Source organism: Candoia aspera, chromosome 1 (assembly GCF_035149785.1).
Source record: "Candoia aspera isolate rCanAsp1 chromosome 1, rCanAsp1.hap2, whole genome shotgun sequence".
NCBI classification, from domain to species: Eukaryota; Metazoa; Chordata; class Lepidosauria; order Squamata; family Boidae; genus Candoia; species Candoia aspera.
Genome location: NC_086153.1, coordinates 123144236 through 123613462, shown reverse-complemented (window position 1 = coordinate 123613462; position 469227 = coordinate 123144236). Strand labels below are relative to the sequence as shown.

Genomic DNA, 469227 nt, shown 5'->3' with positions numbered 1-469227 from the left:
TGCAAAAGAGGACATTATGTAATGTACTATGCATAAAATTTATTTATTTGTGTTCTGCTATATAGTGGCACTGAATCCCTCACTTAATCAGTTATGATTCCTTTAGTCACTCCCATCAGAGCTAGTGATGGTTTTCTTAAGCATAGAAGAGCTGCTCTGGGGTGATTTAAGAACAAAAATAAAGCAAGTGATTTGAATGTGAAGCAAAATAGGAGAAGTTTTGTTTTAGATATGGACCAAAAAGAAGTTTCTTTGGGTAGGAAAGGTTTGAAGCATTCTGTCCTTTTTTAGTGATGTGATTGGAAGTTGTCCTGCCATTTGCAGCTGGGATGTTCCATTGAATTATTTCATCTGGGACAATACAGAAGGAAGAGCTGGTCACATCGTTGCTGCTCTTGGTGTAGCTGGGCGTGGGGTAGGCTGTGTGTGTGATCTGGGTGGAGTTTGAAATAAAGCAGTTTGGCATTTCAGGAGCACATGGCCCAGGGAGGGAGCCATTCTGTGTCTAAATGCTCTTGGGGAAAAAAAGAAGACTGGAGAATAAGCTAAGCTAAGAAGGAATAAATTGCTGAGGGGGGTACCCGTGACTCATTACTGGACTGGTCCTTCTCCTGGAATGGCAGTGACTAGTGGGACATATCTGGTTGTCTGCAGCATACATCACCTGAGAGTTTTACCCAGGAAGAGATCCACGTAGCTCACCTGTTGTCTCTTTCAGTCCCTGAAAAACACAGCTGAGTGAGGCTCACAATGGAAGAGGCTCCACGTGGGTTTATCTGGTCCCTGTACTATCTGAGTTGCAGTGAGATTCATCCACCAACCTTCTTGTGACTCTTCATCTTCCCTCAAGCCCACTGTCATAGCTCACCTATCTTCACTCATGGCTCATGATGATATTGCTGGGCCCCAGCCCCTGACAAACTGGCACCAAAGCCACATACACTCCAAATACCCTGATGTGCACCATGAGGAGGATGCTTTGGCCAGCGACGGACCACGCAGCCAAGACCAAAAAAGAGGACTATTCCCCAGTTGTTGCCTGACTGCCTGTAAGGTAAGCTACTGCTGTTTTTTTGTAAGGATTGATGTGGGTGAGTTAATGTATGCAACTCTCAAAAGAAAAGCATTTGGAATGCTGGACGGAACATAAGAAACATTCATTTGTGCATATGCACGCACTATTATGCTTAAGCACTATTTTAAAACACATGTTTTAAAATAAAAAAATACTAGCACTATGTTGCACAGGTTGGTCTGCTGCTTAGAGGGGATGTTTGTGTGTGTGTGTATGTGTGTGCGCGCGCACACAGGCAAGCACGTGGATGGTGTGTGTGAACTTTTGTGGATGTTCTTGGTTCTTGTTGATGCTATGAATCAGGATTCCTTTATATTTGCAAGTGAGAGTGCCTTCAGCTTCAAAAAGTCCACAAAAAAGCTTGCACAGAGGGCATATACATACCACAATTCAGGAGGCCCTCATTAATGCAGTTTAGCTATCTTTGTTTCCCCAGAAGTTTTGTGTTCATGGTTTTCTTTGATTTGATTGCTTGTTCTGGAGATTTGGCTCTGGTGCTGTTGATTGTACTTGTGCACTGCATTCTCTCATGCCATTTTATGTGTGGACCTTAGAGTGCAATTAAAAATGCAGAGAGCCTCTAAGCTGCTTGACCTGCTAAGCTCAGATGGCTCTGCTCCCTGAGCTTGCTCTGCACTCTGTTCGTGATACGTTTTGCTGCAGTGGCACGTCTGCATTTGTTAGTCTGAGGGCTGTTCACCGCAGTGCTTCAGTCTGTTCCTTTAGCGCTTCAAGTGTAAACAGTTGCTTTGCTAAGCAAGACTGTGTGTGTGACTCGTGATTGCTCTTTTGCTCTGTTAAAGCAATGTACTTTATATTTAGGATGGAAATGGTGGTGGTCAGCCAGGGAAGGATTTATTTATTTCCCTGGATGGGGTCTGGGTAAGTGAATTTGTGTGATCTACTGTCCCATGAATAAAACTGTCAGACTGTGCTCTGACAAGGCTCCCCCTGTCAAACAGGGCTCCCACTGTGCCTGGACAAATCTCTTGTCAGCTTGTCCAAGCCGACTGAGAATGTGTTCTGGTGGCAATCCAGCTGCGCAGTTGCAAGGCAGGCATATGCCCCCAAAGCTGGCTTGCTACCAGAACTCACTCCTGGGGCTGCAGTTTTCCTTCAGTGTCCTTTGCTCTTGCTGCAGTGGCTCCTATAACTGCCCCAACCTGCATTTGAGCAATGTCCAAGGTGACCTGGCCAGGATTGTGGTGCTTTTGTTTACTCTCACCTTCCTCCTCTTCCAAGTGTGACTCTTCCTGGGCTTTTTCCTGCGGAGCATCATGGTCAGTCCTGGTACTGGGCCTCTGCCCCTGCTCCAGGCAGCCTGAGCGTGCTGGCCTCCTGTTGCAAGGCGTTGTCTTCCTGCAAAACATTTTCTGTATCTCTGCTGCAATTTGATGGTTGTCTGCAGCCCAGATCTCTCAACTATCCAAATCCCAAATAGCATAATCTGTGCCTGGTAGCCACCAGGATCTCTGTTCTTTAACTTTTCTGGACATTCTCTTTCTCTGTATGTCACATGAATCCTTACACAAAGGCAATGCTCCTTTGTCAGAGACCACATCTGTGTAACCTGTTTCCCTGTGAACACTGCACACTGCTTGCTGCCACTTCTTCCTGATATGTCTAGGATTGGAGGTTCCAGTTTGAAACGTATGGGAATAATTTTTTTTCTTCCCAGATGGACAATGCTATGGCAGAAAGATGGTACGTAGGGAAATTTAGATGTATGAGCATGAAGAATGGTACCAGAATCAAGTGGATTCACACTTTACCTTAAACTGTGGGTTGTTAGTAATTGTACATTAAACAAATCATAATTAGCTAGGCTTATACAACATGTTAACCAACTATGTCATATTATAGCTTAAGGTTATTTGAGGGGCTTCCTACCTCCCATGGATTCGGTCTGTCTGAAAAGATCAGGCAAAGTTGGTGCGCTTTGGGTCCTCTTGATTAATGAATGAGACCCAGGAAGTGTTCCTTCTCTATTGTGGCATCTGCCCCCTGCAACAATATCCCCCAGAGATCTGTGTAGCTTTCACAATGATGATGTTCCAGAAGTCTTTAAAATTGTCCCAGGCCTTGGGATAGGGTGCTTGTGGAGGCCCAGCTGGTTATTTGCTATGGTATATGTAGCGTGGTTTATCCCAATGCAGTTCTTTTTTATTATTGTTGTTGTTGTTGTTTTCCATTTTTCAGTGTAAGCTGCCCAGAGGTGTTCTGGAGTTGGGCAACCTCTAAATCTAAGTAATGAGATGATGATGATGATGATGTTGATGGTGGTAATGATATGCATGAATTCACTCCATCCACTATGTTCAAACTCCAGCCTCGTTTTCCAGCCTCTTCTCCCCACCATTTCATAATCATGTTATACACTATGATTAGCTTAACCCAAATCAGGCAATAATGTAAAATAAATGCTATTGAAGGTAATGACATACTGTAACTTGTTTCAAAGAAATACTGAGGGTTAGTTACCTGTAGAGTACAATGGCCTACTTTGGTCTTCTGAGCTGATAGGAAGTTGCTAAGATTGGTATATTCTAAAAGTTAAGATTTACTCAGCAACATATAGAATTTAGGTAGAAAATGGAAGTTGCACTTGGTAGGTAGTTAGGTAAGTAGATAGGCAAAAACAGACAATAGCATTGTGCAATACTGAGGTGGAATTGGAATTAGGGTCAAGGAAACAACAAAGAACTAAAGCCCTTTCATCAGGCAATTGTCTATTTCAAGTAAGCTATCTGTTGCAAGTGTGGTATGTGGGGAAGAGCTGGACGGGCAGATAAGAAACAAGAATGTATGTGTATTCTGTAGCAACTAGGTGAGAAAAGATAAGGAATGGGGAGGAAGCTCACCAGCTCCTCCAGGCTTGTTTCACACGGCTTGCTTTTAAAGTTATATCATATATCTCTAAGTTGACACTTAGTCTATGCTGTATAATCACCCAATGGGGAGGTATAAAAGAAGTAGGACCCCGTACCTTCGGGGTTCAGAATTTGAAGCATGAGCTTGTCTGAACCTATGCGCATATTAAACTCTTTTCCTGAATGAAGACCCGAGCGTCCTAGTCTTCATTTCTACAACAATACCATGTTGTCCTAAACACAACCTTGTTTCCTCTGCAAACCACTACATTTCTGTGCCAATACTATGTACTATATCACAGTTATATAAAATTATTTTTTTTTAATAGAAAGAAGGAATGGATGTACGGTGACACGGGGAATTTCTCCTCTTCAGTTGGAAAACAAAATATACAGCCTGGCACATTCAGCCAACAATGAGAAACTGTGCGTGCAGAGCACAGCATGCACCCACCCACACATCTCTTCTTTTTTTCTTTTAACTTCCTTATGAGTTTTTATGCCTGCCTCTGGCAGACTCAAAGAAACAGAATAAGAGTAATACCAGACTGACCAAAATGTTTCTCCTTGGCAAGAAAGTAGAAAGGGGAAGGTATGATGAAATATTAGAAAATATATAGAAATTGGTGTGCTAACCTGATTACTTGAATACAAGCTCCACTGAATCAATGTGGTGTACAGAGGATTACTGTATACTCATTCTAGATTATTTTAAACCTGTAGTCCTATTTTGGGTGTTTAAGAATAGTTTCTGCTTAAAAATTTGAAGAGAATGTCAAAGCAGTATAGTAAGTTTAAGGCACTGTTGGGATTTTCTCCTCCCAACGTGTATCTGAAGGCTGCAGGATGTTCTTTCCAAATGCATTGGTTTGAAGTAGACTCCACAAATAGAAAAACAGTCAGTATGACATCTGCCTGGAAATTTTATAATGATTTTACCTACTTTTGCCCTATCATTTCTTTAGGTACAGGCTAGTTTTCAAGTGGAGCTAAGCATGTTCTCCTCTTTCACAACTTACCAGTGATATCTTTTTCAGCAAAGTATTTGACTTATGGGAAGAAGATATCATTCCCCTGATATCATCTTGTGGCCAATGATGAAACCTAGAGGGCTAAGTTGGTGGTTTTTTTTTTTTAAAGAAGAACCAAAATATCGCTGCATATCCTTCACAGGTACTTCTTTTCCCTTTTAAAATCCTTGTTTTTAAGATGCATTTGCACAATGAAGCTTACTCGTTTGCATACCCTGTTCCAACCTTTGTCATGCTGTTTCTATGTATTTATGGTTGGATTCGGTTGGGCTGATCTGCAACAACCAGCCTGCCACAGCACGAGCGCAGGCCACTGACCATTTCTCCCAGGCAGGAATGCACAGTTCTATTTTTTACCATTCCCAGCCTACTAGAAAGGAAACCTCTCCATGTCTTTTCCTGCTATGCATCAAAAATAATGTTTTCTGATTTGTGCTGACTCAAGTAGTCCTGTCTGGTTTGCCTGTTGTTTCATTTCACTGCAGGCAAACTCCCCCACTCCAACTAGCTACTGTGCACTGTGGCAGGAACTTCTGCTCCACTCCCACTACTGATAGCTGCTATCCTCCAGGGCCATTCTTTTTACACATTCACCAGGGGAACAGTACAAAGCTTTTAAACAAATTCATGGGCAGATACCTTTCTTTCTCTCTCTTGCTCAGACTTTTTAACTAGGTGACATTACAGAAGTCTGCCACTTTCCTCTGCTTACCTAACCAACAGAAAGAAAAACAGTGTTCTTCTGCCACTTTTCCTTTTTAGTTCAAATAACAGAAAAAAATGGTAATCCACGATGCCTCCTCCTCTTCCTCTTCATCCATTTTACCACTCCACAGGTAGAGACAGCAGACTAGAAGTTATCGGGTCCAAGGGGGGTCAATGGATGGAGAATAAGAAGTATTCCCCTCACCCTATGTCAATACTGTATGTAAGAGAGCCAGTTTGATGTAGTGGTTGAGGCACCAGGCTAGAAACTGGGAGACTGTAAGTTCTAGTCCTGCCTTGGGCACGAAGCCAGCTGGGTGACCTTGGGCCAGTCACTCTCTCTCAGCCCTAGGAAGCAGGCAAGGGCAAACCACTTCTGAAAAACCTTGCCAAGAGAACTGCAGGGACTTGTCCAGGCAGTCTCCGAGAACTGGACGCAATTGAACGGATTAAAAAAAAATGTCAATATATATAGTTTGCAAGCTGTATCCAATGATTTTGCTACCAGAGACATAAAATCCTACAAATGTTCACTTCTGTTGCAGAAACAAAAGCAATACAATAATAAGAAATATGTAAGAGTTTCCTATTCTTTTATGAAATTCAAAAACAGCTGCCTGGATAATAAGAACAACTTTGCTTAATTTATTTATTGCTTTATTTTTAGGGCTGGCTCTGAAAAATACTTTTTAAAAAACCCTGGTGGAAAATACCTTGAAATGAACCTATTCATCCCAAATACCTACAAAAATGCTTTGTATAATAGACAGTTTATTCAGATTCAGTGCCAGCATCTGTATCTGTCTGTCTAAGGAACAAAACATAATCTGGTCTATGGATTAAAGATACCAGAATGGGTTCAGAGAAATTTCATGCCAGCACTTAGTGAACTTGGTATATTATGGAAAAGCTAAGAAGGTTGGACCTGGTTAATACTTGGATAGGAGACCACAAGGAAAGTCCAGCACTATAGGCTAGACTGGGAAGTCAGAAACACATATTGGAATAAAGTATTGGTATTTTTGTCAACACAACAATATCAAGTCAATCTCTATTTGAGGAAATCTTTAACAGAATTTGATCTTTCCTAAGTCATGCAGTTGTCTCTGAATGAGATAAAATGAAAGTAATATTAAGGGACACAGCAGAAGATAGATCTTGCCAGGGCATGTTTGTTAAGTACAAATAGGGAAAGTCCCTTTGTTTCTTTTTCCGCCATAAATACTGCCTACTACCATACAGTCCTCACTTACTGACCATATTTGGGACCCCCAACGCAGTCATAAAGTGAACATTTGACTGTGCCCGACTTATAACAGCAGTTTGTCAGTTCCGGTTGTGGTCATTAAGTGAATCACGTGCGGTCATTGAGCGCAATGTCACATGACCGTGACTTGCGACTTCCTGCCAACCTCCCCACTGACTTTGCTTGTCAGAAGCCAGCTGTGAACGTTGCAAATGGCGATCATGTCACCATAGGAAGTTGCAACCGTTGTAAATGCATGCCAGTTGCCAAGTGCCCAAATGGTGATCACATGACCGCAGGGATGCTCTGACGGCTGCAACTTTGAGGACTGGTCATGAGTCTCAATATTCAGCACTGTCATGACTTCAGCAGTTGCTGAGCAAGTGGTTGGTAAGCGAGGCCTATCTGTAGAGACTTCAAAAGTCTTTTTGGACTTTTTGGATTTTATTGCATTTTATATTTTTATCTTCTATTTATATTTATATTTATTGTATTATCTGTAGTTTGTATTGAATTTAAACTTTATTTCTATTGTAAACCACCCAGAGTCCTCCTTAGGGGGGAGATGGGCGGTGATAAAATTTGATAAATAAATAAATAAGCCTTTCTGCAGGGGCACAGCTGAGCCCACAGGGTGAAAGTTTGGAGGTCTCAAATTTCCTTTCCCAGAAGGCCTCTGGGGATCTATACACCCTAGCTCTGCCACTTGCCTTAGTGGGACTGAGCTTGTACAGGGAGAATAAGTATCAGAGACAAAATATTAGGCATAAGCACACACAGTCAAAATAAAAAAAATCAGTTAACACAGTATTTCCAGCTAAGCTATTCTTTTTCATCTATCCTTTTAAAGATAACAGTTTTCCTGAAACAGATTTCCCTCCTTTTCCTTTATTCCTGGACTTCCTTTCTTGAACCTTGGAGATGGTTTAAAGCTGGCGGATATGTATTAGGAGGTGGTCTAAAGTTTGAATCATGTTTCTTAGTCTGTTTAGTAGCATACAGGAATTTGAGACTGAGGAGCCAACCATCTGAGGGCAGACCAAGATTGGTGCTGAAAGCCAACTGCAGATTATCAGAAGAGTGGGATCGCTTTTAAACAGCATGGATTGTGTTGTGAGAGGGGAACTCACAATCACACACAGAAATCTTGTGCCTTCTGAATAGTACTTTGGGATACAGGTGAGTGTAATGGAAGAAAAGCAAGAGAAAGATTTCTCTTCTGTTCATGCAACCATTGAGTACAACCTTCTGTATTCAGAACAAAACAGCGTGGAGTTGTAAACATTGCACAACAGTGTGGGGACAATCTGATAAGTAAAGACAAATGAAATGGTAGAGATTGGAAACACACTGCCAAGATTTCTGCTGGTCTAATGGAGGACCGTCACCCCTTTCAGCCTGACACCTTTATCATTTTTTTTCAGATCTTTCCCATAATGCCTGGCTATGAAGGATAGACAAATGTGAGGCCGGTGAATGTGTTTCCCTCTTACTCCTGTGCTTAGGAGTATGCTGAGGAGGATTTGAGTTGTCAACCAGTGAGCATTTGTTAATGAATCAGTTCCTATGATCAGATTTATTCTAAGCTGCTTTTTACCAGAGCGCTGTAGATATCTCTAAAAGGAAGTCATTACAAGGTGTGCAGTAAGTACAGTTTTCATTGTCAGTCAAGGCAAGCCTGGAGTTTATGTTTATATCCCAGAATTTAGAATATTCCAATATTGTGTTATAATAATGAACAGATACCATAGAAATTCTCTATAACAATCCAAATAATAATAAAACAAGAACATGTTCCCTTACTTTCCTTACTTGGTCTGCAGTCTTATTTGGAAGTAGGTTGCATTTTAAAGCAAAATTACACCCTCAAATAAATGGGAGAGCTAGAGATGAAGGGGAAAAGAAAACCTATAACAGGAAGGAAAGGAAAAACTTGTAAGAAAAAATTGCAGCATTATAGTGCTCCTGTTCAGGATTCCTATCTGGCTGCTTGCAGCACTTTCCTTCAGAAAATCTCTTTTCCTGCACAATCAACAATAGGTTTTCTGTGGCTGCTGAGCTTGCTCTATATGTCTTAGTTAGCCTTTCCTTATTTCAGCATGTTTGGTAGTTCTTCAAACCTCTAGTTTCCCAAACTGCCAACACCTGGCCCTGTGCCAAACCCAAAATTCAAAACAATAGTACATACAAACAGCAAACATCCATACAACAGTGACCGTTCAAGGAAGCAAGACCAACCTTCCATATTCCTCAACTCAAGGGGCCCACCCATCCATCTTAACCCAAGATGGATGGGTGAAAAGCAACACTTAAAGGTGGACAGAGTGGGGACCATGTGTGTCTCCAGGGGCATTTATATGTAAAGGGCAGGTGTGGTGATAGAGAAAGTCCACTTCCTGGCTCCCACAAGATGACATTGCTTAATTGCTGGGGCCTGAAGAAAGCCAACCCTGTGAGAATACAGACATTCTGGAACACAGGTGGTTCCACAAGTAGCCTGGCCCTATGCCCTATGGGGCGTTATGGTAATAAGCAGCACCTTGAATTGCTATTTGAATTTCTGGAAGCCAAATGGTAACCAGTGTGGTTCACTTAGCAGGGGTATTGTATAGGCATAGTGAAGAGATATAGGACTGTACACTCATATAATGGATTGTACACTCATCCTGCTTTCATCACAGAAGGGCATGTGGTTTGAACTACTAGAGTAGTTCAATAAACACTAGAGATCTTCCCATAAATGAGTTTTGTCTATATTAAGAAACTGTCCTATCTTAGAGCGAAGAACCACACTGAGACAGTATCTTGGTCTCTAGTGTTTATTGAACTACAGTAGACAGAAAATTCTGCCAAACTGAAAGACCATGGGAAACCCACACAGGAACCCAAAACTCAAGGCGGGTCTGCTCTGAGTTTCTTTGAAGGAAGGTTCAAAGCCTCTAAACTACACATGCGTTTTTCTCCCTGAATAGGGGCCCCCTCCTCACCATCAGTACTCATGACATCAACACATATTTGGAGTTGATGTTGAAAGGTATATATAAATTTGTAAGAGAAAATTAGTGGCTAGTATCTGCAATGGAAAGGAGTTTCATATATTCTCCCTCATAGACTACAGCAATGTGCTCTACATGGGGCTACCCTTGAAGAATATCCAGAAGCATCAGCTGGTGCAAAATGCAGCCACACGAGCAGTTTTAGGAGCCACTAGAAGGGCACATATAACGCCATTGCTGCACGAGCTGCATTGGATGTCAGTTTGCTTCCAGGTCCAATTCAAGGTGTTGGTTATCACCTTTAAAGCCCTACATGGCATGGGTCCAGGTTACCTGAGGGACTGCTTCACTCCAGTTACATCAACTCATCCCACCCGGTCAGGCAGGGAGGGCATGCTATGGACCCTGTCCATGAGGGATTGCTGATTGGCAGGGTCCAGGAAGAGGGCCTTTTCTGCCATAGTACTCAACTTTTGGAACAAGCTACCCCCAGGGGAAAGACAGGCCCCCACTCTCCCAGCCTTTTGGAAGGGAGCAAAAACCTGGTTATGCCACCTGGCCTGGGATGGGAGGGGGGACAGCCATTCATAGGGGTGGTTTTCCCCATGAAGGTGCCAAGATTAAGAGCTTCCCATCTTGAATTGTATATTTTATACTCTATATTTTATATTTTAGACTTTGTATTTGTATTTTTATGTATTTATATTGAATTGTATTCGTGACTTGCTATTTTTAGTATTTGTAAGCCACCTGGAGTCGTTGTACATGAGATGGGTGGCAGAGAAATTTAATGAATAAATAAATTATATATATATATATAGGTTTCAGTAGCAAAGCTTCTTTTGAAAGCAAATTGACATTCTGTGTAATGCATATATTTCCATGCACTCTTTCTATCTCTTTCTATTAAAAATAAAAAGTAGTAGTTATTTTTATACACATCCATTGTGGCATCTTTGCATTTCTCATCATTAATTTATAACGATTAAATGGCCAGGAGAAAATAATCCCCTTGATGTCATTTATGATAATTAATTATGCATTTTATGAAACCAAACATTACCATGTACCACAAAGAACTGAAAAATTTACAAAGCTTGCTCAAAACTTCCCAGTAGATCCTATTTTCCCAACCAATAAAAATAATGAATATTTGCATTTTTAAAATTTTAATGAATGAAACTAGATTAATACAACTGTAGACTCAAAAGGCATAATTAGCCATGGACATTTATAACTATCTCTTCCTATGCTCTCTCTATTCTTGGGGGAGTTCAGACTCTAACAAACCTGTTATCACCTAATGGAACAGTTCTGCTGTTTTGTTTATGACAAACATATTTATAGACCTCTGTCCTTCTAGGAATATTCAGAAACATTTTTGTGATCAGATGTTTTGTTGCCTATTAATTTAATTTTAAAAGGTAACCCCAATTAAAATAAATTATGTGTTGATTTATTGCTGGATTAAAACTTTAATGATATATCTGATCTCTATGCTTCTTCCTGCTGTGCAGATTGCTGTCACTGAGAATCATAAATTTGTCTACTTTTTTCTCCTCTTGACAAAGAAAAGATCGGCCTTATTAGTCACCTTAGGCCTGACTTTCAACCCTTCGGAAGCTTTCAGCTTTAAGAATAAAAATAAAACAGTACCAATAAAAAAATATAAGACTAATACCTGTACATTTGGGTTATACTAAATTATGACTGTAAAGTATACTTTAAAAATAGATTCCTCTGTCTCCCATTAAAGGCAAACTTTTACTCTGTGTTGTTAAATTTCAGGGTTATGTCAGGAAAATCATAAAGCAATAATAATTTTACAAAACTAAAAGCTTTTTACTGATATTAGTTATTACTGTTTCATAACCAGACCGGAACTGTACAGGGATACAGTTTATTTGATATTTTTAATTGCTCATTTTAATTGGAATACTACTTCAGATGCTCCATTATCTTGCAGTGAAATAACCAGCTTCTGTGATTTCACCTTACTTCGAAAAGGATGAGATCACGTATCAAAGATTTATGGCCCAGGAGGCCTTCATGATCCCTCTTTCCTTTCAGTCTTCAATACAATCCTTCCTTCTCTTCATCTTTGAGCTGGGAAAAAAGTTTACTATGGACCCTTAAAACAGCAGTTTTGTTTAGGCTGTAGTATAATTTGTTCATTCTAGCATCCCATAGAACCAGAGGTTGGGTACCAAAGTCTTTACTGACATAATACCATCCAGAGTTACTTGCTGAGATGAACAGCTGTACAAATTGGTTAAATAAATAAAAATCAAATAAATAAATAATCCAGTCATCTTTGAATACCATGAGAAAGTTTGGAAAGGAGAGCAGTTAATGGAAGAGTCAGGACTACTGGAGAAAATCTTAGAGTTCATGTTCCTTGTTAAGGATATTACCATTCTAAAAGGCTAAAGTAATAGGTGGAGATTCCTCCTAGAAGGGAGCATGTATTTTCTTTCTCCATCTTCTTTCTTTTTGCCATCAGATGCTTTGAATTCATGCTCCCTGAAATTTCAGAAGCAGACACAGAGACAGGGAACAGGATCACAATCAAGTTGGAGCTGAGGTAAGTATAGAGATATCTGTGGAATATTTATTTGGTGAACCTCAGCCTATGCTCTACACTAAGTTCTAAAAACATGGCTATTACGATCACTGACAAGTTTCCAGTAACATTATACCAAAGGAAATATGGAGCACTTGGAGAACTGACGATGGGTACATGGCAGTGTTTTCTAGGGAAATGGCAAAAGTCCCCTTGGATGGTTTTGGTCTCTAAAGCCTGCTTACGTCCTTGGCCTAACTTCCCAACAGAGAAGCAGTGATATAAAATGATAAACATGGATTTGCTGTATCTTCAAACTGGAATTTTTGTAGGCTGGCTAAATGGAAGGAAGAAGGGAAAGAGAGCTCAGCTTTGTTCCTCTTTTTCAAGGCCAGGTTTCATTATATTCCAGTCAGCTAGATTCTAGACATGGCAGAACAATACTTTATTTGTTCATTACTTTAATTTTTCTTTAACCATGTCACCTAGTAAGCTTCATAGCTGAGGGGTAATTTGAATTTGGTTCACATTCTCTTCACAGAGAAACAAACCTAGATAGATTATTTATAAGATTTATATTCCACCTTTTCAGTAACAATGCCGGAAGCTATTAACATTCAATGTGTAGAACAAATCAATTAAAATAACATTTTGAAACAATTCATATATTTTAATCACAATAAAGTGATACTCATGTAATAATTATGACTAATTGTGATCATATGATTAAATTAATTCAAAAGGGTAATTGTATCTTATTTGTAAATATCTGTTTAGATCACTTTCCCTGGTTCTCAACCTCAACAGACAATACAGGAAAAATGCCTTTTCTCTGTTTCGTGAAGTCATCCTCAATTATATATGGCCTTTATTTGGAAATAAAGTGTAACACAATACAGGTGTGAGATGCCACAAGTTACCTAAAGCGACTTTATGATTGATAACTTAGCGAATTTATTTCATAGCATCAGAAATTCTGCAGCAGCATAATTATAAGAAACAAATGTCAAAGCGATGTGATCTCAGCAATCATACCAGAGGCAAAGATTACGTGGAGAAAGGTGTTCCCTTGTCTTTATATCTCCTTCTACTACACCTGAAGTTCAACAGCATGCTACTGAGTAGCAGGGAATGACTGGTCTGTATGAATCATAGAATTGGAAGGGTCATTGGAAGTCCTCTAGTTTAACTACCTCTAGTTTAACTACAGCATCTCGGATACATGACCATCCAATCTCTGTCTGAAGATTTCCAGCAAAGGAGAACATACCACTTCATGTGGCAGCCTGTTCCACTGGCTGGCAGCTCATGCAGTCAGGAAATTCCTCCTGACATCTAGCCTGAATCTGCTTTCTTGTATTTTTAACCCATTTGTTCTGGTCTTGCTGTCTGTGCCAACAAAGAATATGTGCAATCCCTCTTCTGAGGGACAACCCTTCAGGTGTTTAAAAAAGTGTTACCCTATCTCCCCACAGTTGTCTCTTCGGTAGGCTAAACACAGCCAGATCCTTTCACTGTTATTCACAGAGCTTAGTTTTAAGACCCCTCATCATCTTGAAAACCATCTTCTGAATTCTTTCTTTTTTGAACTGTGGTGCCTCAAATTGGACACAGTATTCTAAGTGAGGTCTGAGCAGGGCAGAGTAGAGTGAAACAAATTACTTCCCATAATCTGGACTCTGTGTTCCTGCTAATGCATCCCAAGGTAGCATTTGCTTTTTTTAGCAGCGGCATCACATTGCTGGCTCATGTTGAATTTGTGACTCACAAGGTACCTTGTCAGATATCTTTCACATATTCTACTGACAAGCCAGGTTTCCTCCATCCTGTACTTGTTCCTTAAATTCATCTTACCCAGCTAGAACTTTATATTTCTCCCTGTTAAATTCCATCATATTCATTTCAGTCCACTGTTCAATCCTCTTTTGAATCTTTTGTCTTTCACCTAAAGTAATAGCCATTCCTCCCAATTTTATGTCATCTGCAAACTACAAGTATTCCCTTAACTCCCTTATATAAGTCATTGATAAAAATGTTGAACAGCATTGGGGTTAGGACAGAGCCATGTGGTACTCCACTTGATGGTTTCCTCCAAGGCTCCAAGCTGAGTTGGAGTGAATGAGCACTCTTTGGGTGCAATTGTCCAGCCAACTTTGAGTCCATCTAACAGTTATATCATCTAGCTCATATTAAGGAAAATGTTGAAGGCCTTCCTGAGGTCCAGGCACACTATGTGTACAGCATTCCCTTGATCTACTAAACTCTATCAAAGAATGATAGGTAACTCAATCAAAGAATGAGATAAGGTTGGTCTGGCATGATTTGTTTGCAACAAACCCATACTGGCTCCTGTTAATTGCAGTGTGATCACAGACTTGCTGTTTGAGAATCTCTTTGAGAATCTTGTCCAATTTAGATTTCAAGTTGAGCGTCTCTGGGTCTTCCTCCTTCCCCTTTTTGAAGAGGAGGATAACTTGTTTACTCTTCCAGTCTTCTGGGACCTACTGAGTCTTGCAAAGAGTTCTCAAAGATTACCAAGAGTTGTTCTTGGGTAAATTTTCACTAGTTCCTTCAGTATCCTAGGATATAATCCAACCAGTTGTGGATATGTGATATGTGATCATTTAAATTAGCTCTGCCTTATACTCTCCTTGCCTATCCTTAGCCCAGTGACATAATGATGACCATTTCCCTTTTGAGAAAAGACAGATGCAAAACAGGAGTTAAGAAGTCCTGCCTTCTCACAATAACTCATTACCGATTTGCCACTTTCCCACAATAAACATACGCTCCTTTAGTTTTCCTTTTATTTCAAACTCAGAGAGCTCTTTTTGCTGTTTTGATATGTTTTACAAGCCTCTGCTCATTTGGAACTTTAGCTTTTCTTATACAGTTCCCACAGTTTTGGAGATGGCCTTGTATCTTTTGTTTATATGCCCCACCTTCCATTTTATATATATATCTCTCTTTCTTTTCAGCAACTTGTAAAGTTCTGCATTTTTAGAGTTCTCCAATTTTTTCCCTTTTTGTAGGAATTTTGTGCAATTGCACTTTGTTATCTTATTTCAGGGGATTTTACATCCTTCCTGGATCCTTGGAATTCATCAAAATCTGCTCTTCTGAAGTCCAGTACGCAGTTCTGATTTTTCTTGGGTTTACAGGAATTAATTGCATACCGGTGATCCTCACTTACTGACCACTCATTCAGCAACTGTTTGAAGTTGCGATGGCACTGAATGAGTGGTACTTACGACTCAAAGTTCAGCCACTGCAGCATTCCATGGTCATGTGATTGCCATTTGTGACCTTCCCTGCCAGCTTCCCACAAGCAAAGTCAATGGGGAAGCCAGCAAGGAAGGTCGCAAGTAACTCTGGTTAGTCTCCCCAGCCTTCCTGCATTTGTGCCACGCCATACTATCCCCTCCCCGCAGCCTTCCTGTGCTTGTGCTCACTCCCCACAGCGCCGTCCACCCCTGGACTTCCTGCACTCATGCCTTGCTGTGCTATCCAACCCCCAGCCTTCCTGTGCTCACATGCAACCTGTGCCAGGCCTCCCAAGCCCTCCTCCAGTTCCCCCAACTCATGGGTGGCCTGCAATGAGCCTCCCCCAGCCTCCCACACCCCCGGGGCAGTCCTCCCACGGCACCCCATACTCCTTACCTGGGACTCCAACTGCTTAATGACCTGTGTGTCTTGGGGTTACGACGGCAACCAGGACTGCTGGGATTGTCATTGCTAAGTGATGCAGTCATGTGACATCACACTTTATAACTGCATCGCTTAGCGACAGCAAGCCCGTACCAACTGCCGTCGTAACCTGAGGATTACCATAGTTCTTACTTTTCCAAACAACCTAGATTGTAGCCATTGTTGTGCCTTTATTACTCCACATAAATTAAAATATTTCTGTATTTATAATAAATGTGATACCTGATCAGAATGAACAGAAGTGGCCTTACTTCTTTTTGTTTTACAGGTTTTTTCCTCTATAAACAGTTGATGGTTGAGCAGCATATTATTTTCATTAACTATTTCAGCCTATGACAAAACCTCTGTCTCTTTAGCTAATTGACATAGGAAAAAATTTTTTAATATTTCAGAGATATGAAGCATGTGTCCTAAGAAGTAAGATGACCAGGAAGCACTCAAAAACTATGCCAGGGTCTCCCTCTGAGGACAATTCACAGCTGTACAAGGAAACCTTGCCACAGAATGTGATGGAAGACACTTGGTCCCCATTGGTCAAAGAACCCCACAGGCTACCTTGAGAAAGAAGAGGCATGTTGTGGTGGTTGGTAATTCCCTGCTGAGAGGAACCAATGTAGTTGTGTGCAAACCTGATACAGCATCATGGGAGGTTGTTGTCTTCATGTGCCTGTAACCCAAGATGTGATGGAGAGCTTATCAAGATTATACAAATAACTATATATTCCTTTCGATTCATGCGATGATGAATGACATGGCCGGAAGAGACCTTGAAAGAATCTCTTGGGGACTATGAGGCCTTGGACAGGAAGGAAAGGAAGTGAAAGCAGTAGTGCTTTTAGTTGAAGGTCACAGTGTAAGGAGAGAAAGCAGCATTCCAGAAGTCAACAACTGGATATGCAGATTGGGTTGCCAAGATGGGTTTGGATTCTACAACACTGACCTGTATTGCCTTTACAAATGAATCCTGGGAAGAAATGGACTCCATCTTACTAAGTTTGAAAAGGCAGTGTTCAGATGGCATCTTGTCAGTCTTGTCAGGACTGCATTAAACTTGAACAAGAGAGGGAGGGTGGCAAAACTACAGAACTGAATATGCAGCCAAGGACTGGGGCCAAAAAGCAGAACATAAAGAGGGCGATGCATGAAGCCAGGTTGGGGACTCAGAGTTTCACAAGAAACTACACCAGCAAGGCCTGTAGGTGGTATGGCTCAAAATCTCAAGCAATACTACATCAGAGGGAAATAAACATAGATAACTAGTGATCCTAATTTAGGATAAGAATATGGATGTGACAGGCATCACTGAAACTTAATGTCATGATACTCATGATGGATTGACACATAGCATTGGAAGGCTACAGCTTATCAAAAGGAACAGATCAGAACAGAACCAACAGCATTCCCAGCCTTCAATCAACAGATACTTCCCAAGGATCATTCAGTCGACAACCTAACTTGCAGATTTAAAATTCTACACAGATTATAAATGGGGCAAAGCAATCCCTACTTCTGAACCATTGCACTGAGGAAGTCTTGTTGGAATGCAAGGCAAAACATCTGCAAGGAAGTGACCTACACTTTGGTGCAAATTCCCCTTAGCCTGGAGAGCCCAACAAAAAGTATCTACAAGGAACCTGTAGGGTAGGGGTATTGCATAGTGTGTTTGTGTGTGTGTGTGTGTGTGTATACACACACATGTATCTGTATATGTATATACAGTATGTAACATTTCAAAGAGGCACACAAAATGGGAAATTTCAATTATCCTGACATCTGCTGGGAATCTAACTCTACCAAGAATCCTACCCCCAACATTTCTTGTTCTGTCTTGCAGAGAACTTCATTGTCAGAAGTGGAAGAAAGAACAAGGCATTTGCCGTCCTGGACCTAATCCTCACCAACCAGAAATAACTGGTTGTAGAACTGAAGCTGATTTCTTGGGAGAAATTATCATGTTTTCTTTGAGTTCATTATATCCATGGGGGCAATCTGACCTGCATACTGGACTTCAGAATAGTGGATTTTATGAACTCTAAGGGAAGATATTTTTCATGATCTCTGAAAAATGCAGGGATAACACAAACACTGCTATAATGAAAACAATCTTGCAGTCAGATAGCTTTTAACAGAAATCAATGCCAGAACATAAGGACAGTTGCGTGTCAATAGCAGCCACTGGAACATAGGGAACTGCATGCAGGGCCATCTGAAACACAGCAGGGCACATATTCACAAGACTGAGAAGCCAGATGAACACAAAGGGCCAATGTAGTGCCACAATCTGAAAGAAGATTCCCAAACCAGCTCTATTTCTCAGTCTGAGAAATATTTATTTATTTATTTGATTTGATTTATTTGATTTCTATAGCCGCCCATCTCAACGAGTGACTCTGGGCAGCTTACATCAATAAAACTATAAAACAATTAAAACAGTTACAATTAAAACAGTTAAAATATAAAATAAATATAAAATAAATATACATGGCTGCCAAGTGAGCAATGCATGAATGTTAATACAGCCAAGAGACTGGACCATCCACACGCTCGAGGCCCCAGGCCTGGGCACAAAGCCAGGTCTTCACAGCCTTACGAAAGGTCAACAGGGTTGGGGACATCCTAATTTCTTGAGGGAGGATGTTCCAGAGGGCAGGTGCTATGGAAGAGAAGGCACACCTTCTAGTTCCCGCCAACCGACACTCCCTGGCTGACAGGACCCACAGCATATCGAACCTACTAGATTGAATTGGACGGGCAGAAACAACTGGGAGAAGGCAGTCCCTTAGGTACCCGGCCCCAAGCCACGAAGGGCTTTAAAGGTGACAACCAGTACCTTGAATTGCACCTGGAAGTACACCGGCAACCAATGCAGCTCACGTAGTAGTGGTGTTACATGTGTCAAGTACCCAACACCATTTACTATCCATGCAGCTGCATTCTGCACCAGTTGAAGCTTCTGAATGTTCTTCAAGGGCAGCCCCATGTAGAGTGCATTACAGTAGTCCAGACGGGAGGTCACAAGGGCATGAGTGACTGTGAGCAAAGACTCTCGGTCTAGGAATGGGTGCAGCTGGCACACAACCCAAAGGTGTGCAAAGGCCCTCCTAGCCATGGCTGTCATCTGCTCTTCGAGCAGGAGCCGTGAGTCTACGAGGACCTCCAGATTGTGCACCGGATCTGTCTGGGGCAGTGCAACCCCATACAAGACCAAAGGTGGAAAAACCTTAGCACCAGGAGGCCCACAAACCCAAAGCTACTCCGTCTTGCTTGGGTTGAGTCGAAGCCCATTGCGCCCCATCCAGGCCCTTACAGCCTCCAGGCACTGGGTCAGGACATCTATGGCATCACGGTCTGGGGTAGAGATATAAAGCTGAGTATCATCAGCATATTGATGGTATCTTACCCCAAACCGTCAGATCACCTCCCCCAACGGTCTCATGTAGATGTTAAATAGGAGAGGGGAGAGAACCGAGCCCTGAGGCACCCCACAGAGTAGGGGACATGGGCTGGACCTTTCCCCCCCTATCAACACCAACTGGAACCGACCCCGGAGGAAGGAGGAGAACCAGCACAACACTGTGCCACCCACCCCAACCCCTGAAGCCGGTCCAGAAGGATACCATGATCGATGGTATCGAAGGCCGCTGAGTGGTCAAGAAGAGCAAGGATGGTCACGCTGCCCCCATCCTGCTCCTGCCAGAAGTCATCTAAGAGTACGATCAATGCTGTCTCAGTCCCATAACCCAGCCTGAACCTGACTGAAAAGGGTCCAGAAAATCTGCTTCATCCAGGGTCCTCTGCAGCTGCCACATGACCACTCTCTCCACAACCTTCCCCAAAAAGGGGAGGTTGCAGACTGGACGAAAACTGTGCAGGCTGGTTGGTTCAAGCAATGGCTCCTTGAGGAGATGATGCACCACCGCCTCCTTAAGAGCTGGCGGGAGCACCCCTTCTCTCAAAGAGGAATTAACCACCACCCAGACCCAATCACGTGCCTCCTCCCGGGCAGCCTTGACCAACCAGGAAGGGCACGGATCTAATACAGAAGTGGCCAAACTAGTAGCTGCGAGGGCCCTGTCCACTTCCTCAGGTGCAACCAAATCAAACTGCCCCCCAGATAACATGCCAGACTTTGCCCCTGTATCCTCCACTGGCCCTGCCTTAAAGCTGGAGTCCAACGTAGAGCGAATGTGAGCAACTTTATCCGCTAGATGCACAGCATATTCCTCACAGTGACCGTGCAGGTGAAGTTAAGTATTGCTCCCTCCAAGGAGGGACCGAGTCACCCGAATTAGGGCTGCCAGACAGCTATCTGCAGATGCAATAAGGGTGGAGAAATAACCATGTTTCGCCGCCCTTACCACCATGAGGTAGGCTCTAATAGTGGCTCTAGCTTGTGTTCAGTCGTCTTCACTCCCCGTCTTCCGCCAGCGGTGCTCCAGACATCTCTTAGCCCTCTTAAGCCTCCACAGCTCCTCCATAAACCACAGGGAGCCGTGGGAGCCATGGGCATGGAGAGGCCGCTCAGGGGCGATCCGATCCAAGGCCCTGGCCACTCCCTCATTCCATGCAGCCACCAAGGCCTCAGTCGGACCGTGTAGCAGACTTCCCGGAACAACCCCGAACTCCATCTGAAACCCAATTGGGTCCATCAGTCACCTGGGGCAGGCTGATCTAATAGGCCCAGCCTCCCTTTGAGGGGGGTGGCGCCAGAGAGCTGGAGGCTCACCAGGCAGTGATCTGACCATGACAGGGGAGAAACCAAGATCTCCCCCAATTTCAGAGCACTCTGCCACTGCTTCGACAGAAAAACCAGTTCAGGTGAATGACCACCATTATGCGTCGGGCCCTGGATTACTTGGGACAGGCCCATGGCTGTCATGGTAACCATGACCTCCCAAGCTACCTCCCACCCTGCCCCCAAGGAAGGCAGGTTGAAATCCCCCAAGACCATAAGCCTGGGGAACTCCACCGCCAACCCGGCTACGGAGTCAAGGAGCTCAGGCAGGGAGGTTGCTATGCAGCAGGGAGGCTGGTACAATAGCAGCAGTCCCAACTGATCCCTAGAGCCCAACTTAACAAACAGGGTCTCACACCTGGCAATCTGAGCAGCAGCCCCCCTGGATGCCTCCCAAGTGTCTTGGATGACCACCGCCACCCACCGCCCCTACCCTGGAGTCTCGATTGGTGCCACACCCAGTAACCAGCCAGGCACATTTCAGAAAGGGGGACTCCCCCTTCCTCTCCCAGACAGGTCTCCGTAATACAAGCCAGGTCAGCTTTCTCATCCACGATCAAATCATGGATGAGGGTGGCCTTATTACAAACTGACCTGGCAAATATATGTTGACTTGTCATGCCCCTCTACACAGTCAATCTATAAAGCTTTCATTTTTCTGCTTGAGTTCAGTCTCTCTCCTTGCAACAGTTGTGTTGGTCTGTTGGTTGCACTAGAATGCAAATTAGCCTTGAAAGTGGTAGTAACAGAGAAGCTGCTTCCGTTCTGGAAAAAAAGAACGATCCTTTACACAATACTTGAAATATGGATTATAGTTTATTATGAATCTAACAGTGTATTCAGAGGTATTTTATATTTTGCCCAGTAGAGGGCTCACACATTTTATTGCTGTTGGTTCTAATTACTTCAGCCCTTAGAGATCTGAACATTCATACACAGAGCAATACTTAGAGAAGATCCTGATCACGTACTTGAACCCCTCCTTTTTGTTAAAATGGAAAGCTGTTTTTATATTGAATAAGAATGTCTGAGTTTATCTGTTTGAATAAATGTGGGGCAACAACATATTCAGGGCTTTATAAATAGATCCCAAGAAGAGTACATCAAAATAAGCACTATTGACATTATTGCAACTGACTTCCTAGTAAGCTCTCTTTGATCAAAGTATTAGATTTATAATGATCAACAGTGTATGGTTCTTGCTGCATAGACCAGTCCATACAATAGATTTGTACAGCAAGTTGTGCTGTATTTGAACAAATCACATTTGAATGGATTCATACAATGCACTAAGTTGATAAAACAAATCACAGTATGACAACACAGTGTGTGAAAACACACTCTCTGTCCACAGGCTCTTTCAACCATGATACTGCCTCTGTTCCCATGACACAAATGATACAATCATCCCTTCAGCCACTCCAAAACTCATTATTGCCCATCAATAGTACACCATCAGGGATAACTTGAACTGTGTTGTGGTGTCATTTTACAATGACACAGTTGCTGGAGAAGAAATTGGGAGGCTGTCACTATCTGCTTACTGTCACACTACTTTCATTTTCCCCAAATCTTTTGATGGGGGAGATTTTTTTTCTTTGCAGGATTGTTTTGTTTGTGTGGGTTTTTTTTTTTGCATTCTACGAACCTCATGGTTACTCCAAGTCTGCTGTTGTACAACTATTTTGGGTATGAGTGATATGACTACCTAAGTTCAAGCAAGGAAGATTCTAATAAATAAATTATTTCAGTTTGCAAGTCATCCAAATAAGCACACTGAATCTGTGCTGCAGGGAATGATTCAAGTTGAATTACAACTGGGTTACAGTCAAAAACTGGATTCTTTCCAAAATATGGATAAATTAAAGTCACATATATACTAGATCAAATATCTTCATATAAAATCAGTCTTGAGGAAAGTTACTGCATAAGGTCTAATTTTAATCATACGGGAAACAATCATATTCATCTCAATGTTGACATATGATACATGTGTCTGTTACAGTATATTAATATACTAGTTCCTGAGCTCCTCAAAATAGCCATATAAACAACCTTACTTGTGGCATTGATCTACTGTGGGTGTAGGCCAGTAGGTCAATTTACAGCATGTGAAGTGATATTTTCTTGCATGTAGAAATTTTAACTCCTATGTAACTAAAGACCAAAAATACCATTAGATGTTATTCTTCCATTCACCAAATGACCCAAACTATCGTATGTCCAGTTTTACAATTATTTATTATCCGTTCAAAGATAAGTATTTTCAATTACTTTTTATATATCACATGTATATAAAAAGATGTATAATATTAGACATCATGAATAATATACAACTCGTTAATTGAGCTGTTTTTTCTCTTATAAAGTATAAAAGGAAAGCTACAGGTTTATGCAGAATGTAATTATTATTTCATATTGGTTCCCCTTAGAAATACTGAGGTACACTGAACTTGCTGATGTTGGAAAGTTCAGATGGATATGTCTGTTAAGTGATGAGTGACAGTTCAATTCACATTGTTGTCTGGAAATCAGGAGCTGTAATGCCTTCCAAAAATGGCATTACATAAATAAATTCACCCTGATAGGTCTTTTTTCCAGCAACTTCATGGAAAAATGACCAGAATGAGATGGGTTCATATACCACACTAAGCTATGATTAGCTTACTGAGTTGATTAACACAGTGTGCTAAGCCATTTGTTACTGTTTCCAGACAACAATGGCTGGATTCTTACAACTTGCTAAGCAAAAACCAAATACCCACGTTATGGCTTAAAATGTTGCATGAAATAGACCTCAGAGTCAAACAAGGATGATAAATCCAAAGACTTAAATAACCACAACATCATTAAGTGGGGTCAAAACAGGCAAGATGGGGGTTGCAGCATCTTGATGCAAATTCTGCCCCCTTGTACAAATGCACAACACAATACACATGCCAAAGAGGCAGGGTTATGATTGTGATGCCATGATCTCCATCTTGCCTGTTTTGACAACTGCTTCTTCAACTTATAGGATGATAATCATTCCATATGCCAGCTGCCCCATTTTGCTGGGACTATTCTGTTTTGAAAAGTTTTTCCCCAAACTTGTAGTTCTTTTCTGCAGCAACTACAAATACATTAATTAACAGATACAGTTTGATTGGAGGATGACAAATCAATCTAATCTGTTTCACTGTAATTGGCAGTTTGACCATGGGGACTCTCTAGAGTGTAGAGAGATCTCTTAATTGGACCAAATCTTTAATGCACATTTATTCAAGAATATTTGTGAATTACTCAGGACTTCTTTTCTTTTTTTAAAGCTTTTTGACAGCTTCTTACATGTGGATTCAGCCGCAGTATTTTCTATGAACGTCAACTGATCTTCAAAAGCTGTTGGGGAAAAAGATGGAAATTGTTTGTCTTCTATAAACTAGGGTTTTTATTTTTTATTTTTTGTCCCTTCTGTAATGCCATCTGATACTGATTGAAAACTGAAGATAAATGCATGAGATATTCTAAGAGACAACTTACAGTTAAAACATGGAGTGTCAGCCAAAACTAAGTAAACTATCCTATGGTTTATAACAATATTTTAATATCTCTATCCATAATTGACACCCAAAAGCACCCTGACCTATACAATGGCTAACTTAGCACATCATACTAAGCCAAGGTTTATATAAACACAGTTCTCTGGATAAATCAAAGTTGGCTGGTTTGCAGCCATAAAGCATGCTTTACAAAATAGAATAGCTTGATTTAGCACACTGTGTGAAGAAAGCCATTAATCACATGTAATTAGAATTGCCAATTGATCAAACAATTTAAAAAAAAAACCAGCCAGAAAGAGGGAGAACAACTTTCTGCAGAAATTGGAAAATGAAACTTTCAAAGCATAGATTAAATATTTTTACTTGTAACAGCCTCAGTTCCTTCTTATTCCTTATTTCATTTGTTATTTGAAGTCTCCTTCCCCAGGCCACTGCTTCCACCCAACTTAGCTCTCTCTCATTATTAGACATGTTTCTTGATTTGGGATTATAAATGGCTGCTTCCAGTGACAGACACTGCTTTGGCCTTAGTTACCAATGTCTCCTTCCATGGGATCTATCTCCTTAGAATTTGGGACAAAGAACACAAATTTGCACACTGCACTGCATATGGGACACTGCAATAATAATGACCCTGTTCCTGATTCTGACAGGTTGCCTTTCAAAAATATCATATTCAGATATATGAATAAATCATTTTTAAACAAACCAGGTCAATAAATGGTGTCATCAACTCCATCATCAGTGAGTTCAAATCCTCTTCTGGCCCTCAAAATCATTTGGCCATAACTTAAAGAGTGACTCTTTCTCAGCCTCACCTACTTCACTGAGTTGTTGTTAGCACAAAATGGAGGAGGAGGAACCCCATACTACCTAATCTCATTGAAATAACGCTATTAAAGTTTAAAACCTTTAAAATGAAAATATAGTGGTGATTCAGCATAGCATCTTTATGTCCAATCCTGTGCGTTTTAATTTACAATTAAGCTATTATATTTAAAACTGTTCTACCTTCATTACCTATTTGGTAATGATGTAACACTTCATAAAAATGCAATTTATTTGCCAGTTATATGTTATATTTTATCTAATTTATGTGTCCCTTTCCAAAATGAATTAGGCATTGGCCTTACCAGGCAACAGCACCTACTCAACCTTGTCTGATTTTAAAAAGCAAAGTAGGTTTGTTTTGCTGGTTGGTATTTGGATGGGAGACGATCAATCAGTCCCCTACATTTAGATATATAGAAATAGTGTATGCTGTGATTATACCTTGCAGTCTTGCTGATGTGAAAGGCAAAGATACAGAGTGATTCTCTCCCTTCCCTTTTCTTTTTCAGTTAAATTTTTTGTAGATTTTCAGATACATTTTTGTACATATCTAAATGGACCTTCTGCTGTCTGAGAACATGATATGGAATTGACAAACTTGCTGACTTGTTCACCCTTTGGAACTTTTTTGAGAAGCTATCTCCCTTGTGCGTTTTAAATCCTATGCCACAGATGGATGAACACTGCCTGCAAAAAGATAATTAGATTCTGTATTCTTACCAGCAGAATTACCCCAGGATAATTGGTTAGTAAGTAACAGTGCTATAACAGTAAAAGTGTGGACTTCGCTTTATTATTTCTATTTTTGTATTGTATTTTTATAGATGTTTTAAAAAATGATTTTATTGTTGATTATGAAAATATTCATTTTTGAACCATGTGTAAATCAGCTTCCATTAATAAGACATTATTATTACATTTATATTGTTGCATGCTAATATTTTGGTCTGCCTTAAGTAAACAACATATCCCCTTTCTCAAGACATTGCAATTGGATCCCGTTATAGGACAGACCATCTATAATTTTCTGCATTAAGTTTATTATGTGTTCCTGTTACTGAACATGGAAAACAACTGCTCAAAAAGTCATGAAGTAGAAGGCAACCATTTGGGGACCAAGGACTGCATGTAACCTTTGAGAGCCATGCCAGAAGCTACGCTCGGAAATGTGGCTAGGGGCAAAACATAGAAACAGCTGGATCCAAAACAAAAATATTAAAATAAATAATGTCAGAATTCCTTATGTATTTAATAAATGTCCTGTTCTGTGACACTAAAATAAAAATAGTAATTAGATTTAGAAGAGGTTGGGGGTCTCAAGCTTTGCTGAGATATAAATTGTTTACCTCTGATTTAATGGAATTCTAGATGAGGATGAGGATGATTTATTAGATTTTTATCCCACCTTTTTTATATATAATTCTAGGTGGTGGACACACCTAATTCTCCTGCCTCCTATTTTCTCCACAACAACAACCCTGTGAAGTGGGTTGGGATGAGAGAGAGAGGGACTGGCCCAAAGTCACCCAGCTGGCTTTCATGTCTAAGAGAGGCCTGGAACTCACAGTCAGCTGATTCCAGTCTAGCACCTTAGCTGCTACAGGTAGTCCTCATTTAGCAACCACAATTGGCTTGGGCAACTTAGTCATTAAACAAAGTGGTTATTAAGAGAAAATTATGTTTCCGTGACAGTGCTTATGATTTTACTTCAGCTTTCCTTTGCTTTACAGCATCAGAATGCTATGACCCATGACCCCAAACAGCCAGGTGAGCCCATACAGCAGGGAAGGTTTCCAGAACTCAACTCACAAGGAAGCTGGATAAAAAGGCAAATCTTATAGACCATTTTCCCTACTTCCCTGCCCTTTGGAATGTTCACCCCAGTGCTGGGATAATTAGCAAGAAGAGAATTAATGTTATTTATTGGAGAGGAAGGGATTACAAGAGAGTAAGCAGGCACACAATGTGGAATTACACATTGAAAGGCTGCAAGCCATGAGCCACTTAGGAGGCAAACAAAAGCCTTTAGTGTGAAACTGATTAGGGACTTGTCAATTTCAGGCAGCAGTTGCAGTGGCCTAATTACAGTGGCAGACCTGAACTTAACTTGTAGTTAGCACTTTTTAGGGATGCACTGCCCTGGGGAGAAAAGAAGCTGAGGAAGACATTGCTTGTTTAGGCAATCTCTCCACTCTGCAGGGGGTGGGGGGACAAAGAGTCAGGCACTGGATAACACATACTAACTGACTATAATGGCGAACATGTGACTGAGAGAGAGAGAGATGCTGGGAAGGTTGTAAATGTGGGCATTGGACACAAAGTGATTTCCATCACTGTCATAACTGCAAATTGTCGCTTGTCTGAGGCAGTTGCTAAATGAGGACTACCTAAACACCAAACTGGCTCTCAGATCAAACCATGCTAGATAAACACTTGTAATTCTTTTCCTTAAAACATGTAGATGAGCAAAATAAGAGGCTGATGGGAAACAGGATTTGGAGGCAGAATAAAGCAAGAAGAGGTTGCGTAGTTGCTTTATAGGCATTTTTACTTTAAATTACAACGCGGTGGCGCTGAGGGTTAAACTGCTGAGCTGCCGATCGGAAGGTCGGCGGTTCGAAACCGTGCGGCGGGGTGAGCTCCCATTGCTAGTCCCAGCTCCTGCTCACCTAGCAGTTCAAAAACATGCAAATGTGAGTAGATCAATAGGTACCGCTTCGGCGGGAAGGTAACGGCGTTCCGTGTCATCATGCTGGCCACATGACCCAGAAGTGTCTACGGACAAACGCCGGCTCTAAGGCTTAGAAACGGAGATGAGCACCGCCCCCTAGAGTCGGACATGACTGGACTTTACGTCAAGGGAAACCTTTACCTTTACCTTTACCTACAACTTCCAAAAGGGCCAGATTTGGCTATTGTCGGGAATGAGGTGAAGAAACAACACTGAGTCAGGAATGAAGCTCTAGTCTTTATTGTTCTACCCTATAAACAGAATATTTGTCATGACCGCGTTGCAAGGCACAAAGAGCCTCACAACGTAGATCACGATCATCAAGGAATAGAGGAAGAAGATAATTAAACCAGGGATTAAAACAAGCACCCAAAGCACCCACACCCATGGACCCATATACAGCTGAAAAGAAGGACATCGGATGAGCAGAGATAAGCCGCACCTGGTGCCCTGGAGGACACACCAGAATCGAGAGGACAAGAGAAGACACCGGGAAAACGCCCATGCAGCAATCAAGGGTCCCATCAAGAGGGATTGGGACAATAGAGGGTGGAGGAGCCCGGGGCCAATCAAGAGGGTATAAAATGGGCACCTCCACACCACACACCCCGTTCCCGTTTTTCGTTCTGTCAGCTACCATTCCAATAAACCGGAAATCCTTGATACCCATTAAGTGAGTCTGTGTCTTATTGCGAAGCGAGCCTGACCCTGACATAAAAACAGGAACCCCAAATTTTTTTTTTACCTAGCACCTATCCAACAAGCTTGTGAGGGACCCAGCTAGGTATGGAAACTCACGGAGCGAGGCAGCGCAACCCCTCGGCACCTGGTGACGAAGCCCCGCTCCCCTCGGGTGGGATGTGGCTGAGGTCCGGGCGGTGTAACGCCCCGGTAAGTATGGGATCCAGCTCAGGGGAAGTGGAGGGGGAGGGAACCACCCCGGCACCCCGGAGCCCGCGGGCCACCGGGGGCAAGATGAGGGGACCCTCTCCAGGCTTGCAGGCGACCTTGAAAGAAGCGCGAGACGAACCGCCACCCAGGGCGCACGGAGGCGAGGGAGCTCCTGGCACCCCGGAGGGACCAAGGGAAGGTCCGTCCTCCACGACGGCCAACGGCAAGGGCAAGCAGAATGGCGAGCGCACCAGCGGGAGTCCGCAGACGGCGGCGAGGCTCGACGCACTGGAGGAGGGGGTGCAGGCGATACAGCTGATGCTACAACAGCTGACGGCAGCGCAGGGACCCCGCGGCAGCAGCAGCGAGGAGGCACACCCGAATGAGAGGCAGCGGGGCGAGCGCGGCGGCGGCAACGGCAGAGCCCAGCCCAAGGAGCCCACCCAACGAACGGAGGCGCACCTGGACGAGAGACGGAGCGGATACCCAGCGGACGGTGGCGACTACGGCAGAGCCCGATCCCAGAAGCCCACCCGCTGATCGGAGGTGCACCCGGACGAGAGACGGCGGGATGACCTCAGCGGCGGCAGCGGCAGCAGAACCCAATCCCAGGAGCCCACCCGACGACTGGAGGCGCACCCGGATGAGAGGCGGAGGGATGACCCGGCGTACGGCGGCGGCGACAGCGGAGCCTGGCTCCAGGAGCCCACCCAATGGAGAATGTCCCGCCCCCCCACCCGGGCGACAGGTCGACTGACTTGCGAGGAGACCCAGAGAGAGACACGGATACCGCAAGAGGACGGGAGACAATCCGACCTGCATCAGCTCCCATGGAGCACGCTGCACGGCCCAGAGGGGACCGGGAGTCAAACCAGAACGGCTGCCAAGGACTTTGGCATAAAGTTTGACGGGGACCCCTCTAAACTCTCATTTTTCCTAACAAACGCGAGGTACTACCTCGAGGAATGGGGTCCCTGCTTCAGAACTGAAAGGGGCAAAGTGAATGCCCTGGCCATAAAGCTAAAAGGTCGGGCCGCCGATTGGTATGTCCAGCTGTGCCAATCAGGCGCCCGGGCGCTGCAGGACAGCACAGAATTCCTGCAGGCACTGGAGCTGCACTTCAGGGACCCCCTGGAGCAAGAAAGAGCTAAAACGGTGCTGAAAACACTCAGACAAAGCCAGCGCTCCATGGCAGAGTATGCCGTGGAGTTTCAAGCCCTAGCCGGAAAAGTGGACACCTGGTCTCAATCGACTCTGATTGAGAAATTCAAACAAGGACTTAACTTAAACGTTCTCTGGTGGGCACTCTGCCGCAACAATCCCAACTCCCTGACTGAATGGATCCGGCTGGCGGGGGAAGCAGAGGACGCCCACGACACGTTCCTCCATGCCAAGAAGGAAGCGCAGCAGATGGAGGCAGCGAGACCCCCACGCACAGCTGCAAGGCAGGGGAAGGCGAGACCCCAACCATGGAAGGAGGAACGGGACCGGCACTTCGCCAAAGGGCAGTGCTTCACGTGCGGCAAGGAAGACCATAAGGCAGCAGCATGCCCCAAAGCGACACCCAGAGAGAGCACGAGGAGGGCACCAACTGCACCAACCCCAGCACCAAGAAAGCGACCAGCAGCGAAGGGGGAGTACCGAGGCAGACACTTCCCCTACAGCTCAGAGGAGGAGGGAAGCAATCCCGATGAGCCGACAGGAAACGACAACCACCTGGCCTAAGGGGCACCGAAGGACAGGTGGAGAACAGTGACAGGCGCAACGACAGAGGGGTGAGTGAGGAATGCCCCACCCTCTATGTCCGTGTCACCCTCACCCATGGGGATAAGACTGAAAAGGTCTGGGCACTAATTGACTCTGGCTACTCCAAAAGCCTAATGCACCCAGACCTGGCAGCCGCGCTTAACCTCAGCTGCTATCCACTTCAGCACCATTTGGTGTTCACGCAGCTTGACGGATCTGCAGCGGGAGGGGGCCCGGTCACCCAATACACCGGAGAAACCACGCTAAGGCTCGGCAGCCATGAGGAAAAATTGGCTTTCATCGTGGCACTGGTGGGGCAACCCCTACTCATACTAGGGATCCCATGGCTCGTGCAGCAAAACCCAGTCATCAACTGGAAAACCAGAGAGATTAAGTTTGCTGATGGGCGTTATCAAGCACCTTCAGGGAACAGGGTCCCCCGAGCGGCCATGGGGGGGGCGACGACGACTGCAGAGCACAGAGAGACGGCACTACCAGAGGGACTGCCAACCAAATACGTGGACTTCGCCGACGTCTTCGGCGAGAAAGAGGCGGACAAACTCCCCCCCCACAGGAAAATGGACTGTACCATTGAACTGGTCCCGGGGGTACCCCTACCCAAACCCAAAATATATGCCATGACCCAGCGGGAGCTGGCAGCATTAAGGGACTTTGTGGACAAAAACTTGGCAAGAGGTTTTATCAAGCCTGCAAACTCTCCAGTGGGAGTGCCAGTCCTCTTTCGTGAGAAAAAGGATGGGTCACTGCGGCTCTGTACAGATTACCGCGGATTAAACGCAGCAAGCATTTCAAATAAATACCCCCTACCCTTAATAAAGGACATCTTGTCCCACCTGGCAAAGGGTAAGGTATTCTCTAAACTGGACATAAGGGAAGCCTATTACCGTATACGGATATGGGAGGGGGATGAGTGGAAAACTGCTTTCAACTGCCCATTGGGGGCGTTTCAATATAAGGTGCTCCCATTCGGACTGGCAGGAGCACCGGGGGTATTCATGCAGTTAATTAATGAGGTCCTGCATGACCACCTTTTTAAGGGAGGTTTGGTTTACCTCGACGATGTATTAATCTACACAGAAATGGAACGTGAGCACGAACGCTTGGTAAAAGAAGTGCTCAGGAAACTCCGCAAGGCAGAGCTGTTTGCCAAGCTCTCCAAGTGCGAGTTTCACAAGAAACAAATTGACTATCTAGGGTACAGGATTTCAGCTAAAGGAATAGAAATGGACCCAAGCAAGGTCCAAGCCATACTGGCGTGGGAGCGCCCACGCACGAGGAGACAACTCCAAAGCCTCCTCGGATTCACCAATTTTTACAGGGGGTTCACCCCAAGGCTGGCAGAGATTATTTTACCCCTAACTAACCTACTTAAGACTAAGGGCTTGGGGGACACGCGCAAATCAAGAAACCCGGGGGCGCTACTAAACTGGACAGCTGATTGTCAAACGGCATTCGAGAGGCTAAAAAACCTCTTTACAGCTGAGCCAGTGCTACAACACCCCGACCCCACCAAGCCTTTTGTGGTGCAGGCAGATGCCTCCGACTTTTCCATCGGAGCCATCCTGCTTCAAAAGGACTCCGACAACCACCTAAAACCCTGCGCCTACCTTTCCCGCAAATTCTCCAAAACAGAGCGGAGATGGCATGTATGGGAAAAGGAGGCGTTCGCAGTAAAGACAGCTCTGGAAACGTGGAGGCACCTGCTGGAAGGAGCCACCTGCCCCTTCGAGGTCTGGACGGACCACAAGAACCTGGAGGCACTCAGCACGCCAAAACGGCTCAGCCCGAAGCAGGTGCGTTGGGCTCAGTTCTTCAGCCGGTTCAATTTCACGCTGAAGTTCATACCGGGCAAGAAGAACTTTCTGGCGGATGCCCTCTCCCGACGGCCACAGGACGACACGCAAGCCTCCGACATCATGGGGACAGTATGGACCAAGAAACAGCTGGGCTGCCCAGCTGTCATGCGCAGCCAAACAAGGAATCAGCGCACGCCAGCACGAACGACAGGGAACGATCAGAGCTGGTGTTCAATTTCACCGAACTGGCAACAAAGACTCACACAAGCACTACAAACAGATACATGGTTGCAAAACAACCGACACCATGTATTTGTCAAGGACAGCATCGCCTGGAAAGAGAAAGCCTTGTACGTGCCAGAATCACTGCGGGGGGAAATCTTACACAGATCACACGATGACAAGACTGCGGGACATTTTGGGTTTGTAAAAACCCTTCACCTAACAAGGAGGCAATTTTGGTGGCCAAACCTGAGAAAAGACGTGAAAGACTACGTGGCCAACTGCCCCACATGTGCCACCACCAAACGGAAAGGGGGGAAACCCCAAGGGCTGCTACAGCCAGTAGCCAGCCCCTCCTGCCCATGGGAAGAAATTTCCATAGATTTTATTGTGGACCTCCCACCCAGCCAAAGGAAAACAGTGATATGGGTGGTAAAAGACTATTTCTCAAAGCAGGCACACTTCATCCCATGTGCAACCATCCCCTCCGCACAACAACTGGCACGCTTGTTCCTAACACATATATACAGGATCCACGGCACCCCCTGCAGGTTGGTGACCGACAGAGGCACACAGTTCACATCAAAGTTTTGGCGGGAATTTTTAAAACTAATCGGGACTAAGCAAGCACTGTCCACTGCGTGGCATCCACACACGGACGGATCTACAGAGATCCTAAACTCAACACTTAAACAGTTCCTGAGGGCATTCATAAACTACCAACAGGACAACTGGGTAGACCTACTACCTTTTGCAGAGGTAGCCTATAATAATGCGGTACATCAGAGCACTGGCCACACCCCATTTAAGGTGGTCTACGGAAGGGACTTTGTACCGATACCAGAACTGCCGCAACCAGAGACTCCACCCTGCTCACCAGACGCCTGGGCAGCACAGCTGGCAACAACCTGGCCAATCATCCAAACGGCCCTAGCAGACGCACAAACCACGTACAAAAAATATGCGGACAACCACAGGGCAGAGGCACCGAACTACAAAGTGGGAGATAGGGTCTACCTCTCCACTAAGTTCATAAAAACCTCACAACCCTCGAAGAAACTGGCACCGAAATTCATCGGACCCTTCAAAATCACACAGGTAATCAACCCAGATACTTTCAAACTGGAACCGCCCCACAACTTGAGACGGGTCCACCCAGTATTCCACTGTGCATTACTGAAACCAACAAGCACATCCAAATGGCATACGGAAGAACCCCCGGCCCCACCCGTAATGATAGACAACCAACAACATTTTGAAGTACAAGAGATACTGGACTCAAGAAAGCAAAGAGGTAGGCTGCAATACCTCGTTAAATGGAAACATTTCCCACACCCAGAGTGGGTCCAGGCACAACATGTCATGGCAAGACAACTAGCTAGACAGTTCCACGAGGCATACCCAGAGAAACCAGCACCATAAAGACATCTTTGGGGGGCAGCATGTCATGACCTCGTTGCAAGGCACAAAGAGCCTCACAACGTAGATCATGATCATCAAGGAATAGAGGAAGAAGATAATTAAACCAGGGATTAAAACAAGCACCCAAAGCACCCACACCCATGGACCCATATACAGCTGAAAAGAAGGACATCGGATGAGCAGAGATAAGCCGCACCTGGTGCCCTGGAGGACACACCAGAATCGAGAGGACAAGAGAAGACACCGGGAAAACGCCCATGCAGCAATCAAGGGTCCCATCAAGAGGGATTGGGACAATAGAGGGTGGAGGAGCCCGGGGCCAATCAAGAGGGTATAAAATGGGCACCTCCACACCACACACCCCATTCCCATTTTTCATTCTGTCAGCTACCATTCCAATAAACCGGAAATCCTTAATACCCATTAAGTGAGTCCGTGTCTTATTGCGAAGCGAGCCTGACCCTGACAATATTGCCAAAACTGAACAGAACTAGCAGACTCCAGAAACTCTATGGCAGGTCCTGTCTGATCCTCTTGGCCAGGTGCCCAAGGTCTTCTACACTGTGCATGCGTTTTTCCCCCTGGAAGGGCCCCCCTCCTTCCTCACCAGCGATCCCCATAACAGCTTTGAAGGGATTCTTAGCAAAGTATCTTAAGTGGCAAATCCTTTCTTCTGTTTAAAAACCTCTGCAGCTTATTTAACCATGGTGACTGTCATGAGCACTGATGGTGAGCAGGAGGGGGCCTCTATCCAGGGGGGAAAACGCATGCATAGTAGTGAGGAGTTGAGCAGCCATTCAAAGAGACACAGAACAGATCTGCCTTGACTTTTGGAGTTTATCTGTATGGGTTTTCCCACGCTTCTTCAGTTTGTTAGGATTTTCTGTCTAATGTAGCAGTAATAAAACACTAGAGACCTATTCCTCATCTCAGCGTGGTTCCTGACTGTTAGGACATCAGTCCTAACAAACTCCTATTCCCATGGAAAGAGGGAGGAACAAAAAAAAAGAGAGAGAGAGACATTTGGGAAAATGTCTTCAGAAAACCAGGAAATTCGGCAAGCCATCCAACAACTGGCAGCAGCCTTGCAACAACACCAACAAGTAGATCTCCAGATCAACACATTACAAGCAGCTATGCTACAACAGTTACAACAACCAGCTCCAATTAACCCACAACCGGTGCCAGCAGCAGCAGCAGCAGTTCCGCCAGTAGTCTTGAGATCCCAGGGCAGTTTACCAGAGAAGTTTGGAGGAGAAGCAGGACAGTTGAGAACCTTTCTCACACAGTGCACAATGTTTTTCGACAGCAGACCAGCAGAGTCCCAACAGACCGAACCAGAGTCACCTTCATTTTAAGTCTGCTAAAGGGCCCAGCAGCCAAATGGGCTATTCCCATGGTGGAGAACAACGACCCAATTCTCAATGACTACCAGAATTTTCTGGCAGGGTTCCGAGCACACTTTGACAACCTGATCAGAGAGGTCAATGCCAGCTGGGAAATTCAGAAGATCAAGCAAGGCAACAAGAGGGTGGGAATTTACATTGCTGATTTCAAGCTGTTAGCAGGAGACCTAGACTGGAATGAGAGTGCCTTGAAAGACCAATTCAAACAGGGGCTGTATGAGAAAATTAAAAATGAATTAGTGCGCCAGGGAACACCAGCTACCTTAGAAGGTTTATATCAGCTGTCTGTGATCATAGACACCAGGCTAGAAGAGCTCAGACAGATGCAGCCAGGGGAAACAGGGGCTTCAGAGTGCTTCCAGGATTTCCAGCTCTCTCTGCAGCATCTCCCTACTCAGGACCAGAGGAGCCGATGCAGATCGGGGTGAGCAGGAGGCTTACTTCCAAGGCTGAGAGACAGAGAAGGAGAGAGAGAGCCCTCTGTTTCTACTGCGGAGTCCCGGGGCATATGGTGAGAGCTTGCCCAGCGAGAAGCCAAGCAAATTCTGTAACAGCCCCAGGGCAAGCAGCAGAACCAAGAGCCACCTCCGCCTCTACTTCCAACCAGGGAAACTCCATCGGTCTCCCTCCACAGAGCTCAGCAGGGAGACCATCAATCAATTAAGAAGGACTCATTCCAAGGATTCCAGGCAATCCTTTTACTACTTACCAGTCATAATGCACATAAACCCAGAGCACCAGGTCAAGCTAGAGGCCCTCGTGGATTCCGGAGCTTCCACCAATTTTATTGATGTACAGACTGTACAAGACCTGAACGTCCCAACCATGGAATTGCCATGTCCCATAGAAGTTGAGACCATTGACGGCCAGCCCCTCAAGGCAGGACCGATTCGAAGTTTCACAGAACCTTTGCAACTAACAACAGGAGACCACACTGAGTGGATCCAACTTTATGTTACTGCATCACTTAATGTGCCTATAGTCCTGGGCACACCATGGCTGAAGATCCACAACCCATTGTTGGACTGGACTATGGGAGCAGTCTCCTTCCCAGCTAAGGAATGCCAGCACCACAAGATTCAAGCCGCTCTTCTCTCTCCAGCAACCAACATAGTCATGGAAGCAGGGGGGGTCCAGTTGCCAGCCAAGTATGCAGATTTCACAGACGTTTTCAGTGAACAAGAGGCCACAGCACTACCCCCCCCCCATAGGGACTGTGATTGCACCATTGAGTTGATACCAGGAGCCAAGATTCCAGCAAGGAAACAATATCCCATGTCCCCCAAGGAAATAGCCACCTTAAAAGATTACTTGGATTCTAATCTCCAAAAGGGTTTCATCTGACCATCTACTTCCCCAGCATCTGCTCCTACATTCTTCGTACCAAAGAAGCCTGACCCGTTGGCACCGGCAGCTCAGGAGGCACCCATGAGAGTGGTGCATAATTTCAGCTCCCTCAATAAGGTCACGGTCAAGGAAAATTACCCACTCCCCTTAATATCTGATCTGCTGGATTGCTTACGCATTTTTACTAGGTTGGACCTCAGGAATGCGTACAATCTGATCCGGATGAAAGAGGGGCATGAATATCTGACTGCCTTCGATACTAGGTTTGGTAAATTTGAGTACCTTGTTTTGCCCTTTGGCTTGACTAATCCAGGAGCCATATTTTCCCGATTTATGAATCAATTTTTCTCTGATTTACTAGATAAGTATCTGGTCATTTATCTAGATGACATATTAATATTCTCTGAGGATGCTACAACTCATGTAACCCATGTACGTAATGTCTTACAAAGACTGAGAGAGAACAAGCTGTTCGCCAAGCTAGAGAAGTGTGCCTTCGATTTAACTGAATTACATTTCCTGGACTATACAATATCAACAGAAGGCATATCCACGGATCCTTCAAAGGTCCAGGCAATTCTCTCTTGGCAACCCCCCCGAAATGTGAAAGATGTACAAAAATTTCTAGGATTCTCCAATTTTTATAGAAAATTTATAAATAAATTTAGTGACAGGACCAAACCCCTCACACAGCTTTTGAAGAAAGGATCAAAATTCATTTGGGGGGAGAGAGAGCAAGCAGCCTTCCAAGAATTTAAGCAACTCTTTGCATCCCAGCCACTTCTAAAGCATCCTGATCCCACAAAGCAATTCATAATGCATTCAGATGCTTCAGATTTTGCTATCACTGCTGTTTTATTGCAATATACTGACAAAGAAGGGAAGACATTGCTTCCTTGTGCATTTTTCTCCCGCACGCTCTCACCAGCAGAGAGAAACTATGATGTTTTTAACAAGGAGTTGCTAGCAATTAAAGCAGCATTTCAAGAGTGGAGGCACTGGCTAGAAGGTGCAACCTTTCCTGTGAAAGTTTGCCCTGATCACAAGAATTTATAGCTTCTACAAAACACCAGATTGCTCACCCCATGCCAAATCAGATGGAGCCAGTTTTTCTCCTGTTTCAATTATGTTATTTCTTATGTTCCCTGGGCGCAGAACTGTTTGGCAGATGTCTTGTCTCGATCCATTCAGGCAACCCCCGCTACTCACCAGGAGGTCCAGGCTACTATATTACAACCTCACAACTTTGATCAGTCTATGAGGGGGAACCAGACAGAGGTTTTAGCAGCAGGCAGACAAGCAGAGGACCTATTTACAAGAGTCAGAGCTCAGCAACAACAGGACCTGTATGCCAGGGCCAGGATGGATGACCTCCAGAGGGGCCCGCGAGACACTGCCTCCCCATTTAATGTGGAAGCAAGAATCCTCTGGCATAGTGGGCGATTATACATTCACCCCTCATTGAGGGAAGAAGTACTGAGACTTTGCCATGACCATCAAATGGCAGGCCATGGAGGTGTTTTCAAAACTCTCCATAGAGCTCTGAGAGACTACTGGTGGCCTAAGATAACTGCAGACATAAAGGGTTACATTGCTTCTTGTCATACCTGTAGACAAGCCAAGCCTCTCCCAGGGAAGCCCACAGGACTCTTGCAACCCCTACCCACCCCCAGTAGGCCTTGGGATACAATCTCCATGGATTTCATCACTGATTTACCCCCGGTCCAGGGCCTGACTTCCATACTAGTGGTGGTAGACCTTTTCACTAAAATGGTACATTTTATTCCTTGCAAGGGCCTCCCATCTGCGCAAGACACAGCGCAGTTGTTTATGGACCATGTTTTTAGGTATAGAGGCATGATAAATCACTTGGTGAGTGACAGAGGCCCTCAGTTCACTTCCAGGTTCTGGAGGGCCCTTTTCCAGTCATTAGGGGTCCAGATCCACCTATCATCATCGCATCATCCTGCTAGTAATGGGCAAGCTGAGAAAATTAACCAATGGTTACAGCAGTATCTCAGGTGTTACACCACTTATCAGCAAGACAATTGGCCAGCCCTGCTCCCCATGGCAGAATTTACTTATAACAACTCTGTGCAATCCTCTACCAAGATGTCTCCTTTCCAAGTACTCTACAGGGTTAACCCTCAGGTGTTGCCCACCTCCTCCCAGCAGGGAACTGTTCCAGCCACGGCTGATTTTCTTAAAGAGCAACAAGCCGCACAGGAGTTGTTAAAGGAGCAGCTGAACAGGGCAAAGAGTGCTTACAAGAGAGCTGCAGATGCTCACAGACAAGAGGGGCCAGCAATTACGGTAGGAGACAAAGTGTGGCTCTCTACCAAGTTTTTGACCTCTACCAGGCCTTCCAAGAAGTTGGACTCTAAGTTTGTGGGCCCTTTCACTGTGGTACAGCAGATAAATCCAGTGGCTTATTGTCTAAAGCTACCAGCATCCATGAAAGTCCATCCAGTGTTTCAAAGAGCCTTGCTAGCCAAAGACCCTCCCCCAAGTGCCTTACGATTGCAAATGCCCCCCACACCTTCAGTAATTGTGGATGGGGAGGAGGGATACGAAGTCAAGGAAATTCTGGACTCTAGGAGGAGGGGAAGGGGCATCCAATATTTAATACACTGGAAAGGGTACCCTGAGGAAAAGCGCACGTGGGAAAATGCCAGAGATGCATTTTCCCACAAGATGCATGCACCAGCGCTGGTTCAATGATTCCATCAGCTTTTCCCTCACAAACCCAAGCCTCGCACTCTACCAGAGATTCCTCACTTGACTGAACAAGCAAGGGAATCCCAAGCAGAGGAGTTCATAAGTTGGTAACCTCCACCCCCGCCAGAGGCTCTGAGGCCAGAGCGAGAGGAGGAGGGGGAGCCGCAGCCCTCCACCTCTGGCTTGCATTTCCCAAGGGGGAGGGGGGAAGAATCTTCTAATTATCTAGCTATTTTCCAGCAGCAGCCACCTGGGCCAGAAGCATTATCAGACCTGGAGAGTAGTGCTGATTCGTCCTTGGAGGAGTTTTCCTTTGAAGAATTTCCATCGTTGCCCAGTTCCCATGGGAGCATGGAGGGGGAGATGGACTCTCATGAGACTTTGGAGGGAGGAAGGAACTCTAGAGAGGAGGGAGCCGAAATGGAATGTAAATCTGGAGGGGGAGGGTGATGTCATGAGCACTGATGGTGAGCAGGAGGGGGCCTCTATCCAGGGGGGAAAATGCATGCAGAGTAGTGAGGAGTTGAGCAGCCATTCAAAGAGACACAGAACAGATCCGCCTTGACATTGGAGTTTATCTGTATGGGTTTTCCCACGCTTCTTCAGTTTGTTAGGATTTTCTGTCTAATGTAGCAGTAATAAAACACTAGAGACCTATTCCTCGTCTCAGCATGGTTCCTGACTGTTAGGACAGTGACAGTGCTTCAAACAATCATATACAGGTAGTCTTCACTTACCGACCAGCCGCTTAAAGGCCATTCAAACTTACAATGGTAGATTTCCAACTGGGGCCTGAAATTACAACCCTCACAAGGCCTCCATGATCATGTGACTGAGATTTGGCCATCCTGAAAGCAACAGCCATTTTGGGTCCAATGACTGCCCTTTGGTACCAGAAAGTCCTCCAGATTTCCAAGGCAGCAGGCCTGGTCACGTGGTCGCACTACTTCCTGTGATTTAGCAGCCGGCAGAGGGAGCCTTGTGTGTGCCTTATTGTACTGTACAGGAAAGCTAAGTACTTTTTCCATACAGTACTCTACTTATGCTTGCCTTTAATTTTTTTCCCAGTTTTTGTTTAACTTAAATGGAGATTTGTATGGTGGCATGCACGTTCCATCCTCTGCCTATCTCATTTTTAATTATATTTAACAATACTGAATGCTGGTTTACTCTTTTTAAAACAGTTGTTTTATAAAAATCAGCTTTCTGTACAGTACTGTACAGTAACAAAAGCTGCAAAGTTTACTACAGCAGGAAAAAAGGTTACAGTACTGCATATTACCTTTAAACTTGTTTAGTACTGTATTGTATAACAAAGATTCCAATGAAGACCTTACAATAAAAGTTTTTAATAATCAACCAGTAATATTAGTTGAAAATAATAGTAATATTAACTGAAAATAATACTACTGTAGCCACAGAAGCATTTCCATAGTCATGTTTTGGTGGAAAACATATGACTATCACACTCTGCCCCCCACAATACTGCAAAGTAACTCCTGGGTGGCTTAACAACCACACTGTTTGCTTAAGAACCAAAGGAAACCACAAGCCCCAATCCTGAATCATTTAATGACTGCTGTGACTCGCTTAAAAACTGCGGTAAGGAAAGGTTGTAAAAACGAGTCTGGCTCACTTAACAACCATTACAACTTACAACTGAAAATCTGGGCTCAATTGTGGTAGTTAAGTGAAGACTACCTGTATAGCAGTATCTACCCAATCTTTTGGTTTCTCACAATGCCCCAATGCAACAAGATGTAACACACATTGTATAAAGTTCACATGGTACTCAATCAGCTGCATAGCACTGCTTAGAATATTGGGCTGGGAAAGTTACTTTTTTTTTCTCACAAAGCAAGAAAGTTGCAGTATTTATGTTTGCATGTTATAGGTGTGTGAGAAAGAGAGAAAAAGAGATTTTGAGTGGATAATAAATTAAGAAGCCCACTTCTGCAGTTCCTTTTCCTTGTAGTTTCATGCAGATGCTTTTCTCTTTTTTTGAGGGGGATCAGAGGTTATCATGTATCATGATGAGTCATGTCCAATTCAGTCCTTAGTCTTAGCTTGCAGTACACAGAAAACAGTGTCAGAACTACTGTACAGGTTGTGGAGATATTCTGGAATGTAGACTGGGAATTGTTGTTTGACTCCCATTTTTCCACTATCATTCGAGTTGGGCTGTAAGCAGTCATCAAGTGTGAGTCAGATTCTGGGAATTAGGAGTGGGGAGTTGAGCCAGGAAATAAACAGGAGTCAAAACCAAGCCAGATGCCAGATATTAGAGCCAAGAACAAAGCAGTTGTCAAGACCAAAGGGTAAAGACACAAGTCATGCTTGATGAGTCAGCTAAAACATACACACAAGAATGCACATGAAAGACTATGATCATATTTGCATAATAAGCTTATCCATATTTAATTGAACCATGGTTTTCTAAGTTAACTTGATTTTCTGGGTTCCCATGTCACACTGAACTATAAACTAAGCTAAGTGTGTGAGCTTGGTTTGCATAATACAACAGTGAACTACAGCTTAGGCAAGACTTAACCTAAACAGATAATAATTCTTGTCCAGGAGGACGCAAGACTCCAGGTTTTGGGCAGTTGTTCCAATTCACAATCCAGTGGTTTGATTAATAAATGTGCATGGCACCATTTCCCTTCTCTCCCTGGCTCCTTAAATTAAGTTTACTGTGCTATACAAGCTTATTCATGACTTGCTGTAATCCAGACAGTAGACATCTGGAGCTTCTAGAAATGAGATTTGTAAAGTTGAGTCTCCTTTGAGCGCAGCTCAACTCTTAATGACTTCATGGACATGTGCATACAATTTTCTTAGCAACAATACAAAAATGGTTTATTGTCACCTTCTTTCAGGATGTTTTTCTCAACTTACTGGTCTAATTTTCAGTCCCTCATTCCTGATGATCTCCCATTCAGTTACCTATCAGGTCCAGTTCTGCCTAGCTCCGAAGTTCAATGTCAATCCTTCCAAGTAGACAAGACTAGGAAACCAAAATCATGCAGGCCAATAATAAAAGTAAATTATAAAAATAAAGTAACAGAATCTTGGAAGTCTGAATGTGCCCCCCCCCCTTTATCTTCGTGAGAACTAGGGAGGGTCTTGTCTGAGACATTTTCTCAGGTTACAGTTCTTTTCTGGACTCAGGTTTCTTTTAACTGACTGTTGTCTTGGTAGTGGCTCTACCTCCTATCCCTCAAGGCCATTGCCTCAGTCCACTACAGCCAAGTACAATGTTCGCCTTATAACTTTTGGCAAATCATGTGGCTTTGGAGATACAAAAGTTGAGCTAATTTCCTTGCTAATACTGTTCTGCTAATATGGATGTGGTGAGAGCCAGTTTGTGTAGTGGTTAAATGCATCAGGCTAAAAACCAGGAGTTTATGAGATCTTTTCCTGCCTTAGACATGAAGCCAGCTGGATGACTTTGGGCTACTCACTTTCTCTCAGCCCTAGGAAGAAAGCAATGATAAATCACAGCAAAGCCAAACAAAACAACAAATCTTAGTGTATTGTGTGAACCATACAATCATAAAATATTATGCATAAAATATATTAAAATATGCATGTATCCCATTCATATTTAATGGATACTATGCATTTAAGGTCACCCTCTCTCCTCTGCCCCTTAGTATGCAAGAATGTTTTCTTATATAGGGAAATGGCTATTTGGGTGGCTACCAGAAACTGTTTTAAAGGTGACCCTTCATTTTGGCACTTCTGGAATTTTTGGTGCTCTCAGAAAATAGCTACTATGGAACTAATCTACCTATCCATAAAATGGTTGCATAGTCAATCACAAAATACCAATTTTCTTTAAGGCAAACTAGAGAGTTCATTTCCTATCACTCCTCCTAGTTGTACCAAATGTGAATACCATCTCAATTTCTTTTATTCTTTTTTTTCCCCCTGAGCAGGTGGAAAAACTTCTGAACAAAACATTAGATTGCAGCTACTAGTCTCATTTATTTCCCAAGAAAGCCTATAGGACCATAGCTGCATTCTTCAAAATAATGTTGAGGTGTGCACTTTGCATTTTCATTTAATTTATTTTTAATTAATAGAATCTAAAATAAAAGTATGTAGAAAGCTTGGCAGGCAGCAAGGAAGGTATCTCCAAGCACATTTATAGCTTCAGGCACCATTGTTTATCACTGTTTATTATCTTTTAACCTACTTATAACTTGTTTATCTCCTTATAAGAGGTGTTTTAAAAGTTAAATATTTATGTAATGCAATCTGATTAGAATATATTGGAGAATTAGATAGGGTATAAATGGCTTTAAATAATCTTGCAATCTGCTCGTAAGAAGGCTCTCTTTCTCTTGCTATTCCATCTCCTCCTTCGGTGGGTATAAAGGGGTGGGATTGACAGAAGTCAAGGTGGCCCTGCACTTGTGGGAAGTTGACTGCAGGTTTATTCTGTCAGCTCTCATTCCTGAGACTCATCATTCCATAGTGATCTACAACAGCCATTCTGTTGGGTAGCTTGAGAAAGCATCACCATGTGGCCATTCCTTGTAAAAGGTACAGAGCTTTGTAACCGATGCTTGGATTACTCCTTTTCTCCTTAGCCTGAGATCTTTTTTTAGAGGAAAATGGGGTAAAATGCTTTAAAGAAATAAAACCCTAACCCTAACAACTTCCATTTTTTTCTTCCCTTTCTCCCTAAATTGTCTAACCCCTTTAACAAAACATTTCTGTCTAAATACAGTAGACTCTCAATTAACCAGCACCAGTGGGGATTGGTAGATGCGGGATAAATGTAGTTTCTGGTTGCTTGAGAGTTACTATTAACCACTAATACCCACTAGATGGCAGCAGAGAGATAGAGATTTTTTTTGCTGGTTGCTTGAGGGTACCATTTTTTTTCTGGTTTGATTTTTGTGCTGGTTGCATGACAGCGCTGGTTGCTTGAGTTCCAGTTAACTGAGGGTCTACTGAACAAGGAAAAAAAGCAAACAATAGGTTAGTTTATGGTTCAGCATGTTGTACAAACCCAGCTAACTAAGTAAATTCAATAAACCCTGGTATGCCACGGGATGCAGCCAGGAAATGATTTGTTTGTGGGGGGATGGGACAGCCTGTGAGAAGAGCTCTCTTTCTCTTACCAATCAAGCTTAGGACCTTCCATCTCCATCTCCTCCTACAGTAGGCATGAAGGGTAGGGCTGACAGAGGTCAAATGGCCTTGCACTTGGATTTGACCTGGAGAAGAGAACTGGGTGCTGTAATGTGCAGAGGAATTTCAGTACTCCCAAGGAGATGACTCAAAAAGATCACATTGTAAGGAGGACTTTTAACTGTTTCCTTTAGAACTCAGAGATATTTTAGTACTTACCTGAAGGGTATTTTAATAGTTCCTATTTTTATGGTGTGTTCTGAAATTGTATCTTTTATTCCCATTTTATACCCCTGTAATTTTGCTTGGTGGATTTTAAGATTCTTATATTATAGAAGCTTTTATTTGTATATTATTGTGGGTTTTATCTGAGACATTTGATCTAGGCATTTGGTTCAAATAAAATCCATTAAACCTGACTCAACTCTAAGCTGAGCACAGTATGTGGTCCCCCAACCCTCATTCAAGGTCATCCGTATTAGATAGAAAATTTGCAACCCTCGTTTTCCATACATTTGCATGCATAGATTCTGACATTAGCAAGACAGCAGATATGAAGGCAGATCCATGCAGAAATCAAATGATACAAAGAAATAACCCACCTCAACATTGCATTCTAGAGGTACTGTTGACCAGTTTTTGCAGCTCAGATTTGGTAGCCCTAGTTTTAGAGATTTACTTTGGGAACAGATAAATGGCAACCTGATAGACCGGCCTTTTGGTTTTTTAAGTTATACTGCAATTACATTTTTTCTCTGTGAAGGGGAAATGTTTTGACATGAAGGCTAATAAACATTGAAATAAGTAGGATGGTCAGTATCCCCAAGAAAGCTTGTTCAGGAGCAAACTGTATGCTTTGGTTGATTTTAGCAGCCTGCAAATAAGGGGGACAGAGAGCAAACCAATTGTAGAAACTGATGTATGCACCTGGCTCCACCTATACATAAAACAATACCGATTTTCGTGTTTGTACAGTTTGATAAATTTAAAATTGATCCTTTCAAAAACAAAACTGTCCTAGGTCCAAAGGGTGTGAACACTACTGAACCCCCCATCACCATCTGTTTAGAAAGACTAACCTTTCCAAATTTATGGCAGGAAAAGAAGACTGAAACGAAATCAACAGTAAATAGCATGCAAGTACCATCACCACCAACCAAAGAATGCATTTTAAAATGTACTGTGTTCCACAAATAAAGGGCATAATCAAATGAAAGACTCCAAACCAATGTAAACCATCAGCATAGAAGTTTTGAGGAAAACAAGACAATAATGTTGGTAATGGAAATGCTGAAATTAGGGGTGCATGTATATGCTCTTCATCCTGTGGACTGCAGAGTTTTCAGAGTTAATTTCAAGATGACACACTTACGCATAAATGTCCTGAATCTCAAAAGCAAGAGAAATGTGTACATTTCCTAAGGCTAGGGGGTGTTTTGCATTTTTAAATATACTCTAAAGGATATAAAAACAGAAGGTAAAAGAGAATGAATTACACAGAATATAAGAGAATGAAAATGAGTAATAACACCAAATTCAAAAACTCAAGAGCCAACTAAACCAAAGCAAGCCATTAATATAGTATTGCTGGGGGAAAATTATATCTAAATTAAATCAGTGATAGCTTGCTGAGTTTAGCTGTGCATGTGCATTCTGTCTGTTGTTTTGTCCTGTTGATTGTAGAGCTTTCCGAGCATTCTTGAAGACAGTATTGAATATATAAAGTCATCCTGAACATTAGTAGAATGTGGAATCAGTAGAAACCAAAGCATGCACAGATTTACACATATACATCTAAGCACCAGACCAGCCAAACCAACATGTACACTTCTGCATGCAATCAGTTATGTATGTATTTAAATATAGTCATGCATGTGCCTATAGCAACACATACCTTTGATGCTACCTTCAGTATTTCCTTTGGGATTCTTCCGTCTGTTGACCCTTGTATTGCCATGGTTTCAACCAGCACTGAATGGGGTATTCAAGTATGACCTTGAAGTGTTACCATATCATGCTCCCTTTGGGCCAAAGCATGCCCACTTTGACAGTAGGGGTAATCTGCTGGTGTTTCTGGATCACCGCTACCACCACATGCTAAGGACTCATTTTCAGGAGATGCCTGCTGATTTTACTCCTGACCTTCAGTGACCTTCCTGGTGACTGCTTGCAGTGGTGGTAATCACCTGCATGCCCACCTACATCCTGTCCCCATCTCTACCCTTCTCAGTGTAGGTGGCTTTGCCAAGCAGGGAAAAGTAACACTCCTACTTACTGGCCTCTTCCCAGACTACCAATCTTGCAGCTATTGCTAATTTTCTAGAAGAATCTGTTTCTGCAAGTCCCAGGGACTGTACAGCCTTCCAGTGGATCTAAATATTTATTTAATTAAAATGCTGCTTTGATGACTGGGGTAATATTGGCAACCTCAGTGATGCTAGCCAATCAGACCTATGCACAGCTGGTACTCATCTGTAAAATTGCAGAAAAAGCCCCCTAAAAGATTCTGTCTTGTTAGGCTTTTGCTCTAAATGTTGATGTCCATTTGATCCTGCTATGATATTTCAGCTAGGTGATATTTTTAGCACTTCTCTCATTTCTTCCATCTGAGATATAAGATCTTTTTCTTTCTTTTTAAAAATGTTTTCAGTTATATGCTTCTCAAATGAAAACCCGTGTTTACAGTAAAGTAAGCTACAAAGACATTTGAGAAGCAAATAACTAAAAATGCAACATCTTCCCTGACCCATGTTTACCAGTGGCCAACTGCTGTTGATTTGAATTTAGCAGTAAACTTGTTAGAGGATGTGCTCCGGATCATACACAGGTTGCTAAAAGAATACTGAGTAATTAAGCTGTTGAACATCTCATTAAAAATAATAAGAGTAAAATACTTATAGTTATCTTGGATGCAGAGCATGAGCTTAGTTCAGCTATCAGTGAATGCTAAGAGATATTTACAGTACTCTATTGGAAGTAAAAAGTAGATTTATTAAATGCATGAGGATAAGCCCTCTCACATCTATCTAAACTTCATCTTGGAGAGGGAGGTAGGGAAGTTCCTTTCATCCTTTAAATACATTTAACTAAGAATAGGCAAAGAAGATCAAACCAGTCCATCCTCCAGGAAATAAAGCCAGACTGCTCACTTGAGGGAACGATATTAAAGGCAAAACTGAAATACTTTGGCCACATAATGAGAAGACAGGACACCCTGGAGAAGATGCTGATGCTAGGGAGAGTGGAGGGCAAAAGGAAGAGGGGCCGACCAAGGGCAAGATGGATGATATTCTAAAGGTGACGGACTCGTCCCTGGGGGAGCTGGGGCTGTTGACGACCGACAGGAAGCTCTGGCGTGGGCTGGTCCATGAAGTCACGAAGAGTCGGAAGCGACTGAACGAATAAACAACAAAGAATAGGCCAGATAAAAAACAGACTGAGGAAGAGGCAGTATGTCAAGACCCCCGTACCTGCCTCACCATTTGTCCTAGTGGTCAAAGCAGCTCATAGATGCAAATAAATAATGCAGTCTCCAACAATAATACAGTTAACCATAAATGAACAAATCATACTTTAGCCTAGCATAGTAGAAGCCTTAAAATAGGTTTGATATAGCTGAGGGAAAAAAATCAAAGAATCTCCCTGCAACACAGGCACAACACAAACCTCTCTCCTAAAACAGAAAATCCTGTCCATGTGGATCATCAGCCTTCTCCCTTGTACCTGCCCCAAAATGTTAAGCTCAACCTCCTGCTACCAGAAAGTTGCCCACTCTGCCTTAAACCATGATTTATCTGCCAAAATACCTTGGTCCTCATATTGCACTAAGCTACAAACAAATTATGGTTTATTTTAATTTATTAATCCAGACTTAGTGATTCTAACTATTAATCTGTAACAGTAGTTTCAGTTAACCTTCAAGGCTTCAGAAGAGCTGAAGCTTCCTTTGGTCATCCTTTTTAACTTCTGTCATTTTTAAAGAAAGGTCCCTCTTTTGAAATTAGATTTCCAAATTTTATGCGTAACATTCTATTTGCACATATACTGAATGTTATGGTGTTATTGTCAAACTAGGTATGTCTATGATGGTCTATGACTGTAGTAAAGATTGATTTGATTTAATATGTGTTATGACTTATTGTTACATGAACTCAATCATTTGTCTGTTACCTATTTTATTTTAGTATATTTGAAATACATAATCATGGTTATTACGTTCTCTTGTTTCAGTTGCTTCTTTATTTATCCTGCATCTCAAAAATTTTCACCATTCTTTTAGGCAGGGAACATACAAGATTTAGAGAGAGACACGCTTGAGCAATTTATATTTCAAACATTTTTTTTTTTCTTTACAGGCTGGAAATAATACTTGGTTACTATTTCCAGGGACAATTTCAATCCCATTCTGAAGTGTGCCATAACAGCCAATAGCTTTAAATAATTTTTAAAGAAAAGGCCTAAAAGACCATCTCATGTTCCTGTAAGTCTGAATCTTCTATCATTTAGACAGTAAACTTTCATCCATCTTAAAATATTATCTTTCTGAGCAAACTAAAAATGATAAGGGGCTTATGTAGGCTAAAACCTCTGCAGGTGTGACAACACCTAGCCCATCTGGGCTGTTCTCAGAAACTAAACCAGATTAGCCCTAGTTAATATGTGTGGGAAGACATCCAGGAACCCCAGGGCTGTAGATTAGCCTGGGAAGTTGCAAAAACATCTCAGGAGAAGGCAGTGGCAGACCGCTTCTGTCATAGATGCAGTCACAATGGGCTCAGCTTGATTTTGCCTTTATCAATGTTCTACCTAGCTAGCTTGTATTTTACATCAGCAAGCAAGCATCAGATTGGGAAGGCTAGTATCTCAGGCAAAAAAAGGGTATTTTTGTATTCCATGCTACCCAATTCTTGGGGGGAAACCCCCCCAGAAATTAGAGATACCAAGGATTAAACAGAGGGCCATCACACTCTCAGGTTCTGTTCCAGGTGAAGTTTTCTCCATTCTGCTGATCTGACTCTTCTCTTTTCTTTGCATTCTACTGGCAGTCTATGGATTCTCCTGGCTTTCCATTATCTTACCACTTAACCATTTCATATCTAACAGGAGTACATACACAGAGGTGTATAGCTCTTCACACAGAGTGCTCTTGCAGCACGTCTAATTTGGTCCTATTCCTTCTTGTAGCTCTTAATAAGATATTATTCCCATAAGAATTCAGAGGATGTAGTGGTCAAGCAACTGAGCTATGAAGTCACTGGTTCAAATACTCCTTCCACTGTGAATCCCTAAGTCCCTCTCTTTTAGCCTCATTGCCCTATGGGGCTGTTGTAAGGATTACAAACTAACATAGGCAAAACTCTCTGAGCACTCAAAGACAAGTAAATATCAGGAAAACAGAAGGTAATTGCTCAGAATTACACACTTGTGTGTGTAATGCAACTTACATTATGTAATTCTGCCCTGAGTGAAACCCAACAGAAGAAATCAGCAAGTTAGGATAACTGATGTTTGTGGAGAAGAAATAGTGGGGAAAAAAATTAGACAAGATTGTAAGGGTGAACTGGGGAATTTTAAGGAAAATATTCCCAATATAGGTATAAATTATATCTGCCAAGATCCTGTTCTTGCTAAGTATGTATTACAATCATTTCATTTTTCTCACTGTCCTTTTATCTTTTCATTAAATGCGGAAAGGCATCCCTGGAAATTGTCATGAGAATTCTCTGAAAGCACACTTTAGCATATGCAAGGGAGAATTAACAGGAAGGCTGAGCACCACACCATTTTCTTCCTGACAGCGGATGTTGCAGGGTAAGAACCCTCTGCCTTTTGATGATGAGCTTCCCAAAAGGCAAACCAGATAGCAGCCGTCCTCGCTCCTCTGCAGCATCAGTGCCGTAAGTAAGTGCAGCATGCCTCTGATTAGTTGATGTGCAAGGTATGACCGAGTCTGACAAACTGATGAGATGTGGCTACATTTAACATGCGGGGGAAGACTCCCCTGCTGTTGTGCCCGGATCAAATGTGGGACTTCAGAGGCAGCGTGGTGAAACTAGACACCCTCTCATTCAGGCAGTCAAACCTAGGCAAGGTTCTCTGTGACACAAACCTAACTCTTTTAATGTTATTACCAGAGTTACAAGCTATTAGCATAGGCTTTTGTAGAAACCGGTGCCTGAGTTCGGGGCTGTCCAGTCATACAGTTATAATCTCAGTCTCCGCTGAGTGGGAGGGTCACACTGTGTGAGACTAATAAGGACAGAGATGCATCCCCCTTCTCCCTTTCTTTAGAGACTCCAGGAACTCCTCAGCAGCTCTGTACTGGCCTTGGCTCTACTTCTGGGGGAAACTTAATAAATAAAAATTGAAGGTAAGAGCCTCTTCTTTACGACCAGCTGATTTATGCCAAACATACCCCACAAGTACTGTTTGCTCTGCTGTTGAGTTTTGTCAGCATTTAATGGAGCCCTCTGTGAATTGTGTGATAGATTGCCTGCTGATAAATGCTTGTTTAATGCTGATTGTGTCATGCAGCTTGCAGAGTTTTGTGATGGCAGAATAGGTGTTTGTTTGCACAAGAACCTTGGTTGAAAATGTGTCGCCCCTTGAGAGCGCAGGACACAGTTTAAAACTAAGGCTTAATGTGTACAAACTGGTACAGCGAGAATGATTTCTATGGAGAGTTTTTGTTCACTGCCTAGAATGCTAAAGAAAACAGCTGTTAAGTGTAAGTGTGTGTTGATGTGGCTATTGCTCTTTTCCACAGATGGAACATGACACTGAAATTGTATTGTGTAGGCAGGAGACTTAATGGAAGAAAGGTATAGCTTAAAGGAATGCTGGAATTCTAACGGGCTGCAATTCCCATGAGAAGCTACAGTGCCTCTGTATTTTACTGGATCAAACGCTCTCGCTCTCTTGTGGTGGTTTTTTTTTTCCTTATGTTGATGAAGATTTGGGATCAAGAGAGTGATCTCTCTAAGGCTAAGCAAACAGGGTAAAGGGTATCATTATCTGTAAGTGAAATTCTAGTATTCAGTTAAAGATGTCATTCCATTTCTCTTGTAGTTTTATGCTGACTGGAAATGGTTTGTTTCCCTATTGACATTATTTCTGAAGACTTTCCTATTCTGTTGTGCTGCTGTTATGCATAATCACAAATGTATGTAGGGCATGGCTTTCAGCAAAGGTTAGAGAGTGCCATTCATATGAAGGGGAAGACTTTTAAATGCCCTGTTCAAATCTGTAGGCTCTGAATATGCTGCCCTTCAGTTGGATTGTGCTTATTTTTTTATTAGTAGAGAAAAAAATGTAAGGAGGTTTGATGACTTCTTTGCATATTTCGAAGTACAACCTTGTTTCACTTCCATTCTTTATCTCACGTTGCTATTGCTGGAAAGCTAACCCAGGCATTCCCATCCTATACCTCGCGCCCCACATAAGTGTAGATCTGTTGTGTATCCCCTCTTGGTCAGGTGTAAGAGTCTGGCTTCAGCTATTCCACGAGGTAGTAGGAAATAGAAAAGCAAGCACCATCATATTTTTGCTTGACTTATCATCAGTCATTGTGGGCAAAACTATTTTAAAAAATGTACAAAGTTCATCAAAGCAGTTTTCCCTTTCCTCCTGGCTCCTTTCTCCAAACTTGGAGTCACCCTCACTATTTTAATGATAGCTTTGGAGCAGGCCTTCTCAGGCAGACGCTATAGAAGGTGTGAGCCCTCGTTTCACTTTGCCTCAATACTAAAGAATTCCCTCAGGGATTAGTTCTTCTGAGTTTTAAGTAAGAATGAGATATGCTTATGAAGACCTGAAATATTCTTCTGTTTACTTCCCACTATGCCTAAAAACAACCTGTGAATTATCCTATATATTTTTCTCGGTTCCTGGTAACATTGCTCCACTGTCTTAGCTTGTTGCTGGAATTAGCCCAGAGTTCACACTTTTCTGACATAGTATGGGCATGACGCATGACTGAATTTGTCTTCAGTTTGGGCCACACGCTCAGTTTGTGGCTTTCCGAGAGCTGTGATGAAAGCATGCAGTTTCCCAATGGAAAAGGTGTTGGGTGGTGTTAATCAGGATGTGAATGGCTTAAAATAGAAACAGCAAGGTCTTGTACTCTTTGGTAGCAAGGAAGTAGTCACAAGAAGACATGCTGGCTTAGATGACACTGAGATGACTTCTTTTTAATGGCTCTGCTTTGTGACTCTAGTAATACAGTAGATGGGACATACTTATTAAACAGGTAAAAACATTCATGTCATGATGATCACTGGTGTAAATACCCCCCCCCCAAAAGTGTATATGCCTGCCTGTTTTTAAAAAGATAAGAATAAGAAGGCATAATAACTATACCAGCTGCTGAAGGGATCAGTGGCAGACTTTTACTGAGTTACCTCAATTTGTTTGTACATTTAAGGCCTGATCAGAATACCAGTGATTAAATGAGATAGTAAAAGCTGTGGTAAAGTAATTTGTACAGGTTCCAGCTACAGGTGAAGTTTGCCTTTTTTGAATCCTCTTGTTTGATGGTCTGTGAAGAAAGGTTTTAAACATGGAAGGGCTTTAAAATGTGTGACCTTTCCCTTGCAATTTGAATCAGGACCATGTGGCATCTGCCCCCCAGATGCTCTGCAACCTCATTACCGTATTAGTCCACTACCTGTACCATCCAGGCCTAAATGGGAAGATGGACCAGCCAAAGTCCAAGGATCACCTAATACAAGCAATGAATTGAGGGCATGAGGGGAAAAAGTAGTTGCACAAGCAACCTAAAATGATTCAGTCTGGGATTGGCTGCTGTTAGCTTGCTTATCTCCTTATTAGTCTTCTGGGTGTGACGTGCCTGGGAACTTTGGGGAAGCAGTCAGGCACATGGACAGCGCCCTCCCCCCTCTACGTGGCTGTAAAACAAGTGCCAATCCTGGAGCAAGAGGCTGGACGATAGACCATTTTTCCAATCCAACTTTGGTCATGGATGCTTGAGCATTTGGAGAGGACGGCAAAGGCAGAAGAAGAAACGCTAGCTTGAATACTGGAGCTTGGTAAGGGGATCCACATCAAGGGAAAGGGGGACTATGCCTAAGCATTCTTGCTCAGATAAGGGAATGGATGTAAAATAGGTGTTAATTCATTCCATAAGATAGCACTGGATTCTGTCTTCCGTGCTTGGTCTTAACCCTGACACATGGCAAGTAGTTCTATTGATTAAGAAAGACCACCAGCTCTTTTTCCCTCTGTGAAAGCTTCTTTGTTTTTGATTAATCAACGGCTCCTGAAGTAGAATTTCAACAGGAGAGTTTTCTCCCTGCCTACAACCATGGTGATTGCTTTTCTGCTGCATTTTTGCTGGATATGCAATTATTGCATACACAATGAATTCTGCTTGCAAAAAGGTTGTGACAACTCTGCTAAGGGATAGCTCTTGGCATACACCGAGCTGCTTTCCTCCCATTTGTGAGTAACCAGCAGTACAGTTTGCACCTGCACAGATTCAGTGACATCTCTTCTAGGCTCTCCACCGTAAGGACTCATCTAATGTCTTTTCCTTAGAAGATTAAGCGTCAGACTGGCCATGGGCTAATAGTTTGATTTGTGGAGTTCCACACAAGTTTCTGTTGCCCAGGAGGCAGTTAAGAATTTAAACATACACTTTTTCCCATCCAGCTATTCTTGTAACATTCTTTAGTTTCACCGTGTTGTTGTACACATATATGTACTGTTACACATAAAAGAATTTTTAGCTAGAGAAATAATAAAGTGGCGTACAAGAAAAAAAAATGCATCCAAAATGCATTAAACACTATTCCCATTGTCTTTAGACAATGAAAACAAGAAGCTTTTGGCAGGTAGTATTTCCGGAAAACTGTGAGAGATTTATTGTTATTGTCAAGTTGAGATGCTTCTTGCGAATTAAGAGGGAACCATCCTCCTGTTTTCTGCAAAGAACATTGGGAATGACTAATGGCAGATGTTTGTATAGGACTCCACCTTCTCAGTCAGGGCTGCAACCTGGGGGGAGGGGGAAGCGGGGCATGTGCCCTGGGTGCTGCACTGGGGTGGGGAGAATTGGACAAATATATATACAGGCAAAATAGTATATTTTTGCTCCTCACCAACCCATGGGGTGGGGAGAGCAGGATCCATATTTGCTCTGGGTGACACAGACCCTAGTTGCTCCTCTGTTCTCAGTAGATTTAACATTCTGTTGTCAGTCCTGCCAGTATCAATAAAACCAGTCTGCCCTCAGCTATGGGAACTCAGTGGGCGGGTTTGGGCCAGTCTCTCTCAGCCCAGCCTACCTCACAGGATTGTCCTTGTGTAGGAGAAAATTGAAGTAGGACATCCCATGAACATAATCTTGAGCTTCTAGAGGAAATGCAACATACACACATCTAATTAATGTATAAAAATAAACTCATGCATATATCCAGATTCAGGGAACACTTAAACCATCTTGTTTCACATCTAAAGTGGTGGATATGATGCAAAGTAATATACAAAACTAACCTCTGGAGATTCATATAGCTGGGGCTGATTTTCAAGACCTGGAAATTACACCTTACATGTGGAGAATACAATTGAATTTCCAGCAGTTTTTTTTAAATTGAAATGGATCTTACAGTAGTAATGCTGCATTTCTCAGTCAGCTCCTTTCCCAGTTGCTGTTTGCCTTTCCAAGGGAAACTTCAAGGAGGATTTTGATCAGGAATGAAAAAGGTTGGATTAAATGGTTCCTGCTCCTCAGCCATGCTGCTTCAACCAAATCATCCCTCCATATTTCAGTAAGCAAAAATTAGATAATCTCTTAAAATTTCCACAGTGATATATATCTGTCATTTTTCCCCTTGATTCGAATAAATCTACTTTTTAAAAATAAAATTTTGTTGCAACTTCTTTCAACTAAATAACATAAGTAAATGAAATCAAATAAAAATACAAATGTAAATATCATAATTTAAGACAGCTATACAGAGTTAGAACAGGATTTTCTAAATCATTTCCCACAGCCTAGTTTTTCAGACATAAAGTGAGGAAGGTGTTCTAAGCACCTTCATTCAGAAAGCTAAAATTCTAAATATTTATATTTTTTTATTTTTATGTAAAGTGGAAAATAAAGAAATGGAACAAAGTTTAAGCCACTATTGATTCTTAAGTATGTTTATATATTCCACAACTGTCAATCTACTTGGCCAGAAGATATATTCTGTTGAAACATAGAAGACAGCCCCCTCCCTCCCGGACTTCAGAAAACAGCTGAAGACCTGGTTTTGCCGCCTTGCCTGGAGTAGGGAGGGGAAGAGCCATTCTTAAGGCTAGTTGGTTCCCTAGTTCTGCCGGGACTGGTTTTATTCCCTCATGGGTTGAATCAGTTCCGCTGTGGCTTGGACTTCATTGCATTTTATACTGATTGATTATTGGTAGTATTTATGATTTTATCGAATTTTAAATTGTTTTTATTGTGAACCGCCCAGGGTCCCCTGTGTGGGGGAGATGGGCAGTGATAAAAATCTGAATGAAAAAAAAAAAAAGACAGTAGCCACTTTTTATGTCACATTGACAATTATAGATATGTAAATTAAGTCAACTACTTAAATATAGTCAAAGAATAGTAAATGATTACCAAAATGTTAAAATCTGTATGCACTTTTGGAAATACTTGTTTTAATTAAAACAAATGCAGTGCATGTTACCCAAGTGGAGAAGACTGTTTTGCACATATGATCAGTGTATTATCTAAGTGCAAAGTACTGATCTGATTCTTCCTTCTTATGCTTCTTCAACTTTATATCAGAATATTATCTAATTTTTTTGTATATAATTTTAATTAAGAATTTTGATTATAATAGTAAAATCTAATACAAACTAAAAGGAAGAAAAGAAAACGGAGTAAAAAGTGCAAGGAAAAAGAAGAAAAGGAAAGGAAAGGAAAAAGAAAAAGAAGAAAGAGGAAAGAGGAAAGAGGAAAGTAAGAATATAATAAAGAAAAAGAAAAGAAATATATAAAGGAGTGACTTCCAACCTTCATCACAAGTATAAACAAATTTAGTAACAATTTACCCTCTCTAAAGTTACAAACATTTATCTCTTCATCCCATATCCCATCTCTTATCTATAAATAAATCCATAAAACATCATAAGGTTATTATGGTAACAACATATCTTGTTTTAACCTTGATCAAATAAATCAACTTTATATTCCTTCCTTTTACTTATAACAGTCTTAATCTTTAGTTCGTTCAAATGTTGTCATAGGATTTGATTTATTTTCATTTCTTCTTTGCCCCATTGCACAGAGTTCTTCAAGACTTTAACAAGTCTCTTTTGTAAATCCAGTAGGAAAAAATTATCCAGGTCACTCTCTTGGTTTATCATTTGTATTTTCTTTTTAATTTTTTTAAAAAATTATTTTGTAGATCCAATGAAACATCCTTTTCTAAGTCATTCTCTTGGCCTGTCAGTTGTAAATCCACTTTTGATACCACCTGTATCTTGCCAGCTAAAATTTGTTCTACATCTGTCATGTCTTCAATAACTTCTTTTGGACATAGCCTATCCATAGAAGCAGGCATCTTTACTGACACTGTTGATATTCTGGCTACTATTTTCTGATCCATCCCTCAAACGTCTCCTTCGGTATTTTCATTGTAAGTGCATTTTGTAACATTTTACAGATTTGTGAATCTTTCCTCTACCTAAAAACTTTAGTTCCCACTAGTGTCCAGTTTTTGAAATCATGAAATTCTTATCTTTGTTTTGTCTTGTAAAAGCCAAAATAGAATCTATTTCCCATGAGAAGCTGTTTGACCTTTATAATTAATTCCAACATGTAACAGTTTCAATATTCCAATTTTATCTGGACCCTTAGCCTGTTTATAACTTTCTAAGGTCAAAATCTTATTTAGCTTTTGCTGTTTATTTCAGATTTTTAAATTCTTAAGCTTATAATTAAAGTTTGCTTTTGTTCAGGAGTAAAGGCAGACTCACCTGGCATTTTCAAACTTGTCATTCCAAAGGTTAGAAGTCATTAATGAGCAATTTCCAAAAGTGATTAGAAAGTGAGGTTTGTGAATTTAGTGTCCTTTTAAAAGTCTGCCGTGGTTGCGAGCAAGATGGCTAATCCCGTCATCTCCTGGTGCCAAACCCGCAGAAAACCACTGTCCTGTGGTCTCCTCACAGGGAGCAGCCATCCAGAGCACATGTGGGTGATCGCCCATCCTCTCCTTATCTGGAGAGTTTCCAAGGAACTAGTCTATTCACCAGTTCCTTGGTTCTTTGCTGCGGTCATCAGCTCCATCTTTGCAGAGCCATCTTCAGTTTACCATGCCACCCCGGAAGCCCTTGAATATCATCTAATTTTTAAAATAGAAGAAAAAACCTACCAGGTTTCCTATGCAGGTTCATCAGGAACACAGACTATGAGGTACTGAAGAACCCATCCAAACATTGCTGCTAAATTGTAATTTTTTATATGATATAAGTAAGGAAATATTTAATTGAAATCAAATTTAACTTTTGTCTTTTCCTCTCTTACTTGTTGAAGTGTAGACCCTGTCTGACTAAGTATTACTATGTCCCCTTCCAAAATGTCTACTGCAACCTCATTTTCCTAGTTAATAAATGTTGGAAAATATATCAAATAATTGAAGTTCAGGAATGGTCACCAGCTTTTAAAATATATTGAAACATATGTTACAACTTAGTTAATTTTATCAAGTATGCATAATGCAGCTTGTCAGTTAACTATGACAAATGTAGACAGAATATTAAAGTGCAGAAACACTCCACTGACAATAAAGGTACTGTCAGAGTCAAGCCTGCCTCTGACTCAGAAAGCAAAACTCCTTCTGAGTCAGAGGAGGAAATAGAAACTTACCGGGCTGAAACTGGGAAAACAAAACTCCAGGATGAGCCAGCAGCGTGTGAAGAGACCAGGGCACTGATTGGCCAGGATTCAGGGGAGGATTCAAATCCTCCAATCAGCATGCACCAACAACAGGCAGAAAAGTGCTCGAAGGAGAAGGCAGCCCAATTGGCTGCAGAAGGGTCTAGGCATGCAAAGGATTGGGATAAAAGGCAGATGCGCGTTGAGCAAGCTGCCAGAGACAACTGATCCTCCAAGCCTGCAGCTTCAGTGGAAGAGTCCCTACCTGCATTGGAGACAGCGTCTGTTGCTGAAGAGGAACCAGCACCTTCACTCTGCTCTGAAGAGGACTTGAATCCTGCTTCTGCTGTCAGCAAGGGTTCTGTATTAACCATGCCCATTGAGCTCAGCCTTGCATCCAGCCTTGAAACTCCACAGTCTTCTGCCCAGCTTCTTCGTGCCTTGAATTCTCAGTCCCGCAGCGTGCCTTTGGTGCAGTTCAACCATGCTTTGAGTGCTCAGCCTTGCTCAGAAGCTTCACACCTATCTTGTTGTGAAATCGTATCCCAGTCTAGTCTTGCCTCAAGTTTCCAGTCTTGTTCCAAGTTTCCAGTCCAGAGGATCCAGCCCAGTCCAGGGTTTCCAGCTGAGTCTAGTCGTGCTCCTAGTACCCAGCCTTGCTCCAAGTCTCCAGTCCAGAGGATCCAGCCCAGTCCAGGGCTTCCAGCCCAGTTTAGTCTTGCTCTTAGTTCCCAGCCTTGTTCCAAGCCTCCAGTCCAGAGAAACCAGCCTGATCCAGGGCTTCCAGCCATGTCTAGCCTTGCTCTGAGTTCCCAGCCTTACTCCAAGTCTCCAGTCCAGAGAAACTGGTCTGATCCAGGGCTTCCAGCTGAGTCTAGCCTTGCTCTGAATTCCCAACCTTGCTCCAAGTCTCCAATCCAGAGAACCCAGCTTCATCCAGAGTTTCTATTCAAGTCCAGCCTTGTTCCAGTTTGTAGTCTTGCTTGAGACTCCAGTTACCGGCTTCCAGTTTAGCACAGGTCGTCAGCCCTGTGTTCCAGAATCAGAGCAACTCAAATACTGTTCCAGTTCAGGATGTTTGTCCTCAGCTTCAGCAGCACCTTGCGTTCCAGTCTCTTCCAGCCTCCAGTTCCGTTCGGGGGTCCTGTTCTGCTGTCTCGTTGTGGCCCGGTTGGGCTTGACTGAATCCAGCTTTTCGTACTTCAAGAACGTACTTATTGTAAATAGTTAATTAATAAAGAGTATTTTTGATATTATTCTGCCTGGTTGTACAGTCTGAACAGGACAGGTACACAGCAATGGCCATGTAATAGCAAACCTAGCAGAACCCATAGGTTGTGACACTGGAAGTCTCAAATCTTCAATCCCAGAATCTCTCTGGATCTCCACACCCTATCTCAACTCTAGCTTTGAGAATAGCAGTTTGATCCCCTGGCCACCAGCTATCTTCCAGAGGGCATCTCACCTGGTATGCTTCCCCTAAACTCAGTGGGCTCTCATAACCAGTGCTGACTTTCAAGTGATTAACTCTAAAAAATACAAAGAAATGGAAATAATTTCAGTAGTATAAACTTTTTCCCCTGTGGAAGATCAGGAGATAAACAAAATCAAATTCTATTAGAAAAAAGAAAACATAAACTTAAAAAAACCCCTTTTTAACTTTAAATTTCTAAAATACAAACATTCAGTCTTGAAAGAAATAAATGCTGCTTGGTTAAAAAAAGAAAATGTAAATGCTCAGAGCAGACCACAAGAAGGTTTGGTATGCTACACATAGGATTTCTCTGGCAAACTCTAGGAAGGTATTTTAAGTTAATATTCAGATTCCAAGAAGATTCTGAAAATGTTGTATCTTCATGCAGAGAATGAAATATGAATAAAAATCTGAGGTTACACACTCATTTTTATAATTTGCATAGACAAATAAGCACATTAGACTATGAGACTTTAGCAGAAAGAAAGAGTCTAAAGCAAATTGAAGCTAGAACGTATTTATCTATTTCTACAGATATATATTTTCCTGGAAGCAAACAGCTTCTGCTTCAGTTTACCTGGACTCCTCTTTTTCTAAAATTCTAAACTTTAATCTGAGGCTGGTAGGGAATGGGAAGGAAGGATGAGTCCTTTCCTTTCCCTAGCTTTCTTTCTTAGGTTCTCTAAGTTCTGTACCTATCCTAAATTTAAAACAACCAAAATTTATCTGTATATTCTGCAGAAGGAAGGCCTGGAATAATCTGATTCTGTGAAGCGAAGCAAAGAACATCTGAACATCTCATAGATGTGCATTAAGCATCTACATTTGTCTATTAGGCCAAAAACATATCATAACACCATCGTTTTCCCAGTTGTAATGAAAGCTGGACCATCGAAAAGTTGAAGGAAGAAAAATAGATGCTTTTGAACTGTGGTGCTGGGAAAAAAAATGATAATGCTATGGGCCACAAGAACAATAACTAATTCAGTACTAGATGAAATAAAACTAATAATGAAGCTAAAGCTAAAATATTTTGGACCCATAATGTAATGGCAAGTATCATTAGAGAAGACCCTGTTGCATGCAAAAATTGTAGGCAATTGAAAAAGAGGCTGACAAAATACAGGGTGTCTTGATATTTTCACTGATAACATGAGCAGAAGCTTACAAAACCTCAAAGAATCAATAAAATTTACTGGATTGTAAAGAGCCAGAATGAAATGAACAAATTAACTGTGCTGGGCCATGGTCAAAAGTATCTCTGTAGAGGATGGGAACTTCCAGTGTGACCCTTCAGTGTCTCAGAGAAGACTAATTCTGCCAGGATCCTCCAGGTGATTCTTGCTTGTACCTGGTAAGCAGATGAGTCATGGTAGGAATGGAGAGAGGGAGTCAGTTTCAGATACATAGGAACACAAGTCTGGGTATGGATAAATGTCTGGGCAGGTATGAATGTGTTCCATTGCCAGACAGGGAGCAGATGGTTTGTCACCGCCAAAAGAGGGTGCCCAAAACAAAGCAGTCCTTTGGCAGCCTTTCAAGTAAAAGATTGTAAAGCAAGGCCTGGGTCACCCTAAATTAAGGGACGTGGAAGCCTCTGTCAAACATAGGTGATTCTGATTTTGTTGTGCATGTACTTCTCAAGCTTAGAAACTGGTAAAGATAGATAGAACTCTGTTTATTCCTCTGGAAATTAAACAAAAAAAAAGATTTTTTTTCTTGATTACACTGCTTTTCATTTTTACTTATGCTGGTTTAACATTAAAGGCTGGTTTAACATTAAAGAATATTCTGTTGTGAATTACTGTTGCTAATTGTTTTTTCATTATTGTTATTAGAATAATCCTGCCTTTATAAAGGTAAAATTAATGTCATAAAATACAGATGGCATGAATAAATCATAATTATCTTTATTCCAATACCACAGTTTTAATATTGATAGGATTATATAATATTTTTAGAGCCAGTTTGGTGTAATGGTTCAGGCATCAGGCTAGAAACTGGGAGACCGTGAGTTCTAGTCCCACCTTAGGCACAAAGCCAGCTGGGTGACCTTGGGCTGGTCACATGCTCTCATCCCTGGGAAGGAGGCAAGGGCAAGCCACTTCTGAAAAACTTTGCCAAGAAAACTGCAGGGACTTGTCAAGGCAGTCTTTGAGAATCGGACAAATATATAGACAGGCATGTGCACGCACACACACAATCTTTATTAAAGGAAGTTATTTTTATATATTATTTTGTATCAGCCTTGCTTCTGTATTCATTATAACACTCTCAAAAGATGTTATTATGTGTAAAGAACAAACATAATTTGTAAAATACTTTCAAATCTTAGTTTTGTTCTAAATATAGGAATGATATATTCCAGTCTGATAGGATGATTAACTCAGCATTCTGCTATAGTGAGTGCATCCTGTTTAAACTGAAATAACAAAGGCAAAAAATCTGAAATAAAAATGTAAATCAGATTACTTATAACCCAATGGCTTATTGACCAAAGCATGTAATCTTGTGCAGCTGTCTGAAACTTATTACTCATCCGTCTTTTCCAAGTGGTTGAGCAACACTTCTCATTCCCCCTGTAAACTTCAACTACTGTACTAATGCTTCTTCTGGAGTTTTACTGTTACCCTGATGATGGAGATTTTTTAAAATAGATTCTTCTTTTTTCTATTTAACAATCTCTTGTAAAGTTGCAAAAAATGCAAGCTAATTTCGGCTGTATTGCTGTCAAACACAAGCTATTTCAATAAGCAAAGTGAACAAAATACTCTATAATTAAAATAGATCAAAATGTAACAAAAACATAAAACGTTCATCATAATATTCATTTGATAGGTCCATACCTAGATAAAAAAAAAATTCTCCCAGAAGGCAAAATAATATACTTTATGAACAAAAATAATCCAAAATATATAATTACAAGGCTGAGAACAAATGGTTTCAGAACAGCTGTTACAGTTGAAAACACAATTCTCAAAAACTGGAGATTGTCCATTCCTCCCCATACAGAAAAATGATTGAGGATTTATTAGCTCTAGCAATTAAGAAAAAGATACATTTTTGATCATCAAGATTTTCTTGGCTAATATACAAACATTTCATCTCCCTTTTTAGATTTTTATGATAATTAGCACATAGCAGGGAATTCTAACTTGTAATTGCTCAAACACACCTTTTCTTTCTCTAGGATATGCTGCTGGATGTGTTTATGAGTAAAGCCTATATATGTGCGTGTGAAAAGCTTATTTTGATTGTTCGTAATTATTCTGGCTTTATATCACTTGCTACAGTGTAGCTCAAGTGATAGGGATGGGTGGGAACATGAGGAAGTTCCTTGGCTGAGGTATTTTTTATAGCTTTACAAAAATTTAATAACACCTAATTTTTAAAAAAAAGAAGAGAAAGAAAAAAACATTCGGCACTAATTTTACTGTTTGTCTGAATGGATGTTACGAAGTAAGCTATTCTTTTCACCATGCACCACTTAATAACAGACTATTAAGCTGAAATCCTGGGCAGCGTTGCCTCCCCATTAATTTCATTAGGGCTAGCCATGCAGCAGAAAAGAGAGGAGGCTTTTGTGATATCCACAACCCTCCTTATTCATTCCCCATTTTAGCCAAATCATTGCTCCTCTGATCTCAACCTAAAAACAGTAGCTATGAGATAATAACTCAGAAAGAAGGGAAACTCCTTTTCCTTGGGCTATTCATAATTATCCGCCCGGTGCCTAACATTGTATATGATTCAGCTATGCATCCACAACAGATGTCCAGGTTCACTGAGCATTGTTAGAGAGTCTGTAATCATGTGTTTCTTTTCAGATTTCTGGTCATTTGTTCACATGTGTCCGAGAGGAGATGAAGGCTATTGGATCTTGCATAGGATGGCTTTGGTTTGCAGTCCTCCTCCCTCCCATGTCTCATTCTACTATAGTCACTGACAAAACAGGTATTTCCTTATTTCCCTCCTTTCTAATGTGATCCGGAAAGTTTGTTGGGATGATATTTATCCTGTTGGATAGTTACAATTATTTGGAAAAATACTAGGGCAGAGTATGTTTATGTAAACACTTGGGTCATGATATAGCTATGTAGAAAACTGTAGTTTACTTAAACTGTGACAAACATTTTTAAGAGTCAGATGGCGTTTTGGAAGCTAAACAATATCTGTGATTTGGGGAACATGCAATTAAATTGAAAAGATATTTTCATCTAAGATATCCAACAGCAATATTTCCATTTCCTGATCACTCATAGGAGCCTACATTTAGAACGTGCATATACTCATTTACAGTCATGTTGTGCTGCTATTGATACTTCCTGATTTTCTTAAGTTACAACTCCAAAAAGAACCCAGTCCTGGGCTTGGAAACTGAGTAGACTCACAAGTATAGTTTTGTTTCATTAGTTAAATATGCTCTGCATTTCAGAACAGTATTTTCTCCAGAATATCAATCCAATTGGTTTTAATAGCATTTGCTCCCAATATTATGTCTTTAAGTGATGGTAAATGCATTTACCTGGAAATAAATTCAACTGAAATTAATAGGGATGACCTTTGAAGAAGCAACTGTGCTATCGTTAAATTTTCCCAGGGTTGGAATGCTCATAAGTGTCTGACAATTGGGATAAGCAATGCCCTGGAAATTATAAGCTATCTAAAATGGAAAAGAAAAAAAAAGGATTTGAGTAAGTGTAAAAATACATGACAAGTAAGGTTCATTCCACACTTTGCTACTTTTGTTTGTTTTATTCCCCTCCATTCTGCTTGTCATTTATATTAACATCTCTTTCTTCCAAATGGGCTGCTTTTATACATCTCTCTTTCACCCATACTATATTTCTTGTCTCTCTGGCTAGAACATCTAGAACATGGGTAGCCTAAAAAGTGCCACCAAATGTACTTGGGTGTGTGTAAATAAATAAAGTATGTAAATAAAATAGTTATCAGCCTCTTCAAAAAATCTTTAGAGTTTCTAGTGGTTATTATACAGTACAAGGCAGGATACTATGGAATATCACTTATAACAGGATGCACAATATTGATTGGTTTAATTGCAGAAGTCAAAGGAAAGTGTGTTACTGATTTACTCAGAATGAATTTTTGAGGATAGAAATTAAATGCTACTGACTTCATACCTATTCAAAATAGATGTCTAAAATATCTAAATATTACTTTTAGATCACCAAGAGTCCAGATGTAAGGATTGTTCATCAGGGAGTTGTAGAATACCAATAAGAAGTATTAAATGATCAAAAATGTGCTGAAGCATAGGAAGAACTGTGGATTAGCAAATCTTGCAGTTCAGGTTCTTTCTCAAACTATTAGGGCAGCAAAGACTGCCTAAGACTTGCTTTTTTCTTTTTTCTATATATATAAGAATTTTATTACACAGCCTCATGTACTGCAGAGTGGTAGGCAGCAGTATTGTAACCAAAAACTCTCCCCACGACCCGAGTTCGATCTCAGCAGAAGCTGGATTCTCGGGTAGCTGGCTCAGGTCAACTCAGACTTCCATCCTTCCAAGGTCGGTAAAATGAGCACCCAGCTTGCTGGGGAAGCTGACGACTGGGGAAGGCAATGGCAAACCACCCCACTATAGTCTGCCAAGAAAACTTCGCTAAAGCGGCGTCCCCCCAGAGGGTCAGACATGACTCGGTGCTTGCACGGGGGACCTTTCACCTTTTACCACAAGAATTTTATTAGATTTGAAGCAAAGATAAGAACTACAAAAAAGCAAAAAAAAACTACAAAAGGAAAAAAAACTAAAAAGGTGTGAGAACACAAGAAGAATTTTTTTTTAAAGATTATATAAAGAGGTGACTTCCAACTTTTAACAGCAAGAATATACAGCAATTTCCATAAGCAATCCCTTACTCTATAATCAAACCAAAATCACATTTCTATAAATCATTCTATTAACACATTATAAAAATCACTAAATACAATGTTCCCTCCCCTTATATTAAAAGAAAAGGAAATATATAAACCTTCTAATCAACTCCCCCCCAAAAACATTTAATTATTTCCTTCCCACCACTATTCTATACATTTCTGTCCACTATAATAAAAAAACATATACATTGTCTGATCCTATAATTAATAATACTACAATCATAGCAATCTTAATCATAGTAAACCTAAAACCAAACATTATTATACCTTAATCTTAATCCAAATCATTAAAAAGGAATGAAATGATACAAGCCTTAAAAGCAATCCAAATAAACATTCTTAAATCCTTACCCCACTTCAAAATATACCAATGCATTTATGTATCTCCAGAATACACACCAGGCATTTTTCATGAAAAAAATCAGACAACCCAACTGCCCCCCCTTAAAAACTCTGACTTCTCAGCAGAAAACCTCCAATAGAACAAGACCTCTTCCTTCCCATAACATTCCATCAGAAAAACAATTCCATTTGTAGTTTGCAGTTCGGTTTGTCTGTTTAACTCCTTCAGCACCACAACCTGGTCATCCGGCATTTTAACAAAAGCCTCGGTCTTGTTGTCAGTAGAAGCATTTCTAATGTTGAGTTCTTCCGCTTCTTCCACAAGATCCCTAGCCAGATAACACATTTTAGAGCTAATATATTCCACAATGTCCCAAATATCTTGCATAATAACTTGACAAGAATCAGAAAAGATCTGTTTAAGCTCACAACAGAACTTTGAGTCTGCTTGAAATCTTCCATATCGTAGGCAGTAGGTTATGGTGCTCCCTAGATACCTGACTAGTGAAAGTAAGCATTAATAGAATATTTCCAGAGATGTTTACACAAGTAAAAGTTTGCTAAAGGGCAGATTCCCAGGGAAAGTGGCAACAGAGAACTGAAGATTCAAAACAGCAGATTCAACGTGTAGGAAAATATTAAATTCTTCAAATTTGGTACAGAAATAATAACAAGGAGACAATGATTTATTCTCAATCCTCCTGTCCTGACTTAAGCAAAAAACCATGCTGAGACAAGAATTCCAGTCTGTAGTGTTTATTAACTGCTATAGTAGACAGAAAATCCTACCAAACTGAAGGAGTGTGGGAAACCCAGACAGATAAACCCCAAAACTCAAGGTGGGTCCGCTCTGAGTTTCTTTGAAGGACAGTTCAAAGCCTCTAAACTATGCATGTGTTTTCCCCCCTGGATAGGGGCCCCCTCCTGCTCACCACCCGTACTCATAACACCTCCTTAGTATTTGGATAGAAAAACAAGCCAAAAATTAAAAAGATTTTTAAAAATTAATCCCAAAAATAACTATAAGCACCAAGAGAGATTGCTTCTCCTTGCCGTAGAAATAGTCTCTTAGGGTACATAAACTTAAACAAATATATATATATTGGGTGATTTAGAAATGGGGTGGCTGGTCTTAGTGTCCCTTCAAGGCTACAGTGTGGCTTGGAAATGGTGACGTCCCAGCCCCCGGTGTTTCTTACCAGATTAGCGCTAATGTTGTTTGTGATCCTCTGGCTGCAAGGCATTGTTCTGGAGGACAAATGGGATGATTCTGAGCAATTTCTGTCCATGCAAACATTCCAGGGCTTCAGGAAAAGCCTGCCCGAGCCCCAAACAACTGCCGCATTGTCAGTTCTGCTCATGGAGCCCGCAGGCACAGCTGTTCAGACCGCCATGTTCCCACCGGAGGTCACTGCTTAAGACTTGCTGATGTCAGTTCCTGAAACAAAGTGAGGGTAAACTAGCAGATGCTCTTTATCCTTTCCTTGCCCATTGAAGGTGTGAGATTACAAAGTTCTGAAGTAACTTTAACTTTCATTGAATAGCTGAATACAGTTAAAAAAACCTACCCCCAAACATCCATTAGAGAATGATGAGAATTTGCCATTGGTGAAAGTCATCATTTACCAGGGAAAAAAACTGAAATTAGAATAAATCTGACATCCTTGAATTTCTACAATTCTTTGTGACCTATGCCTTGCTTTTGTACATTTTAGAGACAGACTTCAGAGGATGCAGCTTGGAAAAGCATTTGCCTTAGTTCAGCATAAAACAGTGAGCAAAGTCAAGGCCATAAATGTAAAAAGAAAAGGCTAAGATGTGCATCTTAAAGGATGCTGAAATGTCTAACCATGTTTTAAAGTCTCTTTTATGCCTTTACTCACATGAACAACTTACATGCTCAGCCCTGGATTTTGTTGTGGTCCTGCTTATACTGTTAACCCTTCCCCTCTGCTTCCTCCAAGCTTAGATGATCTGTTGTAGCAGAGTTTGATTTTCTAGAGGGTCTAAGGCTGTTTTGGATTGAGATCCTTACAAATTGCTCATGGTGTCTAAATTGCATTGAAATGACTCTAAGAACACATGGAGCTTCACAGGCAGATCCCAATTAACCTTGATTATTAAAATAGGATTTTGAATATGGAGGCAATTACTTGTGAAAAATAATGGGAGAGATAACATGTGTGTGCTATTATGAAGAAAGAAAGAAAGAAGGTTCCTCTTCTGTTTAGTATCCTGTGGGCAATGGCTTCATTTAATTAGCTAATATTGTATTAATTAAGGAAATGGCATGACAGAAAAAAAAAGGAAGCCATCGTAGAGTGGCAGATGAGGCTTGCAGTAGCTTCTTTTAGGGTATGCCAATAGCTTTTAGGCTCACAGCAATTTTCCCTCCATTTTCAATGATGCAGAACGGCTGGTATAACAGCTATTTACTTGAGGGAAGTGATTACTGCTAAAAATAAAGTATAACAAAACTAAAAGAAAGGGTTGACTTACAGTACTGAAGTTCATCGCATTGTCAACAGCTAACGTGTTTCTTGCAAATACTTTGATCTTTGTGTTTAAACATTTGTGTTTAATCATTTATTTTGAATCCTTAAAAATTAAGAATTCAAGATTAAGATTATCATACATCCCAGCCTCCTTACAATAGCTTCTTAAGTAGGACTGCATAGCTGTTTAGTAATACTGTAAGTCATATTAAAGTCTGAGACTTAGTCTAAGCAAGCACACAGAAAACTGATTTGTGTATCCCATCAAAACCAGTGTCATAAATCACACTCAGTGCTTATTATGGCCCCTAGAGTAAGAGTCATATGTGTATTCACATAGGAGTAAGCCTCACTGAAGATAACAGGACTACATCTAAGTAAGCCATTTGCACAATGGTGTTATTAGCCATGGCTAACTAACTGGTTACATGCATATAAAGATACAGACATGTTACCCCCTTTCAGGGTAAGCCACATTATACAAAGTTTGGAAAAGCAGTAAGAAACTGTGAAAGAAATTGAAGGCACAAGATAAGGGGAAAAAAAACCTGGGCACACCTGGTTTATATCAGCACGATTCCCTACACCTCTCCATATATTTCTTTCTTTGGCAACCATCCTTGCACCCACCACATCCATAAATAGATTCTTACACTGCCTTTTCCTCTTTAAACTTTTCAGCTCTCTTCTTTTCAAGATTTCATGGACTCCACCCAGCTACAAGTGCCTTGGCCTCTTTCTTCTTCCTTTCAAACCATTCATTCTTCCTTCATATATTTGTTTTGCAATTCAGTCTTTATTCATTCTCTAAGACCAAACCACCTTTATGTATTGATTAGTCCCATGTGTATCTAATTCACATTCATTCACTATTCATTTTTACCCTCTTTCTTCTTGTTGTACCATACACACTTAAGTACCACATTCCCACTGCATTCAACTTCCTTTTATTTTTCTCCTAGCATATTAAACTCTCATTTCCAGGAAACAGGAACATGTTGTATTGTTCCCTGCTCCACTGGATAAGCATTTCATTTATTCTTGCAGATGTATGAACATTTATTCCAAGATACACCACTCTTATTGCATGCAGCAAGCAACCTTCTCCATATTCATGCAAAACATTGCATAATCCAAGCCTATTTTCTTTATTATACAGTTTCCCTAAATCAATATATGCGCAACAGACTTTCTCACATCAATACATTTCATTCTGTATTGACTAATTTGATTCAGGCTGTACAAATTAAAAGTTGGCAATATTGAAGAAAAGACATCCTGGATTTCTGCTATATGACACTGAGCACATAGGCAATATATGACATGTAGATGAAAATTGTAGAGGTGTGAACTTTAAGGCAAACCCCACTGAAACTTGCAAGAAGGTCTTTAATCCATTGATTTTCTAAGTGGGTCATGTGCTGATGCAAGATAGATCTCCAAGTAATACCTTCTCCATTTTCTTGCTTTCATTGCATCTATTGTTTAGTAGTGGAGGCCTACTGCTATGTTCTACTGGTTCTGCCTTAGAATTCACAAGGGCATTCAGGATCTGCAAGATTTGTGACCTGTGCCATTGTGTAGATTTTGACCCCTTTCCCTGCAGATGCAGCTATGGCTCTAATTATTATATTTTCATTATTTTATTATTGGTTTTGTGTTCTTTAGTTTTATGGTTCTGTTTTTATTTGTAAGCCACCCAGAGTCTTAGGACTGAAGCAGCATAGAAATTTGTAAGATAAAAGTAAAAGGAGAGAAGTATAGCAAATACAGCTCCTTACTTTAAATGGCAAGCTGCAACTGTCAAAACTCTGTCTCCCACATGTGAAATACAAATCCTGATCATTCTGGACACAGAGTGACAGACATGAAGAAATAAATGGATTGTTAAGATAGGCAACAGGCAAGAAGAAATGAGGCTTAAAAATAATTGCTTTAATTACTGCCTACAGTTGGAATACTTGAAGTTATTTAAAAAGATTCCATATTTTGGATCTCAATGCATTGTAATTTTTTTTTTGCAAATATAGACTCTTATAAAATGGCACACTACTATTTTGTTGTAATTTCCCTGCATTATTGAAATCTATTTGCATTCCTAAAACAGCACCAGTGAATCATTCTTCAAGTTACTTCATTGGGATTATTCATGACTGTGCTACCAATTACATTTGGAAGGGGTTTGGGAAGACATTGGCTGTATAGTGCACATAGAATGTCATTGAAAAGTTAATGCGCTCAGGACTTTCAATTGCAACTCACACCCTATTTATGGTTCACAGTCAGCATTGACTGCCTACATAAACATAACTATATAGCCTGTCATAGTCTAACTTTAAATAATTTGCTTGTAAGACTAAACTTAATGAATGGAATGCCAACATTAGTATACCATTTCTTGTTCTCTCTGTGTGACACAATGGTGCTGCAGAAAGTTTTTTTTTTAAGGGTGTGGTTGGGTGGCACAGAAGAGGAACTATTGATTTGTTTAAAGCCAATAACCATAGCAACCACAGAACACTTCTACTGCTCTTTTCTACAGATAGATTAAGAAAGTCATACATGCTGTCCCCTAGTCTTAGAAATCAAGAAGAAAGAGCACTTCTGTTCTGTTGTGACTTAATTTCCTAGCACTTTAGATACAGGATAGAGATTGGGCTGTATTTCTACAATAAACAGACACACAGTTTGGTTACTCCAGTATGCTGTATAATGCTCTAAGTTTAGATTATGCATACTATATTTAAAACCTGCATAAAAAAGGGAATTTACTGTGTGGCCTGATATTATTTCCAAATGTAGTTGTCCACAGGCAAAGGAGAAAAAGATATTAACGTAGCTGCATGATTCTTAGACATATTGTTCCATTCTTAAAAATGTCTCCATTCTGTTTGATAAAGACACCCTCAAGTCAAGTTTAACTCATAGAGTCTACATGACCATATCCATACAGATTTCCTGGCAGCAACATAGAAATGACTTATCTTTGTCTTCTTCCAGATTTTTTTTTTTTACTTCCCAGTCTAGCCTATAACCATGGTATTCTCTGCTGGTCTCCCATTCAAGTACTAACCAGGCCCTCTTTTCCTTAGCTTCTGAGCCCAAACAAGATGAGTCAGATTTTGTAACTGATCTGTCAGTTGTATTTGGATGTATTAAATCACCAGAGAGCATGTTAATAGTTTAATAGACTTTGCAATTACCTACTGAGTATAAATCATTTGAGGTAAGCGAGAGGGGCATCCTGGTACATCATAACTTTTCAATTTTGGGGGGACTGACAAAAACCTAAGAAATGGGGACAGGCAGGGAATGTTCCTTAATGGCCAGGAGGCATTAAGGACAAAATTTCTAAACAGAGATTCTTCTCCCCATCAGTCAAATATCAGGGTTAGACAGACATATTCTTTTTGAGTCAGCAGACACATAAACTGTTTGCTTATGGGTGGTCCAGAAGTATGCTTGGAAACAAAGATGAAGCAAAAGACCAATGCTATGTTCTGGGCATGCCATCGTCCCATTTTAAATTAAATTAAAAGACTCACTCAAAAACATACTGTACATCCTAGGCAGAATAGGGAGCCTTGTAAAGGAGGAGTTCAAGGTCAGACATCTACAAATTATTCCATGTACAAACTGTTCTATGGACAGAACAGCTGTTTTTGTGGAATCCAGGCCCAAAGTGAAAGAAGCATGCTTGGGCCCAAGAAAAGAATGATAAGGGGCTGCTTTGTTCTTGACAGGGATCAAAAGGAGGTTGTTTTAAGCAGCGGTAGTTTGGGGGAGGGGAAGAATGGGAAAAAAACTTTAGGGATGTCAGTGTCATCCAAGGTAAAGCAAGAGAGAGAGGAGAAGGCTCTGGGAGGATCACACATGGGCAGTATAATGAGATAAGCTGAATCTTCCTGCTAGAACTATTACTGTAATGTACAGGCTCACAGGCCGGTATCTTAGCAATGGCAGCCGAGGGGAGCAGAGGGAGGGAAGGAAAGGTACTGCAAAGTTGGAGGGAAGGCAGGCCAATGGGATATAGTTCACTGAGACCTGCTGAGGAAGCAGAGGCTGTGATGCAACAGCCTTGCCCTCTTTACCCCATAACATCCCCTTTGAATCTCCAGATTTTGTTTCACCCAAAACTAAAACAACCGAAATATGCTGGGTTTTGTTTCTGCCGAACCCAGCTCATCCAAAAGAGTTCCTCAGAGCTTCCAATACATGAAAGTTTATTCTGGATTTGAACACAGGTATATTTTCTCTTTTGTGCACAAGAAATTGGTATCTGTGGCCAATATGGTTAGATCCTAAGTGGGGAGGAGACCTCTAGACATAATTATAAGAAGAGGGCAAAGGAAGGTGCCACCTAGAGGTCCCCTGTTCTGCCCTGTTCTGACCAATATAGATTTCAGATCTAATGTGATATTATTGTTGTAGGCTGCTCTTGTATATACAGGTAATCCTTGACTTACGACCATTTGTTTAGCAACCGTTTGAAGTTACAACGGTGCTGGAAAAAGTGACTTATGGCCGGTCCTCATGCTTACGACCATTGCCGCATCCCAGTGGTCATGTGAATAAAATTCAGGCACTTGGCAACTGGCATGTATTTAAAATGGTTGCAGTGTCCCGGGATCACATGATCACCATTTGCAACCTTCCCAGCTGGCTTCCAACAAGCAAACTCAATGGGGAACTGAGTGATTCACTTAATAACTGCATGATTTGCTTAATGACACTGCAAAAAATGTCATAAAATCAGGTGCAGTCATGTGATGCCTCACTTAATGACTGCACAGCTTAACAACAAATTTTTCTGGTCCCTGTTATGGTCATAAGTTGAGGACTACCTGTATTTAAATTAGGTAAATAGTAGTACTGGCACCAGTTTCTCTCTAACATACAGTTGGTATAGTTGCAATAATAGGTAATGAACTGGAGAGTTTCACATAATATCGTCCATGCAACTTTTAATTCTGAGGGTTTTGAATTTCGTAAAAGCATTCCCAGGCTGCTAGTTTGTCTTCTGTCTTTAACCCCATGCATGTTTGGAAATCCCCTGCTGTTAGGAACTTCCCATTTTAAATTCAGCACAGATTCCATCAGCACTAGAGGAGAAGGCTATTGCTGAGCTCAAATAATTCACACATGATCACTCCTTTAAGCAATACTTCGGTAATAGTAGAACATTTCTGGTCTGGGTCATTTGTGCTGGAAAATTACCAGTTTAATTATTCCAGTTTTGTTTGCATTCAGCACACTCCCAGTCAGTCCATGTGCCCAGATCAGAGCAAGCGCACACGCCACTCAGTACAGCTGGCAAAAAATATTGCTTGATGTTGATTTATTAAACATCAAATATCAAAAACTGTTAACTGGCAAAATGGGATAAAAGGCAGGCAAAAGCAAGGAGCAAAGGATCTGAACAACAGGCAAGGATTTAATTATATCTACATCAAAAAGGGCAGAACTTTCCAGAGCCATTAGAAACATTAGAGCATGGACAGTTGTAGAGGATTGGCTTTTGGTTATTCCATCCTTAACCCTTTTATGTACATAGCGACAACAGAATGGAGATGGCAAACAGGACACCAGCAGATCCCTTATCTACTTTGCACCATTAAAGAAATAATATGATGGATGGGGATAATGTATCCAATAATTAGTGCTGCATGATGCCCAGACTAACTAAACACAGGATTATCTATTAAATTATAGTATAATCAACTGGATCCAGACTTAAAGTACACCATCTGTGATCAGTGAGTTTGTTTTAAGTCTGGATCTAAGCTGTCATTTCTTAGGGCTGCCCACAGAGCCATAGGCATCCACAGAAAGAGGGAGGGTTGTGACAATATGTGCATCATGACATCACAAAGCAAAATCCACAATGGTGCCTTTAAGTCAGTGTTGACTCATGGTGACTGCCTGGACTCATCCCTGCAGTTTTCTTGGCAAGATTTCAGAAGTAGTTTGCCCTTGCCTGCTTCCTAGGGCTGAGAGAGAATGACCGGCCCAAGGTCACCCAGCTGGCTTTGTGCCTAAGGTGGAACTAGAACTCACAATCTCCCGGTTTCTAGCCTGATGCCTGAACCACTACACCAAACTGGCTCTCACAATGCAATTTACATGCATTTAACTTTGTGACATACATTAAGTACAAAAGGGTAAGGCTGGTGCTAAGATGTCATGATGTGTGTTTATTTTGGTTTTAGGCTGGCTACCTGTAAATGCCTATGCACAAAGTCACAATTTCCACTCCCCACTCTCTCTAAAGCAGGTTGAAAAGGATCCATAATTGTCTTCACTCTGGCTGAGTCAGAAGTCCTGAGTATGAAATCACTGAGCTGTCTTCAGCTGCTGTAGTAAAATCTTCTCAAAGACAGAAAAGCACAAATCCTAAGGATCCTGGTGCTTTGCAGGGAATGAGTCCCTTGCCCAGAAAAAGGGAAGAGGCGGTTGACAGGTATCTCCTTGTTTGCTTCCCCTGGGCTACTGAGAGGTGCTCCGTGCAAAGCTATCAAGCCATTTTACTTCTTAAGGACCTGCTCAAGTGGCAGGACTTCAGGAAGTAGCAAGAGAAGGTGAGGCAAGAGTCCCCTTCTATGGGAAGACAGCCCAGTCCAAATTCCAGAGAGTTCCCCATTTCTAGTTGAAACTTGGGGTATGCCCCACACGGCTAGGGAAGATCTACAGATTCCATTAGGCCCTGAGAAATTAATAGGTTGGGGAGTGTCAGGTTTGAATCTGACGGTGACAGACAATGGTTCCCATGCTAAAGAAAAATGTTTTGTAAACCTATCTAAGCTGTCCAAGGCTGGCAAGTAAACTGCTGGACATCTGTTAACTTGGAAAGGTGGCAGGAAAAAAACTGGAGTTTAACCTATGGAGCAAGGCCTGTATAAAGGCATTGATTTCGGTGTACTGCAGAGGGAATATGGCTCTATTTTGTCTGCAACATAGAGTCTATGCTGGCTGAGTTGTATCGGAGTCTTTTGCTGACTAAGTCGATTCCTAAATAGAAGGTTGTGGGCCTAGAGTAGGGTTTCTCAACCTTTATACTCTGGAGGAACACTTGAAGTAATTTTCAGGCCTCGGGGAACACCTGCGTAAAAATAGCAAAAAGTATGAAAACTTCACAATACAATACAATTCACTTCTAACCTATACAAGCCACATTTTAAACTATTTATTTATTTATTTATTTATTTATTTATTTATTCTTCAAATTTATTCACCGGCCATCTCACTCAAGGAGCGACTCTGGGCGATACAACATTTACAACATCAGCAAAGCTGCAGGCTGGCAACTGAGTCATGGCACATAAAAATTCCTACCACTGCAAGGACCAGCAACGTGTGGCACGTGTAATTCAAAAAATAAAGGTTTCTGTTTTTTTCAATCATGGTCTCCTGTGGAACCCCAGCTGAGAAATGCTGGTCTAGAGAAATGAGGCTTAGTGATGAGCTCTGACATAAAGCCTAACAGGGAAATAGATAGTAAAAGCTTGTATGTATTTGTGCGTATCTGAAAGCAAATCTGACTTTTTAGTAGTACTTGCTTCTCTTAAATAAGTGTGTGATTAAAGTCTAAGTCATTAAAAGTTTAGGACAGATCTCCAGGTTCCATGGCCTCAGTTTGGAGTGTATGGTTGTTAATAATATTGGATAATTTGGAAATAACACTTTTATGATAGTATGTTTTTGGAAATTAAGTAGTACATTATATTTAATCATTTAACAAATTGGGTTCCAACACATTCTAAATTAGCATGATTACATTGAAATTATATTTAGATCAATCCCTATAATAAAACTGCATTTCCAGAGCATTTTTGGTGCCATTGCTTAACACTGCTCAACAAACACTATACTGTTAATTCAGCACTATGACAAACCTTGTACTCTGCCTGATTAATAATAGTTGGTTCTTGACTTGGTAGTGCAATTATAGGATTTATTCCTCTGACATAAATGTAGCATTTATAGGTTTTTTAAAATATGTAGTTTATGCTGTCCTATATTTTAGTAGGAAAAGCATAATAAAATAGGATGAATATTAATTTAAATATTGGATACAATCCACCCCAAATTCAGTAGGTTTTAATTCTTCTGATTTCAACATAGAAGTTAAAACATTATTCACTGTATTTACCTGAAATAAAAACAAGATCTGGTTCTAAATGGTTTACCTTTAAAATTGGAAGAATCAACTAATTTGATAAGAGGTAAATTAAAGTTTTTTCCCCCTAATTTTCCAAGGGTGAAGTTTTAATTCAAGGTTGCCTTGTTTTCAAATAAATACAGTCGTTGCTATTCACTGAAGTTATTTGTTCAGCTGTGATTCAACCCATAATAATTTGTGGTTATAAAGTGTTCTGCATGCTTCCTTTAATCAGAGATAATTGAATCACATTACATTATTATTGCTGTTGGTTTCTGTATGCTTTGACAATTTAAAATTATTTACAGAACAGCATTTGATTGTAAATTTATAAAAATAGCAACCAACAAGGGCCAAAGGTCTCCCAATATTTGTAGAATATTGTGATCTTTGGAGGTACACAATTTAGTTGTTGGTTGGTAGAAGTAACTAGATAGGGAAAGCATCCAGAGCTGGGCTTCTGTAATTTTTCTCAACCCCATTACCAGCAATGGTCATAAGAGGTACCTTATTTTCTCCTGTGTAACAAAGTAATGTGTTCTATCTTTCTATCTTGTGTTAATGCATGTGTGCCTGTGAGGGTCTGTTCAAGGCAGGCACATATGTGTTGCCTGTGTGTGTGTGTGTGTGTGTGAAGATCTAATCAGCATGGGTCAATGTCTCTATGTTTGGTATGGGTGGAAGGCACAAGGCAGACTGCAAACGCTCCCCTTTGGAAGTAGGGGACAGGGTTCAGAATGGAACAGTTGGCAGTATTCTAAGTCCCTGTTAACCGCAGGGGGACTTCTTTCCTGGAATATTTTTCTCTGCAGCCCTAATTGGATCCAACACATTTTCAGAGTTTTGCTGGCTTCTCCAGCCATACCAAATTTGGCCCTCTTCTTTTTCGTGTTTGGAGATTTATGCTGATGGACATAAGAAGTCCTAAGCCCTTTACATAATTCCTTTCACCATTCTGTTGGATTGGAAAGAATGAGCATTGCAGGAATTGTCACTCTAAAATCTCTCACTGGAAGATATATCAGGGACTAAAGAATGTATCTTGTAAAATTAAAAAAAGTCTTCCTGATCTGAATGAGATTACAGAAGAGTAGAATAATGCAAGAAAAGGATTTTTTCTACTTGATCAGTTTTGAGATTCTTCCCTCTACTATATGAGTTTTTAAAGGCATACAGTATTTTCAATTACATTTCTTAGAATGCAATTTTTTAAAAAAAATTGGTGGTAAGACTAGCAAATAATGGAATTGGAACTGGAGAAAATCCACTTCTGAAGCTCCATAGGCAATTAAGGAAAGAGGGTTTAAATGTAGAGATGGATCAGAAATTTGTCACATGAGAATTGTTAGAAGAATAGTGATTTAGGACTTCTTTACGAGAACCTGAAACTCATGTGAATATGATGTGACTTGAAAACCTAAAAAAGATACACACAAATTTGTCTGTTACAGGAAAATATCCACAACGATATGCATTTTAGCAAAAAGCAGCTGCAATTCATTGTGGAAAAATTGCAAAGATACAGTAGATAGATAGGTAGATAGGTAGATAGGTAGATAGATAGATAGATAGATAGATAGATAGATAGATAGAGGAATGCACATACAAATGTACATATTTGTGTGCAAATTTTCTTCTTCTATGGTTGTAAACAGAACTAATCAAACCATTTAGCGAAACAAAACAAACAAGAAAGCCATCTCTCTAGGTAGAAGAAAATTTTAACTTGCAGGCACTTAGAGAAAGCAATCTTGAATACCTAATTTGAATTCCAACACATCTGCTATCAGGTCCCTTCTGTAAAATTAAAATTTGCAGATTAAAGCTTCTTTTATTTGTTTCTGGATCCTACTCATACACTTCCCCCGCACCTTTATCATTATAACCCAAATTACTAAGAAAAATTCCTAATGGATGTGGCCCATCTTCATCTTCAAAGTTCCAAAATGCCTTTGCCCTTTATAACTTCCTGCTGTCAGTTTCTAATCTACCCTGCCTGAGATTTTCAGTTCAACCACCCACATCTCTCCAAAAGTTTTTTTTTCTTTTAGAGAATTTCACCTTTTCTCTCTTTGTACCCTTTATCTACTAACCTCCCTTTAAGAACAAGGTCTCCATCTTTCTTCCTTCAAATCCTTTTGCATCTTTCCCCAAAAGAATATGGCACAAATATTTAGGCTTTTTTCAAGTGGATATTAAAGAGAAGTATATAAATTGAACCTCATTTCCTCTCTCCATTGTCTTGCTCTTCAGTTTCAAATGCTGTATAATAAACACTTCAGGGCAGTGTGAAGTGCTACATATGTTGATATCACTGTATTTTAAAAATAGCAAGGTTGCCCTATAATAATGTTCTGAAATGGGCAATCAGGGCTTCACTTATATTTGGTTTTGTGGGTTGCAGTGAGCGGAGCACATCCAGATTACAGATTTGAATGGGACACAAATGTTCTATTTTTAGAGATTTCTTGAGGTTTTAATGTTATGCTAGGTTTATAGTTTACATTATCAAGTAAAACCTATTTCTAGTTCAAGTCTTCTCTGAGTCAAGCTCAATATCTGGCAGCTTCATGGAGCAGTCCATGTAGTCTTCTTAAGTGTAACAAGATGGAATTGGCATGATATTGCACAATTCCATAATGGTTTTTAGAGTTCTTAATATTGACTATAGTCCTTATGGTCTCCCATCCAAATACTTACTAGGTCAGACTTAGCTTTTTCAAGATCAGCCACAGTTGGCTCAATGCTGCCATCTAGCTGGGCATTTAAGGCTTACTTTGAAATTTTCCTGTGCACCATACCAACTGCAAGAAGATTAGAAGCACTGTTTGAAGGAGCCAACTGTTGAAGCTGGTTGGAGGTCATATGTATCCCAGTGTCTTCAGATTGCTCACCACTGATTTTTTTTTAATATTAAAGTTAGGTATATTGTAGCAGACAGTGGAATCCACTGTTTCATTTTTCTCTTAAACTTTAGAACATGTTATATTCTTTTTTTTTTTTAGCTACTGAATGCCCAATATTGAAAGCAGAAGGACATCACTTCAGCCATCTGTGCAAAGAAAACTTAAGGATTTCAGGTTAGTTTTCTTTATATTAAATAAGATAACATCCAACGTTATTACAATGCATACTTTTGATTTTAATAATAAATTGTGCCTTTAATTTTTGGAAATGTGTTTTAATAAAAGGACATTTCATTTGGAGTGTTATAAATGAGTTTAGAATTATCTTTCTGTTTTTCATTCATCTTTACTCTACATAGTATGAAAGAATAACAGCAGCATTTCCAGCTCATTCAGATGCAAAAGGAAACTACAAGTAGATTCCTCAGAGGTTGCCAAGTCAACTACTAGGAGAATTTCCTATTAATATCCTATTGACAGTGAAAACTGAGATCTGGACATTGTTGTGTCCAAGATTTGAGATAGCCTATCATTTAGCCTAGCAAAACCAACAAGCTTATTACACAAATCAACCATTTCATCTGCTTTAAATTACATTAAGAGTACAGTTAATGATACTGCTTGATTACATTTTTCAGGTTTTGATTTAGCAGAAAGCTTCTCTTTGAGGCAGACTTCCTGTGGAGTTGAAAAACCATGTTTTAAATTGGGGAATGCACCTCTTATCAGAGATTCTCAGTAAGTAATAAAATGCACTATCCTTGGATAACTATCAATGGCATATCAAGGGGGCAGTGGTAGGGGCAGTCCGCCACAGGACCTGTGGAGTGCCTGGTGACTTGTGGATAATGAGGAGGTACCTGGAAGGTTGGTGGGTGTGGAGACAAGTCACTGCTGCCAGCATGCCAATCAGCTGTTTGACAGTTGGTGGCATGGCACAGCAGCAACAGAAGGGGGGGGGGTGTTAAAATATGATCTGCTCCAGGTGTCAAATACTCTAGGTACGCCACTATTTATAATCCCCAAATATTTTTTTTATATTCTTCTTTCATTCTCTTTTTCATATTCATTATCTCTCTTCCTTGGGATTCTTTATTCCATGCTTCTGCAACTTGAATTTCCATTCTCTCTGTCCTGCAATGATTAATTGCTTTTTCTGCAGATTTTATTTTGAATTTCAGCTATGCAAATTCCAAGACAGTTACTTTTTCTGAATTCCAAGAGAGTTGTTTTTTCTGAACTGGATAGTCACGTACAGTTCTTTAAGTCTTGTTCACAAATAAAGATTTTATATGCTGTGTGAAATATTGGAAAGTTCAATTTCAATTTTTCTAGGCAACTTTCTAGAAAAATTGAAATTGAACTTTAGAATATTTGTCACAGCATATAAAAGCTTTTATTTTATTATTTTTGTTTCATTGTTTATTGCCTAGACTGATTTTTTTTTCAGACAATAAAGTTCAATTTCAATTTTAATATAGGTCTTGGAAAACTTTAATAATAAGTTTATTTTTAAAAAAAAACTAGAAAGAGGGTCATGTAGCAAAACAGATTATTTCATTTGAATAGAACTTTCCATGAGGGTTATCAGTTTATTTTAGCTTTTCTCCTCTGCTGCTAGTGAAATAGTAATTTGTATATATTGTCCCTCAACACCAACTCAGTATAGATGGGGAAAAAAGAACATTTACAACAAGAAAAAGTTTTGTAAACCTGTCTGATTCTTCTCCATTCTTTATGAACAAATGTACACATGAATGTGTATGATAAAGCCCACAGTTTCAAGTTCAGGATTTGTGCATATCCAAATCCAAATGCTCTGCAGATTTTCTTGTTCATTTGTTTTCCTCCCTCCTCAAAGGTCCAATTACTCTATAGATGTTCCTAAATACAAAAATATGATTTGTGGCTTTTGATGCAAGGACAGTTTAAAAGGAAACTTGACCTCAGTCTGCACACAGGGCATTACTCTATATCCCCAAACTACTTTTGAAACCATCATCTGTAGTTCCCATGTACAATGTTTTTGAAGAGGAAAACCTCAAATCTGTAAATATGTTTCTATACACATTTAAATTTCTACCACACAGAGTTAATAAGGTAAGTTTATAAAGAGAAGTCTAGGAGTATAAAGTTCTGCAATGAGAACATCTTTATCTTGGTTGCTGAATTGTAGTATATTCTGTTAACCTTTTTTTTTTGCCTCCTCCTCCTTTTCCTACACTGTCAGATTATTTGATTTTAAAAGACACAGCAGTGCAACCAAATGACATGATTTGAGAATTCATCTCTTTGCTTAGAATATGTAAATGGATTCTGGTATATACTGTAATGAGTAGTGAACACCGGTCTCCCCACTACAGGAAATGAAAGGGTATCTGATTAAGCTGACTTGAAAGTGTCAAGTAGCTTGGCAAATATCCCCTTACACTTCACTCATTCAGCTATAGTATGAGTGACTGTAAACTATGCTAGGCTTCTTCTGTTGCGTGATGCCATTTTATTCTTCAGTGGGGACTTGCAACTATTGATGTTTCAGTAAAAAATTATTCTTTCCCACAGTGAGGTGGGAAGTGAGAGGTTGTGGATTTTTTTAAACTTATGTATATTTACTGTATATGGAAACGAAGGGAGGTGCTCTTTCTGTTACCTTCATGGTGTGTTGTGGTGATTGGTGGCATATGCAGGAGGCTGGTTCCGAGAACATTAAGTGGAGCTACACTTACGGGCCTGCTTACCACACTTCTCTCCCTCCGAATTATAGCCCCCAGTGTCTTCCCAAATTTCTCCTGACAGCCGACAATCCCTCTAGAGCAGTCTCAACCTTGGCAACTTTAAGATGTGTGGACTTCAACTCCCAGAATTGCCCAGCCAGCCATGTTGAAGTCCACACATCTTAAAGTTGCCAAGGTTGAGAAACACTGCTCTAGACTAATGGAGAATCAGAGGGTGCAGCAGGCTGAGGAGACTGGAAATTGCATAAGTAATGAGGTAACTTGTAGGTTTTGATTTGCCTTCCAACACTGATAGTTGATTTAGACTATTTCTGGTACAATAATGAGACTATAGATTCTTTTCTTTGAGAGCCAGAATGAAATGGTTCAGTGCTTTTCCAGTTAGTTTGTTTGTTTTAAGGATAGTCTCCTTTGGTATCTCTGGGTCCAGATGATGTCTGTTGGACTTTTCCCATTCTAAAGAGGATCTCTTCTGCCTTTTTTTACCAACGTTAGTCATATTGGTCTATCCTGTATTCTCCCAAGAGCTCTGAAGTTTCTCCAGAATGGCACAGAAAATGAAATTGCAGCATGATAGAAATAGTGGAAATTGGTTTTCCTACTCTATGAGCAGAAACGTCTCATAGTGCCATGTTTGCACAATGTCTTCTTTAACCATGGTTTTTGAGTAAATTTTGAATAAATTATAGTTTGCTGCATTCTTACAATATGCTAAGCCAAAACTTAATACTATGGTTTAATATGATAGGTTAATCTCATACATTGGATAGATTCATATATCTGGAGGAAGATATTTGCAGAGATACATGACTTGGGATTTATCCAGCTGTATCCATTGCCAATAATATTCAGATAAATGAGATTTCCTGTTTGAATGTGTACTGTTCATTAGGCTATGTTCCCCCTAGATGTGTTTCAGATGAGGATCCTCCAGACTGAAGAAGTCTTTCCAACAAGGAGAGGAAGAAATATCATTTGAGCAAAAGACCACTTATGGACTGATAGATATAATACTTAATTTTTTTAAAAAATGAATACCCCTCCTTTCAACTGAACAAAGGGAACTCCTTTATTTAAAGAAAAGATATGGAGCATGAATGAAAACATGAACTAAATAAATTAATTTAAAAAGATTAAGTAATATTAGCCTTTGTATACATGGAGAAAACTGTTTTGTCAATCTCTTGGTCCCATATTTGGACAAACCACTTTGTTATCTCCCATTGTTTAACTTCTACACAATAGTAATCAGTATAAGGAAGACAGTAATGCTTATAGGATCAATATAAGTTTTGGATTTTGTAAATGATTTTTATTACTACTAATTATAGTAGTATACTACTTTACTACATAATAGTATAATTATAGTGTCTAGCATGTAAGGGAAAAAAACGCAAGATTTGAGGACCCAAAGTCAAGATAATATAAACTACTGTAAATACTTGTGGACGACACAAATTCTGACTTAAATAATATTTTAGCACAATATTTTACATGATATCACTATGTACTCCATTTAAATGTTTCTGAAAGTATATACTTTTCAGAAAGAGGCTTATTTGCATAGAAGAGTTTTAACACATCTTCTAATAGACATGACTCTCCTTAATGTTAACTTTCACATTTATATAATAGTTTGGATGCTTTCTGTCAAGTGATGTTGAGAAGCAATTTTCACTATTTCTCCTGTCAGCACTATGATTTTCCATTCCTACATTATACAGATTAATGGCATTTAAAACTATGTTTATAAGTAGGATGAAAGTAAAATTCACAGGTGGTCTTTCATTTCCAGTTAGTCTGCATAAAACCGGTAAATATAAATATAAAAGAGAGGAGCAAAATCTTTATATATGCCCTATATGTCATCTTCTTCAGAGATGCTAAAAATGCAAATAAGTAATGTATGTTAACAGAACAATTTATTTGTTTGTTTGTTTGTTTATTTATAAATTTATTCACCGCCCATCTCCCCCCTCATGGGGGACTCTGGGCAGTTTACAATAAAAAACTGTATATACAGTATGTCTACCTAAAAGTAAATGTGAATTCAATAGGATTAATTCTCATGTACGTAAAAATAGCATTTCATGTATGGCTTTAATTTTAAACACATTTATGAAGAACTAAACCTCAGACACTGGGATTTATTTCTAACTGAAAACTAAAATAAATACAGAAATGTGTAACCTCTTCCTTAAACATAATACAATGGATCCAGATGTAGATGTGCAATGAAGTTGGCAGAGAATGATGTCCTATAACCCCACCCCCAATTCTGCCCAAACAGTAGAAGACTGTACTAAGTAGGTAGGCTACATTGGAAAGACTGAGGGGAAGGAGAAATCACCTAAAAATTGAGCAGGGGCACTTTCCATGAGCCCCACCACATATAATTGGGAACTTGATAACACAGCACTGCTTGATCCCCTGAAGCATTTATGTGGGAATATAAGAGATGCTATAGGAGGAGAAAAAGATAAAACTACTTCTGCCAGCCCCATTGTATACACATAATAGTGAATCCAACCCAGTGAGAGGTCACAAAAATACAAACTATTCTGAATAAATACATATGATTTATTCTCCATCTTCATATGATAGAAATAAATAAATGTCCCCAAGAAGTTGCACATAGCTATCAATCAGAGCACATCACATGCAAGAACAATTATTTGCAAAATAGAAGACATACAGGTATGTATCTTCATTTTAGGAAAATGCAAGAATCATTTTTAAAAGCTTGGAACAAAACAGCATTACTTAGAAAAATTTATTAGAATATTTTAGGTAGCATGTATTCCAGAAGAAAAAGACCTGAAACATGTTAGGTGATCTGGCATAGGGAACAACAGAAACTCAAAACAAGCCACTTGTTTCCTTCTTTTTCATCCTAGGGTCACAAAAGGTGATCAGGTGGCACTTCATATTGAGTGTTCTCTACCACCCAACTTATACAAAAATGATCAAATGAATTATTTTTGTTATATATGCTGTAGACATTGTGAATCAGTAGTAGCTTTTAGTTACTGTAGCTCACATAGTTCCAGTGAGCGTACCTGTTGGATGCTGTTTTATCAGCAGTCTTAGCAGGTTGTTCATAAAGAATAGTTGTATCTGAGCCTGTGTATGATATTTAAATTCTTCCTAGTGTAACACAGCATTTCCTGAGAGGCGAAAATCAGAAGGAAGGTGTTTGGTATTCAAATGCTCTGGTAAGCAGTGAGAAACCTGAAATAATGGGTATTCTTGAACATGTTGTAAAGTTAAATACCAGTCAGCCTACTTCCTGGGATTCATATGCAAATAGGCTTCCCTTTTATCTTGAAGCAAACAAAATAGATAGCTGTGAATAAAAAGAGCTATTCTGTGGAGCTCAAATCTTTGGTATAAATAAAGCACTCATTACCCCACTTCACTAAAGTCTGCAGCAGTCAATGATCTTATGGAACTACTGAAAGACCATTTCTCACTTGCACCATTAGTCATGGTATAGATATTCATATGTCACAAAAGGGTTCAATATATTGCTGCATATATCACAGAGCTGTTTAATTCATTTCAACATTGCAATTTGGCAGACTTTTTAAAAGAGATGCTGAGGGATTGCTTTGTATATGAGGTTTATGATGATGCCTTCCAAAGGAAGCTTTTGTCTGAACCAAAATCAGCATTTGTAGCTGCTTAGGAAAGAGCATGAATCAGTGAAACTGCATTGCTAGAAGTAACAGAAGTCAAGGAGATAGCAACTAATATAATTTCTGTTCACATATTTGCCTTATGGTTGGGTGTATTGATCTCCTGGTTGGCCAGGATCTCTTCTTACTCATATTTATATGTATTGTTATTATCTGTTGGCTGCCAAGAGTTTCCAAGTTATCTGGTGGCCTTGAAAATGGGTAAGCAACTGACTTCCGAGGGAGACATGGCAAAGTAGCACATTCCTGAGTGAGTGGAGGCCACCACCGCAGCAAAGACTGAGGAAACCAGCAAATAGACCAGTTCTATGGAACATCTCCGGAGAAGGAGAGGATGGGAGATTACCCACAAATGCTCTGAATGGCTGCTCCTTGTGGACAGCATTCTCTTGCAGATTTGAGTGCTGGGAGACGAAGTGATCAGCCATCATGCTTGCAGCCAAGGCAGAGCCTTTTAAAGGACAGTGGATTCGCTAACCTCACTTTCAAATCACTTTAGGAAATTACCTATTTAACCATCTTAAGGCTATTAGAGATCTTTGTAATGACAGGTTTGAAAAGCCACCTGGTAAGTTACCTTCATTTTTGAACAAAAGAAAAAATAACTATAAGCTTAAGAGTTTAAATAATTAAATTCAACAGCAAAAAGCTAAATAAGACTTTGATCCAAGAAAGTTATAAATGAATTAAGGGTCCAGACAACTTTGGAATATTAAGACTTTTACTATAAGATTTTGGAAATAATTACTGTATATAAATAAATGGCCATTCATGGGAACCAAATTGTTTCATCTATCTTAAGTAACAGCAAAGATTTGAGACTTTATGATTTCAGAAATTGGACACTAGACAGGACTAATGATTCCAGGCAGAAAAGGAAAAGGGGGAAAAAGTGAAAAATTGCCTTTGTTTTTGGTTAGTACTGGGATTTACGAAATGAATCAAAACGTTAAGACATTTGAAATAGTCAGGAGATTTTTTAAGAATGGGGTCAGAAATTAACAGCTACAGTGTAAGCAATGATGTTTGTTTCTATGGATAGATTATGTCCAAAAGATGTTAAACAAAGGAATGGCAGATGTGAAACAAATCTTGCCTGATGTAGAAGTATTAGAACTCGAAATACTGGTTAATAAAAAAAGTGTGGATTATAAGACTGAGAAGTCAGTTAAAGGGGAAACACAAATGACAAGCCGAGAGAATGACCCAGACAAGGACTTTCTACTAGATATACAAAAGACGTTGGTTAAAGCTTTGAAAATTAAAGTGGAAATACAAATGTTAAACCAAGACAACAACCTGGATATTGACTTTTTATGGGATTTACAAAAGAGGTTTGCTAAAGCCTCAAAGAAGCCTTTGGGATGGGAAAAAGAAAATTGAAGAGAGATAAAATCCTATGACAACATCTGAATGAATTAAAGATCAGTATTTTTAGAAGCAAAAGGAAGGATTATAAAGTTGGTCTCTTTGACCAACGCTAAAACAAGACAAGTTTCTCTTACCCTTTAAGGACTTTTTTGCTGACACCAGGACTGAAAAGTTGATGATTTATGGATTTGCATATGGGTAAGGAACAGGTTATGGGAAGAAGAGATACTTGTTTGTAACCTTATAGGGGGTGAAGAGTCGCCAGATTTGTTTTTACTTCTTGTGATGAAAATTGGAAGTCACCTCTTTACATACTTCTTTTCTTTTCTTTTACCTTGCTTCTTCTTTTTCTTTTTTGCACTTCTTCTTCTTTTTATTCCTCTCTTTCTCTGAGTTGAGCTTGCTTTTATTGTTGCAATCAAAATCTTTGATAAAAATTATTTTAAAAAAAGAAAATGGGTAAACAAATAAAATAAAAATGAAGCAGACTGAACAGTCAAGAGAAATTCAGCCAAATGTGGCAACTGCACCTTCCACAAGGTTTGCAGATAAGCCCAGATGTACCAGTATTTGCTCAGGCTGTGGAGAGGTACATCAGCAGTCTGCGTGCAAATCCAAGGATGCAAAATGCAGGTTATGTATTAAAAAGGGCAGATAGAGTAAGCATACTGTAGGAAGCCAAGGAATCGTGTGCTACTCCTATCACATAGTCATCTCCTCATCCAAAGGAATGGCCAAACAACCAAGGATTCACTGAAGCAGACTGATGGAGGAAGCTGACTAACTTTTCTCATTAGGTTCTTGCTTGACATGCTACTCCTTCCTCAACAACAGGAGTCAGTCCTGTTGAGTTACTTACAGGGCAATGAATAAAACCTTGACTTTTAAACATTCCCACACAAAATAAAGGAGGCAGATATAAAGCATAACTTTGCCGTTTGTCTGCACAGATCTAAGCCCAGGAAAGAAGCAACAGTTCTGGATCTACTTCAACACCACCATGAACAACTTATCAAGAGCAAAAATGTACCTCTGGTTATTTGCTGATGCTTTATGCACATGAACTATGCATCTTTTTATATTTGACAGACTGTCTGAAAAAAAGCACAATACGTACAGAACATGACAGCTAAAATGAACTTGATCTTTACAGCAAAGATTTTTAAAACAGCAAATAAATTTATTTACCATAAATCCTTACCCAATTCCTGCCTTTGCACTAGATAATTTCTTTCAGGTTTGTTTGGACTGTCACTTTTAAAGGGCATGAATCAATTCACCCTGAAGAACCAGAAACAAATTAGGCCATAACCGATAGCTGTTAGTGTGTATTTTCATGCAGACATGAAAGACACTTGGGTCAAATAGTGGTTTTTATTACAATAAAACACTGTTGCTTAAATCAACAGCCAGCATGCTGGGAATTCTAGAAGTGGAAGACCACATAACTTAAAGTAGCTGAGGGTGAGAAACACTGGCTTAAATCACTACTCTGCATTTCCTTGGTCCCTGCATTATGTTTCCACTGACTTAACCATATAAGAGAATCTTAATGTCCTCATATACGTATTTAAGAGTAAACTAATTTAGTATGACCAGAGATGCACTGCAATTAGTCCATTTCAAAGAGACCCATCTTGAATCCCAGCTCTATATCTGTACTGTCTTCTCAGCTCTAACTGTGGTGTTGGCAAATCAGCAGTACCTGGACTTTTTTTTAATTGATAAGATTTTTTAAGCCTTCTCGATTATGAAACATAGTATCACCAACTTAAATGGGAAAAAAATCAGATTTTTCTGCAAATTTGCAAGAATTGATAATGAAGACATTGAAACAGCAGGTAGTGTCTACCTTTTAGGATCAACTATCACAGATAAAGGAACTAGCAGTAAAGAAATACGCTACAGACTAGCATTTGGTAGAATAGCAATGAAAGCTTTGGAAAGATATTCAGATGCCATGACATGTTTATATGTACGAAAATCAGAACTGTGCAGGCAATGGATCAAAAGTTGGACTCTGAAGAAGCAGGATAAAAGAGTATTGATACTTCTGAATGATTGTGTTGGAAAAGAATGTTTCTTGGTTATCCATGTTTAGCCAAAGAAAACAAATGGGTCATAGAGCAAGTCAATCAAGAGTTCTAACTTAAGGCAGAAATGATCAGACTCAAATTATCATATTTTGGCACTTTATGTAAATGCCTAGCTCTCTTGAAAAGCCTATAATGTTGGGAAAAGTGGAAGGAAAAAGAGGACAACCAGCAGCAGTGATTATAGTGGCTACAGATACACCATTGGAAGACCTAAAGGATCAGGTTGAGGACAGATCATCTTGGGGAAAATCTATCTATGTGGTCACTAAGAGTACTTTTATTAGCAAAAGTACTCCTACACTTAAGTTATTCATTAAATTGGCCATTTAGTAAAGCTTTTGGCTGTGATTTGCTGCTTGCAATTGTTTTCATTTTGTCATCAAGTGTTTGTCACAGTTGAAAGGTGACCAGTTAAGTTCCCATCTCTCCGCTGCAGTTAAAGGATGCCTGATGTACTCTCCCCAGTGGAGACTTACAGTTAAACTATACATAATATTAGTGATGTGATTAGCAATTAATTAATTAGCAAGAGAGATGTGGGACTTCCGTAAGCAAGCTCAAAGGAAACCCCATACTCTGTGATACTTAGCATTCAGTGAAAAAAGACTTTTACCACTGGTAGAGATGTTTTCCCCCTAAAGCAAATCTCAGAGGAGTAGCAGTGATTTTGCTGGGAACAAAGGATTAAGTTCCTTCCCCAATGCTCTTACAATGATGAAACTCTCCTCTTACCCATAGTATTTTTTAAATAATTTGATTGCTAATCGCATTGCTAATGCCATGTATAGATTAAGGCCTCAAGGCTAGAATAGCCGTGAGTTGTGAATATGTATGGAAGGATTTGTGCCATCTTGTCTATTTTTATTAAATTAAACATTCAATCGGTCATCCGTCCCAGCTTTTTAAAGCGTTATTATTTGTTAACATTTAAAATAAATAATTGGAATTAATGAAGTATTCTAATAGGGAAATTTAGAATGCTGTGCTGTGCAGTTGGTGAGAGTTTTCTGTTTTTATACCTATCAGTCATACACTGCACACTTGAGTACCTCCTGAATCTTTTATGGGCTCAGCATATCATTAGGTTTTTTAAGTATTCATTACACAATCTGACACAGTTTGTTAAAACTGTTGGAAACCTAGACCTATTTCATAACATCAACACTAAGGAATTATCTTACAAATGAATACATTGCAAATTCATAGGTTCCAGGTACCTTTTTAGCAGAGATTCTTATTTCCAAATATCTGTGCTAAATCTTAGCTTTTATTTTGCCTTTGGGAAAGACAACATTTCAAAATGATTTTAGGCACTTATGTGGATTACTTCCTATTCTTCAGATTTCAATTTTCTTCCCCCAATTTCCATAACAAGTTAAATGTCTGGATTGTGCACATAATGCATCTTGAGTCTGGTGAGTGTATATGTAAATTAAATTAAATTATGTCATGACTCTGTGCGCAAACTTGCAAATTAAGTTTATATTCACATGTGCACATGCAGACAACAGAAACTCAGTTATCACAATCAAATTGTTTGTTTCAGTAGCCGCAATAGCAGGCAGACTATTCCAGACTCAATAAATAAAACCCATAATAAGTGGAAAGGGTTGGTTTTTTGCAACCTAACATCCAGACTGCAGAGGTCTATAACCTGGGGACCCATTCCTCCACATGGCCCTTCAAAATGCGGGGTGTTAGATCATTCCATTTAAATGTGAATTAAGAGGTGGTGTGGGTGGTTGTTTTTGCCTTAAGTTCTTTGAATACAGCCTTTGGCATACCACTCAAAGGTCAACTGCACCTTCTCACCTTTAAAAGTTGTCTTTAAAAGTTAGACTAAGAAAGTTGCCTTTCTTAGTCTAAAGGCAATGATATTTAGCATAATAAATAGGGTGGTTACCAAGAAAGAAGAGTATCTGTGCCTCCATCAGTAAAACATTGGATGAAAGTTTACATCTGCTCTTCCTTAAATAATGGCAACATCCTTTTTTTACAAGATAAAAAACCAATAGGAATTTTAAAAAAATTAGGTTTATAGAAATGGAACAAAAATAAATGAATTCTGCTATTGTAGCTTCAACTCTGAACAGTGTTCAATAGAACCTTTTTTTTTTTTTTGCCTCTAAGTTTTAAAAAGGGAAGAATCAAAGCAGGGAGGAAAAAAGAAATGAGAGAGTAGGAGATGGACACGTATTTACACATTTTATTGCATTTTTAATTGTCAAAGAAAAGCTTGTTCCTCAAATTACAAACAATTTGCATTAAGTTAAGAGCAATTGAAAAGAAAAGAATACAGTTAAAAGTCTTCTACAGTGTGCTAAAAGAACTCAGAACAGTACCAAACCAGACTAGAAAGGCACGTAGTAGTTTCACAAGAGGCTTGCGGGAGAAGATTTGTTTGATGTTGGTGCCAAATACTAAAATGTTTAACCATAATTAAGCAGGGAGGGAACTGCACAGGTGGTCACTTGTATGAAGAATACTTTCCCTCAGATCACCTCATAATGAACCTTGGCAGATGCGGCACCTTCAAGAGGGCATGGCTGTTCTTTAGCTGACAGCACAAAGCTTTGGGGAAAAGTTATGAAATCCAGATCCTAAATCACAAAGGTCTTTGAATTACCTTGAATTTCACCTGGTAGCAAACTGGTAGCGAGTTCAGTGCCCTCAGAACAGATATAATATGTTGGAAGTAAATTACCACATTCAGCAGTCTAGCATTTTGTACTAGTTATAGTGTCATGAGCACCAATGGTGAGCAGGAGGGGGCCCCTATCCAGAGGGGAAAACGCATGCGTAGCAGTGAGAATTTGACCTGTCATTCAAAGAGACACAGAACAGACCCACCTTGACTTTTGGGGTTTATCTGTCTGGGTTTTTCCCACGCTTCTTCAGTTTGTTAGGATTTTCTGTCTAATGTAGCAGTAATAAAACACTAGAGACCTATTCCTCGTCTCGGCGTGGTTCCTGCTTGTTAGGACAAGGATGCTCTCCAGCCACAGTAGAATAACAGAACCCTTTAAGGATTTTTTGCCCCCTGCAATGGATGGTGGTTATCCGTGTCCTCTTTTAGTGAATTGGATTCTTTTGCTTCATCTTGTTCTTGTTAATATTGCTCATTTCCTCAGACGCTTAACTCAGGGATTTTCAAACTTTTTCACGCTGTAAAATATTTTTTTAAAAAAAATCCCTGGGACCCCTGACCAAGAGGGATGGGGCTTCTGAAGGTCAGCTGGTGAGCCTCACCCTTTCCATTGTACCTTAGAAAATTGCTGTGGATGCCCCTGAAGAGCAACATTGAGGCAGAAGTGGATGGATGAGTGTGTTTGAGGCTGTTTCCCTGCCCGCCCCAGCCCCTTGCTGAGAGAGGTTTTTCCCCCTTAGTCCCACAGAACCCATTCCTCATGGAACCATAGCATTCTGTGGAATCCAGCTGGAAATAACCCACTTTAATCAGCTAGGCTTTAGCTCGTGTGGCGCAGGGTGGTAGGCGGCAGTATTGCAACCGAAACTCTCCCCACGACCCAAGTTCGATCCCAGAGGAAGCTGGATTCTCTTTCGGGTAGCCGGCTCAGGTCGACTCAGCCTTCCACCCTTCCGAGGTCGGTAAAATGAGTACCCGGCTTGCTGGGGAAGGTGGTGACTGAGGAAGGCAATGGCAAACCACCCTGCTATAGTCTGCCAAGAAAATGTCACGAAAGCGGTGTCCCCCCAGAGGGTCAGACATGACTTGGTGCTTGCACAAGGGACCTTTCACCTTTTTTTTTTGGTTACAATCAGCTAGGAAATCGCTCTCTACTGCCACCTAGAGGCTCAGAAAGAAGTATTTGTTGAACTGTAAGAATAACTGAGAGCCAGTTTGGTGTAGTGGTTCAGGCACCAGGCTAGAAACTGGGAGACCCTGAGTTCTAGTCCCGCCTTAGGCACAAAGCCAGCTGGGTGGCCTTGAGCCAGTCACTTTCTCTCAGCCCTAGGAAGGAGGCGATGGCAAACTACTTCTGAAAAACCTTGCCAAGAAAACTGCAGGGACTTGTCCAGGCAGTCTCCGAGAATCAGACACGATTGAACGGAAAAAAAAAAAGAACTACCCAGCAAAAGTTACCCTTTCACTACTGTGGAAAAGGAATTTAAGTCCAATTTCTATTCTCAGCCAAAGGTCTATGCTTATTCAATGGGCTTTGGCAAGAAGGGGTGTCCAGCGCATTTTACCAATTGCAGTGAAGGAAGTGGTACTGCAATTAAAAAAAATAGTCGCCACGCTCAGAGCTTGGACACCTGTGGGACCACTTTTTTCCAATCATCTCTGCCCCCTAGTGAGGTCTGACAAGGACGAATGCTTCACTTCCCATTCCTAAAATAATGCTATTGTGTGGGTCCATGCAGTCCACCTCCGTTGTGGCTGCCCTGCCCTCTGGAACAGCATTTCTCCAGAGTCTGCACAGCCCTAGCACTGCTCTCCTTTCTTTAGGAAAGCTTTGAAGACCCTGCTCTTTTCAGCAGACCCAGGGCAGCGTGGTTTGTGTCCCTGCCTCAGATAGGGACTTGAAACCTGTGTGGCTTGTGCAGTTGTTTTCTGTTTCCCTGATGGGAGTCTTTAATTCTTTTGTTGTTATTTTTCTTCTTTCTTTGTTGTGCCTTTAGATTCATTATAGTGTTGTACATTGCTAGAGTTGTGGCAACTGAGGCAGCCAATAAATTGATTAGATAAATAAATAACTTTCCACTGTGCATTCATTCCAAATGTTTGCGTGGGTGTGGGTGTGTCTACTTACCTACCTACTTATCTAGTTATTACAGTCATTGACTAGCATAAAATAAGTTAAAATGTAAGTTCAGCATCACTGCTAAAATCTATATAAAAACTACAAAACAGAATATACAAAACAGAATATAAATGGTATTAAGACCATATGCAATGTTGTATAGTATTAGTTAATATGTAAAGATGCCTATATGATGGATTAAGAGTAATAAAAAATACTAAAGTTTCAGCATATAAATATTTGTGTGTGTGTGTGTGTGCCAGTCTAAAGAATCTCTTCACTCTGGTTTTGAAGCAGACAGACATTTCATTTCTGATAATTGGACTGCATTATTATCTTGCTAAATAGATCCCCCATTAAGATAAAAGATTTTTTATTTCTTAGCCGTTATTATGTCAGTCTGATTAAGAACAGTTAACAGAAATATCTTGTGATTCACAATATCTTGTGATTTTAAGAAAATAAGGCATGACTCAATATAGCTTTACATATTTGAAAAGTAAAGCAAAATTAAAAACACTGACTCAGTTAAAAGTCTATTAATAGTCATTTATATATTGTTCATGTGTCTGACATTTTTCTATCTGAATCATATTAAGCAATGAACAGAAACAGCTGCCCTAAGTCAAACCAAGGATTCATATGCTAATTATTGGACAGCAGGCAGCAAACACTACCTTTTCTTTAACAGTTCTACTAGCTAGTTATACCAGAGACAAAAGATGCATCCTTTGAGCATCTTACCTATTGGCTTCCCATTCTCAAACATCATTCAAAGCTTTCTATAAGAGTTTGGAAATCATTCTCAGCGGCAGCATTTGCATTAGCTGTTTATCATGCAGTCTGTGGCTTGTAAGGTCATTCGTTTATACTGCTTGCACTCCATTATATGTCTTGTAATAATTAGCCCCACAATTTTAATTCTTCGATCTGCATATAATCCCCCTTGAATTCTGAACAATGTTTGTATTATATTATTCATGGAATACAAATGCCATCCTGCTTGCCTTCTGTTTTCCCTTCTCAGAGTGTGCTAGCTGGAAATGGATGCAACCCTTTTGCTTAATGAGCATTAAAACACATTAAGTAACTATGGTAGCCATGATAAATACTCATCTTGTATCTAAGGACTTTATGAATTTGCAGTATTTCCAATGCAAACTAAATACTTACCACTCCCTGGTCCCATCTTCTGTAAATACTATAATTACAAAGTGGGAGTGGAAAGCAAGTGCCTAGTCAAAAAAGTTCAGTGTGTGTGTAGCCCATGAACTTTCTAGTGACCAGTGAATGATCAAGAACACAAATAGTCTTAAAGACCTTTGAAAATACAAAAATATTTAGTGCCAACTAGATTAGACAAGGCTAAGTTACAGTGTTCCTTAGGTCTATTCACAGTACTGTAATGTAGTTGAAGCATTTCCAAAATTTTCTGAAGGATAATACAGATACCTTACTGGTAGCGATGCTACTCTTCCACCATCACATTTTCTTCCAGAATTTTTTTGTAGGAGTTATCTGGAAGGAAGTGATGGCTGCCATCTTGGGAAAACTAAGAGATATTCTGCCATCATCATAACTGCTCTCTTCATCCAAAATAAAGTACTAGGCTTGCACTAGAGAATTTATGTTCAGTACTATGTTTTCCTAGCCCTTCTGGATGGAGTTAATTAGTAAAATAGTTTAAATTATACCTATGTCAGCCAAAATGATAAGAATCAGAATTTCCCACTGATTGACAAAAGTCCAAGGGACAAGTAGAGAGATCATCAGTTCAGGGCAAGAGTCAAGATTTCCATATATGCTTTCCTTATTTCAAGTAAGATACAGGTACACAATAAGGTTTGGCTATCACGAAGAGTTGCTCTAGGATCATATTGTAGTCAGGCAACTCCTTAAATTCAGAAAGTACCTGGTTTCTGTCTGAATCCCAGGTAGCATTGATCATTCCTTATTCACAACAACTGGCCGGTCTCGAGTAGATCTGCCTGGGCTAACTGATTTTCAGTGTAGCTGCATTCTGCTACACTTTCATGTTCTCTGATTTTCTACACGTAGTGATGGCATTCCCATGAGCTAGCTGGCTGGTTCAAGGGCTGAATCAACTGGGCCAAGGTCATGATCATTGGAGCTTTCTATTGTTTGGGCCTGGGCTTTTTGAATGCCTGATCATGGTTCCTCTGCTTATCTGAGGATAGGATGGCTAGATGTCTGTCAATATGCTTGACCATCAAGGTTTTTTAAAGTTTGCTCTCTACCCACATCCACCCTCTGGTAGACTCGACATTTGTCCATCTTTTTTGTCAGCTGTGCATCAGATGACTCTACCATGGGCTTAGAGTAGAAAATCTGGACAACCATTGGATGTGACAAAAGATTTTAAAGTATTTTTTTTTATTTCATATGGTGAATACACATTTTTTGTATGATACACACACACACACACAAACACACACACACATATATGTATGTATGTATGTAGTTGGAGGTATATTTAATTGTAAAAAAATACTCTTCATCATTGTCCTCCCTTTTAGAGCATTTTAATAGCCACTCTGTCTGAGGATGATTCCTCAGTCAGGTATGACATACATGGCATCTCAAAATATATTTTTCTTTGGTTAGAAGGAAGAGATAGAAAGTTGAAATTCAGAAAGAAAGATAATAAATACCACCCATCTCCCAATTTAAATCAGATTTTACATCCAGACAACTGATGTTATCCACTGAATACCCAAGAATGACTTTCTCACACTTTTTTTTCCCCATTCAGTCATGTCCAATTCTTGGAGACTGCCTGGACAAGTCCCTGCAGTTTTCTTGGCAAGGTTTTTTGGGAGTGGTTTGCCATTGCCTCCTTCCTAGGGCTGAGAGAAACTGGCCCAAAATCACTGAGCTGGCTTTGTGCCTAAGATGGGACTAGAACTCACAGTCTCCTGGTTTCTAGCCTGGTGCCTAAGCTACTACACCAAACTGACTCTCTTCTCAAACTTAGTCTCTACAAAATTAGCTACAAAAGCTCAATAATTTTTTTCACCAGTAATTCTAGCATATGATCTTTTTATGGCAGTTCCGTTCAGCCTGACCAGAAATGAATGGCCATAGATGTTTTGCTTCTCCTCTTGTTTGTTGTGGATGGATTAAGAAAGTTGAGACAGGTATGTGTGAGCCATTGCATAAGAATAGAAGCAATGGTCAGAGTAAGTGAGAAAGACATCCTAATTTAAAACTGATTACAGTTAAACCTTGATTTAGCAGACTGATATTGTCAGCCTAGACCAGACAGGAAACAAGACCAGATGAGCTAATTGTACTTAATTGTAAGGTTAGGTAAAGGTAAAGGTTTCCCTTGACATTAAGTCCCGTCGTATCCAACTCTAGGGGGCGGTGCTCATCTCCGTTTCAAAGCCGAAAAACCAGCGTTTGTCCATAGACACTTCCGTGGTCATGTGGCCAGCATGACTAAACGGAACGCCGTTACCTGCCTGCCGAAGCGGTACCTATTAATCTACTCACATTTGCATGTTTTTGAACTGCTAGGTTGGCAGGAGCTGGGACTGGCAACAGGAGCTCACCCCATCACACAGATTCGAACCTCTGACCTTCCAATCGGCAAGCTCAGCACCTCCGCGGTTTAACCTGCAGTGCCACCGCATCCCTAATTGTAAGGTTACATTAACATAATCTTGCAAGTCTGAAAGTATTCCTCTCCCCTTGTCTCCTTTACAGCCCAAGAAACTAGGGAGGGGCCCTTCTTGCCTAGTCCACATTCCTGCTGCAGGCTCTGCTGCCTTTTATCTGACCGTTCCCTTGGTTGCATCTCTTTGCCCTGTCTCCCAAGGTCATTCCCACATACCATTACAAATATAATCAACTTCACATGTAACTTTCAAATTTTCTCACTGGTTAATGTAATTTACATAATGCTGTAATTACAAATGGTGCAAATGATGTAAATCACTGTAATGATGTACACTCATATATAATGGATATTCATGAATAACAGCCATCCCCTCTCCCCAATTAATCTTTTACAATGAGGTTTCAATTTACTCAGGAGTTAATCTGTTAATTTAAATAGAATTTTCTTTTCATTAAAAAAATTATGTTAAATTCAACATTATTTCCAAGGCTAAAAGCTACTTGGTTAGTGGATGTTTAATGTATTTCTGTGCTTCCTATCTGAATGCAATTTACTAAACATGTTAGTTTTACAGTGTCAGATCAACAATATGCTCCTAGAAATTTTACACCAGCAACTGGAAGCAGCAAAAGTATTGTCTTTTTTGCTCCTCCTTTGCCTTGTCTTATTTTTCCAAAGTTTAGGTGTGGGTGCAAAGGCTTCCAAATCAGTGTCCTAGATCAGACAGGAAACATTTAATCCGTTGCCTCTGAAGGATAATAGCATGCATGGAATCTGATTCCCTAACTGTGTTTAATTGGGAGGGAAGGTAGAGGCTTCACACTTTTGAACTCTTAAAGTTGTTTAAATCTGGATTTATGCCTGCAAGCTAAATCCATTAGCACCATTGCAGAAGGATCTGTAACTGCCCTGAAACTCAGAAGCTATGGACTGAAGCTTATAGACATTAGAGAAGCGTAAAATGCAGGACTCAGATTCAAAAGGTTAACCAATGGAGTTTGTACCTCTCATAATCTTTAGTATGTTAGTATTTACGACTGGAAGAAGCCCTCTTGGCCCGCAAGGTGGAGTGTTGAAAATAATCTGAAAACAGTATTTGTGGCTTCGCTGAGTTTTAAAACATCAAGTGTAGCTGCTAGAGTTTGTCATAACTATTACTAAACTGAGACACAGAATCATTTTTTATTTTCCCACATACAAGCGCCTCTAAAATTCCTCTCACTTTTAAAAATAAATTCTTAAGTGAAAACTCTTTTAACAAGACTGGATAGCAATGCATTTCTTTTAAATACAATATAGCGTAGCTCCTTATCAGTTAACACCCAAGGAAACTCTTCATTTAATCGTTTCCAATTTGAATCTGGAGAAATATCATGATTCTCCTGTTCTACCCACCAGCTTCCTATTAAATGTACAGTCATGATGTGGTTTGATGACTCTGATACAACACAATATAAAATGAACATCAAGTTGTTAATTATGGAAATATTAAGATGTACAAAAATGAACCAAGTGGCATTTGAACCAGCTGCATGATGATATTTCTCTGGATTCTAACTTTATTCTGAGTAACAGACAGCTAACCCTGATTCTTACTGAATAAGCATTGAAATGTTCTATGCTGGCAAAGAGTTGCAGCTGCAGCTTGTTAATTGCTCACTGCTCTTTTTATTTTTTTTTAAACCTTTTAAATGGTTTTTTTAAACCCTTAAATCTTACAATTTGTTTGCAGTTTTTTATTCCACATTATACATACTGCTGACAACATTAGCAAAAGGATAATTATTTGGAGACTTTTGAGTTCTGGCATTCCATGAGTAACCTCTCTTGGTTGAAAGCTAGAGATTAGGCAGCAGGCGCAGCCGCTGAAGTCCTGGCTTAGGGTGGCATTAAATGCAGCATCCCCCATCTTAGGACAAAGGTTTTTCACACTAGCAGCCTCACAATCACTGATCCTTAAATTATTTGCAAGATGACAGGTGACGGTAGGTGTCAGCTGGAAGGCGAAATGTATTTCCATTAACGCCAAACATCTCTCACTTCACTCTCAGGAAATGCAACTTGGATCAACTTTCTCTTCCTGGAAGACATTCAGCAACCTAGAGGCCCCACCGATACATGTAAATACGGAAGTTCATCACAACCTCTAATTTGGTCTCATTCAGTATGGCAGAATTAGTGTTCATAACATTTAAATATAGCAGCTTTTTTCCATCCGTGCTTTTTAAAGCAAAATCTGAAAGGTAAATAAAGATTGCCTTACTAAATTTGATAGGGGTACCTCTTCCTACCGCTTCTCAAAAATAGCCCTGCCACTCAGTCTGCCTATATTTCAATTATGACTCTGCTTGGTTTATTGAGAGCCAGGCGTGAAAGCATGGAACGCTTAGGGAAAGCTAAAAGGGAGGTGGATAGGATTGGAGACCTGTTGTACTTTGTACCCTGCCTTCACATGTGACCTGCTTCACTTACCTATTAACTCAAGTAACTTTGGCCATAAGGTGCAGTACGTGAGTAGTGCTTTCTGTACCCTGGTACAGAAGCTGGCCAGAGTAATCTGCTGTTTGCCGTATTTCCATGAACATGTCTTCATTGAGTGACTAGTCTCTCCCTCCACCACCACCCCCGCTATATATTCTCTGTTCTCTGTCCACTGTTCAGAGCAAAGATTTAGATGGACTTATGCCATTAGTTCTAATTCTAAAGAATTGTTTCTATGGTGGCATTAAAACCAAAGTCTGCAACTTTGGTATTGCATTTAAAAAAGAAAAAAAAATCTGAGCATCAAGTTGGCCTTTCATTTCTCTCTACGTGATGGTCATATACAATCAGCTCTGTGGCTATCCCAGGCAACTTCAATAATGAAAACTGCTTGAGCTTAAAGCAAAGAATGTGCTGTCTCTTACTGTACCTGTACAAAACTCTGATTCGCCTGGCATTGAGCACAGGATGACAGATCTGATACTACACCTAAGAGAAATGTACTGGAATCAGTCAGTCAGTTTTTACTTAGACCAGTATAAAAAGCATGTCCATGAGTGATCTGTGAGCACTTATAAATCTATCTTAAGAAATAAATAAATAAAATTTGAGACAAATTAAAATATATCTAAAACAACCTGGAATCTGCTTATTTTAGTAACAATGACATTGTGTGCTTACTCAACACCCACTATTCTGTTTTAAAGTTTAATGCATATTTGTTCTAAAAGAAGTGACTGCTCTGACTTTGAGAGGGAATGTGACCCTCATAGACCATTTCTTCTTTCTTCCACAGTGATAAACTCATCAAGAATTCAAACAGTAATAGTAGTAATGATACAACAACAAAAACAATAGCATTTTCATACAATCCTTTCAAGAATTTAAAGTGCATCCTGTATATTATCTAGGAATAATACAATGAAACCCTGGATTAGTGAACTAATTGGGAGATGGGAGAATCTGATATTCCCCAAAGTCCATTAAGGCAAAGACTTTGGGTGTTTGCTGCTTGGAGTTTTCTGCAACTGTTGTCTGCAGCCTATATGCCCAAGTAAGTCAATAAATAGATCCTGGTTTATAGTTTGGGATGGTATAAACCCAGACAACTGTTGCTTAGCCAACAAGCCATATGTAAATTCATTTAGCATGAAATGTGAGTACAGCCTTTATCCAACAGTGACTGTTAGCCATAATGACAGTGAGTGAACTTCCCTATTTAATGACAGAATGCAAATTACCAGCTACTTTATCTGGGTTGCAGAACTCTAGACAACCACTAGATGGCAGCAAAGAGACACTAACTCTTTGCTGCCAGACTGGATACCTGGATGTCTGCATCCTAGACAGCCCTTATAGAGTTGTTCATTAGCATCTTCCCATGCATGTGAAACTGCCAGGGACATTTCTTTGCATTGGCAAGGAACAGAATGGTGCATTGTGGCCAACTTTAACAGATTAACTGATGAAATCACATCACAGCTTGGAGACAAGCTGATTGGACAAAATTGGCATAAGGTCTTCAGAGTCTGGGCAAAAGAAGCAGCAAAGGAGCTTATAAAAATCTGTTTTCAGCTGAAGCAATTAGCATGATAATGCCAGCACAGTGACCTACCTGCCACTTTGGAGGATCACTTTGGTTGATCATTCTTTAGGGGACTCGGGAAGGAATATTTTCTCCTAGGCTAGACTGGCTACTGTCTTGCCTCTTGAGTATCCAGTTTTATGCATATACCTGTGTGCATGTCCAGATAGTCATGAAAATAAAAAGTCATTTTTCAGGGATTTGTATAAGCTTCTTTAGAAAATGGGGAATATAGCAACTTCTAAAGGGGAGAATAATTGATACGATTATTATACTTAACTTCCATGTTGAGCAAATATGGAGTAGGCAATGGAAAGGGCAGGATTTGCTATGTGCCAAGGAAAGTCCAGTTTCTTTGGAAAACCATGGAGCAGGACAAATCTCACGTGATTTCAGAATTCTCATACAATATTTTATCAAATGTTTGTGGTAAGATTGCCATCATCTTGTAAAACTTAGGCCATTTCCTTGATTTATCTTTTAACAGGAAGGGCTTGCTTAGAGTTGTGGAAATGGGCTGTACTTAGGTGAATTGTAGACAGTTCAGAGAAATAAAACACCTTTTTATATTTGTTCTTCACAGCAAGGGGAATATAGGCCATATATTACATCCATCTTGAGTTATACTGTAATACAGTATTCTTAAATGAATGCAGTGGCTGGCTTTCTCTTGAGTAGCTCATAAAGCCTGGCAATGCCCCTTCCTAGGTGATACATGTACAATTTGGTTATCCAATAAAATTGCTATCGACTAGATTACCACTGTTTTTTATCTGCCTCATCCTCTCAACAGCAGTTTAAAGAAAAGTAGAAAAATCTGCAGTCTTACAGAAAATAACTTTCATTAAGTAAAAGCAGGCTATTATCAAATCCCAAATTAACATTTACTATGTAAAAGACATGCATTGCTGATCTGTAGCTAGAACAGCACAACTGGGAAACCCAAAATCAGCCATGAGGGAACATTCTTGTTGAACTTGGTGAACTGGGGAATTCTGGAAGTTGAAGTCCCCACATCTTTAAGTTGCCAAGGTTGAGAAACACTGCTCTAGGGAGACTGGAGAAATGGAGACTAGCCTTCCCCCACCTCCCGACTCCCTGGGGTATAAGAGGGAGAGACAGAATTGCAAGATTATGTTACTGTAGCCTATCTAGAAAGTAGTGTTCTAATTTTCCTGTGGAGTCTGTTTCCTGATCTGGTCTACCTTGAAGGGCTGACAGATTTATTCCCCACCACCATTGTACACAGACTCTTGGTGACTCACAGCATAAAAGAAAAACAACAGTAACAGTAAAAAATGTGGAACATAAAACTGACAATCGAAATAAACTCCAAGAGGCATCTGGTGTCAGCCCTCAAACACGCTCCAGAAAAGCTCAATTTTAAGAAGCTTCCAGAGGGTGACCAGAGTTGGGGCCAAATGCATTTCTTGTCAGAGGCCATTTCAGAGGCTCAGGCCAGTGATGGAAATATACCTCCAGGCCTTGGCCTCGCAACCTCCCCAGAAGGGGCACAACTAACTGTTTCTCTTGGTATGATCAAAGTGGTCAGGCTGATTCCAGTGATGTGGCCCTGAAGATCATTCTATCAATAATTGATAGAAGCTTGCAAAATTCAAGAAAATAAAAAATTGTAAAAAAAACCAAACTATTAAAACAGTGTTAGTAGAACAATGAGCATTCTGAATATGGGCATTATATATGTATTTATGGGGAGGTAGAGAGAGAGTTCCTATAGCTGGGAACTTCACTGAGGGAAGTAGGAATATTTTTTCAATTAAGAGAGCATACTGTACATCCTCTCTGACCAAGCTTCTAACCATTTAAGACCTCCCTGTCAGATTAGTACAGTACAAGTTTTCTTGAGTGTTTCAGGGGTTAAAGAGTGAATGTGTGAACATGCTGCCTTTCTTCAGCTTCATTGCCACCATAGAAGCTTGAACATCTGGAGGAAATGTAAAAAGAGCCAGTTTAGTATAGTGGTGAAGGTGCTGGACAAGAAACCAGCAGACTGTGGATTCTAATCCTCCCTTAGACATGAAAGCTGGCTGGGTGACTTTGGGCCGGACACTCTCTCAGCCCAATCCACCTCACAAAGCTATTGTGGGGAAAATAGAAGGCGGGAACATTATGTACACTGCTTTGTTGTACTAAATAAAGATGGCGTATAATAATTTCTACTAGTTGTACTAAATAAAGATGGCGTATAATAATTTCTACAGAGCTGGTTTGGTGTAGCAGTTAAGGCTCCAGGCTAAAAACCAGGAGACGGTGAGTTCTAGTCCCACCTTAGGCACAAAGCCAGCTGGGTGACCTTGGGCCAGTCCTTCTCTCTCAGCCCTAGGAAGGAGGCGATGGCAAACCACTCCCGAAAAACCTCACCAAGAAAACTGCAGGGACTTGTCCAGGCAGTCTCCAAGAATCGGACACAGTTAAATGGATAAAAATAAATAATAATTTCTAGTGCCAGAAAATCAAAATGAGGAAAAGTACAATCATTTCTAATGTTTGTTTCAAACTTTAAAAAAAAATTATTCCCCAATAGTTGGAATAAGCATTAACAGACTATTCTCCCATAGCTGTTTAATACAAGTTAATCATCATTAAGTGTTAGCCCAGCTTTTCTCAGACAGATCCCCTTGTGTTAATAAGCTTTGTTTTTCCCCAGCTGCTGCAGGCATACAGTAACTGTATTTTGATCTTACAGTTTTGTTAACTAAAATTATATTAGTAAATCTGTTTATTAAAATCACATTGAATTCAAAGATTCTATCAAGGATTCCAAAGGATACATTGGATTTCTCTTATGTAGAGTTCTGCTCCAGAACATTCTCATTGGCAGAACTGTGGGGAAGCAAAAATTGTCCTGCATCCTCCCCCTGGGTCCCTTGACATTCTGCTCCTGAAGGTTAAAAAGTTCTGCAGAACACCCATGAAGGAGTGCTGGGAGCTACAGAGGAGAATGGAATCTGTGAGGATAACCTCTTCTTCTTCTAGCTGGATCTCTACTGGATTAGTAGAGATCCAGCTAGTAGTCTGTGGACTGAAGAAAACTCTCTGAGTTATGCGAGAGCACGTTTGGATCCAACTCGGTATTTGTCCAATTCGTTTGTCCACATGATCAACCTGAATTTATTCCTTCAGATACTTTTTGTTGTTGTTGCGTATATGAAGATAAGTATGGCGATACACTTTGGAGCAGTGTGAGAAGGACGTGTTTATTCTAAAGAGGTGTCTATTAATGTTGTTCCCCTCTGTTCATCTGAATTTATTCCTCAATAGTAGTTAGGTGCCATGACATACGAAAGGTGTGGTCTTTCTCAGAAACTATGATTAACTTGTATTTGTAACTTATTGGCTTGACCAGCATATTTCTTATCTTGAATTAGAGACTATAAGTCTTTTTGGTTTGCAATCAGAGATCACCTGGGGTGAAATTCACACTTGGGCAGAAGGCCAGCGAAAGGCTGCCTACCACATAGCACTTGAGAGCCGTATGTAAGTCTTGTGCCCGGGCGCTAGGCTGATCAGGAATATCTTCTGGAAAATGTGCTGCACGAATGGGCAGCTTGCCCAGTTATTTATCCCATGAAAGATAAGAACCCCTCTGTGTAGGGTGTGGTGAAGAAGCAACAGACAGGAACTGCTGCCAGCAAACAAGGCTGAGTATGTGAGCTTCCTGTTTTTGGTTTTCAGTAACCATTTCATGAGCAGTCCTTTAAACTCAGAGAGATCAGACAATCATTCCAGCACTTCTAGAATAGCCCTCTTAATGCAAACTGTGCATTGAAAACCCTCAGATAATTAGAAGAGTCATAGAATTGGTGTCCACTTATGCAGACCTTTCATAAAGCTATAGACATGGAAGAGGTTCTCCTGCTTTCATTTGCTGGTCTTTTCCCATTTTCACAATACCCATATATTTCTACTCAAATGAAGGCAATTTCCCCTACACATGATTCTGCGTTTCTCCATCTTCAGATCAGTGTATAGGTTATATGTATAGGGATATGCTTTTAATCTCTCCAGGCATCTATAAGTCCTGATTATATAAGAGGTAGTTCATAGCTTGTACCCAAATGTATGTCTGAATAGGACCAACTTATAAAAGCTTGTCATCTGCCATTGGTGAGAAATACAGTAATGTGCTTTAAAAATAAATATTTGTAAAAATAAATGCATGCCCTATAATTACCAAAATGAGATGTCTTGTTTCAGTGTTGACCATTGAACAGCAGGCCAAAATATGATTGGTTTGTTTGGGATTTAGTGAGTTCTGTGAACCTCTCCAATTCGGGTTTATCCAACAAGTCATGGTTAAGCAAAATGTAGCTTAACATACTTTGTCTGATTTAAAACTTAAATAATGAAGCCTGAAACACAGTGGGACTTCTGAACATACTTTTTATAGGATTGCCCCACATATTAGCAACAGTACAAATGGGAGATGAGTGGGCCAGGGTAACATTTTACATAGTGTGCAGTTATTTTTCACAGTTAGGTTTAGAAGGGTTACTTTTTCTTGCAGAAATAGTTTTCTTGATTAAAAAAAAAGGTTAACTTTCATGATGGAAGAATGTGTTTTGGATTTCGTGTCGCATCTGATAAATCTGGCAAAAAGATGGGAATGAGTTTATTTTTAATTATTGTAATTTCAATAGTAACATGTGTATGAAATGTAATCAAGATGATGAAATGTTGATTTACAACAGGGTGGGTTTTTGTGGGTAGCATTAGACCTGAGCAATTATGATTTCAGTAACTTCAAGAGATGGATAGAGTAGAATTGCTCAAGGACCTACAAACCCATAATTAGTCTCTGTGTACTTCAATATATGTTTGCTCTCATGTTTTATAAGAATTATCAATGTTGGTCTCATAGGACCATTTTTTCCACCTTCACCCCAACTTTTAGGCAAGTGTTTCCAAATGGGTTCCCAGAGGAATACTTCTTAACAGCCACATTCCGTGTCAGAAGAAACAGCAAAAGAGAACGCTGGTATTTACTGCAGATTTTAGATCAGCATAACTTGCCACAGGTTAGAACAAATTTAGTTATTTGTTATTGTTATTTCTTTGTTTAATTCATTTTGAAAGCCCTTAACTTTGTGTATGTATATATTTTTGCTCAGGCTTACATCTCAGTTGATGGTTTAAAAAAAGTTATAGAATACGTCACGCAATCCACCAAGCGGAACTCCCTGCATTATGTATTTAAAAGCCGCAAAATCTATCCTATCTTTGACCGTCAATGGCATAAGCTTGGCATCAGTGTTCAGTCAAGGATGATTTCTCTTTATGTGGACTGCAGCTTAATTGAACAAAGGACGACTGAGGAAAAAGCTAACCCTGACTTTCAAGGAAAGATTCTCATTGCTACCCATTATTTAGATGGCAAACCTGTAGATGTAAGTGTTCAGGCCTGTGTTTTAATGAATTAAGTGGTTTTATGCTGCATTTATCAAAGGGAATTGGTGGGTTTTATTGTTATGTTGTTTTTGTACACTGTTCTGAATTTATAAGAGGGCAATATAAAAAATAGATAGACAGACAGACAGATAGATAGATAAAAATGGTGAGTTGGATAAAACTTGGATTATATCTGCTTATGAATTGGATTAACTTTGTTGATGGGACACTTTGCTGGAAAAGGAAGGGAATGTAATTATCTCTTATTTTTCCTTCTCGCTATAATTTCCTGCTCCCTAAAAAGAATGTTCTGAAAGCTTGGAACGCCTCAAAAATCATTGTAGATTATTAGGACTGAAGGGGAGAACTGGGAATAAACCAAAATTGCCTCCTCATCTCTTTTCCAAGTAGAATATTCTGTAGAAATAGCAGTCACATCAGTGAATGGAAGGAGCCTTGCATCTATAGAAGATCATATCTGAATCCAGACATATGTATTTTACATATATTCAGAAAGCAATTTTTGCAATTTTGATACACTGAGATTGTTAGAAATGAAGTCTGAATCCTAAAAGCAGCACATTTTTCTACAGTCTTATCTCTTCAGTACTGCAGACATCAGATAAAGCCTGAAGTTTAACTTGAGGTATTCTGAAAACTACTTATGTAGTAGGAAGTAACTTACAATAAAGAGGATACAGTGGCACATTTAAGAATACACGTCTGCTTTGGTACTCATTCTATACTGTGCTAAAAGTGAAATATGTTTAGAAATTATCTTCTTTTTTAATATAATTTTTATTAATAATTTTAATTACAATAGTAAAAACTAATACAAACTAAACTTAGAATGAAAAGAAAGAATAAAAAGTGAAGGAAAAAAGAAAAGGAAAGAAGAAACTGCCACCTCTACCTTTTTTTTCCTTTTAGGAAAGATGCTTCTCTTTTTTTCCAGCTTACTGATGACACATTTAGGCAAGAACTAGCATACCTCTATCCTCCAACTTCCCTTCCATTTCTGGCACAGGTCTTCTCCCTTATTCTCTCTGGGTTAAGATCAAAATCCTTTGAGCCTATGGCTATTCCCCTAATTTGTCTTTTTTTCTTAGAAAGTAGCTTTTACTGGCCATGTCGTCAATTAATCAGGCTGGAGAACCGTGTGACTTATGAAAAGACTCTCCTTTCCTCATTTTTTATAGGGGGAAAGTTTTTTTCCCTGATCCAGCCCCCTAAAATTGGTTTCTATTTTTCACTTGAATTAGGATATAATATTGCTTACTTTTTCCCCTAATTCCTCAACTCCATTGGAAGCATCTCTACATTTACTGGATATCCATCATGATCTTGCTTTTTATCTGGACCATATGGCATTCTTCTGAGACTGTTTTATTTTTGCTTTTCCAAGGCCAATGTAAAGGCCATGGTTTTCTACTCAGCATTTTTCCAGATGGATAGTCTCAACTCAAGTTTTGCTACAAATCTGACCAAACAGCTGTGCCCTCTTCCAATCTGCAGTCACTCCACAAGAGCACCAGCAGAATCAACAGCTTTCCTCCAGAGCATTCTGCTGCTGGAGCAATGTTGAGCAGCTACATGGGTTCAGCCTTTGGCCTTCATCCAGCATCAAAGTCTGAATATTTGCTCCTAGAAGGATGTGGCCTTTGGAAAGGTGTGGCATCTTTTTGGTCAACTTTTGATGACTAGATCCTTGTCCAAGTATGAAGCTTGCTAGTCATCCATGTGTGAGAACCACCAAGATTACAGTGAAGAAGAGCTGGTTACCATCTGCCATTTGTGAATTCACACAACACATTCTCCTACCTGACTTAGTCTCAGATAATATTTTTGTTCCTTTGGATCTCATTGAATTCGCCTTGGGAAATGAAAGGGTTCAGTGGTAGCCATATGGGGCTGAAAGTTCCAACTGGGGCTCTGCACAGGTATATCATGTGTGTATAAATTCATAGATGACTACTCAAAGGACTATAGATAGAGGTACCTTACCAGTTTTAGTTAATGTATATATTCTTGGTTAGAAAAAGCATCCTAATAGCTTATTGGATCATAAAATAGCGTATTTTGAAATAATTGTTTTGGCATCAATTCCTATGTAATTAATCTTTTTCAAAGGCTCACATCTTAATATACTCATATATTCCTTATGGTGATACTAAATTTTTCCCATATATAAAAATCCATAAACTTTGACAAGTTTATGGCAAGACAATATAACACATAATATTAAAACACATCTTATATGAACCTCTGTTCCATTATTTATATTATTATTATTTTAATTAATTTATAAAGCAATGTTATTTACTAAAAACTGTGCCCATAATAAAAGCTAAATAATTCTTCCTATAGTTTCACAATGTGATATATATGACTCATTAAAGAAAATGTTAAGAGGAAAGCCTTAACATGCTGAAAGTATTTAACTGATGTAGTCTTAAGTTTTTCATATACACAGTGACTGTGAGATAGACAAAAGTGCTTTCCATATCAGTCGTTAGTCATTTTTAAAGGAAATTGTGTTTAATAGGTAGTGAGCAAACAGCTGCAGCACTTCAGTTGTTTCACATCTGATGGGTGATTTAGTATTTCTGTTTAATAACTTGATAACTGGCTCATACACACCTTCCCAGTATTGTCTATTCAGTTAACTTTCACAATAGTAATACATGGAAGAGAAATAAAATTATAGCAATTTTATGCTCCTATATATTTCTCCTTTCCTCATTTTTTTTTAAATCAATGTGCCCCTCTTCTCACCCAGTGCCTCTAGTTTTTGGCACATTTCCTTTATTTCTTAATCCCTTTCCTTTGTTCAAAGGTCATCATTGACCCTTCCATCTGGTTTCTTTTTCCAGAGACTAAATAAATGTCTCACAGAACAATTGGCATGCAAAGATTCTGCTGCAGCATGCAAATTATTATAGAGTATGATATGAATGGAAAAAAAGGACTCTCTTGGCTACAGTACTTTATTTCTTAGAATGAAAGCAGTTTAAAAATATCATCTCTCCCCTCCATCCCCTCAGGTCAACTAACCCCAGGTATAGCAAGTTCAAGTTTTCTGCCTCCTACTGTATTGTGCAGATGATTCTGTGTAAGGCCCAGGCTAATATACTGTAGTTTTATTATTAAAGCATGTTGGGTATTTTCTTTTTTCAGCTTTCAGGCTGAAAATAGTGCTTTTGTTGGATAGATAGGTAGGTAGGTAGATAGACAGATAGACAGATAGATAATAGTTTATATAAATATAAATTATATAAATCTATATAAAACTCCAGGTAGGAAAAATCAAATGGATAGGGTACTGTGTTGGGAAGCCTGGTTTGATGGCAGTCCATGTGAAAAAGATCTAGGAGACTAGTGGATTATTAGATGAACATAGGCAAGTAGCTGAAAAGGCCAAGGCAATCTTAGGCTACTTTAGCAGAAACATTATATCTGGATCACAAGAGGCAATAGTTTCATTGTACTCTGTGCTGGCTTGACCACATCTGGAATATTGTGCCCAGTACTGGCCACTGCACTTTAAAAGGGACATGGAGAAGTTTGAGTAGAAGAGAGCCACAAGGATAATAAGGGGTCTGGAAATGGAGCTTTGAAAGGAACACTGAAGGAGATCAGAGTATTTCGCTTGCAAAAGAGAAGACTAAGGGGAGACATGACAGCAATCTACATTTATCTAAAAGGCTGACACATACAAAAGAAGGCAGACTTATTTTAATGTTGAAACCAAGGCAGGACAAGGACCAACTGGTTGAAATTAAAAAAGGAGTAACAAGCTAAATATCAAGAGGAATTTCTTTATGGTAACAGCAGAGGAACAGGCTACTTAGAACAATAGTGCACTTTCCTTGCTGGAGATCTTCCAACAGGCTGGGCAGCCCACCTGTTAGGGATGGTTTAATAAAGTCTGTCAGCAAGGAGGGTGTTGGACTACATGACTTATAAGGTCCCTTTCAACTCATACATTTTATGATTCAATTATTCTTGATAAAAAAAATAGTCTTTCATACGGATTGTTGCTCTTTCATGGTTTGTTTGTGTATATATATATATATATATATATATATATATATATATATATACATACATACATACATACATACATACACACACATACATACATACATACATACATACGCACACATACACATACACACATTTGTGTGTGTGTCCTTTCTTTTTTTGATCAGTGTCAGGTGATCCTGCTAATAAAAATCTCCATAGCAAACAGGGATATGATAGTGCTATATAGCCAATTGTATTATTCTATGAGATGGCATTATTGAAGGTGAATTAAATCAATTCAGCATGAATTGTTACATTCTTCCTGAATATGGGTGAACCAGCCAACTGGAGTCATGGCATGAATGGGAGGACACTACAAATCTGTATAGTAAATCAGTCTGCATTGATAAATTACAGAGAACAAGCAAAACCAATTGAAAGAGGGCATGTAAAGTGACCTTAAAGAGCGTCATATAAAGAGATATTTTTTAATAAACCTGTAGCTCTATAGGGCTATTGAGTTAATTCTGGGAGAGTATGTGGAAAGAGAGAGGGAGAGAGGATTCAGTCTACAACATGGTTGTGCGGTACTGAGATTTTCTGAGATCACCAATTTTGGCAAACAGTTTTACCAAGGTTCCAGGAATATCATGCCTTGCTATTCTCCCCTTCCTGCAGTGCTTCCATTGTTGCAGTAGAATGGTTTCAACTGGTCTTCTTTCAAAAGCTGAAAGACTAGTTGCTGTATTTCCTAGTTGGGACTATTTCACAGCAAGGAAGCAATAAGTAATAGTGCTATCTCATGACCCAGCCTATTTGGCTTCAGTGATGCTGCTGCAACAGCCAAGAACAAGGTTATGACCTAAAAGTTTTAATTTATTATTCCTAGGATTATTTATAATGATAAGTTAATAACAGCTAACAGAATTTGTATAAAACTCTGATTTTATTGATTTATGGTAGTGTGGAGAGAGGTAATTTCCATCTGTAAAAATAAATATTTCAGATGCCCAGAGAGTTGACCAAAGGAATGCATCAAACTGCAGTAGCTGTTGTAGTCATAAATCCAGCTGCTTTTATAAAAAGATATAGAAAAGTGCTACGGTGGGTTCAAATTTGATTTGGTATGATTGGATTAGAATCTGTGAGTTGCTCAGTTAGCTAATATAATACATGCAAATGCAATATTTTAAAATGTCAAACTTTGATGTGTTTAAAAGTTCATGGCCAAAATCCAAAACTCTGTTAGGGATATTTAAGCTTGTTCATTTCAGTGGGCTCAAATTATTTAATGGTGTGATGGATTTCGGCCACAGAGGTTTCAGGGTTGTTACTTCCCAGCTGATAAGCATCATCATGTTTACTAACAGATCGAACTTGGCCACATGATCTTACACTGCAGTCCAAGCCTTGCTTCTCAGGAGAACTGTTGTGAATTATCTGAGCATGTGGTAAGTTGGGAAAATAAAAATGTAAATATTCTCTTTCAGAATAGTACTTTCCTTCTACTCCATTTTAGCAATGTAACAAAACTGCATGCATGGCATTTTAGTATGGCCTATCATTTGAAACAAAATTTTGATTTTGATGATGAAATCTTTATTCATTTAGAAAATCTACAGTATATTCTACCGAAATGCATAATGGTTCTGGGAGCTTATGTGGCACAGTAAAATACCTATTTAAAAAATAAATACAAGAGATATAAAAACAAGGTAAAACAAGGGGGTTTAAAAAAATCTGTGGGGAAAATGATTGAGCTCCTTCCTAAACTCTAGTAAGAAATCTTGAGTTTTGTCTGCCTCTCAAGTGATAAGGGAAACATGTTCAAATAACCATAACAGAGTAGATTGGCGTCATGGGAAGAGGATCTGTGCTGGGATTCCTGTTGTTTCTGAGGAACTGCTCTGTTGGTATATGTTTTCAAGCATTTTGCTTGTACCATAGTGCGCTCTACATTATGAAGTAAGGGTTAAGTAAGTATGAAGTAGGAGCTATTTAAAATAACAACAGCATTTTCTGAAATTCCCTAACATTATTATTGCCAGATTTTCCATTCAGTTTGCTGAACCTGTCAACACAGACTATTTTTAATTTTTTTCACTATGAAATGTAGTCTTTGCAGATTATAGATACTGTAGATAGGTATAGATATAGATATAGATATACAGTCGATATAGATATATAGATATACTATAGCTAATATCATTCTTGATGAAGTAGACTTCAATTCAGGTAACATGTATTCATAATTTCAGCATCCTTTGGAGAAAAGCTTGAAAACTACTGTAGAATCACCATCAATTGGTCACGTTGGTGAAATACATGCACTTCCAATAATGGAAAAAAGTTCTGAAGAAAAATGTTTTTGCTCTCAGAACAAGGTATAACCCCGGTTCATTATATTCTTTCCACATGTGAGCTATTAAATGTGTGCTTCTTTGAACAGATTTGTCTTTTTACTTGAACGTTTATACCTTTGTTCTTTCCTATAGTATTGAACATTAAAGAAATTTATACAATATTTTGTTCTGTTATAGCCTTCTTAATCCTCTAAATGTATCAGGCCACAATTCTCATAATCTGAAGCCCTCATGATCAATGGCCATGTTGTCTAGAAATGATCATTATTATTTGACATGGTTAGGGACATGTCTGTAGTTTGCCAGGTTTGGGGAAAGCTTTTCTATAAACTGATTTATGTGCCTGAGGGGCAAAACATGGGCAGTGGTTATATAGAGTGATGTGTTGTACTGCAAAGAGGATGACAATATGTGTTAAAATAGTACAGAGTTACCTCAGGTCGGTGTTTTCAGTGAAATATCTTTTATTGTAGAAACTCATGTTTGTTTGTTTGTTTGTTTGTTTATTTTTCGGATTTCTATCACCGCCCATCTCCCCCCAAAAAGGGGGACTCTGGGCGATTTACAATAAAATATAGTAAGTTAACAAGGATGACACCAACCAGGAAGCTTAGAAACTTAGAAGTCTACTATAATAAAGGATTATGACAACCACTTCAGATTGATTGGAGAAATATTCCTCCAAGTTATGCTACAATGATGAAATATCCAAATGGTATGAATGGCTGTTTACAGAAATAGCAAGTTTGTGAGCCCATTCTCAAAGGGCTTAGCAGGGCCATTCTTAACTCGAACATAGCAGCTGTGTATCTTGACTGCTGTGGAAAAACATGGGTTATTTAATGTAACCCACAATTATTGCAACCTTTAAGTTAAAAGATGAACAAAACAATATGGGGACACAGGACACCCGCATATCCTCACAAATACTTCAAGTACATTAGAAGCAGGGAGCAAACATAGGTCTGTACATCGCTCTGACAGCAATCACTTGTGAATCAACAGCAGATGCCTTGCAGAGAAACCACATCGGTTTTTACTAAAAAGGTATCATTTAAGCTCTTGAGCCAGGCAATTTGCATGACTTCCATAAAGCATTGTCAATTAAAATGGTATTTCCATGTAATGTTCACAAACGTAGAAGACATCAAGCTGCAGCAGATATTTTGCAATAGAACATATCTTCTTTTCATTCTTTCTCTCTCATTACAGTATTACAGTATTCTTATGTCAAAATCTGAATATGTGTCTGTTAGCCAACTACTTTTCAACATCCACATATATAATCTTGAAGCCTAGCAATTGTAATTTTAAAATAAAATATAGTGGGAAAGTTGAATACACAAATGTTTGTGTATATATGCATATGCGTGTGGTTGTGTGCACTTATATTAATCAGCTTGGTTTACTCTATTTCCCACAGAAAATTAATTAAAAATATAAATTTTTAAAAAATACAGACGTGATGATGAGGATGAGGATGATGAAGAAGATATTCCACATATCAATGAACAAGTATATCTTCTGGGTGGGAAAGTAAAAAGTGGGAGAAGATAGGATCTATGAACATATCCAGAAATGAAGTCTTTAATGCTTGTCCTTTAGGGAACTGCCTAGAGCAGGATTTGAAAAATTGTTGCTCTCCAGATGTTGTTGAACTGAAAACCCTCTTCAGTCCATACCATCATGGCTACCAATGAGGGATAGTGGAAGTTATAATTCAGCAGCATTTGCAAAGCCACAATTCCTGATCCCAGGGATAAAGATTTAAGACTGGTTCTCCCTGCTTTGGAGAAAATGGCTTTTGTAATATCACCCAATATTATTCCAATCAGAAACATCAGCTTAGACCTCTTGAACACCTTGAGCAGTAGGTGCGAGACTAACAGTAGGGTTTGTTTTAACAGCTGCTAAAACATAGTAATACTGCCATAAGATAAAGCTTTGGTGTATTATACAAGTAAACTTTATAACTTACCCTGTAAGGGCATTATCTGTAGCACATTGCTTACTTGTCAAACATAAGATTCTAGAATAAATATCCTGGCTTTATTCTCAACAGGGAGAAGCAGGATTGCCAGGTGTAGCTGGTTTGCCAGGCCAGAAGGGAGAAAAGGTAAGGTTTCACAGGCAACATTCATATTGTCCTTTCGTCTGGTGAGTTGGTTCTCCAGAAACTGAAAAGACATTATGTCCATATTTGTTAGGAAGAGGACTTGCTTTGCGATAACGTCCCAATGGAGATATGCTCTGTCCAGACCGATTTGCTTGCCGCTGACTCTAATACCTTTTAAGTAACTGATGAAAACAGTTTTGCTTAGTATAGTTGTTGTTGTTGTTGTTGTTTTCTAATCAGTTTTAGTTTTCAGGGCAAGAATCCTCCAGTGATGCTGCTGGGTTTGAACCTGTGTGTGATTTTTATTTTTTATCCACGTGGTTTCTTGCTTTGATTTTCCTTTTTTTGATGCCTTCAAAATGTGATACAAAAAATGTGTGTGTGTGTGTGTGTGTGCCTATGTGTATTTAAATAAAGACATTTTCATTTAACTTTCTGTGCAATGTTATTTAACTGCCTGGCAAGTGTAATTTTTCAGTTTGAAGCAAGCAGATGTTCATTCTGTTAGAATCTTAGGTATATTTTAATTTGTTATTAGCAGTTGGAAAATAAATAAGAACAAATTAGAAAACAACAGAACGTAGAATTTTGCAGCATGGGGTTCCCCTGCCACATCCTCTTTATTCTACCAGACTTCCACAATATTTCATTGTCTCTACTCCAAAATTCAGCACTTCGTGTCCCTTCAGCTTTCTTTCAAGTGTTCATCTCCCACTCCTAGTATATGGTGTTCCTAGAGTTCATCACAGATTGTGCTTGTTTTGAACTGTTCTTGTAGTGAAGCTATCAAAACATGATATACAGATAGTCCTCGGTTAACAACGGTAATTGGAACCAGGAACTCTATCACTAAGTGACGTGGTTGTGAAGTGGGATGTCACGTGACTGCCTAAACTTATGACAGCAGTTCAGGCAGTTCCAGTTGCTGTCATTAGGCAAATCCTGCACAGTCATTAGGTGCGATATCATGTGATCACCATTTGCGAGCTCCTGCTGGTTTCCCCACTGACTTTGCTTGTGGGAAGCCAATAGTGAAGGTCGCAAATGGTGATCATGTGACTGTGGGACACTGCGATGGCCGCAACTTCAAGGACTCCTTGTTCAGTGCTGTTGTAACTTCAGTCACTGAACAAGTGGTTGCTGAATGAGGACTACCTGTAATTTTTTTATATATATATTTAGCTGGCTTGTTGCAGAGCCTGATGCTGATGAAGGGATGAGAGGAAGTGATTTGCCCAAAGTCACCCAGCTGACTTGCATGCCACAGGGAGGACTAGAACCTGGGTTCTTGGTCTAGCACTTTACCTACTACACCATGCTAGCTCTCTCCCACACTTCTTGTATATATATTCAATATCTGTGTTGTTTTTCTGAGAATGCTAATAGTCTTTAACTAGCCCTCTTATAAATCCAGTAAGAAAAAATTATCCAGATGGTTCTCTTGGTTTGTCATTGTCATTTATATTTCCTTTTTAAATGTTAAAGCCTCAACCAGTTTCTTTTGTAGATCTATGGAAACATCCTTTTCTAAGTCATTCTTTTGGCCTGTCAGTTGTAAATCCATTTTTGATACCATCTACACCTTGTCAACTAAAATTTGTTCTACATCTGTCACTTCTTCAATAACATCTTTTGGACATAGTCTAGCCATAGAAGCAGGCATCGTTACAGACATTGTTGGTATTGTGGCTACTATTTTCTGACTCCATTGCTCAAAAGTCTCCTTCAGTATTTTCATTGTTAGAACATTTTACAACACTTTACAGGCTTGTAAATCTTTCCTCTACCTAAAAACTTTAGTTCCCTCTAGTGTCCAGTTTTTGAAATCATGAAATTGCTTATCTTTGTTTTGTCTTGTAAAAACCAAAACAGAATCTATTTCCCACGAGAAGCTGTTTGTTATTTATAATTAATTCCAACATCTCATTGTAAAAGTTTCAATATTCCAATTTTATCTTGACCCCTAGCCTGTTTATAACTTTCTAAGATCAAAATTTTATTTAGCTTTTTCTGTTTATTTCAAATTCTTTAAATTCTTAAGCGTATGATGAAAATTTTCTTTCATTCAGAATTGAAGGCAGACTGACCCAGCATTTTCAAAATTATTATTCCAAAGGTCTCTAATAGCTTAGAAGTAGTTAATGAGCAAGTTTGAAAAGTGATTAGAAAGTGAGGTATGCAAACTTAGTGTCCTTTTAAAAGTCTCTGCCATGGTTGTGAGCAAGATGGCTAATCCCATCGTCTCCCATTGCTGAAACCCACAGAAATTTACTAAGAATAATACACTAAGAAAATTGGTGACTTCCAGGCAAACATGTATCAAAGGAGGAAATATTCTGGTATCTAGAATCATCCATTGTTTGCCACACAATTACAGGTGGTCTTTGCTTAACAATTGTTCATTTAACAATAGTTTGGTCTTACGATGGTGCTGGAAAAACTGGCTTGCAACCGGTCCTCACACTTATGACTGTTGCAGCATCCCCACAGTCACATGATCATGATTTGGGCGCTTGGCAACCAGTTCGCATTTATGACTGTTGCAGTGTCCTGCAGAAACGTGATCGCCATTTTTTACCTTCCCATCCAGCTTCCGGCAAGCAAAATCAATGGGGAACCCCATGATTTGCTTAACGACAACCTGGTTTGCTTAACGGCTGCAGTGATCTGCTTAACGACTGCCACAAAAAAGGTTGTAAAATTGGATTGGATTTGCTTGATGACTGCTTCACTTAGCAATCAAAATTCTGGTCCCAATTGTGGTTGTTAAACAAGGACTACCTGTAGTGAGTAATAATGGAAGATTTTGAAGTTTTAAGAAGTTGTAAGGTTTAATATTTTGTTAGGGGTCTCTTTTAGACTTAAAACAATGTGTTCTTGTTGTAATTAATAGGAAGAATATATGGATAAAATGGCATCTTATACATGTTGTTAGCTTCCTGCAAGTACAATGTTAACTAATGAATTTTCTTAACATAGGATTCTATTACTGAATGGTATTTGGAATACAGAGGTTTGGAAAAATTCTGTTATCATTCTGAGATTACAGTTTCTCTTCCTCTTTTTTCTGTTATACACTGGGGATCACACTGCCTAAAATGACCTTTGATTGATCAAGAATAATAGGCTATGCCCAGTGATCCATGCAACATATTTAATCTCTGACTTGAGGCTCTCTGGAATTCAGCAAGAGAAGGCTATTTGTCTCTAGAATTACAAGGAAGAAAATACAGAAGAGTTTAAGGTCCTATATTTACTTCCTTTGCTCTTCGGAGAACAAAGCATATGGAAATCACAGTCAGAGTTTTGGAAAAGGGAAGCTGGAAAGGAATGCTATAAAGGGTTTTTAAAAATGTTTTGTAATAATTCTGATAAATGTCAAGGACTAAAATTGGATTTCCTAAGCTTTTTATCTTTAACATTTCAGGGTGAGTTTATACCATGGCTTCATCCAGTAGGGATCTTCGCAATCCACAAAACATAAGCTGAGTTTCTTAAAATATACCCAGAGCTGATTTTATAACTGAAACTGCAGAGTGAAACCTTTTCTTAGGGAGATGGCCACTGGCACAATTTTATTTGTCCCCAGATTGTTCTGCAGAAGCTAATCGCTCCACATGAGACTGCACAATAAAGAGACTGATTAGCCACTGTCTTGGGAGAAGCATCACATTGCAGAGGGCAGTGGGCAGCCAATAGCCGCTCTGAATTCATTCTCTAGTATTACCCATATGTGTATACTTCTTTTACTGAATGAGAGCTTTTATCTGTACAAGAGATACAGTGATGCATGATGATCCTCATGTGGTTCAGGTTAGAGAATAAGTAGGTGATAAGTATGATAGCATTTTTATTTGACATGTTGTTGTGGTAGCAAGAGTCCAAACTAATATTTTAACTATTTCTTTTCCATTTCCTCTATTGAATAATCATTAACACTATGATTAATACTTATCACAGGGATGGAAGCAGCTTACTCAACAGCATAGGCCAAATTGAATATGGTTGGTGGGATCTTGGATTGTAAGAACTCAAAAGAGCTGTGTCGGGTCTGATCAAAAGCTGATCTAGTATAACACTATTACAGTATCAGTCTCTTGGCACTGGACTTAGGGGGAAGTAATTATTTTATTCATTTAAAAGAACTGTATAACTGCCCATCTTAAGCACCATAACCCTGGGTGGCTTTCAAATAATGATAAAACAGTAAAAAGCATAAAAACAGGATCATCTTATTTCAACAGGATCATTACAGAGTCTTCTGTAATGGGATTTATTGAAATAAAAGGGATAGGGTTATAAGACCTTCAGCAAGTGAACTGATTTAGAACCATTTTATTCCCCAGCATATTAAGGTGGAGACTTTTTCAGCTTCTAACAGCTTTCTTATGAACCACCGAAGAGGTTACTCTTTTCTTTGATAACAGAGGGAGCTTACAGGTGACTGCTCACCAAACTATCTTCGGGAACCTTAAAATGAAAATTACATTCTAGCAGCAGTTGACTTGAAACCTGAAAGCCATGAGGACAAGTGTGTCTTGTCCTCCAACAGTTGGCACCATTGACATATTTTATTTTGAGTTAATAACATTGAGGACAGAAGGTATTAGGGAACCCTCTCAATTAGTAGCCAGTGATAGCCTAACCCTCAGTGAATGTATATAATCCCTTTTTGAAGAAACACTTTGAAGTTGATACTATTTTTTTATTTCAGCTTCCACAATTTAACTATGTATTTTGTGGAGAAGTACTTCCTTGTATATATCCTGAATCTCATACTGTTCCACTTCATTGCATGGTCCAAAGTTCTAATATTATTTTTTTTAGAGTAAACTTTTTATTCGTTAAAATACAATACAAAATCATAAAACATTGTTGACATACATAACACCTAACACCACGTATACACATATAAACAAGTAAGACAATAACAATAACATACTAAAACATGGTTTCCGACTTTCATAGCTATAGATATACAAATAATTATCTTTGTAACTCTCTTATCATTATTTTCCCTTAAGTTACTATTATTTCTATTTATTTACTTCTTTAATATATAAATCCCATTATCATCTCTTCACTTTTTTCGATTGTATACAGGTAATCTAATATCAGTTGCCATATTTCTTTAAATCTCGTAATATTTTTTTCTTTTATTAAAATTGTTAATTTCGCCATCTGTGCTAGCTCCAATATTTTCATCACCCACTCCTCTATTGTTGGTATGTTTTCCTTTTTCCAATGTTGCGCATATATAATCCTAGCGGCTGTGATCATATATAATAATTACCTTTACCTTTTTACCATATTTTCTCTCTAAATCCTCTTCCATTATACCTAATAAAAATAATTATTTTTTTTTACAATTTCTATCTTAAGAATTTTCTGAATCATCTCAAATATTTGTGCCCAGAATTTTTCTGCTTTCTTACAGGTCCACCATAAATGGTAAAATGTTCCTTCCTTTTGTGAACATTTCCAACATACATTAGAAACATTTTTATACATTTTTGCTAATTTTTGTGGGGTTAGGTACCATCTGTACATCATTTTATAAAAGTTTTCCTTTAAATTATAACACAGAGTAAATTTTAATCCCTTTGTCCACATTTTTTCCCAGTTCTCTAATAAAATATTATATCCAAAATTTCTTGCCCAATTAATCATACACTCTTTGACTTGTTCATCTTCTTGATTTAATTGTAATAACATTTTATACATTTTTGTAATAATATGCTCATTATTTATATATAACTGTTTTTCAATCTCTGTTTTTTCTTTTTTAAATTTATAATTTTTTTATCTAATTTAAATCATTCACTTAACTGCATATATGTAAACCAATGACACTGGTGTCCTTCTCCTTCTATTTCTTCTCTTGTTTTTAGCATAGGTGTATCTTGTTCATATTTTATTATATCTCTATATCTTAACCATTTTATCTTATCATCTAAACTTTCCGTCCTTGCAAAAGCTTCTTGTGGCGATATCCAGATCGGTATATTTGGTAATAATCTACTTTTATATTTGTCCCAAACCCTCAATAATACTTTTCTAATAGTAAGATTTCTAAATTCTTTGTTCATTTTTACTTTTTCATACCAAATATATGCATGCCACCCAAATCTAAGTTCATGTCCCTCTAATTGTAAAACTTTTGGATTTTCTAACGTTAACCATTCTCTTATCCACAGAAAGCAACAAGCTTCAAAATACAATTTAAGATCTGGTAACCCCAACCCTCCTCTTTCTTTAGCATCTTGTAATAATTTAAATTTAATTCTTGGTCTTTTTCCTTGCCAAATGAAATTTGAGATATCTTTTTGCCATACTTTAAATATTTTTTCATTAATTTGAATTGGCAATGTTTGGAAAAGAAATAGCATCTTCAGTAATACATTCATTTTGATTATGGATATCCTTCCTAGCAAAGATAGTTGTAATTTTCCCCATCTTTCCATATCAATTTTTATTTCCTTCCAAATTTTCCCATAATTATTTTGAAATAATATATTATTATTTGTTGATAATATTACTCCTAAGTATCTAATCTTTTTTCCTATTGTAAAATCTGATTTAGTTATTAAAGTTTCTTGTTGTTTTTGAGTCAACATTTTTGTTTTTTGTTTATTTACCTTAAATCCTGCCACTTCTCCAAATTCCTTTAATTTCTTCAACAGATGTTCTATAGAATCTAGGGGCTTTTGTAATATAAATACTAGGTCATCTGCAAATGCTTTTAATTTATAAATTTGTTTTTTAATTTTTACTCCTTTTATTTGACCATCCCCTCTTATATCTCTATTGAGGACTTCTAGGACTAGAATAAATAAGAGAGGTGATAGGGGGCATCCCTGTCTCATTCCTTTTTCTATTTTACAATTATCTGTCAATTCGTCATTCACTATAATCTTAGCTCTTTGCATTGAGTATATTGCTTCAATCCCTTTCACAAATTATTTCCCAAATTCCATTTTCTCTAAAACTTTAATCATAAAAGACCAATTCAAATTGTCAAATGCTTTTTCAGCATCTAAAAATATTAAAGCTATTTGGCATTCGTTATGATGTTGTTCATATTCTAAAATATCGATCACGGTTCGTATATTATCTTTCAATTTTCTTTTTGGTAAAAAGCCACTTTGATCTTGATCAATAATTTCTTGTAGGATTGTTTTTAATCTTTCTGCTAATATTGAAGTACAATTTTTGTAGTCATTATTTAACAATGATATTGGTTTATAATTTTTGGTTAGAGTTGGGTCTTGTTCTTCTTTTGGTATAAGTGTTATATTAGCTTCAGTCCATGTCTCTGGTATTTTTGATCCATCTATAATTGAATTCAATAAGTCTCTAAATGGGTTTATAATTTGTTCTATAAAGTGTTTGTAGTATCTTGCCAATATACCATCAGGTCCCAGTGTTTTTCCTATTTTGAGTTTCTTTATAGCTTCTATTATTTCCTGATTTGATATTGGACTGTTAATTATTACTTGCTGAGTTTGTGAGACTTTGGGAGATTTTGCTTATTTAAATATTCCTCAATTTTATCTAATGAAATTTCTTGTTTTTCATATAAATATGAAAAAAATTATAAAATGATTTTTTGATTCTTTTATTATCAACTAAGTCTTCATTATTTTCCCTGATTTTAATAATCATTTTCTTCTCCCTATCTTTCCTTATTTTATAAGCCAGCCATTTTCCTGGTTTATTAGCAAATTCAAAGTGTCTTTGTTTTGCATATCTTATCTCATTTCTACTTCCTTTGTTGTCAGCAGTGAAATTTGTTGCTGTAATAATTTAATTTGATATAATAAATTATCATCTGAGGGTTTTTTCTGCAATTCTCTTTAATTTAATCTGATTCATAATTGTTTGTAATTTTTGTTGATATTGTTTTTTAATCATTTGATTTAAGGATATAAAATGTCCCCTCATTACTGCCTTACTGGCATCCCAAACTGTTCTAATGTCCACTTCATTATTCAAATTTATTTCAAAAAATTCCTCTTCCACTACTTCCTCTTTTTTTAAGATATTTTCATTCAATCTCCATTTAATATTTCTGGAATTTTCCCTAATTATTATATTTACTGGGTTGTGATCTGAAAAAGTTTTTGGTAAAATTTCAGCTTTAGAGATTTTATTTGCTAAATCCTTTGAAATCCAGATCATGTCTAATCTTGAAAAAGATTTAAGTCTTTCTGAATAGTATGTATAATCCTTCGCTAATCCATTTTTATGTCTCCTGGAACCCACCAATGTTAAATTTTCCATTAATTCAAAAAATGATTTTGGGAGTTTCCCTTGTTTATTTTTAGTTTGTTTTTCTGATTTCCTATCTAACAATGGTATGGTAACCCCATTCCAATCCCCCATCAATATCCAGCTTGTGTATGTATACATTGATAGTTCCTCCATTAGTTTCACATCGAAATTATTTCTATTTTCATGTGGGGCATATACACCTACTACAATCATTTTGATCCCTTGTATTTCTAAGTCAATCCCTATGTATCTTCCTTGTTCATCTGAAAATAATAAATTTGGCTTCAAATAAGGTTTTACATATAATACAATTACATTTATTTTCTTCTCATTAGCTGTTACAAATTCTTTTCCTAACTTTTTGTTCACTAAATATTTTACCTCTTTTTTTAATATATGTTTCTTGCAAACAAATAACATCATGATTTAATTTTTTTAAATAATGATTTTTTTTCCTTTTTTGTGGAGCATTAGCTCCATTTATATTCCAAGTTGTATATTTTATTACCATCACGCCAGTAGCTCCTCATATTCCTTAGAATTCATAGCTAACTCCTCTCTCTGTATCTTTTTCTCTTTTGTCTTATTTTGTTCTAGTTCCTTTCTGTGTCTTTCCAGGAAATCTTTTACTTTATGTATTGAATTTAATTTGTACCTTCTTTCTTGAAAAGTAAAACTCACCCCCTCTAATTTTTCCCAATGGAATGAAATATTATTTCTTTTCAGTATCTCTGTCAGACCTGCATAGTCTTTTCTTTTGCTCAATATTCTTATAGGTATCTCCTTAAGTACAATTATATATTTCCCTTTAATTCTAATCCTATTTTCAAAATGTGCCTGCAAGATCATATCTTTTGTTTTTCTTCTGGATAATTCAATTAGAACATCTCTAAGTTTTTGATGGATATGTGCATATTTTGAATTTATGTGGAACATCTTTTCTATCTCTTCTGCCATCCTATCCTCTTCCCAATTTATTAAGTTTGCTAATGTTTGTATTATTGTTTCCTCCATTTCTTCCTCCTTCCCCTCTGGTATGCCTCTAAATCTTAAGCTATACTGTTTATCTCTTAATTCTAACAATGCTATTCTATCTAGTTCATCTTCTCTTACTATTTCTAATTCTTCCACCCTTTCAGTCACTTTTTAAATTTCTCCCTCCATTTTCTCATTCATCTTTTCTAATTTTTGTTCCAATTTCTTTTCAAAGTCCTCAAAACTTTTTTCCAACATTAGATTCACATTTTGAAGAATTGTCTGGGAAGTCTTCAAAGAAAATTCTTCGAACATAGCACGTATTCCGTCGTTTTCTCCTGACCCCGAACCTCTTCTATTTTGCTTTCTAGTATTCATGTTTCCTTAAGTTCATACAATATTTAAGTCAAGTTTTTATGTTTTGTGTATCCTCCATGATGTAAGGAAAAAGTCAAATCAAGTCACTAGAAAATGGCTCCTTTATATTAATAAATAAGTCCAATCTCTGTTTATTGTAGTAGTCCTTTAAATCCCTTCGTATTTCTAGAAAATGTATCGAAATAATGAAACTCACCAAGAGCCTCTGTATCTCTATAGCTATGATTAGCCTCTTCTCCTCTTTAGTTCTGTAAATGATTCATTAAGGAGGTGAGGTGGTCGATGGTATTGTCTTGTAAATCAAGACGTTCAGTTGCAGCTCCTACAGCTTGATACTAACACTTCCCAGCTGATTGCCTGCTTCACTAAAAATGTGAGCCAACCGCTCTCTTCATAAATCAGCTGTCCGGAAGATACGTTAGCCTTTTGTTTGCTTCTTCTTCACCCGAAGTTGCTTTTCGCCCCTTTTAATTATCTGGAGTGACTTTTAACACCACACTGAGAGTTTTAGCTGGCAGAGCTCCGCTAAAACTCAGTCCGTCGCCATTTTCTCCTTACCGGAAACCCTCCCAAAGTTCTAATATTATGAGATGGCAGAGAAAAACATACCTTTGTCTATTTTCTTCCCATTATAATAAATTGTATATATCTTGATCATATTGCCATTATTTGCTTTTTTTTGTCCTGAAAGCTAAAAAGTTTCATATTTTTCTTAAACACAATTTTTTTCTAGACCCTTTATCATTTTGGTCACTTAGTTGTTGTTGTTGGTGTTGTTGTTGGTTTTTGGCATGTTTTCCAGCCTGTAATATCTCTTCAGGGTATTAGAGACCAGAATTGCACATTATAGAAGTGTGGCAGAGTCCATACAATGATTGTGTTCATTGGTTGGTTGGTTGATTGGTTGGGCTTTCTACCTTGGCTGCCAATTATTCATTATATTTTAATGTCATGGGGTTTTATATGGTGTTTTTAATTGCTGTTAACTGCCCATAATCATGAATTTGAGATAAGTGGCCATATACATTGCAATAAATAAATAAATTACATAGCATTCCAAGTATAGTAGACAGATTTTTTTAAAGACTGTTTATTTTCTTTATTAATGATCTTGAACATACCATTTGCCTTTTTCATAGTCCTTGTGTATCATTTCAGTCTTTCCATTGTGTTACTATCCCAAGATTCCTGGATAGTTACTGCCCACTGCAATGGAATGAACATATACATGAAATTATATGTATATGTACATGTGCATGTATACCCCATAACCCAATGGATATCACTTTACTCCTGCTCACATTTAACCCAGTTAAGGTGCCCTTATTACTTTGGTGTTCCCTTTTAGCTTCAGTCATGTAAAAAAGTTTGATAGCTTCATTCATTAGCAGACTGAAAAGTGCCAACAATCTTGTTTTCCAGAAAACAGAGAAAATAGCTTGTAAACATTTTATTGCATAACTCATGTTTTATCATTGCTAGATACTTGTTATTCTTTAATTTAAAATCTCGGTGGGCTGTAGGCTACAATTGATTCACAGCTGTTCTTTACAATTTTTGAAGTTTAGCAAACAACTGTACTTTGTAATGTGATTTATGGAAGCCATAATAACAATAACAACAACTAGCTAAAAAGAATGGAAGAGAAAGTAAATTTTCATAATGAAAATAAACCATGTGCCACAAAACTACTTTTTGCAATGTTGATATCCCAGCATAGATCAGGTACTGGTGAATTGAATATCTTGTTAAATTTGACCTTTTAAGTATCAAAAGCACAATTACAAGATAGAATTACTTCATAATTGGTTTTTCCTTTATTTACTAGCAGTTTAAAGAGCAAAGTTTATTCACTGTAGTTATGAAGTAACTGAGTACATATTTAGCACCATTTTGGCTGCTACAATAAAACATTCTTATTCTTAAAAATGTGAGTATCAGACAGAAATGATCTGTCTGAATGAATTCAGAGGCTGCCAGGACGCACTACTATTGATAGAAAAATGGTTTGTAGCACAGCTAAAATATCTGGAAACAAGACGGGAAATAAACTACCGTACGATGTAAGACTGATTCTGTGGGTAGCCATAGAAGCTGACACGAGTCATTTCTGCCCATATTACCCTTTTACATTCTTAAATACTGTAGTGCTTGCTAATAGCATAGTTTAAATGTTGTCCTGCTGATGAGACAACCCAACTTACCATGCTTACATTTAAACCATTCAATGGGAAGTGCTAAACATCATTACTTTGATTCACTGGATTTGAATTTCTGGAGCAAGTGCAGCATGTGTGACTTGATTTGCTCAACCCCCTGCTCACATGCCAACAAGTAAGTGCTGCCAGCTGGATTTTACAGATGCAGGTCTTTGAATTTCTGTGAATGGAAACTGTGATTTAAGAAGGCAGGTATAAAAGCTGCAGGATGTTGCCTATATAAGCAATTTAGTGTAAAGAAAAGACATAGTGACTTGCAGAAATGCCTTTAAAAAATAATATAAACTTTGCCCCTTGGCTAATTGCTTTCTACCAGTTATAGCCTACTCATGCTTTTAGGAATAGTAAGGATTTGAAATATGCCCCAATCTCCAAATGTTGTAAAAAGTTGTTTATCTCAGATTTTGTCGCAGATTTCTCTATTTCATGATGGACTCTGGATTTTGCCCATTTAATTTGTTACTGCTAGTGACAGTAAAAAATATGTGATTTATCTATTGTTTCAAGTTTCCCTTTCCCTATTAATGCAGATGCTAAAGAAATATAACTTTTTTCTTACAGAAACACATGGCTGAATAAGAATTATTAACTGAGAAAGTTAGGTCTGCTACATTGGTTTCCAATTAATTATAAAAAATTAGGGTTAGATTTGACCTAAAGGTATTTATGGAATGGAATCGTTATTAAAGAAATCTAAAGAAATACTTGCTTTTTCTGCAGTTTCTCGGGAAATGTTTGATTCATTTGACTAATTTGGATGTAAAGCTAAATTAAAGTTCAGCATGATAGAAACGGACCAGATCTACTACTGTGCCTATGTGCTTCCTTCTTCTTCCATCTCAATGTCAAGGAAAAAAATGTTGGTTTTCATTTATGATTAACAGCACTTGCTGCATTTGTTGAATCTGGACAAACTGCAATTAATCATATTGTTAATGGAAACAAATCAGTGAATGTATTTGTATAAAATGTTGAGCCAAGTCTACCATAAACAACAGGTACCGTTTGCTACCTAACAAATGAAGGGCAGATTTGGATGATAAAACAGTCATTTTGGCTACAATACCAAGAAAAATAACTAGCCCACATCTCCTGTTCTTTTTAATTTTTTACTACAATAGTTTTTTTTAAATTCTATAAAAGTTGCAGTGACCCAATTGGGCTTGGAGCCAACACAGATGGAGTATCATTGTGGATTAATTGTGTGTCCATTTTGATGCACACATGTTTGAAAGCTTTCAGAAACCTTGTGAAAAATTGGTAAGCATTAGGTGCTATGCTTTAACCTAACTAGAGTTTGTTGCAAAAGTTTGGTTTGTACCACCCCCTATTTAAAAAAATAATCAAGTTTAATATTTCATGCAAATACAGCTAGTATATACCTAAAAGTTTATGAATCTGGTAGTAGTAGTAGTTAATTATATATGCATACATACCCTTTATGCTATTCTTTCTGGGATAAGAAACATGATGTACAACAACAGTAAGTAAGTACAAAAAGTAAGAAATAGGCAAAGAAATTAAATAATAAGAAGAAAATAATACATACCTAAAACTAGTTTACATCATTACCTCAATCTTCCTCTTCCTTTTGATTCATTCTTTCTTTCTTTGCAATTCATTTGTTCTCTCTATGTGGCCAAACCACATTAGTGTGGTTCTTTCATTCTGACCATTCACATTTGTATTCAGTCTACATTTATTCAGCGCCCATTTTCTTCAGCACTCTATTTCTTCATGTTTTCCTACACAAACTTCTTAACTACTCTTTTCCACTGCATTAAACTTCTACATTTTTCCTGATATGCTCATTTCTTTTCCACTTATACTTATGCTTAAGCCACATTTTTGAAACAAACACACCTTTTTCTAAGCTTACATTCACCAAATAGTCACGATTCTCATTCGTTCTTGGATTTCCAAATGGCCCAGTTGCCGGATGCATTCACTAATTATGACTAATTAGTGAAGAACTACAGGTTAAGTTTTGAAAATAGGCTAAATCATAGTTACAAAAAATATGGATATGATATAGGAAGGAAGGTATAGCAAGGCACCATAGATTTTTTGGCTTGTGAGGCAGAACTGGTCCATAAAGATCTCAGCTGAAGACCATCTCCTGATGAACCCTACCTTTCATGGAAAGGTGAAGGGCCAGTCAGGAGAGACTGAAGGCTCCTGGAAAACCCTGAAGGCTGCCCTTCCTAATAGTTCACCTTCATTTCTTGGTTGCTAGCTGACAGTCAAGAGAAAAACATATCCTTACTGGATCATCAGTTTTATGCATTTCTTAGCCAAGAGGCAGTTCTGGCTTCTCTATTGAAGGTTACTGGACACTGTAAGAAAAAAGGTTTATCAGGAAGTCAACCTCTGCCTGAAATGTATTACAGCAATTGATACCTACCTAAACAGATGCTAGTGCATTGAATTCTCAGGCTTTTCCACTGAGTGGACCCTAAGTTTTATGAGTTTGCAGAACCTTCCACAAAATCAGGATGATTACAGAATGATCATGCAAGTGAGGAGAGAGTAGAAATGCCACTGAGGCAAAGTGTCCTTCAACCTTCAGGCCCGCAACTAGGGTCTGTGTCACCCGGGACAAACATGGACTCTGCGCCCATTTTGGCGCCCCCCCAGCACTGCCCCCAGCACTTGCGGCCCTGTTAACCTTTCCTTCCTTCAGAATCTCAGCTACCTCAAAATCACTGGAGGCAGGATGCTTTATGTGTTGCTTACACACAAACATTTCAACACTACCAGATAAATATCACATATAATACTTGGGGCCCAAAAGTTCACTTATCCCTGATAAGTGGCAGAATGCTGAAAACAGAATCAAAATCACAAGTAGTCTGTCTATGACAAACTTTTTTTTCCCCCCCCAACACTCAGACTGGAGTTTTGCCTCTTGAAATTCTACTTCGAAATTGAGAAATGATTACCTCCAGGGAGGGCAACCCATATCCTGCAGCCGATTTGCTGTCCCAGATACACACACCCCAACTGGGTGGTCTGACATCTTTGGACATTTTTGCATTGAGGAAAGCAAAGCCTTCTTAAAACAGCCATTAATTCCAGAAATGCAAAAACAGCTCCCAATCTGGCCTACACACTGTACTGATGCAGTGAGATCACTAGTCATCTTTCCTCTTATTCCCAGACAAAGGATCAAGGCAAAGTGCAGCTCCCAGGATTAGTGTTTTTCTTAGAATCATAGCATATGAACATCAAAGGCAATCAGTAAAAGAAGGGATATAATTACAGCTCATGCAAGAAGTGCCCAAAGAATTGTTACTTTCACAGTGCTAATAGAACATATTCATGTGTTGATGTACTAGAGGGCAGGCATATGTAGTCATGCTTATTCTTGGGCACTAAAATAGCGCTTTCCTTTAATTTCTGGTCTTCAATGCTTCATTATCTGAAGCAGATAATATTATTAGTGAATTAGTGTAAAGATCCTTAGATCTTCAGTCTATAAGTGTAAATGGAGCTTTGATTAATTACATATGTATGAGTTTCTATTCTTTACAAATGCTAGAAAGCTACCATTTGTATTTTGTTTTACAGTATTTTAATCTGAAATCTTTGTTGTACACAAGTCTATGGCAAAAATAGCATTTGGCAGGCTCGTATATTTTAGGTATGATTGGGCTTGATAAAAAAACATTGGGACACGAGTGGTATGTTTTTGCTGTATTTTAGTTCAAATGTTTTTTGAAGTCAGAACTAAATGCTTAATAATAGAGTAATCATGATCTGTTCAAAATGAACAGGAAGAAAGTTGCTTGCCTCCATCATCAAATGTCCTTGACACTAATGTACCAAAGGAACACATACTTTATATCATATGCTAAATAAGATTTTAGAAAATGTCATTTAGTAGAAAAGCTTTATTCTCAGCTTTATTTCACTTTTCAAGTCACTATGCAAAACTGCATTTTTAAAGACTTTTTTATCCTGCCTTTATTATTTTTATAAATAACTTAAGGTGGGAAATATACCTAATACTCCTTCCTCCTCCCATTTTCCCCACAACAACAACCCTGTGAGGTGAGTTGGGCTGAGAGAGAGTGACTGGCCCAAAGTCACCCAGCCGGCTTTCATGCCTCAGGCAGGACTAGAATTCACAGCCTCCTGGTTTCTAGCCTGATGCCTTAACCACTGGACCAAACTGGCTCTCTTTTACAGATTAATCATTGTTTTGGTCCTTGTAGAATTATTGTGCTATTCAATAAAAGTCCAGGATCAAGCAGAATTACACATTTGGAGGGTTAGATTGTTTATTAAATATTTTATGACTTGGGCAACAGGTCTTACCTATATACAATTAATTTGTACAGGGTGAAGAAGGAGCTAAAGGAGAAAATGGCATCCCTGGTTTGCCTGGAACAAAGGTAAGATTCCTGCCTTAGGTGACCTCGTGGATCATTTCCAGGGCCACTAGGATGAAAAGTAATGTATATAAGTTGTAGCTACCTAGATTTTATTTAAATGAAAGGAATATTTGTACAATTTTGGAACAATCTACCTGTGAAGGTTATGGGCTCTGCATCTCTGGAGGTTTTTAAAAAGGCTGGACAGGGGAAGAGGGGCAGATGTTAATGTAGCTCATGTTTAACATTTGAATAGTATAAATTATATAATTTGTATTATGTAATTTCCATTAGTGGAAAATGATTTTAATATCCATTGAGAATAAATAAGTGTTTGCGCGTGTGTTTCTTGTTTATTCATTCAGTCACTTCCGACTCTTCGTGACTTCATGGACCAGCCCACGCCAGAGCTTCCTGTCAATCGTCACTACCCCCAGCTCCCAGGGCCGCAACTGGGGGGGGCAAGTGGGGCATGTGCCCCTGGTGCTGCGCTGGGGGGGGTGCCAAAATGAGCACTGGGGGGGCACCAAAATGGGTATGGAATCCATGTTTGCCCCGGGTGACACAGACCCTAGTTGCGGCCCTGCCAGCTCCCCCAAGGACGAGTCCATCACCTCTAGAATATCATCTATCCATCTTGCCCTTGGTTGGCCCCTCTTCCTTTTGCCTTCCACTTTCCCTAGCATCATCATCTTCTCCAGGGTGTCCTGTCTTTCATTACGTGGCCAAAGTATTTCAGTTCTGCCTTTAATATCATTCCCTTAAGTGAGCAGTCTGGCTTTATTTCCTGGAGTATGGACTGGTTTGATCTTCTTGCACTCTCAGAATTTTCCTCCAACACCACAGTTCCAAAGCATCGACCTTCCTTCTCTCAGCCTTCCTTATGGTCCAGCTCTCTGTTATGTTAGTATGTTAGTACGGGGAACATCATTGCTTTAACTATGCAGACCTTTGTTGTAAGTGTGATGTCTCTGCTCTTAACTATTTTATCAAGATTTGTCATTGCTCTTCTCCCAAGGATTAAATGACTTCTGATTTCCTGGCTGCAGCATCTGCAGTAATCTTTGCACCTAGAAATAAAGTATTTCACTGCCTCTACATTTTCTCCCTCTATTTGCCAGTTATTGATCAAGCTGGTTGCCATAATCTTGGTTTTTCTGAGGTTTAGCTGCAAGCCAGCTTTTGCACTTTCTTCTTTCACCTTCATCATAAGGGGCCTCAGTTCCTCTTCACTTTCAGTCATCAAAGTGGTATCATCTGCATATCTGAGATTGTAAATGTTTTTTCCAGTGATTTTCACCCCAGCCTTGGATTCCTCAAGCCCAGCACGTTGCATGATGTGTTCTGCATACAAGTTGAATAGGTAGGGTAGGAGTATACAACCCTGCCGTACTCCTTTCCCAATCTTAAACCAGTCTGCTGTTCCATGGTCTGTTCTTACCATTGCCTCAGGTTCTCTACCAGAGGCCTGGGAGTTTGAGGGTTCTGCGCAGTCTCTTAGCTGTTCCTAGCGCTGCAGTCTTCTGGACAGAGAGCTCTGATGTTGTTCCTGGCCCTTGTATTTTTTCAGTAGCTGAGTCTTATCCTTAATATCCATACCCTTCTGTAGTTCTACCAGCTGACTAACTTCTCTCCAAGTTGCCTTGATCTTAGCCTCCAACTTAATTTTCCGGGAGGCGGTACATACTACTGTTCTTCTTGATCATGTAGCCAAGCATCTCCAGGATTACAACAGTTGTAGTGTATACCAGTTCATTGATTTGAGTTATGGTGGTAGCAGGGATTGACACGCAGGCTCTGTTGGTATCTTCTAGCATACTATCTGATGGTACTTCTCCACTGAGCCTTGGTAATCAGTCTCAAGAGTTGACTGTAGCTAGTTTATCCATGATCTTTTGCCTCATATCAGCTGCTGTGCTCTGTAATGGAGGGGGTGGCAGTGATGTTCCAGCTTCAGGTGTTGGCTGCACCTCCAGTTGTTCTTCCGGGTCTTCTTGAGTCTGGGATATAATGTGCAGTTGGTCTATCTCAAGTTGTGAGAGCAGCTTCCTCTTCACTATGTTGAAGCATTGGGTAACTAGCTGTTTCTCAGTTAGTGTTCATCCATAGTCCCCTCATGCATTTCATATATTCCCTCTCATTAGGTCTGCTGCTGTGGTAGCATTCCATCATTTCCAGGTTCTCTTGTCTTGTCCATGTATGGTTTCTTCCAGTAGCCCACTTATCGTCAGATTGTCCTTGTTCCCCAACATCAGGCGTGGACCTTGTTAATCCGGGCGACATCCAGGCTGGCATGGCTCTCTTAGTTCATGTCACTTTCATATTTGAGGTAGGCAGGTGAAGCATTAGGGGGTCTTTGCTCAAGGACCCCTACTGTAAGGTAGTTACAGCCAGGATTTGAACCCCAGTCTCCCGCTCCAAAGGTGGCATTCTAACCACTATGCCATCCAGCCACTACACACACACACACACACACACACACATATATATATATAAAACCCATGCCTATACATGCCTACTCAGAAGTAATCTTTCTGGAATTTAATGGGGTTTACTTCCTGGAAGAGTGCAGAATGCTTACTTCATTTGGTAACTTCACAAAGTCATTCATAGTTTAGAAAAACTTACTTTAAGTTACAATTATATTCTTGTTATTTAAAAGAAAGGTACAATATCATTTAAATTTAAACTATGTGAAATGATAATGAAATCTCAACAAGTATCACTGGAGCGATATTGATTAGGACTTTATATTGCTTATTTTTGTATCTATATGGTGCCATTCAGCTGGTACATTCTTTCAGTATCCTAAAGCAGCTGTCTATTATGTCTCAAGATTGCCTTCAACTGAAGATTTTCTAATCTGCCTAAAATTGCAGACCTTTTCTGTTTCATAATAAATGAAAGGCAGTGTGTCATTATACTAAAATGGAATACATACAGAATTAAATCAGGAATTCGAAGAAGGGAATGAAATAAAATATGCTGTGTATAAATAACTTGTGTACCAGTGTACTGAGTATAAAGATTAGTCAAGTTACATATGCAGAAAAGTAGGAATGGAAAAATTACTATCCAGACCTGTAAATCTCATTGTGCCATAAATGAACATTAACAAACAGACTCACCTGATCTTTAAATTTGTCATGATCCTTTTCAGCATTCTGACATTTGGTATCTGAAGGTAGTTAAAATGGCAAGCTAAAACAATAATTAGATGGCTGATTTGGTTATCACTATTTTGAGAAGACAGGTATTCAGATGAATAAAAATGGAATAAAAATGGAGGATGATTGGTAATTCACAGTATTCCCCACCCCACCCCCACCCAATGCACTGCACTTGTCTGTACGGTTTATATATTTTTTGAAATGTGTTTTTGTATGCTGCCTAGAATTTTCTGAATAGGCGGCCTACAAATCTAAATCAATAATAACAAACAACAAACTCTCTGGCCATATGTCTTTTCTTCTCACTCACCACTTTAGAAAGGTCTGATGGTACCAGGGAAAACGTCTTCTAGAAAGAGATTTGGAGTAAACTTTGAAAATCAGTCTGCAATTTGAATTTTACTGCAGTCACAGTGCAACACTACAAGCCAGTTCTAAAAAGTGTCATATAACCACACCTCAGTTATATTGCAGAAAAGCATGCAAGTCATTTCTGTAATTTAATATTCAAGAAAAATAGTAGTGCTGGAATGAGTAAAAATAATATAGATGGAGAAATGAATTCATTTGTGGTTTCTGTAAGAGATGGTCATTTTTCCAAAACTGCTCACTGTTTTGACTTTAAATTGATAAACATTTTCCCTTTCAGAATCAGTATGAGCAGTTTATAGCAGTCTTCCCCAACCTTCTATATATGGACATCAGTTCCTAGAACTCTCCAGGCAGTGGGGTCCTTGTAAAGAAATCTAGGAGGTAAAGTTCACACATCTGGAGGACACCCACCTTACAGACGTCTGCTCTAAGCAATGCTACGGAGTTGAGGAATTTTTTATCCCAGATGAGAAGTCAGCTAGACTAATAATGGAAGACCATGGAAGTTGTCTACAATTCAGTGAATGCATCTTCATCTCATCTGCAAAATCTAAATCATTCTTTTATGTAAAGTCCTTTCCCCAAGTTAGACGAATTGTGGTTCTGAACAGTTTCAAACATCACTGTGCACAAAAGATCTGAGTCATTTGAATTTTTTGACTGATGATGTATTATTTTTGTACCTTTCTCCAAGCTCGTGATAGTTCACAACAATAATAGAAGTTCATGTTCTTCTCCATCTGGAGACACCAAGTACCTCGTTGTACTTTTGGTATTCTTTCGGAAAGTAAAGGACAGGGAAGGCTGCAGGAAGAATTTCAACTCCTAATATGCACCATATGGCTTTGTTTCCTAAAGAAGAACATAGAAGGAAATAAATCTCATTGGTTAAGGGGAGCTGGGGGTTATGAACAGCTCTAGTACTACCAATCAAAAGTTACTGTGCAGTTATTCTGTTTCATCTTCCATAATAGATTTACTGTGGTAAGAAAAATGACAGTATAAGCAGTAGAAAAACATCAGAGAATTAAAAATGGAAGACATCCTCATCAGGACACCTGTGAAATCCCATAAATGAGGCCTGTACTGCATTTTCAACATCTGCTCATGTGATTCACTCAATGAACAAACATTATTAAATGTTCTGAAAAGCAAGATGAGTAATCAAAATACTGTTCACTATAGATGCCACATTACGTATTATGCATTATGTATTAGTTATCAGTCAAATAGGCTCTTACTCCTCTTGAAAAGCAGGCCAAATTTTGTTATAAATAGATAAAACATTTTAAATAAATATTTTTGGCAAATGTGAAGATTAGTATGACAATCTTCTTAGTAAAAAAATATTAATTGTCCCATCGAAATAAACAAGAGATAACATTTTGTTGTTGATGGCATTTATTATTATTTCTTCATAATGCAATACTTTTTTAATGACCAATGAATGAGAGTTGATGCAGTTTACAATTTGTTTTAGGGAGAAGATGGCCTGGTTGGTGTTCCTGGTACTTCAGGTGAAAAGGTACATATATAACCTCTGAGACCGTGGTCTGCATTTGGCTGTCAGAATAGCAGTCCTCTTCCCTTTCTAGCACAAGTTTTTATGTAGGAAACATTTACTATGTATTTAATACTGTCAAATAGCAAGTAAATTAACAAGAAAATTCAAATACATTCATGAATATGATGATTATGTACTATCAAGTTGGTGTCAGCTCATAGCAACCCCATAGATAGACCTTCTTTAGAATGATCTGTTTCTGACTTGGCACTTCAGATCTTCCAACAGTGCATCCATCACCACTGTAATCAAGTCCATTTGGAAGCTTATTGTAACAGTAAAATAAGATGACTTCATGTATATCATCCTTAAATTCTTGGTGGAAAGATTAAGTATCATAAATAGGTTAATAAGCCCCATAAGTAATCCAAATACATATTCTATAAAAATATGGTATTGATTGTTTGACACTAAGCTTTTAAATGCAGCTGCACAAGTAGAAGAGCATATTTAATGTTGCCATTTTGTCAAGGAAAAATTCATAGTTATTGTGCAATTATTTATATAAATGAATAAGATACAGTATTCCAAATGTCAATGGGAGTTAACTTTCCATTTTGTTATTTGCAGAAGTTGTATTCTGCAGATGGACATTGCTTGATACCACTCACCACTTTTCCTGACCTAGTCCATTATCTGAGTTTCTATACGTTCAGGCTAAAATGTCCATCTTAATATCCCAGAGAAAGAAAGGTTTCTATTTGTTGTGATAACATCAGTAAGACAGTGTAGCCTTCCACATGAGATTTTTATTGTGGAATCCCTCTGCCTCATTCACAGAATTTTACAGAAGACGTAGGTTCTGCCATCTTCTATTGAGAGTCCTTGTCTGTTTTTCTGTAACTTCTCTCTTTTTCTGCTAAAAAAATTAATTGAGGAGGAAAACAGTGGAATGCTGTAGCATGGAAGCTCTTTCAGTTTAGAGACTGTTTCCAGTTTTTGTAATTTCTATGCCTTGTTCCCAGAATTTAATTGCCCAATAGAATCATCTTCCACTTAGAACACTTCCTTGTTTTCCCACTGCTACACCAGTATTTGTTTTTACTATAGTAAACCTATTAAGAAGAAGGATATAAAAATAACTCATAATACATATTATTTGCTAGCAGTAAAACCATTTCTCGTTGCAAGTCTGGCGCCTTCTAGTACATTGAACTTTGACTCTCATAATTCCAATATGGCCACCACACTTAAAATCCAACATGGCTTCCAGTTATGGAAGGCTGATCTAAAAGCAACATGTATGTGTTTTCAGAGGACTATTAGTTTTAGTTATGCTTGTTCAAAGAAACTCTACACTATGTGTGAGCGTTGTTATTGAACGCTTACTAAATTTTTAAGAAGTATTCAACTTTTATCAGAAAGCTAAGCTTTCATTTTGTAAGCCCTTATTGCTTATATAAGCAGTTACTTTATCTGGAATAATGAATGCTTTTTACAGAAGACAGAGCTTGGGTACATACTTTGCCAAATTTCAAGTACAAAGTCAATAGAAAACCTACATCTCAGTTATCCTATTACTTATAAAAAGTACACTGATAGAGATGGCATTCAGCGTTTATCTACTGCAATGGTGTTGTAAGGACGAATACTACAACAGTGACCTTAGCTATTAAATCAGTCTGTTTTTATGCCTGGCATTTGTGTGACTGTCTTGATAAAGGAAAAAAAGTATGTTCAGTGCAGTAGTGAACTCCTAAAGATTATTAGCACCAACAGGTACTTTAATAAAACATATGTTGGGAAGGTCTCTCTGTCAAAAGTATAATCCTGCAAGAAGTTGTGAAGATACAGTTCTTTTTTCCGTTTTGAAAAATGTTAAGTACAGCTCAATCTATTCAGATAAAACTTTCTATTGTCAGATATGTAGTGGGTATTTTCTGTGAAATTGCAGATTCTTTCTGTTCAAAGTTTCATGTTTCACAGAGGCAGTCCAATGGTTATGTTTGGAAATGTTCTGTTTTAAATGCAAAATGTGTAGAACCTTAGCATTTTTCCAGATGGAGATGATAAAAAAAAGTGGAAGTAAGCCCATCTCTTCTCTTGTGAATTAAAAGTATATTTTGTCATTCTTTAAAAATAATCTTTGAGTAGGATTTTCACTCAAACATAGCAACATAAAAGCAAAATCAACTTTTTACATTTCTCTCAAATGTAGGGTGAACATGGCTTGGCAGGGGACAAAGGTGAAGTGGGAGAAAAGGTAAATATCCCTAAATTTTGCAAATTGATTGTGCTTGGTATAACTAAATACTGATGTAATAATTTCCAACTTGATTTGGTATCTATCTCTTGTTATTTTGTACACAAATTCCTGCCCTGTGTGAGTGAATGACACAGACTTTAATTACAAGGCATATGATGTCTAATATTGATAAGCCTCAAGTCACACTCATCCACCTGGAAAATATACAAGTAAGTGGTTCCTCTAAAGAAGTTGGATGAGTAATTGTAAGGACAAATGGAGCTTGTGAGCAGGCTACTGTTTGTTTCTTTGTGGCAAGGCAACAAAAGCAAACAAGGAGAGGATAGAGATATACTGTATGTATGTATGTATGTATGTATGTATGTATGTATGTATACACACACACACACACACTTTTTATGAAAATTTTTGCCAGTTAAACCAGGACCACTTCACCAGCCTTATCTAGTGAATTCTTAGATGGCTAATATAAAAAATAATAAACAGGGCATTAAATGAAACTCTTTATGTCCTAGATCAGTGTTTCTTAAACTTTTTTCTCTTCCTCTTCCCACTTTTAAAATTTATGGAGGACCCCAAAAGAGCTTTTGTTTGTACTGGTTATATTTATTGATATTTACCATATTAGAAATTAAAATTGACACATTTACTGCCACAACCACTTCTCATAACTGTTTGATGGGATTTTAATATTGCATTATTTTTCAACATAGGCTGGCAAATAATTTTGATTTTGTGGACCCCTGAGAGGGTCTTGAAGGACTCCCGGGGTCCTTGGACCACATTTTGAGAAACACTGTCCTTGATGAATCTGTGTCTTAGCACACATATCACATCAAGCTATATTGTGGTTTTGAACATGGGTGTTCATTAATACAAATAGTTTCCTGATTTTAGTCTTGACTCTAAGAAGTCTGTTGCACTATTCCACAATATTATAAGAATTTCTGAGTACTTAAAAAGAGTTAGTGATCAGCAGTTGTTTTCTTTAATTATAATTATAGGCTTTGTAGACATGAAAGCCAGCTGGGTGACCTTGGGCCAGTCACTCTCTCTCAGCCCAACTCACCTCACAGGGTTGTTGTTGTGGGGAAAAGAGGAGGAGGAAGGAGTATTAGGTATGTTTGCCGCCTTGAGTTATTTATAAAAATAATAAAGGCGGGATAGAAAATAAACAAACAAACAAACAAATAAATAAATATTGATATAACAGTTTTGCATAGGAGTTTAAAACATGAAGCCAAAAGTTAAAAAATAAAATCAAGTTGTCTGGAACATTTAAAAAAAGTTTAACAAAGGAATAAATGTGTTACTGGCCTCACACCAAGACAATATTTCTCTGCTGTTCATTAAAGAAACCAGGTTTTTTCCACCAGTCTTCCCCAGGAATCTGAAGAAGTTGCGGCTGCTTTAAGGAGTTAATTTATCACAGTGGGTAAGACTCTTAAAGCAGTGACACCTTTATTTCAGGCTGACATGGAAGCCTGAAAGAGAGAGGGTCTGCTTTAGTAGCAAAGAGATACTGCACTTGCTAGAGGTCTAAGGCATATCTTCAAAATCTTTCTGAAGTAAGCAAAACTTATGCTGTTCAGTATTACTTTCTAAAGCTCTATTTTTACACTATCTGGACAAACGTGCTGCCAAGCTGAATGACCTAATTTGAATTGGTCACTAGCATACAAAACTTCTGTGAATGTTGATATGAAGTTAGATGCAATTAGTAATTGCTTTTGGATGTTAAAATATTTTGTAAAAGCTCAAAGAAGCCACAGAGATTAAAGCCAACTGATGTTGAGGCAATGAATACTCAAGACTGTTGAGCTTTCAAGATCCAGCCTCACATTTCTTTGATGGCCTTGGCACATTGCCCAATGATGTTTTTCCATTCTGAGAATTTCATGCCATAATTCACCACAGTATCCATTGCCACAGAGTAAGTTAGAAGAGCTATGCTGAATCAGAATAAAGATCCACTTATTTAGTCCAGCATTAGTCCATCTGGTGAGGACAAGGAGAATGAGCATGCTTCAGGTCCTGTCAATTAAACAATTTCATCTTGAGGGACCCAGGAAGTGTGCCTTGTCAGTGACGGCATCTGCCTTCTGATATGACATCCCCGCATAGATCTGCTCCTACCTTAATGACTTTCTGCAAACTATTAAAAACCTGTTTGGCCTTAGGCAAGGATGGCTGAGGAGCCCCTGTGGTTTTTGTTTTTTGTGATACTGAGGTAGTCTTCTACTTGGCTGTTTTGTTTTTGTTTTGTTGTATTGTGTTGCGTTGCATGTGTGGGTATCTATATATTTATATATTCCTTTTTCTTTTAATTGTAAACCATCCAGAAGCACTGAGAAGTTGGGCAGCCTCTAAATAAAATACAACCATAGTTAAGGTTTACCAGAGACCATTGGATTAAAATGAATGAGAAGCTTCTGATTGAACAAAGGCCTCTAAATTACTCATAGCTACTCCAGAGAAAAGAAAAGAGAGAGCAAGTATGCCCAAGTCATACTGTAACTAATTTTTATATCTGTATTTAGCATTATGTGTAAACCCAACTCTTGTAGTACAGAATAAAAAAAAATGGAAGGGCAAGATATTACAACAGTAAAATATGTGTTGCTGATTTCTAGTTAGCAGTTGTGTAGCTTTTTAACAGATGAGTTCAACTTAATATGTTGATTAAAGATTTCATATGGATATGATTTCTAATATTCTTACTGGAAAATAAACATTTATAGCAGCCACATTCCCTGTCGTCTGCTGCAACAGAGTCAGCTTAGTTTAAGATAATGAATAATATGTATAAAAGATGCTTTTCTGTAAGAAGACATTGAAATGAACAGGATGGTAAAATCTTAATGTGAGCAGATAAGAATAGAATTGTGGCATAAATCACACTTTGTTTCTGATCAGTAGATTCCATGGAATGGAGAATACACATGCTAACTTGTGATGTTTCATTTTCTTACTTAGAAAAGTGTAAAAAATTAAGTTTATCAGAGTGCAGGCACTAGTTTCAATTTCCAGCAGTGAATGTCCAAGTTCAAATAGTCTATTCTGGAGAAATAATTCAATCTATATAAAATCCATGAAGTATTTCTAGCAAAAAGCATGGCTTCCAGCATGACTGCTTTAAAGCAGAGTATTGATTTTCCAGTATTGAATAATGGTATCCATAACATTGTGAGAAGATACAAATTGAAAGAAAATAGAAAAAGAAAACCAGCATACAGTACTGTAAACTCCTTTACTCTCAGAAATACCTGTGGGGGATTCAGTCTAAATGAAAAGGAATGATTAAAAAAGATTTTGCTTCTAGTTGAAAAAAGCATGGGGCCCAACCTGTTGCGTGTTTATATAGAAAAAAATCCTAACGTCATCAGTTGTGCTTACTCACAAGCAAGCCAGCATAGGGTTTCAGTATTTAAGAAGTCCAACAGATCAGCTAAACAACTGCAAGAACTGACTTCTTTGGGAAAAAAGATAATCAAAGCTGAATAGATTATGCTTACAGCAGTCTTTATAACACCTTCAACAAATGTTTGGAATAACACTGCTTACTTGCCTAGAAGACCATATCCTCACTATACTAAAGGCAAAATATTTTTTTATCTCTCTAACCACTAGACCTGTTGCTGTAAGTCTAAGAACTCACCCACATTCCTGAAGATGCACTTTTTCCCCCATTTTAGCATTGGGAGAAAAGTTAGTCGTTCCAGAAACAGTTCCCCGCTCCCACCCTGACCAAACTGGGCATTACGACCCAAGCTTGAGATAAAAATGTAACAAATACTTAAGCGAAGAATGTGAACTGAGAATCACAGTGGTAGCAGATATGTTATGGAATGAAACTGAAGTGTATGAAGTCAGACTGAACCGAATGCACTCCCCAGTCTACTGCACAGTTGACATGGTTGTAATCACTGACTGCATGGTACGTGCCAGCCTCTAAAAAAAAAGTAACTCGTTCTACAGAAGCCATGGAAAGTATAGATGTCTTAAAAAAGCATTCCATGAAAGTAATTCCATTTGTCATCTGCTGACAGAAAAAGATTGGCTCTTCACTACCTATAAAAAGAAAAGGGAATATAGTTGTTCTTTTTTTATATATTGTGCAGTCTCAGTGTTTTCCAGCTAGAGAAAAATCAAACTGTAAATAAGATTAAATATTGACCCTGTGGTGTGCACTTATAAGAACACCTTCAACTTTTGTTTTCCCTAGGAGACTGATTCTGTCATTGTCAGGCCCAGCCCAAGACGGACCAAGAATTGGTCCAGCCAAACTACAGTTCTTTATTTGCTCACACTATATAGACAGAATCTTGCCAGACTGAAGCTATTCCACCTGGCCTACGGGGAAATAACCTGGGAAAACTCTAGGGTGGTGCTATCCTGAATCTCTTGGTTTTCCCACAACTGCCTCCTGGACTATGTTTCCGCTTATCTCCTTCCCCTTCTTGGAATGTGCTCCCTCCTTCCTGAGAACCACAGCTCTGCTGAAATCCACCACAGTCATCCACATGTGAAGTTCATTGTGTATCTGCCCCTTCCCTGGTATTTCACTTCTATGAAAGGAAAGAGAACATTGACCATGTTAATATTTTATTTAAAGATTTACTTCAATTTTATTAATGGAGGAACAAGTTTCCAGGCAGCATGAATGCAGTTCAAAGATGCCTCCAAACTGGATTGCCTTCATGTTGGATTTCTATCCGTAAACCAAAATAAAAGCTGAAAGGCTTGTGACTTCAGCTCAGTGATCCAATTTGCTAAATTTAAACATCTGGAGGGAAATGACTGAGCATTGCGGTAATCTGGTTCCAATTAATACGGAGCTGTAAATTGGTAGTCTTGAAAATGCAAATTTAATGATAAAATTTAGGCCTGGAAGTGACCTAAAATGCCATGTAGTCCAGCTGTTAGTCATAATCAGATTGCTGGCAGGTGTGTTCTTTTCCTCTTTGGAGGCTTTGGGAAGAGTCAGTCATTTAGATGAGCATTGCAAGTGCTCTCTAAGACGAGTAAATGTAAAAGTACAGATTCTCTTTCTGATTAATAAATGGGGTGACCTGTACAGCGTAGGAAATAGGGAGGAAAAAAGAAGCCTTTTATGAGAAAGCTCTATCATTTATGCTGTCTCTTATTATGTGACAATATAGGAATTCAATAGTAAATTATGAAAATATGCCTTGCCTTGTTCTTAAAAGTATGAATTATGTATAGAAAAAGTAAAGGACAGGCTGGGTTTGTTTGAAGAATTAAGGAAACAGACTAAGGAAGGAAAATGCAAAATATTTATTGGACACATAGAGCTTCTAACAATTAGTTCATCATTCTTTGTTCTCTGATTCTCTTTTCAATTATTCTCTTCCTTTCCTAGCATGTTGTTCTCATTTTCCTTTGAGTTTCTCAAATACAGGTCATCAGATGGTTCAAAATGATAGCTAGGATTCCACATTTGTGGCACATCAGTCTGAAATACTTTAGAAATGAGCAGAGTACTATCAGTGTTTTATAAATTTGCCTTTCTCACAAACCTGGTACTTAGTGGATCGTATAAAAAGTTGACAAGGTGGGGAAGCTGGCATTACACAGGATTTTTCCCTCTATTTTTTGTCTGTCTATTCTTCCTTTTGTGAATGTCATCTTAAATTCAAGATCATCTTCCCTCTGAGCAACGTGGTATTTGTTCAAGCCATACAACCTTTCTTGACTATTTGAGTTCGCTGTATTTGAGTTCACCAGGTTCATTGTATCGACCTACGAAATTGGAATCTTACTTCAGAGAGCTAGCAGCTAAGATTTTGGATTTGTTTTTTCATATGATGCAGTTTCATTCAGTTCTTAAGGATGGCCTTCCCATTGGATCTCCCCAACATATGCTGAAGAACACTTAGGCTGCAGTACTAGGTACATTTATTTTTCACTGAATGTATGGATTATACTATTCAGATATGATGTCACCCACTGAATTCTCATGTAAGCAAACCCATCTGGATACCAACTTTCCACCCCCTTGTATCTTGTGAAATGGTATCTCGTATATTTGGCTATTGAGTACGTTTAAAAACACACACACATTTTTAAAAACAATTTATGTTAATATATTGTTTTAAAAAACCCATAATGCAAGTATTTGGTTTTATACTACAGATTTTACATATTCAAGTATATACATAGAGAGGAGTGGGAGCCCTTCATATATAATTAATTCCAGACTATATCTTCCATGTGCAAATTGAAGAGGTTTGTGAATATCTCTATTATTCAAAACAATTTCATACATACTGCCGTGGCTCTTATTTTCAGCCATTGTTACAAGAATGCCATGTAAACTCATTTCTCCCAGATAGTAACATTGGACTAAAAACTACAATGACTGTGTCTAAGGTAATCTTACCTAAATGGTTTGTATCACTCAGCTAGCTGAATTAATCCAGTGAATCATGAAGGTACCCTGATCTGATTTCTCTAAATAGATAACTATTTAAATGTTTGACATATTTATTTATTTATTTATTTTATTTATCAGATTTGTCACTGCCCATCTCCTCCCACTGGAGGGACTCTGGGTGGTTTACAACAAAATACTCAGTAAAACAATAAGTATATAAAATACATTATAAAATTACATATTAATGATATAAAATAAAGTCCAGATGGCTGTGTCTCATTCAGTCTTCATGTGGAAAGGGTACTTCAAGACACTAGCCAACCCCAGGCATGACTCCTCTCCTCCCCGCCCCAGGCCAGCTGGCAGAGCCAGGTCTTCAAGTTTCTCCAAAAGGCCAGGTGCAATGGGGCTAGCCTCACCTCTGGGGGCAAGATGTTCCAAAGGGTGGGTGCTACTGCAGAGAAGGCCCGCCTCCTGGACCCCATCAGATGGAATTCTCTTACCGATGGGGTCCTCAGCATGCCCTCTCTGCAAGATCAGGTGGGGTGGGTAGATGTAATGGGGAAGAGGCGTTATTATATTTCACATAATATTGTTTTCCTTCCTTGATAAAGATGGTAGTACATCACAATCCTTTTCATTTGTTTATTTGCTTAGCAAACTGATTTCCATAATTATCCTTGTTCCTAGTAAAAGCAAAATGATATAGATAAATAGAGAGATACAGCCACCAACTACTGAAGCACAGCTAGTACATTTGAGGTCAGCATCCATGATCATTAGCCATATCATTTTTTGGCTGCTTTGTTCCACTATTTTCCATCCAGCTGTGTAGTTTATTGGAGGTTTGTATCTGACACTGGTGAGCAGGGCATGCTGTCATAGGCATTCGTGCAGAAAGAATAGTTGTTCCTTCGTGGACATTTGCCTACATGCAAATTTCTCCCATTTGCTTGCTTTCTGAAGCGTTTGATGCCCATATGTGGTTCCAATAGAAGAGAATATCTGTAGCTCAGGGTTGAAATGTGGAGTCCTTGGTACTCTCTGAGCCTTGTTGTTTGCTTGCAGACATTTCATTACCCACCTAGGTAACATCATCTAGAGAATTCCTGGAAGCTTGGCATTCAGACAAATCAGCCAGCAATAGAGATAAACCACATTTACACACCATTCAAAAGAGACAACAAAAAAGCTAAGAAGGAAACAAAAAGACAGAGGTTATTTTTTAACTCTACTGTGGGCAAATCCAAACAGACTTCTTGCTGCAATCTGAAGATGGCCCACTATTTCCACAGAACATGTTTGCATGCCACTGCCTGTATCTCAGTGTTCACTGGCAGCAAAGGCAACCAAAGGATTGCTTTAGGTGCTCTGCTCTGGAAGTGGTATTTCCCTTCTTATCCCACTTCCAGACACTACATGTGAGCAATGTAGGGTGCATTGTACATGGGGGAAGTGGACTGAAACAATGAGTTTTGTGCCAGCAAACTTGTGGCTCCAATCAGCTCTGTGTGATCATCCCCTTCCATCTAATCCTTGATCTATTCTCCCTCCCCTCAATCTTTTTTTAGTTGTGAAGGCTTCAGTTGTGAAACCACACCCCCACCAACACTGGCAGGGCAAGCTACTGTATATAAACAGGGAGCAAACCCCACACTGACCAGCACTGATGATGTTACGTAGTCTGGTAATGAAACGTCTGCAAGCAAACAACCAAGCTCAGAGAGCACCAAGGACTTAGTACAGTAGTACAAACAGATGGCTTCTGCAGCCACTCCCTCCCCCCCGCTGCTTTAAAAAAAAGTTTTCACATAGTGGATTATGATGGGTGGAGCTAGAATTTTATCTGAGGGAGCAACCAATCACGGCCCTTAGAATATCATACATTAAAGCTGTATGGACAGCAACATAGCACAAACTAAGCTGTGTACAGTAAAAGTGGGCTGTGGGGACAGCAAGACTTAGGCCAACCTAATTTTCTGCTAGCTCCAGGAGTGGAGGGGAGGGAAACAAGGCAATGCAGCTGGATGGGTGTGCCTATAATTATTCTGTGTTAAATAGGACAGAGGCCCATCTTAAGTGCAAGTAGTCCTTCCATTTTAGTAATGAAATTACCTTTTTCTCCAAATTATCCGTGCTTAGGTGGGAGTACATGTGGGTGCCAAAGACTTTTCTGAGGTAAACTCTAACCTTAACAAAAAGACAGAAAAAGGAAATAAGGGGAACATTATTATAGCCATCTCTTATCCCTGTGCCAAGACTGTACCACTTTGTTTCATTTTATCATCCAAAAGCCACAAATTCTTTCTCCTTAGACATCTACCTTGATTTTTTTTTAAGTGGTGACTTGGATTATGTGGCAAAACTGTCATAGCAAGAATATTATCTCCTCCTCTTAAGGCATTGATATATGTGTTTTGATTATTATACTACCGTCTCTGAGTGGGAACTATATGGACTGTCAAATAAAGGCTAACATGTAGATAAAACAAAGATCATTTGATTAAGATCTAGTTCCACTGTCAGCCACCACTTCTGGAGTCCCGAGTTCTTCTGATGATACGGAGAGCATCTCAGCTGAATCAATATAATATGATCTGGTGCTATTGGCATAATAAAATCATTGAGCCTTCTTGTACCACATATTTGTATGGGCTAGAGTCTTATTTCTCAGAGGTAAGTGATAATGATGCCCTGGAAGATGGAAACAAGTATTTTCCTTGTCTGCGAAAACATCATTAACAAATTTAGTTGCACTTTTATCTAACCATTTTGTTATTCTTTGGCTTGAATTCCTTGAGAGAACTATGCAAAATTAAATTAGTAAAAAAATTAAAACATAATATTGTAGGTAATAAGTGCAGATTGTACTGAGGTGTCAATTAAAGTTTCTGCAATAGTCTCCAAGAAGATATTTTTCCTAAGCGCATAAGTTACTTGGGTGTTTGTTTGTTTTCCTTTTAGGGTGAAAAAGGAGAAAAAGGATCTGATGGCATACCTGGAAGGGATGTAAGTTGATATGTATGTTTTATTTAACTTCTTTGTGGATACAAAGGTGATTGTACCCTGCAATCCTAATGAAGAAATAGCAGCTTAGCTAATTTATACGCTTGCACAGTTTAATTCAGCAATCACTTGAAGAAGCAAATGGGAAAATCTCTTTTTCCTTTTTTTAAAAATAATTTTATTAAAATTTTAAAAGAGAAAGATAAAAACTTACAAAAACTAATACAGAATAAGAAAAGAAAGAAAAAAAGAAAAGAAAAAGCCAAAAATGCAGAAAATGTAAAGAAAATATAAAGAGGAGCTTCTAGTTTTCTTTACAGCAGTTGTAAGTATACATTTACCTCTTACTCTATGGTTACAATGTAGCTCTCATTTTTTCTATAATCTATTTTTTTTCTAATCATCAAAACCAGAAATCATAAGTTCATTTTTTGTTTCACACAAAAAGTCTATAAGGGATTTCCAGTCAGCAGTAAACATAGAAAGTCTTTTCTCTGTTCAAAGAAGTCAATTCAGCCATTCCAGCAAGTTTCATTATCTTCACCATCTACTCCTCCGTTGTGGGTAAGGTCAAATCTTTCCACCTTTGTGCATATGATAATGTCACAGCACTTATCACATATAAAAATAAAGTTCCATGACTTTTTTCTAATTGTTTATCCATCAGTCCCAAAAGAAAAACCTCTGGTTTTAATTGTATATTAATCTTTAAAATCTTCTGAATTAGTGTATGTATTTGAATCCGATACTTCCTGGGTTTTTTACACATCCACCAAACATGATAAAATGTCCCTTCTTGTTGTTCACATTTCCAGCATAAATTTGAAGTACCTTTATACATTCTAGATAGTTTCTCCAGAGATGTATACCAATGATACATCATTTTATAAAAATTACTCTTTAAGAATATAACGTAATGTAAATGTCAGTCCTTTCAACCACATATTTTCCCACTGTCCCATTTGTGTATTGTAGCCAAAATTTTTAGCCCACTTTATCATAAATTCTTTCACTTGTTCCTCTTCTGTTTCAAACTTCAGTGAACATCTATACATTTTAGCAGTAACATGTTCATCATTTATACACAGTTCTATTTCAAACTCAGTCTTATCCTGTTCAAAACCAAAAGTTCTTTTGTCTACCTTAAATCTTTCTAATAATTGTATATAAGAAAACCATTGACAAGTATGTCCTTCTGCCACCAGATCTTCTCTTGATTTTATTTTACGTTCCCCTTGACAATTCTAATGTCTCACAATAAGTTAGCCATTTATACTTCCTTATTATTTCTCGTCTATAAAATGCTTCTTATGCTGAGAGCCACAAAGGTGTTTTTGAGCACAACCTGAGTTTATATCTCTTTCATAGTCTCAATATGGCAGGTCTCACAAAATGATTTTTAAAATCTACATTAATCTTAGCTTTGTTGTACTATAAATATCCATGCCAACCAAACCTTGTCATGTTCTTCTAGCTCCAAAAGCCTTCTATTTCTCAGCAACATCCACTCTTTCATCCAGACTAAACAACAAGCCACAAAATATAATTTCAAATCAAGTAAACCCAATCTTCCTCTTTCTTTTACATTTTGTAACACCTTATATGTAACTCATGTTTTTTCCCTGCCACACAAATTTATATATATCCTCCTGCCATTGTTTAAATGGTGCATTAGTTGTCAAAACAGGTATTGTCTGAAATAAAAATAACATTCTAGGTAAGACATGCATCTTAATCACAGAGATTCTCCCCAACAATGACAGTTGTATTTTCTCCTTTCTTAACATATCTTTTTTTAACTTCATTCCATGTCTTAACATAGTTATTTTGAAATAACATAAAATTCATATTTATCATAGTGATACCCAAGTATTTTACCTTCTTCTCAATGTTAAAACCCATTTTATTCATCAATTCTATTTGATCCTCTATTTTCATGTTTTTATTAGCATCTTCAGAGGATGATATCTACCTACCCATATTTCTGCATTTGATTTCTCTTTTTGAAAGTGAAGAACTTTGCAGTGCATTTCACTGAGTTATTTCAGCCTAATTTTGTAACCTATCAATATCTTTTTAAATGTTTTTTTATTGGGGGTGAAGAAGGCTAAACTAGGAGCCTCTAGCTCAGTGAATGAAATTAAAAATAAAAGCAGTGAAGTGATGACACTGAAGTGAGGGAATGCTGGAAGGAAAATTTTAGAGATTTGTATGGAAATGATAACACTATGTCAGGCATATAATATTAATGCTATGAATGCTAGTCTTCCAGAAAAAAAACAGATGAAAAGGAAATAATGAATGCTGTGTAGTCACTGAAAAATGATAAGGATGCAGGTGTAGGTGGTATAACTGATATATTAAAATATGGATATGGTTTGTTTATGGAATGGCAGTGCACTGCATCTATGCCTGACAACTGGAAGTGTGTCATTAATCTTCCCCTTTTCAAAGGAAAAAGTAAGAAGAGTGAATGCAATCCCCTAATGGGTTGAATTAGATTTGCCGTTACTTGGATTTCATTAGATTTTATATTTATTAATTATTGGTATTATTTATGATTTAATGGAAATTTAAATTGTTTTTTATTGTGAACCGCCCAGGGTCTCCCGCATGGGGGAGATGGGCAGTGATAAAAATATGATAAATAAATTAAATAAATAAATAAATAAATAAATAAAAACTATAGGGGGATTTAATTAGTTAGCATAATTTGGGATGTGCTATGTTGTTTTATGTTGGCCAGAGAGATCCAGACCAGATTTTTATTCTTTATCAAGTAATTGAAAAATATATGAATATGAGAAAGAAAGTTCATTGAATGTATCTTAATTTAGATTAAGTATATGATCAAAAAATAATGAACTATGGAATGCTTTGTGCAAGCATGGAGTTGAAGATTGGTTATAATTCAAAAAGAGTGGTATATGATGGAAGTAAAGCTTTCATAAGAAAAAAATGGATTGCTTAGCAAATGGTTCAACATGAGGAAAAGGGTATGTGATGTGGCCTTGATAGTTTAAATGTACTTATTGATAAAGATATAAAGAATGCTTGTAATGTTAGGGGTGTGTTGTTTAGAGACATGAATGATGCAATGTGAACTATGGATCTGAAAATCAATCTATCAAAGACCAAGGTGCTTTTTGAGATGAGCAAAAGTTAGTAGAAAAATATTAGGTAGTTTCTTGCAAGGAAGGAAGGTGTTTGCTCAAAGAAGTAAAAATGGCTGGATATAAGAGCATGCTTTTGCCCATTTGTGTATATGGAAGTGAGAATTGGATATGTAAGGAGAAACATAAAAATAAAATGAATCGACGGAGTGGGTTTTTTAAGAAGTGTAGTAAAACAAGAAGAAATAGGGTCAAGAATGAATGGGTGTGGAATGAATGTGGATTGTGTACAAAATTTGAAGTGATCGTATAGAAACAAATGAATAGGGCTAAATTGCTTAATAAATATATGAAGAAAGTATGAATGGATTGAGAGAAAGAAGTCCAAGAAAACTGTAGTGGAATGAAATTGATGAGATCCTCAAAAAGAGAGAAATGAGAAGTGTAAAGACAAAGGCGATATATTAAGCAGCATAAGGATGTGGAGGAAGCAAGGATGTTTTGCAAAGATAGAAAGGTATGAATGGTGCTGGTATTAAGTAATTTTCAGCTATTATGTTCTATTTTTCTTAGAATTTCTTTACTCCTTTCTTGCCCACTGCATAACATTGCAGACCCTGAAAGGGAACTTACATAATAAATATGTAAGTTTATGTACATATTCCATTTGCTTTCTGAAATCTCATAACCATTTTTGTTTATAGTTCACAGAAATTCAGTTGCTTAAATAACCATTCAGAAATCTGAATAGTGTAATTTGTATTTATACTGTTCAAGCATGGGCATTAAGGAAGGGTTTTTTTTTCTCCTACTCATTTCTCTTTGTTTGGTCTGTCTTCTTCTGACAGAACAAATATTGTTTTACAGTTAACTCTTTGATTGCTTACATGCCCAAGAACAATAAAAGTGAAATCAGATTCCCCAGTGCTGACTGGGGAATTCTGGGAGTAGAAGTCCACACAGCTTAAAGTTGCCAAGGTTAAGAAACATTGGGCTCACCCTTGCCTCCTTCCTAGGGCAGAGAGAGACTGGCCCAAAGTCACCCAGTAGGCTTTGTGCCTAAAGCAGAACTAGAACTCACGGCCTTCCAGTTTCTAGCCTGGTACCTTAACCACTACACCAAATTGGCTCTTCTTACTTACTTAATATATATTAAATACGTTTCCTTATCTTTTCTGCTTTGTCCATAGGGTCTAAAAGGTGATGCTGGTGATCGTGGAATGACTGGTGCAAAGGGAGAAAAGGTATGCATGTGTGTCCATGTGCAAATAGTTATATTGAACCAATAGGCAGCTGAGAATTGGAGGGCCATTTAGTGAAAAGAAGAAATTTGCTGAAAACAAAAGAATGAACAAGAAATACTAAAGGCTGCATCCAGTGCTGTAGTGTGGGTGCCTTTGAAGATTAGCCTGAATATTAACAACTGCTTGGGAAGTGTTACTTACCCAAGTTTTACTTAAGCAGGATAACCGTCTCATTTTGCTCCTATGCAACTACATCTTCCCCTCCCCTCATCTCCATCCAATTTTGTTCCTGTCCCCTCTTCTTTCCTCTTCCTCTCCCTCTTCCACTTGCAAGCATAAGTGCAGATACACTGCAGTCCTAAGCACTATGTGCATATCTGTCATGTCATTATACTGCCTCATTTCTAAATAACTTAATTATGTAGCAATTGTCCCTCTGAAGGTATTGCTGTATCCCATTAATATTACTGGAGCTGATCATCTATAGCGTTCTTTAATTAAGTATGGATCGTGGGTCACCAGATTTGGTACTCTTGGTATTTTGCAGAATAATGTGACCCACCACCACTTCTACCACTGGATCCTTTCCCCTCGGTACATAAAGCAGACTCTTCCATCTATTGTATATGCCTGTTCCCTTGTGAGAGTCACTGCTTTGCTTGTCTGAGGAAGAAAGCTATGATCCATGGAAAACGTATGCCACAATAGAAAACCTTTTAAAAGTGCAACAGATTCATTGTTGCCATTTCATTATTTGCCACTTCATTGCTTCTTGCTTTGTACTCCTGCAAAAGTATGTCTCCCCTTCACCAGAAAATGTATGGACCTCAGCCAGCCTTTCCTCTCCAGTCCCCCTATAGTTGAAGTAGACATTTGCCTAATTTGTATTTTAAATTAGGTAAACTGAATTTACCTAATCCAAATGTCCAGAAAGGTTAGGTGGGTTCAGGACCATGCATGTCCTTTTGTGCACACTCTCTTCTGCATATACCCCCTTTTACATCACTGGCACATGACATTTATATCAGCTGGAATGGGAATGATCTGAGCTTCTCCCTCCCACCACCCACAGTCAGAAATACTAATAACAGAGGGAACAGGCAGTCTTTCTTCCATCTTCCCCACTGCTCTCACCTCATCATAATAATACCCTTACTTCCTTTAGGATTCCTCCTAGGAATCTAGTTAGTATACATGCGCAGGAGCACAGTTACATGCTGATGGACCCACTTCTCTGAATTTAGAAATGCAGTCTGCCACACAAAAAAATGGTTAAAACGTACCCATTGCCAAGTGGATTCAATAGAATATTACTGTATGAAAATTACTTGCAAAAAATGTACAGAGTAGGGGAAATTGCCTTCAGATAGGAGGATATGATGAAAAAGTATACAAAAATATAGAAGAAATATAAACCAAGTTTCATGATAGACATTTTAGAAACAGTTACAGAAGCTGATGCAAAAATGGGACCGAATAGACTTACCATATATACTCGCGTATAAGCCCATCTGCAGATAAGCTAACCCTCAAATTTTTAACCATATTACCCTGAACAGGGTAAGGGACGCGGTGGCGCTGCGGGTTAAACCGCTGAGCTGTCGATCGGAAGGTTGGTGGTTTGAAACCGCGCGGCGGGGTGAGCTCCCGTTGCTTGTCCCAGCTCCTGCTCACCTAACAGTTCGAAAACATGCAAATGTGAGTAGATCAATAGGTACTGCTTCGGTGGGAAGGTAACGGCGTTCCGAGTCGTCATGCTGGCCACATGACCCGGAAGTGTCTATGACAACGCCAGCTCTAAGGCTTAGAAACGGAGATGAGCACCGCCCCCTAGAGTCGGATTCGACTGGACTTTACGTCAAGGGAAACCTTTACCTTTACCTTACCCTGAACAATGAGCCATCTATGGATAAGCCTGGATCTCCACTCAGATGGCATTTATTTATTTATTTATTTGTCATATTTTTATTACCGCCCATCTCCCCCACTCGGGCATTTGCTGACCTTGGGCTTAAAAATTAAATCACTTTAATTTTCACTATCTCATCAGATTTTTTAAACTAAATTGAGGCACTGATCATAGCAGCACAAGAACAGGCACTAAGCACCAGATCCATAGAAGCAGGGGTCTACCACACTAGACAGGACCCAAGGTGCAGACTGTGCAGAGAGGCCTCGGAGACAGTCCGACACATAGTGGCAGGGTGTAAGATGCACAACCAAGTAGCTGGCATTGTGTAGAGGAACATCTGCATAGTGTACGGGCTAGACCCTCCCAAGTCCAGATGGGAGATTCCACAGAAGGTTGTGGAGAATGACAGGGCTAAGATCCTGTGGGACTTCTAGATCCAGACAGACAGGTAGGTACTGGCCAATCAACCAGACATTGTGGTAATAGACAAGGACCAGAAGACAGTGGTGTGTGTGTGTGTTTTTTTTTAGTCATATGGCATAGCAGGTCGGTGTTCATGCTGCTTTTTTCTTACTGGGAAATCCTTGTGAGGTCCAGCAGCCAGATGTGTAGACTATTTAGCCATGACATCTATCCACAGTGGTGGTGATAGATGTAGTGGTGCCAAGTGACAGCAACATCAGGAAGAAAGAGTATGAGAAGCTGGAGAAGTACCAGGGCCTGAGGGAGGAACTAGAGAGGATGTGGAAAGTGAAGGCCAAAGTGGTCCCAGTGGTGGGGGGGGCACTCGGGGCTGTGACTCCCAAGCTGGGAGAGTGGATCCAACAGATCCCAGGAACAACGTCAGAGCTCTCTGTCCAGAAGAGTGCAGTGCTACGAACAGCAAAGACACTGTGCAGAACCCTCAAACTCCCAGGCCTCAAGTAGAGGACACAAGGTTGAGGAAGACGCATACCACCCATATGGGTAAGAAGGGAATTTTTTTTTTTAGAATTAAGTATTTCAAATGAAGCTTAGTGGACCATAGATGTCAAGTTAAATATTTAAAATGTAGTGGCATTTTTAAAAATTGCACTAATATGAGATTGCTGACTTTTCTTTCTTCCTAATATTATAGGGTGATACAGGACCTCCAGGACCTGCTGCCCTTGCAGTAAGTACATTAATTTGGAAACAAAGAAGGAATCTTCTTCTAAGTATTGGCCTATATATAGGATGGCGGGCTTTTTTGGCACTAATTAATTTACCTAACTAAATGAAATGATCACTTTCTCAGTTGCACAAAATGTGCAACTAGCAACTTATAAAAATAGTGAGGGGAACATTAGACTTGTTCAGCTGAACACACTCCACTTCCACTCTGTTCAAAAGTGCTCTGGCTATCTCACTGTGTGAAATGAGGTCATGCAAACACTTGCAAAACAACCTGATAGGTGAAAAGAATATGTCACTCTGTTTATCACTTTTCATATTTAATAATGCATTCAGAAGGACAACTGAAGTGTTGCAGTGCCTTTTCCCTAGTCGAAGTAGATGCATATAGTATCATTTTCCTGATGACTTTAAAACCAGTCACGTAATGGACACTCCTTCAAAGATCTGGAAAATCAATCCTTTATGCTGCATTTTCCTCTAGCAGCCAAATGTATCTCTCAGAGCTTTTGGAGCAGAAGAAAATTATTGGGGGTATGTCAGAGGTAATAGAGATGGGAAACTGAAATTGGAGTCTAGCACTCCTTGCTCAGCTGTAAGCTAATTGTAAAGAGCCATCGGATGTCTTGCAACACCCTTACTGAAGTTTCATTATATTTATTGTAGCCTACATTCACTCTAGAATTGCCCCTCAAATACTGGGTTTAAAACCTGCCTGTATAAAGTCAAAGTCTGAAAACTGAGATCCAACCTACATCCTAATGAGAAGAATGACTATTACATTTTGGGCACTTAGGGGGAAAATTTTGTTATTTTTTTTTCCCTAGTGTCACCTACTTAGCAGTCCAAATTAGTCAATTAAACTTTAGCTAATAGTCACAGGATGCTTATAATAGTTGGCTTTGTCTACTCTCTATGTGGGCATGGAGTAATACTGAAAAAGTTTCAGTAGACTTTTTTTTCCTAAGAAAAGTATTTGGAAATGGCCTGAAAAAGTCATATAGACGCATGAGCATGGCTGTAAAATAGTATAATTCCTTACTTAAAGCATAACTTCTTAATTTTAAATATGAATGTTTAATTTCCCACATAATGTAGATTGTTTCCTTAATGTTAAAATAACATAATGGACTAAAATGGTTGATGTTGCTTTCAAGTCCTGATATCCTGCAAGGGCCATGCAGTGACTGAACACCAGAGATGACAGCTTTATCCTCACAGTTTTGTCAAGGTGCTGAATTAAGGCAGAAGGAGTCAGGGGTTTTTCTCTGAAATGACACAGTTGGCTAAGCTCCTCTCTCCTTTCTGGCATCCAGAGCTTAAGCCTGTGGACGCCATGTCACAAGAGTGACAGGTGAAGGAAGGTGGTATGGTGATCTCTCTCATAAAGTATATGAAAACTATTCCTCTTGACATTTGATCCACAGCTTTTAGTTCCCCAGGAAAATGAGCATCCATTTTTACGTTCCTATGGCCCATCCCTTTGGGGAGTTATAAAATACTCATCCAGATGGTACCAAATGCTTAAGCAGAAGCCAAGGGTTAAGTCCGTCACAAGCAAAAGCACCTAGACGTGCTTACTAAACAGATACTTGGAATGCTGGCTCCGTATTCCTTGAGGCCTGGTTAAATGAAGCATCAGATAACACATTTGGTACAAAGCAAACAGAATGAAGAAGTTAGTCATTCAGACCTAGACATGTTCTGTGGTTACTGCCACATACAAATGCAGTTAACAAGTGGCATCTTGCAGTTTCAAGACAGAACTGGTCCAAGATACTTTTGCTGCCTGAGGTGGAACCGTAAATGATACTTTCCTACCCTTCTAGCCAAGTACAGACTATCTAAATGCATTCTAATTATTTTAATACATGTGACCCTAGAATATCACAAGCATCTCCCCCTATCACTAATATATAATAACGTGGATGGCTGGATGGATGGCAGTTTGCTGACCTTTTATATTCTTCCACCAGAGATAGCCTCCTCATTCTGTTGCTCAAGCTGGCTCTGGGATTATATAATTACAGACAAAGGAGACCCTGTACTTTATTCTCTGTCTTGCATCCTACAGTATTTTATCCTCAAAGAAAGGTGCGCTTTCACCAGAATTCCACTAATGTCTTGCCAGTGTAAGATACAGATGGCATTTTTCCAGATTTTCCATCTTATAAAATCTGCTCTAGAGAATTCTGTAAAGGGTAGCATGGAGATTATAAAGGGGAGATAACATCAGTGAATTCCTCTTCCTCCAGCACAACACTCCACTATTTCAAAAACTCTTCTTTGGACAGCAAGAATCCTTTTATTCATAGAAGAAGGTTCAATCAATATCCAATCAAATGACATAATAGGATTATTGCTATTAGTATTATTAGTATTATTATTATTGCTTCTATTATTTTTATTTAATTAAATCTATGCCCTATTTTTCTCTCTGCCCAACACTAAAAAAACAGCCTAAAGGTAAAGGTAAAGGTTTCCCTTGACGTAAAGTCCAGTCGTGTCCGACTCTAGGGGGCGGTGCTCATCTCCGTTTCAAAGCCTTGGAGCCGGCGTTGTCCATAGGACACTTCCGGGTCATGTGGCCAGTATGACTCACGGAACGCCGTTACCTTCCCGCCGAAGCGGTACCAATTAATCTACTCACATTTGCATGTTTTCGAACTGCTTGGTGTGCAGAAGCTGGGACGAGCAACGGGAGCTCACCCCGCCGCGCGGTTTCGAACCGCCGACCTTCCGATCAACAGCTCAGCGGTTTAACCCGCAGCGCCACCGCGTCCCTATAAAAAAAAAAACAGCCTACAGCAATTAAAAATACAAATTATAAAATATATGAATAAAATCAATATCATTAAAATCAAGATAAATTTAAAATCAATATCATTAAAATCATAACTTAGTTCAACTAATAGTTATAAGCTTGGTGAAAGAGATTTTTATTGTTTTTTTTTTCCTACTTACTGGGAAAATGGGACCAAATTAACATTATTTGGAAATTCATTCCACATCCTAGTCTGGGTTCACAAAAGAGAAAGTCCAGACAGATGAGTTTCTGGCAAAAAGGACCTCTTCTAAAGTGTTACTCCTGCTGATCTGAGTAACCTTGCAGGTTCATAACCAAAAGTACATAGGAGTACCCTTAAAATGTCCAGAAAGGACTGCTGAGGGCAGTACGTCCAGCCTGGGTAAAGTAAAAGCTTTACAAAATTTCAAAATTGTGATGGAAGAAGCTGGAACGAACCCTTCTGGAAGAAAATGACAGACATTGGAATGTAGCACCTTACTTAAATTTGTTTGGAGACCTATACCCCAGATTCGTTGTGTCAGGGCAGTTCTAGCATTATCAAATCCTAATGAGCACAGACTTTCCATAGAGAAGCCTGGCATTTAATTTTATCTAAGGCTTTTTTTAAGCCATGATGACTTAAAATGATCTCTAATCATTTTAATGAGGCTAAACCTATAGGCAACAGAATTAACTTGAGCCAGAAGGTAAGAAGAAGGTACCATGCTCTGGTATCCAATGAAACTATACCTATTTCTACCTGTAGAATAGCATTTTTAATACTGTTTGGTGCCATCAATATGGCTCTAATGAACTTATTCTGAATGATTTCAATAATATTAAGCTTAGCAAGGGAGCAGATTTGAGAGCCATAGAGAAACTGAGGGACTACCTCAGCCTGAAAGACCTTGCAAGCTGCAGGAGTATAATGGGCTCCTTTTGAATGGTAGAATCTTGCAATAGCTGATGAGGTATGCTGTGCAACACTTGCCTGGTAAAGAAAATGAGCGTTCCAGGATAAGGAAGCATGGAACTGCACTCCAAGGTATCTATAGGTGTGCACCTGTTCAATTGGAGTCCCATGTATTTGCCATTAGTGAATCTTATAATGGTGTTGGGCAAAAACTAAGAATTTTGGCTAAGATCAAGTGTAGTGAGAGAGATGAAAATTAACATACACATCAACAACTGAAATCCTTGAAAATGTAACGTTAATTTGGCTCATGCCTTCATTGTGCAGGAGCTATCTGTTTCCTGGTGCTTTTTTCTCACAGCACCACCCAATATCACAAAACCCAGAGCTCCTTCTTAACAGCCTGTGATATCCACTGGGCACCTTCTTCTGCAGAATGCTGGGGTAGTTCAAAGTGAACCGCACTACTTCAGGTATCCATGTAGGCATGGATCATATTTTATCACAATTCCCACTAGGAAAAACTCCCTTCAGGCAGAAAACTAGCATAATGAGAGCCAGCGTGGTGTAGTTATTAAGATGTTGTACAGTGGAGACCCAGGTTCTACTCTACCCTCAGCCATGGAACACTCAGTGGATGATAGTGGGCCAGTCACTCTCTTTCAGCCCAACCTACATCACAAAGTTGTTGGGGGAGAAGCAAAGGACTTTACTGGGCTTAAATATAAATTCATAACAAATAAAAACACTACTAAATAATAGGGCTCAGGCTGGGGTAGTATTTCTGGCTGATATGCTAACTTTTTAATTATAAGACGTTTATTTTTATATGATCAAGCAGGATAGTATTTATCATACCCCTTCAGAAATTTTCTGCCTTGGAGGGCCACCATGATATATTGCAAACTAATTCTCAGAAACATGCACACATAGACATGCGTAAAAACAACTTGGCTGTAGGTCATTCTCACTATGTAGTGGTGGAAACCCTTATTTGACATGTAGAATCTCCCCATTGGAAACCTGGCAGAAACGTTTTGAGAACCAGTATGGTATGTTCAGTGGTTAAGGTGAGCCTAGCCTCAGTCATGGAAGCTATCAGTGGGTGACTTTGGGCTGACCACATGGTTTCAGCTCAACATTCCTCATACAGTGGTGGTTTTGGGGAAAAATAGGTCTTGTACTGCGTTTAAGCATATACCAAATAAAAAGACTAAATATTATCTGATCTCTTAAGAGAGACTTGGAGATATAATAGATGATGTAGGATTAAGATGATATTATATTGTTGATTTATATCCTACATTTCTACTCAGAGTACTCATTGGTTGCAGATGTGGCAGAGAAGATCATTGGCTGGTCACAGTAGGAGTCAGACTGAGTAGTGCCTCTGGGTATCACCTTGATGGGCTAGAACCAATGGCAAAACCTCTCAAGCCAATTAGTCCACTTGGTTAAGAGTGGGTGTGAATTGCTTTTCTGGCTCTGCTCAGAAATCATAAAGATTTCTCTCTCCCCTCCCTGTGTCAAGTAAGACTGTGTACACGGAGAAGACTTCATAGATGTCCATATGCCTCATATAGGGATTACAGGTGGAATAAGAAAGCTGTAGCACTTTGTCACTCTGCAGCCAGTGATGCCACTTCTGTGCCTTTTTAATTGTAAGGACCACCTTCATGTGATTTAATACATGCCACTTCATGCTATGAAGACAATGCAAACAATTATGTATATGCTTCCTTCTGTTATTTTGGATAGGTGGGTGGATGTGGGAGTTGAAACTTGCCTTAAATTCAAGCAGGGCCTCAGCCTTAACATTTTGGTTTCCTAGGTTATCATTTTTAATGTTTTATCATGACCAGGTAATTTAAGATGTAGAAATTGACCAGAACTTCTTTGGAGCCTTGTAGACAAACTGATATATTTACACAAAATATCGACAGGTTTGGGGAAACTCTTGGTGTTGATAAACCACAAAAGAATACAGAGATAGGGGGAGAACCCCAATAGCAGACCAAACATGCCCAGTAATATTTCAGGAGGCTGGAGGCTAGGTTGTGAAGGATTGTTAGGGTTGGGAGAAGGATGTGGGGCAGCTGGAGGTATTCAGGGAATCTGAAGGTGGACTAGGAAACTGTGAGTGGGGACAGCTATGCTGAACTCAGCAGGGATGAATGTGGAAACCCGGAGATGCTGGGGAATATGGGGGAGTCTAAGGAAGGAGAGAATCCATGGTGGGTAGAGCAAGTGAGTAGAGCAGAGAATCGCTGGAAAAACAGCAGATGGAAAGAAAAGGGAGTTGTGAGCTGCAGTTTTTGTGCCATACAGCTTGGACAACAGGCTAAACTGCTAATGATTTAAAAGGAAGCAGAGGCTATCAGTTTCCTCTTAGCCAAATCCAAGGTAGGAAGTGTGTGACCCCAGGGGGAAGTTTAACTTCTGTGGTTTCATATAACTTGTCACCATAATGGAGCCAGTTTATGGTTAATGAATTAAGCATGAGGAATATTCCTGGGTATATAAACCAGGGAGGAAAAAGAAATAAAAAACCGAGAGAAGGAACTCTGTGAAGTAATTAATTTTATAAAAAATATTTACATTATAAACTGAATCCCACTGTACCATCTAACTGAAACAGATCATCTGGCAGTTTAATTTTTGTAGCATCTTTTTAGATTGTTTCAATTTTTTATCACTTTCACTGCTGAATGTATTAGTATAGTATGAAATCAAGTCAAGCTGAAATCAAGAGGTCAAGCTAGTCATGCAGTGGAGAATTCTAGACATACTAATGTAAGGAAAGCTGTCATGTACGACCTATGTATTTTATTTAAATGCTCCATTCTAATACCTCCACCAGAGTCTGCTTTTGCAGTGACTAATTTACACCTCTGTTTTGGATAAAAGAGAAATGTTAAAGGAACTGGCCTTGTTTGGTATGAGTGATAAATCATCTGAAGTTGACCTCAATTCTTTTTATTTTAAAATATGCAAAACTGGCTGTACAGAAAGATTTTTTTAATGGTTTGATGATATAACTATAAATAAGACAGAGGACAGCTCTGAAGTTATGAATACAAAGATTCCCTTGTCATGCTTTTGTTGGCTTCATAAATATATGTCACTCAGGTTGCAAAACTGATTTAAGAGAGGAAGAATACAAATCTTGGTCATGCATCTTATGCACTGATCTGAAGTTTGAAAACAAAATCAAATAAAGCCATGAACCTAAAGCCATGTCATCCAAAGTAATATCATTTAATTACGATGAAGATTCTCAGTCATCCAGGTGGAATTATCTATGGGTTGAGTCATGGCAACTGGATTTCTTTCTTTTTGGTAGAAACGTTTTGCTGCTTGGACAAGCAGCGAAACGTTTCTACCAAAAAGAAAGAAATCCAGTTGCCATGACTCAACCCACAGACATCATTTAATTACATTCAGCTAGACTTTCTCAGGTGACAGGCTTGAGGTTACACAAGACAACATGTAGACCTAGAAACCTGTTCATCCCAAAGATCGTATTCTCTCATAGATGTTGTGGGGTGAAAACTGAAAATGGGTGGAGCCAACACTATATGCAAACCACTTTACAAAGACCAACTTCTATGTGCCTAATTTATACACACACACACACACACACACACTTCATTCTACACATGCATATAGGCACACTAGGATGTTTTTGCTATAACCATTGAGAGTAAAGGTTTCTGTAGCTCTTATGACTTTGTCTTTTCAAGCCTTGAATTCCAGTTGTTCCTATAATTATGGTAGCTTAATTGAATATGTCTTCTGAACTTCCCTATTATAGAGGCTTTCCCTAGAAAATTTTCATCAAATAAATTCTTTTTCTTTTTCTTTTTTTGGATTTACCCTACAGATCCCCACTCTTCTTTTCTGGGTTTCACGAAGATAATTAGCAGAAAGAAAGCAAAAGCTATGTTTTTCCTACCTAGTTTTCCTACTGTCACCTCTATACCCCTTTCCTTCCCCTCCTCCAAATAAAACCTGAAGCATTACTATACACAGAGCATTCCTTCCTATTACTCCTTTTTCTGTGACTGCATTCACAGTTGACCCGCAGTTTGCTTTTTTGGATATACTGTGCTACTAAAATGTATCTTTTAGCAAAGCCCAAAATCTTTACAAATGATCTCCCAAGCAGAAAGACATTCCACTAGCCAGACTATTTCTTTATAATCTTTATGTGTGCTCTGCTTTTGTGTATTTCAGTAGGCGTGCTAGTTTCTGGATCAATGGCTGTGCTGACTGAAGATGATGAGAGATGTAATCATATATAGGTTGAGGCATCAGGACAGTCAAGGCTGCCCTGAAGCCTTGGTCTCACCATTCAACATAGTGGAAAGCATATAAAAATGTCTATGTGCAAAAATTAATATACAAAATAACCCTCAGATATTGAGGCTACCATTTATTCCTAAAGCAGGCTGACATTATTTCTTCAAAGTATATGCAGTTCAAAACTATGCATGTCGAGTTCATTAAAAAAATATCAGGCAAGAACTGTTCTGTTCTGCAGCTGAAACAGTCTTTCCAATTAAAGCAGAATGACCTTTCTATGCACTTGAGCATCTGTTAACCACAACCATAAGAAGCTATATGAATACTACTTAAAACTTTATTTATGAAAGGTTTGCTTACTATTTTAGCAATAGAGAGCAGCTACTTCAAGCTATATTAATGAGGAAAGTAACATTTGAAAACTGTCTATATTTACAGAGTGTGCCAGGAATAGAAGGTCCTCAAGGCCCACCTGGAAAAGAAGGTCAGCGGGTGAGTAAATATGGCAACAACTGGCAGATACTAATTTCTCATGCTATGTGTGCTTCAAAATTGGGTTATCACAAAAACCTTAGGGCCTCAAACACGTACAGCACCACTCTGCAGTTACAGTACAGTATTAAAGCAGATCAACTTGGTTCAGGCTTCTGAGCAAGCCTGTAAAAAAAATGCTGCTGCTTTATGAAATCCACTTATTAATATTAATGCAACTTTTACAGCAATAGCACCTTTTCCTTCAGACTTACACAGGGGCCCAGAGCATTTCTTCCAGGTAGCTTTCAAAGCATGCACAACACTGATTTCTCTCAGCATTCTTTTTAAGAACATAAACCAGCCAGCTTAGCACACTATGCAGGTCAGCTTATGTTTTTGTTGAGCTTAGTAATGCTGAAGTGACTAAAGAAAATATTGCAAAAATATGCAGTAATTGCTGATAACTGAAGTTCATCCTGAACTCACAGCATAAATATGTTTGGATCTGGCCCATTTAGTGTGTTATCATTGTAAGGTGTAAGCACCTGAAGCACTGTTTATAGGTTTACATAATGCAGTGATTCTAGATGAAAAGAAGCCTTCCTTTTGAAATGAAAGCAACTTAAAAGGTCAACTCAGTGCAAGCAGTAAAAATAGTTCAAACAAACATTATTTTCTGAAACATTCTATCAATGTGTTAGAGTGTAGCAAGAAGCTTAAAATAAGTAACTTTTTTTAGGAAGCATTTAAATGCTCAGTCTTTGATTTGATTAAAAAAGGTATTCAGCTTGCTATTCTTACTATTTTGTATATATGAATATTAGCAGTAGAATTTCCTTAAAAGTTGAATTTACCAAAGTCATGTCTCACTATTATTACCACTTTGGAAGAGAAGAAACAGTGTTAAAGAAAGTAATCATCCTCCATTCTGTACTAGATTCTAAGGACATTAGATTCTCTTCAGATAATACCCCAACTTCTAATTAAAAGTCCTTAAGGAAAGAAGGATGAAAATTGTGTTACTGTTTAGAATTTTAGTATTTGGTTCTTAGTTAAAGAGTGTACATATAGGTAAGTGTTACATTTCAAAAGGTAGAATGATCTAGACTTTGGATGCTCCTAGCCATAATAAAAACTTTAAAAATTATGATATTTGAAAACAAAGTTGTAACTTGAATACTTTTAAGCAAAATAAATTAGCACATGTCTAAAACTAAAGTCCCAGTCAAGTGGCTTTCCTATTTCCCCACAGTCTTATGATTGGCCTTGGCATTAGGTAGAAAATGTCTTATCTTTGGTCATATGTAATTAAAGCAGTTATAACCACAATTTTCTTACATCCCCAGCCAAATTAACAGTCCTTGTACTAGGAATGTGATAGGGACGCGGTGGCGCTGCGGGTTAAACCGCTGAGCTGTCGATTGGAAGGTCGGCGGTTCGAAACCGCGCGGCGGGGTGAGCTCCCGTTGCTCGTCCCAGCTCCTGCTCACCTAGCAGTTCGAAAACATGCAAATGTGAGTAGATCAATACATACCGCTTCGGCGGGAAGATAACGGTGTTCCGAGTCGTCATGACCCGGAAGTGTCTATGACAACGCCGGCTCCAAGGCTTAGAAACGGAGATGAGCACCGCCCCCTAGAGTCGGATTCGACTGGACTTTATGTCAAGGGAAACCTTTACCTTTACCTTACTAGGAATGTGGACTATACTTTGGAGCTAGAATTTAATCCTTTCCTTATCTCTTTATTTTTTTAAAGAAAGAAACCAATCTTTAGAAGTACTACATTTGTCTTACTTGCCACAAAAATGATGGAATGGCTTAGGTGGGTGGCAGATTGTATCAAGTGTACCTACTGACTTAATGCAGATAGCAAAATTGTATCTACTGACTCCTCTACATTTTATATTAAAATGATTTTAAAAATTAATAACATGGTCATCATGTCATCTGACAGCTGAAATTTGCAAATTTGCTAGATTCCTGTATATAATATCATGACTTTGTGGCCATTTTCATTAAAAAAATATTAAGGTATTTTATTTTTTGAGTTTGGTGCCTGCAACTTCTTGTGCAAAACTGTCCTGCCTGAAAAAAAAAAAAAAAACCCTGACATCTGCTTTTCTGAATAGTTTTGGATTATGAGGGGTGGGTGGGAATGGAGAGAAAAGAGAGCAAGGAAAAGTCCTTTTCCATTAGTGAAATTGTGCTTGTATACTATTGGTTGTCTGTTGTTAACAAAACACTGTTGAAGTTTTTTCCACATAGATCTAGAAAAACAAAGGTTCAACAAGAACTACTTTTGCATTTACTTACTGGCTTTAACTAAGATTACTGCAGGGTTGTATCTTTACCAAATACTGTAACTGGATTTTCCGTTGCTGCCTCCTCCTCCTCTTTTACTTTTAAGTTTCAGCTAGCTGTTTCTTTCAGTTTTGCACATTTATTCCAGAACAAGCAGAAGTTACCATAGAAACAAGGCCTCAAATTCTCAAGTGTAGAGTAAGCATTCTGAGTTTTGAAAAAGAAGTGCATTACAAATTCTGAAATGAAAACTGTTGTCTTTTCAAATTTTTCTTCTAAAAGATTTACTAGGATCTTGCAGCTGGAGGCCTGCCTATTTAGCTCAAAAGAATTTCAGATCTAGGCTCCAGAACAGACTTTTCTTCTGCTATTATTTATTAGTTCACTACAATTGATACCAGTTCTCCTACTGTAGCTGCTAGTGAGGTGGCAAAGGAAGGAAAAACTACGCCTATGGCATCTACAAACACAAGGCTATTTTTACTTCTGAAAGTGTATGAATATGATCCCTATTGGGCAAAAGTTAGCTTTAGAGGATTACAAGTAGTCCTTGTTTAGCAACTACAACTGGGACCAGCAACTTGGCTGTTAGTCTAAGTGGTCACTAAGTGAAACCGCAACTGTGCTTATGATCTTACTTCAGCTTTCCTTTGCTTTACAACTCTGCAAAGGTCATACATGTGAGCATTGGTCATAAAGTTACTTTTTCATCACTGTCTTAACTATGAACAGTCACTGTATGAGGCAGTTGCTAAAGAAGGACTAGGTAAAGTAAAGGTTTCCCTTGACATTAAGTCCAGTCGTGTCCGACTCTAGGGGGCAGTGCTCATCTCCGTTTGAAAGCCAAAGAGCCGGCATTTGTCCGTAAACACTTCCGTGGTCATGTGGCTGGCATGACTACATGGAACGTCGTTACCTGCCCGCCAAAGCGGTACCTATTAATCTACTCACATTTGCATGTTTTCAAACTGCTAGGTTGGCAGGAGCTGGGACTAGAAACGGGAGCTCACCCCATCACGCAGATTCGAACTGCCGACCTTCCGATCGGCAAGCTCAGCAGCTCCGCGGTTTAACCCACAGTGCCACCGCATACCTGTACTTAAATTAGGAAAATAAAGTAGTAAAGGAAAAGGATTGAATCCCATTCCCCAAATCGTAGTATGAATCGGGGGTTGGGGGGAGGGAACATAACCAGTTTTGAGAGAGAAAAATGTAAGCTTCAGATATTCCATCATAAATTTCTTACATGTTTTTTAGTTCATCCCTTAGGTTCCATGGGACTAGGTCACTAAACTAAGCCAGTCTTCCAGGACCTTTGACATTTGTCCAATTCAAAATAAGGTCTTGGCTAAGAATTTGGTAGATAGAAATTGAATAGAATAGGAAGACTATCCCCATTACAGTCTTTTCAGAGGGGCTTGTGTAGGCAAACATTAGCAAATCAGTACACAGAAATGAGACAATACTGTATGGAGCAATACATTTTGTCAAGATATTTCAAAATAGCTTCTACCCTTATTTCTATTGTTGCATGTGCATTATTTAATACATGTATTAGTAGTTTCAAGTCTAATTACCTTTCAGGGGTTTCAGTGATGAGCCAGGATATTATTTGTATCATCCTCCATTTTGCTCTGTCATTTCCATGAATTAATCCTTCCCCGCACTATTTAAAGTTAATGTAAGAAAAATGAACATGAAAGCCGATTAAGAGAGGTAATGGAACAACTGCAGTTTCAGTGGAATCCACATGAAAGGCCATTTCTTTTTTCTGAACTCCAAGCATGTGAAACTTTCAGTGCAGTGGACTTTCAAATCGCATTACCTCAGTTCAGATTCATTTAGACACAGCTGAAATGAAGCTTGCAATACCCTAGACTAAATCAAGCAGAGATGATGAAAATTTTTACAACGTTAATACTGCTGAAAAATGAGGAGCTTTCCTGGATCCATTTAATAGGTCCTTGTTAATGAAAAGGACTCTTCTAGTAAACATTCCTCCTGCCCAGAAAACCCCCGAGAACTGGCTATTATTACATGAATCCAGTGGTTGCTTTGCCTTAACAGAAAGTACTGCCACATGCATGAGACCAATCCCTGTTTTTTATTGAACCCTCATATACACTTATCACCCCTCCTCCTAGATTCCGGGGACAATTTGGAATAGAATCAGATTTGTGATCATGTATTTGAAAGCAGGGATTTCCTTATAAGCCTTATCAGACTTTTAAGCCACCGCTGGTGAAGACTACTGCCTCTACTACTGTTATATATTATTATTACTACCACTACCATCACTATGTTTATTAGGCTGCTTGTTGTTATGTAACAATGCCTGTGATAAACCAATCATACCTGGGCAGCAAAATTCAGAACCACCAAACAGAGACCGGTATATTTCCTACTGTCTACTGGTCATCCAAATTTTTGCAGCCCAGATATTGTAACTCTAACATCGAAGGTATCTAGGGAACATTGTAGTGATTCAGTGATGTTTTGCTTAGAGCATTAGGAAATGGGGCTGTTACGATTTCTTCTGCTTGTAAAATCCTGAGCTGAGTGTGGCGCCATCCACACACAATTAGGAAATACTGTATCAGCAAGTCTAAAGGAAAATACCAGACATTTCATAAAAGTAACCATCAAGGAAGTCACATTCTAAAGTGATCTCCTATTGCTCCCTTCTGTCTCATGTGCTCTGAAAACAGTTGATATCCAGGAATTGGAAGCAGGGGGACAACAAGAAGAATTAATCTTTATACTATAGACTGCTGATGCACAACCAGAGTTCTTGAAAACATGGGGACCATAACAGCCATGGCAGCAATCCCCACAGCCTTTCAGAAGTTGCCACTAAATTGTAATTATTAGTGAGACAAAAAGAGGAGATTATTAAATATCAGGAAGAGTAACTATTTTTGTCACTTTTTTGTTGTAGCTATACCTATTTCATGGATTTTGAGCACTGGCATGCCACACAGGAGACATGTGTTGTCCTTTATCCCCCAAATGTGGACAGCGCTGGAATAGAAAGAACCCCAAGAAATCAGAACAGAATATTTCCCCTTCAGCTTAAGAAACTGCACATACTTAAATCAGTTGGAGCTTCAGATGTTTTGGCTATGTGTAAATATTTTGCTATTTGAAAAACAGCAGAAACATGGAAAAGAAATTGAATTCAGGAAGGCACACATACCGTCTGGATGCAAATCTTGAATGTTATGGTAGATATTGAAAAATGTTAATCTCATTATAAATTTATTTTATTTTATTTTATTTGCTGCCCAACTCCAGTGGACTCTATGATTTATTGTCCCGATAAACTAGAGTTTCAGTCTATTTTCAATTCATCAATATAGCGTAATAGCAAAGGAGAAGTATTTGTCCCAGCATGATGTTTCTGGTGCTCTGGTGCTTTTGTCTTCCCATCCACAACTTCTCTCACCTAGGGAATTTCTAGATAAGACTATCATTATTCAATCATCCTGCTTTATTTACTGACTGTTACAGGAGTAACCTGCTTACAGTCCTCCCATATTTCTCCTTATTCTTATCCTTGTTACAGATAATCTGTAAGGAGAAAGAGATGCAATAAGAATGTCTTGGACTGCTAGCACTTCCAGACGTTGCCCCTAAATAAGATATATCTTCACATTTCTTGTTATTAATAGAGCTCAGTAGAATTGTCCTTCCTATACCACAGAATCTTGCAAGAATGGAAGGAGAAGGCTAAGCATTCTGCTCAGAGAGGTGGTCTGAACATTGTATGCTCCATAATTCTTAGGGTGGGCTTGCTCACCGTTTTGATATGTGGGTCATGCAGGGAGCAAGGCAGGTGAGAAAGCGTTGGTTTGGTTTTGTGTTTTTCCCAGCCACTCATTATTTAACAAGGAACAAGACATGTGTACCAAAATCTTTTCATGATAGTTCTTGCAGAACTTCTAGTGAATGCACTATGTGTGATTAACTAGTAATGGGTTGGGGTTTTTTTTACACTGCTTTCTTTTCTATGAGTCATAAAAAGTAGGGAAAATGTTAACAAGCTTTATTGATATAAATGAACTTTTACTTCCATAGCATATTTGTTTATGTATTCTGCGATGGGTCTTTTATGGACAATTACACTGACAGTAATCAGTATATTGGCGTAGAAACAATCTGAAAAAATATTATGCTTCCTAAGCTACATTAGCAAACATTTTTTTTGAAAAATTAATTTACAGAGAATTCGGTTCTGTTTTACTGCACCTGAATCACATTTGTCCATGCCAGTCAAAATCCTATCATGTGCTTAATACTTCCCAGCTACTTCTTTAGTTTGTGCTTAAAGTGTTAGTCTAAACTTTACACAGGCAGTCAGGAACTGGAAAGGTAATCAACAGAGTGTCATTGTTCAGCAGCATCAAAATTTTTAACAAACCCAAATTGCTTTGAATTTAAAACTCACATTTCATCCTATACTTCAAATGGCACATTTAATTAATGAATTGGATGGGAATCCAAGGTTCATATCATAAAAAGCCTGGTTCAGAAGCTCTGATCATGCATAGATTCCACTGCATGCAAGACCTTTTCCATTTGCTTTAACGGTGATGGTAATAAAGTTTATCTTTCTCTGAATCCTTGGAACTCCACTGCCTGCAGGGGCATATCCCTTCACTTTAGTGATGTAGTAAGGTTCATTTTTCTCTGAAAGGCTCATCTGAATTTAATATTGAATGTACATTGTGACACATCAAGCTTTTTGAATTATAGCCAAATATTGAAGTAATATAAAAAAAGCCCCACTAAATACTTTTCAGCCAGTCATTTTTTTTACAAATGTGTTGTGACATTGAGGTGCACCTTGAACATCCTGAAGACTATTGTAATATTTATAATACAACCCTGTTTTATAATTAGTTTCACCTCCTGGTTTAGAGTTGCAGGGTGCAATAAAGTTAATCAGGCTGAAAAATGTTTACATATCTCACATATTTTTCCTCCTAAAGGACAAATATGCATGTGGAAGCCATCAAACAAAAATCATCAAAAGCTATAACTAAAATTAGGTTAACAAAAAGCACATTGACCTAAATGTGGATGGCCATATGTGAAACACATGAAAAATGTTAGAAGACACATGTCTGCTGAAACAATCCAGTGTTTCCTGGTCTTGGATATCCATAGAACTCTTCAATCCATGAAATCCAGATTAGTTGACTGTGAATCTCTGACAGTGACAGATGATTTGAATAATAGAGATCAATAAGTAAGAAGCACATAATTCAGTTCAGATACAACAGAAGTGAAAATCACCCTAGAAAATGGAGGCAGGTTATCTGTAAATCTGTAATGCACTGCCTATTTATAAGACTTACTATAGGATGACAAGTGTATTGTAATTCTTCCACTACCAATTCTGCCAGGTCCTCTCTGGTAATTCCTCTGGGTTTGCTGTATTTTGATAGATATCACATGAACATGATTTTATCCCTGAACCATAATTTGCAAAACAAGTGCTAATTAAAATTTTGATGAAGCAAACCTTCTTTTTTGTTTTGGAAAAAAAATCTTAAAGTGATTAAAACTACTTCATTGTTCATGGCATTTATTATTTCTGCTTTACAGCCGATTCTGTGTGGCTTCCAGCTTCAGTTCAGGAAGATTGTTTAGCTGCCATCATTCCTGCTGTATCAGTTTTCATATATACACAATTGTGCCTTCAAAGAGCTTTGATATAGACGGGAAAAACCATAAATTGGTCCTTGATCAGAATGGCCACTGAAAGGGTTAAAAGTAAAGCTTTCTGATTTTTATCCCCCAGAATTCAATATTGACTTTAAATCGATTCTTTTGACCACCATTGTTTTCTCTATTAGCTAACTAAATCTTTGGTGTCATTTTATGCTGGTGTCACTGAATAAATTCAAATCCTATTTAGAGTAAGAACATTATTTTCATCCACATGACCAATATAGGAAACAGCCAACAGAAGATTGTAAAGTGAATATAATGACCTGAAAAAAAGGCAGCACCTATTCAGATTAATTTTCTCTGAATAAACCAGCACTGGTGCAAAGGAAAGTACACACACTTCTGCCTTCTTCCTGTTTCATCCTTGTAGCAGACTACAATTCTGAGCAAGTAAAGTTGAACCTAACATGAAAGCTCTACTTTATTTGGAGCTATTTTTTTTAAATGGTGTATTTGGAAAACTTTCTGTCCACAGTAATTTGTGCAAAGCACTAAGCCAGTTTGCTCCAACCTGTTTTTATAGGAGAAAAGTGTCATGTATGATGCAGGGGCCACACGTTTCCAGTAGTTTTCTTAGAACGATTGCTCTGGAACATTGCCTTGATTGAGAGGATAGTCCTGCCTTAAATACTTGATATTTTTCAAAACCGTGTTCTTTAAACAAATAAATGGTTCTTTGCCCCCAATAATTCTTGCTCTCATATGTCTTCGTTTATCCAGGGACGACGAGGCAAACCAGGACTCCCTGGAAAAGCAGGACCACCAGGGCCACCTGTGAGTACCCACAAGGATAACATTAAACCTAGCTTAGTCCACAACCTATAGCAGATACCCAAGGGAAGTTGTGTGAGCAATTATTTTGTTTTCTCTGCAGAGAAACAAAGAGAAGAAAAATGGTTCAGGCATATAGAGAGGTTTGGGATATGGGTCTGATAGGAAAAGTAGGACAATAACTTCTGAAACTGGTTGAAGTGGAAGAGATTGGTGAGCATTTCAGACTATATACATTGTCTGAGAAATTTAACTACTTTACTTTACCCAAACCAATGCTGCTGTGTGTTTAAAATGGGATAATTTCTGACCCAGGAGGGCAGTTTCAAAGCTGATGATTGTTTGAATGGCAGAAAGGATTACAGCCAATACTGGAAGGCATCTTCAGCTGCAGATTAAATGAGTTTGCTAAAGAATTAAAAGAAAATTAAGACATACATGAGCTGTATTAAAGGAATTATACTGTGTTTTAATTCTGATAACAAGTATGTTGATGTGGTTTTGCTAGATGCCCATGGGGTTTTTTGTTAGATGCCCATGGATTGGAATCTGTGTTTGGTCATACAACTGAATCTTAAGACGATTCTTCAAATTATGGTATTACGGCTACCTCTATTTTTCTTGGTGTGCTACCTACTTGATTCTTCTGTAATCACTGAATGTTCACAGACATATTCTATACAGGCATAATTTTAGCAACATTGATAATATACTGTATCTGGAAAGGACCCAAATGATGTCACTATTTATTAAAGGTAAAAACAAGAATGTAATAGTTTGACATAGTTACACTGAAAATAAAAAAAACCCTCAGACTGGAGAAAACTTGCCAGATTGGAGTATATTATTCATTAATAAAATGAAATGGTGATATAGGGGTGTTCAGAACATTGTTGTTGTTGTTAGGAAAAAAAAAAACAGCCCATAAAAGCACGTGTCTCTTTCATAGTGATAATTAGGTACAGTACTTGCACTTTGAATTTCTAAAATGGTCATCCAAATGGCAGTAAAAAATACTTATCCAGTTATAGAAAGAAAAAAAAAAGTTTTCTTCAGAGCATTGTATAATTGACAGAATAGACATTATTCCAATCTTTTAGTATTATCCATTTCTGTTGTCCTTCTGTTGGTATATAATTCAAAACAGAAGCATCTACAAAAAATGAGTCTTCTGGGACAAAATTAATACATAAAATAATTCCTGTCCGAAATAAATTTATTACAGCATATGAACTCATCATATGAATCAATGCTGTATTATGAATGCCACATCTCCAGGAAATTAACTGAACCTACTCATTTCTTCCTAAAAGGACACAGAAGTGTCCAATAGACTCCAACATATTTTTGTTGAAGTAATAGTAATTTTAAATCTATAGAATTCTAAGATATAAATACCAAAATGTTATTCCACTGATGTTTCTCATACAAAATATTCCTGTTACAATTTCTGGAGTGTTTTGAACTTGAGCTAACATAGTCTTAAGTTAATTTTATTGTAATGTAATTTTTACAACAGTAATATATAAAGTAACAAAACTTCTTGGTGTGTGAAGAATGCTGTAAATATGGCACTTGTTCTTAGGATTAAATGGGTTCTAGGCTGGGACTGAGGTGGCTTTAAATCTTGGAAAAACAGTGTCATTACTAGATTCTACAGAGCTAAATACCAACCCATACTATGGATGCTGCCATCCATCTAATTCTTTTCTTAATATTAAATAGCTAATATAGTAGCACTTTATGTTAGATTCAAAAAAATAATTGGAAATAGTGAGTTTAGCCCAAGAGTAGAGATACCCCATCCTGATACATGGTTTTATTAAGGACCACTCAAAAACGGAAGGTCATGTCAGAGAGGTCAGACTAAATACAATCCCTGGGGAAGGTAATGGCAACCCACCCCAGTATGCTTGCCATGAAAACTAAATGGTTCCGTACAACCAGAGATATTTCGGTATACTATTTGAAGATGAGACTCCCAGGTTGGAAGATGGTCAAAATGCTCCTGGGGAGGAACAGAGGATACATTCAACTACCCCAGATGTGATGACGCAGCTAGCTCAAAGCCGAAAGGACGGCTAGCAGCCGACGGTGCTGGTGGTGAATGGTAAATCTGATGTTCTAAGGATCAACACACTCTTGGAACCTGGAATGTAAGATTTATGAGCCAGGGCAAATTGGATATAGTTCTTGGTGAGATGTCAAGATTAAAGATAGACATTTTGGATGTCAGTGAACTGAAATGGACTGGAACGGGCCATTTCACATCAGATGACCACCAGATCTACTACTGTGGACAAGAGGACCACAGAAGAAATGGAGTAGCCTTCATAATTAATAGTAAAGTGGCTAAAGCAGTGCTTGGATACAGTCCAAAAAACAATAGAATGATCTCAATTTCAAATTCAGGGTAAGCCATTTAACATCACAGTGATCCACATATACTCCCCAACCACAGATACTGAAGAAGCTGAAGTAGATCAGTTCTACGAGGATCTGCAGCACCTACTGGACAATATGCCAAAAAGAGATGATATTTTCATTACAGGAGACTGGAATGCCAAGGTCGGTAGTCAAATGACACCTGGAATTACAGGTAAGCATAGCCTGGGAGAACAAAATGAAGCAGGACATAGGCTGATAGAATTTTGCCAAAACAACTCACTCTGCATAACAAACACTCTCTTCCAAGATCCTAAGAGATGGCTTTATACATGGACTTCACCAGATGGACCACACCGAAATCAGATTGACTACATCCTTTGCAGCCAAAGGTGGTGGACATCTATGCAGTCGGTAAAAACAAGACCTAGAACTGACTGTAGTTCAGATCACAAACTTCTTATTGCAAAATTTAGGATCAGATTAAAGAGATTAGGGAAGATCCACAGATCAGTTAGATGCTCATTAATATTCCTAAGGAACATGCAGTGGAGATGAAGAATAGATTTAAGGGACTGGATTTATTAGATAAGGTCCCAGAAGAACTGTGGACAGAAGTTCACAACATTGTTCAGGAGGTGACAACAAAATACATCCCAAAGAAAGAGAAAACCAAGAAGGCAAAATGGCTGTCTGCTGAGACACTAGAAGTAGCCCAAGAAAGAAAGAAAGCAAAAGGCAACAGCGATAGGGGGAGATATGCCCAATTAAATGCAAAATTCCAGAGGTTAGCCAGAAGAGATAAGGAATTATTTTTAAACAAGCAATGCACGGAAGTGGAAGAAGACAATAGAATAGGAAGGACAAGAGACCTCTTCCAGAAAATTAGAAACATCGGAGGTAAATTCCAGGCAAAAATGGGTATGATCAAAGATGACCAACAAAGATGGCAAGGGCCTAACAGAAGAAGAAGAGATCAAGAAAAGGTGGCAAGAATATACAGAAGACCTGTATAGGAAGGATAACAATATCGGGGATAGCTTTGACGGTGTGGTCAGTGAGCTAGAGCCAGACATCCTGAAGAGTGAGGTTGAGTGGGCCTTAAGAAGCATTGCTAATAACAAGGCAGCAGGAGACTTTGGCATCCCAGCTGAACTGTTCAAAATCTTGCAAGATGATGCTGTCAAGGTAATGCATGCTATATGCCAGCAAATTTGGAAAACACAAGAATAGCCATCAGATTGGAAAAAATCAACTTATATCCCCATACCAAAAAAGGGAAATACTAAAGAATGTTCAAACTATCAAACAGTGGCACTTGTTTCACATGCCGTAAGGTAATGCTCAAGATCCTGCAAGGTAGACTTCAGCAGTTCATGGAGCGAGAATTGCCAGATGTACAAGCTGGGTTTAGAGAAGGCAGAAGAACTCGGGACCAAATTGCCAATATCCGCTGGATAATGGAAAAAGCCAGGGAGTTTCAGAAAAACATCTATTTCTGTTTTATTGACTATTCTAAAGCCTTTGACTGTGTGGACCATAACAAATTGTGGCAAGTTCTTAGTGGTATGGGGATACCAAGTCATCTTGTCTGCCTCCTGAGGAATTTGTATAACGACCAAGTAGCAACAGTAAGAACAGACCACAGAACAACGGACTGGTTTAAGATTGGGAAAGTAGTGCAGCAGGGTTGTATACTCTTACCCTACCTATTCAACTTGTATGAAGAACACATCATGCAACGTGCTGGGCTTGAGGAATCCAAGGCTGGGGTGAAAATCTGTCCTAACAGCCAGGAACCACGCTGAGACAAGGAATAGGTCTCTAGTGTTTTATTACTGTTACGTAACAGAAAATCCTAACAAACTGAAGAAGCGTGGGAAAAACCCAGACATATAAACCCCAAAGGCTAAGGCGGGCCCGATCTGTGTCTCTTTGAATGGCTACCTAATTCCTCAGTACTACGCATGTGCTTTACAGCCTGGATGGGAGCCCCCTGCTCGCCATCCTTACTCATGACAAAATCTCTGGAAAAAAACATTAACAATCTCAGATATACAGATGATACCACTTTGATGACTGAAAGTGAAGAGGAACTGAGGAGCCTTATGATGAAGGTGAAAGAAGAAAGTGCAAAAGCTGGCTTGCAGCTAAACCTCAAAAAAACCAAGATTATGGCAACCAGCTTGATCAATAACTGGCAAATAGAGGGAGAAAATGTAGAGGCAGTGAAAGACTTTATTTCTAGGTGCAAAGATTACTGCAGATGCTGCAGCCAGGAAATCAGAAGTCATTTAATCCTTGGGAGAAGAGCAATGATAAATCTCGATAAAATAGTTAAGAGCAGAGACATCACACTGACAACAAAGGTCCGCATAGTTAAAGCAATGGTGTTCCCAGTAGTAACATATGGCTGCGAGAGCTGGACCATAAGGAAGGCTGAGAGAAGGAAGATCGATGCTTTGGAACTGTGGTGTTGGAGGAAAATTCTGAGAGTGCCTTGGACTGCAAGAAGATCCAACCAGTCCATCCTCCAGGAAATAAAGCCAGACTGCTCATTTGAGGGAATGATATTAAAGGCAGAACTGAAATACTTTGGCCACATAATGAGAAGACGGGACACCCTGGAGAAGGTGCTGATGCTAGGGAGAGTGGAAGGCAAAAGGAAGAGGGGCCGACCAAGGGCAAGATGGATGGATGATATTCTAGAGGTGACGGACTCAATCTTAGGGGAGCTGGGAGTGGTGGTGACTGACAGAAAGCACTGGCGTGGGCTGGTCCATGAAGTCACAAAGAGTTGGAAGCGACTGAACGAATAAACAACAAAGGGAAGCAGGAAAAGAAGATGCTGATAGGCTCATTGTGTACACCACTGTGTCTCCTTGCCCACTGAGTTTCCTTTAGTGTTCATTTATATCATAGCAATAAAGCATTCCAGAGGCAGGATGGAACAATATAGAATAAGAGTTGGTAGCACCTAGCCCATTTGAGCTGTTCTTGAAAGAGTTGAGTACCATCGACCCAGTTAGTAATTCTATGGAAGATCATCAGGAAACTTCCCATGTCTAGCCTAGAGTGGACAGTTGAAAAACCTCCCAGAAAGTAGCACTGGACAGTTTTGTTGCCAAAAGACAATAACATAGTCCTATCCATGTAGTCATCAAGAGGCAGGTTCAACTCAAGGGAGATGTTACTTTAATGTTTAAATGAAACTAGTTATGCACAAATGCATGTGATAAATAAATATGTTCACAATTGTGACTGTTAAATATAAGACATATTGTGGTAGGTATAGCTTTGAGCAAGATGAACAAATGCATCTCAGATAAGGTTTCCCTGCCCTGGCTGCCATTATTGCTTATCTCCCACTTCAAAAGGACTTTTCTGTGTCCTGACAGAGTGAGAAGATCCATCTGCAATTAGGGGTTCAGTGAATAGGTCAGCTGGGGATGAGTGGTAAGTTGTTACAAGGGAGGTAAAAAGCACATTTTAATGAGATCATTACAGGTTTATGTGCCTAGGGCTATGGGAGTAATTATCATTGCTCATAACTGATCCAACTAGGATGGGGAATTTTCATCAAGCACTAAATAAAATCATGATTTAAAAAGTGACTATGTAGAACAATATATAGCCAAACAAACATCAATTTCACAGTATCCAAAAGCTGCCTAATGTTTGAAGTTTGTCTGATATGTTTTCTAGTAAACCCAGAACATCTTTTACTCTTACTCTACTCCTGTTGAAACTATGAGCCCAGAGCAATGGCTCTGACAAATGTTGAATGATTTTAGGACCATTTCTGTCCTATCTTAGAGCGAAGAACCATGCTGAGATGGTATCTTGGTCTCTAGTGTTTATTGTCCTACTCTAGTAGACAGAAAATCCTGCCAAACTGAAAGACTGTGGGAAACCCACACAGATAAACCCCAAAACTCAAGGCAGGTCTGCTCTGAGTTCCTTTGAAGGAAAGTTCAAAGCCTCTAAACTACGCATGCACTTTTCCCCCTGGATAGGGGCCCTCCCCTGCTCACCATCAGTACTCATGACAACTTCATCGTTTGGCAAAGAGTAAATAGTTTCCAGCACTCGTAACTAGCTGAGAGCAAATTGATAATTTAGTAAACAGACCTGGTGACTTTGGTTAACCCACTGTTCAGTAAGAGTTCTCTAATTCTCACTAGACCAAGTTCAGATTCCACAGAAGGAATAAATAATATTAATTGCTTCTGTTCAAAACCATGGTACTTGTCTCAGTTTACTTCTGTTTTTCTTTAAAAGCCTTTGAGAATCAGTAATTATGAACACGAATTGTGATTTTCTTTCTAATACAACATTTTTGGATTCTGTTTTGTTGTCACTTATATTGTTTTAGAGGTATTTCCATTATTATATTGCTGTGAATCTATTCTATTCAATGTTTGGGTCATTCAAGCTGAAAAAGTATTCAAGAAGCTCATTTTTTAATGGAACAGCAGCTCCCTCTAGTGATTTTTTTCCCTTCACACTCTTATTAATGCTGGAAAATCTTCATTAAACAGACCATCAAGCTGTTTTAGGGCTTCCTCAGTCATCTCACAAAATAAGACAGAACAAATGTTATTATATTAATTAATTATTTTAACAAATTTGCCAAGTGTATATTGTTGGGGAGAAAAATTTTCACTGTGTATGCATTCTCAGCAAAAGAGACACATTTCTAATTTGATTTGATATCTGCTTTTAAAGCAAATATTTAAAAATTTAATATCAAGCAAAATATTTTTCAGATTTAAAGATTAATTCATTACTTCATAATGTAACTAAGATTTTCTGTTTGTTGATACAATAAGCCAGTTCATGGCTGCAATGCTAAACAAGGAGCAAAGAAATTGGGGTTCAAAACTGTATTCAGGGTATTTCAATACTATCAGCATTTCCATTTCTGAAGCCTCTGCAGTACATATTAAACCAAATTTGGTTTTATTCAAGGGTTTTTTTTCAAATATACTGTATGCTAATATTAAAATACTATAACAATGAACATGTCCAGACTTTGGGGCTAGACTTCGTAGCAAAGAATATCACAATAACATTGCCTCGAATACCTAGCTGACCAAAAGCTGAATGTGCCACCCCTGGTTTTTAACTAATGTTGAATTAACAACAATTTTTTCATCCCCACTCCATAAAAAGGAAAGAAAATAACATGCTGGTGTTGTTCACATAATCACACACTTGAACACAATCTATGCATTTGGATATATTTGTTGGAAAAGCTGCTGTGAAGAATAGCAGTAAGGGAATATTGATTGATTGATTGATTGATTGATTTAAACATCTCTGCAAACACCATGCTGCCATGCCTACACCTCAAAAAGTTCTACAGCCCATGTTCTGTGGTCAGTATAGCAGTAGAGATCCATTAAAATGCCTATGAGCATAAGGGTATATTATTTTACTAGAGGAAGTAAAGGAAGATCAGTTCCAAACAATTCATATAAAAAGCCCAGACATTGGAAGGCAAATGAATAAGATGTCAAACCTCTGGAAGAAGGAAAGAAACTTGATTGCAGCTGCTGTGAAATGGTTAATTGGATACAGGAGGTAAAAGGTGGGGATGCTGTTGCATTTATTTCAGAGGGAAAACAGACTGCCCTCAGAGGCTGCAAGATCATAGCTGAGGTTCCTGATATACCAAAAATATGATGTAGAGGAAAAGTGATCCTTTAGAAAAAATGTGCTTAGAGGAAGAAGCACACATTGCTTCAGAGAGGGAATGACTACAATGCCATTTGAACAGCCAGTAGATGAAACGTTTTGTGGGCAAATTAAAATAAACATCTGGAAGTGCCTTCAGTGAGTAAAAATAGGCCAATCACTAACCAATTGTACAGGTTTGTTGTGGGGAAAAAAATAAAAGCAGAATAGAATGGAAGAAAATGAAAGGGAGAGAATGTAATGAGAAAATAACACAAGCAAAATTTGAATGAGGAATGAAGAACGTTCAGTTTCAACCTAACAGTATCATCTATATTTCACTGTCATGTTCACATATGCTACGGTGTTTAGTGATGTATCTAGGAATACAGCCTATTAGACCATCCAGTGATATTTTCCTGTGAATGGGTATGTATAGAATTGTACTGTTAGTGTATAGTGTTCTACATGTTTTCTTCATTGTTGAAGTTCTAAGCAAGTTCTAAGTCTTACTTAGAAGAGTCACATGTTACAAAGTTAACTGCATTAAAGGGCCCTTCATTGTATTTTGAAAATAGGCAATCCTGAGCTCCTACTGTCTTTGCCCCTCCATCCATCAATACTTGTATGAGGAAATAATCAGAATGGTCACTGAACGTTGCTTTTGTCTTGCTTTGATTATCTTAATTATGTTGAGCCGGATTGAGCCAAGTAAGGTGTACTGTATGTAGTTTCTAAAGAAATCAACAGCACAAATCATATCTAACTTAAAATTACAAAATCATGAAGTTGGAAAGGACCATTTAGGGCCAAACTCCCACTCAGTGTAGGAATCCATCCTCAGCAGATGACTTTCTAGTCTTAACTTGAACATACCCTATGAAGAAGAGTCTAACGCCTGCCTGGGTATTTGGTTCCATTGTCAGACTGCTCCTACTGTGAATAACTTTTTCTAAAAGTCAAACAGAATCTTATTATTATACCGGACTCTGCCAACTGGATGTTCTTTGGCATTTTTCTATATGACATCTTTTCATGTACTTGAAAAGCATTGTTCTCAGTCTTGTCTTCTCAAAGCAATAGCCATCTCTTTCAGTTCTCTTTATAGGACTTAATTTCTAGATTCAGAATCATTGTTATATAAATCCATTCCAGTTCTCTGAATCCTTCTTAAAGAGTGGAACCCATAACAGGACTTGGTACTTAAGGTGAGGTTTGATCAAAGCTTAATTTCTAGACGTAACTCTTCTGTATCGTCCCTTCTTACAACTGCATCATACTTCTGGCTTATATTCAGTTTTCATTCACCTACTATTCCAAAATCGTTCCCACAAAACCGTTCTCACAAATACTATTACAGGTAGTCCTCATTTGATGACAGCTGCTAGTGAGGTGGCAAAGGAAGGACAAACTGTGACTATGGCATCTACAAACGGGAGGCTACAGTATATTTACTTCTGAAAGTATATGAATATGATCCCTATAGGGGCAAATATTATCTTTAGAGGATTACAGGTAGTCTTCGTTTAGGGACTACAATGGGGACCAGCAACTTGGTTGTTAAGCAAAGTGGTCACTAAGTGAAACCACATCTGTGCATATGATCTTACTTCAGCTTTCCTTTGCTTTACAGACCTGCAAAGGTTGTAAATGCGAGGATTGGTTGTAAAGTTACTTTTCAATCACTGTTGTAACTGCGAACAGTCACTAAACGCAAACAAGGCAGTCACTAAATGAGGACTACATGTACATATCACAAGTCCTATACCTGTGCATTTGACTTTTGTTTTCTAAATGAAGAACTTTGTATTTGTGGCTGTTTTAATTTAAATTTCTTACTGGCAGCTCATTCCTCTAACCTATTAAGATTATTTTGAAATTCACTTCTGTTTTCTGAGGTTTTCTGAGGCCCACTCAATTTTGTGTCATCTATGTATCTGATAAGAATTCCTTCAACTTTTTCATTCAAATAATAAAAATATTGAAGAGTTAAGAGCTCAGAATCAAACTTTATGGTACTCCCTTCAGTACCTTTCTTTAGTTTGATAAGAACTTTGAGTACTTTCAAACCAGCTTTGTATCAGCTGAATTTCACTAGCTTGCTACTCAAATAAGTATTTTTTCAAATGCTTTGCTGAAATCAAGACTAGTTACATATATAGCATTTCCACACACTATTAAGGAAGTCACTAGATAAAAAATGAATTAATGTTAATTTGGCAAGATTTGTTCTTGGGAAATTCACATTGATTGCCTTCTAGTAATTAAGTTTTCAAAGGGCTTATGGTTCAATTTTTTTAATGATCTGCAAACTCCATTAGCAAACTCCTGTTAGCCTCGTGTTCCATTTACTATAGTGGGCCGAAGTGGAAATACCTCAGTCTACATCTTCTAAGTTCCATGTGTAGATCAAAACCTGATTTATGTTACTTAATAGTATAGAAGCAAATCTGAAAAATATTAGTGGCAACATTTGATAGATCCCCTTTTGGGCAGCCGTCTCATGCTTTCTAAACCCATAAAAAAGAAACACTCATTTTAAAATTAGGGTTCTATTGAACTTTGTGTTTTCAACGAATTGTTTGAAGTTATTTCCATATACATCAAAGCTTTTTTCTTCCCATTTTAAAGGTCTTCTAACCAATGTTTCACCATGTGTCTAAGTCAAGCCTATGAATCTAGCTTGCTGATTTCCTCACACTGAAGCTCTCCCTGAGGAGGGAGAAAACAGCCTCAAATAAACTCTCCTTAGGCCCCCATCCTTATCAACAGCTGAACTACAATATTGTTTCACATTTGTGCCTGCTTTTCTCATTAGATTTATCCTATCTCACCCAAGATGAGAGTAGGCAAGTATGTTGTTCCCAATTATGAAGCAGTATAGAAAGCATGTCGCAAGAGAGGTTGACTTACAGTAGATTAACAGATCCTGGGATAAGTAGTTTCATGTACAGTATACTCCTGGAAAAGGGTCATAACAGGTATTATTATAATTTATTATAATTCATTAAAGTTATATTAACCTGCATTATGTCACTTGAAAATTATATTTTTGTCATAAGGCTGAATAAAAAAGTGATTCAAAATGAAAACACAGCTATGCTTTCTAGTATCCATTTTTCTTCCAGCAATATAATCAGTGAGTTTACTTTTGGAAGCAAATGGTTTATAATAATTGGAAACCATTATTCGCAGAAAGCAGTATCACATGAACTTTCTAGTAATCCATATGTGTTATAGAAATTATAGCTAACTGAATTAGTATCTAAAATTAGTTATAACATAGCTGGCAGAACTGGCTGTTAAGTTACCCATAAAGTGCTTTTCTAGAAGACTAATGAAATACTATGTGGAGGAAGGTCAATACAGTCTTGTATTATTCCATAAGTCCATGGTCCCCGGTTTGGGAGAATAGAAGCAAAATGGAGCATTTGGATGCTATTGCAGTAGGTATAAAACTATCTTCTGTTTCTTGAGCCATACATATTGGGGATGGGGGATGACATTGGATTGTGGTAGGATTTATGACAGCACTGGGAAGATGCTGATACTATATTAGTCTGTATGTCCTTTTAGCATAGTATGATTTATTAGCAGGGGTTCTCCAAAGTCTCAGGAATAGTTTTTCCAATTGTCTGATGCCTGATCTTTTTAAAATGAAGATACTGGGATTGAACCTGAAACCTTTTGCATGTGCTATATGTGCTCTTACTGCTGAGCCATAATCCCACCCCAAAGTGTTAGTGTAGGCCCATCTTGGTGACAGTTGCGCCTTGATCAGTTATTTGGCACTGAAGGAAACTGGGACATCTCCCAGCTTCCATAATATACTTGTTGTAGACATTAATTAAACAATACAGGAATAAACAAGAATCTATGGCATGCAAATACTTACATGAACTTTACAATATATCTGACTGTTTAAAAATTATTGGAGTGAAGATCAATATAACAACAATAAAAAAAGAATAGTGCTCCTTATTTTTCTCAACTATTTGGAGATACACGTTTTTTCTTACCAAGAATCTGCTCTAAAACTGCTTTGTTAGGCCATTCGTTTTTGTTTTTCTTTGTTCCTATAACAAAGAATCCAAAATAAGTTTCTACATTTGCATAGCTATAAATATTTATAATTTTGTGATTCTGGGCCTGGGTGCTTCCAATTCTGATTCATTCTGTGTTGCATATCCTGTTTAGATGTTCTCAAAATGGGAAACTTTCTTAAAATGTTTATCTTAGGCAGGCACATCGTGAAATTCATTAGGTTTTCTGAGACTAACTTAGCACGCTATAACCCCACATGAAACTGCTAGTCCTCTGAACCTGAGAAAACTTCTTCCTCTATATTAATAGTTGAAAAAAAGGTAATTATAAAAATTGCCCTCAAGTTTTTGAGATCAGCCACTTAGTTGGGTGTGTATGTATGCATGTATGTATATACAGTATGTATGTATGTATACACACACAATGTATATATACACACACCCACATACACACATACATACACGCATACCCACATACACACACACATACACGCATACACACATGCACACACACATGCATACATACACTTACATACATGCATACACACACACACCCATACACATACCATTTTAATACAACTAGGTGGCTGATTTCAAAAAGTTGAGTAGGGCTGAACTTGGTTAGTTAGGACCACCATATCTGGGTTGCAAAAAAAAACACAAAAACCTAGATAGTACCACAAAACATTAAAAAATCATGATTCTTTTTCTAGGCCAGAAATTGCAGTCCTTGAATAGGGGCTATTAGAAAATTTCAGGGTTATACACTGGACTAGAAAGTCCGAAACATCCTGGATGAAAGGAATGCCAAATCTTTTCCATACTGTTGCCAGGATAGTGGCATGGGCATCTCCATGTAGTCCCTAGGAGTTAATTTCAAAGGTATTAAAATATCAGAAGGCTAATCTGGAAATTAAAATAAAATTGAATGACTTCAATTAGTCCAGAACACCACAGCCACGTGCTGCTGGGACAGCCTCTCCATTGTAGAGCAATACTGATTGATACACTGCATTCCCATTAGCATCCAGGCCCAGTTCAGAGTTTTAGTTATTACATATAAATCTCTTTATAGCACAGCATCAGGATATATCATGCAGGACCTTGCCGGAATCAACTCCATCTGTCCAGTCTGATCATTTCAGGAAGGCCTGCTGAGAGCCCTTTCTTCAGGGAAGTTAATGGAACTTGGACGAGGTAGTAGGCCTTCTCCGTGGTGGCCCCATATTATGAAATATGCTTCTTCCAGCAGCCTGAAGGTCACCTTCTTTTAACATATTTCACAACATTGTTATAATTTTCTGGTTTCATCAAGCAGTCAGTTCCACCTGATTGGTTAGAAATGGCCATGCCTCCATTTATGTATTTCATATTTTTACAAACACGTGGTTTCTTTTCCTGTTTGAGCGGAGGAGGTGTTGGCTGTTTGGTTGTGGGTTTTTTTTGTTTGTTTGTTTGCTTTGTTTTATACCAATCAGAGTTGTTTGGTTGGGATGGTTAATACATGTGGCAAATACATAAATGCATATAAACATTTTTCCATGAAACATAAGCAATAATAAAACAATGTATGTATGCCTTAAAGGCATTCCAAGCAACCAATAGATTCTCAGAATGTGTATTTCTAAGAAAAAAGATCTTCAAACCTGACAAATTGTATTCTTGACTTTTTCCCTTAGTCTAGGGCCCTCCAGGATTTCAAGATTTCTTTAAAGGGCAGAATTATCAGGTAGGGATATTATGGGCATTTCATTATCTTGTAGTTCAGCAGTTGATGCATATGCTCACTTACTGTAACTTCCTGTCTTATGGATCTTCTGATGCTGATATCTCTTTTGCATGTAAAAGTCAAAGAATAGTGGTGAAATTGTTCGGAAGGTAGTTGCTGACTCTCACGTATTTAATACAAATATAGATTGATCTATTAACAATGTTTCCATGTCATTTTAATTAAGAGTTTCCTGACTGAAGGATAGCACCTTGAAATGCAGAGGTTGGTTTAGGCTGTTCAGCTAGATAAGTTTTAAATAAGTTTTATCCTACTTTCTGAAATCAGACCTATCTTGATTGACTTGTTGTTGGTAATTATTTTGATTCTTTTAACTTGCATGTGGAGATGAAGGTGAACTAGTATAATAATATGTTTTGTTATATAATTGTAACAATTCATTGGCAAAAGGAATATAGAAAATTAAGTAAGTAGTAAGACAATTTGCTGCACTGAATAAATTCAGTAAAGCTACAAAATGCATTTTGTCTAATTGATTCTCTTTAGGGTTTAAATACATAGTTAGAAGGAAGGTCCAATGAGTTAAATGGTTCTGTCTCCAAGTAATAGGTCTTATTCTTGAGAATATCAACTACAATGACATTTGCATACATGTAATTTATATTCTGGTACTTTAGTGGCTTTATCCAGGCCTATTGTATGATAAACATAGATTTGAAAACAGCCATGTGATGAAGAGTTTTGTGGAAGCTAGGAGGTACAGGCCTTAACCCGGATATCTACATGTCTGCATTTTAAAGGGTATCAATCTTTGTGTCTTTCTCTGTGACTTAAATCAAGGGGTGAGCAGATTATAAATTTGGATCTATTAAGGTAGATTTTTGGGTGGGTTGCAGATTAGAACTTCTCAGTCCTTGTCCTGAAATAACATTGCTAAAACGAAATGTGTGGCAGGAAACTAATCTTATCTATGAAAAGACTTCTGAACTTGGCTATAGTACTGTTGACAAATTACTAACTTCATAAATATGTTTGCCAAACTGAGCCAGTATTTGGTACCAGTCTTTCCTGAGTGACTTTGAGTTTCTAGTAAGAAACAAAGTAGATTGTGCAAGTCAGAAATCTGCTCATCTGTGATAATTAAATGAGATATTCTGCTGCAGTATGAGAAGGTTAGGAATTACAAATAAACATTCATTTCTTTCTGATTACCATTTTGTCCCATCCTGACAATCCACAAGATTTCCTTTAAAATGGCCAAATTAGAACATTGATGGGAAATGTGATCTAACTGTTATTTTGTATTTTCAACACAAAATAAATGAGCAGGTTACATCATCATTTGGATATAACTTCTTATCTGTATAGCTAAATCAGTCTTTCAGAAAGATGGCTTTTGAATGTTTAATCATCTAGCTTTAATTCAATGAAACAACTAGGAGCCTTCTTGATTTGCCTAAAAACAAGCTCTCTTGTCATCTCTTGGTTTAACATCTGTTACTGCCACAGTGAATTCAAACTTCTACTACTCACTCATTTGCCTACCTAAATAAACCCCATATCACACATCTTTAATCATTGTCTTGAGTTTGCTTTCTCACTGTCCGTTTCCAATGCTGATACCTAGCTCACATTTCCAGAGCCAAAGGTTTGTCTTTTGCCTTGTTTAACCACTTTCTTTCTACAAAAAAGGATCAGTTCTGCTACTAGCATTCTTTCCTTGGAGCCTTAATAGAGCTCTATAACCAGCTTCTATTCTTAATAGAGCTCTATAACCAGCTTCCATTCTGTAGTAAAACTGAGTCATATTATGAGTTCACTTCTCAGCTATACTGTGAACTCAGTTCTTCAAAGCTCTGAATATACCCATTCCTTGTTTAGCAACCTCAGTTAGTGCCCATTTGCAAATATGATGGTAATAAGAAATATCGTATTCCAACCATTGTACACATTTATGACCAAATTCCACGCACCTGACAATGCATGCCGAAGTGGGAGTAATGCTGGCATAGCTGCATGAGATAACTTTATCTGAATGAGATGGCAACCAGTGATCTTTGCAGTGTCTTTCTTTCTCTCTCTCTCTCTGTCACATGTTCACTTAGTGACCATTTTGCTTAACAACCTGGTCATTGGAACAGAACGTGGCCACTAAATGAGGAGTGGGGGTCCTCAACCACAGTATCAAGGTTGTTGACCTTTTCTCAGAATTCTAAGGTGGTATGGGGCTCAGTTGTTTATGATGTTGATTAAGTGTTGCAGAATAAGCCCAACAGCTTAATTACTAGGTGGTAAGTTTGAGAGCCCAGGGCATCGTGCTGAAATTTTTTAGGAACTCAACCAAACTCAGCCATATACTCCACACTCTTTTGCAGTTTCACTTTCTTATCTTCTTGCTTTTTGTCTTTGTATTATTATCTCAGATTACTCAGAGTTCTAAGACATCTTGTTTTGACTTATTACAATTCAGTTTTTGTTATCAAAATGTTTGGCAACAGAATCCCTAACAATAGCTTGCCAGCAGTTTGGACTCTGTATCATTGCCTCAGAACAGCCACTTGGCAGGTTCTGGGTAATTTCTTACTTAAACTTTAATCAGTTGAGGTGACTATCCTATTTTAAATTTGTGACCAAGAGTCTGTTCCCAGATGATAAACTATATCTTGTGTGGGTTTCTAAGGATGTGTGGCCAACCAGAAAGAAAGTTCCTTTGATTTTTTTTTGTGTTACTCTGAAATAAGCTAGCCATTCTCTTTCCCTCTCTTCACCTTTCCCTTAAAATTACTGCAGTTTTAACCATTCTGTTCCTCTGGTCCACATCTAATACCATCAAAACTGAAATAAACTTTAATATCTATGGTTTCCCAACCTCCACTTCATTATTTTTCTAGCACTTTCATCATTCCTTTTTGGCAAATTCTAATTTTCTGCCTCTGACTTTCTCTATTTTTGCCACTGTTCGTGATGGTACTTCATTAATTATACTAGTATAATTATTAATATACTAACCTAAGATTTCTAGAAACATATTAAAACAGAATGGAGTTATTCTACCCTACATTTTTATAGATGAGCTCATTTCCCCAGTTTGTGGAAAAACAGTATAAGACCAGCTGTGTGCAACAAGTTTGCCAAAGCTCACTATATTTCTGGGTTGTTAGGCGCATATACGAGTCAACAGCTGTTGCTGTATTCATGATCCATACCTACTGTGCTATAGATTGAACTGCTATGTGTGAGTTTCTTGAAGAGCTGCTTTATATCTCCTAATCCTTTGTGCCTAAAAAAATAATTGCATTGAGGCTTTTTTCCCTTCATTATGTAGCTTGCTTCTTGTAATCATTCTTGGTATACTTTGCATGTTTTAGTAGCCTCTTAATTCCTGTTTAAGATTAAGTTTGTGGCAGGTGACATGAACCCGAGTTGAGGTCCTCAGGATATGATATGCATCTGTCTGCAAGATTCATGTTTCTTACAATTATAAGACACTTCAAATTCCTATGCCTTATCATGTTTCCCAGTTAATATCTTCTGGCAAAACATGGAGGCCAGCTGTTTCGCCTTCAAGAAATTAATCATCTTTTAACCCTCATACAGTCCACTAATATTCCTTCTTTCAGCTGTCCAGTGCAAAACATTTAATGATTTATTCTCAAGCAAACAACCTTCCAGAAAAGAAGAGCTAAGTTTAGTATTTAGGAAGATGATTTACCAGTCTAAACTTCAGCTTTAAGTACTTAGACTTTCTGGAACCAGAGTTTCAGGTTGCAACAGGACTGACCCAAGTTTTCAAGACCTGAGAGGAATAAATTAAGCTAAAAACCATAAGATATATGCAGATAGATAATATTAATCTGTCTATCTATATACATACACACACACACACATATATTTATTTATTGCATGAATTTGTATACTACCCAGTTGCAAGGAATATACAGAATACATAACAACACAAAACCAAACATCTTTCAATCTCTTCATAAAATTGTCATAACTACAAACACTAAACAGTATTAAAATCCAGCCAAAACAAAAGATAGCCCATCATGACCATTATAAATACCTATCAAACAGGACAAGCTTTGCATTTTTCCAAAATGCCAACAATGAATGAACATCAGGAGCTAAGCTCTTCCATAATGTCAGTGCCACCACAAAGATGGTTTATCTCTGGTCCCTGATCTCCTTGATCTCTCACAGAATGAGGATCCTGAACAACCCCTATTGAATGATCATACAGGATGGGTGGGATCTACATAAATGAGACAGACCTGAAATAAGTGGGAGTGAGTTTTGTAGCATGTTACAAGATAACATCATCAGTTTGCTGATCATCTTTCCTTCCTTGTCCAATGCAATCAATGCGGCAACCATTAACATAGGTGTTATTCTGCCAAAGCAGCTTACTCCATCCAGGGCACCACATTTTGAATCATATTATTCATACGACCCTTCCCACACACATATTGCATACTTACATACAATTTTATTCTGAGAATAAGCAATATTGAACTCCATTGGCATGTCACCCTCAACTTCTAAAACACTTTTTCAGTTTGAAGTAATTTGAAATATGCCAGCTACATTCATTTGGAAATGCAGAGATTATTTTAGAATATGCTTCCTCGCTATTTAGATTGCAATTAGATAGGGTAAATTACTCATGGAAAGGTATATTGGATAATCCTTATGAAGAGGAAGATTTTGGGAAACTGATCTCTTATCTGTTAGTTAACAAATTAGAAACAACTGATCCTCATTTTCTTTTCTGGGAAAGAGTCTTCGAGATGAAAAGGGATTAAAAGGTGCAAAAGGAGAAAAGGTAAGTAATCAATTGCTATTGGGAGCTATGGTAGCATGGCTGATTTATTTATATGGGATTTCTGGAAATTAAAAGTGGCTTTCATTCTTGCCAAAGAATGAAAGAAGCCAGGAGCAAATCTGCAAGTGGAAGCATGGCCTTAATGCCCATTGTTTTAGCATTTCTTGAGTTTTTCAGTTAAAGAGGGCCCTTCTGACATTATCCCAAGTATGTGTAACTTCCTCAGGTGAGTCTCAGTTGCATGCTAGGGAACCCAGAAACACGAGGGCATCTACTTTTTATGACATGCTCTCTTCAAAGAACCCAAACGTGACAGATACTTTTGTGACAAAGGGCTGTATTGGTAATCCCCAGATGTGTTCGGGCTTCTATTTTGTTATATGTGTGAGTGAGCCTCTCTAGAGTGTTTTAGGTATCCTAAGCTGAAACATAGCAATCTAAGCATGTTTCTTTGTAGCAAGGCAGATTTTAAGGTAGCAGAATTAAAACATAGTTAATGAATATAAGACCTAATTAACTGTATAGGACTTGATTCTTGACACTGTTGTTCAGAATTAACTGCGGCAATCTACACAACCACCTTTACTCTGTTAATCAGACAAATTTCATCATAGTCACAAGAGGTTTTCCTGGAGGTAACTCCTACTGGTTTAAGTATGTCTAACTCCCAAATGAACAAAATATGAAAAAAATATTACTGGAATTATGCCCCACTAATGGAAAACTTAAGTGAATCCTGCTGAAACATCCGAATTCTTAAATATGGGACAACTCACATCATAACTAAATGCTATCATTATTGTCTGGTTTGGGCTTACTATTAATGAGTAAGCCTGGCAATGAACACTGTAAGATTACAGCTGATTAGCACCTTCAACCAGCAAGAATGGCTGAACAGACTCCAAATCCCCACCCACAGTTGCTAATTTGTTCATTGTTTTGACTGTTCTATATTCTGCGTGTGGAGTTTGTGTGTAGAAAGAAATATATTTTCTGAATTATTTCAGTGCAGCATTGGATGTTCTGCATTATATTGCCTTTCATGGAGTCACTATAATGATCAGATGCCTTGACTATTAATTATTTTGTTAACACTGATAATTCTGTATTTTCCATGCAGAAATGTGAGTCAAAATGTCCATATAAATATTGAGATTACTTGTACTCTGTCACAGGGAGAACCTTCTGAAAAAGGAGAAAAGGGGGATTCAGTAAGTACAACTCAGAATTCCCCTTATGTTAACAGCATCCTCTGAGTACTTCTAATACTTGTTAATACATTTAGAATTTTTTATAGATAAAATGTGAATTTCATATCTGTTACCAGCCTGCCTGAGTGATTGCATTTATAGGGGGATAGAGTTTAATCTAGCATGGACAATTATCTCTGAAAGAGGTCCATGTCTGACATACACACACACACACACACACACACATACATACATACATACAGTGTGTGTAGGTATATATAAACACACACACACACACACAGATACATACGATGTGTATAGGTGTATATATATATATATATATACATATACACACATACGGTGTGTATATATATATACACACACACACATATACATACATACGGTATGTGTGTGTCTGTGTGTGTATATATTTTACAGATGGGACATTTGCATAAGGATCTATGCTTAGATTCCAGTTACACAGATATTTCTGAAATTATATTGTTTTTGTCATTGGGACTCTGTGCATTAGTTTTTTAAATGTATAGACCTTATGGAAATGTTACATCCAGTTGTGAACATCTGACAGATTTGGAGGCTGAACATGGTACCTTATTGTCACTACTGTATGTAATCCAATTATTACATAATATAAACTAATTTCATTTTTCCAGATTTACAGATCAAGGGATTGATGTGCTTCAGAAGTACTTGTGAAGGGATGACAGTACCTTAGTTACTGATCTGAGTAAATGCTTGTGAATTCACTCATTTTCTTCATTGTTAACTGATGATACTCAGTGATCATGGTTACTTCCAGGGAAAGTGATGAATTATATACAATATTATCCTTGTTCTGTGGCACATCCCCTATTCTTCCAGAAGTTTCCCAAACAGCTAGGTTAGATTGCAGCCACACAGGGACTATAGTGGATACGTGGCAACACCAGTGGCCCTCTTACTCACAAGGGTTCCTTTCCAGCTTAACCATTTTAGATAACAAGACCTGGACAAAAGTCCACACGTGACAGTTGTACACGAACACAGAAAACACTCCAAAAGTTCTCCTCCAAACAGAACCACAGACCAGGTACAAACTGGAGATACACAAAAGCCTTTACTGTGGATAACAATGTTGTCTGATCTCGATTTACCATCCACAGGTATGCAAAGCCATGGATCACAAGGGCCACCGCTACAATAAGTGGGTACCCTGCTGTATGTAAACGCAAACCATCCATTAGCACATCACCATTTGGAACAATCTAATGTATATATTGCAAAGGGATTATACCGGCAGGTTCTGGAGTTAAACTATTTGCCTTGCAAGTGATTTTACTTCCATTTTCAGAGTAAAATTTATGCAAAGAAACTACAGAGAGAGTGTCTCATTAATATATATACTTACCAACTCTACACAGCTTTCATCTCTAACGATAGATAACTTACCTTTTTAAACCTGTTGTTTTAGGGTGAAGCAGGGGAGCCTGGTCTTCCAGGGCCTATTGGAAATCCTGGACCTCCGGTATGTAAATTATATTTGAGGAACCAAGTACGAATGTTCTCTTACAATCCAGTAATGGAGTACCATTGATATCCAGGTCTGTTGCACTATGATTGATTTGAACTCTTGTATGTTTGTGAGTTCAGTTGGTTTCCTAATTGCACCTGTACAAAATGTCAAAATATATTTAAAATAAATACATTTCCATAGTATTCCTACTAGCATTTTAAAAATTAAATCTGACAATAGCTGAACTAATATAGAAAATGTAGGTCTCCAGATGTTTATAGAACTGTAGCGCTGGAAAGTATCTTTGAGATCATCATTCAATATACAGTAGATGCCTGTATTTTCCAGGTCTTCCTCATTCCACTTTTTGAAGATAGTGATTACAATTGTTCTCCTACAATCTTCTAAGTCATCACAACTCTCCAGGAGTCCTTAAAGTTGATCAAGAGCAGTGATCTGCTAAACTACAATAACCAAATATCACATCCAATCAGGAGGGATCCTGCAATGTATTTCAGCAACATCTGGAGGGCCACAGACTTTTTATCCCCAAACTAAAGTTTAGAATGCTACTTCTTCCCAAAACAGAGAACATACATTTTATTCCATTCCATTTATACAATAATGTATATTTTGACCTTCAGTTTGCACAGTCACAGGTAGTTAACAGAAAAATTAAGCGATTAAAATCAAACTAGAATAGGTTTCTAAAATGCAAGAAAAATAACATATCAAGTTGAAATAATAAAATCAGTGCCAGTCATATTATTATAGATGGCTAGATTATATGATGGGAAGGTAGAAAGATGTCAGCTTCAGAGGCAGGAATGGCTCCATGCTATGGACATTCTGCGAGTGTGAGATCACAGCTGAAAAGCCTTTTCATTGTTTAGTATCCACTTTTTCTCATGAAGTAGAGAAGCCAGAATGACTACTGGAAGAAGTTGCACCACTTCCTATTTCCCATGTTCCTCAAAGAACTGGAAGAAACTCTCCAACTAATCCAAGGCCAATCTGGAGATCTAGTTTCCCTCCTTTGTCTCTGAAGTAGAAGGTCTTTGAGTGATAATTCAGACACAGAGGGATACCTAACTTAATCACATTACATTTTCTGCTTGCATGCAGTGGAGTGGCTTATGAAAATCTGGTAGTCTTCTAGTTAGATCAGAACAGGGTTTTTTCCTTTTGCATATAGTTGTCAGCAAAATCAGACTATTAGACTGTAGACTATTTTGGTGCCAATTTCAGTCTATTGATTTTTGTATCTTTAAACAATAACTAGGTTGTATCAGTTACTCAGAAAAATGCATTTTCATGCATTTTCTTCAAATCCTTTATTAAAAAAAAAAGGGGGGACAACAGGGTAAATGTGTGGGTTTTTTTTTTTTCTTCCTCTCCCTTTTCTAAAAAACTCATATTGTTGCAATTATGTTCTAGGGATTTCCAGGTCAAGCTGGCCCCAGAGGACCCTCAGGAGAAATGGCAAGTATCATACTGCTCTTTGTAAGAATTATTGAAGTAAAATATTAACCAATGAAATAATATTAAACTGTTGGTGATCTCCTTTTACAAGGAGCATGACAGAAGTAATCAATGTTCAAAGATTTAGCACCAGATATGCTGAGGTCTTCCACATTAACAATTTATGGTTTCACTCAGCCATCAACTGTGGTGATAAATCACTAAGGCAGACAAGCTTTGTATCACCACAGCAATGGCTAGGTGACCCTATAAATTGCTATTGTGGAAGGCCTCAGTAGCTTTACTGCTATACCAATGGATATGGATAAGAATATGCCATTCTGTTTCTGTGTCTTTGCTGTTGTTACTAAGAAGGTCAGTCCTAATAGTTTACAGTGTAAGTGTAGACTGATATATTTTTAGTTGCATCATATGGCACTTTGGTTCAAAAAACTTTTTTTTTCCCAGAAGAATGCAGCTAGATGGTTGAATGTTGCCAAGAACCTCAGATCTTTGCCTGGCAGATGGGGAAACCAATATTAAATGCTTTATGCCTGTCCACTAGTGATTAATTAAAACAGTTGATCCCACATAACTCCAAGTATAGGCACATTTTTCTGATTTCCAGGTCAACTTCTACTAATCTACTTCCAGTTCACTACTCCAATCACACAAATCATGAGGCCAACTCTTACCTCTGGCAGGAAAAGTAGACAAATCCTGAAATGCCCCACCTCTAATAATATTGCTTAATGAACCATCTGGTATCACTTATCAAGATTTTTTTCCCCTTATATATTATCTTCTAAATGAAAAAGTGTTTCCTAGATACATGGCTTTGTAATATTCAGTCCTTTCCATGCAGTCACTTTGCTAAGATGTTTTTAGTTCTTTCATTCCCCATTCTCAAGTGTTGATCTCTTTGTGTTACTTGTTTGAAATGTTTAACTACCCTTGAATTCATGTACCCATAGCTAGCTAGCTAGCTAGCTAGCTATGTATCTATCTATCTGTGATTCAGCATAGACAACACCAAGTTCAACCTTGGGTTCATTTGACTTTTAGACCTGTTTCTCAAGACCTTATCTAGTCCTTTTCCTGCTCCATCTTGTTGCATTCATTTCCAAGTCTGGGGGCTTTCTTTCATTTTCTTGAATCACATTGTTGCCCTGTTTGCCCAGATACATTTGTACTGCCATCTCTATTTACATGGAGCTTTGCTGTCTGATGACACATCACTAAGATTCATATTGGCCGCAGCTCAGAGCATTACTTATTAACCACCATGGTACTTCTCAGGTGTTACGACCTTTGAGTCTGGGTCCAAAGGCCATAACTGTCTTCTCAATTGCTTCACCATTACTCATGTTAGCCACTGTTCCAGGAGTACTCGATATCAGTACAATACAATCGATTTTGTTTTTAGATGTTCTTATCTGTAGAAAGATGTGACCAGCTGGCTGGTCACATCTTTCACATGGATAACGATCGGGTCCCTAAAGTGGTAATGAGTTGGACCACCACCACCCCGATGTTAAACAACAATGAGGACACCCTCGAATAACATGGTGAAGAACACTGATATAAGACCTGAAGGCATTGAATATCGCATGGAAGGATGCTGAAGCATTTGCCCAAGACCGAAAGAGTTGGAGAACACTTACTGCCCGATATGCCATGTAGCATTGATCCGGGACAAGAGAGAGAATCTGTAGAAATGGATAATGAGGTGGTTGCTGCCAAGGAAAGTTGAATTCAGATCCTCATGAAACTCACTGAGGAATCTTGGGCAAGTGAAACTCTGCCATGCTCATATTCTTTACATGAATTGTAAAGACAGTGAAGTACTCACATCTAGGTATGCTATCTTGAGCTCATTGTAAGAGGATGAAACATAGTTTTTTCCCATGTGTATGATCAGGAGAACATAGTAATTCAGAACTCTAGTGTCTTTACATTCCTATACATATATAAATGAGTTACTTGTTCTGCAAGTAATCAAAGTCTGAGTTTCACCTTACAAAGAAATAAAATAAAATAAAATGTGTTTTTCCTATATGGAAATAATTACGTTTTTCCATTGTGAATTCATATACTTTTTTTGACAAGTTCTGTCATTTCCAGTGTCATATATGAGGCATAAATATGAGAGAAGCATTACTTTCTTTGAATGAAATTAATTGTAAAGCCTGAAGGCTATTTAATTTTCTGCTTTTCTTCCTTAGAATTTATTCTAGAGTGGTCACATACATAATATAAACTTGAATAGAGCTCTTTAGAATGCCCCATTTGTTTCGATATATTCTAATTTACTTCATGTTTCATGTTCCTGCATTTAAGGACAGAGATAAAAAGAAAGCAAGGACAGATAATAAAGTCAATATGGTTGAGGCAAAGATGGCTAGGAAAACTTTTTGCCATGTAATTATGTCTGCTTTCTTCATTACAGCCTTTAACTATATAAGGTTATAAATTACACCTCAAGGTTATAAATTACATACATTTGAAAGCAAATTAAAAAAGAAATGTATCTCAGATAAACAACATCTGCTTTTATGAACATTTTTAATAAAACCAAGATCATATTACAATTTCTTAAACAATTCATTTGGCTTACAAGAGTCTAGCACCATCTAGTGAAAAATATTTAGTGCTTGTGTTTTGCTGGCCATGGACAACTTCAACTTTTATTTTTTTTTAATTTACTAATGATTTTGAAAAGAAAAAAAGAGTGAACAAACAGGCAAGAGAAAAATATAAGAAAAAAATTAATTGGTACAAAAATATAATAAGTGGACAAAGGAATTACCAAAATTGTAAAGTTAGTGCTTAGTATATCTTTGATTAGAAATTAACCATATAAAACATTAATTTATAAGTACATATGTTATATTATTTCAACAAGAATTTTATTTCCGTAAGAATTTAAATTTGTGAGCTAAGTGCCAAAATTCCCACCATTTGTTGTTTAAGAATACAAAGATAAAATTACTAAAGACATTATAGATAAATATTAGTTTCTAACTTCCCCTTTGTCATACAACTAATGTACAATATATAGAAACATTATGTTTTGTGTGTCTCAGATTTCAATCCTTTGGTCAATTCTTTTCCCCTTAAAAGCCATACTCTAGATACTTATATTTGCCTTGCTGCATAATATTTATTTATATTTTTTTATATTTCAAATTTCATCACTGCCCATCTCACTCAAAGAGCAACTCCGGGTGGTTTACAATAAAACTGGAATAAATAAAGATTAAAATACAATAAAAACAATATTCTTAAATAAAACTATAAATATAAAATCCAAGACAGAGATGTTAAAACATTCTTAAGTTAAATTCATTTAATTGATGGATACCTCTTCAAGGTGCTAACCACCCTCAGGATTGATTACCCCTCCTCATACCCCAAGTAAGATGGCAGAACCAGGTCTTCTCCTCTTTCTGGAAGGCCGGGAGAGTAGGGGCCTGCCTTACCTCTGGGGGAAGAATGTTTCATAGGGCAGGGGCCACAGCAGAGAAGGTTCTCTTCCTGGGCCCCACCAATTAACAGTCTTTCATAGACAGGGTCCATAACATGCCCTCCCTGCCTGACCAGGTGGGATGGGTCAATGTAATGAGATGATCCCTCAGGTAGAATTCCACAGAATATATGAAAACTATTGTTACTTATCTTCCATTTTTGAAAGCCTTGAATAAGCATAAGGTTCTGTCTTATAGAAGATAAATATTTTAAATAGAATTTTTATTCTTTGAATTGTGCCTGTCATTCCAAGGAAGGAAAATCTTAGTGAAGTCCACTATATACTAGAGGTATTTTTTCCAGAATTATTCCTCTTTTAATAAATAATTAGTTATGAAGTCCAAGATGATAAACTTTTCTTTTTAATTAACTAGGGCTTACCAGGAGAACATGGAATACCTGGAAAACCAGGGATTAAAGGAGAAAAGGTAATTTTTAAACCAATATCAAATAATTGCACGTTAGGTGAGAGATTCTATTTTCAGTATGTCTGTCCCAGCTACAGTATGGGTTTTATCTTGTCCACCTCAGATAGATTCAATATACTGTGTTTCTGCTATCTTGTTGGTTGAGAGAAAAAATTACCCTGTGATGAATATTCTTAAACTGAGGCAATGGTTCAAGCTGAATGGTAAATTTTGGGTTAGCTAAGTAGAACTTAGTACTCAACAACTAAAGGGAGCAAACGGAGCAATCTTAGGCTTCATGCAGTTCCCCAAATGTTTGAAAGAAGCCACTCCAGAAGTTTCCACCAAAATGCAATTTTAATGGTTACAATAACATTAACAGGAAATTTTTACATTTATTGGAAGTTGATTTTCATTATAAATGAAACTAGACAACCCATGACCTACTGGGTCATCATTTCAGAGATATTTCCTTACCAGATTCCTCAATGCCTTCAACAATGGCAGAGCTTCTAATGTATTGAAAAAGTTCTTTAAAATTCAGGGAGAGGTGTATCTGCCTTGAAAGTAGCCAGTGTTGAACTATATAGCACAGTCAAACTTCAGGAGTTGACCACAGGAAATGTTTTATGACATTTTGTATTATGTCATAAAATGTTTTATGATAAATTTTATGTCAAAAAATGTTTTATAAAAGTTGCCAAATTTCTATTCCATGGGAGTCATGGGTCCCAGATTTTGGATGCATTCTGTAAGTTAGCCCATTTGAGGTACCTCGGTTCAAAAATTGTTGCCCTATGATGCACCACTTCACCCAGTTAAAGGTTACAAAGTACAAACAAACACAAGAGTTTTAGTAGTATATAGATTAAATATGGTTCTTGTTTAGCATAAGCTATCACTTTGTCTTAGCCTTATCCATTTTGGGGAGTTTCCAGCAGAACATGGTCCTTTCCCCCTTCGCCACCCCCAAAAAAACATTGGCACCTTTGTTCTAAAGATGCTTGGTAGGCAGCCAGAAGGAGATCGCAATATGAGGAGTCCCCAGCAGAGACTTGTTCTTTTGTTTTTGGAGAGTCATCTGCATTGGAATGGATTTTTAAAAAAATCTTGATAAGTAAAAGCTATCCCACTGATTTAGGCCCAGCAACAAGGGTAATGTAAAAATTAATTGAATGAGGCTACTTGGGAATGTAGCTAGGAAGATGGCTACCTATGTTGACAAGTGGTTTGACAACACAGGAAGAATGTGGAAATAAAATAATTCAGTTAATTTAAATAAAATACATTAATCTGGCTCTTTTAACTTCCTATTAAATTAGCGTTTTTATCTATATTACATAGGGATACCCTGGTGGAATCATAGGCCCACCTGGGCCTCCAGGTTCTAAAGGTGACCCAGGGCCTCCAGGATTAAGTCTTCCAGGAAAACCAGTAAGTATCATTAAGCATTCTATTGCAGAAAAGACTGAAGTCACCAGAACAAAAATTTTGACCTCAAGTAGAATTACCCAGTATTGCATACACTATTACATTCAGGGAAAGCAATGTTATGCAGAGTACAGAAAGGAGAAAGAACTGGTGTGTCAAAGAATTCAAAAACATGACTTAAGAAAAAGAAAACATAGCTAAAACTAGTTTTCACCAACACTTCATTATCTCTCTCCCTACCTTTCTATGCTTGCAAACCATCCTTGCTTCCACCATGCCCGTACACCATTTCATACCTTGCCTTTTGTTTATTAACCCACTGTCAGTTCTGCCCACTGAGCCCACGGGCACAGCTGTTCAATGTCCCCATTGGAAGCTCAGCACTGAGTATTTTCTTTTTTTATAAGAATTTTTTTAAGTTTCAGGCAAAGATAAAATCTACAGAAAAACAAAAAACTACAAACAAAAAGGAAAAACTAAACAAGTGTAGAAACACAAGAGAAAATTATTAAAATTACAAAAAGAGGTGACTTCCAACTTTTAACAGCAAGAATATACAATTTTTCATAATCCCTTACTCTACATTAAACCAAAATCACATTATTTCTATAAATCATTCCAGTGTCGCATTTTAAAAATCATTAAATACAATTGCTCCCTCCCCTTATAATAAAATATTTTATTTTTTTTAAATAAAGATAACACACACACACACATATATATATTGTATGTGTGTGTGTATATATATACACACACACAAACACATACACACATACACACCCCTCCTAATCAATTCCCCCCCCAAAGATAACATTTATTTAATTATTTCCTTCCTACTACTATTCTATATATTCCCCTCTACTATGATAAAGATGAAATCAGCCAAACCCTAAAAGCAATCCAGATAAATATTCTTAAATCCTTATCCCACTTCAAAATAAACCACAGCATTTACATACCCCACAATGTGCACAGAGCTTTTTTCTTAAAAAAAATCAAACACCCAACTGCCCCCCTCAAAAACTCTGACTTCTCTTCTCTCTTATTATGTATCTCTCCCATACACAATAACCCCTTCTTTTCCATGGTGTTCCATCAGAAGATCAATTTCACTTATGGCTTGCAACTCAATCTCTTCCTTTAATTCCTTCAACTCGTCTATCCGATCTTCATCCAGCATTTAAACAGAAGTCCCAATTTCACTCTTAGAAGAAACAATTCTGTCTCTGTTAAATTCCTCAGTTTCCTCCACAACATCCCCAAACAGATGACACATTTTAGAGCTCATATTTTCCACAATGTCCTGAATGCCTTGCATAAAAACTTGGTAGAAATCAGAAAGAATCTGTTTAAAATCTCGTTGAAAGTCAGAGAAAGTCTGCTTAAACTCCTCCATGTCTCACGCAGTAGATTATAGTGCCCCCTAGGAGCTTAACCAGTGAAAGCTGAAGATATGAAAGAACTTTAGAATGTGCTTATGCAAGTGAAAGTGAGATAAGAGAGTTCCCCAGGGAAAGTAGAAGCAGAAAGCTGAGAGTTCAAACCAGCCAATTTAATGTGTAAGAAAATGTTAATATCTTCAAATTTAGTACAAAAACAATAACAAGGAGACCATTATTTACTCTCAATCCTCATTAATATTTGGATAGCAAACAAAGTCCAAAGCTTAAAAAGATTTTTTTAAAAAATTAATCCCCAAAATAACGATAAACACCAAGAGAACCTGCTTCTCCTTGCTGTAGAAAGCCGCTCTTAGGGTACAAGTACTTAAAAGAAATATGAATTGGATAATTTAAAAATGGAGTGGCTGGTCTTAGTGTCTCTTTTGGGCTACAGCGTGGCTTGGAAATGGTGATGTCCCAGCTTCCTAGCTAGCTCTTACCAGTTGAGCGTGAATGCTGTTTGCGATCTTCTGGCTGCAAGCATCCATCTGGAGGACAGATGGGGTGATTCCAGGTGTTTTCCTTTTTCCTGAAAAACACTCCTGGGCTTCAGGAAAAACCTGCCTGAGCCAGAAGAAACTGCTGCATTGTCAGTTCTGCCCACTGAGCCCACGGGCACAGCTGTTCAATGTCCCCATTAGAAGCTCAGCGCTGAGTATTTTCAAAGATAAGCTTGTGTAATTCAGAGCTATCGGGTTATATGTAATGAGCCATTTGAAAAGATGTCTCTGAAGCAAACAGCTGCAGATGACTCGACTTTGTAAGCTATTCATTTCTACACTCCTCTTGTCTCCCTGTTCCATCATGATTCCCTTTGTTACTTCTTATACGTAATTAGCCCATAAATTATTCTGCAACTAAAACAGTAGTGAATAATTATCATTATAATGTACCTTATTTGTTCTTATACAATAGCATACCTGTGTCTTAAATTAGAATTTTTCATGTCAATTTAAGAATTAATTCTTATTATTTCCTAATTTCACAAAAACATCATATACATAGCTTTCTCCCTCTCTTTTTTTTTCTTTTCTATTTTAGGGTCTAGCAGGCATTCCTGGGACATTAGGACCACGAGGGCCTAAGGTAGGGAAAGCCTATTCTGATCCTGTATTTTAATTGTTTGGAGTAATGCTTTTATTCAAGGTTTTTTAAAACCAAGTCTCATTCCTTTCTCAGGGAGAAAGAGGGCTTCCAGGGGTACAAGGTCCTCCAGGGGAGACAGGGCCCACAGGAAATGGAACCCAAGGACCACCCGTAAGTACAGAATTTGTGTAGTGCTCCTTTCACCCCATTATTAGCATGAATGTTGTTCTGTAATTGCTTCATTGATGCAATACTGATGGCGGCTCTACCTTTAATATGTGATTTCATATATATGATTTCTTTTTCACTGTAAAGAAATGGTAAAATGGCATTTGGCTGATCCCACTACTACACTTACTAGCATATCTGAACAGAATGTTTAAATAAACTTGCTTCTGTTCGGGTTTTGTGGTTGTCAAGGGAATGGAGAGAAAGGAATTCTGCTCTGCTGCCTAGCAAGGTAATAGGCCCTGTCTCTTCCCAGAGTGCAACTAAGCCAGAAGCACAGTTCTGCACATGGCGTCTATCTACCCTGGGATAAAGATTCCTTTGGGTCATATTATTCTCCCATGCACATCTTTTAAAGTTGAGTAGTTTTGGAAATTTTCTTCTCTATTATTTTATACAGTTATGAATGTCATGTTTTGCATATTTTACATTTGCATTTAGATCTTAAATTGGATGGTAAACAGTTCTCTTCAGGAGGGGTTCTCAAATTCCAGAACCCATGAAAAGGAAAGATGGATTTGTGTGACCCTCCCTCATCAATAAAAATAAGTAATAGCTGAGTAAATAATAACAAAAAAAAACTGCTGATAGAGAGTTTTGATAGATGGCTGGAACTATAAGTATTTTCATAGCATTCCTGCTTTGCCTGTGGAGCTTAGTCACTCATCTTCTAAGTTGCTAATAACCCCACAGAGGACCATGACCAATATCTTGAGAAGCCTTACTCTACAGAAAAATGTTATTAAGGACAACATATAAAGGGAGTGCATGAATGCCTGAATGCATGAATGTTTCCTAGAATTTTTTTACTCCTCCCCCCTTAGAAGGAGCCGTATCTTCAGAGGAGAGCACCTCATTGCAGAAGGTTTGCAGAATCTCTAAGCAGAGCTAGGAAAAACTCCATACTCCCAGAGGGCAACTATCAGTCTGGATGGATGGCACTGAACTATCAGATCACATCTATTACGGTCAAAGGCTAGCATAAAGAAGGTGGGGTGCAGTCAGTTAAAAGCATAGAAAATACATTAAAATTGAATATCAATCAATCAATCAATCAATCACAGAAGTCTAAAAGAAAAGGAAAAAAATCTTAAAGGAGGGGTAGGAGCATTAGATGGGTGTAGAGGAGCATAAAGGTTAGTATACCTATCAGTACAGTACTCTAGTGTGATGAATTAGATGCTCATTAAAACTAGTTTCTGGCACCAGTCATCATCTGATGAACTTCAAGCGCTGCTGCGCAGAACCTGGCAACATTGTATGTTGTAGCAGCATTGGTATCTGACAGCAGCAGGGAGGTGTAAAATCGTCCTGAGCACCCTGGGTATTTATACAATAATGGTAAGATGAGGCTAGTACAAATGTCTCTATAATACAGGCACTGGAGGAGCACACGCTCTGTTGTTTCTATGTGACCAGAGTCATGGGGGCCTTGTCTCTCCAGGTTAGGATTCTTCCTGTATTGGCCTTCAAGGACAGCTGAGGGGAAGGCGTGCCATCATGCCAAAGTAAAGGCCCTCTGATGGTTGGTACCTCAAGTTTAGTTAAGTATGTCATAGGGCAGGCAGAATACATGTTGGATTCACTGGCAATAAAGGTTGGGGACCTGGCTAAACCCAACTGGTGCTCTGTCTGCTACATACTGTTTAATGAGTGCTTTGGCCTGATCATACCCCATGGTGGGTGGTAGACCTGGAGAGAAGCCCAGGGATGAGATTTTAGTTGCCACTGCCTGTTTCCTTGTGGACTGAAAGTCACCCCTCATAGTTAATGGGACAAGGCCAAGGGGGAAAAGGGATAATCTGAGCCAATGAGTATGACCACCCACACCCTAGCCTCCACTTTCATGAGGCCTGTCTCTAGTCTCAGGGTGGCATTAGAGACACATTTTGGGGCTTGAAGGGCCGATCTTAGAAATTTAGATTGCACAAGTTCCAATGGTGCATTATTGGAGAAGGGGCCAAGCTAGGCACTATACAGGAATTGTGCTATTGGCTTGGCTTCAAATAATTTGAGTGTTACAGGTATATAGTGGCCACCTCTTGACTTGAGGTATTTAAGAATGGCAGATAAGCTCCTCTGTGCAATTTCAGCGACGTAATCCCCATGGGCTTTCCTACTGCTGGCAGAATGAAGGACTATTCCCAGATATTTGAAACATGAGACCTGCTCAATCTTGTGGCCATCTTTGCTCCAGGAGTGGTTCTTGGGCCTTTTGGCAAATGCCATGATTTTAGTTTTCTGATAATTGATTTCTAGCTGGTCTTCCTTGCAGTACTGTATTAGTGCTCTCAGTGCTCTTTTAAATCGTGAAAGTATTGCTGCATCGTCTGCATAGAGAACAGAGATATGTCTTCCAGCAGGTTTTAGGGGGTGAAACGTTGCATGGCAGAGATGGCCCACCATGGAGTTGATATGGTACTGAACTAGACTCACCAATGATCTGACTTGTGAAAGCAGCTTCTTATCATGATTTCCAATACCATATTCTGCTGTAATCAATAGAATTGGCTAAGAAGAATCTTAGCTTCAAGTGATACATTTATGCTGATCAATCACCAAAACTGAGATCCAGTTCTTATCGTTTTGAAATCCTGGTGGGTTTTTTACTTTGGCAAGTTTTCAGTAACAATAATAACCCCTTTTTTTCTAGTATGGGTGAAGGGTCCCCTGTGCAAGAACCAAGTCATGTCTGACCCTTTGGAGGGATGCCACTTTTGCGATGTTTTCTTGGCAGTCTGTAGCGGGGTGGTTTGCCATTGCCTTACGCAGTCGTCACCTTCCCCAGTGAGCTGGGTGCTCATGTTACCGACCTTGGAAGGATGGAAGGCTGAGTCGACCTGAGCCAGCTGCCCGAGAGAGAATCCAGCTTCCGCTGGGATCGAACTCGGGTCATGGGGAGTGTTTCGGTTGCAATGCTGCCGCCTACCACTCTGCGCCACATGAAGCTTTTTCTAGTACACTTTTAGCTTATAATAGTTTACAGTGTTTTATTTCTTAGCAAGATTTAATACATTGTTTTATAGCTTTTTTTATTCAGATGACTCCTTTTAGGCTATCAGAGAATAGCTGTTTAAAAAACTAAAACTCCATTCCTGAAATGTTTTCCTTACCATGACAGAGATATAGCTGTGACATCTAGAATCTTGTAATGGGTATAAGATAACTGGAGAATGTTCTTCCTGCTACACCCTTCATACAAGATGCTAAGGATTATTTGTATATCCCTCAGTCATTGACCACTCTTTTTCATTGTTTTCTGTGGTCCTTAACATCATAAATAGAAAATATGGGGCCATGTAGTGCTTCAGATTCAGTTCAAAAAAGTTGCTCCGGAGCATGCAGGAGCCTGCATGTGGCACCTATCTGCATCTCATTAAAGCAGCTGCTTCTTTTCCTGGGATTGCACAGTGGATTCAAAATGTTCCAGACATGTGCTACAATTGTGCCCTTTTGCAATCTGAAGATTTTTTTTTTCCTGCATGGGGGAGGAGGAGTTAAATCCAAAGAGCTGCTTGGCCCTAGTATTCAAAATGTCCTCTCCAAGATGTTTGACTGTAGAGATTACTAGAGCAGCAAATACTTGTTTTCCAGGTTGCCTCATTTTGCTTCTCAGATGTCATTGTAAATGTCAGTAAAGAAGGCTGTATGTTGTATACCTATGGTCTTTGAAGTAAATTTAAACATCTTATAAAAATAAATGCATTGCAATCACACTCTTGACCAGTATTCAAGTTGTAGCATACATCTGCAACTAGTAGAGCTATCTCAATCTGTCTCACTTTCATCTGGTATTCAGATTAAAAGTAGAGGGCATAACTGTTGGAATAAATTTAAATAAATTATTATAAATCTGCATATTTTAAAATGTGCCTCTGGGCTTTATTTAAAAAATCATTTTTTAAAACTTTAGGAAAGTTCACTATCATCATATTTGCTGATTACAATTACTCAGTTATTCTGTAAATCTAGTAATAATAAAAGCTATGGAGTAACATAACCATGAATGATCTACTCTAGGATCAGACAAACTCTGTAATTTGGAAGGGAATAGGCTTTGGAAAATATCTCAAGGATTATAAATCTCCGTCTCATGTGCCCCCTTCCATCTGTGGGCCTGCAGGAAGAGGAATGATTTCAAAACATTTGTCTTATATTTTAGTTTCTGCCTGTTTTTAATACAGAATAAATCATTGTTTTGGACTAAGGTCTTTCTAGATTTAATGAAAATCCACAGGCTAATGACCAGGTTTATATTCTCTTTTTTTAGCTGACAGAAAACCCAGCACATTTCATCATTGGCAAGCCCAATATGTATGAAGTATGTTTGATTTCATGTTCTTGAGTTCAGTGGCAATTATTCTTCAGGAGATCTGCATTTCCCCAGGAAATGTATCCTGGTATATATAGCCAAATCAGAGAACAGAATTCTGTATTGCTGTAGATTATTTGTCATTTCTCTTTCAAAATAGTTCTTGACACAACCATTTTAAGTGAGAAACCCAACATTCCACTCAATGTATTTGGCCCCAAACCTGTTGACTTTTGAGAAGGCATTGAAGACTTCAGTAGGTTTGGGTTTTTGGTTTTTCAGTAGGCCCTGGGCCAGGGTAACTTGTGAACCCACTTGAATATCTGTTATTTTAGTTTTTGAGTAGCCATGCTGCTATTATTGCCCTGGGCATAAATTGTTTCATGAAACCTGTACACTGCCTTGAAATTTTTTCAATGTAAATTGAGGATGATGATGATGACAACGATGATGATGATTTTATTCACTCATTCTCTTTTCCAGGGTCTTAAAGGGCCTCCTGGGACACCAGGATTCCAAGTAAGGGACTTCATAGGAAATCTGGGTCAATACTTTTATTGTGTTTATTGTGTGTCGATACCTAATGCTCCAATGTTCCTGCCACAGGGACCAAGAGGGCCTCCTGGATTACCTGGGACTCCTGGAACTCCTGGCCTTGATGTAAGTACTAACAAATTGAATAGTAAGATGGTAATATATCCTTGAACAAAAGCATTACAACAACCACAAACCCTGCCCTGTTTTTATGTATACACTTAGGGTATTCCAGGACGAGATGGAAAGCCAGGAATCCCAGGGCCTCCAGGTGACCCAGTATGTATATAAACTGACTTGACTCTATTACACGTAAGGCAAATGTTGCAAATGTATCTAAAATCACTTATAGTTGAATATATATTTCCTAAAGTCAATTATTAACAGCTGAATAGTGTAAGTTACCTTTGAATCCATTCCCTAAAGGGTTCTTACATAGCTAAAAAGGATATAAACTCAGGTAACCCTCATAATTCCTCTTTTAAAGGCCTCCTGGGTTGTTATGGAGATTGCAGGCGAGGAAGGAGGGGAAACACACATGCAAAGTGTGGAGGACCTTGGGCACCTGGCCAAGAAGTTCAGGCAGGACCCACCTTAGAGCTTGTGGAGTTTCTCCCTTAGAGCCTGCTAGTTTTGCTCAGTTTGGCAAGGTTCTGTTTGTATGGTAGAAACAATAAAGACTAGAGCTTCATTCCTGGCTCAGTGTTGTTTCTTCACCTTATCCCTGACGTGGGTGTATTATATGAAGAACTACAAGAACTAGTGCTGTGCTGAATGTTAAATTTCTTGTCTCAGATTAGGTTTCAACCAGAGTTGGTTTTTTGGAATATTTAGGGTTTGGTTTAGAAAGAGAAATTAGGAAATCTGAAGAATTTCAGACAAAATTTCTTCCTCTTCTTCTTCCTCTCCCTCTCTGCAACCCTCTTCCTAGTTTTTTTTGTAGATGTTATGAAATGTAAAGCCTCCCTTTCAGACATCTTTTCCAAGGTTTTCTCCATTAAAAAAATAATTATGATAAACTGCCACCAGTTGAACTGAACCTCTTGCCACCCTGAAGATTCTGTCCAGCTGCAGAGTTCTTAGCCCTTCCACCAAAGGACTTCTCCTTCTGGCTCAGCCAGATAAGACAGAAAAAAAGATAGCAATACTGGGCTTAACAAGCTGGAAATGTAAGAGGGGGCTGTATGACCATGTGGTCTTGCCCATGGGAAAGGTTTCAGTAAGAAACTCACTTAGTAGACAAATAAAGCCAAATCTTTAGATATAAAAAGGGAAAGGAAAATACAGGGAAAAATAAGGGTGGCTAACAACCCCACACATAAATTTCAAAGCAAGTAAATATAGGCAACCTAACTGAGTTATGTATCCCATTTTTCATAAGAACTTGGGCTTCAATGTGCATTCAAATTGCAAAGACCAGGGTTGCTAGCACCCCAGACTTCCTTTCTTCCTTTCTTTTTCTTTCTTCCTCTTTCCCTTGAGCACTGTCTTTTGCTTTTATAGAATGTGGAGGATGATTGAAAGCTAGCCCCTTTGGGGGCACTGCTGCTTTATCAGTCTAGCAAAATCTTCCATGGGTCTAGCTGTTATGAAGAACATTACCTAGCAACTGAATTACTGTCCTGATGGCCCTAGATTCTTCTCCTGAGTTACTCAGTTTGGTCCATAAAATCAACAATACAGTTCTGAAAAGCAGCATTAAGCAGCATTAAAAGAAAAGAATATATTTAAATATTTAAAATCTCAAAACAGTTTATATAATGCCAGGTTAAATTCAGATTACTTTTTGAGGTTATTGGTCCATTTCTCCCAATGTCAAAAATAGGGACAAACTGCGTACCTTATTAACTTTAAAAACGCTACATTTTAATTCCAAATAAAGTGTCCTTGAAGATACAGAACAGTGCTTATCTGAAAAGATGGAATAAACAAATACAGTAAAGAAAGAAAATAATGTGTTTAGGGATCATGTAAGCACCAATCTAACAGTGTGTTTAACTGCAGGTTGCTCTTCCTCTTCTTGGTGACATGGGTACTTTATTAAAGGTAATTGCCTTTTTGTAGCCACTCTTCCCCACTTTAAAACACACACATACACACATCTTCGTAGACTTGGTGGTTTGGATCTTTTTAGTCTTAGCAGAGTTTTGGCATGCACTGGTTTCCTAGCCATCTCCCCATAGATGGCTCAATGATTAGAGGCAATGGGAGATCTACACCAGATGGCCCTCATTATTCATAATTCACCATCCACAGTTTTGATTATCCATGGGTGATAAGTCAGCCCAGAGTTTATTATTTATGGTAAAGAGTTTCATGTATCTGTGGTTCTTGGTGCCTGTTCTGTTTGGAGGAAGACTTTATGTTTCTTTTTCATGAATGTAAAATGGCTGATGGACTTTTCTGCATGCATAACATCTACTTTTTTCAGTCTTGTTATCTACAGTTTTGTTTCAGCAATTTTTAGGCTGGAACAGAAGCCTCCTGAATAATGAAGGCCACCTGTATACAGTCTCTGTTCTTAATTTTGATGTTTAATGTTTAATTTTATTCTTCTATTTATCACTTTGTAATCAAAAATCCAAAATATGGGAAAGCTCCATTAAAGTTCTCCTTCATGCTATCAGAATCTTATTTATATATATTTAAATCAAGATCTTATTTTGTTGTTTATATCTGTATATGTAATTGTCTTGTGTATGAACATGTAGCTTTGTTGGGCCATGAATCCAAATATAAAAAAAATGTTCTATTAGAATTAGAGGAATCCAAATCTGGCTTGACAGGAGGGAAATCTGTCAGAGGATACTAAGAATTAATTCAGTTGCAGCTTTAGTGCTGAGTCCACTAACTTTTTGTTCCTGCCCCTGCCCTGATCTTTAAATATTCAAAACATGAGCTTCTCTATCTTGGAAGAATTATCACCATGGGTTTTGATATTTTGGACAGAATGTTTCTCAGAGGAGAAAAGGGATTATTGCAAACTTATCATAGGCATGGCCTTGAAGTTAGGAAGGTGTACCTATGAATCCATGTTCCAAGGCTACTTTTTTTAAAATTTCCCTCCACCATTGTCTTTTGTGTCTATTAATTAGGGTGATCCTGGTCCAAGAGGTCCCCCAGGAATCCCAGGAAGAGAAGGGCCAAAGGTGAGTCTTCATCTGAGCTTTTTTTTAAAATGAAGTTTGCTCATTTGTGTATTTTATTTAGTTATACATGCACTGCTTTTTTTTAAAGTTGTAAATGCACTGTTTTTCACTACCACAAATAATCAACATTGTGGCTGATTAAAAGCCCGTGTGCATCCCACATTCCTGTACAGCCCCCCTCAGAATAAGTGACCAGCCAATTGGGCAGCTGTTCTGAAAATGGCACAGAAAATGGCACTTTTAATTAAAGAGGTAGTTGCACAGGAGACTTATTAAGTGGAATTTATCAAGGAAACATTATAAGAGAAGGAATCTGGGCAAAGCAATGAACTTTGCCAGATCACAGGTTTTATACTTTGAGCTGATTTCAAAATAACAATGTCTCAGCTGCACAATGGTCCTCAGAGTTGCAACAGCAGTAGTTTTACTGGCTTATTGTTGGACTCATTTCCATATGATTAGGCCCCTCAGTTTGGTCCCTTGATTTATCATGGACAATTGGAATTGTTAAGCCTTTCCTGTTCTTTTTTTCCTTAGTTTATCTCTTACTGGATGTTGCACTTTACAGATGCAGGAATAGCAAAGTACCAAGAAAAAATCCTGTGCAAAATTAGCTTGAAGATTTTTCAGGGTTGTCCAAAAGCTAATTCATATATACAAAGTGATTTCTCTTACTCTCTCATTCAACATCAGCTGTACAATTCTATGAAGATTAAACAGAAGTCAGTTCTGTTGAATTCAGTGGGATTCAACTCTAAGCATGTAAAGGATTGCAGTTCTAACAGTGTAAATACTTGTATGCATTTAAGCCCTCATTGATGCTGCAGTTGTTAAAGCTAAGGAACAAGGAGTGTGTTACAATCTCTGCTGTGCTATTTTGGCATCCATTACTTGAAAATGTATTCTTTGATTATTATTTTTTTTAATAAACCAGACAATGTCTATTTTCTTTTTTCCCAGGGGAGCAAAGGGGAACGTGGATTTCCTGGTCTTCTGGGAGAGAAAGGTGATGAGGTATGAAGATCTACTCCTGCTGCAACAAGAATTGTTTTCCAGTTAGCATTCGCTCTTGTCATTTTCCAAGTCTTCAGTCTAGCCAGTCAAGCAACCTTTTGTGTTAAGTCATTTGATTTAACAGCCTTGCTGCTGCCGCTGCCAAATCTATTAGCCCTAGAAAACAAGACATCTTTGGCACGGGGAAGGCATTCTCCACCACCCATTTCTCAAAGTGAGTTTACTTCCCTGCTCCCTCCCACCCCAAAGAATGATTTTCCTTATTCGCATCACTGAAGGCAAAAAGTCTCCTCTGCCCAAAAAACATGACCTTAGGAACATGGATTTCCCATATCAGCAAGGATCCTTGAGACAAAGGGATCTTTAATGAGAGAGTTTCTCTTCCCAGAATCATTTTTTTAGTCAGGAAGCTTTTTTTCCTACTTAAATGAAAGAGGCTATTTGTTCCTTTCAGTTGAATAAAGTGTTCCTTGCTGAATAACATACTTCTTCTCTTCCCCACCAAACTTCTCTTTCCATTTTTCTGCCTTTATCCCTTCAGCCTTCCTTTGTCTGCATTTTGTTCTTTCCCTTTCTCTCCCTTTCTCTCTCTCTTTTTTCCTACCTCCCTCTATTTGCTACCTGTTTCTCCTCTCTCTACAAGAGAGAAAACATACTGTATTACCTAGATAGCGGATGTTGCGACATTGTGTAACCGGCCATGTCTCCACTTGGTAGCTGAATGCAAGGGTTGTTTTTAAAATTTAAAAATACCTGCAGGCCAAAAATTGGGAGTCTCAATCTAGTGTTTATGGCATCATCAAAGTAAGCAAACATAGATGTCATCAGCAATCTTTTATCAGAATCTCAGAGTAAAATAAGTTCAACCAAAAAGAGTAAATTGCTTTTTCAATTTCTTAAAATGAAACCAGGTGATTTAATATAACACCTGTAACCATTTTGAAAAATAGCATATAAGTTATGTGGGCGAAGGTAAGGAAGACCCCCTTTGTTTTTTAAAATTATGATTTGGTTTAATTTATCATGTGGTTTTCTGAATTTTATTAAGATCTCTCTGAGTTTAGTTTTTGGAAACTAAACATGGATAATAAGGAATAATACGAGCTAGTATCATACTGTCATGACTACCTTGACAAACAGCTGATGATGAGAATACATTTGCTTTGTGAAGACACTATATTTATGGACTTTTTAAAACATTGACAGAGGCTTAAATACCACTCCAGCTGTATACAGCTATGAGTGCCTTATGCTCCCATGTCCATTAGCAAAGACTAAAAACAAAAGATAACAATATAGCGTTGCATAATATGGCACCAGTATAGCAGAAGCCTGTATCTTGAGCCTGTTCGGTAAAATAGGCAGAATGATTCTAAATTCAGCACAGGGAACCAACAACATTTATTTATCTGGGTGGCTCACAATATGCTGATTGGTTCCTTTGCAAGGCAGTAAAAGAAGCAGCAATAGCAGAAAATCCAGACACCTGACATCAACCAACTCTTAACAATACCTCACTCTTCAGAACCCAGGAGAAACAAGCAAATCCAAATAAAAGGGCTAGTTTATAACTGGCACTTAGATTTTTAAGAGGCTCCAGAGTGAGGGCAAAACTTTTTATTAGATCAGTGGGGTGCCACATGAACTCATTCGGTTATTGAGCAGGAATCGCATTGCTGCTCAGGTGATAAGCTTCTTAGGCAATCTAGCACTCTTGAGTGGCTCTTACATTCTCTCGCACTGCAAGTGGCTAAATTAATCCTATTTCCGAGACAGCAGACTATGCCTGAACGAAATAGAGTTTCAACACCAGCAAAGCAGAGCTGTACTTTAAGTCAATCTGATAATGTTTCAGGTTTCACTGATCTTTGAATAAACCCCACAGGATAATTTTGAGACCATATACATGTACTAGAGACAGTTCTCTTCCCCATTAGAAAGGGAAAATTATTGTATCAAGTAACATGTTCTGCCTCCAGATCTTTTGCTTTATTTTTCTTCAATATTCTTTCACCTTTATTGTATTTTCAGTTTTATTGTAAACTGAATAATCACTTAATTTTTTTCCTACATCTTTAGGATCCTTCTTACCAATTAGCAAAATATTTAACTTATCCCAATTAATTGTGTATAGAGAATATTTACTATACAACTGTGTAGTTGCTAAAGGCTTAGGTAAAGATTGTTCATAGTGATTTAAACAACTCCAGATATTACCTGCATGTATCAGCAGCTTGTATGCAAATTCAGTTAAACATATTCACTTAATTTCACATGTTTGTCTAATTAGATATGCCAAGGGTTCTGACATTAAACTGAAAATTAAAGGTATAAAAGGCAACCTTGACAACTTCCATGCTGCATTTTAATAACTTTGGAAATAATCCCATTAATTACTACATGAGCAGAACGATTTTAAAAAATGAGCTGTAGTTCAAGAAACAAATTCTATTGTTTTTTTAAAAGCTGATCATAGCCAAAAAATAATAATAATCCTAGTAAACATACTTTATAAATAAAATAATTTTATTTATTGCATAACCTAGTTATAACAATAATGGGGACAAAATCTTAGGTGTACAATAACATGTATAGTATTACCATTATTAATATACAATAAGTAAGTTTAATATCAGTAAACACTTACTGTAATAAAAATTATGCTTACTAAGTATATCTACATTTACTTTAAGAATAAAATATAAAAATTAATGTATGTAGAGGTGCATTACAAATTACCAAATAAAAAGTAATAAAAGTAAATACATATTCCTCCTATATGAATTTCATATATTATTTCAATTAATTTTAATGAATTCATCTACTGTATGCGTGCCTGTGCACATGCATGCACACACACATACATGCATATGTTCAGTTATTCACAGTCCCATATTCTGATTTATTTCAGGGCCTTCAAGGAATTCCAGGGCTGCCTGGTGTGGCAGGACCACCAGGACCTTCTGTAAGTATTTGATGTCATTCTTGCCAATGAAATATTGCAGCCTAGTAACTTGACAGCTTCAGTTCAACATTCTTCTTAATATGACTTGAAAAGATGATCTGCTAAACTCAGTGCAAGTGGTAGAGCTTGAAGATACAGCAGAAGGCAGTATCTTGGTTGATCTCAAAAAGCTAAGCAGGGTTGGATCTGGTTAATACTTCAGTGGAGACCACTAGGAAGTCCTAGAAAAGTAGAGTAGCTGGAGAAGTTTTGATAACATCCCAAAAGAAGGCAAGGGCAAAGGATTTCCATGTTGTTATCACAAAGCAGCATGGATGCCTCAAGCTTGTCTTGTAATATTAAAAAAAAATCTAATAAGTCTTGAACATGTTGACAGTATTGGAATTTGAACAAGAAATACAACATGCTAAAGAAATGCAATGGGGACTACATTGTAGTTTCATCTACAATGTTTGTTTCAGTTTATATCTGACTGATATATCAGATGAATTAAATATACATGTTTAAATAAATGACAAAAATAAATAATTTGTTTAAAATTACTTTCCAAAAGCACAGCTTTCAAACTCTGAATGTTATGACAAACTCTTTTCTTAATGTGACTTCTTTGTTTTACAGGGGCCAGTAGGAAGACCTGGACATCCTGGTTCACCAGGAGCAAAAGGCGAGAAGGTATGCTACTCAATACACACATACCCCTCTAAAAGCATTTTTATTGTTAGTTCACTTAATTTCTTCTTAGTCAAATAAAGAATTGCAGGTGCACTCTGTAATATTATTGAGATTGAACATTTCAATTTATGGAATTCTGAAGATATCTGTAACACTTCCTATGGATTTGTGATTTATGTAGTTTCTTTCTGTGACATAATCAGTTGAGTATATGGTTGGATCTTTACAATACTCATGGAGATTACAGGCTTGCAGGACCATCAAACTGAACATCAGACATCTTCAAGAATGTGTGGATCTTTTAGGGCCTGATAATCTCCTTTTTTGGAGCTTGGCCCTGTGTTGCTTCTCTGTAAATATGGGCCCTAGCAACAGTCTAGTCAACAAACCATTGATTGTTCCTGAAAACAGAAATTGTAGTACTTCTGATCTCAACTTTTTACTGAAAGTTTATGGCTCTAAATGTGGTCATTTTTCAACATGTACTGTAAAACCCAAAACTGATTTCTTAAACAGGTATAAATAATTTCTTTGAAGTGTACTAAAAGTAGATGAGTTCATAAGAAACTTGGCTTTGAAGCGTTCTGAGAGCTTCAACATCAACAGCCTTTTTCAGGTTCTCATAACCCATCTGTGGTTTAGTGTTCTTCATTTGAGAATGGGTGCCTCCTGCTACAACAGTGTGTCTGATAGTACAGATTAATCACCACCTTCTTCAAGATAGAGCAATACACTTTCTTTTTCATTTTTATATACTTTATTTATATATTGCCGAGACAATCTGTCATAAAGTTTTTATATTGTTGAGACAATTTATCACAGGGAACTGGTGGCAGTTATTTAAAAAATGTTTTTTATCTTGAATTAAACATTTCCATTTTTCCCAGCCTTATTAACTTTAATAATCTATCTGACAAATTCTGTGTCCTACTGTGACGTTGTTACTGATAGTATTTTACAGCACACACAGCAAGAGTGGTGATTTGGGTCATTTTCCTCTGAGTTGATCAAAAAACCTGCAAGCAAAGGAATAGAATTAGGTCCTTAAATTGCATGGCATAGTCCCTGTGGTTAGATTAGAATACTTCTTAGTCATTAAGGTGAAGTGCACAGAACTTTTGGAGTTACCACTGAGATAAGAGGTAGTATTTTAAAATATTTCTAGGCAAAAGCACTCTGACAAATCTTGTCATTTGTAAATCTTACTGTATACTGCAAATCTGAAATAGAAGTATTATGTGTATATGATCTGTAAAACCCTACAGTTCTCTGTGGAACAAGTCTTTTCAGCGTGTTCTTCTTTTGGTTTAGGGAAATGAAGGTGCTCCTGGGAAGCCTGGACCACCTGTAAGTAATATGAATGCTGTTACAAGTGGCTGAAGTCCTAAAATATGTCAAAGTATACTTCTTTGATTTTGGTGGAATAGATTTCCAAGGTTAGGCCAGTATATCAACAGGGAAGATCTGGATCAGGGAAGAACTGAACCTAACTGGAATTAGTTTCCTATCAGTTTCAGCAAGTCAGATATTGTCAGGGGAAACTTTACTCCTGGACAAGTGCCTTGCCTTAACATTATCTGTTTCTCTAAGCTGACACAACATCTTCCTGGAGAAAGACAGTCCATGGAGTCAAAGCAGGGAAGCTCTCCCACCTCATGGAGACCATTTTTCTATGCAGCAACAAATAGAAAGACATTATTCAGTGATAGTCCTGCAAAATGTCTGGATTGTATCTTCCAGTCTGCTGCTGCTTAGAAAAAGGGCTTTGGAGTGGGAGACATCATTCTTCACAGCTGCTGCATGACTTTCCTTTTTGCATGATCAAGTGGAAAGCCATCCAAGGAGAAACCAGAGTCATTCTGCCTTCCACCATCCCTCACAGCGTACCCTGCCATGGAGAAAACAGACAATTTGAGGAAGGTGGCCTAGGAACAGGAGGGACCTATAGGCTGAGTAGATCCAGAAATTTCCCAAGAATTTCCCACCAAAATTCTCTTTGGTGTAGGAGAATTTTTGTTTTCATGCTGTTGCCTCAAGTAAAGGATTTGTAGTGCTTATGGCTTAGAAGACATCAGGATTTAGTCTGAGTTTCAGGCTTTCTGTTTAATATTCTCTCTTCATTTTTTTTTCAGGGTATGCCATACAGTGAAAGAAATGGCATGAGCAGCTTATATAAACTACAGGTATCTCATAGCATGGAACACATAATGTTTATTTCTTTGCTGAATGTATACCCTGATTTTTATTGATTAAAAAATAGCAAAATGGGGACATGATCAATTATAACAATTTACATTTAAAAAAAATCAGTGCAAATCCTCTAAAAACTATCCACATCTTTTAAACCAGAAACATATAGTATCTATAACATGAAATAGAAATCTCTTAATCCAGAAAAGATCAGTTAAAAAAAGGAAGGTCAGTGGCACAAAATTAATGATAAGTCACCTTGCATGAATTAAAATTTAATTTAATGTCTTTTTCCCTTTGCAGGGAAGTGCCAATGTTGCCAATTATGCTGGTCCCCCTGGGCCTCCTGTAAGTATGGCATTATTATAGTTTGATATTTACTGTATGTGAATATACAGTACATCCAATTTTTCTGTAGAAGTTGCAACACTTTATTTATTTCTGTCCAGAAACAAGCCTGATAAAACAGACAATTTGCGTAGTACTAATATTCACTAGTACCTAGATTCTGCTTGATTTTGTTATTTTTCAATGTAACTTTATAAATTTTTTTAAAATGTTATGGTAGGCTTTGGCTTTTTCTCCATGGAAGAAAAAACAGGTTGAAAAAATTCCAAGTTAATCAACTTATGACCAGCACAGAGTTAGAGATGGTAAGCCTGTTCAGTCCAATGAGCATAATAAATCTTGGTCTATTAGTTAAGTTTATAATTAGGAATAAGAGTCATGTTTAATTTCCATTAAAAATGTCAAAAAAAATTAAACGTAATTATAATTTATATTTTTAAATTAGCATATTACTAAGTAGTGCAGTCCTACACAAGTAAACCTCACTGGGTTTAGTCGCCCTGATTCCATGACAGAGTTCTGGCATTGCGTGCACAGTCCTCCCACCTTGTCTGGATAAGCCCAGTGTGGTGTTGTGGTCAAGGTGTTGGACTCACACTGGGAGACACTGGTTCTGGTCTATCCTCAACTACAGAGGCTCACTGTAGTTTTAGATTTCTGGCTGAAAATGGAAAAGGGGTTCTTGGGGGTAAGAAAAAAGCTACAATGCTGATAAAAGTAAGGCTAAATCAAGAAAGTACGATGGAAGTTAAGCACCTTTTGGTTTCCCAACTGTTCTGGAGAAAAAAATCCTTAGTGTGTTATTTGTCAGAGAAAGCTGTCCATTGAAAATACAAAGCATGGCAAACTAAAATGACTTCTGAAAACAAGTTGTGATGACTTAGCTAGCAAATCTCCAGATTTTTTTTTTCACTCAAAAAAGGAATGTAATGAAAAAACAAATTGGGAATCTGGTTAAATATATCCCTCCAGAATCACTTCTTGTTTCTTACCAAGTTGTAAAAAACCTACACAATAATAGGAGAAAATGTAATTTTCTGATACATACTGAGATAATTGCAAACAGCTTCCAAGTGTCTCTTTGTTTAAAGACATTGTTTCCAAAAAATTACATATATATGGGATCAATTAATTTAAAAGATAAGTACAGAATTTTTCATTCGGATACATGAGGTGATGGATAGCAGTAAGGATGCTCATTTAATAACATAGTTTAGATATTTTGATGAGAGTGAAATAAATGAGGATTTATTCTGCAAAGAAATCACAGGGATGAGTAACAATTCATAAGCATGCACTTGATCAGAATAGTTGAGCCCAGCACTGGAGACGTTTTTAACAAACAACAATAAATATTGTGAACTCTATAAAAACCAGGCCTGTCAAGGCAACATTATTCTCAAGAGTTGGTTTTGTTATTATTTTACTATGAGTCAAAATGGCTGCCTTGGGAAACGGTTTGACATATGCTTTTGAAGTGAAAAATGAATTTTATCAGAATTTAACCAAGGAAAGACACACATGTTTATCAACAGTGATTTCAATGTTCAACTAGGATATTTAATATTTTTGAGGCATTGAACCCTCAATATCTCACTGCAAAGTAGCAATAATAACATTCTTCAATGCATTAAAGTCATTTAGTATGAAATTTGAAATTGTAATTAAATGGAAAATGCAAATGTAAACTTGTTTCTATTTTAAAATAATTTACTGAGAGCAGTAACATATGAAGAATTGTATTTTAAGTCTTCTCTGAAAGTATGCTTTAAAAACAATTTCTCAGATGTAGCTATAGAAAATTTTGACTAGAGACAGAACCCATTCATTGCTAATTGGATAGCCAACCCACTCACCACTACCCAGAAGGAACAGTTCATAGATACCTTTTTGGCATTTCTTTGAAAATAAGATTCCTGTCAGATTCTCTCCCTGAATTTTGGATCAATGTGCAAAATGATTACAGAGAATTATATCAGAAGATTGGAATCTTGATTCCATTGGCAAGAACCTGTTTGTCCAAGATTCGACAGTTGCTGATAGAAAGAACAAATATTGGTCCGAAATGAAATGAGAAATAAGAGTGGTTGTCTCAAAAATAAAAACCAGATTTCAAGAATTACACGAAACTAACTAAGCTCATTCTTTCCATTTAAAAATGGGCTTTTAAATTTGGTTATTGTTTATTTCCAAAGAAAACATTTTATTTTATAAAGATACAAGGATCTATTACTGTTTTATTTGATAGGTACATTAAAAATTCATTATTAAAAGTAATAGGTATACGTATTTCTTGCCCAACCCTAACTCAATGGATCCATGAGTTTTATTCATGGAGGGGAGTCAACATGAATTCATTTATCATTTTGGGGATAAATGATAAGATGGCTTTAAAACCTCTGTTATAATGACCTCTACTTTATTTTCTTGCAAAGTAATTCACTGCAAATGTTGAGGAATAAAAGCATCATAGTAAATGGAAATTAAAGGCTGATTTTCAGATTATTTTTTAAATACCTTTTTTTTCAGAATCAGAACATTTGTGGAATGATGGTTCCTAAGAAAAAGCAAACATTACATTTCATGGGCTATTTTGGTCAAGGGCAGAAGGTTCTTGATTCTGATAAAAGGCCATATAATCATTGAAAGGCAGAATACCAATCTCATAAATGAATGATGAATCCTATTTTCTTACAGGGCCCGAAAGGGGAGACTGGAGCTGTGGTATGTAATGGGTAAAATGTGTCCCTATTTGTAAAGTGTGCCCTGATGAGTTTGGTCATCAGTTTCCATTTACCTTCTCCTCTCCCTCTGGATAGTTAGTCCCAGCAGGGGAAAGAAAGCAAATGGACATGGAGAACATAATGTGAAGATGAATCCACCCAAGGATAGGAGATTTGCTGAAGTCATTTTGTCTAGCTTCCAAAACCAGAAGCCAATTTGACCATTTGGGTTACCTATGAAGCTAAAAAATAGTGTCTGGGCCAATAAAAGGAACCACTTTATGCACATATACAGTAGTTGAACTATGGAATTAACTCTTACCAGCTGTGATGATGGACAGCAATTTAGTGGCTCAACTCCTTTTAAAAGAAGCTGAAGATGGCCATTAGATCTCATTTGTGCAAGAGTATGTAATCACAAGTACGATCCCCCTGTGTGACCTAATACAGCCAGACACCATACAGGAAATAATCTTGAATCTGAAAACACTTTTACTTTCAAGTCATTAAAATGCTCAGCAGGGCAAAAATGGTCATTTCCAAGTAAGCAGCATGTTTAGCAGCTTGTGAAATACATTTGGCTTTATTGACTCAGGATGTTGAAATCTGAAGCAATTGTCTTTTTTCTTTTCAAGGGTGAAGCAGGCCAAATGGGACTCCCAGGGTTAGAAGGACTTCCAGGAGAAAAGGTAGTATTTTAATAGTGAAGCTACATGTGGCAGATTGATTGCATTTACCCACTGACAATTATTCTTTTCCAAATCTTCTTTACATATTTAAATCATAAAGGAAAGGTTTCCATGATGAAGCAAAATCCCAATACAGAACAAACTAATTAAAGTTCTACAACAGCAGCAAACGGAGTATTTTAGGCAAATTGATATCTGCTTATAGAAAAGTGTTATGACAGCAATAAGCACATTAGATGTTGCTGCCTGTGCTATGGCAGTTTCCAGAATAAGGTGAAGGTAGAAGAAAAAGTTTCTATGCAATAACAAAAAGGTTGTTGTTATTGAGCAACTTGTTAGATCGTTTTCTACCTGTTATTGAATAGCTTTAATTCAGAATGGACATGCCAAAAACATGCATGAAAGCTGCTATTGCGTCTTCTCCTAACATGAGTGATCATTTCCCACCTTGCTGTCCTCTGGATGTCTTGAGACTATCGTTTGTAGATTCTTCATTGTGGTCTGTCTGAATTATATATACGGTTAGTTGTGCCTCCACAGCACCCTTTTCAGAAACATCTGTGTCTTAAGAGAGAGTTTCGATGTTCCTTCCTCCAATTTTAAAACCGCACTCAACTTCTTCCAATCCAGCTTCCCTTAGTGATATATACCCAGCATATAACTTGAATAAATAAGGGGAAAGTATAAGCCTTTGCCAACCTAGAACCAGTCTGTTTCACAGTGTTCTTTCCGTACTGCAGCTTCCTGACCTGTACATAAGTTTCTCGGGAGGACAGTGAGATGTTCTGGCATTCCCATTTTCTGAGCACATTCCACAGCTTGATGTGATCAACACAATCAAAGGCCTTTTTGTAATCAATGAAGCACATAGTGACTTGCTTTTGGTATTCATATATGTCTATATATAAATGTGTGTGTGTTTCTGTTCTCAATTTTGTGAAGCTGCCTAGAATTGTTTCTGGAATTGGATGGTCTAGAAGTTGGAAGGATGGATGGATCACTAACTACCTTCATATGGATCTTTTTCCTTTGCTACCAGAGGTTACTTTGGAAGTTGAAAGAATTAAGAAGTACTGTGGCAGTTAGCATAACTCTCTATTTATAGCATCTATATGTCTACATCTATATCTTCACAGACATACACACATTTATATGTACACCTTTATACAGTATATATTTCATGGGGACAGGGTCCCACCAAAATTCTCCCAAGCATTAGACATTTCTGAGAAAGGCACTGCACAGCATTAACGCCCATAAAAGCAGATTCTCAAATAACCACTCAACAAACCATAGTTTACAGGTAAGTAACAAGTACATTCTTAGCCAGCAGGGAAAATACCAGATTAGGAAAAGCTGTTGGTGGTATAAAGTGGTATGAAGGACACCCATGTTCACAGAAGTTGCCAATTTACCTGCAGCTACAAGCATATATCTATATGAGGTGATTGTGAGAAACAAATGAGATAATTGGTTTATTGTCAATTAGTGAAGGGTTGCCTTTGGCAGGAGTGGCCAGGATGGTAGAGGTTCTATTACTACTGTAGTGGACTCTTAACAGATATATTCCAGGAATGATCTGCATTCATCTGACTTCATTTTAGTAGGCTCCTCTATTATGTTCTCTAAAGACCAGGTTGGCAGGAAATTGGGATTGCCTTAATTGCAATAGAAATAAAAGTATCGAAGAAGAGAACGTGCTAACCGTGCAGTGAGGTTAACAAACTACAAAAAGGAGATTATATCAGAATCAGCTGTACAATAAAAGTTTTTGAATATTCTCATGTTGTTGTTATTGTTATGGTAATCACCATCATTATCACTGGCTATAAGCTACCATGTTTTTCCAATCCTCCAGTGCTGTTAGTCCACCAGTCAGAAAACTTCATTTCTTTGTTTTCCGATTGAATGGCAAAATAATTGTGACATACTACTGCATGTAAAAAGTTCATTCTTTGTCTTGAAGATCTTTTGAATAATTTAAGGTAAAATGTCAAGTTCTGAGTAATGTATGTCTTTTTTAGGGTGACCAGGGACCAGTAGGTCCTCCAGGAGTTCCAGGAATACCTGTAAGTATGCTCTTAACAGTGATCTTTCCGTATTGTGTAAAAGAATACTAATTACAATAATTGGAACAATGATAAAGACTGCTAGACATGTATTGCATAATAATGTGTACAAACAGTGGGAAATAGTATCTTGATGTGTCTTGAAACCCACAGCCTAATATTCTGCTGGATATTCAGAATCAAATAATCACTAATCATATGTGCTCATTTCTTGCTATAAATTACCCCCCAAGTTACTTGTCTTTTCTCACTATGAAGCTCCAAAAGAATTTGGAACTAGGCTGCACCCAAACTATTTGTGCTGTTGATAGCTAACCTTGACTTTTTCTTCTTACTCATGATCTCCATTTGAGTTGAACATTGGTTGGAGGAAATTTCCTGTGGAAAACAATATTTTAAGGAGAAATATTCCTCACTTGTTATGTGCTAGGAATTATTTCATGATAATAAGACAATGAAAAAAGGAGTCCCGCATTCAGAATTAGCAAATCTGTCCAGGAAGAGTTGAACTGTCTGATCTTTTCTATTTTTTTCTTGGTTCCATGTGTAATCCACTTCACAGTGTTGCTGCAGTGGGCACTTTCAGATGGGTTGGGCTACAACTCAGCCTTCTGACCTGTTGATAGGATGCAGGAGGCTGTCTGGTGATGTGATGTTATCACTGGAAAGAGTGATACCAAAATCTGTACCCATTTTTCACTCAGCTTGGGAACATGTAAGGATAGAAATAGGGCAGTTTACCTTCCATTCCCACTCTGATTTGAGGGTGATGGAGTAGAAAACAGAAATGTGACAGTTTTGCTGCCAGATTTGGCTTGGTCTTGGGATGACGGGGTTGGAGGACTGATACATGCAGCCACTGAGCCATGCTCTACAGTAAAGGAAGATTAGAGTCATCCTTCAATCATATATATATTTATATACAGCCTTACTTTTGCCATCTGAAAAGCTTTTGGGGGTACAGTTTGTATCCTTAGTGAATTTAACAACTACAGGGTTTTTCAAATAATTCTAAAAAAAAAACCTGATGCTTGTCTATTCAGAAGTAAGTCTCACTGAATTTAAGGTGACTAACTTATAGTTATGTAGTATATAGAAGAATGGACCGAAAGCTTTTATAATTAAGGAAGAATTCATTGCTCAGGCAATATAAGTGTAATATAGAGTTATCTAATACACTCATTAAAACCGCTTTAATTATACAGCAGACTAAGTAATTGATTTTAAAAACTGATTTTCTATTTCTTCATTTTCACAGGGAAAGCATGGCCCTCCAGGGCCACCAGGAATCCCTGGAGAACCTGTAAGAGCACTTAGGTTTCAGCACTCCCATAATAGTATTAGTATTCTGGTTGCTTTCAATTACAAGAAAAGTTTCTTTATCTTTCCTTTAGGGTGAAAGAGGCCCTGATGGAGATGTTGGCTTCCCAGGGCCAGAAGGGCCACCAGGAATACCAGTAAGTAATTCACAAGGGATTCTTGTATGGCCCAAGAGTAGGATTCATCTAAAGTTTTGTCTTAGTCTAATTAATTAATAGTCAATTATTGGGTGGTTGTTATTATTATTATTCCTGCAATGCTTCTCGACCAAAATTATTGTTTCCTCCTCCTCTTCTGCAGGTCCCCAGAATGAAAGAGATAAAATTTGGTGGCAAACCATTAGATAACAATGCTGTGATTTTCCACTAATTTAGGGGGGGAAAGCAATAAAACTGTGTTTGTCCCTCTAGCGATTAAACATACCTATAAAGGAAACTGACCTCCCAATAATAAATGTACATATTCTGACCTACCTGGCTATATAGTAATGAGTAATTTTATTATATTATTTTAACAGTTTACTGATAATTTGCAGGCATCAAATGCTACTCTGAGGCTGGCAGCCAGCTAGAACCCCTTTGTGGTTATGTGGCTGAAAAATGCCTTGAGTCTTTTGGAGCCTGAATGAGTAAGACCTGGGGCAACTGCCAACTGTCTCTAATCACCCTGTCAGTAGAGATTTTGCATATATTTTCCCAAGGGCTTTATGCTTATGTTCTGTTCTGCATTACTATATAGATAGCAAAAGTCAGACATTTTGGTAATATTAGGATCGTTATTTTCTTTTCCTAGGGCTTAAATGGGAAAGATGGATTGCCTGGTCCTCAGGTAGGAAAACTGTTTATGTATACAGAATATAATTCTGCTTTTGGCCTTTGTCAACAAGAATATATATTTTAGCAATGCCTTCCATTTTTTTGTAGGGTTTAATGGGTAAACCTGGTGACAGAGGCCCCAAAGGAGAACGTGTAAGTTAGTTTCCCAATGATTATAATATTTCTCTAGCTTACATGCATGCTTGTAAGGTATAAATGCCTATAAACTGAATTATTATAGCTTGTAGCAAATATTAATGCAGTGGAAATCAAACAAATTAAAATTGCAGGTAATGTATTTAGAAGTCTCAATTAATTCACTCCAAGTTTGTAACCAAAGTGGCCTGAACTGGATGCAGTATTCTAAGTGGGGTCTGACCAAGGCAAAGTAGAGTGGGACAATTACTTCCCATGATCTGAACTCCGTACTCCTATTAATTTATCTCCAAATAGTATCTGATTTTTGCTACAACACAACTTGTGGTCTATTAGAAAACCCATATCCTTTTCACATTTATTACTGTCAAGCCAGATCTCCCCCATCATATATTTGTTCCCACATTTGTTCCTATTAAATCTCATACTGTTCATTTCAGCTTACTGTTCAAGACTATCTAGATCTTGAATCTTCTCCTCCTCTTCAAAAGAAGAGCTAGTCCTCTTAGTTTTATGTTAACTGTATATTTGATTCTTATCTCCTCTATTCCTTCTTCCAATCATTGATGAAAACACAGAACAGCAAGGGACAAATGGCAGAGCCCTTTGGCACTCCATTCAATCCAGGATGAAGTGAAGTGAATTAGTACTCCCTGGATTAAGTCACTCAGCCAGTTATGAAACCATCTAACAGTGGTATCATCAAGCTCATGTTTTTTCCATTTTATTACTGATGCTATAATGAGATACTGTTGAATGTTTTGGTGAGATCAAGGTAGATTATGATCATAGTATTCCCCAGATAGATTAAGCTAACAGCTGTCAAAAAAAGGAGATGGAGTAGTTTTATATGACTTGTGACAAACTTATGCTGGCTCTTCTTAATTGTTGCATTCTGGTACAAATGCTTACAATGCTGTTTCATAATCTGCTTGAGGAGCTTGCTTGGTATAGATATCAAACTAACAGATCTGTAATTTCCTGGGTCCTAATTTTTCTCCTTGGGAACATTTGCTCTCCTCCAGTCTTCTGGGACCTTACTAGTCCTCCAGGATTTCTCAGAGATTGCCAGAAGTGCTTCTGTTATCACCTCCACTAGTTCATTCAGGATGTAATTCATCAGGCCCTGGAGACTTGAATTCATTTAAATTAAGTTTTATCTTCTCCTTGTTTTCTGCTCTCTCTTCCCACTCAGGGTACAATATTGGCCAGCTAAAGCTTTGTATCCCTTCTGACAGAAGACAAACATAAAATATGAGTTAAGATATTCTGCCTTTTCACCATCATCTGTTACCAATTCACCTCTTTCTTCTCATAACAGGAGAACATAATTAACATAATTTCAGTTATGTCAGAAAGTTCTGTTTTGTTGTTTTGTGCATTTCTTGCAAGCCTCAGTTCTTTTCAAACTTTAGTGTTTCTGGCATAATCCCTACATATTCTGTTGACTGCCTTGTATCTTTCTTTGGTAATATGCCCCTCCTTCCATTCCCTATACATGTCCTGTTTTTCTTTTCAGCATTTTAAAAAGCACTGTGCATATCCACAGTGGTCTTTTTGATTGTCTCCTATTTTTCCTTCTAGTAGGAATTATTTGTGACTGTGTCTTCAGTATCTCATTTTGCAGGATTTCCCTTCCTTCTCAGTCATTTTCCTTTTTCAAAATTTCAAATCACTGGATCTGAGTTCTGAGTTCATCAAAATCTGCTCTTATGGAATCCTACACACAAGTCAGAGTCTCCTCTATAGCTCCTTCCCTTGATTCCATGAATTGAAGGATAATATGATCACTTTCTCCCAAAGCTCCAGACAGGGACTCCTACCAATTCCCTCCCTTTTGGGAGGATTAGCTTCAGGATAGAAGACCCATTGTTCTTCCTTCCACCTTCTGACAAGTGAAGTTGTCAACAAGAAAGGACAGGAATTAGTTAGACTCTTGGCAAAGTTAGATCTCCAGTGAATGGCAGAGGAATGGTGGACTGAAGACATCTCTGTGAAAGCAGAGCCAATGACTGCAGCAAAGAATGAAGAAAAATGTGAGTACACTGGCTCTTCGGAGCCTCTCCAGATGCCCATGTGTGCTCCGGATGGCTGCTCCTTATGAGGAGACCACAGGACGGCACTCTTCTGCTGATGTGAGCGCTGGAAGATGACGGGATCAGCCATTTTGCTCGCAGCTGCGGTTGGTGCCTTTTAAAGGATGCTAAGTTCACAAACCTCACTTTCTAATAACTTTCAGAAATTGCTTAACTAATTTTAAGCTGTTAAAGACCTTCAGAATGACAAGTTTGAAAATGCTGGGTCAGTTTGCCTTCAATACTGAATGAAAGAAAATTGTAATCATAAGCTTAAGAAGTTAAAGAATTTGAAATAAACAGCAAAAAGCTAAATAAGATTTTGATCTTAGAAATTATAAATGAACTAAGGGTCCAGATAAATTTGGAATGTAGAAACTTTTACAATAAGATTTTGAAATTAATTATAAAGAACAAACAGCTTCTTGTGGGAAATAGATCTGCTTTGGTTTTTGCAAGACATAACAAAGATAAATAATGTTATGATTTTTAAAAACTGGACCCTAGAGGGGACTAAAGATTCTAGGCAGAGTTTTAAAAAAAAGTCTACCTTTTGTGTTAATTAACTGGATGGTACTGAAAGTGGACTTACAAATGACAGCCCAAAAGAATGACTTGGAAAAGGTTGTCTCACTGGATGTACAACAGAAACTGGCTGATGTTTTAAAAATCAAAAGGGAAATATAAATGATAAACCCAGAAAGTGAGCTGGATAGTTTTTTTCTTATTGGATTTACAAAAGAGGCTTGTTAAAGACCTGAAGAACTCTATGCAATAGGATAAAGAAGAAATGAAGAGAAATCAAATCCTATGACATGATGTACTTCAGCCTTCTATGTTCTTATATTTTCTTTCTTCTGCAGTGCTAAAACATTATAGCTGGTAGGAAGACAGAAACTATGGGTTTTCTTAGTTTTTTTCAGTTAAGGCATTCCAGTTTTCTTGGTCTTCTCTGCATGATTCTTTTACATGTTGTTCTATAGTATAAAGAAATATTATTCAGTAGGAGTGTAAATCGCTTTGGATTTGAAGGCAAAAAATATGCTTCAAAACATGCAGGAATGCCCACATTGCACATGTAGGCTACTCCAAAAGCAGGTACATTTTTCTCAGAATTGTATGACTGCCCACTGCAGCAGCTACGCAATCCTAAGGGGGAAAAATGTGTTTAAGAAGGTGCAGGAGCTGCTACGTGAGCACCTTTGCAAGCTCTAAAGCATGTTTTCGCCTTGAAATCCAAAGGACTGCACCACCCTAATTGTCTTAGCTTTTTCATTTTCAAGAGATTTAAGGTAATGAAAGCTCAAACAAAGCAATGTGACACCGCATTCTTTTTTGGTTTCAATAGGGTGATCAAGGTATTCCAGGAGACAGGGGCCAACAAGGTGAAAGAGGAAGGCCTGGGTTACCAGGAGGCCAAGGACCTATAGGACCTATTGGATCTGCAGGGCAAAAAGGCAATCCAGGATCTCCAGGTCCAAAGGGCCCTCCAGGTTCCCCAGGAGTTCCAGGATTACCGGTAAGGTTAAAGGCAGGGAGTAGACATATTTGTTGGCCATGAGCTGCACCTAACAATTTTTAAGAGGGTAAGGCTACAGTGGGCAAAATGGCATTACTTGATGGGAAGGACTTATCATGAGCAAAGATGGTGCAATGGGTTTCTATTCTAAGCCTGTTCTGAAGTTTAAACAACAGTTTGTATGTGTTTTCCATATCAAAAAGGTAGAAAACCCATTTTTTATATTCGGAAATTGTGGTTGGAAGGGGTTCTGGGCCTTCAGGTCTATGGCTTGAAGTTGGCCATCTCGTTTCTTGAAGGTTCAAAAATAAAACTCATTTTAGTAATAAAATGTACTAAAAGTAAATAAAAATCATTGAGAAACAAGTATTGCTAAGTAGTGGTAATGCTTATATGGTGGTGGTGGTGATGGTAGCAGATTTTCATTACACTGAATCCTATGTATAATTTTACTGTTGCAGAACTCTTAATAAAAACTGGGAGACAATTTTATTTGTTTTGATTATTTTGTGGCCAAAAACATCTATTCTTATCTCTTTTATTTTTTATTTCTTCAGGCTGATTCAGTTTCATTTGAGGAAATGAAAAAGTATGTCAGGCAGGAGGTTCTTAGAGTTTTTGAAGGTAAGGAAATGGAGTATGAGAAAATATAATACAGATTTCACACCTCCATTGGAAATGTTTGCTTCCAATTACGCTTTATGGACCTATTGGATGTAACATTTGAAACAATTTCACTGAACTTCAGTCACTTATACAAAGATGTTTAAAATGCTTAAGGCAGGCAGGTTCCTTCCAGGTCACATACTGAAATCACAAAGAGTGGTTTGACATTCAAAATGCTTTTAACTAACAATCTGCTTGTTGTAAAAGTACTGGAATCACAAAGGATACTAGAAGACATGTCAGAAGGGCAGATAGCAATGAAATCTAGAGTACCTTTATGTCTCCACCCTCCAAAATATGATGAATTGTATCTAGGGAGGTTAATTGAACATTTTTTTCTTGCAGTGCTGGACAGTAAAAACAGATTTTTAAGCCCTTGGTGGTTTGCCTTAAACTTGGTATGCCAAATATTGTGCAACTCTGATGCATGACATCAATTGGTGTGTTCTTGATGTGCAAATTTTTTATTCCCAGGCAAGAACCTAAGGCTCAAGTGAAACAGTAAAATCAAGTAAAAGAAGATCCGCATATGACTTTCCTCTTTCCTCTTCCAAGTTGAAATTATGCTAACCAGAGGCAGTTTGAACTACCTAGAAATGATGTGGTGTTCAATGTCAGTACTGAGCATAAACATAAGAAGGTGGAGGAAAAGTGGCATAAATTGTCAGCCTCCTCACCAGGGCTTCAATTCTAGTCTGCTCGTTAATCAATATCATCCAGGGGCTAACTAGCCTATGGCCACTTGTGATCTGAAACTTTTCTCAGCATTTTCATTCTCTTTGCTACCTTAAACAAAGATCACAGAATGAACAAAATGAAACAAATGAAAAATCCTGCCCTGAGGCACTCCCAGAGGTTTCATAAACAATGTCTACTTTTTGTTATTTGAATTAAATAGTATAGTGCTTTCTGAATTAAATAGTACTGGCTTTCTAGGAAGAGTTGATGCTATTTAACAGAAATATCCTCTATGCAACATTCTGTATCAAATGTTATGGTTACCATGATGTCATAAAGATGCAACCCTGTCTATTGCAAACACGGCGCCCACATGCCAAGGATCCCCATAAGTAATAACAGGGCCCAGTTTTCTCCATCTATACCTGACACAGGAATAAGTTTCAGCCCAGGCTAGGCTATTGGCAGAGGCAGACCATTTGCAGCTCTCATATCACATCCAGCTTCCCCTCATCCTTTTGTTAAAGCAGCACAAGCTTGGAGGTCAAATGATCGACGAGGCAAAAAGGGAAAGCTGAATGGAGATATGGGAGAGGTGCACAAGACTCCCTTATTGCGTAGTTCTTTGTATTCGCTTTCATGCTTCTAGAATGTAGTTTCAGACCAAGAACCTCCACCACCATCCAGGAACAGCCTACATAAAGTGTAAAAATTCTAAAAAATAATAAAGCTTCTCTCCTTGGCATTGCATCCATGGCAATTAAACACATAAAAAAGGTAACATATAGCCAAACTGAAATGTATAGCTCAGGAAAAATTAGAAAACAGGCCAGTGAAGAAAGGGAAAAGTGGAAAAAGAGAAATGGAGGAGCGGGAAGGACGAGAGAGAAGGAAAAGGCTGAGAGAGGAACAGAAAAATAGGTTGTCCACTGCCAGGTCTCTTCTAGCTTCTTTTTGGCTTCTGGTCTGCTCAACTCTAATGAGAATTATCCATTAACATTAATTATCCATTCATAACATGTGGACCCTCATTCCTATTATGTGGTGGCAGTCCTAGGCAAACCATGGAATCAGCCTCCACCCCCAAGTACAGATTTGATTTTTTTTCCCTTGAAATTTGGCACCTTGCTTAATTTGCCATTCTAGGTAACCTCACATTTATGAATAGGCCACCCCAGCTCCTAAGGGAACACGGTATCACAGAAAAATGTTTTTAGCTTCCACTGCCAGTTGAACAACCAGGAGTAGTATTTAATCCAGGAGCCCTTAGCTGCAAACCTGATACTCCAGGATGAATACAATCCTATTCAGAATAGGTTGCATACCTATTTCTGAACCAGGTGATTTCCAGATGAATACTTCTGTCTTACCTATTGGCCCACCTCGAGTTTATTTGCTGACCTTAAGCACCAGTCTGTGGTTTCCATCATGAAATATTTCAGCTAGGAAGCAGAGGTAGATGGTCTAACATACTAGATATGTCCATGCCTGCATGCCTACATGAATCATGGGGGATGGTAAGGAGAATAACAGCTTTCTGTTCTCTTCAGTGCTCACCTGAAAAGTGACTTGGGCATCAGTTATTGGATTGATTATAATAAAATAGGAATTCCTGTCCACAGAGCTCTAATGTAGAACAAAGTCATAATACTGAGTGGAGAAGATAATTCTTCTCCCTACCACTTTTTTCTCAGAATCACCCACTAAAGCTACTGTTTGCCCTCTAATAAGGTGTTCATACCTGTCTGTATATTGCAAAACATTTGATTATTGTAGAATTTAGTTGACTACTTTTAATTTGAAAGATTATAAACCATAGTAGTTTTAACATACTAGATATAATAATAAATATTTTTCTAAATCTTACGAAGACATTTAATGTTATTTTATTATCTTTTTTGCTTTTTTAATGAATGAAGAGAGGATGGCTCAGTTTGTGTCTCAGCTCAAATTGCCTGCTGCTATGCTAGCTTCCCAAACTCATGGAAAGCCAGGTCTTCCAGGAAAAGATGGATTACCTGGGCCACCTGGGGAACCTGGAACACCAGGTAGGGCTTCCAAACTCATTCCTGTATTTGTATTTTATTTTCAAAGCATTCAAACATCTTCAGAGTTGGGTAGAACTATACAGGTAGCTTCCTAACAATTAACTTTTAAATCCATACTAGTGTTTTCTAGACTAGACCAATATATTAACATTTGTTTAGGTGTGGGTTTCGTTTTATATTAAAAACTTCTAATTAGTGCATAATCTTAATAACTGATAACATCAGGATACTGATACACTCCTTTTATTAATCTGCAATTATTCTAACAGAGTGCTGAAAGGCAGCAAAGTTCTAACAATAAGAGGATTATCCCACAATCAGCTATTTGAGTTTCTGTTCTTATGAGTCCAAATTAAAGTATAGACAAAATGATGAACTGTAAATGTTACAGTCTATTACTTTTCCAGTAAGTTTAACTATATTCATATATTCTTGTAATTAGATTTGTGCAATAGCTAGAAAAAACAGCAAGAAATTCTGTAAAGCAGCATATTGATTAACTGGGGGAAAAAAGGAATGTTTATAGTTATTCAGCATTATGTTTCATTGGTCTCAGTGAATCAGAACTCTTCAGTGTGTTATTGGTACAGATTATAATGCCATTTTAGATGTACAGACAAAATATTTGGAGCTCACACTGTAAAAATATGATTGGGATAGTAGATGTAAACCATATATGAATATAGGTCGTTCTTAATTATTATTTTTTGTTAGTTTGGTCTGCTCTGGAGTCAGAGCAAGTCAGACTGGAATGAAGAACATGAAAGCAAAGCTGAAGAAGGGCGGAACACAAAGCTGTAAGGAGAAGAATAAAGGCTTAGAGACTGATAAAGAGCAAACCTTTGATGAGCTCAGAATGAGAAGAACCAGAATGAAAAGATCAAGGATTGTTACAGGAGAACTAGAGGTTTTTCAGAATATGGCTTGCTCCTCACCGGAATATGCAAATTCTTGTAAACAATCAACTTGAATATCTCTGCTGCTAGATTGTTTAACCAGGATGCACAGAGTGAATAGCTTAAGATGTTTGTAACAAAACAAAACAAAACAAAACAAAACAGCAAGCCATGATATAATGTGAATGATTTCCCATTGGCATGTGAAGGACTAGAAACAATGCTTCTAAGGACAAAAATAATAAAAGCTGCTTTTGGTGTTTTAGTTGTAAGGAGATTATTGCAGAACATGGCTGAGTGTAACATATTATCCCATGCATCAACCCTAAATCATCCATGCTTCAAAATGTTGAACAAAATGTGTACTTTGAATTATATGCAGATGCCCCTTTACAGTAAATATTTCAGTAATTCAGAACTAATGCTGCAGTTGAAAATTCAATCAATTCATCTACTCCCAAAAAGGAACTGGCTTGTAAGATCTGTTTCTCAGAAAAATACATCCACCATCAATGTTCCTTTCTTTAAATACGCAATGCTGAGTTCACACTTCTAGAGCAGGGTCCCCAATCTTTGGGGGCTAACTGGCACATTGGGAATGCTGAGCATTTCTTGTGGGCACTATTCCAAAATGGCTGAATGCTGAGGGGCATTCCCATTCACCAAATGGCAGCTGCAGGGGACATAACACCAATTTGCCAGATTGTTACCTGCCAACCCCTCTATCCCTCCTCCAATACCTCATAAGATGTTCTCTAGCTCCCCAACTAATTTTTCTCCACTCACCTCCCCCAGACAAGTGAGAACACTTCCAAAGCATTGGATGACAATTGCTCCTCATTTTCGTTTTCTAAAAAATGCTGGTGGGACTCATTCAGCCCTCAAATCATAAAGAGGATTCTGGATACTGAGGCTTTGTTTTGCAGAGTATCAACTACAATACCTGTTGTTGCTGCTGTTGTTGTATCCTTTCTTAAAGAAATAAAAATTCAGGTCAAGTGGCAGGACCAAGGAAACCATCTGCTGGCTACCATTTTGGGGACTCTGGTCAAAGAATTTTATAAATATTCCCTTACATTTTGCTGCAATTCACTGTTGAAGCATGTCAAATGGTTTTAAAAGCACTTCAAGATTAATACATGGATTGCAGCCAAACATTTTGTGTGCCGGGTGCCGTTCCTCTGGGTACTCTTTGCATTTGTCAGTGTGTTCTCTAGCCCATGTAAGCTTCGTGCCCCGATATACCTGACAGGCTCTAAGAGGCTGCAACAAACTCTGAATTGGTTGATTTGCTCTCCTTTTACTTACATCAACAACTCTGTTCCTCTACTCTCTGGAACAGGGTGAGTAAAATATATAATAGAAACATAACCAACATCCAGAGAGCCAGTTTGGTGAGGTGGTTAAGGCACCAGGCTAGAAACCGGAGACTGTAAATTCTAGTCTGGCCTTAGGCACAAAGCCAGCTGGGTGACCTTGGGTCAGTTGCTCCCTCTCAGCCCTAGGAAGGAGGAGGCAATGGCAAACCACTTCTGAAAAACCTTGCCAAGAAAACTACATGAAGCTGCCGAGGGTCAGTATTTCCTTGAAGGATCACAACAATAACAATAACAACTGGCATTTGTAGATAAAGTCACATGTAACATATAAATGAAATGCTCTCATACACTTCCATTTCAGCAATAATAAAATATATTTACTTCAAAGCTTTCTCCTCATGGAGACAGCACATGTCCTCACAAGTGGATACCTTTCCTAGTAAACTCAAATGGGACTTGGAATTCATTTTGGCTGGCTTACATCCCAATTTTGCATGTTCAAGGGTACTATTGCAGAATAGCACTACCCAATTTGAGCTGCCAGATTCCAGATGGCTGCAAAGAGTTTGTCAGCCTTCCCAGGTAGACCAGACAGAAAACACAATCAGATGAGCTAATTCTACTTTATCGTAAGGCTACATTAACGGAATCTTGCAAGTATGAAAGTACAAATCTCCCACTGTCTTCTTTACAGCCTGAGAAGGTAGGGAGGGTCCCTTCTGAGCCTCTTGCTCTGCCCATTTTGCAGCTGCAGGCTATGCCCTCTCTTATCTGACCGTTCCCTAGGCAGCATCTCTTCACCCAATCTCTCAGGGTCTTTCTCACATACCATTACAGAGTTCAACTTTAGGGGATCTCTTTACATGTAGTCCTCAACTTACAATCACAGTTGGGACCAGAATTTCCAGTCACGATGCAGTCGTAAAGCGTGACATCACATGACCATATTGCTTAGCAATGATAGTCCTGGCAATCCCAGCAATCCCTGTTGCCATAGTTAACCAAATTCCATTGGTCATTAGCCAAGGACCCACCCCAATCCAAGCCATTCTAGGCTTGGTCCCTCCAAACCCCAAGCCTCAGTAAGGTAAGGGACTGCCTCCAACTCTCCCCACCTGCCTGTCTCCCCCCATCTCTGCCCTTTTGGGTGCCCTGCACCTGCCATGCAGGGCGGAAAGCAGCCCCAGAACCATGTGGCTCTGGGGCTGCTTGCCACACTGTGGCTAAGGGGCTTCTTGGGGTGCTGTGGTCGTTAAGTGACCAGTCGTTAAGTGAGGACTACCTGTATTGAAAATGCTTCAACTCTTATCACAAGGCTGAAAGAGTGCAATAGCGTTCCCCGACAGAACACGGAGCATTCTTTGGGCATTTACTGCCTATATAAAGAAGGGGAGAGAAATACTGCTTGTGGCTCAGCTCCCTTCATGACTTTTTGTTTTGTTACTTTATTTGACTTCAGTTGGAATAGAATGGGATGTAGAGGAGAGGCACAGGGAGAATCTAGAGAAGATAGGAAGAATCCTGCAGTCACCCTTCCTGTTTCTGCAACAGTGCCATGATTGGTGGATGCTTTTCCCACCAGCTGGTGATATGCTGAAGAGGGTAGGCAGGAAAGCCAGAGAAAGCAATCAGTCACTTTACCTCACACAATCTAAACAGCACCATTTGGTGGTGACTCAGAATATGCAAAATAGAGGCAGGAAATGGATAGGCAATGGGGCCAATTGCATACCAGAATCATTTCGCTTCTGTCTCAGGGATGGGAGATGATCAGTATAACTCAATGGTACAGGAAAGCCCTAGGCCTCAGTTGTTTTCATGTTAAAATTGGGCAACAATTAAAACAAGTTTTGAATTATGCTATGTTACTTTTATTAGTGCTGCAATCACTAATAATGCAAGAAGTATTATGGGAACAGCTGTTCCTATCATATGTGTCAGGAACTAGGGGGGTTCAGTGAAATTCTTGGCCTTGTTTAATTCTGCAACATTGTTGTAATGCTGATTTGCAAATGGTCAATAAGCAAGAGTCATTTGAGTAGGTAGCCTACAAGTATTGGTAATGAAAATATAATATAATGTAATATGATATTGATTATGTGCCATCAAGTCAATGTTGGCTCTTAGCAACCACATAGATAGATTTTCGCCATGATAATCTCTCCCCAACCTGATCTTTCAGGTTTTCCAACAGTGCACTCATTGCCACTATAACTGAGTCCGCCCATCTTGCTGTTGGTTGTCCTCTGCTTGTTTTTCTTTCCATCTTTCCCAGCATTACAGCATAGTTTAGTTTAGTTTAGTTTAATATAATGCAATAGGGAAAATGCTGAAATCAATAACCAGATAACTTAAATAAGCCTCACTCTCCTTCCACTGCATTTGGGTTTTCAAACTGTATTTTGATTCTACCCACTGAAGAGTCTTTTTTGCAATTTTCATTTTGATGTCCTGTGTTTCTGATCTCTAATTCCCTGAGCAGTGGGATGTTTCAGGGCATCTCTTAATAAGATGAATTCCCTCATGTGGTGAGGGTAATAGAGATTAAATCACTTGGGATTGTAGTTATATTGCTTGTTTTCAATCATACCGTTTGAGCAGTGGGGTGGGTATGGAAGGTGATGCTAGGAAGAATTGGTGCTGGGAGAAAATGTTAGCTTCCCAAAACAAAACTTGTAGTGTGCCATACTTCTTCTTGCTTACCAGCTGCAATTGTCAAGCAGGATATCCCCCCCCCCAAAAAAAAACCACACACAGAAGCAAGTAGTAGCAACCAGCCACTAACATGCATTAAAGGAACAACTTCAGTTATTGAGACATTGAATAAAAATGTTTCGTATAGCTAACTAATAGTCTAGTTATAGTGGGTAAATTTTAAAGCTGAAATTTCTGTATCATCTAAAAAAATACCACAGCTATGTGGCAGTCTGTAATTGCATCAGCCTTATTTTTTATATGACTCTGAGGAAAGTTGAGGAAATATAGAGACTTTTCCTCACAAGTTCAGGTGGTCCTCACTTAACAACCACTCATTCAGCAACCATTTGTGTTAGCAGATTGCTAGGAAAGCCTTTGGCCCAGGAGAGATCAGAAAAGTCACACACCAGGCATTTCTATAAAAATAATTTTATTTACAGAAAGCAAACATATTTACAGGCTCTCAGTGAGAGCTGCTTAACTCTCTACATGCCTACCCAGAAGGGAAACTGAAACTAAAACAAGTCCAGGCAAGTTCTTCCCCCCAGGTGCAAAAATTAACAACTGAAAAGGGGACAATTAAATTCAACCTCTTCACCTGGCCAAAATGATTAGTTACCATAGTAACCTTAATCTGTAGTAGAAAACATATTAACAATTTGAACTTGCAATGGCACTGAACCAGTGGCAGTTACGATCAGTCCTCAGAGTTCCAGCTGTTACAGGATCCCACGGTCACGTGGTCGCCATTTGCAACCTTCTTTGCCAGCTTCCAATAAGCAAAGTCAATAGGAAAGCCGGCAGGAGGTCACAAATGGTGACTACGTGACATCCTCACCAGTTTGGTCTAGCAGTTAAGGCAACAGGCTAGAAACCAGGAGGCTGTGAATTCTAGTTCCGCCTTAGGCTTGAAAGCCAGCTGGGTGACCTTGGGCCAGTCATCCTCTTCCAGCCCAACTCACCTCACAGGGTTGTTGTTGTGGGGAAAATAGGAGGAGGAAGGAATATTAGGTATGTTTGCCGCCTTATTTATAAAAATAATAAAGGCAGGATAGAAAATAAATAATATTAAATAAATAAATAAATAAATAAATAAATAACGGCTCGTGATGATTTGCTTAATGATGGCAACCAGAAGTGCCAGAATTGCTGTCACTAAGGGGTGCGATCAAATGACATCACACTTTATGACTGTATCACTTAGCAATGGAAATTCCAGTCCCAATTGCCATTGTTAACCAAGGACTATCTATAAACACTTTATATGTGCTTTTGTTTAAAAAAAAGGCTAAAATTACTATAAAAGGTTTTTTCAATGCAGCAGATAACTGCATGGATTTCTAAAAAATGTGTCTCTGGCTCACTTTTTTAACAAACTTGTTCTTAGCTAGCTCCATACACTGATATGATATGATACGATATAATAATGTATTCCTCAAAGATCTCCACATTGGTAAGATAAAAATATTTCCTGAATAACATATAAGATATTCTGAACCCTGTCTGAGTCCCAAACATGAGATTTTCTCAATAGAAAGTACCTTCATGTAAATGCATCTTAGCTGATTATTAAATTAAGTAGAAGGCGGAGTAAAGGACTGTAGAAACACAGTCTGTTCTGTGGTAAATAATCCATAAATGGTTCTCATAGTTTAATCTGTTGTTCTGTCATCAGATTGCAGGGCAAGGGGAATATTTTCTCAAGTGTGGAGAACTATAATGTACTATAGGCATCCTGTTCAATAAGAAATACACAAAGAATGTTGTATATGCTGAGGCATATTTTGAGTGAAAGATGAAACATGCCAACATTTATATTTAGAATGAAAAGAAATGCATACATCAAAGAGAGGGGAGTCTTTAAAAGATCTTCCACACATTTCTAGCAATGTTAATGTTTCCTGTCTAGTTAAGGGGTTTATAATGCAATGCCCATGGGCACCATAACATCTGTGGCACTCCTAGATAGTACCCACTCACCCCAAATTTTAATGAAAAATAATATTTTTGGTGGCTGGAATCTTGCAAGATAGCTAAAGCTTGAAAAATATTTTATCCCTAACATCACTCAAAATGTGCCAGAGTGTTGGCCACCTGAAAAGATTACTGGCCCACGTGTAGGTTAATAGTGACCCTGCACCTTTTCAAGTCTTCTAAATGGGAAACCTAGATTCAGATCTTACAAAGAAGCAGTCCTTATGTTACCAATGGGACTGAAGATTTGGATGTGCAGCCCGAAATGGATTGGAGAATGATACAAAGTCTTACTGTCAATGTCCCTTTTTTCAAGCATTCCTGCCTATGTTTGTCTCTGCATGGGCATCTACTCATCCAAAGAAATACTGCTTATCTAAATAAGTTTTGCATTCTCCTCTAAACTTCCCAAATGCTGCCAGGGCTAAAAATGTGGTTAATTAAACTTACTGCAGTATTATAACAATATCATTACAATAATTCATGATTAACCAGTTAGAATAGGTGCTGAAATAACTTACCTTTGTTTCATTAGGGATTAACTGTGAGATTCAAAGTTGCACCTTGTTTCACTTGAGTTTAAAACCTTATATTAACACCTTAATTTTCACAATAAATTTAAAATGTCACTCAGGTAGACTATGAAGTTTCAATGCTAAAAGTTTAATAATTACTAAAATATACCTCATATTTAAAACTGCTGTGTTAATGACAGATAACTGTTTTGGATTGTTCTTGAATGGTGTTCTCTTACCATATTTAAATGTTTTTCTTACTGCTTTGATTCTGTAAAATAAAGCCAAAATTTAGAAATTGTTGGTGAAATGTTTCATAAATGTTTTGCTGTTGCTCAACAAAGTAAAAATATTTTATGTAATTTGGATGTAGCTGATCATTGTCTTTTAGAGTTCATAGCCATAAAATGTGAGTTGACCCTTATATCCATGTCAGCAGACGTTTCAGGGTGCATTATTCCTTCCTTATGTAACTATGGTTCCAAATTGTTTTATTTCCTTATCCATGACACATATAGACATTCAAGTGATGGATACCTAAGGGGATAAGCCTTTTTTAATGCATAGCACCTGGGGTGTCCATGGGCAGGAGAGGGGCTAAAAAATCAAGATGGCAGATGTGGCTGCACAGTTAAAACCTCACCCATTTTTTAAAAAGGGAGCAGAGTTTCATTTGCACGGCTACAGCCATCATCTAGACTTTTTTTTACCCTTCCTGCAGATGTCCCTGTATAGCATGATAGGGTTGGTTTTGGGCAATGATTTTTATTGTAAAATAAAGCAAGGTGGTATAACAAACAGGAAGCATAAAAATGCCCTTGCTAGAAAGAGTAGCAATTAAAATAAATTGCATAGCTTTCTGACTACCATGTTTATAAAAATAATCATGGTAATTGAAGGACATTAGGAGAATTATTTACCATTCTGTTCAACAGGACATAGTTCCTAGATAATATATGAAGATAATAGTCCTTAGTCCTTTTTAATTTATGAAAATCTTATGTCCCATTTCACTGTCAGTTTGTTTCTTAATATATGCCATTTTCTTAGCACTGTGCATGCTTCCTGTCATGTTTGTTTTGTTGAGGAAACTTTAATTGAAATCACATTTAACCATAATTGTGTTCTTCTAATTTCTTCCATCTGACAACTCTAGAAAACTAATCTCATGCTAGCACTGGCATGCATGCATCTCAAGTGTTCACTTTGGTCAGAAAAATCTCAGCTATGGGCTTCCTCCCTTTTCATGCAATTCTTTGTTTTCTTGCTGATAGCCACAGGCTGGGTTCACCTATCATCCCTAAGCTATAATGTGGCTTCTTTCATTTCGGTTTAGCATACATGTGAACATATATATCATGTGTAAATCATGATTTATGTCTTTGCATGATGTATGAGTTCAAGCATTTGTTGCTTACTCAATAAACTGATAAAGCAAACCATGGCTGTTCTGCAGAACTGTAGATGCATCAGCTGGCTTCTGTTGCTCAGTATACCGCATGCTAGTCTACATGTACAGATGCTGCTTCCCAAGTAGAGTCAAACTATGTGATTTCTGAATGCATTGCTAAAGGCATTTGTTTTTCTTATTCAGAAGTATGTTGGAAGGAGACATACATCTTTGTCTGCTCTTCAAATTGCAGTCATGCTCCTTGATCAGACTTTCCCAGATTTGAACAGCAGTGGAGGACAAAGGGTTAACCCACTCCTAAATTAGGTTCTTTGGTATCCCTGACACTTACTTTTCATCAAAGAAGAAAGCAAAATATATACATACTTTGTATTCAAAGTAACATTCAATATGAACCTCTTTTCCAATATGAGAAGCAGAATGAGAAACCAGAAGAAGTAAAAACAGACCTCAGCATTTGCAGATCTAAGACTTACTTTAGTTCAAATATGCATTTCTGTACCCATTTTATCATTTCTTACCATATGTTTCCTGATTAGTATTGTTGTGGCAACTCACCTGAAATCAGTGTGACCCAACAATGTGAACTGGTGCAGCATTTGGAAATGAGCAGTTCAGAACTGGTTCTCTCAGCTATCTGCTGCATCTATCTTTGTCCTTTAATAATGATTACAAGACCTTTTGCCTATCAAAAGGATGCCTTTGATGGTTCAGAGATGTTTAGAACCATTGATAATCCTTCTCATTTTCTGGCAGTAGAAGATGGAATTTACGTTGTTTTAAAATCCTCCTTTCTCACAAAACTGCTATTAATCAATCCCAAAGAGCCATTGTATCCCAAAGAAATTACAGCTCTTACAAAAATCTGATTAGAGCTTCATATTTTGGATGAATACAAAGATGCACAATTGTCTATAAGCTTTCCCTTAATTTCACTGAAGAAATCTGAAAGGGATTGGGGGAGGGGGGAGAGCACAACCTTTTTTTCAGAAGTGCTTATACAACAACTGCATAAGGTGAAATCTATTCATATCATTAACTGCAATATTGGAACCCAGTCTTAGGGAACAACCATAGAGGCTGTTCTTGTTGCCTTCTCCAGAAACACAACTATTTTTGAGGGCCACAGAACCACTCAGACCTACCAGGTCTTTGTAAACTTCTTTCATGTCTATCAAAATGGGACTCTGATGTTCCCAAGAAAAAACAATGCTGTGTTGATCTCAGAGGAGAAGCCAGTCCCCTCCTGCATGGGGATCTGAAACCTTCCTGGGTTTTTTGTTTGTTTTTGTTTTTGTTTTAATAATTTCTTCATGTACCACTATTTTCCATATAGGTAACTGATCATATAGAGCAGTCTTCTCCAATTTAGCACAGTCCAGATGTGCTAGGACTGCCACTCCCAGAATATCCACCCAGTATGGACATTCCAATACATCAGGAAGGTGCCAGATCAGGGAAAGCTGATGTAGATGGTGTCTATACTAGTGCTATACTAGATCCCCATGCAGTGGTTAGGTTCGTGTATTGTGCTAAACAATCATGTGGTTTGTTTGGTTCTGGCTTAGCATGTTTTATGAACCCAAGGCTAGTGAATCACAACTTACAGTTGTGTGTTCTGGGAAAACAGCCAGTTATGGTTTATTGTGAAACAAGCCATAGCTTAGTGCAGTATGTGAACCAAGTCAATGCTGAAGATCAAGTTGGCCAGTGAGGCTACTTATTATAAAGCCCATGTGGAATACCTTGAATTTTTTGGCAACCCTCGCATATAAAGCTTGTAATAGCTAAATCACTCTGTAATTATGCATACCTTGGCAACCTATGCACAGATACTAGAATCCCTGTGTTTAAACAAAAATGATATTCTACCCCATATTTGTTTTGGCAGTTCAATGCTGCTGAAATCTCAGGTTGCAAGCTTTGTGCTCAGCTTTTTTTTTTAATTATATGCTAAATTTCCCACAAAGTTATTCAGTTCCCTGCCAATTCTCCATTAAACTTACTTTCAAGTATTAACAAGGAGAATGCATTGTCTGCTTTTCACTGCACCTTGCTGTCTTCAAATCCACTTTAATCCAAATTAGGCAGAATTAATGCCAGTAAATTCTTAGATGTACCCAACCAGCACCCTTTGTGTCAATATCTATTTCCTCTCCATTAGGAACTTTCTGTGTATCGGAAGAAAAGTATGTAGAGTATTGCTTAAATTTCCAGCATCAGAAAACAAACAAGTTAAAATACTCTTTGCCATTATTACTGAGGAAATAGTCTAGCCAGACTTAATGGTGTCATTTCAGGGCCCTCTTATTCCGTTTGTATTTATCTTCTCTAGGCTACAGAGGACAAAAAGGTGAAAGAGGTGAGCCTGGAATTGGCCTGCCAGGTGATCCTGGCCCACCTGGTCCTTCAGGTAAAAACAGCTCCTACTATTCTTGACAACACAACAATTTTTTAAAAAGCAGTTACTAATGTGCATTGAGTTGCCCTGTCAGGCATTACTTCTGAAATAAAAGTCAAGACCCAGTGCTGGACCTCTGACTGAAATTAACAAGGCTAATTGCAGTTTCTTGTTTGTTTGTTTGTTTGCTTAGTTACTGGTATGCAAGGCCCACCCGGAGCTCCAGGAGAACCAGGTGCCCAGGGACCACCTGGCCCTACAGGAAGATGCAATCCAGCAAATTGCTATTACCAAGTCTCTCAAACTCAGTCCCGAACAACTGGGAAATGAACATCTACTCTGGATATATCTTAAATTCCTGAGTTATATTTTCTTCACTTCTTCCCCCATCCCCCTACCAAATTATGAAATTTAAGCTTTAAAATGTTGGTGAATTTCTGTTGACATATATTTTATCGAGCATCTCAGTGGAGCAATTCTTGTCCAGAGTTAAGCCAATACTGAGATGTTACTTTCTTGAGTTCATTCCATATGTTTATAATTTTAGTCTACTTTTCTTTAGCAAAATATGCATCATGATGGCCTGTTGACCTCTTAATGGTTTTTCAGTTTATGATTTTTTTTAAAAAAGTTAGTTTCCTACTTTTACCTTTAACACAGAAGTAATATTTAGTTTTCTTTTGCTGGATGTATCCGTGGAGCTCCATGTTTTAAATGACAAACATGGTTTATAATATAGTAGCCAGAGTTTTGAGGTTTTTCTGAATGTTTGGTTAGAAATCTAAGTAATAACTGATATTTTCCTTGCTTCTGTCACCATAATGCAATATGGTAAGAACTGCAAGGCTTTTTTGAACTATGTCTACATTTCTGAATAACCTAAAAGATCTTTTGAGTAAGGCTACCATATCTGGGCCGCAAAATTGGGACAACTACAAGACAGTAGCAAAGTGATACAGAAAACTCTGAGTCTAGCAATTCTCTAGATTTTGCAACCAACAGCTGGCTGTCTTACTTCTGAGCCTCTCTCATGTTAGTTGTTACTCAGGGGACAAATGTTAATGCAAACAAAGCACATGAGTAAACTGCAACCTAAGTTATATATTTACATTATAGACCAACCAGAAGCTAGTTGTATGCATGTTTTTCAGATTTGCCTTCCTATAAAGAACTGTTTGTAGGGTTTTCACTGCACATATGAAAAAGAGCCTAATTATTAGAGGCTAGTTTATTTCTCAGAGGGATTGCTGATAATAACTTGTCCTCATTAAAATATACATGTGTACTTCAGCTACACTAGAAGGTCTTATATTTAGGTTGATAATTATTATGCTGTGCGAATCCAATCATATGCAATCTTTAGACCTGTCAGCCCCACTGGATAGACTAGAGCAGGAAATCAATGCCACAAGAAGGCTAGAAGTAGCCTTAGTTGAAGTTGGCTGTAGCAACAGAATCTTCAGCTCTGAGTGTGCTGTATCTTCCTTCTCCCCACCCCATCCCTAGGAAATCAGGGAGCTCTCTGCTTGATCTGCTTCCAAATATCTTGTCTCCCAGGACTTAAAAAGTGTTTCAGCCCCTTTTGCCTAGGTAATGCTTCTCGCATATTTCTGCCAAGGTCATCTTTCTTATTCTCTACAAGTCCTTCATCTGCAAGTCCCATTGCCTCCAGCCAGCATGGCAAATACCCTGCTTACTGTGTTATAGGGTATCATCCAGTACCTGGAAAACAAGAGATTATAGAAGATTGCACAAACCTAATGGGTTTCCGAGGTTTATTGTAATACGATAAGGACTTTAGCTCAGGTAAAATTCTGACAGACAAGATGGAGAAATTCTGCAAGTAGTTGTAGTTTGGAAAAAAGTATCTATCATCTTACATTTTGGTCAGCAATATTTGCTTAGCTCCTCTTTTTTTTTGGGGGGGGGTGGGGGAGGTAACATCAAACATCCAGAATCAAAGAACAGCCAAACGTTAGCAATCCTATTCAGCTCATTTACATTGACGTAAGATAGGCTAGCTGGTAGTACATACAACTATCTCTGAAAAATTCAGTGGTTGAGGCAGATGCCTATTTCATTTATCTTGAGGATAAAATGATTGTATAAAGTGAAGTGAAAGAAAACTCTTCAGTAGAGATATAGCATTAGTTAATAAAAAATGCTGGCATCTAGGACTAATGAAAAATCCCAGAGTCTCTCCGTTCGGAGGAGATGGGCAGTGACAAATTTGGTAAATAAATAAATAAAAGAGGTATTGCCTCTTGGACTGATTTCTATTTTAAGAAATTATCTGGAATAGATACAGTATATCTACATCAAAGCTATTTTTTTTAAAAAAGGAAGATGCCTAGGTGGGAATAGTAAAGGTTAGTTGAAATGTAGTTCCTTGTTGGTTGGATATCTTCTATATCTGGAGTAAACAACTTTATGGTAGCTGAGGGCCATACCTGACAATTTTTTTTTGGCATCTGAGGCCACAGTACAGTGGATGTTGATGTAATTTGTCCTGAAGTTGTTCTGAAGTTGGATTATTGTCTTATTTTGATGGAGTAAAAGGACATCTATGTTTCAGTATTGCAAGATGGACTGCTGGATAGCTATAATGTCTGGCAGGATTTTGTTCTGTTTTAAGTTGTTAATCTTGTTTTATTTAACTTTTCTAGTGATTCCAAATTTAATTCAGACTTTTTCAATTATTTTAAATTTAGAATTTATTTTATTTAGACTTTGTTATGAGAATAACTGTAAGTGCTATATTTTGACAAGCTTCTGTAAAAATACCACATTGTGGAAATATATAGAGTAGTTGAGATTATATATAATATGGTGCTTTGTGTATATTTTGACTTTTCACTAAGTGAAATATAACTGATAAATTATTTGGCATCCTTACATAGAGGTAAAAGTATAGTACTTGAATTTATCAGAAAAAGAAAACATTTATATATTTTGGGGAAAATATGTTCAATTCACATTGCTTTTATTTTTGTTTGCCTGTGTCTGATAATTATATTTATTGGAAAAAATCATTTGTTCAAAGTTTTAATAGGTGATTGGGATAAATGCAGGTTATTTCTCTTGGCTTCTCTTGGCTTTTCTGAGTAATTTTGGCAGTATGCCTTTCCATCCTCAACTCTTGAAGACATTGTGTAGCTTTGTGCAGGAAAAAGGCCAAACTCAAAGGTTGTTTAAAATCTTTCATGAATTGAAGTACAGGATTTCTGTTCTTATCCTTAATGTCTATATTTGTGTGTGTGTGTGTGTGTGAAATCTTAGTTCATTTTTAAAAATTGTGTGCTGCTTTTCAAACCCAGATAACCCATTTTTTTTCTAGTGCCTTCACATAGTTTTTAAGTAGCGAAGTTTACTCTAATACTTTATTAAAATAAATCAGGAATTAGTCTGCGCATCCTATTTTAACTGAGGTCACATGGTGTCTTGAGGCATGCATATCTTTATTCTCTACGTGCCACATAGCAGGCAGCTGTAATAACTTTTCAATTTAAGTAGAATATTTTTTTCTCAACTATTGAAACCATAAATTGAAATATGGAGAATGTTTCCAGATGGAATGCAAGTACTGCTACAAATCGAACCTCTGTGCAGAAAAAAAAGTGCATTTTTGTATTTATGCACCTTTCTAAACAGGTTGCGAGGACCACTGGGAAACTAGTGGATAAAATACTGTTGTCTCTGGATCTCAGTTCTGTGAATAAGACTGCATGACTAAATGATACAGGAAATGTCTTACATTGAAGCATCCACAGTCAATCTATTTCTGCAGATGGAATCTGTGCACACAGCAACCTAGTAAATGACTCCTTGTAAGCATGGAAGTGGGGAGGTGTTTGCTTTTGCTTCAAAGTGGTTGAGAGATATCTTGATGTTCAATGTAAGGTTGGACTCTGGCAAAGTTACACACAGAATTAGGAGTCTGTCTTCAGATGTCTCTCTCTCTCTCTCTCTCTCTCTCTCTCTCTCTCTCTCTCTCTCTCTCTCTCTCTCTCTCTCTCTCTCTCTCTCTCTCAAGGAAGGTCAACAGATACCAGACACAGTCTTGGTTTATTGGAACTCTGGTGGCAATCCAGAAAAGCTGCTAAATGGACCCTAGATAGTGGTGAAAATGGATTACATGGAGAAGTTAGGTTGTGGAATCCCATAATCTTAATTCCATAAAATGAGTCTCTCATTTCCACTTCCCTGTCCCTGCTTGCTCTAGAACTCTGTTTCTGAAATCATGTTTACTGCAGAGTCCTGCACAGTTTCACACAATTATGTATTTTTATCTCTAGATTGGGGTGCATAGTTTGCAGGTGGCATGTGACCGCTAGAAGTTGTGGATTGCCTCCCCTCACGGTGCCAGGATGTTAGTCTGCCCATCAATTAATCAATGAACTGAGGGGATTCACCTTCCTCCCAGCATCAGTGCTGGGAATCACTGCCAACAGCAGCAGGAATGCAACAATTCTCCATCTCAAGTAGAAAGGATACACGTGTTGGTTCCCTGTTTCCTTTGAGCAAAGATGGTAACGTTGGGCGGTATGTCTCGGTTTCTAGTGTGCTTGTGATATGGTCATGGGTGGCAAGGTTGTGAGTGCATGCTCATCAGCTTCCTGGCAGTTGCTCAGCCTCTCAAGCACTGGCCCCACTCTTCGTGTGGCTTCAGACCCCAGAGGTTGTGCACATCTGCTCAGGGTCTTGTCTTCACAGTAGCAGATGTGAGGGAACCAACTGTAAAACGTTCTGGGTTGGCAGTGGAATCTGTAGAATAAATAAGATGCGATTCTTATATTCCTTGATTCTGGTTATTTAAACATTATATTGTCACAAAAACCATTACTATTTCTTCAGAATTATCTTAAGCAAATTGTAGTATTATTTAGATTTGTCTAAGCAAAATCATTCACTCTGCATAGGTTAATTAATGTGAAATCTTGCATAATTCTTCAGGGTCAGTGCTATACCTCCTTAGGTCAATTTGTTGGTGTGAAGCACTTTTTCTTTTTAGCTTATGCTTATGATTTAATAGAGTTTGAATTCTACAAATGCATGTAAGATAGGAAACTGCACTATATAATAAATAACCTTGTGCCAAGTTTCCTTTTTTGTCTTTAAAAGATAATAGCTTTTTTTTTGTCTTTTGTATAAATAAGGGAACAATTCAAACAAGGTTATATTTGTTTTTTCTTTAAGTCTCATTGTTTTCAGCAGGAGATAACATAAGCAGATGCTTATATCTCCCCTTTGAATCAAAGGGATTTGATAATGCTTATCTTTGGATGGATAATCCTCACTGTGTTTTTTTTTCCTTCCAGAATAGTTTGGATATAGTCATAATTTATTTTATGTAGCTTGTACATAATAGGGTAACAAAGCCTTGGGCACAATCTTGCCCCTTCTACACCTGCAGCTTTGTGTAAATGGGGTGGAATCCTCACTGGGTTTCTATGGATCTCTGCCTTGTTCCATATTTCTTTATGGGAGCAGTAAGCATATTTCAATCTTTACATAAATAAAAAATGCCTTGTTAATGATGTGAAAGCTACACTATTTATCTCAGATATTAAATTTTAATATCAATAATTTTTATATAAAAAGTTGATTTAGTTTTAGGGCTAATATAAGCCTATGTGTTTTCTTTCCTTGTCTTTAATTTTAGCTTACCCTTTATTACCCCATGCAAATGTGTTTGATATAAATATGCATCACAAGTTTTCCATACTTTTGATAACCATTAAGAAAACACCAGGTCATTATGATGATTATTTGTAGGTTTTCAGCTGCAAAAGTATTTGAGTGAATTTTAAATTGCAAGAAAAGGTAATAAATATAAATAGACCAAATGGATGTACAAACTTTACAAGAACCAAACTGAATGTCACAGTCTAACAATTAAAGGTGCTTAGTCCACTGTGGGTTTAAGCATGCTTACTTTACTGTTAGATTATGATCTAGGTTCATTGTTTCTGTTTTCTTTTATAAAATACAAATGCTTTTAAATTATTTACTGAACTTTTCTTGGGAAATATTTAGTTATCTCATGTGCTCACAACAATTGATGGTAGCATATTTTATTGTTGTCTTTTCATTATTGAATAATATTGCCTTATCACTTGTCTTCACATATCTATCTGTTTTCTTCAAATCCACAAGTGGGAAGTTCACTTGTTTGCATATGCTATCTTATCTGCTTTGGTCTTAAATGAAGGTTGAATGGCATTTAATTGAACCTGACAGATATGTTTTTGTTTTTTTGTGTGCATTTATAATAGTAAACATGTGGTTATTTTTTTAAAATAAGCCACATTTAATTTGTAATTGTTTCAGAATTTTATATAATTCTGTTTCAATAGTTTTGATGGAATTTGCATTCTCCTCCTGGTTTATATTTCATGGAACAATTTCCATTCTATTTCATTCTCTGATCAGTTTCTTCTATTGTTTATTTATGTTACTGCTATGTTTAAAATAAAAATTAACTGATGGAATCACAGCTTTAGGATTGTGTTTCTTCCTATTTGCTGCCCTGATCCTACGCAAACCATTTAATAGATTGTAGAGCACTTTAGAACAATTGTGTATATAGCAGTGTAATCAGAGTTCTTGGCTCCATAAATATTACTAATAAATTTATAGTGCAATCTTAAACATCTTCACTCGGAAGGAACATCCACTGAATTCCACAAACTTACTCCTCAGTAAGAGGATATAGAATTACAACATCAGTGTACAATTTATGGACTTTTATACATAGGAAATTGATATTTTAAAATGGTCAAGAAGGCCAGAAGTAGTTTTCATGAAACCATCTTGTCTACAGACTATACCCAGGCAGGACTGAGATATTTTGCTGCTGGAGGTCAAAGACATTTTACACACACACACACACACAGAAAGAGAGAGAGACAAACATATACACACACACATACATGCATACATATATATATATATAAGAGTTTCATTGCATACTAGTTTATAACGGGCAATCCCTACCTGACATGATAGAGGCAGGCTGCTTAGGAGACAAAATAGGGACTGACAGACAGAGCTCTGCCTCTCCAGCATGTGCTGTTGCTGCCTGCCTCACTTTGTCTGAAATGGGTGCCCCATTCTTCTTAAGGATAGGGCCAAACTTAATAAATGCCTGTTTCCTTAAACCACACACAGGAGATAAGGTGAGTCATAGACCATGAAAGTACTCAAATGTATTTTAAAGCAGTTGCTCTTTCCATTAACTATTAAGTGTGTTTGTGCCAGACTTCTTTCACTCAAGCAGGACTTAGATAAGCTCACAGGAAAACCGAAGAATTTAGACTAAATATTATTTATTGAAGAACCTTAGAATGCTATAACCAAAACATCACTTAGAATGCTATAACCAAAACATCACTAATTTAAGAAGTAGCCTTATTTATGAAAGTCCAGTTCAGTCCTGCTTGTATTTTGTTCCTTCCTGTCCTACTTGTACCCTTCTTTGAGCAAGCCTCTTTTCTACTAAGAACTCTTTGTTTTTTAAATAATTGGGGTATTGTTTTTATTTTTTCTTGCTGAACATTTTAGTATACATATTCATGAAGAATTTTACAGATACAATGAAGAAATAACGAGAAAACAAAGAGTAAACCACACTTATTCTTCCAAAGTGTCACTCTGTCATAGCTATCTGTAATGTAACTTTGTCCTGTCTAGATCCTAAAGTGGACTTCTTACAGCATTACTGAAGCCAGAGGGGTGAGTCTATTACAATAGAGCCAGCTCTTCCCTCTCCTGCATGAAATATGTACTTCTACATACTGTATATTATTATTTACCTGTATTAATTTTATTAATTTTACTATGCCATCTAAACTCAGATTAACTCATCTTAGCCATAGTTAGTATAAACAAGCTAACATCAAACCATAAGTAATGAAGCTGCTTGGACTTCAATAACCATAACCAATGTTCAAATGATAGCCTCAACTTTGGCTGACATAAAACTGAACTTTTTTTTCATATGGATGCACATCTTGCAGCTCTCAAAGGACAGGTGTATCCACAGTGCTATAATTTCTATAAACTAGGGCCAATTACCAAAACCAGGGTACATTTCAACCCATACATAGCATTCTGGATTGCCTTGTGACCAAAACTAAGATACTCTCCAGTAGGTCTGGCTGTTAATGATGCAGCCTATCATCTGAATATCGCACCGTAACAACATTATGGAAGACTTGCAATGCAGAGAAGGTTCAATACAGTGTCCACCCAGAGTCCACTGGAGTTGGCCAGCCAATAAATTTAAATGAATAAATAAAATTCATTTATTCTGGAAGCATAACTTTCATAGAATGACTACCAACAATGTGGGAAGAAAGAAAACGAATATAAGATCTCATCTGAGCTGAGTGGGTTCCAACTATCTTATAAATAGGTATCAGCCAGCCCACTTTCACCTGACTTCAGCTGCACTTTTCCAGGATATGAGAAGTGGTGTGGGGACTACACACATGCACACATGTATCCATACTGTTTTTCCATATCTGCTGCCATGCCAGGGAAAATCAGAACCTTCCTCTGCATGAGGCCTGGGTCATTTTTCTATCATCAGCCACAGTAGCTGGCACCTGTCATGAACACCTATCTGTACAGACTTTTCTGAAATAGCTCAATTACTGTGATAGTACTATGATCATTTGCATATTTCCTATGCTACCTGTAAAAAAAAAGAATTCACAGTAATTTAGCAAAAAATTAGCTTGAATAGCCAGAGAGATCTGGACCTTAATACTAACTTGAGGGATCTATTGGAATAAGTAACCAGGAAGGCACAGGTGAAAATAACCACATAGTTAACTTCCAATGCACAGAAACTAGACAAAAAGACACAGGGAAAAGCGGAATTGATTATTTTAAAAGGGCACTTTTATTTTTGATTTACAAGTGACAGATCATGTGATTCATAAAACAGGGATAATGAATTCATAATGGACTTTTGTTTCATGAAAAAAAATAAAGCTAAGATCAAAATACATTACTATTTTGGAGGATGTTATGTACTAATACTTTTGCTAGTCTTTCCAGTGCCATCCGATATTTGATTTGGTTTGGTTTTTGCTGCAGCAGAGTAATAAAGCTACTTCCAATTATTATTAGAAACAACAACAGTGGGATTTTTTCAAAAAAAGGAAATCTAACAATGCTCTTTGTTTGATTTTTATTTACCTTTTATAAAAAGAAATGCAAAGGATTAAGCAATGCTATTTATTTCATTTTTATACAACCAGAGATAAGGTATTTTAAAATAAATAAACTCGCTATAAATTTTAACTGTTCTCAAAGATTAAAAATCCTTTAGCAGTGGCTTTCTGACTTCTGGGTGATCCAGACAGATGAGCATATGGTAGAGATGATGATGGGGTCACATTAAAGAATATACACAAGCTGGCACAGAAAACTAAAGTTATTTCACCTAACATATCCCTGGTAAACCTGGCACTGAAGTATAAGCAAGATCCTCAGAAATTAGCACTTTTAAAACAGGTGATGACATCTAAATCTCAGCGACACGCAGAGTACATTCAACTGGCTAACTCACAGCACTGAAATGGGCTCTAGGGAGAGGGAAAAAGAAGATGTTCATAACTTACTGTTCAAATGCACGGGACTGTAGAACAGAAGTCTGTTATGTTCTCTCATTCTGTAATACAGTCCTTTACGAACCCCAAAGAATTAACAGCTGAAAAACATCAACAGCTGCCTTTCACCGCAATTCAAAAAAGAAAAAAGAAAAGAAAAGAGCCATCTGGCATCACTTTGTAAGCACCATTTTGAAATGTTTGGCTGTCTTGTACTGTTTTAGGAAATGGATGGAGGGGACAACCAGAACATTTGTTCTGTCAAGGCTTTGATAGGATTTGCTGTATTTTTACAGTTTGATTTTCCTAGACTGGTTTCTCTTGATTGTCAGATATCTGTGCAGATCAAAGAAGGTTTCCAAAACTTCATGTCATTTAGTATAATACTGCATTTTTTCATGGTCCTTTCACATTCAGCCCTCCTTGTAATCCAGCTTCCACAGAACAAGCTGATGGTTCACAATAACCAGGAAGACCTGGAAGGCCAGGAGGACCCGGAACACCAGGGGAACCAGCTGCTCCAGGTGGGCCTCTCTCGCCATCTCGCCCATCAGTGCCATAGCTGGGCTTGCCGGGTTCTCCTGCAAAGACAAAAACTGGGCCATAAGAGTTCATAAAAAGCACCTAATACCATTTTGTTGTCAGTTTAAAAGACTTATTTGCAAGGATGATCACATCAGCCTCCGTCTCTCCTATTAACCACTATATGCAAGAAGAAGGTGCAAAGCATTAGTGGAGGCTCTCTGCACAACTGGGACCTCTGGAAAAGTGAAGTTCCAAAGTCTTAACACAGGATAATTGTTGCGGTAGACCAGTGTTTTTTAAACTTGGTAACTTTAAGATGGGTGGACTTTAACTCCCAGAATTCCCCAGCCAGCATGCTAGCTGGGGAATTCTGGGAGTAGAAATCCACCCATCTTAAAGTTGCCAAGTTTGAAAAGCGCTGCTGTAGACAGTCACGTTCTGTATGAAAGGGGAGGTTGGGTTCTCACTTTCCCTCCTGTGCTAAGCCAATAGGAAGTAGGTTTTCCCAATGAGTAAAAGTTTCACTGGATGGATTCATAACACTAGATAATATGCAGATCTAGCCATCCTAGTTTGCAAGCCATGGTCTATGCTTAGTATGCTCAGTGAACCCAGCCAATTATAGTCTATTCAATCAACCACAGGAAATAATAGTTCACCATAATATGTAAATGGAGTCAATATAACATCCAGGTCTTTCCTTCCATGAAGGCAGTCAATAAAGGCAGTCACAGAAACCATAAATTGTTTTACACTAAGTCAGACACAATTGATCCATTGTGCCTGGAATTATCAGTCTGACAAAGTTAGACAAGACATTGAAAACTGACATACACAACAATGTAAACTGGGAAAAGAAGAGGGAGATTGTCTGCTAGGAAATTAAAACAACAGGACACATTTTACATTTGATGCAGAGAAACATAAAGGGGTTACTTACAGAAGTCTATGTAATACAGTCTTTTAGAAGTTAGCATAAGATTATTTTTATTCTACCTAATTATTTGTACTATATTGAACACTAGGGGGCACCTTTGCTTCATTTATAACTAATGAGGACTTCTGCAGTACCTCCCACCCCTATTATATCCCTAATATCCAAAAGCTGAATTTTAAAGTGCTGTGCCACCAAAATCAATTTAAACGATTTGCAAATCCTCACACAACTTGTTTTAAGTGGAAAGTTATGTGGTATTTTTAATTTATTCAATATATGCTTAGTCCTTGTCTCATGCAATTTTATATACTGGGCAATTATGACACTTACATCAGCTGAAACTGATTTTAATACTTTTTCTTCTATGGCTTCTTTTTTTAAAACTGATTTTTATTAATGTGTAAATCCTCAGTTTTCCCCACCAAGATGAAGATGTAAAAAGCAACATGACAAAAGAATGGTTAATATTTATGTTTCAGGAGCCATAAACTGGGATCTAATCTTAAGAAGACATACACATTGGCAGAATTCACACATAATATTTAAGCCAAGATTTCTCAACCAAGGTTTGTTAAACATAATGGCTTACTTTGCACAGCCCCATAAATCATAATGTGTGGGTTAACTTACACTAATCCAAAACAAACCCATTATGGCTTGGTATTACATATTTGAGGTATAGGCCACCGAATTGCAACAGAAAAGGGTGAGAGAAATTGGGATATAGGGGAAAATGGTTGTGTGTTTGTGTGTATGTGGAGGGAAAGGGGAAGGGGTGGGGAATGGGAATGATGAAGCACTCATTCTTCATAGCAGACACCTTTATTTCTAGCACTGTGCTAAATAGAGTTTTTAACGTGAAATCATTTAATCATTTCTTAGATGACTCCGGGACCGCCTTCAATACTCACCAGGGAGTCCTGTTGTTCCTGGTAAGCCTTTGGGCCCTTGACCTGGGAGTCCTCTCTCCCCTTTTTCACCTGTTTCCCCTAAAATAAAATTAAGAAGACAAATATTTTTTATTTTTCACATATTTACTACTCCCTTACTTCTTTAAAATGTTTATATTCCACCTGTCATCTTGTTTAAAATTTCCAGTTGAGGTACAGCCAACTGTGGCACATCCTTAAGGCTACTAAAACTAGAACAAGTTAAAAAGAATATGAAGACTTTTGTCTGGCAAGAAAATGTCTGCAAAGAAGGTGCCGCTGTTGAGAAAGAGCCTCCTTTGTTCTGGTATGGCTTTGATTAAGGAGGAAACTGGGCTAGAGGTTAAGGCACCTACTGTATGTCCAGAGAAATGTGGGGCTCTGCAGATGCTTTTGAATATTTATGGTGGATGCTTTTATCAAGGCACCTGGAAACGGCCTTAAGAACAGATCTTAAAAGCCTGATGCACTTTCAGATATATCTGCTTCCAGCTATTTACAGCTTTAAAAATAATTCCTAGTACCTTGAATTTAGCCTAGAAGCAAATAGCCTGGCTTATCTATATGGTTAAATGTAGGCCTCTAGTCATGCCAATAATACCAGAGTTTAAGGACAATTTAAACTGAATTAGACCAATTTTCTAGTTCCAAGGCTTTGATTTTTTTGCAGTTAATCTCTGCCCCTCTTTCCTATCTCACGATTTCCAAAAGGAGAGTGCCTGTCTTTCATGGCAATTAGTAAGTGGGTTTCTATTCCTTACATCCTATTAAGCATAAACTATGCTTTGATTTTTATCAGGAATAGTTAAGCAGTAAGTTCACTCTGAAACAGCTGATACTGCAGATCATCAGTTCTCTGCAATGCTGACAACCAGAAAAGGCCATTTGGTTCATTAAGTCAGAATAGTTTGTGTTTAGCTGTGGGAGACATTATAGAAAAGCCTATGTGCTATTCTCAGAGCACCTTCCTTTCCCTTTCTAATATTCAGCGTGGAAGCTGTCCTACTGGGATCTAGGCATCCTTCCTGAGACTATGACTTTAATTCCTGCTCTTTTAGAATTTCCTTCCTCCTGGCTTGATTTGGCGAACTGCCTAGATTGAGACTGAACTGTCATTAGGAGGAACGATGCAATAACATTATCATGTATTTTATTATATTACATATGGACCACTCTTGGCAGGCCACATCCTTAAATTTCTCACCCGTTCTTGTCTTTTGTAACTTTGAGATATAAAATGCATTCTCCCTTTGTGCAGGTTAATTAGCTACTATTATCATGCCAGCTTACTTTATTTTGCACACTCATTCATATTCTCCTTCTTTTGGATGTAATGTGCTTTCAGGTGCTGATTACTGTGTGCCAGTGTAATTATCCTGTAGGGTTGTCAGAGAGCAAGTTATTTTGGTCTAAAGCTTTGTTAATTTTCACTTCCCCTGTCCCCTTTCAGCCACCTCTGATCTTTGACTGTGAGAACCATTTCACAGAATTACTTTTCTCCAGCAGATAAATGTTCATACTGAGCCTGGACCATGGTTTATTCCAAAACCAGATGCTATTTGTCATGCCACTGCATTGGTGCCTTTGGAAATATTCCTAATGGCATACCAAATTTTACTTAGCAGATAAAATGCAAAGTTGCATCCAAGCTACAAACCAGGATATTTGAGGGAAGAGCACCACTATCCAAACCAGATTGAATACCAACTCCCCAGACCTGACAAACATCTACCCTGAGTACCTCATCAGGAATTAATTCCAACCACTGCAGTCTCTAGCCATCAGTTTTACCCCTTTGCAGCCTAATGTAATTCAGATTACATAGGAAAATAGAGTATTATCTGCATAATGAATGTGTCTCAGTTCATCTCCCAGGTGAACCTACCCAACAACTTAATATGGATCACAGTGCTCACCTCCGATCTTGAAAAATAGCACGTTAACAAGTGCCACAGGGTCGCAAATGACACTCCCACCCCAAAAATCCCAAACCCTTTCCTTCCCATTTTTCTGATTAGAGCTAAAAATGTCAGCACTGTTGTGATGCCCCGTATGCAGTGCTCTGGATGGGATGCTCCATCTTCTACCTATACCAATGGCTCATGCTTCTTATGTGTAAAGCTGAGGAATTTCAGTTTGATCCCGAACAGACTGACCAATGAAAAAGAATAAAATCACAAGGATAGCACAGGTCGACTTAATGAATATATCCACCTTAAGGATCACTGCAAAACCACTGCCACTATCACATAGAGCACAGAGTGTTTGGAGAACTCTGAATGAACTGAGATATATGCTGAGGTAAATATAACTTTTTAAAAAGTCGCCTCATGTTCTTTCCTTGAGGCAAATGAAGAAAGAAGAAATATTTCCTGTACTTCATGCAAACCCAGCAGCAGCAAACATGTGGGGGAAGGAGAGTGTGAAAACAAGCAAGATGGCAGACACAGGGTGCAAGCCCTGCCCCTTTGGTACATGTATCCAGATTGCATGCACACACAAAAAAGAGCTCGCATCACAACACCATGTCTGCCATCTTGCCTGCTTCAACCTCCCCACTGCAGATACCACCTAAACCCAGGAAAATGAATAAAGCTGAAGCTATTCTTGTCCATTTAATGGAGGATCTAATAACTGGATTCCATAAAATATAATAAACAGGTCACAATAATCAGTATATCTGATACACAAATCAATATTCTGAATTTCTCACCTTTGGGACCTTTCGGCCCAATGTCACCAGGAGGGCCTTTAAAACCAGGCACTCCCCGGGATCCAGCCTGTCCTGGGAAGCCACTGTCTCCTGAGGGTCCAGGGGAGCCAGGGGGGCCAGGTGGGCCTGGGTGGCCAGGAGCTCCAAATTCAGGCCTCCGAAGACTAGCAGCCATCTGTGCCAATTGCTCTGCTCAGTGAAAAGAAGGACCCATTGATGAACTACAGTATGGAGACCACTTCCACACCACCACCTTCTCCACTCCGCAATCTTTCTTAAGCAGTCGGCAAACAACCCACAAATTATCCTCATGTCAAGATTCATGAGGGCAAGAATGTCATTCACTTACAGGCCTGGCTTGAATTGCTGCAAGTGCTGTAGCAAAATAAAAACAAAAGTCCTCCCAGTCCACACAAAAGGAGAGGGGAGATTAAAATGAAGAAATCCAAGCAGACTAGTACTTGGCACAAGGCTCCTCCCCTGCTTTTTTTCTTTGTAAAAAAGGATATCAATAACAGTCCTTGCTTTACTGTGGCTAAGAGAGAGAGTTGGGAAGATCTTGGACTCTGCTCCTAGTAGTATGTAGCTTACTAGGTGCTAGGCTTTGCCATCCCTATAATCTCCTTTCTGTCTTAATAATAAAACTTGCTTCACTAATCCTTGCTTAAATCAGAATATTGCTCTCAGGAATATTCCCTCTCTCTCACACACACACACACACACACACAAAGAGAGAGAGAGAGAGAGAGAGAGAATACTTCCACCTGCAAAAGAGAAGAGGGCCTGTAACTTATTTGGCAATGGCAGAGATTGAAAATCTAGGATCTTCTGTATGAAAATAGGTGCTCTGGCCCTGAGCTGCAGCCATTACATTTTGGAATAATTGATACTGACAAAGGGAGAAGGAAACGTTTATCTTGGTAGCAAAGACATATTGGGACGAGAAACGAATGCGGTACTCTGATGGACAATTTAAAAAGTAGTTGCACCAAGAAGGCCTCAAATTAAATCACAAAGAGCAATAAAGCCTCTTAAACTTCAGAAATAACAACAGTGTGACATCCCAGCAGATCTCAGTAGCAGCCACTAGCAAGCTATTTTTCCAGAACAATAATTCCCAAACCACAAGTATAGTAATGCACAAAGCAAGAATCAAAGCAATGCTGGTAACATGTTCGTGTGTACTATATTAATAACTGAAGGAACAGAGTTCTCATTATCTGCTCATTATATACTCAATAGAGGATAGATGGCTATTCTGCGGCTGAGCCCTCCAATTTCCATGGACTGCTGTATTTGACATAAATATTTGAAACTTTTCCTATGTTTTTGCAAAAGGAACTCCATAAAGTACAGCACTAGATAAAAAATAATTAGCTAACATTATTTATGATTAATGCATGTAGGTTAATAATACCAGCAGGATTGAAAAGAGCAGTTCTTTCACCTAACACATATTCCTGTTTACTGGTACAATCTCATACCCCATGCTAAGGGGTTAGGGTTCCTGTTGAACCTATCAGCTTCTCTTGCAAACAGAAAACATCCTGAAGACAGGTCACTAATCTATCTAGGCTTGACTGCTCTCAAGTGTTTCAGACTGGAGTTTTTCCTAGCCCTCCCTAGAGATTTTGGGATTGAATTTGCAAACATCTGCATGCAGTGTATACGTTATTTCCTTTTTCAGTGATCTGACACCAGAACAAGAAAAAACAAATGATTATTTAGCAGTTCCAAATATAATCCCAGTAGTTAAAAAAACATACATTCACAGAACAGATTTTCCATGAAGAAAAATTTCACAGACACTGTGTGTGTGTGTGTGTGTGTGAGAGAGAGAGAGAGAGAGAGGGAGGGAGGGAGGGAGGGAGGGGGGCAGGTCTTGCTGCTAGAAGTTTGGATATGAGTTTCTTGGAGAAGAGTTTATTTTTCTCTTAAGAAATGAATAGCTATTATTTATCCCTTGTTTCTAATTACATCTCTTCAAAAATAATTCTGATGCCAAAGTTGTCTTCAACTGTATAAATAAGAACTGTGCCTTGATACAGTAATTTTGTTTCGCTCACTACCAAGTAAGGGTTCTATATCTTACAAGAGATGTACATAGATGAAACTTTAAAGGCTGTATTTACAGGTTTTCTTAAGAGATACTCATTTTTTTCCTTCCCAGCAAACTCAGAAAAGCATATACTGTATGTGCTCGTGACGTGTACTCAGGGCCGCAACTGGGGGGGGCAACCGGGGCATGTGCCCCGGGCACTTCACTGGTGGGGTGCCAAAATGGGCACTGGGGTGTGTGTGCAAAAATGAGTGCTGGGGGGGCACCAAAATGGGCACGGAATCCATGTTTGCCCCAGGTGACACAGACCCTAGTAGCGACCCTGCATGTACTATACCTCATGACATCTAAAAAGCTCTCTCACATTGCATCTAAAATTGAAACTTTGCACAGGCATTGCTACAAATCAGTCACATTTTTTTAAAAAATCCTTTCCCTTAAACCTGCCTTTCCATGTGTATGTAATATCTTGCCTAAGGAGGCATTCTGAAGAATTCAAAGGCAATTATAAAATGTCAAAATGCCTAATAAAGTATGTCCTCTGTGGATTAGTTGAGTTTGGAATTAATTTCATTTATATCCTGCCTTACTCTTGAAAGCTCTATACAGGTAGTCCTCGCTTAACGACCACAATTGGGACCGGAATTTTGGTTGCTAAGTCATTAAGTGAATCTGACCAGATTTTATGAGCTTTTTTGTGGCAGCCGTTAAGCGAATCACCACAGGTGTTAAGTGAACCATATGGTCGTTAAGCGAATCATACAGTTCCCCATTGATTTTGCTTGCCAGAAGCCGGCCGGGAAGGTCGAAAATGGTGATCATGTGATCACAGGACACTGCAACGGTCATAAATGCGAACCGGCTGCCAAGCACCCAAATTGTGATCATGTGACCACTGGGACACAGCAATGGTCATAAGTGTGAGGACTAGTCATAAGTCGTTTTTTTCAGCACCATCCTAAGTCCAAACCGCCACTAAACAAATGGTTGTTAAGCGAGAACTACCTGTACAGCATACAGTACATGGTAGCATAAAACATACTTTGCTTTATCTACACAATAGCCCTGTGAGATAGGTTGGGTTGTGTGAGAGAGTGATTGGACTAGAATCAACATGGTAGACTAGGAGCCTTGAATCTGAGCTTCTGCACCTCAGCTATTATAGTTCAGGAGCTCTCACTGGATCTCAAAAACTAGTACCAGAGAAAGCAGGATTAAATGAACGCAAGAGCTGACAAGACAAAACATACATACATGACATTTGTACAGTTAACTCTGCACATGGAAATAATCTCATGACCAAACTTTTAAAAAATATAAGTATAGTATTTTTATTTACCTTGAATTACTCTCATGCAAACCTGTTTAATATGCAAATCAGTTGGCTCTCTGCCCTGAAACAAATACAACATTAAAATAACATAGCAATTGTGTGACAATGAAGTAGATGAGAATGTAAACTGTAGAGGGAACAATCTTGCAGCTGCAAGCATATTTTCAATACTGCAGATTAAAGCAGTTCCAATAATACAGGGAACAGAAAGTCAAGAAAAGGAACGTAGGCCCATAGTTGATCCTGGTGACTCCTTTTTGCTGCTTCCTAGCATCTTACTTCAAAAAGAACACCGTCGGAGGAGGATGGCTGAGCATGCGGGGCATGAAAACAGAGGCAAGAAGTGGTACACCATAACCAAACAGGGCCTGGCGTAGCCACCTGAGCTAGAAAACTCTGCTACTCCAACTCATCTTCCTTGAGAATTGCAAAGAGTACTTATTGCTCCCTTTTTTATTTTGAAGGAGAAGCAGTTTCGAGTTCATTATCACACAACAGTGATACTGAACTCCCCAGGTGCAGTTTACCACAAATAGCACCTTCAAGGACAAATGTCAGCAAGGGACAATTTTAGATCTGAAGAGTACAGTGGTTGGGAATGGTTATTTTTTTCAAATGAAAATGGGTGCATTAACTGTGCTGGGGTAGGGCCTTCTAAATGGCAGTTGTGTTATAATTTAGGATTTATTCTCAAAGGAGGTTTGCCTGCCCCCGTTCACTGTGTGCATTTAGCTCTACCTGATTTTTTGCTGCTGCCTACACAAAATTATTGAAATGTATTTCATTAATAGTTCCAATGTTTTCCAAAACTCTTATGTTGCCATGTGTGAACTCAGCTGAAAGAGTATTATAGCTGGCATCTTAGAGTTATTTTAGAATGTAGAAGATCCAGAACACTGTCAGATTCACAATGGACTGACTGACATTTTGGGTCTTTCTGGGACACATACTCAAGAAAGACAATAAGCAAGCTGACATTATGATATTCAGTCATTTTAGCAGCAGTTCTGTGCGCACACACTTTTTCCAGACAGAACTGGCCATATTTCCTATTTTGGCTAGCATGCATGGAAACAGAATTCAGAGATAATTGAAAAAAAGAACCACCCTGGATTTAAGATGAGAGAGGAAAAAAAGAAATCCCTCCTTAGGACTGACAAATTCCCTACCAAACGTACATCATTGTGCAGCCTGTAAGTTATGACTTTGCTTTTTAAAATAATCCTGCAGTTTATGTTGGGATATAGTGTTTACAGAATATGACATGAAAAATCGAAATGGCCCAGCTAGATGGCAACAACCAACTTAAATCTTCAAACTTCAAACTTCAAACCTTGAAATGGAAGCTAATAGTAGAAATACAGGCTTTTGGGTCACCAGTGGGGCTGCAGCTGGGGCAGGGGAAGTCTCCCATAGGGTGGGGAAGTCACCCAGACAGTCCATGGACAGCACAAGCCTTTTGTGAGCATTGAGACCCAACTTCAGACTCCTAAAGACCCAGCCAGTTGCTTGACTTTCAGACTTTTCCTTCAAAGTCTTGAAGTGCATTGGCAGTGAATGGGCTTGTCAGAGCCCCTGCTCAGGGTGCAGAAGGCCTCTGGAAGTGATCTCTGTGCTACCTTAAGGCTTTGGGCAAAAAAAGAGGTCTCCATCCCTCTTGCATTTTGTAATCTGCTGCTTTAGCTAGGTCACCCCTAGTGTTCCACTCAAACAACTACACGCAAAGCCAGTAAAGTGTGGTGACAGACAAGATATCTAAGTTCATAGCTGGATAGCCGAGCTAGTAACCTAAGGAGCATGAAATACATTCTTCCTCCTGCATCTGTTCTTCTAATACAGGAATTGCACTCACCAGGGCAAAACTCATATTGTAAAAAGAAGCTGTTACTCACCGCTGGTCCCTGGCTGCCAGGCAGCCCCGGAGACCCTTGTTCCCCTTGCAAACCACGGGGACCAGGTGGCCCACGAAATCCTTCTATGCCAGACATGCCACGGTTTCCTTCTGGCCCACGTGAACCAGGTTCACCGGGATTCCCAACCTTACAAAGAAGCGGGAAAAGAAGTAAACAGCAGACTCATTTCTTGTAGAAACAACTTTCCTTACATTACTCCAGGAATCAGCCTACAAAGTTTATCACACCAGAGCAACTCTGGTTCCTTTTTCATGATATTTATGTTAACTTTCTTGATACCTTGTTGAATGATGATATGAGCTTGCTAAATGGGAAGGCTGTTCAATAAACAGACAGTGCTGTCTTCTTTTGTCTCCTCCGTGGTAAGTTCCAGTGAATCCATGGGATTCATTCCGAGACATCTGGATTTCAACTTAACAGTGATTATATACCCTCTTCTGATATGCTATTACAACACCACAACATTTCACACTGTTTTTGACCTGAAGTCCTAGGAAGAAGTCCCAGGGGAGAGGAGTAGCCTGAAAATCGGATGAGGGACCTTACATTTGGGTGTATTTTTATTTTGACAGAGGCTAGGTTCTTCTCTTAAACCAGGAAAGAAGCTGCTGCATAGCAAGTAGCATTTGATTTCCCTTGTCCCCACAGGTACCTGTGCAGTGAAACATTACTTAAGCAATACAAATCCCTGAAGCAATTCCAAACTCTTGTCTTTGCAAAAATCCTATGAATATATTAAATATTTAAAAACAGCTTAACTACGAGAAGGCTATAAACTACAAGGGTGTTTAAGCTCCTTATTTTTGTATTCTATAAATATCGCTGTAGAGGAAATAAATATTAGATAAGATAGGATTTGGTCATACAAGTATTGTTGGGGTTGAGCTATTTCTCTGCTTGGGGACACAGAAAATTATAATGTTCATGTTACAAGCTGCAGAGGGAGGGAGGGAGGGAGGGAGGGAAGATTTTTTAAAATGGCATGTAACACTTCCAAATATTCTACATATCCTATATTACACAAGACCCCACCAGCATATTGGGGACTATCGGTTCTCTTTTTCTTGATTCTATTTTGTGTTGTTTCACAGAAGTCAAGCATCATGGGGATGGTGACACTTGAAATAATTTTTTAAAATAAGTTCATTTATATTCAACATCTGCATAGCTCAATAGTATCTAAATCTATGCATTCCTAGAATAATTCATTTTTGAATTAACCTCTGATGTGATATCAACCAGGTTTCTCACTAGAATAGCGTGTGCTTTCTCTCTCATTCTCTCTCTCTCTATATATATATATATACATACATACACATATATACATATACATATATACATATATAATGCCTTCGAGTAAGTCTTGACTACTGGTGACTGCCTGGACAAGTCCCCTGCAGTTTTCTTGGCAAAGTTTTTTGGAAGTGGTTTCCCAATGCCTCCTTCCTAGGGCTGAAAGGAACTAGCCCAAGATCACCCAGCTGGCTTTGTGACTAAAGTGGGACTCACTGTCCCCCAATTTCTAGCCTGGTGCCTTAACCACTAAACCAAACTGGCTCTTATATATAACATTATAACAGTATAATATTATATATAACATTATACTGGGACTAATCTGAAATTCCAAATCCCCCCCCCTACCAAAAAAAGAAAAGAAAAAATGTTAAAATGTTATTTAAAATTATGAGACTTATTCTTATTTGGGTAATTTTGCTGTTGCCATAACATTTGATGCTAAAGCCCTGCTGGCTGGGAATTGTGGGAAATGCATTCATGACAATTCTGGACAGTGGCATGTTGGATACATTGTTCAAGCCAACTGTAGGGTGTTTTCAGCAAGAACTAGAATAACAGAAAATGAGAAATGAGGAAAAGCTGATGCATGCTCCAGGTTCAACCAGAGAAAGGAACCAGACCAAACGGCAAAAACAGGAAATTACAAAGGACATTGAACACAACTGGAATCTCTTTTACTCCATACTGCAATGGAGATCTGAACATACAGGTGATATTCCTGTACATAGTCCTTGTAGACCTGATAGGAAAATTGGCAGCCAGCCTTCACTCTAAATCTCTTGCACTTCAAAAGTTACAGCAATGGGCAAGCGACGATTCCATATGCAACACCTATGAGAAGAACTGAATTTCTCATGTGGGGTTATTAAGTGGTATTTTCATCAAACAAGAATGTGACTCTTCAGATGCTGCTGAACTCCAACTCCGAACATTCCTCCTCCAGGCTGATGATGCTGGGCTGGCCATGAGGGCTAAGGAATACAAAGTTACAGTTCTGAAGGGTGCTTCTTGATAACCTGACAGAAATGTGTCACCCAACTGGCGTTGCAAATGTATGGTGTGCTGCATGTGTCACTGGGAGACACATGCCCCTTTCTCATGAAAAGGTTATAGAAAACCAGCCATTCAAGCTCCCACGGAAACCGTCTCTACAGCTGGACGAGTCACTGATATTTTTGTTGATCATTGTGGCATAGTGTTAACCCAAACACTTCACCATTGGAAAAATGGTAGGAGAATTATCTTTTTGAAGCCCATTTTGTTACAGCCTTGATTTGTAATGCAATGTCAGCAACTTTCAATTATGCCATCCCTGGACTTCATCCATTATATTAATGATAGCATTATCAATATATATCCACATGGTATTAACCCTGGGCCCTTTCTAGATTCTCCACTGAATGTGATAGTTGCATGTGAAACAGATGGTGGGAGCGGGAAGGGGAGAAACTATCTGGATGGGGAATAGATGTAATTAATGGCTGCAGCCAACAGAGGACAACTGGCTCATTGAGTCAAAACAACAGATGAAAAGAAGCCCCTAGAAATGATTACACGGAGAACTGGTATGATGAGAATATACAGAGAGAACAGTAACTGCAGCATGCAGGAGAGTGTTGCTTTCAAAATGTAACTCAATTCCACTAAAACATTACCTCGTGTATTTCAGCAATTCAATATAGTACTGTAGTACGCAACCTCTGTTAAGCTTGAGTGGTTACTGTAGTCCTCCGCCAGTCACAGAAATAAATAGCAAAGCCTCTTTTTCATTTCTAAACCATCCAGGGCACATTTGCCCCTTTCAGATCATCATATCTGCTTAATTATATATGAACAAGTTGCATTCTCTTGCAGCCCTCAATGTTTCCTTCCCTTCACGCAAGTGATAACAGATAACAGTATATACTATGCAACAATATTTCTCCATTAGTTCCTCAGCGGGAAACCATGTCTAATGGATTTCAAACCAGGTGGATTATTAAACTAACGTTTCATATCCCAGTTTGTTTAAATGTCATCAACTATAATTTTCTACTCCAGACACCACTGAGCCAAAAATGCTTGTCCCACCCCAGCCACCACTGACACGTGTTCCCATACATCATGAAAACTATGAAACCACTTGGGTTTATCTAAAAAAGAAGATCTGCAATATTGGGGATCAAACTATATCTTTCAATGTTGTTATTCAACAGTAAGTGCAGGATAAACATCTATATATCAGAATCTCAGCATGGAGGTAAGAGGGAGTCAGTTTTGCACTTTGGCCTTCCACACAGTGACCTGTTGAAATGAACTGATAATTTGGAGAGGTGGGAAGCAATGTAAGTTACAGAAACCAACTTGGGCAGGGAGAGTATCTCACCATCTCAGGGACAGGGTTCCAATCAGCAGCAGATTTCCCCTTGCTTATTTTTGCGTGCTGCTAGCTACAATTTTAAAGTAACTTTTAAACTAGATCAGATGTTGCATCCTGATTTGTAATGCAATCAGACACACGGCTATGCAGAAGTCTGAATCATGGGTAAGGGTGCACAGGGTTTAAGCATTGATGCTCTGTGTGTTCTAGAAGGTGTGCAGTCCTGGATATGAGCTATATAGAAATTCACATCTGAAGTACTGCTTTGCCAATACTTGCTTCTAAACTCTTCATTCCTTTCCCAGGATCACTTATTTACTGACCTCATTTTTTACATGCTCATTCCTCTCCATTCTCCACACTAGGGGAAGTCACATTTCTCACTTTTGAAAAAGTCTCTAGAAAATAATCCAGAGTTTTAAAAAGGGGAGGGGGAATGAATAGATCATTTGAGTCTTAATTTCTTTTCCTTGGGGAACTGAACATTTGAATACATTTGTGAAAGCAAACAACTGCCCTCTTGTTTGTCACATTCTGATGATTTATTATGTTTTGGATTTTCAATAACCCTGTAGTTCATCATACTTACAGATCCTTTAGAGCCTGGCAAACCCGCGTCACCCTAACGAAGCAAGATGGATGATGTCAGGATGGCATAGATATGTGCAATTTTCCATATAATCTGTTTCATATCATTCTATCTACCTATACAAATATTACTACAATTACAGGAGAAGAGGCTTCTTAGAGGTATGCTTCAAGGAGCCCCTTAAAAGGATGCAAAGCAATAATCACAAATTCCAAAACAGAATAAACACTTTTAAAGCTAAAAAGATGAGTTATGCTTTATGAGTTTCTTCCTGTACAGAAATGTCTTTATGTCAAATTCAAGATATACTTTTGGAATATTCTTGGACTGAGGCTATCTTTGCAACAATCACAAATATGAAACCTAGTAAGTTTTTGTACTGGAAACAGCTAGTGCAGACCAGGTAGCACATGCCTTCTCCAACCTCAGCCCTGTCTAGGGCTGTGGCTTTCATGGCCCAGAATTCTCAGCCAGATGAGTGGAAGTTCATTCCAAAGGAATGATCATCCTCAATGGGAGGTCTAATAAAAGAAATGTGGAACTAGCAGCTGAGAATAAAGCACTGAAGATTACCTTGGCCTTGAGAGCTGCTAACCTGATTAATGTGTTCGTTTCTAAATGAGGAGAGAAATTGCTTTTCAAGCTTCCACTTTTGGGGAGCTTCAGCTAACAAACACAAATAAGTAAATGAAGTGCTGCTCTGTGGACTACATCTGCAATGTGCTGCTGGGTTGGGAATAGACATGTTGATTATGATTGTTCTCAGACTGTCAGCAGATTCAGCAGACTTATTCCCAGGGGCAAGAAGAATTAAGAACCCACTCATATTTCTCTATCTGGAGAGGGTTATTGGCCTTGCTCCTTCTGGGAAGACTACCATAATCTAGTCAAATGGCGTTTTCTTCTATTATTTATTATGATTATGTGCCTTTAATCCTTTCTGGAGGCTGTCTCAGGTCGTTGGTGATTAGGCAGCCATGTAAATTGAATAAATAATAAATGTGGAGATGTCAGCTTCATGACTTTACTGCACCTAGAGTCTTCTCTGAATTGTAAATCCCTTCCTAATATTTTGCTACATTACTAAGGGTCTCTTTATGAAATCTGCACTGTTTGCAGCAGCAACTTCCTGGAACTATTAAGTCACACTACAGGACACAATAGCTATTTTGTGTTTTAAGTCCGAATGTTTCCTACTGAAAGGCATGAAAATGGGGTCTTACCAGATCGCCTCTTGGTCCAGGCTCTCCTTCTCCCCCAGCAGGCCCCTGGATCATAAAAAGACAGGCGAGCAGAGATTGTAAATAGGCATCATACACTTGCCAGAATCCTTGGCAAGATTGGAAAATAAATGGATGGTGCAAGGCTATAGACTCACTTGTCCTCCTTTTGGCCCTCGCCCGCCAGCTGAACCCTAGATGCAAATTAAAAATAAAAATAAAAAGTAGTAGTTCCACAAAGTCAGATAAACAGAATCTAACAATTAAACAGGGAGTCACGTCTGTATTTAGAAAGTGAATAATGCATGATTTGACTATTAAAATGCTCTTCTACCAAATGTTAAAACATGAATAGAATATTAATTAAACAAAATTTAAAATTTAAAAGCATACCCTATAAATGCTTAGTATTTTTTCACCTAAATCCACATCCCCATGTGTGTTTATGCTCTGGGATGCCCACTGGGATGAAAACTCTTCTGAAAGCAAGGTCCCCATTCAGTTCAATGGTTGAGGCGATTCCAAAGATGGGTTCCTTCAAGCATCTGGAACTGCTCCTTTCCACTGCTGTACAGGGAAAATGCCCTCCAGGAATGTTATGCAGTTTGAAATGCCTGCATCTGCAGAGAATCAGTGGTTTGGGATGGTAACCATACCAACACTATAACTGAGGACTGTTTGTATTCACACTCCTTTACTACCTGCAACAGAGCTGCACTGCAACTAATTTCTAGGTTTATATCTAGGGCACATTTAAACTTTTTTAAAGCAATCCTGTATAAATGTCTCTGTAATTTTTCAGTTAAGCTTTTTCCTTCTCACTCAGCATTTCCTCTTTTAATTTCATGTCAAGTCTGTTTTCTTCTCCATTTATATTAGGTACTATGTACCCTGCATTCTTTTATGTCTATGCTTATCCCACTGACCTTCAGTGTGTTGACTGGTTCATTTACTTAAACTACCTGGAAAGATTTTGCAAAATATATTGAATGGAACTTTTTATTTAGGAGAAACATTTTTCATTTTCCAAGGGTCAACTCTAACAATTGCATAGCTGACATTAAATGTAGCTGGTGAAGTTCTTATCCATTCCAGCTTCATGCTAAGTCATGTTTTTCCTTTGAATGTTTGCCTTCCTGTTCTTTGACAAACCTTGGCAGCAATGGAAGAGTTATTTCTGTGTAACAGATATGGAAGACTTTCTGTGATTGTTCTATATTTTGTTTGTAAAAAAAAACTTGTATACTAATAGCAGCTGGAGCCTACCGCTAAATCAAACAACAAAATGAAATTTAAGTAGAATTTTGATTAAAGCTGCTCTTCTAAATTTGCTTAGCTCTGAAGCTGTTAAAAGAGCGTAATTTAGTTCTGAGTCAATGTATGGAAAATCAGAGTGTTGGTGTGCAATAGTCAGAGGCTTATGGAAGGAGTTGATGAGTGGCAGAGGATTTGCTCTTCTCTCTGCCATCTCCCCAGTTGTTTTTGTTTTTTGTTTTGAAAAATTAATCTGGAGTCCTTTATATTGGAGACATATGAAAGTATAATAATGGTTTCATGTACACCTATTGCCTCTCTTAGCTTTAATAGACAGCAACACCTGCTGAGCAGCAGTAAGGCATAAGTAAGAGGCTCTAATGAACAAGGGCAGCAACCAAAATAAAAATATTCAGTGCTGACTATTAGCTAAGGTTTCCAAGAGTCGTCTGGATCATCTGAAATTCTACTGGAGTACAAATAGAAGAACATGACTGTATTCAGGAAAGCTCTGCCATGAACACCTGAAGACCTCACTGCCTTCCTCAGAATGATGAAAGCAGCATTGCAGCATCACAGCACAATCTTCCCCCCTTTGGGGCATGCATGTGAAGCCACAGCACAGATAGAATATGGTGCTGCAACACCACTTATATCACCATTTTGGATTACTTCTCTTGTTGAAAGGATTACAGGAAGGTTTCTTGCTGTAATAGCAAGATGAATTGTTCAGTCAATATTAGCAAAGGAGAAGGACTGTGGAAGGAAAAAATTAAAGGGAGAAATCTTTTGATTATACAGTACAGTAACCTTCAAAGAACATTGGAAAGAAAACTTTATATGATGATTTCATAATCTTTCATTTTTCTTCTTCAGTGGATTTAACAGTTTGGCACGAAGCAGAAAGACAGAACGCTTTTGTTTTCTGTGAAAAGGTGTTGGCCAAAGTCAAGTGAGCAATATCTTATGACCATGCATGTGCTTACCCTTATGCCTTTAGCACCAAGCAGTCCTGGGGGCCCAGGTAAACCAGGGAGTCCAATATCTCCCGCTGCACCCTGTGAAAAAAATCAGAGATGGGAGGGTGTCAGAGAGCTTTTGGACCAAACAAAGGGACAGCTGAGACAGATCGCCAGTCTCTGAGTCACAAGTTAGGCCTTTGTTGCAGCTGACCATGCATCTCATTCAAAACCGTACAGTATGTTGAACTGTGTCCACTACTTCATTAAAATTTGCTGTTTCAGAAAGCAGCACCTTCTTGACTTCCTCTATCTGCTAAAACATTGGGGTCTTTATGGGGTTGGGGAAATGCTATAACCTACCAAGCCTATGGTGCATTCCCTTCTAACAGAGAATTCTTTCAGACCCTGAGTATTGAAACTGGCCTTCCAGCAGAAACCACACAAATGAAATCCAAACTGTTTCAAAGAACTATTCATGCTGGGTAGCTACTAGCAAAAAAAAAAGGGGGGGCAGTCTTGCAGCATTCCTGTTTCTTATAAAGGTATAATAATATTAAAATCTAACTTCCCTCTGCAATACACAAAAAGAGGCTTCCGACACTAACACATAAAAATAAAGTGATTTTTTAGGAAGTTCAAATAATGATGCAATTTTAATAGAGTCACAAGCTGAAATGAATGAAGCTGACAATAGTCCCTATACACATTTCATCTTTTCCTTTCCTGAATAAATGAATAGGTTGCCACCAACCCTTGGCCAAGCAAACTAAGGTGCTGGAAGTCAAGAGTGCCTGCTTACCATTTTACCTGGTGGCCCTGGAGGACCAGCAGGGCCTGGCTCACCTCTGCTACCCTTGTAGGAAACAAAAATATATCATTAAAGTATAAGTAGATACATTTCTTGATGTAAAATTGCACACTTTTGAAAATTAATAGTAATATTTTACTAAAATCAAGCAATTTAAAGTCTCCTAATAGTACAAAGAAGCATAATGGTGAATAAGAAAGTAATTGCAAAGAAAAAAAATACAGTTGAATTGTATCATAAAGATAATAGTGATAACTTCAAATAAATGCATATATGCTTCTCTTTTTTTAACTCACATTGCAACTATTCCAAGAAATAGTTTAATAGCAATGCACAGAGATGTATATAAAGTCACACTGGCTTCTTGAGAGTGTTGTGAATGACTAATTGCTGAACAGGCATGCAGTTTGGAGAAAGTAATGCAGGATTCTGCTATCACATCTGAAATGACCCTCTGCTTGAGGAATGCATTTGCATAAAACTTCCATAACTGTATATCTGGCAGCTTCTTGTAGAGGAACAGGAAATCTGTCCATGCAACAGTCATGATGCACTATATAGGAAAATTCTTTGCCAAGGTAGCTACTTTTGATTGATTGATTATGTGCCATCAAGTCGTTTTCATCTCCAAGTGACAACATAGATAGATTTCTTCAAGACGATCTACCCCTAACCTATTCTTTCAGGTCTCCCATTGGTGGATTCATTGCCACTGTAATTGAGTCCATCTACCTTGCTGCTGGTTGTCCTCTTCTCTTTCCTTCCACCTTTCCCAGCATTAGAGCCTTCTCCAGAGAGTTAGAACTTCACATAATGTGTCTGAAGTAGGATAATTTGAGCCTGGTCATTTGTGCCTCTAATGAGAACTCTTGGTTGATTTGTTCGATGATCCATTGGTTTGCTGTCTAGGCTGTCCACAGTATTCTCAGGAGTCTTCTCCAACACCAAAATTCAGTGGAATCAATATTCTTCCTATCCTGCTTCTTTAAAGTCCAACTTTCGCTTCCATAGGGTATCACAGGGAATACCATGGCTTGCACGATTATGATCTTTGTAGGTACAGATACATCACAGCATTTGAATATCTTTTCCAAACTACTTTTGGGGAGCCACTATTATGCAAAACCCAGAAAGAGTCTGATAGCACCTTTAAAGACCAACATGTTACTAAAAGACATAAAGCGACATAAAGTTTCATGCAGTGATGACATGAGCTATAGCTCATAAAAGCTTATGCCTTTTAATAAAATGTGTTAATCTGAAAAGGTTATCAAACTCCTTCTGATTTGGGGCTACTATAAACTAACATGGCTGTCCTCCTACAATGATTATTTGCAAAGACTATTTCACTAGCTTTCCATGTATATTATGAGTATAAATTAAAGGAATTAGATTTATCTATGCCTAATCCAGCAGTGTGTATCTCCAGTCAAAGGATCATGCTCAGCTTTTGAACTGCAAACCGGAAGCTATGTACCAAAAAGTAATAACAGGACCAGTATAAAAATTGTAATTGACTGGATTTCATTTGCATTTAATTACATTAAACATAATTAATATGATTACTGTCCAAACATATATTTAATAATTCCCTCCTTTTATTAAATTAAAAACTTTTGGAGAACTCATAGCGTCTGGGGGCTGTCCTAGAACATGGAGTCAGGTTCTGAACTTCAATTTATTGAATGTAACTGGCTTTTAAATTAATTTTGAAAAGGTTGATGACCTTCTATCATTCCAGAACATGGATACTGTGATTGTCAACATTCCAAACAATTTATGTAACTACTTTCAGATGTTACTGAACCCTAGCACCCCTCATCATTGGACATTCTAGCTTAGGCACCTCCTTCTGTCATATGAATGCTTGATTTTGCATGATGCACTAGTTTGGTGCTCGCATTGCTCCTCCAATTGTGAGAGGGGCCATTTGCATCTATTCTCCCTATGCTATACAGTACCACAAATCATTTTCAAAAATGGCAGGAACAGATTTTCATAGGATACAGAAGTTGTGCGGGAAATGGAAGAGAGAAGACACCCTTTCATAAATTAAGTCCATTTACAGAATAATTGTTAGGATGTGACTTTTTTTTCCCTCTACCCTTAATTCTTTGTTGCCTAGGGATATGAAAATGAAATTGAGAAGAAATTGTGGTGGTATCTGATAATTTCTTGTTTAATCAGTATTTGTGCATACTGGGTGGAACACATTAACATCAAATCTTATACACATGTGTTAAAAATAAACTCATGTTTATGATAATTATTGCATACCAGTTACAATGAGGAGTGGGTGCACTTGTTTAATTGGGTGCTTCCATGATTAATAATACTTGCTATCTATCAAAAGATTTTCTGTGGCTATGTGTTATTTTTCTCCCCAATCATTTTTATAAGTTTTTAGAGAATGAGAATGTTCTGTATTAAAGGTAACCTTTTCAGGACCTTCTACGATGTTAGTGAGGCAGAACAGTTGCAGAGTGAAAGTCTCACTGAACCCCCTATGCAGAGGACTAAACTTAGCTCTGCCACTTCTACATCTTGCCTGCCTTCTAGTACACCCAGTTGACATTGCATTTAATGCCACTAGATGACAATCACACTATTCGATTATCAACTGCAGCACCCTGAGTTGTATCCCCATAGTCTTGCCCTACACAAACACACTTTGCACAGCAAATCGTCTGTTTATTAGGCACGAAAGCTGGCTGGGTGACCTTGGGCCAGTTTCTCTCTCTCTCAGCCCAACTCGGTGCAATGTAGACTAGCCTCCTCGTGGTGCACCCTGGGCAAGGTGTCTTGTCATGGCTAAATAGTCTGCACATCTGGCTGCTGGACCACACATGGATTTCCCAGCAAGAAAAAGCAGCACGAGCACCAAACTGCTATGCCATATGATTAAAAAAAATCTGTTTATTTTTTTAAAAAATTATATGATGCCCCTCTCACAATTTGTGACTGGCAGCATTGGTCTGCTGCTAATGAAGCTGAATCAAAATAAGAGATACTATGCTACAGTATTTTGAGAATAAATGAATTGTACTATCAGATTCACTAGTTTCTTTGAAGAAATATGTGCAGATTAAGGATGTTCTCTCTCCAAAGAGCTGGATGAAACATGGGACTTAGTTTTGTATTAGAGTTGGTCTCGAAGCAGCTATCCCGTATCATCTTACAAACTTGGAAGAAGGTTCCATTGAAATAGATATTCCAAAGTTCCCTCACAAGTTTTTCTGTTGGGATTTAGTAGAAATATAGGAAACCAGGGAGACTGCAGGAGACATGATTTTATAATAAAAGATTACATCCACACTCACCCCCAAAATGAAGGTAAGTGCAAGAACTCCACCCTTCACCATATGTTTAAATAAAACAGCAACTTTTAAAAAATAGGTTGAAACAAAATGTTTGAACTTCTTTCAGCTTATACAACATTATTATTATATCCCTTTTTGGTCACTAGTTCAGCAGACTGGGGAGACAAAACCCTCATAGTTTAGACTAAGTGGAATTCCAACATTTGCAGTGGAATTTGCAATTATTAACGTAACACACCAGTTTTGCTTTCTATGAGCATCACCTGCCGATTTTATAAACCTTTACTTACATTCCACTGGCTTAAAAACATAGTTTGGAAGATTAACCTGCATTATTCAGTTATTCAGTTATGCTCTTTTTAATTAAGCACAGAATTGTCCAAAAGTATCAGCGCAGATGTCAAAGCAGAGAATGGAATCTGGAGAAAAATAATTATAATTACTATAGCAAGCGCTGCTCAAACAACGCACTGGTGAAGAAACAGTGTGGCATTAAGAACAGTTTAAGTGAGAAAAAAAGAAATAAAGGAAGATAGAACTACTTTTTAAAAAAAAAAAAAACCACTTTTGCATGGATCAGCCCTTGAAGCATATGGCTTTTTATTTTATTATTTGACCAGGCTTAAATGCCTCCCAATTACATCTGACTCTGAGCGGTTTTTATCTACTGGGCCCAAGGCCTTGTTCTTAGTGAATTCAATTAAGGCTTAGTTTTATTTAGAATAGTCCTCTTAAAATCAATGGGAGCTAAGCTAGATATATGCCAAGATATATTCAGACACAATGGATGAAAGATACACTGTCCTCTTTGCCATTCTTCTTTCAAACCAGAACTGCAGCCTTTCAGGGATCACATCTTTAATATGCCTTTTTAAATTAAGGCTTGTGAGGAGCCTGAACACTCATCAAAACTCAACAATACATGCAGAAAAAGTGTTTCATTTAAATAAGATTTGCATACAAGGACTGGAAATGGATGGGACATTGGCCTTCATGGCAAATGACCATAAAAAGAGAATGAGTCAATGGAAGATTTTCCCTAAGGGCCACCAGGGGTGAGTCTCTTCACTCTGCTTTGTTTCTTTGTTTCTTTCTTCACCACCCATCTCAGCAAGTGACTCTGGGCAGTTTACAATCAGATTAAAATAATAAAAGATTAAAATATCATAAAAACAGATTCATTATAAAAATATAAATATAAAATGTAAAATCCAAGATGGTGAAACAACAATCCCAATAAAATTTCCCAGGGCCTCATCAAGGTGCCAACCAGCCCCATGACTGACTATCCCCCACTCCCTTGACAATCTCTCATGGACAGGGTCTGTAACATGCCCTCTCTGCCTGACCAGGTGGGATGGGTTGATGTAATGGGGATAAGGCAGTCCCTCAGGTAACCTGGCCCCATGCCATGTAAGGGTTTAAAGGTGATAACCAACACCTTGAATTGGACCCGGAAGCAAAATGGCATCCAATGCAGCTCATGCAACAAAGGTGTTATATGCATCATCTTTGGGGCTCCTAAAACTGCTTATGTGGCCACATTCTGAACAAACTGAGGCTTCCAGATGCTCTTCAAGGGTAGCCCCATGTACAGCATGTTTCAATAGTCTATATGGGAGATGACTAGGGCATGAGTGACTGTTCGGAGCCCCACAGCCTCCAAGCACCAAGAGAGGGTGGTCACAGCATCACTTAAGTCACCCAGGATGGAGATGTATAATTGGGATAAGGTGATGGATGATCTCACCCAGTGGTTTCATGTAGATCTGGAAAAGGAGTGGAGAGAGTACTGAACCCTGCAGCACCCCACAAAGAAGGGGTCGCGGGCCGGATCTCTCTCTCCCTATCAACACTGATTGGAATCGGCCTCGGAGGAAGGTGGTAAACCAGCACAAAACCGTGCTGCCCATCCCCAACTCCCTAAGCCGACCCAAAAGGATACCATGGTTGATGGTATCAAAAGCTGCTGAGAGGTCAAGAAGAGAAAGGATGGATGCACTGCCCCTATTCTGCTCCTGCCAGAGATCATCCAAAAGTGCAACCAAAGCTGTTTCCATCCCATATCCAGGCCTGAAACCTGACTGAAAAGGGTCCAGATAATCCATTTCATTCAGGATCCTCTGGAGCTGCAAAGCCACCACTTTCTCAACCATCTTCCCTAAAAAGGAGAGGTGGGAGACTGGACAAAAATTGTCCAGCACAGTGGGATCCAGTGATGGTTTCTTGAGGAGGGGGTGCACCAGCACTTCCTTAAAGGCAGCCAGAAATACCCCCTCCCTCAAGGATGTATTTACCATCGTCTGGACCAAACCACACGTCACCTCCCGAGCTGCCTTCACCAGCCAGGAGGGACAAGAATCTAATTGACAAGTGGTGGCATTTACAGTCCGGAGCACCCTGTCCACTTCCTCAGGCCCAACAGGATCAAACTGTTCCCAGATAACCGGGTAAGTTTGCTCCCCAGGCATCTCCACAGGCCATGCTGCATGCTTGGCATCCAACTTGGAACAGATCCAGAAAATTTTATCCTCCAGATGCCCAGAAAACTCCTCTGCATGGCCCTGTAGATGAGTCACTGGACCCACCTTCCCCAGAAGAGATTGGGTGATCTTAAACAGGGCCATTGGACAGCATTCTGTGGATGCAATAAGAAGGGAGAAATATTGATGTTTCACTGTGCTTACCGCCACAAGGTAGCCCTTAATAGTGGCTCTAGCTTGTGTTCAGTCGGGTTCAGTCCTTGTCTCTCCAGCGGCACTCTAGACATCTCTTAATCCTCTTCAGAACCCTCAACTCCTCCATAAACCATGGTGAGTGTCAGGTTTGATGGGACAAGGGAAGTCACACAGGCGTGATCCTGTCCAAGGCCCTGCTGCCTCCCTATTCCAGGCAGCGGCCAGGGCCTCTACTGGACCATGCAGCAGATCCTTGGGTATAACCCTCAGCTCACTTTGAAACCCTGTCGGGTTCATCAGTCACCAGGGGCAGGCCAATCAGATGGGTCCTGCCTCCCTGCAGAGGGGGGTGGCATAGGAGAATCTCAAGGTCACCTCCCAGGTTCGCTGCACCGCCCGGCTGCCATACTGTACTCTGCTATTCCGAGGGGCTCTGTCTGGGCCCAGTGGGCTGCCCCAAGGATTCACCGCACCACACTTCACCTCTGCCATTCTGGAGGGCTCATCTTGGTCCGCTGGGTCCACCAGGCCACCCCAGGGGTTCTTCACAGTGCTTGGCTGCTGCACCGTATCTCTTGAGTTCGCTGCAGCTGCCCACTGCCCACCACGCTGCATCTCTGCTGCTCTGCCACTCCAGGGAGCTCCAGGGGGCTCTGTCTGGCTCCCCCAGCACCCAATGCCTTGACCATGGAGGCCGGGACCTCCCCAGACATCCCCACCCAGTAAGAGGGTGGGGAGAGGTCTTCAGGGGGGTCTTCAGCCTAACAGACATCCCCCTTAACTCGGCAGCCGGCGTTGGCTCCTGGTCACCATCTTGATGGTTCCTGAGATCTAACAAATAGGGACTGAAGAATGGACTTTTTCTGTAGTGATGCCTCAGTTGTGGAATATCAACCCTAATTCCATTAAGTGCCAGGCAGGCAGTTATTTCATTCAGAGGTTTTAATTCAGCAATTGCTGTAGCTTTGTTGGAGTTTTACAGATATTTCATTCACTTTTATTCTTGCTGTGGTGCCTTAGTTTTAATGCAACATATTATTAAAATATATTGTACTGCTTTGATGGGCATGAGGATGAGAAATTCAGAGGAAGGTAAAGAAAATAAAGGGAAATGAAAGCAAGACAGTACCATCCTAAGCAGGATAAGGAATGGGCATAAATCCACCATTTCTACAATTCTCCCAGTTCATAAATTACTTTGATCAGAAAGTGGTGTGTGTTTTCTTTCTATCAACAACCTGTATCAGAAAATGCAGAGACTAAATGTAAACCAAAAGCAGAGCAAGTAAACTTACTAATGGGCCTTTGGGTCCAACAGGTCCTGGTTCTCCTTGTGGTCCTTGTTCTCCCTGTTTGTGGGATGGCAAGAATGATATGTATTTAAAGATTGATATTTCACAAAATACAAGTCTTCTGGTTAAAAAAAAAAAGTAAAACTTGAGATAGAAATGATCTTACAGGTTTACCCGAATTTCCCATCAAGCCATGTTTCCCAGGAGGACCATCATTACCCTGTTGGAGAGAAACGATTTTAGCCCCTTTAAAGTGTGACAGCCACTCTCAGGCCATCCCAGTGGGGGATAAGGCACCAAAGAAGCTAAAACATATTTAAAAGTATGCAGGACAATATTTTTCACTAGTCTTCATTTCTCCATTTCTGGCTACTTTTTCCTAATCTGACCACGTTAAGTATGTTCTGAGTAACACAGAGCCATTTTCTGTCCCATTCCCACCTCTTCTACACTTGTTGAGAGCAAGCCTAGCAAATTATTTCTCTACTTCTGGACCATTTGTTTTTTCTGGGCCATCTTCAATTTTTTCAGAATAGTCATTCTTCTTTTGCAATAATGCATAAACTTGCTTTTAATCCAGTTCTGTGATGAACTCACTCTACCTTTAAAATAATTGATTTTGTGCCATATCTATCTATCTATCTATCTATCTATCTGTGTATGAGATAATGAAGTTAAGAAAAACTTGGACTCAGAAAGGGTTTATACAATGTCTGAGTTCATTTGACACACTTTATCTGACCAGGTTAAGCTGTGGAGCATGCAATTTGGTTAGGTTTTCTTTTATGGCTTAAGATGTTCTATCAACCAACTAAATGATTTATAGTTGAGTGTATTGCACAAATCCAAAGAAAATGGTTCTTTCATTAACCAGCTTAAGCCTGCTATGTGAACACCAGAAAAACGTCACTTCAATTTTTATTTCCTCTAACATTGGTACCAAAAGGAAATAGAAATTCAGAGTCAATAATTGTTTCAACTGATGGATTCCTGAGATTAAGGCCATGATAATAGCAGTTTGTAAAATGGTAATCCCAGTTGGCCCATTAATAAAATCAAGGTTGAAAAGAAGCTGGTGTTTCAAATTTGGACTGTGGGAACTTTGATCTAAATCTCTGCTCAGCCATGAAGCTTTCTGACTAAATGAACTTTCTCTCCTTTGACATACTACACAGCATTCTAAAGGGGATACTGTAAATGAGATCATCACATTTATGCTCCTGGGAGATGGAATGAGTATCAGTTCTGATAGGAGGATGGACTATTTCCAAATTTCCTAGAATACTTTACCTTTGAGCCAGCAACACCTTTTGCTCCAGAAGAGCCATGTAAACCCTAAAAATAAATAGATATTGAAAATATTTGAAAAGTTGTACAGAAATTTCTTGATGGAAATGTTAAAAGTTAGCTTTACTTTGCAACCATTTTTCTTGAGACACTGCAAGTATTAATTAATGAAGCTTCACATCCTCAAATTCGCCAGCAACATACGAAAAATGAATGCTTAAACCCAAAATAAGCAGAGCACAAGGAAACTGGTATGTTAACAGCTGGTCCCAATCCTAATGACATATACTTATTAAAAAGGTGCCCATTCAGATGTGCATCAACCAAAAGTAACCCAGCACAGGTAGGTATTTCACAGAACATAGAAGAGCTCTTAGTGAACTGGGGGGAGGGGGGTTTCCTTAATTTTTCAAAGTATAGGTTCGCTCTACAATCAGTTGTTACCTCTCCCTTGTACATAAATGTAGTTACATAGAGAAAAGTTCTCAGAGAAGGATTATCTACAGTGGTAGCAAATAGGATTCTGTTATCATACCATATAAGTATATACAGTTAATCCTGAATAACAAAATGCTAATACATACAGCTAGGTGAAGTCACATATAAATGTCTCCATCCATTTTCCCATCTTGGGTAAACATTCTGCCAAAGTACAAAATTTAATCTCCTTGTGCTAGGTTTTTTTAAAAAAATATTCATGTATAGCATGCAATTGTTTACTCCATTATTCTTGCCAACCACAACTACCATGGCCTTTGATACTTTAATTTTCAAACCCATATTCTTCATTGCATCATACAATCCATCTAAAATTTGCTGCAAAATATTCACATTCCTAGTCAATAGAGCATCAACTGCATATAAAAATACACATAGATTCATGTTCTCAGCCAAGACACCTCTAATATCATTCCAAACATTTGTTATACATTTGTCTGTTGATATATTATACAACCAAGGGAACATCACAAATCCTTATCTTATTCTCTGTTCAGAGTTAAAGAGAGAGAGAGAGGTCTTTCAAACAGACCCACACTACAACAAGGTTATACTTAGGTCTTTCTGTTTTTTTCTTTCAAAAGCCTTTGTTTCAGCTCTATCAAGTCTCTCTCGGGATCCGTCTTTATCTAAGAAGCAGCTCCACCCTCACAATAAGTATACATCCATACCTGCTTTCCATGATGACATAAAGTTATGCTGTAAGATTAGAGAAGCCAGGGAGTTGTCAGTAAAAAATAATGTGGCCACCATTTCAGATACCAGCCCTCTATGGAGATTAGTTTGGATTCCAGTCTCAGCAGATAACTGGACACATGAAGTTCTTCTAAATGTGGACTGGGCAGCTTCAAGACAGCTTACGTCACAATAATTACAGGTCTAGCTAATATATGCCAAATGGCTAATGACATTCGCCATTTGTAAATATTTTTTATTGAGGCTGGAGCATAATTATTCCCATTGTGTTTGCTAGTTTATGGGCCCAGGCAGTGATGGCCCTTTGTTGTTATTCCCAGATTGCTGAGGCTTGAAAAGAAGCACTCAGTTATTTGAATAGTTTAATTCGATCAATATCCAACTTGTTGCTTTTCCAAATGTAGTGGCAGATGACAGGGTTTCTAGAGAAAACAGCTGTTCGTTTTACTATAGTTTGTTTTACTATAGCCAATCTTTTCCTTCCACAGTAACAGGCATAAATTCCTAAACTCCCACCCTCTGGAACACTCTTCCCCCAGAGGTGAGACAGGCCCCCTCACTCCTGGACTTCTGCAAAAAACTAAAAATCTGGTTGTGTCAACATGCCTGGGGCAGGAAGGGGAACAGTCTTCCTTGGGGAGGGCTAGCGCCCTAGAAGGGCCCTTTGTACTCACGGGTTGAGATGCAATCTTAGTCATCTGGATTTTATTACGTTTTATATTTGTACTGTTTATTATGTGTATATTTATTGTATTTAACAGTACTGAATTTTAAACTTTGTTTGTTGTAAACCACCCAGAGTCCCCCTTTTGGTGGGAGATGGGCGGTGATAAAATTGGATAAATAGAGAGATAGATAAATAAATAAATAAATTCAAAGATTTTGCTTGTAGCTCACTTTTGATGTACAGAGGGAAGTTGCATGGTCAACATATGAAAGGACTGACACTGATCTACTGGCCACATGGTGATAGGGGTGCTGAAACTCAGGTTTTGCCAGAACTTGCATCAAAGAATTACTATAGAAATTAAAAAGAGCCAAGATGCTGCCTTACTTCACAACTTTTTGAGTAAAAATGCCGTTTTGAACCTGCACTAAATTACTGTCATGATCAACAAGAGAAATTGGTAACTGATGGAAAATGCCACCAATTTCTCTCACAGCCTGTCTTTGGGGGTTGAATTAAAAGCTGCCTTGATGAATGAATGCAATGTGAAGCATACCCAAGAGTAGCTGATGTATTTTTCTACTAGGACAACAAACAAGTGTTGACTGACCATCCCTAAATCCTTCTGTTAGGACACTGTCCCTCATCAGCCAGTCAACTCTTTTCCAGGGCAGCGCCTGGTGTACAACTTCCTATGCTCAGCAGGCTAATCAGCCAGACATTTACAGATCTATTCATTATTTGAACTGTTTTGAGCAATTTGCACAACTGACTCATTCTGTTAAGAATGATTTGACACAGGCAAAGCCTTTGGGGACTAGCGGGCAGCGCTCTTGGCTTTCCCTCTTGCCACTGTAAACATAGACCTTAAGCACATAATTTGATTCCTAAAATTAAAATTTAAAAATCCCCAAAGCATTTTGATTGTTTAGTTTTACAATTAAGTGTAAAAATACAACCAAACCAGCAACGAGAATCTGGGCAACTCTTACCACCACCACCACCCCAACCTCTGGAAATTAATGCAACAGGATACCTTCCTGGTGGCATTACAATATACTTTGTCCTAGTTTTAAAATTTCCAGTCTTCTAGATTTCACCAGCCTCTTGCTATTTGGTACAGAGTTATACAGCTGCCATTACAGAAAACATAGCCTGACTCAATAAACATCCAGCTTCAGATTGGCTTGGAAATGTAACTTTGTTTACATTTTAAAGATGCAAAAAATATGGAAAACACTTACAGGGATTCCCTGAATTCCTGTATCACCTGGAGGTCCTGGTTTTCCTGGTTCACCCTGAAAGAAAATGTTTGTATTTCAGGTGGAGGCTGAAGAAATCCTTGTAGAGATCAAGCCATCTGCCTACATGGTCTACAAAGGTATACTGTAAGAATATTCTTAAGTTTCCCACCCTTGGCAAACACCATCCCTGCCACAGACCCTAAATGTGTCATTGAGCAAATAATCCAGTCAGACTAAATCACCAACATTCAGCCAAGAAGTAAGGACATCAAATGCAGACATCATCCTGCTGGAACATGCCATCTAGCATACCTTTCTGTTTTTACAGCAGGCAGGCAGGCAGAAGTTGCCTCTGGAAAGTTCACATTCAAAACATGTAGACTCCCTATGGTTTGCACCAACACCTGATAATCCGTTCTTTATTCAGTGCTTGTAATCCACCAAACCATCATTTTAAAGGAGCAGTAAAGACATTGTAAAAATTAGTATGCACAGTTAGTATGTATTTAATATGTAATTAATATGCATGTTGTTGTTTATTCGTTTAGTCGCTTCCGACTCTTCGTGACTTCATGGACCAGCCCACGCCAGAGCTTCCTGTCGGTCGTCAACACCCCCAGCTCCCCCAGGGACAAGTCCATCACCTCTAGAATATCATCCATCCATCCATCTTGCCCTTGGTCGGCCCCTCTTCCTTTTGCCTTCCACTCTCCCTAGCATCAGCATCTTCTCCAGGCTGTCCTGTCTTCTCATTATGTGGCCAAAGTATTTCAGTTTTGCCTTTAATATCATTCCCTCAAGTGAGCAATCTGGCTTAATTTCCTGGAGGATGGACTGGTTTGATCTTCTTGCAGTCCAAGGCACTCTCAGAATTTTCCTCCAATACCACAGTTCAAAAGCATCGATCTTCCTTCTCTCAGCCTTCCTTATGGTCCAGCTCTCACAGCCATATGTTACTGCGGGGAACACCATTGCTTTAACTATGCGGACCTTTAACTAATATGCATATTAACTACTAATTAAGAGATGCCTGTATCTAGACTATGTAGAAGGTATTTATACTACTTTTCATGAATAGGACAAGCAGAAGAGACATGTGCACTGGGCAACTCACTAAACATCTTGCTTATCTTGCCCCAGCCTCATCTCCCTGGTGGAGCAGTAGCCAGACATGTATCTTGTACTGCATCTGTGGCAATCTCTAGTCCTCACACTGCCATTTACTCCTTGGGAGCAAGCCATTTGTACACACCTTAAGAAAGGGAGAGCTACCTTGACTGATCGAGCCAGAGAAATAGGCATTTCCCTATTGCAGGAAATAAATGTTTGCAGGAAATTAATTAAAAATATATAAATGGAGAGAGGTGAACTTGTGCTGGAAACACCATTATATATGTAGGACTCAAATGATACTGATCTTCTTTTGGCTGTTATGTTAGCATATATGAAGATCCCCTGTTAGTCACACCAAAGTGGCATCAGTTTCAACATTTGTCTTCTCTCAGGTCTGGCTTTGAGCAACTGGGTCAAGTACAGGCAACGGCTTTTCCTTGCATTTTGTATACAGAATCATTTCTTATTTGGAAATATATCCACTTCTGCCCAGAGTAGCTTTATTCAGCCATAATGGCTGGTAGGCATTTATAGTTCTGTCTTCCATGAATTGGCAAATCTTCTCTGAAAACCATCTACACTTGTGACCATCAGCATATATTCTGTTATGTATATATTTGATTTATATCTTATCTTCTCACTTGACTGTTCAAGGAGACTAACCACAAAATAGAGCTCTTCTGGAGACCTTTTAGTTTATGTTTTGTTATTTTCCTGGGAGTCACTGTGCAATACAGCAGTATACATGACAAGCAGGCACACAGGTGGTCATATAGATGGATTGATAAAATACAGAATACTTAAAAAAAATAAAACCATGTGAAAACTAGTTACCAAGTTAAAAAAAACTCAGTTACTTAAGGTAGTGTATCAGGTTTAAACTGAATTAATTTCTTTTGATTTATCTTTCTTTTTTTTCCTGCAGTATTCAGCCCACACTGGCCTAAATACAACAAGTTTTAATATGAAAATTGAAAGCCTGCTGCTTAGTAAGTGTTGTGTGATCACATTTGCCACCAGAGATTGTTGCATTCCTTGCCTTATTTTATCTCTGTAAACATGGAAAGTGCAGAAAAGCCATTTGAGAATGCTCCTCGCAGCACTGCAGCAAATGCTGGCCATTTTTTGAAGAACTTACTTGGTGTGGAGTTTGTGAGCCAGAGTCCTCCCCATTCTGTCCTTAGTTGGTGATACTCAGCTTATTTAGTATTCTATATGCACCATTTTCAGGCAAATAGTTCTTGCACAAGAGCAACCTTTCTACCTGTTGTTTGTATTCAGCATCCAGTATTTGGGTATATATGGTATCCTCTGAATACAGGAGGTGCTTTTGTGGAGAGAGGGGTACCTTTGAGTGCGACTTGACTCCTGATGACTACCTGGACAAGTCCCTGAAGTTTTTCTTGGCAAGTTTTTTGCCATTGCCTGCTTCCTAGGGCTGAGAGTGAGTGACTGGCCCAAGGACACCCAGCTGGCTTTGTGCCTAAGGTGGGACTAGAACTCACAGTCCCTGGTTTCTAACCTGGTGCCTGAACCTCTACACCACACTGGTTCTCTGAATATAGGAGTAAGAACTATTTAATTCTTATGGCTAATAAAGGGACTTCTGCCATGAGGAGCTGGCCTGAGAAAAGAAAGAACAGCTCCAGATGGGTGGACTGAAGGAAAAACAGAATGCAACTACAGTAACTTGCTAGTAGCACTCTCAGCTTCGGGAGGTACCTGCCACTGTTATAGCCTTTCAGTGTGGAGGCTCCATTTCGCTAATAATAGCTGGGAATCCTATTCATTACTAATTTGTCTAATTGCTCTTCTTCTCCGTAATATTTTCCTGGTCCCACTCGGCTATATTAAAGTAGAACAGATACATTAACTTTATTTTAACTTGAAGTACCTTTGTTCCTGGCATGGCAGGTATACCTTCACGGCCATCAACTCCGGGTAAGCCCTTGAGGAAGAAATAGCACTGTATTTCACACACTGTTATCATGTAAGTCACACTTGTTTCACAATACCTTTTGTCTGGCCTTGGAAAGTAACTTAAACTTGTTGGAAATATAAATGATAAATTCCACTATATGTATGTAAGAATGTGGTAAGTATGTAAGAATCATGGTATACATACAGTTTCTCCTTTTGGACCAGGAAGACCAGTAATTCCTCTAATGCCTTGTGGACCCTAAAAAAAAGAGAGATTTTTTTTTAAAAAAAGCATGTTGAAAGGGTGACAGGCATATCAGTAGATATGAATAAAGCAAGGCAAATGATCCATCTCAGATACTTTAAGGCTGGGTATCAGCATTACCTCCCATCATTTATTTTTACTTTCACAATTATTTTTTCTGCTGTTTTCAGTATGTACTGGACTAATTTCATCATACAGTAAGTCATGTTTAGAGGCAATAGACTCACACTTAGGTATATGGAATTTTAGGCAGAAACCCCAGAAACATATTTGGACTTGCATTCCAATAAACATGCCTGGTCTTAGCTGGCAATCTGGAGATATTCTTACTTCAACCAGTTACTATAATGTTATAAAAACTTACACTCTCTCCTTTGGGACCTGTTTCTCCCAGTGAACCTCTTTGTCCCTGATCACCCTAGAGAAGAATGTAGATATTGATTAGCAATCTCTGAGCAATTCCTTTTAGTAACCACATCAAGCCACAGGAGTGATTGCTAGCTACAGGCAATGCACATTTATTCCAGCTGTAGCTTCCCACATTAGGAATCTCTCACATGTCTTGCTTGCCCTGAAGCAAATATGTCCCACTAATTATTTTTCTAGATTTCTAGACACTATCCATCTTTCCTTGTTCTGCTGCAAAAGTGATATTTTTCCACTTCTGTAAGCACAAGGCATGCCCAGCAGTCATCCTGCTTTAAATTGTTCTGAGGCCAAAAAGCCACTTTTTCCATTTCTCTTGCCAACCCAGGAGGGAGAAGGGAAGGGAAAGAGGGTCTTTGGGGTGCCAGTTCTGTGGCCCCAAAGAGACCCATATCTGTCAACAGAAGAGCTGCTTTCCCTGTTTTCTTGCAGAACCCCAGAAGTACAGCCACCTCTCCCCTGCTTACATATTGCAATACTGAAGTCTTAGGGCACTTACCATAGTGTCTGGAAAATTAGTGGATAAAATACTTGTTTGTTTTAAATGGAAACTGAGATAAATGTGTGGATTTTTTTTAATGTGAGGGTGAAGGCAATCAGTTTAATTCTATCCTGAGGTTATCAGCAGTCTAAAAGATCTTGGGGTTAGACAGATTAACTCACAGGTGCCCCAGGAAGACCTTGAGGGCCAGGCTCTCCATCAAAACCGCGAGCACCCTATATTGTAAAGACCGAGAGAAAGAAAGATGATAACACATTATTACAATACAAGATCTCGAAACATTCTGCTTACCTGGCAATCCCAATAAGGACAAACCCAGCTTGATATTTGCCAAGACTTGGCTCCTATATCCCATTCCATTCCCTCTGAAGTGAGTAGCAGAAAGATGTGTGCCCTAAGAGGCTTTCTAAAGCAAGGAGAAACAGCTCTCTGGGTGCTTATCGTTATTTTTGTGATTAATTCTTTTTTAAAAAAATATTTTAAAAAAATATTTTTAAACTTTGGATTTTGCTTTCCATCCAAATATTAAGGAGGGTTGAGACTATGTAATCATCTCCCTGTTATTATTTTCATGTAAATTTGAAGATTTTAGCATTTTCCTACACATTGAATCTGCTGTTTTGAACTTTCAACTTTCTACTGCTACTTTTCCTGGGGAATTGCCTGTTAGCTTACATTCACTTGTGCAAACACATTCTGGAAATTTTTCTATTATCTCAAACTTTCACTGGCCAAGTACCTAGAGGGCACCATAATCTATTGCATGAGACATGGAGGATTTCAATCAGACTTTTTCCTACTTTCACTGAGACTTTGAACAGATGCTTTCTGATTCCTGCCAAGCTTTTATGCAAGGTATTCAGGACATTGTGGAAAACATGAGGTTTAAGATGTGTTGTCTGGCTGGGAATGTCGTGGAAGGAATTGAAGAGCTTAACAGTGATAGAAATGTCTCTTTTAATAGTGAGTTTGATCTTTATTATAGTAGACAGGAATGTATAGAATAGTAGTAGGATGGAATTAATTAAATAAATGTTAACGGGGGGGGAGTTGATTAGGAGGTTTATATATTTTTCCTTTTTCTTTGTTTAACATAAGTGGAGGGAACAATTGTATTTAGTGATTTTTATATTGTACCAATGGAATGATTTATAGAAATAATGTGATTAGAGTAAGGGATTGATTATGGAGATTGTTGTATATCCTTGCTATTAAAAGTCAGAAGTCACCTCTTTCTGTAACCTTTAAAAACACATTTTTCTTGTGTTTTCACTCTTTTTGAGTTTTTTTATTCTTTGTAGTTTTTTGTTTTTCTGTAGTTTTTATCTTTATCTGAAATCTAATAAAGTTCTTATTTTAAAAAATGTATTGGGAGTCTGTATAATGTTTTCTATGCAGGAATAATCCAGGTTTTTAGTTTTGTGTCTTTTTAGTCTTTCTAGAGACCAGCCTGGCTGATGAACTCTGTATTAAATGCAATTTCCAAACTAGATACAAAGGTGACCACATATAAAGCACATTGCAGTAATCAGGACTGGAGGACCAGCTCAAGGCTGTCTTCTGAGAAAAGCCATAGTTAGTGCATTAGCTGAAGTTGATGAAAGATGTTCCTTGCTGTTGTTGCCTCAGTCTGGGAAACCAGGGAGTGATGCTGAATCAGAAGCACTCCCAAAATGGGCATCTGCTCCTTCTGGTGGATCATAATCTCATTCACAACTGGAAGATCTATCATTTGTGGACAGTTAATATACCTACTTTACATGTTTATATACTCAAAAAAAAAAGGGATATTAAATTGCATGGCTAAAGATCACTGGTTTACCACCAAATTTTGGCAGTACAAACTGGGTTTGTTCTGGAAACCATTAAACAAGTGTTAAACTAACAAAGTAATGAATCAGAATATACTCTTCATTGTAGAACTACCCCAGGATTTTTTTTACAGATAAATTTAGTACGAGCAAAGAAAAAAATTAACATAACCAAGCAGTTGCATCTTAGAGAAAGCCTATAAACATTGCATCTAATAGGACTGCACAGCATAGCCAATCGTAAATAGCAGTTTGAATTGTGAATGTGCTGCTTATAATACTGAGTTATTCTTATTTAATAAAATTTTGTGATAATACTGATAGTAATCAATACAACACTGAAGCATGTGAATCGTTTTAATGTCTGTTCTGAGAAAACAGAGTACACATGGCAAAAACAATGGGTTACATATATATTTAATTCCCTATCATCCAAAGGAAGCTTACTTACAGCACTACACATCTGCAGCAGTTAGATATCTGGACTACAAACCATAATAAGGTAGAATTGGAGAGCCTTAATGGGAACGTGCATTCAGAGTTATAGATTATGCAAGCTTATATATCTATATATGCCCTAGTGGGAATACAAGCATAATTTTAAAAAACAACAGTTCTAACACCAATGTTAAAAGGTTTTATTATATTTTTAGTAACTAAATATTCCAGTGACTGTTTTAGTTTCACCCATATATAATAGGATGAGATACTAAAAGCTAGGATAGGCAATTCTTTGGGAACTAATAACCATGTTTGCCCTCTGGGGGTCAGATCGAGGCTTGCACTCCCTAATGTCCAATGAAGGCAAGTGAAGAAGCAGAAACCCAAGATTCACCATGTACACAAGAAAGGATGTTCACATATCCATATGAAAGAATGTTCCCACATAACCGTCCTTCTACAAACCAAGGCACCTCTCAATCAATCACTATTACCAAACAATTTGAAATCACAAAGGTACTGATTGTTGTTGTTACTTACTTTATCACCTTTGGGGCCCATTATGCCAATGAAGCCTCTTAACCCTTGTGGTCCCTGAAATGCAGAAGGTTTTGCAAACATGAAGCTCATGTACCTGATCAATCACATACTGTGTATGCTCACTTTCCTTCAATAAAACAATTTTTAAAGGCTTTTCTTCTCCTTTCATTCTCATGACAAAAACTGTTTCTTATTTTAAAGATTTTCTACTGATTAATTTTTTTAAAAATCCCAAAGTCCTAAATATTATACATGATTTTCTGTCTCTAGCTCTATGAAATCAGAACGTCCAAATTAACAAACTGTGACTCCTCTTCTGTGATATCAGCTCCCCCCCCAAAATAAAATCACCTTCCTTTTTGCTACTATTCAGAAGATTATGAAAAGTTGGTTATACCTAGAATCTATGGAGAAGCAGCTAATGACATGTTGCATTTTAATTTTATGTAATGTATTAATATTAGATGCACCATATAATTTATTGTCTATCATTTGTGTAAGCTGCTTAGGTTTGCTTTTGATTGATGCAGTGTGAAGATTGCTTGCAATTAAGAAAAAGTATAAAGAAAGCCATACTTTGGCACTATGGGAAGAAGACTGGGTCTCAGGCAGTCCTACCCAGGGCCGCAACTAGGTTCTGTGTCACCTGGGGCAAACCAGATTCCATGCCCATTTTGGCGCTCCCCCAGTGCTCATTTTGGCGCCCCCCCAGTGAGGCTTCTGGGGCACATGCCCCGCTTGCCCCCCCCCCTCAGTTGTGGCCCTGGTCCTACCCCTCTCATCATCCAGTCTTCAGATTCTTTATTCCTATTGTGAATAACATTCCCATTTATTGTTGTCCTTTCTCTGGTAGAAGACAGGCAACAAATTAAACAATTGGTTTTAATCCACTTACTGGGCTTAGTAAAAAGATAGGTCTTCCTTGAATCAATGTGGACACAGCCATATTGTTTCTTGACCACAATTACTAAATAGATTGGTCCTGTCCATATCTAGGATATTTCTGCCTTCTACAGCCATGGGATTTCCTTTTGGTCTCCTATCCATGTACTATCCAGACCAAAATCTTACCCTTAAATCCCCAATTCTCCTACAGTCCTATCTTTGAAAGGGCTTTTCAGTGAAAAGGGTCAACATTTTATTGTGCAGAAGAAAAATCCAGTTAAATCCAATCAGTTCAGTGGGAAAAAATGACTCACGTTAGTTTCATCATGATAACAGTCATGACAACATAGTTGCATCAGGAACTTATAATGATGAACAGATGGATGGATACTGGTTTCACTTAGTTTCTTACACCTCAATATATTTACTCATTGATGAAAAGCAACAAAAAAGTTAATTAAAAGGAAATACTTTACTGGAGGGCCCTGATCTCCAATGTCACCTATTCGTCCTTCTTCTCCTTCTTCTCCCTAAAAAATATACAAAGCGCAACAAGTTAGTTAATAACACATTCTAAAAATTAGCATACATAATTTAGTCTGTTTCCCTCAATATTATGTATTGTGTTATTTATGTATTTCCCACATACCGAAGTGAGGAGGCAGCACACATTAAGTAAGGCTGCCTTATTTGGGAAAGACTTTAGCAAAGCAGTAAAGCAGTGCAATGGAAAGCTGATGGTATACAATATCACAGTAAATCATTATTGGTTTCAGCCATGGTTTATTGAACAAACCATATGCTAAACCATAAACTATAGTTTATAAATCACAAGATTTGTTCACATGTCATACAAAGCCAAAACAAAACAAAGCACATTATTTTTAGCATTTATGTGTCACAGTCCTATGATTCAGAGGGCCATCAACAGCTGTTGTAACTAAGTGCTATGAAAATAGTGAAGAAATAATTCAAAGAAGATCATTAGTATTCCTTTCTTAAGTACACACCAAAGTTAAGCATTCATTCCCCCATCAACCATCACTATTCCAGTTTATTTGCATGAATTAACATTCTACTTCCTCTTACCTTATAGCCTTGCTTTCCTGGTTCACCACCCTCACCTTTTGCTCCCCTGTGACCCTAAAATATAAGACAAAGATATTTTCACTGTTTAATATGCCACCTGAAACATTGTCCATTAAAAAAATGGCTTGGGTATCTTAGCTATGTCAAATCAGAGTTGTATTCCCAGTCTGATGTTCTCCAGATGTCTTGGACCTCAACTTAGAGTCCCTTAGCCCAGGATCATAGCAGCTGGGAATGATATGTGGTATCGCCTAATGTAACTGGAGGATATCAGTTGGAGAAGCTGGAATTAGAACATTAAACCAGGATTCTCCAAAGTGGTCAATATCAACCCCCAAGAGTTGATGGGACTATCCATTATTGCTGTTGCTATTTTTTTTATTATTATTATTATTCATTGTTGTATTAGCTAAAGTAGTATTTATTAAATTATTTTCATATAATAAATGTTTGGGAGTCGATGAACAATCTGAAACTTCATGAAGGGATCAAAGAGCTGAAGTGTTTGAAGACCCCTTTAATTTAAACAAACAATCACTGTGCCCTTTGTTGTTGTTTTGAGGATAGTGTGAGAAACATATTTTTACAATTTTGAATGAAAATCCCCCTTACAGGGTTTTTTTTCCCTTTTTCACATGAGCTGGGAATTTTCACTGATTTTGTTTACTTGTGTGTGTATGTAACACCAGGTGGTTGCATAGGGTTTCATAGCAAACATGTAACAAGAGATCAGGTATCTTGCCCTAAGGCACCTACAGTCTAAACTTCAGAATAGAAGAAACAAAGAGGAAAGGGGCTGAAGTGAGAAAAGGGTAAACAGGGAAGTAAGATTCAACAGATTCAGTTGCACGAGCTTATGCATAGAGCATCTCCATGCAAAGGCTTAGTGCCCCTTCAGAACCAGCTCTGTTTACCTGTACCACATCAGCTGGCTTTGACAACTTCAAGTGATAAACATTCACTGTTTTGGATTCTTAGAAACGGACTTCATTTCCATGCTGTTCCTATGTGCAGGGGCTTATTTCAATGGCTGGTGTTCCGACGTGTAGGTTACAAAGGGTGTAGTACTCCAACCTTAACTCCACATTGTTATGCTGCTGCTGTAACAGCTCTTGCAACTTAACAAAATCCAATCAATATCCAGTCATATGTAGAACATATTACTCCCACCCCTTCTCTTACCTTCATGCCCATCATGCCAGCATGTCCTGGATGGCCAGGTGTGCAAGCATTCGGACACTGAAAAAAAAAAAAGAAATGAGCTAGGTTATTAAGGTAAAGTCTTGCTTAGAGAAAAGCTGTTTATTAATTTAATTTAATTGATTTGGTACAGCTGCCCACTCTAGAAGACTGGGCAGTTTACAAAATCCACAACACACACAATCCCCACCCCCCAGTAAAAGTGTTAAAAGAATTAAAACCCACATAAAGAGGCAGCCTGCACTAAAACAACTAGATGACCAATGGTACAAACAGTGCAAAAATATGACAGCCCCCACCCCCAATAAATTACAACCACATTAACCCCAGGCCTGGGAAAAGAGCCAGGTGTCAGATTCCCTGATCAAGGGTTTCATAGAAACCCTTATCAGGGCATCTCCCATCATGTCATTCTCTCAGGTTGCCGGATGGGAGTGGGGTGTGAAGTTGGAGTGTAAAGGGGTTGTTTTGGCTATGGAGCACATCAAGGACGCGAGGTTGGGATACGACAGGAATACCATCTGGATGGGAGGGGGAGCGACATGCTTCATGGGAAAGGGGATTAGCTAAGGGATTGTGGTTTAAATTAGGTTTTGGCGGGAATTCTTTATTCGCAGCTTGCCTTCTGTACCGTTCATTACTCTTCATTAAAACAGTTCAAAGAAATCCAGTTTCTTGACTGTGTGTGTGTGAATGCTCGAATGAGCAGGTCTTAAAGGCTTTCCAGGGCCCCAGGAAAGTGGGTGTCATCCATATCTCTTATCTTCAAAAAAGGAAGATAAATATCTTACCAGTGGATCTCCACCATGAAGGCCAACTGTTCCCTGAGGTAGATTAGCAAGAAGTTTAAAATGGTGATAGCCATGAATATTGTCAAACATTGAGTTGAACTTGCGTTAACAAGGCTGATGGTACAAACAGAGCTATAAATGCAGTAAAGGAGCCTTTTGTGAGGGCAAAGTATATCTTCCACCACCAGCAGAGGATGGATCTACATTCGCAGACAGAACCAACACTGAAAAACTTACGACCTCTTCCCCTGTATAATTAGACTGTGCCTTTGGAATCTTTTCAATTCAGGAATGCATTCTCCATACATACTGGGCCTCTTCCTTATATAAGAAGCAGATTCTTGGCTTTGTATCTTCTTTCAACTTAAATGGGACCAACTATGAATGTGGGCAGCCTTCATACATGTGCCTTTTTATTCAGAAGGTATGAATTAGTACTGTGTTAGATCAACTGACACCCTTTGAAGGAATGCCACAGCAAAATATTTCTAAAATTGGGTGCAAAGGGTATGGTTCAGAGGGCTCAGGTAGCATTTTTAAGGCCTCCCTAGCACCATCCATTGGCATGGATGGGCCATAATTTTGGAGCTTTTCTCATTTTTTCATATTTGGGGTAGTTAAAAGGCAGACGTTGTTTCATTAAGCCTTATTAGGGCTTAAAACCCTGGTACTGCCTCCCCAATGAATCCTAACCCTGCCCACTTTGGAAATGGAACACTTGACATGCTATTCAAAACTTGGTGCATCCCTCACGCTGACTAGAATAGGATTTCTCCAATTGTGGAGCACTAGAGTTCTGCAAAAATTTAATAATTCCTTGAGTTCCGAATTCTGTGAGAGACTAATGGAGAAAAAAAAGCACAGCCAGGGTGTCTATAGCAATTAAAGTACAGAAGAAAGGGTGGGGCTTGTCAACCAGGGCTGCAACTGGGGGCAGGCAACCAGGGCATGTGCCCCAGGCACCGTGCTGGGGGGGTGCCAAAATGAGCATGGGGGGGCACCAAAATGGGTGTGGGATCCATGTTTGCCGCGGGTGACACAGACCCTACTTGCAGCCCTGTTGTCAACTGCCATTCAGAAGTCTGCCCCCCCCCCCAGGGTCTTTGTGGTCATGACAACTCATTGCTTTGCTTCTTGATCAAGAGTTCCTGGAATTTTTTTTTTTTTACTAAGAGATTCCACAGCCTAAAATATTTGAAATCCCCTCTTTGAGAATATCACACAAAGTGTTCAAACAATCTTCAAGCTGGAAGGATGCTTTGAATGAACTGGGGAAGGAGGACATACTTTGAGCCATTGCATATTTTAATAACTTCACTATTAACACTGCAAACTTACCCTCGGGCCTGGAGGTCCTGGCACTCCTGGGGGGCCTCTCTTTCCAGGATCACCCTAAACAGTGTCACAAGGGCATAAAAACAAGCTTCAAAATATATATCCAAGTCTCTTACAAGAAAGGATAAAGCAAACCAAATAAACCCTACATTGGTTACCACATAAACCCTACATTGGTTATATTAACAAACAAAAATGCTCAAGAAGGAGAAAAATTCTGATGGCACAGAATAGAAAAGAGCTGTAAATGACAGGAGGAAAAGAGATTCAAACCTTTCATACCTTTCATTTCCTTTACCTTTCAAGTGATATAGAAAGCTGATCACATACAAAAGGATTCCTACGTGAACTCCCTTAAAATATGCACCTTTAATTATTGTAGTGCATAGATAAATATAGGAAAATCAATAATTTAAAAGAAATGGGCGTTTCAGAATGGGCAGATTAATTTATGGAGTTTTGGAAGACTTCATTTGCTGCAATCTCCAATAAATAAATAAATATCATACATCATTTGCTCATGCACAGTTATGTGGGGGGGAGCTGAATTTAATTGAACTCTGTAATATCTTTGTTATCCTTATGAGCAGTCATAGGAATTATTACTTGTAAAGTAATTGTAAAGTAATATTCCCACATGAGACTCCACCACTTGAGAGAATGTTAACCAATCCAATCTACCCTGTATTCAGTTGACTTCCAACAAATACTACTTATAGGAATTAGGAAGAGATTCTTATGTAATTAAGTAGAATATAACAAACATAACAAAAGCCATGTAGGTTTAAGCCAAGGGCCTATTTTGTCCACAGAGGACAACTGGCAATGGGCTAAACAGAAAGTGTGAATCTACTCTTAGACACAGTAATAATATTGGTGACATCCTATTGCAGAGATCCATACCTGTCCAGGTTTCCCCAGTCTAAGCCCTCTGTGCTGGTTGGAAATTCTAGCCGCAACTAAACTTCTGAAAATTACCAAGTTTGGGACAACTAGTACATATTCACAGCTGGAATAATTTTTCAAAGAGAGACCTAAATGGTAGATCCATGTGATAATTTTAGCGTGTTCAAGCACTTATAAGTGTGCAGATAAGTGATCAATGTGTCAGCCACTCCTGAGGGACATCTTTCCTAAAAGGATGGTACAAACATTTAACTAGCAGGCAAATACTAATCAATGATTTAATACAATATGAAACAAAGTACTCACAGGTGGCCCGACTCTTCCCACTTCTCCAGGAAGTCCTCCTATACCAGGGGGACCCTGCATTGGAAAAAGATAGGAACTAATTAAACTTCTCATAACAGGGATTGGCAACTTTCCTATAACCAAGCCTCTGCTTTATTATCATTACTTTTTTTTTAATCTCTCAAGAGCTGAAGAAGATGTAACTTTGGGTGGGGGTGCACAGTAGGGGTTTTAAAGGGACAAAATATCTGACATAAGTCTCAGTTCAAGATATTTATACCTATTTTGCACCTAAAGATGCCCAAAGTAGGGAAAAAACCACACAGCATTTGAGAGTATTGCTTTTTTTAAAAAGCAAAACGGGTGTCTTAAACTTTGGCAAGGCTTAAGGCTTTCATCTCTTTAAAAAACACCCTCCTCAAACATGCAAAAAGCTTGGACCATAAAAAGAATGCCAACAACCCAAGGGCTGACCATCCCTGCTTTGAAAGCTAGCCTAGTCCAAGGAATGAATGGGGTTTTCTTAAACAGAAGAGTTTAATAGGCCCCTATTTGAGCTGAAGCAGCTTGACCCTACTTAGAGTATTCCAGATAGGTTCCATTACAACTCTCATCATTTCTTGCTGGCACAGTGAGTTGAGTGAATTGTGAGTTGAGGGTGATGGGTTTTGTAATCGCACACACCTGCAAAACACCAGGCAGGGGCAGCCAATCCAAAGGTAGAAATAACAAATATGACTATAGTTTAAAAAAACCTCTTGTAATATTTTATTTATCTGTGCAGTTAATTATTTATGGTTGATTACATTTTACTTGAGAGTGAGTTTGGGTGTACAGTTGTGGTTAAAGGCACCAGGCTAGAAACTGAGAGACCGTGATTCTAGTCCTGCCTTAGGCATAAAGCGAACTGGATGACTTTGACCCAGTCACTTTTTCTCAGCCCTAGCAAGAAAGCAATGGCAAGCCACCTCTGAAAATGTTGCCAAGAAAACTGGGGGGGCTTGTTGAAACAGTCGCTGAGTGTCCAGACTGATTTGAAGGTATACAAAAAAAAAAAAATCTACTTACAGGAGATCCAGAAATTCCCTTTCCCTAAAATAGAGAAAACAAAGTTTTCTAATTATTATTTTTATATACAGTAGTTTCCAGTTCAAACCAACTGTAGAAATATTCAGAATGGAAGAACAAACATCAACATTTTTATTTAAAACTGAGAACATAAAACATGGTTTTCAGCTCTCCAGTATGTTGAGATAGCAAAGAATTTCAAGCAATTTTAACTAATTAACTTTGAGACAGATGTTGAATGCTATGATCTACAGCAGACAAAGCAGTTTTCTTGCTTGATTAATCTATGTTTAAAAGTACAACTTCACATTTTAAAATGCAAGTTTCACTGCTATTGCCGCACTATCCTAGAAAATGAAAATAGACGTATTTTTCTACAGGGAAAAATTAGGAGAAAGCTTATTTTGGATTGTTTCAACATTTTTTTTTCAAGAGGCAAAAATCTGCTCTGTTTACCCGAAGGAGGGAGGCTAGACAAGGTGTCCTCCTATCCAAAGCTTGCCAGCGGATGGAATGGACTCTAGTGCTGAAAGCTGTGTTGATTTCACAGCACCGTGAAATACCAATTCTAATTCATTGTTGAAAGTGATGGGAACATTTTTCCCATGCTTCCATTTTTTTTTATTGAAGTGAAGCTGTCAACCAGTCTGTGCCAGTGGGGCTGCTGATGGATGTATTCTTCTCCATCTCAGCCATAACAGCTCTACGGCCTGAACCCAACGCGCAGTGCCACGTCCACAGCAGCATCCTATGCAAATAAAGAGGACCAAGTCATTTGCAGTCTGCTGCTGCTGTGGGTCTTTGTGATACAGTACTGCTCTCACAAATATTGATCATGATACCCTTTGGGATGACCTGCGAGGGTTGGGGACTGGAGGCACTGTTTGGCAGGGGTTCTCCTCCTTCCTGATCAGGTGGTTTGAGTCACTGTGTGTTGGGGGAGGAATAGTGATGCCTTCTATCTGATGAAAGAGCTATCAGGGTTGAAATATTGAAAAAAGTCTAACCATCAGTAGCTCCTCTGGGACAGTCTGGTTCAAAGCTTCATTTTAATTAGGAAATGGAATCATGGGAAATATGTTTTAATTACTGTCAACAGCGAATTAGAAGATATTTCTAATGGTATTCCCAATGGCATACAGTATCTTCTGAGAGAATGCCGATTGTGAAATGGCAACAGCACCCTGACCTGGTGTAGGGTACTGATGTTCAACTGAGTATCACCAACACACTTATCACACCTCACACCAAACTGACAGATTACTTCCCCCAGCAATTCATGTAGATGTTAAACAGCATAAGGGAGACAGCCAAGCCGTGTAGCACCCCATACTGAATCAGTTTGCTTCCAGGTTCAGTTCAAAGTGCTCTTCATTGCCTATAAAGCCCTACATAGTTATTTCTCAGGTATTTACAAGACCATCTCTCCCATGTCAAACTGGCCCATCCTGAGCATTCCTTGAGGGAGGAATGCTGAGTGTTCTCCCACCCCCCACCCGCACATGAAATGAAGGGGGTGAGTCCTGCTGACATGATTTCTCTGTGGCTACCTCTGCTAACCAGAACACCTTGCTTCCAGAGACATAGAGCACCCCTAACATTCTAGCCTTTCAAAAGGTGATTTAGACCTTATTCTTCCACAAGGCACTTGGGGACCAATGTGATAGGGTTACCTTGAGTTAGTTCATGGGGTGGGGGATTTATTTGTATTTTAAGCTTTTCTTGATCATAATGTAATCCATGTTGAGTCTTGGAAGTAAGCAGTATACAAAATATCACAATACTGCATTTATGTCAGCTGAGATTACATAATGACCCAGCCAACACCAGGATTTCATGTTGAGAAATCTACCTTACTCTCATTTTACCTTATTCTTTTTTTTTCACCTGTATCATGCTTTATAAATAGCTTTATACAATGCCATGTTGTTCTCATCATTATGGCAAAGATGCAGCTTGTGATCTCATAATGAACTAGGCTGAGCTGAGCTACCTACCCACCCCATGCAGTGGGAAGGGAGGACATCTAGCTTCAAAAACAGTGGTTCTGGTTTTGTTCAACACAGTTACTGGAATAATAATTTATAATTTTTGGTACTGTATATTTTAAATGCCTCCAAGTTATATTTCATCTCCAGCAGTTCTTTTTCTTTTTCCAGACATTTCAAAGTAACACCGTTACAAAATTCAAGGTGACTTTCCTCAATTCAGCCTTCTTAAATTGGCAGCTATTGCAAATATTCTGGGCAATTGTTAACCACACAATCTACTGGGAAGCCAGCCTCTTTGAGAACTTTCTCATAAATCCTCTTAGGTCTTTTATCAGAATACTATAATTCACTTTCATTGTAGATAATAACACTATACTGAAGTTCTACTGATATTCCTATCTTTATTTCACAGCAACCACACGGTGTTTAAATTTAGCCACACTTTTAATTTAAATAAGTTTTAATTTAAAAAAAGAAAGAGCCCACAAACAAAAGCCCATAAGGAATGTTCCAATGTCATCCAGAACAGCTTTGACCAAGAAAGCTAAGATTCCTTTTATATAGCTTTTAGGTGTGTTGGTCTTTCTACCCTTTTTACATATCTTATTTATTCCCATGCAATGTTTAATTTTTTACTACTTCCCTGTAAGGCACCTGTTATTTAAATGGTTATGATAATAAATAAGTCATACAACATGAAGAAATGTGAACTTAGCTGTGTTATCTGAGAAGGAAGCTATGTAAATGTGATAAATTTACTATTGCATTTTTTATGCAAATGGTTGCCATGAGAAAGCTAGAGTGAGATCAGAAGAATGGCAGGTGGGCAGGGATGTCTGCAGGTGGGATGTAAAAAGTCAAAATATCCACATGATTGAAGCCCTACCTTTTTTTTACAGACATCACATGTCTAATGCACATGTATGTGATGCACATTTAGAAGACAGGGATTCAGTTGCATAAGTGCAGCCACCATCTTGAGATCTCCCCCTCCCCAGATGCCTCTGCAGGTGGGAGGGCACTTGTCATTATCTTAACAAAAGTTCCACAAGAAGAGTTATTTGTATTGGAGGGTAACCCTTCCCCCCACCACCATCCAGGTTTGGTCTAGTGGTTAAGGCAATGAGCTAGAAACCAGGAGTCTGTGAGTTCTAGTCCTGACTTAGGCATGAAAGCCATCTGGGTGACCTTGGGCCAGTCCCTCTCTCTCAGCCCAACTCACCTCACAGGGTTGTTGTTGTGGGGAAAATAGGAGGAGGAAGGAGTATTAGGTATATTTGTTGCCTTGAGTTATTTATAAAAATAATAAAGGTGGGATAAAAATTAAAAAATAGAATAAAATAAAGAAAGGCCTTTTCCTTTGTAGCTCTCCAACACTAGTAGTTTTCTTTGAGCATCTTTCAGAGGCAATTTAAGATGTGTCAATTCAAGCCAGAAATCCTATTCTAGGACTGTCTTAATAGGTTTTAAATATATTTTCAACCAGTGCTTGCTGTATAGTTCCTTTGATTTTCTAAATGTGGTAAGATACCTTTGGATAGGTTGAGCAATGGGAAGGAAGGAAGGAAGGAAGGAAGGAAGGAAGGAAGGAAGGAAGGAAGGAAGGAAGGAAGGAAGGAAGGACCCACAAAAGTCCTCTTTCAAATTTAAGCATCTTCAACTGAGAAGACCCTATTATCAAATCTTATTCATAGATGGGAATAGGTCCCTGCTAGAACTTCAGCTCTACTATTAACTCAAGGCTATTTTCTAGTGTTAAGTTATACGAAAGCCACAAAGACTAATATTCCCTACCAATTTCAAGACAGGAGTGTATTTTTTGAGCTCTTCTATAAATGACCAGAAACTCCCTCCAAGTTTAGGGGAAATGTGTGGTGTTTTTTTTAATTGCTTTAATATTTACAGAATAATTTAGGAAATATATTTCATAATACTAGTTGTTAAAGAAGATACCATGTAAAAATCAATGACTTACAGGAAGTCCATGGCCTCCAGGCAACCCCACTTCACCCTGAAAATCATAAATGTTACATCAGTTCAAATATTTAAAACATTTATACAACAAGGGTTATTTGTTTGTTTTACTTTTAGAGGCAGAGTACAAGAATCGATTTGTGTCATTTTTAGATTTTCTAATAATAAAACTCTAAATTGATAGCCAGCTTGGTTAGTGGTAAAGGTGCTGGCCTAGAAACCAGGAGACTGTGAGTTCTAGGCCTGCCTTAGGCATGAAAGCCGGCTGGGTGACTCTCTCTCCAGCCCAACTCACCTCACAGGGTTGCTGTTGTGAGAAAAATAGGAGGCAGGAGAATTAGGTATGTTTGCCACCTTGAGTTATATATTAAAAAGGTGGGATAAAATTATTATTATTATTATTATTATTATTATTATTCAGCAACTGGCAAGTATCTCCAATCCTATAATTAAGTAAAAGAGTCTGGAGATTGAAAAATGGGAAGGAAATCTAATGAAAGAGTTTAATCTTACCTTTTGTCCTTTTGGACCAGCTAGACCTGGTGATCCATCAGGTCCTCTCAGTCCCTTTTAAAATAAAATATTAATTTTTAGTACAGTCATAACAACCTTTTAGTAGCTAAAATTTACTGAAAAAAGAATGTTGTGATCTGCTAGATAAGCTGTCTATTTCTCTCTGTATATGCACACACCCACACACAACACACACACCCAAGAGTAGAATCCAAGATTTTCTAGCTTCCAATAGAAGGGTTTCTTCAATCAGATTTCAGGTTCAGATGCAGATGCAGCAGTCTACATCCAATTTAAAGAGATCATGTGAAAGGCCCCCAGATTATAAAATATTATCCAGGAAGTGGAGATCTGCTCCCAGTCTGGGTTTCAACTCAATAGGAAAAAGCATAAAACTTTGGGTTGGACTTTAGATATTGCTTTTTGGCCCAGAAAGAATGGGAAGAAGCAGCTGCATGTGATCCAAGGGTTCGAGGGTGGTGTTTTACTGGAGGACACTGCACTTTATGTCTGCCTGGTCAGCTTACTGTGGAGCCAAGATGAATCAGCACCCTCTGCCTCAAACCCTCTTCTATCAAACTTGACCTACTTCTCTGTACAACTGCAAAACTAAATATTTTGGAAATTAAATGTTCAGTGTAATTTTTTGTATATTTTACAATACCGTTATTTTTAGGAAGGAAGGAAGGAAGGAAGGAAGGAAGGAAGGAAGGAAGGAAGGAAGGAAGGAAGGAAGGAAGGTTTCTGTTCCTGATTGTATCACCGGACATTTCCAAAAATGAGAGTTGAGGATAACTTTCACACCACAAATAAAAAATGTTAACAAGCAAAGTCAAAGTTGCAAATCAAGACCAATTTGCTCGTTATATTTTTGGACCCAGCATGACTTCTACACATTCATCTACTGCTTTGTACAAATAGGAATATATACTGCAAGCATTACTGTATGCCAGTGAGATATATTTCCTTCTCCTCTCAAATGTGCCTGGGACATCGAGTATAATTGTCTATTTTTAGACAAAATGCTAGGAGTTAACTCAAAGCAAGCCTTGTTAGAGGCAGTTTTGTCCCCAGCTTCTCCTCTAGGAAATGTCTGCTAGCAATTCCATAATTGCCAATGGGTAAATAGAGGAAGAGGAGAAGCTGGACAGGAGCACTGTTAGCTTAGCACAGAGGCCACTGCTTGCTGAAAGGCTCCAAACAAGTCACCAGGGCTTTCTGCTCCCTACACCAGTGAAGCTTTGCGTGACCTGCAGGGTCCTTCTGTTCTCTCAGCCAGGCAGTCCTTTAGAGCCACAGGGGAAAAAATACACTTTAAAATCCAGGACCCAACAAATGCACTGGTTATTCTGAGATCACAGGACTGCAGCCCTGAAAGCCAGCTGGTGTTTTAGCGGTGAGACTGCTTCTCTTCAGAAGGAACCAGCTGGTGGTGAGGGGGGGAGGGGGGAGCTGGTGCCAGAACTGGCTCAGTCCAGTCTCCTAACTTTGCTATTGAACTGAAAGAAAGCAACTGCTTGGAGTTGAAGAGACAGAGGTGGTGGGAAATGTAGGTATTTGTCATTTTTCTTCCTGTTTCACTTTTATCCTTTTTACTCAGAAGTTAATGCCCCCTGAGAAGCAAATTGCATCAATTTAAGCAGCTTTTGGAATCCTGCTCTTTAAGCCTTTAGCTCTCTGCCTGCTTGTTAAAGAGACACAGCAGTGCATGAAATTCATTTCATTCATACTTACGAAGGACAAGCACATATCCCCTACTGTGCACGGATAAACCTTTCCCAAGGGCAGATGTTCACCTGGGATTATCAGGTGACATCCCCAGGTGATTTGGGACAGTCAGAGGGCACGAAAGCTCCTTTGAGCTAATTTGTTTCATTCTGTATGCAGAGGATACATGTAAAACCAGGTTCTCTTAAAGGTTATCAAATTGTGTCTGTTGTCTCTGTGTTTTGGATCCAATTCAGATATGGTATGGACGGATACAGGTTTTTTTCTCTGCCCACTAATTTTAACATTAATTCTATCAAACCAAGAGTATTTCTTGTAACATGGAACATTAAAGGACTGGAGATCTTTTGTCAAACAGAAACAAGTCTTAGCAAAAATAAACAAATAATAAATAAATAAATATTGGTTGCAGGAGACCCATATTCTTCCTCAGGATAAGCAGCTTTTACAAAAAGCTTGTATGGAACAGGTTTATGTAAATGGCAACTCTAAGTGTGCAAATTTAGAATGTTGCTTTTTTAGTTAGTAGACTGTCCAAATTGATTGTTGAAGAAGAAATAGCAGATGGAGAAGATGATTTTTGAATAGTCATTGTCAGATTGGGTGATCAGCATTAATCACTCTTAAATTTACATGTTCCAATCACAGACTGTCCAAAACAAGTATATAATTGTTTTCAACACGTGTATACTAAGTGGAGCATGTACAAGTTGAAGGTGATTTGAATTAAATTTTGGGTCCTTGCTGGATCATAACACTCTGTCACCAAAATTATATTGCCCGATTTCTAATATACAGTGTATCTAGATTACATGTCTGAATTTAATTTAGTTGATATCTGACATCCTATTATGATATTTGACATTCTATCCTTCACAAAAAGAACATGCTTTTATTTCCTCTACACATAGGCATAGAAGTCCATTCCTTACCATTATGACATCAAAATGACAAAATGTGCATCATAACATCATGATGCAAGCTCTACTCTTCCCTACTTTTATTGCAATATCACATGCAAGTATGTAACAAGTAAGTTGCATTGTGACATTACAATATACATTTTGTCATTTGTGCCCCACCCCATAGATAGCTGTACACATAGAAACTGCTTTTGACTACATTATTTTGTGATTTCCCATTCCTTAATGGCTAAAGTTAAAGCAAGTGCTATAGAGTGTACTACAATTTCAGATCATGCTCTTGGGAACTTACTGCTCTGTTGGATGAAAATTGAATACTGTACATTCTTTAAGTAGTCCTTAAATGTATCTTCTTTTATTATAATGGTAACTTTTTCATATTAAGGAAGACTTGGTAACATCATTATCTTTAGCATGGGACACTGCTAAAGCATTTATTCTTAGTATTTGTCTGTACATTTCACATACAAAGAAGCAACAGTTAGAGGAGAACTTTGAAGAATTACTACCACTTTATGCATTCCATTCATTGCTGGACTGATAAAGATTTTTCATCTCTATTAAATATGAATGTAACACACTTTATCTTTCTACAACAGAATTTCATTTACATTGCAAGTAGCAATGATATTGGGAAAAGGGAGAAAAATCTATTGAGAAGTTACTGGCTTCTAACAAGTTAATCAAGTAATATTGTACCATCTATAATATTCAGACATGGCTCTGTGCTTGCAGAGGAAACCTTTCACCTTTTTTCTTTTTTTCATAGTATTTACGATACAAATGGGAGTATTGAACAAATTCCAGACTCATTAACCAACAATTGTTGAATGTTATTCTAAACTGTATAATACTCTTCATAAAAAGAATAGGAGGTTCTTTTTTTTTTAAATAAAAGGTGGGTTTTCTGAATCTACCACAGGATTAGATTTACTCATTTCCTAAATTATGGGTAATTATTAATGGTGTGACTTATCCTTGGTTCAAATAGTGTCAAGGCAGTACACCAAGGACATCTCTTTGTCCTTTTCTTTTTAATTTGGCTATAGAAGCCTTAACATGGATAACTGAAGATTCTGAAAATATCAGTGGAAGTCCAGCAGGAGAAAAGAGCATTTATTACATGCTGATGATATTTTATGTTTTAAAGATAGACCAGAAGTCTCTGTCTGGATACTCTGTAAATCCGATCTGATGCTGTTGGGTCACAACAACAACATATAAAATATATTTTATTTTCCTGGCATAAGAATTTTCAGAAGCCCTTCTCAGGTGGTAAAGTTGAACTTTATCCTTGTAAAGTTGAACTGCTTTGGAAGAAGATTTAGAAAGATGGTATAGAATTCCCTTTAAGGTCATATAAGTGTGATTAAGATGAATGTAACTCCAAGGCTGATTTAGATTTCCAGAAGCCTTCCTGTATTTATTCCATTATTTTAACAAATGGACAAGGTATTAAATACATTTCTTTGCAAGCGCATCCTGTGAGATTTTCATTGCATAAATTACAATGACCCATTTAAAAGTAAATTTAATTGTTCATATGTTCAGGTTTGTCACTGGGCAATTATACTAGCTTTAGTCACTTCAAGAATTCACCCCCTCTTTCAGTTTAACAAAAATGGTTATCTGACCCCATTGAAGTACTGGGAGCCCTGTTTGCATGAAGATCAATTTCAGTACCTGAAATAGTGTGCAATACGTATATGCAAAGTATTGAATCACATGTGTAATTTTGTCGCATGGGCCTATGAAAAGATTACACTGTGAGATAATCCCAGTTTAAAAATGCCATTTGAATCTGGATGTAGGTCTATAAACTGGGCCTATCACAATATTTTTACTTTATATCAACTTAGTTCTGAGGAAGCAAAGTATTTTTAAAAATGAGCTTGATACTTCCTGGAAGTATTTTCAGTTTAAGCATCTGGTTTTTGGTTTCTTTGGTCTAGCTTCAGCTGCTTCTTCTGAAGCAGTTATTCATTTATTTATTTGTACCACCACCCTCCACAAGGACCCATAGCACCATTCCACAGCATTTAGATGTTTTAGAGAAACTATCTATGACTTTAAAGTCAGTAATCTGTCTTTAGAGGAACATGAAGAAAGTGGATATAATTGATATTAGACATTTACATGGTCATAGGAATAATGAACTTGAATGTTCTGTCCTGGTAAACCAGTGGAGAATTCTATTAAAAACAATTTGTATGACCAGACAAAAACCTGCTTCAGATTGATTACAATGGAGACGATTTGGTCTTGTCCTATTATTCTTGCACATTGGGCTGACAGCAGCAGGACTGTTGACATTTTTCTGGAAAAATCACTAGAGTGTGTGTGTGTGTGTGTGTGTGTGTGTGTGTGTTTATTTCTTGGTTATATCCCTAGTATTTGTATGTATCAAAATATGAATTGTGGATTTTTCAAGCATGTGGGTTGTCTACAACATTTTTGAACATAAGAAAGAAATTAATTTGCAGCAATGCATTTCTGGTTTGTGGGTGTTTGTTGACATTTGAATTAGTCTTTTTTGGATACTAGGGCAAGGAGGAAGGCAAGGAGGAAGGCTTTTCACCAATGTGGTCAACGTTTTTAGAGTGTTCTATTTATAACAAATAGTTATACACTTGCTTTGCAATAAAATCTATTAAATAAATAGATTGGAAGGCTTTTGAACAAACATGAATAGGTTCAAGTTATACCATGTGTGCTTATCTATGGAGGAAATGGCCACCACTGTATAATTTGTATGTAAATAAACAAGCTTTCGGTAAGACCATTGAGTCTAGTGCCTAGAATGCATTTCTCCTGCCTGGTACCCTCCAAAGATGTTGCACATCGGCTCTCAGAATTGTCAGCCAGCAAGAGCAAAGGGCACCAGGATGAGCTAGAATTGTGTAGCTATATCTATGAAAATGGCTCAGTCCCAGGTGCTGATTCATCCCAAATCCCTTACAGTATAGGGCATACAACTTAAGGAAAGCATGCATGAAAGCATGGAATTCTTTCGAGTCTCTTATTTCTGAAGTTCTGCTTGAAGTCATGTGACCAGGAAGGAGTTGGGTTTGGAATGGAGCAGTTGGCAATTGGGGAAATATTCTGTTTTTTTTTAATTCTTCTTCACAACATTACTAATTTCTCTCACTACCAAATTTCATCCCATTAAGTTCAGTTTTCAGACGATGATTGTGCTGAAGAACAGAGTTCTGACCTCCTATACATTATTTTTTCCATCATTCCATTGGATGGTAAACAATAAAAAACATAGGCCAATGAATAACTTTCATCCAACCAGAACCTACCATCAGTTGGATGTTCCATTTTCTACTGCTTTGCCCTGTCTTTCTATGCAAGGAGGGAAGTTGTTGCAACATATTGTTTCATGGTAGCAGTTTTCCAATACATGAAGGGATGTCACAGGGCAGAGGGTGTGGTTTTATTCTCCAGAGTACCCGGGGGTAAGACAAGAACCAGTGGGTAAAAACTTTACAGTGAGAGATCCAAACTTGAAAAAAAGAGGAATGTCCTGGCTGTGAGAGCGGTTAAGCAGTAGAGCAGGCTGCCTTCTGAAATCATGGGTGCTCCATCACTGGGGGTTTTCAAGAAAAGATAGCCATTTGTCCGAGATGTACAAGGATTCGTGCACTGGGTAGAAGATTGGACTAGATGACCACCAAGGTCCATTGCAACCCTATGAATCTATAATTGTATGATCCTCTGCCTGAATTCAAGGAAATTGTGAAGTAATGAACTCTCAGTTCCAGGGCATGCAGCTTGTCACTTCCATACCCAGTATTGGTTCTGTAGCAAAAGAACTTTTAGTGCCTTAGAGTGACACCATAAAGATCAGTGACCTCGGCTGCAGGCACACTCGTGGCCTTTTAGATTGTACCAGCATCCTGTGGGCAAAAGCTATGCCCAGTTAGGGACGCAAATTTGTACTCACATCAGCTCCTGGGACTCCTGGCAATCCAGGTACACCTGGTTTTCCAGCATCACCATCAGGACCCTGCAGGAGTGAATTGGATGCCAATGAAGTAAGTTAACAGGTAAAGACAGATTTTTTTAAAAAGATAAAGGTATATTTTAAAAATGCCACCTGTTCTTGTTTACTTACTGGATGGCCTGAGGGGCCATTAGGACCTCTGTCTCCCTAATGGGATAGAAGGAAGTAACAGTAAAGTAAAATTCATTTTAACATAGTAGCATTTATAATTCTATCTGTAAATTTTATGCATATGATACGGATGTTATAAATGTCTCTGTACACACACATGCACACTACACAGAGAAAGTCTTATTGCTAGTAGACAGAACTGCTATGAAGCTGATGTAATGGACTCTGCAGGTTCTAAATCCTAATCCCATAGAACCTCTAAGGCAAGTGAGAGATTATGTGATGGACCTGATCCAGTTCTGCAGAAAATAGTTTCACCTTCACAGCACCAGTTCTTGTGCTTTGGGACTAAGGAATGTACCTCCTAAGTTTCTAGGCCTGCCAGCACAGAATTTCTAATGCCAGTTAACAAGTCATGGTGGAGACTTGCCAGAGTGTGTCACACATTCAATGCACTCAGAGAGACAGCGGTGTCATTGTATAACTCCGGGGAGGAATTTCTTGAATTCTCACTGCTGCAGGCAGCACAAGATATACTTACATCTATGCCATCAATGCCAGGAACGCCTGGGGGGCCAGGGGGGCCTGAGGGGCCTTGTGGACCTGGAGGGCCTCTCTGGCAAGGAATAAAAAGAATTTTTAAAATGCAGTAGGAAGAGGAAGCAACTGAATCCATCCTATAGAAAGGGGGAAGGAGCAACTGAGAGCCACCAAGAAGCTATTCTGACTGACCTAATCAAATTCAGCTTGCTTGATTAGGTAATATGTTCCTTTTCTAATCTGCATGATAGATAGGAATTCAAGACAAATGTGCTCTGTAAAATGTAATTACAATCTGAGACATACCGACTGGCAAATGGGGTGGGAGGATAGATGTGCATGCATGTACATGTTTCTCCGTTAACGGAGGTGGGCAGAAACAGAATTAACACCCATGCCTAAATCCTTAAAGGGATGGAAAGCACACCTCAAGGCAATAACTGGGAATGAAAAGGATGGGGTTATTATGCTTTATATTTTCCTTTCATCCTGAATCAGAAAAGAAGACTTCTTCTCACAATGACTGGCCCAATGATAGAATGGAATAAAATAATGTCCTTTGGATTACTTTTTTCCCCATTAACTTCATTCCCTTGTAAAATGGGAAATCAGTGTGTGATAGAGAAAATAAAGTGGTACCTACAAAAATGCATCTAAGTGGAATTGCCATTACTGTATAGCTAGATATCCAGACTTATCTTCTGAGACTTATACATGAGAGATTAATTATGTGCACATACCATAGCCCTTAAGAATACCTTGTCCTGTATAACCCTTTCTTTCTTTCTTTCTTTCTTTCTTTCTTTCTTTCTTTCTTTCTTTCTTTCTTTCTTTCTTTCTTTTTCTTTCTTTCTTTCTTTCTTTCTTTCTTTCTTTCTTTCTTTCTTTCTTTCCACTTCCAAACTGCTATATTTTTGTAAGTCCCAAGAGGCTTGCAAAATTCCAACCATTCATTTTCAAAAATAATTTATGGGAGGGAATTCAAGGGCTCTAAAACACACTTTTCTTTTTGTGATGAAATTCTGACTTCACAGTAGATGCTCTGTGAATTTCTAACAGGCTGCCTTTTGTACCCTCACACTTTTCACAGAAAAGGTAAATGCTGATGGGAAAAGCAGTTTGCCTGTAAATTTCAGAATGTGAGAACTCCAGCTTTAGTCAGAGTTCTCACAACCAGTATTTTAAAAGGCATTTTTTCTTCAGACTTCAGGCAGAAGAGTCATTACTGCTGCTTGCAAAGTAAGCTGCTTCGTGTCACAGTAAAACACAAGCTTCAGGGGCTACGCAGTCCATGTTCATTTTTTTTGTAAAAACATTGGTAGATTTTTTTCCTTTCTGGTATCTAGCAAAGCTAGCTTGAGTCTACTGTATGCAAATAAATGTCATAACAAATCTGTTGGAGTTTCCAATCCCATGGACTGTTTTGCTCACTCTGCTTCAAAAGATTAACATTTCATTTTTGGGAAATGCATTATTACACATTAATATTTTAAAATAAACTCTCAGGTGATTTTCTGACATTCTTTGAATATTTGATTTAAAAATGAGAGCTTTTCATCTATTTTTATTGTAAGCTCATAAAAGAATGCATGTGTGTATAAGATTCTGCTTTACAGTGTATCAGCCACTAGAGAATTCTTACATAAAACAATGAATGACTGTCATTAGGAAACATACCATCTTTCCAGGGTCCTCAAATAAGTGAGCTGAGTGAAATCCACAGAAGGAAATTTTCCCATTCCATATTTCCCACAGCAATGGGCCCTATCCCACATCCAACTTTCCTCCACTTATTTATCTTGGTACTGTTAGCTATGTACCAGTATGTAGTAATTAATCCAGAAAAATAATCAATTTTGGCTCTATATTCATAATCATTATTATTGGATGCCCATGTCACACATAAACATGGATGAAATGACCCCTTTTTATTATTCTGTTCATAATTATAAGAGGATTCTTAAGGAATTGAAGTGATAACTAACTCACATGAATTAATCTGGAGGATGTGTCCATTGTGGATTACACTGACTTAAACAAAAGAGATTCCTTGGACTAAAAATTCTGGTTTAAAGCAGGAGGGTGCCAAACAAGTCTGGGGAAGGGAAGCATCAACATCAGTAGAATGGATCCCAACCTAATCATACTTGTTGATCTTAGTAAGATTACTCGGAATGGTGTATAGGCCAGAGATATAGACAGATCTCACAGCAATGTGGGGGGAAGCATCTTGTCTCAATTCCTTCTCTACCTAAATGGCATCCCTGTGAAGCCTCATCAACTAGGAAAAATAACTCTTGTGCAGGTTCAAACCAAGCCTATCCAATCAAGCATGGTATCTTTTGCAGTGGCCATCTGACTTCCCCTAGGAAGCTCTCCAGCTGGGCATAACAGATCCTATACTTTGTCCAATATAGCAGCATTATTAGAAATACAAACATTGTTTTTATTGATTGCCAACCAAAAATAGAACAAAGGGCAAGGGTTTTATGGAAACATTTTACACTCTTCACTGAGTAAGAATCCTTCCAGCTTTAAGACTTACCTTTATGATTGTCTGGCTTATCTAAAAAGAATAACAAAAAGTTAGGCAAAACTTACTTGTGATAGACAAAGGCAAATTACTTGCAGAAAAATCCACAGGAACCAGGGAACCATTGTGCATGGTCCCAAGCTGGGCATGGTTACTTCTTCAATTGCCACAGATGGATTTTAAGGTTACGGAAGAACAGAGCCCCAAAAGACCCGTCCAAAAACTTTCAAATTGCACAACCTGCAGAAAGGGTGGCTGTTCTACAGATGACTGTTGGAGGAGGGTAGCTAGACTGGAGGAAACCTGATGTCTGGAAAGGAGGGATTGAATGACTCCAGCTTTTTAACCCTTTGCCCTGCTTCTAGCATTGTGCACTTTCTGGCAGTGTTTGTCTTGATCTGTGCTGCAAACAGCATCATCAGGCAAGCAGAGGCCCTTCCCATCCTGAATTACTTTTTTAGGCTCTGCTTTAAGAACTTTGAAAAGGAAACATATTATGACATTTTGAATATTCCAAAGTTTAAAAGGAAGCTTTGTCCTTAAGATAGTTCCTTACTGAGCTCCTGACTGTAAGTTCACTGCATGTTTCCCTCTGAGGACGTCGAGGGTCACAATGAATCATCATCCACTGGATCTCAAACTGAGAAGAGAACAAAAGGGAGACAGTAAGAGAAAGAGAATTTTATTGGCAGATATCAATAAAATTGATATTTGATTATTGATCATCATTCAGCAATAGAACCATTCTAAGCTGTTATTCCTGGCTGGTAATTATTGCTTTGATGTCATCCTTTCCTTAAGACTGAAGTTGGATAATTGCAAGACTTCCTCACACTGATCCTCACAGTTTTGTGATGTAGTTAATAACTGATCCCACTCACAGTTAGAAAGTTGAGGGTGGGAGGCAGAGATCACCCAAAAGCTATCTGATAATTCACTGTATAAACTAGAAACTGGAGCAAGATCTTCAGACTCAAAAGGATGAACTCTGGACCACAATGGCTAGGACAGATAATAATAACAGAGGTAAAAATAAGCAACACCAGCTTGGTCATATGAAAAAATTGGCAGCACTGGCCATCAGAACAAAATCCTTCCAAATGCCCCAAGGAATATACTTAACTCCTGAATGAATATTAGAAAATGCTAACAACCAAAGTCTTTGTTTACACCTTCATCTTTAAGAACCATTTCCAAGAATACTACTCTCTGTACTTATTCCTACAGAATATACTAACCTGCAGGAATATATATGATTGAACAAAAGGACAAAAAGCTAATTCCAGGATATATCTTCTTTAGATAGGAGAAATCTGCTCTTGTAAAATGTAGTTGCCTAATCAATTCTAAAGGATAAAATCCTTAGCTTATTTCAATTTATTTTTGCGTAAGACAACTTTGGTCAGCTTGAAGGTTACTTTAAATGTTATGTACCATGCCAAGAACTCTACTCCCAAATGATCCGGGTCAGGACCCAGTTTTGGAAGAGAATTAGAGTGTTAAAGACTGAAATCTTACCTTAAGCAACTGCAGAGTTAGAACACCCATTGTGCCCCTTAACTCTCCAAACCATAAACAATGCAAAGAAAAAGTCCACATTTTTGTCACACTCACTCTGAGCAGCCACTTTCCATGCAAAGGCACACTTTTTGCACATTGATGTATAAAAGGGGAAATGATAATTTTTACTAATTTAGTCCTATTCAGTGAAAAAACCTAGGCTTATGTATATTTCCACTCTATACAAGTAATATATTTCTAAATAAATTCATGGCATTGTTCCCCTTTGGAGAGCTACAGTTCTAATGCCTTACCAATATGCTGTCACTGGCTTTGTTAAATTCAATCTATGTTTGTCGGATAGTGGAAAATGTGTTATTTATTTATACGGTTCATTTTCTTCCAGAAAACTGAATAAAGATGAAAGTCAGTTGGGATAAAAGACTTGAATGTCTATCAAAATGGAATTCTGCAAACTCAGCTCATGTAGGCAAGATTGTGGGTTAGGGTGGGGTGAGGAGGAATGTCAAAAAAGGCAATATGAAAGTTTTGGCAGTGCAACATCAACACATATGCAAAAGGGGTGGTGCTTGTATTGTGATGCTGTGCCTGCCCTCTTGCCTGTTTTCACTCCTCCTGTGGATGCCACTGCTTATGTACACTAGACATGATTTTAGATAGGCAGATAAACCTTTTTAAGATTTCACATTATTTGAATATGGAATTTTGAAGTTGTTAAATCCTCCAAGAGTGGCAAACTCAGGAAACACGAGGGGATGTTATGAAGTTTGAATGTTACATACTAAGTAAATTTGGAAGTATAGAAGAACCATTGGACTTGGGGGATGATTTTTATTGCTAGTAGGGTAATGTAACAGAATCTTGAAAGGCTGCCACAACAGTTCTCCAGATCAACTTATACCTAGCGTATGTAAGGCAGAATGACTCTGAGTCTCTTTTTCATGCTTCCCATCCACCTTCCTTCCTCTGGACTAAGGAATATTTTCTATAATGACCCTACTCCCTCCACCATGTTCCCTGGTTCTGCTGGACCAGTGTTTCTCACTCTTAGCTATTTTAAGATGTATGGACATGGCTGGCTGGGCAATTCTGGGGGTACTGTCCTTTTAAGTTGCACAAGAACTTACATTGTTCTCCCTATGAAATTTACAAATGTTTATCTATACTTCCAAATTTACTTAGTATGTAACATTCAAACTTCATAACATCCCCTCTTAATCTGCAGGACATGACACAAGCTATCATCAAACATGCCCACAAGCAACCTCATATCCAGCCTGGAACTTGCATCTTTGAATTACTAAATGAGGATTATCATATTTTACCTTGTTCTCTAAATAGTATGGATATACATATTACCATATTATTCATATTAATCGAAGAGGCTTGTACTTCTGAGCATTTTTAACGCAATGAGAAAAATAATATACATTTATGACTTTGCTTTTCTCTGAAACATTTAAAATGTTGTTCTTTGGTTTCTTATCTTTCTTACAGTAATTGTCAATGATTTTGCTTTCCTTTTTCCCCAAATTCTAGAATTTCTAGATCAGGGTTTCTCAACCTAGGGTTCCATGAGAGGTCACTAGGGGTTCCCTGGGAGATCACGATTTATTTAAAAAATCATTTCAAATTTGGGCAACTTCACATTAAAGAGGTAAGTTTCATTATTTATTTTTACTTAAAGAATACTGTTAATGCATAAATACAGGCCTACACATGAAACAAATACAGTAATTTTGTAACTTCTGCCCTATATTTGAGCCTGAATGTGCAGGGGTTCCCCAAGTCATCCTCTGCATAATTATAGCTGCAAGGAGGATAAGAAGTACTACCATGTGCATGGATCATTATTAGCTCATAGCATAAAAAGGCAGGATAAGTAATTATCTTGTAAAAGTTATTCTTCCCTCTCCAGCCTATGAAGAATGTTCATTATTGTTTTAAATCCATAAAGATCTCTGTTCCAAGGCATGGTTAAACTTTCTTCTATTTGTATTTCTGCAAAAGTAGTTATGAGAATTATGTTTAGCATCATTTAATCCAAGTTGAGTATGTTTCCTACACCAGTAGCAGGTTTATAGATACAGTCCTATACATACCATCCAGTATCTGGTTTAACATAAATCAGATAAATTACTCCTGTAACCAAGTTAGACATAGATGCATGTCCCCACACATACAAGTATGCACATACTTATGGCAGGGAAATAAAACAATTTGATGGAACACAATCATCAACCCCATCATATTCAAACCTTAAACTGATATCAGTCAATTTTATTTTATTCTTTAAAGTAGGATATGGTCAGCAGTGAGTTGGAATCCATGTCATAACCCTTCATTCATCAATCAATGTTTCAAAACTGTACAGCATATTCACAACCCATCTAGGCCCCTATAAGCTTGTAGAATTCACCAGCTATAGTTTAAGAATATCCAGGAATCCCCAACTAGTTGGGTCAATAGGCTGGAACCTTCTGGACACATGTTCACTTCAAAACAAAACACTAGGCTCTAGATACCCACCATTTCATTTTCTGAGTGTGCCTGAAAGGTTTATGGGAGGCCATTGGCATGGTTGGAAACACAGATTACACTTAAGTCTAATGCTTTGAATTGTAGCATGCTAGTTTCCCTTTTAAAACAACCTAACAAATAAAATAAGTTATTGCAGGATGTCAAAAGAGAGCTCTCTGGATATCATATTGATGATGCTGATGCTAGTCCATGAAGGCAGATGATAGTGTTCCTTTAATAGGATAAGAAGAAAAATTGTTTTGCCAGAAAATTAACATGTAGATTAGTGTAGTTTGAAACTTAGTGTACCAAGTTTAAAAGACAAATATAGTTAATACAGATTGATTGCATTGCAAATTTAGTATCATGGGGTAGACATAAAAGTGAATAAAGAATGAAGAGGCACTTACAGAGCCTGCCAAACTGGTTGTCCATATATTTGTTAATGCCTTTATTTTATATCATTGGAATAAAGCTCTGTTATATTATTAGAAATAAAGCTAAGTATTGTGTTTGCACAAGGATATCTAAGCCTTACATCCCCTGTTTTCTGCTACCGTAAGTGGCAGGTTCTTCACAGACGCTTTAGTCAGTGAAGTCAGTCACAATTCATCTATGAAAATAAATAAATGTTCACACTGATGCACATCTTTTTGCAGTTGAATCCATTGCCCTAATCTGGTCAATGTCTGGAGATTCTCAGTCTCTCACCAAAGTTAAGTTACGTTCCAAAATAAAGTGCTAGTTTTATTCTTTTAAATGCTTCACTCTTACATTAAAAAAAGGATATATAGTCTACATTTTGGAACTATGATCTTTCTAGAAAGAGGATCATACCTTCCATATGAGGAAGATGCACAGTTCCCTTTCGGACTTTTTCAGATATTCTTCAACACAAGAAAATAAATCCTACATCCATAAGCCAACCCACATTCTTTTAACTGACAGCACAATTAATTTTGTAAAGCTGCTTAACTATAATACAGTTCAGAGATGATGGTCTTCATTTCTAATTTGCAAACGTTTTGTGGCTTTTCATTGTACTTTGCAATGAGTTAGATTTTCGGTGGATCCAGCATCCACTTTAGTCTGGTCTATTAATTATCTCTTGTTTTCATAATATTTCCCTTCAGTGGCTATGCACTGAAATGTTCACTTAACACACATTTCCAGGTATTTGGTTATAATGAGGCTTCAGCCTTCATATCTTATTAAGAGATACCCTTTTCTTACGATATCAAAACTATTGAACCATTTCTTACTGCTCCATTTGAAGCATATTATATTGTAGGCCTCCATCACCATATACAACTTCTTTAAAAAATGGAAAAACACTTTTGTTATAAAGGAAAATGCCTACAACTTACCGGAACTGAAATTTGAGGATTATTTTTCAGTTTTCCCAATGTGGTAAAACCATCAACATTGATCTTTCCCCTTGGCTTTATGGCTAAAGTTTGTATCTTAGCACAGTCAATATAAAGTGTGACAGTATTCTTTTCTATACCGACCATAACTTTATGCCACTGGGAATCAAAAAGATAAGGCAAATCCAAAAATGTTGCTGTCTGAAGACTTCCATCAATTCCTTTATATGAGAATTCAAGAGATTTGGCTTGCCCATTAAGCTTCAGTCCAACTTGCTCTTTTCCAGAAGAATCTAGAACTTGCCATAGGCTCCAAGATTTCTGAATTGTATTACCAGTCATCCGAAAAGTAGTTAGAACGGAATATAGATCAGGTAGTCCATGAGGATACAAGGATCTATAAAGGATGCAAATAAAACAGTCTGCTTACTGGTCAGCTTAACTTAACAGTGGGATACATTATCATTTCAAAGAAAGAGAAAAAGAAAAAGAAAAAAATCAAGAAGCCACCATCTCAAGACAACATTTAACAAACAGATTCATCCCAATCTGAACTATTTGTTCCACTTTACTGTCAGAGAGAGATTCAGTAATATTATCTTACCCTATGGCAGAATTAAATTAAGACAAGGCCTGAAGCTCATGACCTTTCACCAGTAATAAACCAGTGCTGTGAATGAACCCAAAGCCATCCTGTAACAATGCTAATTAGATTACTGAGATAAAGCTATCCCATTTTCTATATTATTGTCCCTTGTAAAGTTGAAGTCTGGATTCAATATTATACTATTAAAACAGATTATTCTTTCCTGGCTTTACCAGATTCTTCAGATTCACTTTAGCCAAAGTCTACATTCCAACACTATCTACTACCTGAGAACCTGTCCTTCTGGTTTTCCATTGATAGACTTTGCTGTGGTGAATTTCTCACTTGGGGAATGGCTTCTTCCATGTACTTGCCTTTGTTCTTTCTTCCAGCTTCAAAACACATCTCAATACATTTTTTTGTTAATTAAGAAAGGAGGACAAATTTTGTGTTATGGTGTCAGCTGTCACCAATGATTGCAGGACCATGTGATTAACTCATTTTAATTGGCTGTAAAGTCTTGAAGTTCACTTCAGTGATACATTACTGGGCTGAATGCAATGAATAAATCTCATCCTCCACCCATATATGCCATATTGCCCCTCAGATCATTCTCATTAGCTTTGTAGCACTGTGGAAAATCTGAGATGATTCACAAGTTTTATTATAAAGAAACCTTAATCCAGTTCTCCTTTGGGTCTGATATACATTTTATTTTTTTTCCCTGTGGCGTCTTCATGAATGCTGTAAGTCATGAGTATATAAGTCATAACGAACTGAGAAATCCAGATTACTGTTTTCAAAAAGCATTTCTTATTTCTGACACACAACCTTGTTCTGGCAGACATTTGTATGAAAATGTGGGTAAGAATTTAGCATATAGGTGGTAGACATTAGTTCTCCAAGAAAACCTGTTTGTGTTCCCAGCTTCTACAAATGTAAAGCATCTTAGGTGCATACTTCTTCAATATTATTTAAAATGTGGCATCCAACTCAGCACAGATGCAAGCAATTTGATTTGCAAAATGCAATACAAAATGGTCCTAGCAAGAGACAAAAAGTTCTTCATTCTGTGTCCCAAAATCTTCAGTAATGGGCTCCTTGCCTATAAACAAAATGTTTGGCTAGCCATTTTTGAATCAATTAATTAATTTGTTAGGGTTATACCTGGCCTTTTCTTCAGGATCTCAAGGTGACTTACACAGAGATCCCTTCATTTCATTTCATCCCGATAATAACAAGCCTGTGAACTACATTGGGCTGGAAGAGGGTGATTAGTCCAAAATCAGGTGTTAAACTTCTGTGATGGACTTAAACCTGGTAAAAGTACAATATCTAAACCATTATACCATGCTACAGAAGCAAAGTAGTAAGAATTCTTTGCTATAATCACTACAAAAGTATTTCAGATTGTACCTGTGCTTTCCTTGAATTTCAAATCAGCCAATTGTAGTCATTGACCTAAGCTTTTATGTACTGTACTTCAATTCCTCAGAATGCCAAATAGTTGAGCCAGCATTACAGTTTGATTGCAAATGCTGGGAGTAATTGTAATAATGTCTGGATCATCTCTTCATTCCAAGCACAGAGCTCAACAGGACCACTAGACTTTAAACAAGCTTTAAAACCTTTAATTTCAGTGCTTATTGTGATCAACTTGCAAAAGGCATATAAGCTCATATGCAAAAGTGCAACAGGGCCTTCTTCTACATATACACAAAATATTTCAAATTCAAAATCTTTCACAAGCTGTTTTGAACTTGAAACAAGGTGATCTGAATTCAAACCAGAGTGTTTCACTTTCAAATCAGGTAGAATTTGAAATGTTTTGCACACTGCTACTTCCTTTGTCATTGCCTCTGTATCAATCTACTGTATATCTATTTATATTCTCCTCTATACTTGTTAGACAGTAGATGAGATCAGGAGACTTCCGGGGGAAGTGATGTGAGGATGAGACAGCCAGAGTTTAAGTGAGCTTTCAAGTCTTATACTTTGTTATATTTACCCCCTTTTGGAGTATGATCTCTAAAGCGGATTGTTTGTGAAACTTTGTCTTGGGTTGCTCAGAGGGAGGATAGAGTGGAAGAGGTGGAAAGCCTTTGGAAAGCCTTATCTGAACCCCTGCAAATAATCCTGGCTGCAGTACTATATCGGCATACTTGAAGGTTATATCAGCTGTGTGGGCTTTAACACTCCGTTTGAAGATTACAACTGAACACAAAAAAATTGGAAGGTTGTGAAATTTGATATCTACACTAGACTGTGCTCCAGGAATATTATGAAGAGAGAATTTGCAATTTCAGACTATGCTTTTAAAACAATAGCCCCCTCTTTGTAGAGTTTCTGCAAGCACTTAACTGAAAGTTGTTTACAAATTGAGCTGATGAAAGAATAGCTCAGGTACTAAAACAATGGTCCTCACTAGAAATGGCTACACACAAAAGGGGTTATGCCCAGTAACTGAAGATGTTGATGTGTACATTAACTCTCAAAAACAATCAATAATTACTGACTTTTTCTCCAGAGCTGTAACCCCAACAAACTCTGGTGACCACGGCAGCGACATGAAAGAAAATGAGAAGGAAAACAACATGCCATGTGAATGGTCTTTTGGTCCTTATTGCTCTTGGTCCAACATCATAAATAAGAGGACCTCCAATAATCTAAGTATTGCTGAGGAAATAGCTACTGCTGAGAGACGGCTAAACTCCAAGACTACAGAAAAGCACATGGACAATAGCATACTTATGGTACAACCATGTACAATAAGAACTATACTTGTTAGACAAATATATACATACAAATACATACATACACACACACCCAAATATACATTATGATTACTTTTCTTTCACTACACATACTTACATACACATAAACTCATCCTTGCTAATTGTGTTATACCTACTTACTTTTCTCCTTCTACACTTCCATATCATTAATAAGTCAGTTGAATAAACAACACCCTAATCACAACTTCATGTATCAGTCCATTAGAATCTCTTCGTGTGACTCTTTCAGCATAGCATTGTGGTAAGATGATCATACGCATTTCAAATTTTGGACAATTGAATCAAACCAGATTGTTAGTGGGATTTTTTCTCTCTCTCTTATGCATTGCAGTGCTATCCCACATGCCGATCTAGTGTTAATCTGCATACCAGATTAACATTCAATCATTTTGCCTCAAGTGTTATGACTGGAATCCAAACCCTGGGTTCACATACTGAAATAATGGTTTAAAAAGCCCTTATTTGGCTGACTGGAAAACTGTATGTCACATCTTTCAGGCTATAGACTCAGGCTATATGAATTTATATTATACCCAGTCCTTGCTGGAAAATATACCAGCAATACGAAATTCACTTTATGCTGTTTATTGGGAAAAAAGAAAAACTGCTGAAACAAAACCGATAAACTTCTGCTTTTTATTAGTTTCCAAGGTTTCCTTGGAGATATGCAAATTGGAACCACTGAGTAATAACCAAAAATTTATTTATTCTGTAAATGAATCTTGCCAATGCCCACAAATATTGAATATACGTATTAGCATTTATTAGTTTACTACTGATGCAGCAATTGTAAATATATTTTATTTTATTTATTGGAATGTTCCATAACAAATAAGATAAGACAGATGAAGTAACATTAATTAACTGTAGGCTTCCATGAAGACAGAATAGACTACTTTAATAAACAGTACAAGGTCCTCCTTCAAATCTTGCTATTTTTTTTTAGTGTCCTCTAAATTCTCCCCAGTTATTCCTTGAAATTATCTCTATAAGTGCTTACTATTTCTAGTAATGCTACAAAGGAAATAATAATAAAACAAATAAGTGATATTGGTTAGAAGGCAAAAGCAACCTATTCAGAAATAGAGAAATAAGAGGAACTTTACTTCAATATTTTAACTAAAATTATGTCATTTTAAAAACTGAACCCAGTAATTCTTCAGCATGTTTCCATCACTAGAACATAGGAGTCCTTGAGCAAAAATAAATTGCTGATTGCAGATAATACTGCCAAGACGTTGGTGAGGCGCACTCAAGTGTAAAATGCTGCACCCCTATTCATCATTGTGGGAGAAGAAATTTGCAACCAAGTTTAAAACACTGGTAAGTCAAATAGGTTTTTTTAAACATTAAGCACTGCTTAAAGAAAAGTCTACTGACAACTAAGTCTCTGAATACTGAACTATTTGTGTGGCATCACCGTGTTCTTACTGCATTTCAAGACATAGGACTCATCTGCTCCTTTACAACTAAGCTCCAAGCAAAAAACATCCCTCTTCTCTTTAGAAGATCGAAAACAGTCCATTAGAACATTTACTGTTTGATATACTTGTGCAGTCCAATTTTCCATGTTTACTCAAAGGCTTTACAACCTTACCAGATTGCCAAAGAATTTCATGATTACTCTTTTAGCTTTTGATATAATGCAGTGTTTCTAATAGAGCTTTTAATGAGAATGATTATGAAGAAAGCAAGCAAGCATCCACTGATATCAAAAACCTGAAAGGTGAGAGAATTTGCAATAAAGAACCACATTCTTCTGTGAATTAATCTTTACAAATATACTTCAGTCTTTTCCCTCATAAAGATAGCAGTCTGTTCAAACCCAAGAAATATGTTTGGGTGTGGGGGAATATACCTTGAAATGTTCTAGTATAATAAAAACCCCAAATAATTGTGAGATTTTAAAATGTAGTTTCTACTTGTATCTATATTTGCTTGTGAGTGGAATAAACATGCAAAACTGTTTGAAATAGCCATCAATGCTACTATATAAAAGAAGGTTTGTATCAGTAATTAATAAAGCTGAACTGGAAATAATCTCTTCTGGATTAAGTTGCCAGTAAGAAGCTATAAAGATGCATTCTTATTTTTTCCTTCAATTTCTGATGATAAATTCTGAAATGAGGGATTTTGGCAAAATATGATAATTGAATTTACCCCTATCTGTGTGGCAGGATTCTTTTCGCCCTTAAACCTATCTCCAAATTAATTTTACAGTAACATTTTTTCACACAGTGCAAAATTTAATACACTGCAGTTTGTATATTATTATGCTGCAAAGAAACATATGGAAAACAATAAAATAAAGGGTATTGTTGGAAACAGAAGGAAACATAGGAAATTGGAAACTGGAAAACACACCATCAATGCTGAAATAAAGTCTGTAAGGCTTCATGACTGTGGAGGGGTTAGATTTGGATGTGTGACAGAAGGTTGCTACAATCCAAATTTTGTTAGTGGCATTTCTTAATCTTGGGAATTACAAGACAATCCATGACCCATTGGGTCATCCTTTCAGAAGTATTTCCTTACCTAAACAGAAAAACAGAATGCCCAAGGGTGGGCAAAAAAGCAGTGGGAGTGGGAGCAGCTTCCAACTTCCTGCTGGCTTCCCCATTGACTCTGCTTGTGGGAAGCTGGCAGGGAGCGTTGGAAATCACTCCTCCTCCTCGGCTGATCTGCGGAACTGCCTGCCACTGTGCTGGGGTGAGGGGAAACAAAGGGAGCTGCAGACAGTGAAGAAAACTGCACCCCTGCTCCCCATCCCGGCATGTCCACAAGGGCCCCCACCCTCCAGGGAGGAAGAGGGTTCATCTGTCAACCACCAGGGCCCCCCAGCCAGCAGGCATCTGAGTCACTCCCTTGTCCTTCCCTCACCACCCACTGCTGTTATGAGATTTCAGATTTCAGCCTTGGTTCCAAAGCAGCCAATCACCATTCACCCATTGGGCCATGATGCCAGCTGATGGGGTGCAGGGCCAGAGGGAGGTAGAAAAGAGGGAGTGGATATGCCCCTCCCATCTTCCCTTTCAGGTTTCTGAGAAGTATAGTTGGAAGGTGCAGTGGCGCTAAAACAGTCACAACTTTGCAAAATTTCAATCCCACAGAAGTAATGAGTCCTGGATTTTGGACAAATTCTGTAAGTTAGCCCACCTGAGGTATCTTGATTCAAATATTGTTGCCCTATGATGCACCGTTTCACCCAGTTGAAAGTTACAAACAGACAAGAGTTTTAGTAGTATTTTTTTTTTTATTGTATGGCACAGCAGTTTGGTGTTCATGCTGCTTTTTCCTTGCTGGGAAATCCTTGTGAGGTCCAGCAGCCAGATGTGCAGACTATTTAGCCATGACAAGTCACCTTGCCCAGGGTGCACCATGAGGAGGCTGGTCTACATTGCACCAAGTTGGGCTGAGAGAGAGTGACTGGCCCAAGGTCACCCAGCTGGCTTTCATGCCTAAGGCAGGACTAGAACTCACAGACTAGCCCAGCACCTAAACCACTAGACCAAACTGGCTCTCTAGTTTTAGGAGTATATAGATCCCATAATTCCAGCTTCCTTTTGCAATTCCTCTAGTACTAGGTGAGGGGAAATTCGTGAGGTTTTTAAACAACAGCAACAGCCATACTAAAGGATAACCATCTCAGCCTAGGATTACAAGAAGAAGAAAAACCACAACAACAGTAAAATGAGTCAATTGTAAATAGCACAAATGCAATGAGAGGGAAAAGTTGCTCTACTGAAGCCTGTTAAAGGAATGCAGTAACTGAGCATCTTTCAGCACCAGCTTTGGTGAACAGCACCACTGAGCTTCCACAGCCACTAGATGGCAATAGGTTCATGACCTAACTTTTAAGAAAATACACTGAGCCCTTTCAACCATATCCAGACAAATTATAGAAAAGCTAACACATTTCCTGCATAATAGCTGGCCACTGTTGTGTCCCAGACTAATATTAAAAATAATTACATGCTTCATATAGAAATAAATGATAGTGCAGTGTGGTGAGGTATAACAACTTTATTAGCCAGTTTTGGAATCAATGTATTACTCACATTCAGGTTAGGCAACCTGAACAAAATACGTTCTAGACTCATCCAAGGTCTCTTCTGCAATTCATTCATGGGTTGAACACCCCCTTTTAATTTGCACTCTCAGAAGTGATGCCTGTAAGATAGTCTGTGATGCCTCACTAAGCCAAATTTCGTGAGCTCTTGACAGCTAACACAGTATTCTGACCGTAGGAGAAATACTTTAAAAGTTTAAATGGTTTACTCTGTAGAGCAGAAATATGTTTTATTGGAATATAGCCTTCCTCATTTAATCCTGTCCAATATCATTCCTTGCTTAATGTTCTTCATTTTAATTCCAAAATAAATTAAAAGTTTGGCAATGGAAAGTCCAATGCAGTTAAGCTTCATAAAAGCTAAGGAAAATAGCATTGGGCCTCTTGTAAATTTGAGGCTCCCAAAAGGAGTGTTTCCCCATTCCCATAATATATATCCAATGGATACTTGGAAAACAGTTACCAATCTATGTGATACTGATGTGTGCACATGGATTTAGACATGAATATAAATGTAAATGAATAAAAATTAAGACATATTCAATTTTTTAACAAATAGTGGTGATAGAACTATAGGCTAGTGCTTTCTTGGGTGATACTCTTCCTATTCAATGAACATGTGAAGAGTGTATGAGAATGATCACACTAACCCTGCTCTCACACTTTCACTATTCTCATAATCTCCAGTATATATCAGGAATATAAAAATAGTGGGGAGCCTTCTTTATACTTGTAGACTCCCCTAAATTTTCTAGCACTATAAATGCACAGAACTGAAAAGGATATCAAATGCAGCCATTATTCCTCTACATGGGGACGGTAATGAGAGCACAATTTACTTCTTTTAAAAATACTTGCCCAACCAAATAAATAGACAATCTTAATATAAGTAATAAGGAAAAGCAAAAAATATGTTACCTAGTAGGGATCCTGAAGTCTACTTTGGTACCTAATTTGTAAGCAATCTGTAAAGATGTGGAGCCCACCACACGTTGGATAATGCCTTTGGAAGCAGCTTTATCAAGCTGGAACTGTGAAATTAAGTCATAGCCTAAAGTAAGGAATACAAGTATTGGAGAAAAAATTAGACCACAAAATTATGGAGTTAGATCTGTTTTTCCCCCTGTTATTTCTTCTTTTGATATATACTTTGTTTCTGTTTAATTCAACTATGATGTTCAAAATTCAATTTAAAATAGTTACGTTTTTTTAATAGTTTGGGATTTCTAAAAAATAGTGCTGTGTATCACCTTGAAAATCATAAACGATAGTCTAATTAAATAATAAGTATAGCAGCTTCTTTCAGCCACATGCACTTACAAGGAGCAAAAAAGCAGTCCTCAAAAAGATGTTCCGTAACAGTTGATATGACAGAGGTTATATGCAATAACTTGCATTTACTTGCCTGGTAGGTCATCCTGGCCAATCTTCGTTGGTGGGCAGAGGTCAGTCTTCATGTTGGAACTGAATGTTATTGGAAACCCTGCAATAAGATTAGACATACTATAGTTATCTCTGTCCATTTTGCTATTGGATGGTCTATGACCTGGAGCAATCTCCTTAGAGGGAGCTCCAGAAAACTAATGCAACTTAATTTTTTGAGATGATGTAAAAAACCTTCAAGTTCAAAAAAGGTCATACTTTATATAGCTAAAACCAAGAAAAGCTATATTCATAGAAGTCAAATGATGCTAGAGGCGAGATAGATATACTGTAGAAAGCAATGGAGAATCTAATCCTTCCTGTTATTCTGAAGATCATCTGTCTTCCATGATGTAGATTTGTAATAGAAGGAGTTCTGTAGTGCAGTTATTTGTGGTTTGGATAACTTTAAAAACTTTCTACCTAGGTAGTTAGTGAAGTTCATACCTACACTAAATTCAAAATTAGCAAACACCAACTCTGCTTTTGCAAAACCAGCCAAGCTTTTGGCTTTCTTCCCTTTTCCTTTGATATTTCAGATGTTTTTACTCTTTCCTTCCCCATGTTTGATTATACAACATGCTAAGTAACATGAAAAGCAAATGTGGGAATCATAACTGAAGGTCTCTTGCAAGAACAAACAGCTGTTTCACTCTCTCTCTAAAGCATCACTGTGTGTATGTGGAAAGAAAAAAAATCTCAGCCTATTTAGTGTCCCAGCCCTCCCTATTTAGTGTAACCCTCCCTAAAGAACCAGAAAGGAAAACTAAACATTGGTTCCAGTTAGCTGTAGAGTTCTACCTATGCACTATTTCAAGTCAAGTTGGAAAATGCCTCTGGAGGATGGAAGAAAGAGTTACACAGTTTGAAAGGAGAATTTTTTCCTGCCCACAAAAAGTGTCTTGTCTATTCCAAGAAATTTTCTTATAGGTGGTTCATCACATTATATTTCTAGGGTGACCTTCTCAGATTTAGTGCCCTCCAGCACAACTACCCAAGATCTCAGCCAGCATAATCAGTCAGATGGAAATTTGGGGAATTGTAGTACCAACACATCTGGCAGTAATAAGCTAAAGAAGACTGTCCTAGAGAGGCAATGATCACTCTCAATGGTTTGACCACTTTTGCTTGGATAGTGCTTGGAGATGTCTCTCCCTCTCCCTCTCCCTCTCCCTCTCCCTCTCCCTCTCCCTCTCCCTCTCCCTCTCTCTCTGTGAGTGTGTACAACAACTTCTATTAGGATATTGATGTTCATATTTTTTTGGACCTTATATTAATCTAGTGATCTTGTCTAACTCAATTCCATTCATATACTCTCCAAATTGTTCCAATATAATATTTTATCATATCTATTCCTAAGTCTTTCATTTCAAAAATCTAATACGTTTCTGTTCTTTTTTTAATGTAGTAGTAAAACAGAACGATGTATCACAGCTGAGAGATTGGTGGAAAAGTCAGTCATCCCAAAAGACTCGATGTTCCCCAGATCCTGTTTTTTGTTTTCCTTTCTCATTCCTTGTGCAGTAAGAATAACCTAGCCCTGTGGCTTATCAGTCTAGTCTCTTACATATGATGTAGAGACAGTAGAACCATTTTGATTACCCAACGTTAGTTAGGGTAATGAAGCAGACTCTTACTTGTTTGCCCTTGAACAGCAGCTGATGTCAGAATCTCCAGAAAGCAACTCACAGAAAAGAGCAACTGGTACTGCCTGCAAGGAAAAAAGACCTCTTCAACATGAAGGCAGATGGCCCAGAGGTATCACCCATTTCCATTTCAGAGTCATGCATATACCATATGTAATTTAAATACATAATTCCATGACATAAGCCTTCCTTAACACAAGCAACACTTCATAAAACATTCCAGGTCTACATCATTTTTATCCCCATACAACAAAACATTTGTGTTGGAATCATTCTCTCAAACATCCTTTCTTACACATATGTATTTGCCATCAGGAAAGAAAAGCAACAGCAGAGAGTTCAGCTTGCACAGACTGTTCTGAATGCAGTCCATTGATCTTTTTCCATTTTTAGAGAGTGCTCTCTTTGAGAAATACATTGGATTGCTTACCAGCCGTTCTTCATGTTTCCACCTTATTTTGAGTTGTAGAAGACTAGACAATTATTTTGGGTTTTATTCCCATTTAAGAAAGGTTCAAAGTGCCCCAGAGTCTCTCTGCCCTCCTGCAAGGCATCTGTAGAGGAATGGATGTCATACCTCTGAGACTGTTTAATAATCCTGATGAAAAGTGGAGGTGGGCACTAGGCAAGCTTACGTGTTCTAGAGTGGAAGGGAGGGAGAGAGGATTTTGGCTGGGATATACAAAGAGGAAAGGAGCAACAGGGGTGGGTGGTGGCTTTGAGTAGAAACTTTGGGTTAGCAAGACTACCTAGCAAGTGGTGGGAAGAGAACAAGGAGAGGAACTAAAAGGAGAGCATGAAGGGTTGATGCCTGGAACTGACTCAATAAAGTTTGTGTATATTTTGGCATGTCTACTATTCAGGGAAAATTTAAACACTTGAGAAAAAAGGAACTTTTCATTTTTCACTGACTCTCTAATGAGGGAGGCAGCCGCTCCTGCAGTGGAGGAATTTTACTGAACAGAACCAGGCAATTTATGCAGGATTCATAGCTGAAGTACAAATGTCATCAAATAATAATACAGATAATCTAGTTCAGTTTTCTGCCACAGCTGGTTAATAAGTCTGTTAACCCTCTCTTCAGGTTAGCTATATTTTAAGTATACAAAATTGTGCCTGCAGACATTTCTGTGTAGCTGGAAAGGGCAAGAATTCTACCACTGAGGAATCAGATACTGCTTGGGTGGATAGAAATTATCTAAAAAGCTGTTAGGTCAATATTACTTTGTACAATGTTCATGAGTACTAGATAAAATAGTTTGGAAGGGAAGCTAATACACTGGACAGTGACTATGTTGAAGGACACACTAAAAGGAAATGCCCAAAGCTTTGTTTATAATGGAAAGTTATTCCATTCTCAGGTTCTGTTTCAGGAAAGTTGAAATATAGGTGGGATTGAGTGTACCATCACTAGTTCAATGGGTTTTTTCTCTCTTTGGCATCTGCAACTTGATCTGTGTAACTTCAGGTAATTACAACTTAAGTAACTGTTTTATGTCTCGGTAGGTGGCAGTACCTTGTTGTCATTGTCTAAGTTCAAAAGCTAAGCAGAATGGATCTGTTTAGAACTGGAGTCCCCAAACTCTTCAGCTCATTGAGCGTTAAGAAGTTTCAGATTGTTCATTGACCCCCAAACATTTATTATATGAAAATAATTTAATAAATACTACTTTAACTAATCTTCAGCAAAGGATCGTTACCGTGTCGTGGTGCTGGAGCTTGAGCACCTCAATGATGCCATGAGCTAAACCGTGAAGGGCCACCCAAGACGGGAAGGTCATGACAGAGAGGTCAGACTAAATGCGATCCCTGGGGAAGGTAATGGCAACCCACCTCAGTATTCTTGCCGTGAAAACTAAATGGATCAGTACAACCAGAGATATGTCGGTATACCATCGGAAGATGAGACCCCCAGGTCGGAAGATGGTCAAAATGCTACTGGGGAGGAACAGAGGATGAGCTCAACTAGCCCCAGACGTGATGACGCAGCTAGCTCAAAGCCGAAAGGACGGCTAGCGGCCGACGGTGCTGGTGGTGAACGGCGAATCCGATGTTCTAAGGATCAACACACCATCGGAACCTGGAATGTAAGATCTATGAGCCAGGGCAAATTGGATGTGGTTATTGGTGAGATGTCAAGATTAAAGATAGACATTCTGGGGGTCAGTGAACTGAAATGGACTGGAATGGGCCACTTCACATCAAATGACCACCAGATCTACTACTGCGGACAAGAGGACCACAGAAGAAATGGAGTAGCCTTCATAATTAATAGTAAAGTGGCTAAAGCAGTGCTTGGATACAACCCAAAAAATGATAGAATGATCTCAATTCGAATTCAGGGCAAGCCATCTAACATCACAGTGATCCAAATATACGCCCCAACCACAAATGCTGAAGAAGCTGAAGTAGAGCAGTTCTATGAGGATCTGCAGCACCTACTGGACAACACGCCTAAAAGAGATGTTATTTTCATCACAGGAGACTGGAATGCTAAGGTGGGGAGTCAAATGACACCTCGAATTACAGGTAAGTATGGCCTAGGAGAACAAAACGAAGCAGGACACAGGCTGATAGAATTTTGCCAAGACAATTCACTCTGCATAACAAACACTCTCTTCCAACAACCTAAGAGACGGCTTTATACATGGACTTCACCAGATGGACAACACCGAAATCAGATTGATTACATCCTTTGCAGCCAAAGGTGGCGGACATCTGTACAGTCGGTAAAAACAAGGCCTGGAGCTGACTGTAGTTCAGATCACGAACTTCTTCTTGCACAATTTAGGATCAGACTAAAGAGATTAGGGAAGACCCACAGATCAGCTAGATATGAGCTCACTAATATTCCTAAGGAATATGCAGTGGAGGTGAAGAATAGATTTAAGGGACTGGACTTAGTAGATAGGGTCCCGGAAGAACTCTGGACAGAAGTTGGCAGCATTGTTCAGGAGGCGGCAACAAAATACATCCCAAAGAAAGAGAAAACCAAGAAGGCAAAATGGCTGTCTGCTGAGACACTAGAAGTAGCCCAAGAAAGAAGGAAAGCAAAAGGCAACAGTGATAGGGGGAGATATGCCCAATTAAATGCAAAATTCCAGCGGTTAGCCAGAAGAGATAAGGAATTATTTTTAAACAAGCAATGCACGGAAGTGGAAGAAGACAATAGAATAGGAAGGACAAGAGACCTCTTCCAGAAAATTAGAAACATTGGAGGTAAATTCCAGGCAAAAATGGGTATGATCAAAAACAAAGATGGCAAGGACCTAACAGAAGAAGAAGAGATCAAGAAAAGGTGGCAAGAATATACAGAAAACCTGTATAGGAAGGATAACAATATCGGGGATAGCTTTGACAGTGTGGTCGGTGAGCTAGAGCCAGACATCCTGAAGAGTGAGGTTGAGTGGGCCTTAAGAAGCATTGCTAATAACAAGGCAACAGGAGACGACGGCATCCCAGCTGAACTGTTCAAAATCTTGCAAGATGATGCTGTCAAGGTAATGCATGCTATATGCCAGCAAATTTGGAAAACACAAGAATGGCCATCAGACTGGAAAAAATCAACTTATATCCCCATACCAAAAAAGGGAAACACTAAAGAATGTTCAAACTATCGAACAGTGGCACTCATTTCACATGCCAGTAAGGTAATGCTCAAGATCCTGCAAGGTAGACTTCAGCAGTTCATGGAGCGAGAATTGCCAGACGTACAAGCTGGGTTTAGAAAAGGCAGAGGAACTAGAGACCAAATTGCCAATATCCGCTGGATAATGGAAAAAGCCAGGGAGTTTCAGAAAAACATCTATTTCTGTTTTATTGACTATTCTAAAGCCTTTGACTGTGTGGACCATAACAAATTGTGGCAAGTTCTTAGTGGTATGGGGATACCAAGTCATCTTGTATGCCTCCTGAAGAATCTGTATAACGACCAAGTAGCAACAGTAAGAACAGACCACGGAACAACAGACTGGTTTAAGATTGGGAAAGGAGTACGGCAGGGCTGTATACTCTCACCCTACCTATTCAACTTGTATGCAGAACACATCATGCGACAAGCTGGCCTTGAGGAATCCAAGGCTGGAGTTAAAATCTCTGGAAGAAACATTAACAATCTCAGATATGCAGATGATACCACTTTGATGGCTGAAAGTGAAGAGGAACTGAGGAGCCTTATGATGAAGGTGAAAGAAGAAAGTGCAAAAGCTGGTTTGCAGCTAAACCTCAAAAAAACCAAGATTATGGCAACCAGTTTGATTGATAACTGGCAAATAGAGGGAGAAAATGTAGAAGCAGTGAAAGACTTTGTATTCCTGGGTGCAAAGATTACTGCAAATGCTGACTGCAGTCAGGAAATCAGAAGACGCTTAATCCTTGGGAGAAGAGCAATGACAAATCTCGATAAAATAGTTAAGAGCAGAGACATCACACTGACAACAAAGGCCCGCATAGTTAAAGCAATGGTGTTCCCTGTAGTAACATATGGCTGCGAGAGCTGGACCATAAGGAAGGCTGAGAGAAGGAAGATCGATGCTTTTGAACTGTGGTGTTGGAGGAAAATTCTGAGAGTGCCTTGGACTGCAAGAAGATCCAACCAGTCCATCCTCCAGGAAATAAAGCCAGACTGCTCACTTGAGGGAATGATATTAAAGGCAAAACTGAAATACTTTGGCCACATCATGAGAAGACAGGACACCCTGGAGAAGATGCTGATGCTAGGGAGAGTGGAGGGCAAAAGGAAGAGGGGCCGACCAAGGGCAAGATGGATGGATGATATTCTAGAGGTGACGGACTCGTCCCTGGGGGAGCTGGGGGTGTTGACGACCGACAGGAAGCTCTGGCGTGGGCTGGTCCATGAAGTCACGAAGAGTCGGAAGCGACTAAACGAATAAACAACAAAAACTTTAACTAATAGTACTATGAATAATAACAAGAACAACATCAACCCCTTGGATAGTTCCATCACTCCTTGGGACTTTGGAGAACCCTGGTTTAGAACTTGGGTGGGATTTCATCAGGGGAATCCAGGCCTATAGGCTAGACTGGAAAGTTGAATTAAAAAAAAAAAAAAGGAAATGGCAAACCCTGTTGCCAAGATAACTGCATGGGTGTGCCTATGAAGTCACCAAGAGTCCAGCTTGACTCAAAAGAGACTTTGAAATCTTTTCATAATGTCCTTCAGATCTACATAAGATAATTGCCTCTGTGACAACAGCACAGGAACCTTTGTCACTGGATTTCTGGCACGGCTGGCCTTGAAATGAAAGAATGAAGTGGCAAAGTTCATTATTTAATTTATGACCACTGTATTTTTATTCTGAAGGAGAAGTGATGACAGGATTGTCAGTTTCAGATGTTAAAAGGGGTGCATGCACATTTGGAAAGGTGGGGAGAAACACTGTTTCCTGCAGTGATTCAAGAATGTCCCAATGTTTTTCGGACAGTCCCAAGAAGGCTGGGAGAGTGGGAGGCAGAGGTGAGAAATAAAGTCATTTCTTGCTAAAAATTGTTCTTAAATATAGCAGGAGACTTTCAATAGAAGCATCAAGATATTATAAACCAGTGGAAAGCAAATAATTTAGAAAAGCCTCACCCTGCAGGCCCCAAGGTATATGACAGAGAAGGACTCCTCTGTTAATATCCAGCCAGAATACAGTATCACGTGATTGGAGTAAGCATGTCCTGGCTCTGGTGCTCTGCTAGAAAGATAAAACATCAGGCATCGCATTTAGAAAAAGGGATCGTTGGAGAAAAGGGAGTGTAAATTTACCTGGCATAATGTCTCCTTTTTCTTCATTAACGGTATGTGAGTGCCTGAGAAAAAGAAACTAGAGTTCTCTGAAGAGGCTAGAATTACATGCTGGTGTTTTTAAAAGTCCAGTTTCCATCTTAATGGTTTGGCTTGAGCCACAATATTACTCTTGGCTGTACTTTCTCTGCAATAACAAGGAGATCTCAATCTGCTTTATATGGATGGATTTCTAAGAATCCTAATGTTGGAAAGTGCCATACGGTCTTTGAATCCAACCCCAATGGTCCATGTAGAAATCTAAATTAGAGCACTTCTGACAGATAGCTGGCTAGCCTCTGCTTTAACACAGCCCATAAAATGGAGTCTGCCGCCTCTTTGGGTAATGACTTACATTGCTGAATGACTCTTAAATATTTTATAACATTATGTTGGCATCTCTACCTTCTTGTAACTTAAGCTCATTATTCTGTGTATTATGCTCTAGAACAATGAGAGCATGTCTGGTATTTCTTCCACGGGGCATCCTTTCAGTAATATGCCTCCCCAATCTCCACTTCTCAAACTCTAAATATACCCAGTTCCTTCAATCTCTTTTCATAGCTCCTTGATCGTCCTCACCACCCTTCTTTGAACCTTTCCAGTTTTGCTGAACCTTTCTTAAAGTGTGGTGTTCGCAGCTGGATACATGAAAGGCAGGGGTCTGACTAAAGCAGAATCAAGCAAACAAACTGCTGTGATTTGGAAATGGTTGCTTCAGCTTAAAGCTGCACTAGCCATTTTGCAGACCAGTCACATTGCTGACTCATATACAGTGTCAATCAATTACCTTTCCACAAAAGTTTTCCCAAGTACTATTACCAAGCTAGGCCTCCCCCATCAATATATTAAATTGTTTTGAATTTTATTTCTATCTTCTGGAATACTAATTACTACACCCAATTCTGAGTCATCTGAAAAATTTATAAGCATTCTCCCCACTTCCCTCTGTGACTACATGACTTGAACAAGTATTTATATTCATAAATTCTGAACAACAGAGGGGCCAGGACTGATCTATCCAAACTGATGAGGAACCATTGATTATGACATTCAACCTACTTAGGAATCTACTTAATTGTCATGACATCCAGTTTGCTAATCTTAGTTTGCTAATCAGTATTTCATGGAATATTTTGTCAAAGGCTTAGCTGAGATCAAGATATATTATACCTATTTAATTCCTACAATCTATTAAGGAATTTACCCATTTTTTAAAAATGGGAGGAAGTTCATACCACAGGAGTTATTCAAAACTGTGTTACTAAATGTGCATTAGGCAGTCCTAACTTCATGATAAATAAATAGAACTACTCAGGCTCACTAGATAGAACCTAGTGGGATCTTTCTAATCAACAGAGCTCTAAAACCCACCAGAGACCACTGTCTTACAATCTTGTCCCCATTGTCTTGTGGGGAGCCACTGTATGGAGCACTTGTGGGTGATCCTGGTCCTCTCCTTGCCCTGGAGAGGAATTCCGAGGAGCTGATCCATTCACTGGCTCCTCTTTCCACTGCAGTCATCAGCTCCACTCTCACAGAGCCATCTTCAGTCTGCCATTGCTTCCCCAGAAGTTCTAAAAGGTAAGTTATTGGTATGGGTGTGGAGATTGTGTTGGTGATAGACTGCACTCTATGAAACAACTTCCCCCACAGGTCAGACCAGCTCTGGCTCTATTTTAAGGATAATGAAAATGGAGTTATTCTGAAGGCTCTTTGAAAATTGATGACACCTTTAATGTATGGATTTTTTAATCCTTTATTGTAGTATTATTATGTTTTTACTTGTTCTGCTGTATGTTTTTATTGTTGTACACTGTCAGGAGTCTTTTGATTCTTTTTTTTTTAAATCTGTTCAATCATGTCTGATTCTCAGAGACTGCTTGGATGAGTCCCTGCAGTTTTCTTGGCAAGGTTCTTGCCCTTGCCTCATTCCTAGGTCTGAGAGACAGTGACTGGCCCAAGGTCACCCAGCTGGCTTTGTACCTAAGGCAGGACTAGAACTCTCAGTCTCCAGTTTCTAGCCTGATGCCTGAACCACTACACCAAACTGGCTCTCCTTCTGATTCTAGTGGTATATAAATGTGAAAATTAATAAATAAAAATGCTCACCATGTGGTAAGGTTGGTGATTAAGGAGAGCCTGATGTTGCAGAAAGGGAGTGTAAAAGGGGCAGATAGAGGATTGCAGGACCCTTCTCTACTACCCAATTGTCTCTCATTGCAGGCCAACAAATTCTTCAGAAGGGAATACTATAAACTCCCCCAACCACAAGGCTTTTTCTATTAACTTTAGTAGTGAATATAACTCTGTGGAAGCATTTCTTTTTTTATGCCAAGTCTATTTTTATTTCACAGCAGATCACAAATTATATTACCCCTATTTATAGTAAGTGTCAGCGGTTAGTAGCTTGTGGGCTGAATATAGATATTTTAAGATTGCCATCTGGTTTCCCCCATCCATTCTTACACTTTCCACACAACTTAAAACAACTCAGAAGAAGGGATGATGTAGGAGGGAAATCAGGAAATCTCTCCATTGTGCACTTTAGATGTGATACAACTGGAGATGATATGACTCACCCATCATTGCCCAAAGAATATACCCTCCTTTTGCTTCCTTTTAAACAGATATTTTCACTGTGGATTTTGCAGATTTTTCAATTCTAAAAAATCCATAAAATCATGGTCATGTCCTTCTAGAGACCATGCATGGTAAAGGTAAAGGTAAAGGTTTCCCTTGACATTAAGTCCAGTCATGTCCAACTCTAGGGGGCGGTGCTCATCTCCGTTTCAAGGCCAAAGAGCCGGCATTTGTCCGTAGACACTTCCGTGGTCATGTGGCCAGCATGACTAAACAGAACACCGTTACCTGCCTGCCGAAGTGGTACCTATTAATCTACTCACATTTGCATGTTTTCGAACTGCTAGGTTGGCAGGAGCTGGGACTAGCAACGGGAGCTCATCCCGTCATGCAGATTTGAACCGCCGACCTTCCGATCAGTAAGCTCAGCAGCTCAGCAGTTTAACCCGCAGCGCCACTGCGTCCCACCATGCATGGAAACATAGAAAAAATGTATTTTAATTTAAAAATGGATCTGTCAAAAATTTCCATAGCAATGGGCCCTTGGCCTTAACCTACTTTTCCTGTTCACTTTTCACCTGTGTTACTAAATGTAGATCAGACAGTCCCAACTTCATGAGAAATAAATGGAACTACTCAGTCTCACTAGAAAGAACCTAGTGGGATCTTTCTAATCAACCAAACTCTAAAACCCGCCAGAGACCACTGTCTTACAATCTCCTTATGGGGAGCCATGAGGTGAAGACAAGGTGAAGACACTGAGAATAGGATAAGTTATAAACAAACTTCAGTCATCACTTACTCTTTACTTCTAAAGTTCAGGACTCTGCAAAAAAAAAATACAGGTTCAGTTAAGGACTACAAAAAAAATTCATAGCTATTTAGTTCCACTGAGAATTCATCCTGAAATTAATTCTAATTTCACCCTTTCAAAATTGCTGTGATTTTCTCTAATTTATGCTACCTCCAGTGGTGTCTTCTCATGCAGCATGTTTTATTTTTCTCCCCCCTTCCCACCTGGTTATGTTTTATGAATATGTGTATGATTCTTTTTTTAAAAATATCAACAAAATATTAGAATCTTCCTCTATGTCCCAGCATAGGGCATTCATCTTTTAGGTATTAAAAGGTAGGCATTAAACTGTCTGAATAATTTTCCAATATTTGTTATGTTGCTGTCACTATGCTTTCCTCAGCCTAATCTTGATTTGTTTATTTACTGACCCTGTAGCTAACTTTGAGGCAGATGATATATTTACCACACACAATCACACACAGAAACACAAGGCCTGCTGTGCTGCCTCATCGTGGCAGGGAGATGTTCCTGGGAGGGATGAGTGAAGAACAAGAGTATATGCCAAGAGTATATATTCCCACTAGGGCCACCCAAGGCATTGGAGGTCATCCCAGCTTCCCAACTAAAGCAAGCCGACACCTATATTGGGCAGCAGTGATATAGGAAGATGCTGGAGGCAGATGATCACTGTAGTGAGAATGGCAAAGGCATCAATTAATGCTGCACAGGAGAAAGCAATGGTAAACCACTCCCGTATTTTCATCAAGAAAAATGATTGATGATAGTGCTGGATGTTGGACCTCTCAGGTCAGATGGCACTAAATACTAAGGAAGAGCTAAGGATCTTTTGGAGAAATTGATGTGGCTAGATTAAAGCCTTTGGGATGTCTAGTTGCTGATATTGCCATATAGGAAAAGAAAATCCAAAGCTGCATAGACAGAATTACAGTGAGAACATGGAATGTAAGAAGAATGAACATGGGAAAGCTCAAACACATTGAAAGATGAAATGAGACAACTACAAATTGACATCTTAGGCATCAGGGAATTGAAATGGATTGGGATTGGACATTTTCAGTCAGAAGATCACACTGTTAACTTAGGACATGTAAAACAAGGAAGGAATGGTATTGCTTTCATAGTTAAGAAGGGTATAGCAAGAACGGTACTTGGCTACAACGCAATCAATTAGACTTCATGGACAACCCTTTAATATGATGATCATCAAGTCTGTAATCCAACTACTGATGCAGAAGAAGAAGAAGTTGATGAGTTTTATGACCAGGTTCAATTTGAAATTGACAGAACATGCAAGCAAGATATGCTGCTTGTGAATGGAGATTGGAATACCAAAGTTGGAAACATTAAGGAGGGAAATGTAATTGGATTCTATAGCTTAAGAAACTGAAATGAAGCAGGAGAGAGACCTATCAACTTTTGCCACTGACACTTTTGAACTTTGTTGTTGGAGAAGACTCCTGAGAATATCATGGGCAGTCAAGAAAACAAACAAATGGATCATTGAACAAATCAACCCGGAGTTCTCACTGAAGGCAGAAGGCTCAAATTATGCTAGTGAAGACCTGGAGAAGGGTCTAATGCTGTGAAAAGTGGAAGGAAAGAGAAGAGGACCATCAGCAGCAAAGTGGATGGCCTCAATTACTGTACAGTGGCAATGAGTGCACGGTTAGAAGACCTGAAGGACCCAAGTTAGTGACAGATCATCCTGGAGAAAATCTATCTGTATGGTTGCTAAGAGTCAACACCAACTTGATAGCACATAATCAATCAATCAATCAATCAAGTATTTTTAAGCAACTGAAATTTAAATATTTAAAATGGAAAGTTCAAAATTCATCATTTAATATTTCCTTTAATTATCCTTTACCATTAATTATTGTCCAAATAAAAGGTCTGTAATGTCTTTTGAAAAAATGTTCAGACTCAAACATTGACAAATCCCAGGAAGAATACAGTTTCAAAACTGGAAAGTACCCACCGAAGCATATATTGCCATAAACAGTGCATTTATAACTTAGGTTTCATGCCAGATTTTAATTTAGACTTCACTTCAATTTGGTAATAGATTGGGCTGATTAAAAAATGATAGTGGAGATTGTCAGATGTCATTCAAAATTTGTTTTTTCCTGATTGCAAACAAAAAAATTTTTTTTCATCATGGCCCTAAAGCAAATTTCCTTTTTCTTGGGCCCCTGATGAGGTGAACATGAAGTGTTAACATGTATAATAGATTTAAGCCAAGTCTAAGGCCTATAGACAGAGTGACCACTCTCTGCTGATCTTTCTTCTTCAGTACATTTAGAAAAGTGACAAGAAGGAGGATTTGTGAAAGATGAATAAAAGCTGGACCAGTTCCAAATCAACTGCATCTAAAGATGTTGAATGAACTCAGCAGGGAATAGTTATGGAACAATCTTTCAACCCTGAAGACTCCAAAATGAACTTTGGTGCTAGAGTTATTTAAGACAGGTATTTTACACTATTTTCACAAAACAAAACAAATGCTGCCAAAGATCAGGGACACAACCTTGGAGAACTCTGAAGACCGCAATAACAGGACTAGGGAGGATGGGTTGCCAATCCACAGCTTTGGAGATGGTCATTTCTTCCTGTTTACAATGCTTAGCACAAAACCAGCTGCAAATAAAAGAGAATGTTCCCAAATGAAGGCTGTACTCATCACTGAAAACATACACTAGATGTTAGTAATTTTGTATAGGAATGAACTATGCCTTACTATTGTTTCAGAGATGAAGAGACTTTCCTTTCAATAAAATAGCTGGATATATTGAGCAATTTTAGGACAAATTCACACCCAGTTTGGTGCTCAAATAAAAATTGGGAGAGACAAGGAAAGGGTTTCAGAGACCACCATGTGGGGAGCTACTTATACCTACACAGATCTATCATGGAGAGCTCCCTTTAGCTGTAGTAATAGTGCTAAACTGTACAAATTAATGGCCAATATTACTTGTGCTGATGTCCTTTCAGTTAGTATTCAATCTGGTTTTTAAAACAGAAAAGTAAAAGTAAAGTAAATGAAAATGACTATGCCCCATTGGGTTCCTAAACTTGTTGGCTATGGTCAACCCTGCTAGCAATTTTTGGTTAATTATAACAAGGGTGGGGGGTTGCGTGTGTTTGTTTACCTGAGTTATTTATACTAAAACTCATAATCCACTTTTCAGTTAAAAGATTCTTAAACAAAAGTAAAAGGAACAGCAGTTTAAACCAGTAATCTAGTAGAAGCAGAGATAAGCCACCCATTTTCTCAACAAACAGGAGCAATAAAATCCTCAAACATTTGAAGATTGAAAGCTTGCCTAAAAAGAGCATACTTAAAGGTAGGCCATAAATAATTGTTTTGGAATTGTTTTGGAATGCCTGTAGTACTTTTCTAGCTGCTACAACCAATTACGCCTACAAGAAGGAAAACCTAAAGCAACTCATCACTGCCACATATGATACATATTAGAAAGCAGCAAACAACAGCCCAATCAAAGAACTCCCAAGGAGAGAACAGCATCTCCACCAACACAAGCTGGACAAACCACAGTATATAAACAGAGACCAAGGCCCACTCCTTCTTCACACTGAAGATGTTGCCTAGTCTGGCAATGAAATGTCTGGAAGAAAACAACAAGGCTCAGAGAGCACCAAGGACTCCACAGTTCAACCCTGAGCTACAAATATTCGCTTCGATTGGTAGCATGAATATGCCAACAACAAACTACTCCATACTTCTGGACAACTTACTCCAGCAATTTCATATATGTACTAAAGAGCATGAGAGAAAAATTAAACATGTATGGCACACCACAATAAATATATTTGGTTTGTAACTACAGCTGTGATGACTGCCTTACCATTAAATTCGATTCATACGTGATCGAGTAGAAGTGTCATGAGTAAGGATGGCAAGCAGGGGGCTCCCATCCAGACTGTTAAGCGCATGCGTAGCACTGAGGAATTGGTCAGCCATTCAAAGAGACACAGATCGGGACCGCCTTAACCTTTGGGGTTTATATGTCTGAGTTTTTCCCACGCTTCTTCAGTTTGTTAGGATTCCTGTTATGTACTAGCAATAAACATTAGAGACCAGTTCCTTGTCTCAGCGTGTTTCCTGGCTGTTAGGACAAGAAATCTCTTTAATGGATTGTAGTGTGCAGTACAGGGAAAAAGTTGAGAAGTTCCCGTGCTTTCCCCAAGTTAAACTGCCCAATGAACTCAATCCCCTCCTCCCTCTTGGGTATGCAGCCCCCCTTTCGGTGCCAGTCCGTTCAGTTCTGTGCAGATGTCTGCAGCGGCTCTGCCGGTTGACCTTGGATGCCAGAGATAGTCCAAACAAGGTGCTTTCACACTCCTGGCTTGTCCCCACTCCCACTTCTACTGACTCTCAAATCTCAACCCTTGTTGATTCCCTTCATGCATGCGAGTCAGATCAGATGTTCTGGGAACGTTTGATCTGGGAGTGTGACAACAGCTTCCAACAATTGCTCTTGTTCTCAGTGGATGTTCTGTAATACCTGTATAATCACATTGCACAACTGCCAGAAAAGATAATCTATGCAAGCTTCTGCTGTTACATCACCCCACGAGAACCTTTTTTAGAAACAGAGCATAACTAAACATTATGACTGTAAGAAGTGGTTCCCACAGAACCAATCTTAAAAATATTTGAGGAAATAAAATGGTGGGTAATAAATTTTTCAAATTAGTTCTCCTTGGTCATGTTGTTGGAAACAAAAGGGATCAAAATGAAAACATAGATAACTCTGATTTGTTTGTGGAGGCCATTTCTATCAAGGAAATAGTTTCATTTCCTTATTTTTGTTTTAGTTTTAACATTGGACACGTCACTTATCACCACAGTGAAATAATACTGAGGATGCTGCTCATTTTGAAAGAGTAATCTGTCAGGATATGACTGGTGATGGATTATGCCAGAGAAATGAGGTCATTCAGTGGGTGGTGAATGAGCAGGAGTTCATAGCAGGTTTGCCCTAGGCCTTGTTCTTAATTAAAAGAAGGTGGAGATCACAGCTGCTAATTATAGTAAACTCTTTTCTGTAAGGGAAAATGTAACACATAGACCTTCCTTCCTTCATTCCATCCAACCAACAGTCCTGGTGTATTTATTTTTCATTGCTTAAACTGAAGATCTCTTGCACATGCATAAATGAGCCAGTGTTTCAGACCTTCGTCAGCTCTAATATGCATATATTATTGTCATGTTAACTTAAAATATGTGTGTGTGTATACAGTATATATACTGTATGTGTGTATGTATGTACTGTGTGTGTGTATATATATAGTGTGTGTGTGTGTGTCTGAATACACACACACACAAATACGTATGTACATACATACATACATACTTTTCTGCCTGCCTTTCCTGACAACCCATGAAAAGGTTTCCGATGTTCTGATGAGAAAACAGTGTCTAACTGTGATGGCCCCAATCCTGTTAGCCTTTTGGAAAGCCTTAAAAACTTGGCTCTTCCCTCAGGCTTTAGGGTCAGAATCTTAGTGCAGCCCAATTTGTGTGTTTTGTCCTGCACTAATTGAGGAGCTGGATATTTTATTTGCTGTCTTTTATTGTTCTTTTTACTATTTACTTACTATTTTTATATGTAAATGTTTGGTTTCCTGTCTTTGTTAGCCACCAGAGTTATTTGTTAAAGATTGGCAGCCCTACAAATTTGCAGAATGAATGAATGAATGAATGAAGGTTTGAAATTCACATTCTCTTACAATTTAAAAGAGAACTTTTTTAAAGTGATGTACTGTTGGTATATGGCACCAGAGAAATTGTCTAAGATGTATAAAGGTACTTCTAATCACCGTTGGAAATGTGAAAAACATGAAGTGACATTTTATCATGCATGGTGGACTTGTGAAAAAGCAAAAAGATACTGGATACAAATATATACGGTGATGCAGAGAGATTTAAAAATTAACATTCAGATGAAACCAGAACTTTTCTTATTAGAATTACGGACAGTCAACTAGAAAAGGCTCATGGACAACCAGTTTTGTAACTGCAGTGACACTATTATATGCAAAAAGATGGAAGACTACAGAAACACCCATAATGGAAGATGGCTGTGTTTGCAGAAATGGCTAAATTGACTTGTTTGATTAAGGAGGCAACTACAATTACTTTTATAAAGGACTGGAAACCCTTTATGTGCTTTTTGCTGAAAGTGGGTAAAAATGAACTGGTGATTTCAGGATTTATTGATTGAAAAGGTTTGTTTATGGGAAGAAGGGAACCTAAGTGTAATTTGAGAGAGTGGAGATGGTAATTACTGTGTTTGTAACCGCTGCAAAGAAGATGGGAAGTCACTTCTTTAGATATCTTTCTCGTTGTTTCCTTTTTGTTTTCTTTCACCATTTCTTTTACTCTTTTATATTTTCTTTCATTTCCTACTTTTTCTATTATGTTTCTGTAGTTTTTAAAATCTATGTAAAATCTCCTTATAATAAAAATTACCTGTCAAAAAAAATGAATAAAGAAATAAAGAAATTTGCCAGTCTTCTATCAGGTGATCAGCAAAGATAGCCAGCAAAATCCTCATGCATCTCTGAAAGACCATGAAATAAAACTCTAGCTCTTGAGAATGGATTTGGACTGTTTAGGCAACATCTTAATGTCCCCCATCCAAATGCAACTATAATTGTCACTATAGGGAGACCAGTTAAAAAAGAAAACAAGATTTCATTACTCTTATTAATTATTCCATGGATGCTATTCTTACTGATATTCTTTCATCTCCACAACTATGAATATAAGAATATCAACCTCTTTTTAATCTTATCTAGTCCCATGCAGAATCTCTCTCCTGCCTTTTTTCCCTTTCCCCAACTCTCCTTCAATTTAATGAAACAGGATTCATTTTTCAGTTTTCTTTAAAAGAAGGAGAGAATTTTGGTGAAGATTTCACAGACGGAGGTTGTGATCACGCATACAGTATTTAGCTACAAGGAGCCTTGGGATATTCAAAGTCCTATCTTTCACTAGACAGTCATCTCTCTATCTGCAACTTTCCTGGCTTCCATTTGACCTGAACAGAAGATCTCATGAAGGAACTTCTCCTTTAGACTTTTTCATATTGTGGTGTGGCCAGTTAGGGAGGCTTCAGCATAATGGAAAGAATGAAACAGGATGTAATAACACCAGCAGTAAAAACAGCCCCCAGATATTACCTTTGGAAATGAGTTAGAAAAAAGAGAATCCTCTTTCAAGGTGAAAAAGCATCTGAAAAATTGTAAGAAATTTTGGCTCAGCATTCACCTACACAATCCTACACTTAGTTTGTAGCCCGAATCACACATAACTCTAATTGACTAAATCGTGTATCATTGCCTTGAGAGATGCATATGCATAAGTTCCCTTCATTTTTCTTGGCAGAGAATCCTCCCCAAGCTGCTGCATAAAATTCCCAGAGATTAGATTCATCATGCTAAGCTGAAACCAAGCAAACCATGGGGTGGCTTATCATAATTGAGGCTGTGCTGGTTGAACCTTGGAAAGAGGCCTTTCAGTTGGATCCTCTGTTGCTTCAGTGTGCACTGGTGAGACTATTTGGTGATAGGAGAGTTCTGAAGCTGAACCAGCATTGTTGGAACCATGCCCTAAGATCACTGTTTTTGCTGTGATCATGGTTTCTGGCATTAGCTATTTAGTGCCGTGTTTCCAGGGGCTTGAAATAATGTTAATATATGTTTGAACTTCAGAAATTTTTACCAAATAAAATTACATTTAAAATTACTCTGTTAAAAAACAAACAAAAAAGTTATAAATATATCACTGGATGCATGTTTCAAATCTCAAAATGTTATACATCTGATCTTTTATATTGATCCACACTCAAAATTTCCAGCTGACCAAAACAATGCCCTTGCTTCAGCAAAAGTCTAATCTGTAGAAATTAGTCTTTTACAGCAGGAAGAGAAACATTATTACCTGATCTGCAGATAAACTCCTCTTAAAAACCCAGAAGCCAGATTGAATATATAATTTAACTGCCCAGAGTTGTTTGTTGAGATGGGCGGTGAAGAAAATCGACAAATAAATAAATAAATAATTTTTATCCATAAATGAGCTAATTTATATCTGTTTATTATTTCCATGTTGTTAGCTAACAAAATGGGAGAAGGATTAGAGAGTTTACCTTGTATTCCAATCCCAATTATGTAGACAGAATGCATGCTTAGCATTGTATTAGTATTTCAAAACAAGTTAAACTTGATAATCTAATAAAAATTAAAGGTGTGGTGCCCTGCGGGTGGCAGTAAATGTAAATGCACTAAGAACAAGTCTTTGAACCTCAGAGCAATTAAATGATACCTGTCAAATACTGAAAATATTAAATTCAGCAAATTATGAGTCAGAGATTAGAACAGATTGTAATGATTGCCTGAACCCAAATAAAATGCTCAGACTCAAAATCAAAGTTTAAGTTCTGATTTTATTTAGAATAGAGTGCAAACAGAAAGAAAGCTGAGAATGAGAAAAGCGTGCCTAAAGTCAAACTAAATAGCCCTGTTACAAACAGCGTCCCGCCCCCCCTTCAATCATCACAACCCCACATTCCCAGGTGCTCCTAATGAGCTCTGCTGATCAACGGGCAAAAAGACCTTGACATTAAAAAGATAACCCAAACACATTCCTGCATGGCACAGAGAGATACAGTTTTCAGTGCAAGGTGTATCAGCAGCACCCTCCCAGCCAGGAACGCGAGTCAACACTCTGGCATGCGAACCGTTACAATGTACAAACACATTGAAACGATGAACATGACACAGATTAGCACAACATTAGGCAGTTAGGAATAATGGAATAGAAGAATGAAAGAAGGCTTCCAACAAAATCAAGTAAAGAGAAGCTAATGAATGTGTGATGCTCAAAGGCCAAACATGTGTGGACTTCAACTCCCAGAATTCCCCACCCAGCATGGCTAACTGGGGAATTCTGGGAGTTGAGGTCCACGCATCTTAAAGTTACCAGGTTTGAGAAACACTGATCTAGACTATTGAGAATTGGTTCCAGTGATTTTACTTAATATATTTTCCAAACAAATTGCTTCTGCCAGAAGCCAAACACATGTGATATTTCTTACTCCTCATTTTAAAGTGTACCTTTAAAATATTTCAGTTTCATGTTGCAACCAGAGGCCATAATCTCTGAGTGAGGTAATCAGAGGTACCCTACTTTTACCCTGATGCTCTTCGGAGGCCTTGGTGCTTTGAGAACAATACTGCCACGTGTGAGACAAATCACAGAGAGTATCAATTATTCTAGCCAAATCTATCTGAATACATGCAGGAATAGGGGACCAAAACACACAGAATTGTTTTTTCAATCTGTTCAATTGTGTCCAGTTCTTGGAGACTGCCTGGACATGTCCCTGCAGTTTCCTTGGCAAAGTTTTTCAGAATGGTTTGCCATTGTCTCCTTCCTTGGGCTGAGAGAAAGTGACTGGCCCAAAGTCACCCAGCTGGCTTTGTGCCTAAGGCAGGACTTGAACTCACCATCTCCAGATTTCTAGCCTGAGGCTTTATCTACTACACCAAACTGGCTCTCTGCATCTGTATTACAAAATACTTATTGAGGTCTTTGTAGGTTATTCTACTTTACCTACATAATGGCCATGTGATATCTGTTAGATCAGCGCCCTTAACCTTTTTGGGTCAGTAAGCATAATTCACATTTTGAGATCATGTCATGCAAGCTAAAAAAAAAAAGCTACAAGAAGGCTGAGTGAGAATTTGTCAGGTCACAAAAAAGCCGCCACAGTGAGTATTCCCAATCATAAAACTCACTTATCAGAAAGCAGCGATGGTTCCACTCTGCCTCCCTTTCTAGTTCTCCAGAATATGTATTATAAATCCACATATTAACTCGACATTTTTATTAGCTAAGAATGCTTATGGGGCCTCCAAGGGCATTTTTTTGAAACAAAAAATGGAAATGGTACTTTGCTTTGCAGCATGTCAGCTTTTTTTAAAAAAATGGTTAAAATTATTATTTTTTAATTAATAGTTAGACTTAGGCAGGGGAACACCAAGGGCATTTTGGCATCTCCAAGTGTTACTTTGGTGATCTAGAGTTACATGCAGAGAGTGGTTGTATTCACAAAACCTCTTAATTCACAGTTAAGTGAAGCCTGGTTCTCTGAATTAACCCAATTACTTGGGTTTTCACAACCTACCAAATCATAAATTAACCCCTCTGTCTATGGGATCATTCCCCAGTTGAAGTCCAGCCTCCAGCCATGATCCAGCTACTGCACTGTGTTCACTCAGACTTCCTAGCACTGAATGAGCTGTTCCGTGTTCTTTACAACAGGAGAACTTTCACTCACTCTCTGTTTGTAAGTCAGCATTGATTTTGCCTCCCGCCTTTGCTGCAAAAAATAATGCCATTTTGGCTATATAAACATTAATTAATTATTTTATTTTATTTATCAAACTTTATCACCACCCATCTCCCCCAAACAGGGGGACTCTGGGCGGTTTACAGTAAAACAGGATTAAAGTTCAGAACAATTACAAATACAATAATACAATAAAAATAGAGATATAATAGAATCTAAATGGCTAAAAGATTTTAATCAGTCCGTGAGTATAGTAGGTCCATCAAAGATCATTTTAGGATGCTAGCCATCTCCAGGTATGACTGTTCCCCCTCCCATTACAAGCCTGCGGACAAAACCAGGTCTTTAATCTTTTTCGAAAATCCAGGAGTGAGGGGGCCTGTCTCACCTCTGGGGGAAGGATGTTCCAAAGGGTGGGAGCTCTGCAGAGAAGGCACGCTTCCAACACCCCACTAGATGGAATTCTTTTATAGATGGGGTCCATAACATGCCCTCCCTGCATGACCGGATGGGGCGGGGCGATGTAGTAGGGATGAGACAGTCCCTCAGATATCCTGGTCCCATGCCATGTAGGGCTTTAAAGGTGATGACCAACACCTTGAATTGGACCCAGAAGCAAACTGGAACCCAGTGCAGCTCACGCAACAAAGATGCTACATGTGCAAACCTTGGGACACCCAAGATTGCCCACATGGCTGCATTCTGGACCAGCTGTAGCTTCCAGATACTCTTCAAGGGTAGCCCCATTTAGAGTGCATTACAGTAGTCTATATGAGAGATGACCAGAGCATCAGTGACCATTCAAAGGGCCTCTTGGTCCAGGAAAGGGCATAACTGGCACACAACACGAAGTTGCGCAAAGGCCCTCCTGGCCATGACTGCCACCTGCTTTTTAAGCAGGAGTCGTGATGACAAGTTCCTAGGACCCAAGGTGCCATTAATCCACAGCCACTCCATCTTACTAGGGTTCGGTCAAAGCCTGTTGTTCCCCATCCAGGCCCCCACAGCCCCCAGACACTCGGAGAGGGTGGTCACAGCATCACTTACTTCACCCGGGATGGGGATATACAATTGAGTATCATCAGCATACTGATACCTCATCCCATGGTGACAGATGATCTCACCCAGCGGTTTCATGTAGATGTTAAAAAGGAGTGGAGAGAGTACCAAGGCACCCCACAAAGGGTGCCTATCAATACCGATTGGGACCAGCCCTGGAGGAAGGAGGTGAACCAGTGCAAGACTACGCCACCCACCCCCAACTCCCTGAGCCACCCCAAAAAGATACAATGGTCGATGGTATCAAAAGCTGCTGAGAGGTCAAGAAGAGCCAGGATGGATGCACTGCTCCCATCCCACTCCTGCCAGAGATTATCCATAAGTGCGACCAATGCCATTTCCGTCCCATAACTGGACCTGAAACCTGACTGGAAGGGGTCTAGATAATCCGTTTCATCCAAGAACCTCTGGAGCTGCCACACCACCACTTTCTCAACCACTTTCCCCAAGAAGGGGAGGTGGGAGACTGGGTGAAAGTTGTCCAGTACGCTAGGGCCCAGCAATGGTTTCTTGAGGGAGGGGCATACCAGCGCCTCCTTAAAGGCTGCCGGGAATACCCCCTCTCTCAAGGATGCATTTACCATCTCCTGGACCCAGCCACACGTCCCCTCCCAAGCTGCCTTCACCAGCCAGGAGGGGCATGGATCTAAACTGGCAAGTGGTGGTGTTTACAGTCCAGAGGATCCTGTCCACTTCCTCGGGCTCAACAGGATCAAACCATATCCAGATAACAGGGTAAAAATGTTCCCCAGGCATCTCCACAGACACTGCCTCATGCTCAGAGTCCAACTTGGAACGGATCTGAGCGATTTTATCCTGCAGATCCCCAGAAAACTCTTCATCTTGGCCCTGTAGGTGGTTAATGCTGAAGTTTAAACATCAGAAATGTAGGAAATGATTTAAGAAGAGAGAAACTTTTAAAACATTGAAATGCATGTAAAAGGCACCACAACAGACATATCTTCCTTCAAGTGAACACATGAATACATTTCAATATTTGACAATCATGGACAGTGTTATATTATTCTTCTACTCACTCCCTGGTTGTTGTATTATTTCAGTTCCAAACCTTTCAGATGAGAATGAACACAGCTCGTCCAAGGTTCAGCAGAATATTATGTCTCCTATTCGCTTAAATCCAGGTGGATCATAAACTTTTGGGGTGCCTAGCCAGAAAAATCATTTTAAGTAGAGAGCAATCAAATTTAAAAACTTTTCAGCACAGAATATCAGAACCATATACTTTATTAAACAATTGGCTTGTTGCAGTGTTGTATCACCACTGTCCTTTATTTGTAAGTTAAAGTAAGCATATATCTTCTGCCTGTTAGCAACTAAGGGCCAAATTAAGCAAATTTCTCATCTTCATTTTCCACCTTGGTCTTAGGTACTTATTTATTTAACCCTTGGAATGTCCATGGAGACAACTTCCTGAGAGAAATCTGTTCTTAATGGAAGACTGCACTTTTGTAGAATATATCCTGTCCCATTTTCCATGTTCTCTCTTTGAAACATTTCCTTTTCAGCTGTTACTAAGACTTGGGTTAATGCTATTCTTATCTTTTTAAACATACTTTGCATTTTTGCCAAGTTCATAATTCAACTTTTCTTTACATATAAAGATTCTTTGATTTAATCGCTCTTCTAATTACATGAGTCATTCATCTAATGGCTACACTGAATTTAATTTATGTGTTGACTAGTTTCCAGAAGCATGAGATAACTCTTCATACCTGGGAATTCTCCAGTAAATGCAGAGAGTGATTTTTTTTGATGATGCAATACCATTGGAAATTACTATGAATAGAAAGGACTCATGTGAAATATACTGGCTTGCCTACCACAGCTGTCTCCTTGGCCTCCAACTATACTAGACCTCAGTTCCCATAATTGTCAGTCAACCTTTGACATGCTTGCTGGGAATTAAGGAGTTAATTTAGGAATTAATATAGAGTTAATACCTCTAGAGGGCACCACATTGAAGATAGCTATTCTATTTTGACTGCCTGAAATGGATTACAAGGTCTTTAAATGCAAGGATTTTATTGTGTTTCTTCCATTTCCATCCATTTCTTAGACTTTTATCTTTCTTTAAAATTTTCATCATTATTTGCTAAGAGGTTTCAAAACTGTTTCAAAAGCTGAGGAGACTTCATATTTAGTGCTCCAGCTTTGGCTTGGGCTATGAATGATGTAATCAGAAGCCTGAAAAGATTTTTGATAACCTGAATCTGTCTATCTACAAAGATACAACATGGGAATTGCTCTTTGGATTTGGCCTATAAATTATCTTCCAGCTGATGTATGATCTAACTGATGCATGATACAAATACTTTAACAACAATTCAGTGCTAGAATTCAATATTTTTGCCTCTATTAGACCATAGTCTCCATTGTCTCTGCAGGTAAATCAATAAATAATTTGAGCTGGCTTTTTTATTCCACAGAGCACACACTTTTAACACTCTTGCTTAATATACTAGAATGCCTGATAGTCAAACTGAACTAAAAAATAACTCTTACAGTAAAATTATATATCGCATATCGATGTTAACCCAAAGCACTTCAGATGGATTCTTACAGCTGAGGGGTGAAGCATGAAACAAATAATGTATTGGCTGACTCCATTCTCAGCATTAAAAGACATGACGGAGTAGAAGTGCTAGATCATAATGTTATGGTGTATTGAATGTATAATAAATCTAAAGCATTGTAAATAATACTTGGGGCTTAGAGCAGGTAAGTGTTGAGTGGGCCAATTTGCGACAAACAGTAACGAGACTGACAAAAGATTGGTAGTGACTTTCCCCTACCAGCTGTTCCCTTTTTGCCAATAGCATGATCAAACAAGTAGAGGAAAGGTAACTGATGGCCTTTGCTTAATAAAAATTTCTTTCTCCATTAAAGTTAGGGGTGCAATATGACTTTTAAATTATATTTATTCCATTAAACTCTACTAAAAATTTTAAACTCCCAGCTGGGCCGTCCCCTGCCCTTGAGTTCATGGAATGAAGTAAAACCGGTATTTTTAAACGATTTATGTGCTAGCTCACTTGGATTCACTGGGTGAGCTCAGGCAAGTCAGTATTTCTCAACCTAATTGTCTTATTCTGCAGTGGGAATAATTGTGACCAATTTAAGATCGTGTCTTAAATATATTAAACATTTAATGAGAAGCAACGCACACTGCAAGAGAGTGCTCAGATTTACAAATGATTATATTAATAATAATAAATCATGGCGCATACATAGGGAGACCATGAACAAAAAGAAATTCTCAGAATTGTGCACAAATTATATTATAAATGTATTGTTATGGATTAAGTTTTACTTATGGGTGGTAAGTGAATACATAATTAAAAGTTAAGCATCCTATACATATTGCTTCATACTTTAATTTTAATCACCAATCATAGCACCTGCCAGACAAGTTCAGACACAAAGAGAATACGTTCTGAAATTCACATATGGAAATACTACTTGGGCTGCAATCATATATGTTTACCTGGAAAGCATTCTCAATGAAATCAATAGGATTTTGTTTCATGTAGGATTCAGATGCATAGAATTCAGTTTTAAATTTTAACTTTAAAACAATTCTTTTGAAAGCAAGCTGTTTTTATTTAAATAGAATTTAAATGTTTAGAATCCCAAGTTTCATCATTGCCGCTTCTGAGTCCACCATTTATACTTTCACATCGGGCCAATTTCTTGACTTATTTGATGTGACATGTAGAAATATTGTTGTTTCTTCTGAGGTCCAATTTCTCTTGGGGTGTTAACTATTACAAATAATTATAAATTATAATGAAGTTTCATTTTCTAATTTGTGTCAGGAACATCGCAATCGTTTTAGTTGAAAGCAATACATTCACTGCCAATAACATTACTTTTATAGGCAGCAAATATCAAGACTTGAAGAGAACTCATTATGTCAGAAAGTGTTTTATATATCTTTAGAACTGAAATATTAAACAACAATAACAAACGCATATTAAATAGGTTTGTTGTCTCTTTAATTCTGACACCTGCATGAATTTGCATGAAGGGTCTAGAAATAGTACTTGGCACTGCATCCTGAGCATCATAAACTCAACCTGGAAAGATACAAATGACTCCCTAGGAATGTGCGGCTTTTAAGAAAACTTAATGGTAAAGAATTGGCTGCAGGGTTTGTTTATGCTAATGATGCTCAGGCAGGTTCCAATTATTAGGCTGCCACCCTGGAAACCAGCACGGTGGAAATGTGCAAAAGCCACAGTTAGACATAATGATACAGGATAACAGCCAATATGAATTAAGCTATTATTGTTCTACTGAGATCTCTCAAACTAGTTAGCCTAATGATGATATAATTTGGAGTTGAGTTGGCCTATCATTAGTTTATTTTTACTTTGTAAAGTTGAGGGAGGGATTATGTTTGACTCTAATTGTAAAAATACTAAAGATTACCAGCTTCCAGAACTGCCAGAAGAAAAGAATGGTTATTCTGAATGTAATTACTCAGACTGGCAGACTGAATCATGCAAAGGAATTGTAGAAAGCAAAGTCTTTTGAAGGAAGAACAGAAGGAGGGAGGGGGGAGGAAAGGAAGGAAGGAAGGAAAAGAAAGTATTTTGCCTGGAATTGTGTTTCATTGTATCAAGGTGTAGCTTGGAATGCTTTGAACCATACGACTGAACTATCCACAGATGTATTTAAATGATTTGGTTTTCCAATTAAAACTATAACTGACCTACTTTTGTTCGTGTTTGCTTGAACACTGCTGTTAATAAAATTGTGCAGTGTCAGTAACATGGTGAGAGTTTCTAAATAAAATGTACTGATTCTGTCTAAGCCTAGCAAAAATAGGAGCAACTGAGAAGAAAAATGCTTGAAGGCGTATGAAGATTTCACTATGAAGAGAGATTGTTTAAAAATATAGTTGATGTGTAATAAGGGTAATAAAAAAGATACCATGAAGAGAAATGGAGAGTTCCTTATTATTGTCTTCCAATCTCATGCAGTTTTCTTTTTTCTCTCTTCTAGTTTCTAAAGAATAGTTTTCAGCCTTTATATTTTTTCCTGACGTCTTTCCAGGTCCTATTTATAAATGGAAGCAAAGAGGGTTTACAAGGATAGAAAGGTATAGGAAATTATTAGGGAATGTTGTTGGTGCAAACTAGATTTGTCTAGGTTTCCTTTTCTCACTCTTATCTCATGCCTTTAATCTTTTTGCTTATAATTTCTTGCTCCTTTTCTGCCCTTTGTGTAATGCCACTTACTCCAAACAGAAATAATAGGATGGATTTGTGTATGTGAGGTTAACGTTTATAGTTACTTAGATGCAGATGTTTTATAGCTTGACTTTGCTCCATCTTTCCTCCACAGGAAAGGAAACTAAGATAAATGACTGTGTGGGTTAACAACTGATACATTACCTCCACTTTGGAACCAATGGGAATATTAGAAAAGTGAGCAAAATTAGTATTTGTTCATTTGTTCATTCATTCATTCATTCATTCAATTCATGCATTAAATATTTATTTATACTTTTCTGATATTGACCACTTTCCCTTTTGGTTATACTAATTGTTTATGACCAGAACCACTGTTTAGCTGTTTACTGGCAGCAAGAGTTACAAACCTGAATGCAATACTGAGCTCAAGAAATATTGCCCTTTGAAAAACTGTGGCTTCAGGATTCTTTCGTGTGTGTGTGTGTGTAGACAAGTAGCAGAAGGGGAAAAATTCCTAAGGTGCTAAATGACTATTTCACACCACACTCTGAAGCATGTCAGAGTCTACACCAATGTTTCCCAACCTTGGCGACTTTAAGATGTGTGGATTTCAAATCCCAGAATTCCCCAGCCAGCATGCTGGCTGGGGAATTCTCGGAGTTTAAATTCACACTTCTTAAAAGTAGCCAAGGTTGAGAAACACTGGTCTACACAGTGTAGAGGGAATAAGGAAACAAATTATTTATGCCAACAAAAATGAAGTATGTATGTATGTATGTATGTATTTATTTATTTATGAGATTTACATGGCCACCCAATTCATTCAAGGTGACTCTGGGCATCAATAACAGTTTATTGAAACACTTCTGCTGCAATTGACATTTTAGGATAAAGAACTTTCTTTTCTTGCCAGTGGCTTTGGAAATGTATACTTTTAATGTATGCCTCCAGCCTTAACCTGATTGAAGTTGTGGATTCTGAATGCTGCTGAAAGTCTCCTGGGCTTGCATGGCATCACTGAGTGTCAGCATTACTCATGGGTTACACAAGGGCTACATTCCAGGAACCTTTGAGCAACTTGGTTTTTACCCAGGTTGGATTGTGTGCTGCTTGCTTGTGCAAAAATTATGGCCCTCAGTTTTGCACCCCTTTGCATTAAAATCAGAATTTCATAAATTGGGGCTTATATAATTCAGGGACTGCCAGGACCTAGATAGTATAATTCAACATGGGTGGATATTTTATGTCATCTTTTCATTGCAAACAACATTTCATAATTCAGTTTCTCTGTTTGATTCCCAGTTCAAGCAGACCTGAAGGCCAAGAAAAGTTTCAAACAAGGGTCCTGGATGATGCTGACATAGCATCCCTTAAACATGCTAAGTCCTTCAAGTGGCTGGCACAACATAATTCAGTTTTCCAGACAGAAGATTTACGTGCCTCAACACCTTAGAAGACCTCTCTCTAGAGCCAGTTTGAACAACTCGATTGTATGGTTCGTTTTGCAGAAAAATTGTATGTATGAGGTGCTCCAGCTGTGGAAGACATTGTATGTACTGATGGTTAACTATACTCTGTATTAAAGGGTGATTGCCTAGGTCCATCCTTAAAATCTAAGATATCCTGGGACCCTGAGAATAAATTGTCATACTTTTTCAGGGAATGAATTTGCACATTGTTAGGACAACTGGGTCTTTTATATCAAAAGATCGTGCAGAAGAGGATGGATCACCTAGAACAGATTGGGATTGATTGTAAAGGCAATGATATAATATGAATACGTTCTATATATTTTTAGTACTGTTTATAGTTTCTTGATATGGCAAATGATTAATCAATAAATTAATTGCTGTTTTGTCATCTTTTCACATGCTTCAGTCGTTTAGATTGGCAACCATATTTTCCTAGTAGCAGGAGGAATTCTAGAAATCACTGTTGTTGTTGCTTCTCTTGCCAGATTCAGTCATTACGGAGCAAAATATAGACATTACAGAGCCCAATTTCACTATCCATACAAGATAATACCAATGAAATTTCACTGCACTTACAGTGGAAGTTTCTGTTTATAGAGAACCTGTAGGAACAACAAATGTAATAATTTTAATAGAAGAGAATATATGTAGCTCAGAGTTGAACTGTGGAGTCTTGGTGCTCTCTGAGCTTGGTGGTTTGCTTGCAGACATTTCATTGCCCAACTGGCATCCTAGACCAAGCTAAATCCAAAAATAGTAGGGAATACCTGGAAGCTTGGCATTCAGACAAATCAGCATCAATAGACACAGAAATAAACCATTTTTACACAACATTCAAAAGAGACAATAAAAAAGCTAAGGAGGAAACAAAAAGACCAGAACACATTGTCTCCTGCAGCCAACACCCAGATAAGCAGAGATTAACACCAGACAAACAATCAAGCGGAAAACAATACCTGGATCAAGGAACTACCAAGGAGAAAACCACACCCCCACCAACACTGGCAGGGCAAGCTACTGTATATAAACAGGGAGCAAACCCCACACTTATTTGCACTGGCAGTGTTACCTAGTTGAGTAATGAAACATCTGCAAGCAAACAACCAAGCTCAGAGAGCACCAAGGACTTCACAACGTAATAATTGTTATTCCAAGAAATTATAATTAAATAAATTATAATTAAAACACAGGAGTAGGCCTTTGTATTAATTATATCCATTTGTGTTTATGGAACATTAGTTTGTTTCAGTTAAAGGTAGACTCTGGGCTATCAGTATCATACTGTTTTTCCCTAATACTAATTTGCAAAACAGATTTTATACTTGTTGAAAATAGGTTGTGACATTAATAGATTAACTGTCATATCCTATACCCATTCAGCTTGAGAGGACAGAAGAGAAAACCTCCCCGGAAAATCCCCCCACAAGGAATAAATACTGATTATACACTATTAGATTCCCTAGAAATCCCACCTAAGCCGAAAAGTCGAAGACTGTGCTGGGAGCAATGTTTACCTGTAGACTACCTAAAATGGGACCCAATAAACTTACCATAGTGAGGGCACAGCACAAACATATGGTCCTACATCATAATAAACACAACATGTAGCAAGCCCATATTTCCCTCAATCACCTCTAGATGCATAGCAACTCTACTATAACTCTACCAGTCCCCAGTTATCCTTCCACAGTCCATCCAGGGATTTTGAACTCCTTTTATACCTTAAAACATTATTTTGGGAGGAACAAGAGACCTATAATGGGCAGACGGAATAACTCTGAGGAACAGAAGGAAGATGCACAACCAAGGCAAGAGTCAGATAAATGAAATCTGAGTCCAGAGCAGAAATGTAATTTGAGAAAGTGTCTCAGACATGACACTCCCTAGTTCTCATGAAGATAAAGGGAAGGAGGGGGAAAGCACATTCAGACTTGCAAAATTTTGTTACTGTAACCTTATTATAAAAGTAGTATTAGCACCTGTAACTCTGGTTTCCTAGTCTGGCCTACCTTGAACAGGTAACAAGACCACACAATTCAACAAGCTACAGAAGACCAACAGAAAGTACATGCAGCCTTTCTGTGACAGCCTTTCTTCAGGTCTGAAAAACTCTTCTGCCAAGTAATCAGAGGGAAGGGGTAGAATATTTATTTATTTGTTTGTTTAATTTTTATCCCACCTTTATTATTTTTATAAATAATTCAAGGCGGCGGACATACCTAATACTCCTTCCTCTTCCTATTTTCCCCACAACAACAACCCTGTGAGGTGAGTTGGGCTGAGGGAGAGTGACTGGCCCAAGGTCACCCAGCTGGCTTTCATGCCTAAAACAGGACTAGAACTCACAGACTCCTGGTTTCTAGCCCAGCACCTTAACCACTAGACCAAACTGGCAGGAAGGACTGTAAGCACATGCTGTACTGCAGCAGCCACACCTCAGCCTTTCCACAGGACAAGAATCTTGTGATTGTACATATGCTATTCTGTGCCTGCAGATGCCTCTTGCATTAATACTGTTAATTGTCTGTTCTACTCTTCTCAATTAACATCTTCACTGTGTGCTAGTTCTTTAAAGTCAACACTGCTGATTGTGTCACGTAAAACAGATTAATTTAATTTTTATTATGATTTGACAGCAATATACTCAAGTAGGAAATATTTGGAAAGGGTGCACTTTTTAGTATTATTATTATTATCTTTGAAAGGATTGGTTCTCCTGAAAGATATAACTGCATTATTATTGCATTTGTTTAATATTAGTTATCTTGCCACAGTTATTTTAGTTCTTGTCTAACATGTTAATTTTGTTACTAAGCAACAATCCCGATCACACTTCAGACTCAATGGCATTTATATGAGTAAACATATTTTAGGATTCTCTTTAATGAAATTTTCTGCTTTCTTCAAATCCTGTTTCTGCTTTATTCAGGTTACAAATTAAAAACAAAATAAATAAAGCCATCCCTTATTTTCTTATGTTTATGTTATAGCCTTTATTGAACACAGAAATATATTTAGAAGTACAGGAGTACAAGTCAATAGAAGCCTCTGATTTACCTCCATAATAATGAGCTCCTTTTTCATATCAAGAATACTTCTGGTAACAATACCAGAAAGGTTTCTTGAAATGTTTTCCACACAAGGTAGAAAACCAAAAGTCTGCAGCATCAAGATGCAGATTTTTTTTTAAAGAAGTGGTAAACCTCAAAATAATGGTAAAGAAGATTGCTTTATTTATTACCAGAAATGCTCCATTAACCAACTAAAAAAATATTAAGGAGTTGTTGGAACAAAACAGAACACATTTAAAACCACAATCAGGGGATTGGCATGGATATATCTCCTACAGAGACTTTTTCCCTGTAGGTATCATGTACAACCCTATGGGCAATAAGATAATATTCTCAGATTTTATAACATATAGTAGTGCCAACATTATCTCCACCTCTGGATGCCCATATAGAATAGAAATACTGCAATAGATATTTTAAAATGCATGGAGAAACCTAAGTGCAATATTCAAAATAATAGGCTGGGGAACCATTGTTTGCTCATTTTCTAAAATGCAAGCACTTCACTGACTTGAGGGCAAAGAGGTTGTGGGGCCAGACTGCCAAAACAGTCTGCTATTAAAAGCAGGCACAGTAAAAGCAGTTTATACAAAAAGGACTAATTAATCAGCTTTACAGATACGGTTCTTTTCTCATGAAATATTTCTGTATTTCATTAAGCAGAACCATAATTAATCATGGGTAGAGATATGAATCTTTGAATTACTTTAAAATGGAGTTACAAGTGCTGAATTATGAAGACTGTATCCTTCCTTTATTTTTGCCTGTTAGGAAAAAAAGGCAGACAAAAGTTAATGTTGGTGAAAAAATGAAACCAGGACACTATAGTCAGGTAAGCAATGTGTATTCTGAAGTTTGTCTTCTACTGTGTCAGACAGATGCAGAAAGCAGGAATGTTCAGGGGGAAAATGTTAAGAATAAACATTTTGTCACATAAAATGCCTAATCAATCTTTTACTGAATCTGAAATACTACCAGCAGTTTCTACTTCTGATCTTTGATTTTTATCATTAAATCATTTCCTGGACTTCTGAACACTGAAAGTTTCCTATATTGAGACAACTTCCCTATTAGGTATGTTGAAAACGTTACTGGCAGAGGAAGCTTTTAGGAGAAGCTACAGAATCCAAAGCTTTTGTCAAGACATGATTCCTGCAATGCCACCACGCATGTATGAAAGGGGCAAAGCTTGCATTGCATCAACATAATGCTACTTTCATCATTTTCTTCCCAGCCTCTGGCATCTCTGGTCATGTTTATATATTCCAGTTCCTTAACTTTTTGCATGTTAGTTTATTTCTTGCTCTGCTGTAGTTCTGAACACACACCAATTTATTTTGCATTGTAACCATTTTGTGTATTATTTAAAAAGAAAAACCTAGGAAATAGATCCTAATATTTTTTTTCCAAACGTTCATAAAGGAACAAACAAAAGCCTTGGAAAACATAGTGAAAAAAACTAGTCCATTCCCCAATTCCACCCTCCCTTACTTTGCATCTCTATGTAAAGTCTACACATAATGATCAAGAAATCACAAGTTCTGTCAGCATCAGTACTGTATCTCTGTAGATCTACATCTCATTGACATAGCACTAGAATAGTATTTTACAGAGATAAATAGCTTAAACATATCTAAACCAAATTGTCCACTTTAGGGCTGGACAATTGATGGTCCCTGCATAGCTTTTCTGTGAGCCCTGGATTCCCATTAACCATTACAGTCAAAATCAGCAGTAAGCCTGTTTATGTCTGTCTGTCTGTCTGTCTGTCTGTCTGTCTATTTAATTTGTTTTCCACCAAATCTCATAAGTGGTTGACAATACCGTAGAAATAAAATACCCGCACGGCAAAGTTTTAAATAGATAGAAAACAAGGGCCTAGGATGAATGGAATGACAGTAAGCTTAATCAGACTTTATCCAGGATGACTCAGGGTGCACATGAAAGGTTCACATACATCCCATCAACTCCATGTCTATGGTGGATTTCAATAATGCTGCTGGTTCTCAGGAAGGAGGGAGCACATTCCAAGAAGGGGGACAAGATAAGAGGAAACATAGTCCAGGAGGCAGTTGTGGTAAAACTAAGAGGTTCAGGATAGCACCACCCTAGAGCTTTCCCAGGTTATTTCCTCTTAGTTTAGGTAGAGTAGCTTTAGTCTGGCAAGATTCTGTCTATACAGTGTGAGCAAATAAAGAATTGAAGTTTGACTGTATTGATTCTTTGTTGTTCTTGGGCTGGGCCTGACAATGTCCCTGCATTAAGTGATTAAATCTACTGAATATCAATATTTCAATCGAACTAACTTATTAAAACCAAGTCATGAGAGGGTTAAAATCAGTATGTTATGTGTGATATAGCTACTGCATGGGCTCCCTGCTCTCAAAACATGTTTTGAGAGCTTTCCGGAAGCCATAAGGGTTGGGGCTAACCTCACCTCAGGGGGGATGATGTTTCAAAGGGGGGGGATGATGTTTCAAAGGGTGGGTACTGCGGCAGAAAATACTCGTTTCCTGGGTCCCATCAGATGGAATTCTTTGGTGGATGGGACCTGCAGCATGCCTCTCCTGCTGGAGCTGATGGGTTATAATTTCATAATCATAGCAGGAAGGTCCTCTTTCCTTTCCTTTATCTGAAATATTTGTAAATTCTTGAGAGGAGGTTTGCTGCAAAAATTTGATTTATTTATTTGCTGCTGTCTTCAACTGATGAATTTAAAAAAAAAAGTAGAGGTAATTCTGTCATGTACTTATAATTAGGTTAAGCTCTTCATAAGAGCACATTTTTTCTACTGGAAAAGAAGGATTAGAAAGAGGCATCAAGCTGAATTCATATACTGCTGGAGATTCAATAGGATCTGGTCACTCTCTTGATATATCCACCTCCTTTCTCATTTTGTAGGTGGTGGCAAAAGGTGAAAATCTTGTCAAGAAAACTGCAGGGATTAGTCCAGGCAGTCACAAGGAGTCAACACTGACTTGAAGCTCCCCCCCCCCCCCCGCCAAAAAAAGCAGAAGGTGAAGATGGGGCCTAGTGCTTGGCCATGCCTCAACAGTTTCTGCAATCCAGAGGAATGTACAGTATGAATGGACACAAAGATGATTACTGAAATTAGATATTCTTTTTTTTTTAAGGAGCTCAGAACAAAAGAGCCACTATAATGTTAATGTATCTTCTTGTGTGCCCTGAAAGTAATTAGACTCTGGCTCTGATGCCAGAGGAACTCGGGGAGGAAAGGTAGACTTGATAGAGAAAGCCCTGACATAACAGTAGTCAGCAATCAAGAATCACATAGCTGAATTTAAAAAAATGTCAGGGCAAAGTTTCCTATCAATAATTATTCTCCTTTTTTTTTTCCTACTTTAAAAACTAGCCACTTTTCCACTAGATCAAATGAACTGAATTTGTGACTTATATAACTGAAGTAGTGGAAAACCTTCATAAATTTTAGCATTCTCTTTTGGATTTAATAACTATTTATACATGTTCAATGGCTTGGACATATTCATAGATTTTTTTTTGTTGCTATTATCCACCTAATGAGTCACATCAGTCTTTTGAACTAGTGTAGTTAGCTTATAATAAAGCCTCGGTTTCATCCTTCTATCTATTCCAGAGATGTTGCATAAACACGGAAGATTTGTTTAAACAAAAACAGCAAAATTCAACTCTGGTAATCAAAATGTGACACTTCTTTTAGTTTAGGGCCCTTCCACATAGCACAATTTTCATGCTCTCACAAACCATTTTAAAGCCAGTCTTCAAACGTCTTCATCGCTGCTGACCGTGAAACACTGAGAACAGTCTGAGAACACCAGCAGCCAATCAGTGCTCCTGCCCACTGACCATTAAGAGAATTCAGAAAAATAGGACTCACACAGTATATTGTCCCCTGAGCCAACAAAAGGCTCACTTCCGCTCCAAATAGATGAAAAATAAAATAAAATGAAATGCTAGCATACACCACTTACAACATTTTTAGTTGACTGGGGGAGACCCAATTTCTATGAAATCTCCATTTCTTCTGTTTTGGATTAGGATGCTGGAAGGAAAGCATAGCATCATTTTTGTAAGCAAGTATTATATATAATAGCTTCAATCATGGTAGCAATTTAGAGCCACTATATTCGTGTGTATTGAAGGAAGTAATTGCTGGCTTCAGCCTAGAGCCTGGGAAGTGAAATGAGACAAGCGTTCAATGAACATTGCTTATATAAGAAGAGAAAATCAAGTTGGGTAGGTTTGGGTATGTTTCTTTGTTCTTTAAACAGGGACTGTGAAACTGACAAGAAGGATTAAGATTAGGTTTGCTGATAATGCTTGCTTATATAACCAGAGAAAATTAAGTTTGTTTGTTTTTGACAGAGATGTGAAACTGACTAAAACCTGACTAGAATGATTAAGATCCAGTTGGCTGATAAGGCTGCCTTTATTCTTTCCACAGAATAATTAAAATGCAGCAGATACCGAACAAGGTCTTGTTTACACCCAGAACCTGGGAGACATTGTGATAAAGACTAAAGCCAATAGAACTTACTATTCACAAGAATCAGTGTTGCAAAACAAACAGACAAAGCCAACTTTGCTCTGATTTCTGATGAACTGGCAAGGGAACGGAAAAATGCCAATTCAACCATCAGAATGAACTGATGCCATGGAACAAGCTGGTCCAAAGCTGAAGTGGGACCAGCAAAACCAATTTGTGCAAAGAGATCCTTCACCTGTTATCAAGAATACATGTTATTTTAACTGAGTAAGTATAAATGGTTTAAAATGGTCCATGATTGTATAACGAAAAGGCTGCAGCCCTCTCTTTAATAACATTACTCTATTTGGGGGTTAAGAATATCTTCCAGTGAAGGATGCCCTTCATAAGATCCAGAGATCCTGCTATGGTACACAAGCTTAGCTGGGAGTAATTGTTTGAACACAACTGGAGGCCTTAATTTTGAATCAAAATGCATAGTATTGCACTGTATTTCCTTCGAAGTTATGGAGCTGATTGCATTTCCAAAGTGAGAATTCTAAAAATCCTCTGTTTACAGTCCTTTCTAATCTCCATAGTAATGTGAAATAAGTTGTGTTGGTCCTCCTCCCTCTATACTGAATACAGAGATGTGAGATGAAATGTTATAATCTGTTGAGAGGCACCTATGGAGGAGGCCAAGGGGCCAAAATGGTAGGTGCGACTGCACAATGGAAGCTCTACTTCGTTGTGTGTGTGTTGATGTGGCAATTTGATCATGCTGTTGCTCCTGCCATATTAAAGAGCAGAGATATCATACTTGCAACAAAGGTACATACTGTGAAGGCCATGTATTCCCAGTTGTAACAAACAGCTGTGAAAGCCGAACTATCAGAAAGGCCAAATGAGGAAAAATTGATGCCTTTGAACTTAGCACTGGAGGATATAACCGAGAGTCTCTTGGACTTTAACAACAACAAATAATTCATTATTAGATTAAAGTGAGACCAAACAGTTACTGGAAGCACTAATAATGAAGTTAAAGCTTAAATATTTCAGACAATTAACACAGAACCAAGAGTCTTTGGTTAAGACACTGATGCTTGAAAAAATCAAGGACACATTAAAAAACTGTTGGCAGAAGACAAGATGACTAGTCACTATCACTGTTATCATAAACATGAGCTTATAAACACTCAGAGAAGTTGTTACTGACAGATAATTCTGACATACCATTGTTAATTAGGTCAGAAGAATCAGAAGTGGCTTGATGACTAAAAAGCAGCACATTCATTAAAATAAAATACGTGTCAGCTTTTGAATACAGTTTGACATGCAGAAACTTTATAAATTACTTGAAAGAAAAATGTTTATCTGCTTTATAGTAATCTGATTTCACCTGAGTCAATGCAATCCTAAACCTGTTTACTATAAGTCTCACTCAATACAGTAGGAAATAGTTTCAGGTTTCATAAGACAGCACTGTTAGATACTGAGAATTGTATTCTGGGTTTCTCCTTGTTCCTTTTTTTAAAAAAAAGAATTCACAAAAACTGCATTATTTAACTTGGTCAATATACCATTTGAGTGAACCATGGGCACTGGATTGATTAGACTGATTGCAGAGGTTGTGGGTTGGGAGGAACTCTCTTTGGCTAGAGGAGTCTATATAGTCCTTTTTATCATCCCATTTACCATCCCATTTGATTGGGCATAATCTTTTGCAAACTGTCTGAATTCATTGAACTAAATTGCAGTCCATTATCTGCTATGACCTGTCCAGGGATTCCATGTGTCGCAAAGGGATCATAGTTTGACTAAATAAATTTTCCAAATAACAAACTTCCAGAAATGTAGGATAGTAATCCAATCAATACAAGATAGGTCATCAATGCTGTCAATGGCATTGTGTATTGTAATTTGTATCCCCCACCTTTTTTTCTGCCTGAGTCAGGAAGAAAGATTATCAGATTAATGTTTTTAACAACTCCACCTTAATTTCATTTCTGCCAGACTTTGAATGATTAAATGTAGGTCTTGGCTTAAAAGCTGAAACCTTCATCCCTAATACCCAGAATTTGTTTACTCCTAAGTCTCATTCTCTGTACAATAGGATTCTTATGTCTTATTCTCACCCTCCTTCTATCTCCATTTCTTTCCTGGCAAGGACATACAAAAATACTTCATGTCTATAAACTAACACTTTAGAAAGAGGGCAGGTACTATATTCATCCTATTAATAACTTTTCCCCATATGTCTATCAGCTTGCTCAAGCTACTTATTTTTGGAGATATTCAAGGTACTCTTGAAAACCATTGGAAGCATTAGAACAGTTTTTCTTCCAGCTGATCAAAAATATGGCACAGGATGGGTGTTCTTTGTAGCTCTACCACCTAAAGTAATTCTCTTTTTCCAGTTTCCAGGGAATACACTTGTCTAAAGAGAATGTTATTCCAACCCTGTGTTCTTCACTCCAAATCTGTATCCAGATTGTCTTCTCTGGCTTTCCCTACTTACACAGATCTTTCCCCAAATTATTTTTGCCTTCAAATTCAATTTTTAAAGCATCATAATCTGACATCTTTCCTTGATCCCTATTTCACACATTGTCTCTGCACTGCTCAAATTCAAAATATAAGTTTCTTAACTAGATCAAGTATGCATCTCTTTCTCTCAATTCTTTCCTTTCTTTCCTATTGTTAAACTACTCTCTCCCTTTAATCTGCATAAAGACTGTGGTCCATTCACTCCAGCCTTCTAAGACTTTCAAATCATACTTAAAGGGTGACCACATCACTCTCTTCTCATATTTGCAAGGATCCACCCAGTTTTATCCATCATTAGATTATATTGATGTCATTTGTCAATTACTAGCTAATGTGCTTTAGAAGCCATTTTAACTGTCAGAAAAATAGCTTCCCTATTCTTTAGTCACTTCTTAATAGGACTATGGCAGTGCACTCTATACAAGGTCCCCTTGAAGAACATTCAGAAGCTACAATGGTCCAGAATGTGGTGGCTCAAGTAATTACGGGAATTGTCCAATTTGCCCATATGACAAATATTTTAAGAGTAGCATTGGTTGCCAGTTGGCTTCCAGGTGCAATTCAAGGTAGTGGTTATCACCCTTAAAGCCCGTAGTGCTCAGGACCTAGATATATGTAACACTACCAACAATAACTACCCATCCAATAAGAACTGGTAGAATGGGCTCCCTCCAGGTCCCTTTACTCAAGGAATGCTGTCTTCAGAAATAATAAAAACAAGTTTTCTCAATTGCCAGATGGCCCCTTCTCTTCTGGTTTTCAGGAAGGCCGTTGATGAATGGTTAATGGTCCATCAAGCCTCAGGGGTTAGAATGCTGGGATCATGATCCCTCAGCTATTGGAAGGTCTTTTGATTTGTGTTTATATGTATGATTGTTCCCAATGCTATATGTAGGTTGCATAATATTTCTGATTTGTTTTCTTTTTACTGTATTATGTTTCACCCAATTTAAGGAGGTTGGGAGATCTGGTACTGAGAGGCATTCATGACTGGGGCAGCCTATAAGCCCAGTAAAATAAATAAAAACAACAAGAACCGCCACACACACACACAACCCAGCTGCAATCTGACCACTGGGCATTACAATTTCTGTTTATAAACACCCCATCTCTTTGATTCCCACATTTCTAAATTACCCTCTTTTCCTTTCTACCACTGGATCATCCTTTTCTTTTCCTGTTTTCCTCCTCCTTTCTAGAAAAGTGTGTGCGCCTTTGGAAGTCCTCCTGGGGATCAACCCCATGCAATTACAGGATAGCAATGATATCCCTATGTAGTACTGTTGCACATGTTTAGCACACAATATTTTTAATAACATTCCAACAGGCTCAGAGGAAAAATATAAATCATTGGCAAATCCATTTATTTGCAACTTCGTGTAAACATTACCTCTACTATTTGTATCAACTGTTATGCAGTATTCGATATTTTTATTCTCTGCATTTTGAAACTTTCAAGACTAAAATATTTAACATTGTATAGATTTTTTGGATTATTAACTGTTAGATCAAATGTTAATTGCTTATGAAAATTAAAATAGTGCATCAATTAAATAATGAACTTACTTATGTCTGAAATGTATAAATTAATTTGAGTAACAGAAAAATTAAATTATCCTCCAAATACACTATGGCAAAACCTAATATACATAATTATGCACAAATATTTCACCATCATAGGAGATGAATTAATTTCTCACTATGGCAGCATAAAATATAATTTAGTATTACAAAGGAGTAATGTAAGACTTCAGCAAAGTTGTATAAGATTTTAACTATGATTTCCACTGTGTTATAGAATATTCTCTTGGGCAAAAAAATAAAGTTATAATTAAAATGAGGTCAACGCAATGCAAAACACTGCATAGCAATTGACTCTAGTACAAAAGTTCTACAGAAATTTCCCAGCAATAAAAATTAGGGTATAAACCATGGAAACTCAAAAACTGATTTTATAGCTGATGAAAATAGATATACTCTATATCCTAACATTATATATAAGGAAACTTTACTATAAATGACAATTCACTTGAGTATCATGGAAGTTATTTATTTATTTAAATAATGGAAATAGGTGCTCATAAAAATAAGGAACATAATTTCTATAAGCAAAAACAGTGTTTTCAAAAAAATTATTTTTAAACAGATAGGATTCTAAGTATGAAAAAAAAATGTTTTTCACAGTAAATTTTACTGTTATGCATACATTTACAGGTAGTCCTTGGGTTACGACCATTTGTTCAGTGATTGTTCAAAGTTGCGACAGTGTTAAACAAATGGTATTTACGATGGGTCCTCATAATTCTGGCCATTGCAGCATCCCCACGGTCATCTGATTGCAATCTGGGTGCTCAGCTCCCAGATCATGATCATGATTGCAAACTGGGTGCTCAGCTCCCAGATCAGATCATTATTACATCGCAGCAAGTTGAAGTCATGCGATTGCAATTTCCAACATTCTCTGCCAGCTTCCCAAAAGCAAAGTTAATGGGGAAGCCAACAGAAAGTCAGAAGTCGCAGTCACATGAGGTCCTTGCTTAACAACCCATGTGGTCCTTGCTTGATGCCACCAATTGGGACTGCCAGATTTGCCGTTGCTAAGCGACAGTCATGTGACGTTCCACTTTATGAACATGTCACTTAGTGACAGTAATTTTGGTCCCAATTGCCATCGTAAGCCAAGGACTACCTGTATACAGATAGCTAGATTAAACACATTTTTAATCATATAGAAGCTGCCAGTTTATGAGTCTCAATACAGTATATATATCTGCTGCCACAAAATGCAGAGGGGCCATCAGTGTCTGCAGCATCCACTGCTTTCATAAAAATGATGAAAACAACATTATACTGTTGCAACACAAGTTCTGCCCCTTTAGTACCTGCAAAGGACATCACAACGAATGTACAAAAGGGGTGGGATCAGTGCAACACTGTTTTCTTCATTTGCACCCTCCCCCTGCAAATATAGTGTCATGACCTCATTGCAAGGCACAAAGAGCCTCACAACGTGGATCATGATCATTAAGGAAAAGAGGAAGGAGATAATCAAACCAGGGATTAACACAAGCACCCAAAAGCACCCACACCCATGGACCCATAGGCAGCTGAAAAGAAAGACGTCAGAGGAACAAAGATAAGACGCACCTGGTGCCCCGGAGGACACAACCGTCGCAGGGAGACAAAAGAAGACACCGGGAAAACGCCCAGGCAGCCATCAAGGGTCCCATCAAGAGGGATCGGGGCAAAGCGGGGTGGGGAAGCCCGGGGCAATACAGGAGGGTATAAAAGGGGCACCCCCACACCACCTACCCCGTTCCCGTTTTTCGTTCTGTCAGCTATCATTCCAATAAACCAGAAATCCTTAATACCCATTAAGTGAGTCTGTGTCTTATTGCGAAGCGAGGCTGGCCCTGACATATAGATTCATATAAGTCATTTTTAGAAGCTAAGATAATAAGTTGCCTCATCATGTTAACATCTCTGTATCTCAAGTAACCGGAAAAACAATAAATAGTCTCTTATGGTACAGGTACAGGAAAAGCCACTGCTTGCTTTAAAAATCAGCTAAAGAAGGAGCATCGATTTATATAACTCACAATATATCAGTTCATACTCATCAAACATCTGATCTTCTTACATTAAAATCATTTAATAAAAACAATTACATTTCTTTGGTCGCTATGAGAATTCTTTTTCGGGGTGCCTTCAAATCAGTGTTGAATTCTGGTGGCTACTTCGAGTTTTCTTGGCAAGGTTTTTCAGAAGTGGTTTGCCCTTGCCTTCTTCCTGGGGCTGAGAGAGACGGACTGGCCCGAAGTCACCCAGCTGGCTATGTGCCTAAGGCAGGTCTACAACTCACAGTCTCCTGGTTTCTAGCCTGATGCCTTAACCAGTATACCAGACTGGCTCTTTTAGAATTCATAAGGATAAGGACATATGTGATTTCCTAACTTCAGTAATTTTATTTTTTTAAAAATCATTTAATATAGAGACGGTTCAGGTGATGCCCACAGGCTCTACTTTGTTGGCCCTTGGCTCCATGTTGTGGTCCTCAAAAGCTTTATATGACAATGTAGTGGCCCGTGTAAAAGTAAAGTCTGGGATATAAGTTGATGTGTATAGTAGACTACAGAAACAGAGAGGAATCATACAAATAGATTCCTTACCTTATTTGAGACAACCCGAAGATCTGCAAACCAAAAGGAAACTATTTCCTAATCTTTTGTCTAAGAAAAAAGATTAAGTCTCAATTTGTCAGTAGCTTTTAACGCAGAAACTTGCATTGTAAAAAGCATTTGAGAATATTATATGTTTAAATGTACGTTTCTTATGGGTTCTATTTTAAAATATAACATGACAGAAACTATTAATGGATTTTTAAAGGAAATATGAAGTTTTGTGTCAGACATCTGTTGTGCATCCTGAACAATAAAGGGGCTAGTGGACAACAGACTATTGGCTACAGACAGTATACTACAGCTTTTCCATACTGCAGTTTTCACCTGTCTGTCTCCCATGCATAAACTGGTGGAGAATGAAGCTAGAATAAGAAATCCCTTTCCAGATTTCTACGTTCCTCCACTTTGAACACACAATGGCCAGGTGTTGTGTCCAGACTGTGGTTAACATGGCCCTTGATTGATAAATTTCTTTCTTTAACCCCCACTCTGCCCCCCACCTCCACAATACCAGAGCATTTCCTTCTGTGTCTGTCGAGATTGGTGTACAGCAACAACAAAAAGTTTACTGTTTTTCCTGACACTTGGGCTAGAAGGGTAAACTTGGCTGAACGCTTGTCAATTTCATGCGATTTAAAAATAAAATAAAAAACAAAGAAAAGGCCAGTATTTCAAAGTTCCTCCGATGAACCTGATCAAGAAAAACAAGAAAATGAAGAAATGGCTAGCATTTCACTATTCTACTGATAGAATATAGATAGAATATATATAGAATAATTACTGAAGCTGCAGGGAGCCCACCAGTCCAGCATGAGATGGCCATCAAAGGCAGAGGGCAGAGAATGAGGAAATGGGTGTACCTCCCAGAACATACTTCAGCCAACTGGAACAGAGATATTTGTGTAAGACAGAATGAAGTGCAGTAAGCAGACCGGACTGCCCTGCTTCCAGTAGCAAAGATGAAAAACACAATACTTTTGATGCAGAGCTAGAAAACTCAGGTAGAGGTCACTTTCCCAGCAAGATACAGGTGGGCTGAAGACAACATCATTTGTTCCTGCCCTTACAAAACAGGAGGTGGCTCATTCTTATGCTGGGGCAAGCAGAAAGTATGTAGCAGTCCTAAGTTAGATTCACAATAAGACAACATCTGCATTCGTTTTTTTCACTGGAACAGTCAAAAATTATTTAAACATTATGAAAAACATTAATTTTATTAATACAACAAAGGATACTTAGATCTTTAATTGCTTTGCTACTTATTACAAAGTCAAATAAAGCTAGTCAGGGGGAAGCCAACAGAGATATATTACCAGAATGATACTTATACAGTCAGAAATTATCTGCACTCCTGCAAAAAACTTTTTTTTTCTATTAGATTGATATTTTGTTCATACTGATATTAAAGCATTATTTTGGTGACATTTATATGCATGATGACTTGTAGTGCCCTTCTACACATTGTACACACTGAACACACATACCAGTGATGACATCAAAATGAGAACAGATAGCAAAAAAAAAAAAAAAAGAGCGGGGAGCTATTCAACTATATTTTCAGTTTTCAACAAAAAAGACTCTACATTCCACCATGAAGTTGTGAAGAACAGGATGAAAAGGTAAGTGTATATTTATATTTAAAGGGGGGACAGGGGGAGGAACATCCAGCAAACTGCAGACCAGTCAGTCTGACACTGAAATCTAGGAAGATTCTAGAGCACTTAATAATTGATTTGTAAGCACCTTGAAAACAATGCAAAAAGGAACAGAAGTCAGCATGGCTTTGCCAGAATATCATATGGCCTTGCCAGGATGTCAGATGGAAGACTTGCTCTCTCTTGCTTCAGAATGCAGGACATGGAATAACGGATTTAACTTACAGGAATGCAGATTCCAAAGGAATGTTAGAAAACACTTCCTAACAGCAAGAACAGTTTGACAGTGGAATCTATACCCAGAGACATGGTGGGTTCGTCTTCACCGAATACATGGAAGCAGAGGCTAGACAGCCATCTTTATGAGATGCTTTGGACTCCTATACTGAGCAACCAATTGGATTTGATGGTCTCCAATTCTTCTAATTACTTAGAAGTAAGCTCCACTGACTCCTGGGATGTTAATTTCAGATACATATGTGTAGTACTGAAAATTTGGTGATGTTTTTATCACATGAAAAGTTGCTATGAAAAGACAAATAGATTCTGTTTTGGAAGGTTAATGAAAAGGTAATCTAAATAGAAATTATCATTTATTCATCATCATATTTATCACATAAGCTTTTTTAGTGAGCTGAGCTAGATCCAGAATCTGCCACCCAAAAATTATAGTGCTTTTTCCATCCATGAAGGAACCCCACTAATGTAATAAGATGATGCAATCATTTATACTGTGATTCTGGTCATCTTGGTATTTCCATATGTGTTTTGGAGGATAAGAGGATCTTCCAGCTACTGAGGCAGATTATATTGGTAACCAGAGAAAGAGGAAGAAATTGGCTATCACATTCACCTTTTAGACAGCAGGAATATTCTAGGTGTAACACTGCTTTGGGAACACTCCCTCTAGTGGAGGGGGAAAAAACTGAATCCAACCTGAAATTAACAATGAGAAAAAACAATTATTCTGAAATGAGCTTTAAAAAGAAATGAAACAAGCATATTAATTATGTACACTAAATTTGAAACAATCTATTTGTTTTACATTTGTTTGCAAAAAATGCTGCACAATCTACTTTCAGGATTAATTTGTCATAATTATGACACTTTATTATGTTCCTTATTTTTAATGTTATAGTTGTCTTATCTGCCACTTTTTAATTTACTGTAATCAATGTTGGTTTTTAATTTGATTAGCCCACCTTTCCAGCATTTAGATACACAGCTCCACAGCAGGAGTGTCACAATACCAAGCTATTTCTCCTGTTCCTGTATATTTTTTTCCCTCTAAAGGAATGTGACAGTGAAACAGGGGTATCATAGGGTGGAGAAAAACTCAGTGTTCCAGCATCTTGTATGCTATGGCTGCAATCCTGATCAGGTTACTGCCTTTTCTTTGATTTTCTACATGTCACAACCAACCAACCAGCCAAACAAACAGGAAATATATGTCAATGGTGGCTAAAATGAGAGATGACTAGCAAACCTCTGCAATATTAGTGGGTCATGGGAATGTTCCCTGTGACTGGGATTACAGATCATACTAAGCCATGCATTAGGCATGAACTACAGTTAGTTGAATGCACACACCAAATCTTAAATCACTGTTCATAAATTACTGAGTTCACATAGCATATCAAACCAAAACCAGATAAACCATATTATTTTGATGCGTAAACTCTGCCTGTGTCTTTGTAATAGATGTGTATACAGTAACAGCATGCAAGGAAAGAGAAGTACCCTACACTAAGAATTATACATATTTAGTGCTAGAAAGTAAAAGCACATGAAGGATATGCATTCTAGGAATTTTACCAAGATTTAGCAAACAAATCCACAGAAATGCCACTATGGGTAGCTACAATAGTTAAGAAGAATTTTGGAACCAACACAATGCAGTGCATTTTGACACAGTATTTAATGTGCACAAGTGTTTTTAATAGAATCAAACACCAGATGACTGATTATTTTCCACATAGACAAAAACTCTCATTGAGACCAATGTCAGCTTTTCTACTAAAAAAAAAGCAGAGTGGTGGTGTTCAAACTCACTTTTTTATTAAAGTCCTAATCCTGCTGTCTCCATTTAGCCCACACAATTTCGATTTTAAAACCACATGTACACATGTATGTGTACATGTGGTTAGTGGTGTAATTATAACATATAACAAAGATCTTGGAATTGAAAAAAAGATCATCTTTATTCACATCAGAACCAGGAAAACATTTCTATAGCTAAGTCATAAAAAATGAACAGCTGAAATTCAGGAATTAAGGGAAGCTACAATGCCTTGTTTAGAAAGAAATGCAAATCCACTGAAACATCTTGACTGACTTTTCCAAAGTCACATATCACCACAGTAAAATCTGTCACACTTTGAAGGCCATTAAGTGCATACTCTTAAGCTTATTCCATCTCAATTACTCATTTTAGGTTATGGCACTCCAAAGGAATCTATTCACAGTTTGAACAAATTCACACTGGTCATCACAAATCTTTTTCACTAAAAGCTCCAGTTGCTATGATGACCTTCCATTTGCATAATTTCCAACTCAGCACAGTGCATTATGCATGCTTATCATTTTTATTCCATTGCTTTTTCCTATATTTGTTGTTCTAGCCACAAACTTACTAAGAATGCTAAGGCATCACTATTACTGAAATAATGTACTTGATTTGCTATGAACATGCTAAAGGACCATGTAACACACCCATATTATTAACATAACTAGAATTACTGTACAGTACACTTTTTAATATTGATGTGTTTGTGCAATGCAACTACTATTAAAAAAAACTGTATGCAAGCCACCTAACAACTAGAATTATACACATATGTCAGAACTTGTTTTGGAAGCTGGAGTTTAAGCATTCCCATTAAAAAAAAAAAAGAGGTAATACTCTTTATCTGCCACATTTTTTTCTGGTACTGTATCTTGATTGGAACAGAAAGATAAACTGTTGGTTATTTGAGGGCCACATTCCTAGAGTTTTTATTCAAGAAAAGCCTTTCAAGAACGAGCGGGACTCTTGCTCCTGAAATTAGCTTACTTTCTAGTGGTATCTAATCAGCCTGCCTCCTTTGAAGCCCCCCCAGATTATTTTGAGAATTCACCTTCTCTTTTTTTATACGACGATGCCCGCGACTCCCATGATTACTTGAGGATTCGCTTTAACGCTGGATTGTTCTATACGTTTAATTTATGTTGCTTTCGGAGACTTTTCACGCCCTAAGGCTCCAATGAGAAAGCACCCTCTGGAAAGACTTTGCAAGGGAAAACCTGCTAACTGCGGGTGTAAACTGGCCTAGAGGGCCGCGGCGGTTGACTGACTCTTGAAGCCGCGGCAGCAGCTGCCTGGTTCTCCAGCCCTCCCAGGAATTTACTGTGCGGAGAAACTCTTCAGGCCAGGCAACATCGCAGGTAGGTAAAAGGGCCCTTTCTTTGCGGTTCAGGATCCCCGGAGCGCCGGTGGTGGCAGACATGCTCCAGACGGTCCCCAAGAACTCGTTGGCCTCGCGGCGGCCACAGCAGCTCCTTCTGCTTTTCCAGCTTTTTTTTTTGCTCGCCGGCAAGAGGGAGCAGCAGCCCCTCGGCTTCGCTCAAGCGGTCCCTCACGCAGCCCAGCAGGGGGCGCTCCAGCCGGGAGGGGGGCACCGTAGCGAACTCTCCTATTCCAGCTCCAGCTTCGGGAAAGCGGGAGCGGCGAGGGCAGTCGCGAGCCCGGCGGCCAGGGAGCCCCCCGGGATGCGGCACTCGCTCCTGAGCGTCGCCCGCGGGGCATAACTTGGGCGCTCCCTTCCAGCCCTCACGGCGCCCGCCGCCCCTTCTCTCCCGCTGGTCGTTGGGCGGCTGGTAGTGGCGGCGACTCGTACTCGCTTCCCCAGCACACGGGCCGCTCGGCCGGGAAAGTGGGGGGCCGGCGTCGGATGTTCGCGTTACGCCACGCCGGTGCTGTCGTTGAGGCCTGCCTGGGCTCGTCTTCGCGCGGAGCCAGCAAGCAGATCCGGAAGAAGAGGTGAGAAGACGGGCAGGCAGGTGCTGCTCCCGGCGAGCAGGCAGCCTGTTTTTCTGCCGCTCTCTCGGGTCGGTCGGCGGGGCCCGGTGGGAAACCCGAAGAGAAAGTCATCAGGGATGGCTGTTACTGCTGAGGGAGAGGGGCCAGCGTTTTCCTCTTGCATGAAGGGAGAAGCCGCCTGCGGAAGACATTGGGGGTTTAACAAGGGGTCCTAAAAACATAAAAAATGAATAAAATCCGCTTGCTTTACCCAGAAGCGAGGATCTGGGCGTGCGAGTGAAACTCAGAAGTCAGCCTGGTAGTTCAGTCCGCCAGCTCAGTCGAATTACCTTTAGTTGTGTTTTCCTCAAACTAAGGAAGCAAGCCTGGTGTTTTCTCTCTCTCCCCCCCTTCCGTTTCTGGCTGTATTTTATTTGTAAACCTCAACAGATACCAGGAAACTCTCCCCGGACTCCTCTTCCCCCTCCCTGCATCGTGTATGAACTCTAGAGAACTGAAATGTCCTTTGGCTTGTTGCCCTGTTTGAAATAGTTTTCTCTCCTTTCTTTGTAGTTTAGCAGGGCAGCCGAGGTTGCCCATGAATTACAGCTTTCTATCATCTTAGAAAACGTGGTATATCTAACTAAATCTCTTTCCCTTTTATTTCACTTGGTTTGGGGGTTATATTTGTTGTTTGGTTATTGGGGCATTTTGTTCTCTCTATTCTTTTTAAGCGGGTCTAAAAGGGAGTAGAAGAAAAAGATCTCTCCCACCTAATTCTTTGTGCTATAGCCTTGTATAACTTCTGGGGATGTGGTACCTGATATTTCCTTTCTTTCTAGGGACTAATATATTTTTCCAGACTTCAGAAATGTGCATTCTTGACATTCCTAGGATAATAGTGTGACCGGTTTTAACTCTGCAAAAACTACCTAATACCTTATAAAAACAATTCTTTATGGCTTTTAGGTACTGTACTGTAAAGCCTTTCCTACCATATATGAGTGCATTATATTATGGGCTGCAGATACTTGATTGGATGTACTTACTATCATCTTGGTTTGTTTTAGCTACAGAAGCATATCTTAACCTTAAAAATGCCATTCTCATGATATTTATAATTTAAATTAACTTAAACCCTTTGCCATGTTTCTTCAGTCTCCGTTACACTGATTTACAGTGGCCTCAAAAAGGATCTTTTCCAGCACTCTTTAGAGATGTTGACCTCTCTACATTTCTCTGTTATTTGTTACTTGTTTTGTTACAGCTATATATGTTTATTTTAATAACTGAAACTGTGTGTTTATTTAGTGGGTGTGAATGAAGTTTCCCCTACCTCAAATTAAAGTACATTCACTCAGTTAAACAAAAGTTCTGGGCAAAGATTTGTTGTGGATGTAGCTGTTGTAGAGTGATAAAGTGGGTAGCACACACACACATAATGTTTTCATAGAGGTGGCTGCCTTGCATCTTGTGGTACTTTAGATTAACACGTTTATTATAGCATAAGGTTTTGTTGGAGCACTACCTTATGCTACATAATATTACATCTTATAATACATTTCAGGGTTTCATGGTGCCACAAGATTGTTGCTTATACTCTTATTAACAACAGAATCTAGTTTATTTTGATAAAACAAATCATTGTTTGAATTTACATGAACTAGCACTGTCTGATGAATTGTAAGTTTATGAATGACCATCAAATCAGAATTATAATCAGGGTTGGAAACTCTTTTCCATCCATTATTTAGACTTGCTGTGGCTTAGATGTTCATCCTAACTCATAGGCTGTTGTTAATATTAATGAGTCTGTGAGTTCTAGTCCTGCCTTAGGCATGAAAGCCAGCTGGGTGACCATGGGCCAGTCCCCCTCTCTCAGCCCAACTCATCTCACAGGGTTGTTGTTGTGGGGAAAACAGGAGGAAGAAGGTGTCACAAGTGCACTGCCATGGGGCAAATGCATGACAGCGCACACATGACAACAGATAGCCTCAAGTAGGGAAATATCCTACCTGAGAGGAGCCGGCACTCGACCATCAACGCCATTGTCCCGACAACGAGCAGGGCAGGAACAGGTAGGGTGTGGTTGAGACATGCGCAGTCATGGCTCGATCACAACCAAATAAGGAAATCCGGAGAAGGGGCGGAGCAAGGGTGGGGGGGGAGGAACTCTGGCGGGAACAAGGGGATATATTTGAAATCTGTAACAGGCTACGCTACTCTCGGCTTTTTACTGGACAAGTACCTATCTAAATAAACCCTGAACCTGTTTGCTCGAAGCAGCGTCTGCGCATTATTTATAATAGGACGATCCTTACAGAAGGAGTATTTGGTATGTTCCCTGCCTTGAGTTGTTTATAAAAGTAATAAAGGTGGGATAAAAAATTAAGTAAATAAATAAATATTAAATTTATATGCTGTGGTTCTTGCTCTCAGGTCACTGTTTGAGATAAAGAAGAAGCAAACTATTATCTGATAAGCCAACCATAATCTCTTATAAACTGAATTATGTGGGTGTATCAAACAGTTAATTTAGAAAGCCTTCGAGAAAATGCAGTATTTGTGCTTTACACATACGTATAATTGCACAATGTCACTTATATTTACTATCATGGACCAGGGATTTGTGAGACATTATAGGCACCAGAATCTATGATGAAGCTTATTTTGCTGTCTCCTATCTCATTGCTTGTTCTGACTTAAAACAAAAGACCAAAACTTTGGATTGTTTAAATATATACATACATACATGGGAATCCAGCCACTTCCAGCATCATCTTTATCGCCTCTGGAATAAAATGGTGGGTGGCTATATCCAAGTGCTTTAGTCAGAAGTATGCCCAGGAAAAAGAAAAATGGTAGCTGTGCATACAGGGATTGTTCTAAAGTGCACAGTAGAATGGTAAGGAGCTTACCTGCCAGTTTGACTTCTGGTAAACGTACTTTATGACCAACCATACCATATAGGTTGCATGCACTTCATATGTGTGTGTGTGTGTGTGTGTGAGTGAATGACCTACTCCTATTTTACCACCTCCAAGTGCCCAAAATCTGCCAAATACTTTGTTTTCATGTTGAATATTTAAGATTTTATAATGTAATAAAACTATTCATATTTATTCAATTTGTATGGACATCCATCTCTCATATGTGACTTTAGGTAGGTGGCTCACAATTATAGAAATTATAGAAAATTAATCTTTCATGAGGTACAAAATTATTTTACTCAGAAACTGCTACCCCTTCTGAAGCATTTGGGACATATATCCCAGCTAAACTATAAAGAATCGGCTTATTATTTAGGTGAAGTTCCATCTAACCCAGTATTGTTAACATTGAAAGGTTCCCCAGATGTCAGAAAGAATGTTTTCCATGTCTACCTGCAACTGCCACTGTTTGAACTTTGGATTTTCTGCATGCAAAACATTTATGTATATTGAACTACTTTGTGGAACTTTAGCCATTTAATAATAAAAAAAAATAGTTTCTTGAATAAACCATTGACATGTTTACTGAGAGTTCTGACCCACTTTGTCTGTGAGACAAATACGTTCACATTGGATTGAAACTTTGGCGTTCAATAAATGATCCTGCTTAGTATACTTGTTTATGTAGAGAAAGACTCCAGCAGAAAAGTATCTCTAAACACTATAATTCTGCAATGCAAAAAATTTTCTGACTTTGGACAGTAGGGCTTTATTTAATTTTAAAACAATATTCTTTAATTGTTACAGAAACCAATTGGTACATATACTTGTTTAGGAAATATATAAATGTCAATATGAAATATTTAAATAAGTTGGGTTTTTTTCCTCTTTATGAATTTACATCATAATTTTGTTTAGTAACATGAAAGGATCCAACCAAAATTTAAGTGCAGACAAGTAGATTTCCATGCAGAGAAGTATTTAATTGTATATATGGTGTTGAAGAAACTGCTAATGAGAAAATTTTATGTTGATTAAAACCTCCAAAAGAAGTCTGTATGTGAATTTAGGAAGGAGTTACTTCACTTAGATAAAAAGTTTCTATTTTCATGTCATATTTCAAAAGGATTGCTGGTAATTATTAAAGTGAGTTAAAGTTGTTAAACTACAATTCTGTGCATGCTTCCTTGGGAGTATGCCCGATTTAATATGAATTGACTTGTTTTTCTAAAAAAACCCATGTCTTATCATGCCTCAATTTTGGAAGTCTCCTATGAATGGTAAACACAAAAATTCATGCAATGAATGCATAGGGCCTTGTCTTCCTGTTTACCTTGATGACTAACTTAGATGGTGTCTCACGGATTAATATTAGTTTTAGCAATCTGTCCTACTTAACAGTCCAGTTAAGATGCCTGTATAATAAATTGTAAAACCTGTATACAGTAATTTATTACAAAACCTATTATATTTTTATAAGAATTTTATTAATTTCAAACAAAGATAAAAGCTATAGAAAAATTAAAAACTACAAAGAAAAAAACTAAAAAAAGTGAAAACACAATATTTTTTTTAAAAAAAAGTTACAAAGAAAGGTGACTTCCGACTTTTAACAGCAAGAATATACAACCATTTTCCATAATCAATCCTTTACTCTATATTAAACCACAGTCACATTATTTCTATAACTCATACCATTAGCACATTATAAAAATCACTAAATACATTTGCTCCTTCCCCTTATATTAAAAGGAAATTTTAAAAATCCCTTCTCACCCCATGGGTGGTATGTGTCTTCCTCAACCTCTACCAGAGGCCTGGGAGTTTGAGGGTTCTGTGCAGTATCTTAGCTGTTCCTAGCACTCTTCCGGACAGAGAGCTCTGATGTTCTTCCTGGGATCTGTTGGAGCCACTCTCCCAGCTTGGGAGTCACAGCCCTGAGTGCTCCTACCACCACTGGGACCACTTTGGCCTTCACTTTCCACATCTTCTCTAATTCCTCCTTCAGGCCCTGGTAAAGGAAATGTATGTATGTATGTATATCTAAACCTTCTAATCAACTACCCCCAAAAGATTACATTTATTTAATTATTTCTTTCCTACTACTATTCTATACATTCCTGTCTACTATAATAAGGATCAAACTGAAAAACATATAAATTATCTACCATTATACTTAATAATACAGCAATTTTAACTATCTTAATCATGTCAGACCGAAAACCAAACATTCTTTTTTTTGTTGTTATACCTTAATAATCTTAATCCAAATCGTTAAAGATAAATGAAGTCAGCTAAACCCTTAAAGCAATCCAGATAAATATTCTTAAACCCTTACCCCACTTCAAAATAAACCAAAGCATTTACATATCTCCACATTACACACAGAGCTTTTTTCTTAAATCAAACAGCCCAGCTGCCCCCCTCAAAAACTCCGACTTCAAGAGAACTTGCATACATATTAACTCCTTCTTTTCCAAGGCACTCCATCAGAAAAACCATTTCACTTTTGGCTTGCAGCTCGATCCCTACCTTTAATTTCTTCCATTCAATTATCCAGTCTTCATCCAGCATCTCAACAGAAGTTGAAGAAATGTTCCTGTCACTGTTAAGTTCCTCAATTTCATCCATGACATCCCCAACCAAATGGGACATTTTAGAACTCGTATTTTCCACAGTGACTTGGATGCCTTGCATAAAACAGTAAGAATCAGAAGAAAATTGCTTAAGGTCTCGATAGAAATCAGAGAAAGTCTGCTTGAATTCCTCCATATCTCATGCAGTAGATTATACTGCCCCTTAGGTACTTGGAGCCTCATGTGGCTCAGAGTGGGAGGCAGCAGTATTGCAACCAAAACTCTCCCCACGACCTGAGTTTGATCCCAGTGGGAGCTGGATTCTCAGGTAGCCGGCTCAGGTTGAATCAACCTTCCATCCTTCCGAGGTTGGTAAAATGAGTACCCAGCTTGCTGGGGAAGGTGACGACTGGGGAAGGCAATGGCAAACCACCCCGCTATATTCTGCCAAGAAAATGTGAAAGCAGCGTTCCCCTCAAAGGGTCAGACATGACTCGGTGCTTGCACAGGGGACCTTTCGCCTTTCACCTAGGTAGTTAACCAGCAAAAGTCAAAGATATGAGAAAGCAAAAGTTGTTTACATGAAGTGGGAGTGAATAGCAGACTGTTCCCAAGGAAAGTGAACAGGAAACTGAAGGTTCAGATCAGCCAATTCAGTGTGTAGGAGAATAGTAATTTCTTCAAATCCAGTACAAAAGTAGTAACACAATTATTTACTCTCAATCCTCCTTAATGGGAAGAAGCCAAAACTTAAAAAGAATTTTTAAAGATTGACCCCCAAAATAACGATAAGCACCAAGAAAGCTCACTTCTTCTTGTTGTAAAAAGCCTCTCTTAGGGTACATAAACTTTAAAAAATATAAATTGGGTGATTTTAGAAATGGGGTGGCTGGTCTTAATGTCCCTTTAAGGCTACAGCACAGCTTGGAAGTGGTGACATCCCAGCTTCCCGGCGGCTCTTACCAGACGACCACGAACGCTGCTAGCTATCCTCTGGCTGCAAGTTGCAGTTCTGGAGGACAGATGGGATGATTCCAAGTGTTTTCTTTGTCCGAGAAAATGCTCCTGGGCTTCAGGAAGAAACTGCCTGAGCCTCAAAAACCTGCTTGCGTTGTCAGTTCTCCCCACGGAGCTCACGGACACAGCTGTTCAGACCGCCATGTCCCCACCAGAAGTCACAAAACCTATTATATTTTTGAACTTGTATCTGTATGGCTGTCTATTTGGATTAACTGATCCAACTTTATGTCTAATGATTCTTTTTTTTCCCATTTAAATAAGATAACACACACTCTACTTTCTCAAATATATTTTATAAACAGTTAAAGATAGGCCATTGAAATTAAAAAATACACATTGGTTCTACAACAAAATACAACTTAGGAGACTCACACTGTGTTTAGAGTGTTGAACTTTCATAGGTAAATCTGGATTCAAATCACCATTCAGCTGGGAAGATCACTGAATAATTTTGGGCAAATTTCTGTTTCTTAGTGTAATCTAATTCATTATGTATGTTGCCTTGATTTTTTGAAAGGAGGAAGGATGTAAATGTAATAAAAATCTCTGATTCCATTTTACCTTGGAAAGAGATTTTATTTATTCAGTTTTGATGTCACTTAACTTCAGCTGACTCTAGGCAGCTCACAGAATAAAGAACAACATACTGTAAAAACACTGAAATACTGTACAATGAATTAAACCAGAACAAATTGCAAAATGACTGCAAGATAATTACAAAGTAATTACAGTCCAGACAACATATCAAAAGATCTAAAAACATAACAAACAGGAATCCTATCTACCCTACCTTGGGAGAACAGCCAGTTTTTCAAGGCCTTTTGGGAATGTCATCATTGTATGGATCTCAGCGGGGGCCTCATTCCAGAGAGCAGGTGCAGCTACAAAGAAGATGCACTTTCTGAGTCCTGAAAGGTGTCGCTGTTTAATTGAGGGGACCCAGAACAAACCTACTGTCCCAGATCATACTGGCCAGGCAGGAACTATGGGAGAAATCCCTGGACCTAGGCAGTCCCAAAAGATGCAGCCACTCAGTCTTTGTAGGATTGAGATGTTCTTCCTGGCCTTTCTCAGGAAGAGCACAGTATTTGTTTTGGATTTAGTGGCTTATCTTGAATAGCCTTAAAAATGGTTCTTCCCCTTGAGTAAAGTTTGCCAAGCATGATCAGATGCTTTGTTCACAACTACTACTACTACTCTTCTCTAGAAGTGACCTTGCAAAATAGAGATTGTATGGACTGCCTATTTTGTGTCCTTTGAACTGCCCCTAGATATCAAGGGGATCTTTGAGGGACGGTGCTGATGTTGCAGTCCAAAAAATAGGTAGAGCTAGAACCCCCCAAAAAAGATTATTTAAAATGCATGTTAAACTTAATTAAATATTTCATGCGATTATTGTTTTATTAAACAATTTACTGCTCAGTAATTTAACACTTTTTACGTTTAGAATTACAGTAACTTACAAAAGGGCTCTGGGTATTATATGAAAGATTTTCAGGAGCTGCATGCAGCCATGGGCCTCAGTTTTTGTACTCCTGACTTAAAGACAGTAGAAATACAATACACTTCTATATAAGTCTACTCAAAACTCAGTCCCCTTATTTAAAAGAGTTCCAATCCCAGGAAAGTGTGTGTTTAGATAATTTTGCAGTGATATCAAGCCCTAGGGCTATGCAAAGCATTGGAAAGAAGTGCTTAATGAAGTGTTATAGTCCATATGAAGCACCTGTCATTGAAGAACTGAGACAGATGTATTTTTGCAAGGCTCACGCAATTGTTTTAAAAGTTGCCCCCGGCTGTCCCTGCAAAGTTCACTTTGCTGACAGCCCCAACAAGCATTTTGTCTGTGTGTTCACACACATCCCTAGGAAAGATGAATGATATATTCAGGGTGTCTGACCATTCTGTTACTTACTATCCGTTTCTGTATGTTACATCCTAAAAAGCAAAATGTTTACATGTTTAAATGCTGTGATGTGTTTATACCTACAAAGATCAGAATTGTGCAAGCATGGTATTCTCTGTGTCACTATGGAAGCAAAAATTGGACTTTGAAGAAGCAGGATAGGAAGAGTATTGACGCTTTTGATATTTGGTGTTGGAGAAGACTCCTGAGAATACCATGGACAGCTAAGAAAACAAATCATTGATCATTGAACAAATGAACCCAGAGTTCTCACAAATGATGAGATTCAAATGATGGTACTTTGGACACAATGCAAAGGCTCCAATGCTGGGAATGATGGAAGGAAAGAGAAGAGGATGACTAGCAGCAAGATAAAGGTGATAAGTGCACCATTGAGAGACTTGAAAGAACAGGTTAGGGATAGATTGTCATGGAAAAAATCTATCTATGTGGCTGCTAAGAGTCAACAATGACTTGATAGCATATAATCAATTAAGAAAAATTAAGATCTGAAATGAAATACATTTAAGGGTTTAGTGCAACAAAGTTTTTCATCTTCCCTTTTCATTTCATTTTTAACCTTGATTATTTCATAAAAGTATGCTTTGCATAGTCACCAAGCTCCCATATGGATAATATTTATTGAATTAAAGAAGAATTATGTATTCTGTGTCTCTGTGGTTTTTCTCTTTGGCATATGTATGGCTCTTTCTTAATTTATGGCCCCACTTTTGGGGTATAACATTATACTGTTACAAGAAACAGGAATGATCCCAGAGTGAGCATTGGATTCTAAGTTCCACTCTTTCCTTCACTATAGCATAGCTAGTGTAATACTTGTGTGTATGATTTGGCTGTCCTAATATAAGAAAACTTGGAACTGGTACTGTCCCCCAAACAGCTGTATTTCAAAGATGGTATTATGCTGCTAGGTTTATTCTCTAAAAAGAGTTCCCACCAATGCTGAAGTAAATTTCAGACAGAGCTTGATATGACTTTGGGAACAGGTTTGTATATATATCCTAGCTCTTTAAGAGAGATAAATCTGTTGGCATGGTGCAAGCCTCTTGCAGGACCCTAAGCATTTCTTTGTATCCTGCTTTGCTTCTATACCTGTAAAGCTTTTTAGCTTTCAGAAGCAATGACAGTATTCAAATGAAAGGTTAGGTACATAGATCCTAGGAATAACTTGTCTGAAGTTGCAGGGGAGGAGATTCACTAATTACCACATAAAACGTGGGGGAAAACTTACTCTATTTATAGTAATGTATGGTGATACAGGACATTAGATTTAGTCAGCTAGTTCCATCAACTTACACATTCTGGAGTAAAAGTAATGTGGTTTTGCCTCTATATGTATCGGTGAAATTATAAGCTTGGTGCATCATACAGTATTCCACTTCAAATGTAGTTTAGTGTCTTTGAAGAGTTAAATAATTCCATACATGCTCCTTTTATTTATTTATTTATTTTTATATGCAGTAAATACTTGCATACAGACAAATCTATATGGCTGGGTTTCCCTATTTTAGATGTATTTTATGTTCCCATTGCTCAATTAATGCTTGCTATATAACTTCAAACATCTCTTTTTGTTCCATATAAATATAAATTACCCCCTTCTTTATATTCCTGATTGTCTTTTTAATTCTTTTTCAATAATACAGACTTCATATTTATAGTTCTAATTTTATTTTGTACCTATTCCAAACATTCAAATACATGCAGTGTTTATTCCTCAATTTCATCCATGACATCCCCAACCTAATTAAGACACACAGTAGTGGAAAAGATGGTGGGAAGCAAAATAAAATCTGGGGGCTCCTGTGGGGGAAAAGTGTTTCCTGCACTATAGGGTTCCTTTCTAACAATCTAGAAAGAGGCAGAATGAAAAGAAATTGTTACATAATTTTACATTACCATAATTATACTGTGATGAATTTTACTGGCTTCATAGATGAAAATAGAAGTTATTTAGTTATATGGTGGATAGTAAAGAGAATACTTTTAGGATAACTTCTTTGAGAACAGCCAAAAATTTTCACCGAGAGAAATTCATTGAATGGGGAAAAGGACCAACCTATTTTCCATCTATGATGCTATTAAACTAAAAGATAAATGATGATTTCACCTCAACACTAACTGCAGCAATTTATTTTCCAATGGAGAATCAAATTTGGTGTGTATGTTGAAACAAAAAGGGTTATCTGGTAAGCAGTCCACATCCTGTGTTTAAGCTACTTCATTTGTCACAATTATGACGTGTTAGATCTTTGTAAGCTCTTTGTTCATTTGCAATTGTTAGCACTTTTTTTTTTTATATCTGACTTGCTATTGCATATAAAGACATGCGGACATTGTGAGAAGTTGAGAAATGGCAGTCAAGGAGGATGGGAGAAAGTAGAAATGGTTAAATGCTAGAGAAAGCCAAATCATTGGAATCATCAGTGCTAGAAAGTGTGAGAAGAGTGATCCCTGCATGGAAGAGGAGAGATGGAGCAGGAAACATAGAAAATGGAGCATGAGAATAAGTGTAAATGAAGGTATGACAAGAGTTTTAAAAGAAGCGGACTTAGGAGAGGACATGGAAACAGCTGAAATCTGTTACCAGACAAATATCAGGAAGCAGATTTCTACCCTGAGAAAGACTGGATAACTGGAACGTATCTCACTGGTGGAAAGGCAAACGTATTCAAAGAAAGGAGTGAAGTAAGTAACTGCCATCTGTTACCTCCTATGTTCCTGTTCGGTTGTATGTTCTTTCATGTGGAGACACAGCTGTAAACTTTCTGAAAAACTGAAATGTATTGAATGGGTAGGCTACCACCCCAGTTGCAGCAGCCTGTCTGCCTGCCAACCCCTTGGTCCAGAAACCAAGGTGCAGGTTCAGAGTTACCCATTTTACAACTGCTCTAGACAGAGGCCCCTCCCCTTCTGTAAAGATAAAGCTTTTGTTTTTTCAAATCAAAGCTGTAAGATTGGGACCAAGGTTGGGAAGGAGAACAACTTTGTACTTCTAAGCCTCTGATAAAAGGAAATAAGCTATAAGAATCTGGAGAATTCCAGGAGAAGCAAGTAGGAATTGTTTGCTGCAGTGAATCTTTTGTCAAAGGTATAGATACACATTTTAGCCAGAAACCTGTGATTAGACTTTCAATTTATTTTGATGTGTGCATGCTAGTTAAAATCTTTAGATTGTCTCTGATGTGTATTTTCTCTGTGAAAGCTCAGAGAGCTTGTGTCTTAGAAAACAAAGCAGTATCATCTTGCTGTCTTTTCTTGTATATTTTTCCCATTGTCCGTGATTTTTATTTCCTTTGCCATTAAAAGCTTTATATGTGACTACATAAAGCAACACAAGGATGTTTTACATTTTCTAATAAAGAGATTTTATTTATTCCTTGCACGATTGATCTATCTCTAAAGGAATACAGGCTAATTTCTCTAGTCATATGCCTCACATATGACTAGAGGAGCATTAATAGAGCCAGGAGGCAGTGTTAATAGAATTTATTTCATTTCTATCCAGTTCATTTTTCTATTATGTCCTAGTAAGGTATACAAGCTGTGGAGTTCCTATCTGTCTTATATGCATTACATACCTTAAGGGGGAGGATACCAGCTGAAGACATCCCCTTGGAAGATAGGTGGTGGCAGCAGTAACTGTCTAGCACCTACACTAAGGCAGGAAGTTGGGGCCAGAATGAGAGGAGAGTTTTCACCCTGTGTTTATAGCAGTTTGTTTCCTTTTGGAGGGAAGAAACTAGAATATGAGAATATTTTGACGCATCCTTTACCAATTCAAATTTGTATTGTAGGAATATCAAATGTATTATGTATAATTCAGTTTGTTCATATAATCTTCATGTGGCTTATTCAATTTTAAAGTGTGGTTGAATGATTTTTTCATAAAATATCAAATTAGTAAGAATTTAATTTAATTATAATTCGCATAGGTAACAAAAATACTACTGTAGTTAAAGTGGAGTTTCTTATATTAAGATCAGAACTGTCTTCCAATAGAAAAATATATAGTATTCTTTTTCAACTCTGTGCTGCTCTTTAGAAATCATTGGGGTAAAGAGTTTTAATATAAGAAAATGCTTCTTTTTTTTTAGTTCTTTGAAAAAAAGAAGAAAAGGAGATTAGGGAAAAGAGGGAAAAAACGTTTGCTATTGAGGGACTTCTTCTGTATGAAACTCTGTATAAGCTCCCTAGCTAAATATAGGAACCAGTTTTTACAAATCTTGGGGCTCAAAGATATATCAAAATTGAAACACATGTTTCCAGTGTCCTGGGTAATCATAGAGGTGGGGTGGTTGTGGTTAAAGTAACCCAAATTATTCTATTTGATGCCAATAGCTTTTGGGCAACCTTTTGCTTGTTCATTGAAAGATCCTGGACTGTTTTGCTTGAAAAGATCTGCTACCTATAAAACAGGTTAAGAAATGAAATGTTATGCTTAGAACATACAGTAAAGCAATCATTGCATCACTGCTCTCCAGTGGGGACTGCAGAATATAAATCATAACATGATTTCTGTAAAATATTTATATACCACCTTTCAGTTCTCAGAAAAGCAGTTTATGCCACTTACATTTATAACCTTAAAATAACCTTGCATGGTTTCTTTTTCTCCATACTCACAAATGCCCCAGCTTAGCTTCTTGTTAAGTTATTACAAATAAGGAATATTATTTAATAAAACTTCAGAGTTCTGTCTAAAGAGATATAGAATTCTTCTGTAAAGCAATAACATTATTTTGTTTCAATAGGAATATGATCAGTGTATGACATGACCCTGCCCATTTCTTATTCACGGAAGATTCCCCAGCATTTTAAACATGTTACCATCTGTCCAATAATCTTATTTCTAAAACAATGCAAGATTATTATCTACTGACACTATACAATATTTCTGTTTGTTTTATAAAAATCCTGCTTTTGTAGAAACAAGCTTCTTTAGCACATTATGTTTATGTTTTCTCAAGATACACAAAGCTGCCCAACATCATCAGTACACCTTTCACTGAATACATGTTAAGAAATAATATGCATGTTTTAATTAACGTTTCATTTAGGTTGATAAACTTCATATTAAGATTAAGGCTCTTTTCCTGTAAGCTGCTATGTGAGGTAAGCAACATTCATAAATAGACTTGGATGGATATTCCTTTAACTGAACTATCTTTGTACTGCCTTTTGCCATTTATTTTATATAATTTTTATTGAAAGTTTTAACAACAATAAGAACGAATACAAACTAAAATAGAACAAAAAACAAAAAGGAAGAAAAATTTTAAAAAGCTAAAAGTGCAAAAAAATATATATAAAGAAAGATAGAAAGAAGTGGTTTCTGATCTTCTTTACAGCAGTTATAAGTACAATTATATTTTGTATTTGTAACAATTACATTCTTCAGCAAAGGATCGTTACCTTGTTGTGGTGCTGGAGCTTGAGCACCTCAGTGATGCCATGAGCTAAACCGTGAAGCGCCACCCAAGACGGGAAGGTCATGACAGAGAGGTCAGACTAAATGCGATCCCTGGGGAAGGTAATGGCAACCCATCCCAGTATTCTTGCCGTGAAAACTAAATGGATCAGTACAACCAGAGATACGTCGGTATACCATCGGAAGATGAGACCCCCAGGTCGGAAGATGGTCAAAATGCTACTGGGGAGGAACAGAGGATGAGCTCAACTAGCCCCAGACGTGATGACGCAGCTAGCTCAAAGCCGAAAGGACGGCTAGCGGCCGACGGTGCTGGTGGTGAACGGCAAATCCAATGTTCTAAGGATCAACACACCATTGGAACCTGGAATGTAAGATGTATGAGCCAGGGCAAATTGGATGTGGTTATTGGTGAGATGTCAAGATTAAAGATAGACATTTTGGGCGTCAGTGAACTGAAATGGACTGGAATGGGCACTTCACATCAAATGACCACCAGATCTACTACTGTGGACAAGAGGACCACAGAAGAAATGGAGTAGCCTTCATAATTAATGGTAAGTGGCTAAAGCAGTGCTTGGATACAATCCAAAAAACGATAGAATGATCTCAATTCGATTTCAGGGCAAGCCATCTAACATCACAGTGATCCAAATATATGCCCCAACCACAGATGCTGAAGAAGCTGAAGTAGAGCAGTTCTATGAGGATCTGCAGCACCTACGGGACAACACGCCTAAAAGAGATGCTATTTTCATCACAGGAGACTGGAATGCTAAGGTGGGCAGTCAAATGACACCTGGAATTACAGGTAAGCATGGCCTGGGTGAACAAAACGAAGCAGGACATAGGCTGATAGAATTTTGCCAAGACAACTCACTCTGCATAACAAACACTCTCTTCCAACAACCTAAGAGACGGCTTTATACATGGACTTCACCAGATGGACAACACCGAAATCAGATTGACTACATCCTTTGCAGCCAAAGGTGGCGGGCATCTATGCAGTCGGTAAAAACAAGACCTGGAGCTGACTGTAGTTCTGATCACGAACTACTTCTTGCAGAATTTAGGATCAGACTAAAGAGATTAGGGAAGACCCACAGATCAGCTAGATATGAGCTCACCAATATTCCTAAGGAATATGCAGTGGAGGTGAAGAATCGATTTAAGGGACTGGACTTAGTAGATAGGGTCCCGGAAGAACTCTGGACAGAAGTTCTCAACATTGTTCAGGAGGCGGCAACAAAATACATCCCAAAGAAAGAGAGAACCAAGAAGGCAAAATGGCTGTCTGCTGAGACACTAGAAGTAGCCCAAGAAAGGAAAGCAAAAGGCAACAGTGATAGGGGGAGATATGCCCAATTAAATGCAAAATTCCAGAGGTTAGCCAGAAGGTAAAGGTAAAGGTTTCCCTTGACGTAAAGTCCAGTCGAATCCGACTCTAGGGGGCGGTGCTCATCTCTGTTTCTAAGCCATGGAGCCGGCGTTGTCATAGACACTTCCGGGTCATGTGGCCAGCATGACAACTCGGAACGCCGTTACCTTCCCGCCGAAGCGGTACCTATTGATCTACTCACATTTGCATGTTTTTGAACTGCTAGGTTGGCAGGAGCTGGGACTAGCAACGGGAGCTCACCCCGCCGCGCGGTTTCGAACCGCCGACCTTCCGATCGACAGCTCAGCGGTTTAACCCGCAGCGCCACCGCGTCCCTAGCCAGAAGAGATAAGGAATTATTTTTAAACAAGCAATGCGCGGAAGTGGAAGAAGACAATAGAATAGGAAGGACAAGAGACCTCTTCCAGAAAATTAGAAACACTGGAGGTAAATTCCAGGCAAAAATGGGTATGATCAAAAACAAAGATGGCAAGGACCTAACAGAAGAAGAAGAGATCAAGAAAAGGTGGCAAGAATATACAGAAGACCTGTATAGGAAGGATAACAATATCGGGGATAGCTTTGACAGTGTGGTCAGTGCGCTAGAGCCAGACATCCTGAAGAGTGAGGTTGAATGGGCCTTAAGAAGCATTGCTAATAACAAGGCAGCAGGAGACGACGGCATCCCAGCTGAACTGTTCAAAATCTTGCAAGATGATGCTGTCAAGGTAATGCATGCTATATGCCAGCAAATTTGGAAAACACAAGAATGGCCATCAGACTGGAAAAAATCCACTTATATCCCCATACCAAAAAAGGGAAACACTAAAGAATGTTCAAACTATCGAACAGTGGCACTCATTTCACATGCCAGTAAGGTAATGCTCAAGTTCCTGCAAGGTAGACTTCAGGAATTCATGGAGCGAGAATTGCCAGATGTACAAGCTGGGTTTAGAAAAGGCAGAGGAACTAGAGACCAAATTGCCAATATCCGCTGGATAATGGAAAAAGCCAGGGAGTTTCAGAAAAACATCTATTTCTGTTTTATTGACTATTCTAAAGCCTTTGATTGTGTGGACCATAACAAATTGTGGCAAGTTCTTAGTGGTATGGGGATACCAAGTCATCTTGTATGCCTCCTGAAGAATCTGTATAACGACCAAGTAGCAACAGTAAGAACAGACCACAGAACAACGGAGTGGTTTAAGATTGGGAAAGGAGTACGGCAGGGCTGTATACTCTCACCCTACCTATTCAACTTGTACGCAGAACACACCATGCGACATGCTGGGCTTGAGGAATCCAAGGCTGGAGTTAAAATCGCTGGAAGAAACATTAACAATCTCAGATATGCAGATGATACCACTTTGATGGCTGAAAGCGAAGAGGAACTGAGGAGCCTTATGAAGGTGAAAGAAGAAAGTGCAAAAGCTGGCTTGCAGCTAAACCTCAAAAAAACCAAGATTATGGCAACCAGCTTGATTGTTAACTGGCAAATAGAGGGAGAAAATGTAGAAGCAGTGAAAGACTTTGTATTTCTAGATGTGAAGATTACTGCAGATGCTGACTGCAGTCAGGAAATCAGAAGACGCTTAATCCTTGGGAGAAGAGCAATGGCCAATCTCGATAAAATAGTTAAGAGCAGAGACATCACACTGACAACAAAGGTCCGCATAGTTAAAGCAATGGTGTTCCCTGTAGTAACATATCGCTGCGAGAGCTGGACCATAAGGAAGGCTGAGTGAAGGAAGATAGATGCTTTTGAACTGTGGTGTTGGAGGAAAATTCTGAGAGTGCCTTGGACTGCAAGAAGATCAAACCAGTCTATCCTCCAGGAAATAAAGCCAGACTGCTCACTTGAGGGAATGATATTAAAGGCAAAACTGAAATACTTTGGCCACATAATGAGAAGACAGGACACCCTGGAGAAGATGCTGATGCTAGGGAGAGTGGAGGGCAAAAGGAAGAGGGGCCAAGGGCAAGGTGGATAGATGATATTCTAGAGGTGACGGACTCGTCCCTGGGGGAGCTGGGGGTGTTGACGACCAACAGGAAGCTCTGGCGTGGGCTGCTCCATGAAGTCACGAAGAGTCAGCAGCGACTAAACGAATAAACAACAACAATTATATTACAGCAGTTATAAGTACAATTATATTTTTACAACTATAAGTACGATTATATATATTTATACCTTTCCCTCTAAAGTTACATCATGACTCTCTTCCTTCTAAAATCTATCCTGCCTAATCATCAAAACCATAAATCACAAGTTCATTCTTTTATTTTTTATGTCAAAAGTCAAAAGAGGTTTCCGGTTACCGATAAAGGTAGATATTGTCTCTTCTGTCAATTTAGCCATTTCAGCAAGTTCTCTCATCTTCACCAACCATTCCTCTGTTGTAGGTACTGCCAGATCTTTCCATCTTTGTGCATAAATAATCTTGCTGCAGTTATCATATGTAAAAACAGTGTTCTGTGGCTCTTTTCTAGCTGTTTATCCATCAGTCCCAGGAGGAAAAGTTCTGGTTTCAAGTGAATATTAATCTTTAAAAAAATTTAGTTCACCATATGTATTTGAGTCCAAACTTTTACAGCTTTTATACACGTCCACCAAGCATGATAAAATGTCCCTTCTTGTTATTCACATTTCCAACATAAAATTGAAATACCTTTATACATTCTAGATAATTTTTCTGGTGTCATATACCAGAAAATACATCATTTAATAAAAAGTCTCTATTGTAGATTCAAAGATTGTGAAACTGGGCTATCTTTACTGTATCTTAAATAACAAGCATGTTCTCCAAGGGGAAATCATTATGTAGCCAAAACAGTACCACTCTTACACAAATACAAAATGTATTTAGGAACCATCCCCCCCATAAATAAATAATTCCAAAATTTAAAAAGTTTATGGAAGATCAGGCATTCTTAATCAACATGTTATACTGAGTGAAGAAAAAAAGAAACAATCAGAGGGAGAATAGAACCCCTTTTTCAGAGTGGCAAGACCAACCCCCCCCCCCTCATTTTGGCACGCTTTCAGGAGCAAAATGGGTGCTTTAAATGTTCATTTTCATTCCTTAGAAGCCCTGAAACTGCCCCATTAGTGTGCTGATGTTCTTGGGAGTGGGGGTTGGAGGGGTTGAAGGAGAAAAATATTTGCCTTAAGTTTCTGCAAGTTTGAAGACACATTTTGCTCCTTGACTCCTCCTTAAGGAGCTAAAATTCCCACTCTACACCATGACCTCTTGCCATTAGCAGCCCCAGGCTGAGCACAAAGTCAGAGTGCAGTCCCTAGGCTAGAAAAAGGTTATTTATCCCTGCCTTGCTGTCTGCATATGTCAGTACAGAGCTTTCCAAACTTTTCATATTGGTGACACACTAACACACTGCAGGTGTGGCCGCATCACCGGAAGTCACGCGGAATCAGCTGTTTCGACCCGATTACGCATACTGTGCATGCGCAGTACCTTTATGATCCCTCGACTGTGCGACACACCTACACACGGCAGTCGACACACTAACGTGTCACAACACACAGTTTGGAAAGCTTTGTGTCAATAATTTTGATTAATCAGGCAATCCTTGCAAAGCTAGTTGCTTTTCTCCCCTAGTGAACTGAAAGTGTACCCTAAATATTGTATTGTGCATTTAATAATTTAAAAACAGATTACAGATGTTCTAAATCAATAAAAAAATAATTAGCAACCAAAATGCTCTGACTTTATTCCAAAATGCCTATCTTGTAAGTTTGTTAACAGTTACAATACTGTTTATCTTACAAATGATTTTTTTTCCTTGAGAAAGTACAGTATGAAAAGATTCAGTTGCATGGGATTCATAAAGTGCTTAGTATAACAGACTTGCATTTTCTGGGACAGGGGAATAGACAGCTGCCTAAAATGATTTAATAATTACTATTAAATAGTTATGTTGTTCTAACTCATAGGCTGTTGGACAGTCAACATATAAATGAATGTAACATTTAGATAAATAAAAAGCTATAATAAAAAAGATGTAACATTAAAGCATAAGAGATGGATTTTTTAATTTACTATAAAATTAAGTACCACCTACTGTTAGAATATATTTTTCTCTTTCATTTAATCACAATAAATTAACTGGTGTTTTTTTCAAAATATTCCAGACCTGTTGGTTTTCTTTTGAATTTTATGTTTTCTTTAGGCATTCACTTTTTATTCTGATGAGAAAACCCAGAAATATGTCTATGTGGATTGGACTTAGATATTCCATAATTTGCTTTCTTTTCCTCACAGAGTAAGCAGAATGGTTTCGATTGCAAAAATGAGGAACTGGAAGACTGTTTGTTACCTGCATTAAAATGGATTATTTATTACTAGAGGTAAAGATGAAGCTTATTCTTTTAGTATTAATTGCATTCTCTTCTAATGTTTCTGTGTAAGTCTTAGCACAACGTAATAAAGAGTTAGAAAATCTATATTCTCTACCAGGCTGATGGATTTATGAAGGAAATAATGTTCTATTTCTTGGATCTTTAACACTTTATACTAAATGAAATGAATTAAACAAAATGTTAAGTATTGTAAGAAGGAGCAAGTATTGCATTATTGACCACAGGGACCTGCGAATATACATCTTTGGTCAGTCTGATTACTAGCCAAAGGTTTAAAGCTTGGCAATTCTACTCTAATGCTTCTGAAAGTGACCGGGCATTCTTGGTCTATGCTGGACTGTGTTTGGGGAAGTGTTTAGAATTGAATTGAATCGAATCTTTATTGTCATTCCACTATATACTATACACCAAGTGCATAATAAAATGAAATTTCGTTGCATTTGGCTCACAAACACAATCAGACACTAAAATAAAAATACCATATACTATAAAATAAATATTCTTTACACATTCCACATTCCACTTAAAAATGTTATAATTCCTTATAATTTTACTTTTTATTATACTTCTACATATTTTTGGATACAACAGAGCACGTTTCTGACTGACCTTGCTTTGGCTCTAATGTGATTTGCATTGCATTATTTCAGTTTGTTATTGGAAAGGATTATATCAAGTGCTCATTAGTAAGCAAAAAAGAGTGCTTTTTGGTTGCTATGTTAATTGACAGCGCTCTGATTCAGCTTATTTTAAAGCATAAGCAAAAGGCTAGTGTCTGCTTTGGACATTATGTTAAATTATGTTGTAAGATTATGTACAATATGAGTAATAGTGAGCCTTGAACTTACACACTTGCCTACCTTCTCCTGGCTCAGCTAAGAGGAACTTGAGAGAGCTTGGTTTGTTAACAAGCTAGAATTATAAAACATTTACTGTTGGTTTGTTTGAAAAAGTGAAAGAGCTTTCCTAGTTTGGATGTGACTAAGAATTCTGGAAACATTTACTTCTGTTTTAAAATTGATCAATCTTTTCCTTTTAACTATACTAGAGTAAGAGAGGAGATAAAGAGCCAAAGGTTGGATGCTGCTGATGTACTGATGGCTAAACTGGGTTTTACTGTTATGTCCAAAATGAGTAAAAATAAGCAAATAAGCATCATTTGCATTCAGAAAATCAGGGCACTCATTAAATGAGTGTACAACTTAAAACATAATTTCTGCTGACATTGCTCAAATGACCTTTCTGCAGATTGTTTATTCAGCATAAACGCGTATAGAAGCCCTGCCTCAGACGGAAAGCCAGAAACCTACAGGAGTATGCATGACAGTTTTCTTCTGCAGACATTCACAAAAATGTCAACAGAAGAAAGATCTTGTTGGGGGTGGGGGCCACTGTCTTAATCAGAGTGTTTCTGTGGTGATCTCGCCAGCTTTCAAAACACCCTAATTGGCCCTTGCTGTGGAATTACAACACAGTTTTAAAGTTTGTGTATCTGTCACTGAAGAGAAATAGAAGCTATTTTCTTTGCTACAGAATCTAATACAGCATGCTTTGCTATTCTAAGAGTAATTAAATATTGAAAAATTATTCTGTAGCCAAATTCATTAAATTTGAAGTGTGTCTAAAATTTGCCACCTTAAAGAGACATTTTCTTTCCCCTGCTTCCCTCCCCCCTGTGTCATATGCAAGGCTTACATTAAAAAGTTATAGGGCATTCCAAAGATGGATGTGAAGCGTAAGAATCTGGTTTTGTTCACTACAAGAAGCAGATAATGAATTGGTAGAAATCATGTTTATGAGTGTGATAGATGTGAGTATGAAAGTCATTTATGAGTCATGTCAATTGTCTTTCTTTCCTTCTTTACAGTAATTAAGTTCATTGCACCTGTTCTACAGCTTCTCTATCTACATAAAAATGAGCGAAGTGCAGGCAATGGTAGAATTCTCTGTGGAGCTCCACAAATTTTATAATGTGGATTTGTTTCAAAGAGGGTGAGTTATTTTTCTTCCTATACAATAAATGTTATATATTCTGATGGTGTTACTGCAGAAGTCTTTGTATAGGAAGATTTATTGGGTTTTAATGCAAATCCTGAGATAAAAGGTAGCTAGGGACATGGATCTTACCTTGCTAAATATTACTTATCATCTTACATAGGAAAAGCTAAGTAATTTGAAACATCTTTTTGGTAGATAGATGAGAAAGAGCTGGATTGAAAATATTACTATTTTTAAACGTTTATTAACATTTGACATTTGTAACTTTAAATCTGTGAGGATTTTAAAATTAAAATGATAAAGAACCTGAATAGACTTTGATATTTAGGTTTCTGTGACATTTATAAATATAAGCCTAAGACAATTATGGCTTAGAGTTTTCTCAAAAGCATTTAAAGTAAAAGTCTGGTTTCTGTTGTTTATGGTACAGCAGTTTTGTTATCAGTATCTTCATTCCTGAATCTCATTGTGTGCATGTTGCTATAATTTTTCATGCTCAAAAGAATGGAATTTCTTTGTGGCCATTATTTGCTTGAAAAAAAGAAAGGAATATTCATTATATCATGCTAAATCATTCAAAATTATGGATATTCACGTGTCCTTTTCTTGTCTTTTGACTGCAGAAATTTCCATGTTAACATTTATTTATTAGATGTTATGGATGACTTAGACCAGGTTTGCTGTCATGGTTAAAAGTGCTAGACTAGGAATGGGAAAGCTTGAGTTCTAATCCTCCCTCAGGTATGAAGGCAGGTTAATGATTTTGGGCCAGTCACTCTCTCTCAGCCCTAGGAAGAAGGTATTAGCAAACCAGTTCTGAAAATTTTGCCAAGAGAATTTGGATGCCCAGGAGTCAGGGTTGATATTAAGTACCAATGCTACAACATAGAAGACTTACTATACATTGTAAAAATTTATACTCCTCCCTCCATTTTCTTTTCTTTTCTTTTTGCTTCTTAAGGTCTCTTTTAAAATGCTGGTTAAAATATCTTCATATGGAAAAGCATAAAACTGAAAATTGCTCCATAATTATGCTAAAGCAGCAGGACTTAAAACATGTATTGTTAATGGTATTAATAATAACAAATTATTTTTATTTTTTATTTTATTTTTATCTATTCATTATGTATTAAGAAATTGTGAATTCAGTTGCCAGTTTCTTTTTGCCTTTTTGGATAGCTTAGGAGCTACCTCTGGCTATTCCTGCAAGCAACCATGGCTCTCAGTCATTTTCAATTAGGATGCATATTGCTCGGTTTTTTTTCAAGGCTTTCAGCAAAAATATACAGTACTGATAAATAATTATATTCCATTAATTTTAAAATGAGCATTTAGAATTTACAAGCAGCTCTAGCCATTGTTGTTCATTCATCTAGTCGCTTCTGACTCTTCGTGACTTCATGGAGCAGCCCACGCCAGAACTTCCTGTCGGTCGTCAGCACCCCCAGCTCCCCCAGGGATGAATCCATCACCTCTAGAATATCATCTATCCATCTTGCCCTTGGTCGGCCCCTCTTCCTTTTGCCTTCCACTCTTCCTAGCATCAGCCTCTTCTCCAGGGTGTCCTGTCTTCTCATTATGTGGCCAAAGTATTTCAGTTTTGCCTTTAATATCATTCCCTCAAGTGAGCAGTCTGGCTTTATTTCCTGGAGGATGGACTGGTTTGATCTTCTTGCAGTCCAAGGCACTCTCAGAATTTTCCTCCAACACCACAGTTCCAAAGCATCTATCTTCCTTCTCTCAGCCTTCCTTATAGTCCAGCTCTCGCAGCCATATGTTACTACGGGGAACACCATTGCTTTAACTATGCGGACCTTTGTTGTCAATGTGGTGTCTCTGCTCTTAACTATTTTATCGAGATTGGCCATTGCTCTTCTCCCAAGGATTAAGCGTCTTCTGATTTCCTGACTGCAGTCAGCATCTGCAGTAATCTTTGCACCTAGAAATACAAAGTCTTTCACTGCTTCTACATTTTCTCCCTCTATTTGCCAGTTATCAATCAAGCTGGTTGCCATAATCTTGGTTTTTTTGAGGTTTAGCTGCAAGCCAGCTTTTGCACTTTCTTCTTTCACTTTCATCATAAGGCTCCTCAGATCCACTTCGCTTTCAGCCATCAAAGTGGTATCATCTGCATATCTGAGATTGTTAACGTTTCTTCCAGCGATTTTAACTCCAGCCTTGGATTCCTCAAGCCCAGCTTGTCGCATGATGTGTTCTGCGTACAAGTTGAATAGGTAGGGTGAGAGTATGCAGCCTTGCCGTACTCCTTTCCCAATCTTAAACCGCTCCGTTGTTCCGCGGTCTGTTCTTACTGTTGCTACTTGGTCGTTATACAGATTCTTCAGGAGGCATACAAGATGACTTGGTATCCCCATACCACTAAGAACTTGCCACAATTTGTTATGGTCCACACAATCAAAGGCTTTAGAATAGTCAATAAAACAGAAATAGATGTTTTTCTGAAACTCCCTGGCTTTTTCCATTATCCAGCGGATATTGGCAATTTGGTCTCTAGTTCCTCTGCCTTTTCTAAACCCAGCTTGTACATCTGGCAATTCTCGCTCCATGAATTCCTGAAGTCTACCTTGCAGGATCTTGAGCATTACCTTACTGGCATGTGAAATGAGTGCCACTGTTCGATAGTTTGAACATTCTTTAGTGTTTCCCTTTTTTGGTATGGGGATATAAGTGGATTTTTTCCAGTCTGATGGCCATTCTTGTGTTTTCCAAATTTGCTGGCATATAGCATGCATTACCTTGACAGCATCATCTTGCAAGATTTTGAACAGTTCAGCTGGGATGCCGTCGTCTCCTGCTGCCTTGTTATTAGCAATGCTTCTTAAGGCCCATTCAGCCTCACTCTTCAGGATGTCTGGCTCTAGCTCACTGACCACACAGTCAAAGCTATCCCCGATATTGTTATCCTTCCTATACAGGTCTTCTGTATATTCTTGCCACCTTTTCTTGATCTCTTCTTCTTCTGTTAGGTCCTTGCCATCTTTGTTTTTGATCATACCCATTTTTGCCTGGAATTTACCTCCAGTGTTTCTAATTTTCTGGAAGAGGTCTCTTGTCCTTCCTATTCTATTGTCTTCTTCCACTTCCGCGCATTGCTTGTTTAAAAATAATTCCTTATCTCTTCTGGCTAACCTCTGGAATTTTGCATTTAATTGAGCATATCTCCCCCTATCACTGTTGCCTTTTGCTTTCCTTCTTTCTTGGGCTACTTCTAGTGTCTCAGCAGACAGCCATTTTGCCTTCTTGGTTCTCTCTTTCTTTGGGATGTATTTTGTTGCCGCCTCCTGAACAATGTTGCAAACGTCTGTCCAGAGTTCTTCTGGGACCCTATCTACTAAGTCCAGTCCCTGAAATCGCACCACCACTGCATATTCCTTAGGAATATCAGTGAGCTCATATCTCACATGTTAGATGGCTTGCCCTGAAATCGAATTGAGATCATTCTATCGTTTTTTGGATTGTATCCAAGCACTGCTTTAGCCACTTACCATTAATTATGAAGGCTACTCCATTTCTTCTGTGGTCCTCTTGTCCACAGTAGTAGATCTGGTGGTCATTTGATGTGAAGTGCCCATTCCAGTCCATTTCAGTTCACTGACGCCCAAAATGTCTATCTTTAATCTTGACATCTCACCAATAACCACATCCAATTTGCCCTGGCTCATAGATCTTACATTCCAGGTTCCAATGGTGTGTTGATCCTTAGAACATTGGATTTGCCGTTCACCACCAGCACCGTCGGCCGCTAGCCGTCCTTCCGGCTTTGAGCTAGCTGCTTCATCACATCTGGGGCTAGTTGAACTCATCCTCTGTTCCTCCCCAGTAGCATTTTGACCATCTTCCGACCTGGGGGTCTCATCTTCCGATGGTATACCGACATATCTCTGGTTGTACTGATCCATTTAGTTTTCACGGCAAAAATACTGGGGTGGGTTGCCATTACCTTCCCCAGGGATCGCATTTAGTCTGACCTCTCTGTCATGACCTTCCCGTCTTGGGTGGCCCTTCACGATTTAGCTCATGGCATCATTGAGGTGCTCAAGCTCCAGCACCACAACAAGGTAACGATCCTTTGCTGATGTCAACCAATACTACTAGTTTAGTATTTCCCGTATTTCACTTTCCTCAGTAAATTCCTTTTTATATTAAGATATGTGGCTTTCTCCATTTAATAATGGGCTTTTCATTAACAACCTGCCTCTGTGTAAAACTACACACATATATAGCTATTCCTTGTGTTTCAGGACTGGCACAGGGCTTAAGTTTAAGTTTCTTTATTTCTGGCCTTTGGACAGGATGATTGAAAGGGTCTTCCTTTTTGTTTTTCCTAGGGCTGGGTTAAAAACTCCCTAGCTAGACAAACAAAGGGGCGCCTAACTGACCCAATCATAAGTATCTTTTACTGGGGTGCCTTCGGAAGCAAGAGCCTGCTATTGGGTTTTAAACTTTCTCTTCTCCTGGTTTGTAGCAATTGATTGGTGGATAGTGGGGTGCGTTTTGAAGGATTTTATGAGAAATTCTAAATAGGAAAATCGTTGCAACTCCATTTTTTATAAATCACTTTTTTTTAGATGATATTGAAGCTTTTTTCACCAGATATGAAAAGGTCTGTAAGGACTTTGGAATACTCAGGAAGAGCACATTGTTGTTGTTCAATTATTATTGAATTATTAGATATGAAATACACCTGGTTTCAAATAACTGTTGGATTGGAACAGTTATACCTCTGTTACTTATACATGTATGTCCAAATTATATTCAGACATCTGTCAGTCTGAATATAATTTAACATATGTGTAATTTGTTGATTTTTGTAAAAGGGACGCGGTGGCGCTGCGGGTTAAACCGCTGAGCTGCCGATCGGAAGGTCGGTGGTTCGAAACCGCGCGGCGGGGTGAGCTCCCGTTGCTCGTCCCAGCTCCTGCACACCAAGCAGTTCGAAAACATGCAAATGTGAGTAGATTAATTGGTACCGCTTCGGCGGGAAGGTAACGGCGTTCCGTGAGTCATGCTGGCCACATGACCACGGACGGGTCCTTAGAGACAACGCCGGCTCCAAGGCTTAGAAACGGAGATGAGCACCGCCCCCTAGAGTCGGACACGACTGGACTTTACGTCAAGGGAAACCTTTACCTTTACCTTTTACTAATTTGTTGATTTTTGTAATTTTTACGTTATTTTTGTACATTCTGTAAATCATATTAAAAACCCTATTCAGTAGAAAATTGGAGTAAAGTGTTTAAAAGATAAGAATGTTGTAAACCGAATAATTCTAGAAATAACTTTTTCTGTCTTGTAGATTCTATCAAATTCGTGTATCTATGAAAATTCCTCCAAGAATACCACATAAAATTGAAGCAAGCTTGTTACGTGCAACTAGTAAGTATGAATATTTCATTATTATTTCAGCTTTATTATTGCTGTTTTTTAAAATACTTTTATTAAATAAGTTATTAGCATTATATTAGATTATTAAATCTTTTTAGTGAATTGATTTTAATATATATGAGAAATATGAGCATATATGCATTTTAAGGCTTCTGAAAAAATGAAAAAAATTGAGGAAAGCAGCCAATATGCATAATATATAAATTTTTTTAAAAAGAATTAAATTGTAAATTGTATTTGCAGTTATTGTCTGTAGTTGTCTATTGTGAGATTGTATGAAAGATTAACTGGATTTTGTTAAAAGACCATAAACCTTTAAGGAATTTATAGTTCTATGCAAAGCACTTTGAATTCAAAATGTTTAGAGTCTAAAACATGTTTCTTCCAAAATACTTCATTCTGGAAGTATTTTAAGTTTGGAATCCTTCTGGAATGGTTGGAAAAATATCAGAATACTGATCAGTAAAGTCAGAACAATCCTTTTTGAAGTCAAAATAGCAGGGCATTTTAAATTTGGAACATACTGAATTCAAAATATTTGCATGTTTCTTGAACTTTGCTTTAGACCAAATCAGAAATATTAATATTGCTGATTAACAAGGGTTTAAGAAGTTCCTAAAGATATAATGGACACTTACCACGCACATGCACACACTCTCACATCACAATGGCTGCATTGATTTTTGAGGTATGCTCTGGTTCTGCTTTGTGTGCCCTTGTGTGGCGCAAAGTGGTAGGTGGAAGTATTGCAACCAAAACTCTCCCCACAACCCAAGTTTGATCCCAGCAGAAGCTGGATTCTTGGGTAGCCGTCTCAGGTCGACTCAGCCTTCCATCCTTCCGAGGTCGGTAAAAGGAGTACCCAGCTTGCTGGGGAAGGTGACGACTGGGGAAGGCAATGGCAAACCACCCCGCTATAGTCTGCCAAGAAAACGTCACGAAAGCGGCGTCCCCCCAGTGGGTCAGACATGACTCGGTGCTTGCACAGGGGACCTTTCACCTGATGCTGCTACACTGGTTACTGACATCACTGGTTTTATGTATTGTGTGGACATTTATTCTGGGATCTGGAGTTGATTTGCAAATATTAATTAAATATCCATGAAGTTAACTAAGGATTCTGTTCCTTAATTGGTCAACATCAGATTTTTATCTTTTTGAATGGCTGTATGTTGACTATATTATAGCAGAATAGCAAAATAATTTATTACAACATATCTAGTTGTTTGAAAAAAAAATCTTAATAAAAAAATCTCAGTTATCAGCTTGTGAGTAGGAATAAATTTTGAACCATGATGGCTGCTTAACAATATTTTTGTTTTCAGGTGCTGATCTTGCCTTCCCAGCTTCTGTCCATGACAATGTAGTCTGTAGTAAAACATTTCAGATTCTCTACAAAAATGAAGAGGTCTGTGTGAACGATGCAATGATCTTCAAAATTAAAATGCTATTGGATGAAAGAAAGGTAACACTGGCATCTACTTAATTAATAAAATATAATAATTTTATGCCGGTGGCTGCTAAGAACGTAAGAAAAGCCCTGGTAAATTAAGACTAATGGGCCATCTATTCCAAAATTCTGTGTAACTAAATAACCAACCAAAGCATTCAGGAAGCTCAAAGCTGAGATGTGAGTGGGGAGTAGACAAATATTTTAAATCAATAAATAAACATCCCAGTGGGTGTTGCACCCCAATGCTATTTCTTTGCAGAGAAGCAGCAAGCCAAGATACTGTAGAAATTGGGATGACTTGATGATGTCATCCTACCCAGCATGCACAGTATTCCTGTATATATGTATAAGCATACTGCTGGGAATAGACAATAGTTTATAATTCACCAGAATGTCAAGTTCTTGGCTAACCCACCTCCACAGAAAGCAGGATTCTTCCAGAGTTCTTTACCAAGATCTAATGAAACAGGATAGGATTAGGAAAAGAAATCTCAGCAACTTAATTGTTTTCCCCTTTAGAATTTAATTTATTTTCTTGAAAAGAAAACTTTTAATTTTCAAAGTATTGTTAAAATTCAAAATACAGATATGAATACATTTACAAATATAATCTCTTACCATTAATTAAACCTTAGTAACATTATTTCTATCAAATCAAACCATTTAATCATTAAAACCCAAAATCAAAACTTCATTTTTTTCTAATACAAGCAAGTAGTCTAAAAGTGGTTGCCAAGTAAAAAGAAATCCAGAAACGGTATTTTCTCCTATCAACCCTGTTAACTTAGCCAAGAGAACATTTCCAGCAAACATTTCTTACTCCCTTACACATTTTTGACAACTTATCAGGAGTCAAATACCAACGATACATCATTTTATAAAAATTCTCTTTTAAGTTATTGTTCAAAGTAAATTTCAAACCTTTATTCCACATGTTCTCCCATTGCTCCAATGTAATATTATATCCAAAGTTCTTAGCCCATTTGATCATACATTCTTTAACTTGTTCATCTTCTAGATTCATCTGTAACAACATTTTATACATCTTTGTAATAACATGAGAATTTAATTTATTTTCAGGGTTCCTAAGGCCATGGATCCTATGTGAACTGTGTAGAGACTGTTCTCTTAACTGATAACAGAGGAATGTCCAAATGGTTAGAATATGAATCTCTCTTTGGTTCTAAGCATACCATTACCCAGAGACTTTCCTTGGCCCTAGCAGGCAAGAGGCAAGCTGTTAATGAATGCTAGCCTGCTTGTCAGACTTTCCCAATAAACATTTTCATGAGACGTGGTTCTGTTACGTATACAGAAAAATAACCTAACCCTTCCCTCTCTTTTATGTATGGAAAGTTTAATTCCATTTAAAATCAGTACATAATTTACTGGATCAAGGCTGAGAAAAGAGGGTCAACATTGTTCCCCAGACCCTCGGATTAAAGGGTGGAATTTCCAGGAAAAAGGAAGGTCCAAGAAAATTGAAGCAGAGGAGCAGATGCTCCTTCAGACTAATTCCAAAGTAATGTGTACAAGCTTAGGAAGGAATATGCATTAAAATATTGATACTTATTTTTCTGTGTGGTGTAAGTTTCCTGTTTTTTATTTCTCTGTGCAAGTTAACAGTGTTGGGTGTTTCAGCCTTTAATGAATATCTCAGATTATATATGAGTAAATAATTTCTGTTTAGAATCTTTTGTGATTTAGACAGAATTTGAAATACCACTCCAATCTTTTTATTGTCAGTTATTTTTCATTGTAGCAGACCATTTTGTGGTCTGCCTGGAGCATTGAGTTCTCTTTTGAAATTCCTTTTGAAAAGTGCTGTTTTACTGTGATTTCAACGGCTCTTTTATTTATCTCATCTAACAGGAAATATTGACATTTTAGTATCCAAGGTTAAAAGTAATTACTACAGTTTATCCTTTTTAAAACAATGTTTGATTTTGTTTATCTCTTGTAAAAAAGGACTGAAATCTCAAATCATATGCCTCAGAGCTGTAGGTCCAGGGTTGTTGTTTGTTTGTTTGTTTGTTTGCTATATTAGCATAAAGAAGTTCCAAGAAAAATGGTTTCAGGTCCATGAAGGTGTCATTTATTCTACACACACAATTCTGTAGTACACTACAGTTACTATTGTGTGCCTTATTTTCACTGAGTGACATGTATTTTTCATTATCCTTGCCACTATAGGTGTCTTCCTGGCACTTGGGAATGTATAGCTAGTAAAAACGTCATTAGTGTAAACTGCGTAGTTAATCCCATTCCCTTGATGTGATTGAGGTGTTGAATAGGTGAATGTCTACCTATGTACTTGTAGGGAGTGCCACCCTTCTTTTTTCTTTGAAACCTAAAAAGGCAGGGTCCAAAAGTGCAAATGGACCTCCAGAGCATGGCTTCCCAGTCATCTGTTGGATCCATTCCTTTCATTATCTCTAGAGAATATCTTAGCCTTGCTCTGTAAGAATTGGGATATTTGGTAAGTGTTGTTTCAGGATCCACACATCAAGGCAATTGTTCATCTGCCCGTTATTTTTCTTTTGTATTCTAGGCTGTTGAGCCAATGGGTCTATAGGTGCTCCATTACCAAATTATCTGCCTGTATGGACAGTTTGGTTCTGTTAGCACGGAATGAGAATGACTGGCCCCATGCCATGCATCTTGGTTGTAAATGATTTATGTTCCCTGGCTAGCCAGCAAAAAAATAGCCCTAGATTACTGAAGCCAACACAATAGCATACTGTTTATATAGAACTTTAAAACACATAGGCCCATTTTGTACAAATAATATTACACTTAAAATCCAGTATTTTATTTACTCAAATGTTTTAAATTTCAGTATTAACATTTAAAAGCATTGTTGTTTGCTTTTCTATCTGCTGTTTTGTTCTGCACAGTAATATATTTTATTACGTATTTCAGTTTATTGTGAACAGCTTTATAATTGCAAACCAATGAAGAGAAATACATAAATATTGTACATTTCAACATGAGAATGCATGGTAAACCATAGTTTGTGTAACTTTTATTTTCCTAGATTGAAGAGTCTCTTAATGAAATGAGTTTCCTGCTATCATTAGATCTGCACTTCACAGATACAGATTATTCGTAAGTTCAGAGCTAATTTACTTACTAGTCTTGGTACAATTGTATTGAGTATTTACATTGTTCAGCTGGAGTTCTGTATGCAACATCGTACACACTACTTGCACGTGCATCAGTGTATACATGGAATTCTTTTTTTGTTCACTGTTCATGGAAAGTTGTAAGCACTGAACTCATTCTTGTATTGAACTGCCCTTAATATTATATAATAGGAAAGTCAGTGGTTGTGTATTTTTAGACCCCTTATGGACTTTTAATTCTTGCATTCAAAAACACCTTCTAGACTGGGTTATATAAAATGATATAATTATACATTGTAAAAATTATTGTGATGGAGTATATGTATCAAAACTAAATTAAAGATTTTCTAGTTATGTTATTTATTTATCTATCTATCTATCTATCAATCAATCAAATTTGTCACCACCCATCTCCTCCCATCAGAGGGACACTGGGCAGTTTACAACAAAATACTCAGTAAAACAATAAATATATAAAATACAGTACATTATAAAATTACATATTCTTAATAATATAAATAAAAATAAAGTCCAGATGGCTGTATCTCATTCAGTCTTCACGTGGAAGGGGCACTTCAAGGCACTAGCCAACCCCAGGCATGAGTCCTCTCCTCCCCGCCCCAGGCCAGCTGGCAGAGCCAGGTCTTCAAGTTTCTCTGAAAGGCCAGGAGCGATGGGCCTAGCCTCACCTCCGGGGGCAAGATGTTCCAAAGGGCAGGTGCTACTGCAGAGAAGGCCCGCCTCCTGGACCCCGCCAGATGGAATTCTTTTACCGATGGGGTCCTCAGCATGCCCTCTCTGTAAGATCGGGTGGGGCAGGTAGGTGTAACTGGAAAAAGGCGGTCCCTCAGGCAACCTGGCCCCATGCCATGTAGGGCTTTAAGGTGAAGTACTAGTACTGGGATTGCCTTTTTTGCTTAATTTTGAATTTGTTATTGTATACTTTGTGTGTATCTGTATAAATACATTTCCACATGTTTTATATTTGTTATTACAGTATACATTATAATTGTGTATTTCCATATATGACATCATACTGCTTTCTTTGAAGGTTACATCTGGTTATTGAATGCATGGTTTTCTTTAATTTCCTTGTATATGACACCTTCTAATGGTCTCATTGGAAGATTACTGGAAGGTGTGCATGTTAAACAAATTATCAAATGAGTGTGAATGTCTTTACTAAAACTGTACATTATAGAAGACCTCAATCATTGCTTTGTTTTCTTGGATTCTCAATCTTAGTATTAAATAATTCTCAAAATAATTAATTAAGTTGTATTCTTTTAGGCCAATAACATTTTTTTTTGCCTGTGTTTATACTCTTTTTTCATTTAGGCCAGAGGACCTGAGCACATTGCAGCTAATTAGCAGCCGAACACTAAAGTTGCACTTTACTTTACACCGAGGCCTTCATCACTATGTCAATGTTATGTTTGATTACTTTCACCTCTCTGTCATCTCTGTTATCGTGCATGCCTCTTTAGTTGCTCTTCACCAGCCATTGATAAGGTAATGAATAGAAATGTTCTGTTTTTCAAAAATAATATTTTAATGGGTGAAACCCATCCTTATTTTGTTGGTTTCATTCATAAAACTACTTGGGAAGGTGATTATGCAATTTAGATTGAATAGCTACACTACTAGAATTATTAGATTTTTATGGAGCCAGAATTCTGAAATTATTTAGTGCTAAGCACTAAAAATAATAATTTTCATTGTAGCGTTAACTATACTTACGGAAGGAAAGCACTATAAAAAACAGGATGACATAATTGTTTGCATTATATGAAATACTGTGTGAGTTGGTTCCTTTGATGCTTTAGCTAAAAATGAAAACTTAAAGCTAAAGCTTTCACTTAGCAAGCTATATAATTGACTTATGTCTTATTCAGATATTTGAACTAAATGATACCCCTAATAAAATGGCCACACCCAATTTTGCAAATTTTGCCTTTTCTGTCAGCCTCTTATACTACAGGTTATTCTATTTAATAAGGTCTCTTGATTTCTGGTGCAGCATTTTTAAGTAGGGAACTGCCATAGGAAAGATTATATTTGCTAACTCCGTTATGCATATATTATAACTCTTTTGAAAGTTTGAAAAATGTACAAGTACGCCTCTGAACAGTTTTTTTCCTTTTGAATTTCCAAATACATTGTGCATATTTTAGACAGGGTACATCAACTGGTACCTGTCAGACATCAGTTCTTAATAGCTTTAGCTGGCATGGTCATTGGCAGGGAATCATGGAGTTGTGGTTAGTATGAAAGACCCTACTTGCTAGTGTAAAGATTTCTCTGATGTAAATGCTGAGAATTTCCTATTTATATAGGAAAACAAGAAAATTGCTTCATTTCTATTCACTCAGATTCAATTAATTATATGTGTGCTACTTGAGGTATTTTTTTCTGTAGTATCTCTTTTCTTTGGGCAGAAAATTGTGTTTAATCTGGCAGTCTAGATTTTTAATTTTTATATTTAACAATTGGATCAAAGTTGAATGACAGAAGAAGGTATAGTTTCATCTCTATTAAAATCCAGAAGCTTTAAATCTATTGTATTCTTTGGCTGGAACCTACAAAAGTACAGGAATTTTCAAAAGAGCAAAACAGAGGTAAGCTGATAGACTTATAAAATGTTTTTAATGGTACTGATTTGTGTATGTTTTTATGATAGCATCATTTAATGATTCTTTCCAAAATTAGTGTGACTTTGTTCTTCAGGGTAGATATAGCGGTAGATATTTGATTAGTCATGCTTTTATGGCATCTGAGGTTAGGAAATAAAATACTGCAGTGGAAATTGGGAAAGAGGTGAGTTAGGAAGGATATGCATTATAAGATTAGTGATTCTCTGACATACTTGATTTAGAGATTAAAAAAAAAACTTTTAACCTTGCTTCTGCTGCTTCTTTTTTATATTTTTCCTGGTAAAATCTATGTGCTGCATTTTGATGATAATAAAAAGTCAGCAATAAAAGAAATACAAATGAAAATATCTGTAAACATGTATCTTATGTTTTCAGAGATAGGAACTATTTGGTTTTCCCCTTTTTGAGGGGTGGTTTTGTGTTTCCCTTACAATGCATCCATTTATGATGCAGTCTAGTAGGAGAAATGGATGGTCTACTCATAGTGGTGGATTACTGGAAGGACAAGAGTCCTTTTATCCAGAATTGGAAGTTAGGAGCATTAGCTATTGGTTATGATTAGTGACAAATAGAGAAGGCGAGGTATTTCTTACTGACATCTTTCATTGTCCATTGTGATTGCTGTTCTTAGCATTTTCATCTCTTCTGTCTTTCTGGCAGGAATGTCTTCCTCTGGTTTTTTTTATTTGTCTCTTAGAAAATCAGTCTAACTCAGATGAGCTCACTGAAGTGGTGGTAAAGGGACAAATGATGGTACTTGTATTGATCACTGTTTGACTATATGGTACACTTCTTTGTATTGAGTAGGTTGATGCAAACTAATTTTTATCTAATATGAATCAGCTTCTAGTAGAAATGTTACAGATACAAGATACCTGAAGAAGGTATAGTTCTCTGCAAACAACTAAATGTGAGATTATTCCTAAATTAGCCTAGTAGAGTAGGACTGGCAATGCTAAAGGGAGATAGTGCAGAAAAATTACACAGGCTATGTATGTGGTTACAGCTTGAACAATCCCATTATACTTTCCATTCAACTATACGATCTTGCATTTGTCCCATCAACAAAACAGTTATGCTTCTGACAGTGTAGGATCCTAATGGTCATAGGTATCCTTCGTACTGCTATCCTAGCAGTTTTATTCCATGAAAAAGTTAAACTTTGTAGTAGGGCTATGCAAAGCATTTGAAAGAAGTGCTTTGCAAAATGCATTAGTATGGGCAACGCACTTCTGTTCAGAGAGTTAAAGAAGTTGCATCCTTTCAGAGGTTCACCTAGCTGCTTCAGAGATGTCACCAAGCTGCCTGTACAAGAGAGTGCGTGCACAGACAGTGCTACCACTGGATCATAATGCTATAGTATGCATTATTCAGGCAGTGCACTTCCTGTTGTTGCATTTGTTAAATTTATGTAAACCGTTGCTTTTTACTTAACTAAACACAACTGAAAGAGACCTAATTTTGGACCCACAAGCAAAGGGAAAGAAAGCAGTATGAACTTATTTGTTCTTTTTATGAAAAACATGTTCAGTTACTTTGTTTTCTTTTTTAGATCCTGGAATATTTTAATATGATGTTTTGTTTTGTTTTGTTTTTCCTTGCACCATTTCAGAATTACAAACATTATATGTGAATTACCCTGTGTATCTCCTCTCAAGTATACAATGATGTGTGCTTTTCATTTTAGCAAAATCACAATTTTTTTTTCTTTACATGTTGATATTCAAATGTAGTTACTTTTTATATATTCTGGTTACAAGCTTATAATGTGATTATTTAGTTGAATACTTTTCCGAAAGTAATTAGTTGGCAGAATTTGTTAAAAGGAAATAAAATTCATGTAAAATAAATTTAATTACAGTAATTTCTACATATTACCTCCCTTCCTTAGTTAGGTCTATTCACATTTCTCAGTTGAATGAGAACTTTCAAAAGTACTTTTAAAAGTTGCCCTAAAGAAGAATTCCAAGATCGTTCAGATTTAAGCTACTGTTAGCAGTTCATTCATCTATAGCCATCTAAAATATTATTTACAATAATTTAAATAATAATATTTAGTTTTATACATTGTCATACTCTACGCAGTATAATGGCCTTATATGCTAGTTGCAGCAAATACTGAACTAGTAGCTTGTACCAAGTTTTAATTCTGTACTATTGATTTTTCCTGCAGTCTTTGTAATTCAGCTCTTGTATCTGTTTTGATGTTTAATTCTGCCCTCATTTATTTTCAGCTTTCCTCGCCCTATAAAGAATACTTGGTTAAACAGAAATGCACCAGCACAGAACAGGGATTCTGTGATTCCCTCTCTTGAAAGCGTTGTCTTTGGCAACAATTACACCAAGCAATTATCAGCTGATGTAAGATTGGAATTATTTTGTCTTCTTAATAGGCTGAAAAGTACAAACATTTCACAGAACAATTTTTAAGAAGGAAAACATTTACATTTCATTGAAATTACATGGAATAAATGCTGTCAAATATCTGGTAATTAAAATATTACTAGAAATACTGGGGACGCGGTGGCGCTGCGGGTTAAACCGCTGAGCTGTCGATCGGAAGGTCGGCGGTTCGAAACCGCGCGGCGGGGTGAGCTCCCGTTGCTCGTCCCAGCTTCTGCACACCAAGCAGTTCGAAAACATGCAAATGTGAGTAGATTAATTGGTACCGCTTCGGCGGGAAGGTAACGGCGTTCCGTGAGTCATGCTGGCCACATGACCCGGAAGTGTCCTATGGACAACGCTGGCTCCAAGGCTTTGAAACGGAGATGAGCACCGCCCCCTAGAGTCGGACACGACTGGACTTTACGTCAAGGGAAACCTTTACCTTTACCTTTAGAAATACTGGTCATGATGCTATGTAATAGATAAATTTCTACAGTGCTGCTGCTGTTTATGCTAAAACTTGAGAAATCCTAAAACACAAACTTTTTAACAAATTCAATGAACTGTAATATTGAGGAAGTGTTACAAAATAAGACTGCAACCTTCCAGAAGCAGGAAGCCCTCAAAGTTCGTGGGATTCCTTCCTTCCTTCCTTCCTTCCTTCCTTCCTTCCTTCCTTCCTTCCTTCCTTCCTTCCTTCCTTCCTTCCTTCCTTCCTATTACTACCCTGGAATGCCCTCAACTTGGGGGGGTGAGTGTAGGAGACTGGGGTGCAATAGCACATGTAGAAAAATGCCTTGGGTAATATTGTGAGCTTTGTCTTTAAACTTGAAATAAAATGTTGATGTTTCCTTATGACTTAAAAATTATATAAATCCATTTTTAGGGCTGCAGTTTTGTAATAGCAGAACCTTTCCTGAATCACGCTTACAGTCTTCACCATACACTTTGTGCCAGTTTGCTGCTCGCTTTTAAAGGATTACACAGCTACTTCACCAATTTATCAAATGAACTGCCTTCCTGTCAAAAATTAGATGCAGGTATGTCAGATGCTTTTTCCTTCTGTGGCAAAGCCTATATACCACTGTACTGCTAAGGTACACCTTAATAAGGATATAGATAATACAGTATAAACTGCTGCCCATAGTTAATTATGCAGCCAATTTTTTATTGTATATCTTGACTTGAGGATTTTTTTAAAATATAAATTTTTTATTTATTTTATTTATTTATTTATAAAATTTTTATCACTGCCCATCTCCCCCCACAAGGAAAATTTATCCTGTATTCTCATATAAAGTATCAAAACACCCACATATTTATATTAAGTGTGGCATAATTATATTAATATTATATTATAATTATACATTAATAAGCAATAGACTATGCTCCTAGATACTTAACACTTGCAAGACAAAAATGCTTTCGGGATAGCTATTCTGTATTCACAGACCTTTATTTTTCCATACTAGGCAGACACATTTATTTATTGTGGGAAGGATTACTATAATTTATATATGAATTATATATAACGTATACATTAAGATCATGTATGAATTAAAGAATGTGTAGAATTTTGTCTCATTAAATCCAATTAGTTTAGCTAAAAACTATGGATTGAGCTGTACATCTACTCATTGATCTAGAGCAGGGCTATGCAGTGATCTGGATTCAGAAGGGAAAAGATTTGGAACATGTATGACACCTCTGTCACAGCTGTCAGTAGCTCCTTAAAGAAGCCAAGTCTTTTCCTGGGCTCACACTGCTGTGCAGTCCCCAAAAAAAGGAGCATTTAATTCAGCAAAATGTGATCAGTGCATACTTCGTCACCTGTTCTCTTCTGAATATTGAACAGTACACAGCCCTAATCTATAGTAATAGTAATTTATAAACATTTAAATCCAATTTTATGCTTTTGTTTGTTTCTTTTGGATAACAAATTGTCAATTACTTTTTGAAAATGGATTTAGAGAGTTTGTCCCCCAGAACTAAGATCTAAGATTCTCTTTCTAACTTGACAGCTACAGTAGGTCAGAATAGTATCCATATTATATAGTCCATATTTTCCTTATTTGCTTTTACTCACCAACTCTAGCAGCCCCAAAGGCTCCTATGCCAAAAGTTTAGCTGTTTTTAAAATTGAGTTGATTGGAAATATCAAAAACTAGATTTGTGATTCAGTATACCAAAGAGCAATTCCAGTTGTGCCCACAGATATCTAATGGGCACAAAGTTGGGTTTATTTGGTAAAAAATATATATTATACAATATCAGAGCCCTGTTCCTGATCTAACACCTCAAAATAAAGCTACAATTACTGCAAAATTTTATTTCAAATGTATTTGCATTAATAACAACAATCAAAAGCTAAAACTTCCTACAGAATATAATAGGATATACTCTTAGGAAACTCTGGTTCCATCAACTGAAGTGAGACCATGTCATATGATATGGTGATTTAGTATAACCTAACACTATATTACATACAGTGGGGATACAGTATTATGTAACATTGATACAGTGTTAGGGTATAACATAAATAGCATTCCTAAAATAAAGGGATATTAGGAGCTTTAATTATATTCATCACTTTTCTTTTACTAATACAGGATAAACCTAGGATTTAGAGACATGGAGATAAATACATATGCACGATTAAGACAAGTACCTGTACATTTCATCTTCACCCCATCTCTCATTGAATCAAAGGGTCAGTTTGATGGGAAACTGAAAAGTTCACTTAAACCAACTGTTAAAAAAGAGAGACAGAAAGAACATCAGCATACAGCTGATTCCTAGCTTGATAACCATTGTGTACTCTTCCTAGTAGCGGCGATAATAGCAAATGAGACAAGACAGTCTTCACTGATACAATGATTAAGATGACAAAGAAAGCCTTGTTTGTATTTGCAGTTTTATATATATGTAAACTATTTTTTGGTACTCAGTCATTAAAGATTTAATGTAGTTCACCGAATTAGAAAGTTAGCAGCTGTGTTCACATTCAACATTATGCTACATTTCTGGAGAATCCTAGTTTACCATGAATGAGCTGCATGCTGGTTCAAGCTTGTCTCCTTTTGCTAACACAGGTAATCCTGTGGCTGGGGTCACACTATCTTTCCTACTCACTAAGGACTACGAGTTAACCAATTACTGTCTTGAAAAAGTGAACTTTAAAATAGGAAAGAGAGTTTTTAATACATTATGCTTTTATTGCTGACATTTTCTGTATTTACTATTTTATTTAGATTCTTAAATTTATTTATTCAATATTTTAGAAGCCAGAACATTTAGAAGCCATGCCCTCAGTGAGTCGTAATCATGCTTCTAAATTTCAGTGCTGTGATTTTAAGGTACTTCAGAAATGAGTTTAAAGTTATATGTGGGCTGTACTAGTGTGTCTGTGTATAGTAATTAAACAGGGTATGATGTTTAAGCTAAGAAAAGTCTTGTTTTGCCATTTTGACTTGTAAAATGATACAGCAAGCCAAGGACCCAGATATGGATGAAATAGCAAGCTTTCTATTTGTGGTTAATTTATCTGATCATGCTCCTGGAAGGACTGCAGCATGTACAAACTAGCTCTGTGCACAAACTGGTTTTACGCATACAGGCTAATCATGGCAAACTAGGATTCTCCATAAACCTAGTTTTACATGCAACAGCATATAGATTCAGTTAAAATCTGTTACATTAGGACTCTAGCAATTATCTGCAGATACTTGTATCTGAAATGGAAAAAATATTTCAGTGGGGACATGGGCACATGTACTATATCTATCAGTACCTTCTTTAAAAAGCCACACCTTTTCCTGGATTTGCACTGCAGCCACCTGATCCCACAAAAATGTGTATTTTAGTTGAGGGATCAATAAGGTTCAACAAAATCTTCATAACCCTGTGGCAATCTCTTTAACTCCTTCCTATGACCCCAGGAAAAGGCATGGCTTCTTTAAGGTGTAAACAGATGCAGCCAGCATGCTCCTCTGAAGCACTTTTTCCACTTATGATCCAAATATCTGCATGTTCCTTAACTGTAGGTTGTTGTCCTAATCTAAAATTTCATTAGAAAGCAAAATGTACCCCAGAATGGATAAATGAATTGGAATGCAGCATTTGGTATTGTTACTAATATAATCTTTGTATTCTGTAATAAATTGTTTCTATGCACAGTAACAATTTTTAAGGTCATGCATTTCAGACCTTGTAAATACATTTGTAAATACATCTATCTCACTTTATGAATTATTTAAGGAAAAATATCTGAATATCTTCATTAAAATTAAAAGTTGTGTTTCAATAATAGGGGTCACCCCACAAAGAATATAAAACAAAAACTTGTTATGCATAGGACATTTACTGGGTTGGTGATGTGTGCTAGTATTACTAATACAAACTTATAAAACCTATTGCTAAAGGTATTGGGTGCAAGTCAAAGTTGCATGTATGTTTGGATGAAGTATTGGCTTACTTACCTGCAGTCTGCACCCAGATTACAAAAAGAAAAAACAGTATTTTGAATTATTAACATAACGCAATGGGGCATTTGTTGTACACTATCTAGAATTTTGATTCAAATGGGATTCTAGCAAAAAAGAATCTGAAATCTTGCTTAGAAGCATTTCTGTTTCTTTTAAATTGCCTTGCACTGTGTACTTTCTTTTTGCCTTCTGTTTTCTTATTTTTCTGATGTACATTTTTATTTTCATAATTGGCTTTTTTTTGGTTTTACAAAAAGAGAGAACAGTTTTGTACAAATCGTGTTATACCCTGCTGTATTTAAATAACAGAAATCCTTAGCATTTGAACAATCTTGCATTAACAGATTAAACCCCAAACAAATGATAAGCCAGAAGCAGCCCTAATGTACATCATCAACTCCAGATCTAGAAATCTACTAAATTCTATTCTTTAATTTTCTTATCTAATTTCACTAATTAGTAGGCAAATTATAAGCTTTCTTACTAACTTTAAAGCTAATAATAATAATAATAATAGTAAACACAAAATGAAAGAGTGTAGTAACTAGTCGTGTGTACAATCCCTATAACTAGCCAAGTCCAGCACGCAGGTCCTTTATGAACGTCTTCTCAGAAGAAAATACCTACGAATCCAGGGAGACGCCTATCTAGGTATGTTTTTAAAAAGTGGGTTATATTTATAACCCATTAGGGTTTATTATAGTAAAATTATATTACTGTTTGTAAATAATACCTATTATTTCATGTTTATAGAAGATCAAAGAACCTAAAATGCCATCCAACCCCCCAGAATGGTTAATTACTTTAATGAATACATTAAATTAAGGCTCTGTCCAGCTTTTTCTGAATTTGCAGTGTTGATGAAATGAGATACTGTCACTGGAAGTTCAGTTTCTCTTACCTTTTTGTCCTTGTGATAGCACGCTTTCTCATAATTTCTGGTTCTACGTTCAGTCGTGAGAGAAAATAATAATATATGCTTACACTCTAAATGCAAATATTCAGTGAGTTGAATCCAGATTTCCTGGGCATGGAATTCTGCTCCCAAGGTGTTCTGGTGAAAGAGGAAGGGCAGGAGGATTGGGAGATTACATTCTCCTGAGCAGCCTGTGAGGTGATACTAGCAATTGCAATGGGAAAAATAAATCAGCAAATAGTCTTTTTCCAGCCTTCTTGCACAGACAGACGCAGAACTGAACCCAGCGAAGAAGCAACAGTACAGTATTGTGTTTACTTGAACACAGCCTATGAACTGGCTGACAGCAACATAAATACACTTCTCAGGCTGTTGGTTTGAGGCTTTTCTCCAAGGTAGATGTTCAGTGTTCACTTTTCCATTTGGCAACCTACCAGAAAGTGTACAACACAAAAATATAGAGGGACATTATGTCACAAACAATGACAGCTTCCCCACAGCAAATAATGAAAAACAAAACTCAAGTCGCCTATCATGTAAGCAGCAATACATGGTTAGCTGACTCAAACTAAACAACCCCCCACCCCTGCTTTTATCTTGTTTCACTCAAGCCAATGTCAGCAACAGTGAACCTGCTCTTGTTCACTGGCTAACGCAGACTAAGCTCCATGGCTTGGGGAAGTTTACAAAAAACACAAACCAATTATGGGACATCAAAACATTTAAAACGTTTTGTTCTGTGCTTGAGACAAACTTCTGGAATCTGGGAAATTTTGCTCTGAGCTGAATGGTGAAAGAGTTGTTTCAAGTTCAGGACCTTCTGCCCATTCCTGGAACTTACGTATTGACTGAGTTTGTGTAAACTCTTAGTTGAACCTACAAAACTCTTCCTATCCTGGGCCAAAACGAATGAATGTTACATTTAAGAAAAATGGAAGGTGAATGCTAGCTTTATTCTGTTCCTACTAGAATCTCATGTCAAGCTCCCAGGACTTAGCGACGTAGGGAGCGCTTTGAAGTGAATGCAGTAGTGCTATACTCAGTGGAACAGGAACCCTTGGAAGAACAGGTTCTCTCCCACACGGTCACTGCCTTATACTCTGGAGCCATGGGAGAATCTCCGAGCGGTTTTGGCAAGGAGGTGCCAAAAGAAGACCTCCCAGGTTCCAGTCCTAATTGATCTGTAAAAGTTTTGTTTTTAAATTTAAATAACTACCCTAGAAAAACTTCTTCTTTTGGGAAAGTTATTTCACTTAAAAAAAAAAAATATCTCAAAGCTTATGCTGTTACATCTTTTTGTACCTTGATACTTTATGCAAATTTTCTTTATTTTCTCATGAAACATTACCAATTCAGCCCTTATCAAAACTTTTCAAAGGCTTTTAAGGAAGTGAATGCTTTACATGTACAGACAAATACTTTTAGCTAACATCCTAGTTTAAAAGTATTTTTATGTATATATTTCGGGTTTTTAAATTTCTCAGTAAAGTAATACAGGGGTTGGGCAGGAACGATGGAAGCTTTAAGGTAAAGTCTTTGAGTCAAGCTTGATTCCTGGCGACTTCATGAACTGGTTTGCGATTCCCTCTGCTACCTACAGCCCTGGTATATGTAGGTGATCTGAGATTAGCTACATTGAGTTATATACATTCTAAACGCTGAATCAAAAATTACGTTGACTTTTCTAAAGAAGTCTTTACTCTCCAATTAGAATTTTATTTAGACTAGGAAAAAATGGGTCATTGAAAGAATAATTAATGCCAGTTATTCAATTTAAAAAGACACTTGTGAGAATGTTTGGCTAGAAAACAATATAGCTATATTTCATTTGAAAACAAATACATTTACAGTGTAATTAATCTGCAAAGCTGCTCTAGCAGATTTAAATTGATATCAGACATTTTTTTTCATGGGGTACCTTTGCCTATATGAAAATACTTTGCTATTCCTGTAATTTTTTTTCACTGTGCCTATATTAAGGGATTATTCTGAGTGAATTTAATGGCTTCTGTCTTGAGCTTGCCTTACACAAACAGCAGGGGCTCCAGCAGAGATTCTTGCTGACCAAAGTGGAACAACAATTTTTGCAAATTCCTTCTGCATCACTCAAACTACTGCCTACATAATTTAAGGCAGTCATTTTAAGGGGGAAGGAACAGATTTTTAGTGAAAATGGAGAATCACTGAAAATGGCCACCACCTCCTCCCTTATTATATCAAGGGCATATGATGAATGGAATTCCAAACAAATATTTGGTAAACTTTTCCATTAGCCTCTACATATACCTCTTATTCTCCAACCCAGTTTTGGACATTTTTTAAAAACAACTTCATTTAGATTTTCAGTACACATTCTTCTGAACTTGTTTTTCTAGTGATGATTTTCACGAGCTGATTTTAACATGATTGTGTCAATCTTAATAAAATTTCAACATTTCATCTTAGTGCATTGTGCAGTGTTGCTTTTTAAAATATATAATCAAGAGAGATCTGAAGGAAAAATCTCTATATGTTTAATATTTAAAACAGCATAATTAACAATGAAAATATTGCAGAAAGAAGGGTCCTAAATAATATGCCTTAGTTCATTTTATGAACTGTAATATTTTAAAATTTTCAAGGTAAATAAATTCCTTGTTTTTTATATATGTAATGCATTCAATTGTGGTTTAGCTTGCAACTTAGATATTATTTAGAACTTAGGAATATTAATTTTACATACACTGGTCTTTTCAGAGAACGTAGATGTAGATGTAGAAGCACGCCTTTTGGAACTCTGTGAAGAAATAAAGGTATTGTCCCCTAATCAAAATATATGTCTAGCTTTAGATACACACTGATAATAACTAGGAAGAAGAGGGTGGATCAAACCAGGTATCAACTCAGCAACATTGGAAGAAAGGCAAATCCTGTACTAGGTTGGAAAAGACTAAAAGTGAGAGTACAACATGATAACGCATTTTACAAACCTGGTCATTTATCACTGATACGGTATTCAGAGAAGTACATATACAAAGAGAGCACTCAAAATAATGAAAGGAATGAATGGAACTCTTTCTTTTTGAAGAAAGATGATAAAGTGTTCGGGACTGTTTAGTTTAAGAAAAAAGATTATGGTATCCAATTAATAACTTCTATCGATTGTAGAGTGGCACATAGAAGAGGGGATGGAAAATTCCTGTTAAGTTGTGTATGTGCCGGGGAAGTAGCTTACATAGCTTTGTATAGATGATATGGTGGTAATCACAGGCTCTAAAAGGGGAGTCAGAAAATTATCAATTAGCCTTTATAGTTAAGTGGAAATGTAAGTTCAAAGGCAATATCCATGATCCATGAGCAAATAATGTGGAGGGAGGATTATTGAGTCCTTGTTCACTCTCTTGGATTTTCAGAAGCCTCCTCTGATTAGTCACCGTTGAAAATAGATTCTTGGATGCAGCCTCATTGGCGATGGTTCTTAATGTAGAAATTGCTGGAGATTTTGAAAGTACATATTGTAATTCGAATTAAGATAGAGGTTAATTATATATTTTCATTTGTTTAAAACAAGTGTCACTGTGGCCACTTGAAAAAATAATTCTTACAGGTTTTTCAGATAATAGCCATTCTACTTCTAGGATTATAGGCGTGTCTGTTTCTGTTGGTGCAGAAAATGGACAATCCTGATGAACTGGCAGAACTTATAAACATGAATCTTGCACAACTGTGTTCACTCTTGATGGCTTTATGGGGACAGTTTCTGGAAATGGTTAACTTTCAAGAAGATGTCATTGCACTGTTATCACAAGAACATCATATAATGCGTGTATGTATTTATCTTTTATGTTACAATCTGTAAAAAGTAAAAAAAAGTAAAAAGTTGCACTGAAGATGTTACCTAGTCTGGCAGTGAAACATCTGCAAAGCTCAGAGAGCACTAAGGACTCCACAAAAGTAAAATCATATCCTTTTAGTTCTGTTCTGGTAAAGCTGAATTTTAGAATATATATCAGTTTAGCTCTTAAAACTGTTATTTCCTTAAGTTCATAGATTACTTTCTAAAAGGTGAAAGCTATTAACAGTAGGTTAAAGCTAAGCTGCATGCACATAACTGTATTACTGAAGTACCATCAGACAAAGCTAAAGTGCTGTCACATTGCCTCCAATAAGCATACAGTTGTAGTAAGTTGTAAAAATATCAAAGATCTTTGGAAGGAACCCACAGGTGTCAGTTTTGTTTTTGTTGAGAGCAAGAGTCTTAGGGCAGGAAGTAGGAAATAATCCCTCAGAAAAGACTTCTTTACTATCTTTGGGGGCTATGGAGAGATCACTCTAGCCTTACATTCCTAAAACACGTGGGTTTGTGAAGAGTGTATTAATAGGTGAGGACTGTTTTCAAACAGACCCATAGAAAGTCCTGTGGAGGAGTTAATGTTTATCATATATAGATATTTATGATCTTGGGAAATGTAGTCAGGAATTCTAGGAGGTTGAATTTAGATGACTAGTAGAAAGAATAATGATTTTTTTTACTCTTAAAACTAGCAAATTTACTATGGATAAACTTTTTCAGACTAGAGTCATTGAGTAGAATGTGCAACCTTAAAGTGTAAATCAATGATTTCTCTTTGAATGTTCCCTCATTACATGTTTCTGTGGTTGACAACAAAGAAAAAAGACAACTGCCAAATAGCGTATATTTTTTAAAAATCCCTAGTAATACATCAGCATTACTATATTGCAATAAAAAGTTATCTCATAAACTGTTCAAATTGAAAAAGTTTATTTTAGTTTGAAGGGATTGTTACAAAGCTTGACCTGACTGATCTCAGTACACTGCATATCTGATTTTTTTTTTTTTAAGTTTTTTTAATTAACCACAATTATTTTTAAATGATGTAAGTATACTTTGTGTATATTTTAGGAAAGATAAGGCAAATTCAAAGTATATTATTTCAAAACATTATAGGTACGCAGATTTTCTGAAGCTTTTTTTTGTCTTGAACATCCTCGGGAAGCAGCCCTTGCATATCAAGAGCTTCAGTAAGTAATTTTAAAAAGAAAATATTAAGTCAGACTTCATTAAACTTCCTGTCTTTATGTTTTGTATTGATTTAAATTAATTAATCTGTGTAGTATATAATATAAAATAATATATTCTGTAATACATAACTTCAGTCTTCCAATATTAATGGCTTTTATCAAGTGATATTCTATCATTCACTGAAATCTTATGGATCCAATCGAAGCGACTATTTGTACCGCAGGGTTGAACTGTGGAGTCCTTGGTGCTCTCTGAGCCTTGCTGTTTTCTTGCAGACGTTTCATTGCCAGACTAGGCAACATCTTCAGTGTGAAGACGGAGTGGGCCTTGCTCTCAGTTTATATATCATGGCTTGCCCTGTTTGTGTTGGTGGGGGTGTTGTTGTTGTTCTTAGTCTCAATCAACCAGTCAATCAACCAAGCAGCAGACAACAGCCCAATCAAAGAACTCCCAAGGAGAGAACAACACTCCTACCAACACAGGTAGGGCAAGCCACTGTATATAAACTGAGAGCAAGGCCCACTCCCTCTTTGCACTGAAGATGTTGCCTAGTCTGGCAATGAAACGTCTGCAAGTAAACAAGGCTCAGAGAGCACCAAGGACTCCACATCTTGTGGATCCATTGGAGCCTTCTGTGAACAGTTGTGGGAGGGAGCTTTTTTGGGCCAATTCCCCTTTTCTCCTACAGTGCCCTCCTTCCCCCCTGATCCTGATGTGTGAAAATTCCTCCAGATTCAGGAATAGGGCAGGAACTGAGAGAAAGAAAAGAAAGCCGATCCATTTTAACCCTTTTCCTGTCTTAGAACCCTCCATTGGATCAAAGAGCCTTCCCTGAAAAAATGGAACAAAATTTACTACACTCAGTGTAATAATATGAGCTACCATTCTCAATCAGTGATGTAATGAGGGACTGTTAGGACCAATTTTTCTAGTCCCTCCTTGGGTAACTGGCAAAATAAAATACGCTGTTTACAGTAGCTAAGCCATGAGTTCAAAAAGTTTACCCACCAAGAAATACATGAGTGACACTGTGCTTAAATGCTGCCATTTCTATTGGTGATATGGATAGATTTCCTTCATAAAATGTTATATAGTTCTGTTGAACATGATTTTCCTAAGTAATGCAACACACTTGCGAAACACACTTGTCCTGGCTTTTGATTAGTGTTCCAGATTTAATAATATATTAATACAACTACATTTCAATTGCACTATAAGTTACACGTTTACTTTTTGCAACTATTTTAACATGGTGTTTTTCAGTGCCCAGAGTTACCTTCAGATGTGTACTGCAATAAAAAGCACTTCCTTCTGTAGTTCTCTCCCACCTCTCCCAATTGAATGCAGTGAATTAGATGGAGATCTGAATTCCTTACCTATAATCTTTGAAGATCGGTATCTAGATTCTGTCACTGAAGGTAACTCAGAAGTGTTGGATTTAGCATTACTGGAATTAAATAAAATTTAGACTTTTTTATCTTGCAAGATTTTTATTGAAAGCAAGGATTGAATACATTTTATGTTACAACTAAATAAGGCCAGAATAAGCTAAATGCAGCTGAATTCTTTTTTCATGTAAAATTGTGCTGTCTTAAGATTTTGGAGCTGTTTGAGTAATTGTATTTGTAATTGTAATTGTATTGCAGTTAGAAGATAGGCTTCTGAAATCTTACTGGCATTTGAAAATGTTGTCACATGCCACATAGCATATCCCTTGTTCTGTTTTATAACCCGATTTCAGGAATTTGCAAAAGATCTGTAATTCTGAAGTACAGTATGTATTTTGTGTACAAGAAATCCTGGGTTCAATTTCCATTGCATCTAGGTAAAACCAGAAAAGTATCCTGCTTTTAGTTACACAGCCATTACTATTCTAACATGACTATGAATTCATAAGCAGTCTGACTTTATCTCAAAGGTACATTCATGATCTTGAAAGGCATGCTTCTTTAATATACTGTATATTTTGAAATCTATACCATAATGTAGTAAAATGTATTGTTATTAGTTTCAGTAGCTTGTTCTCATTTTTTAAACATTGTCTCTTTTAATAAAAAGAGGTGGATGTTCCCTGGCTAACCATTCAGCCGAAGTCTGATTCCAAGAAACCAGATAAACAAGATACTGAAGAAAGTTTCACAACTACGTTTTCTAGTCCAGAGTTGAAAAATAAATATTTGGCTGCCTCAGAAAGTGAAAAACAGTTTACAAAGTCTACAAAAGGAAAATGTGAAGAAATAAACAAATCCAAAGTTAAGGTTACCAAATTAATGAAAACAATGAAACCTGAAAATCCAAAAAAAATAGTAAAACAAAACTCTAAAGATTCTGTTGTCCTGGTAGGCTATAAATGTTTGAAAAGTGCAGCACCAGAGGACATTGCCAAGTGCTTTGAAGGAACATCTTCATGCAATCAGAAAGAAGGACTGGATGTTACTGTTGGTGAACATGTCTGTGATGCAAAAACCTTCACACAACAAATCAGTCAAAAGGAATTTAAAGTCGAACAAAAAATTACTAAACTAGAAGGGAATGAGGAAAGCCTGCATACTTCTGTCACCTCTCCTTGTGCGAATTCCGTTGGTTTGGGTAAATTTTGTATCTCCCAAACTGGAATTGATGATAGTCATGGGGATAGCAGCTTGACATCCAAAACTGATGCTGAAAGCTATATTAGTTCATCAGGAGTTACAAAAATAGAAGTAAAACCATACTGTAGGAAATCACATGGGGGAGATAAAGTGTTTGTTCGAATTGGATCACGGACAGAAGATTTACAAGGGAAAGCATTTGGAGAACTTACGCTTGAAAGTTCAGAATCAGAAAAGCAATCTAAATTAGAAGAGGAACTAATGCCTGAAAAGAAAATTGTGCAAGAAGCAGACTTCCAACATGCTGAGGATTCCAGGGTCACAACTAATCTATCAACAAAAGAAACTCCCACTGCAGTTCTAAGTGGAGAGATGCTTAAATTGCCTGATGTTAATAACGCCTATGCATCATCTAGGTTCTCAGATTCTGGTGTAGAAAGTGAACCAAGTTCTTTTGCAATGCACCCAAGCGCAGATACAGCTTTTGAAACTCCTCAAGGTCAGAGCACATGCAACAGTGAAAGAGCATTTCCTCAGCTTCTGCTAAAACCAGATTTCATTATTAAAACTCTGATGGAAAATCACTGTACGGAAAGCACGAGTGCAGTTAGTGAAATACAGTCCTCTCTGACATCTATAAACTCTCTGCCTTCCGATGATGATCTTTCCCCTGAGGAAAATTCAAAGATATCTGTTTTACATGAATGTCAGTTAAGGGACAGCAAAACTGTATTAGACTTGGGAGCAACTGATTTGACAAAATGTGATGATATTGATGAGCCAGATATTTTGCCCCACCAGTGTGGCACATACTCTGAACAACCAGACAGTGAAACTACATATTTGCCTTCCTTGCCCTCAGATATAAAAGATCCTTTAGAGCTAATTTCTGATGAAAATGCATATACAGCTATGAACACTTACAACCCACAATTTAATGTAGGCACTACTTGTAAAGATTCCCAAAGATTAGAGAAAGACTTTCATTCTGTAGAAAAATCAAATGAAATTCCTTCAGGAGTTGCTTATCCAGGGAACTCCTGTGTTGTTTCAGGTTCTGTAAGTTCTTGTGCTGGTAGTGTGAGAAAGACAAGTGAAGGAACTATTGAGGAAATGTTAGAGCAAAAAGAAATGACCGATAAATTATTAATTACAAAAAATGAAAATCTCACAAACTTGAATGTCCTCTCCTCAGAGGGTAGTACTGATATACTGAAGCAAGGACTTGTAGAAAACTACTTTGGCTATCAAAATAGTACAGATATTTCCCATATACATTCTACTGACAGCAACAATCCTGTTAGCCCTGAAAGAGGAACCGTGTGTTCTGCTTCCCCACAGGAGGAGGAAGAGGAGGATCAAGATCAAAGCATGGTGGAAAATGGTTATTTTGAGGAAGCAGAAGATGGTCATTTGTACACACCTATAAGTGATTGTGTGGAGAACTTTGCTCTAACAAGTGAAAGAGATTTAAGAATTGAAAGTTTGTCTAGTGAACTTTTGGGAAATGAGAGAAACAGGACTCAATTATGCAAGCCAGATAGTTTGCTTTTTCCTCCAGTCTTGAAAGGATATCCAAGTAGCACCTTATGGTCCACACAGGACAAATCCAGTTCTTTTTCCAAGCAGCTCAGCAGCATGTCCTGCAGCGCAATTTTATCTGTTCCCTGGTATGAGTATTCTCCCAAACCACAAATGCTAGCGTAAGTGGACATTTTATTGTTTATTCTGATGTTCTATAGTAAATGTTTTGATTTTGATTTATAAGCTTCCATGAGTCTGAATGGAGTTGGTGACGTATAATCCCACCTACTCACCCCATCAGTCAGTCAGTCAATACTTTAAAAAATGGGGCCAGTTACAGAAGAGAGTTAAAAAAAAAAAAATAGATGCAATTTTTTTGTGTGCTGTGTTCAGAAATACAGATTATTGTATATTGTTTCTGATTGTTGCTATTTTCTTCATTTTGCCTGTTCAGGAATTAGGATCATTTTTTATTAATGTAAGAGTTTTCCTGTTTGTTCATAAGAACCATGACTGACATACCACGCCTGTGACAATTGGGAAAGCAGAATTTAGCTACATTTTTTAGTAGATAGAACAAGGATATGCTAAAATCACAATCTTAGACATTTCCCAGAAGAATCTAGATATTTTATTGTATACATACCTGCACAACCTCCTTTTCAAAAATTGTGTGTATGTGTATAAATGAAAAGGGAGGTTGAATTCTTGTTTTTCAAAGGGATGAAGTTGTTTCTGGAAAGAGGATTGGTTACTGGGGTTGCATTTATTCCCCAATTATGGGGAAAACTGGATGGCTGTTGAGATACATATGAATAGCTTATTTTGAAATTATAGCATGCTTATGCTAAACCTTGGTTTATGCTGGAAATGAGATGGGGAAATTGGAATAGCCTGACAGGGAGCAGACAGAAGTGAAGGTTAAGAAAAGCAGCTTCTCTTAAGTGCAGAGCTATTTGTGTGCAAAAAGGTGCGTTGGTTTATTTTATTATTATTCCTTTTATTTTTATCTGAATTTATAAGTAAGTTGTGAAGTGGACTCCAGGAAGAATTTATTCTTAAATTTTACTTTATTAAAACAGCCCTGCTGACCTGGTGTAACTTCTTATGTGTTGGCTGGATATACTTGATGTTGTAGTCCCAACACATTTGAAGGCCAATAGATTGGAGCAGAGCTTTAAGTTTGTGGGTTTCTACAAGCAGATAGCTGCCTCAACATAGCAAAAGATAAATATAGCTTTGTGACCTAAAATACAGCTAAACTGCTAAGATGGTTTTGTGCAAATGCAACAGGTAGATGTCTACTTTTGTGAAGGTACTAAAATAGTTTATTAAATACAGCAGAATGCTTTTGCACATGTTATTATTTGAAGCACACATAACAGCTGGAAGATGTAGACTGAGATTCAAAGCAGGACATAAATTCTCTGTGTTAATTTTTCAGTGGTTAGAATATATGAGTTTTACTGAGGAATCTGTGATGATGGTTTTCCAGTGGACTCTGTATTTAATAAATGCACAGAAGATTAAGTACCTACAATTTTCTTATTTCATATTCAGTATTTGCAATACAAAATCTATTAATTACAGATTCCTTCATGCTAAAGAAGAATTGAAGCAACTTCAGCTTCCCGGATTCATGTACAGTGATATTTCCAGACTAGCATCTTCCATACCTTATTTCAGCACTGAAGAAGAAAATTCAGAAGATGGAATACATCTCATTATCTGTGTTCATGGCCTAGATGGTATGCTGTGGCAGCTGACAATAAATTAGTCAATATTTGCTATATTAGATTTCAAATTTAGTTTAAATATGAGGATATTTAGTCTGTATAGTATGAAACATAAGCAAATTCCTAACTAACAGTAATTAAATCAGAAAGCTAATTTTAAAGCAGTCAAATTAGCATTTTTATTTAAATAACTGCTAATTAGGAAACTGCTTATGTTTGATGTTATCCTTGCATTACATGGAATACCAAGTATTTTCTTTTTAAATAAACACATGCAGTTATCTAAATTCCTTGTTCTCAGCATGATGCCTTATATATATACACATCTGTGTAAGGCCAGTATTAATAAAATAATGCATATATCAATTTTATGGAAAGTCATTGTCATAAGATACTATTAAAGCACATTGTGCATGTTGTATTTTAGGTGCCATTAGGTGCCTTGATTATTTAGTTGAATAGGAAGTTGTAATACAAATCAAATAAATGAGCAAAGGACTAATAACTTTAGCTTTTAAATGTTGATATTTTAAATGCACATTTGTGCCATAAGCTATGTAGCAATTATTAACTGAAACAAAGAACAGTCTTCAGTTCCTTTAAAACAACCCTTTACCACTACAAAAGCCTTTTTGGACTAGAGGGTACTTTTTGGGTTCTTTTATTTGTTGGTTGGTTTTTGTTTTTTTATCTGTTCCATCATGTCCAGTTCTCGGAGACTGCCTGGACAAGTCCCTGCAGTTTTCTTGGCAAGATTTTCAGAAGTGGTTTGCCATTGCCTGCTTCCTAGGGCTGAGAGAGGGTGACTGACCCAAGGTCACCCAGCTGGCTTCGTGCCTAAGGTGGGACTAGAACTCCCGGTCCCTGGTTTCTAGCCCGGTGCCTTAACCACTACACCAAACTGGCTCTCAACTTTTTGTTAGGATGCTTCTTTATGAAAACTCTATGAATTAAAAGAAAATATTGTTTTCTATTTCAAATGCAGACATCTAAAAATATTTTCTTTTAATTCATAGACTTTTAACTGTAAGGTGAGACTCAAACCAAATGAACTTTGATTAACATTTCTACAGTGTCAGACTTAATTATTCTAATTTAAATGTGTTATATTCTGCAAGTAAACCTTTCTAATAGCTGATCTTTTCCTTTATTTTAGGTAATAGCGCAGATTTAAGATTAGTAAAAACTTACATTGAACTTGGTCTTCCCGGAAGTCGTATAGATTTTCTGATGTCTGAGAGAAATCAGGTAGTTGCACCCAAGAATTACTGATTAATTTATAATACCTCAACTAGAGATACCTTTTTAAAATTAATTTATACCTGAACCTTGCTGGATCACCTCTCCCAGTAGTCTCATGTAGATATTAAAGAGGAGGAACTAAAGATCTGAGCCCTGAGGCACCCCCCATTGAGCGGCCAAGGGCTTGCTCTGTTCCACTCCCACTCCCAACTGGAACTGGCCACAGAGAAAGAAAATAGTATCTCTCCCAACCCCAGAGCCGGTCCAGAAGGATACCATGGTCAATGGTATCAGAAGCCTCTGAGAACCAGGAGGGATAGGACATATGCACCACCCCTCCACCAGCATGAACGGTTCCATCTCAGTGGCCTGAACCCTGACTGAAAAGGGTCCAATATCCCTCATCCCTTCCAGGCTGGCTAAGAGTTGTACTTTGCAACATTTAGAGTGCCAGAATCTTTACTTTTTGGCATTACAATATTTTGGTTGGGATCAAGTCAAAAGTTTGCTTTTCAAGCATCAAACATTAAATAAGGTATGGCTTACTGAACCTTGAATTGCTGAATAAACCGAGTTTGCATAATACATTATGGTTTGTATAGTATCACATGCTGTGTTGTACCAGGCTTTAGTCTTTAGTTTTTAAGCAGTTATAATTGTTCTATTATACACTTCTAACAAGGGGGTTCCATCTACCCTAGCCGAAGGTCTGAGAGAACAGCAAAATCTTTAAGGCCTTACCGAATGGCATCATGGTGGGAGTTGTCTTGATCTCAGGAGAGGATCTCACTTTGTCTGACTGTTGTCTTGTTCTACCTAATTTAATGCTTTCCTGGGAATTATCACTGTTGTTTTTTATTTTATTTATTTTTATCTCCCCTCCTTGGGGTGGAGAGATGTGCGATGATAAAAATTTGACAAAAAATAAAAATAAATTGTTCCTTTCCATATTCCTGTAGTTTACGAAGGATGTACGCTTATGACCAAACAATTTTGTGTAAGAACCCTGAACTTTTTTCCCACAGAATGATACATTTGCTGATTTTGATTCAATGACAGATCGTCTTTTGGATGAAATAATCCAATATATTCAAATTTACAACCTAACAATTTCAAAAATCAGGTAATTATTTTGTTATGGGTTAATTTTCATAAATTCTGGAACAAATAACCCCAATCTGAAATGTAGCCATAATTGTTGATTTTCTTTTTTAAAATTGAACTATAATTAACAAACATGATCAAGTAATGTAATAACAAAAATCTATTATGCATCAAGAAAAAGATATAGAAAATACAAAATATCTGCTAAAAAGTAAGTAAAGAGACAGGTATTCATACAAATTTACTATATAACTAAAATATTGTCATATTATAGTTTATTGTTGTTGAGATAAACTATAAAATCCATCCAAATTTGATAGAATTGTAGTTCCTGCCTATTTTTCATTATTTAACTTTGTGATTTTTGCAAATGTAGCAATTGAAGAGGCCTTATTAATCCACATCTCAATTTTATGTTATCTAGAGTTTTCCAATGTTGGGCCATTATTATTTTAGCTGCTAATAATTGTAATTGTGGATTTTCTGAAAAGAAATAACCCTGAGAAGAAATTATTAAATTAGAAGTTTTCCAGTGGATTGGATTCACATCTTTAAAAATACTTTTGGATTGCAACTTAGAGATGTCCAAAACATTTTGAGTTATTCCCAGTGTACCAAAAGTGGCCAACTTCAAAACACTTGGAATGTGGCTTGCTGAGGCCCATTTTTGTGACTAAAAATAAATCCTAGAGCATGAATTCAATCCACTGGAAAACTGCTAGTTTAATAATTTCTTCTCAGGGTTGTTTATTTCTTTTTAGAAAATCCACAATTATTTCATATATTTCTATATTTCATTGTTAATATGCCAATATTTATTAGAAATTTTTGTCAAAAATTGTTTTCAAACAGTGATTATGATTTTGGATGCTTTTTTCGGGATGATAGTAAGTCACTATAGGAAGATTTTATTTCAGAAAGTGGGATTAAATTTTCTTAATACATAAACAGCAATTGAAATAATAGAGCACCTTCTCTCTTGAAAGAACAAAAAAGCAATGTGTACCCTTCAGTAAAGATCTAGTGAAAGATTTGGTAAGTTATAAAATTAGAGATTTAAGAGGATGTTTTCACTACCTTTGGTGATGATGTTTTTTGGTAATATGTTCAAGATATGTATAACACCCCATATAATTAACTTGAGGAATTCACTATCATAAATAATGAATAGTTAGTTCTAGAAAACTTTAAATAGAAAACAGAAGTAACCAAGAGTAAAGGCACAGGTGTCACACTGTAAACTAAGACATTGTTGATGAACCAGTGCCACTGTGAAACAATAGGGAAGTACTCACATTCTTGGATTGATTGGGACTAAAACAATCCATAGGAAAATATGTGTAGTAGCCACAACATTGAAAAAAATTAAATAGGCAACTGAGCTGGGGGTGGATGGCAGAGATGTAAGAATTCAATGCACTAATTTATTGGGCTGGTTAAAAACATGAATAGGGGCTCTCTAGTTACATCAAGATATGCTGCAATAGGCATTGTAACTGCTCTTTAAAGTGGCTATTAATCATGAATACCCAATGAAGCTTAGGATGTGGTACATCTCTGAAAATTAAATACTGTGAACAAGGATAGGCAGTTTCTGTGTCACCTACAACTTACTGCTCTAGTGCCTTCTCAAACAAAGGTCCATAGTGTGTAATGGAAACTGCAGAAGGGAAGTAGAGGAATGATCACAGGTTAATGGAATACTGTGGAAAGCTTGGAAACCAGTGATAGCCAAAAATGCCCTGCCTTAAAATTTTTGTTCACACCCCCTTATTGAGGTGATTATGGTAAGCATGCTGAAAACCCTTTCAAAGTGCATGATTGTTATAGGCATGTGCCAGAAAGCATAGCATTTATTGCAAAACAAAGTTAATGTGCCAGGTTTCACTTGCTAATGTATTAAAAAAGTGTTTTTCCAAATCTCACACTTTTTTTTTCTTTTTTGTTCAGTTTTATTGGACATTCCCTGGGTAATTTAATAATTCGTTCAGTGCTTACAAGACCTAGGTTTAGGTATTACCTCAGTAAACTTTATACCTTCCTATCTTTGTCTGGACCACATCTTGGTACGCTCTACAACAGCAGTGCTCTTGTTAATACAGGTAAAAAATTAGATTTGATGTCCATTTTCAAAGTCTCATAACTATAAGAAAGGTTGGCTTATTTTAATCTTTTAAAGAATGTAATTATTTTCTTCCAGTGATTAACGTTTGAGTAAATATTTCTAGTATCCATTAAAAATGCACAGGATGCCTCACTATTTAAATAAGCAGAAAGAATATACTGAAGTAGGGAAAGGCAACCAGATGTTTTGAATCACAAATCCTGTAATTCTCAGCTATTAAGGTCACTGGTTAGGGGTAACATGAATCATTGTTCAAATATGTGGAGGGCACCAGGTTGCCTACCTCTGTAATAAAGAATCTACAATCTACAGTAATGTTTAGTAAAATTAAGTATTCTAGTATTAGTGAATTTATGGAGTTAAAACATTTCAATTCGATATACAAATTTGGGTATTCATGTTTCTGTATCACCTTTCTATATCAAGTGGGATTTTTTTATATATACATTATCAGTTTTTAAGATAATATTAAGGGGGAAAGCCAATAAAACCAACGCAAGTATATATAAACAGAGAATACAACGTAAAGAAAAATGCTAATATTTCTGTGGAACAAGATCACTTGTTATAAGAAGAGGGAGCAAAGAATAATACTGTCATCCCAAAGGGATTACCAGGATCATACTGCTTTTCCTGGAAGTTACTTTGATTAGATTCTGAAGTAAAGCTTCACTGATACATCCCCAAATTTCAGAGCATTTGATACAGGATGAGTGGTTTCCTGAGATTCAGGACCATTGAACACCAACACTTTCTGGGAACTTGTCAAAATAATTGCCATTCTGTTTTGTCATCAAGGATTTGCTTTTAAGACTACAGACTGTACAATATTCATCAATTGGCTAAAGAACAGAAGACAGATGTACTAAAGAACATTTAAACTGTCTTTAGCATATATATGTCTTCAGTGAGAATTTTGTCTATTGTCTATAAGGTTGGTTATTCATTTGATGTATGTGTTTATAATTTTTATTCATACATGTTAGATAAGCAAATGGAATAGAACATTCTTAGGATGTATAGAGTGAACACTAATTAGAACACTAATCAGAAAATTATTTAAAGAATAATTTGTATAATTATGCTTTATGTATTCACATGTAATATATGCAAAAATATAGGTCTCTGGTTTATGCAGAAGTGGAAGAAGTCAGGATCTTTGCTACAGTTGACCTGTCGAGATCATTCAGACCCCCGGCAAACCTTCTTATACAAACTTAGTAGAAAAGCAGGTAAGCTATACCAGCATCTTTAGAAGCATTAACTTTTAATGAAACATGTTTTCATTTATACATCAGGATATTACAATGCAGCAACTTGGGTAGCCAATGAATGTGATCCTATACTCTACATAAATGTGATCCTATACTCTACATAAATCCTATACTATACATAAATGGCTCTCAGGCCATTCAGATTTAGACACTTTTCCCATAAAATTTCATAGGTCTTCTGGTAATAGTGTATTTATGTGATGCAAATTTTTTAAAAGAGTAATTATGCTATTGATACAAAGACTTACTAATTTACTTGCTTTTGGAAATCAAAGCCATGTAGCCGAGTTTCACAGAGACAATGAAATAGTATTTTGTGCCAAATACTTCCACTGCTAAAATGTTAAATGAAAAAAATATGGATGAAAGCATAAGATTATGCTTTCTGTAAGTCGTAAGATGATAATGGAGGAAATGCTCTTAAGATAAACCGGAGAAGAACAGTACTTTCGTGCACAATGTCAGGTTTCACAGAAACTACAAATGAGACTGTGGCTTTGACAGTAAAAGGAATTCCACTCTCAGTGGAAACTTAAGAACTTAAGAAACTTGTTTTACCATTCTTCCATAAATCAATTAGCAGTCCTCAAACCTATTTCACCATATATAGTCATATTTCTGGATCTCTACTTAGCCATATAAATGCAAAGTTCTCTGAAGAGCTTTTCCCATGATTAAATTTCATAACCTTGATATTGATGACTGCCAGAAAAGCATAATTCTCCCTATTCTCCTCCCCTATGTATGCCTTAGCTTAGTCACTGAAAGAGGGTAGTGGTATCCCAACAGTTGTTACATCCCTAATAAAATAACCATTCAAGGGTTGGGTTTTTTTTGGTGGTGGTGGGGAATTGTTTGTATTCTTTTTGGTGTATTAACTGAATTCCCCCAAGATTGTAACTTGCTGTGTTTGTGCGCGTTGCTTAATATTTACAATTACTGTCTTTCACAGGTCTTCAGTATTTCAAAAATATAATATTAGTAGGATCCCTGCAAGACCGTTATGTCCCTTATCATTCTGCCCGCATTGAGATGTGTAAAACAGCTTTGAAGGATAAACAGACAGGTATTACCTAAAACATAGATATTTGTGAAACAACAACTGTTTATCCTTTAGAAAATATTCAGGAGAATAAGTAGTTGAACCTTGAATAATGTCATTCTAGGGCAACAGGTCTCAATTTTTTCTTACGAGGGAGAGACTAATGTTAATGAAGCATATGAAGTAGAAACTACACACAGACAGTGCCTGGATTATATAACCTATTGTTACACACATCAGATGGCACCCTTTTGGCATGTGCAAATTTTATTTATGTATATTTTTGTCCATTTATGTGGCTATACAGTATTACACAAATATGACAACTCCTATTTGCATACCTGCTTCTGTAACATTGATTTTATTAAGTCAGGGCTTATATAATCTGGGGACTGCATGTATTAAAAAAAAATGCTTTAGGAGTCCATTTAATGAAAAATAATGTGATGGGGCCCTAAAAAACTTTTTAAAAATAAAAACTTATCTGTATACTTTTTTCTAAAGGAAAGGAAATTGTTTTTGTCAACGAAATATTTTTAAGACAATTTACTTGTCATTATTTTCTCATAGTATCATTAATGCTGTTTTTTAAAATGCTCCCATATCTGTTTGCCTTTGGGACTGCTTACAGTCCCAGCTGCACTGAGATCGTAGTTGGGACTAAAAACTAATGGAAAAGCAAACTACCATCTTTGTTCACTAAAAACAGTAAATTTCAAAAGATAATTCTTTGCAATGTTTTGTACATTTTCCATTAATGAACCCAAATTTAAAAATTAGCCATACAGGTAGTCCTTGCTTAACGACCACAATTGGGACTGGAATTTCAGTTGCTAAGCGATGCAGTCATTAAACGAAGCATCACATGACTGGACCCGATTTTATTACCATTTTAACCACAGTCATTAAGCGAATCACTGTGATTGTTAAGTAAACTGCAGCGGTCATTAAGCAAATCAGTAGTTCCCTATTGATTTGGCTTGTCCAAAGCCAGCTGGGAAGGTCGCAAATCACAATTGCATAACTGCAGGATGCTGCAGCTGGTCATAAATGCAAGCAGGTTTCCAAGCACCCAAATCACGATCACATAACCATGGGGGTGGTGCAATGGTTGTAACTTTGAGGACAGGCCATAAGTAACTTTTAGTCCCGTCATATCTCTGAACCATTGTTAAACAAATGGTTGTTAAGCAAGGACTACCTGTAAATGTTCACCTTTTTCATTCCTCTCCTTGTAACCCTCCTCTCCGAACCTTACAGTCTCTTATTCAGATCTGCCATATTTCTGTATCTTGGAAGCTGTTTTATGCTTATAACAGTAGTTGTTTTAAAAGCATCAGTGGTCTTTCTTTATGTACATTTGTACAGATATGCCTTCTATATGACCCTTTTTGTGTGCTTGTTCAGCTTCTGAAGTCCTGCTTACTATCCTTTGGTTGACAAATGCAGCAAGTATTTGGCAGTGGTGGTTCTTTTGAGGTTTTTTTGTATAGCACTTTATGGAATGTCCCTTGTGGGGTCGCTCATAATTTCTCTGCTGTTTTTATTCTATTAGCCAGGGCAAACATAGCTTTTTAAAGCATCTATTAAAGCTAAAGTAAGTAGTTAGTATAGTTGTTGGCTAATTATGAGCCGAGACGTTTTTGGTCAGTATCAACTGATGTACTTAAACAAAGCGCTTGCTCCGTTAATTGCATGATAGAAAGGGAATATATAAAATGCTTGATCAATTAAACAATGCACATTCTTCTTTTAATGTACAGGACCAATATACGCTGAAATGATCCAGAATCTGCTTCTGCCTGTTCTTCAAAGCAAGGACTGCAGTTTAGTTCGATACAATGTGCATTGTGCACTGCCAAACACAGCTGATTCTCTCATAGGAAGAGCTGCACACATTGCTGTTCTGGACTCGGACATATTTTTAGAAAAGTTTTTTCTGGTTGCTGCCCTAAAATATTTCCAATAGGAATAAAAACATTGTAACAGACTTGGTTATTACCTCATTAACAGATAAATAATGTGTGATATTAAACTGTAGTTGCTGCGGTATTTTAAGAGATATTTATACTTTTTTTATATGGAAGATAATTTATATCATCCATGTGAAGAGCTTTTTTAACATCAACTTTACTTTCTAGGTATGTGGCTGTGCAATATTTTTAATGGGTTTTTTTTTCTATTTTTCTTATTTGGGGTACCTAATTATTTCAGAACAGATTTAAGCACAGTTATGTGCAACTGGTGGATTTAGACTGCAAATGTTATATGACTACATTTTTATGTGTCTTTAGATGCCAAAAAAATCCTGAATTTTAATGTCTAAGAAGGTATTAATTTGATAGATCTCTTTAGTGTTCTAAAAAGCTGAACTGGAAAACAAACTGCTGGCTGCTAAAATAACGATAGTAACTATAGGTCTGTTCAAGACCACTCTTTTCAGTCACCTGTTCGTTACATCACTACATTCAAACTGAACCATTTTCTACAGAATCATTACTGAACATGCTCTGCCTGTGGAAACTACAGTTTTCTACTGATCTCAATAGGACATTAGTTTACATTTTCACCTTTATTACTGGAACATTAGTTTTCATAAGCAAGCAGCAATTAAGGATTTTTGAATGTTGAAATGTGAGCTGCCTTCACGTGGAGTTTTGCAAAATTTAATAAAATTGCTCTTTTTATTGGTTCAGTTGTTCAGTGAACCTTTTACACGGGACTTTCTGTATGTACATTTTTAAAAAGGAAACATTATAAATTTCTGCAACACTTTTATGAATGTAAATTTTTAAATATTAAAATGTATTGACAAATTATTGTAAATAGAAATCAGTTGCATCTTGAAATGGAACAAAATGCTAAAGTTTTGTGATAACTGATTTTTTTTTTTTTTAATATCCAAGAACGTTAAAAGTCTGTTGAATTCTTACTGGCGCTAAACAGTAGTGAGTTCAATATTCATCCCTTTTTACCTTTTTTCAGGCAGAACGCTTTTAAAAGGGAAAAAATATCTTGTCATTCTGCAATTGTAACAAACAGTTTTTCAGAAAATACAGTTTTGTAGTATATCTAATGCATGTTTATTTTCTAGCATTGTGGTATTGCATCTGGTGTTAATAAACTCAAAAAACTTCTGAGAGAGAGAGAAAGCAAGGTTTTGCTTTTTCCACATCCTGAGAATAATATATGACCTCACATGGAACTTGATAACAGATTGAATATTACTTAATTTGACAGCTTTTCATTGCAAACTGTCCATGTGTGCTATTGGTATAAAATTTCTAATTGTTCGAATACTGTTTGAGGGTAGTTATTTTAATTCTGTGGACTGATGTGCAGTGGCTTGTAATAGTGTGTTACTGAAATTTACTAAGCAAGACTTACAAATAATTGCTGCTGCTTGACCATTTCATCTATTGCACCAATAGCCCAATCTGTGGTTATTTCTCAGAAGAAAATCCCTTTGAGTTTTAAAGGAATTATTTTTGAGTTAGTCTGAGTACAAGTGCAACAATACTGTAATCTTATCAGTGGCAATATTTACTAACAAACATAGATTCACAGAAATACTTTGTTCTTTATGCAATACATAAACAATTCTAAGACTGCAATATTTTTACTACTTGCTCTTCAAGAGGTAACACCAATTCTCATTTTGAAAACATGATTAAAAAAGGACTAATCAGGCTTAGCTAATACGTAAGAATGGGAAAGTAATTTAGAAGCAGTGGAATGGTCTTAATAACTCTGTTAATGAATTCTTGGGTATGTTTTCTTCTGCTTGCATTCCTTTTAGTTTCAACTTAGAAGCGATTATAGTTTTAATAGGGGATATGGGAACCAATGATCTACTCATTCAATTTTTTCCATTATACTGTTAATTTTAAATTGATACATTGGTTAAGAGTGAATGTGCAGCTTTAATGGAAAATGTTATTTGCTATGTTTCAAAAGATTAACAATAACCCTGTGAACGTTGAATATTATGGATGCAGCTATTACTGTTTTGTGACTTGGGCAGAAAAACAAATTTTAATATAATTGAAATAATATAGCATGCTACTTACAAACTGTTATATAAACATGAACCTTCTTTGCACTTAGCTTTCTAATTATGTGAGGTAGTTCAAAACTTCCCATTTTGCTGATAGCTAACTAAATCTACAACTCGACTAAACTATTTGCCCAGCTAAGGCTGTAATAGATAAATTGTCCAACATTTTTTTCAGACTGTGAAGTATCTTGAGTTTGCGTTGTTACATGCTTTTAGTAATTCTAGATACACATCGGTTTCAGAAATATTTATTTATTTTTCTATCCCACCTTTATTAATTTTATAAATGACTTAAGGTGGTGAACATACCTAGTACTCCTTCCTCCTATTTTCCGCACAACAGCAACCCTGTGAGGTAAGTTGGGCTGGGAGAGAGTGACTGGCCCAAGGTCACCCAGCCGGCTTTCATGCCAAAGGCAGGACTAGAACGCTTAGTCTCCTGGTTTCTAGCCCGTTGCCTTAACCACTAGACCAATGTAATAATGCTATATACCCGGTGGATCATGGCTAACAGCATCCATAGCGAAGTGAATTAATCCGAAATCATAGCATGTGTGCAATGACATAATTATTACCATTATGTACTTGTGTCCCTGTGACTGATGCAAGTATATAAATTGTGGCATTTGCATGATGACATCATATATGATGTCCTTTCCTACTCCTGGCTTTAATACACTTTTTTTTAACCCAGAAGTAGGTTAGATAGGGTAATATACTTGTATCAATATATCTGTCATTAAAATGTTTTAAAATATTTCTATGGGTTTTAAAAATAATAATGTTTTTAATTTAAAAATATTTTTAAAAATTAAAAATTAAAGTATTTTTTAAAATTTAAAAATATGATTTTTAAAAAAAAAAATTAAAATATTTCTGTGGTTTGACATATGGACTCCTTTGGTGTCCAAACTGAGAGCACTTTCTGTAAAATGTATTTTTCAAATTTATTTTTGGATTCAGTAAATTAAAAGGTCCTATTAATTGTATTTTAGACTTTCTGTTACAGGCATAATGGCACAAGATGACAGAGAAGAGTAAATATAATCATCTACAGATCTCATTTCCAAATAGTTGCATTCTGAATCTCCCATGGTTACTATTAATTTTTATGTTTTCAAATTACTCTGTTCACTGTTGTCATAGGATTGTCATTGGGTTCTTTGTACTTGATTTATTTAGCTTGAATGATGGAGCTTAATTAATATTCCAATGTGTCTTCTTTTATATTTTCAATCCATATTCAATCACTTCAGGCTCCTTTCAGCAATTATGGATTCCTAGCTTTATTTCTGCTTTTTCAATCTGAACTACTTACTCATACATCTACTTCCTTTCATAGAATTTTTTAAACCAATCTTCTTTCTTGTAAAACTGGGTTACATCCACATAACAATCAGCAGGAATTTAAAAAAGCCCCAAAGATTAGGGAATTTAATAAATTGCTGAAGCCCACCCAGTATAGTTTAGGCACTTATTTAAATAAAGTGCTGCCATGTAAATTCCTTCTTATAGGAACATAAGTCTTAGTCATCCTGTAGATTATATTTCTATACCAACACAGAATTAAAATGGTAGTTTAGAGAAGAATGTCATAGTTTAATATTTCATATTTAATCCAGAATCACTACCCTTTGAATATTAAGTTCAAAATTGATGTCATTCCACAATTCTTCTAAGTTTAGGGTTATAAACATAAACTGGAGGGGGGGGGAAGCATTCCCATTTTTATCCTTGAGGATTGGCAGCAAGTTTGAAAAAGTATGTCAAGAAGGAGTCACAGTGAGTGTTCTGTACTAGCCCCGATCTACAATACTGTATAGAGCTCTTACCAATCATTCAGGATGAGTGTCAGAAGAGTTTGGGTACACTATCCATCTCTGTAAGGACCTCAAGAAATAGCTTTCCCCATATAGAGAGTGGCTAACTGACCCATCCTGGATGGGTCATAATCTCAAGATTCCCACTTTCCACCATAAAAGAAAGCACGCCATTAGCATTCTAGAAGCGGATATAAGATAAAAACTATAGCCATTTTTCTACCTGTTCATTTTGCAAAAAAAGTCAGTTCCTGCTTTTCAGTCTTTTTACTCAATAAGACTTGGCAATGACTGACACACATTGCTGCATGATACTCCACTAAAATGTTACCGTCTCAGTGTTGCACAAACCCAGTCAGTGTGATTAACTCATGGTTCAGTGTGTCTTGTAAATCTAGGCTATTGGATTAATTTAGTAAAATGTGGTTTAATTAAGCATGAAGTTACGTGAACACAGGAGGAAAATTTCTGATTTAATTTTCACAGAAAGAGTTTAACCTTACCCGTAACCACCCAGAGTCCCTCCTTTGGGGGAGATGGGCGGTAATTAAATTTGAATAATAAATAAATAAATTTCTCTGGTGGGAAGGTGATTGCTGTCCTCTTTAATTAAAAATAGAGGGATCACAGAGTTCATTTTAGATATGATTGGGCAATAATTAAACTAGATCTACAGAATAGTCCAATGCTGTTGTGGCTATGTTTGTTGAAGGGGAGAGCTACAGCAATATATGACAACCTGCAAAGTACCGTTAATGTTTCCCAGACTCCTGCCATATAGTTTTAGCTTTTATTCTTAGGGAATGTAGTTGAAGTAAGACATAGCACTAGATTCTACTGTTCTAGACATTCTTTTGGAAATCTCTTGGATTCAACCCTTAACTAATTTTAGCTGCAGATGGAATTATTTTTTCTGGGTCCCAATTGTTAGAAAGATTATTCCTATTCTGAAAGTCAAATCCTTCTGTCTTGTAAATCCAATGTCCAGGCCATTGAGTCACCAAAATTCCCAGAACTGTAGACCTGTTTCCTATTACTATCATTCATTCATTCATTTTTGCTTTTACGTAATTGTACAGGCATAAAATCTGCAATATCAGGAACTAACATGCTAACATTTATGCAGTTTCAACACAAGCTCTTTTAAGTAGAATGAGCCTCAAACTTTGGCCAGTATATGCACATCCCTCCATTCCAACACCGTAGCAGGAGATGGTCCCTAAAGACTGGCTTTATAGAGTGCTGACCCTTCTTTCCAAAACAAAAGAAAAGCCTTAGTGCACTGAACACCGGTTGTTACACAGACAGGTTCCCAAATTTAATCTCATCTTTCCTGGCAGGACAGAGAAAAAATTCAGCCTTAAAAGTTTATGTGCTGATGAGAATTGTCTGCATTTCCACAACACACTGAACTTCAGATTACCCTACTTTAGTCACTGCCTGAATTTATCATCACGCTAAACCACTGCATGTGCGAATTCAGGTATTCGGCAAGCCGCATCTTAGCATATCTGAGCCGAAATAGTGCCTAAAGGGTGATGTCAGACTTAGTGTTTGGATGAAACCTCCAGGGAATCCGAGGTGTCTAGAAACGACTAGACGCTTTAAAAACATCCTTGAAGAAAAGCAATGGCAAAACATCTGTAGCGTTGCCAAAAAGACCGCAGCAAGGTGTCCATGTAGCCACTAGGAGTCAAAGTAGACTTCAAAAGCCTTAACCTTTTAATTCGCTCAGGCAGGACCTACTACCATCAACATAAGGCGGTTTCTTACGCTCCCATTTTAGATTGCGGGGGCTGTTTCATAGGACATTGTCAAAAATAGGGAAGGGTATCGCTAAAAATACTGTACTACAGATTGCTTAGACTGTATGGTTGCAGCGACAGATCACGATCCTATACTCCATTGCAGCTTTACCCCGGCGAAAAATCCCGCGGAGTCCCACATTCCCTGCCGTCCGCTCTATTGCCTTGTCCAGAACAGAATCCTATCTCTATCTCTACTCTAAGTAAAGTGCAATAGCCTTCGTTAAAAGCTGCAAAGAAGGAGCAGCTTTCCAAAAGCCTTGGCGAGCAACCCTCCCCCGTCAAGAGGCCAAAGGGAAAGAAGCGGGGGAGAGGTGGGGCTTCCTGCACTAGCGCCGCCCGCTTCGCTGGGCCGTCGGAGGCGTGGAGAGCCGCAGCAGGGTGAGGAGCGGATGCTGATCCCGGCAGGAAATGGCTCTGCGACTGTCCCTCCAGCAGGGCCGTTCTTTTGTCCCCGCTGGCGGGCAAACCAGTAAGCGGAGAGCGGAGTTTGGAAGCGGGGGTCCGCGAGTACCGGGGAGGCGGGAAGAGCCGGCAGGCCAACCCCAAGCCTTTGTAGGCGGGCAAATGCTGCAGGGGCCTGCCTGGGCTGTGCCTTGCACGGACCCCTTGTCCTCTCGCGATGGGGATACGTGTTGCTCATAAAGGGGGCAGCGTGTTTTCTTTCACGTTGTTTCGATTCTGTGGCTGAAGCCTCAATTGATTCCCCTCACTTTTCTGCACATTTCTACGTATCTAGGAGTAAATTCCACGTACTTAATAGGACTTAATCTGAGATACCTTATATGGATATATACAACCTCACCCTCGTCCACTATTTTTGCTTTCCTACCTTGGCCAGGTAGTCTTCATGTAGTTCAAATTCATTCGTTTTAACTAGCTACACAAGGATTTCCTCCTCTCCCCTCTCCCAATAAAATTCCAATATTTGCTAACCACCTTTGTTCCACTAGTCCAGTCAAAGGGTTGTTATGTAAATTGGGTTGTGAAACGGAGAGGTTGGCTTTTTTTTTTAAGTGAGGGAACTTTTGTTGAGCCAGAAGTGGATTATTGATGGATTTTACTCACAAATATCTTATTTCTTGACTTACCATTGGCAAGAAAGGTGTGCATAAAGGAGAGAGAGTTGTAGGGAAATTATTTATGTATTTAATCAATCAGTCAGTCAATCAATCAATCCAATTTCGAGACTGCTAGACTTCTTGATGTCTCTGGGCAGCTTATAGGTAAAAAAGAAAAACAATACATATAAAGGCTTATTTTTGGAAGAAAAATGTACTATTATATGTAGTGGAACAGAATTCTGAAACACACTGGTAGATTAAAGGGTACCACATGCACTGCTATTTGAGACTCTCTACTGCATGACCCTGTAAACCATGGTACAGTAGGTGGTTTTTGTCATATTAAAGATGTTCAAATCTGGAGTCGTTTGCACTTCTAGTTAGCACTAACAGAATCTGAAAACAGCCGTTAGCCATGCTTCAAGTGTGGTCTAGTTGTAAGGTTCCACAACAAAGAGCGGGACTTCGGAGTGTATCTGTCTTGGAGAGTGTGATCCCAGTGAAAACCTTGCTGTGTTTACTATAGAAAGATGTTGGTTGCAGATGATCATTAATACTTAATGTGATCCTGCACATGCTCATATATATCCTGCTTTATGTTCATGAAGGGAAGAAGATGCACTCTCTTCAGTGCACATCCTGTTTCTGACTCTGTGCCTCTTCCTTCTTAAATAGGCCTCGTGATGCAGACAGGAATCTCTATATACGTGTTCTGTACGCATCCACGCTTATATTAGACTTTTCTTACATAGTAGCCATTTTTGGCTTTTTCCATTTCCATAGGATATTGGAAATCTAGGTATTCTATAACATACTTTTGAACAACCTTACGTTTATATGTAATAGGGTCAGCTTTTCGGTGCAGTTCTTTGGGAAGTACTAACTATAGTACAAAAGGAAATACTGAACCTACCAAGCAACCACTTAAGAAGCCAGACACACCAGTCGGTCGTTTTGATAAGCCAGACGAATCAAGCCTAGAGAAGGAGCCACTAGAAAGTAAGTGCAGGTGTGTAAAATACAAATATAACAAATGGTATTAAAACACATCTATAGGATCTATTGAGATCCTGTAAATGTCTTCAGTGAGGTAGTAAAGGAAATACCTTTTATTGCTTAGATATTATGAATATACAATTAAGGTAGCTTCCTGTGTAGCTAAATCACTTATTTAGGATAACTTTGAATTTTCTAATCTAATTTACTTCTAAAATGCTGTGCTATTGAAGTACCACAAAATATGTTTATCTCTGTCCCTTGAGTCATGGACAAATGTGTCATGCAGGGGTGGTGTCACAGAAAGTTAGGAATGAGCATAATAAATTCATAAAGTGTACACATTATTTTTAGTGTGGTTGTCAGTTGCTATTTTTTTTTCCATTACAGGTTGTCCTAAAAAGCCTGTTATCAAGGGTTTATTCCCATATGCTATTCCTTATAGAGATTCCTTTAAATCTATACTATCTAATATTTTGTTAAAAGCCTTTTATCTGAAGTTAGCAAAAGCTATTTTCCCTGGATTCAAGTCAGAAACAGAAGTTTATTTTTATGGACTTGTAGCTTTGTTAAACATAAAACACTAATTCAACGAGTAATTTAGTATATGTGATTGCAGCCATATCCTGTCTGTCCGTTATGTAAGTTTTGAATCAAAATTTTGCTCTATTCCTTTATTACAATTCTATGTTATGTTAATAATCTGAATTGTTTTTAGATAAATCACTTGATGTGTTCTGATATTGGGAAAATTTAAGATAAACTCAATGTTTTAATAATCTCAGCATAGTTAGTAGAAAAATTCATTAGCTCTTAAGGAGAACTGGTCATGTTGAAACTAGAAGCTGACAGGATATATATATTCATTCAACTCAAGGTAGCAAACATATGTAATACTCCTGCCTCCTGTTTTTCCCTCAACAATAACCCTGTGAGGTGGGTTGGAGAGAGAGAGAATTGACAGGCCCAAAGTCACCCAGATGGCTTTCATGCTGAAGGGAGACCTCAAACCCCCTATAATATCAAACGACCATATCATTTGAGTTCTACTTGGGTATATCATGGTAGTTTTAGTCCCATTGGTAAAGCTAGAACAAGTAGACAGTCAATTAATTTAGCTTATATAATAAGTAAGGCTGTGCCAGAATCTGGCTTCCAATGTTCAAAATGCCCTTTTTATGAAATAAGTTTGTATTTTCTATCTTATGCTAGGGTACTACAGCATTCCTTTCAAATTCTCATGGGGGTGTTATGCTTACTTTATTACTGGTAGCAGCTTTTATACTTTTTTCCTTTATTCTGGAGCCTCCCTGGGTGGCCTCATGTCCCACTTTGAAGAAGCCTAATGTAAGCATCCCTCATGTCATTTTCCCTTGGATATAATTAAAACATGGAAAGCCAGGAAGGCTGCAGGCTACTGAAGAGATTATTGAATAGTATAAGACAGGATATTCACAAATATTCCTTGGCTACCTCAGAACTTTGTAAATGCAAGAATAAAACATTCACACATAAAAACATCACCAAAATTATTTTATTCAAAATGCATTTCAAAAGCAAATTCTCTTTCATCAAATTGATTGAGAACTAGCAGACAGAAATGCTGGACAATTGTGGCCATTGTGCTAATAATGAACTGAGTGCCAGCAATAAAAATAATTCTCAAATGGAATCAAGGAACATCACATACAGTCAAACTATATTTGAACAGATCTGCTATTTATTAGCATTTTTGTGTTTGTTTGTTTTTTCTTTTTTTTAGAATTTCCAGGTGATACCAATCCAATGACAAAAGAGAAGGGTGGTCCCAGAGGCCCCGAACCAACTCGTTATGGAGACTGGGAACGAAAAGGACGCTGCATTGATTTTTAAAAAGCTGCTCTTCTGGGAGTGAAATTTGGATGATGATAAAACTGATAGGGGGGGAAAATCACACTTTACCCTCATAAACCAAAATCTCTGCATTTATCTGCAACAGAATGTCATATTTGTAGCATTTAACCACGTTCTCTGTGGATATGTGGTTAAATATAGTGAAATTGCATTTTAATGGACTAATGTTGGTAGGGGTTCTCCACTCTTGAGGAAAGTCTTTTGAATTGGTAAATAGGGCATTGCAGAATTTATGTTATTTTATTTTATTACGGTAAAAGTAAACTTCACTTTATGGGTTTTCAGTATTTGACATTTTGATGAAGTTCCATGACGGTGATAGGAATTCGATAGGATTTCATTACTGTTGCAATATTAAACATACTTATTGAAAAAAATCTTGTTGAATTTATTTTTCTTATTGAATTTATTTAATTTTCAAATAAGACTTCTAAGTTGGATTTTAATGTGACAAGAACAGTTCATTAATTGGAGTTTGCAGAATAACTTCAGCCTTTGTTACTTATAGACCAAAATAAGGCAAAGCAAGTGATTTCTAATATTCCTTGATTTCTGTTTAAAGTATTATGAAGCAAGTAATTTTTCCACATGTATGAACACAGTTTAATCATATGATGGAAGAAATGGCTGCTGAACTTTTAACTGTAAAATGTATTGAAATGACCACATTATTTAGGCCATTTATCAACATTTAAACCAAATACACTGAATAATCCCTAATAATTACAAGACAATTGTTAACTATTACCTATCATATTTATGTATTTTTCTTTTTAGAAAGTTGATAAACTGTGAATTTGTTATAATTTTTTATCCCAATCTATTTTTTATTCATTGTTCCTCTGAACTTAATAAATTGTTTATCCATATCTTTAGATGAAGTGGCAGTCTGGGTTATGCTATCATTTATTTGTCTGATTCAGTGACTTTTATTTAAATAAAAGCTGCCTTATAAAACCATTAGCTTGTTTATAAATAGACTAGAAATGTGGATTCTCAAGTGGAAGCACACACAGGTTTTCTGGATATGAATGTCTGCATGGTTCATTTGTATCCACAGTGCTTTAGAACATAGCATATTAATGTTAATACAAATATCCATAGAAACTCATTGTGTCAAAATAAATCTAGTGACAGTGGGTAATTTCTTATTGAATATTCAAAATGTTTCCCCAATTTCATTGTTTTCTGATATGGTTGGGTGAATTTTTCTTCCATGTTCCTGCACCCTAATTTTTCCCAGTATCAACTATAAATCTTCCAAGTTTTATCTTCTTAGCTTGTTTAGATTAGAATTTAGATTTATGACCCCATTTCACATGATTAGTTTAACCAGCTTTGGTTAAACTTCTGTTAATTTATAAGCAAATAAAATTAAAACAGACTATGGCCTTTTTTATCTTTAGAAAAGGATAACTAAGAAGGTCAATAGAGTAACAGCAACTGTTATTTGTACTATGGTAACTATTTTTGTACTATGGTAAGTAAGCCTACACTTGTCACAAATACTTAAGTATACACCATTTTTATGATGTAACTTGCTTGGTATTTGATTACACACTTCATCACCACAACAGAAACAAAAATACATTTCTGTTCTTCACAGTGAATGCAATAAATATTATTTGTGATGCGCCATATTGTATTTAGTACAATAGACATTTGCTAAGGAAAAATGTGTTTTATGATGATAAGAAGCATTGACACTTAAAGAATTGCAGATGAAAATAATACCACTAACATATTAAAAACTACAGCCCTTTTGACAGTGAAAAGACAAAGTGGATCTGGGTACAATATAAATACTTGTCTATGTTGTGTAATTTTATTGGTTTGTTTTGTTTTGTAATACAGGTAATACTGATGGTAATTGGGATCAGGAACTAAAGCAATGCAATCATAAAGCGCAACATCATGATGCCACACCGACTTAAGACAGCAGTTCTAAATTGCCATCATTAGGTGAATCCCACACAGTCACAGTGTCCTGTGGTCACCTCCTGCCAGCTTCCTCATTAATTTTGCTTGTCAGAAGCCAGCAATGAAGGTTGCAAATTGTAGCTTTATTAGGGTGATGTCATAAATTATGAAAGGTTTCTCTTTCAAAACATATACAGGTAGTCCTCACTTAACATACACTCTTTCAGTGACTGTTCAAAGTTACAACAGTGCTGAGTGAGGGGTACATGACCACAGGATGCCGCAACTTCATAATTGCAAGCTGGTTACCGAAGACCGGAATCTCAATCACATGACTGCAGGGATACTGTGACAGCCGCAACTACAAGGCCCATCATAAGTACCCCTCGCTCAGCACTGTTGTAACTTTGAGCAATCACTGAATGAGTGTATGTTAAGTGAGGACTACCTGTATATGTTTTGAAAGAGAAACCTTTCATAATTTATGACATCACCCTAATAAAGCTACAATAATTTGATCCTGACTCTTGATCTGGGACTTGTCAGTTGGATTTCACTGGTTTCAAGAGCTACTGAAAAGCAGGCAACATACAGTGCAGCCTCAGATATGGAGGAGAACATCCATACAGCTAGCAAGAATTTGTGGGGTAGGGCTTCCATGTAACCAAGTGGCATTATTAGCATGCCTAGCATGTCCTTACAAGTTTTCTAAAACATATTTCCAAGAAAGTGACAAAGAATTATTCAGAAAGAATGCTAAATATATCCTCTTTTAACAAAATAATTATGGAAATAAAAAACTTGTGAGAAAATAATAGTCTTCAGATTGCATCAGAGCGGTTAAGGAAAATGCAGGTTAAAGCAGAAGCTGTTGGTCTGCAGAGTCCATGCAATTCTGGCAAAAGACTTCTAAGAAATGTGAAAAGTTTAAAAGAGAAATTTGAATGAGAGCATCTCAGTTATGGGACTGACCTGGGTACATAAATGTGGGATTTGTGTCATGATGTCACCACCATTTCTTTTTGACCTGATTTTGGTTTGTTGAGGGCACTGCACCTTCCTCAAGTGGACAGAACCTGACTCTGTGTCTTAATAATGTAAGATAAGATATGGTGAATCTTTAGTCAGTCTTGCTTCTTTCTATCCCCTGATTTTTGGAGTGTCCTTCCAGACAGAATCCTCTAAAAGCTTTGCATACTCTTCTGTGTTGTTTCAAGTGTTCCTACAAAAATATTACCATGAAACTGTGTTATTGTTTTTCCTGAGAATTAACCCTGTTACAACTGATTTAACTGCTTGAAAGCTAGAACATAATGGGGAAGAAATCAGACTCCCATGTCTCAGACTACAGCAACTTTTGAGACACCAAACTTTTAAAGGCATAATTAAAGGTACAATGGCATAATTTCCCCAATGGATGCATTTAAATAGAGGTGTTGAAATAATTGGTTTGATAATACATAATTATTTTATGATAAAGTCAGTCCATCTGCTGGGTTCAAAAGGCACACTAAATCGCAAATTAGCCAACCATATGTTAGCTCAGCGCATCAGCCTATGTATGCTACAGGAACGCAGAAAATTAGTACAATAAACCATGGTTCAGTCTGTCTCTCAAATTTATATAGTTGCCCATTGTAAATAAGGATGTTGTATGAACAAACTCAACTGCTGGTATCAGGTGAGTAGATCTTACAGTAAAAAGGTTGCAGTAAGGAAGTTCCTGATTGATGTTCAGGAGCACCCATAACCTCTTCAGGATACCCCATTACTTTTCTATTTTACTCCCTAGAATTATATGACTTTCTTCCTTTTGTTTTCCTGCAAATTCAATGTACTTTTGTAGTAAAGTTCCCCCCTTGATAACATATATGCACAGCTAATTGTAATTTTGGCAACATACGCACTGGACATTTAGTGGATCAAAAAACAGCACATATTTAAGAGAAACTCTGAGTTGGAAAAGCAAGTCTTAGTTGCCAGATGGCATTCCTACAGCTACTTCAATCTTTTCCAGTAGTATAATTCTGAAGTGATTATTTTATAGACTGGTCATGATTAGTGCAATATTCTTACTTATATATGGATTCCAGAATAGTGCTGAGAATAGAGAAACATTTTTTTTACACCACTGGTCTCACTTGTGGCCCTTCAACCTAGTTTATGTAGTTCCCCCTATGTTCATACTGCTTGTACCACCCATCCTCCAATGGCTGGTCTGTGTTTGCTGGCTTGCTTACGTCCAGCACCTCAATCACATCTCCAAGAAAGCTTGAAGGCCTTCCATGGGAGAAGATGTGGAGGGATTAAGAGCATGAACGCAGGCAGGCCCTGCTCCTTCTCCCTGGGTCTGCTGTTATTCTCAATAACCGATAGCAGAGCGTGTTTATTCACTGTATTTTAAAGTTACAACCTATTCTGCAAGAATCTGTAGAGAATCAAAACAGCTCAGATCATCCCAGCTATAAATTTACAGTGGAATCACGTGGTAGGTATTAATTTGTCAGGTTGGGTGCAAAACTCAAGCAGTTGCTGTGCAGATGGTTCTATGAAGCTGTCACACTTTCCTTTCTCACTTAAGGACCATGACCCAAATGTTACATCAACTGAAGACAAGACTTATAAGGCAAATGTTCCCACCAAAGGGAAAATAAGGGAATAACTTTTTTTGCTATTTCAGATATACCATAGCTGAGCTAGAAATTAATGGTCTCAGCTGCCAAACACTGCCAGTGTGGGAAAGCACAGCTCTGGAGTTGATTCTGAAGTGGTGCAATGACCCCAGGTAGAAAGGCTTTGTATCTAGTCCTTTTTCGGCCAAGCTGAACCAAAACCAGATGACAGAGAATTACTTCAAGATATGTCTGCTGCTTCAGAGGAATGTTAATGGATGAATGTTTATGTGTCACAGCAGTCATGGCATGGGGCACCAGAGAGAAGGCTAAAAAATGGGAATTGTGACAGCAGTAAAGTTGGTTGTATAAGAAACTGAAGAGATCCAGAAAAAAAGCCAAAGAGAAACCGTGCCTTAGGCAAAAGACAATAAACCTCTGTGGAGTTGCTAAGTTGGTCTAGGTTTCAAAGAAACTTTGCCGTTTTATTATCCTAATATGTACACTTGTTTTTAACTGATTTAAACTGCTACTCTCAGAAATTTTTGACAGGAATATATACATGCGAATGTTATGAAGAGAGTGAAAAACTTGCTAAATGATAAGGAATTTTTAAAGAGCTGTGATGAGCGACGTTATCAGAGGATATTTGTACATTATTCTTTTCCCCTGACTGTTTTACATGTTCTTTTGTTGTTGTTTACTTTTTAGTAAAATTTATATTACTTTTTTTTCTATCAAACATTGCATTGTGTCTTGCAATTTAAAACCAGTAACATATAATTTAGCATATACAGAAATACAGGGCTACAAAAACAGCACCTGCATTCAAACATAAAAATACAAATCTGGAGTAACTTGATGATATACAGATCATGGTTAAATAATAGTAGAGTGGTATTATTTATAATACTTATTAATGTATTTTAAAGATACAACCTATCATGAAAAGATGGGGGGGGGGGCGGAATTCATCATGTTGGCACATGTGACTACCTCTTCGCAATTCTTGTCTGTGGTACTTTCCTCCATATATATTTGCCAAGTATTCCCTTAATCTGGTATTTGGGGGGAAATTCAGGACTGGGGACTTGCAAAACTGACTTGAAACCAGAGGTTATAATACCTGTTGTGAATTGATTATGCTAGCACTGGATTATATTCATATTGCTTTTCTTCAGGCAAATGGTTCTGTAATGAAGCCCCCCAGCTATTAAAAGTCTAATAGACTTAATGGGTGATAATAATTTAATTCATTTGTAATAATCCATCCAGGGTATCTGAGCTTCTATTTTTTGAATGATACTATATCCTAGCCTCAGTTTTTTGGAAGCAGAACCCTGCAAAACTCTGGTCCACGTAAAGAGAGCTCAAGCTTTGCTTATTTAACTAGAATCTGTATCTAACAGTTCATTATTTGCTGTTTGGCTGTATGCTACTTGGGTCACAATAAGCCATAAATTTTTTTGTTTGGTTGTGGCTTAATGCAGTGTGAATGTCATCATGGTAATTGTACCCATGATTTATTGCTTAACATTATGGTATAATGTTATCATTGCACAATAGTGCTGTGCGCATTTTGAAAATGATTACTTTGGATCTTGCATGAACACAGCTCCTTTACACTATTTATTAAAGCCAGGTTATTTTTATTTATTTATTTATATTTCAAATTTTGTCACCGCCCATCTCGCACAAAGTAATTTTGTTTAGGCTTCTGAGTGAACCTGGAAAAAAATATGGTGCTGTTTAATAAAGCTCCTCATTAAAATTAAGGCAACCCTTAAAGAAGCAGCATCTTTTCAGGTTTGTGCAGAAGCCTGAAACAGACTGGACTTTATTAAAGAACAGCAATGTGCTTCCTCATCATTTTCAAAACTGCCCAGAAAAATGACAAAGATAAGCAGGTGCAAAATGGAGTGCCTTGGGATGGGGAATAAACCAGATGGCAAGTAATATTCTGTCAATTCAGTATTTCATAATTGGTTATGTCTATGGCAGCCATATTTTAAGCAAGAAGACGTCCCTATGTTGATTTTGTAAGAGTGACCATGTCATGTCCCCCGTTGCGATGTATACACACATCGCAATGGGGAACATGCCTTTCCGGTGAAGGGGAGGGGGGAGGAAAGAATCAGTGCTAATCCCATAAGCACTGAAAGACAATACAGACAAAAGGACAAAGGAGCCATACCTTTGCCCTGACCCGGGAAGCCATCATCCTATCTCCCTGACAGCTCTGCATTACCACGGGGGACACACCTGCTCCGGACACAGGAAGAGGACAGAGGTAATCAGCGCTAATCCCTCTGATCGCCCATCGAGACTCCGGAATCGCCCCCTGATCGCCCATCGTGACTCCAGAATCGCCACCTGATCGCCCATCGAGACTCCGGGTTCACCATCGGTCAAGACTTTGGGACAATGGGGGGTGGGGAAGGATCAGGTCCGCACCGCGGGTATTTACCGGCTACCTTGCACGCCATGTGCTCATTCCCGTCTTTCTCTGTGTCTGCATTCTATTCTTAATAAAGTAGATATCCTTAGCCCTGGCTGGTGAGTCTGTATTTTTTTTTGAATAAGGCAACCATCACATAAAGACGGGAATCCAAAAAAAAATTTTCCGCTAGCACCATTCCAGATTTCGTCTGTGAGGGATCAAAGCTGGCGATGGAAAGACTCAACCCACGAAGAGGTGGCTACCAGAGGACCGGCAACGGGGCACCCGACTCCACGGCACGGGCGATCGGTGAGAACCCTATTCCCAGACGGTACAAAATCCAGGAGGGTTCGAGATCAAGCTCGGAGGAGGAAGAGGCCGGGAGGAGCAAGACACCCGAAGCTACCAGAGAGTCGCAGGGTGAGTGGGTCACCCTGGACAAGATGCCAGGATCCCTGCCAGGAACGCTCGGGGCGTCTAGGAAGCCATGGGACCTGCTGTCATCGACGATCGCAGGAGGCGAGGGAAGGCGCCAGATCGGATGAACCGAGGGAGGCTCCCAAACAGCTGAGAGGCTGAGGATAATGGAGGCGAGGCTGGAGTCAATCAAACAGCTGTTCCTGAGATGGTCGGTGGCGTGGGAATCCTGAGGAAGGGGTGAGGTGGAACCAGGTACCAGAAGTGCATCACCCCCCCTCCCATCCCTGAGACACGACAGCCAGAGAGAGGAAGGAGATGGCAGGAGGCTGAGGCAGTGCCGGGCAGAGTTCACCTCGCGGAATCCGTCAGGAGGTCATCTTCCCCCCCTCCCACCCTGGAGACGCGACCGCTGGGAAGAGGCTGGAGCCGGCATGAAACTGAGGCAACGCCGCCCGGAGTCCAGCTTGGGGAATCCCCACATCGAGGCCGGAGAACCCCAGCAGCCCGAGGTACGCCCAGATGACCAGATGTGGTTTGGAGCCCACCAGGAGCGGGGGTGAAAGACTTCGGGGTCAAATTCGACGGGGACCCAGCAACATTATCCTTCTTCCTAACAAATGCCAAAAACTACATGGAGGAATTTGGGCCATATTTCCGCTCAGAAAAGGGCAAAATTAATGCCATTGCTAACAAACTTAAAGGAAGGGTGGCTGACTGGTATGTGCAGCTATGCCAGGCAGAAGCCCCAGAGCTGGATGATTTCGACGAGTTCCTCTGGGCACTAGATCTGCACTTCAGAGACCCCTTAGAAAAGGAGAGAGCGAAGAGATCCCTAAGGGGAATCAGCCAAGGGCAACGATCTGTAGCAGATTATGCCATGGAATTTAAAACACTGGCTGGAAAGGTGGTGGACTGGTCGCAGTCTACCCTAACTGAACGTTTCAAAGAGGGCCTGAACTTGAACGTTCTGAGATGGGCATTATGCAGAGACGACCCAAACACTCTACATGAGTGGATACTGCTGGCCGGTAAGGAGGAAAATGCCTAGGAAACCTTCCTACAAGCCAAGAGGGCGGCGCAACAAGCAGCGACGGTAAAGGGACCCCAAACCGCTGCAGGACCGGTGAGGCCAACATTCCAACCCTGGAGAGGAGAGGGAGCGACGGTTCACCAAGGGGCAGTGCCTTCGTTGCGGGAAAGAGGACCACAAAGCGGCGGCATGCCCAAAAACAAAGGCAGTTGACAGGCCAGGAAAAATGCCGGGCAAACCACCCGTAGGGCCCAAAAAGATGCCGGTGGCCAGGGGAGAGATCGGAGCAAAAGAACTACCTTACTCCAGTGAAGAGGAGGAGAACGACCAGGAAGAACCGGCGGGAAACGCCAGCCACCTGCCCTGAGAAGCGCCAGAGGGCAGGTGGAGGAGGAGAATGGGCGCAGCGACGTGTGGGTGAGTGCCAACTGTCCCACCCTGTATGTAAAAGTTAAGTTAAGTTCAACTGAGAAGTCGATTGAAGTCTGGGCCCTAATAGACTCGGGCTGTTCTAGGTGCCTAATGCACCCGGACATGGTTGCCGATTTAAATCTCCACTGCTTTCCACTTCAGCACCACATAGTGTTCACGCAATTGGACGGTTCAGCAGCGGGAGGGGGCCCGGTCACCCAATTCACCGGAGAAGTGGCGATGCAGTTAGGCAGCCACCAGGAGAGACTGAAATTTGTCGTGGCACCGGTGGGCCACCCTTTAATCATCTTAGGCATTCTGTGGCTGGTACGAAGGAACCCTTACATAAATTGGGAAACCAGGACAATCATGTTTGCAGATGGCTTTTATCAAGCACCTACAGGGGACTGAATTCCCCGTGCTGCGGTGGGGAGGGCGGAGTCTACAACCACACATCTGGCTGCAGCGGCCCTGGAAGGCTTGCCGGACAAGTACACTGAGTTTGCAGATGTGTTCGGGGAGAACGAAGCAGACAAACTCCCACCCCACAGAAAGACTGACTGTGTGATAGAACTGGTCCCCAACGCACCCTTGCCAAAGCCAAAAATTTACGCAATGACCCAGAAAGAACTGGCAGCATTGCAGGAGTTTGTGGACAAGAACTTAGCACGAGGCTTCATTGAGCCCGCAAACTCGCCAGTTGGAGCCCCAGTCTTGTTCAGAGAAAAAAAGGATGGGACATTGAGACTCTGTACTGACTACTGCGGATTGAATGCAGTTTCCATATCAAACAAATATCCCTTGCCCCTAATCAAAGACATCTGGTGAAGGGGAAAATATTCTCTAAACTGGACTTGCAAGAAGCCTATTTCCGCATACACATACGGGAGGGGGATGAGTGGAAGACGGCTTTCAATTGCCCACTGGGATCATTCCAATATAAAGTATTACTGTTTGGTTTGGCAGGGGCACCAGGGGTATTCATGCAATTGATCAACGAGGTCTTGCACGACCACTTGTTCAAGGGGGTCCTTGTGTATTTAGACGATGTATTGATATATTCTGAGACTGAAGAGGAGCACGAACGCTTGGTTAAGCAGGTGCTCAGGAAACTCCGCAAAGCCGAGCTATTTGCCAAGCTCCCTAAGTGCGAGTTCCATAAATCTCAGCTAGATATCTGGGTTACAGAATCTCTAAGGGGGCATCGAAATGGACCCTGGGAAAGTCCAGGCCATCCTGGCATGGGAGCACCCGTGCACTAGGAGGCAACTACAAAGTTTTCTGGGATTTTCTAATTTTTACAGGGGGTTCATCAAGGGACTAGCGGAAATCGTTTTGCCCCTAACTAACTTACTCTGCACCAAGGGTTTGGGAGACACGCGCAAGGCACAAAACCCAGGAGCGCTACTTAACTGGACACCTGAATGCCAAAGGGCTTTTGATCATCTCAAAAGCCTGTTCACAGCCGAACCGGTTCTACAACACCCCAAGCCCTTTGTAGTCCAAGTCGATGCCTCCGATTTCTCAATTGGGGCAATCTTGCTTCAGCGGGATCCAAATGATCAGCTGAAGCCCTGCGCATACCTCTCCCACAAGTTCTCCGAAACAGAACGGAGATGGCATGTATGGGAGAAAGAGGCTTTTGCCGTCAAAGCTGCCTTAGAAGCATGGCAACACCTCCTGGAAGGGGCCACTTGCCCCTTTGAGGTCTGGATGGACCACAAAAACCTGGAAGCGCTCAGTACCCCAAAACGCCTCAGCCCCAAGCAGGTTCGCTGGGCTCAATTTTTCAGCCGCTTTAATTTTCAGGTGAAGTTCATACCGGGAAGAAAGAACTTCTTAGCTGATGCTCTCTCTAGGCGGCCCCAGGATGCCAGTCAGGCATCAGACATCATAGGTACTGTGTGGACCAACACACAGCTGGGTTGCCAAGCTGTCACGCAAAGCCAAACGGGAACGCAGTGTACTCCGGCACAACCGCCCGCAAGGGGAGGGAGACGCATGTCAATTTCATCGCAATTGCAACAGCAGTTCGTACAAGCCTTAAAAACGGATACATGGTTACAAACCAATAAAAACAATGTTTCTTTTGAAAACAATTTGGCCTGGAAACAAAATAGCTTGTACATGCCGGAGCAATTGCGAGCAGAGGTTCTGAGATGTTCTCACGATGACAAAATGGCAGGGCACTTTGGCTTTGTAAAAACATTACATCTGGTAAGGCGACAATTCTGGTGGCCTACACTTAGGAGGGATGTAAAAGATTATGTCGCTGCTTGCCCTACATGTGCTATGGACAAGCGAAAAGTGGGTAAGCCCCAGGGACTATTGCAGCCAGTGGCAAGCCCCTCCCGCCCTTGGGAGGAAATCTCGATGGATTTCATCGTAGACTTGCCACCCAGCCAGCGGAAAACGGTCATCTGGGTGGTTAAGGACTACTTTTCGAAACAGGCCCATTTTATTCCATGCGCCTCCATTCCCTCTGCTCAACAGCTGGCATGCCTCTTTTTAAATCACATCTACAAATTACACGGTACCCCCTCCCGCTTGGTCACAGATAGAGGTACACAATTCACTTCACAATTCTGGAAAGCATTTTTGAAGTTGATTGGCACCAAGCAGGCATTGTCCACTGCTTGGCACCCCCACACGGACGGCTCTATGGAAATCCTTAACTCCACCCTGGAGCAATTTTTGTGCTCCTTCATAAGCTACCAGCAAGATAATTGGGTAGACTTACTCCCCTTTGCTGAGGTGGCATACAACAATGCAGTGCACCAGAGCACGGGCCACACCCCCTTCCGGGTAGTCTATGGATGAGACTTCGTTCCGATCCCGGAGTTGCCACAGCCAGCTGCCCCGCCTTGTTCCCCAGATGACTGGGCTGCTCAGCTAGCCAACGTTTGGCCAATCATTCAGCTGGCTCTCTCCGAAGCCCAAGCAACCTACAAGCGTTACGCAGACAACCACAGGGCTGCGCAGCCAGACTTCAAAGTGGAAGATAAGGTCTACCTCTCCACTAAATCCATTAAGTCTCCGCAGCCCTCAAAGAAGTTAGGCCCCAAGTTCATTAGCCCTTTTCCAATAGTGGAAATAATCAACCCGGTAACTTTCAAGTTAGAATCGCCACACAACTTGAAACGCATACACCCGGTGTTCCATTGTGCCTTACTGAAACTGGCTACCTCCTCAAAGTGGCATAACGAACCCCCCCCCCCCGCCTCCTCCCATCATGATCGATGGGCAGCAACACTTTGAAATAAAGGAGGTCCTAGATTCCCGAAGGCTACGGGGCACCCTTCAGTACCTGGTCCGCTGGAGACATTTCCCCCACCCTGAGTGGGTGCATGCCCGGGATGTCTCAGCGCAACGGTTAGTCACATGCTTCCATGCAGCATATCCTTCCAAACCGGCACCTTGAAGTTTTTTTGGAGGGAGGCAGTATGTCATGTCCCCCGTTGCAATGTATACACACATCACAACGGGGAACATGCCTTTCCAGTGAAGGGGAGGGGGGAGGAAAGAATCAGTGCTAATCCCATAAGCACTGAAAGACAATACAGACAAAAGGACAAAGGAGCCATTCCTTTGCCCTGACCCAGGAAGCCATCATCCTATCTCCCTGACAGCTCTGCATTACCACAGGGGACACACCTGCTCCGGACACAGGAAGAGGACAGAGGTAATCAGCGCTAATCCCTCTGATCACCCATCGAGACTCCGGAATCGCCCCGATCGCCCATCGAGACTCCAGAATTGCCACCTGATCGCCCATCGAGACTCCGGGTTCACCGTCGGTCAAGACTTTGGGACAATGGGGGGTGGGGAAGGATCAGGTCCACACCACGGGTATTTACCGGCTACCTTGTATGCCATGTGCTCATTCCCGTCTTTCTCTGTGTCTGCATTCTATTCTTAATAAACCAGATATCCTTAGCCCTGGCTGGTGAGTCTGTGTTTTTTTTTGAATAAGGCAACCATCACAGACCACCAATTTCAAATGTATCCCAAAAGGTTGGGGAATGCTGGGTAATGGGATTTCTTTGTTCTTTTAAAAAAAAACAAAACCCAATCCTGTTGCAGAGCTTATGTACAATTTTCATGTCAAAGAGGCATGGATCCCAGTTCAAACTGGCGGGGAATCATGTTGCTGATATTTGGTGGCGGCAAGTTATACCATCTTTGCTCAGATATGAGGGCCCTATCTTTGGCCCACCAGATACTGCTGAATGACAACTCCTAGATCTTTCACTACTAGGCATGCTGGTTGAGCTGCTGAAAATGGAAGGTTAGCAACTGTATAGCTCAAATCAAATCAAAAGAATGAATGTCAAACTTCATTCAAATGTATGTATTAATTATATTGTGTGTGTGTGTGTATGTGTAGCCTCCCATCTTGCAATTGTGACTGTAGGCAGTGAATAATAAAGGACTCTAGGCAATGAATAATGGCTTTCTTTCCCCCAGAAACTCAACTTTTACTTAGGTTTTATTTAATTCTATGTGGAGACTGTTTTTCATAATCAGAATATGTAAAGTCTGTCCCCACACACAGACTTATTTCTATCAAATGTTAATTAGTCACACTTCAGAAATGTAGGCAAATTGAATCTCTTAGATTGTGAATGATGTAATCACCATTCCAATAATCTTCCAAAAATTAGAAGACAAGAGAAAGGATTATAATAGCTTTTAATGATACAGCCTGATGATTTTAAATCTTGAAATTTTATTACAAAAAAAACCTAAGAGAAAAAAGTAAGATTTGAGGCAATTAACCAACTGATATAATCCTTATAAAATTATGAAATGTCAGTGCAGAGCTATATAGTCTCTGTTTTTCTGCAGGTAAACTTGAGATCTATTTGTTTTTTGAGGTGATTTCCAGACTTTTTTTTCCCCATATGGATAGACTAGAATAATTGTAAGATGCAATTTCGGCTATACAGTATAAATACTGCTGATTAAAGCATGCCTCACTGATGGATATAATCATAGAAATATGATGCTTGCTTGTTTTGAACAGCCAGAATCTGTCCTTAGAAGATTATGCCTAAAAACTGCATTGTTTTGCATTGTGCAATACTCTGGCATGAATCCTACAATAAATGAATGCATGGAAGATTACAGTAATTAAATGCTTCACTGTGGTCTCTGAGAATTCAAAAATACAGGGTCTGGCTCTGTGCAGTCTTCTGTTTGGAACACTTCAGAGCTGAAAGATTTTTGAGCCCCGGCCCCGCTCAGTATACCCAGGTATGACCATTCTTTTCAGCTTCCCAGCAGTAGAAATTTTGTCTCTCTCCAGAATACCTATTTAACTCCTTTCCTATTTTTCTTTTATTGTCTTCTAGAACAATTTGATGTTAAAAGTCAGGGCTGATACAAGTTCATTGATGTTAGGTATAGTCCCACTCTGCTGGGGAGATACTGATTGCATTAAGTCATTACCCAAGGTGTAACCTGAGGTATCAGCTAGCTATCAGGAGCAGCTGATGCCTTGAAGGAGCTAGGCCTTCTTCCACATTGCTTAGATGTCTGAGGCTGGAGACTCTGAATATGAGGTTATGGTCTTCTTGCTTGTTCAGGCTGTCCCTGTGCCTGTGAAGAGAGAGGTGATAGGATGAATAGGACTCACTGGATGGGCTTCTGGAAGTAGAAATAACAGTCTCTCTATGAAAAAGAGGGGTCTCTTCCCTGCAAGGTTTAGCAATGCATATAATTCTACTCTGGAAAAAGCAACATGCAGGGAAGTTTAAGGCAGCTGAACTGTCATGCTAAGCATCACTAGGCCAGTCCATTCTTCCCTTGTCCCTGACATACTTTCACATCTAGCATCTCTCGCTTCTCCACCACCATCCTGCTGCTGGAGTAAAGAAGATATGGTAGCTTCACTCCTGTTGTGGCTGGGGTGGGGGTGGGGGTTGGTGCTATCACAGTGCCTCTGTCCTGCAGCTGACAGAGATGGTTGTTGTTGGTGTTACCCTGCATATTGCCTGCTATAAGAGGGAAGGCTTGCTGTCTCCTGCTGTCATTGTACCTGCCCACTCTAGTGGTGACTACTCCCTGATCAGCCTCAGCCTTCTAGTGCCTTCCTGTAATTGGCCACTCCTAGTGATTCTTCCTGTTGACATGGGAGCAAGGAGGCACAGGTCTAAGAGCCCTTGGTCCTCCTGCTTCAGTGTAGTGGGGACAATGTTATTTTGCCAGAGGGGCACCATCTTGATAGCCGCCACTACTCAGCTTGGTTCTGGAAGCTGCTGTTTCCCTGGTCAGATGCTTCCCTTCCTCCCACTCTGCTGGCTTGGCCACATGGCCTCTAGCCGCAGCCTCCTGCCAAACCACTGAGCAGTTTGCACACAGCTACCAAGAGGTGCTTGCGTACCTTTCCTTCCTTCCTTCTTTACTTGAGGGGCAGAAGAGATGGGGGTTTCTTCCACACACAGGAAAAAGTCTTTAGGCCTGCCATCTTCTGAGTAGAAGATGTAGAATTGAATTAACTCTTTCTTGTCAGCTCCATCTCAGCATTCTGTGGAAGGCAAGCAGAAGTCCATTCTTTGCATGTCAGTTAAAACCCATTTTTTCCCCAGATAAGCTATAAACTATTTATCGTGGAGTAATATACAAAAGTGAACAGACAGTTGCACAAAGGCTCAGTAAAATTCTAATTGGAGTTGGATGTGGCTCTGTTTTCAAAGCTGATCTATGATCAGAGATATTTGTCATATGTAGCATATGTATATATAAATAAATCAGCATTCCTAAAAAAAAACTGCCATAAGTTAATGAAACTTTTCTAGTGATCCTAGAATTACAAAATGGAAGCTACAACATGGAAAAACAGAAAGAAGGGAGAAAAATAGCAAATAATTTGAATAAAGGAGAATAAAATTAAAATTAGACAAGCTCATTAGCCTTGATGAGTGGGGGATGAGAGGATAAAGAAACATTAATTTTAGGATGTATGTTCAACAGTATTCAAAATCTTGTGGGGACAAGAAAAACTTTAATTTATTATAGCACAGAAAAGTGGTTTCCTAGAGAAATGTCAGATCTGAATAAAGAAGAAACAGTCTGTTTCAGAGGAATGCAAAAATGCTGCAGGATTGATGAGATTTGTCAGAACATTGTACATCAGGCTAATTATGCCAATCATAACAAAGGACAATTAAATCTCACAGCAAATAAATTATGCACAGTTGGCTCTAAATAGTTTATTTTCAAACAGTCCAAATCATGATGTGATAATGTGAAAAAAGATGATGTTCTTACTGCTATAGCAATCAGCTTTGGGCAGAACAGAAATGTTGTAGAGAAAGGAGAAAAGAGAAGACATACTGTATGCTACATATTATGATGTGGCTTTTAAAAATGCATCATTTATATATGCAAATATAGGAATTGTTTTGTAGTGATGAATCATGGGTCAGGAATGGGAAGTATAGGGCAGAGCCTGAGCTGTGATGGTAATATTTTTCACAGATTTCGACAACAAAAATAGTATTTTATTCTGAGCTTGATTTTTTGAAAAAGAAAATGATAGAAGACATCTATGGATCCCAATTCCATTGGGGTTTGTTAATCACTAATTATGTTTATGATGTAAGACCCAATGATTCCCCAGTTTGGGAGAAAGTACAGCTACAGTAAGAACTGAACCAAAATGTTGCTTTGACAATTGCTGGTATACAGGAAGTTCTTCATCAGCCTTTAGTTTTAAAATTGGGGAAACTATTATGAGCATTTTCTTCACTGCATTTGCTAGTTATCTAAATAAAGAAGTACACAAAACTATTGCCAATAAAATTTACTTCTATATAATCAGAGATTAGACAAGCATACAAAACAACAAAGCAGGAAAACAAGAAACCTACGTAACTTTTTAAATGTTTCAAAAAGATGTTCCATTTATTTCAGATGTGTGCGTAAAATTGCAGCCTTAAAATGGCATCATCTTCTAGTTAAGTTTAATTGGAGCACCTTAAGATTTAAGAAAGTGCATTTTAGGCAGTGCTTGCAAAATCATTCATTGATCAGATTACAAAGAAATATTTCCAGTTATGTAACTGTAAAGATTCCTTCCCCTGCTTTTATTCAGGTTTTTTCAAGTCTGCTTTTATTATATTTGCTGAGTAAGTCTGCTGACATATCTACTGCCCTGCCAGGTAACAAATGCTTTGGGAAAAACCACTCATCTCATGGTGATTCAACCTTGTTTCCTTATGGTGGAATGCTCAGGATCTTTCAGACCCTCCTGATGTTCTTTTGGGACTTACTAGTAACAAGGTTCTTCATTGCTGGTAGAGCCAGTCTTGTAGGCTGGTGAGGAGATGTTAGACCACATCTGTAATGGTTGCCTATTCTAAAACACCATCAGACTCATGAGTAGGAATTCAAAGATATCTGATTTATTAAAGAATAGTATGCAGGATCACAGAGAAAGCTGAGAATGATGAAAGCACGCCAAATTCAAACTAAAAACCCTCGGTGCAAATGAAATCCCTCCCCCCGGAGAGTCTTCTCAAGTTCACAATCCCAGGTGCTCCTAACAGTTTCTGATGGTCTGCGGGAAAAGTCCTTGAACAGAGAAAATAACCCAAACACATTCCATTGTACTGATTTCACATACAGAGCTTGGTACAAGGTCTCACAGCAGCTCCCTCCCAAACAGAAACGTGCGTCAGCGCCATGGCATGTGAAACGTTACGATGTATAAACTACATTGAATCAGTGAACATGACATCATCTGAATTTGTTATCTCCAAAGCAAGAAAGCCAAAGAATCTTATACCCCTGCTGTCAGCTACTTTGAATGTAATCCTGACCAACAGAGAGGATTTGGGAGATGGACTGAAAGCATTAAGGACCTTCCTGAAAGCAACCTCATGTTGGAGTTCAAGGTAACTAGGGGAAGAAAAGCTGAGACAAATCAATCATATACCTTGGACTTCAGGAAGGCAGATTTTAATGAAGTCTGATGTCCTAACAGTCAGGAATCACGCTGAGACAAGGAATAGGTCTCTAGTGTTTATTACTGCTACATAAGACAGAAAATCCTAACAAACTGAAGAAGCGTGGGAAAAACCCAGACAAATAAACCCCAAAAGTTAAGGCGGGTCTGATCTGTGTCTCTTTGAATGGCTGCTTAATTCCTAAGTACTACGCATGCGTTTTCCCCCCTGGATAGAGGCCCCCTCCTGCTCGCCATCAGTACTCATGACATCAGGTGAAAGGTGGACAGCATACCATGGCTTGAAATCCTACAGGATAAACAAACCAAGATACAAAATGCTGATAAACAAAATATTGAAAACACAGTATTGTAGGACTGCCTTGTGGGATGGCACCAGTCAAAGACAAGGAGACACAGTTCTTTTATAAATGGAATTTTTATTATAAAAATAGATTTCTTTATAATACAAAGTTTTGATTCTTTTACTCCTGTAAACTATTTTGACTCTTATTTTCGTATCTGAACTTCTATTCAACATTAGCTACACCTCTATATTCTCCCTTTCTAAATTTGTATAGTTCCTTGAAGCTCCTTCAGTAGTGATGTGTAATATCCTTAGGGAGTGGGGGAGCAGGCTATCTCTTATACTGCTCCACTATTACCCACATTTTGGGCTGCTCTATCTTGCCAGCACCCAGACAACACAAATGTCTGTAGTCTGGGCTGCCTGATTGTGCCAGCACCTGATTGACTCTCACTGCTGCTGAGGCTCATTTTCGGCATCTTCTAGCTTCACTTCTGAATGCTTCCCCACTCCTCTAGATGGATTTTATGGCTCATGCCAATAATACCCAGTGAGAGCAAAATGGAACATTTCCAATAGGTTTCAGACATGTATGCCTGCATGACAGTGTTCTCTATTAAATAGCAGAATATTATATCTACACCATGCTTGTTTTAAGCACAAGATGCTGACAAGCACATGGAAAGTCTAAACCAATTATGGACTGCACACTCATTTCCCCTGAATGAATCTAACTGGCATACAGGGTTCATTGACATAATTTTGCATCTAAAGTATTACATCAGACGCAACTCCATGCTAAAAGATCATAACAGAGCGTTAATAGCTGTAGATTTTAATCCAATGTAACAAGTATAAGCAGTTTATTTAGTTTTTGTGCTAAACAAGATACAAATAAGCTAAACAAGATACAAATACAGATTTATGTATTCCCATGCTCTAAATGCCACATCTGACTGCAGAGAAATACTTTGCACAAGAATTACTACAATATCCAAAAGGCTGGTACTTTTCAGCCATTTTCAATTTTAAAAAACTGCATGAAAGAAAACTTTTTGTATTTTTGCTAAGCATTACAACTGTTAGTATGCTGTTTCTTCAGCATTTTGTAATTACTTTGAAGTTCAACCTTATCTTTATGGGACCATGATACTTTTACACACAAATGAAACAGAATTTGGGGGAAGACAACTAAGGCAGTAATCCTCAATACTCTGACAGAGTCAGCAAAGGCAGCAGGATTTATTTCTTCCTTTTTTTTTTTTAATCGTATGGCATAGCAGTTTGGTGTTCATGCTGCTTTTCTTGCTGGGAAATCCTTGTGAGGTCCAGCAGCCAGATGTGTAGACTATTTAGCTGTGTGTTGCCCAGGGTGCACCACGAGGAGGCTAGTCTACATTGCACTGAGTTGGGCTGAGAGAGCACAACTGGCCCAAGGTCACCCAGCTGGCTTTCATGCCTAAGGCAGAACTAGAACTCACAGACTCCTGGTTTCTAGCCCAGAACCTTAACCACTAGACCAAACTCCCTGATAAACATGTTCTGCCAGAAAGTAAGTCTAAAGAGCGCTTGCT

At 38.4% G+C, this 469227-nt stretch overlaps 4 protein-coding genes across 8 annotated transcripts; 3 read left to right on the top strand and 1 right to left on the bottom strand.

Moving 5' to 3' along the window:
- The first annotated feature begins 63937 nt into the window (after nt 1–63937).
- On the top strand, nt 63938–246528 carry COL19A1 (collagen type XIX alpha 1 chain). The gene is made up of 48 exons (XM_063313353.1): nt 63938–64060; nt 80008–80082; nt 80547–80646; nt 107199–107322; nt 107416–107691; nt 113089–113169; nt 113977–114102; nt 116144–116197; nt 132387–132440; nt 137442–137486; nt 139684–139728; nt 149093–149137; nt 153438–153491; nt 156521–156556; nt 165000–165053; nt 173794–173847; nt 187636–187680; nt 192461–192505; nt 193681–193716; nt 195167–195220; nt 196646–196690; nt 200572–200625; nt 201949–202038; nt 204519–204563; nt 204657–204734; nt 209587–209622; nt 209710–209763; nt 209863–209916; nt 211642–211683; nt 212733–212786; nt 213747–213800; nt 216712–216765; nt 217384–217437; nt 218749–218784; nt 219570–219620; nt 219931–219975; nt 222673–222699; nt 223334–223387; nt 225412–225456; nt 226715–226759; nt 226851–226913; nt 227569–227604; nt 227700–227744; nt 231171–231341; nt 231899–231965; nt 234605–234733; nt 245881–245958; nt 246140–246528. Exons 1-48 carry the CDS (start codon nt 63970–63972, stop codon nt 246274–246276), a joined length of 3237 nt encoding a protein of 1078 aa, XP_063169423.1. The 5' UTR covers nt 63938–63969; the 3' UTR covers nt 246277–246528.
- Nucleotides 246529–255242: 8714 nt separating this feature from the next.
- COL9A1 (collagen type IX alpha 1 chain) lies at nt 255243–329299 on the bottom strand. The gene is made up of 36 exons (XM_063297808.1): nt 329263–329299; nt 328821–328953; nt 320453–320849; nt 315601–315684; nt 315057–315077; nt 312513–312587; nt 311972–312007; nt 311801–311863; nt 305201–305254; nt 304689–304724; nt 300723–300746; nt 299676–299729; nt 298467–298520; nt 297129–297161; nt 296320–296376; nt 295138–295191; nt 294525–294578; nt 293164–293217; nt 290533–290586; nt 289808–289861; nt 289384–289437; nt 289153–289206; nt 286146–286199; nt 283044–283088; nt 281920–281973; nt 281757–281810; nt 274455–274508; nt 273680–273751; nt 271598–271633; nt 271443–271487; nt 270220–270252; nt 265955–266101; nt 264069–264123; nt 260671–260859; nt 257940–258017; nt 255243–256147 (listed from the first exon to the last, which is right to left on the bottom strand). The coding sequence occupies exons 1-36, from the start codon at nt 329297–329299 to the stop codon at nt 255963–255965; spliced, it is 2637 nt and encodes an 878-aa protein (XP_063153878.1). The 3' UTR covers nt 255243–255962.
- A 48075-nt stretch (nt 329300–377374) lies between these two features.
- Nucleotides 377375–441063, top strand: FAM135A (family with sequence similarity 135 member A). Of its 5 annotated transcripts, none has more exons than XM_063313194.1 (22): nt 377375–377632; nt 397749–397834; nt 399714–399838; nt 405162–405241; nt 406576–406715; nt 409741–409811; nt 411167–411340; nt 414717–414843; nt 415754–415907; nt 419925–420002; nt 423004–423059; nt 423917–424072; nt 425216–425289; nt 426554–426708; nt 427349–429584; nt 430996–431153; nt 432298–432392; nt 433409–433506; nt 435438–435589; nt 436734–436844; nt 437839–437952; nt 439692–441063. In XM_063313194.1, the coding sequence occupies exons 3-22, from the start codon at nt 399762–399764 to the stop codon at nt 439895–439897; spliced, it is 4512 nt and encodes a 1503-aa protein (XP_063169264.1). In that variant the 5' UTR covers nt 377375–377632; nt 397749–397834; nt 399714–399761; the 3' UTR covers nt 439898–441063. The 5 variants fall into 5 exon arrangements, with proteins under 5 accessions (XP_063169264.1, XP_063169254.1, XP_063169282.1 ...); XM_063313184.1 differs by lacking the exon at nt 377375–377632 and adding an exon at nt 377892–378227; XM_063313205.1 differs by lacking the exon at nt 377375–377632 and adding an exon at nt 377894–378227 and having other exon boundaries at nt 432298–432389.
- Nucleotides 441064–445952: 4889 nt separating this feature from the next.
- Nucleotides 445953–450523, top strand: SDHAF4 (succinate dehydrogenase complex assembly factor 4). Its single transcript, XM_063313149.1, has 3 exons — nt 445953–446082; nt 447521–447673; nt 449433–450523. The coding sequence occupies exons 1-3, from the start codon at nt 446022–446024 to the stop codon at nt 449540–449542; spliced, it is 324 nt and encodes a 107-aa protein (XP_063169219.1). The 5' UTR covers nt 445953–446021; the 3' UTR covers nt 449543–450523.
- The last annotated feature ends 18704 nt before the right edge of the window (nt 450524–469227 follow it).

Coding starts and splice junctions, on each gene's coding strand:
- COL19A1 (XM_063313353.1), top strand. CDS start 63,970: ATGAAGGCTATTGGATCTTGCATAGGATGGCTTTGGTTTGCAGTCCTC. Junction 113,170..113,976: donor GTGAATTATCTGAGCATGTG/GTAAGTTGGGAA, acceptor TCATAATTTCAG/CATCCTTTGGAGAAAAGCTT. Junction 202,039..204,518: donor TAAGTCTTCCAGGAAAACCA/GTAAGTATCATT, acceptor TTTCTATTTTAG/GGTCTAGCAGGCATTCCTGG.
- COL9A1 (XM_063297808.1), bottom strand. CDS start 329,299: ATGCAAGTTATTGCATATAACCTCTGTCATATCAACT. Junction 311,864..311,971: donor ATGGCCCCTCAGGCCATCCA/GTAAGTAAACAA, acceptor TCACTCCTGCAG/GGTCCTGATGGTGATGCTGG. Junction 300,747..304,688: donor CTGGAGGCCATGGACTTCCT/GTAAGTCATTGA, acceptor TCTCTATTTTAG/GGAAAGGGAATTTCTGGATC.
- FAM135A (XM_063313194.1), top strand. CDS start 399,762: ATGAGCGAAGTGCAGGCAATGGTAGAATTCTCTGTGGAGCTCCACAAA. Junction 424,073..425,215: donor AAGAACATCATATAATGCGT/GTATGTATTTAT, acceptor AAAACATTATAG/GTACGCAGATTTTCTGAAGC. Junction 436,845..437,838: donor CAAACTTAGTAGAAAAGCAG/GTAAGCTATACC, acceptor TGTCTTTCACAG/GTCTTCAGTATTTCAAAAAT.
- SDHAF4 (XM_063313149.1), top strand. CDS start 446,022: ATGGCTCTGCGACTGTCCCTCCAGCAGGGCCGTTCTTTTGTCCCCGCT. Junction 446,083..447,520: donor CCCCGCTGGCGGGCAAACCA/GTAAGCGGAGAG, acceptor TATATGTAATAG/GGTCAGCTTTTCGGTGCAGT. Junction 447,674..449,432: donor AGAGAAGGAGCCACTAGAAA/GTAAGTGCAGGT, acceptor TCTTTTTTTTAG/AATTTCCAGGTGATACCAAT.